The sequence below is a fragment of the Sphaeramia orbicularis genome, chromosome 16 (assembly GCF_902148855.1).
Source record: "Sphaeramia orbicularis chromosome 16, fSphaOr1.1, whole genome shotgun sequence".
In the NCBI taxonomy this organism is placed as follows: domain Eukaryota; kingdom Metazoa; phylum Chordata; class Actinopteri; order Kurtiformes; family Apogonidae; genus Sphaeramia; species Sphaeramia orbicularis.
The window spans coordinates 36,569,451-37,088,528 of NC_043972.1; the positions used below are offsets into that span (position 1 = coordinate 36,569,451).

Consider the following 519,078-nt stretch of genomic DNA (forward strand, 5'->3'; position numbering starts at 1 on the left):
TCTATCACAGATACTTGGTGTTACATTTATCTCATAAAACATGAAATCCCTTCAGCTTTTATTCTCTTCCCTGCAATTTATCTCATCTGTTTTTGCCTTTCTATTTCTGTTCCTGAATAGAGCCACTAGAATACAGTATAATGACTGTGTACTGTATGAGCAGAGATGGAAGGGATTCATCAATGTGTTTATTTGTGTCAGGCTTTCAATTACACAAGCTTGTTGTTGATGACTAATCCTTCAGTCTCTATTTCTGTTTCCCTTTTATTCTTTGTTTCATTTTTTTTGTATTTCTTCCTTTCTTTGTCTGTCTCTCCCCCTTGCTTTCCGTTTCCTAGGTAACATCAAAAATACAGAGCCATTGGATTCGAAGCGTCAGCGCATTCACACCTTCTGGGTAACCGCTTTCGACTGTGGCAAGAACCGCGCTCAAGCTGACGCCCAGGTTGTCGTCACGGTCAAGCCATCCTGCAAACCTGGCTGGATTGGTAATCAATGCTGCAAACTGCTCTGTTTCTGTCTGGCTTGTCAGAGAGTAGAGATGTGTTTTAGTCGTAATTAGTAGTATCGGTTGCATTGGAGCGCACGTTTTGGATGGAAACTATCACTTTGGATTGGATTGTGCGTGGGCTGCTGCTCAGATGAATCACCTTTGCATGTTTATATTAAAAGCAGTTTTAAAAAAGAAGTGTCAGTGAAGCTAAGTAATATCAAGGGACTAATGTTAAATAAACTGAGATAGTATATTTATAGAATCAGACATACAGTACTACTACAGCTACACTAATCTGGGAATGACACATCTTACATCAGCCTGCTTTGATTTTTCAGGATGGACTAAACGTGTAGAATACACACCTGGGTCAGGCAGCATCCCCCTGTTCCCCAGCCTGCATTTGGAGACCTGTGAAGAGACAGTGTGGAACATCCAGGCCACCGTAGAGCTCCAAACAGGCCACATCGGGAAGGGATGTGACAGGGACAGCTACTCTGACAGATCTGTGCGCCGACTGTGTGGTGTGTTCTGCGTTACCTCAAAAAATATGCATGTAAATCAGAGGCCTGACTCATGTTCTCACAATGCTGTCTCACCTGCTGTTTTCTTTCTTTCTTTCTTTCTTTCTTTCTTTCTTTCTTTCTTTCTTTCTCCAGGTGCTGTGAGGGGTGAAGTGGACCTCCTCCCACCTCCATCTCCTGCAGCCAACTGGACCTCAGCACTACCCACACTCCCCTCCTCTGATTCATCTCTGGTCTTCTCTTTCAACGGGTCCAACCACGTCGCTGTGGTGCCTGATGCAGTTGTGTCTGCGTTATCAGGGGACCATTTCACTCTACAGCTGTGGATGCGAAGAGGTGGAGCCAACATCCAACCTGCGACCACTCAGACTAGAGGAAATCGGAAGGAGGAAGAGACTATTGTTTGCAGCACTGTCAAAAATGGTGCGTTATATCTACCAGTCGTGGAATTAATTTGTAAATTAACTTTTTTTCACATCGTAAGTGAGAAGACTTTTTTTTAAACTTAGTTTTTATTAGATTTTCTTTTTTATCAGTACAATATAATGTATACATTTAAATACGATTCAGTACATTTCTTTTCCTTTTTCTCAGCTGTATGTGTATTTTTACAACCCTCCATTGGCGATATAGGATGGAAATTAAAGAAAATAATAATAATCAGAGCAAATAAATAGATAATGTCCACTCCAGAATATAAGGTTATAAGTATAATTCCTAGTCTGAGGCAGGATGACAGCATTTTGATATAAAACAGGAGGTTTTGTATCACTAATAAATATTATTGGAGCAATAAAGGTGGCATAGGTTCCCATCTTTTAGTGAAGGTGGCTTTCTGAAGCCCTAGTGAGAATGTGATCTGCTCCATCTGATAAATATCCCAGACTTTTTTAATCCATGTGTTGTATGAAGGAGGTTCTGGTTTAGAAGGCTCTTTTCTAAAAGGCTTTTTAGATGCATCCGTAGTCTCCTCTAATAGTTGTAGTTGTTGTTATGTAGTATGGTTCTGTATAGGATCACAGGGTTATATAGCACCTTTAATGGGTCTATATAGTATGATATGACAAAGCTGTTATAAAGCATTTTAATGGTTCTATAGACAACATTTGTCATATACTGCTATATGGCTATTCTACTTGTAATGCCTCTATTTAGAACCTAAAATCTGCATAATGGTGCTATATATAGCAGCTCTGTTGGTTCTATATAACCCCTTGATGCAAGGATAGTGTGCGCTAAGGTTCTTGTATTTTCAACTGTTTTTCCAATTGTCCGGAGAGTGCATATAGAGTGACCTCTTACTGAGACAATATCATTTCAAATGGCCAGATCTGCAGGGAAAAGCTGAAAAAGCGAATAAATAAAATTGTTTATAGATGCTCCTGCTCTCGAGACATGCACTTAACCTCCAGCTGCTCCACTTGAGCAGCCAAGTGGACCGCAGAAGAAAAGCAAAACACTCCAATTGTGCCAGGTGTAATATTGTGTGTATCATCATCATTTCAGCTCTGACTTTTGCAGGGACATTTCTAAAAAGGAGTGTATTCAACAAACTTGAAATCACAGATTGGTTCGCAGAGTGTTCAAAATCACCTCATTGCAGTGTTTCACTTGTTTTTGTGTTCTGTAACATAAAAAAGCTTTGACAGCATCACACTGACCTGCCAATTATATTGTTTTCTTCTGCTTTCTCTCCGTCTGTTATACAGATGACTCCTTCTCCCACTACTCCCTCTCCGTCCACGGCTGCCGCCTCTCTCTCTTCTACTGGCCTGACGTCTCAGCCGCACGGCCTGTCAAGTTCCTCTGGAAACTGGAGCAGGTACTGAGGGAACCGCAACAGCTAGGCTTTGATGTTCTCCCTTGCACTGTTCTTTAGTATTTGTACCTTAAAAAAAAGTCACAGGAATTAAGGGATGCATTGGAAGGTTACATAGGGTCCATCAATCAGAACACAGGGAAAAGAAAATAAGGATTGAGGATGATTATGTGGCAGTGTTGCATACCTCAGCTGTGGGTGGGTGGGGGATGTTTTGACTGAAGCCAGTGGTCCCAGACAGATTGAAGTAGCATGGATTAAAGGACACTGAGCCGATACAGACAAGATTTGTTAAATCCTTCTGTCTGAATCACGATATCTTATTACTCTGGTCTCTCCTTTTCGCTCCGCAGTCTTCATAATTCCTCTTTATTTCCTGTCAACAGAAAAAAAGCTTTTTTAAACTATAAGAGATAGGCTGACTAATCTGCACCAGTATTTTATAAACTATCAGTATCAGCAGAACTTGGCTTTGAGAGTGGCCAAAAATGAGGAATTTCAATTATTGACTTTGGCAGAAAAAACAGCTCAAAATATAATAGATTCTTGACACTTAATTCAATGCTAAGTTACACATTTATATATTTATATGCAATATTTAGGTATTTATGACTTTGACTTTGATTTTTTTCTTCAATAGTTATCCAGTTTAATAAAGTCATAGATTTATTGGAGCAGAAGGGTGACATTGGCCCGCCCTCAGCTTTTTCTAGCAGAACTATTGCTAATGTATCAACTATACTATATTTGAGAAAACTACATTTCCAGATCTTATCAACTAAGACGATGTAAACTCTCATCATGCAGCATATCCAGATTAAATTATGCAAAAAGACAATGTCTGTGTTATGTATTTTCATGACTTTGACTCATTTGTCACCTGTTAATAGCAGCACATCCCATGAATCAGGGATTCTCAAATCTTTTCAGCGTCAGCCCCAGTTGTGAAATTTTGTATCTCCCCAGGACACAGACTTTAAAAAAACTACCTTATATATTGCTATAACTGATTCTTTTCCACCAAAAAAATGTTCTATCATGTTTTCAGACTAGATTCAGGAAAAGAGCCTGTGCAACATCTGAGCTGAACAGACAGTCACAGCAAGAAACAATGTTCTTCTATTTGAATTAAGGAAATAAATTCACATATCTTGGCATTGTTGTGTATTTTATTCTATCAGTTGACAGCACTTTTAATTTACATAAATCTCTAAATTAAGATAAACATTAACTATTTCACTAGAGTGAAATATTTTATGTGAATATACTTTATAAATAAATCAAACTGAGCTCTGTACTTGAGTTACTTGGTGAAAGACTGCACTCAGTCAAACAGTATATGTATATCTTTATAGCTTTTATTGTGAAAAGTAACAGCAATAAGAAGTGGTGGATCTGCACTCGTACTGACCAGTAAGCATGATCTGCTTTTGTTCTGACTGACTTTGTTATCTCTGTTCCGCAGGTGTGTGACAGCGAATGGCATCACCTCTCTCTCAGTGTCCAGTTCCCTTCTGTGACCCTGTACGTCGATGGTGTGACCTTTGACCCAGCCCTCATCCATGACAACGGAGCCATTCCAAACCCTGCCCCCCGCCAGAGGATGTTCATTGGTGCCTGCTGGGGTAAGGCTCTAAGATTTACACTCTTTTTTTTTTTTCTTCTTCTTCTTCTTTTTTTTTTTTTTTTTTTTTGCAGAGGTGCAATGAATTCCCAGCTGACACATACTGTATTTCATTCCAGCATAATGACGGATTTTTGGCAGAAATGTATGCAAATAGAAAAAAGGGAATCAGATTTTTTTTTTTTTTTGCATGAATACTGTGTGCACCAAATGTGCACTTATCTTGGTCTTGCATTCCTCAGTCACAGAAAAGTCATTTAAATCACACTTCTCAGCCACACACCAAAGATAGCAATCTGCCATTTTTCAATAAGCAACAGCAACTTACCGACCCTCATAAAGCATCTGAAAACAATCTGCTGAGACATTTCTCCCCTCGCCTTTTCACTCCCTCATTTCACTCAGTTATAATTTGGTTGATGCATTTTGTCTTAGGGCTAATAATATAACTGACATATCAATTATTCAGGGCAGCACAACAACAAGAGGGCCAGACAGCTATCCGCCAGTTGCTCCCGTACTGCTGGTTAAAATGGGAAACTCAGGCTGCCAATTAGCAGCAAGATGCACACATACACAAATCTTACACCCTCATCCACAGTGGAAGTCGCTCCGCTTCCTGCTGGATAATGAGGAGATGGTGCATTTTTGAATAGCGTCTCCCATTTTCTCACTTGGATTTTCTCACTTGTGCTTTTCTGTGTTACTTGTTTCCTGTCAGTGTTTAGGTCTATCATTTCTTCATTCTTTGTCTTTTCCTATTGATATACACAGCAGTGTTTCTTCTTCCGAGCCTCATTGTTTTCTCTTTTTCTATGCCCTTTCGCCCCTTGCTGGTTTTCCCCGTAGAGCCAGAAGAGGAACAGAAGGAGATACTAAATAACACCATCCCAGAGGGTAAAGACTCAGGTGACCTCATTGTTTTCACGCTGTCGTCAGCATGCAGCGGCGCAGGCAGCTATTTTGTTGTGTATATTATCTATGTGCATATCAAACTGACTTTGGTACAATATTTGCTTACGCTGGATTATTTCTGATCTTTAGTAAAGTATATAGGTGGTTACCATGGCCTGTTGTCGGGGGTGACGGTGCGTCCTGGCAGCGTGGAGCCTCACAGTGTGGTGGAGTGTCTGTATGCCTGCAGGGAGGGTCTGGACTTTGGAGACCTGGAGACTCTGGGCTCTGGAATGAAGGTAATGCACAAGAGAAGGATGTGATCTCATACAGTACTGTGCAAAAGTCCTAGTCCAACATTACATTTGTTGGTTTAGTAAAGTTCTAATCACCACACGTATTCATTTCTCAGTTTCTGTATTATGCTACAATCTGGATATATATGGGAAGTATGTACAGCAGGAAAAAACTAAAGTTTCAGGGACAAGCTGCTTCTATAAACCAAAGACATAGTATGGAGTGTGACCTCCCTTTGCATTTAATATGTCTTTAACCCTTTACTTCAGATAATGTGTGATTTATTCTTAAATTTTCTAATGATTTATACCAGGTTTCATTCAACACGTCAGATATTTATAATTGATGTGTTGCTTCTTTTCATGGGGTCAGGGGTCACAATAAATAGTGACTTTAACCTTTATAACCCTTTTAGTTCAGTTTTTTATGTGTCTTTTAAGGCTCTGTGCATATTTCTGCATTTTCTTGTTGTGTGAAGAAAAGAGAATGAGAAATAAACATGCATTCTCATTTCAAACCTGCAAAAGTAGGTATGTTAGGCCACCTCTAGCTTTGTTATTTTTGTTATTTATTTTAATTTTAAAAATATTTTTGTAATTTTTTTGTTGTTTTATTTTTGTGTACACATTAAACACACATTCTAATTGTCTTTCTTTGGTGATCCAGAGAAATACACATGTTTAGTTGTCACTTTGTAATCTTACAATTTACATTCATGGTGGCATTAAGGTGTTTTTTTAAAGTTAAAGCTTCAATAATTAGCATTTTATTAGCATCATTGGGCAAACATTTTACAGTACCCCTGATAATATAATGTAAGTCAACTTCCACACCTCCTCTTGGCTCTGTTTTCAGGCTTCATGACTCTAGGCCATGAATGTAAGGGTTGTTATAAGAACAGGTGATTGACAGCTATAATGACCTGAAAAACCTGATGGCATGACAGTTAATGGTGCTGTCTTATCTTCCTATACAGTCTATGTTTAGGACGGACAGAATTTCTGCCTAGTGAAGCTTCAAGGGACTTTTAACTTTAATATTTAATTAATTGTAGACAATGTGACACTTATCAGAATGGATGTGAACATACACTTTGCCTGCTTTGTTTGCATGTTTCATTTGTCTGTGTGTCTGTACATTTATTGTATGTGTGCACATTTATGTCTGTTGTAATTTAAGATGCCTTGTACACAACAAAATGTGTTTACATTGTTGGATGTGATCTTATCCTCCTCTAGAGGTGGCTCATGTCATTAGATCTTTACGTATTTGGAGCTTTAATTTTTCCGTCTGTGTGTTGTACAATGGATTAACTCCATACAGAGCACTTATCCTTTATTTTTTTGTACTTATGTTTTTTTATTTTACAGGCTCTGCATCCTTTCTGTCCTGAGTCCTGCTGCCCTAGTTCTTTTTTATGTAAATTAATGAGATTTTTGGGCTTTGACCTCACAGGTTCATGTGAACCCCAGCCAGTCGGTCCTAGTGTTGGAGGGCGATGATATCGAGAGCTTCAACCGTGCTGTACAACAGGTCACCTACCGAAACTCTCTACGCTTCGCCACCCCTGGAGTCCGGCCTCTCAAACTAACCACCTCACTCAGGTACAAAACACCACCAACGCACTTACAGCTGGAAACAACCATAATGATCTGATCTGATGCAGTACATAAAACACAGTTGTACTACATTAACCTCAAACAGCAAGTGATTTTCACAAAATATGGTGAAACTGCAGGAGTATTCACTTGTAGATTAAATTCATATGGCCTCCCTCAAAACAAAACATTTATTTCCTGATTTTTCTAAAGTAAAGAGCTAACTGAAGTAATAAAAGACCCTGAAATGTTCACATCACACAATACTTCACAACTGATACAAAACAGTTTAACAGTTAAGCGCTTGTCTGAGATGTGATTTCCCCTTTAAAAGTGTGTGAAGTCTCCCTGTCCCTGTGCTGCTGCTGCCATCCACTCCTTCGACACTGAACTCATCAAACATGGACCTTGCCTTTGCACAGATAAGGGTTTGTGTAGCATGAAAGAATGATTATACAAAGAATAACTCAAAGAAGGAGATAACAGGGAATATCTTATCTCTCCATTCATTCTGACACAGAGTAACTTTTGCTTTGACAGAAAAACTGTCAGTGACGGATTTATTCTGCCTGATGTAAAAATAATCTGAAGGATTATTGGATTATTAGATAAAATAAATGGCCTTTCAAACTTGGCATTTCAAACACTCAAACGCAAAATCTTCCAGACGCAAATAGTTTTTCCAAATAGCCAAAATTATATGCATGTGCATTTTTATGACTGCAAAAAACACACTTTTAATTCTAGGCTCGCCCACTGAATTAGACTATTCTCCTCATTTGTATGATCCTGCTCTGAATCACCTCAAAGAAAATGCACTGAAAAACTCTGTTTGCGGGTCAGCGCTCAACCATGCTTAACAACTGCGAGCTGGCTCTCTGGCTTTAGCAGTCACTTTTAGTTGATGAAATATTAATTCACTTTGGGAAGTACAGTCCAGTACATACGGTATTGGTGCTATATTGTGTATTTACAGTGAAACTACCAGACTGATGAGAAAACAGATGTCTTCAAAATCTGTTACTTTCTGTTGTTTTAATTACATGTTTAAAAGATTAAATCAATTACCAGGCCACAAGTTTGGAGGTTTTTTACCCCTGACTGGTTTTAAGATCCCAATGCTTCAAGGTCATGTTTTTTTTCTTGGTTTCTGTTCAAGTGTGTGTGTTTTTTTCAGCATGTTTTATTCCATGTGTGAAGATTAGACTGATTTGAGGCCAGGAGTTACCCAGATGGCTGAACAGCAGGCCCTTCTGGAGAGGCCGATAGAAGCAGCTGCTCACTCAGATAGTGGAAATGTAACACACACACAGACCGTGCGAACGTGCACTTTTCTTAATCCCCTTTCAAATACGATGCTAAATTATAGTGCAGTTGAATAAATATATGTAAGCAGCCTGTCATCAATCTGATTTGCTCTCCCTTTTTATGGCAGGAAAATTAAATTTGTAACAGCAGAGTTAGTGTGGTCTGACATTTGCTATTTTCAGTGTCTCAGCAGACCAAAGTTAACCACAGTCATGGTGGAACTAGATTAAGGCAACATTGCACTGGATTTGGACATTTTTTGTTCCAAATATTTCAATCATGCCAACTTCACTGGGTTGTTTTGTTGTTGTGCAAACTGCATTTATCACATACAGTCCTTCAAATCTCACTTTGCTGACTTCTTTCCTCCTTCCAGATGTTTCAATGAGGAGAGCTGTCTGTCCCTGAAGCAGCTGGAAGGCTACCTGGTGGTCCTCCAGCCCGATGCCCCTCAGATCTCTCTGTCTGGAGTCGGTCCTCACCTGGCTCGTCCTGCTCCCGAGTTCGAAGGCCCCCGAGGCGTCCCGCTTTTCCCCGAGCTTCGGATTGTCTGTTCCCTCTCTCACGCTGTCAACACAGCTGCACAGGGGATGGAGGGAGGAGGTGAGTCACACAGTAAACAACTCAGATTTACTGGGAGTTAATTGACAGGTTGTTATTTGTTTGCCATTATTGTTATTGCCATCAGGGTTTCTTCAAGTCGAATAATTATGTTGTTATTAACCTTCTGTCTGTGCTCTCAGCTCTGATGTCAGATGCAGTGGCTCACACTCTGGACGGCTGTGAGGTGCAGCCGCTGGGGGAGGAGCTAAACCCAGAGCGAGAGGAGCTTCTGGTGGACATGGATGTTGTACGTGAGCGGGGACTGGAGATCATTAACACCACTGCTTATATTGCCATCACAGGTAGATATATGCATAGAGGCTGTTTACATTTTCATCTTTTGTCCTTTTGTTTTTTGCATTTTTATCTGCATTGCAATATGAGTCTGCATAGTTGAGCACATTGTAAAAGCCTTCCTGAGACACAATGAATAAAACAAGAAAAATGATTCTAGTCAAATACATGATGCATCACACTCAGTAAGTGGAGTCCCCAACCGTAGGAAGAATGATTAGAGCCATTTGTTTTTTAATGGTTATTTTATGTTTTTTATACAGTTTTATATTGTCTTGCAAAAATATGGAACTGGCAATATGAGCACTATTACATTTAATTTAGTTGCAAATGTAATTTCTGTGATACAGCGTTGCTTATATAATGTCTGTTCCTTCTAGTTTAGAAAGTTGGATGTTTGCTTTATAGTTTTATTCACTTTAAAAGGGTTTTAGTTTGGTGGAAACTGCAAATTTATTTTTTGCAAGTCACATCCTCATCTCTATATAGGACAGCGTTATCTTGTATTATTCTTCGTTGGTTGTTTTCCCCTTTTTAAAAATCTTCTCATTCTTGATAAAGTTCAATAAATGCAGACAGATTCCCATCAAACTAAGAGTCATCCATCCTATAAACCCACACCCAGCTGTCAAGTAGATATAAACTTCTTGTCACTCCTCTTTGCAGTCAGCGTCTGAGTATTGACTTCCTGTTTTCTTTGTGTTCTGCGTTCCCTTCAGGTGCAGAATCCATCTCTGTGTACGAGGACGTCCTTCGTTCAGTTCGCTACAGACTCGCCAAAGGCTCTGCCCGCTTCGAGAGGCGGTTCCGCCTGTCCTGCTCTGAGATGAATGGCAGATATACAAGCAATGAATTGACTCTGGAGGTGGGGAGAAACATCATTCACATATGATAAACATCCTTCAAAATGGTGTTGTAACATTGCGGAAATTATTTTATCATTGTTTGATCAACAGAAAATTCACAGCCAAGTATTTTATGCATTAAAAAGTTACAAAATTAATGAAGAACTTTTTTTGATAAGGTATTTTGTTACATCGCATTGGAATTTATGTCACAAATTAAATCATTTGAGCGACTCCAAATGCTGATCTATGAATTCATATCAAACATATTAATTAGTTACAGCTCTGTTACTGTAAAAGCCTCATTGCTGTTAAGGTGATGCTTTTTATTTCTCTTCTTTCACGTTTAACTCTCTGTCATCTTGCAGGTGAACTTCCTCCACTCTCTGGACAGTTTATACCACCCATCCCACCTTCTCGCCTCCCAGCAGCAGTTCCTCCATCCATCCCACCATGCCGGGGAGTTGAGTGGACACACTCTGCCTAATCCACACCGCAACTCAGGTGACATTTGACGCCTATTCTGCTCTCTTTCTGACTTTTACCCACACACAAGGCAGTAACTGAACAATGGTTTGATACACTAACTTTAGCTTCATACCAGGATCAAAGTGATTATAGATTATCAGGTTAACTTTGAGTGGTTAGTTCAAGGAATTGCAATATTATGACTACTTAGATTTAGATTATTTACAAAAAATTATCAGTACTTGGTGAACTTGTTGAGGACTATTTTCAGATGTGGATTAATAGTATAGTCTCCAAGTGAGTTACTGCAGCAGGATGGTGCATGTGGGAGTGAGCCGGAATAAAACTGTCCTCATGTTAACGAAGGAGCATTTCACCAAGAGCAACTGAGTGGGTCATGTGGTTTTGTAAAACAATGGAAGTCTATTCCTGCCCTCCAGTACCCACACTGCCATGCTGTTTAGCAAGACAGAAAAAGATTTAGTATGTCCCAAAACATAGGATGACAAATGGAACATGTCAAAAATACCAGGACATCCTACTACATCCACTCACATTTTACAGTATCCAACCATTCCTACCCACAATCCTCTGTGCAGAAGATGGGGTAGTATGGCCCAAATGTATGCATACTGTATTTAACATTACATACTTTGTAAGAGCATCAGCAGCATATATTAAAACAAAAAAAAGAAAAAGAAACAAAAGAAGTGATGTGATTTGGATGGCAGCCTGTTACTGGGAAATAACATTTTGCAACATTTCTCAGTATTAGAGCTATAAAGATTAATCGATTAGTTGTCAATAGAGTAACAAAGACCATGTTATAATATGTGTTAAAGGTTTTTTGAATAACGGGTATTAACCCTTAAAGACCTACAACTTCCAAATAAATTTTCTCTACAAGTAGTCTTCCCTAATTCATCATGGTGTTATCTTCAGCATTTTCCATTTTTTAGATAGTTTTTCAATATTTAATCGTACTAATCATGTAGCTCAGAGCAAATTCAAAGGTTATCAAAACACATGTCAAAATAGAGAAACCTGAAGAAGAAAAAGTCACTTTTTAGGCAAAATATGTCATTAACTGAAAATTAAACCAAGTGTCTACAACCAATTGCCATTTTATCAAACTACATGGGTTTTGTTGGTGAATCAGTGCTGCAGAACATGATGGTGGTTCCATGTTCACTATGGAGCCTCTGAAAGTCCAAATGGGCCATCTTTAATGCTGCTAAAAGCCAAGAAACTGTATTTTACCCGAATTATTTAATGTATTGACAGGATTAATTATAACACATTTTACATCATTAGATACTACCAGTTTCTGGCAGCTGTTTAGATCTTTTAGGCTTAAGGGCTAAAGAACAGAGGGATGAATGGTTGAGGGGGAAGAGGGACAAACAGAAGACAAAGGGGTTAGACATACCAACAGAGGGAGGCACAGTTTCATTGATGAATTCCATTGCCAGCTTTTCTCAGAATAAAATCAATCTTCTGTAATTCCAGTTTCTTAAGTTTGACTATCTCCTGGTTTTTCCTCCTTTATGGCGGTGAGCTGAATATCTCTGTGTTGTGGACCAATAAAGACATTTGCAGACGTCAACTTCTGACTTTAGGAAACACTGACTGACATTTTTCACTATTTTCTGACATTTTATAAACCAAACTGTAGGAATTTAATGAATTAAGTCTTGCCTGACAGCCCATCATCTCGCTCTCTCTGTGCTTCCATGCCGTGAATAATAAAAAAAAAAATCCACTTGAGCATCCACAGCATCATTTTCGGATGTTTACTGAACTCAGGGACCGTGAATAAAAAGCAATCAAAATTTTGACTTTAACCTAATAAACAAACAAAGGGAGATAAGGAAAGGTCAAAAACTTGTGTAGCTTCAGTCATGTCAGTTCTGCACCCAATTATATGACCATCTTATTTAGAATGTCCCAAAGACCATATATCATTACCAAGAAATAATAGCTCATTCCCATACACAGAAATAATACAATTTTTCATACATTCATGTTCATGGCTGACGCAGGGATAGAACCCAGGAGGTGACAGTGCTGACCACTACACCACCGTGACCATACATCTAAATACTATACCATTTTCAGAGGGTCAAAATTCACAAGACAACATAGATAAACTGTAAATAAATCTAATGGATGAAGTTTGTTTACACAAGCAAGTAATCAATTATTTAAGACAATAATCAATCATGAAAAAATAGTTATGACTTACTGCCCTGTTCAGTTGGATACATGTTCATGGGAACTGAACAATAAAGGAAATCTAAAGAGAGAAGATCATCACATTTACCCTTGAGTCAGTGTTATTTAAATCAAACTGTACTGTATCTTCATGTCATTTTTAAAGTGGTTCCAGGAGCAGCCACCGTCATCATAATGGTGTGTGTGGGCTTCCTGGTTGTTATGGTGATCCTTGGTGTTTTCCGAATCCGCTCTATCCACCGCCGAGGTGAAGGTTCCAGGGGCGGGGCTAAAGAGGGTAGTAACCAATGGGATGACTCGGCCCTCACCATAATAGTCAACCCCATGGAGGTAAAAACCACACCAGTTAATGAAGTGAATTATCACCTCTGTTTGTTTGGATTTTTTTTCATCTGTGAATGCTTCCTTTCTGCAGTCTTACGAGTCCCGCATGGGCATCTCTGCTGACACGGAGGGAGAGGGGGAGGAGGATGAGGAGGTAGCAGAGTCACCTGATGATGCGAGTGACGACCAGCGAATCATCATCAAGAAGGAGGGGAGAGACAGCAACGCCCGTCGCTACTGAGACACATGTATCTCTGCACCAGTTCTCATGGAAACCACAAACCGGCTCGCCAGTCACACACTCCAACACTTTTAATATCAACGACTGCTGACACCACTATTATAAGGAATGTATGCTTACAAACACGACGCACAGCACAGTCACTGTAATACTCTACGCCATATGTGACCTATAGCCAACAATGGGCTCTTGTTCTCCACCTTAATGTTCAATGGCACAATGTATACAGTTAATGTAACTTAACCACATGAGCAAAACCCACCAAAATTGTATGTGGTGCACCACTTCTGAATCACAAGATGGTAATGTGTCTGTATAGTGTAATGCTGGTTGAATGAGACTGATTTTTTTTTTTTTTTTTTAAAGATTGTATTCTATCTTTTGTTATTAGAATGAAATCCATACAATACTGGAACAACAAGTCGGCCTTGAATTGATCTGTAGGCACAAACCATCATCTCAACACTCCTCCAGACTCCTGTAGACTGACTCACGAAGTCTGTGCACAAGCTCTTTTCTCACTCTTTGCATCCTCTCTCGACACATTCCTCGACCACTGTAACCCGCAGAGTGAAGGCAGTGAGGTCAGACATTACAGCTGGTCACTCTCTGACTTATAAAAAACATATATATATCCAAGCTGGCAGATATTTTTCTTTTTACATTCTGGTACTGTAAAGCTTCAGTGCCTGAATGCTTTTTGTCTGACGCGGATGATAACAGCGACTATAGAAGATAAACCCACCCTTGACATAAATCAGTGCTTCAGTGAAATTACAGTGTAAGTCTCGACAAAATTGGAATCTTCGCAAAGGTTGTGCTTATGCCACTCAATGAAAACGTTTCATCATTTACAATAAACCTGACCTCTGACCCCCACCTCACAGTGACCGCCAGAATGTCTCTAAATGACTCTCACTGCACTGTTTCACTCACTGCACACTCCTCTTACAATTACTGCAAGATGACACATGCAAACACATATGAACACACACACATATTCCATACTGCTACCCCTGCTGTTTCCAGAATGTCAGCTCAGCTTGGGCAGTTTTGATTGTATTGATTGTAATGAATTTTATGTACATACAATGATGAATATTATGATATTATTGTTATTACTATTATTATTGCAGCCAATCTTTCTCTTTTTCTGCACATTTTGAGAGGGAGCAGGTTATGATTTTATAATTGTTTTCCATCTGAGTAATCACTGTTACAGCATCAGAAAACAGTATAATAATAATATTAATAATAATAGTAGTAGTGATAAGGATGATAATCCCTGGCTTGATGAGTGTCACTTAATTTATGTGTAATATTGTTGTAATTTAAGAAATTGTCAATATCTGAATCACAGAATAAGGAGGGCACATTGTTGTGATACCTAGATAAGTCTCACTCATTTCATCTTTCACCAGGTTGATATTTTCACATCTGAGAACTAAGCATTTTTTTTATGTTTCTGTTTTCTCTCCACGTCATAACTTCATTTTAAAGAATGTACAACTGTGTGCTTCTCCTCACCCTCCGTCCCCCCGGCCGCCTCCCTGCCTTCACCTCTCCCTCACTTTCCCTCTGTGTCTCTTGCTGTTTGTCTGTGTAGCCTATCAATGTGCAGTGCTAAACCTGTCAGTAAATAAAGCCTGTTGTTTTTGAGTGTGATGTTAAGAAGGAATAAACATTGCATTGATTAATAACTTATATTATTACTATGTTACTATTGGAACATTACCTGTAATTATTGATACGACAATGACATGGATTATGCTGACTAATTGTTATTGAGAACTGTCAGAAAACATTACAAAATTCATAATAAAAACACTATATGACGTCTCCATGAGAAGACTTTATTGCTAAGTTGAGCATTTGGGAAATATAGTTTTGTACAGATTTTATACAGCTAGTCTTAAAGTGTAGAGCAGGTCTGTCACTCTGGTTTGTGAATAAGTATGATAAATCAGTTTTTATTAACACAGGACTCCCTAATATGCAACTTAAGAGTTAGAACAACTAGTGGACTGATCACATAATTCACTGAAAATTATTCTACAACAATTTGCATTACGTTTTAAAGCAAATCAAAGAATATTATACTCAGGTCTGAAAAATAACCTTCATTTAATGTAATTTGCTAAATAATTCATTAAGAAAAACAGACAAACTGATTTTGTGTCTGAAGATAAACGTAATATGCGTAATGTTTAAATGTCCCTATCAAGAGTAATGTTACCATAAATGCTACATGCTATTTGTGAGGAACATTGGATGTTCTATATGTTTACTATGTTTCACTGCATTGTCCCTGATAAATAAATGTATAAATAAATAAAATGTGCACTTATATGAATTATTATTTCAACATCTGATTTTCAGTGAGTGTTCAGTAAATATGATATATAAATTCACTTTGGGCCCTTGTATATTGCAGCACATGCTTCAGGCTTTCTTTAATAAAGATTGCTGGTGGTATTTGTGCAGATTCAGGTTGTATTTGATGGACTTTGATCTCCTGCGCAATATCTTTTTGCGTAAAGCGTTTTAAACCAGCTGGATCCTGTCTCCGTTCTTCACTACGTTGTTTTTTTTTTTCCTGCCACTGATTCTCTTTGCGTAAGGCTGTTTGAGAATACCAACCCGCCGTAACGTTGCGGGAGACTCCAAACCGTTCGGTGAAGGGTTTTGTGGGTCATGGAGGAAGAAGGTAAATAGAAGAGAAGCGCTAATATCTCACGGCGGCTGCTTTAAGACGGTTACCGCGGGGTTTGACGACCTGGATGCGGCTGCTTTCGGTCTGTTCTCGGTCGTAAAAGCAGGCGGAGAAGTCCCAGCGGAGAGGAGGGACTGTCGGCTCGGCTGGAGCAGCAGCTGACGGCGGTGAGATGAACATCATGCTACCGTCTACTCCTGCCTCCTCCGTTGTTACATACTACACCGATGAGCACTGCACTGGCCCGACGATAGCTAGCTAGCACCGCAAGCTAATGTAACACATGCCTGTTGTTTTTACTACCAAATGTGTCGTTACTCTCCCAAAGATTTCCCGTTGTTGACTTGTTTTTTTGTTTATTTTTACAAAACAGCGCGTTGGCCACGTTAAAAGAAGAAATTACACAGTAGAAGTAGAAGACAGAGTTAGCATTAGCAGATATCACTGTTTTCCAGTCAGTAACGTTTGACATATGACAGCAGTTTGTCAGCTGTAACATGGCAATGTGCACCTGAATGCTCCTTTTTAGGTGTCCATATTTAATATTTTTTTTTGTAATTTCACTCGTGTAAAAGACAGTGCCTCTATGCAGATATATGTTTGTTGTCAGTAAATTCATTGGACTTGATATGTACAGTAAAAGAAGGGTGACAGGTGCTATGATGGCCTATCTGTGACAACGCGTGTATAAATATCGGTCTAATCCTCTTACTTTGATCCTAATCACACAACATACAACATCCTTAAATCTATTGTCTAAACTGTGAGGACTATGGACAGCCCACCTGTAGGATTGTTTGTCTTGTTTTGTTTTGTTTTGTTTTTTAGCAGGTGGAGACTACTGTAGTAAATGCTGTTAACTGAAGATGAAGTATCTATTCATGATATATCATTATGGAAATTGTAACCACTACACATCTCTCTAAGGGGTTAGAAAAGATGAGTGAGGCAGCAGTTTGTCAGCTGTTTATCCGTGTGCGTGGATATAGGTCAGTGAGTAGAACAGCAAGGTTGGCTCATGGACCAAATGTAGTTATTTTCAGGTTTTAGAGCCACTGTTGCTGTGGTGCTTTGAAATCATCAGGTGAATGATCATCACATGAAGCCTGATGCACTATGGGAAAATTGTAATGTTTATAGAAAACATCAGTTTGATACTGGGCTGGATATTGCTTTGTTACTTGTGTTGATGATGCAGCTACTCAGCTTTTGGGGATGAAGAAGCCTCAATTTTCAGTCCATATAGTTTGGGTCCAAAAGTATATTGTACTAATGAAAATAATTAAAACTGATAATATAATTTAAATCTGCATCTGTTTAATTAAAAAAAATAAACATACATTATAAGCAGGATGACTAGATACTCATAAATGGTCTTCAGTTTTTGAAGGCCATTGATTGACACATTCTCATCAATGCTTATAAGGTCATCATAAATTACTCTAGTTAAGGACTGTATTCTGTGGGTCAGATGAACATGTACTATTAGCATTAATGCTGGTTTTAAGCCTGCCAAAGACACTGACCCAGTAAACATTCAGTATGTGTTCACTGAAGTTGAGACACCAGCACCATCCTCCTCAACCAGAATCAGTCTACTGAAGTCAACAAGGGCTGATTTTAAGAATATGCTGCAGAAATTCAGATGTCTATAAGGTTAAAATCAAGAGACTGAACATGAACAATTAAAAAACTGTGAGCCAATCACATGCTGTATGATAAACATTTGAAATGATCAGTAATGCTGTAAGATAAACATTTGAAACATGAAGCATAGTTGGAAGCTTGATGCTTTGTTACTGTACATATTGTTCATTATTTTATCAAAATTATGACCAAAGTATGTTAGTTTTTGTTGTATGTACTTTTTATATATAATAAATAAAAGTGATCAAGGATTTGTGAATTTTTATTTAGTATTTAAGTCCTCCATTAAATGTTTGTTATTAGGCCTGTGGCTATGTGACCAAGGGGCCTTGCAACTATGTAACTGAGTGTTTTCACTCTAATTCATAAGGCAATCAATATTTTTTTCACAAAAATTGGCAGTCTTGTAGATAAACATGTTATCTAAAACACCAATGTCCAATTAGAACAGTAGTTGAGCAGGAGCAGCATGTTATCCACTTTTGCGTGAACCCTAAAAAGTAGATGTACTTTTTCAGCGGCTGCGTGACTGAGCATGTTTTTTTGTAATTTTCACAAAATAAAGCTAACTCAGCCAAATTATCATACGTACCATTTTAAAGTACTTCTTAATACTTACGCAGAAATATAAAATAAAATTATTTGTGTCATTTAGTTACAAAGTTACAGGTCATTGAACACCAACTTTACGCCTACATGACTGCGTGATCTGACCCTATGGTAGAGTTAGGTTTTAATGTTGGGGATGAAAATGTTTGCAAGCTAAAATTTACCAAACTTTGTAGATTAAATGAATGACCTGCCAGCTCAGCCACTGTATCCGCATTATTAATGGTTCAGCCTAAGATAAGAAATGACCGGAAAAAGCAGATGGAGGCCGGTTATGTGACTGTTACACTATTTTTGCAGTGTGGGCGTGCTCAGAATATCACCTGTGAGCCCTAGAAACACTGACACATGTTTGTACTGATGCAATAGGAACACAGACAATAATAATTATATCCAATACTGTGAAGTTTACCTTCTCCGCTTCACTTGAATTCAGTGTTATTGATCAGTGTGTCTGTGAACACCCCAATAAGACAACAGTGTCCCTTAAGTTTCAGAGCACAGATTGAATGTTCTCCAATTGTCCAAATGGATGAAGCTGAACAGTGCATCTCCTCTTTTTCCTCTCAGTTCTCAGGTGATTGGGGTTTGCCTCGTCCTTGTGTTGCCATGGCAATGCGAGAGTTGGTGGAGGCAGAATGTGGGGGAGCCAATCCCCTTATGAAGTTGACCAGTCACATGACCAAGGAAGGGGGGGCATGGCGGCACCGCTCAACTCCTACAGTGAGCAATTTTAAGATGTTCATCAGTAGTTAAATAAAGGAATATTACTAATCTATCTGTGAAATGGTATTTTCACCACATGCGTTTGCACTAATGACATATTTTTTGTCTTCTTTTTTCTCAGATTCCTCCCACTCCTATTGAAATTGCCACTGAGGAAGAGGTCAGTGCTCATATTCCGATCAATATGAAGCATATTCTGTTGACTTTATGCTACACAATGTTGACATCATGCCTTTCCTGTTTGCAGTTTGTGCATGTAATTTATAAAAAGTTGCAAGATAATAAGATTGTTTACTGTTTTTTTGCCAGCTGGTCAATGAGTTCCTTCAGGCTCCTCCACGACCCCCCCACACATTTGACATGGGCCAGCTGTTGGAGGAAATGCAGCAGATCGATCAGCAGAGCTACAGACAGGCTCCACAGAGAGGTACGCAGTTTTCACCAGACTAAGGCTTGAATTGGCACCCAGACCTGTTTCTTACATACTGTGTGATTAAACATCACAGCTCCAGATGTGGCAGCGTTGGCCCTCTCTGGTGACTGGGCGGCTGAGTTCGTGTCGGGGTCTGACTCTGCCGCTACACCGGGCCTCATCGGTCTTGGTGATACAGCAGATGCTGATTGGACGAGGGAGTTTATAGCTGAGGCTGCAGGTATCTTAAGTTTCTTATAGGAGCTATTTATGTTCTCCTATTCGCTTAATATGCATTTTGTGTTTGTGGACTCATCATTAGTCCGTCACATAAATGTCAGTATTAAATTAGAGCAGCCATGTAGGACAAGTACTTTTGCATTCATTAAATGTAATACTTCTGTTATAGTTTTCGCTCCGGCTGTGTTTTTTTGTTTATTTTATTTATTTTTTTCCTCTGCTCCAGATCCTGGACGCTGGGCTGAGGAGTATCTGGAGCAGTCAGAGGAGAAGTTGTGGCTGGGAGACCTGGGAGACAAGGAAAATGAGTGGTGAGACTTCTAGGAATGGAGGGTGCTGAGAATTTGCTGATGAAAAATGGCTTGTATACAGTATACAGCAACTTCAGGCATACTGCAGTAAATGTGGAGCACAGGCAGTAAATGTGTTGGGTTATGTAAAGGAGGCAGTGCAAGAGAAAAGGAGGACGTGCAGGAAAGGACAACATATACAAATAGGAATAAGTTGATTAAATAATAACCGAAATGTAACATTTTTATCAATAAATATTTCCTAATTCATCAATTTAGTCTGTCTATTCCTTCATATTGTGTAATCAGTGTGGCCTGGCCTGCATATATTTAATAATTAACTTCGTGCACTGACGTCAAAAGTATAAACTTGAGCCACAGTGTTAGTATAACATACAGCCTAAAGAGGCTTTAAGCAGCATACATATATACAACAAAAGTTGTTATCTCTCATGTTTGGGTGACTCTCTACTATTGGATGTTAATTTTCTTTTTTTGTTGTTAATCTGACAGGACTAAGGAGTATCAGGCTGGAGATGAGCTGAGGCAGACAGCCAATGAGCTTGTTGCAAAGGTTGATGACCCCAAGTTACAAAACACAGAGGTGTGTCTTAATGTCTGCCTGGTGCTCATTGGACCTCTTTTACACCATGTGCCATTTCTTTTACGTATCTATCATCATACACTTTCTCTGTTCCTTTAAGTAGTTGTAGAGTGGTGTTGTGGAAATGCAGCACCTTGATTATATGGATGACTTCGGTTGCTAAGGTTTTTGAACAATTTTAGTTAGATGTCAGGTTAATAGGACATGACTAGTATATTAGTATAAGCATAATGAGTTGGTAATAGTAAATGCTGTTTTGTTGTCATTTTTTTTTTCCGTTGTCATTGTGTAGTTCCTGCGATTCATTAGGCAGATTGGCGAGGGCAGTGTCACAGTGGAGAGCAGAACAGACAAACAGCTCACAGATAAAGCTCAGGCTGCGGAGGCTCAGAACTGGGCCTCCAACCTCAACCAGGTACGAGTCACTGCCCACTCAGGATGGGATGGCTGCAACTGGGAACACACTGGGGGAAACATGTTGGTTCACTTTTCCTCTATATGCCTTGTGACTCATCACCCCAGTATCTGATGCAGTGTAATATTTTCCACAAGTGTAACCAGAAGCAGCCACTACACTCTGTAATATGAATCTCAAGGCTGCACAGCTCTGCAGAGGGAGATTGCTCAGCTAAGAGAAGAATATATCCTCCCTTGTTTTAAGTTTTTTATTCTGCTAATTCTCTTTTACTTGGATTTATTCTTATTATTGTTTGACTTCAGTCAGTCAAAGCAGATGAAGGCATATGCCAGAATCTAAAATATGGCTCTCCTCCTTAAATCTCGACTTGCATGTGCAGCTCTGAGTCTTGTTTCTATTCATAACCTTGGCTCCATTAAACATAGCTGCCCTCTAACTCTGACATCTACTTTTCCCATTTTTTGACCTGCCCTTGAACTCTCGGCTTGCCATTCCCTCAATTAACAACCACCATTCATCTACTCTACCTACTACTGAATTTTATTCCCACACCGTCCCTTTAAAAAAAACAACTTCTCAACCAAATGCTCCCCCTGCTTCCTCAAAACATTGCCCCATTCCCCTACCACCACCCGTCCTCCTCCTCGCCCCCTGCCATAGTTCCTGATGGAGACAGGGGGAGGGAGTCTTCCCCTGGAAACCCCAGAGTCGAATGAGAAGATTGAGAAAACTAAAGCTAAACAGGCACAGAAGTGGGCCAAAGTCGTCAGGCAGGTACGACCTCTGCGGTCATAGCAGCGAAAGGTTTTATTGTTATTATTTTTAGATTAAGTTTCATTTATTTAAGTTTTCCTTATCATTGCCTAATGCATTTGTTTTCTAATAAGAATATAATCAAGAGTTCGTTGGGATAGAAAGAAGCATAGAAGAACAATAGGTCGATATTTTTTTTCCTTCTTTCATCTTTTCCTCCTTTCCATTCATGTCCCTCTGTATTTTTCCTGTTTTAATCCACATCCTCAGTTCCAAAAATAATATCTATAGCCATATAGACTCCAGCCAATCACTGTCATTCATCCCCCTGCTCTCAAGGTGTCGGAGGAGTCAGCCGAAGCCTGGGTGGACGAGTTCGCCACATCAGGACCAGAGTTCCAACAAGCCAAAGCTGCAGTTGAGGTGTGTTGAGAACATAGATAGCTCAACACAAACACTTAAAAATTAAAAACTAGTTTACTTTTTCTGCTGAAAAGTTTTACCAAAAGTAAAAATCACTGACGCTGGATGACATGAAATGTAAGGAGATGCTGTGAAATGATCAAATGTAGCTGTTTTTTTTTTTTTTTTTTTTTTTTTTTTAATCAGAGTGATGTGGATTTCTGGGAGAAGCTTCAGCAGGAGTGGGAGGAGATGGCTAAAAGGGACGCAGAGAGCCATCCCTGGCTGTCGGACTTCGATCAGCTACTCAGCTCTTCTTATGACAAGGTAGTTGTCAATCATCTCTGAACAGGTATCTGTTGAGAAGTACAGTGGCTCATTCCCAATCTCCACCCTAAGCCCTGATCACTAAACCTTCACAACATTTACTGACGTCAGCTGCTGAGTGGTTCAACACAAGAGACTGTAAGGCTTTGAAATAGTATTGAAAAGATTTGGACAAGACTTGGCTAGACATCACATGACCTCATCTTGAGGATGCAAACACGTGTCATTTGTTGTGGATTTGGGATTATATAGTGAACGCCAGATTTGAACATGTTACACAAAGGAGAGATTGCATTTTTTGCTTAAAGGTTAAGTCACTTCATTCGATTTCTGTATTTTACCCATTCTAATACACACACAGTATGTAGCATTAGCATTATGATTTAGCTTTAGCTCACATTAGGAGTGGTGAGCTGTCATTGAAGGTGCTCTGGGACCAACTCCATGATCAGGGGAACTGACTGGAGAATTAACTTCTTTTTAATGCTGGGGAAAACGGTAAACTCAACACAGAAAGGCCAGCTGAGAATCAAACCCAGTACCTTACAGTCATCAGTCAGATGTGCTAACCACTACACCACCCAAACAAACAATATCATGAAGTAAAATTAAAAAGACTTGTGATCCATCCAAAATCCCATACTATGGATTTCAAACACAAAATGTATGCTAATGCTCAGCATACTTTTGTGTAAATAATAGTAGAATATATCTTTCTGGATGTCCTGCTCAGGATGTGAATATGTGTTACTTACTGTAAGCTTCTTTATCAGTTGGGGAAAATGTAACCTTGGAAACCAGTCAGTCTATCCTCGATGTGCATGTATGTAATACTAGGGAATCTACCAGCATGTACTGGCATCTATGTGAGACTACAGACTGCTGAAATGTATGTAATACTATAGATTGTACCAGCATCTGTGTAACACTCCTGACTATCGACTACTGAGCTCTGTTCACTTTGTCTTTGTCTGTTGTCACTATAAATACATTGCATTATGATATTTATAATGGCAAAGTGTCCAGAGCATGCGCACTGTAATATTTACAGAGAAACTGTGTTCAATTCACATACTTTGGTTTCATACTATGCTAAATAATTCTCACATAATGTTTAAGACTACAAATTAGCATGTTAGTGTGGAATTTCCAACACCCCAGTGGTCGAATTGGCTCATGATCACATCCTCCCATCCCTCTGACTGAATATGATGTATTGAACGTAGTGAATGACCTTGAAATATACTGGTCAGTTTTTGTTTTTTACTGCTTGGGGGCTTCTGCTGGTAACACTGTGTTAAATGTTACAACAGCAGCAGCTGGGGGTAACAAGCTCAGTATTCAGAAGGTGCCAACTTATGGAAAGTGACCATTAAGGGTTCAAAATGTCTGTGACAGAGCCCTTTGTCACTTCAGAGGTTTTACAGTGGGACAGTCCTAAACCCTCTAGGATTTAACCAGGAGTGTTGCTTAAAGTCGATGATTCTGGGAGTATGGACATTGGAGTTGGGCCTGTCTGTTTGTATCTTCAAGGTTCCCAGCCTTATGGCATATACACCTCTACAGCTGATTATAAAGCTCATTATAGATGCTACTGTCCTGTACTATGTGCACTGGGACATTACACATATTACACATAATAGCATGTGAACCATCCTCTGATTCTCTTTGTTATCATCAGGGATACCAGTTTGAAGAAGACAACCCCTATTTATCCCACCCAGACCCTTTATCAGAGGGGTTGAAGAGGATGGAGGCAGGGGACATCCCTGGAGCTGTTCGGTTCTTTGAAAGTGCCGTACAGAGAGAACCAGACAACCAGCTGGTGAGAGCTTCTCCATTTTAATTTGTATTGAGTTAATTCAGTCATTCTTACTGCCTTTTATTCATCTGTCCATGTGATAGATGTCAGTCTGTAATGACACTTTGATTTATATTATTTGTTTTTCATGTAACCACAGGCTTGGCAATATCTGGGAACCTGTCAGGCTGAGAATGAGCAGGAATTTGCAGCCATCAGCGCCCTCCGCAGGTCAGAAAACAGACTTAAACAGAGAGCATCCATTGAACCTTTACAATACAACACAATGCAATGCAAACATACACAGTTTTTACCCCTCGGGCAACTTCGGGCCAAAGGGCTTTTGTAATCATTTTGTTGTTTGTCCGTCCGTCCATCCATCTGTCTGTCTGCCCATTCAACAATGTAATCGCATTATCTGTTGAATGCATGGACATTTCCGCACCAAATTTACACAAAGACAATCCAATGGAAATTATAGGGCAGTAACTTTCAACAGAATCTTACTCTATATTTGGCTGAGGGGGATTAAAAGTGCGCAGCACGTTATGTTAATAGTAATTTGAAACTTTCCTACATATCTGTGCTGTGCAATACTTGCAATGGCTCTGGAGTTTAGAGAGACATTTGATGGAAAAATATTTCAGATACAAACATTTGTTTTTTGTATGTTATTTATAATTCTATGAAGGGAATGACACTTGAGTTTTATTTTATTGATATTGGAACTCATCTTTTTTATTGCTAAAAATTAGTTCATACTTTAGACTAAGCTTTGGCTGCCTGAGTTTTCTGGCTCTAAATAGCAAAAAGCCCAATTATTTCTTGAAAAAATTTTACTTAAGATTTTCATCCCCAGAAATGATTTTGTTACATAAACAATTAATATCCAGTGAGGCCTAATTTCCACTTTTATCCCATTAGGTGCATAGAGCTGAAGAATGACAACCTGACTGCTCTGATGGCATTGGCTGTCAGTTTCACCAATGAGTCTCTGCACAGGCAGGCCTGTGAGACCCTTCGTGACTGGCTAAAACACAATCCAAAATACCGCTCTGTGTGGGAGCAGAGTGAACAGGATCGCCAAAAGAATGGTGCCAGAGAAAGGGAGAAGGAGAAGGAAAGGTTCGGCTCACTGCTTCCTGAGTGAGTATCACACAATGGGAAGCAGAGATCCATCATTCAGTTAAATTCTATGATATATTGGGCCTCTTATTCTGACTGTTGTCATGTTTCGTGTTGTACAGATCATTGTTTACAGACGTGCAGTCGCTGTTCCTGCATGCAGCCAACTCAGATCCCTCACAAGTGGATCCACAGCTGCAGTGTGGTTTGGGAGTTCTCTTCAACCTCAGCGGAGAATATGACAAGGCAGTGGACTGTTTCACCGCTGCCCTCTCCGTCACGCCACAGGTTAGAACCAAAAACATCCTTCAGATTATGCCAGGGTTGTGAGCAGGCTTTGTTTGGTTCTAATTTTCTTTTTTTTTTTTTTTTTTTTTTTTTTTAACCTCAACAGGACTACCTGCTGTGGAATAAGTTGGGTGCCACGCTTGCCAATGGGAGCCGCTCAGAGGAGGCTGTGGCAGCCTACAGAAGAGCACTGGAATTACAACCAGGGTTTGTCCGAAGCCGTTACAATTTGGGAATCAGCTGCGTCAACTTAGGAGCACATAGGTAAAAGAGCAAGGTGTCCAAATGACGATCTAGATGTTCTAGATGTTTTACAGTTAGGTTTAATATTAGATCAAAAGGATGCACTGTTTTCATTCAGTGTTAGTTAGGAAAATTACTGTTGTGTCTTGTGTTTCTTTTATATTAAATTTAAGCAAATACTCCTCATATTTGTGTTAGATTTATGTTTGTAATACATTTATTTCAAACATGATGAATAATAAGTAGGAAATTACAACCAGAATAACCAGTACATTTTAATGTCAGCCTGGATAAGCATCACACCCCCACAACAAAGGATTAAATGGTTTTGGAAAATGAATGAGTGAATGAATCTTGAACAACAAATTCTGAATATATTGAGAAATAAATATCCTCGACCATAACATGGACCAAGTGTGAACTTAAAGAGTGGTATCCCTTTAATATATTCTCATGATTATCTTAATATTTATTCTATTTACAATGCATTATCATTATAACTCAACTTCAAGTTTATACAGTGGTGGGAAAAAGTTTTTGGACACCCTTTGCATTTAATATATTGCATTAAGAATCACCCTTAAGTCATTGACCTCTGCCAAGTATTGTGCCACTATCTGTCTGATGCAGCCACACCTTTTGAAACACAAAAAATATTTTTCCATTAATATTTCATGATATTTGAGAATGTGTACAATTTTAAGGATGTCCAAAATCTTCTTTTCCACCACTGTATTAGACCACAGCAAATCTTATTGCAACTTACTTTCCTCATGTTCCACTATATGGCAACAGCAGTAGTGTAATAAGTAGAATATTTATTATATCATTATTCACACCAAGGTAAAACTAAAGCAGTTAGAGCTTAGATTTTGCTTGACTTTGATTCAACTAAGACATACTGTCAAATCTATCCTAAATAAGATCTGATTCAGCTTTGTATCTAGAGTAGGGCTGCTGATAGACATTGACAGTTTATAGTAGGTTAGTATAAATCTATCTGAAATGACTTGTTCATTCTGTTCTTCTTCTGGGTCTTTCATTCTCAGAGAGGCAGTGGAGCACTTCCTTGAAGCTCTGTCTCTACAGCGCCAAGCCGCTGGAGATGGAGCAAGAGCAGCGAAGGGACCTGGAAGTGCTGCAGCCACAGTGATGTCTGACAACATCTGGTCCACCCTGCGCATGGCTCTGAGCATGATGGGAGAGAGCTCTCTGTACGCTGCTGCTGACAGGCGGGACTTAGACACATTGCTGGCTCACTTTTGCCAGAGAGAAGTGGAAGGTGGGCCTGAATGAGGACCAGCTAGGGGAGGGCCTATTGAGTGTGAATGTGTTTTCCTTGGAGGTAAATGTTTGGGTGATTGAATGAGGTGGAAAGGAGAGTGAGCAAATAGAAGAACATGGTAACAGGAAGCAGTGAGAGAGAAATCATGGAGGGACACACTGTGAATCATCTGCCATCTTACAGACATCATCATGTCCTCCAATACGTGTATGAGACTTCTGTTGAGCGTTACAGTATTAGTCTCTCCCCTTGAGGTCATGTTGGTCATGATTAACATTTCATGTCCTTTAAATTTGAAATGTTTTCTCAATGAAGAAAGTAAATGAAATTCTACATTCAGTAAACGGCAATGCTGACAGATTAGTTTGATATGACACCCTTTGCTAACAGCAGGTTATAAGTTGAACTGTAAACTTTCTACGGTTATGTAGATTTAAGGTACAATATTGATGTAACATTAAAAAGAGTACAGTTTTTCTTAAAGGAGCTTTCAGCATATGACGATTAGCTCAGTCCAGAGTACAAACACTAGTCAGACGTGCTACAGCATCAGCCTGATGTTTATTTTATGTTATTTAATTTTTTGTAATCATTTTTCTGACCGGATGAAGTGACAACCAGCAGGACTGTTACTGTTATGATGAGGTGTGTGTGGGTGTGTGCACACGTGTGTACAGTATGTGTGTGTGTGTGTGTGTGTGTGTGTGGGGGGGGGGGGGTGGTCAGGGGGCATTGATTAATCATGCATTGGATGATGGAAGATCATATCATTGTAATATCATTAAAATTACTTCTCTGGGCTTCTCCCTCTCTTGCTCTTTTTCATATTGCTCTTGTAAAACCTTTTGTTTCATTGTAAAATAATGCTATATATGCCATAATGTGTATTGTAACATAATTGTTGCACTATAATTGTTGTCAGGCTAGTTATATCCTGACTGCAATGTTTAATAGAATAATCAGCAATAAAGCTTTGATCCCAAACATTTTGTTTTCCTTTTCACTGATCAAATTGATCCATGCATATATGGAGAACTGGTAAAACAATATACAGGTACAGACAACAAATGAAAAGACAAGTGAGTCTTTAGGAATATTTCAAAATATAAACAATGACTTAAATTGTGGACTGAAATATATTTGGGGTTTTTTGGTTGTTGTTTTTTTTTCCCCCAAAATATAAATCTAGCTTCATTCACTTTTTAATCTTCAGTGAAACACATTACTTGCACTACCAGAATTATATAATGATCATTTTGTGGTATTCCATTAAAAATGTCTTGTAAAGTGAAGACACGGAAGGCTGATCCAGTGTAATATCGGTATGTAACTAACGTGTCATTTTTCATCCCAGATGCCATAAACAAAGCTTGTATTTATTTCAACTTTCAAATGTTATCAGGCCGCCACGCCCAACTCTGGGACTCTGTGCTCTCGACCAATCAGAACTGAGGACGCAGTGAAGACGCAGTCGCTGATTGGCTTGTTCAAAAATAACAAGAACGTAACCGCGCCATTTAAATGTTTTAAAAGTCGTCTGTCCCGTGTTTGTAAGGAGTCAGTAAAAGGAAGAGAACCGTCCTCATAACGTTCAAGGTAAACCCCAACTGAAATAAACTGCTGTACACTCTGCTGTGGTAAGTTTAATTAAGTGTAAGTAGTTACATTTTATTGATTCTATTACAATGCTACAACTTCGCCGACTTGAATAGTGAGGTGTTGACCTCATGGAGGTTGACTGGGTTTTGTTGTCCGCTAGCTTAGCTAGTTCCTGCAGCACTGCGACGTTTACGTATAATTGTAGTAAAACCGCGCGTGTTCAAAAGCTCGTTGAGGTTATTTTTGCGTATTTAAAGTTAAACTCGGGTAGTCTTTATTCAAATTTAATGCAGTTCCATGCTTACAACCCACAGGGAGCACACATTTACTCGTGAACCAGTGAATTTAAAGTACACATAATGGGATCCAGTGAGAGTAAGATGTCTGGGACCGCAGAGGTAAAGCCTGAACCAGCCATCAAACATGGACGGGTGGGTCAGCTGATGGATCCACGCTCTCCTTCAACTGGCATTGATCGCACTCCCATCCAGGTAAACTAATAAAACTGTACATCTGTGAATCAGACTGTAATCTGTGATGAACACATTAATGCATCTTTAATGTTTACATAGGTTGGTGGACCTGTGTCTAAAGCATCTACTGAGGTAAAAAGTGAGTGTCCTCTGCAATTTTGTGATCCTCGATCACCTACTGTTGGGATTACTCGCACTCCTGTCAGAGAAGTTATGAGAGGTAATTGTAAGATGTTAAGTGTCCCTGTAAAATTCACTTAGGTATCAGGGTTTTTGAAACATTATTCATTCTTCTCCCTGCAGCAACAGTTGGCTCCTTTGCACGTCGGCTCGGCATGCTTTTCCACAACGAGTCAGAGGACAAAGTTCCTCAGAAAAGCTTCAGTGTTGATGCAGTGGAGGAGGAGACCCACAAGGCCGAGGAGCAGGTTTCATCTGATCCCCTTCTCCCTCCTCAGTGCTCCCTCACCTTCAGCTCCCTGGATGAGCATGTGAATCTGCTGGCCACCACTGTGCCGCCACCTCCCCAGAGCCTGAACAGCTCAAGCCCCTTTGTGCTTCTGGATGATGAGCCCCAAGTGGAGTTGGAAATAGAGACTGAGGCAGATATTAGCCTGGAAGAGGCTGAAGAGGCTAGGGAAACACCTCTGCACAAGAGACTCAGCATGAGCCTCATAACGTACCATGAGGGAGCAGCCTCATCATTTGTTTTTGCTGAAGTGCACAATGACAATCTTTCATCTCCAGTGTGTGGAGAAGAGTCACAGTCACTCCGGGATGGAGTGGATCACTCCTATGCTCTTCCTGCCGTTATCTCTAAACCAGAATCTCCTGTTGAGCCTTCCCTACCCATTGATTCAGATGATTCCCCAGTTACAAACCCTCCCACACAACCAGAAGAAGCAGAGAAGACCCCATCTTCAGAAGAATCAAAAGTGCCAGAAGTCTCTGAAGACTTGCCACTATCACCCACTCCATCTGAGGTGTCACCAGTTGTCCCAAGCCCAGAGGAGCCGCAGCTTTGCACCCGCATCCGCTGCCCCACCATTGACCCAAGGAGTCCCAGTCAAGTGGTGTTCAAGCCACAGTGGTTAGGAAAAGGCTTTGGTGGCGCCGGCCAAAGGGCCAGAGGAGTGCAAAACCATGTTGGAAAAGGAGGCTCTTCTCCTCTCGCTGTTCGTGTGGCTGTGAAGAACGCTACCAATGAAAACAAGGGACAGTCTGGAAAACTGAAGCAGAAAGGTATGTGTGTGTATAAAGTTTGTTCTTGTGCAATCTTGGCATCTGTTGTATAAATGTTGTGTCATAGCTTAATATTTTTATATTAATATAGATATTTATATTAATATTTCCTAGGCAACGAAGGTCGTTCCCCACTTCAGATCCTTAAAGAGACCAACTCACCCCGGGAGCAACGTTCTCAGGTATTTTACTCAAGCACGATCATGAACTTTGTAGATATGACTTAACTTTTTCATTAACTCATTTTATTTCAGTTGTACTTGAATTTGTTTTGACCCGTGCTAGGCTTTGAAAGAAAATAATTGTTAAAAAAAATCAATCCTGCCTATTTATTTATTTAATTGCTAGTTTGATGTTCAGTTCCAGATTTACTAAATACTTGGAACTTGATGTTCAGTACATCACCAATCTAAAGTAAAAGATGGTTGATTTCCGTCAGTCTTTATTTTCAGGGAGGCCTGAGTGATGTAGGGCCATGAATTGGCTCTTTGCTTTTTTGTGCTTTAAAATATCATTGTTATATCAGCTTTAAAAATCCACTTTGACTTCTAATACAAATAAACACTGACTGTTAATGTTTTGTATAATGTTCACTGTGCTTCATTTTTAAACTTGAGTATTAAACGGTTACAGAAAATGAACCAACTTTTAGCTAATTTAGCATCCAAAGACATTAACTAGTTTTTCTCCACTTTCCAGAAACTGAAGGTGTCCACTCCAGACAAGCAGAGGCTGGGACAGATGGACCGCAGAGTGATGGCAGTGTCTCTGGATAAAGAAAACCGATGAAACACTTTGCTTTTAACTGTGGCAAAACCTGCTTTTATGTGTACAGTTTCCTTTATCTGCTTTGTCTTGTGTAAATTACTTTGATTTTCGTACAGCAGTCTTCAATCTTTTGTCCTGTTGTAAATATAAATAAATTTATTTCCATACACATCAACTATGAATCTTTACATTGGTTTTAGAATGCTTGTTCTTGCAGTGTTATTTCTTCATTTCCTCCAAACACCAAAGTTGTAAAATTGAATTTTCTCAAAATGCAATAAAACCATTGTGCATTTTGTAAACTTGTGTATTCTTATTTTGTTTTTTTAAAATTAAGCTGTTAATTACTTGGTTGCAGGTGCATTTTTTTTTTTTTCTAAAACTGCCATATCAGAACCTTGTACTGTATTCATATGCATTTATCCAAATATTTAGTTCTTGTTCCTTGGTTGCACGGTTCATTTAAAACTATCGCCAAGCATTTCTGTACTTTCTCTCCATATACAGCAGATATGATCAAAATTTTGCTTAGAAATTACCACTAAAGCCATGTCTGATGCAGAATCCCAGATTTATTACAGTCTTTAAAAACGGTAGTATTGCTTTATGTTGCACAGTGTATATCCAGTGTAAGAGGCCATCATCCACATTCATGTTAAAGTAGTTTTTTTTCCTGTACATCAACTGTCCAAGTGTTACACCAGAGGAAAAGAAAAGCTGTTATATACAGATTCATATGCACACAATGGCTGTCATCATCTGTAACAATCATACAAAAAGTCCCATCCTGAGACAAATGGGTCATTGTTTTTGTGAGCGCTTAGTGAACCATGAAAACAATTTTATTATCCCATCTGTCACTTTAACTGTTTACCCAAAGCACTTTTTAGATCTAGCTACCAGAGGGGAGGGGGAGCGAAGAGACCCCAAGACCTGGTGAATAATGATCATCAACTACAAACAAAACAACCACTAATGTAGACATCTGCAAGCTAAAAACTCCTTTAATTAGAAAATGGAGAGTACATATAAGCTTCTAGGGAATCTACGAAAACTAACAAACGTTTTGAAACAACACACATATGCTCATTAAATCCATACAGTATGACATAATTTATGCTTGATATAAAACACAGCATATTAGTATTAGCTACTGTGAACCTACACAGGCTGTAACTTGACACTCATTCAATTCTATGTCATCCAGTGTGCTACCATATCAATTTGGCAACTGTTCTCATTGAGTGATCTGCTGCAATAGATGTGCATATATTATTGATTTGAGCCACAAAGTAACTATGGATAGAAATGATCATCTCTCAGACCTCCAGCCCATCAAAAATCCCCCTATAATGTGAGAAGAAAGGTGTAGAGAGAGGAAAGTGACAGAAGAGCAGATAAATTCTTCATCACATCCCCTCTCCATCATTAGATAGGACTTGGCACAATTAAATTCCCCTCTTCTCACCCTATACGGCTCCTCTCATCTCTCATCCCTCCCCTCAAACTCCAAATTATTTCCTCCAAATTCTTTTATTTGTCTTCACTTTGTCCCAGGCAGATGGTACAGCTCTCCTTCTGCTCGCTGGCTGGAGGTGCAGACTCAGTTCCATATCTTGAGGAAGCTGTCCCAGGATCCTGTGCAACACGCCATGCCGTCTGAGGATACTCCGATACAGCTCACTCTGTTGTCATGACCGGCAAGCACACCTGGATGACCACAGATGGAAAAACACCAGTGACAGAGTTACTCAAATGAGGAACAGATGGGGATTTTAGAAGCATCAAAAGCAGGTGTCAAATGAACTTCGGTGTTGTAGTTATTGAAAACTAAATTCAACTTAAACTAACTCAGATAATATTAGAACATTAGATGCAAGATAATTCATTCAGTCATTTGTTTACTTCAAGCATTTACAGAATACATGCAAATTCAAAATTCCAAAATCATTCATCTACACTCGAAAAGGTGTGGGAAGAAAAAAACTCATTTAATCCCACCCCCATTCTCATCATCAAATAACTTAACATAACATTTTAAATACTCACTCCTGTCCTTTCACTTCAAGCCAGAGCAATGAACAAAAAAGGTCTATACCAAATTAGAATGAACTCATTTGACAGTATTTACATTATATAACCAAAATGTGTGTGAAAAATAGAAACAAAGCACATTTCTAGTGGTGTTACCACAGGTATCAGTTAACAGTCAACTTACATTATAATAATTGCATACCAACAGTGGTTAAAAAAAAAAAAACTTAACTGAAATTAAAAATGCATAGTAACTACAAAGAAGAGTGTAACAAACTAAAATCAAGTAGAGGTAAAATCAGCTTCGTTTCCACCTCAACATATGCAAGAGTAAAATGGACGGTGATGGATGGAAAATGAGAGGTTTAATAATAGATTGGCTCAGGACTGGATCATTTGATTTCATTCAGTCTGAAGAAAGCCTTGATTTACAGAAACAATAATGTGGTTTGATGACAAAGTAACAAAAAACTAACATTAAAACTTGTAAATTTTCTTTTTATTAGGTCTCTACACACAGGCCATGGACAGATTTCTACCTGACCAAAGTACTTCACCTCAGTTCAATTCAAGCTAAAAGACTATATGAAAACAGAAACGAGAACTTAAAACCATACTAACTCTGCTCCTCATGTACTCACCCACTCTCTCAGCTTTAAGTGAATCCCAGATATTGACATTGAAGTCGTCGTATCCAGCCAGTATCAGACGTCCGGACAAAGACGGGGCAAGGGAGGTCACCCCACACATGATGCTGGAGTCCTGGTAGGTGATGAGGTCCTGATCAGCACGCAGGTCATACATCTTACAAGTAGCATCATCTGAGCCGGTTATCACTGCATTGCCATTAGGGAAGAACTAGAGGAAGAAGAAAGGATTAGAAATAAGGCCTTCTTGGAACAGAAACAGACACTAAGAACTGAAGTCAGAATCCTACTCATCCCCACCCCGATTGCGTTGATATCACTCTCGTGTCCTCCGAAGGTCTGTCTGCAGGTCCCTTCCCTGATGTCCCACAGTTTGGCTGTGAAGTCACATGCTCCTGAGATGAAAAACTTGAAGTCCGGGGACACAGCCAGGGACATGCAGTCTCCTTGGTGTCCTGCAAAGACGGTCTTTTGGGTCCCTGTCTCAATGTCCCATAGAACACTAAAAGAGTAATAACAAAGGAGGGGGTTGAGTGGCATGATGACCACAAAGAGTCTAGTATTGAAAAAGGTTAAACATCTCAAATTTCATTATGTATTTGGCTCTCGTATATGCAGTATACTGGACATGAGCCAAATAAACAAAGCCAGAGATTACTATTTTATCCTCCATGTAATACAGACAGTAATGGAAATAAACAAATAATATTTACTGTATTTATTTACCAAGTGCAATCTCCAGAGCTGGTAATGATCTCACTGTCGCTAAGGAAACGACAGCAGGACAGGTAACCTGAGCAACAACAGAGATAAGCATATAAACAACACATTATACACAAGTAAACGGGTCATAAAAATAACACAATTAAAGCAGGATGAATGAAGACTGGATTTGAGGTGTATATTCCCACCTGTATGTGCTGCCAGCTCTCGCATGACTTTCACATTCCCATCTTTGCCCTTGAGGTTGTAGATTGAACACATATTATCCAGGCCACCACAAGCGACGAGGTTCCCCGAAGGTGCATAGGCACAAGTCATCACCCACGATGACTTGAGAGGGATGGCATTCACCTGGAGAGATAGAAATACAGAAAATTACATTCAACACAAGCCACGCACAAAAATGGGGCTATATGTTAATTTGGTGAGTTTGGCTGGTTTAATGTACATTCAGCTGCGTACAACATTTATTTTGTGATATAATGCAGCTCTGCTTTGCTTTTCCCTACCTTGTTGGTTGTGATGCTGTCCCACACTATGAGTTTTCCATCTTGTGAGGCACTGACACACAGCCTGGTAGGGTGACATTAATAGTTTAATGACAAATTTAACTGGAAGATTAACAACACACTTATGCTTCCTCTTGTTAAAAAAAAACCTATCAATTAGATCTCCCTCATATTTTCTGGCTTTTCTCCTCTGATTCTGCATCTAATAGTAAATCTTTGCACCTTGGCTGGGTGAGACAACAACAGATGATGTTTAATTTATGTACAAACTTATGCTGCATTTACTTGGAGTCAGTGGACCAGTGCATTGCATAGATCTTGGCAAGGTGACCCCTTAGTGTTTTCCTGGTCTTCATCTGGACACGCCCCACCACAGCGATCGCATTTGCTGCCTCCTGCAGTGTGGTGTCCTGCACCGCCTTACGGGCTGCCTGGGGAGCAGACACAAAAACAGGTGGTGGGTGGTGTCCTAAAACATAGTTATTAATTACATACACATTATATTTATGGGGGTAATTGTAATAACAGATTGTTTTCAGGACACACTGTCAGGTCAAAGTCATATTCAACATTCACTCAACTAAAAATCCTGCGAATAGTAAAAGTGTTTTTGCCTTCTTAAAATTGAGACTTGTACTTACAGTGATCTGGTCTTTGAGGCTTTCTGCCTCTTTTCTCAATTGCTCCATTTCAGCCATGGTGATGCTTGTTAGGCACTGTCAACAGTGGAGACAGCTACAGTTGACAGACGATCTAATAATCCTGGAATGAAGTTGAGGAAACAACAGAGTTCAGTTGCTAAATATCAGGAAAATAAATCCATGGCTTGATAAGTCATATTTTCCAGTAAGAACACTCCCTGTACAAATCATTTTACCTGAACGTACCCTTTAATCCTCCCCAGCTCCAGTCTCAACTTCCAAGTAAGTGCTCTTTTGCAAGTCAAACTGGCTCTCATCTACTTTGCAAACTTTCATAAACATGTAGGAACACAGAAACCCACTGAACACACCTGTGCTTGCCTCCATGTACAAATTCCCACACAGACAAACACATGAAGACAGAAAAAATATCTATCAACATTAACAGTAAACATATTTGTTCTTCAGATGACACTTCTTGAGTGCACACATCCCTACCCTGAATGTACACACAAACCAGTATGTCCTGTAATAATGTCATCACTGTATCAGCCAGTCGCCTCTAAGTTATCTCCAAATTCAGAACAATGATAGGTGTTTTTGACATTTAACACGGCTGAGTTCTCACCTAATGTTGATGGCTATTGAATTTGGTAATGTCATGATTAAATGAGTGATGTTCAGCAGTAAACCAATCACCTAATGGGTGAACCCATGCGGTGTGAAAAATGTAATCAAGGCACAAATGAAAAGATAGTCACCATCTACAAACTGTCACTACAACCTGATTCTACAGAAAGAACAGTGAAAACAGCAAAACTCAGTATTGTATGGGAAATTAAAGTGACATTATGTAACTTGATTAAGAACTGTAAAGCAGCAGAACATAATGAGCAACCTCAAAACACCCTCCTAATATACAAACCATGTGCTAACACTACAAATCAATTTCTTTTGAAGCAATAAATTATTATGATGCCATTTCCTTTATCTTACCTTAAGAACTGAAATGAGGGAATACTTATGTGATCTTATCGTATGTGTCCCTGCAGCAATCTCTTGCTCTTTCACTATTTGAATGAGTGTCCCTGTCAAAACACATGACCGAGTGGATTTGCGTCTAATTTGTTTGAAGTGAAAAGGAGAGGAAGGGAGTGAAGGAGGGAGTGACTCTGTGAAAAGAAAAAGATTTGTTTTAATTGTTTGCTGGCGGGTGTTCCTCTTTACTGGTCTGTAATGCTTAAAGTGGACATAAGATGGCCTGGAACATGCTGTAATCAAATCACAGGGTTGATTTACTGCCTGTTACCGTGGTGCACCTCAGCAGCTACAGTATGTGTGTTCTGCATCAAACTACATGTCCCTGAAGTTGGTATCAGGGGATTTTAGGCCTTTGTTCCAGATGGGAAATTGCTTCAGTAATGAGTGCCGTAATGAACGCTTGAGTGTTTTAGTCATGCTATTACCCTTTTGCCATTCTGTTCCTAGGACCCTGCCATTGTTCCATGTGATTAAATGACTGCTAGGGGTTGCTGGATAGTGAAGTGCATTAACACAACCAGAGAGGAGAGGAGGCAGGAGGGGAGAGAGAGGGAGGATAGGGAGGGGGTTAGGTGGGGGTTGAGGGTAAGAGGCGAGGCAGGAGAGTGAGTTTTAAATCCTACTGGCTGAGATTTTAAGGGAAGCCTTTTGAATCAAATCTGCTCTCATCCGATTACTGACTGCTCTTTGCATCTGGATAAGAGATGGAGAAAGGGCTGGGGGTGGGGGGGCAGCAAATAGTGGGATGAGAATCAGGGAGGGGGCAGGTGGAGGAGGGACGGGACGGAGATAGTTGTGCAAGTGGTTTTGGTGCAACTGGGCCTTACTGAACTTGATCACCAGTGACTCCCCAGTCTGAGCACACACACCAAACATTTACACCATATCCAATTCATGTTTTCATTACAGAAATTGTATTTGTTTTATATTTTATTTAGATAAATCTAAATTAAATCATAAAACCTTCACCTTTTTCCTGGAATAGATTTTGTGTTCTTGTTAATTTAATTAAATGACTGCAGAGCACTGCATGTATTTGTAGTATATGTCACAACCAGCTACAATTAAACTAACACTGTTTATGAACACAGCTTATATCATGAAACTATATATATATATATATATATATATATATAAATAAATAAATTTATTGACTATATCATATGGTACAATGTTTCTTCAGACATTCAGTTCACTGGAAAAGGCTAAAAATGGATAATTCTGTCCGGTTACTTCACTTTTACTATACATTTACTAAATCACAACCCATTATTTTGACTGTATTAGCTCACTTTATTCACATTACTCACCCCTAGGCCATTTTTTCTGTTTTAAAAAATGTAAACGTCTGGAAAACAGTGATATGATCAGATTTTAATGCAGATTATGTCTGACAGAATTATGTATCAGACAAAATGTATTTTAAAGATCAGCTGACAATGTCCTATTGCTGATCTGATGTAACTCCCACTTTTATGCATCCCATAAATTGCAAAATAACACAAATAACTGTTATAGACCAATGTCACTATGATTATATTTGCCATTTAAAACTATGAGTTAAGGTTAAGGTGTGCTATTTTCAACATTATCCCAACGAAAGAATATTTTTGTTGTAGTTTTAAATAAACATTGAAGGATATAACATCATGGCTGTAATAGCATCCCACCAGGCTCCAGAAATGTTACCAAAAAAGGAAAAGTTGTAATATATTTGACCAATATCTCCAATAATTTTAACCTTGAACTCAGAACCACTGATGCTAATCCAACAGCTGAGTTCTATGACACACACACACACTCACAACTGGCAAGAAACAATTGACACCTACTAACAACCATCCACTCACCAGTTAGGAGACTCCTCAAGGTGTGTTGGTAGATCACTTTTCCTCCAGCGGATTCCCCTTGCTTGTTGTCATAAGTTCAACCTGCTTGTTGCAACTCTCTCCCGCTCATTCACTTTTCGTATCACACACAGTGGGATATTCCTCTGTCACTCACTCTCTCCACTGCTCCTGTGAGGAACAGATGAGGATTGGAGGGATGAAGGGAGATCAGTGATGAGGGGATAAACCCTAGGATGGACAGAAAAAAGTGAGGTGGGAGTGGGCCAGGGTGGGGGTAAGGGAGACAGCGAGTGAGGGGATGGTGGGGAAACCAAACAAGGTGCAGAGTGTGGTTATAGGGTCATAAGACATGAGCTGAGGTGAATCTGAATTAAAAAAAACACAAGATGGAAATAATGGAGGGGAGGGAAAGAAGATAAATAGAGGACCTGGGAACATGACTTTTTATGGACCTGAGAAAGTCTTTAAAAGATCTATGACTGGCAGCAGGGTTGGTGTTTTGTAAACCTGAGGTGAAGCTAAGATTAGAAAGTTTAAGGGGAGAGACAGAGATTGGCAGAGGAGAGATCAGAGAGTTAAGCGGCGAAACAGAAAAACTGCAGGATCCAGGGGAGTCTCTGCAAACACTGCGTGAATGTGCAGACAAGTGACAAATTAAAGGAAAAAACAACATAGTATATGCGTGAGGTGAACAACTTCAATGCAGTTTGGCATAGATTCCACATTTCTGAGCTTGACAAGCAGGGATGAACACTTCTGAAAGATATTCCCTCATTTGGCGTTTTGATCATGGTGGAGGAGAGCACAGATCTGTGAAGGCCAGAGCATGTGATTCACCTTATTTTCATAGTGAAGGCATTCAGTGAGCCCTTGTGCCCTGTGTATGTGGGTACCATCATCCGGAGACCACTCATTTAAGTACTGCAACTGTCTGTGCGCTGTAGCCCTTGTCCTCTTTATTGAAAACTGACTGATGTTGCATCTGAATGCACTTGAGCAGCCTAAATGACCCTTCATGTCTCCCCCTGACTGACGAAATACTCTGGTTAGCTTCACATTAAACTCAACCTAGATGTACCATTTTATTTTTCAACATCACACCTTTAAAGGTCTGTGCACACCTCTGTTGCTGCAGTAAATCAGTTTCTTTTAGTTATGACACAGCAGCACTAGAACAAGGCTTAATTTCAGATCTGTGGAATCTTTTGGAGTAGTCTTAGTTTAAAAAAAAAAAAGAAAAAATCTTTGTTTTTTTTTTACTTTGTGTTTTCTGCAAAGGATACAGTACAGAGGAGACAAAAACATGGGCAGAGATATGTGTAATGATAAGCAATGTTACTACTTTGTCTATTCACATCTCTTTCCCATTATCTAATTCCAACAATATTATTTTTAAGAAGCAAATAACTGATCATGTTCATTTGTATAATATGTTTTGTGTCTCATTTGTTCATAAATTGTGGTGAGAAAAGCAAAGAATGTGGCTTTAAACTTAAAACTTTATTTGGAAATGAAACAACAACAAATAGAACAAACAACATGAGTCAGCTGTTGTAGCTTATAACAATAGATATAAGACTTAAAGCCTAATATGTTAAAACAGCATGACTCACCAGACTCAAGTGGAATACGTATAAGGGTAAAGTAAAACCATGATTGTCAACTTCTTACTTCAAATCTCAGGACACTGATTTGGATCATCTCTATCATAATTTCCCTATCATAATTTAACTTTAATTGGGTATGACTGTACATTTGTGAACCCAAAAGATGACTATGGCAAAAAAAAAAGAAAAAAAAAAAAAAGAAAAAAAAAAGTTCACTGCTCACGATTCTGCCTGGATGAATTCAGGTCTGTAGCTTTAAAGTGTTGACCTTTGTCTGCTGGAGCTCAGTGATGACAGCCGTAGACTGGCTGTGTTTTTAGATGAACTGACCCTGGATTTAGAGAGATGGATCCGGGACAGTGTTGTAGGACAAAAGCAGAAAAAAAGGATTTGTTTGCAGTAATACAGGCAAAGATAGAGAGATATGGGTGTGTAATTTGGTTTTGTATTCATAGATGACTAATATGTTGTACTTGACCTCTATGTCTGTAAATTTTGCTATAATCTGCATTTTATGGCTAAGATGCATGAAATTGGGAAATTCTCAGTTTTAATAATTTTTTTTAATAACTCAAAAAAATGTTTGTAGATATTAAAACTATGTGCTGCTTGTATGTAATCTTAAAAAACAAATAACAGTGGAACCCTCTCATGGTATTTGACAAAGAGCGTTGCAACAGGCCTTATAATTTAACCTGCAGGAGATAAAATCAAGGTTAGATAAACACTAACCTTCCATCTGCAGCTCTCGCCAAATCAAAAGACAAAATAGATGACCTGACATTGTTTCACACTGCTGTGGAAAGTGAAGACACTTTAACCATCTGTGTTCAGGCACATACCTGAAAACATCTGTTGTTAGCTGAAGTCTGTCTCAGTTGCTAGATTTAACTGGAAGTTTCACAATTGAACACTGAGGAAAAACATCTGAGCTGACCAAATATGAAATGAAAATTTTTCAGGCATGTCAGGATTTTGGGTTATGTGAACATGTCAAAAACAGTAAATTTCTAGTCTTTTCAACACTGTTCATTGTGTTTTCAGTCTGAATATAATATATGCTACATTGCAAATGAGAAAACTTTACTTGTAGATATTAACACTAAACCTGATGAATAAAACTTAAGCAGCAGAGTCCATCTTGGAGCAACCTTGACAAAAAGTGTTTCACTCTTGTTGGTTGTGACAGTTTCCTCCTGTAGGAGCAAACAGTGATCAGCTCCTTGGTACTTAGTTTCCTTTTCAGGAATATCTTGATGAAACAGTTGGCCATGCTCATCACTTACATCATGCAGATTGGTTGGGGGAAAAAAAATAAAATAAAGGTGTGTATGGTGGAAATAAATTTTGACTGACATTCTGCAACCCATGAGAGCTGAGCTTAGAGGAGAATACTTGACCACCAATGAGTTTTCTAATTGGGTTGAATGAAAATTTCATCTCAGCTTTGACTCCCTTTACACTGCATCATGTTTTTCAAGCCATATGGATGTGACAAAGTGGGTGAGAACTACACCATTTATCTCTGCCACCATTTTACCTTTTAATTTAACCAGTCTTGTTAGGCATTTGTTTTAACCATTATTCCACCTTTATTCTGTCATGTGCAGACACAGGCTATCCCAGGTTTGAGTTTGCATTATGTTTGGTTACAGGTCATCTAAATCATTTCTGGTTAAAATCATACATGGCCAAGTATACTCAAGTTTAAATTGGTTTATCAGTTCAATTATGTATTCTTTAAGTTCAGTTTTGTTAAGTTCATACTTACCATACACACCATGTATTGCAGGGACAAAGTGAAGAAATGCTCTCTTACTTCCTGCTTTTATAACCTTGCTGACATCATCAGTGATGCAAACAGGTTGAAACCAAATAGAGGGATGTTGGTTATTTCAAATGAGAAAAGTATTGTTTGATATACAATGACAGATTAAGCATGAAAAGACATTATCAGTTAAATGACAGGGGGAGAAGCTCTCTGGGAAATGTAGAAGAAACTGATGTTCCTGTTGTATTCTTTTTTCTCCAGTTGAAGTGGTCAGTTTACCCCCTGCATGGTTTTACCCAAATGTACCTGTGCCTTCAGCAGTATATATATGGCAGTTGAAAGTTGCTAAGAGAGGACATCACTGGTGGAGCTGAGTGCATGTTATGTTAAGTCAGTTTAATTACCTCCGCCAAGGAGGTTATGTTTTTGCCAGGGTTTGTTTGTCTGTCTGTTAGTGTGCAACATAACTCAAAAAGTTATGGACAGATTTGGATGAAATTTTCAGGGTTTGTTGGAAATGGGATAAGGAAGAAATGATTAAATTTTGGTGGTGATCGGGGGTGGGGCCACTGATCAGCCTTGGCGGAGGTCTGCGCTCTCCGAGTGCTTCTAGTTTAGTATGAGTTTAGATTTCTTCAGTTAAGCTGTGTTAACTGTAAATTTTTTTTGGTTGTGAAGATTTTTGTAACATGAGAAGCTTGGTGACACCTTTTGTAAATAAATAACTTTTGTACTGGGACAATGTTTCTGAGTCGGCCTCCTACTAGTGATAGTGTGATGAGGCCCCGTAAATGTGTCAAATCTTTTTGGCCAAATGTTTCATCAAAAGCCCGATCAGACAAAGCCCCGTTTAACAGCTCATTTGAGAATATTGACACCTGCTGGTATGTTACATGTGGGCTAGTGGATCTCTTGGTATACTTATTCAAGTATTATGTCAAAATCTCAGTTTAAGGTATTGTAAAGCCAGATGAAATACATCTGTTCAGATCATGGTATATCAGTGAAGTAATATTGGTGGTATATCAAAGTGTCTATAGATCATTTGTGGTATGTATACAGTATGTAGCTGTATTTGTGGATAAACGGTTACAGAAAGTGCTTGTGTGACTGGGATATGTTTGAGATTGGGCAAGTTGGGTGGACATTTTGGGGTCCTTTACTGATATTTATTCAGGAATAAAAACACTTTGACAGGCGATTCCCTCTTATTGATATAACTTCCTCAACCTTAGAATATGAAAATGAAAAACGAGCCAGTCACATGATTTCAGCAAACGTGGCCTAATTTGTATTTTGTCCTGTGATACTCTGAAAAACGATACAGGCCTTAAGACAGGCTTCATTTGGCCACACCCCCTTGGCTCAATACATGCTTTGGGGCTTGAGTATCAGATGCAACATCACTACCTCCTACCCAAAATCCATCCGCTCAGGCCAGGCCTACCACATTTGGTGGCAGTTGTGGGTCTCAGTCCAGTAGGAGAGAAAATGTCAACTAGACATACAAAACATCAAGTAGCTGAGTGTACACCAGACACATCCCAAGATGTCCTTGACCGGCAGTAGGCAGCAGGTGGTCAACCCCAGGACCAAGAGAGCATGGCAGTGCTAACAAGTCTTCTGTGAGGTCTGATGCAACAGCAGGTGGACCATGATGCCAGGGCAAATCAGGAATGCAAGCGAGGACAGGTGGAAGGACATGTGGAAGCAAATTCAACACCCAGCTCCAACAGGAAGTGCAGTAGGACTGCCAGGATCATCAGCAGCTGAGGGAACTGAAAATTATTTAATCACCTTTAAAAGAATTGCTCTTGCCTGCCAGTAGCCTCAGGATGAGTGGGCGCTCTACCTAGCACCAATGCTAACTGGTAAAGCCTGTTCAGCATATGTTATGGACATTGATGATACCATAGACTATGGAAAGGTTAAGTGTGCTGTCTTGCAGAAATTTGATATCAGCGCAGAGACCTATCAAGTGAGGTTCCACTCCAGGAGAAGAGGAGTTCTATAAAGAGCTAAAGGTCCACCTCAGGGACTTGTATGAGAAGTGGATGACTCAGAAAACAGAGCAAATTGGACAAACCATCATAATGGAGCAATTCCTCAAAGTCATGAGCTTCACACCTGGATGAAAGAATGGAATCTGAAGACCTCCAAAGATGCGGCAGAACTGGCCGAAGCATCCCTGGTTGCTTGAAGTCTGTCAAAAGAATACCCCCCAGCTAAGCCCTGCCCACCCACACAACAAATTAAACCAGTTGGTGGTATTGACTTTAGAGCCAGAAATATAAAACATAGTTCCTCCCTTTCAAATTCAGCTAAATTTATGCTCAGAGATAAAGCTCTCTTGGCATGCCTTTTTTGTGATCAGAAGGGTCATTTTAAGACAGTGCCCTAAGATGTATGTTAGCCAAAATTACATGTGCTTTACCTCCCAGCTAACCAATAGCATGGTTAAAAGGGATAACATTTTAGAATGTCACGGTGAGGAGCTCACAATAGGCATGTTAACTGAGGACTGACCTTGTGTAGCTCTTCTTGACTCAGGAAGTGATCGCGCCCTAGTTAAACGGGACAGTCTCCCAAGGGATGTCATTTTTTGTGGAGGAACTGTTGATGTCTTTTGTATCTATGGTAATAGGGTAGAATATCCCATACATAGCTGAGGTAGCTATTCAGGTTGATGGCCAACAGCATTGGCTGTCAGTAGGAGTATTGGAACACCTTCCTTATCAGGTGGTGTTAGGCTGTGATATCCCTATTCTTGCTGAGTTGATAGCTATGCAGTCTTGTGAAGCCAGCTGCACCAGTGACAGTCTGCTAATGGTCACAAGGTCTAAAAGCAGGTAAGAACACACTAGCTCAACTGTAGAGTGGGAGGAATTGCTGTTTGCAAATGAGGAAGTGCCTGGTGGTGAGAACAACAGACAGCTTAAAGAAAGGAAAAGCAGGAGACAGAGGTGACAGGACAGAGTAAGGGGAACCAATGTAGCTGAGCACTTAGATGAACATTTAGACCCTGACATTGTTGCCATTCCTAGTGACAATGCTAAACTATAGAAAGAGGATTTTATACTTAAAACCTTGTTCTCTAAATGTGTGCCTGAGACAACTCAGGTTGTAGATAGAGGAAAGAACTACTTGTGGTTAAGAGACAGGCTGTATCACCATAGCCGAATTGGTGACCAGCTGGTCTCCACTTCTACTGGCCTCAGCGGTATGCAGATACAGTGAAATACTTGTCCTCAGTGTCAGCTAACAGCTCCAAATAGGAAGGAAGATAGGGCCCCTTTGATTAATATGCCCACTATTGATGCACCCTGTTCCTGCATTGCCACGGACATTGTAGGCCCACTAGAGAAAAGTGGTGCAGGTCACAAGTATATACTGGTAGTCTGTGGTTATACCACAAGATATTCCAAGGCCTTTCCCCTGAGGAAGATTAAAACCCACCAGATTGTCAGTTGCCTCATTCAGATGTTCTCTAGGGTTGGCATGCCGAAAGAGGTCATTACAGACCAAGGTACAAATTTTACATCAAGTTTGCTTAAAGAGGCTCACAGCTTGCTGGGTATTAGAGGTGTGAAGACAAGTCCTACCATCCACAAACAGATGGCTTTGTTGAGCACTTTAATAAAACACTCAAGTCCATGCTGAGAAAGGTTGTGAATGAGGTCTGGGTCAGACTGGGACTTGTGGCTTCCATTTTTGTTGTTTGCATATAGAGAAGTTCCTCACACATCAACTGGATTTTTACCATTCCATCCAGTGAGGGGTCCAATGGATGTCTTGAAGGAGGCCTGGGAGGCTCCCATGCCTCAACAGCAGAGCAGTGGGCTCTCATAGGTTCTGAAAATGAGAGATGAGCTGGACCTCTTTCAAGAGCTTGCCATTGATAATCTGGCTCAAGCACAGCAGAGACTGAAGCAGAGTTATGACAAGGCTTCTAGGAGGAGAGGTTTCCAGGGGGCAGAAAGTGCTCCTACTGCTGCCAACATCTACCAGTGGTCTCCTTGCCAAGTGGCAGGGGCCATACATAGTCAAAAAGAAGACAGGACTAGTTACATATGTGCTCTGCTTGCCAGATTACCACAAGAAACATCAAGTTTTCCATGTGAATATCCTGAAAGAGTGGTACGACCAACCAGAGCAGTCTGTAATCTTCAGGAGCAGTATTTTCCATCTTCATCTGAGACTGCAGTTTTTCCAGATGTCAGTCATCTCCCTCCAAATCAATGCCAGGAACTGCAAACTCACATGAGAAAAGAACTCTTCAGCCTTGAACAAGGTCATACACACCTCATTGAACATCATATCCGTCTGTGTTCACCTGACCAGCTGCCAATCCAAGACACAACTTGTCGCATCCCAGCCAGACTTGCTCCTGAACTGAAGCAGGAAGTGAAGGGGATGGTGGCTACAGGAGTCATTGAGCTGTCGTGCAGTGTGTCGTGTAGCCCTGTAGTATTGGTTCCAAAGAAGGTAGACCTGAAATTGAGATTTTGTGTTAACTTTTCAAAATTGAATGCTGTGTCTGCTTTGATCCTTATCCAATGCCAAGGGTTGATTAACTGATTGAGCACTTGGGACATGCATGTTTCCTGATGACCCTTGACCTCTGCTAAGGGTACTGGCAAGTGTCCTTAACAGAATCATCAAATGACTTGACAACATTTAGAGTTCCAGGTGGCCTGTTTAGGTTTAAAATGATGCTCTTTGGTTTGCATGGAGCACCAGCAATGTTTTAGAGGTTAGTAGATGAAGTTTTGAGAGGAGCAGAGGACTATACCACAGCCTACACTGATGACATTGTTATCTTAAGCTGGATCTGGGAGGAGCACATGCAACATCTTGCTGATGTCTTTCAACAAATCCAAAGTGCCGGACTGGTTATCAATGCCAAGAAGTGTCACATTGCTAAACCTGAGAACCAATACTTTGGCTATATGATTGGAGGTGGAGGTATCCATCCTCAGGTAGGAAAGGTTGTGGCTATTATTGCTTCTCCACTACTTAACACCAAAAGGAGACAACAGTCATTTTTGGGTTTCTAAGTTGGTATTGCTGACACATCCCCAACTTTTCAAGGTCTGCCATACTGACTGACATGATTCACAAATCTAGTCCAGTAAACTTTAAGTGGACTAAAGAAAGTGAAAATGCTTTCAATGACTTCAAAAAAATTGCCTGTGTCAAGGATCTGTTTTGCAATGTCGAGATTTCACTCTTCCCTTTACGGTGCAGACAGATGCCTCTGAAATGGGTCTTGGAGCTGTGTCACTGCAAGGAGAGGAGGGAAACCAGTTGCCTGTGCAGTACATCAGTCGTAAACACTTTCCAAGGGAAATTAGGTACTCAACAGTTGAAAAGGAAGCACTGGCTATTAAGTGGGCTTTAGACACCCTGAAATATTATCATATTGGCAAAGAGTTTGCTCTGGAGTCTGCTCATCAGCATACTGGACCTGATTTAGGGAAAACTTAGGTATTTTTCTTAGCATACAACCAAAACAGTCCACAGTAGTTTGCAGTTTTATTGTTTCTTTTCAGACCACTTTAATTACAATATGATGAACACAATTATTGTGTGTTTCTGCCCAGTGATCAAACAAACCTATGAAACCTTGCAGCTTTATCCTGCAGTAGTTTGTGCAATGTGTTTTTCAGCTAATTTGTGTGTGGTATGTCTGCTAAACAGATACTTTGGTGTTCCTATTAGATTATGTAAAACAGGGGAAGTCCATTTCTATATATGCACATTACAGACATTACAGCTTAGATAAACACAGTTCACCATGACATGTTGTTTTTTCTGTTTTAATGTTTACTGCTCAGTTTATCACATTATGTGTCATTTACCTGGTTTTTAAGCCGTTACACTTGGGGAGTCTTATACACACCTGTGAACTCAGCCTCAGCTCAACAAAGACAGGATGTGAATACAGTGATGCTCTACTCACTAAAGTTGTTTCAGACATGTCTCTCCCTGCAATATTTTCAGTTCATTCTGAGACATGACCACATTCCACTAAATATGATTAATGGGTAGTACTGTGCATTCGTTTCATTACACTTTGTGCAGTTATTCTTTGTTGTATTGAACAGGAAGTATGTGACAATAAAACACAACAATGAAGAATGTATGAGGTAGGAACTTAAAGAAAATTCCATCAATGTGACGTTTATAGTTCTTCATCAGTCATGTCTAACTTCTCTAAAGTTAATCTGATTTTTTTTATTTAACTTCATCTTAGTTTTATATTAGACCTAAATACACAAGATGTGATCTATGACAGAAGGCAACAACTCGGGTTTTATCAAGATCAAGGAAAGAGAATTCAATGAAGGTGGTTATGAGAATTTCTGAATTTTTGTGCCAACTATCTGAAACTCTTCACTCCCACAGTAAGAATCAAGATATTAATTGAATTGTCTTGTTGGAAATGTTTTTCTGTGTTGTTACATCTATTGCCTGGTTTTAATTAAACAAAAAGTAATTGCACAGAACTGCTGGTTATGGAGTTACTGATTTAGGGTTTTTCACATTGTTTAAAGACACAAGATTTTTTATTGTCCAGACCTACTTTATAACGGCTGAAACCCATATCATGTTCATTTCAGTTAATTTCCTGATGTAAAATGTCATCATGTGATTTATCATAGAACTTAAGTAAATAATTTAAAAAGAAACCTGGAAACGAATTGAAGAAATATAACAGATAACCTAAAAATAGGTTTAGGTCTGTTTATCATTGTGAATCCATGTGCCTCTAATCAGGATGTATGGCTTAAACAGTACAATAGAGTCCAGAATAACAAAGTAGATTTGTCCATAAGGCTCATTAAGTGTCACTGACCTCTTTACCTTGTTTTGAACAAATGGGGCCCTGGGTGGTGAAGGGTAGGACAGGGAGGGGTGAGCGGATTAAAACCACAAACACAAACTGTTATAATGTCAATTTCACATTAAGCTATGATTTATGATTATTACTACTCATGTGACTCTCAACTTCACATTGTGTAAAGCATCTTTTAGCAGAAACCGTGTTAGTACTCACTGAACTTCATTTGATGCATTTAATGCCAACAGGAAGCTGTAATATTTGACTTTGGTTTTGTAACTATGCTGTTAGGCATTACGTAACTTCTCTTAATCATACAAAATATGGAAAGTTGACGTCATTATGTTGATAGATTTTTATATGTAAGTGTATATTTAGAACAGAACGTGGTCAGTTTGTGCTGCTTAGTGTTAGGATATGGGAGATGCATAAATACATGACACTTAAGAGAGGATTAATGCAGACTTTTAGGGTACTGCATGATTCCAGTGTGTGAGGGAGGGAAAAGGTTAAAACCAAGGTTCCATTAAAACAGGCCCGCCGACCCAATTCTGCAGCGAAGGGGGATTATAACACAGGGGGGAGTGAGAGTGTTAATATGGGCCATAAACAGTACTTGACTCAGTACCTAATGCACGAGACGACGTGGAGGAGGGGGCTGAATGGAAGCAGTGGTCGTAATGGGAAGGATAAGACAGAAGTGGGGAGTTGAGTGACACTCGGCTGGACGTCAATGATTAAATGATCTCTTGCTGGATTACTATTCCATATTCTAAATGGGAGATTTTTTAAGCTTCATAAACAAATGCACTCATTTACGGGGGATTAACAGTAATCTCTCTATTTCTATCCTTTTCTCCCTGTGCACCTCTCACTCTCTGCTCTTCTCTCTTACTGCCTCAGTGCCTGTAAATGGCACTTTCTCGTACTATGTAACAACTCTACTTACCGCTATGAGTTACTGTCTAATTGCACATGCTTCTACATTTAGCAGAAAAAGACTGAAAAAAGCTTTAACTCTTGAGTTCTATAATCAGCAGGCAGTGACAGAGGGTGTGAGGTAATCGCTGAATAGATTACATGCACATGCTTTCACTTTTCAAACCCCTTTTTTCTTGGTTTAATGCTGTTTCTGTCTTTCAATTCTATGTGCTTTCAGAATGTAGCAACTACTGTAGGTGACATTACTCTGACGCAGTTCTTCTTTTATTTTCTTCATATTAAAAGTGTAATTATTCAATAAGGCTCAATTAGCTGTAAAAACAGTGCAGACTGACCAGGGGAGGGGAAATTACAGTGCTTTACACGCTTACCTTCATCTTATTCAGTATAAATATATACACAAGCATGCAAACACTTTACATGACAGATAAGGGGTGAAGTGTGTCAGAAACCACTAGAATTTATGTAAAGCAGACAATGTTCATGGCCAGCATAATGAGTACTTTTGTTCCTGTTACAGGATTGTCTGACTGTTCCACTTAAAACTGACGCAGATGAAAATAGATTCTCCTGGTTTGTCAGGTTTGTTCCAGCTCATCACAGCTCATCTTTGCCCCCCGTCACCCTGCCTCTCCCTCGGTTTCTGTCCTTCGGCGCTTGGCTGCGAGCATTTCGTCCGGCTGTTGCGCTGCCCTCTGCCACCTCCTCCTTTTTGACCACTTTCTGTCCATCTGCAGCCCACATGGCCTCTGCCTCCTCACGCTCCTACAGAACAGAAACATGCACAGAAGTGACATGACAATGCTGATCTCCAGTGAAAAATAAATGCACCTGCTTATTGTTACCACAGCTTTGGGTTTTTGCTGCTAATCTAAGTTTTTTTTCATGCTTTATATTTTTATGTTATCATTTCATGTGGTTCTGTTCTATATATTACTGTACTGAAGTAGATTTTTCAGTTCAGTATTCATTTTTCTTTAAATTTTATTCCCTACATTTTACAATATTTTTTCAGAACAGGCTTGTTATTTTAATTTGAAGGACATTATTCATTATTTGTATGTGCCATATAAAGTCAGATTTTAGAATAGAACAGAACAGAATAGTTCTTTATTGTCACTGTTACAGGAATAATGAAAATGTTTTTAGCAGCTCTGTTCTTTAACCTTAATAGATGACAAAATAAACATTAAAAGACGTTCCCATGGCGTGTTCATTAATGCATATCACACAGGAAGCACAAAACAAGGTGAAAGAGACAAAAAGAGAGTAGAAGGTGACACATAACTGTGACACAAAGTTGAATTAACTTCGCACACAAACAGCTCATAGAAATATCTTTCTACAGCTTGCTTTTTATATTTTTCCTGTGAGTAACCTTCAGAGGCTTGACTATTTATGTTTTGAATCAGCAAAGGTGCATAAATATCCATGTCTATAAATAAGAATGTGTGTACTTTTGCCCCTTAAGGAATCTCCCTGTTGCTTTAAGTTAATTAACATCAACTTCATAAGTTAAACAGTTCAATAAGCATTTTCAAATGAATTTTGATTAGTTAAAGGGTCTTGCCATATGCTATATTTGTAGGAGGATTGATTGATTATTACTTTCAAAAGTGATACGTTCTGCATTGTTTTCACGTAATTCTAATACTTAAAGCTGCAGAAGCTGACATCAGGGAGAAAAAACTCAGCACAATCTGAAAATGCCCACCATCCTTCTGTAGCTGTCTCCTCTTAGCCCAAATCATAATACCAAAGATAAAGATAACTGATCTGACACTGTTGCACACTGTGGTGAAAAAAAGAACCTTTTCCCAGCTTCGAAGTTGAGCGAAACACATTTTAACAGCGATCTTTAATTACAGCTATAGAAAAACATCCATTGACATTCAAGAGGTTTGAGTGTTTCTCATAAGACAAAGTAGCTCCAGGCATAGCTAAAAATCTCATTTCATTGATTAGAATTCAAGTTTGCAAATTCCTGACTCTAATTATCTCTTTTTGGAGTCATTAGTCTAGGGATTCATTTACTTTTTCCAGTAGTACTGAGTGTTGAATAGCTGTGCTCAATAAAGACATGAAATATTATAATTATTATTGTTATATAACTGTTTGTATGGTATTAGGTTAATCACATTCTGTTTGTCTATTCTGGTGATTTAGATGCAAATCAGATCACACTTTATGACCAATTCATGCAGAAAACTAGAAAATTTCAAAGGGTTCACATACTTTTTCTTGCCACTATTTAACTCCCCTACCTGTCTGTGATCACACAAAGTCTGTGGCACAAAGTAATTTTTCTACTGCCTGAAAACAGAGATCAGAAAAATTGATAGAATTCTTGTTTCCTGTCAGACCACTTGAATTGCAATATACCAAAAAGGTTATTATGGAATTTTGCTCGATAACGCCAATCATGCGGTAGAGCTTAACATCATTAGACAAATTATTCTGACCAATTTGTTGTTTTTTCAAATGGATATACGATCAGCCTCATCATCATCATCTCAGACAAAGCCTAGTCATTGACCAGACATGTAAACAACCACCACATTTGCATCATCCTCCAGCACTTTTGTCACGACACCACCAACCACATGACTGGTCAGTGCTCACCATGTCTCTGTACAGCTTCTCTTTGGTGAACCAGAGGGCCAGCGAGCACCGCCGGCCGCTGGTCACTGCAGTAACACCATGAGGATTTACTGGACCTGAGGAGAAGCCAACTAGTCGACCACAGCTTGGTTTGACTCTGGCCTGAAGATGAAGAGGAGGCAAAGGCTGAAATACCTGGAGATCTAGCAAATATTCCTTCACAGGTTAAGAAAAGACTAGGTTAAGGTGATCAGATGCATCCAGTGTGACTTACTGTGACTGTTTTGGCATCCCTGTTAGTGAAGAATAACTCTCCACCGTCAAAGTTGTCGTTCAGGTAGAGAATGGCACTGGGGACAGAAAGACTTGATTTATTCCACCTCCAATAAACAGCTGTTACAGTTTGTACCAGTCAAGAGCTGACTTCAGAACAGCTCCAGCACAATACCTAAATAAAGAAAATAACTTTTGCATTGATTGATTGATTGATTGATTGATTGATTGATTTGTCTTCTAAAGTCTGATACTTTAGCCACTAGGGTTGAATAAATCAAAATAAAAGACATATGGTGTGTTTAAATAGTGATTTTTGCTTAAGATGATTCTTAACTGATTGAAATGACCCAGGATTCAGCCATGTCAGTCATGATAAGAGCTGTTAAATGGAAAGGAAACATCTTCTTTAGCATCAGATCCACTGAACCAACCATATGCAAGTAGAGGAGAGAACCCCTCAAAAACAATCAACATGACAGATGGGACGCACAGTTTCATCTTATGCAACGACTGTCTAATATGCCGATATGTTTGTGCCCTAAACTTTAGCTGAATATGGACATGACTGTTTGTATAAAATGTGTAAAAAGTTAATGCAGTAGAACCATTGTTTAATTCACATTAGTTATGCCTCATTTGTTTTATTAAGCACATACGGATGCCTTAATGAAACTGTAAAAACTGGACTATAAACTGGAGAATGAAAGCAACCAAATTAGGTTGGGAACATGTATATTTATATGATAAAATCCTACCATAAATTTGACAGATCATGTATTCAATTCAATATGTAAATTTAAGAATGATTACATGTACAGTAGTAAATTTGTTGGTCTAATTCGTAGCCCATTTTCATACAATCATACTCATTTGGGGAAATATTGATGTTTATATCTGAAATCAGCATGAACAGGACATCTTACAGGTGTAGTCATGATGTGTCCCAATATTTTGTGCATATAGTTTATAAACATCAATATTTCCTTCAAGTTTAATGGGAGATTTGTCCTCCTAAGTGAGATGTGAAGAAAAGAAACACCTGAATTCAATGTGTCCGCATACCTTTTTTTTTTTTTTAAAACAACTCATTTCTGACACGTTTTTATTATTCTCTAACTGAACAGGATTCATCTGTGAGTACCTGAGGTCTCTGTGTATGAATGCTGGTGGTTCTTTCCAGCACTGTTTGGTCTCCGGCTCAAGAAGACAGTTGTCAACATGTACAGGGTGAGACAGATCCACCCTGCCCTCCTGATCCCCTGGGTACACGAGGATTACAAATTTCTTATCATAATCATAAAATCTGTAGATAATGCAGTTTCTATGAGACATATCAAGAATACATTAATCTCCTCTTAGTGTAGTGTGGGTTATGCCTTTATTACCTTCTACAGCAGTGCGACAGACCAGGTGTGTGAAAGAGATGAAAAGCCCTGAGGGACTCCTGAAGTATGAGTGAAGGAGTCCAATCACCCGCTCCCCAAGCTCATGTAAAAGTCTGGCATCTGACTGGTTCACCAGACCATCCTGACTCAACTGCCAGAGAAATACAGGTGAAGATCAAAAAATCATATTAAACAAACATGTATCTATGACAAAAAAACACTGCACAGGAGGTATTGTCTGATTCTTCAGTTGCTGATGTTCAAACACATATTGTTGGAATGTGTTGTACTCTGTTGACCCACCTTTACTGCTCTGAGGACAGTAAGGCCCTCAAATGTTTCATGAGGAGTATGTGGGGATCGTCGCCCCCGGTAACCATCCCCAGCAGATGCCGCAGCCTGCCAGAAACAAAACAAAGAAAGCAATTATGATAGACAGATACTTTCTTCACCATCTCGGGAGAATTCGTGACATATTGCTGTTATCTTTAAAAAAAACAGGGCCATCATAACATCTACACATACTGTTGCTAATTGTATAATTCTGTCACACTCCTTCTGTGTCATGACTCCGTCCAATACAACGCGGTTGGTCCCATTCAGAAGCTCATCATCCATGGTGATGGTTACACCCACCTGAGGGACACTCCCACCTGGAGAGAAGACGAGTTACAGAGGGAAAATGAAGAAATTGGAAAATTACAGTCAAATGAGATGAAATAAATGTGGATGGTCTTACCTGCAAAAAACCCGCTGTCATCCACTTCTTCCACCTGCTCTCCCTCCTTCATTTTCTCATTCATTTTCTCCTTTTCAGCTCTGAAAAGGAAAGAGTCAATAGGTTTGGAAAATTACATGAACTTCTATATCTCATGCAAGTGAATCATCATCTTCCTGTCTCACCTCCAGTTTTCCCTCAGTGATTCAGGCACAACATCTTCTGGAGTCCAAAGATCCTGGATAGCAGACAAGTTTAAGTTTAGTGATTGAATATTTTTATTTCTGTATTTTATGAAAGAAAAGACAACAACACAGCAAAGGATAATGCATTACAACAGTGATGTTGAAAGGCAAAGACACACACACAAAGAAAAAGAAATGTTAAATAAAACATATACATGCTGAAATCCAAAAACACATCACCACAATTTAAATAATAAAAGTAACTGTGAAATAACCATGATAGGTAAAGTAGCAAAAGTACAGGTAGTTTCATTTATAAATCTGTTACCCTGCTCCAATAAAAAAATAAAAAACCTAACTTAACTTCTTTAAGCCTCTCTCACAGCCTCTTCCACATCAAGGCATTATGTATAAAACAGAAACGTCTTCTGGCATTATTTACTCTCTCACCATCTTTACTCTCTTTATCTGTTGGTCTTTTCCTAATGTTACCCTTCTGAAATGATCACTACTGAAATGAGTTCCAGGCAATGCATTTTAAAAACATTGTTTATTATGAAACTACATCGCCTATAGTTTGTCCTTAGGTTTAACCATCAAACCTCTTTACCAACCAAACATGCATAATCAAAATGACATGACAAATTTCTTTATGGAAATGTCAAAAGCTTTGTTTAGCTAAACAGGAACTCAAGTTTGCTGGCTCACTTAGATTGCATTTTAGCAGCAACAGATTCACAGGAGTGTGAATGTTAGAGAATTATTGTAGGATCCCTGGTTGGGATATCTGTACATCTGGTGTTGGTACTTACTGGGTCTATAAAAGTGAAGTCGAGATTCTCCACACCAAAATAGAGTAGTTTCTTCTCCTGCAGTGACCGATTAACATATCTGACAATCTCCTGTATGAAGAATGCAAGCAAAGTGTGGTTAGGATGACTTTGTATTCTCAAGTGACTTATTAAGAGATGAAATGAATGAATGACAGGAACTTTTCAGCATAACAAACACCCTGGAGATGATGGTAATGCAGTAGCTGTTGAGTGGTACCTGAGTAGGCTGTGTGCCCTGTGACTCTGTGTCTCCGCCTAGTGTCTCAGAGTAGAGTTGCAGGTTGTCTAGAGAGTCCTTGTCAGAGGGGTAAAACAGAAGAAGAGAGCGAAGAGTCTGAACAGCTCCACGAATATCACCAGCTGTGGAGAAGCACAAATGCAAAACAAAAGATGTAGTGCTGAGGACTTTAAGATAAATGTAGTATGACAGTGAGGTAAAGAAAAATCATAAGATGGGGTACATCAGAAGAAACTATGAACTAATGCATTTACTGTGGTCTGATATTTCACGATCCTGACCTTTAAACTGTGCAATGTGCAGGTGTTCCAACTGTGTGGGCAGGAAGTCCTCCTGGGAAGAAATCCTTCCAGGTCGTGTTGCCACTTGAGTGACACAGGACTGTTGGCATGAGAGCAGGGAGAGGGAAAGAGCTAGAAATAAAACACAAACAGTCAAATCCAGACTGTCCCTCTGTCTTTACATGTGCATCATATAATAACTGTCATGGTCTTTTTGTCTTGCCTGCAGCCTTCTCAAAGACGCCATCTACAGATTCCACTCCCCTGTCCTCAGGGAGGCGCTGGGAGGTCACCTCACACTGCATCCGACACTCCTCTGTCTGCCGGAGTGTTTCATTCACACAAGCTTTCCATCTCTCTGTGGCATGTACCCAGTCTGAGGAGGCCTCATAGTGGACAGCAGAGTCATACAGACCCTGAGATAGAAGACAAAGAAACTTTAATAAGATTCAAAACAGAGATACTGCTAGACATTTAACAAAATACAAATACAAACAGAATGGTTTTCTGTTTCTTAACTAGAAGACAAATTAGTAGACCTTAAAGCACGTCATTACATGCCCAATTGAAAACCCTTTTAACAAGCGCTGGCAAGTTTTGACAAGAATACTGTTTCTGAGGAGACAAATTCATGTGCTTAAGTTTAGGAAACGAGTTACACCACATTTAAACTTTATAGTTGTTTGGATAGCTGAAAGTGAAGCGAGTAAGAAGGAATTTATCCCCAGGCAATGGTTCTTCACACCCACATCTGAGAATATAGAAATCAGTGCTGTCATAATAGATCTACCCCAGTAAAACTAAAGATTCACTGCAAGATGATACTTCCTTCACCACAATTTGGTAATTAAGCAGCAAAGAGGCGCAGGCTGATGGTGGAGTCACACAGAAGTGTTAGTGCAGTAAATCAAATAAAATTCCATCACTTCTCTTCTTCATTCCTCTTTTCTTACCCAGTGCTTTTCATTTTCAATCTCTCTGTCCTGGAAGGCCTCATCTGTCACTCCTTCCATTCGTCTGTACTTCTCAATGTTGTTCCTCATCTCCAAGTGACTGGGGTTAGCCACAAAGTAGGTATGAGCTGCTGATGCTGCTTTTTGCAACTTTTCCAGCTGACATTTCGGAAAAGGAGTTTGTTAGAGTGCCAGAGGGAGCAATGAGTGTTGCAGTGAAATCAACATACTGGTTGGAAACAATAGTTTTATAGGTCTTTGAACCTATTCGTGGTTAGGTGTCATGGTATTACAGTGTCATAGACTTACTTTGTAGTATGTGACCTGCAGGAAGTTGTAAGGGTTGCGGGTGCTAAATTCATAATCTATGTCAGTAGAAACAGGGAGCAGTCCTGTAGTGGAGACTGACTGTCCCATGCAAAACCTCAAACACTCAGCCTTCTGCTGCACCCAGTCCAACATCCACAGGTCCCACAGGCTCCCCACCCTCTCAGAGTCTGGGAAGAGACAATCATACAGGAGAAGTTTGAAGTAAATTTGAATTACACAGTTAAAAATGGTCTGCTAATTCTGCAGTTAATGATTTAACTGAATTCATCTTACTTGTTGTGCACATACACATTTGTCTGCCCACTGGCCACACACACAAAATATCCTCTCATATCTTACCCAGATTATTAAGTGCATCTTGTCCTGCAGATACACATTGATCATGACACTGTCTGCGGACTCTGAATAGTGATTCCTTGGTTGAAATGGATTTCTCCAAGAACTCCGCAGCCTTCCCCCACTCCCCGCTGAAATATGCACGTACCCCGCTGTAATACAAGAAATCATACGGCTGCAGGAGTGACAAACTATTCGAGCTGCTGCTCTGGGTAAGCTGAAATAATGACAGAAAAACAATATGAAACGCCACGTATACAGTGAGATGATCGGAGAGCAGCGCCATGGTCCCAGAAACAGCCCGATGAGTGAAGGAGACGAAGTTGGGAGAAGAGGAGGGACTATGGAAATGTTCAGGGAACTAGCTAACCCAAGGAGTTGGCTCTGCACACTTTCCTCCCTTTTGTGGGACCTAAGCTCTGTAATTTAAGGGAACATTAATTTCACTGCTCCTCCTTTCACTGAAATCTCCGCCTAGAGGTTTTAACTAATTAAACTAAGTTATATTTAACTTTTCTGGCTTGTTTACGTTCGTTTAGCTGCGCAAAAATAGGTTTAACGGAGAGGTGCTTAGCAAGTCAACGTGCAATTCTCGTATGTGACCGCGAGAGGACGCTGCTGAATGTTTTCAATAGACGTTACCGTAACGGGTCAAATACAGTCGGTTAAGATGAAATAAATGATTAATTATTGTCTGGTATGCATCATTTTTGTCAGTATAATCCTGCCTTTGTCGTTTTGGTCCAAATACAGGCTAAACTGATGAGTTACAGTGGGTAGACGAGAGACAAAAACAATTCATATGCAGACAGTAAACCTTACAGTGGGGGTTTGTATTTGGTACATTACGGTAACAAGCCCCGACCCCTTGGCGTGCGGTTAACTGGGTTCGTTCGGCCTTCCTTCAACACACGGCAAGCGTCTCATGATTCATTCAGCAAAACACAGGCAGCACCAGGCAGGCTACTCAACGGACACTCTTCCAAGCCGGGGAATCTAAAGGCTGGGGGTCCAAACTCCGAGGAGCAAGTGTCCCACTGAAAGGCGGAACGAGCTAGCTTGTCATGGCGGATGTTGGTGAGGTTTTGATGTCGGTTTTGTCCACAATTCGGGTTCCGAAGCCCGGGGATCGAGTCCACAAAGACGAATGCGCCTTGTCATTTTCCTCGCCGGTGAGCCATCTTCCCTTTGTAAATCTAAACGCCTATTAACAAACTATGTTGTTTCATCCCCCATAACTTCTCGTTTCCCTTTGTTTTTGTCTAACATAAGTCTTTGTCAATGCAGCCCTGCCTACACTCACTGTTTTCGTAGTTTCTCTCATGTTTCAAGTTACTAGCTAGCTAACGTTATGCTAAGCTAATAATGCACTGTAATGGAAACATAGCTGCTATAGCTTGTTAGCTAAACGGCTGTGCTGTCAAAGTAGCAGGGAAGCTAACTTGATGTTTAAATGAACAAAAATTAAACAAGACTGTTCATACTCTCTAAATTAGTCCGTAATTTTAAGCAATGAAATGAAAATGTCTCATTTGCAGATAAATAACTAACTGGTACACTTTAGTTCAGTAGCAAACTTAGCTAGCTGACGGGCTAAAATTTAGTAACTGATATGATCATAATTCTGTCACACTTATTGTGCCACTAGGGTGAGAAATAAGGACAGCGTGTATCAGTTAACATCATCGCCTGTGTCGTCTTTACAGGAAAGTGAAGGAGGTTTGTACGTGTGTATGAACAGTTTCCTGGGATTTGGTAGTCAATATGTGGACAGGCATCATGCGAGAACTGGCCAGAGGGCTTATCTGCACATCACCCGGACTCGTAAGGCAAAGGTAAATAAAAAATCTTTCTTAGAGCGATGGTCCACAACTGAATCTGTCTGTATGTCTGATATAGTATATTTCTACTTGAAGTGATTTGCTCTGTCCGTGTTTTTTCTCTCAGAAGGATGATGACAATAACTCCGGATCTGGGCATCCACCCAAGAAAAAGCCAACAAGACTGGCTATAGGTAAATACATGATTGACTGTCACGGACCTTAATGATGTAGCAATGTATGTATGCGTCCTCTTCAGGACTCTCCACACACCCATGTTATGTTTGCTTTATGTCTGCAGGGATTGAAGGAGGTTTTGATGTGGAGCAGGAGCAGTATGAGGAGGATGTGAAGGTTGTCATCTTACCCGACAGACAAGAAGTGACATCAGATGACCTTGCAACAATGTCTGATGTTGTGAAAGAGCGGGTGAGATGTCTTGCATATTCAGTGCTTGTGGTATGTTTTGTTGTTTATCTGTAAAGGTTTGTCAGATTTATCACACTTATAATGATGATAATAATAATAATAATAATAATGGTTACATTAATAACAGTGGTAATAATGATATAATATGCTCCCCTGCAATCACTCAGAGTCAGTGTTACAGTTATGTTTCATAATGCCATAATATAAGTAGCACTAAAGTCTTAATACTTTTGCACAGATCGTTTCTGCATTTATAGGCTGTTGTTACCACTCTTAAATATATTATTTATAAAATATATTGAGTTTTGATTTCAGGAAATTTGGGTAAGAGGAGGACTGAAATGTGTTCTTTTAAAAGCTTTATCACCTGTGATCAAGTTGTTGAGACATATTATCAGGAGCTGTTTGTCACCTGTAATTCGTCTTTTGATTCATCCCTTCAGGTGTCCCTGTCAATGGCTGGCATCATGGCAGCTGACTCAGTGTCTCATACATTACAAGTTCAACAGTGGGATGGAGAGGTCAGACAGGAGTCAAGACATGCCGCTGACCTTAAACAGCTTGACAATGGACTCAAGATCCCTCCCAGGTATTATAAAACATCAGCTAACTGTGTTGACTCAGTATCAGGGAAGATGAATTGCCCGTAATGCTTTGTACCCTGGATCCATCAGTCCCTTTTTTGCATTTGTCTATTGTCTATAATGGTCTTGTCTGCACAATAACAAATAAGTTTGAGATGGATACTGAATAGCTTTTCAATTATTGTATGTCTTTTCCATTGTAGTGGCTGGCGGTGTGAGGTATGTGACCTCCAGGAGAATCTTTGGATGAATCTTACGGATGGCAAAGTGCTTTGCGGTCGCAGGTATTTTGACGGTTCTGGGGGAAACAACCACGCCCTACTCCACTTCCAGGAGACAGCATACCCACTTGCTGTCAAGCTTGGTACCATCACTCCTGATGGAGCAGGTAAAAGCACGATTTAATCAGGATGACAACTCATAATTTAACAGTCATTACCAAATCTCTTTGTAAGAAGTGTTTGAAAGTAGTGTGTAAAATTCTCTGAAGCTTAGTGCTTATTTGCGCTGATTGTGTTCCCTGTTTTCTATGTCAGATGTATACTCCTATGATGAGGATGACATGGTACTCGATTCCAAGTTACCAGAGCACTTGGCTCACTTTGGCATTGACATGATGACCATGGAGAAGGCAAGTTCTGTGTTTTAGCTATTTTATTGAAATTAAATTAGCCAGAAGTTTTTTCAGCCCTCAAGAACAACCAACTTAGTGAGATATTGGATTTTTCTCTGCTGGCAGGCATCCACAAAGTTATGGCTAGCATTGCTTCATAACCAATTGGTTGTATGGTGTTTCAAATCTGATGGATGGCACAATTTCAGAGCTGCGTTATTTCACAATGAATCTAGCTCATAAAATCTTCCCACAGAAAATTCAGATTATTGAAAATAGGTCTTTTATCCACATATTTAATTTTTTGTGGCAATGTTTTAGATGGATATGGCAATGACTAACATTACAATTGTTAATACGGATTGACAATCTGTATTATAAAAGCAAAGTTGAAGGGATGTGTGTGTGTGTCTCGGGCATCACATAAAATCTGGAAAGAGCTGACTGCTGCAGTTTGGCATACTTATGGATTTTTGGTCAAGGAACAGACTAGCAAAAACGGCAAGTTGATAGGACCAGTATTTTGGGAGATATTAGTAATTTTGGAATGCAGTTGCCTTACAGTAGCCTTGCCCAGAATCATAGAATTGAAGTGGATTACCTAACAACAGATGAACAATAGGGCCACATTGCCATGGTGTCAAATTTCATGTGCAGAAACAGACATACAGGCTGAGAGGTTATTCAATGGAAAATGCCAGTGGAATTTACCAAAAAAGTAAAGGAATGAACTGTATCAGAGGTAAGTTTATTATCTACACATCTAGAATGTGTGGTTCCCCACGGGTCAACGCGCTAGTAAGTTCTAGATTTCTGTATGTGCCATTTCATTCACTACATTCCCATCATCATATCTGCCTACTCTTCCCTGTTTTGGATATTTCCTCCACACCTGTTTCTCATCACATTCCCTGCTGTCATTAGTTTATTTGCCACCTGCTTCTCATCTTATGTGGAGTGCAGATTGCACAGTTGTCGAAGCCTCAAATATCTGTACCTCTTGCTGTGTACTGTAATGTTGTTTCTTGTCTGCCTAATGTATTGCTGCACACACGCTTAATGGTGTTGCACAGACGGGGTGGTGGAATTGTACTGCAGTATAACAGAAGACAGAGTGTAGCACTTAGTGCTGTGATGATGTGTTTCTGTAGTTTGTTCCTCCTCTGCTTCCTGTCATTACAACTTTATGTTGGTATAATTTTGCTCATCATTCTTAAAACTTGCTTTGACAAATAATGGCTATTGAAGTAAAAGTAATTTGTTCATAATATGCATTTGTTACTCTGCTCTCAGACCGAGCGGACAATGACGGAACTGGAGATTGCTGTGAACCAGCGTGTGGGTGAGTGGGAAGTGATCCAGGAGTCAGGGACCACCCTAAGGCCTCTTTTTGGCCCTGGTCTCACTGGCATGAAGAACCTGGGAAACAGCTGCTACCTCAACTCTGTCATGCAAGTGCTCTTCACGGTTCCAGATTTCCAGAGCAAGTTAGTCTCTTGATTTTCCTCATATCCATCAACCTCACTGTCCCTCACAGTTATTACAATGATCACGTTCAGTTGTTAATGACAGTTTTAATCCTTTTCGTAACCTGTGATGAAAATATTGCTATGAAGCTGATCATTGCTGTAGCAGAGGTGAAGTGAAAGATATTATTTCAAACATTTAATCCATGTCTTTCAGGTATGTATCAAACATTGACAAGATTATTGATGAAGCTCCGAGTGACCCCAGCCAGGACTTCAAAACCCAAGTGTGAGTGTGCTCTCCTAATGTTAATATTGCATATGGGTATAATGAGTTGCTGTTATACTGCCTGTAAACATCCCCTCACTCACAGTATGTGAACTATGCCACGGCTTTTTCTTATTTCAGAAATAATAGTGATGCACTTTATTACTGTAATATGTAGTACTTTGAATTGCACACCGGTTTTCATGTATTTTATTCCCATAGACATCTTGTGCTTTCACACACAATTAGCATCCTTTTTTGTCTTAACATGTTGCACAGTAGACAAAAAAATAGATATACACATATAGACACTTGTGTGCCAGCTGCCAGCACACAAAGCTCATTAGACTTCCAACAGCTACATGCTCCAGTTTGATTTATTTATTTATTTGTTTACTTGTTTTTGTGTGTTCCCTTTCTGACTCACAATGCTTTATTGATATTGCCAGTTTACATTTTTAATGACATGTCACTTTTTTTTTAAGCTCTATGCTAATGGAACAGAAAAAAGCTTTACCTTCTGTTATAAATCTAACCTTATAGGGCATCTTATAGCACAAACAAATAGGAAACCTGCCATGTTTTCCTCGGTACTGTACCATACTGTGGGCAGACAGTACCATATGTCACTAGTTTTTAAAATTAAAAATCAAATATTCCATAACATTAAAATCAAGGTTGTAGCAAAAGTCATGCTATAATCTTGTGTTCACACTAAAAATGACAATCTGCCCGTGGTGATAGATATAGTATATGGCCTTATTCTAAACAGTCTTGTTGCGTAACACAAAATCCTGCCTGTATTCCCATCTGAAATGGGAAAGTCTCTTTGTTGATTACATATTCCACTGTGTTTTTTGACAGATAAAAAATAGTTTTAGTCCCACATCCAGTTCTCCTTCTGTGTGACTCTGGTTGGAAGTGTGTATTAATATCAGCTTTGTTTTTGTTTGTTTGTTTGTTTTTACAGAGCCAAGCTCGGTTATGGTCTCTTGTCAGGAGAATATTCCAAACCAGCACCAGACCCAGGAGACGAAAATGGTGCATCTGAACCCAGGGTAAGAGGAAACATTCAATCACAGTGGATCTACAAGTCTTAGTTTTAAGAGATGGAGTATGTGTGGTTTTCTTTCTATAATGACTAAGAATGTGGTCCACCTAGATTCGGCTCCCACTGCTGTCATATCTGGCTGTTTTTGTTCTGTTTTCAGGGAGACCAAATCGGTATAGCGCCACGAATGTTCAAAGCACTTGTTGGGCGGGGCCACCCAGAGTTTTCCACTAATCGACAACAGGATGCTCAGGAGTTTTTATTGCACTTCATAAACATGGTGGAGGTAAAGCTGCACCTTCGCTTCTTGCTTCTTTTTTGGTTCACAGATCTGTTGCTAAAGTTTTTTCTATGTTTATTTTGTTTTACCCATAGAGGAATTGTCGCTCTGGGCCCAACCCATCTGAAGCCTTCAGATTCCTGGTGGAGGAGAGGATTGTGTGTCAGCAGTCACAGAAAGCCAAGTACACACAACGTGTGGACTACATTGTACAGCTACCTGTACCCATGGATCAGGCCACCAACACAGGTGAGAGGGTGATGGAGTGCACTATCAACTATGCACATCAGGGACAGTCGCTCTTGTACATTCACTTCTGCACAGTGTAGAGGCAAAGTTCAGTGCTTGTTTGCATTATGGCTGCTCAGTTTGGTTGAAAATTCACTGTGCATTATAAATGCGTACGCATATGTCACGACAGAACAATTACTGGACAGTGACCACGAAAGTCAATTGTTATGTTGTGTAGTGTGTCATAGTAGAGGAACAAGCTTTGATGCTGCATTTGGGATGCCTTAATACTGCTATAGGAAGACTAGTATGTTTGTATTCCATTAGCCTTTCACGACATTGGCTAAGGTGCACACATAGCACTCTGCTATGTATTGCAGTGAACATAGTGATGAGATCTTTATTTTCACCTTAATTTCTCTTTGAAGGCTTGACATGCAGCCCAAGATCTATTCCACAGTTGATTTATGGACACAATTTTTTTTTTTTTTTTTAACATAAACATAGTCTGAACTCCAGGCATTGTAATTTGGTTAGAAATGGTTTGGATGGGTTAGACTCAATACTGCCTAGGGATGTAACGATCACATATCACAGTTATTGTGACCAAAATTATCACTGTTATCATTATTATCATGGTATTGTTGAAATGTGCTCAAAATGTTCCAAAAGTACTTATATGCACGCTGAAATAATTTAACCAAGTTTTATTTTGAAAAAAAACAAAACAAAACAAAATATCATGCACAATGTACTTTCTGTTGGCAGAAACATTAAAATATAAACATCAAACATACAAATGTGCATTAAAGATGGCACCTTATGGCCATAAGAGGTAACTGCACTTTGTGCAAGTTGTAGATAAGAACCAAGAATACTTTTCTTTACATTCAGCGCTCAAGACTAGATCTAGTCTAGTCTAGTTACAGATTTAGGAAATGTTTCAGAAAGAGCACTTTCACTGTTTTATGTACCTTATTTAGAAATCAAATGTGTATATAAAAGTAACACAACAATTTAAAACAAAAAATCTTAGGAGCACTGTTCATGTGGGTGCCCTCCGTCATGTTTTCAGAGGCCAAACAGTGCAAACTGCGCATGCGCACCTGGAGTGCTGCTGCTTCTCCAGGAAATGAGCAGTATCACCGTGAGTTTTTCAAAGTGTTGTAATTAAACACGGTTTTAATGATAATTCGAATTTGAAACGGTAATGCTAACCGTCGGGAATTTTACCACAGTTTATCATCATTATGCCAGTAATCGTTACATCCCTGACTAATCATAATATGCATGTCTTCCACATCCACAGACTTGTATGGTATGCATATAGTTTTGCTGAACATTAAGTGCAAAGTTTTCAATAATTTATTCCATCCATGTCTACATTTCTTCAACAGAGGAACTGCAGGAGGCTGAACGTCGGCGTGAGGAAGGTGACACAACAGCCCCTACGGTTCGAGCCCAAATCCCTTTTACAGCTTGCATGGCGGCCCTCAGTGAACCAGAGGTGCTCACAGACTTCTGGAGCTCAGCTGTGCAGGCCAAGACTACTGCTACCAAGTACGAAGAGTGACTCCCACACACGTACTGAGAGAGAATAGAACTGAATCTGCTCTGAATATGTTTGTACTGATGTCAGCCTTTGGTTTTTCAGAACAACTAGATTTGCCTCTTTCCCTGACCACCTGGTTATCCAGATTAAGAAGTTTACATTTGGCCTTGACTGGGTCCCCAAGAAACTGGGTGAGCAGAGAAATGTTTTAACAGAAACTCTTTATCAGAACAGTTGTTTATCTGTATTTTTATACATTTCAAATATCCCTGGACACTGTGGTATTCATTATTTATAGGCCAGTCATGTCTTATAATGTATATTTTACTGAACCCGGACTACAGTTGATGAACTTTTGAATAATGCGTCATTCTGTTCTGTGTAGACGTGAGCATCGACGTTCCTGATACTCTGGACCTGAGTGCTCTGTGTGCAACTGGCCAGCAGCCTGGGGAGGAGCTCCTACCAGAGGTGGCCCCGCCCCCACTCATGACCCCAGATGTGGAGGTTAAAGGTATCCTGGGTTCCCATGGCAACGACGAGGACGACTCGCTCTACTCCCCACTGCTGTGTCAGTCTGTCTGTCTTTTCTTCTCTTTCCCGTCCTCCATAGAGACACTGGGGAACACTCCTATTTGTCTGCCCTCGTTTCCTCCTTTTCTGCCTTTCTGACTTTTCTTTAAGTTGTCCTTAAGTTGCCTTTTTTGTTTCTTTTTTGCATCATATGAGGGGATTTAAGTACATCAAATGATGACCCTGTGTATAAGGTTTTGGGGGGGGGGTCTACAAGGGCAAACTGATTACAGTTAGCGTTGGGTGTTATTGTCAAAATTTTGTTACCAGTACAGATACTGTGATACATTGGCTTTGAAACAGGTTTCTGAATGATAATTGTTTCAATATCAATTTAACATTTTGACAAGAAGGAACACATTTATTTGATATTTTAGGCTCCTGAATGGAGTTTGTTGTAGTCCCTGCTAGATACCAGTTAAACCTATACACTTTTCCGTAAATGGCTTTGTTTTTAAATGATAAGTTTATAAGTTTTTATGTATTGATTTTTCTGTTATTGTTTTGTTGCCTTTTGTTATTTTTAACTAGTTTTATTAAATACAAGGCTGTGCTCAAGGCACAAGTGACATACACTTTCCACAAAGTACACTGAAGTAATTCAGCTCTTCTCATCACTCTTAGCTCCAGTCCTTGATGACTCCACTGTGTCCCAGTTATGCGAAATGGGATTCCCCCTGGAGGCTTGCAGGAAAGCAGTTTACTACACTGGGAATACTGGAATCGATGCTGCCATGAATTGGATCATGGGCCACATGGATGACCCAGGTGTGCAGAGAAATGGGAGTTTAGCAGTGAATAAATCATGAGTAAAAGTTTGACCACCCCTCTCAGTCTTCATGTTCTGCTCTTTCCTATTGGCTGCAGACTTCTCTGCTCCGCTGGTGTTGCCAGGCTGCAGTTCCGGTGCAGGAACCACGCCCACTGAGAGTCTGTCCGAGGAGCACCTGGCAACCATCGTTTCCATGGGCTTCAGCAGAGACCAAGCAACCAAAGCTCTTCGTGCCACGGTATTAATCAGGCTCTGTCCAGAATATGCATCCAAACAATAGCAAGGTCTTGCTATATGTAGCTCATCATGAAGTAAACTCTGATAGAACTTTGAATGATCAAAATCTTTTATCAAAGTTTTAACTTGGGCTGCACAATTTGATGAAAAGGTTATTTTGCAGTTATTGTAGGCAATATTACAATGTCATTGTCACTGAATCTACCATATAACTGGCTGGGCTGTTTGTTGGCATCTATTTTCCTGGGTCATGTGTCCATACACTGCCTGAGCTTCATTGTCCCAACAGGACCTTATCAGTTACTTCTTTGCTATAGTTGTAGATAATCAATAGTTTAGACACAAACAGAGCAGGCTGTCATAGTCACAGACGCAGTTTCTTCATCAAATTAAATGGCTTACTATTATATAAGTTGTATTTGTTATTCAGTTAGTTTTGCATCACTAGTAACAATTCAGTTAAGTAATAATAGAGTTATTATCAGATCAGATAGTACTATACGTTCAAAAGGAATTCCACCGTTTTTATCAAGGTTTTGTTTTCTGATGGTGATGTTCTATGGCACTACATCATTTTTCTTTCACTTCTCTATCGTATGCAGTGAAATGTAGAGCAGACTGCCCAAAAAGCTTATGTTTGATAGAAACCTTCTCTTTCATAATGCTGTCTGTAACTCTGTGTGTCAGAGTAATGTTCTGGACCGAGCTGTGGACTGGATTTTCTCCCACCTGGATGACCTAGAATCCATGGATGTGTCTGAAGGAGGCCGATCAGCTGCAGAGAGCGAGGGGGGGAGGGAACCACCGCCTGGGCCTCGTGTCCGGGATGGACCTGGCAGTGAGTTATAAAAAAGACTGGAGGCGCTCACAATACATCGATTAACAATAATTTGAGCAATCTGATGTCTGTAGCTCATCATCTTTAACATGTTTTGCGTTTATCTTTTTGGAAATTTTATACAAAGATATGATAGCCTAAGTAATGGTCCAAAATATTGGGACATTATGTGGAGCTGTACAATTTGGCCTTTTTCACCTCCCTTAAAACATATGTGAATGACAAGGCCACTCAGTTTTTCATTTTCCTCAGTTTCTGGAGGATTTATGCTGCATGTGGTTGCTTTTTAACTCTGGATTTTTCCCTCATTCAGGGACCAATATTATGGCAATATTTAGACAACAGCCAGTAGTAAACATTATGTCCAAATTTTAACTGTATATGCATCTGTTACAGCTCAGTGTTTTCCAATAATTACCCCGCCTGGCAGCCTGTCATAATCTAATAAACAAAAGATCTGTGTCTTTCGTGTTTTGAGCTGTTTCAGTAAATACTTCAGAAAAGCATCTGTGTAAAACCAGATTTGCTGCACGTTGGAATTCTGCTCCACTGTAGCTCATGGAGTTCCTGTAATTCTTAGCTGTCTGAAGTCATCATTTTGTCAGTTATGTCAGTAGCTGCAAACAACACAAATATATTACATGTTACACAAACTGCCTGTAAAAATTTGATAACCAAACCCTTTTAGTGCAGACAGGTGCTGAAGAATCACTATAAATGGAAATAAATACACTGACTAGACAATTTTAATGCTATAGAGAACTCATAATGCTGTGCTTTCTGTAAAAATCAGTAAACTGGTACTTGAAGCATTTAAAATGATCATCACATGGTCCAGCCCTAATTATATTTTGTACTGAAAAGTTTTTTTTGCAGTAGGATCACAACTTCCACTCATGCACTTTATGCTTGTAAAACTAAAGGAATTTTGTAAAAAAAGAAAAAAAAAAAATTAATGAGAACCCCAAATCCTACAACCACACATTCATCCCACCACAATAACAAGCCAAAGCAGACACAGAGAGAAAAACCCAACAAAATATCAGACAAAACATAATTAAAAGTTTTAAGCTAACTGATCTCACGGTTTCCTTTCTTTTCCAGAGTATGAGCTGTTTGCATTCATCAGTCACATGGGGACGAGCACGATGTGTGGCCACTATGTCTGTCACATCAAGAAGGACCAGCAGTAAGTGCAACAGTAGTCGTATCAGTTTTACAGTCTTCACATAACATGTTAAAAGTTTCTATAATCCTGTAGTCTGAAAGACAGATAGAGATGTATTAGTCAAAAGTCATATGTTTTCTATTTAGAGGTAGCTGATTTTTTAGTGGCTCAGCAGGGGGCACCACACTCCAGGTTACCTTTGAAAAGTAAACCATTTTCCACCGTCTCTGATGTCGACAGTTCAAAGAACTAACACTGGATGAACAGCGTCAGAAAGAATTATTGAGCCACTGTGATAAAATACAGGAAAATACAGAATGGATTGAAACATTACTTGTGAAGCCAGCAGCGTTTTCTTGTGTGCAAATATGAGGGAAAAAATGTGGCAAAGGACATATAAGATGTTCATTTTCCAAATATAATAGAGAACTAAACTGTATTTTAAATATACCAATATAAACCAGATTTTCTCAGTAAGAAGAAACATATAATTTGAAAATATGTGATGTTGAAATGTGATTTAGAAACTACACTAATAGTCTACTGAATAGACTTGGGAGGAAAACTGTAGATGTGTTTTTATAATTTGATCATAGAAAGGATGAAGTTTGTGCTAGTACATCTGTGATGGAACACGATGACATTACTCTCTACGGCGCATAATGATTTGGAAAGTGTAGATGTCACTGCTCATTTTATAATTTCTCGTGATCCATAAACCAAACCCTTTTTGAAGTATGTGGTGTTTTTTCACAGGTGGGTCATCTTCAACGATCAGAAAGTGTGCGCTTCGGAGAAACCTCCCAAAGACCTGGGATACCTCTACTTCTACCGGAGAGTGGCTGAATGAGACAAAGGAATGTGATGCGGGTGCATAACAACATGCAAACATTCATTGTCTCCACACTCCACACCAAGCTCTTATGAAAGCCCAGGCACGCTTCACAACTGACAAAACTGTAAATAAATCTCCCAGATTGCTTATATACACAGTTAAATTGGTGCAAATGTACATAATAAGGTGTTGGGATGGGGTAGATGTTCCTTTTGATCCACTGATAATAAACCGTGGGACTTTTCAGACTGTTTGGAAACTCTGAACACTGAAAACCGAAGCATTACTCAGCAAATGAATCCAGATCAAACATGCTCTATGGAACAGACCCCCAAGCGAGACCTTTCTCACTAAGTCTTTTCACTCTTTACTAAGTTTGCTGTACTGCCGTTGTTAACCCACGTCCAGGCTATTGATTTCCAGTGCCGTCTGTAGTCACTGCCCTCCCCCATCCAAAACACTTTGTTGTTTTCAGCCCCCTCTTATGATTGGACCGAGCACCAAGTTCTCCACCTGTTTCAGTGAAGAAATAAGTAATAACAGTTCAGAATGTCATGAAGTGGAATAAATTAACAGTTCAAAGATGTGTTTAAAAAGGAAAAAATAAAAAAACGTCAAACACCAAAATGGCTTGATTTTCTTAAAAGTCTGGTGAGGGTAATATCTAGCTGATTTTTTTTTTTTTTATTTTCCAAACAGATCCTTTGTTACTTCTGCTGTGGCAAATAAAGGTTTTCCTTTTGATCACTCTGTCTCTTCTTTGTAAATATGAAATCACAGATGATTTTTGCTCTCACTTCTGTTTGTGACAAGGAAACACGTTGTAGTTAATCAAACTATGGTTTAGACTTATTGTTCTGCTGAGTATTTAAAAGATCGTTTCCTCATTTATCTGTGTAAAAACTTCACTGTACAGAATCAAATTCCTGTTGGTAGACACGAAGTGCAAACCCACAGAGTTGGGTTTTGCATTGGCCTACAACTTTCTCAAGTGCAGGAAGCCTTCCGCCTTTCTACAGTGTGTGTGCATCCTTGTGCTTTTGTTTGACATGAAGTGAAGCACAGAGAGAGGAAAAATTTTTACTTGAAAACTTTCACAAAACTGGTTTTCCTTCAACACCTGGTAAGATTTTAAATACTAATCCACTCTTGTGTTGCTAAATTAAGTGTTATTTTCTGTTATGGCTCTTAATTTCTTTTGTAATTTTTTGCTGCGTATGTAAGTACGAACTTGACAAAGTGCAGATGAGCAATTTTTAATTAAATGATAAAAGGAATTTTTAGCTTTACTGTAGCTTTTTCTTTGACTAATCAGTATTTTAAATAATTATCTTGATAGATTTCCAATGTGAGAATACATGACTTTGGCTGTATGAATTCACCAAATTATACATATATAATTTGTTACTTTAAAATCCTACATTATATAACTAATTGGCTACATTATGCAAAATAATTATTGAGGTAACTACCAGACGAGACAAGTTTAAATGTTTTACCATAATTATGACCATGAGAAACTAAGCAGAACTATATTTCTTGTTAAATGGAGCTTTTAATCTGTATGATTTAATACATTTAGTGCAGACGTAGAGCTCAGTATCTTAGTGTGTATTATTAATCGCATTAATAAAAACACAAAAGAGCAAAATCACATGCTTGATTTTTTTGGTGACATTTGAGATTTTTTAAAGCAACTTTGTATTTTTAATATAAAAAAGAAACAGAGGAAGGAAGTTTAGAGAGCTCGGTGGTTGGAAATCACATGCTTTTTTTGGTGAACTGATATCAAACAGAGGCAGCATCTTTACTCTGGATGAGATACCACGTTGTATTAAACTGGTGATTGTTGAATAATTTGATGGTGATGATGTGTTACTTTTACCCTTAAGGTCAAACCTTAACAATGAAGACCATCGTTTTGTTTGGGTGTGGTGAGTGAATACAATAGATATTAATTTTTATATCTTTTTTTTAATTTACCAAACTCTTTTAATCTATTCAAAAATATGATGAATAATTTAAGTGTTTAAAATTCACCTGATCATCCTTCCCTTTATTTTTTGTATTCAACAAGTTTATAGAATATACAATATTTCATAACTCAGTCAGTTTGTCGTAGAGCTGGTGGTGTCGTCTGAATATTCACCTTTGAGGATGCGATTCTGTTTTTGATCTCTTTTCAGTGCTGGGTGTACTCTGTGCTGAGGGCAAGGTATTCCGCACTAAACTGGGTCACAGTGTCACAATGGAGTGTGGGGTCAATGCTTTCTCTAGTAGCTTGAAATGGGAGCGTGAAGGAACACTTGTGCAAAGTATTCTGCAGAGGTTTGGTATGCCTGTCAAAGGTACTGTAGTCTAAAAAACAGATACATTTATTTATTTAATTTTAAACCTACTGTTGTTATTAATGTTATAATATTCTCTGTCAGGATCTGGGTCAACTGATGTTGCTAAAAGGTCAAAACTGAAGCAGAACACCAATCTGGAGATCAACCCAGTGAAGCCAGAGGATGCTGGACCGTTCACATGCACAGCTGATAAGACTCCACATGAGCACAGACTCGTTGTGGTTTCAGGTAATAAGGAAACAAACTGTATAACAAATACAATTAAGCATTGAGTGGAAATGTCACAATTAAGATTTTGAATCAAAGAAAATAAAATTATTGAACAGTGATATACTAAAGCTCTGCAACTACTACTACATTTTAAAAACTGAAAAGGAAAGTGGAATAAACCTATCAGAATTATTTATGCTGCTTTGAGCAAACACTTCACTATCATCGCTGAGGTTTAAACAATATGTACATTGGTGAAAAACATCATTAAGATAAAATATGACTTTATCTATCTTATCTAATCTTAAACATTATTAGAATGTCTGAGATCAGAAAATACTGACATGGTTTATTTTCTTACTGTTCATGAAACATGCAGATAGTACCTCTGAGTGCAACAAATATCAGATGAACTGAGTCCTACAGTTTTTATCCACTTTTAACTTTAGTCTTCACTAATGAGCAGGACAGGCCTTGTACATTCAACAGATTCACACAGGTTGCATCTCCAGCAAATTAACCACAAACACATCTAGTGATCACATGAGTAATTCTTCCTTCTTCTGTGAAGGAACATGATCATGTGGCATTGACAGTAAAATTGCCCTAAATGTCCTTATGATGTCTCTATTCTATTGTTTATAGAATATAATGATGACCTTCTAAATATTGAATATGTTTCATGGGTATTTTAACGACCAATTAAAAAAAAAACAACAACAGATGAAACCTCTTAAATATACAAGTATTCTATTAATTTTGGCCACCATATGATTAAAACACTAAACACAAAGTAGTATTTAACTGATTTGGTTGTAGTAATGCTGGGAGAAGCACAACAGATTCACTGAAATCCAAACTGTTAAAAAGAAAGCAGAGGATGAGGCAGTTATTTTTAGTGTCTGAAGCAAATCAAGCCCCAGTCAACTCCCACGTTTAACACGTAAAATGAAACACATGTCTTGTTTAAAACATTCAGCCTCTGATGCCCTGCTGAAGCTTAGTTTAGTTACTTGTCTACAATACAGCTTTATCACATGCCAAGTTGTAAAAGTAGTAATAAAATGTGTAGCATGTGCAAAATCAGATGAAGACCCTTTTGAGTGTTTTATGTTATATGTTTTGTGCTACATGTCAGATCCAAATGTACAAGAAGTTGTGTAAGTATTCTTATATTTGTCAGCATTTTGGCATTTCCTGGAGAACATTGATTACTCATCTAGCACTCAGGGTGTGAACTAATCTATTGGTGAATTAAGTGCTTTCTTGAGTTTCTATGTTCCTCCACCTGTGAAAATTCTTCCAGTTATTGAGCAGTGTCGATGACCTGTGTAGCATTTATTGAGCATCACATGCGTAGAAGAAAACTCTAATATGCACAGGCTGTAAATCTGCTACCACTTGTCCATGACAACTGTCATCATTTATTAAAGTTTTTCATTTGTTAACCCATGAAGACCCAGTGCTACTTTTGTGTCAGTTCCCAAATGAATTTTTCTCTATATTTAACCTTTCTTAAGTGATTTATCACCATTTTTTGTAACATTATCATCAGTATTTTGCATTTTTTCAGTGCAAATCATGTATTTTCCTATATTTAATTCAGTGATCATGTAGATATTCATTAAAGCTCAGAGTAAATTCATGGGTTGTTATATAAGAAATATAGAAAAACGAAGAAAATGTGACTTTTTCAGCAATGATTTTTTACTGAACATAAAAACAAGTATGTCCATCCACGGTTATTGATTAAACTCCATGGGTTTTACTTATGAATCAATGTTGTAGAAGATGATGGTATTTCCACTTTAATTACAAAACCTCTGAATGTCCAAATGGATCATATCTGATAACCATGAAAAGATGACAAACTGTATTTTATTTACATGTACTGATAGAATTAATTAGTGGGTCAACAGGTGTTAAATAGTTTAGATCAGGAGATGCTTCAGTTGCCAACGGCTGTTTGGATCTTTATGGGCTAAGTTCACACTTTCTGTCCTTTGTTGATCTGTGTGTCAGTGTCCCCCTGGCCCTCTGCTGATCTCCTTCTGGGCAGCTCAACTCAGCTCCACTGTCAGGTTTATGGTCTGACCTCAGGCTCAGTGCAGTGGAAGAGGCCAAATGGACGTCAAGAACAATCACAGACAGTGAAGCTGGCGCCTGTGAGCAGAGCAGATGAAGGGACGTGGGAGTGCATTTACGCCATCGATGGAGAGCCTCAGACTGAATCCCTGGTTGTCAGAGTCACAGGTAAGATACCAACCTCATGCATGTATTTCACGTCAAAATACAAGTCCCATTTATGTGTTGTGTGTTTCACATTTTAGAGCCCACTCCTTCAACAACCACCCTACTCCACCCGAAAATCCCCAAAGGTGACATCAACACAACCTGCCCCACCTGCGGTATTTTCAGTATTACGAATAACACATTTTGATGAAGTTTTCTAAACATGAAATCACTATCCATGCTTTGTTGGCCTGATCTAACTTTCTTTACCAGGTCACCGTACACCCAATTCTACAAAGCCATGGCTGGACCTCCAGTGGTGGGTGTGGGTTGCAGTGGGAGTGGGCGGCCTGGTTGTGATTCTCCTAATAATCTCAATCATAGTCATGTACAAGAGGATCAAGAGAAGAAAGGTACCAAAAAGGAATTGAAAACAACATAAACAAAAAAAGGCTTGTTTCCTGGGAAATTACTTCATGTTTTTTAGCATTGGAGAAGTCAAATAGATCTGTTTTCATGTGACTAAGAGATTCTATCTATTACGGAGCCACATTTGACTAACAACATATTAACGTGTTCTTTTATTGGAAGCTCTAGGGATGAGTCTGGATCCGGTTTTGTCTCAAAGTTGACAAAATTTATTCAGATCACAAATAAGATGGATACTCAACGCTGAGGACTCAAAGAACCATGAGCCCCAAACATAAGAGGAATTGTACATTTATTTCCCTATGGGCGGGCTCACCCGTATAAATGGGTTGGTCTTTAACTTAGCATTATCGAACTAGATCAAGCAGAGGTGGGGCCTCAACTCTAAATAAACTTACACCAACAATAAGTTTACCTGATATCACCTGTGTTTGACAATACTCTGTGTGTGAATGTATGTGTGTTTAGACGTGTATCTAAAGGAAGAACAGAAGATAATTAACTCCTATGCATACAGATGTTTCCAATCTTAACAAGCTTAACATACTGACCAACTATTTAAACTAGAACAGGGTAAAACATAAATCTGGTCACAAAGAATTCATCACTAATGTTATTGAAATAAAACAAATTAAACAAATGAATCCTATGTTAAAACGTTAACTACTAACTAATAAAACAATTCATCCTAATACTTCAATATCTGAATTAAAATAATATTTCAAACACACTAAAATAACGATTTTCATAATAACACAGCAGATGAATCAGATTGTTTTCCTTATCTTAAAAGTGAGGCCACTTGCAGAATTTTTCAATTTAAGATGATTGTTTATCTTAACCCTTTCATGCATGAATTATGAGAACCTTAATCAAGATTTTTTCCTGAGTGTTTTTATTCCTCTTTAGGCATGAAAAAAAACAATGTAATTTAATTTTTATTTATCTATTTTTTTTTTTTTTATGAACCTATTTTTCATGGAGTTACAAAAATGTCCACTCAGCTGGACACCATGCGTTTAATTTTTGAAGCAAAGAAACATGCATTTACTGTCATACTGTGTGAAAACTGTGAAATAAATGTTTTTTTTAATGTTGCTAATCTGATGTTTTCTCACATTTTAACATATTATAATAGTAGTTATTACTCACTCAAATAATGTGCAAAAAACAACAAAACACAACAACTTAATAAAAAAACAGTTAATTACAGTCTAATAACAATTAGCAGTTGATTTACACTCAAATATTTTGCTGTAGATCAGGTTTATCAAGAACAGGAATGTTACAGTAACGGTATGAATTGCACTGTATTATGGGATGGTGCATAAGTATCCACTGTGTTGGTTGATATGCAAGTAAAACAACAAATCCATGAATGTACAAGAGAACAGCTGTAGAATAACTGTCCACTGTAGTGACCACTGTGCATGAAAAAGTTAAATAACTGTTTGAGCTGCTTGTAACATGCACAGCTTACTTACATTTTGGCATTTTTTTTCTAGATTGACTTTCACTTTTACTCTAGCTTTAAGGAAAGTTAAATTTCTGTATGCCATTAGCAAAATAATTTGGATGCATTTAAGGATATTTGGTCGGCACTGGGGCTGTTTCCACTGATTGCTGAAAATCCTCCAGTGTACCGCTTTGTATGCTAAAATTTAAAGGTGGGTTAAAGGATAATAGGTCACAGGAGAAAACACAGAGTGAAAACATTACATTTTCTCTCCAACAGAAAAGGCTCTTGCAGATGAAGAACGCCAACCAAATGAAACCAAAGCAGTACTGCCAGTGTCGGCATCAGCGGTAAATGTGCTTCTATCTAGTAAAGAAATTCCTTTAATCCGTTTCCAGTAATCTCTGTTCACTTTACAGATACTTTCTTCCAGCTTCTATTCACTTTATATTAATGACTGTTTGACCTTCATTTTCACTGTGCCTTTTACCAAGTACTTCATTATTGTGTTGTAATTAGTGTGAAAACTTCTCCTCTTTTCTCTCTTTATCACAGTCCAACAGCTGCAGCAAAAACGCAGCAAGGACGCCGGAGAGAGAAGCCGTCAGCCCTCCCTCTGCAACCCCTGCTAACACAGTGACATAAAAGACAGATCGAAGGAAGGGGAGATAGAGCCAAAGAAGGAGAGAAACAATGATCGAGCTGAAGAGACAAATAGATAGAGATAAAGAGAAAGAGAGAGAACAAGGACCTGGTGTAAATATGGCGTGAATGTAAATGGGCTTTTCAACGCTCTTGATGAAAATAAAAATCAAATGTAATGATGTGCGCACTTTGAGCTTTGTCACCCAAATAACTGAAGTGAAGTGAATGCAAATGGCCTACACTGTAAAAAAAAAAAAAAAAAAAAAAAAATCAGCAACAAGACTTTTTTTCCCCTTTTACTTTTTTATATACTGTAAGCTTTGTACCGATTTACTTCTTACATTTAACTGAATCAGATGTATTTCCTTTTGTTTCCTGTATATTTGACAGAGAGATGATGAGAGATTATGTTTATTCTTTTATTTTTGTCAATAAAGAGATTGCAGTTTGCTATATGAGATTTTATGTCTTTGTGCCAGTTAATAAATTATAAGGATACCCATTTAAGTTTGCAAAATTTTTTCATACCGATCAGTGGTTTATATCACTGAGCTACAACCACAAACACAATCTGACGTACAATTCCTGTGAATAACCTGTGTTTTTGACTGATTTTATTACAGAGAGATGATACACTGTTGCGCATAAATTTGGAATAAAATATTTTTTTACCTCTTCTCATCTAATGACTGTGACAATGTGATTTATTCTTGATAGATAACGGCTGGTCACAGGTGTTCACTGATGTGTGTAAATAAGAATGAAAAAAGGAATATGTCTGAAAACAAAATTGTTCCAACGTTATGGGCAACACTGTACATAGATATAAAAGAATTAATGTTGAAGTTATAAAAATAAAACTATGTGCAGCATGACATTTAGGTTGTCATATAATATAGATTTTTTTTTTTTTTTAAACAAACTTTAACATACATTTTCCTGGCCTGCATTGGTTCTGTATTCCCACAACTGGTGCAGTACGACACAGGTGTTGAGAGCAAAGCAGCACAACATGTAACGAAACACACCGTAAACACCTGTTTCACACAGTTCTACTGTTTAACACAACCCCACCAACAGTGAACATGCCTGTATAAATGCCTACATACCAGATCCTGTTAACATTAACCCACTGCGTCTTGTATATTCATAAATTACTGTGTGTTTGTGATTGTAAATTCTGTGTAATCCAGTCAACGTAACAGAGGACGGGCCCCTGCTGTCTAACTTCCTGTGTGTGTGTGTCTGTGTGTGTGACGAACACCTGCAGTACATACAGGCCACCAAATGTCAGAGCTGAACTCATCGCTGCACCGAAAACATCACATGTAAGTACTCTAAACATACATAATACATACTCTGCATTCTATGGGTAAAAAGCTGAGTTATGGGATGTCACTGTACAAATGAAAGATCATTCTTGGTAGCAACAAATACTGTTGTTGTGACAAATATAAAAAGGTTCCAGCTGCCGACTGAGGTCCACCGTTATAGACAGATGCAAAGGGTCACAGAGGGACAAGGCTGTACACTCTGACATGGATACGTTTATAAAACTCTTTATTCGTACGTACTGATTAAGTTGTCTTTGTCTGGTCTTGTCTGTTTTGGTTATATTCTGATTCAAAGGTGACCAAAAAAAAAACACAGTAAAACAACAGATCACTGTGATGTGATCGCAGTGAATTCTAAGTGTCTGCTGATTTCAGCTGATTAAAAGACTGCTGAAATGAAACAAACCAAGTAAGCTGAATGTTTTAGTCTCCATCGTAAGTATTAAATTGTTCTCAGAATCCTTTAACCCATAACGACCCAGTGCTACGTTTGTGGCAGTTCCCATATGAATTCCTCTCTCTTTTTAACCTTTTATAAGTAATTTATCACAATTTATTATAATATCTTCTGTATTTAGCATTTTTTTCAGTGAAACTCAGGTATTTTCCCATATCTAATTTACTGATCATGTAGATGTTCATAAAAGCTCAGATTAAAGTTGATGGTTACTATTTCAGAAACAGAGAAAACTGAAGAAATAGTGCATTTTTTCAGGAAATATATCAATAACTGAACATAAAAACATCTACATCCACTGTCATTTGCCAAACTCCATGGGTTTTACTGGTGAATCAATGGTATTGAAGACAACGGTGTTTCCACGGTAACTACAGAGCCTCTGAATGTCCAAATGGGTCATATCTGATGACATGAAAAAATGACAAACTGCTTTTTACACCAATTATTTACATGCATTAATAGGATTAGTGGATCAACAGGTATTAAACAGTCTAGATCAAAAGACGATATTGTTCGACGGTGGATGTTTGGGTCTTTATGGCTTAAGAGCTTCTATTTCTGATTTGACCTCGGTAGATCTTGTTGCTTTTCTTAGTTTTGCCGTTGCTTTTGATTACAGCCCTGAGAGAGATTTCTCAAGCCTTAAAAATCACATACCTAAAATAGAATTTGCCATTCCTCTGTCTCTTACAGTTTAAGATCAAACTCAACTTGTGCAATAATGGCAGTAACATTCACCTGATTTCGCAATTGTTAACATTTATGGGGTGCTGATCTTAGTAGTAAGTAATACACAGTAATACACAAACTAACTCTGTTGTTGTCTGAAATAAATATATATATGCATATATATGAAAATATAGATAAAAAGCCAATATGTTTACGTGTTACTCCTGATCTTGTTTGGTGTTAGCTGTTGCCAGGTTGTACATACCTATGGCCTACATGTCACCTGATATGTTAGATCATAAAAAAAATCATATTCTGCGATACTAAAAAAAAATATCTATTGCTTGAAATCACTTGCAAAATGTTGTTGATATAATACATACAAGCATAAATAAAATATATAAGAAAATTCAATGAATAGATATATTTACAACTTTCATACAACGTTTATGCGTGTACGTAGATGTAACATATATACTATGTACAGTAACATAAAGTGAATGAAAGTCTTCTTCATGTGTTATACACAAGTACCAACTTTAGGACAGCTGGAGAAAAGTACCATGGTTTAGTAACACTCCCAAAAAACAAAGCTGTAAAGACAAGAGTTTTCCGTTATTGTTCAACTAATCTACTGTAGTTGTATTTCATGTGCTGAATAGAGTACGTACCAAGCCTTTTTTCACAGGTGATATTTTGACTTGTCATAGCAGTCACCACACAGGTACCCTAAAACCATTTACAACAGATGCCTCTGTTGTATTCAAGAGTCCTATTAAGCAATGACAGTGATCCAGTACCAATAGAACCAGGACCGTTAAACTAAAACAACAAAATGGAATCCGACCCTCTACAGTTATTAATGTGCTCATGTGTGCTCTTGCTACTGTGGCACATTAATATGTCACATATAACCAGACGCTGTCATGTCCCTCTGTTTTGATAATTTTATTAAAGCTAAAAAAATAATAATGGCAAATATTAAAAACTGCATTTAAAAAAATATCCTGTAAACAAGGAAATAGGTTAAATAATTCAGCAATAACAGCCACATAATATATTATATTATAAACAAACAAGAGAGTGGAGAATGAATATAATAAATACAATCAAAGCAGAAGTTATGTTGGAAAGGCCATTCTGAACACAGGAGTTCTGAAGTGAGATTTGACAAAGAGAGTCTATGGTGCGGGTTAAAGAAGAATAATATGTCATGTGAGCTCATCAGTTATAACATATGGAGCAAGAGGAAAACGACGTAAAAGACAATGAGATCATAATAACATATAGAACGTAATAAGGCAAAAACAATACGAAAACATTGTAATCCATGATGGTCTGACAAACTTTGTCAACCGCTGGGTCATATAAACGTGAATGACTTTTAGTTTAGTTATTTTAGTATTCGGGTGATGCACCAATGACCAAATCACACAAATAGTTTGTATATTTTTAGTGCATGTCTCATAAGTTTTGTATTCAAGTTGGTGATCATTAGCAAGTACTAACTTATCTATTATTATATATGAAGTTTTTGGACCGCCATGGGAAAAACCATCATTCTTCTTTTGTGTTCCTCTTTTGCATTCGTTAGTAGCTCTAACCTTGTGTATTTTAGACTAAGACACTTACGAAGGCCTCCGGCACCACTGTGCCTACATTATGTTTGTGTGTTGTGTTTTGTTAAATTTGCCCCAGTTATGGTGTAAAAAGCTGTGTTTAGACAAAGTTCCTTTGTGCAATTTGACTGCCATCCTTTCAGGCTAGAAATGAACAAGTCTGTAAAATACACTGATCAACAGACAGCTGTATCTGTTGATAACCTCTTAACCTCTCAGACTTTATAGCAATGATTTTCATGCTCTTTTTCATTATGCGACATGAATTTAGGAACTTCAGTAAACCAACAAACCTAATGTTGGCCTAAGACATTTCCATAGTACTGTCTATCAATACTGATGTCTGCCTGATATTTCAATAGATCTATTGCATATTTTTTAGAATAATAAAAATAACCAGCATCACTATATTACAGCAAAGAAACAGACTTCACTTTTAATATCAGGGCATAAAAAACAGTGGTCTGTGTACAAAAAATGGTTAGTTGGTGAGTTCTCAAAAAAAAAAAAAAAAAAAAAAAGTATCATGTATCCAGTGTATGTAATCTTCCTTGGTGCCACATGTCAGCAAATTAATCCAGTGGTTTCATGTGCTTTTGTTTCTCTGTTGGTGATAACTTCAGGTCAGTTACTGTGTTATGATATTAAAACATCTACTCCATGGTGAACTGGGGGTGTGAAATGTGATACAAAAGGATTCCCTTTTCAAGCTTTTAAGACCTGCATTACTCAGTTGAGTTTTCTTTCTCGTTGTCTCTCTGACACACACAATCATTCAAAGTGAAAGTGCAATTTCTAAACTTGCGTACCTCCCTTCTTCCATTTAGGTTGTCATCCCATTTGTGAAAAAGACCAGGAGCCAAATTCATTATATATTGCCTAATTATACATTTGTGTTTACTTGAATGACATCTTAAAAACTGGAAGCATTCACACAAATTAGCTGAATTCCATTAACAGCCTGCTAATGAATGTAATAGGTTTTAATCATCCTGTTGATGTGGAACCATGATACATACTAACAAGCAACTAGCTGCATGTCAACTCACTGTACTAAGTACTGCTGTCTGTACGGTCACGTATCCCATGCTCTGATTTTGACAGGAATTAAATTAAACAAGAGACAGTGTAGTGTTTAATTTTTAGACAGTCTGTTTTGGAGTAATTTACAGGCCATCAGCATATGGCTCCAAGTTAGCTTAACGGCTGAATGCACACTGCAGCACATTAAGTGTGTATTTAATAACCTTAAACTCCAGCTAAATAAAGTCCTGAATGAATGTGGAGGCAATAGTGTTCACAGACTGCTTAAAAGGACATGTTTACTGCTTCTGAGTGACTGGGAGTCATTTTTTATCTGGAGGTCACACTCCCTGACATCTCCTGCTAAGATCGGCTGACTGGACCTGTCTATCACCTGAAGGGACACCACAATGATATTACTACATTAAAGCTATACTGTACGATGTGGCATTTTTGCACTTTTCTTTTGTAACCTTAAAATGCTCTTAATATGTGTGTGACAAACTAAAATGTAAAAGAAATCCACCAAGTTTTGAAACTCAAAAATGTTTAATTCTCATATATTTCTGATAGAAGTCTGACCAATCATTTTATTCGGCCCAAATAAAATAATTGGCTGAGCTTCCTGTCTGTCAGTCATCCATTGCCGCCGTCCTGCATCAGATAGCGGTGCCTCTGAATCTGACGTTTCACTCGCACTGCTCCTCCTGTCAAGGACAATGAATGGATAGAACTCAAATGCACAGTGCTGAAGGGAAAAAAGGATTTCTTAACAGAAACAACAACCAAGAGGAACAAACAGAAAACCCCACTGCAGCAGTCAGAGTCCAGTGAATAAAGGACGGTGATAAAGTCCAGGAGTCGGGTGTACTTGACTCTGAAGACATGTCCGTCCAAAACTCAATTTTTTTGACCGCACAGACTCTGCGTACATGTACTTGGTGTCAGTCAATGTAGGATGATGTAGGATGATAAATGTATTGACTATGAAAGCTCACATGTCCACGGACAGTGTGTGGAGTCTGCGTGCTCACAGTATGGCACAGTCCGCCCAGCCCTGTGGGGGAATTTATTGTAGGTGATGAGGTGCAGTGAACACAGTGATCCACAGACCAGACCCTTAAATACAGGGTCTCCTAATGAAAAATAGCAGCAGGTGGATGATGTTGTGTCTGATTGCTGAGGGAGGGGTCCACAGCCACGCCAGAGCGGACCAGACCTCCACCTCTACCTTCGTGTTCGTTAGATGAGGAGGGGAGTGTCAGAGCTCAGGCAGGGGGAAGTGGGCTTAGCTTTGGATAGAGGTGGGTTATCCATGTTCAGATTTTTACTAAGTGCTGTGCGATATGCCAGATCAGTAGGTATAGTTTTAAATGTAGGGTTAGATGAATAAAAAAGTCAAAATTACAGAGTTTAACTAATATTAGGGACTGCATAGTACTTTCACAATTATAAGCTATAGTTACAATGTCCTGTATCTTATTAGTGATTAAAAAATGTGTTAATTAGCTGCTTAATCCTAATGCTAATACCTGATAGCATTAAACCAGGAATTACATCATTTTTAAGTAATATTAGAGTAAAATGGATATAAGCTGTCAGACATGCTTATAAATTGGTACTAGAGGTAGTTTTTTTTTTTTTTTCTTCTTTTTTTTTTACTAGAGGTAGTTTTAATATGAAGTAATGCAAAATGATGATTTAATGTTTTAACTTTCTTGTAGTGTCTCGTCTCTAGTGCCATGTTATAATTGGTGTACTTATTCCATTTTTACCATAATAATTATTACCTCTGCCAGGAGGTATTGTGATTGCTTTGCTTTGCGTATTTGCATGTTTGCGTGCGTGTTTGTTTGTTAGCATGATAACTCAAAAGGTATGGACGGATTTTCTGGAAATTTTCAGGAAATGTTGATACTGGCACAAGGAAGAAAGGATTAAATTTTGGTGGTGATTGGGGGTGGGGGGGTGGGGGGGTAGATCTGTCTTGGCAGAGGTCTGCGCTCTCTGAGTGTTTTTCTTGTTGTATTTCTTATTAAGATTTTAGTTCATTATAGTCATGATGACTTGTCCTCTTATTTTGGTCTGAGATGACATATCATTAACCTTATAGCATAATTACCTAAGTCATATTTTTGGCCACATTGTGATATCTGTGTAACTTTGCCCTCCTAACACTGCTGATTCATTTTCCATTATTTTCCATGATCTGAAACAAATATGACAGGCAGTTATGCTATTTTATATATATATATATATATATATATATATATATATATATATATATATATATATATATATATATATATATATATATATATATGTAGTAGTAGTAGTACGCATTCAATACATGGTAGCCTTGAACATCCAGGTGTCGTGGAGCCACTGACCTACAGTTCAAGTAAAAATGACTTCTTCTGAGTTCATTTCCCATTCCATAAACTTCTCTCACTGAGACGTTGTCAGGTTGTAAATAGTACATATAAGACTGATCAGTGTCTCAGAGTGGTACAGTGTAGATACAAAAATCTTGACATTGTCCTCTGTTATTATTGTTGTTACAGTTTGCAAGTATTTGTGAACTTTGTGTCTGTAATTCATGCGATTTCTTAGTAGGCCAAGAGTGATGTGCAATAAACCAGGAAATGAAACAATGCACCTGTTAACTCACTGATCCTGTTCATATAGACATGGCCAATAGTTCCATAGTTATAGACATAGTTATTTTCTTTAAAGAAATCTCCTTCTCTCTTGGAAGAAATGCTCATATTCCTTGAGTAATGTACTACAAAAATACAGAAGCCTGATCATTATATTTTGTAAATCATTTTAATTTCTTAATATTGGTGAGTTTAAAATTAATTATCAATCAGACATAAGAAGAACTTACTTACACTTTGATGATAAAACTAAAAAAAACTTGCTTTCAGTAATTTTCTTGGCTTGGAGATAGTGTGTCCTAATACTCATAATGTATATGCTTTTTTCCAAATTAATGAACTGTATTTATTTATTTATTTTTTTTCTTTAGTTTATGCTGACTCTTTGAATCTCATGCTGAACATACAATGTAGGCTAGTGTACGTGAATGTGATACTTGTGTGTAAGCAGTGTTTGCAGAATTATTTTTAAACATACAAAACCTTTTTCATTTTCATCACAGAAACCACTGTCTGTCTATACTATCTGTATTTAAGAGTGATTTAGATGAATAAGCTTGATATGTTCATTATTTACAGGAACATATTAATTTATAGCTACACAAACAGTAAGTGCTGCATATACATATGTAGGCGCTGCAGCAGTTTTTCCATGGTAAACCAACGTCATTAAACTCATTCACTTCATATCAATTTCACACTGACAGTCAGTATACTTGCTAGTCTGTTGTGGAACCATGATGAATTTTCCTACACTAACATGAATTGTGCTTTGTCGACAATCCACAGATGACTCTCTAAACAATATGATTTCATATCGTTGCTCTTCCTTTGTTTATACATGCACTAACTGGTACAAAATAGAAAAAGAATACAGTATTTTTACATTCTCTGACAAACAACACAGCAGTAGACAAATAACCAGTGATGAATGTAAAATGGTGAGTGGGAGAGACAGAAAACAAAGCCAACTTTTCATCTATTGTTTCACAACTGTGAGGTTTCAAAGAAGCTTGAATGAAGTTCCCCTCATGGTGTAACAGTTACAATGTTTTCAACCATTGAGCAGAATGTCATTTGTTTCTGATTCTCCTCCTCGTTTCCACTGACATTTTGTTAATTTCTGAAACATGAGAGCAGCCACACACATTAATGCGTACAGTATCCGATCTATACCTTTCCATCCCCACACAACCTCAGACATCCTCCGGTGTTTTAGCTTTAATGTTGTTTCTGATGTTTAATGTTGTAACTTAATTTCACTGTCAAACTCAAAATTAAGAAAGAAAAAAGATCAGTGAAGCAGAATAATGATCGTATGCTGAGGGAAACCCTCTGTAGGAGAGAATGGAGGATGAGGAAGTAAGATACATATATGAAAAAAGTGAATCATACTTTATTCCTCCTTGTTGCCCACACTTGTAGTCTTTTTCTTTTTCAGTAATGACACGATGTGGTACAGACGCCTTCGTTAGTATGTGACTAATGAGGGAGTCCTCACTTTCAGGTGTTTTCCAACAGAATCACAGCCCAAAAACCGAAGCTCGAAAGTAGTGTCACATCGAACCGATTCTATGTGACAGATGTATGTACAGGTAGAAAACACACAAAAAAAGTCCACTTAACTTTACATTCAAGCAGCTCTAACTTAAGGCTTTTGTTCTGAGGAACCAACTGAAGGCTTGTTTCATTTCAGGCTGAACAGAAGCAGGTGTTGGCCCTTCATGATGGCAGTACAGAGACAGGCAGAGAAACCTCAGAGAGACACATGAGACGTATGCAAGATGTTTGTTTTGTCCTTGTTGTGGTTCATGTCTCTAAACCACCTCTGCGCTGTGCTTCTACATTTCTACATCTGATCTAACATTCAGTTCTTCTCCTGTTAACATGGGAAGAGTTGAATTGGACCAAGAAGGAGAATTTCTTTTTTGCCACAGAGCCTGAAAACACATGTTTCACCACTGTTGAAGAATAATTAAACTCAATGTATGTAGGGACTAAAGATGGAAATTAGCCTCGACTTTAATCTTGCATATTGACGCATATTGCATTTATTAATAGGCACTGTCCCTTTGAAAAAACAAACTTCAAAGTAATCTCACACTTTGAATCCTAAATATTGTATCTCTGCTGTTGATCATCTGAAGTCTGTGATCCAAAAGTAGCTCATATTTCCTCGGGGATCAATGAAAAGACTTGGAAATTGAGATACATTTTTCTGTAGTGAATCGGCACAGATGTACAGTACAGACCGACACTCCAGTAATTGTTGCTGTCATTTTATAAGGACAACAGTAAGACAGAAGTCAGATCAATAGAAACAGACTGAAATGTGCAGATGTTGTATTTGTGCTGAATTGAGTGCAGTGACTCTACAGCAGGTTAACAGAGCAGATAAGCAGCAGCAGATGTTTAGCTCCTGCACAGGTGTACTTTTACCCAGAAAGGTAGAAAAAAAAAGAATGACAACTGTGTGCCATGCAGCATTTGATCTGAGTTATGTACAGGATATAAAAACATAGACATGACATGCTTTAGCTTTACATAATGTTAACTGTATTTCTCTGTAAAAATTTAACTGTGTTGTAAAAAGCATAAAACATAAGTATTTATTCCTTGGTAGTAGCGTATGCACTGACAATGGCATGTGCGTGGATATGTAGATTAATTTGGACGTAAAATACAATGAATGACTCGTCTTTTAATTTACAGGTTGTTTTTAGTTGCAGGGTTTCCTAGTTGTATATTTTCAGCATTTGAAGCAGAAAACAAAACATCTTCAAGTGAAATTTCCCCAACTCACACATAACATTTACACAGTTTATCATTAACAAACTTGTGACACTGAAATTTGTTTAATATACCGTCAAATTCTCATTGTTTCCAATGGGTCAGATGTGATGTGCTATGCTCTATTCGTGGATAATATGTTTAAGAGTTGAATGTTGGGTTTGATACAAGTATAATATGGACTTAGCCGAGCGCTGGAATTAACAAAGACTATAAGTGTCATGTTATAAAACATCAAGAAAAAAGCAAATGTGATGAAAAAATATGTCCTTAAAGATGCTTTGTATGCTTCAGTCTTGTTTTTTTAAATTTTTCTTTGACTGATTTCTTGCGTTTTTTGTACAGTCAAAGGCAGTAAACTCATATTTTATTTCAAATCCACGCTTTTTTATCAGATGAGTTAAGATAAATTATAAACACCATTAACATCTGCATATCCTGTTATGAACTTTAACAAATACAAATACTAGATGTGTGTGACTCCAAGTGTTGGCACAGCAGCTTTTGGTTGTTTTTGGGATTTTTTTGTAAATGCAGTATATTTTTAGTATATGAAGTTTTCAGTTCAAGGCGTCATTAACAGTAGTAAACAAACACAAAAGTTAGGCAATACATAATAAATATGGCTTAAAATAACAGGAGGTCAGTGTTTAAAGAGGGAATAAACAGCGACTGGTTCTGAAGTTATGAGGGGATTTTATAGAGCTGCCTTTTCCAAATTTAGGGTCACTAAACTGTTTTTACTGGCTCAGTAATATATCTAACAATTATACGATATATGAGTTGTTCTTTTAATTATAATAGTATGAGAGAGTTTTCTGGAAGAGTTTATAGACCTATGTTAAATGCTGAGGAGAAGTAAGAGAACAAAATAACAAAATAAAAATGACAAAACAAGGAAAACGACATAACAAGACATAAAATATGAAACAATATGATAAAAGGTAAAAGATGCAACAAGAGTAAAATGACGTAAAAGACTGAACAAGGTGAAGATAGAGTCAAAATAAAAGATGCAGCGAGTAGAGAATGACGTGAAAGAGGGAACGACAATTACAGTAGACATTGGGCATAAAAACAGTAAAAAAAACCAACATTATTTTGATGTGAAAGACTCTGAAACAATGTAGATAATGTAAGCAATTCAATATGTATATTTGCATCTTTGGGTCCGGAAAAGAAATTATATTGATTTCTTTTGTCTGAAGCTAAAAACCTTGGAAACCACTCTTATAGAGAAATCAGTAATACACCCTCATCGCTTGTGTTTTTAACACGCGATGCCTACTCCATTATTTTTATTATTCCACTATATGTGCAAATAATCAACACACATTGCCCTGATATCGTCTGTTCCTCATAAAGTCAATGACTGTGCCTCTATTTCTCACATTTTTGGAAATGTTTAATTTACAGGAACTTGCATTACCAACCGTTCATGGCTTGAATTTTAATGCACTAATTATGCAGCTAAATGTGTACAATTATACGATGAGGGAAAAGTCAACTGAGCAATTATAAATTAGGCCGAAAGCCGCCCGTGTGCTATTTAGACCATCTGCTAAACATAGATAGAGTCCAGTGAGACCCTTAACAAATTTTGTGACTTATGTTATCAGAAAGAACTTTAAATAATTATTTAAACCAGTTAAGATTAATTAGTTTTTTTATATTAGAAGCAGATTTAGTTTTTATGCTTTACTGAAACTCTTGTATTTAGAATGTGCATCTACGCTGTCCAAAGTTTTATTTACTACATTGAAGGAATGTGTTCATTTTTACCATAAAGGACAAATTAATTTAGTAGCTCAAACAATTTTAAGACATAAAAGTTTGTGAGCAGATTTCACCCTCCTCTTCTGCAACAGCCAATCAACGGTCATTATTCTGATTTCAGATTTGATCAACAACTGCGTGCTCTTTTCCAGACCAATCACTGGTGAGGGAGGTGCAACAGCAGTTAAAAAGAGGGTTCGTTTGATAAATATTCAACACATCCGCCTGACTCGCTGCTGAATACAGAGGGACATCCAGCTGTCAAGAGTAGGTGTAAGTATACTGTAAGGCATTTTGGAACCTTTACTACACGTGGATATATTTTTGGTGCTATACTACTATACTATTTATACATATATAATACTGTGACACTTATTATGCATCTACGGGGTGGTGAAGCAAAATTTACAATATTTTGAGGCAGGGATTGAAAGACCGTGTATGACCAATTAGTTTATTGAAAGTCATGAGAATTTATTTGCCACAAGAAAATGGACATAATAGAAAATGTTTTTATTCTATGTGTCCTCCTTCTTTCTCAATAACTGCCTTCACACGCTTCCTGAAACTTGCGCAAGTGTTCCTCAAATATTCGGGTGACAACTTCTCCCATTCTTCTTTAATAGTATCTTCCAGACTTTCTCGAAATAGTTTTGCTCATAGTCATTCTCTTCTTTACATTATAAACAGTCTTTATGGACACTCCAACTATTTTTGAAATCTCCTTTGGTGTGACGAGTGCATTCAGCAAATCACACACTCTTTGACGTTTGCTTTCCTGATTACTCATATGGGCAAAAGTTTCTGAAAAGGTATGGATAATAGTGTTAGGTATGATTATGACATCAATATATGTTTGGTTTCAAAACAGTTGATGTAGTGCCTGCTGAGAAAAAACAACTAAATGTTCATTGTAAATTTTGCTTCCCTACCCTGTACATTATCTTATTTTATATCAGAGTCTTACATTTTCCCGTTTTTCTTTTCTTAAAATGCATCTAAGTGCTGGGCAGTCAACCGCTATATACAAAATCCACGTACACGGCTTTTAAAAATGTAAAATCAGTGTGTTTTTTTCTCAACAAAAGAGAAACTTTTGTAATTGCGTACATTAGTGTGTTCGCTGTACCCTGACTTTTAAATGTGATTAACAATCTAAGCAAGAAGCGTAATAGAATATGCTGACATGTCATGAATATTAATGTCCACAGCTAATTTTCCAGTGGATGATATAGTGTGATCAATGATATATATCTAGTTTTTTGACTCTGTGTTAAAGGGCATAAGCTGCTGTATGTCTGTGTCATTTACTGAAGACTCAAATTCAGGAAGTCAACGGATTATAATTCAAACAGTGGAAATCAGACGCACAAATCCTGACCTGTTTCCTTTTTGTCCCTGTTGTCCTTCTGTCATCATTTTTTATTTTCCTCTGTTCGTTCTGCTCCCCTCCCTTACCTCTACACTAAATTTGACCCTCCTCCTCCTCCATCTTTAACTTGTTGAACCTCATACTGACTGAAAATGTTACCATCTTGGTTTCCGAGTAAAAGCTCCACAGGTTCAGTGTCTTTGAACATCTGTTTATCATCACTTTCACTCCCTGTTATTTATTTATTTTTTTTATACCTTTACACAACAAACTCTAGTCTTAGTTAAAATAATGCATTATATTATTATTATTATTATTATTATTATTATTATTATTATTATTATTATTATTATTATTATTATTATATTTTATCTCGATTATATGTTTACTCTCATCGGTTTGTTGTTTGGTTTGTTTGACCGTCACCAGGTTTATGCTAAAAGTACTGCACCGAAACTTGATGGAAGCAGAAAAGAGGAGAATCTTGAATTTTTTTTTCACTTTTTCCATCATTTACCAAAAACACAGTATTTGACTGACCCGGACAACTACAGAGTTTTTGAGAATATATGCCATGAGTGCCGTTTTATTTTCTTGATTGTTTTAATCGTTACTCAATTTAGACAGGTACTTTTAAGTTTTTAGTTTTATGCTGCAACTGAATGATTATCATCTGTGACGACGAGGGAACAGCTCATACCAGGAAGGACTTTGTGACTAAAGCTGGGCGATAAACAAAAAATAATAATAGTTAGCCTATAATCGTACCACTGTTTATCCCAGTAAATATCATTATGGTGAATCGAAATTTTCTTTTCTCTTTATGGTTTATTTTATCTACTTTCTCAGCTTCAAAATGTTATTTTTGATCAATTTAGTCATCCATATTTTGATCTTGAATAAACAACGTTATCATTATAATGGTTTTGATTGTTCTACCTTTAGATTTCTCAAATGTTCCACACTTTGTCTGTGTTGGTCATATACTGACCATAAAGAACAGTTTTAAACCACAATAACTCGGGTTCACTGACATTTATCGTACTCAGATCTTTAACCCAGCTATATTGTGACTTTAATCATTATAAAATAGTCTTCCTCATGTGTGTATATAGCGTTAAAGTTTACAGTCTTTTCACAGGTTGTTGTGTATTGATTTGACTGTTTAAACCTTGATATTTTATTCCGCTTCTGAAACATGGACAGTGAATCACCATGAACCAGGGACGCAGCATTATACCAGTACCTTAACCACCAGGACACAAAAATATCCTACTTTCAATAATTTATACCATTAAATATTTGTTCTGGCACAAACCTGTAAGGATACGCATTGATCAGTACTGTGCAAAAGTGTTCTGTTCTTTAAGCAAAAGTTATAATGACCACACATAACGATTTCTCAGTCTCCACATCAGTGTATCAACTGGAAGAAATACAAAACCTAAACAACATTAAAAACAAAAGCAAATTTAGAAAAAACCATGTATATTATAGAAACCATGTGGAACCAGACAGAGAAAATTATTAAGACGGACAAGAAAAACTCTGGGATGTTCTGAACAAAGCCTGATTTAATATACGACCAAATCATTTAAGAAAACATCCAGACAGTCGACTTGACAGAGATTAAGATGTACTAAATCCAAAAATGGTCACATTAAATACTGACTTTTACCCGTAGATGCCATTTAGTTCTAATTCAATAAATACTGTGCAAATATTTCCTGAATTATCTTATGTCTTAATAAAGAGACTCAGAAATAAAACTTCGTGTTCATCACAATCACATAAAACCAACAATGTAAAGTGACCTAAGACTTTTGCATAGTATCGTACAAATTGTTCTCTTTTGTAATTTTAGTTTATACAGAATAGATCATCTTAAATCAGTCCACCACTTACTGTATGTGATCATCTTTACATAATTTAACTCACATAAACCTGATTGAGACCATTTTAATCATAATATTTGATATGCTGTCATACCTAAATATTGTTTTTTTAAATACTGATTGTAAACAACATTTCGATAGTGTGTCGCTTTTCAGCTTGATTGCAACACAAGATTAGCGCTACCTACTCTTAATTTATCCGCATCTCAAAAAATCATGTTGATAAATAAAATGAGGTCTTGGGGCAGTCTGACCTGAATGACCTCTTTAATATTTAATCAGTCAAATGTATTTTTTTTTTTTGCATTTTTGTTGATATTTGATCAAAAAACTAAATATTAATATTATTTCCACATCATAGTGAAGCGATACACTATTATCTTATATTGTTGAAATTTGATTTAAAAACTGAATATTAATATTATTTCCACATCATAGTGAGGCGGTACATGATTATATTATATTGTTGATATTTGATTAAAAAACTGAATATTAATATTATTTCCACATCATAGTGAAGCGGTACATGATTATATTATATTGTTGATATTTGATTACAAAACTGAATATTAATATTATTTCCACATCATAGTGAAGTGGTACACTATTATATTATATTGTTGATATTTGATTAAAAAACTGAATATTAATATTATTTCTACATCATAGTGAAGCGGTACAGTATGATCTTTTTAAGTGTTAAGACAGTTTAAACTGTACAACAGCAACAGTAAAAGTCTTTGTTCACTGTCATGACATAACAGGCACAACAGAAGAAAGGGAAGACAGAGATAAGGGAGTAAGACAAGGAGAGAAGAAGAGAAACATGTACCTTAAACCACACTCTAGGTGTGCTGCCGGCGCTGTGGTCTCTTTTTTTTCTCTTTTTGAGCGAGGAGAGATCCGTCTTTCGTGGAACAAGGGAGGAAGAGAGGGGGTGTAAGAGGCAGAGGGGGGGGCAGACAGAGGGGAGCATTGGGATAGAAATCTGCACCATGCTAAATCAAGGCCCACCACAACCCAGCGTACGCCCTGAGCCTCTTCCCTCCAACATTTGTCAGTCTCTTTTCATCCAAAGCCCACCACAGGCCGCCTACTCGCAAATCTCTTAACTCTTCATCTTTTATCTTCTTAAATCTCTCTCAATCTGAGACCACCACAAACCCCTCATCGTTTCCTGCAGGATGATTTCACTCAGCAGCAGAGATGGGTGTATATACAAGACATGAATCTATGACAGAATATTAGAAATATTTAAAAATATATGACCGTTGGCAATTATTGATTAAACATTAAATGAAAGATGGGGTTTTATAACTGATTAAACACCTCTCTGATGCAGTGTCATTATTGTAACTAGACATGGCAGGATTTATTTCTTGCTATAGAGTACTTGTTTTAATAGCTATAGTTGATATATTGTCATATTAATGCTTGTATTTTTCTAAAAAACCTGTATTTCATTTCAGATTTGTGGCCAAGATGAAGGACTTCATACAGTCTGTCTTCAGTCTCTCCTTCTTCATTTTAGCATCAGGTAAGTTGCACTGATTGCAGGTGTTGTTGTAGTTTTTTGGGTTTTTTTAATTTTCACTTGGGGTACACTTTATTTTTTTACACATTAACCTCTCTGTCTCTGTAGGGGCTCAGGAGGTAATATATGCTCAAGCAGGAGGGACAGTTATCCTCAAGACTCCACCAGTAAATCAGTTACAAAATTATTACATTTACTGGTTCTTTAATGATGGGCCTGACTCTATTGCCTGGCGCAATACCCATGACAGGACAGAAATTAGTGAAGGTGAGAGTGCACATATGTTTGTACCATCAACCGATAAAGCAGGCCCATACATTTTAAGGAATGTCTTTTGAACAATAAAACTACTGTCATTTGATTCTTGTTTTGCAGCTGAACTCTGGAACAGCCGCCTGAAGATAACTTATGATAAGCTGACCATCACAAACATCCAAGAAGGAAACTACGGCACTTTTACCTGTCGTGTGAGGGATGCTCTCAGCAAAGAAATAGAGACAAAACAGTATATACTACTCAAAGTCAATGGTAAGAGTTCAATAATGTGAGATATTTAGAGTATTTATTTGTGATATTTACCCTGACACAGTTTAATTTATATATATATATATATATATATATATATATATATATATATATATATATATATATATATATATATATATATTTACTTATTTATTTATTTATTTATTTATTTATTTTTTACCACAGAACTTAATGTAGATGTAGTTCTAAGTAAAATGAAAATCCATGTTGTTAATATGCAAACTTTAATGCTGTTTTTTTGTTTTTTTTTTTGTTTGTTTTTTACAAAGCAACAAAGCACTAGTGGGGGAAAGATAATAAGATAATACTAATAAAGAAATGTAAAAATACTCCATTAGAGATATGAGCGCTGCCTGAAAAACTCAACCAAAGTGAAAGCACATAAGTATTAGTAGCAAAATATAATTGAAGTATTGAAGTCCTGCTTTGGTCCTTTTGACTGAAATATGATCATATACATGACAAAGAATTATTAATGCCAACACATCAGCATTAGAGCAGCATAGTACTGTTGTAGATGCTGGAGATGGATTTAGTCTGACCAACTTAATGTATGAGTTTTATAAATCCGAGGGCTCATCAAATGATTAATGACAGAGGAAAGAGGAAAAGGAAAAGCCAAAACCCTAATACAGTGATATAGTTTAGGGCCTTTTTTTTTTGGCTCAGATTTTTCGTGGAAAAAAAAAATAAAAAATTCAACATTATGAAATTAAACCACATGAGGCTGTCAGAGGGTAAAAATCACTATTTGTTGGAGCTGTTAAAAACTCATAGACGTCAGAAATGTTAGATGACTACACACTGCGTAAATGTTGAGGCCTAAAAGACTGGAAACCACTAATTTAATCTTCAGGAATGTATTGTGTTTTAAAAGCTTGTTAAATCAACAGTGTCAAGTTGTCATCAGGAAAACTAAAGCTGTCAGATAGATATTGTGGAGTAAAAAGTACAGCGTTTGCCTCTGGGATGTATTTCAGTGCAAGTATGACATAGTATAAGCAGAAATAGAAGTACCTCTAGTTTATATTTAAATAGAGAACATGAGTAAATGTACTTAAAATGTAGTGTAATGAATGAACTTTATACTGCTATATTCTACCACTGCAGAGCAAGTGTCCTTTAAAATATGTTTTCATGATGTCCGTTCTGATGCTTTTTCCTAGTGATTCTGAATTCAGCCTTCCTGCTGCCCCAAGAATCTCTGTCTCTGACCTGTGAAGCAGAAACTCCTCCGAGACGCCGACCACCACAGATCCACTGGCTGAATCCTCAGGGAGAGAGACTGAGTAGAGCCACTGGGCGACAACTCACAAAGAAAGCTACAAGCCAAGACAACGGCCAGTGGACTTGTGTTGTGAAAAGTAATAATAATAATGAAGAAAGCAGAGCACACATTTCCGTTACTGTCATGGGTGAGTTGCTGTGTACGTGCATCTGAGAATTAGTTTTACAGTTGTGTAACTTTGATCTGAACGTAGGTCGGCCATTATGTTTCTTTTCCTTTTACTCAGACCTGCTTCCAGCTGATCCTGTTCCTACTCAGTACACCTCTAAATCCTCACCCCTCTCCATTCCCTGCTCCATTCCCTCTCACATCTCCTGGGATAAAGTCAAAGAAAAGGGCATCCAGGAAGTTCACTGGTACTTCTGCTCGAAACCAGAAACGGGCGTCGTTTGTAATAATTCAACGCTGTACTCACTCTCTCTGGAGGAAAAAATGACCTGGAACCCCTACGAAACCAGACAGCTGAGGACTGCCTCGGACACAAGTAAAGGAGATCTGTCTTTGTTCAGAAAAGTGGGGGGCAAAAGAAGACAGAGGAAACTACATATGCGCCAATGAATTTTAAAGATGGTGTGACTATAAGCAAAAAGATACATGTTGAAGTGCTGCAAGTGAGTCACAAAAACACAGATCTTTCTTTTTTTTTTTTTTTTTTTTTTAAATATCATCTAGTTATTGCACGTCCTTCATCCTAGTGTCCGGCCTTTTTCCTCCTTCCTAGTTGTCATTCGTAACAAGCTGGCGTTGTTTCCTGGCTACCTCTGTGTTTCTGCTGTTTTTCGTTTCATTGTTTTCATCTCTGTGCTGCAGAGTTATTTGGAAGAGTCCCTGGTGTGACGTGTCTAATCCAGTAGCTAATACACTAGTGAGCTCCACTTGTTTTAATAGGGTTATAACAAGATTTTTCCTCTGCCGAGGAGTGTGTTTACATAATGGATTTTAATTGGACTTTGTGTCCTGAGTTATTTGTGATGCTAACTAAGATTTCTCATTTTTATTTGAACTCTACATAACTGGGAACAATGAAAAGAAACAAATAATTCAAGGCAGGGTTATATCTAGGAAATCTGAAGTGCTTTAAGGTGCATTTATTTTGGGAGTCTCTCAATTCACTAAGTCCTACAGGGACCCATATTGCAATATTTTTACTCCATTCAAGATTTGGGCACATCTGCCAAATAAAATTCAATGTGATTATAACATTATATATACATTATATAAATATAAACTGTGCATTTTGAAAATGGGTTCTTGTTTAAAGGGTGTTTTCTTTAATGCTGCTCAAGTCAGAGTTTTAGACATAATAGTTGTAAAAAGGTTAAACACTAGTAAATGTTTTTGTACATATGTAAAGTAACAAAGTTGCTGTGTTAGGTTGTATTTACAGTAAAAAACAGCCTTTTTAGAAATGAACCAAAATCTATAAGTGATCTCCCCTTAAGAAAATCTGAAATCTGCCAGTAGTGTAAGCAGATTTTACTTGGTTAGATTTCTAATACCTTAAAACCTTAAAACAGCTTGTGCTCATAACAAGTAATAAAAGCACCGTTACTTAAAGCATACTTGTTATTCTTAAGTTCTACAGGGGGTCTCATTCGTAAAATAAGAGAACTTATTCCTCTGCTGTGATGTTAATGCAAACCACCGTTTTAACTTGTTACTGTCTAGCCAAATATTGGGTGGAATATTTTAACACAAAGATAGATACCCAAAATAATAATGCTTTGCAAATGAAAAACATACTTGAGAAGCTTGTTTTTCCTAATTTCAGTGTTTTCTTTTTATTTTCTTGAAATTCCCTTTTTGCAGTGCAGATATAAAAAATGCAAAGAATGCCAGCTGGCTGGAGGCATAGGTGTCCCTGGTGTTCACAAATGACTGCGAGGTTGTTGGATATGAAATGCAACAAATGATTAATGTAATAAATCTGTCTTTTTCTCCGTCCTTCCTCCTGTCTGTCCCCAGTCATCTCCTCCCCAGGAACTGAGTTGATTTATGGCCAGCAGGTCAATCTGACCTGCAGCTCCGGTGATCCACTGACCTCTGACTTGCAGGTGAAGTGGTTTCCACCTAAAGATGCGCACCTGCGAGCTCCTGCATCTGGCCCTCACCCCGCCCAGCTCACCATCCCGGAAGTGGGCAAAGAAGACAACGGGAAGTGGAGGTGTGAGCTGTGGCGGAACAGCACACAGTTGGCGTTAGCCTACATGACGCTGAAAGTCGGTGAGTGCAGGAAGAGAGAGAAACAGAGGCAGGAAATATGACATGAGTATGACCTTGTGGCCACAGGCTTTTAAAGATGAAACCTGTAGTTTTACATGATGCATACGTTCTTGGTACTGTTTGGTGACTGTGTTTCTGTTCTATATAGAACCTAAATTCAGTGTGTGGATGCTGGTGACCATCTCTGGAGCCACAGTCATTGCAGTACTCTTACTCATCCTCATTTTCATCCTGTGCCGCCGCAGACAGGTACAGTTAAATTATCCCTTTTCCCCTTCTGTAAATCACGTTGGATTACTGAAGTGACATTCACCTTTTTTTTGTCTCTACTTCTTTTTGTCTCTTTCTTTGTGGTGACATTAGCGGAAGATGAGACACCTCAGGCATCGACTCTGCCAGTGCAAAAAGTATGTACCAACCATTTCCTGGTCTGATGAAATGGCTCCAAAAACACTTTCACAGTCACACACTCAGGGCTGAAATCTCTATAACACTTGTACCCATAAGCTGTTTTACGAAGATACAATCATAAAATAAACATCTCCATTTCATCTTTATTCCATTTCACTCTTTGTGGCTGTGTTTTTCTTCCCATAACTCAAATGGAAAACTCTGATTTTCTGTTTCAGCCCCCAACCAAGAGGCTTCTACAAAACATAATATCCAAAAGGACAGATTTTCAAGAGGATGCTGCACTCAGATGAATATCTATTCAGACAAGATTATTTTCTCCTGTATCTTAACTCTGTATTTTGGTCTCCTGAGTTAAATGAAAAGCTGAAAGTCAGATACATCTGTGTTACAGCAGTTGAACTCACCAGCCTGTTTGGATTTATTTAGACACATTATTTTTGTTTGCAATGTGCCTTATGATCAAATCTAACTGAATTTTTTTTTATTGCTGTGAAACTACTGTTTCATTCCTATTTCAATTTATAATTATTCTGTTTATACCTGTTTATTCAAATTTTTTTTTTGACATTGTTTTAATTTGTCTGTTTATATGATGTATTTTTTTTTTGTGTGATACCATGATGGTCAAAATAGTATATCTGTAGGCAATGATTGCTTTCTTCTGTAAATATAAACACACTTTATTTTTTACATACAGCAGAAAAAAAACACCCTAAATAAATAATACAAATTTAATGACTTTTCCTGAAGTGACCCAAAAGTTGCTAAAAGGAAAATACATTTTAATAGTGTATGTTTTGTACAGGTTCTACAAATTTTGGTGCATAGAAGCTGTTCTAAGCTGGGTCAAATTTGACCAAATTAACTTTATTTTCAGTTTCAATAAAATATATCTCAATGATTAAGACTGTTACGTTTTTTTTTTTTTTTGTTTTTTATGTTTTAGGTAAAATAGGACATGATATTGTGTGATTATAGATGCTTTTTCCTCCATAAACAAATTGTGGAAGTCTTACATACAGACTCTCCCTGCTCTGTGATACATTAAATAAAGATTAATCATTAATCTGTTAGTGTCATGTAAGATATTTATACATCTTAAATACATCTGTTGGTTGAAATTTACCATATATACTTATTTTTAGGGCATTCTTACATTGGTTCTAATGTGAACTGGGCCATACATTGATTAAAGCACATTTTACACACTGTAATATAAAACAGGCTAAAAAAAAAATCTGCAGTGATCATAAATGTGTTACACTTTTTCAGTATAGTTATCAACATCTTTTGTAAATGACATGACTGTGACTCCCAGTGTTCTGAAATCCTCATTGCAGACATTATCAGTGGGTGTGTGAGCATCAGACTGAGATTTTTAATTTAGATTCATAGTGGTTTTACTACCTGTGTGTTTCCTACACTTGATAAGATAGTGTCTCAGTTTTAATAGTTACCTCTTTAGGGGGAGATTTGCATTAATCAGCAGCGGTAATCACTGCTGGAAAAGGTGCCGTGTGTCCTGTGTCTGATTGAATTGTTGCAGATGAATATTGCAAACTGTAGAGTGAATCCTGAACAACCTCAAATTTAATTAAAGTCAGTATTATAACCTAAATACCCATAGCATATGTTTAGTAAAAGACTTATAACCATGTTGATTTATTTCCATGCTTCATGCTTTTCTACATGACTCTTTTGTCAAGGAGAGGCGTTGTCAGTGGAGAAATATCAGAAGTCTGCAGGTGTACATACATGCTGACAGGTTTTACCTCCATGGACACACTTTGGCTCAGGAAGGTCACACCTGGGAACACTCTTTAAAGTTTGGGCAAACTTTTACTGTGTGGGTCAGTTTTGGTCCTACACGGGGTGGATCCTGGCTGGATGTCAGTTGATTTTATAATGATAAGCTTTATTGTAATGCTGTGCTCAACACATAAACGTGCCTGAAATAAACCATGACACTGGATGTCGCATTTACACCAGGCAACAGACCTGATGGCATTTTATCCATATTATATCGTGTGTGATTCATCATGGTAAATCTGTCCTTCCAACTCTTAATCTGAAAGATTGTGGGTAAGATGTGTGGGGTCTACTTTGGCCTGTGGATTTTAGATTTATGTGAATCTTATATGAGTCTGTTATATATAATAAGTCTGTTAAAACTGTATGATATGGTGCTTAACCCTTAAAGGCTGTTTTGTGTGGATTTCCACATGACTTTTTCTCTACATTTAACCTTTCCTTAGTGATGTATTACCATTTATACACTGTGTTTTGCATTTTCAGTGAAAATCAGGTATTTTTCTGTATTTAATTGACTGATTATGTAGATGTTCATAAAAGCCTGGTGTACATTTTTAAGTGTATTATATCAAAATAGACCAAACTGAAAAAAAGGTGATTTTTCAGCTAAATATATCTCTATATCAAAACTATTATCTACAACTACTGTCTCTTATCAAACTCCATGGGTTTTATTTGTGAATCAATGTTGCAGAAATAACAGTGTTTCCACATTCCACTACAGAGCCTCTGAACGTCCAAATGGATCATATCTGCTGATGATGAAAAGCTGAGAAACTACACTTTACCTGAATATTCACATGTATTGATAGAATCAGTGGTTCAAACGCTATTTATCATTTTAGATCAGTAGATGCTTTTGGTGACTTATAGGTGTTTATTATTATTATTATTATTATTATTATTATTATTATTATTATTAATTATTATTATTATTATTATTATTATTATCTCAAACTGTTTAATAACCTCTAAGCCACCAACCTATTAGTACGTTGAAATACTTGCAAAAACTGTGTAAAATGCAGTTTATCATCTTTTCATGGTCATCAGATATGACCCATTTGGATGTTCAGAGGCTCTGTAATTAAAGTGGAAACATTGTCATTTTCTACAACATTATTAGATTATACCCTTTATATACCATTATGCCATTATAGATTATACCCCCATGGTATCAATAGTGTTGAGTGATTATCACAAGAATTACTTCCTTTTTCAACTTTTTATTGGGGTTCATCTTTTTTAGGTAAGATAAGTGAGAAGTTAACTGACTCAAATTTTGAAACTTACTTTTATTACTTCAATCAGAAAAACCTTATTATATTCTGGACTGGGGGTATACTTTGGCCTGTAGTGGTATAATCTGGACTGGGGGTATACCTTGGCTTGTAGGGGTATATTCTGGACTGGGGGTATACTTTAGCCTGTAGGGGTATAATCTGGACTGGGGGTATACTTTGGCCTGTAGGGGTATATTCTGGGACTGGGGCTATACTTTGGCCTGTAGGGGTATATTCTGGACTGGGGGTATACATTGGCCTGTAGGGGTGTAATGTGGACAGGGGGTATGCTTTGGCCTGTAGGGGTATAATCTGGACTGGGGGTATTCTTTGGCCTGTAGGGGTATAATCTGGACGGGGGGTATACTTTGGCCTGTAGGGGTATAATGTGGACTGGGGGTATACTTTGGCCTGTAGGGGTATAATCTGGACTGGGGGTATACTTTGGCCTGTAGGGGTATAATCTGGACTTGGGGTATGCTTTGGCCCTGTAGGGGTATAATCTGGACTGGGGGTATACTTTAGCCTGTAGGGGTATATTCTATACAGGGGGTATGCTTTGGCCTGTAGGGTATAATCGGACTGGGGGTATACTTTGGCCTGTAGGGGTATAATCTGGGCTGGGGGTATACTTTGGCCTGTAGGGGTATAATGTGGACTGGGGGTATATTTTGGCCTGTAGAGGTATAATCTGGAACTGGGGGTATACGTTAGCCTGTAGGGGTATATTCTATACAGGGGGTATGCTTTGGCCTGTAGGGGTATAATCTGGACTGGGGGTATACTTTAGCCTGTAGGGGTATAATCTGGACTCGGGGTATACTTTGGCCTGTAGGGGTATAATCTGAATTGGGGGTATACCTTGATTTGTAGGGGTATAATCTGGACTGGGGGTATACTTTGGCCTGTAGGGGTATAATCTGAATTGGGGGTTATACTTTGGCCTGTAGGGGTATATTCAGGCCAGGGGGTATACTTTGGCCCCTTACAACCAGGTCTTTACAGGTTAACTCAACTTGCTCCTAAGGGATGGTCAAGACTCCTTGAATTTGTCAGATCATTCTAGTGATTTGTATTACACCCACTGGAACTGCACTACTAGTCCATGGGCCAGATGAGACGTCGGTACCACTCAAGGTGGCAAAGGTTGCTTATACTTTTTGAAAAGATACATGTCTGTAGTCAACATTTTGGTATGATAACCTTTCTGGAAGCAGTGACGTGCAGTCAGAGGAGGCAGGGGAGGCAGAGCCTCCCTTGACAATCTTGAAAAGAAAAAAAAGTTAACCTATAAAATATAATAAATGTTGATAGTTGTCAGCTGGTATGTCCTATAAACTCATTTTCCGTTTCGAATCCATACTGTTCTTATTATTTTTTTTTGTCAATTAGAATAGCAGAATTTCCGCATGCTCCGTTCAAATACAGGGAGGAGATGTGCCGTGAGGCAGCGCTGTGCTGTGCCTCCAGGAGAACTGTCTACTCCCCTCATGAACTCTGCTGGTACCTGATGAAATATTGCGTCGCTGGTCCCTCTGTATATCGCAGTGTAAAATGCTTTCAAACACTCTGATTATATGCGCTATCCTTCCATAATCTGCATAACGTATGGAATGTATTTCTGTAATGTGTTTAGGCTCGCAGATTAATCATAAAACCGCAGTGAAAAAGTCACTAGGGGAGGCAACAGTACCCCTGCCTCATGATAGATGGTGCCAGTGAGTCACAGATTCATGCGCTTATAATCTTCTTCGTTCTTTTTTATACATTTTAATTCACCTCATCAAAAATGGAGGATTACATTTCTGAGCTGAGAATGGATGGATTTCATGTACAAATAAAGGTAAGACCATAAACTTTTTTTATTTTTAGTTTGAAATGGCTCTTTTTGAAGGTTTCCTGTTGAGTTCCTGCCAGTCTACCTATGCTGACTTGATGCACAGCCCATATACCCAGGCTATTCCTTTTGCTCACTCTCTCTATTCCAGTTTCTCAGGCCACCATATATTTGTAGATCTGGCTCTGAAAGAGTCAGTGCCTCCCCAGCCATGAACCCCACTGCACGTCACTGTTCTGGAGTCACAGCTAAATTACTGTTTCAACTGTTAAAGTCTCCCAAGTTGTCTCTGTGGCCCACCCTTTTACAAAAACACATGTGGAAGTTTAAAGTAAATACAGCAGTAGGTTAATCCACATGATGACAGCCTGCAAAACTACACCATGGGCGGCTGAGGAGATTCAGTCTTTGGTGGCCGACGTAAAAATTCAGCATGAGTTTGATGGGACAACACACAAGAAGCAAGTTTATCAGCAACTCTCTGAGCAGACGACACGGAAGTAACATGCCGCATCACTATGATGTCCAGGTACTGTAAAGTGGGTAGTATTCTGTAAAGGAAACGGTCTCCAGGAATATTACCTGGTACCCGAGCCGAGCCTAGCCGAGTCGGGTCATGGTGGTTCCACGTAGTGGAAATGCAGCATTAGATTAAACTATGTTAAGTTTTTGATGCAGAGGTGAAAGTGGACACGACTACAGATATCCACACAAACTTTGGTGATGATTGATCACTGTTCTAGGGCATTAAGCGACTTCAATCTTTTTTTACATTAAGTGTTTTAGAATGTTCCTCTTCTTCTGCTGCTGTTGGAGCAAAATAGCGGCCACAACCACTTGATCTTCCTTTTCTTTGTTTTGCACCTGTAGAAGTTTCAGTGTTGTGAGCATTATTACCATCTTGAATGCAACAATCATGACACGGGACTTTTAGTACACGGCCACTGTTTATATACCGATCTAAATATTCTGAAACAGCATAAGATCTTCCTACCAGCCCCTGGAGAGCACCGTGAGTTTCACATAGGAGTGCCGTACATTCACCTTATGACAAAAAAAATTCATGAAGTGGCCGTAGGTCTGATGTAGGAAGGTCCCAAGGCACACTTACGAAGAACGTAACAAATGTACGACACAAAATCACACATTTTCTGATGGAGGCCTCAAGTTGATCTTGCGTTTTGAACGGCAGCTGTACCAGCTTCATAAGACGGCCGTAAGAAACTACTGATCCCTCCACAAATGTCTACAAATGCCAGATCTCATACCAACCGGGAGATTCGTACGAACTCATCGTTCGTAAGAGGCATTGTGACTGAGGTTTTAACAGACTTGTTGAAGATGGGAAGTTATTCCTTTCTTAAATCTAAGATCAAGGGTTGAATCCATTAAAATGAATATCCTGCCAAGGGTACTGTACCTCTTTCAGACATTACTTGTGAAGGTGACAAACTAACACTTTGTTGAGTGGGATAAGCTCATATCTAGGTATATATGGAACGGCAGGAAACTAAGGATTAAGTATAGAACTCTACAGCTCAAAAAGGAATATGGGGGCTTTTCATGTTTATTAGTACTACTATGCTGCCCAACTACAACCTCTTATATGCTGTTGTAATCCTGGGTACTTTGCCTGGTGGAAGGAACTTGAATTGGCTATATCTTGGATCCTACTCCAAGCTATAGTATCAGATGATGTACTAACCAAGCACCTCCTAGACAGAGTGAATCCATTTATTAAATTATCTTTGAAGATCTGAAAGCAGAAGTTGTGAAACATACAGACAACGGCAAAATTATTGAGGTGGTTTTCTTTTGACATCAATCTGAATGATAAAAGATTTAGGATGTGGGCAAAATGCTTATTGCACTCTGATACACAAGGGGTCATTGAAGACTTCCAGGCCATGTAGGAAGAATCCAGTCTGGAACACCAGGATTTGTACAGATTCCTCCAAATGTGCCCCCATTTTGAAGTACTTAAAAAAGATGTACACTTACAGGAGCACATGATAAAAACTATTTATATCCGCTTGTAAATCTGACTGCAACACCAAAACAATATCTATGATAAGAAATTGTTTCTCAAGTAGAAAATCAGGAAAGTCATTTTACATTAAGGAGAAATGGGAGAGGGAGGGTGGTGACATTCTTTCTAAGGATGAGTGTATACTGTTTGTCACGTACAGTGGAAAACTACAAGTTCTTTGACTTGGAGAGAATTTTGAAGGAAGTTGGTTCATTTCTTTATCACCACCCCCCCCCCCCCCCCCTCAAATAAAACATCACAGCAGCATTAACACAGACTGTTGGAGACAATATCAGGCCAATGATGTAAATCATCACCATATATTCTGGCTGCTTGTTGCGAGGGCTTATTTTCAAAGTTTGACCCTTGTTTGGCCTAGCCCAGCACAGAATAAACCCCTCCTGGGCTAAGTTCAAGCACCAGTTTTGGCCCACAGTATAAAATGGGCTATTGTAGCCTATGTTGAACTACCTGAACATTCAAAATGCTCAAAACATAACATATGTATTGAGTTGGTATATGAGTTACTTCAAAACTTAAGAAGACTTCTACATTCATCATATTTGGTCTTAGCTAAAATGTCTGCCTTATATATGGCTGAAACCCCCTCAGAATTAGATAATATGCATATATTATTATTAAACTGTATATTATGTTCTGAATCCTTACTTGTATAGCTGTAACCTCACTGAGATAAATGATTATCCCGTATTGCCATTGATTTGAACAAATGCATTAAATGAATGTGATCTTACTGACTTTGGTCTGCTTACTGTTTGTTCTGCTTTCTTAGAATAACTGTCTGCCTGATATTCGGCTGAAAATCACCCCCCCACAGTGAGAAAATATGGGTAAATTCCATGAAATTTCCATGATCCAGATTTCCATGAAATTTTCAGGAAATGTTGATACTGGCACAAGGAACAAATGATTACATTTTGGTGGTTATCGGGTGGGTGGGGGGGGCCCAATCTGTCGTGGGGGGGGCCCAATCTGTCTTGGCGGAGGTCTGCGCTCTCCGAGTGCTTTTCTTGTTCTAAAATGCATTCAAAAATTTTATTAAAAAATGGGGCATTTAATTACAAAATGTGGTGTTGTTACACAATGAGGTGAAAAAGTATTACATTATTACATATCGCATTGTTATTACACAATGCAACGCTACATGCGTCACTAACACGCAGTCGCCATGTCAGTTGACAGGATCGGAAGCCCCATCTTACTGTTTGTTCTGCTTTATTAGAATAACTGTCTGCCTGACATTCGGCTGAAAATCACACCCCCACAGTGGGAAAATATGGGTAAATTATACATTTCCTGAATCCTTAGAGTCATGCCAGTATTGCAGTGTTTGTATTTTGTATCTCTGATGCTTCCTGATGCCACAGGACTAAAAGAAAAGAGATGATTTAGGTGAAAATGGTAGGAAAAATTGTGTGACTAAAAATTTGAAGAGCTCCAGTGTCTACTGTACTTGTCAAAAATATTCACAAAAGAGCTCGAATGAACGCCCAGAGTGTCCCCTTTAAAATGATACCAAACAAATTACTATAAAACATTGAAACATGTCCTTAATCAGGGCCAATACCAAGATAGGCACCAATGTCAAAAATGCATTTTTTCAATGGGGGTGGGGGACTTTAACAGTTGAAAACAGTAATTTAGCTGTGACTCCAGAAAGGTTATCATACCAAAATGTTGACTACAGACATGTATCTTTTCAAAAAGTATAAGTAACCTTTGCCACCTTGAGTGGTACCGACATCTCATCTGGCCCATGGACTATACTGCTGCCCTCTTTTTCTAGTACATTCAAGAAATTAACTGCAGCTAAACTTCTAAGACTTTAGAACAAATACCTCAGAACATAAGAAAAACAAAAACAAAACAAACACATCTATTAAATCTGACAGCGTTGCAGAGGAGGTGCAGAGGCCTCTTCTATAAAGCCAGACTTATTTCAGTTAGTCCATCAAGTGATTCATTTCTGTAAAGCAAATTCATCTAGTTTCCCTGCACAAGCTTTTAGAGTAAATGAGCTTGAACTATGTTGAACAATCTTTAAAGTAGTGCTTCAAAAACTTTTTCAGCTTTAGACCAAAAAAGCAATTTTAAGTCCAGTCACAACCCAAGTTTAATTGTCTCATTAATTGCTATAATGTCTACGTTTTTACTGACTCTTCCCCCATCAAAATGATTTATCTGGTTTCTTTCGCAACGTTTCTGTGCTGTTACATTTATTCTGCTTAACTTTTTTACCTCCATGCATCTTTACATTGTTTTTGCAATTTTCATCCTGTTGCATCATTTTTGTCTTGTATCTGTTTCCTCGATTTTGTCTTGATATGTCATTCTTACCCTGTTGCATCTTTTACATTGTTTTCTTCTTGTTGCTTCTTGTTTTGTCTTAAATCAAAAGCCTCTTCTCTGACTTCATATGGCTTTGGTGAAATCAACTCGTAACGGCCCTTCTCCTCTTTTTCAGTCAGAGGAAGAAATTCATAAACAGCTCTAGAAAAATTTCAGAGACCACTGTAATTTCCTCTGAAATCAACATGTCTGCATGTATGACAACCATTCCATTCCTGTGTCTGTTGAATTCCAACACAAGTACACCTTATTCTACTTAAGAAACACCTGATCCATGTCTTATTTAAGAAGGAGAAGTAAAAACCACTTCTGTGCCATCACTATCTTCTTACAATAGGCAAAAACAGTGCTATTAGTACCACAAAAGTAACTGGAATCACAAAATAACTATTGAAAACTGCTGAACTTCTGCTCTGACAATGTTCCCAAACTCTGAGGACTGGTTTTTCTATCAGGACAATGCTCCTTGGCTCAGCTAGGTCAATAAAAGTGGGGATGATGGACCACCAGATGAAGACCCTGTCATGGCCAGTCCAATCTCCAGACCTGAACCCACTTTGAAAACTTCTGGAGGGTCACAAACCATGGAACATTGCTGAGCTTCTTGAATTTCTCTGCCAGGAGCTGCATAAAGTCATCCTGCAGTAATGGAGGAGAGCCAAGACACGTGAAAGCTGTCATTGAAAATTAGGGTTATTCCACCAAATACTGATGTCTGAATTTTTCCCAAGTTACAACATTAGTATTGTGTTGTTTAGAAATGAATATGAACTTGTATTCTTTTCATTATTTGACATCTGCATCTTTTTGTTATTTTGACCATGTGTCGTGTACAGATATACATATACAGATATCAATACAATGTTTTTATTTGGAATTTGGGAGAAATGCTATTGGTAGTTTAGAGAAAAAACCAAAAATGTTCATTTTACTCAAACACAGATTACAGATTTCTTTATTGTCTTTTGACAGCACAGTGTACATACAGCACAGAGTACATCAAATGAGATTTCAATCGATGATTAGAGACATTGGGCCACTGCAACTGGTGCGCCGCCACTGAACCCTTTTCTTCGAAATTTGCAGTGAAGAACACAAGATAATGCAAAGCACAAATATAAGACATCATACAGTTTACACACAGTACACGTGGACACATGCTGGTATTTTTTCATGGATTTGAAAGGAATTTGGGGGATAGGATGGGAAAAAAACATACCTATAAAAGGGAAAATCAGAGAAAGTGATAATTTTGCAGGGGTCTCTTATTTTTTTCAGAGCTGTATAATATTATTATGTTTTTTTGCTCTGACACTTGGAAACCTGATTAAAAAAAAAGCTCCTCAGCTCATTTTTTATCCTGGGAAATGCACCTTTAAAGAACCAAATTGTCTTGACCGAATAAACCTGGCCTCTGATCTCCTACAAAAGCCACTCATTGAGAGTGCAGTTGTTATAATGATGAACTCCTCTCTATCTGCAGGATCCTGTGAAGGAAGTACTTGAAGCTTTAGATATTACTTTCACTTTCACATTGTGACATTGCCATCACCGTCATGCTGGAGACTGGTGTCAGCGTTACAGCTTTTGTTATTGTCCGCAGCCTGAGAGGACGCTGCAGAGACTAAATGACCAATGAGAGCGAAGGACAAGAGCAGTGATACTACTGATAATAACGCCACTATCAGTCCTACTTATCTCCATGATTCCTTATTGATTCCCTTACTGGCACTTGAACCGTTTTCTGTTTGGAGAAAAAGTGCATCCGATCATTCTACTGACACTCAAACAGTCCTGTTGTTGTCTGTTGCTGTGAAATGAAGTCACACTTTGTACCATTTCTTCATCTCCACCATGACTCCTTCTTGTTGCACGTTTCCATGTCACTGCTTTCCAATGCCAACTGTCACAACAACATGGCGGCATCAATAAAAGGAACTGATAAGCTTGGAGGCATATGATTCCAGAAGATCAGACAATTTGGACCTGGTTGTTCCATCTCTAATGAGCACACAGAAGAGGATTGGCTCTGGGTCCCTGATGAGACAGATAGTGGAGGATAAACGTGTGTATACAACACTGGTGTACATGCTAACAGATAGACACACTTTGACGTACATTTGTGATTATTGTGTAATAGAGTTTGATTGCTTTTCAGTTTTCATCTCTTAGTGTTTTATGGAGCAGTTTGTGTACCAAAGAGAGGAGAATGGAAAGTACAGATTGCACAAATCTACCAGGCAGATTGGACTGTGGGGACGTTCATGATCACCAAAGTAAACTCAGATGGTGCAATATCTTGTTGCCAAACCATTGATGATCAGCCACACTGGATTAGAAAGGCAAACATTTGACAGTGGCTTCACTGGAGCATGCAGGTGGGCCTTTATTTAGCGTTACATGAACAAAGTTCCCTCGGTCACCTTTTTTTTCTGGCAGTAAAACTGGTTGGGGCTAAAAGCTATGACTCAGCACTGATCAGCACGGTGTGTTCGTGTGTGGATTTGTGTGTTTGTCAGGAGTTATTTGTATTCACTTCGTCAGTAAAGCAGCTGCAACAATATCACTTCCACACCACACACACACCAGATGCCCACTCTGTTGCTTCAACAGACTGTCATCTGTTTTTTTTTTTTTTTTTTTTTTTTGGTATATGTCCCATTTATTATTTTATTCTTGGCACCTTACTCCCACAGCAACTCTCAGCTCTCTTCACAAGGTTTTGTTATTCAAACCAAACTAATTAAACAGAGGAAGAGTACTTAGAGTTTATTTCCGTGTCCATTTTAATGACTTTTAGGCTAAATTTTGTGGTTGAGCATCACCATAAATTCACCTCATCTGAGTTTTCTGTTTTGCACATGATTCAAAGCTTGGTCTATCAACCAACACAAACGGTACACACACACACACACACATCCCAGCTGCTTTCCTGTCACAGCCTTGTTGTGGGTCAAATTGTAGGTTTTTTTAAATTAATGTCAGGACGTCGAAGGTATTCTTTTTTTCCCTTTGCTATTTTTGAAAAACTTTTTTCTCGCACCATGACTCACAATCCTGCATAATGTGCTGTGTGGTCCTAACTCTGTCACACATCTGTCACATCCAGTATCTGCTTCACTCCAAATGAGGAAGAGAAAAGTTGGGATTATACATTAAAGGGCAAGCTGCCAGTGAGACAGAGCCTTGTTTTCTCCACAAAACAAAAAGCTGAAATTATTTACTTGAAGGAGCAGCAGAGTTTAACTACATAGTTCCTCTTTGAACACATCTGCTAAACTCTGCAGCAGTGTTATAGGCAGAGGGACAGGCCTCGATAAATCAACCAGCAGGGACAAATTTAATTTCGAGGAGAAATATTGCTCCTTGGGAGGAGAGATACTAAAGCCTTTAGGGACCAGAGGAAGTTGAGAGACAAAGTGAGAAAGTGTGTTAACAAGGACACTGCAGCCATGGAGGACAGAGAAAACTGCACCAGCCTGCAGGAGTTCACAGAGGAGCTGACACCTGGAGAGAACAAGTCCATCCTTGAACACAGCAACAGGGGTTTCTGAGTAGCTGTGACAGACAGAGAGGAATTTAATGTGTCCAGAGGAAGATGGATGGGCTCAGAAACTGTACATATTTAAATACATGTGAGTTCTTTCACAATATGGTTGTTCTTGTACCACTGCCATCAGACAGTCCAACACCTTAGTCTCATGACTGATCGACAACAACTGATTATTTTAATTCATTTTTCTCTGTGCTTGTATCTGCAGACCTTTTAAAGAGCAATTAATCTTTATTCAGATTTTGAAAGTTCTTCTCTTCTGTAATTTCCCAGTTTGGGATAAATGAAGTACATCTGTCTATGTATGTATGTATGTATGTATGTATGTATGTATGTATGTATGTATCTATCTATCTATCTATCTATCTATCTGTCTGTCTGTCTGTCTGTCTGTCTGTCTGTCTGTCTATCTATCTATCTATTTAGCAGGGGAACTACAGTACGACTAAAGCCGCTAAATTAAATGTAGAGGTCTTCATCTGTATGTAAAAATAAATGTAAAAAAAAAAGACTAAATGTACATATTACAAACTGTCTGTCATCGAAAATACATTGATGCATGAATATCTATATATGCATGAGGTTTGCTTATTTTCATATGTATAAATGCTTACATCTGACATGCTGATCTCTGTTTTTAGGGCTTAATATATATTATAACTACTGTCAGATAAATTCAGTGGCTTATTATAAGACCGAACTGTAGAAGCATAACGTAACATGAATCTGAAAGAAAAGTACCTTTGAATTAAAATACACTACCTGAATACATTTATTTAATTTCTACCACTCCACTGACAATATATATGTTAATAGACAGATGATGAGAATAATTTAGGGGTGTAAATGTAACATGACACTCTAATGGGACCATTTGGCACAATGAGGAGCTGCATAATGAGAGCACTTAAAGTATATTTTGCTGGTAATACTTTTGTCCTTTTTCCTTCTGACATCCACAGCCTCAGATGATATTATATTAGAATTTTCTCAAGTTATGGTGAATAAACTCATCATTTTGTGTTAAATCAAGGCATTGCCCTTTTGCAGGACCTTAAATGAACTATGTTTACAGTTTGACATCAGTATTTTTCTATATTTGCATAAGTACAGACACAAACAGACTTGTTGTCTCTTGCAAATTGCAGAAGCTGTGAGGCTAAAGTCTGGTCAAATGCTTTTGCTCTACAATCTCCTTTTGCACTCTACACTACACCAGAGGATTAAAAATAGTGAATTGACGGCTTCCATGCTGTGGACTGTTTTGTGTCTAATCAGGCTCTCAGGGACTGAGGCAGGGTATTCAGTGTTTGAGGAGTCAGACTATTCTCCTGATGCTTATTGGCTTTTTGGCCTCCATCTGCGCCAACATCGTACTCACTGTGCTCTGTAAGTATAAACACTGACTTACAGCCTCCTGTGCTTCCTGCCCTGCAGTCTGTGAATGTGTGGTTAGTATATCTGCCTGTCTGTCTCTCTGTCTGTTAGCCTCACTCAATTTCTCATTCTTACTGATTATTCTCTCTTTATTTCAGCTCAGTGTGCTTTTGGACAACTATAATTGGCAATAAAAAAGATAAAGCGCTCTCTCCAGTCCAGTGAGGGTCATGTAATAGAAAAAGCACAAAAGTCCATAATTGTGAAATATTTCTCCTGCAGGGCCAACAGTCTCTGGCAGCTCAGGCTGATAATGTGCTTGTGAAGACACTTTCTCATTTAAAACAAACACCAGTGGGGCTGTACGTGCCTGATCTATTACCACTGCCGCCCTTCTTCCTCGCTCCCCTTTTCTGCTCATACACATTCACACACACCCAACAAAGCTTTTGGAACATAATTCTGTATCTGTGAATGATGGCTTGCATATGTTGCAACAAGAAATAAAAATATATATCCATGACACATAAAAAAAAGCTAATATAACTCTTCTGTTTGAACAAGCACAAGTACATATTCACATATTCAGAGCAGTTACATGTCAAATATCTCAATATTACAGTCGGTCAATTATTACCTTTGAGGGTCAGTTAGGCTGTAAAAAGATTTTCACTGAAGTAAAGAAGACGTGATGTTATTTCACTTTGTAATAGGATATTACACGCACTGTAAAACAAGGTAAACACGTTGCAGATTTTAACATTGAGTTCCACTTGTAAATATCATTTTAAAATCTGTGTCAAGGCAGTGATATAATGTTACTTTTGATAAAATACCATCAGCCTTATGGTGATTGGAATGTTTTGCTCTGTGGTAATACTTCTTAAAGTTGCAAACTCATTCTATGAGATGTTTATATCAGTTTGACGTATTGACAGTATGTCATAATGAAAGCCTCAAAAATGAGTTTGCCTCACAAAAACTTCTTAAAGTGGGAACATAGCAATGTAAACGGGAAATGTAGAAAAATATCAGGCAATGAAACTGCAGTAAGTTCGTATTATAAATTATAATTTCTTAGAGCCGCAAGGGAGCTCATATAAACTCAATTATCCCAGCAATAGCTACAATAAAATCTTACAGAGATTCACAGTCTGCACTATAGTACAACATTAGGCTACAGAAGAAGGAAGTTCAACAAAACACTATGGAAACTGTACATTTGTTTTGTTTTATTCCTATCTATATTTCAATCGGTCTATCTATGTATCTATCAATGTATCTATGTATCTATGTATCTATCTATGTATCTATCTATCTATCTATCTATCTATCTATCTATCTATCTATCTATCTATCTATCTATCTATCTATCTATCTATCTATCTATCTATCTATCTATCTATCTATCTATCTATCTATCTATCTATCTATCTATCTGTGGTTTTTGTAACATATTTCACCTTTTATATCTTTTCCTGTTTTGTCTTGTTCTTTCTCGCCAACAGTCATTAAGAGTGAATCAGTATTGGGAGTGTCCTAATGGGAGGTTTCATGTTGTGTTACTATTTCAGCAGTGACAAACTAGATTAGCTGATGAGCAATGTGTGCAAAGATGAGGAACAGACTGACATCTTTGCCAGGCAAGGTCACTCTATCTTCCCTTACCCTCTGCAGAAACATAGTTTCACATCAGACATCATGGCATAAGTCATATTTCAAATACCAAGAGGAAAAAAAAAATCACATGAGGAAAATCAAACAAGTAATTGGGGGATAAAAACAGAACCTGGCTTTGCTTTGGAACTAATTAAGAGCTTGTTTAATATGGAGAGTGAAAATTGTGATAAAATAACAAGTCCGTAAACACTGACAGGAACTTGTTAAACCTTTACACGTCCATGTTCCATCAACACAGACATTAAGTTAATTTTTGCTGATTGAAGTGTGTGCAAATCTAGTTTGGATGTTATTACAGTAAATATGCTGTTGTTTTTGTGTGCAGGGAGCCGGAGAACTTTCACCTTTAATACCGACTGCATGTGCTCCATTTGGTCATGCCTGTGTCCTGCTTGTTACCAAGCAACAAGGCCAGAGAAACTCATTTGCAGGCGAAATATAAGGCAGCAGGTATTCGGTTGAATCTCCTGGTGCCTGATAATGAAAATGAAAAAAAGAAAACATTTTCACAGTTTCAGGGCTTTTGGGTTTTTTGGGGGGTTTTTTAGAGATGGATGGACAACGCAACACTGCAATATAAAAGTATGATAACGTTTGAAGATATAATCATACTCTTCTTCACTCATTTTTCATGTTGTTGCTGCTGCTGCTGGTGATGATGTTGAATAAAATGTCCAGAACTTAGAACATCAAAGTCAGATCAGAATCAAAACTACAAGTATGAAAAAAATGACTAATATTTAATAACATAAAAATCTTGTACACACACTGCTTCATTTTGTGTCAAACCCCCAGATAAACGTGAGCTACAAATTTCATCAATATTAAGTTTGGTGAGGCCATTTTTTTTTTTTTTTTTTTTTTTTTTTTTTTTTTTTTTTTTTACATTTATCTAAAATGTTCAAAGTTGTTCTTTATATAGCTCACCATATCTATTCCACTAGCTGCTCTCTCTTGTGTCACAGATATCAAGATCAGTGGAGCTCAACTGTACATAGAACGCAGTCAGACAGCATGGAGAAGACTATGGACATGATTTGTTATTCCTTGTGATCAGTTTTACAAATGTATCCATAATGAGTTCCCTCTCCGTAGAAATACGGCAACAGGAGTATCTGCAAACAATACGCAAGCGCATAATTAGATTAGCCTCAGTGAGAAAGAACATAAAACATGTATGTTCTTTGTCCCTACCATACAGGCATTGTAAATCTGCACACTGTGTTGAAATACTGCTGCTAAGCAACAGAATAAGACAGGACTGTGGATATAGTGTTAAAAAAAACCTTCCATTTAATTGTGGCCATATAAATATATATTTTGTTATTATTAATATGTTTCATCCAGATGACAGTGACTCTGAAAATAATCATCACCACTACTCGGAAGTTCTTTGAGATTTACATGTCTTTTTATGAGTGCCCAAGAAGACACACCATTAGGCTACATAGGAACTAGTTTTTCACAGACATGCACACACATAAATTTACCATGTTTGTGTTTGCTCACAGATAATCTCTTAAAGTTCAGTCATGTGTTCTTGTGTACTCTTGGACATGTGGAAATTAATTGTGAGAGTAATGTGATGCTTGTAGATGCATTTATATATTTGTATACTTTGGCCATTGACTTTGGGTAATCTCTAATTTCAACAAACGTTCTTGAATTGTATTGAATTGAATTGAATTGAATTGAATTGAATTGAATTGAATTGAATTGAATTGAATTGAATTGAACTGAATTGAATGAATTGAATTGAATTGAACTGAATTGAATTGATTAAACGTGCCAATACTAAAGAAGAAAGAGTAAAAACAAAATAAAACTTATAATTTAATAACTTTATGCCTTTTCAGATTCCTTCTGAGACCCTTGTGTTAGAAAATTGTGACGAATTCCTGTCACAGAGCAAGTTCTCTGCAGCTCTTGGAGACATAAAATTTATTACCACTAGATAGCGCTGTTTTTTCTAATCCACTTACTCAATGACATCACTGCCAAAAAACTCCGCCTACTTCTGTGAACTATCCAATCAGAGTTTGTGTTGTTGTGTTGTCGTTCGAGTGGGGACAGCGGAACAGAACAACCCAGAGACAGGCTATCTGCTAGAAAACACACAACAAGGTAAAATTTGGATGCTCGTTGCCTTATTTAATTGTTCTTTTACAAATATTTGCGTAGATATCATATATCCTGGTTAATAATGCAACTCGGTTTCCTGATTTGAAACATTAGAAAGGCTTAAAATAATGGAGGCCTAATGTCAGCGCTCAAGTGAAGCCTAGCGGTAGGTTAGCCGTTAGCAACGAGCTAGCATGACATATTGAAATTGGACAATAAATATAACAAAATATTACGTACACCACTGATTTAAACATAGTTTTCTTCCTAATGAGATTTGCACTTTGCATTTTCAACGCTTCCTTTGAGACTTTCTCGAAAGTTCATTATAAGATGTTAAGTTTATTAGCTTTATGTTAGCTTGACAGGTTAGCGGGACAACATGATAATAAACGTGTCCTAATGTTTGCATATTTGAACCTCAATCTACAGCTTCTGTGCCTACGGAAACGTCTTTCGTCGCTTACAATTTAAGACCGTAAAGCAGTGGTACTATGTACTGTTGTCGTTTTCCACGCATGCAAGGGAAATGGTAGATTGGGTATGTTAGTCAGTGTATAACTATTTTACTTGCCTTTTCCTTACTGCCAGCTCTGAAATTTGAGTATAAGGGTACATTTTACGGCACAGACATTCATTATATTATGGAATTGACCCAAACTACCCCTCTGACGAAGGAAAAAGACAGGGGCGCAACTATGTTTTATGTACATTTTTATCTAGGCTAATATCTGCCAATCCTTTCTAAGTGTGTTTAAGCCGATACACCCTTTAAGATGTGGAAATGTGGGGTAGAATCAGAGTGCCTAATACCAATATATCAATCATTTAAATTATACCCCATCAGTGTTTTGAAGTAATCCAGAATGAACTAGTTGTGGACAATTTTGGTTCAAGAAAATGCACTTCTTGCACATCATTTTGACCTGTATTTTCCTGACCCAAACATACAAACTGAACAATGCACAGTACTTTTCCTTGTTTAGTGTCACTGAATCCAAAGTATCACCACATACAAAGTCCTTTTAAAATACAGCTTCTTGCAGTTTTGTAATTGCACAAACTTTTGATTGTGATTGGATTAATTGTGCAGCTCTATATATTAGGCTACCAAGTGATGCTCTTTCCTCGTGTTTAAGTTAGTGTGGCTTGTAAGGCTGCAACTATCAATCACAGACCTGATCAGTCTGATTATTTTCTTAAATGTTTATCTCTATCAAAGTCAAAAAGGAAAGGAAAAGGCCCCACAAAATGTCTTTAAAAAAGTGATATCTCTATATCTTTCGTTGATTCTTTTGCAAGGCAGCAGAGGGGTATTCATTATATAGAGGTAAATCATTATAAAGATTTGAAACACAATTGATTGTCACTGATGGCACAATTTATTGATGACCAGAATGGTTGCAGATTATAATTAGTAATTATTTGACAAGTTGTTTCAGCTTTAATGAATTATTGATGAATTATTAAGGAGCTATAATCTATTTAATCTTTTGTGCACAGCATCCCAACACAAATGTTGTTACGTGGTATGTGTGGAAACATTGGGATTTTTGGTATTTCTAGCTGCATACAGTAGAATTACTTTGATCATAGATTAATGATTATTTAGTGTGTAAGATTACAGTATTTCTCCCTTGCTTTTGGAGATTTTATTTTTGATCTCTAGAGAGCTCATATTTTATAGTCATGTAGCTTTAAAACAATAGAAATCTGTTGGTACGTCTGTTTAAACCAAACAAACCAGCTCTAAAGAAACCACCTGGCAGCTCTGAGGTTCATTAAATCTCCCACTTCAGAAGTGTCTTATGTTGATATTCAGAGCTATTTGATATCCATTTTGAGGAATCAGAATGAAAGGAAAGACAAATAAATCACTTAAGGTTGAGACTGCTGAAGTTAATGCTACTTAGTGAGTTGAAGGTATGACATACAGCAGCGGCCAAAATCATGTGGAATTGTTGTTTTTTAAGTCTCCCTGTGCCAAGGAGCTTATATGTCTCCGTGTTTTTGTCTATTAGTGTAGGGCATGAGTCAAAGACAATCCCATTATGTTTTTTCTAGGGCGTTAGAGACTATGGGGCCTTGGCTGAGGTATATGCTCTTGTAGTGTCCCTCGGATTCATTGAAGTCCTTGAAGTGCTTTAAACCAGAAGTACCCTATAACAGTACAAACACCAATATTGCATTAATAATAAAAAAAATAAAGCAGATGTACTTGGCATAAAATAGATGGAATAATGAGACACAGGCAAGTTTTTTCTGCTGCACATAATTTATTAAAGTTATACTGGAATGAACTGAGAATAAGGCAGAGCAACAGCAGTGTGGTCATTATCTAAGGCCATTACTGGGTTACAAAATCATTATCACAATGACTGTTGGTGTCCCTCTGTGCTTTGGGATTCTTTTGTTTCATTAGTAGAACTGTGTTCATTATATTTTATTTATATTTTTGTTATCATGTCAGGAGTCCCCAGTGTAGATTTATGCCGCATGTTTTATTCCAAACAGGTCAATATATTTCTACAGCTGTCTCTCACTGACATGCAGCCAGTTTTATCCTCCCTGTAAATTGACTAGAAATGCATTGATGGATCCAGTCCAACCCTACATGATGCATGAGTAGACTTTTAAATATGCCTGACGTTGAAACAAGTACTGTTTCTGAAATAATGTGGAGGTTAGAAGGTTACGTACAGTTTGATTAAATGTATTCAAACTCAGTGTTAGGCTGAGATTTGTGGATACATTATATTCCTTCTGTTGGTTTAGTTTGTCCAATTATTATTGCTTTGAAGTATTTTATCACATTCTCAGAGGGTCAACATTTTATACACATGCTTCATTGTGCTTTTTAACAGCCTGGAAGCAGAAATTGATGTCATGACTTTAGAAACTTTAGACCGGCTAAATGTCATTATTGGAGTTGTCTGAGCGTGTACCTGTGGCTGTATTTTAAGGTTAATTGGTACAAGCAATAGTACACAGATATAAACACCCTGGGACCACATAGCCATCAAATCATTCAGGAAGGAGACTTTTACGGACTCCCAGAGGTTTTTCTGCAACAGGTTGAAAAGCATCCTGCGACAACAGTGTGAGAAGGTAGCTAGTATAAAAGTATCTCCATACACAATAAATACAGTGTTGTAAAAGTCAGAGTGTTCTCCAAGGAAGAAGCTGAGACCTCTGGTAAAAAAAACCAAACAAACATAAGACTAACATTTGCAAATGTTCTCTGGTGTCGTACAGAGGAAGAAGGTTGAGGCTCATAACCCACAGAACACTGCCCCAACTGTGCATCATAACAGTGGCATCATCACATTGTGGGGTTATTTACTGCAAATGTATTTAGTTCAGTTCATAAAACAAAGGAGCATGAGGTTGATATTTTGAAACAGCATTTATAGATGTCAAGGTGGAAACTAAAGCTTGGACTTGAACTATTGAGCAGGACAATGATCCTAAGCAAAATGGAAACATGTAACAACGTGTAGACTTTGGAAAGGCCATCACGAAGTCCCAACCCTAATGCAAAAGAATATCTGTGATCTGAACTGAAAAACCAGGTTCATCCAGGCTCGAACACGTTACTTGGTTACATGAAGGTTCTGCAGGAGGAACAGTGTTGTGAAGCTTGTGGAAGGCTGCTGCAAGAGTTAGATGTACATTTACATTTACATTTATGCATTTGGCCGACACTTTTTTCCAAAGCGACTTACAGGGGAAAACCAGTCAGATCAATCAATCAATCAATCAATCAGTCAAATTTTATGATTCAAGTTACACAATTTAAAAGTAGTGCATTGCCACCAAATATTAACATAGTTGATAGGTTTTGGCATTTGAGAATGTAATAAAGAAAAGTCAGTTCCACTATTCTGAACTAACAGATGGAATACATGGACATGAAATGTGGTGAAAAATTGAGCTTGAATCCATTTAGCTGAGCTGTATGTGAAATTCTGACCTCAGAGCTGTAGTTCAGAAGTAGAACTTCTTTTAATGTTGAGCATTTTAAAAAGTCTAATTACATTCTGTATCCAGGCCTGGATTGTATCCATCTGTGTACTTCTTGTGAATTTAAAGGGATGATAAAACTGGCTCTGTTTCAGGGACAGAGGGATGTAGCAGTATCTGGTCTGTTCTGTATATCAGTTGCATAATTGGGAAAAACTGAGCTTGAATGCCGTTGGCCAAGGTGTATTCAAACTTCTCGACCTCAACTGTACAGTGCAGGTTAATTTGTTTGGCTGCACCAAATGCCAGCTCATCTGTTCATGTTGCCTGGTAATATGCACTTGAGACCTGCTTGGTGGTGATCCAGTGGGACAACATATGGGTGATGTGCATGTTTGCATCTAAATGCATCAGACTGGAAATAATAGGACACAGGGAATCTTTGTAGGGCTTCTTCACTAAATGCAATGAATAAAAACTAATCAGACTTATCTTGGCACAGCAGTGGCTATCCAGACTTCATTGCATTAATTTTAAGAAATGTCCTCAGGTAATAAAAAATTAGTCTAATGCAGCTGTGTAGCTGTTGTAAAACTAAACTTCCCTTGTGTCCCAAGATCCCAAGTTGACTAGGATTAAAATTTTAAGATATCCCATAAAAGTTAATTCAGCATCTCCTTACACTGGTGTTCTTTGTAAATTAATGCACTCTTGTAATGTATGACCACACTCTGATGTCCAGCTGTGTTATTTTCAGTGTTTTCCTAATATAGCCTGTGGGTTACAGATTGAGTCGCATGCCAAAATAAAAAAGTGAGAAGAGATTGTACATGAGGGAATGGTACTGGTGTGTTTTGTTTTGTTTTTTTGTGCTAGGACACATCTTCTTGAGTCCAGATATCTGCTTGAGGCTAAGGCCAGTCTCTGTCACTGCTTAGGTAATTATTCTAGTGTTGCCCTCAGCAACAGTGTTCCTATGCTGGTAATGAGTTTAGATGAATATACATGCCCTGCTCCACATTCATTACACTTGTTGCCCACATTGCTGCTACTCAGAGCAGCATCTCTTCTGGTATCTGAGGAGCTCTCCTGGTAATTTTTGGGTTAAGTGCCTAGGTCAAGAGCACTTACTTGATAGATGATAAATGAAGAGGGACTATCAGTGATGTACTTTCTGCAGCCTGCAAGTGACTGGCAAATGTATGAAGGACACGCCAAAAGACCTACATGCCGTCGAGTCCTAGTATTCATTAATAGATCGCTGTGATAATATTAATATTTACAAAAGATTGAGACACGGTGCCTTGAGCATTTTCCACGATGATAATGAAGTGCAAATGTGATAAAAGACTTATATTCTTGATATTTTTTAATCAGACTTGTAACTACCAGCACCAACAAGATGGTGTGATCTCTCCAGTTTGTGTGTCTATCCATCTGTCTGTCAGCAGGATTAACCATCGCACTGATTTTCATGTAACTAGTTGGAAGGGTAGGGGTGGGCCAAGGACAAAACCCTTAAATTATCTGTAATGGCTGAGTACAAACCGTAGACTCGCTTAATTATTTCAGTACTTGAGACGGTCGTAGCAGCATGCCTTTTACCAAACCTCTTGCAGGGTTTATTTTAATAGATGCTCTACTGATGTGTTGATTTATATATATATATATATATATATATATATATATATATATATATATATATATATATATATATATATATATATATATATATATGTAAAGATACACTGTTGCCCTGTTTAATTAAGTGAGATGAAACAAGGAGGTGAAAAAGCTCAATTCTGCTTAGAGTCTCATTAGTCACCCAGATATATTGATAAAGGTGCTGCATTAAATAAAATATAATCTTTATTTCACACTATGTAGTCAAAGATGCACAGGGTAGAATTGTTTTTCCTCTTTCTTTGGAGAACAGTGATGAGCCCCAGGCTAACTTAGATCTGAGAGTGGAAACAGTCAGTTAAAGGTCTAGTGTGTAAGATTTAGGGGTATTATAGAGGATCCAAAAGCAGGAATGATGGGAGGGACTCACCCTCTATGGAGTCCACAATACTTCTGCTGTGTTTCTACATCACCTCCAAACAAATGTTCTCACATTCTTTATTTATTTATTTTTGCAGTCACTGTAGGGGAGTCCAGTTGTTTGCAATCTTTCAACTTTACCATATTTAATTAAATGTTGCACATGCAGCCTGTTAATTTGAAACATAGTACCTGAACTGCACAAACTGGTACCAATGAGTAAAACATGGGTCAGGATTTGTGATAATAATAATATTGCATAACGAGAAGGGGAGCGGGACCGTTGTCTTTGCTCTCTGAATGCCCTTCTACTTTCTACATGAGTCAGCTGCTCTTAGTGCAGCATGTTGGTTTAACCTGCTCGCCGTGTCTTCGTCTGCTGTGTTCCCTGGTGTCAGATGGAGGTGGAGCAGCTCCTGTCTCTGTCAGGCTCTGCACTGGCCCAGGCTGTCAGCTCTCTGCTGGAGACCCCAGGCCTCTACGTCTTTTCTGACATCCTGGAGCTGCCTAATGTCAGAGAGGTGAGCGCTCACTCTTACACTTTGATAAATTATTTGACCTACTAAGACCATGTGTGCGTGGGAAAAAAAAACAAAAACTTTATGTGTATCACATTAACATAACTATTAATGCATCCAAGACACATAGCGAATCTCATCACTCACATTAGTCTGGTAACAATTAGTATATAATCAAGCTTATTGAAATTATTTGAGCTAGCTGCAGTTATTCAGCGTAAGTGTGAACATTTAACAGAAATGGTGTATTTTTAATCATTTCCACATCGTCATCTATCGTGTGAGATTAGACTAGTTAGACTAGCACTCTTTTCTTTCAGTCCACCTCTCATGGTGCTTAACTTCTATGGGTACCTGTCATTTTCTGTCATTTCTTTGTATATTTCTATAATAGGCTTTCACATTATTTATTGCAAATCTGCCCTCTGCTATCAGTGTTGGCAAGAAGGTAAACAGAAATACAGTTTTTATAGATGTGTTCTAGTGTTCACTGCCAATAAATGGCCCCTCTTCTTCATAACGTACTTTTTCTGCATAAAGAAATTATACTAGTGGCATAGAATGAACAGAAAATCGAATTTAACTGTTAACTACAATTATTGGGATGACATTTGATGGTCACTTAAAATTTACCTTGCCATGACAGCCCTAACCCAGACTTCACTCAGAGAAAGTTTACAGTATTACCAAAACATATTGCTTAACCTGGACCATTTTATCATATGCACAAGTGGAAGTGGCATTCTTTTCACAAGTGACGTCTTGAAAATCACAACCCACATTCTAATCAACACCTGTATTTATAGAATTCCTGGGTGCGATGTTACTGTCCTTCAAAAAAGCATTACCAACATATTACGTATATAGTGCATCGAAGACTAGGGCCCATGTTAGTGCAGAAAATGAGCACAGGCTGGTCAAAATTTCATCTGTAGCTGTCGGAAATCCACGTCATCATTATTTTTCAACTCTGTATCTGAAGCAACGTCACTCATAGGAGTAGTCATTCTCATTATTGAATCCAGGTGTAGAAAGCTTCATAAATGACTGCCAAGTCCTGAGATAGTATGAGTTATACTTTTTATTTTTTTAGTGCTAGTTGAACTCTTAGTGGAGACCTAGAACTGACTCTAAATTACTCAATAAATTGAGGCCTGGGTGTCAATTTAGGAAAAAGTCTCAGATACACAGTTCTACATTTTATTCAGTCTCCTGCTTCTTACTCACAGCAAGACGCCTCCTTCGAGGTGCTCACTGTGCATAGATAATATGCACTTGCACAGTTTTTAAGTAGAGAGTCTCATTACTTGTGTTTTCTGCTCTGTCCTTTCCTCTTCCCCTCTAAACCACAGCTGGAGAATGGCCCTCATGCACCAGTGTACCAGCTCCTCAACCTTTTTGCCTATGGAACCTACTGCGACTACAAAGGTATTGCAGTGGCAGCACAGTGTAAATAAGTAATAGGGCAGCCCTGAAACTCTTTTATTATGAGCTGCATTTCTTTGCTCTGAGGCGGGCATCTTGAAACAGAGGCTTTAAACATGCTCACCTGAGACACTACAGGGAGGTAATATACAGACACAAGCACCGGAGGTACTTTTATCTTTCTGGGGGAACTTTTCATCAAGTGTTCTCATTGGCCGATAACTGCCTGTGTCGAAATGAACTATTAACTAATGTTCTACAGCTGGATTTGGGCAGCATGTGGGAGCTTCAACAAAAAGAGGAATGTTAATTATGTCTAATTTTATGCTGAATATCAACCAATAGCCTGGAAAAAGAGTGTAGCCTACTTTATTGTTCCCTTCCTTTTTGAGTCACGCCGTCTGGGAGCACATTTACTTTCATAGAGCTGAGTAGCGAAGCCCGTAGAGGAGCTGTCAGAGCCGCTGTCTCGAGGGAGGGGGGTGTGAGTCCTGTCACCAGGGGAACATGGCAGCAGGAGACACAGTCACTGGAGACTGTCGTCTTCTGACTCTGTTCTATGACTGCTTAAACAGCAACACACTCACCTGCGTGTCTCTGTGTAACATTTCACTTGAAAGTGTTAAGCGCCGCCACAGTAAATGTGCAGCTGTTTGACGCACAGCAAAATGACACTTACACACTGGTCCCATATGTATTTCACAGTGTGCCTCTTTTCTTTTGTTTGTGCCTGTTGTAGAGAGAGCGGCCTCTCTACCTGAATTGACCCCTGCGCAGAGAAACAAACTCCGCCACCTGTCCATCATCAGCCTGGCATCTAACCTCAAGGTATTGTTTCACATGAGAAATATTCAGAGTTTTTGGTCATAAAAATGGCAAGAGGCTTCCTTTCTGCTGCTACTTTATAGGGGGCATTCATGTGATGTCCCAGTAGGTGGAAGTCACTCTGGATACACCCACTGAGCAGCACAAAGACTACTTACTGAGTGGCACCTTTCAACTTGAATGCAACAAAAAATACACTTTGAAAAGGGAAAGAGTTGATGTGTGTGTGTGTATGTGGAAACACACCTCCTTGGTCTGTCAAGTAGCTAAAATTACCCTCACATTTTCATTTCAGTTTAAGACTTTGTACAAACGCTGCTTTATGTACTAGTGAGCTAACAGCTAGCAGCCAAATACCTACACACTTAGTAGCAGCTGCACATAAAACACTGCTGTTTGCTAGGACTTAAAGATCCTGTGTGTAAGATTTAGGAGGATCTGACTGCAGAAACAAAATATAATGTAAATAAAGTAGTGTGCCATGTTGTTATGTTCAGAACAGACTTCCTCTAGTTTCCATTTTATGGCAGGTGGCATCCATTGTTTGAGTTATTATCCCCTTAATCAAAAAGAAAAACCCCAAATGGACAGCAGTCCTTCAATACCAAACCTTCAAACTAAACACAAGTGTAGTACTGTATGTGAAACATTTGTTATTCATGGTGTTTATTGAATGTATAAAAAAAGTATGACAAAGCGTCAAGGCTTTTGCATGCTTCAGGCTTTGCTTGTATATTTGCTTGGCATTGGAGTCAGACACATAGCCTATAAATGTCAGCAAACGTGACTCCTGGCCACATTAACAACACTCAGATCTCTGCACACAACATATCTAATTTATCTGATTCACTTATATTTCAGTGCAACTGTTGACATTTAATTTTTTATTGTGGTTTTTATGTATTTTATTTATTCTGTTATATTTTACTGCGTGCGGCTGCTATTATTTCTACTTTCCCACCAGGGATTAATTAAGTCAATTAACTATCATAATTTAAAGGGACCACTGGTTCTTTAAGTGATATGGATCATTGTTGAGTCCATCTGCCTGTGATTTTAGTAGATGATGTTGCAGCATGTCCACTCAGTCCCAACTGAGGGATGTATTCTCCAGTGGGAAAGTGACATCAGTGTTAATGTATGAGCAGTGATCATTTGAAGATCATGCATTGGGAATGTTTTAAAATGAAAGATGATGTTTACATTTTTTCCCCTAAACGTTCTGTAACCTTCCAAAAGTCAAGTGAAGGAACAGTAACTCCTTTTGACAAGACAAGGACATATTTGGCATAAGAAGCACCAAGCCTCATGTTTCTCAGGGAAACACCACCAGCACAGCTACTTCTGCTTGTGTCGTTTCTTACTCATTCCTGCTTCTTCGTCATAAAGTTTTCAGTGTTCTTTTTAAAGCATCTCTCATTTACACTCTCTAACCATAATGCACCTCTTCTAATGCCCTTTTCTTTCTCTGTTCCTGATAAATAATTGATTCATTACTCTCACTAGCTCTGGCTGCTCTTTTTTTTTTTTTTTAAGTTAATCTCACTTTCCACTACCATTACTCCCTTCACTTGTGCCCTCTTGATATGTCATCACATTCCCTGCGTGTTGGCTTGAACTCTCTAATTGCCAAGTGAAAGGATTGTTAAATTTCAAGTTCTGCTTCTTATCTTTCTCTTCAGTGACATTTAGGCAAATGAGCAATTTAACTGTTCACATTTTTGTCATTTTCTCTCGAGTCAGTAAAGTGGAATCAAATTTGACTCCGCCTGTTGTGCTGAGGTTAATAAATGTAGGATATGGAGAATAAACTGTGCATGTTCCTTATGCCCCTCAGTGCCTGCCGTACTCACTGCTCCTGCAGCAGCTGGAGCTGAAGAATGTGCGGGAGCTGGAGGACCTGCTGATCGAAGCCGTTTACTGTGACATCATCCAGGGCAAACTAGACCAGAGGAACCAGCAGGTGGAGGTGGACTGCAGCGTGGGTCGAGACCTAGGCCCCAACGAGCTCCCAAACATAATCAACACACTGCAGGAGTGGTCAGTATCCCCCCATGTCTCTGTGTACACACTTTAGATTTATTTCTCAATTACCTGTTTTCAAACTCTGCTTTCCTCCATGTCTTGTCTTCTTTTCCTCTTAGGTGTACGGGCTGTGAGGCAGTGCTGTGTGGTATTGAGGAGCAGGTCTCAAGGGCAAACCAATACAGAGAGAGCCAGCTGAAGGTCAAAGTTCAGGTGGAAACAGAGGTTAGTGTTTCAGCCTACAATCTCCCCCTGAGAAAATCCAGTAAATGTGACTCTCCTCCCACCTTCAGCGCCTTGTTTTTCAGCTTGGAGCTACTTGTGGTATTTGGTTCCTCCCTCGCCACATTATTTCCTTGTTTCTTCAATCTTTCATTTTAAATCTCTCCCTCAGGTTTCAAACCTACAGAAAACGTTAAAGGCCAGCGCCGCTTCCCCATCATCAGGCCCCTCCCCTGCTGGAGCCGCCTCCAATCAGGACGCAGACCAGCCTGCCGAGCCCCGAGACCCCGCATCCTCTCAGGAACCACGACAGCCAGGCAAAAAGAGCTCAAAGGTGAAAGGGTGAGTAACATCACCCTTTGTGCACTGTGAATAAGCTCTGAGCATTGTGGATGCTGTGGCTTCAGTATAAATGGAACCATCGTGAGTTTGCATCAAAATGACTTTCATTTCAGAAATCCAGCACATAAAATATGTTTGGCCGTGTAGAATAATTTACTGAAATGATGTTTTATTCAGAATTGTTGGCGCACTCACTAAATCAAGTCTGTGTGTTGTTTTTTTAAGCAAGAAAAACTATTTATTTCACAAAATTGAAACAAAAAGCTGCATTTGGAGGTTTTTTCCATTAAGTTTCTCTCAGGGCTGCTCCTTCTTTTGTTCTGTAAAGCACTTTGTAAGTTTAGTTTTTCAAAGATGCTTCATAAATTTGAATTTACCTAGTTACAGCAGAGAGCTATAGAGACACTTCTTCAAATACTGAATTAAAGCCATTAGTCCGGTGTTCTTTTAGAGAGCGAAGTTAATTCAACAGAGAGCTGCTGCGCTTCCATTTTTTCTATAAACATTAGGAAGCCAGCTGCTAGTGTAAGTGGTTGGTCTGTGTGTGAGCGTGTGTGTGCATTTGCATGAAGAAGCTTTATTATCAGATGTACATCAGTGTTCTGCAGCAGTACTTTAACCCTGCTATCAGGGACGCTTTTTTTTTCCCTGTTCTGCCTCCATCCGGCACAATTACCAATGGCTAATTTCACATCTGTCCCATATTGTAAAATGTCAGTGGATACACAAATGCCCCGCGTGCTCTCTTCCTCAAAGAACTGCTACCCCCTCCAGTGATCAGAAGAGATGCTTTGAGTGTCTGCTGTTTATGTTGCTCCTGCCACACAGAAAGCGGCGATTATTTTTCTGGCTGCCTGTCGCATTTTGAAGCATACAGCTCTATAATTTTCATCACTCAGTGCAGCACTTCATTCAAATGAAGATCCACTTAATGTTTTGAAATCCAAATTAATGATAGCTTAACCTCAATCCTCAAATTAAAATCAGTTTTGACACCATTCCTTTTATAAAGCTATTTAAAGAATGGGACTGATTGTGCAGCGGTTATTATTAGAAATAGGTTCTTGCAAACAGTTTTTAATTTGCAGAAATGGAAAACCCACTAAAATCGACTGCAAATGCAGAAATGCTGATGTTAGATATTTTAAAGCAAACACTTGCACTGAGGTTGCATCAGTAATGTGCTTGTTCAGTAGAGCAAGTGGAAAGTAAACGTGTGTAACATGCAAGATTAGTACAAATCATCCCATAAATCCTAATTAAATTCGTCTGTTGATGTCCCCTCAGGCTGCGCGGCAGTGGGAAAATCTGGTCCAAGTCTAACTGAAGACAAAGACAGCCGTGCTGATGGACTCTCACACTGGATGACAGACACGTGGAGTTGTTTAGAGACAAACAATGGATACACAAAACAAGATGACCAGTTTTCACTGCACAACAAAAAACCAGGAAACTCCATGGGAACTTTTCTTGTCAACAAATTTCACCTTGATGGATTCAGAGACACACACTGGCTGATGGAAATTACTTTTGACATCCACTCTTGCAGTTTGTAGCCTTACAGGCAGACTGTTATTGTATGCACACACACCAGTTGTAACCCATATACACAAGAGAGTCAGTTCTTTGACCTGAAACAAGATCAGTGTCATTGACTTGTGTGTAACTCCATTGGTTTAAAAAAAATGTTCTTTTGATTTAGATTAATTCTATGTTGCTTTGTAATATTTTTTTCTCTGCTGAGTTGAGACCTGTATGAAATATAAAGTGTCGGGAAATAAAAGGAAGCCCTGTACTTACCCCGACCGTCTCATTAATGTCACTGTCACTTCTTTTATTAAATGCACTTCAGAGTGCATCTCTGGAGGGTGCACTGCTAAATGTTAACTCGCAGAAGGGGGCTACCCGTTAGGAGGTCAAGCCATTAATTAGGGCATGTCCCCAAAGAGACTAATGTATTATAGAGCTGAGGCTTCCCCTGTGCACAGCCAGCGTGGCTACACCCACATCCCCAATCACACACTCACACCAAGCGCATTCATATTTCATTCAAGTATGTTTTGCCCAAAGCTTCTATTTCAATGTCAAAATTGCCTGTTGAAATTGCCTGCCACCCTCCCTCATATTTCCATCAAGCAGCCAAAATTGCCTTCATTTACCCACCCTGTCCACTTCTCACTTTTTTTATTCAGTTTCCTCTAAATTCTCACTCATTCCGCTTGACATTAATGGTTGCAATTAGCTGACCAGCAGTAAAAGTGGTAGACAAAGGAGTTATGATTCTGATCTATGTAACTTGGCATCTTTTTTTTATATTTTTTAAACCCCTTCCCTCCCTCCTTCTAACCAATATCTCCCTGTTTTCCTTCCACCTCTATAAATAGTGGTGTTAATTTCAGTCAGTGTGATTGAACTCGAGTGCTTCACAGTTTTTTACCAGACAGGAGCTGTGAAATCTAACAGCTGTTCACATCTAAAAAGTGTATGTGTGTGAGTAACAGAGAAAGATCGCTGGTGTTTGGAAAGTGGCAGGTGATTCATGTCTGTTTATTATAGGTGAGAGCATGTGAGCGATGACTCCACATCCACAATATTCGTGAGTTCACTCCTAAGTTGTGCATTAGTGTTGTTCGGCCACAGTGGCCACAGATTGCCGCAGCGTCTGCTGGTGTGTGCCTCATAACTATAGAGCCATTAAAACTTCCGATTGGAACCTGGCCAATCAATTACTTTGATTGATCAGTAAAATGCCCAGAGGAGATGGAAACACAAGCAATGCAGCAGACTGGTGGAGAATCTCAATACACTCGAGTGGCATTTCTCCTCACACACCCGCCTTGATTTTATTGACATTTGTTTGAAAAACTGTACACAGAGGAAATTCTTGCTTAGCATCCTGTTAATCTTTCTGAAGCGAGAGGAATCCATATGAGGTGAGGAGATAAGCAAAAGCTTCAGACACAGGCAGCCGCTTTATTCTTTACCCCCTTTTCAGACGCTTCTCGCTGGTAAAAACATGATTGGCACATGCAGGACTTTTTAATGCCAAACCCATGGTTCAGAATCAATGCAAGGCGATGGACTAAATGTTCACTTCAGGGAAAAAGATTAGGATACAGGGTAGCTATTAAAATGCACAGTGTAAGCTTTATCCTACCCATAAAGCATTGCAGATCACGCAGCTCCCATGGGAATTCATTCAACATGCACAGAAATAAACAGACACACATACACAAAGCTAAAACGCCAGTGTTGAGTCTTTATTGAACTTTCATGGTACAGTTAAGACCACATTTCTACAGGAAGGCTACTAAAAATCACAAGACTTGATATCTGGAAGATTTGCACGAGCCACACATGATGCCACCAGCACTATGTCTGTAGTGTTAATGTGTGTAGGTGGGGGGTCATGTCTCAAAGCTGCTTAGAAAAGTTGCTAAACACAAACCCTTTTTAACCCTTTGAGAGGTTCTAGAAGACATCACTCACTGATTGATAAAATAGACATTTATAAATAATAGATCTGAAGCAACTCTCACAGGTTTTCTTACTGTATACATGCAGATTCACTGAGCAGAAATGATGCTCCTTGATGTGCTACTTTTCCTTTGGTACGCACAAGACAGCCTTGATACAGTGACTGGATAATGATGGTGCTTTTGTTTACTGGATTGAGATGCTGTCAGGTGAATAAATTCCATGTTGTGTTAACATCAGTCCTTTGATCGGTTGTGCCGCTCACCAATGCTCATTTCCATGATGACATAAATCTGTCTTTGTTGTGCACCACCAACCAAAAACCTTAGGGATTCATTGATTTTCAACAGGAATGCCTCCTATACTCTCATTCTGGATGCTGAATATCTCATCTCCATCACTTGAAGTACTCTAATCTTAACACACCTCTGCACGGTCCAGCAGGAACAAAAGGTGCTCAAGAAGAGGTGTACATCAGCCAGATAATTAAAAGAACAAATCATGAGGAAAACTGAAACAAAACAGGCTCCTCTACATTCTGCAGAGAAACAAGCCACACTGTTTGCATTTTCAGGCGCCCAAAGCGGGGAATAAACAGCAGTTTTTGGAGCGTGACATGTTAAACACATTGCCTGTTGGCTACAACCATGCCAAACAGCTTTGTGAAATACCCCGTTCAGTGTTTGGAGATGCTCAAAATGACTTTTTAACTGTTTACAAACCAAGATGAACAGAATTTTAGTGTCATTTTCACAAAAGAACAGTCTTATAGATTCAAATAATACTGAGAAGCTTCAGATGTGAAGCTGAATCGCTGGAAACTTCTGTGGAAGCACAGGTAGGGCATTTCGGGGTAATGGGATGTAGCATGGCTGTTAAACTGCTTGTTTCTGAATTAGTCATGGCAGGTCGAAGCACATAGTGGTTGGGTAGCTTGGCAGAGCTCGGGGCCATACAGGGGGATGGAAAACAGGGAGCTGGTTACAGTGACGCAGAGCCACATAAAAGAAATTTACACTGAGCACAGAGGAAGGAAGGGGAGGGAGCGAACGAGCGGTGGGGAGATGAGTTTGGGTTTTTGAGACCTCAGGGAAGCCGAGGAGTTTTTGTGATGGCTGGATACCTGGGATCCCTGAATTCATTTCACAGTTTGAGAGAAAATAAAACGGCGCTGCAGGCACACCCTCTGGTCATGTTGATGTTTCTCCTCAGGCCCCGTAGAAATGTTTACCATATGGAAAAACAGTCACCTCAGAGGTTCACAACTGGGATCCTGACACAGCAAGAGATACAAACAGAGAGAAACCAGATGAGTGAGGGAGAGAAAGGCAGGGTTGTGGGGAGCTTGGGAGCCCTGGTGATTAGATCGAGGAGGATGGGAGTGTAGAGTAAAGGAAAGACAGAAGAGAAGAGAAGAAGAAGAGGAAGAAGAAGTGGAGCACAGAGGCCTAAAGGTGGTAAAGTGGCATACACACCAACGGAAAGCTGCATCACAGGGGACTAAGAAGGTGGTGGGAGGGAAGCCACGGAAGACAAGGAGGAAGAGGAGGAAGGTGGAGGAAAAGCTGATGGGGGGAGGAAGTGAGAGGGAGCTCTGGAGTACAGTACTATAATTATCCTGATTGAGATTAACTTTAAATACCCTCGAATAAAAGCATCATTTCATGGACGGCGGCTTGGCCGTCTTTTAACAGGCCCAGGATGACTCATCTGGAAAGGGAGTTTAATGCCACTGATACGTCTTACAGCAGCACCAATACTCCAAGCTTGAATACTCCACTGAGGATAGCACCACTATCCAATTATAACTCCATGTACATGCTTACAATGAATGCGGCAGAGGTAATAGGGCTGCTTCACACACACCACACAAAGTCCAGAGGTGCACTCAGACTCATTCATGTACGTGTATTTAAAGGGTGCTGGGTTGGTGAGGCGTCTCATTACCTCTCCCTGTCGGTGAAGGAGGAGGAGGTGCTGTGCAGCGTCTGCCGACTGTCCTCCGAAGCGAGGGAGCGAGGGAGTGCGAGCGACAGAGGGGGAGCCACGCCACGGGAAAGCGGGGGTGGATGCTGGGAACAGCTGCGATCGTAACTGGGAGAGAAGGAGAGTGAGGGGGATGAATGAAGGAGGAGGAGGAGGGAGAAGATGCAGAAAAGGATGGGGTAAGGGAGAGCAAAAAAGGAGGGTGAGACATATAAGAGGAAGAGAAAAGGGCATAGAGATCAAAAAGAAAGATAGGTAATAGAAAAAAGATATGAATTAAGGTTGAAAGGCTCAAAGGAGGAAAAAGAAAAATTAAGACAGTAGAAGAAGAAAAAATGGAAGACAGACAGGAAAACAGCAGCCAAAGACATGGTGATGATGAGATATACACAAAAAGAAAAAGAAAAGAGCAGAGGAAAAAAAAGAAAGATGTGAATTAATGTGGAAAAGAGACGTAAAAGACAGATTAATCCAGCAATAGAAGAATAAAGACAAATAACAAATGACAAAGAGGTGTTGAAAGAGGAAAAATGCAAAGAAAAGCAAACAGCAATCAATAAAAGAGTGAAGGAAAGACATGCAAAGCAAGATGATAGAATGATGTTAATAGGAAAAAATAGGAGTAAAGGTGGAAAACAGGCAGGAGTGGATGCAGAAAAGAGAACACAAAGAAGTTTAAGTTTAAATAAGACAAATTAATGCAGCAGAAGTAGAATAAAGACAAATGAAAGAGGAGAAAATGGAGAGAAACAAAGTCAGACAGAGAAAGAAAAGGCAAAAAATAGAGGATGAGGCAGAGAACGATAAGATGATGTTAATAGAAAATGATTTGAATTGCAGTGAGAAAGAGACACAAAAGAGAGAGAGAGTGGCAGGAATAGGCATAGATAAAAAGATGCACGGAAAGTTGGAGTTTGAGGAAAGACAGATCAATACAGTGGAGGAGGAATAAAGGGAGAGACAGATGACAGAGCAAGTTATTGAAAGAGAGAGAGAGAGAGAGAGAGAGAGAGAGAGAGAGAGAGAGAGAGAGAAACAAATTCAGGAGGCATCAAGAACAGCCGAGCCATTTAGCATCAGCGCACACATTACACTGCCACTGTGAGAAAGAATTAGTGCACTCATCGGACTCATTAAAACGCTGTCAGAGACCGAGCGAGAAGCGGGGAAGGAGAAAGGCACCGCGGGGTGATGGAGGGGGGAAGTCTGAAAGGGTGATGATGCAACAAGGTCAGGGGATGGACAAGAGAGGGTGACGGATAACTGCGAGGCGGTGTGCCATTGCCTGGGTAAAGTTATGAGTTATGAGTGGAGGAGTACCTGTTTTGACACTTAAGAATACTCAGATGCACAACAAAAGCTGTTCTTGCAGGCCTAAGAGTCATTGTGCACCCTCATCTTCCCTCAGTAACACCTGTCCCTGGCTGGCTTACTGCTCTGTACACACACACACACACACACACACACACACACACACACACACACACACACACACACTCAGTAACACACAAACACCGTCACGCTTGATAACATTAGCCACACTGACGATTTTAGGGCTGGGAAAATCACTGAGCACATATGCTGCTCTTCTATAATCATAATGAACTGGACGGTAGCCAATCTCCACTATATCATTTCAGTCCATCTGCACTCCCCTCCCGTTCATTCCGCGGCACTTTCTCCATCTAACACATGGCGTTATTTACACATTTATGACACTGAAACACGAGCCAGTCTATAGCAACACACACAAAGAGTAAATGGGGGGGGGGGGCTGCTGCCATGTCCCTAGTCTAAATCCCTGCTATTCTCACTTTGTAAGGCCACTTTGGATCCACAGGCACATCAGCAGCAACGTGGGCTTTTCTCTCCACAAAGGGGGCACCGTGAAGTAAGTTATCGAAACAACAGCGAAGGCCAGTCTCAGGAACAGAGAGGAAAGTGGGCTTATCGTGTATCAGCTCAAGGCAAGCTGGAGGATTATCTGCGGATCTGCAGCCGGACTGGCGGTGCTAGGAGAGACAGGAGACTGGTGAAGGAGATAACAGGCTGTGTGCAAAGACAGGCGAGGAAATGACGATATCTGTAAGTAAGAGAAAATCTAAAGCAAGATAGAGAACATAGGTATTCAGACAGAGAAGAGAAGAAGAAGAAGAAAAAGGAGAAAAAAAAACCCTGGGATGTGGGGGAAGAAGGGGAAGAAGGCCCAAGTAGGAGGAGGGTAACAGAGATAATGTAGCCTGGAAGTGTGGGTGCTGAAGCAAAATTGAGATTAGAGAGAGTGTCTGAAAAAGGAATATGAAGGAGAACAAATTGCAAAGGTTCAGGCGATGAAATAAAAAACAGAACACAATAGAATGTGGGTGAGATAAGCAGATAAGAGAATTACAGTAGAAATGAGGAGACTGACAAAAGGGAAAAGACAAAGCAGAGTGTGAGATGCTGGAAAGAGGAATCCCAGTGGTCAAATAACCTAGGTGTTATTGGTTTGATCAGCAAAGCGTGGAAGTGCCCCACTACATCACATAGATGAGTCCCCATTTCCAGCTAATGGCCATGTGTGCACTTCCTACCAGGCCAGAAAATGTAACATATACAGATCATCCCACCCCATGTTTTTACTCTCAGAGAGCTTTAATGGCTGTTTGGGCTGTTAGAGCACATTGACACCAGTGCAGCCATGTTATTGCTCCAGCAGCCTGCGAAGGAGCAGCTTTATGCCGTCCATGCCATATCAATGATCTATGTTGTGAATGGTTAATCATTGCAGCTCTAATGGCAGTAAATGACACATCTGTGTCAGCTGTGACTTTCAAGAAGACAAGTGTCATTAATAAAGTCATTAGTAAGCAATTACTCAGCTGGCGCTTTAGGGGGCAATACTTAGATCTGCGGTGTAATCAAGGACAACAGGTGTTCACATAGCAACCAACAGGCACACGCAAACAAATCTGTCACAGATCTCACACATGTAGCAATGTTCACACCTTGTCATCTGAGCCTATCCATCATTACATATTAGACCAAAAAACTCCTTTGGTGTAGCTGAAACCCTTCTTTCACATCATAACAACTTTCCCATGCCAATTACTCCTTCTATAGCAGCTTTATGCCTTCCATGCCATACCAGTGATGTATGTTGTGAATGGTTAATCATTGCAGCTCTAATGGCAGTAAATGACACATCTGTGTCAGCTGTGACACAAATGTATGTCAATACTTCCAATACATTTAGAACTATAAAATTTGTCTATCTTGTTAGTCATGTCAGCACACCTCCTCGTCTTCTCAGTCTGCATCTCAGCTCATCCCCTCTTTAACTGGAGTATGTTAGTCCTTCAGTTTAACCCTCTTGACCTTAAAGTGGCCAATGTAGAACCCCGACATCCATCATCTGTCAATAACATGCCCTGATGTCTGGTATAATTACTGACTCACTGCTGCTGTGGGACATTCATCCTAGTCATACAGGTAAGTTTTGCTGATTGCTCCATCTTTTTCAGCAGAATCCACTTTATATTCATGTGCCCACACACACAGAAACTCACACATGATAAGATAATGGAGGAGAGAGATTTGTTCCTACCAGAGTTTGGCTGTTATGATGACTGCCGTCAGGATGAGCAGTGAAGAGATGGTCACGGTGACGTAGAACTGAGGGTCCACTGTAACACACATAAACAAACAAATACATACTCATGCAGTTACTCGTTTCAGATTGTGACTGTGTATAATAGTGTCCACAACAGAGAAGAAATCAATAGAGTCAACTGAACATTAAATTGGATGTGCAAGACTCTGGCCTCCAACTATAACTCCGATCCGATGACGTCTTCTGTTTCTTGCAGTTTGACAGCAACCAATTTTTCGCTGTGAGTGATGAGAACTTTATTAGGCATTCCCAGCCGCAGACACAGCCGGCTGCACACAGCAGGGTGTCAGACTTCACCCTGCTGACAGCTAATTCCCTTGAGGACTCCTGGCATGTGTGTGTGTTCGCATGGACTATGCCTTGTGGCCACCTTTATTTAGTAATCCTTCATTCGCATCTCCTGATGCCCACCTTCCTCAGGCTCTGTCTCCTCCGCCTCCGTTCCTCCATCCTCCACTCCCTCCTGGTTCTTGGACTCCAGTAGAGTCTCCTCTGGTGGCTGCAAGCTGCCTGGCAAAGGGTGATGAAGCCAGTCCTCAGATGTGGCGGTGCCGGCCTCCAGCTGGTTTCCGTGCTGGTGCAGGGGGTCAGTTTCCTGGCTGGAGACGAAGTGGTAGGTCTCATCCTCCAGCGGTTGTGTGGGACCCCAGACCACTGCCCACAGAGGGGTGGGTGTGACCTGGGCCGTGACGGACAGCTGGACTGACAGGGCGTCCACCTGCTCCTCGCCCTCACTGTCGTCAAGGTTACAGGTGGAGGGCTGTGTCACCAGAGCAACCAGAAGGAGGGAGACAAGGCAGTGGAGGGCAGTCACTCGTGCGACAGGAGAGATGGAGCTGGAAGAGAAGTGACAGGAGAAGTTAGCTGTGAAAATGTATTGTCCACAGGAGCCCTGCACGACCTCAGAAGTTCAGACAGTGATTGTCATGCCAGCCATCAGTCAGAATGGCATTTTTACATCTGTGCCCAATACATCTCTCCTTCACCTCTGATACTATCCATCTTACCATCTCTCCATCGCTTCGCTGTGTTCACTGAGACTCCGCTCCTTCGATCATCTCTCTCTGTAAGATAAGACAGAGGGGCAAGAGAGGAAAAGTGAGAGGGAGAGAAAGGGGGAGGGTCCACTTTTTTTTTTTCATCTTTTATGTTGCCACATAAAAAGCGAGTAAACACAGACACCAGCAATAGTACTGGCATAAAGCCAACTCTGTCACCTTTTTCATGAAAAACACACACATATTCCTCAGGGCATTGAAATTTAACGCTCAATTATGCGCCACATGCTTTTGCAGAATGCACATCTGCATGCAAAAACCCCCAGAAGTAGACACACCATGTCTGTTCTGCACCCTCACGCACATTTACAGTGCAGACACCTGAGCACAACACATTAATCATCATTAGAGGCGTCATGCATGGAGCCAATACTCTATATGGCACTTTGAGCAGAGAGAGACAACTTCCCATCTACAACTACTGTCTAAATGCCACAGAAATGTCACTCAGAGACACACAATCAAGACCAAGAGACCGACAGAGACACGCACATTCTTCCGACACATATCAGTTATCATGCCTACCTCTGGCAGTGGAGAGAGAGAATGAGAGAGGGAGACAGAGAGAAAGGGGGGAGATACAGCGAACAAGTGAGGGAAAAAAAAGCATCGGTTGCCTTAGCGACTGAGACATGTAGAGTCTGCTAGAGTACGAGAGGGGAGAGAGAGCAATGTGGGGAGGGCAAGAGACTGTAGGAAAGAGATTTAAATGCTAATTATTTTTTTTTAAACGGGTTCAATTAAATGGACGCAGAGGAAAAGAAATGAATTTGACGAGGCAAACAGAAATGATACTGAGGACGCCATTAATAAGCTTATTTTAAAGGCGGGGAGGTTAAAAAAAAAACTCTTCAATTATGTTTACAAAAACAGCAAGGACACCCCAGAGAGAGACAAAAAAACACAGACACCAAAGAGGAGGAGGTGGAAGGGAAGAGGGGAATAAAGATGGAATAAAATTTAATTTACATTCATTTACACAGGTTGCCCCGGCAGAACGGGGAGATGAACTGGTGGATTGAAAAGCCACGGTCAATAAAAAGAAAGACAACGAGAGATGCAGAGTTTGGAGGGTGATAGCCACAGTGTGACAGCTTTATTGTTTGTCAAAATATTATTTACATAAAAAACAATCTGTCTTTCTGTCTCAGACACACACTTTGTCCGTACATACGCTGGCTCGCAGACATCGACACTCAGTCTGTCACACTTCACTCCCCTCCACCCTCCTTCACTGTCACTCCACTCCCTCCCTCTCATTTCCTCCTCATGTCTGTGGGCCATGGTGTCCTCAGTGCTGAGTGTGTGTTTGAGACCACTTCTTACTGAAGTACACAGCGGAACCACAAGCTGGACCTGCCGTCCTCCTCTGCCTCATCAGACCGACATTCTTCATTGTTGTCTTCATCATCCTCATAATCTAAGTTTGAAAAGGACGCCACAGAGATTCGTCACAACATGCATCATCTGAAATTAACATGATAGTGTAATCTGCAATTCCACAGTCACCCGTGAAGGGTGTGAGTCAGTAAATGAAGACCTGACGATGTGTGAAATTGTGTCTGTACCATCAGTCTCTTCGTCATCTTCTGAGTCCCCCTCTGACTCCAGCACGGTGTCCAATCGACTGTCTCTTCTCGCTGTGACGTCACCTCTGTAACAGTCACACTGAAATTAACTCAATAGCTAATATCAAAACAAGTGTGTGTGTGTGTTATAAGTCAAAGTTAAAATCTTTCTCACAACTCACATCCTGGATAAATAAACAGTGTGGACCTGATGACACCAATCACTCCCATATGTTCTGAGCATGCCCAAACATTCACGTATTTTGAGGAATAATAGGTTAATGTGCATTAAAAATATTCTTAGTGTATGAAATTCCCAGTGATGTTCAAGTCCTCTGTCTTGCTGTAATAAGAAAGCCCAAACTTATTAAAACAGACTTTGCATATTGACTAGTAAAAAAAAAAAGCAGTTACAAAGAATTCCTACAAACCTCAGCCTCCAAACTTCAACCTGCGAAATATCTGTAATGGAAAAGATGAATTTCTATCTGAGATCTAGAGGAGTGACGATTCCAAAAACCAACACATATTATTTGTGATGAAGGAGATCAATAACTGATGGAACAGGTGTACAATTGAAAAATCTTGGTGTCCAATTGGAGAATAACTCCACCAGAGACTAGTCAGGGATCTAAAAACGTTGAATATCAGATGCAGTATCTGACATATTCAGTCATGACTATTTAAGTTCCTTTTCCATAATAATTTTTAAGGTTTCCTTAAATACAGAGTTTAAAAAACAAATCAGTCACTGCTTTATGACTCTGTGTTCCTCTATGATTAACTCTGCAGATGACCTTGGCTAGAAGATGAATATGCAAATATGAGGTTTAATTGACCGTCCTTTTGACAGGTGTTGCACCCACCTCTGCTTCCCTGAGCTGGGGAGCTGCTCCCACACAACGAGGTCATGACCTCCGGTGACCCACCGGTGGTCTCCACTCCCCGTGGTCCAAGCTGCAAAGCAAAGGACTCTGGGAGCATCAGGCCAGGTCAGAGAGGCCAGGTAGCGACACTGAGGCAGAGAGAATACTGGAGGGAGAGGAGGAGCAGGAGATAAAGGGATAAAGGTCAGCAGTTATGATTTTGTCTTAAATCCAGATTATGGAGTGGACTTGAGCGAATAAGTTCTGGTTCCACTTCTGTAACTCACAATTTAGAGTGCTCTCTCCATTTGCCAGATCATAGCAGGAGCCAATTAGGAGGCCTCCTGTCTGGTGAACACAATCTGTTACTCCAGTGATACTGCTGTGATTGGTCAGCCTGGACATCGCTCCTGTGATAATTAGACAGATGTTAGGTAGACGGATTATGCAAATTTTTCTACATCTGCCCTCCTTTTTTTCCATCTTCCTCTCTATCTCTGACACAGTCTTCCCATCCAATTCCAGAGCTCACCAGTCCTCCAGTGCAGGATCTTGAGCCAGGCTCGACCATAAGCCAGGAAAACTCTGTCTCCGCGGGGGCTAAGGGTCAGACGCCCGCCCGACTCCCCTCCGCAGCCCGTTAACTGGCCGTTCCAGTGGTAGAGCAGCCTCAGGGGGTCTCGATCTGAACACCGGTTCTCCCACACAGACACCCCTCCCTCAGCCGAGCCGCTGAACACCAGCGGACCCTGAGACTGTAGAGGGCACAAGAGGCACGGTTGTCATGGAGATCTGAGTCTTTACCCAGTGTGTTTATGTGTAATTGTGTTTATGTGTGGAGCAAAAAGCAGAGAGAGTATGAATGTTTGTGTAAATGGAAAAGAAGTGTGCGACAGTTTTAGAATGTACATTTCTGTGATGCTCTTGGTTATAAATGGATTGTGTGTTTTGCATAACAAACAACAAAGAGGATGACAATGATGCGCTATGCTTTCATGCCTCAGGCATATTTTGATGATTGCAAATCGAGAAAAATGTGCATATGCAGCCCTGGATTTCAATATTCATAAAAGCCTTTTTACTGAAAATATGTACAGTATCCTTGCTAAAATTGGCTGAGCTCCACAGTTTACATCTCTACAAAATATCTTTTGATTTCCATGTGAAAGTAATAAACAAGAAAAGCTAAGAGGACAAGAGTGTAAAAATGTAGCAGCTTGATTTCTTGTGGAGATGCTTTTCAGAAAATAATTTATTAAGTGCTTTAGACAGCCTCTGTAGAGAATCTGCTGGGTTTTTTTCTACTAGATTCAAAACAAAAACAGCTGGAGAATCTTCAGCATGGATGGTAGTAAGGCAGTGACTCACCCACCTGGATGGAGGTAACTGCTTCCTGGTGAGCGTTGATTGACTGGCAGTTTTCAAAAGTGTGCCAGCTCCAGGCTTGAACTTTCCCCCCATCTGGAGGTGACAGAGTGTGAGGTTAATGTGTGCTGACAGGCGACTGGCAGTCATTATTGTCGGTCACAGTCGACCCACCTGAGCCTGACTGTGTCTCTGTGATTCAGTCTGATAGCCCTGTGCTACACTGACTAACTCACTGGCAGATGATGCTACTTTGTCAGACTTCGCCTACACGTTAGAGAAGATGTATGCACTGGCATGAAATAAAGCAAGAGGCCTACATACGTCTTAGACAAGCTGTCAGACAAAAAATATCAACATGATAAGAATCCTGTGGCTCTAATTATCATCTCACTGTGTCACTGGTTCTTGTTATATCTTTTCCACATGTAAGTAAACACACCTGACCCAGTGAGTGGATGTAGCCGTCTCCTTCTGGTACAAAGCAGAGGGAAGTCCACAGCGTTGAACGTGGTAAATAGACTTAACACACTGCCCTGGAGGTAGAGAAATGCTAATTTAATTGACAGGACACAGACCACCAATCACACAGCACATATTGATTACCATTCACAGACACACATACGTTTCCTGCAGAGAGCGCCGAGCCCTGAGGCAAAGTCTACCTTAATGCAATAGAATATGTGTTTGATGTGGTTACCGATGTTTAGTGCCAGATCTTCACATTGCAGTCTGCAGAACCACTCAAAATAAACCTCTCCTTTTCGGGACAGAGACAGGACCAGGCTGGAGGCAGGACGGAAAATAGACAAAAGAGCAGGAGGAGGAGGAAAGAAGAAAAAAGAGATGAGGACAAAAAACCCCAAAAAACACAGATTGAAAGGAAGAGGTAAAGGAATAATACGCATACTTGAAAACGACATTACTCAGTGTTTGAACAGTGCACTACAAGACAGACAAATATTCTCAAATATAACTATTGTTTTGTACTGAGCAAAAAACAAAATCTGGTTTGTCATGTTATCCATAACTAAATACAGGAGTTCTAGTAATACATTCAGAGTACTTCGTACCCCTTTTGGCTTTAAAACTACATCCCACATTATGGTCTTCCACTGACAATACACTGGACAGTCACTGCGTTTTTTATTGCTAATTAACCCAGCTCTATCCTCAATGAGCACCTGACTTATTACCTTATTCACATCATCTTAATACCTTAACCCACTGCAGCATTCACCATACCTATGCTTGGTGAGGTTTCCTACAATTATGAATTAATGTCAAACCACTGAAACAACATAATAGGCCTAATGGGAAAGAAATTGCTAAATTTAAGCTATGTTTGAGCCGTGAAAATAGATATTTAAGGCAGACTTAGAATTCTTAAACTGGGAAGTTGTGACTAAGTGGTCCCACGTCCTTCTTTCTGGATATTAATCTAACCATTGTCTTAACTTGATAGTGGTTAAATCTAGGTCAGTACTGGATGATTTACTTTATAAAGACAAAGTTATTGTTGACAGACAATGGTTGAAAGACAAAGTTGTTGTGGCTCTGTCTGTATGTGCAACAAAGCCAGATATGAGTAGTAGGTGCAGTACTGATGCGAAATGACAGGAGATGTAATCCACTTAAAAACTTTATGAGACAGTCTTAATTACATTGTGTCACACAGCAGGAAACTATATGCTGTGATGTCTAATGCAAGGCTCTATTTAACTCTGCTGCACATGTACTGTCACTTGTTCTAATAAAGGACCACTGACAATTACAGGTTCGCTGTGCGATAGTTTTTATGGCACACTGGGCTTCAATACCATATTACTTATCAGCATATTACATTCAAGTCATCAACAGGAAAGAGGAATTCTACTCCCTTTTGTTGACTCTAACATATAAAACCTACTCTGTGACAGGAAAGTTTGGCAAGTTATAGGTGTGCTCAGGCACACAGGCAGACAGTTAAATGCATGACTGTCAGCTGTAAATTTTAAAAAGTATGCATACTGTTCTACTCTGTGGCTCACAGAGGAGTTTGGAAAAGTGGAATCTGTTTTCCACAGTGACATGAAATAGACTCAGGTCATCTGTATTTATATTTAGGCTTTTGTTTGGACCAAGAGGAGAGAGGAGCGGAAGGAAGATGTGTATTTTTCTAGCATTTTTTATCCTGCAGCTTAACCATCAATTATGCATGAATTTCTTGTGTAGAAAATGTATGTTTTAATTACTTTGGACCAGAGCCTATTATTGTAACATATTGTCAGATTATAGCAATTAAAATTACTTTTCTGATGAAAAATAAGCTTGCCAACATTAGATTTCTTCAAAAAACGAAACAAAAAAAACCTACTTTGCCAAGAAAATGTCTTTTTTAAAATGCTAAAATTCCCTTTTTGCAGTGTTGTGACTCCAGTTCTGCTGGAGGTACATTATTAATTCACTGGTATTTTAAGGTGAAGAGGACCTGTAGGAGGAGAGCTGGAGAGGGCGCTGGGAGTTCAAGTGATGGAAGGCTGCCTGCTTCAGTCAGACAGTGAACTCTCTAAAGTGTCTACTGAGTTATCTCTCACTGGGTTCAGCTGATGAACTGCTCCTATAATTACCAGATCTGTAGGCCACACAGGCATTAGCTCAGCTCTACTCACTGCACAGATAGCAGGTGTGTGTATTTATGTGTCCTCACCCAGCCTCTTGCGTACTCAGGGGGAGGGACACACAGGCAGGTGACCCCGCCACTGTGACCCCCACCAGTTCTGGTGCTCTGGTCGCTGTTGGAACGTGCCACACCTTAACTGTTGTGTTCTCGGCTAGAACAGGAAACAAACAAATGGAATGAGGATGAGAGAATTCAAGAAGAAGACGGAAAGAGTGGAAGCACCGGCTGAAAACAAGCAAGGCGTTCAACACAAACCGCTAGGGATTGTACTAGAGTGATCAGGGCGGGGGAGGAAAACAGATCAGACAGCAAGGAAGAGAGCGGGAGCATATTAAGTGATAAATGAGGTGAAATGTTCACTTTGCACAGCCATTATGCAAATAAAGGCTTCTTCAGCTTTACCTCCAGAAATCACCAGGTGTCAACGGCAACCACACAGGTGACTATGTCATTGTGCCCCTCCAGCGGCCTCAAGCGAAACTTTGATTTCTCCCAATACACTTTGAGAGCTGTTAATTCAGCTTCTGTTAAAAAAAAGAAAAAGAAAAAGAATCATGCAATTAGCAGTGTTGACTCATCAGCGCTAAAGCTTGTTAATCTACAGAGTCTTCAATATGGATTAGACTTCTACTGTGAAGCGTAGGGTTAATTTAGCTGCAAGGATGCAAAACACGGGTCCTGTCAGCAGGAAGCAAATGCTGCCTGTTAGTTTTAATTCTAGCAGCCACACGAGCTTGTTAGGACTCCTCGGGGCATAATGTATAATCTGATTTTAGCTGTTAATCCCAGTTAGGGCATAGACTGCGTTGTATTTTTAACTGCTTACAATAAAGTGTAATAACACGGTCTTCAATCACTTTACTTAATTACTCTACCTTCCTGGTTTAGTTGCTGCTCCTTGTCAGTGTCTGGACAGCCCCCTGAATCGTCTCGGCTCTGATCTGACACCTTGGCGGCTGCTGTCCTTTCCTGCTGTCTGCCTACTCCTTCTCCCCCTCCTGTCTCCTTCTGCCTGCCAGCCGGCGCTGGCGTTCCTTGAGCTTTGGGACTCCGCTTCTCCCTTAAGGATCTTGGAGGCTGGAGGCATTTGTGATGGAAGGGCTCAGGGGCATCCTCACTGTGCCAGTGCAGAAAGCAGAGCTGAATGAATATCAGATGCAACTGCACAATAGCATCCTTATGGAGATGGCAAAAATATACCTGTAAAGTATGTTCAAGTCCCAAACAAACAATAACAGATCTTGTTAATGAGTCAGAAAAGAAACAGTTTCATTTGGTTTGATGATAATATCATACACATGCTGATTGAGTGATGTTCACAGCCCAGAGGGGTTTAATAAGGAGGATGGCATCCCTGAGTGATGTTTACATGACATATTACAAACAGTAGAAAGTTCCTGTTTTCTTAAAGTGTGATGCTGTTTGACCTCCAGTGTGTTTGGATAGACATACAAAAAAGATCAAACGCTTCAAAGTGAATGTTGTTGCTTTTGAAGAATTATGCTTCTCTCCATCTGCCCCCCTTGCTGGTACCTCTCCCTCACTTCCTTACACTTGTCTTTTCATCTTCTCCTTTTTTCCGTCTCCCACAGTCCCCAGAGTTTGCTGCGGGCCAGAAAGCTGCAGCTGAAGCTCAGCCAATCTGGAACGCAGCTCCGCCTTTCTGGAGATCTGAGAGAGAAGAAGGCACGAGATTGGTTGTAAAGCAAGCGATTTAATCCACAACTTGTTTATATGCACAACCGACGTGGCCCGCCTGTCTTCATTTATTAGACTGCAACTCACAACACCGCACCCATACTCCTGTCTAATTGTGAATATGAAATATGCTATGAATGAGAAAAATTAGGCATGTCAGTTTGATATCAGGAGACTCCTTTCTGTGTTGAAAGGGCATTCCACTAATTTTACACACTTGCTTTTGTTGTGTGAGAATGTTGAGGGAGTCCAGGAAAAAAATATATCAAATCAATTAAGATTTTTTTTATAACCCTGGTGATGCCATCAAAATTATCTCAGCTTTACTTGAAGACTTAAAAAAAAAAAACTTTCAAAGATGGAACCAGGGATACTCAATGTGAGACCTGCAGGCCAAATCAGTGCCATGGCAGGGTGCCGACTGGCCTGCCATCCACTTTCTAATTCACAATGAAAATAAATTGATTCACACGGGGACTTTTCCTTGAACTCTTTCAAAGTGTAGCCAAAGAATTAAACTAAAATGCACCTGCAGCTTTTAAACGCAGTAAAAATATCTGACTTTTTTGTCATATGGCCCTTGTGTCAAGTTAGTTCCGTTCTAAGTTAGTAAGTCGGTTCATTTGCAAGTAATTCTTTCAAAGAAAAATGACTGTTGTTGTTGATGATGTTTACTTTTAGGGCTTAATGGTTGACTGAAAGACTGTTCTGAAATGTAGGATCCAGTATTTGGCACAATGTGTCTGGATTAACTCAAGACTAAATGAGTTTAGATGATGAAAACTGAGTAAAACAGAGCATGACGAAGTCTAAATTATTATTATTACTATTATTATTATTGATATTTAAGAGTCTATATAAGACATTATTTTAATTTACATGTTCTAACTACTTTATAGGCACAGGTCCTAATCTGAAACATTGTGTAATATTGTACAAACCCCACACACTTTACATTATAATTCAGATAGGGTCCTTTCCACAAGCTACTTTGTTCCCTAAGTTTCTGATAATTATCTGGTGCTGTCTGCTGGAAATTCCTGAGGCAAAAGCTGTCAAATTATTCATTCTGCCGTGATTATTTATTCATGCTCATCACATATTTTTTTTATTTTTTGATATCAACACTGTTAAATCAACTTAAGGAAGCGTATCGTCACTCCTTTGCAAAGCATCCACACCCATTCAACCTCATCTTCATTTTCTCAAGTGCCAAATCTGATTACTGTTGTAGCCTGTCTCTGATACACGCGTGTATTTAAGATATCAAGCTGTCCTCCATCTTCAGTGTCACATTTTAGGTTTGTGTTTTTTACTCTGCTGTAGATTTTTCTTCAAACTGTGCTGAAGTGAAGTCATATGGAGGAGCAGTCATAACCTGCTTTCACACCCAGGGGAAATCTATTAAAGATTTGCTACAGTCACACAAGTTACACACAGATAAAGCCGTAAAAATGCAGATGAATTGTGTCTGTACCTTGAATCTCTCCTCTGGGGTAAGACTGATTTTTATTTCCAGATTCTCAATCTGTCTCAACTTCTTCTGCAGCTTTCTCACCTCCCCCATTTGAAGCTAGTCTAAAAAGCGCTGTAGGTTTTACTGCACTCAGGCTAACACTCCTCTTTACGGCCTGAGCGAGTGTCAAATTAGATAAAAATGTGTCAGAGATAAAACATCGCCTTTTAATGAAAAGTCTGGAGAGGTGTAAACAGATAAAGGCGTCTCAGACGTGTAGTGTAGGGCTGAGGGATTGAAGGGACGTGTCGCCGGATGTTGACGAGTCCAGTGTAAGTGTATTACTGTCCCTACAGCGACACCCAGTGGATTTAGTAGGAATTACATTAACAGTGCAATGAATTACTTATTAAACATGATCTGTCTCAGAGATTAAATGGGCTAAATCTTACATACTTTAACAAGATGATGCGGAAAACAAATGACAAAAGTGTTGGTTAGCTGTTGTTTTCAATGTAAAGACTTCTTTTATATATATATATATATATATATATATATATATATATATATATATATATATATATATATATATATATATATATATATGTATATATATATATATATATATATAGTATATACATATATATATATACATATCCACACACATATATGTATATATATATATATAATATATATATATATATATATATATATATATATATATATATATATATATATTACAGGGTGGGGAAGCAAAATTTACAATATTTTGAGGCAGGGATTGAAAGACAGTGTATGACCAATTAGTTTATTGAAAGTCATGAGAATTTATTTGCCACAAGAAAATTGACATATAGAAAATGTTTTTATTCTATGTGTCCTCCTTCTTTCTCAATAACTGCATTCACACAATTCCTGAAACTTGCGCAAGTGTTTCCTCAAATATTCGGGTGACAACTTCTCCCATTCTTCTTTAATAGTATCTTCCGACTTTCTCGAAATAGTTTTGCTCATAGTTCATTCTCTTCTTTACATTATAAACAGTCTTTATGGACACTCCAACTATTTTTGAAATCTCCTTTGGTGGGATGAGTGCATTCAGCAAATCACACACTCTTTGACGTTTGCTTTCCTGATTACTCATATGGGCAAAAGTTTCTGAAAAGGTATGGATAATAGTTTTAGGTATGATTATGACATCAATATATGTTTGGTTTCAAAACAACTGACGTAGTGCCTGCTGAGAAAAAACAACTAAATGTTCATTGTAAATTTTGCTTCCCCACCCTGTATATATATTTATGTACTTTATACAATAGATGTATAAATGTTCCGCTAGACAGAACCTGAAAATTGAATGTATTGTAATATGCAGACAGTTTTTTGAAGTAGATCTGGTAGCCCTGACACTAATATTCCTTTCGAGTAAAACCCATACTCTAATTAATTAACAGAAATTCACATTTTGGCCCAAGACTGTATCTTGGAAACTACAGCCAACCAGCATTTTTGGCTTAATTTTTCTTTATTAGTGACCCACAGTTGGTAAATTTTCACTAGTTATGCTCTGGAGGTTTTCTACTCGTAGACCTGTATAAACATAATGTTTCTGAATTGACTGTTTCTACCTCAGTCTTTCTAATTTATTTTTCTTCAGGTGTAAAATAACATGTTATATCCCACTCATTATCAAAATATATGTAAAAACGCTGCGACAACAACACAGAAATACTATGTTGCCTTCAAGAGCGTAACTTCAACTTACATATATTTTAGGCCATAAATGACACCCAAGGACTAATACATCAAAAAAATGTTTATTTTAAACATACTCTCCACAAAATAAATTCAATGAAAATGCAACAGCCTGACCTAAAGTATGGAATATGCAATACAAGTAAACTAAACAAAAGACTGTTTCACTCTAAACCTCAGTTAAAAACAGCAATGACTTAAGTGACAAATAAAAGTACATCAGATTATATAACTTAAATGCAAAGCTAAAGGCAAATAAATATGGGGGCGGCCATGGCTCAGGTGGTGGAGTTGGTCGTCCAATAACTGAAGGGTTGGTGGTTCGAATCCCGCTCTATCCTAGTCAGTCCGTTGTGTCCTTGGCCAAGACACTTCACTCTCCTTGCCTCCAGTGCCACTCACACTGTTTGGTGGTGGTCGGGGAGGTCGTAGGCACGAATTGGCAGCCACGCTTCTGTCGGTCTGCCCCAGGGCAACTGTGGCTACATCTGTAGTTTACCACCACCAGAGGGAGAATGTGAGAGCGAATGAATAATGTAAAGCTTTGGGTGTCCAGAAAATCCATTATTATTATATCAGGATAGTTGCATAGCTTGTTCAGAATAGATGAACATTTTGTGTAGAACAACAATAGTATAAATGGACAGGAATTTAATGAATGCCAGCTTCAACAAAGGCACAAAAATTATTGAAATCATATAAAATTTTGTAATTTTTCTCAAATATTTTCCCATAGTCATTGACATTTATTCACTGAAGGCCAACATATCTTAAATGAATTTAACTTTTAAATTAAAATAAATAAATTCATGTGCTTAACTAGTGTTGGACTGTAATGATCAATTCACCTATATTGATTTGACTGATTGATTGTCATGTGCTTTTATACAAGTTTTAATGGGGTTGGATGGATACAGTGTTTTTGTTTTTTTGTTTTTTTTTTTCTGAACTGAAAAATTAAATACACTGGTTCTGTGTGTAATATGTTGCATAGTGTATGTTCAAATTCCCCATAAAGACATTTTTATAAACCTATCAACCAGTCAATCAATTGGTCAGTCAATCAGTCAGTCAGTCAGTCAATCAATCTTCAACTAAGAAGGAAAAATAGGAAAAATGTATGTGCGTTACCGTTATTGGGATGTAATGATCTATAAATCTATTTTGATTTGATTGCTTGCTTGATTGCCATGTTTTAATGTAGGTGGGTGTACAGTTATTGTAATATATGACACTGTTTTTATTTTGAAAACTGAAAAATAGAATGTAGTGGTTCCATTATAGCATAATGTATGTCTACAGTCCCAATAAATATACTAAAACTTAAAAATAAAAATAAAGAACATCCTCATCAATGAATCAATCAACAAATCAGTCCTCAAACACAAACAAAAAATTGCAAAATGCATGAAATGTAACCATTATTTGAGTGCAATGATCATCCGTTTTGATTTGATTGATTGTAAACAATTCCAATTAATATAGCCCATATCTGTCTTAAAGTATTAAAACATCTTCATCAATCAATCAATTACTCAATTAATCTTTAAGCAAAAAAACCTTGAAAAAATGTGGCTCCTGACTTTAGACATAGTAAAAGCTTCCGTAAATGAATATATTTCTAAAGATTTCTAAAGAGAAGAGAGAAGTCTGTGTTGCTATTATCGTTGGTACGTGAACGCATCACTACTTCCTTTTCCTTTACCATTGACATGCTGTTGACAACAATAAATACACATCAGCAGAGCAGAGCTACGGTGTGTATCCGTACATATCCACTTTTCCCTGATGTAAACACACCGAATAACCTCAGCCACTTTTCATTTCTGACATTTTAAAATTGTTATTATTATTATTACTAGTAGTAGTAGTAGTAGTAGTAGTAGTAGTAGTAGTAGTAGTAGTAGTATTTTCATTCAACAATGTATTTATTATTCAACAATAGAACATGCAAAAAATAGAATATAACAGGAATATACAAACCATCAGACATTCCAAGTCATAACCATAAACTAATAAGACAAAAACACTACAAGAATGAATAATTTAAACATATATATATATATATATATATATATATATATATATATATATATATATATATATATATATATATATATATATATGTATTGAAGAGAATAAAAATGAAGATCCAATAAGTAAAAGTACAGTTAGACATTTTTAAATTAAGTGCCGCCTCTGTGACCGGAAGTGACATATGCAGACACGCTCCTTTTGTCTGACGACCTTATCCGGAGGAAGTGGAGCTCAGACGAGGCAGCTGCTTCACCGGAGGGGGAAAAAAAAAAAATCTAAAAAAAAAAAAAAAAAAAAAAAAAAGGAAGAGTGGGAAAAAAAACTTCAGCGCTTTGCGGGATTTGGACACAGATTTTGGAAGCGGTGCCCACAGTTTCCCTGTCCTTAGGAGTTCCGGGGAGGTATTACGGAGTCTCGGTCCGGTAAACGCCACTGTTCTCCATGCAGTCGGTAGTATTTTTGGTAGATATGCATGGACTCTGCTGCCGCCTCTTAGCCAGTCTCCACAGCCGGCAAGTCTGCGAGGACGGTCTATTCGTTTTTTTCTTCGCTTCAGTTTTTTTAATCTTTCGTGTGTTTTTTTTTTTTTTTTCGTATTGCTTTGGTTGTTATTTTTCCGTGCATTGCGCTGCCTGATAGCTGTGTGTTTACACGACCTCAGGCCTCACTAATTACAAGACGCAAGGAGCCGAAATGGGGTCGATCTTTGCGCTGTGCTTATTGTGAACATATACATACATACATATTCCTGATTTTTGACATTTCGTGAAAATAAGCGACATTTTGTGGTTAATGGTTAATTTATCTTGACGTGGCGTGTTAAAAATAGCCGCAACGTTAACCGAAGTTTTTTTAGATTTGCTGTTAACACAAATCACAAAATAAATCCTTATTATAATACATAAATATGCTATCATCCCTTAAGAGTGTCCTAGGTCAGATGTTGCATAACTGAATACATTTTGTTAATCCTAACATTAGACGCCCACAACTTATTTTGTTTTCGAAACTGAAAGCATGATCTTTATTTCCTTTTCCATCCTGTCTCTCTTATAGACTTTGTCACACGTTTATAATTTATTTATAAATCACTACACTTCTGTATTTCTATTTTATCTGAGCATTAAGACACTACATTAATCCAAGGTTGCTGGCCTCAAATAATATTTAAGATACAAACAACTGCATGAAATGGCATTGTACAATATTGGGTGTATATTATAATTATTTGTACGTTATTTTTTTTATTTTTATTTTTTTATCATGAATCACACGTAATACTGGTTTGTTTCAAACAGACATTCATTGCTGCTCTTTTTGTGTCATTGCAGAAATGATGGAAGATTCTCATTTTAATTCATCGTATTTTTGGTCCCCTGTTCCTACTGTGCCAGGACAGGTAAGACTCACCAGGACCTTGAATTTTTTATTTATTAATTTTTTTTCATGGGTCATGTGACATTAAAGCTCCTTTTGTAATTAATTGTAAGCACTCATTCGGCATACTTTTTCTCTAAAATACAAGAAATTATTTGACAAGATCTCAATTTTTGAGTAGTTGGGGGTCCTTATAATATGTATAATATAAAATTCGCTATTATCAACCCCTAATTATATAATTTTCAGCAAAAATTCTGAAACGGAATTAAATGACTGCTGTCCTCTGTACTTGTAGATTGAGAATGCCATGTCTTGAATAAAGTGAAAGAGCAACAGGAAAAGAATGCTTCTTTCCCGCCTTCCTCTGCATCACACTACCCAACAGCTGGACTCACCATCCCCACGCCTGGGGCCAAGACAGATGGAGGAGGCCAGGCTGGGAGTACGTCACACCTCCACCCGCCGCACAGCACCCAGAACATCACGGTGCTGGCCCGTCCCCTCCACAGGCATCATGACAGCAGGTACGTACACCTGCCTCTGCGTGGAAAAGCCTCCGTATTTTTCCCTCTTTAAAGTTGAATTTTCAGTGAAACATCAGAGTCACAAGGTAGATTTAGAATTGCTACCACAGACTCTTTTAGCTATAGTATAACATGTTGGCAATACTAATGATTTGGAATCTGATTGGAGCATCATGTTTACTCTCCAGCTGTCCACCAAACTGCACAGTCCACAACATTAGTGTGAATTTGTTTATTTTTCTCTTTCTATCTGCTTGTCATTCTGGTGCAGCTGGTCTGGTCATCACAACTCCTCAGGGCACGTTAGTCTCCCCCACCTCTTCTCAGTCGTTTGTTTCTGGTCACCCAGCAACAACCATGATTGTGTCACCCCTCCATGCTCCTAATACAGGTAAAACACACAGACATGCCACACTTTACTACTGTTATAGGGCTCTAAGAAGTTCACAATCTGAAACACTGTCAAAACAATGTTATTAAATGTAATCTATCCAGTGTCGTCAAGTCAATCACAGATTTAGCTCCAGGGGTTTTACAAACTATATCTATTGTCCTGCTTAAAATTATTATTAAAATGACTCAGTGATTGCAGCGCACCAATTATATTAAGATGTTCACAAAGATAATTGTTGGGTTTTATGAGTGTAAATATATTTTGCTCATGTAGATATCGTATTGGTGCCAGAAAAAAAAAATCAACAGAACTAAATAATTTTTTTTTATCCGGAGTCAAAAATAATAAACAGAAAACACACTGCAGAAACTAATATTGTTATAGCAATTTGGAACGCAATCAGACGTCTGGGTTTTTTTTTTCCCTCAGTATCTATTTCACTCCACCCAGGCTTGTAGAGATAATAAAAAAAAAACAATAGATTTTGTTCAGTTTTGTCTTAATGGCATCTATGTGTTATAAACTCACTGTGCAATTCTTCCCAAAGTGAAAATTGATCTCAGAAAGTGTAAAGCAACAGCATCTGAGAAAGAGCCGTGAATAACTTGTTTCCAGACAGTTTAATGACTTTTTCTTCTGCCCCATAAAACAGGATGCTGTCGTAGATCACTTAATTTAAATTTCTGCAGGAAATGTACAATCATCTCAAGAGTTTGATCAAAATTTAGCTTGATTTTCTTTGAAGAAGCACATTGGTTTAAAAAAGTGTTTTGTAGAAGTAGTTTAGTATTTAAGCCAAGAATAATAAACACATTTTAAAACCAGACATACAGGTTTATGTCATTACTACAGACCGATACAGGACAGATAATGCAACATTATGTTACACTAGCGCATTGACCTGTAGGGAACCATGGGTCATATTAATACCAATATCTAGGGACTGAAGTTTGTAAATTTCCTGTCATGCAGCATGGTACTGCAATTCCGGTCAACTGAGCAACGTGATTGCTAAGCCATTGTATTCTAAAACTACTAATATCTCCCAAAATATTGGTCCTGTCAATTTGCCAAGATATTTAATGTGGAGATAGGAGTATTCCTCAAATGTAGGTACTATATTGGCCACTTAAAAACATCTCAATTTCTCAGAACTGTACAGACACACACACACACACAGATGCTCTGAGACCTTTCAGTATTATGATATAAAAATAATCTGCCACTGTCTCTCCTGTTGTAGAAAAAAAAGATGACGGGACATCCCATGTGGTTGTGATGCCAGCCCCCTCCAAACGAGGCAGAAAGAAGAAGACAATGCTACCCAGGGTTGGTCCTGTGTGTGGACCAGGAAATGAAACACTTATCCTGGCTCATTTATCAGCTGGAGGCCAGGTAAGAAAAAACAAACACCAAAAAGCATGTGACAAAGTAAGTATGCAGTGAAATAACTATGAATTAATGATTCTTAGGTGACGTCTTTGCATCACACCGGAGACCCATATGACTTATCCAATGAAGAGGAAGACCATGGACCGAAAGACACTACTAAGACCTACAGGTATCCTGGCCAAAAATAAGCAACACTTACTGTGCATCTTCATTTCTTCTTGCTTGACCTGTGGATTGCAGCCACACCTGTGCCTCTGTGTCAGACTCAACATAGAGATGTTCAGCTTTTAGATGCTTTAGGCGTTGTTGAATATAGGCAACTGACACATACACTTAGACACCATCTGTAAACACGCTCCACTGCATGTTATGGCAGAACATGCCTGCTTTTTGGCTGACGGACGATTCCTTGTTTTCATGTATTTGACAAACAAATACATCGGAGCCGAGTGTGATGTGTGCTTCATAGACACCCTCTTTGCCTCTGCACACACTAGACAAACTCAGCTGCCTGTCCTCTGCTGTCCTCTTTGTCTTTATATAGCATGCTCTTTGAGTTTTAATCTATCAGGTACACTTGTGCCCTGCTCTATTACTTCTTACTCTACCTACCTTTCCACTTCACTGATTTCACCCTTGACATTTTTCCCTTTGTTTATCCATCTTAAACGTTTGATTTTTTTCCCACTCCCATCATCATTAATTTCTGTTTTCTATTAATTTTTTCTTTTTGAGTATATTTTTCTTTGTTTTCTGTCTCCTTCCTCTTTTGTACCCTCTTTCCATATCTTCTCCTTTTTGGTGCATCTCTGTGTATGTGTGTCCCTTCTCTTCCTTCTTGTTCTTTCCATCCCGCCCTCCCATCTCTGTGTCTCTCCGCCTGTAGGTGCCGGATGTGTGCGGCGACCTTCTTCAGTAAGTCTGACATGCAGATCCACTCCAAGTCGCACACAGAGGCCAAACCTCACAAGTGTCCTCACTGCGCCAAGTCATTCGCCAACTCCAGCTACCTGGCCCAGCACATCCGCATCCACAGCGGGGCCAAGCCTTACACCTGCTCCTACTGCCAGAAATCTTTCAGGCAGCTCAGTCATTTACAGCAGCACACACGGTACTGCAGACCCCCCTGTTACCAAACCCCATACCATATTCCCTGTCATCTTAACCTCCTGCCAGGTCCCTTTTAGAAGCCCGGCTCCTGTCTTCTTCCTCTTGGAAAAGAGATTGGAGTGGTGTGCAGATGCATATTACGCTGCCATTTAGATGTTGGCTCGCATGCTGCTGACCATTTTCATCAAGAAGTGACCTTTTTAGTGAATTAAAATTCAGAGTGCACTTTTTGAGTTGTGAAAAGATTTTCCATAATTCATAAAAATCCAAATGGCCATTTGAAATGCATGGTGCTCTCTTGTGTTGATGCAATGCAATATGAGTGTATTTTTATATTTGTCAGTGTGTGCATAATTCTTGCTTCTTGCCCACCCTGTGTTCTGCATCATACTTCTCCTTGCCTTACTAATCCATACATGTTTACCTCTGCCTACATGTTCTGTCTTTTCTTCTGCAAGCGCTTCTTCCACAAACACACACAAAACACATTTAACATTTAATGTTAAAATTGTTGTCAATATGCAGAATTAGTCTCATTATGTGTTTCCATTTAATCCATTGTTTTATTGTTTGGTATACATCATTATTAATGCTTCTCTTTGCTCTCTCCATTGAATGATTGTATACACTAGTAATCCTTTGCTGCCATTCTGTGCTTACATTCTGTCTGCGCTAGTTATATCCATCCTGTTGCTTTTTGCCTGCCTGTCCTCAAATCATTTTTGGAGTTTTGATGTTATTTTTTTTGCTTTTTAAAATATTAAATTAAATCAAATATATTGTAATAATAGTTTAATACAGCTACAAGATGCATCTAAGTAAATTAGTGTAAAAAAGTCTTACTCTTAGTTATGTTGGATATAATTTTTGTGCTTTGAGAAGTAATACTAAGTGTAAATGCTGAGGAATTATATTGAAATTTTTTTTCTGTCCAAAGTGTCCATTCACATGTCTTAAATGCCTCTGTGACGGATGAGAAATGAAGCCATTCGCTGTTTTTGTTAAGCACAGTATCATGCTGTTTTCTCCATCTGCCTTCTTTCTCCTCTCCCTTTCTCTTTCTCTCTCCTGTCTCCTCCTAAACAGCAACCACACAGAGTCCAAGCCCCACAAATGTCCTCATTGTACCAAGTCATTTGCCAACTCCAGCTACCTGGCCCAACATGTCCGTATCCACACTGGAGTGAAACCTTACTCCTGCTCCTACTGCCAAAAGTGCTTCAGACAGCTCAGTCACCTTCAGCAGCACAACAGGTAAGTGAACCGCTGGGCTTGGGTTTCTCAGCTGCCCGTGTGTCATTCTGTGGTCAGCTTAGATCACCATGAAAGTGATAGGAGTGCTTTACATACCTCTTTCTTGTGGTTTTTATTTAGGATTCACACTGGAGATCGGCCGTATAAGTGTACCCACCCAGGCTGTGAGAAGTCCTTCACACAACTCTCAAATTTACAGGTGTGAAAGAATGAAATTCTCTCTTCAAATACTGCATGTTGTGTTTTTGTTGCAATCTGTTTTGTTACAACACTTCACTGTAATGTGAAACTTTTTTTGGCATTTTTCTTTCCAATAACCATTTTTTTCAGTCCCACCGGCGTCAACACAACAAAGACAAACCCTACAAGTGCCCCAACTGTAATAAAGGATACATAGATGCAGCAAGCTTGGAGGTGCACATGTCCACACACACAGTCAAACACGCCAGGATCTACTCATGTGGTCTCTGCAACCGCAGTTACACCTCAGTAAGACAAATGTCCATTTCTGAAGAGCATTTCTACATGAAACAGTTTGAATCGCCTCACTGGCATCAGACACCTGGCAGCTACTTTACACCGTGTAGTCATATGTCCACTGTTTCCCCTCTACCTATCCTCCCCTCATCTCAGGAGACCTATCTGGTGAAACACATGGAGAAACACAACCCAGACCAGTTGACTGCACCGGCAGTTGTGACAGCACAGCCAGCCCAACAGAACCAGAACCAAAGCCAGGCCCAAGGCCAGGCTGGAACTCAGAACCGAGGAGAGAGCGCAGATGGCGGCTCAAGCCGACCTGGGGGAGCGGGAAGCGGAGGAGCCGGTGGAGGCCAGCAGGGACAGAACCAGGGCAGCTACTCCCAAACAGAAACCATGCCTTGTCCATTTGACCTGCACCAGTATAAAACTGTGTCTGCAAGTGACATCCAGTACAAACCTGTCAGTGTACCTGACATTACATCCCACAAAGACATGTGCCTCACTGTGTCAACATCCACAATCCAAGTGGAGCATCTCAACTCTTAGAGGTGGAGGAACAAGCAAGTATGGGAGGGGCGAAAGTTAGAATGAATTGAAGAAAACAAGAACTGGAGGATTGAGGTTTGAAGAATAGAAGCAATACTAAGATGATACAAGACCTTTTTAACATGTGACTGTGCCTGGATGATGATTTTAAGGCAGACAGGATGAACAATTCGATGACACAGTATGCTGAATAATTGTTTTATTTTCTTAGTTTGTCAGCTTGCTACATTATTTGACTTATTTTCCTTTTGCCTAGCTGTTCTGTCCGAGTAGCAAGTGCATGTAAAGGCTGCAATAAAGTGTGTTTCAGTCCATCACAGTGATGGTTTTATGATAGGAAGAGACGGTGCTTCTTTTTATTGTTTTTTTTTTTTTTTTTTTTTTTTTTTTCCTTTTATCACCTCTTGCTCTTCCCAACAAATCCAACTTTGGCCGTAACAATTTACGGTCTCTCTCTGTTGAATGAAACCGGCTGTTAACTGTGAAGGTAAATTTTAATACTTTCACATGGACTTTTGTTTGTCAGTTTTTACATCAGTGTTATTACCTCTGCTATGCTGTAGAAAACATGCCCACAGTTAATTTTTAAAACTTAAAAGGGACATAGAGGTTATTTCCTTTTTAGGAGAGGAAAAAATATCAATCAAGTATATTACAGATACATACTACCAATTTATTAAGTAAGAGTGAGTGTTTAAAGGATGTGATAATCCATAAAACATATTTAGACCCAACTGCAGGCCTTCACCTTGAGGGAAGTGATGAGCCACTTCACGTTTCATGTAATCCTAGTATACTGTTATGCGTGTATGTCCTAAAAGTAATGTTATTCAAATGTGTTCTTGCTATTATACTTCCACGATATCAATGTTTATAATACTTCTTTATAGACATACTGACACATTTTTGCTTATGATGAAATAAACCCTCTGAAATCCTGTTTTTGTCTCTGTAAATCCAAATGCAAATGGATTATTTCCTTCATGGTATGTATTGTGGCACAAACCCTTTTCCCCATTCTTGATCAATCTGGTTAATCTCAAATATTTTGCTGTTTAATATGAATACAAATTATATTTTCTGGAAGGTCATGCATTTTTTTAACTGCTCATCAAAACTGATCAGTTGGCCAATGTAAGGCCTCATATAAATTTATTGTGTTTAAATATTTGTAATGTTTTACTGAGAAATTGAGCCGTGTCTGAAGACTCCGAGATAAATAAGAGGAATGTAAAAGGACATACATCGTTAATTTTAAGCAACGTGATACTTAATGTCTATTTAATACTGACATTAAATGTGCATAGGTGTATTATTCGGTGGGCAAGTCTGCTCTGCTGGAATGTGCCATGCATTTATTTGAGGTGTTTACAAAAGTGGACTGTACCATTACACAAAAGGGGTCTACTATGAATTCAGCCAACCTTTTCTGTCCGTATGCCCATGATCGTGGTTGTATTGGGGAAATATTCTCAGTATAAAGATCATTTTAAGTAAGGGTGTCTGAACAGGGTGAAAAACATTACACTCAGTGAGCAAATTAACACTTAGAGTTGGTTTCGTCCACCATTCTCTGCAGTCTGCAGTGGATATGGCGTCACTGAAAAGTGTAGGAGTCGAGAAACTTCATCTATGTAAATAACGTCAATAAGAAAGCTGTGTGACAAGCTAGGTAGTAACACACAGTCCCTAGCTTCATTTAATACTTTTGATTTAAAGTATGCCTCGGAAAAAACCATTTAGCAACAAACAGAAGAAGAAACAGCTACAAGTCAAACGGGAGAGAAAGAGAGGTAACTACATTTACCGTTAGCCTTGCCATGCTAGCATTAGCAGTTAGCAAACCGTGTGTCTCCGCTAACTGAACGTGCTTTCGCTGCAAATCTATCGCTTGTCTGAGTCTGTGGAGGCCTGCTAAGTGTTAAACAGGATATTCAGAAACTGTCTTTAACCTCTTATTTAGTTTTTTAAGACATGACACAAGGTTACTCATTAGATACCATAATAAAAGCTGTATGGTATAACTTGGATTTGAACTTAAAGACTGCAAAATAGTACAGCAGCCAGCACCGTGTTTTGACAGATCAATGAAAATATGCATGTCTGTGTTGCTCCTGCTCCAAACAAAATTAATTTATTGTTTAAGAAAGAGATACTGACAGTGATAATGTACTGTCAACTTTAGATTTTAATACAACTCCTAAGACATGTTGGCTCTTAGGTTTCCATGTGCTTGATGGACAGTTCTAAAAACTTGTACATTGTTGTCATCATTTCATTCATTCATTGTATTTAATTCTTGTTTGTGTGAGAGATAATTAGTAGTGTAATTGCCAGCAAAGTTAGAACAACTGTTAAAGTCATTGTTTTACAGGCCTAAAAAAATCAGGATATGATATACCACTAGACTAGAAAAAATATTTTTATTTTGTTTAATGATAAGTCTGTTCAAAGTAATTGCATTTATTCTGCCCCAAATTCAACATTTTTAATCGCTTAAACTCTGGAGAGCATAGTATGCTAACAAATCTGTATTTATTATTATTGGACAGGCTGAGGTTGTACTTTATAGAAATGTTGAATTGCCATCAGGTTTCTGAAAGAAACTAATACATTTATAATTATATTTATATATTTAGTTCACATAAATGAGTGTAATTGTCATCTTTATTCTTGTACCATACCCTAGGCATAACGAGAGCATGTTTCTGAACACCTGTTACAGAACATACCTTGTGTCATTCAGTCAGAAAATTCAATCCATTCGTCTCCTCTTAGTGAACTGATATTGCTGTCTTGGGAAACAGTTTTTTGTGAACTAGATCTGCAAGCAGAAAAAGTTAAACAATACATGGTGAGGTACTTAAGATGATTATCAGATTTTAATCAATTCTGACATTTTTGCTTAAAAATAGAATTCTGTTGTTTAATCACTGTGCGCGTGAGGCACCTTACTTGACTCTGTGTTTAAGTTCATTAGCCTCACTGTCCCTGGTTTATGTCCGGCTGGGGATTTTGTTGCATGCTTTCCTGTCTCAGTATTACACAAGGTAATATATTATTGTGTGAGACTCTTACCCCTGACCTTTGCGTCTGCCTTCAGGTGACACTGGCTCTGGGCCAAGCAGCCGCAATGCTAGTGTGGAACGAGGAGGAGAACGCCAGTCAGATACATCAGACAGTGAGACCACTGATGTCAGAAGAATAAATCAGCAGCCCTTCAGCAGAGAAGGTAGATATGACCCCAACAGGTGAGTTATAGGGGTTCTTATTTAAACTTGATTTAAAATGTAATTGTCAGTGGTTCTGTAGAACATTTTTGATATCTGCCTATATAAGGACATATATTTTAATGTTATATCATATTAACCTAAAATGTCACAGGTTCCCATACTCATAAGAAATTCAAAAAGCCATGACCTTTTAAATACACGTTGTCCAGGCCTACAAAAGTGATGAAATCAATTTTAAATAGTTCAAAGGTCTGTAAAACTCTTTGGAGACCTCAAGATTTTTTTGTTTCTAATGAAATTCAATAAATCAAGCAAACCTGCCAATTTAGACAAAGACACCAAAGAGTAAATTAAACAAGGTGTAGCTGTAAGACGTAATTTTTAAATGCTTGCTCTTTGATTAAATGTCACAGCATATTTTCTTTCTTTTCTTATGGATGTCATGCGAATGGTATGTCTGCAATTCTAACATTGAGGAGGTCTAGTGTTTCTCCAGTTTTCTACATTTTTGTGTACCAAGGTTCCCCTGGGGTCTTAAAAAGTCTTAAAAGTCTTGAATTTACAAATCAGCATTTAATACCTTAAAAAGTCTTTAAAATGTATACAATTTGTTATGGTAGGTCTTAAGTTATGTTGCCATAAACTTGTTCACTGTATTGTATTTGAATGTGTCAGCAAAATGTCCATGCTGCAAAGAAAGTAACTTTAGTCTACTCAATTCCACCCATTCTAACCTGATTATTTATATTGAAATTAGGAACCAGTTATTGGAAACTTTGCATCCTCTGGTGAGAAATGACTCAGAATGGTGGGAATCAAGGCATTGGAGTAAATAAATACTTTTCCCTAAATTCTAGGAGTCATGAATTTTTGCCAGTATGAGTGTGAAATGGACATTTAATTCTATTCTTTAAATCATTAAATTCTGTTCTAAGCAGTCTTAAAAAGACTTAAAGCTGCGTATGACTTTCACCACTTTTTTTTTTTTTTTTTTTTTTTTTCAAATTTTTAAACCTGAGTGATAGCCCAATTATCACTAATCCGTTAGTCTTTCTGTGCTTATGCTTCTGAATCACTTCCCTCAGGGTGGAAAACTTCGAAGATGACTCCATCACTAAACACAGTCTGCTGTTTATATAAACAACACCAAAACCATCACTCAGGCCTTTTTGGCAAGAAAATGAGCCAGATGCGCTACAATGTAAAATACAGTCCACCAGGGTTGTTTTAAAGAATGAGTATAGTTGGTGGATGAAGGTAAAGGCAACATTTGAGTTCAGCACTCACGAAGAGAGAGCAAAATTGCTGCTGCGTGGAATTCCCATTCCCATTTTGCACTTTGCGACAAAATTTCAGAAAAGGCCCAAGTGACATTTCAGTTTGTTATGTAAACAAGTGGAGCGTGTTTATGATGGAGTCATCTTGGAAATTGTCACCGTCAGGGAAGTGGTTCAGGTGCGTAAGCACGGAAAGATTAGTGATATTAGGCTATCCACTGGGGTTTTACAAATTAAAAAAAAAAAAAAACAAAAATTGTGATGAAAGTAATATGTGCTTTAAATTTAACTGTAGAAAACATGCAGGAACACGGTGTGTACATTATGCAACAACATTAGTGTGCCAAACATAGTAACTTAAAAGGAAAGCCATATTGGTATAGTAAATAAAATCCCACTATAATGTATTTGCAGCAGCAGTACACATTTGTGGTGAGATGTGCTTTTTTGTTAAAGCCTTTTTTTGGCTCTTGAGAATAATTTTAATTGTGTATTAGCAAATCACTTTTATTTTTCATTGATGCTTGAAAGTTAGTGCTAGGCATTAGCTGTTTTTGTTGCCATTGTTGAGTATTTGGAGTGGTCCAGGTCAAGGAATATAAATACTAGAACAATATTACTGTTCAATTTTTATATAATGGATTAACAAAAGTATCCCTTCTGCTCATGTATGTAAAACCCTGGTATTAACTTAAACTATGTTGATCCTGTAAAATGAATGTTGTTTAAATCTAAGTCCTAAGATCTACGTCCTGCTTAACAAAACATGGTAAACAGTTAAACAAGTCTTTGCCTTCGTCCTCTTTTCAGGTTTCGACTACACTTTGAGAAGGAGAGTAAAGAGGAGGTGGAGAAGAGGAAGAAGATGGCACGGGAGAAGGTGCTGCAGCCTGTATCAGATAAAGAACTGGAAATTGACATCAATGACATCTATCCATCAGAAAAAGGTCTGGTGGTTTTTAATACTTTCCTCATGAAAGTCTCAAAATAAGCCAACCAGACAAGCAGAGTAGGTTAATGGAGTGGGTCAGTGCTTGATATGCCCAAACTTGATTATTCACTCACAGGTCTTGGTTTCCCACGACGGCCGTCCTGGAATTATGAGATGACACGGGAAAGCCTGCTGAGGAAGGAGGAAAAGTCATACAGAGAGTACCTGGATGACCTGCACTCCAGAAACCCTCCTGGATCTCTCAGCCACTTTGAGCACAATCTGGAGGTAAGTAACTTTTAACAGACACAGCCAAAAAAAAAGAAGATCATGGAGACATTGAACAGTAGCAATGCATATGTAGGGGATTTTTTATTACTTGCATTCATCCAATCCACAATGCCCAAACTGAAAGTATTTACATTAATCATCCACCCTGAATATATGTATTTTACCTTTATTCCATTCTACTATAAGCTACTAAATAAACATGTCGATTTTTCCAAAATCCAGACCATGAATTTTAACAAAATAGCAGGTGACGTGAAGATTTCTACTGTCTATTTGTAACCTAGTATTTGATTGCAAGGTGGAGAAAAAAAAGAATTGAGTCCACAGGTTCAGGATTGAACCTGTTTCAACATGTTTCAAATACATAACCAGCTGAGCTGGAAGTTTGCACACTGGATGGGTGCTGTTGCCGGAATGCACTGCGCTGTGTGAGCCAACATGGAGCAAAGACGATTCTCATAACAGTTATCCCTTCAAGGTTTAACATGTTGTCTGGGTGCAGAGAAACATATGACAGATGTAGGTTACTTCATAGCTAGGTAATGCCAATTGTTGACAACAAGATGATAAGAGCACCTCCACATTTGGGTGTGCATTTATCTTTGAGAGAACAGAGAGAGGGCATAAATTGGTGGATATATGATTATGTAATCATGTTTCACATTAATTATAACCAGCAATTTGACTTCATCACTTTTTCATCCAGTCCACCCAAGCCAGCCAAAGTTTATTCAAATTGGCCTGATCAGGGGGTTGTGGGTCAACCTGCACATCAGTACCAGGCCGATTTGATCATGTGACAATCTGGTTTTAAGCAAAAGAAATTAAAATGTTGCCACTCTGAAGCTACTGTCTAAAGGCCAATAAATCTTGACAACAGATAATGAGTTGCAGATAAACTGAGCGCTACGTAGCAGCGTTACTGTGACATTCTTCACCTCAGAAGACTTAAGTGTTGAACCTGTAAAGCAGCCATAAATCTCATGAAACAGTACCTTATGAATAATTTATTTAGGCAAAGTTGGCTCATGTTGGGATCTATAAGAATTGAATCATGTACTGGTGGAATTGTCTTTTATTTTCTACTCAGGACTAAGCAACTTCATATATTACCTGCTGTGTTATTGCACACTTTTAAGGGTGCAAAAATGGTAACAGTATTCTCAAAATCAAACACCCTGCAGATCATTTAATTTCAAAGCGTAGGATGAGCTCAGAACACACATTACTGCAGAAGCAGAGCTTGAGCAGCTGGTGGTGTAATAAGTGACTCTCTGTAATCTAGAGATGATAGCTTTTAGAGGGGAGCTGAGCAGAAAAAGTTTGCCAAAAAATAACACAAATAAGCAGGTTATTTTGTATGTTGGGATGGATATGAACTTCAGGTTGTTACAGTTGAACAATTTTCTAAGGTAATGATAAGTATAATCTAAATGTAGTCGTACAAAACCTTACCTGTCACCATTTAACACCATTTTGAGCAAGAACAGAGCTCCAGAATCTGTTTATGCTCCATGTGGTCTTTAATTTTCAGTATAAACTTTGTCTACTGTACTTCCCATTCATTTGCTCATTTTCCCCCTTTCTTTCAGACATGGAGGCAGTTATGGAGAGTGTTAGAGATGTCAGATGTCATCCTGCTCATTGTGGATATCAGGCATCCGGTGAGTGACGTTGTAGAGAAAGAAATTTGCAGCTTTGATCAAGCCACTAGATGGAGACACAGTCAAGATCCTCCCGAAACCCTGACATGGTTGAGATTATTCATTGGATTATTTAGCTATTATTTATTGGAATATAATATTTACTTGTTTGTTTGTTGTTTTCATTGCATAGATGGCAATCTAAATTATTATTTACAGCATAGCCAGCCTTATTTTTTACAGGCACTCATATTTTAGTTATCCTGGAAGTGTCAAGATGAGATAAAATGTTTGCAGGTTAAACAAATAATACATGTGGCCGATTGTAGAAAATCATCCAATCTTTTACTCTGTTTCGTGCTTTAATTTGTGTGTAAAATGGAAAATTTTTTGTAAAGAATTTGACCTCGGATTTGTGGTTGAGTTTAGCAGCCATTCATAAGTTGTACATTTGAGGAAGTATGTGTTCAAGAATCTTTAATCCAAAGTGGAGATATAGTAAGGGTACTGTTGTTGCTGAAGTGAAGTAGTGGAAAGTTAAGGGTTGTAATGATGACAATCTAATCTAATTGCTGCTCATGATCAGAATAAAGTTGAAATGAAGTTTTAATTAGGAGGAGTGAGCTTCTGCCATACTTAGTTTTGTTTTTAATACCATGCAAGATATCTTGTGTGAAGTGATTCAACTGCCTCTATTTAGAGTTTCCAGTGTTAATGTAAAGTTAAGATCAGCTAAACTTGTTCTTGTCCTATTAATAATGATATGATGTAGCGATTTATTTCTCAGAGGCTGTAATTAACTCTGTTTTGAATGAATAAGTGGCCCTCATGTAAACCCAGGTGGCTGCAGTTCCCTCCGGCCTTGTATCACTACATCACAGGAGATCTGCAGAAGCAGGTGGTCCTGGTATTGAACAAAGCCGACCTGTGTCCTGCCCCACTAGTGATTGCCTGGAAACACTACCTGACTTCCCAGTTCCCCCATCTGCAAATAGTCTGCTTCACCTCACACCCAGGACAGCCCTACAGCACAGGTGAGGACAAGGAAATTTAAAGGCAGGGTTACACAAGAAGAAGTCTGACAGATATACATAACAGATGACATCAGATAAATATACAAATCAAAATAAACCCGACACTCAGTGAACCTGATTGCAACATAATATCACCAGAATAACCTGCTGTGTGTGTGTCTGTCTGCAGCTCTTATTTCACTAAGAATAATCTGTCTGTTTTTCTGTCTGTCTGTCTGTTTTTCTGTCTGTCTGTCTGTCTGTCTGTCTGGTGTCCCTCAGTGCTCCAGAAGAAGAGGATGAGGAGAAAGGCAGACTGGAGCCATGCTGGAGGTCCGTTAGAAATCCTAAAGGCCTGTCAAGACATCACAGCTGGGAAAGGTAGACATCTGTTTACTCTTGAACTTCATTAAAAAGCCGCAGACATTTATCATTTCCAGCAGGGGCACATTACCATTTCCACATATGCATAGGTGTTGATCATGATGACTCTTCTTTTTTCCTTTATTTTGGTAGTTGACCTTTCTAGTTGGGAGCAGAAAATTCAGAGAGATGCTGTTGCCGAGCGACTGGGTGGTGAGCGGCCAGATGAAGGAGCTGAGTCTGTGCTGATGGAGCAACAAAGTGACAGTGCTATGGAGATGAGCAGCATGTCTCAGGAGCTCTACAAAGATGGGGTTCTTACACTGGGGTGCATAGGTAAACCTTTGTTGTAGCTGGATTAGTTGACTCTTGATTTGATGTGAAAAAATCACAATGTGTAAACCTTGCTTTTCTATGTGGCCGGTAGACATTACCAGAGGTTGTTTTTAGTGTCAATATCTACTGCATATAAGCCCGTACAATATGAGTTCTTGCTCCAGCAACCTGCCATTCAGTCTTTCACCCCTACCTATCTCTACCATCACTACCTAAATAAATCAATAATGTCTAAATAACTCCCAGCACCATATTTGTTTGGAATTAGTGTAAGATTGTGCTTTGTTAAAAAGAAACTTTCCAACATTATCGTAAAACAAAATCCGCAGGTAGCTCCCAGCAGCATTTACATTTATTAAAGGTGAAATGAAAATTGTAATAAGTAAATAAACAAGGACGCTCTCTGAAGTTTAGAATCAGTAGAAGTAAATAAGTCCATACAATTTCAATTTATACTACATTTGACATTTCAGGCATTTCTACGGTGGCCCAGAGGTGCAACAGGCCAAAAAATTATCCACTAGATGAAAAAAATTATCTACTACAAGAAAAAAAAAGAGAACAGCCTAAAAAATTATCCACTAGATGAAAAAAATTATCTACTACAAGAAAAAAAAGAGAACAGCCCAAAAAAATTATCCAGTATAAGAAAAAAAAAAAAGAGAACAGCCTAAAAAAATTATCCACTAGATGAAAAAAATTATCTACTACAAGAAAAAAAAGAGAACAGCCCAAAAAAATTATCCACTATAAGAAAAAAAAGAGAACAGCCTAAAAAAATTATCCACTAGATGAAAAAAATTATCTACTACAAGAAAAAAAAAGAGAACAGCCTAAAAAAATTATCCACTAGATGAAAAAAATTATCTACTTCAAGAAAAAAAAGAGAACAGCCTAAAAAATTACCCACTATAAGAAAAAAAAAGAGAACAGCCTAAAAAATTATCCACTAGATGAAAAAAATTATCTACTACAAGAAAAAAAAGAGAACAGCCCCAAAAAAATTATCCACTGTAAGAAAAAAAAGAGAACAGCCTAAAATAAATTATCCACTAGATGAAAAAAATCCCCTATAACAAAAAAAGAGACCAGCCAAAAAAAATTATCCACTATAAGAAAAAAAGAGAACAGCCTAAAAAATTATCCACTAGATGAAAAAAATTATCTACTACAAGAAAAAAAAAGAGAACAGCCCAAAAAAAATTATCCACTGTAAGAAAAAAAAAAGGAGAACAGCCTTAAAATAAATTATCCACTAGATGAAAAAAAAAATCCCCTATAAGAAAAAAAAGAGACCAGCCAAAAAATTATCCACTAAAGAAAAAAAAGAGAACAGGCAAAAAAATTATCTGCTAGCCCAAAAAATGATTCACTATAGAAAAAAAAAAGAACAAGTGAAAAAATTATCTACTATGAGAAAAAAAGAGAGCAGCCAAAAAAATATCCACTACTACGAAAAAAAAAACCTCATCCACCTTTTCAATTACGGGGGCGCTGTTTACCCGAAAGGTGCCTTGCTTTAAAATTAAGACCACCACAAAAAATAAAAGGTATAGGCTAAAAATTTTACGGCTTTCGGCTAATGTGGCTAATGCTAAGGAAGTACCCCACCGGAAGTGGAGGTCGTGTGCTAAAAATAACGTTATTTTAAAATATAGATATTTACATTAACATAGTTTGCAAAGCAGTTAAATGATTAAAATACGGTTCCAGTGTCTGCTAAGGTTAGGCATGGGCGTTAAATGGTTAAGGTTAGGGTATGGTTGGGGTTAGTTTTCAGTGGTAAATGGCCCTTGTGTGCACTGTGTGAAGGTTCGTTGCTAAGATAATGCTAACGCGAAAAGTTGACGGCAACTTCTGTGTTATTTTATTTTGAGGAGGAGGAGAAGAGGAGCTTCCTGTGGAGCTCCACTATCATGGCATTGCCCATTTGTTTGCAGGACGACCTCTCCTCCTCAACTCAACGGAGTGTCTTCACTAACACTAGATCAAGAAGGACATTTGTGGAGATAAAGATGTGTGCCTCGGCACCTGGCAACGAGCTGAACTGTGGTACCGAGCCATGGTACGCGGTGCCGTGCTGGGGTAACTGGCACGAGCCGTCTGGTTACAGCGGGTACCTCGCGGCACCAGCCGAGGTGCCACGGCACCAGTTGTCTAGTGCCGCCAATCTGTCACTCGCTGTCTCTCATCAAATGGGCGATGCATGATAGTGGAGCTCCACAGGAAGCTCCTATCTCGCTCCTCTCAAATAAAATAATTTTAGAATTTCTGTAGCGAATATTCATCAAAAATGATATTGAATTGTCACGGCAGTTTGAACAATTCAACACCGTAATCACACAATTGTTTATCGCACTGGTAGTTCACAAAGTTGCCGTCAACTTTTCGCGTTAGCATTAGCTTAGCAACGAACCTTCACACAGTGCACACAAGGGCCATTTACCACTGAAAACTAACCCCAAACCATACCCAACCTTAACCTTAACCCCCCATTTTAACGCCCATGCCTAACCTTGAGCAGACACTGGAACCGTATTTATCATTTAACTGCTTTGCAAACTATATTAATGTAAATATCTATATTTTAAAATAACTTTATTTTTTAGCGCCACGACCTCCACTTCCGAGTGGGGTACTTCCTTAGCATTAGCCACATTAGCCGAAAGCCTTAAAATTTTTCAGCCTATCCTTTTATTTTTTGTGGTGGCCTTAATTTAAAGCAAGGCACCTTTGGGGTAAACAGCGCCCCCGTAATTGAAAAGGTGGATGATGTTTTTTTTTTTCTTATAGTGGATATTTTTTTTGGGCTGCTCTCTTTTTTTTCTCATAGTAGATAATTTTTTCACCTGTTCTTTTTTTTTTTTTTCTTATAGTGAATAATTTTTTGGCTAGTAGATAATTTTTTTTTGCCTGTTCTCTTTTTTTTTCTTTTAGTGGATAATTTTTTTGGCTGGTCTCTTTTCTTTCTTATAGGGATTTTTTTTTCATCTAGTGGATAATTTTTTTTAGGTTGTTCTCTTTTTTTCTTATAGTGGATAATTTTTTTTAGGCTGTTCTCTTTTTCTTGCAGTAGATAATTTTTTTGTCTAGTGGATAATTTTTTTAGGCTGTTCTCTCTTTTTTTTTTCCTTATAGTGGATAATTTTTTTGGGCTGTTTTTCTCTTTTTTTTTTTTTCTTGTAGTAGATAATTTTTTTTCATCTCGTGGATAATTTTTTTAGGCTGTTCTCTTTTTTTTCTTGTAGTAGATAATTTTTTTCGTCTAGTGGATAATTTTTTGGCCTGTTGCACCTCTGGGCCACCGTACATTTCAGTTAGTGGCCCCAATTTATCAACACCAGATTGTGATGTAGAAATGTAGATGCTTTCACGTTGACAAGGTTGTAACTACAAACAGAGAAAGGCAGCTGCATCAGAGCCAGATAAATACAGCCATGAATAAGAAATAGTTGGGATATGATGAAAATGTAAATAAAATAAAATTTAAAAAAGAAAGCAGATTTACTTGTATTTAATTGTAGTCAATATGACCTCGACATGTGTCATGTTTTATCTGATCAAATTCACTTCATGTATAAACATCCATTCCTGCACAAAGTAAATGTGTAAGAAAATTATACAAAGGATTAAAAACAGAACTCTTCAAAGAACCACAGGTAAGGATTTGGATATTCCTTCCTCTAAAGTGACATGCAAGAGATGGATGCATATTATAAGATTATAAAATGACCAAACAAACCATGAAATACATTGTGTTCATTCTGGCTACAATGAAATTCAAGTCCAAATAAATTTTTATATTGCTGCTTTCTTTTTCAGTTTTCATTGTCCACACTGTCACAACTTTTTTTTTCCATTTGGGTTTGTTCAATTTTAGATTCATTTATTTTTCCTGACCCAAAGTCAGCCCTTAGAAATTACATTGCCTTTTAACGCCTTGTTTCTCAAACTCTTGTTTTTTTGGGTTTTTCAGGTTTTCCAAATGTTGGTAAATCATCTGTTATAAACAGTTTGGTTGGGAGGAAAGTGGTGAGCGTGTCTCGAACTCCAGGCCACACCAAATACTTCCAGACTTACTACCTCACCCAACAGTCAAACTGTGTGACTGCCCTGGGTCTGGTTTTCCCCTCACGTGTCACGAAACAGCTACAGGTACAAACTCATTTTGGCGCTCTTCAGGGCAGGTGTGCCTCTGAGTTCACTTTGTATTTTGTGCTCTAAAGAAATGTGATTGTGTTGAGCCACATACCCACACACTTCTGGGAAAATGAGTTATTGATTTAATATGTTCCCATTTGTGAGGCTCCTGATGGGTTCCAGAGTAGTTGAGTGTGGTGTGTGCTGAATTTTTTTGAGGTGTTTTTTTTTTTTTTTTTTTTTTTGATTCTTATTTTTAATTCAGGTTTTGTTGTTGTTGTTTTTTTCATTGTTAGATTCTGGCGGGCATATATCCAGTCTCCCAGCTGCAGGAGCCTTACAGCTCGGTTGGTTATCTCTGTGAGAGGACTCCATTCCTGTCAGTGCTGAAACTTAAACATCCCAATTTACAGGGAAAACGAACCTCAGCAGGGTAATCAGGGTTCTGAGGAGCTCAGCTGGACTGCTTGGATGTGTGTGAAGGTAAGTGTTTAGTACGCTTTTACCTTGTTGAACTTAAGAGAATTTTGTAACTGATAATGTACAGCAATTAGAAAGTTAGACAGACAGTTGTTAGAAACCTACATCACACTGTCTGGGATTATTTTATAGTAATGACATACTTGGTGTACATGATCCACTTATTGTACAGCTATTTACTGAAGAAATCATTAAGTTGATTCCATATAATTTGATTGTTTGCAAACAGTTTGTGCAGGCAGAAGTGTTAAGGTAATTACCAAGGTAAACTAGGATGTTCTGTGTCTGTTACTGTGTTTATGCAGTACAGTTCAAAGTAAAAATGAGAGACAAATGGTGTTTAAGATTTTACAGTTCACAGCGCTATGGTATTCATAGCACAATCGCTTACACAGAAGTAACAGACCCTTGAATGCAGACATGACCAAAGTGAATTGGAGAGTTCAACAGAAACGTATGAATATATATAGCTTAACACTTTCAGTGCCATGGGCCGATTAAATCGGCTTTACGAAAACAACTTGTAAAGTGCCACGGGCCGATCAGATCGGCTTTGGAGAACACGCCATATTTGTGTACAACAAACCATCCACCCCCATTTCTTTCTCACATTTCGATGACGTCTTTCTGTGCCCCCTTTTGAGACCAAGCAGACGGGAATTTGAGTCACGCGACTACCGAATAATATTTTTATATCTTTTTTAATGTTTCTTATTCTCCGGTGTTTCATCAGATGGGAGCCCTCCATGCCGGGGGGCGGCTTGTGGACTCCGGGGGCTGTGGCGCCTTCTCTCACTGGGGTCCGGCTCCTTTCTGGTGGGTGGGGGTTCCAGTTGGCCCTCTCCCACTAGTTGGGAGCAGGGCTGTGTGCTGGTGCCTGGTCGCCGGGGTTGGCGGCGGCATCCTGGTGCGGATGGCTCCCTGAGACAGCGCCCCTAAATTGATGTTTTACTTTTACTTGTACATTTTTGTTCTGGTCTACCCGTGCTCAGTCAGTCTTCTTAAGTATGTGTGAGCTTGTGGGTTTGCATGTATATGTGTGTGTGTGTGTGTGTGTGTGTGTGTGCGTGTGTGTGTGTGTGTGTGTGCTGTTGTGTGTGTGCGGGTGAGTGGGTGGGTGTGGGTGGGGGCGGGTACTGATTTTTAAACTGATATGTAAAGCACTTTGTGCTACAGTTTTTAATGTATGAAAAGTGCTATATAAATAAAGATTGTTATTATTATTATTATTATTATTATAATAAATTATGCAAATTACGATCAATAATGAATCGGCTACATCCGGTGCGTTTTGAATCTAATCAGCAATCGGTCGGATGTTACCGAGCGGTTTCCTGCAGGATTCTTCAAATATTATAAAAACGACGCGAAACTACTGAAAAATGGCCAAATTATGTGGCACTTTTTAAGGTCTATTAGCCCCTTAACTGTCTGGCACTTTAAAGAGTTAAGCTAAATAAGAAAAATAAAAAATTCCTTGAAAGTCCAAGATTTCTTTGTGTCTGGACATTAACATATACATAAACATGTTGTGTGTTTTAATGCTGTGCCTCTGGTCTCCATTCTTCACTGTTGCTTTCAGGAATGTGTTTGTTTTGGTTTTATATATTAACAGTTGTTAAAATGCTCACTGTTTTTTTTTCAATGTTGTTACACTTTTCAGCCTGGGCAGAGAGGAGAGGCTATAAGACGGCAAAAGCAGCCCGGAATGACGTTTACAGAGCAGCTAATAGCCTTCTTAGACTGGCCATTGATGGCAGACTGTGTCTCTGCCTCAGACCAACTGGATACAGCTGTCTGAGAGGTAAAAATATTTAGGTTCATACGTTTTTCACATGGCATCAAGGCCATCATATGTGTCATTAATTGTGTGGTAATTAATGACCTGCAGAGCACTGGGAAACCACCCGGATTTGCCTGAGATTATGGTTCTACAAGGACGGACGACGACGGAGGAGGAGGGACCGGCGAACGCGATGATGAGGAGGACGGGGAGTCTAGCACCGAGCCAGAGGAAGAAAGAGACCGGGATGCTGATGATGATGAGGACGGGGATGATGAAGATGAGGGGTTTGGACAACCAAGGAGGAACGATGATAAACCTTCTGGCTTCACTGTCAATATGTATAATGTCCTTCGGGAAAATGAGTGTGAGTGAGAACAGAGGAGGCTGAATTTTCCCTGTCTAACCCATCACACTTGTCATTCCTTTTTTTTCCCCCTAAACCTGCATTCCTTCTCATTTTTTTTGCATTAGCACTCCTTATGTCATTACCATCTATGTACATTAACATGACCTGTTCATTCTGTTTCCTTTTGCCCTATAATATACAGAGTATATTCATGCTGTGCCTCTGCTCTGCTTGTTCTTTAGTGTTGCTTCTAGGAATGGGTTTGGTTTGGATTGGTTTTCTTTTTTGTTTTTTTTTTGTTGGGGGGGGGGGGTTTGCATGTAGTTCTCAGAAACTGACATAGCAACTCCCCTCATTCTGCTGGAATAATTACTGACTGGTTTTCAATCTCTGCATTAATAAGTGACCTCACAGCTGAGATGCCAAAGTTCAGGAAAGGATGTTCAAACAACCAAATGCACTGTTGATATGATGTCATTCACTGGAGCAGCCATGTGGCTCTCAGATCAGCCGGAGATTTAAGAGCATCACTCTTAATCTTCTTCATAAAACACAATATGTTAGAGTTGGTTAAGGGGTGTGGAAAGGGATATGGGAGATATTAGACCATAAAAGTTTTCAGTTACGAGCGTTATGACTGTGTTAGAGGCGAATTGGACCGCTCTGTTTTCATTTCGATTATACTGCATCTCAGAGTGATGTTTCATTTGGTGTGGTTCTACAAAGTCAGCAGGACATTTTGGTCAGAGGGAGGGAGGGAGGAGGGTTGTGTTGAATCCTGTATCGCTGGACAAATTGTTTCAGGAATTAAACCTGTAGTGTTTTAACTACTACAAACATTATCCTTCAGTGCTGTTGTAGATAAACAGCATTTGGTGTGGGATTTGGCTACACTCATTCATCAACTTTGTACACTAAGGCAGTGTCAGTTGTTTAATCCAACTGAGACTGCAGTGACCACACAAAGAGAGAAACTGGCCATCTCTGCTTTCATCTGCATGACGTATATATAACATTACGACCTCATTATACTCTACTGTTGTCGTATGGACCTATAATGTTAACGTTTGCAGTGTCAGATGCTGTTAATAAACCTGATACAGATCCTCCTCAGTGTTATTTAAACTTTCTCTTAAACTCATGAAACTGTTATTTTGTTCGACCAGTCTCTCTCTTTTTGTCTGTGATGTATGATGGCCCCGCTGCAATCCTGAGTGCTGTATTATCATATGCTGTTCCCTTTTTCATGTATTTATAGAGGGAGCTTTACAGCACAGTGCTGTGTTACCATGTAATACATCACACTGCAGCCACATGCAGTTGTTCCTACCACTGGTACAATGTACACAACTCTAACATGCTCTTAGAAACACAACACACACAGTTGTGTTAACGTTTTACATTTTGTTTTTTGGGAAATACTGACTGGAGCGTGTAGTGAGTGTGAAGGCTTGATGTGGTGTCAGGCTTTTTGCTGCATTCCACATTCATTCCTTGTATGCCTAATGAGCGAACTGGACTGCTTTCTGCAATAAATAATCTTCTGAACAATCTTGGTGTTTTGTACTGTGTTAAACACATCTTCATGGTATCTGTCTTTAACCAAGATGAGGCAGTGCATGTGTATAATTAAATATCAGGGGACAGTAAATATGACACCCCTCAAGATTTAATTCCGATAATTAGACCATATATATAGGGGATGTGTGATGTTGTCTAAATGTTTTTGCAAACTTTCAAGGTTTGTGATCAAAGTGGACAGTTTGGAAATGTCTGCATGTGCCTTGTAAGACTAATTATTCTTTATCTACTGCCAGGATGCTACAGACTGAGAAAGAAATGTTTATAGTTTATGGTACAGCTGTCTTGTAATTAAGTAGCGGACTTCGGTTCATGGTACTAAAAACACATAATTACTATAAGATTTACTCATACTAAAAAATCAGATGTACTTCACTCAAATCTAATTAAAAACCTCCCAAACTACTTAACTGGTGAAGTTCCAGATGGGCAATATCTGAAGCTGATTGAACGAAGAGAATTAGGAGCACCCACCAACAAAATCGTTTAAAAACTGATTTAACTTATTTGAGCCTCAGCTCCCACTCAAGTATTTCTAAATGTGGCTGCTGTAACTGCATGATAAGCTAATGTTACGCTGAATGTTCTGCATATGGATAGACAGTATTTTAGCACTGGATCAGCAACTTGTCAGGAGCTTTTCTTTTTGCCTGGTGCATTATGGGATGGATTCCAGCATACATTAACCTGTGTGGGAGGTGTAATAACAGATGCATTATATGATATGATCCGTGGCTTTTCTAATGCCAATGCAAATCACAGTGAAGAAAATATTCAAACATTTTAATAGAATGAAGGCATATAGTGAATGCTTTATATGAGACTTATTTGGTCATTTAAGAGATGCACAGGAGTGAAAAAGAGAATACATTTTCTGCAGTGGGATATGCTTCAAGCCTTCTTTCATTTTGACTGTTTGTTTATCCAAGCACAGCCAAATTTCATGTTATACATGACTACATTTAATAAAGCTGGACCTGTGTGGGCAAAAGAGTGTGCCTCAGACTAAAAAACAGCTCAGAGCATTGTCCACTGGACAAATAAACGTATTAACTGAGAACCATGTGAAATAAATTAACACCTCCTCCAGTCTCTAATAAAATTATTTCCATAGTCATCTGTTAAGAATTTTAGGTATATTATGGTGATTTACAACCCATTTGAGCTCTGTTGTATCACATTGTCATTATGAGATGACTATATTGACATTGTTTGTTAAATTATTCACACTCTTGACGCCTATCCAGTCCTCCTGTCAGAGTAAATCTGGCTGCAGCTATTATCTCATTATGTTTATCGTGACCCACTGGGTACCATTCATGAGTGAGCAGAGACGCAATGATGATAATAACCACAGAGAGCTGTCATAATCATGATTTACGGGATGGAAGTGGGTGGAAATCCCCCTCCTATTTTGCATAATTTGGATTCAATGCAAACTTGTATGTTACTTAGACGCTATGTGCTGACTAGATAAACTTGATGGGGAAAAGAGGAATCATCTGGAATTGTTTCCGATTCACTAGAGTCAGACAGCATCATGAGCTGCTTAGATTCCTCCAGCTTTAGCCTGAACCATGTTGTGGCCCTCAAACCTGTATGGCAGTAATTACAGCCAGACAAAGACCCCAGATTTACTGGTGCATGACACCATAAATTTCCAAACTGTTAATTACATTCTGGTGTGTAAAACGTCTTAGCTGCCAACACTGGTCAGGCCAATAATACCCATGTGTTTTGAGTTTACTCTTTTTTCATTTTGGAAAGCTTTCTCATGATGTCGTCAGGTTGTTTTGGGGTCTCTTGCCCCCCACCCCTCCACCTCCTCTCCCCTGTCTCTTGTTTGCCCTTTTCTTTCTCCTATGTGACCCTGCTACATATGGGTGAGACCAACAAGTAATGAATTGGTTTCATATGAGAGCTGGAGCATGAGCAGAACAGAAAAATTCATTAGTCTGGTGGTTTATGTGCTCCCTTGGGCGTTGTACACACACAAAACCAACACACACATATACAGGTGACCTACAGAGTGAATTGGAAGTTGTAAAACGCTCATACTGTAAAAGAGGACAACAATAACCAGTTCCCATAAAAAAAATTGAAACTAAAATCAAATAAAAATCCCTGCTGATTTGGGCCAAAACGTAGTTAGCCTCATTATGGCATATTATAAATGTGTATCTCAGCTGACAGGTACACCTTCATGGTCACTAGAGGGCTATCAAAGTCAGCAGTAGTATCAATCTTAGGGGCAGTTAATGGTCAGGTGTACTAAACAGCTTATACACAGCCTTCTCATTTGTAGTACATGCTATGTTTAAACAGCTTTTAAAACCCAGTGGTCAGGGAGTTTCTGTCTCTTGCACTTGTTCACATGTTAATGAACAGCTTTGATTTACAGTATATATGTATGTATGGAAAAGAGACCACACAGATTGACACACACACACTGATTTACAGCTAGGGCAGTTGTCCCCCTACTCAGTGTCCTGATGCTTCAGCAGCGCTGTGGGGGGTGACGAGGCCTTGACTGTCTGTCCGTCACCCTCCATCTCTTCTCCTGTTTCCCACTTGCTTCCACAATCTCTGTCAGTCAAGCCCACAGAAAAGTGAATGAAAGGAAAAGGTGTTTGAGATAAACTTTAGGTGTAAAAATATTGGTGACATTTAGGGATAACATTATTTTTACCTTAAGAGCAGAAAATACATACCGGTTTTCTTTTCTTACTGCATCTGCAACAACTCAACAAACAAACAGGTCAAACATTACTTAAATAGCGCCTATGTCTCAGTGTTGGAGCCTATGGGTCTGTGATCAATTCCATCTGCAGGATTTAAAAAATTACTGAATCTTGGTGTAAGAGTAGGGCATGGACTGAGGATGAACCCCTTAAAATTCCAAGATCCATAAAAGGGGGCAGAGGCTGGGGTAGTTTTTCTTTTTTACATTATTTAACACTGGAGAGCCACAGGCAAACAATAGTAACAGTTAAGTGAGAAAAAATAGACTAATCTCATACTGGCACCAACTGAGTCAGAACAATGACTAAAAGCAGAAAAACACAAGTCATAATTTATGGTATGTTTGTGGTCTGCACTCACTGAATGGCCTTCTAATTGTTATATGTATTTCTTATTGTGTCTCAGATATACAAGTCTGCTGTCTGGTTGCTTCCATTTGTATTTATGCTGTTTGTGTTTATGTCAGTTCAGCCATATGTAAGTACTGTACTGCCCAAGCCAAATGTTCCCTGTGAGGACAATAGACCTTATTCACAGCGGACCTTTTCACTCGGCATGGCAGAAAATGCCCAGGTATAATTGTTTTAATTCACAACAGCAGTTTCATTGTGGTTACATCAGTTCCAGGGTTTTGTTTTGGGCATGCAGGCTCACTGGGACACTGAAATGGAGCAGATCCATCATTAGTATTGTTAGGATCACCTGTGTTTTTCCTGCAGTAACAAGCCAAAACGTCTGCTGTAACAAGGTCTACCTTAAAACTTTTTACCTCCCTGTCAGATTCTTCCTTATCTGTCCAGTCTATAGAGAAAAATGCATTGACAATGGATGTTAAATACATCAAAATCAATTGAATATCTCGTACCCCACCCAACCTTTGTAGTGGTGTCTCTGTAAACAGCACACTTTTCAAGCGATCAGCACTCAGCAAACTCTCCCAGCAGTATGTCAGCGTGGGACAAACTCAAAACAATATTTGCCACAGCAAGGATTCAACCCAATGTGTACAGAGCAACTTTCTCATATTCCTCCCGCAGAGGGTCACAACATGGCAGCTGGGTTTGTTTGTTCAAGGACTTGTGCTTGAGTGTGGAAAAGGCCTGAGCCCTGTTTGACACGGCGCTCTCGAAAACACAAAGCACTGCCAATGCAAACTCAGTGTTTTTATAGCTCAGTAATACAGTAAATAGTGATGGCTTCATGTATTTTAATCATGACATTGTTTGTAAAAGTGCAAACCTGACTGTGTTTCTCTGTGCTTGCGGTGCATGAATGAGACCTCTTTGGTCACTGGCTTGTGTGTTTGTCTGTGACCTGTTTGTGAGTTGGAAGTCCATGTGTCAATAGGTATTTTTAGCACCGCCTCTCACTGCATTGCAATGGCACTCATTCGCACCCCTTCAAAACCCCCCCACTCCATTCCCTCCCCTCCTCACCTACCCTGCACACGGTCCACCATAACATTCACTCTCACTAGAAGTAGCCAGCAACAGACTGCATGAAAGTTTAAAAAAGGGAGGGAGCAGTTTCAATCCAGGAGTGGAGACAGGAGGCAGATCAGACCATGGTTACCATGGTAATAAAGTCCTCAGGCAAGGCGCTCAGAATTACTCCAATAAATTAGCTGAGTTTAGTTTTTCCCTTGGCTTCGACCAATTTGAATATTAATTAAAATAATTAAAGGATGGCTATAATTATATGTCTTCACACACACCCACATAGACTGGAAATATGGGTGTGACTGTTTGAGGCAAGTTAAACTTGTGTCTGAGCTTAAAAGCAGTGGTGAAGAGAGGCCAAACATGTAATTGGTAAAGACAGAGGGTGGAGGGCCAGACACAAAAGATCAGAGCCATCCGACAGTGGTTATAGCAAATAACAATTCCCTTTGCGCTATTGTTAGTAAGGCAGAGCGTTAGGAGAAGAAAGGAAGTCCATTCATTCAGTGGCCAGCCTGGACAGGTGAGGAGAAGGAGAGGAGAGGGGGGAGGAAAAGGGGAAGCAGAATCTGGGAGGGGCTGCAGGAGTGACAGTTTGAACAGGGGGGCGACAGTTGTAAAGGAGCCCTCCCAAATGCCATAGCAGAGGCCGAAGTCCTCCACACTGTCAGATGTGTGCGCATGTTGTACAGATGATCAGCAGGGGATTTCTGAGGAGCTGGAGGAGGTGGGGAGGGAGAAACCTGACACCCAAAAAAAAAAGACTCTACGTCCCCCCTCTCTCCCTCCTCCTTCTCGGCCAGCCATGAGGAAGAGGAGGCACAAGTGCAGTGCTACAGCTGAGAGGGTCTCCGGGGACTCCTGACTGTGTGAGGGGTCATCTGGAATGCTCCCCGCAAACACCCGACAATCCCACCCTCCCCTAAAACCTCCCTCCCACCTCATTCGTCTCTTCCCACATTCCCCTGATCTCATTAGACAAACTACTTCACACTCATCAGCTGCACGATCACACAGACACTCCAGGGAGGAAGGGATTATCCTTAAATATCTTAACCAGAGAAATTAATCTGTCAAGCGCAAAAGCACTTTTTAGAATGTATAAATTATTTATACTTTGAAATTAGGGTTAGTAAACTTAAAGAAGTGTCACTTCTTTTACAAAACATATGTAAATATGACATTTAAACATAGGCTTAAAGGTAATACATTATGTGTTGTTCCCCACTTTAAGGACAGGTTAGTCTGAACACTTTATATTTAGATAAATATATCAATCATCAACTAGGGACATTAACTTATACTTTTCCTTCAATAACCTGCTAATTACTTTTGTAGTACTGAAGGAAGTTGTTATGCATGAATGAGCATCATATATGCATAAAATGCTTGTACTTCTACTTCTGCACTTATCATCATTAAGCAGTAATTGGGACATTATTAATGACCAAGTTATTGTAGAGTATGTAGTAAGTATTAATAAGTATGTAATAAGTTTATAATGAGTAATGACTTGTCATTTTTCTCATAAAAGCTCAGTGTTTTACTTTTTGCCCAATTAATTTGCATTATAGTTTTACAGGACACTCTGAAGGTCTTTAAAGCACTGTGTAAATAAAGTCATTGTTCTGATGATTGTTACTTTATGCTACTAATATGTACGCTTTGTAACATATAGTATTTAATGGTTCACATATGAACAATAATCTAAAGTGTGATCCAAAATGGCATTGAAAGCCCTGTGGGAAGTAACAGAAGCTGACACAACTATTTTCCTCGCCAAACACCTAAAAAGAAACCTTGAGGGGTTGTAACACCCATTGCAACCTCCCACCTAAAGGAACCTCCCCCTGGGAGCAGACGCTGACCCTGTGACCCTCTGACACCTCCACCACTCCCAGATCCTCTCCTGGGGCCAATCAAATAGAACCTACCCCAGGTCTGTGACACTGATACTGACAGAACACATAAGTCACTGTAAACAGACATTATAGAGGGGAATGTGGAGTTGTACATTTACACACACTCTCACTCGTGCAGACACATATGTTTAAACCAAACATCGACCTTAAGTCACACATGCATGCAAAGAAAGGAGGAATTTCATGGTGAAGAGAGCCAAGAGCGGGGATTTCATCAACCATTGCAAATCTGGGACTTTTATTGGTTTGAGATTCCCAGTGAAAAAGACACTGGGGGAGATGTTTCTGACGGTAGTATGATTGGTATGCAGTTTTCCCCCCGGTTCCCAACATACTGCAAGCTTCGCATTCTGGAAGTGATCTGTGTTGTCTGAATCCTGCAGCCCTGCACAGCTGTCAGACCACGACAGGGGGTGGACAGGCTGCCTGTATGTGTACATGAGTGTGTGTGCGTGTGTGTGTATTGTCTCATGAAAAGCCTCTGAGTTGAATACTTCTATTCCAATTCAGATGTTTGTGTGTGGTGTATTTTTTAGACTTGTGATGTTGAATAGAGGTGATAATTCAAGTTGTGTATTCAAAATGACAGGCAATAGATCATTTGTCATCCCTCTTGAATAGAAGCTTTTGAATGGAAATTTTCTGCTGAATGCATAACCTTTTTTTTTTTTTTTTTTTTAAATAAAAACTACAAACTTTAAATTTTTAACACACTTTCTTTCTTTTGAAAACTTGCTTTTTTCTTCTTGACAGCTCATTGATGTTACAAGCGGCCTGAATCATTTTCTTTTTAAAACTTTCTTTATCTACTGCGGTAGTGGTTTGTTATCCTTGCTGACTCATAAATACAACTTGAACTTCTCTCTCTAGAATCTCTCTCGCTCTCCAAGTGAATTCCTCACAGGATCAGACCTGCTTTTTATGCTCCACTGGTTTTCACTCAAAGCCAGAATGAGTATAGACAGGGGAGTGAGGAAAAAAGGAGGGGGTGGGGGGGGTGGTGGTAGTGGTGGGGGTTAGTGACAACAAACCAAAACTCTGTGGAGGAACGGAGCATATTTTGTCAAAAGAGAAAAAATATGATCGGGGCTGGGCAACGAGAAAGTGAGACACAAAAAGAAAGGGAGAGGGGAGGCACGAGGAAGAAGGAAATAATACTGAAAAGGTCATGATTTCTGCCAGGGGATTTGCAGTTGCCCAGACAACGAACAAAGCAGAGCCAGTTGGACGATGTGCTCAACAGAAAAGGCTGAAAAGAGAAAGGAGAGACTCTGGAGAGTACGACAACAAGAGCTTAGAGCTACTCTCCTCATCAGTACGATCATTTCTGGTATTCAGTCAAATATTTGGTGAACTGCACAGATAATAACAAGCGTCCACATCATACCTCGCACTAAATCATCCCCTATATTAGTGTTAGCATTTAAGACAAGTTTAGAAAGAAAACCAATGCTTTTATGAAACAAGGAAACCAGAAAGCAATAAATCACAATTGTTGTGTGGCTGAACACAGAGAAAATCCAGTTCACAAGATCACTTCTAATAAAGGACTGAGGGAATTAAGGTTAACCATTAAACAGATGAGATTTGTTTTGGTTGGTTAAGCTATGAGTTGAAAAGTGGTGAGAGAATGTTAATGATATGCAGAGAAAATGAGGCCAAGCCAGATGAAAGTCCAGCTAAAGTCTTTATAAACACAAAGAAACATGGAGAGTGAGAAAAAGGGTGAGGATGATGGGGGAGTGGAAGGGGAGGGAGGTGGCAAAGGTGGCCTCACTGGAGCAGAGAAAGTGGAAAAGCCAGAAATTTAATCTGGGAATGGATAGATGTATAGAATGTGTAGCATGTGTTTGCTGGTATGCACAAATACTGCACATATAGTTATACTTTTGGTGTTGCATATGATAATTTATTGTAATTCTGTGTTATTTTAGTTGTAAACAAAATTAGTATAAGATGAAAGGAGGTCTCATTTACAGAAGTGACTTTCATTTCATGTAATTCTTAAGTCTGCACAGGAAAGCACAAAAAAGTTACACTGCAGAGAGTGAATGTGTGCTCCCCTTGTCCTGTGTGCCCAAGGTGGAGCTCAGAGTTTGGTAATGACCTTTATTGTCTCATCTTGCTGATTGAGTGCCAGCTAAAGTTTCCCACCTCTCTGTCGGGAAGGCAAGTACCAACAGATACCATACCAACAACACAGTCCTTTACAGTCTGTGTGAATCTGACAGTTTACACTTTTGATGTAATGCAGCACTTTCATGCACTCACAAGACTCTTTTAAAACATAAATCTCTCCTCTGCTTTGCCTCTGGGTCCCCTATCAACAACTGTCATGGTTCCAGATCCATTGCCCTGTTTTACTGCAAACCCTTCAATCTGAGTCATTACAGCCCAGGGGCAGTAATGGTATACAGTTACACCAGCAATACTCTGTAATAAAGTTTTCTTCAGAGATAAATACCTAGGCAGAGCGTTGTGGGTCCACATTAAATGGTCCAGTCCAGAAGCTGAGTGGATGATAGGTGTCAAACTGATAATTCAAGAAATTTATAAGTTTATATTGTCAAGGAGTTTCTCTCAAAACAGCTGATATATTTTCTTTCATGTAAAGGGTTAACAAGGTGAAGGCCTTCAGTGGCTCATGTGTCTTATTCCCCAAATCTCAGCGTTCCTGTAACAAAACAACTCCCATCAGTCCCAAAGGTTTCACATTGAATTTCACTCTCCGGTGTTGTTAAGGTCACAGCTCCCGCCCACACTGAGCTCTGATTGGCCAATGGGCTTTCCTGAATATTCAATAGACACCTTGCTCGGAGCTGTGATTGGACACAGCCGGTGCAGTTATGTAAATGAGCACCTGGTGGCGCCTGCTGGCCCGGCGGCGGAGCCTGCGCGAGGTTGGAGCCGCGCGGCTGGTGTTTAGACTCAGAGAGGAGCCGAAGCGCAGGGACCCAGGACTGTCTGTTGTCTTTAAACAATCCTCCTGCAATTGTCGACAAGTTCTATAAGCTTTAACCCGAAGACTGTGAAGTGGAAGTCAGTCTGCGGGGACATCACCAGCCGCTTCATTTATCGTTTTTTCCGTTGTTTTGTGAGTTTTGAAGTCGGACACTGAGCGCAACAACTCCTCCGTTTGGATTACACACACACACACACACACACACACACACACACACACACACACACACACACACACACACACACACACACACACACACACTTCAGAGGACGCGTTTTCACTGTTGAAGTCCAAAACTCATCCTTCTTCTGTTTGATGTAGAGTTCATCTAAAGTTTCTAGCTGCTGTTGAAACAGACTTCTGCGTATCTTCTCGGTAAGTTATGCTAAACTGCATGTATTTCTCCGCAGCCATGCGCGTTTTCGTTCCGCGCACTTCGCTCCAGCTTTAATAACGTTACAGCGGATATGGCCAGCTGTCTGTGTGTCTGTCTGTCTGTGTACATGTCTGTGTGTCTGTCTGCCTCTCACTCTGTGGCTTGGCGTCTATAAGTCTCGGTGTGAGGCGGGCACGGCAGTCCTGGCCGGTGGCCACGGGCTGTTGGAAAGCGCAGACGGTTGGTGTAACGTTGCGCCTCCGGGTCTGTGCTCGGTTGTGTGGCAGATACACTGTGGTATTTACCGGCCGCGTAGCTGAAATATTCTGACACTGTACATCATGGTCTAGACTTGATGCAAACTGTACTGTTTAACATCTAGCTAAATCAGGATCTTTGGCAGCAGTGATGACATTATTCAAGGTCCGGATTTGTGCCAAGACTGCTGCTTTCACTTAGTTAATAATTCTTCAGATAGACTTCCATGAAATTCTCCATCATTGCCACCTTCAGCCAGAATCCCAAGGTAAAGGGATTTGTTTCGTTTTGTTCATTGTGTGCTGTTCTTTACACCTATTTTACAAAACAGCCCCTCTCCCCCATGTTAAACAAATGCAATTCTTCTTGGCACGTCAAGCTTTAAAACTGCACAAGTAGACGATGAAGGGCTCAGTGAAACGTCTTAATGTTTTGAATGACCTCCTCACATCCAGGTGTTGGCCATCACACTGACCATTAACCCTGTGACCTCACAGCACCACAGGTGACCTCCAATAAGAGCAGGAGCTCTGGTTTCATTCACCTCTGGCCATGAATGAGGTGGCTTTCCTTTGGGGAACTGATCCGTCCCCAGAACCAAACCTGGACTTGGCACAGCTGGCTGGACCTTCAGGGAGGAACCTACTTTAAATGTGTTTAGACTCTGGGAAATGGCTCCAAGGTTTGGACTTTGAGGAAGAGTGAATGTGCTGTTTTAATGATGGAGAAGGAGAGAGTGGTGTATGGTGGTTTGATTATAAATGTTTGCAGAACTCAAGGAAAAGCTGCATCGTAAATGTGAATATTTTAACCATGTGCCTTTTGGGTGCATGTGTGTAGAAACCACATGCCTCTGTGCTTGCAGGAAGGCCATGGCAGTCTGATGGAGTAGTTAACAATGGGCTTTAGTGGGTGTGCAGTGCTGCGGGCAGTCACCTCTCCCACCATGAGGACTGTAGATTGGGGTAGTTATTGGCTGGGGGACAGAACAGGCAGTCCAGAGGAGGTGTAGTATTGTTAGACTTTTGGGAGGAGGAGGTGGGGGTTTGGCGTGGCTGCCTGTGCTATTTGCCAGTAGATAGTGAGGCAATAAAAGGCCATTTTCTCTCCCTCTCCCTCCCACTCTTGCTCTGTAGCAAAGTCAGAAGCATAAAGTGAGGAGGAGTCCTGAATGATGGTACACAGCCCTTCACGGTAAGCACAGGTCTACTGGATTCTGGTCTAATGGGCATCTGGCTGCTAATTCTCCCAGAGCATCCCACGAGAGCCATCTGCCCTGCATAACTGCTCTTTATCAGCTGTGCAGTTGTGCCAAGGAGATACAGATTATATGATACACTTGGACAGACCAGTTATGTGAGTATAACTTTGCACGGAAACCATTTTTTATTGATTTGTCTTTGTCTTGGCTGGCAGAGGAGAAAATGACATTAATTACATAATATCATTTGTTTAAAAGTATGCACAGAGCTAAGGAAATTTGTGTGACGGGGTATTGTAGAGGGTTTTTTGGTTTAATTTCTGATTTAATTTGTCTGAAGATTCAGCTGTAAAAGCCTTGAACAGTCATTTGTATGTGCACTGAATTGAGGTTTTTTGTTGTTTTTTTTTTTTTTTTGCAGTTCAGTGTTGGTGCTGTTGTTCGGTGCTTCTAAGCACACAGATGCACGTCTGTTATGCAGCCTTACATACATATAACAGCAGTGTTTGATCTCTGCAGTGAGAAAATTCGTGTTGTCTCAGGTTGATTATTAATCTCGGTGTTTTCTGCTCTATTTGGGTCATTGTTTCAGTTGTAGCCACACTGTGACTCTTTGTTTCTTTTACAGTTGTTGACCAGTCTGAAAAGATTTTTGGCAGGTGGATAAGAATTTAAAACCGGAAAAACAAAACCAGCACAATGACTGAATTGCATGTTTTGCAGTTGGTTGACCTTTATAGATGTGGCTAATGTGGCTATTTAACAACACAAAAGACCATAGTGTTGAGGATTGGGTTTTTAGTTCGAAGAACTGTCTTTTACATGATTCAAAGATCAGCAGCGACTTCACTAAATTCTGCATTTGGTTGTAATTGGTTCCCAATTGGAAGTGTGAGGCATATGGAGGAATTCATTTAAGTCCATACACTCGACACAGTTACCTGCTTCTGCTCTCTACAGTCCTCTTTTAATGGGAACTGAAACCAGTAGAAAGCAGGGCTGTACTGTCCACCTCATTTTCCTAAACCAATTTTCTTCTCAAGTCTAGACAGCTGGACTTTTTCAATTGCATTTCCCTCATGTGTGGTCACATGATGAGCGACTTGGATGAGACTGTCAGGGAAACAAATTCATTGTGTAATGGCTTGTGACACTTCAAAGCAGGGTCCAGGGTGTTCTTTGGGTTTGGTTGTCTGTGAGTTTTCAAATTTGATTTCCTCCTTCTCCAAAGTCCAGCCTTCTCTCAGATCAGCCCTCCCCACTCCAACAGCACATCTTCATCTCCCTTTCCATCTATCCCACCCTACCATCCAGCCTACCTTTGATCCCCTAATTGATCATTCTGGCAAACTGTCTTGCTTTTTTTACATCTAAGATCGAACTGATTTTCCCTCTTCATCTTCTGTCTCCATTCCCTTTGAAGCAGCTGTAGATGTTTCATTTATCCCCCCTTTCTCCTTCCTCCGCTCATCTATCTCATCTTCAGCCCCCCCCCCCCATCCTCCCTGGGAGTCTCTTCATTTATCTGTTGCTCTTCCCTGTGAGGGGGCTCTAGTTAGATAGCAGAGTTTCAGCTTGGATGTAAGCAAACTGGGATTAGATTGTGGATCCTGAGGTCATTTCAAAGAGTTCCTTGTAGCACCTTTTCAATGTATCTCAGACTTTTGCTTTAATGGTCCTTATAGTGCTGTATCTTCAGGAATTCATCTGCATGGGTCCCAACAGCATCAGCCATACAGTCTGCCACATTGAGTCAGAATGTGTGTGTCCTAATGAATGTGTTTCACTTCATTAACCATCAGTGTGTGGCAAAGCACTTTTTACATTAAACACAACCCAAATGAAAAGTTGTACTTCTGTAGTGCATAATTTCTCAACTGAATTACCTGTTCTATGGCCGATATTAGGCTTTGATTAAATCCTATGGTGTTTGGCTGAATTATTGATCTAATAACAGACAGTGGCTGAGTGCTAATGCTGCACCTTCATGAGCTGAGTGCAGCTGTGAATCACTGAGCTTCTTCACACGCCTTGTCAACAGCTGGCAGCTCAAGTTATTGCTTCTGGAAAAAGAAGGTAAACCTTTATAAAAGATGTAAACTCAGAAACTTAAAAGCCAGCTTGTGCTCTCTTCTCTCCTGCTATGTTCTCTCTATTTTTTCAGTGTTTTTTTTTTTTTTTTCATCTCTCTTCAAATCCTCACACTGTGGTGGTGCTCCCGCCTGAGTTGCTCAAGCGCACTATGCCTCTTGTGGCTCTGTATACTGTTAATAATTACTATTGGCTTCTGGCAAAGTAAGAGTTGGAACATGGAAGAAAATTGTGTTCAACATCAAAGGTTACCTTCTTTTTTAATGCGTCCTCTCCTTCTATGATGCATTTTAGCTGTAACAACAGCCATATCAAGTGGGGGTGGGCCTGTCTGTCTCTCCCTTCCAGGAGTTTGGAGGGGCACATTAACACTAGGAAACTGTTGTGTGATGTGTAATTTAGCTCTTTTTAGGAGGCGTTTTTTCTTTCAAGAAGGAGGAGGAGGACTGCTACTGTAGTGGAGGTATCAGTCTGTGCCTGAGGCTTTTAACAGTGATATAGTGTGTGTGTGTGTGTGGTGTGTGTGTGTGTGTGTGTGTGTGTGTGTGTGAGTGTGTGTGTGTGTGTGTGTGTGTGTGTGTGTGTGTGTGTGTGTGTGTGTGTGTAAATGTTTTGTCAAAGCCCGGACTTAATGTTAATGGGGTCACCACAATTTTGAATTTGCTTTTCTGTAAATGTACTTTCTGTTTGCCAAGTGCAGGAGCTAAACATTAAACAGCTTGAAGTGTCTGAAAAGCTTTTCCTCTCTCTTCAGCTGCCCTTCGTTTTAAATGAGAAGAAGACATCTGTTAGAAGGCTAAGTTTGGCCACTCTGTTTTTCTCACTTTGACTCAAAATGCTGAGTCTGATTGAACTCATTCCTGTTTGACCTGATCTCCTTCTAGTTTTCTTTCTGCTGTGTTCTGCCTCTCCCTCTTTCCCGCGTTGCCCCTCTTTGTGTTTCAGTAGCCACTCGCTGGATGAATAATTCTCACTGTCCTGTGGGCAAAGCAAAGAGTTGCCTTTGTCACTCTCTCACTGTCATTTTGAGTCTCTCCGCTCAATTGCTGGAGGGAATTTTCTTCTATCAGGGCATTTTCCATGTCTGTCTCCCTGTCTGTCTTTCTGTCTGTGACCGTTTTCTCTCTGTCCATTGTGAGAGTAGCACCGTGCTGTCACATGCCTCTCCTTTCTCCTTTCACCCCATCCTCCCCTCTGCCTCTCACTTGCTCTCTGACAGGTGGCAGTGAGACTGTGTAAATTGAATTCAGGGAATTGGGTTGTGGCTTGCCATCACACTGCTGCCCTAGTGCCAAACTAGAACCAGATAGCCACATACATTCCTGCTGCTGCAGTCATATTCACATGCTAATGCCACCGCGTATCTACCACTTTCTCATTAAGATTTTTACACCCAAGCTTCAACTGAGGTCACGCTCAGAGCTAATCACTGCAGTGCTAGTGCCATTCAGCAGATAATTCAAGTTCACTCTCAGAAGAATTGGCTTTTATTAACTCCCTTTACTAGAAAGTAAAGTGGCACCTCTCTTTCCAGATGGATTATCCAGAGAAAGAATGACAGAAGCATGAGGCAGAGATAGTCTGTCTACATGTTCTTACATGTTTGGACCTTTAGCTGTGAGAACTGACACTTACTTGTCAGTCAAAAACCAGTTTCTCAAAATAAAGTATAACACACTCTCCTCTGGTGTTTGCCCTTTGCGTGCACAGAGAGAATAAAATCACTCTTTGATTCACACGCTACAGTAAAAAGCAGAGTCAGCTCACGTTGATTGCCAGAGGTGCAAACAATGCTATCACTTGATGGGATACTTTTTTTTTTTGTTTTTTTTTTGAAAGCTCAGTGTTCTGATATCATCTTTCACAGAAGCATACTTTATTCTTGTTAAGCATATGGTACAGCCTGTCTTATGTTCCTCTGAGCTTTGTGTGGTGTTATGTTAGCCTACACTTTATACTGTTTACCAGATCAAGTGATTTTTCTTTTTACTGCCTTTTTATAAATGCAAGGTCTAGTACATGCTGCTATTTGATTATCATAGTTTTCACAAACCTCCAAATTTCACCTTTTTCTAACGTTATCAAAATATCTTAAGTGGTTCTAATGACTGATGAATGAATTGTCAAAATCTGCATTATCAGGAAAAGTACAAAAATCATAATAGAATCTAAATTGTTATGCTAAAAACTTTATACAGGCTAGACCTTTCTTGTTATACATTTATTATTTGGTTTTCTTTTGAAATATTTGGCTTGTTGAGGAGCACTGGAGTATGGAGACCACAATATGTTAGTGTCAGTGTTCATTACCTCATAGGTGTTGTAGTTTCTTGTTTCCTGTCAGTTGATACAACTGCTGGTACTGTCTTTACAGACTAACAACCGTGCATCAGTGATATGTAATCTCTGTTGACTTTTGAAAGCAAAACTAAAAAATAGTTTAAGGATAATCCAGTTTTGGTCCTCAGTGCAGTTACAGACATTGTTTTAATATGAGTTTTAGTTGGATTTGCAAGGAACTTGTTATGCCACTTGTGTATTTGGTTCTCTTCCATACTTACACAATCAGGTTTTTTTTTTGTTATTATGATTGCTCTTTCCTGACCACTACCCCCATCAGGAGAAAGAATGAAAAAATAAATTGTGTTTCCGGCTGAAAGCTTACAGCACTACTTTGTTTCTTTACAAAAAACGTTTGGGTGGCTGCTGTTGATGAAGGCATCCTTCATTTGCCAAACCAACCTGTGGTAATCAGTCACCATTTGTCTGTGTCTGCCATGGACATTTGCTGAACAATGCTGAAAGGGGGTAAGCAGATCTGTCTGATCCAAGCCCAGGCAGCAACAAGGGAAAATATGGAAGTTTGACTTTATGGATTGGGTTCAGCTTTGTGGGGCTGCATTATAATGAACCCACCATTATTACTTTCATTTCTTATACTTTGCACTGCCTTTAAGGTCTGGTACACGGGTCTCCATGCTACACTTATCACCAGTCTTTGCCTTTGAATTTTTTGTCATGAATTGGTTTGCTGCTCAACATCTCTCTATATTGCTCAACTTGCTGGGTCTGTGTCATCAGGATGGTGAGTGTAAAATTATGTATTTTTCAGTGAAAGCTGAGCTGTCTTAATGAGTCATGAGAAGTTCAGCTGAGCTACACTATATCTTGAGGCACGATTAGTTCTTCCAGTGCCCTCTCTTTGCTTTCTCTTGTATTTCATCATGAATCACCACCTCGCTCACATCCAGCACTTTCTCTTCCTTTTGTTTTGCCTTGTTTTGGCTCTAAGGAAAGCTGCTGTTTAATTTGTTTTTCTGACTCGGCCACTGTCGCTGTCTTCTCCTTTAACTCATTACCCTCTTTAGTGATTCATCCATGTTTCCCTCCTGTTTCCACACACTATAGTAAAATCTGACTCCACTGCTGTGATCAGCACTTCCTTGTATTCTGCTAACATGGTGACACACAGCTGTACTATTTGATGACCAATGCATGACCAACACTATGACCAATAGCAGGCAAATCATCAAAGTCAGCCATAGTTTCCTGGCATATCATCGGTAGATGTTACTGTAAGTAATCATTGCATTTGCACTCCCTATACCCCCTTTCTTTTATTTGTCCTCTAGTTTTCCTCCATGCTGACTTAAAGGATGTGTAGAGGAAATACTATTCTGATTGATCTTTTAATATTTAACATAAGTACATTGAAGGAAATGTGTGCAAGATGAAAAAAGGAACCCCAAGCACAGATTTCTGCCACCAAGAAAACTTCAAACATCCGTTAGAGTGAGTCGTCTATAAAAACAAGGAAACAGTGGCCTCCACAGGGATCATTACTTCACACAACCCTCCCCGAGTCACACAGGAAACAAGCTTGTTTTCAGGAAAGTCATCAGATGACCTTGTTTCTGGGACTGGTACCATCACAGTCTTCACAGAAGACTGAAGATGAATTCACGCTTCCTTGTCTTCAGGACTCACAGGGCAGCGGTGCATGCAACCTCACCAGTGTCCTCATGTTGACGGAAATCCAAAACAAAGAGCTCACCACACTCTGAGTCCCCAGCGGTCATTAGTCACCTCTAACTGAGGAAGTATGTTACTCTATCTGGTCATGATGGGACATTTCACTCTGAAGTCTGTTTATGGAAGAAGAAAGATAAAGAACGGAAACAATGTTTTAAAGGCTTATACAATGGCATGAGAAAAAGGGTTTACAGACAAGACTTTAGAATATGGACATGTAAGTTTTCATCCTCTCAGTGTAGTGATAGATATAGACCTGTAATTAAATAAATAAAGTAAGATAAATGATAAACTTTACTTTTTTAATGAACATTCTGCAGTGAAGATTTATGACAACCACTTGAATGTAACATCAAGTCTCTTGGTGCCCACGCGTTTTTGCCACAGAACAATGGAGATTTTAGAGTTTATGAGGTGCATGGAATGCACCATTTCCATGTCTGTTTGTATCAAACTCTGACACAGACCACAGTGGGAACAAGTCTGTAAATGAGATCAAAATGCAGAACAGATTCTTAGGATTATTATTATTATTTTATTTATTTATTTATTTATTTTAACTTAGTGACTACTTTAGTACATACACTTACCTGCCAGTACATTGAATAGACTTGTGAGATTTACCCCTCAAACACAAAATCCACCCATGAGTGTCACTTCTATTTCTAACATGTGAAAGCTATTCAATCTATCTGTATCAAGTAAGAAAGATCCTCATTTGAGGGTGTTATTTTGTCACCAAGCCCCAACAGCATATTATAATGAATCCCTCCTGCTATGTTATTGATACGCTGGTTCCAAATAGTGACTTTTTTAATCAATGGCAGAAATGGATGAATATTTACAAAGGACATGAAGAGACCAGACAAAAATGAAATACTCAGGAACCAACATTGAACTCCAATGCACATTATTTTACAAATATAAAATTGTCCATATTGTCACCACATAGTCAAGTTAGACCATTAAAAACAATTACTACCACTACTTGGTTATAAAACATGCAGTGATGCTATGCTGAGGCACAGTAAGGCCAGGCAGCGCCTTGCATAGCAGTAGCCACCCACTGGTGTATGAGTGTGTGTGTGAATGGGTGAATGTGTGGAATTGTAAAGTGCTTTGGGCACCATGAAGGTGTAGAAAATGCGCTATATAAGTTCAGTCCATTTACCATTTTGTGTCGTTTCATCTCTCATCAAATTCTGTGAAAATGATACCTCGATCCAGTAAATGAATACATATTTTTTTCATTTTTTTTCTGCTGTTTTAGGGATGTTTGTTTTTTTTTCACATGATTGTCTTATTGTGTAGTGCTGTTATCATTATTGTGATGGGTGTGTCTGTGTCATGATGATGTCAATTTGTGAGTTAATATGATTTCCACTTCCACGCACAGTTCAGTAACATGAGTTGATCTATCTGCATATATTAACATAAGCCAATGTTTTTTCTTTGTTTCTCATGAACACCATCAGTTGATTATGTACATGGAAGCAGGGAGTACTTTGACAATCCCTTGCAGCACTTCTCATACTGTATCTGATGAGACTTGGCTGAGAATTAAGCCAAAATGGTTCAAATGGTTTGTTATCGCAAAATCACATCAAGGAAAAAGAATGAAGGGAAACATTTTCATGGTGAGAATCATATGTTCAGCATGTCTGGTAAGACTTGGATGATGACACACACTGAAAACCTGGACTGTGTGATTGAGTACCTCTCCTAGGTCTGTGGACACTGAGTTTTTAATGTCCTGACAAAGGCTGAAGCTAATGACTGTCTAGAATGTAGGAAATCACAAAAAAGCCTATGAGTTACAATGGCCTGTGGAAAATGGTCTGCAGTAATATAAACAATATATAATTAGCAGTTAATGGGCTAAAACCTGAAAAAATGTATGAATAATTCTTTAGGTCATTCCTGACATTTGGGGTAGCTTTATTACACAACTGGAAAGAATAACGAATGCTAACATTTGGTTCCAACATGAGAGGCACTCAAGAAAAGATGATAACCAGTGCCAAGGCAGTCCTGCCATTTTTTTCTGAGGCAATCTAATTATAGAGACCCTGGCAAACTGTCTTTAATGATGCAATGACTGCAAACTCAAAAAGTCTCCCTCTGTCTGCCTCCTCTCGACTCTGCCCCTCTTGTCAGTTGTGTTTGGTTGTATGGGACAGAAACAGCAGCTGCTCATAAGTATTCATTAGTCCTGCTCGTGGATTACCCCAGACAAAATGTAAGAGCACAGATTGGGCTGCACACAGTGCTGCCTCCTCCAGAACACAGCGGGCCCTTCTCACTCTCCCTAAGCACTAACCACAGCTGTTCAACACCACTTGACTTTTCCAACAACAATGTTCTTGGATGACTGCAGCCGCTTTTGTTCCTGCTTACTGAAACATTTATCTGACTTGCTTTTCAGCTCATAACATCTCCTCACTGTTCTGTTTTGGATAAAACTTACTTTGGTTCTTTCCTACTCATTCACAAACTGTTGAGGAGATGCTGTCAGGGGTGATGTTTGTTGACATCCTTTTGGTTGTTATAGTGATTGCCTTTGACTTCTGGCCTCTGTTGCTGCTGTGTTTCTGAGCCCATGTTTTTCCACATGGCGCTATACTGTAGTCCAGTAATCCTCATATTTCATCATTTTGTCATCTGGCAAAGTAGCACACATACTTACTCATTCAAAAAAAGTTTTTCCTCTTTTCTTTCAGTTTGTCTCCCCTTGAAACATATGCACCATGTATCGTTTGCCTTGTGTCTCCCAATCAGGACAGCTGCACTGGCTGGCTAACACTGAGAGCCCCTCTGTGCCCACATATGTGTACCACACACACACACATGCATGAACACACACTACAAGGTCATAAGTCACTTCATGCCACCTCCCTCCTCCCAAATACACACACATGTACCCATGTCATCGCCACTCTTGTTCCTGCGACTCCACCCGCTTGGTTCGCTGTGTCTGAGCTAACTCTCCTACTCTCTCTGTTTCCATGCATTCTCCCTCCCTGAATCCCTTGATACCCCCCCCCCTCCTATCTTCTGTCACTACAGCTGTGTGTCAGCTGTCGACTTGTCCCAGTCTACTCAGAGATGAAGCCGAAACACAGAGGGTCCACTGGGAAGACAGACTGGCCTCTCTGTCTCTCCCAGCTGTCACTCCCACTTCAGATTTCCACTTATCATGAGGCGTCTTTCCTCCCTCTTGCTCCACCACTGGAAGCCTTCGTCTATCACATTCAAAAGTAAAATACACACAGGGATAAAGCTATGAAAAGCCTATTTTTTTCCAACCATCTAAAATATTTGTATGGTAAATCATCTCCGTAAAGTTGGGCAAAAGAATATAGATTAAAAACGGAGCTCCATCTTCGTATAACAAATTATGAAGAAGCCCTGCATTGAACTGGAAACACGTGGTGTAATTGTACAACCTTTGCCCGTCGGTAGTTGGAATTGGCTCTGACACTCCTGTAATGCTTTCACTGTGGTTTGGAAAATGAGTGGATGAAAACAATCAAGTCGGGTTCAACCAATGAATCCTGGCTCATTATTGGATTTGATATTTTATACATATTAGAGTTACTACTTTTTAGAATACAATATCAGGTCAAATAAATTATTTTTAAAACAGGCTCTGATGCTTCGTTGTCACCACTTTTAGATCATTACCGACAGAATTAACCATTTCTTGACTTGATTGCAGATACGGGGGATCTTGGTTCCATATAATGAATCATTTATGTTTCCATTTCCGAGACCATTGTTATCAAGGATGTGTCAGCACAGAACTTTTCATAGTGCACCATCCAAAGACATGGACTAATAAGTTAATTGGTCAACTATGCATGTCAGCCCTGTGATGTACTGGTGACATGTCATGGGTACACCCTGCCTTCGCTCGAAATGTAGCTGGGATCAGCTCCAGCACCCACCAACCCCCTCGAGGATGAAGTGGTTCAGGAGATGAATGAATGATGTATCATAATTGGGAAACTAATTATTGTGTCCAGCTCCACTTTTGGAATCCAACTTTTTTGAGTCTTAGTAATGTTTTGTATTTTTCCATAGTCTATTTATCATTTGTTCTTGTATTCAAGTGAAATCAGCTTTGGCAAACTCTTCATGTAGTTTGGCATACAGCTTAATTACACTCATTTGTAGCTTTTCCCAAAATTCAGTAGATGACCGAATCGCCTCTAAGCAGCAGACATGCACTTTTCCATTGCTGTTGTCTTCTCTGTTTTCTCTCTCCAACCTGTAGAATAAGACATATGATCACAACAGATGTGATGTACATTAGGCTGAGGGAAACTATTTTTTAGTTCCAGCTGTTAACCATGTTTATGGGTCCAAACCTGTTTTGGTTGAAGTGCTGCAAATGGTTCAACATTAGGTGCACAAACAGGAATAGTGGCCTTGAGCAGTGACCTGCCTATAGCACTGTTTGATTTGTTACATGTCTGCACTGAAATGAGAAAATAACATTCCTTATTCACAGGTATTCATTTAAAGTCCTTCAGGTAAAATTTGAAAAACAGAATAAATGTTGTTGAAATAATTGTACTTTATTTATTTGAGCTGACAGTCACTTTGATGCTCCGTTGCACAATAGTTTCTTTGAGACATTGGACAAAAAATCTTTAATTAGCTTTCAGCATTATATAATTCAAGAGATCTGACAGGAAACAACACTTCTACAGCTCCTCTGGACTGGACTTAACAGGCTGTGTTGCAAAGGTTTTGTCAATCATGGGTGCTTTTATGGAGGTAGGGGTACAATCTGTGATTGACATCTTTAATTACCCATCTGCTAATCTGCTAAGATTCTGTCAAATGCGACCACTCTACTCAGCACTAAGGTTTTTACAAATGGTTTTAATGTGGTTATCAACCTCCATGGTTACTTAGAATTGGTATGAGTATCTGCCCTGAGCAAAACATGCCTTTCTACAGATTTCCAACTTAACACAAAATGTCTGTGGTGCAGTGTTTTGCTATGTTGATGTAACACAGATTACATTTCTGTTTCCATTATCTCCAAATGCTGTGACATCTGTCCTTCTGTTCTCTTGTACCAGTTGAGGTTGACTTTCATTTCGTCAATCTGTTTGCTATTTCCTCCAAATAGCATCTCCGTCTCCATGATCTGAATACACTCATTTCTATCAAGGAATAACTGGTCTGGAATCAGCAGCTTAGAGAAATGATTGACATATCACATAGAGAAGGAACAGAATTGTCTAGGAGTAAATACAGTTGGCTAATTATACCACCTTCAATTACCGAGATGTTTTGTAGCCTTTCTAAAGGCTGTAAAGTATTGTATCACCACATACTTCTTCCAGAGAGAAAAACAAATTGGTGTGTGAAAGTGGGCCTTTGTTTTCTTGGCCCTGTGCGGGTTTGGTCCATTGCTGAGCTCGGCATGCCAAAAATTGAAAACAAATGACTGTGAGGCATGTTGTGTGCTTTAGACTAAGTGGATTTGATTGATGGAGTGAAGTTATTGATAAGAAGGTGAGTGTGTGAGCTCAGCCCAAGGCCAGAGCTGTATGTGAGAATGTATAATGTGTGGGTGTGAAAATCAGATCAGCAGATTAAGCAAATACAAAAAAGTCCCAAAATATATTTCAGAAAATGACTTTCTATATGTGTCTCTGCTTCTCCTTGCAACAGGTATGCCTGTGGTCAACAGCGTGTCTCCGGACAGGTAACCAGGAGTGTTGCCTGCTGTCATGGCCTTGCCAACTCTGCAGCTGTTTCCTATCACTGTGGTCACAGTCCTGCTGGCGTTAGTGGCATCCTGCAGTGGACCATGAGTGGCACTTTAAACCCAGGTAACACATTTACAGGTTTGAAAACAGCTCTCGTGTTCTTTTTTACCCCTCGGACAAAGGTTATTGTAATCATTTTGTCGTCTTCCGTCCGTCTGTCTGTCCGTCTACCTGGTCCATTCAATCCATAATAGCATTATCTGAAGAAGGCATTGAGATATCTGCACCAAATTGATACTGTGGAAACATCTTGGCATGGAGCAGAAGCCCATTGAAAATGGGTGACCATGACCTACTTTTCAAGGTCAAATGGGCCTTGTGCAATTATAGTATCTGAGTACTTCAAATAGTAATATGGCATGTAATAAGTTTTTACACAAAGACATCTAATCTAATTTATAGGGCAGTAGCTTTCAACAGAATCTTCACTATATTTCGGGGTATTTAGGGTATTAAAAGTGCGCAGCAGTTATGTTTATTATTCTTGAATTAAACCTCAAATCCTTTGGACACAAGCTGCTTCTCCAGCCTTCTTAGTCTACAAGTGCACTCTTTACAGATGTGGCCCATTTTGTGTCCGTAAAACATATTGTGTCCATTATTCCCTCGTGTACTAGTAATTTATGAATCACTCCCAAGACCCAGAGTGCAACAAACTGCACCTCCTGCTTATTAGCTTAGCTCAGGGGTCAGCAACCCTGGTCCTAGAGAACCACTATCCTGCATGTTTTAGATGTATCCCTCTTCCAACACACCTGATTCAAATGATAAGCCTATCCTCAAGCTCTGCAGAAGCCTGATAATGACCATCAGGTGTGTTGGAAGAAGGAAGACATCTAAACATGCAGGATAGTGGCTCTCTAGGACCAGGCTGCTGACCCCTGGCTTAGCTTATTAGCCATCTAGCTACCTCTTAACGTATGGATGTATAATTTCAGATATTTAACTCAGTCCCCTCTGTCAGCTGCTGCTGAGTAAACTGGATAAATTAAAGAAATATGACAACAGCAATGTGTGTGTTACGGGTTGATTTTTTTTGAGGAACAGTGTTAGAATAGCGACAGATGGCCAATATGTGTCATATGTCATTAGGCATTAGCAGAAGAAGCTGTGAAGTTAGTCAGGCTAAAGTGATATCTGTTTACAAAGCACCCAAAATATGAGAGCTAAACAAAAGATTTCTTCTTGTGTTAGATAACTTCTGGTCTGATTTATTCAGGGCTTCCTGCCAATGATTTGAATAAAGAGCAGTAAGTTCATTGTTTTGAAGCTGAAGTATGCACTCAGTCAGATTTAGATGTTTGCTACTGTTAATTTTCTCAAAAGCTTTTAAGAGCAATCCACTCAAAGTATTAAAGCTATTGAGTCCAAATGTGAATAAAATGCCCCTCTGTTTAAAAGAATATAAGTGGTATGAACATGACTCAAATTGATTCAAATGTGTTTCTGTTTTCCACTGTGAAGCAGGTCTAAAGGATTCAGCTCTGAAAAGTCTTATCATTTAAATACTTCTAATGGCATCTAACAGTTAACATGGCATTTACTGTATGCTCGGGTGGTGGTACAATTATGAGGTATGTCCTTGGGAAATGTTTGATCTGTAATGGGCTCTGGTCCCAAAAGGTTAAGGACCCCTGCCTTAGATGATTGCCTTTCATCATCCTTTTGCCCTTTTTCTATCTTTGCTTCCTACTGTCCATGGGCCTGATGTTTGCCCATCCTGCTGCTATGACATTCTCCTCACATTCTCAGATCAGTAAGACTCATTCTCTGCCTGCTATCAACAGGCTATCCTGTGTCCTCTCCCTGTCTGCCAGCCAGTCGTGTGTAATAGGAGAGTGAGATAGCTGGGCGGTCCCCCCCAGGCTTGTCAGGACCGCTAATGCACAGGCAGCTCATGAAAATGTCAGTCAAAATGTCCGAGAGGGAGCGAATGAGGGGGTTAGTGAATGTGAGCCAACCAGGTGTAACCAGAGGAGACTGTTTGCAGTACGATCAACCTTGTGACTGCAGCAGCTAGACAGCAATGAGTCTAGAGCCACCACAAAGGATTGTTTTCACGATCCTTCATTTGTTTTAAGTAGGTTTTCAATTAATCTACAAACAGTGTTGGCTACTTTAAAATATATTTCACTAGATAATACAGAATATTTAACACATTCCATTATATGGCACATGTGAATAATACACTTTTAGTATTTATGTTGTATTATTTTATGATTATTGTGGTGTGAATGACGTGACATTTACACAATACTGCTTCCTAAAGTAGTTGCAACCTAGTCAAGCAGAATGTAGAGAGCTGTAACCTCTAGCAAAATGTAAACACCAAAGTAATGTGATGTTCTCTCTCCAAAAACCATGAAGAACCAATTTTGAACATTATTTCCACCACGTCAAGTTAGATGGAAAACAGTATGAAAGTTGAAATAAAGTAATGTAAATGTATACTTCCACAGTGGAACATTTTGTTTTCATTGTGTTTTCTAAGTGCATTTGATGGCTTTTAACTAATCCTCTTCAAATAAAAATAGAGCACTTTTAACTTCTTGTTTTCCTACAGCATGAAACAGGTGGAAAATATAGAAGAAAAATAACAATGATGCAATTTACTGTTCAATAGAATATTCACCTTGACTCAGCATCATTCTCTGAGTTATGTCTGGACATGTTGCCTACAATGTTTATATAAGAAATGGATTTGTTAATTCAGGGGCTAAATGGAAGTTAATGAAGCTTGTTCCTTTCAAAGAGAGAATAATGCAGATGTATACAGGTGTGCAACAGTTGCAAACTTTTGGGTAATACTAATACTTAAAATGCTGACACTTTGGTTGATATCTGATGTCAGTATTATTTTCCCTTTTTTAGCTTACCGGCCAACAGGCTGTAAGCTATTGTCGTCATGCGTCGTTGTCTGTCTTCTGTCGTTGTCGTTGTCTGTCGTTGTCTGTCGTTGTCTGTCATCATCTGTCGTCGTCTGTTGTCCGTTACAAAAAATTTCAATCGTCGTCTTCTCCGAAACTACAATTCTGATTGACTTCAAACTTCGTATACAGCTTCTTTATGATGATGTCAACACAAGGTATTGACATTATTTCGATCCGGATCTGATTCTGGATTTGGTGCGACTTTGAAAAATTTTCCCATTATAACAGATAGGAAGTGGATTGATACAATAAATCAGTAAGTATTAATGATATCAAGTTGGAATTTGAATTTTTTACATATCTGGTTGGAATATGACCAAAACATGGGCTATTTCTGTAATATAATAAATACACATAACTGGGTGATAATAAATGGCATCTGGATACATTTCCCAAAGCTTTTAATTTGGCCGGTAAGCTACAGGGCCATTGGTCCTATTTTTTTAAATTTTGTTTAGGTCAACAGTTCAAAAGTCTTCATCACATTATTTTTAAATGAACATAACAAATACAATAAATACAGTCCTACAGATTTACAAACCAACCTCAACTATAACGCAACAGATAAATAGCGACCACTGCCATTAGAGGAATTATGTCATTACAGGCACTGGCCAATATCAGCAAATATTATTCAGTGATGATGTCTGGGCATAATACTGGGATCAGCCATCACATTCTGACCACTGACAGGAGAAGCGGTAATAATAGTAATATATTATTTCATTACAGTGGGACTTTTCACCATGTTGGATATATTAGGCAGCAAGTGAACGTTTAGTCATTGAAGGTGATGTGTTGGAAGCAGAAAAATAAGCAACATAAGGAACTGAGTGACTTTGACCAGGTCCATATCGTAACGGTGATGACTGGGTCAGAGCATCTCCACAAATGCAGGTCTTGTTGGGTGTTCCTGGTCTTCAGTGGTTGGTACCGACCAAAAATGGACTAAGGAGGGACATCCCAATATCAGAACCACTAAGCATCTGTGGGAGGTGTCGGACAAATAAATCCGATCCATCAGGTCCACCTTTCTACTTCCAGGACTGCAGGGATCTGCTGCTAACATTTTGGTCCAGATACCACAGAACACCTTCAGAGATCTGATGGAGTCTAGGATCAGAGCTCTTTTTGTGGAAAAAGGGGGACCTAATTTTAGACAGGTGGTGATACTGTTCTGCTCCCATAGGTCTACCTGTTTACTTGTTGTCTAATATATCCCACCCCTGACAGGTTGTACTGAAATAATCAAAACTGACACCACTTTACCTGTCGGTGGTCAGAATGTTCTGGCTGATTGGTGTATATCAGTGCATCCCTTATTTTTATGTGATCCCTAACAATATCCTTCAAAAAGAGCCAAAGGTGATGCCCTCAGATATTGGAGTGGTTTGAGAAGCTGGGGAAGTGAATGTTCAGATTTATCACACAATAATTTCAGCATTAAATGAAACTAGGATTGACAGTTAAGCTGATCAGTCCATGTCAGATGATAAATAGATTGTGACACAGCAAATTTACAACAACAAACTCACTTTTTGTCCTGAGGAAAATTGGAATATAAACTGACGTCAAGGTTTAGTGAAAGAACTTCATGAAGAATGAGAAGATGTGATAGCAAAAGGCAATATGAGAGAAAGGACACAGAAAAAACTGCAGAAGACTGGTGCTGTGATGGTGATGATTGTCATGATCATCATCATCATCATGTAATGAAATGGGCACCTGTCTGCAGGGTGTGGATGAACATTTTGTGTATGTGTGTCTGCTGCACCCGTTGGGGTTTTTAGGGTTTGTCAAGCAGCCCAACATTCCTGTGCGCTGACTCAATGACAGAAACTGACACCCACCTCACCCCCGCCTCTTTCTATCACCCTCAGCTTCCTCCCCATATCGCTGTCAGTACCCCTTTCCACTTTATCACCAATCTAACCCTCCCTTCAGCCCTCACCCTCCCCACCTCCTTTCAAAATCATCTCCTCATGACTGACTTCAGATAGCTGGGTCGTGGGGTAATCCCTGCCTGGGACCATGCTATCTGGATCAGCTGATAATGCGTGCCTCTGGAGTGGAGTCAGGAGCGATATCTGAGACCTGTCTATGTTCTTCCATTCACCCTTCATTTCTTTCTCTCTTTTGTTCTCTGCTGCAAATCCCCGAGCAGTGGCAACAGAAACAAGGGGCGATACGGAATGACTGAGGCCCTGAGGACGTGGCTTTGTCTGGGATGTAGAGCAAGTCACAAAGACAAAAAAAGAACAAAGAAAAATATAGGTGTGGGCTTCAGAGGAGATGTCCACACTCAGCAGGATACTGATGACTTCTTTTAATGTAGTCAATTTTTACAGGACAGATGGGACTTAAAAAAATAAATGATGCAAAACAGTGCAATTGCATTTTACATGAACTCATTAGCACAGACTCTACCCAGAGAGTTTCTATAACAAATTACAAAGGATGGAAACTACTTGTGCTTTTTCTTCTGTTCTCACTCAGTGTCTGTGTGGGTTATGAAGCGTGAAGTCCAGAAGTTTTCCCACAGATGACATAACAACATTATGCTCCGTGACCAATGATGGCTGCCGACACTGTTGACATATTAAGTTTCCCCTGGATATGGGGTCCATACAAATGAGAATGTTACTCATGTCTCTATCTGGCGGCTGTCTCTGTTTCTCGCTCCCTCTTTATCTGTCTTCCTGATTCCTTTTGTCAAACCTTTCCTTACAGCTCAGTGTCGTTATGCCTTGGGGATGGAGGATGGCACCATCCCAGACTCTGACATCACCGCCTCCAGCGCCTGGTCAGACTCCACTGAAGCCAAACATGGAAGGTAGTTTGTGTGTGTGTGTGTGTGTGTGTGTGTGTGTGTGTGTGTGTGTACGTAGCGAAGTAGCTGAATGTTTTGTACCACTAACAACTACTAAATGCGGCTTTACAAAAAAATGTAGATCCCATAGACTTCCACTGAATCCACTACAAATATTAAGTAAATAAATATTTTAGTATTCATTCTGTTCTCATATATTGTATTTGGATCCTTTAATGAGTTTATTGCTGGTCGTTTTTTCAATTATTGCTCCTTTAAGTTTTTTTTGGCTAACACAAGGCTTGTCTAATGAGTTGAATTTTCCATAGTTTTGTTTGTTGAATGAGGGATTTTTTTTCCTGACAGCTTAACGGTAGTTGTGATTAACAAGTTAGACTAACAAGACGATTAAATGAATTTGTAATGTAAATTGCTGCTTTACTGTGTCACCTAGCCTTAGTGTGGTATGTTTCACCCAGTCTGCCAGTCTGGGGAAGTCATGATGGTTCTGTCCACAACTATTATAAGGCCTATGACTGTGCACTAACCTGTGGGGACCTGCTTCACTGTGGGGTACAGTGTTGAGACTTTAGTTTAGGATTAGGTTTAGATCAGGGTGTGGGTCAGTTTTAGACATTTCTTTGTAATATTCAGGGTAAGGGATGCAGGGAATGCATTATGTCCATGGAGAGTCCCCACAGTGGAACAAGGGATGAATACCAGTTTATTCATTTATTCCACTTGGTTTCTTTGACAGCACAGCGTTGGGCACAGTGGTGAGCACTGCACCTCATGTCAAGAAGGTTCTGAGTTTGATTTCTAGTTGGATCAAGGCCTTTCTATGTGGAGTTTGCATGTTTCCTCATGCTGTGGGGGTTTCCTCTGTGTCCTCTGGTTTCGCCGCTGTCAAAAATATGTGTGCTATGTTAATTCTCATATCCGTGCCCTTGACAAAGGGACTAGCAGAGATCTGGAGTTGGTCCCCAGGCGCCGTCAGTGGCAGCCCAGTGCTCCTTGTGAATGTGCTAAGATAGGTTAAATGTAGGGGTTGAGTTTCCCTATGGGAGTGAACTCTAAATTACTCACTTTACTTCAGTTAACTATTACTGCGACATCACACTAGTACTCGGTGTAAAAAGACAACTACAGTGTGTTTGCAAGATTTGGTTGAGAGGATATTTTGTATAGTCAGCAGTGTCACTGACAGCTCAAATGCATATTTTAAGATTCTGGGAAGTAATTTTGCTTAGTTTCTTGACAGTTATCGATTATTTCTGGGAGATAATGTAATGCAGACTTTTTAAATCAATCTGCAATTTAACCAGAGAATGGCAGTTTTACCATTACAATTTTAATGCAGAGTTGACAGTCATAGATATGGATTAAACTTATAGTTTTAAGCATGTGTTAATTGATTTTATAACGGTTAAAATAATGAAGGAGAACTCTAAGAGCATGTACCTCAGCCAAGGCCCCACAGTTCTGTCATTCAGTTAAAAGCCCTTTACCTCAGATGTTTCCACTATTCTTTAATCGTAACCTACTGATGCAGTTTTCTCAGTTATTAGCATTGGACAATTAGTTACAGACTTTGTAGTTTATCACCTCTTTGTCTTTTTTCTTATTAGCTTTGTCCTTTAGCCACTGAAATGTAATCAGTTCATTCTTGAGCACGAGTGAATGCCAGTGCCAATTTTAAGACATCTCGTCAAACCGTTCCTGAAGTACAATGTTTTAAATGTAATGGAGACTGACAGGGCACAACTTGTTATGGAGATGCTGCAGAATGTAAATGCAAATCAGTGCAGTAGCTTTGTGTAAACTGAGGATAACAAAAACATAGCTGCCTTTGCAGAGGCACTAATTAACAATGTTTATATTTCCATAAAAAGTGAAATGTAAATGAAATAAAACTGGTGTGGGTCTTTAAAACTTCCTCTTCTGAGCATTCTTTGGGTTAAGTATTGACTCATCACAAAGTCAAAATGTCACTTTTGCCCTTTTACAAGTGATTAGTTACAAAGTTAACTGCATGCTAACTAGAGTGATATGTCTGTGTAGTTTTCTACAAGGGGTAAATGCTCACGTGACTCTGAACTAATGTGTTTGTCTGCATGCCTTCTTATGTCTGGCTCCGTGCTAAAGTAATTTGTCGGAGGTCTATTAGATTATGATAGGAGATGATAGTGTGTGTCTTTGTAAAACCCACACGGTAATTATATTACCACCTTGTCTGTCTGGCAGAGGTCAGATTCATGAGGGTCGAGTTAAGCTTCCAACATGTTACAGCCATGTGTGTGCCTTCATTTGTCTCCATGAGTCTGCTGGGCTGGGGCTCTTGGCTGAATGTCTAACCATGTGAAAATGATTATTAGCCCCAGCTCTTTTTTAAGAGACTTCAGGGAGAAAGCAGAGAGAGTGCAGTGGACACAAAAAACAGAAAAAAAGTGATAGTTGGATCATTGCTGTGGTGGAAGAAGAGGAGAATGAAGTCCAAAACAGGGTTTCAGGAGAGAAAATGATTGAGGGATGCAGAGTGCTTTTTTTCATGGGTGCAACCGCTTTTATTACTCTTGGGCAATGAAATATTAGCATATTGGTCTGAGAGAAAGAGGGGAATGGAAGAAGGGAATAGGAGAAATGAGAATGAGGAAGGAAGTAGAGATGAATGAAGAATTGGCTGGATTTTAGGAAGGAAGCAAAAGACAGACCCAGAGAGAAATAGGAGAAAAATTAGGTACTTGGCAGTTGAGTGTGCTGTAATGTTAATCCTGCTGGCTGGTGCACGGTGGATTTAAGTGTGCCACAGTCACATTCCTCCTCTCCCCCCTTCGCCCTCCTCTTTATCTCAGGACCCTTTGTGAACAGCAATGTGTTGATATCATCTTGCAGTTTTCTGTTGCATGATCTCACCCATCAAAGGAGGAACGGGTCTGATTAAAATATGAGCGTTGCTGTCGGTGCGACCCAGTTGATATTGTGATTTGTTATGGCGGTCTGAGCAGCAGCTTTAATTTTGAGAGAAGCCCCCACAGTGGTCAGAGTGTGGTTGTGGCCTGGCGTCCACACTGAAGCTCTTGTACAGCTGATCCAGTGTTCACAGCCATGTAGCCAAGTTGTGGTTTTCATGTGGCCAATATGTAGCGGTAGTATGAACTGGCTTCTCAGGAAGGTCGCACAGAGGGAAAATGTTTTTAGTGGTGCATGTGTGTGGTCACGTCAAGTCGAGGAGCTCTGTAAATGATCCGCCCTAACAGTTTACAGCAGATCTTGTTGTGAGGTTTTGAAGAAAGTGTACTGTAATTTTCACTCTGCTCCTTTCATCTCCTCATGAGCCCTATGTGGTCTCAGTATTTTCCATCTGCAGCATCTTTCTGTCTTTACCCATAGCCATGACTCTGAATTTTGTTATTATCCCTTTCAGACAACATTGCCCTACTTATATATGAATGTTTGGCTGCTGCAGAATCCAATATTTATGTTAGCAGAGGAGTCGGACTATTTGTATTCAATTCTCAATGGTACCTGCTTATGCTGCCGGCACTGTGGGTTTTAATGTAGTCTGGCTTGTTGTGGGTGTTTTTGTAACTTTGTGGTTGCATTGTTAGATGTTAGAGTAGGATTTGGTGAACTTTTCAGTCATGATGCATAACAAAAAGTTTTTGTATTTTGTCTTATCTAAAATTAACTTTATCTCTCTGTTACTGTCAGGCTGAGTACCGGAGAAGGGGACGGGGCATGGTGTCCTGCAGGAGCTGTTTTTCCCAGTGGGTCAGAATATCTTCAGGTCAGATTTTGTAGTTGGTCTTCTCTGATTTTTAAGCTATATATATTACCAAATTTAGGGTGATTTAAAATAACACTGCACTATTATATTTTGTGATATTGAATCAAATCTCAATAACATTGTACCAATTTTAAATTAGTATTTGTATCAGACAGCTGATTTGATGTTATCTTTAAACCCCTTCATACTTGATACTATTTGATTCTTGCATAACAGTGTTGTTTTAGTGAGTTTTAATAAAATTAGGGAAATAAATCCCAACATATCATCTAGCTTACACAATGCAACTGCCCCCTGTGTCATGATACGTATCATATTGCCAGGTTCTTGACAGATGAGAGGTAAAGTTATGTCCCTTTCAGTTATATATGAGGGACCTTACTCAATTGCAGTACAGTGCATATATACAGTAGATTTTTGATCGTGTCTGAATAATGCCACAATTTATATGTGCGAAGTTTGTCATAAGAATTATTTGCAAGTCAAGGAAGTCAGTTTGTCATAAAACCCTTGAGGTATAAAACTGTGAAAATTCATAATTATAATTAAAGACTAAAAACCCAAAGTAGAAGTAGAAGTCATCCTATCTTTTCCTCTCCACAAGCTGCTCAGAGCCTTTGAGGATGTTTCTGCATCTTTCAACATGAACAGACTTTCACTACGTTTAATGCTTTTTATTCATTTATCAACAACAAGATGAAATGTTCTGAGATAATAACCTTTTGGAGATGGAGATCTGTAGGACATGAAAGGAAAGGTGCAGTCCGTGAGCAGTTTAACAGTAAACTAAACTGTACTTTACTGCATATATCAGAGTCTGAGTTTTTTTTTAATTTTTAATGTTATCCTTTAAATTAACAACCCTCATATGTGTAACTGACGGCACAGCTCAAACACGACTAAAAAATCCTTTGCCTCTTGCCAATGACCACTATATTGTACACCGAAAGGGGCAGGACCTTCCCCTCTATACACAGGTATATTATCTTGTTAGTGATGTGATGGTGTATTTCCTGTTTTCTGCAGGTGGATCTACGCAAACTTCACTTCCTGGCTCTGGTTGGTACCCAGGGTCGTCACGCTGATGGGCATGGCCAGGAGTTTGCCCGCAGTTATCGGCTTCAGTATTCTCGTGACGGAGTGAAATGGATCACCTGGAAAGACCGCTGGAGCCAGGAAGTAAGAAGGTTTCTTTGACCTTAGTAAGATCAGATGAGTGGCCCAGAAACAATGAGCGTCTGTAGTGAGAGCTTTGTCTGTTGGTCACAGATACTGCTGTCAAACAGTCAAAAATTTCTCTGAAAATAATAATCATGCCATAATGACTCCTATTATAGTATTGTAATTTAATCCAGTAACATTTGAAGGATTTGTGCTCCCGTCTGTCTCAACTGCAGAGAGACTCCTGTGTGCAAAAATCTAAATTTGAAAAAGAAGCCAAATGAGATTTCTTCAGACTGTACATAGTGACATGGGGTGAAAACTGTATATCTGGGCATTTAAAATATGCATTCACAGTCAGACGTCCCCTGTACACAGCAATAATCTCAGTATATTGCCATGATGCACGTCGGACTTTGAGCATATATCGCAAGTGTTTGGACAGATAATTTTCGACCAATGTGAATAACAGTTTCAGATTCATATTATGTTTGTGAACTGTAGGTAGAATTGATTCATGATTGAGACAATACACCCACATTCAGCACACATTTTACAGACAACACAGATGGTAGAAAAACATGAGTAATACACTCAAGGCGCACAGAAATGGGGAACATGACCATAAAAACCACCTAATAAAATAATTAAATAACCATTAGTTGTGCAAGCTTAGTAAGAATAGTTTGTTTTAGTAATGGCTGCTGGAACCTTTTACGGGAATAGTCCATCTACAGTATACACACTAATTAGTCGAAGCCACACTTGTGTTTTAAAAGAACTGAACGAAATGACACATGAAGGTCAAACAGATGACTTGGATTTTTTGTTACTAATGATAAACAACTCTGTTTGTTTTGGCAGCTTAATATGAATGTGTTGTTTTGAGCACAGAGGGCTGTATTATTCATCTCCAGTTGATTTATTTATTAAGAAGTGGAGCAATTTGGCAGTATTTCAGCAAAGATCTCTTAAATAACATTTCCTTTTCAGTGTCCATGTTTTCAACACTGTGCAATGAGTGGCCAACCTTGAGCCGATAAAAGAACCTCTTATTGTGTTTGGTCAGCCTCCATTAATTTTTTAATACTTTGCCAGCACAGTATTTGGTATGACTATATAGTAAAGCAAGGTAATCAACCTAATAACCGAGCAAAGAGTCATACTGTGTTTGTTCTCCCTTTTCAGTTTTTAATATAGAGCAGCGCCATGCAGCAAATATTCAGAGGCTGCAAACCAATGTTAAAGTTGCTCCCACACTTACTGTGCCTAAGGTGAACACTCTAAAACTCACTTGATCTGTAACCATTCACACCTCTGTGTATCAAAGAAAAAAAAAATCAGTCACTTCATTTGAGCTTTTCAGAGACTAATAGAATTTGAAGACACATGCTGCATGAAAATCAGAGTGTAGAGGCAAGTTCCATTCAAACCCTCCTGATAACGGAGGCGAGCGATGCACTGTTTTGATATTGAATATTTTGTATCCTGTAGGTGGTGTCGGGGAATGAGAACACCTATGATGTTGTATTGAAGGATCTGGGCCCACCTATTGTGGCCCGTATGGTGCGTTTTTACCCTTTGGCCGACCGAGTTATGAGTGTTTGCCTCCGGGTGGAACTCTACGGTTGTGTATGGAATGGTAAGTGTTTCTGTGGAGGTAATACACACATAAACAGACTTGAAATGTAAAATACACCATACCTCTGTGGTAACTTATGTATTCATTTGGTCTATTATCTGAAGTACGCCCTCCAGGTTTAGGTAAATCAAGGCACAACCTGACCGTGTTCAGTGTTGTCATAGATTTTTACGACTATATCAGATGGAAAATAGTGGGATTTGTTCGATGGTAATGATTACATATGCGTGTTTTCCCCATACATCCCATGCATTGATTTGTAGCATTGAATCAAATTTACAACCTCACTGGGGTTTGCCCAGATAAAAGACGCCTCCCAGTGATAAATGGTGTTAGTCTCTATGTTTCTTGAAGCACAACACTGACTAACTGAGTATTTATGACTGGCTCACCTCCTCTGCTACCCCATCCACCTCCCTTAGACAGCACTGGGCTGCCTGTAAATCAGAGCTGTCACTGAGGCTAAAAGCCCCAGTTCCTAGTTTCTGTCCTCAGGGAAACCATCTTTCTAAAATATGCTCAGATGTGGATTCTGACGCACTGCAACACAGTTTATCTGCAGGCCAGAGATTATACAGATTATACTGAATGTCAAATTTTATACACATTCACATTATCATTTCATCCTGTATCAGATTGTATGTTGTCCTTCTTGTCCTTCCTGTGTTTATTTAATATTCAGCAGTATGAACCCACTTGACCCTAATGTAATCCCGCAGAGGTACAAGAGTGAATTACATATACAGGCGCACACCAGAGCTGCAGTCTGCAGACAAACATGCTGTAAATCCAGTGTGAAGCATTGTTTATTATGGGTAGCAGAGCTGTGGGCTGTAGTCTGACGTCAGCGTTGTTCTTAGGGAGCTGGCTGATTAGCTGTATGCTGAACCGGAGAGGCTTGAGTTTCACTGGTTAATGGTGGCTGGGGTTTCACAGACCCAAGCCCTCGACCTAATCATTTGTTTTATTACTTAAAAACCAGCTGTTGCTGTTTCACTGCAGCACTGATTACCGTTAAACGTTGGCTCAAGAAATGCACTCAGCTTAACAGAAATAAAACAGTTTCACAGGCAGGTTCTGGATGAATGTCTTCTAAACATAATATAAAATGAAGTTTTGTCACATGACTGAATATTTGTTCATCTCTTGTTTTGTGTCATTCAGATGGGTTGAAGGCTTATACAGCTCCAGCTGGTCACATCATGCACCTCTCTGGCATGCCTGTCTACCTAAATGATTCCACCTACGATGGCAGCACTGAGCAAGGGTAAGATATTCAGCAGCTCTAGCTGATATATTTTTATACATGAGTAAGCGTCTCATTTCCATACTTTGCCTGGATTCACAGACATGTCCTTGGTAAATTGCAACAATGCTTTTGCCAATATGACTGTGATAAAACATCCCAAATGTTACAGTCAATAAAGTGGAGAGAAATGTGGTTTGATTAATGGAAGACCAAAAGCCTCTTCACAGCGTCCATCACATCTGTTAACACTAAAGTGGGATGTCAGCCAATTCTTTTTCTTACAAGTAATTCTGGTGTCCGCCTATCAAAGGGAATGACATAATTTTTTTCGTTGCTTAGGGATTTGAGGCATGTTTCCTGGCCATAGTGTTTTGGCAGGAAGAAAAGGGGGGATGAAGAAGAAATTGGGGAGGTCCTCACTTTCATAGGCTGTGTGGTTAATGGGGCTGAAATGTTTTGCTAGCAGGCGAGCTAGTAAGAACACTTTTGATGTAATCCAGACATATTTGCAACAGATGTGGGTGTATGTGTGACCTTTTTGTGTTCAGGCACTAGACGTGGACTGGCCTGTGTATCTAAGTATGCATACCTATTTATTCATCATGAATGCATTTGTAAATAGAAAGTGACAGCCAGTCTGCAGCATCAGCAGCATCATTTCTGTCAACAGCTACAGTTTAGCTCATGCTCTACTGTGTATGTGTTTGTGCAGGATGCAGTTTGGAGGCTTGGGTCAGCTGTGTGATGGCGTCCTGGGAGGAGACGACTTCATACAAACTAAAGAGCTGAGAGTGTGGCCCGGGTACGACTACCTGGGCTGGAGTCGGGAAGCTCTTGGGCAAGGCAGTGTTGACATTGAGTTCCACTTTGAGAAACCACGTATCTTTCATAACATGCAGGTAGGCACCAAGAGATGTGAGAATATATACAGTATATGTGGGTTTTTTTTGTATTTAAATTAATGTCAGAGGGTTATGCAGGCTGTGGATTCCTCAGTGTAATGTCTGTGTTAATTTGAGATAATTTTTTGGGGCACAATAACAACAACAGTACACAGACATACCTGTGGCTCAGTGGTTCAGTTACATTTATCTCATCTGCAATATTTCATTTCAAGTCCCACTAACCGCATCTTTCCTGTCTGTATCTAAAAAAAAAAAAAAAAAAAAAAAAAAAAAAGAACAATGAAGTCAGTAAAAATTGCAAACTGCTTTCATACATGGCATGCTTCCATTTTAAAGGAGATGATTTGATTTTGCAGAACACTGATGTGTAATACTGAATATTAAAGTCCATGATGTGATTTTATTTTGGAGCACACTCGTGTAATACTGATTATTAATGGAGTAAAATAGTTTTTCTGCGAGGCCTTATTGTTTTAAAATGAGTTCTTTTCCATAAATGATTCTCGTGTATTATGTGAAACCAAGTATGCTGACAAAGAACTATTAACTGTTAATTAATGCATTGATTCAAAAAATAAATTACCCCATTAGCACAAGTCAAGAATGCCATTGTGATAATGGTGGGACATTAGGCTGATTCTTATTTTTTTGCATCTGATGAAACTCTTTAGAAATTACTGTTGAGTATATCCAGCCAGTTTAGCTGATGCGTGACCTCTAAAACTAACTCCACAGCAGAGTTGCTTCTTTTTTCACTAGAGTAACACTGTTAATGTGCTACCTCTCCAGAAAACTGCATTTGACTGGAATAGCTCTGCATCCACTTAATTAGTTTTAATGCGTCGTTGTTTATCATGGGACAGTGTGTCTGCGATCGGTTTCTGGGTGCCACTGAGTTGCATCAGACTGTTTGTGCGTCTGTGTGGCTTTTGGGGTTAGTTTGTAGAGCAACAGGGGGAGATGATAATATGAAGCAACACAGTTTGAATTATAACTGGGTTGTCACGTTGGACGTGGGATGGAATGTTGGTTTGGGTGGGATTTACCCTATACATGTGCAAAGTGAACAGCAGGAATCGCAATCGGTGTTATGAGATGACAAGTAATCTTTTATGTATCAGATGAGCTGCATCATTTCTGGAACTCTTTATTAGCTTTTCCCTTCATCTGCATGCCCATTCTTTTCCTAGTGTTTCACAGTTACCCTTTAAAATCCTCCCCAGGGGTATTCCTAGTGTTTTCCAAAGCTTATCCTGTTTTTCCTGCCTTTTCCCTAGTGGTTTTCTGACGCTAACCTCAGCTGACATAACACTGTTTTGCTGGCCTGGCAGAGCGGATATGTCAGACCCACAGGTCAAATAAATAAAAAAGGGGAACCTGAACCTAACTCTGCCTTGACCTATCTCTGGAGCCCACAGTTTCTTAACCCGCACCTAATCACTCTCCCATCGGGAAGTCTGCTCTTTAACCTTTTGTTAGTCATGACCTGCATTTCCTCCAACTCTAATAGAACATGGTTATTCTTCCGCAGGGGACCCACACAGCACTAACTTTGCAAAGATACAGTTTCTGTCATGTGGGATTTTGTGCAGAACTTTTATTTGTAACCCCATGTAAAAGACGGGGTAAGAAAACAAAAAGATCACACAGAATTTATAATGGAAGTAAGATTTATGGTAAAACATAATGAATGCAAAGTTATGCTCTCAAATTATGCCGAGTGTAGGTTATTGGAGTTGGATTCCCTTAAGGGGTAGAGAATTACTTTGACTCTATTGACTTATTAGATAGACCCCCACTACCACCAAAATACAGGAGAAACCTCCCCCCAGACTCAGTTGCACGTGAACCCGACATCTGGTGCAGCTGTTCCTCATGTGTCTGTGTGTGCATTAACATATGGATTAAGTTAGAGTGGCTCGGCCTGTATTAAGTGTGAGGTTAATACCAAACCTGTCAAAGCACCTCTTCTTCCACCGAAAAATAAAAGAAACCTACGTAGTATTCTGTCAGGTCTATATTTGATCTCATATACAGACTCCATCTTCCTATTCCTCCTTATCCTTCTACTCAAACTCATCTTCCTACTTCTGTCCACAACAATACCTCATGTATTAGATCTACTGTTATAGATTACTCTCTTCTTGGCCTTTCTTTGATTCTATTAGCCAGAAAAATAGATCTTCATCCTCTTCATCCTTCATCCTCCATCCGCCTTCTGTTATAAACTTTCTTTTCCTTCAACCCCTCTCTTGGCTCTGGTATTCTACGTTAATTCACTTGTCTCACTTGTGCCAAAACAATTAAGGGTGAACAAGATGAATGTGTCATTAATTTTTATGTGTTAATTGAATCTCGTCCTGCTTGATTCTCAAATCATGGACGACCAAGGTCTTGATTTTTCTCAGACTTCTGTTATTTGCTCAAGGGCCAAGCTAATTTAGATGTGTAGCTAATTAAAAGACAATTTGCTCAACTGTGCTCTTTTTTTTTCCCAACACACTTTTTCCTCTAGGTACACAGTAACAACCGTCACACACAGGGGGTGCGAGTCTTCAGCAAAGTAGAGTGTCTTTTTAAGCCTGGCATCCTCCAGCAATGGTCATCTCCTGCCCTTACTTTGCTTGTGCCTCTGGAGGATCTGAAGGACCCTTCGTCACGACCCATCACCCTGCCTCTGGGTGGCCGGCCGGCACAGATTCTGCGCTGCAAATTCTTTTTTGCTGACCGCTGGCTGCTCATCAGTGAGATATCATTTCTCTCTGGTAAGCAGAAGAAAAATTTAACTGATTTAAAGAAATGTGTTTCTTTTGCTTTGACAGGCAGTTTTTCCCTCTAAAGAAACTTTGCATTTGCGTCACAGATATCCTAGCAACTATGCCTGGTACTGTCCATGAGGTCCAGGAGATATTCAGCTAATTATAGCCACAGGCAACAGAAAAAGAGTGACACCTGAAACAGATTGTTTTCCTGTAGTTTTAGTCCAAATAAGCTTTTCTTTAAATGCTCAAAGTCAAATAAAGGGTAACCAGAAACCTGATGAGCTAGTTTTTGTTCCAGACTTAATACGACCCTCCACAGACGGAGGCAATGATGTTTTTGTCCTTGCCTTGCGCTTTTAATTAATTTAGGGTATCAGCATTTTTCACAGTCAGTGGCCTTGTCTAGTCCCTGACCCTGGCATTATTTTCAATGAAAGGGCTATAGTAATGCTATTCTTTTCTCATAAACACAATTTGAAGACAAACAGGATAAATTAGTTTAGCCCAAATCACATAAAAGGTGTTTAAACTTCAGTTTACAGACACACAAGCCCTTTAACATAGTGGTCTTTTAAATTAATTTGGAAGGTATAATGATCCTAGTCTTTGCTATGTCCCTGTTTACGTGGTGAACCAGACCCATACAGCAAACAGAAAGAGAGAGGGGTTTCAGCAGCCTCCCTTTAGACAGGATTTATGTGTATCTGATTGGAAGTCAGATGGAGCACTCCACCGCTGCTCTCCAACTGAGACTGCTGTGACTAATTAAACTGTCCTCTCTGCTCAACAACACTGTCAGTCTCAGTGTGATAAGAATCAGCAAAGTTAACTTACCTCTGCTAGTTAAAATGATTCGGCTCAGCAGAGGTCTGACATGCTGGGGAGCTGGAGTGGTGCCAGGCTTTTGATGAATGATACACAAGAGTTGGCCTGAGTTCAGAAAACTGGCTTTACTTTCCATCACCAAAAATATTAAAACCATCTAGTCTTTTGTAACTTAATTTCTATCAGCAGCAGTACAATGTAAATACATTTTCGTGTTATTATTTTTTTTTCCCTTTTCAAGCTGTTTATCAAGCACTTGTAGACGTCATATTCACCCAATGACCAAATAAATGGAAACAAATCAATCAAACACGATTATATTAATTGTCCCCTTCAAGTAGAAATACAGGTAAGGAATTTATTTTTAAGAAAAAAGCAAGCATCATTTATGTGATGAATACATAGTGAGAGTAAAAAAGTAGGGTGAACATTATCAGGTGATAAAGGTCATTGTATTTGTAAAGCCAAGACTCCATTGTTGAGTGGAGTTTTGGTGCTGCAGTAAGTAATTTGCTCTATCTGATAAAGACCTTACATCCTCTGTTTCTGTATGTGGGAGGGTCTTGAGCTAGACACTAAATCTATCTGTAATCTTACATCCTGAGGTAGAAAAATAGCATAATTTTTTACCTACTAAAAATTATGTAAGTAAAAAAAATGAAATAATAGCCCCTAGAAGGACATTTCTACTTGCTGTTTCTGTGCAAAGCTGACTGAGCCTTAGATCATTTTAATGCAATACAAAGGCTCTAAAACCATTCTAATTTCAAATAACATAAAAACACTATTCCGAAAATAATTAGCAATTAACGTTGGTCCAATATGCAAACCAGTTTTAAATGTCAGCAACCGAACTTGAAACACTGTGACATTTCCTCTGCGGCCTATTCTCCCTTTCTTGTCTGTTTTGTCTAGTTCAGTGGTTCCCAACCTTTTTTGGCTCGTGACCCCATTTTACCATCACAAATTTCTGGCAACCCCAGTCATGTTTTTTTGCTAACATTAATTTGTTTTTGATCATGTAATAGTTTACTATACTGTGTTGCAAATACACTTTAATTTTAAAGGACATTTAGTCTATATAATGTATATTATTGTGGACGGAGGCAGAAAAGCCAGGTGTAGGTTACTGCACAAAGGGAGAATTTGATTTTCCTTGGTCAGGATATGTACAGTCAGTCCAGCTTGGATTTACAAGACTGACAATTAATACTGAACAAACAAGAACTCAAACTATGAATTATGAAAGAGCTGCAGCATCTGAAACTGACCACAATGAACATTTGACAGATAAACAGTACCACAGTGCTTCAGTTTCAGCTTCACAGTTAGTCATGTCTTTTATGTATTGGGATTGTCGCTGTCAACTCACAATATATTTTTTAGTAGTAAGTTGTCTTTTTTTAAATTATTATTATTATTATCAACTACTAGAAATTTCAGGCGACCCCATTTGAATTCCAGGTGACCCCACATGGGGTCCCGACCCCAAGGTTGAAAAACACTGGTCTAGTTGGATTTATCATTATATGCACTGTAACATAACATAATAACAAAATTCATTCTGCCACCGACACCAAGAAACTATTCTCAACCTTTAAAACACTACTCAACCCTCCACCTCCACCGCCCACTGCTAATCTGACAGCAGACAATTTTGCTTCATTTTTCACAAATAAAGTGTCTACTATCAGCAGTCAGTTCACTGATCCACCCATAGACTGCATGGCTCCTTCTTCAACATCATCATCATCACACACTGCTTCTTCTCCCCTGACTATGGCTACTACTAACTCAACTGATAAAAGCCCAACTGCGTCATTCCCCTCATTACTCCCCTCACAGAGAACGAGGTGTCTAAACTCCTTTCCTCTAGCCGTCCTACCACATGCCTGTTGGACCCTATTCCATCCAACCTCTTACAGTCTGTTGCCCCTACTATCACAGCACCAATCACACATGTGATTAATGCTTCACTGACTTCAGGAACATTTCCTACAGTATTTAAACAAGCGCAGGTAACACCACTACTCAAAAAACCTTCCCTCACCCCCACTCAAGTGGAGAATTATCGACCAGTCTCACTCCTCCCATACCTTTCTAAGCTCATCGAAAGGGCGGTTTTCAAACAGGTCACAGAATTCCTCTCCCAAAATAACCTCCTTGACATCAACCAATCTGGCTTCAAAATCGGCCACTCCACTGAAACGGCTCTGTTGTCTGTGACAGAAGCCTTGAAAGAGGCTAGAGCAGCAGCCAAGTCTTCAGTACTTATTCTACTGGACTTATCAGCAGCATTTGACACTGTCGATCATGATATCCTGTTATCCATACTCTGGAACATGGGCACCACAGGCCACGCACACTCCTGGTTTCAATCTTACCTTACTGGTCGGTCCTTCAGTGTGTCCTGGCTAGGGCACACATCAGCAGTTCACCGCCTCACCACGGGGGTCCCCCAAGGCTCTGTGTTGGGCCCCCTCCTTTTTGCCATATACACCACCTCACTCGGTCAGATCATCCACTCACACGGCTTCTCATATCATTGCTATGCTGATGATACCCAGCTCTATCTGTCATTCCCACCTGATGACTCCACAGTCTCAGTGCAGATCTCAGATTGTCTCTCTGACATATCTGCATGGATGAAAGCCCATCACCTTCAGCTGAACCTGTCCAAAACTGAACTGCTGGTCTTCCCAGCTAAGCCAACCATACAGCAGGACATCTCCATCACTATTGACTCCATACCTCTGGCTCCTACCAGTGTAGTACGTAACTTGGGAGTCATGATTGATAATCAGTTGACCTTCACGGATCACGTTGCCTCTGTCACCCGATCATGCCGTTTCACTCTGTTCAACCTAAGAAAGATCAGGCCATACCTAACCGAACAGGCCACCCAGCTCCTGGTGCAGACTATGGTTATCTCCCGTCTTGACTACTGCAGTGCTCTTCTAACGGGCCTCCCAGCTTGTGTTGTCAAACCACTACAGATGGTCCAGAATGCAGCAGCGCGTCTGGTCTTCAATCAGCCTAAAAGGGCACATGTCACCCCCTTACTCACTGAGTTACACTGGCTACCCATAGCTGCCCGCATCAAATTCAAATCTTTAATCCTAGCCTACAAAATTCTCAGTGGGTCTGCTCCTGTCTACTTAGGTGCACTAATAAAAGCTTATGTCGCCCCACGACCACTACGCTCGTCTGGGGAACGTAGTCTGGTGGTCCCCAGACCTTGTACAAGACAATCCAGGCTCTTTTCATGGGTCGTTCCACGTTGGTGGAATGCTCTACCAAGTGCTACAAGAACAGAGTCATCCCTGCCTATCTTCAAGAAGCTCCTGAAGACCCAGCTCTTCCGAGAGCACCTCCTATCCTAGCACTTTCAAACATTCCATTTTAAATATTCTAATAAGGTTTTTCCCAGGATAACCACAGATTCTTTCACGATTATCTCTGGACCTGCTGTGGTGGTCCGGCCTCTTCCCTGCCCTCATTATCACCACTCACTTATCCTCAACCGCCTCCATGTGTCTCCCCCTACTCCCCCCTTCTCCCCCTCTCCCCCAGTCTCTATCTCTATCGCTCTCTCTTTTTCCCCTTCTCTACTCTCTCTCTTTAACCCCAACTGGTCAAGGCAGACAGCCATCCTCCAGGAGTCTGGGTCTGCTCGAGGTTTCTGCCTGTTAAAGGGAAGTTTTTCCTCGCCACTGTCACCAGTCACAAGTGTTTGCTCCTGGAGGATTCTGTTGGGTTTCTGTAAACTGACTAAGAGTCTGGTTTTGACCAACTCTATATATAAAATGTCAAGAGATAACTTTTTTGTGATCTGGCGCTATATAAATAAAATTTGATTGATTGAGTGATTTAATTGGTTTTCCCCTGTAAGTCGCTTTGGAAAAAAGCGTCTGCCAAATGCGTAAACATAAACATGCACTGATGGACTGACTAAAGAGTTGTCCTTTCTACTTTCTACTGTCTGTGTTTTTGTCCCATCCATTTATCCTGAAATTGGTTTTGATGTTGGGACATGAATAATTCTCCTCAAATGAAACTGAAGGAACAAGTTTGTTTTTTGTTTTTTTTAATATACACATTTGTGTTAAAACATATATTAATAAACACTATTATTACTACTAGTAATAAATATGGTCCAGCAAAGAAGCATTTAGTTTTTGTTTCTTTTCTTCCCACCTCTACTCATATTTTTATGGGTAGAGCTGTCTCCATGATTTTTCTTGTACTCCAAAGTCTACAGAAAACTGAAATGACATATTGCTACCATAAAAATCTGAAATAACTTGCTTTGAAGCTTCTTTTAGATATGATGGCTAGTGCTCAAAGACAGCAGTAGTTACTTTGCAAGGTAACAAAGGGTAGTGAGTAATCAGCCAGATTTGTTAGAAGACAATAGCACTCTGTCGAAAGCCTGAAGGTAATTACCATAAATGACTAAGATGCTGTCTTGTCTGGGAAAAACAACAAGCAATGACCACAACAGCTGAGAATGAGGTGTGTTATACAACATGAAAACTCCCTGAATATTCAAAACCTCATTTATTTGCATTGAATTGTGCTTCTCTCTCTCTCTCTCTCTTTCTTTTTCAGAGCCGTTTGCTGACGATGTCACAGATGCTGATTCATTTCCCCATAATTTTCCCAATATTCCTCATTTCCCCAGCTCCTCTCCTCCAACTGTTAACCACACCTCTTCAGCTCCTACATCTCCCTACAGCCTCTCCAACACCACCCTAGGCCATTCCGGTAAGTCCTGCTTCTCTTCCCCCCTCTCTCTCCTCACCCCCCACCCCTTTTCCCCAGATTTTCCTCTCTCTTGCTATCCACTGTCCAATATTTGTGTCGTCCCCTGTCATCACCCACCATACTGCTTCATCCTGCCCTTCCGCCAGTCTGTTGCCTCTCTAATTCCCCTGATCTCTGCCTCATCACCTCTTGTGATGAGGCAGAGACGTGCCTGCCTTTCTCCAACAGTCGTGATGAGTGTGAGCATGTCGGCATTGTGCCTAAGCCATGTTTCTAAAGTATACCCAAAGGCAGGCAGTGCCAAAGGAGGCCCCTGTCTGACTTGGCCTCAATCCAAGACTTTCTGAACCAATCCCAACATAAGATTGTAATCTTACAGACTTGGTAAGACAAATCTGGCTAAGAAAGAAATGTTGGTATTGATTATTTCAAAGTCTACATCTCATTCTTACTTTTAGAAGTCTGTGGTATGTTTCATTTTTATTTTTGCTGAAAAGACAAATAAGGCAGCATCATGCTTTTCCTGATTTCCTCAATTCCTTACTCTCCTCTGAGTCTTCATCACTTCACTTCTCATTCGTTGCCTCTACTCCTTTGTCCATCCCTCGCTCCTCCAGAACCCCCCACCAACACCACCTTCATGATGGAAACTACTGGTAACTGGACGCTGACAGGTGAGAGAGCCAACAAAAAAAAAAGGGGATGAATGGAGGGAGGAGAGCTAGCTTCATCCGCTCTGGCATTCGTCCAGCATCTTAAAACTGTCCCACTGCTCAGTAGCGAGTATGAAGTATAATGGAAGAGGGCTTGTGGGGGCAGGCTTTGGCACTGTGCTCTGTCCTCTGAGTATGGAGATACACAGCTGTAGGAAAAACACTAACAGAGCTACAGTGCTTTATATTTATGTACAATAACAACTTGGCTTCCTGTGGTCATACACACTGCATGTTTTTCAGGGGAGCTGGCTCTGGTCTACGGAGCTAAACAATAACAGGCTTTTTTAAAAAGCTGGAAATGGTTTTCTGTGGCGTGTATCCTTTGTCCTTTTACTGGTTGTGGTTAAACGCCTCTGTTCAAGTTTGTTTATTACCCACATGGTGTCGAATTGACAGAGGGAAAGGGACGGGGGCTGTTTTCTGTTATGACGTTGTGGTGTATAAGTTTTTGCCTGGTAAATATATGTGCATGCAGGTGTATAATTATTTATACATGTTTTATTCATAGATGCATCATGTCAAGTATGCGTGCCAATATCTTTGGGCCTTCTTAACTCAGCTCTTTGTTCAGATTCGGGTTTTAAGAGTTTCTTTTATGAGTAAAATTTACATCAAACTGCACTGAGCAAAGTCTTTCATCCCTCATTTAAATGACATGCCAAGTTGAAAAACAATGCAGGATTCTGATTAATAGTTTACTTCAAAGCAAAACACTGTTCACACAAAACAGCAGACTCTGAGAAGCCCTGTGGCATGAACGAGAACACTGGATGCATACTCAGAGACAGTACTTGTCAGATGTTTAGTTATCCTGGTGAAACTCTGTGACCCCAGTGAGTGCATGACTGAACCCAAAAAACTAATGTTCACAAACTCACACACAAAACAGAGGCTGTGTTGTACTCTAAACATGTCACGTCAGACCAATAACCGCATGTTTCAGCCAGCAAACCACACAAAGACATAAACACCCCTCATGTTATCTTGTATTTGCCTTTTCAGGGCCAGAATTTGCCGCTGTGTCTCCAAAGGCAGGGCTTCCTGTAGCCAAAGATGATAGCAGCAACACGGCCATTCTAATAGGCTGCCTGGTGGGCATTATCCTGCTGCTGCTGGCTGTCATTGCTGTTATTCTTTGGAGGCAGTATTGGAAAAAGATCCTTGGCAAGGTGAGTAAAGAGAGAACCCATGTGAAAGCAGCCAGCAGTTTGCATCACGAATTTTAATTGTCAGTTATTCTTGGAGGTGTTTGGGTGATCAGATAGCTTGGGTGTAGCTGCTGAATTTTTGGAGCCTCAGTTAGAAATAAACATGTATCACTGGGTTAGAGGAGTCATGTTATCTGAGCTGGGAAGGTTACTTCTAAAACATAATAATAATAATAATAATAATAATGATGGATTAGATTTATATAGCGCTTTGCTATGAACGCATACTCAAAGCACATACAGAGGATCCATTATTCATTCACTCTCACATTCTCCCTCTGGTGGTGGTAAACTACATTTGTAGCCACAGCTGCCCTGAGGCAGACTGACAGAAGCGTGGCTGCCAATTCGCGCCTACGGCCCATCCGACCACTACCAAACATTCATACACATTCATACACCAGTGTGAGTAATAGCACTGGAGGCAAGGAGGGTGAAGTGTCTTGCCCAAGGACACAGCAGCACATGGACAGAGCAGGATTCGAACCGGCAACCCTTTGGTCATTGGACGACCCGCTCTACCATCTCATCTAAAACATAAGAGCTTATGTGCGACTAGTTCATGTTAACATATAACTATTTTAATTAGTCATTGTCAGGCGACATAAATGTATCCCTCACAGGAATAACAACACCTATCACTGTCAAACATGTAGTAAAGGTTCTTCAATCTAAAATGGAATGTAATTCTTTTACCCATCGCCTCCCACCTCTTGCCGTGATTAAAATGTATAATTTTGTTAAAATTGAACTATTTTTTTGGAATGTGAGTGTATTAATATTAGGTAAATGGGAATTAGTTTTTTGTACAGTTTGCTTATACTACTGTTTATACTCTTTTTATATTGCTGTTTATATTGTAAATGTATTTCTTTCCTTTAAAAGCCCAACCAGGGACAGGACTTGCAAAGTAGCTAAATTAGAACATTAGATGGTCTATATGTCCACTGTGTTTCACTGTATTATCCCTGTTAAATAAATGAATAAAATAAAAATAAATAAATTCAGCATATATTGTAAACATCTCAGCAAAATCAGTGTATTTGGATGTAACTTCTTGCAATCAACATTTATATACAGATTACATAGGTTACAGTTACATTTATTGTGTCATCTAATTACATTGCTCATTAATTTACAGCATTTCTTTAAAGCTGTTAGAAGTGTCAGCGTGGTGTTTGAAACCCCATCCCCTGTCCGGAGACTGAATCCCAAGTTGCCCACAGTGATGGTTCTACTGTTTGAATGGGTGAATGTCGAGACACTGTAAAGAACTTCAAGTACCATAGAGATAGAAGAGCGTCCATTTACCATTCAGGGATTCACATTAAACATTGATATCACAGGTATTTAAGTGCAGCCTCTGTTGTCTCAGGCCCAGGGGAGTCTGTCCAGTGATGAGCTGCGGGTCCATCTGTCAGTGCCCTCAGATAATGTCGTCATCAACAACACTCACAGCTATTCAAGTCGCTACCAGCGCATACACACTTTCCCTGATGACCGGGACCATGACAGAGATGGAGAAGGAGAGTACCAGGAGCCCAGTGCTTTGCTTCGGCCGAGGGATCACAGAGACAGCACAGGTAAAATATGTGACAAACAAGTACACATGTAGTAATACAGTACTAAAGACAATATAATTAAAAGAACCAAAATAATATAGTAGTGCAGTAAAAAATAATGAAATACATTGGTCAGCCACACTGAGTTGTTGGAGAATGTGAAACAATGCACTTTTCAGTATGTGAAGAATTAAATTTTCTTTATTACATTATTGTGGTTTGTACAGACTTAGTTTATGTGCTTTTGTTCTTTTGCAAACCTCAGTTCGTGAATTATATCAATAAATAAACTCATTTGGAAAAGGGGTGCAGGAGAAAGATGTGTGTATCAAGTAAACACTAGTCTTACCATGTGTTTCACCACACTAAACAAAGTAAATCAAACTACATGCCCTGAGAGGAACAGTGGTTCCAAGAAGATGCACAGCTTAGAGGGGGAACAAAGGAGTTATTGTTCTCAGAAAAGTGAAGAAAAAGAAAAGAAGGAGAAAAAAGAGTAGCAAGGAAAGAAAAGACATTCCTTTAGTTGGATTGCACCACAGGAGGTCGGCATGCCATCTTTACTAGGCGCCTGAGTGAGATTGAAATAACATGAGTAACAGAATCATTATTTCATTCCCTGGTTCTTGTTATGTTTGGTTGTGGCCTGAGTTGTGTTAATTTTGCCTGCTCTGTTCTGTTCTGTGCTCCATGTGTTGGTGCTTCCCCTCCTCTTTTCCTTGTATCATAATGGATATGCTAACAAAGTCCTGCTAATGGTTGTTATTTTGTTTTGTGTGTATTTTTTGTGTTTCATTTTGTACCATCCGTACTTGGTGCCTGCGTGTACCCCACCCTGTCCCGTGCTTGTGTATGTGTGTGTTTGTGTTTATGTTCGTGTACCCTCCCAGCCTTGCTGTTAAACAACCCAGCCTATCACCTGCTCCTGTCAGATCACAGAAAAGGCTCAAGACCCCTAGTCGTCCCCAGCAGCACTCGGGCTCAGGAAAAGAGCCTCAATGTGCCCCAGGGTAAGAGACCTCAGACTGGGCCAACTCAGGGTTGGGGCAGTAGGAGTGCTCTCACTCACAGTCCATCCTCAAAAACCTGCTTCCCAGATATGATTAATGTGTTCTGCATGTGCTTGACCTTCATCATCCTCCTGTACACACATACTTAGTCACACTTATCACTCACCGTTCCAAACAACTCATGCTTTGTCTGAAAGGTAGTTTGGCTTTTGGGGAATTTTTTATAAGTTTTCAAACTAAATCAGTCAGACAAACTGATACATTGCCATTTTTTCCTCTAGTAGGTTAAATTTGGAGCTTTGCTGAGCACATATCATTACTGTATATGATATCATGAGGCCACTTTTTAAAAATAAATGAAACATATATGTTTGATGGATTCAATCATTATTTTTTTGAAGATCCAATGTGCTGTATACTCTCCTGTCTTACTCCATTTCTAAGCTAATGACTCAGCTGCCTATAACTGTGATAATAGCCTGTGCACTGATTTCTATGTAGAGACTTTGGGCAGGATTTTCTGTAAAAATCACATACTGTAAATAAGCAGTGGGCGGAACCACTGTGACACCACTGACACACTGCCATTTTGAAGTCAAGAGTTTGTGTTTTGTCATTGTCATCTTGTTTTTTTTTTTGAGCCCAGAAGTGGTGGCATTTGGACAAAAGGCCATGACTAAGGTCTGAAGGTAAAACGACTAATTTACTAACACAATAACACAACAAATATCATCAGATGTCAAAATACAACAGAAACTCCAAAAGTCCAACTCTGCAGCTAGATGGGTAATAGAAAATCATATACGAGTCCATCTTAGTAATATTAGATGGATCAGAACACTTATTAAAGATAAAATGAATGAAACCAGAATGACTGCTAGAAATGAATGACTAGCATTAGAATAGAAGAATGTCAGTGTAGGTCTGTGGGACCCAGCATCTGTTGGCTTTACACTTGAAAAGATCTCTACATTGGCTTCACTTTCAAGCTGAAGTTGTTACCCACTGGTGAAAATTCTTCCTTTTGCCCCTGAGTACATGAATGCCTGTCTTCAGGCTCCTCTACAGTGGAAATGCTGTACAACACTGTCATTAGCATAGAAATGGAGTAAACAAACAACCAGCATAAAGCACAAAGCACAACACAGTTTCCAACAAGCTTCACATAAGCACATGCATCTTAAATACTGAACCTTTAAGTATCAAAAACAAAATAAAGATGAATAATCCTAGTTGTAACTATTGTTGGATCAGTTCTTTTTAAATACATGAATAATGTCCTGTTATTATGTTCTGTAGCAGACTGAATCAGCTCTGAAAGGTTTTTCTGTTCCCTATAGGCTATTATCATTTAACAGAGGTACATCACTTTTGCATTCAGACACCCTGGTCAAGGATTTCCACATTTCCTCATATTTAAACCTTAACCTCAAAATCTTTAGAGAAGTCTCTGGATGTGGATTTTCTTTCACTGAATTATCAGGTTTTGTTGTTGTTACTTTATTCTAATTTATTTATGACATCTTTACCCATCTCTTACCTTTTTTATTTACTGGCATTACTTTAATGTTCAGTCTTTTATTTCTGTATGTTTTGCACATAATCCTGTTGTTGAGATTGTTGCTTTACTGTCATGAAATTCCCCCAAACCAAGCTATGGCTTTGACACATTTTCTAAAAGAGTATGAATTACTTACATGAAAAGCTTTTCAAATCCTTATCGAGAGTTTTTTTCCTCCCTCTGTCATCCACCCTGTCCCACCTCCTCAGCCTGTGGTCTGGATACTGATATGGAGAAGGGTTTCCCTCCTGCTCAGGAGGAGCCTCCCCCCTACCCTGGCTCCCCCCCTTATCCCTCCCTGTCTCCCCCAGTGTCTCCCCCGCTGCCTCCCAGTGTCCCCCACTATGCGGAGGCAGACATTGTGAGCCTGCAGGGTGTCAGTGGTAACAACACCTACGCTGTGCCTGCGTTGGCCTCTTCGAGTCCTGGAGCTGATGCTGCCCCACTGCCAGAGCTGCCACGACAGTGTCTCATCTTCAAGGAGAAACTGGGAGAGGGACAGTTTGGGGAGGTGAGGAATTTGAAGATAGATTTGATGGTAGATGTAGGTGGGTGCTTGTCTTTTACCAGTGCTTGTGTTTGTATTTTTTGTTGAAAGGTACACCTGTGTGAAATCGAGAACCCTCAGGACCTTCCCAACTTGGAGTTTCCTTTCAATGTGAGAAAAGGTCGCCCTCTTCTGGTAGCAGTGAAGATACTGCGTCCAGATGCATCCAAAAATGCCAGGTTTGTAGACAGGACACAAATACAGTTGTTGATTTGGAAAAAAAAAGATTCTGGACACCCTTAAAATGTTACACAATCTCAAATATTACCATTAAATATCTGCAGGAAAAATCTTTTTTTGTCTCAAAAGGTTTGGCTGCATTAGACAGACACAAACTAATGCAAATGATTTTTCGTGTCAAGAAAAAAATAACAAAACTAAATTCTCGACAGTTTCAGCATGAGGTGTCCAAAAACTTTTTTCCACCATTGTACATCATCTTGTTACAACTTACGAAGATTTTCTCATGAAATTTATCAAAGTAAAACTTGATACTAATTTTTTTAAAATCAGAATACAAGTCGTGTATAGTTTGAGATAAAGATGCATTTTAAACTGAACTCTAGAGGAACACATGGTTAATAAAGCAATAAGCCCAAAGAGGCTGTGGTTTACATTTACTTTATTACACTGAGGGATGTGTTAGGTATGATGCCAAACACTGACCCGACAGACTTTTGTACAGTTATTTTACACCAGGTATGAAATAAGCAAACAGACCACACAGCTTGTTTAAGAGTCACTGCTTCATAACAGCTCTTCAGTTTCTCTCATTCATTTCATAGTGCTTAATTTCTTTTTTCCTTTCCATCTATTTCCACAACTCATTCCAACTTAGCTCGACCAGTTAATCAAAACTTAAAGCAGTTTGTATGGTACGGTAATATGAATGTAATGCAGTCACAGGTGTGTGTTTATGGAATATTTTATCAGAACTCATCACAATCAAGAACTGAAACTATAATTTATAATTCACAATCTGTACATTTCCAAAGAATACAGTCATGTCATATCAATCATCTTAGCACAAATAAATTAAGACCATCAGAGCAGTGAGTTTAAGATGATGTTGTTTCACAGTATAACACTATATAAACTATTGAAAAGGGAAGGATTTAATTACAAATGCACTGAAAGCTACAAATGACAAACTATTGTAAAGCCATTAGATATGTGTTTTATAATAAGTCTGTAATATCATACAAAGCTGAGCCTTAAATCTGGCTTCAGCTGTTTCAGACTTTTTCTTTACAGTTTTCCAGCCACTTCTGACTATGATTAAATATTTCAAAGCATTTACAGGATATAAGAGTCACAGAATTCAATATTTCTTACAAATAAATGTAAATCACAACCAATTTGGCACATTTACTGTTTTAAGCAAAACAGTGAAGATTTGAGAGCAAAGATGGGAAATCATCGACACAAGTGGAGCAGATATCTAGTTAAATATTTACTTGTTTTTTGTTTTGGTTTGATTCATCAGTTCCTCTGTGGTTCTTTTTTTTTTTTTTTTGATGTTTTGACTCTCTGCACCTTTACTTGTTTACTTTAGCTTAGTTCAGGTCTTTCCGGAGCCGATGTTAAATCAGTTAGTGTGAGTTTATATGTCCATGTGTTTATATAGAAGGTTGGTGAGAGCCGGGGTAACACAAACATATTGAACTGCGAGCAATCAATGAGCAGATACCTCTGGAAACCCTCAAGGACCTGAAGATGGAGGAGTTCATTTTTTTAAAGTCGAATTGAGCGTTCACTTTCCAAGGAAAAATTATAGTACTTTATTGGATTTGAAATTAAAGTGATTTATTTTACATCAAACACAGGAACCCAGAGTCTGCATTTTCACACTTAGTCATCCATTGTTATATGTCTCTTTAATTCTCCTGTTTTTTTCTCTTTAACGTCCTCTTTAAATCCCTTTTATCATCTTACTTGTCCTTCCAACCCTGTTAGGAATGATTTCCTGAAAGAAGTGAAGATCCTGTCTCGCTTGAAGGACCCAAACATCATCCGACTGCTGGGTGTTTGTGTGAGCAGTGACCCCCTGTGTATGGTCACAGAATACATGGAGTGTGGAGACCTGAACCAGTACCTGTCCCACCGGGTGCTTTTAGACAAGACCGGGCCTTCACACAACACTCCAACCATCAGGTAGTAAACACAAGCACACACACATAAAGCCACAGTTTATTTTATTTAGTATTCCAACCATGTGTCTTTTTTCCTCCTAGTTACCCGGCTCTCATCTCCATGGCCAGCCAGATCGCATCAGGAATGAAGTTTCTCTCTTCTCTCAATTTTGTCCATCGGGACCTGGCAACACGCAACTGTCTGGTTGGCGGCGAGAAAGGGGAGTGTGGAGAGGATCGGGGGGGAGAGCGTCACATCAAAATAGCTGACTTTGGCATGAGCAGGAACCTGTATGCTGGAGACTACTACAGGATCCAGGGCAGGGCTGTGCTGCCCATACGCTGGATGGCATGGGAGTGTATACTCATGGTGAGAGGACGACTAGTGTGTGTATGAGCAATGGGGTGTGTCACAAGTGCAGTTGGATACTTAATATTGTTCATAGAGCAGTATGAACATAATGTATTATGTGGGCATTAAAAGGAAAGGAAAATGGCAAAATTCAGTTTCAAGAAATCAATTATGGTAAAGGTCAACTGCTAATTCTTTTATTTTGACAAATATAGCACTGTTAGCAAAAATGGAAACTACTCTTTCCCATTATCTTATGGTAATTTTTTTTTATTAAGTTAAAAGGTGTTGCCTAAACAGTAGCTTAGCTGCATTTTCCACCCGTTTTTCTTGTCATTTAGTTTTTCCAAAACCAGTTGAAACAGAAACTTGTTGTCTGTAAACTTTGTGTTCTTGTAACAACAAATCCAACCTTTGGATTTGTGATGACAGAAACCCTTGTGAAAAGGGTTTCACTTAAGAAAATAAGAAATCCTGTAATCTGTTACTATAGTGAACTATTTAATGTTATATAAAACTGCCTCTAATAATGACAGAGTGATTAGGATGGCAGTGCTAATGTGGTTTTGTCCATGTTTTTAGGGAAAGTTCACCACAGCCAGTGATGTGTGGGCGTTCGGGGTCACTCTGTGGGAGATGTTGAGCGTTTGTCAGGAACAGCCGTATTCGAACCTCACCGATGAACAAGTCATCGACAACGCTGGGGAGTTCTTCAGAGACCAAGGCCGACAGGTACAGTACTCACTCACACTCACTGATGCAGTGGTATGCACCAGCTTATTTCCATTTGAAGTATGTATGTTTTCTCTGTCTAAATGAATATTCATTAAATAATTTGTGTGGGCTGAAATGCACTAAACCTCAAACTAATAAGCAAATTACTAAACTCAGTTAAGCAGAAGAACACGTAATAGCTCGCACTCAAATTGATTTCAGTCCGTTTAAAGATGAGTGTGTCAGATTTAGTGAGATCTATTAGCAGAAATTTAATATAGAATATGTAATGTAGTATTATCATTGTATAATAATGCATAATTACCTGTAACTATGACCAATGAATGAGCAGTGCAGTCATTTTTAGTAAGTATGGTAACATGAGGAAGGCTGCTCTAGTCCCAACTGATTTATCTGAGAGTGAGACAGTGAAATGTAATTTTGTTGTGTATAGTCCGAAGAACAGTAACACTAGTCATGAAGTGCTGTGTATCTTTTTCTTAGAGTAGGCCTACGTCAAACTAATGATGTCCACTTTCCACAGAACCAGCCATGATTTTAAAATATTAAAAGCAAACACTGACATTTTATTTTCTATGCTAATGTAACATCGGCTCTCAGAAGCATGTAAAGGAAGTAATAACAATCTGCGGCTTTTCCACATCATGCTGTTAAATTCTACCCACTAGTCAATGCGACCCCACCAACATTAAAAGTTCACTCAGTCATTCACACATGTATCCCTTTGCCTCCTCTTCAGGTCTACCTGAGTCGGCCGGCTGTGTGTCCGCAGGGTCTCTATGAACTCATGTTGAGCTGCTGGAATAGAGACTGCAAGCTCCGCCCATCCTTCGCCTACATCCACTCCTTCCTTACTGAGGACGCCATGAACATGGTGTAAAGGGAGTTGGACAAAACCCAAGATCAAAAGCGACTTCAAAGAGGAGAAAGTCTTGCACATTTATGCATTCAGTGAGGTGGTGTTTGAATCAATGTGGTGGAGGTGCTGCACAGCAGAGGAAAGTGGGTTGCTCGCCTTTTTATTTTTACACTTGGGGTGGACGGGGCTGAGACACCGCTGGTTCGGTTTGTTTTCCACATCAGACCCCAATACCAGAAGTAACCCCAGCTTTAAGTAGATGACAGTCTGAAGTGCATTTCACAGTGGGTGGTGGTGGGTGCGTTCTGCTTAGGGAGCTTTCTGTCTTCTCAGATTTTTAACAGGTAGGAGGGCTGATGGTGAGTGTTATAGAGCTAATATCTATGGAAGATAGTTGACCATAGCAAACTAGAAATAATAAAGCTTCATGAATTATATTGTGTAACATCTCAAGTGCTGCATGCATAGTCACAGGTGAAGGTGACAGAGGAGGCCTGTACTTGGTGATATGTGAAGACACACATACTTCTCTTAAGGAAACACACTTTTTCAGAGATGAAACTGCACACACAGGGATGGTTGTCTTAGTATATTTATAGTATCGATTGTTCCCGTAGAGGCAGTGTATCTAACAGTACACACTTTCGCAGCTCCATGGTAATTAGACTCAAATGAAAAGAGGTGTGAACTGTCCGGACCCTGCACAGAACTTAAGTTTGTTGATTTTGTTTACCTTTTATCAAATGCTCGATCTCAGCCCCTCATCCTGACAAAGACCCACCTCCACTGTAAGTTACTGTGGAAGAATGTGAAATGATGTGGACCAGACAACAGCACCCCCTCCTGCAAAGTGATTGTGTTGCAGCCGCCAACCCCCCTTTTTTTTTTTAAAAAAAAAACTCATCTTTGAGCCACAAACAGAAAAACTGTGTCCCTGGTACCAAAGTGACTTCTCTGACCTGAGAAAACAGGCAAAGAAGAGGAGAGTCTGCTGCTGCCGATGAGATGTGACCCACAAACTGGAATGGCTTTTCAAAGCAGAGACAATTCTGCCAGTGAGGGCAGTGGACGGGACATTTTCAGATGTACCCGCTCAGGTGTTTTGGCAAGTTTTTTGTATCTGGCTGCGACCCAGACACAAAGGATAGATGAAAAAATTCCACAACCAGCTGCACTTTAAGTCTCACGAGTGTGTCCCCGGCCATGATGAAATTGTTCTCTGCAAGGGGCCTGATATGATTCCTGTCAAAGTAGATTCTGATGTATTTGACTTGCAGTGATTTCAGATATTTGCCAAGTGAAGAGAGATACAAATACGTTTGCAGATGTATTTTTCATAAGGACATAGTTTGAATTCCTTTTTGAATCTTCTCTTGTACAAGGCCTTGCCAAACCATTAGATGTAAAATATTATTTGAAATGTGGAATGGCACCATCATTTCATCTCATTTTTAATGTATGACAACCTTTGTTCTAAGACGTTGAGCTTGATTACGCAGTTTAACATCAGTCTTTGTCAAACACATGACTGTGTACATTTCATTTAAGTCATGGCTCAAACTGGGAATGAATGAGTTTTAGTGTGCCTGTTGACATCAATTTATATGTTAACCCATGTTAATACGTTAAGCTGACTGCAGTAGAGCTACTGCATCTACATTACTGATTGTATAGCACTGTAAATCAGTCCTGAGGTGATCAAGTAGTACATGTTTACTGGTTGTGAATGGTTGTGCCATTTGAGTCATTTTTGATACACTGTAGTACAACTAAACCCATATTTTTATATATACTGTATGTCCTTAGACACCCCTTGATCTTTGATTTTGTCTTTTATGTCTTCAAAGCTGCGCCTAATAGTTTGTACATATTTTAAGGACAGAATTGTAATTTCCTCTACTAATATATGGAAAAGTCTTTGGTTACATTTGGGGTCTTCTGTATCTCTGTAGAACGCTTGCTACCTTAATGCCATTGTAATTCATTGTGTTGTCTATTTTTTGTAGATGTTTTAATAAAAGTTAACCTTTTCAAATAAATGTAAATTTAAATTTACCAATACAAAGCCAGACAGGCAAAAGGTTTCAGTCAATAAACCATATTTTTATTGTCTACTTCTTAAAACATTTCAGGACAGATAACGCTTGAACTGGCATACAACTTTCACACAACTCCCACTATTACAACATAATGGCTACGTATGTCAATAAAGGTAGACATGCAATAGGTTTTTCTGAAAAGTACAAATTAGTTACATCAACAGCCAGAAGAAGCAGAAACCCATTTGGCTTTGAACTGTAGCCACCAATAGCGACGGCCAATGGCTTTATCATCAGTTGGATATGTGGAAAAATTCCCTGGCAGAGAATTGTAATAGGCTTGAATGGAGAAGTAAACCTTACAGTTGAAGAGTTTCTTAACCAGGCACTTGGAAGTCACAAGATGCATAAGGCTTAGCAGCAGAAACTTTGGATTGTTAGTACTCTAAACAAACAAGCAACATCTGAGTTCTTACACATCTAGAAATAAAAGTGAGACAATTATATTAAAATCAGTACAAGGAAAATAAAATCCTACAACCACCTGTGTGACAGTACAAGCAGAAAGCACATTAAAGCAGCAGGCTGGTTAGTAATGTTTCTTCTTTACTGTTATACAAAGGCCAACTATGTTCTTTTCACCACACTATACTTTCAGAGCTTTTAACAGGAAACCCTTTGCTTGTTCCCATCAACCACTTCCTCTACCTTCATTTTCAATCATAAAGACAAACTCACAGCGTAACTGATATGAATTTGGGCCCAGTAACATGAACTTTTCTACAATAAGTGGAATAAACTAGCACCTCCCCCATTGTTGTCTATCTATAATGAACTAATGGACCACAACAAAAAATAGACTTATACGTTAAGTAGTGGTAGATCAATACAGACACTCACATACTAGACAGTATGGAGTGAAAATTAGGCTGATTGTAGAAAAAAAAAAGTAAAAAAAAAAACAAAAAAAAAAAACATACTGATGGTCAAGTGTAAAATGACTAAAACAATAGTTTCTACTTAGATTATCACTAGCTAAACTGGCATGCAGCTTTTGTTTCCTCAGTGTAAAAAAAGCAGATTAAACAAATAGTGCCTGGCACGTATTTAGCCCATTATAAGTAAATGGGAAGATTTTAAAAAATCATAAAAATGTGAACTTTGACCTACCTTTCCCAAAATGTAATGACATCTATTCTGGGTCACTGGCAATCTATAAACCCTATTTGGTATGAACTGAACCAGTTGTTTTGCTGCTAAAGTGTTAACAAACAAACCAACCGAACCAAAAACAATACCCCTTGCCTCCCCTTTGGGGGGTGGGGTACTAATGATCTGATCCCAGGCAGCTGTTTCTGTAGCCACATGGAGCAACAACCACAACAGTGCTCATGAGGCAGCTGAAAAGAAATCACAAAAGAGGGGAAGAAACATTGGATGGCTGAATGGAGGAGGGTCCAATAAGGGAGACACACTGTAAAAAACATGCATACACAGACGATCAGTCAGGTCTACAGTGTTAAAGAGTTGATATAGTAATTATAGGCACAAGGGGGAGGTATGGAGCTCCTGGCCTGAGTCTGATTACTCTTCTTAATGCACTTGGGTAGTCTTTCCTGCAGCCTGTGAAGTATACAATGTGAGATAATTAGCTTGTCCACCAGTTTTTAATTGACAACAGTTGAAATACACGCACTAACATACACTCTGCTACTTACAAGGGCAATGTCGACTCCAGTCAGTTTCTCCACAGTAGCAGGCAGCCTGGCCATGATATCAAGCACCTCTCCAGCAAGTTTGGCCGCTCCCACCTCTGAGCCTCCGCTGGACACCATGGTGACCTTGTTGGCCTCGGACAGTGGTTTGCTGATCTCCTCTGCCATCTGCAGAACCAAACAAAATCCATGGCATTGATTTAAGCAATATTTAAGACAGTTACTAAGTCTGAACAACATGAATGAAGTGCAAATTAATATGAGAACCATTTCTCATTTTATGAGATCAAGAGTCGGTGGTCATACAAGAGGAATTTGTGGGAGAAGAATAAATATATAGAACAACTTAATATCAAATTAAGGTAAAAGTAGGGCCTTTATTATAGTAAATATTCAATCATAATGAAAATGTCCTTAATTCAGGACACTTTGAGTCGAGGTCTGGTTTTGATTAATGAGCTGTCGGAAAATTATATTTATTCATGTGCATGATGCCAAGATGAATGTTAACTGCTTGAAATTGAATTGAGGATAAAATAAAATTAGTTCTTTTATACAGCCACACTGATGACAAACAGCAAGTCAGCTGATTTTAACAGTTTTTTTTAAAAAGCACAGTGGCATCTTTTGATAGGACGAAGCAGTGAGTCTCTGATCACTATCATATTGTAACTTCACTCCATCTATTATAGATCAGACTGACCAGTGGCAGTTTCTCCAGCAGCATGTCCACCATGGCACCATCTTTGTACTGCTTGAAGGCCTCAGCCTTCTTGGCCATCTGCTCCGCCTCAGCACGACCCTTTGCCTCTGTGGCGAATGCCTCTGCCTCACCTTTCATCTACACACACAAATGCAGTGTTTATATATTAGATGTATGCAGGGTTAAGAGATCCATTTAGCAAGAAGGAAAACAATGAAGGACATGTAAAATATAAAATTCTTTCAGGAAAAGAGGAAAAAGGAGAAATGGACTGGACTCACTCTGATGGACTCAGCCTCAGCCTCAGCCTCCATGATGAGCTGCAGGCTGCCAGGACAGAAGAAAAGAAATTATAAATTAACTGTCACAACTGTTTTAAGTAATCTAAAGACAGTCAGCTTAAGTCAGGCACTGCTGACGAAAAATAGCTGTGGTGCATTTACAGCACTGTCAATTAATGTACAATGTCCCTATTAAATAAACCAATAAATAAGTTGGGACAATTCTTTTTTTTTAATTTCACTTTTGTCTTCATTATTGTTAAATAGTGGTCAAAACTACATAAGACAACAGTGTTACGTTCCAGTCTTACCGCTGAGCTTCAGCCAAACGCTCCAGTTTGTACTTTTCTGCTTCTGCAGGCTTCTTAATTTTAGCTTCCAGCTCCTTCTCCTTGCGGATGATCTCCTGCTCCTGCAGTGTAATCTGCTGTGTCCGCTCCACCACCTGAACTTGCATCTTCTCCTCCTCAATCCGCTGCTTGGTCTTGGCCACCTAATAAGAAGTGTAGGCATGAAATTTTGAATTCAAGTAAAGGCCAAAAAAACAATCACACTGCAAACTTTACATCCTGCAAAAAACACAAACGGCACTCTGTCAAACAAATGACTGTACCTGCAGCTGATAAGCCATTTCAGACTCTGCCTTCTTGGTGTTGACCTCAACATCATAGGCTGCCTTTTTCAGCTCGTAGTCTCTCTGGGCTTTTGCCATTTCAATCTCATTTTTATACTGAGCAGATACCTTCTCCTGCATGGCATGGGCCTCCTGTATTAGAAAAGTAACAAGAAAAACAGACAGTATTTTCACTATGTTTTAAAAAAAGTTCGTTTATCATAATAAAAATACACTACATCTCAATACGTGAAATGAACATGACAATAATTTTACCCTAATGACAGCATCCCGTTTGTACTGGGCCTCTCCAATCCGGGCATCCTTCTGAACCTGGGCTGTCCTGGCTTTACCCAGGGAGTGAAGGTAGTCCTGAGAGAGTGAGACAGACAGAGCGGAACCGTGGCTGTTAATGACCTTTAGAAGAGTTCAGAAAAGGCTGCACTATTATTTGTCTCATTATTTCAACAGAACTGGGGTTTTAATTTGAAACGCTGAGAAATCGATGGAGGGACATAGTGTGAATCCCAGAACTCCAAGATAAGACACTGTAATGGGAAATATTAAAAATAGGAATGTTGAAAGATGTAAAATAAACTGAAGTAGATTTTTTTTTTTTAATTTTCATGCATTTAATTTCAGTATTAAAAATGGGCTATTTCAGACTCCAGTAATTACTTAAAGAGCCACTAGAATCTGTAATACCTTTATAATCACAATTTTGCTCTTTCAGTTACTTCCCACACTTTCTCAGACTTCAACTTGGCAATTCTACAAACAATTTATGATGAAATGTGTTCATATCAAGGGCTCTGTTACCTCTGGGAGTCAAGAAGAGGAGTGTGTGTTCATCTCAATTCCTCATACATCAGCTGTTCATCACACACTTTATTAAGGATAATTAAACTTCATGCAAATACTGTATGTAATATAATACACTTTTCATCTGTAACTGTGTATGATCTGACACCTGTTCCTGCCCTCAACCACATTTTTTTTTTTTAACAATTATTCAAATACATACAAATATCCACATTTTGGTTGAAACTGTTAAACAGTTAGTGCTTTAATGATGATAAAAGGGACAGACCTAATATGTATTGTTAAACTGAAATATGCAGGTATTTATTGTGCTTTAAGTCTTCATATTATTTTCCCTTTTCAATAATAATCTGTCACTAAACCCATGTGCATTCCTCACCTCACTCTTTAAATACTCAGGCAGCATCAGAACTTGAGAATCTGTAAATTTGGAAATGCCTCTGCATGTTACATTATACTGTTGATTGTGTGATTCCCTGAAGGAGCTGTAATATCTTTTTCCTGAGGGGGACATGGGGTGTGCTAACACGAATATACAAAAATACAATAAAATTAAGACATGTGAACCATCAGTTCAAGAGTTAAACCATAATTCATTGGGAGAAGCTGCAGTGATTGTAAACGATGAGACAATGTAGCTCCAAAAGGAAAAAGGATGCCATTACAGACAGACCAAATGCAAGAGCGGTTACCACTGCACCACTTAGAACTCATTTGATGATAATGTAATGTGGGTCTGGTGGAGGGTTGAGTCACAGACATCAGTATCAATCACTGAAATACATAATTGTAATAAATGAAATTATCCAGGCACACGCACTGCAGCTTCCTGTTTGTCCAGTAGTTATGATGTTTCTTCATCAATACTGCCAGAATATGAACATGAAGACAAAGTACCTGATCATCATGGACATCTTTGAGTGTGTAGCTGACAACACCAATCCCCATGTTGACCAGGTCAGAGGAGGCCACCTTGAAGACCTGCTCAGAGAACTTCTTACGGTCCTGATAAATCTCCTGCAAACAAAGACGTATTTCTATCTGTCATTACAAACTGTATGCCAGTTGTTTTGATTTTTAAACACAACATTGTGACATATCTTGAGTAAGCAAGGTGAAGTAGAGCACTCGGAGAATGTCAACACACTAACCTCAACAGTTAAATGTGCAATGATGGCTCTCTGGTGGCCTTCCAGTGTTTCAAGTGCAATCTGGGCGACCTCACCCTCAGACTTGCCCATGAACATCTGACAGGCAGTGGCCAGCATCTCCTTGTTTTGTCCCTGGATTTTCACCTGAAAAAAAAAAAACAACCCAAACAAACAAACAAACAAAAAATAGAAAAAGTGATTTTTTTTGTTTGTTTTTTATTGTTTTCCTAAGAACAATCAATCAAACCTAAGGCTTTTTCTTCAAAATGTATGGAGTCAGACATTTTTTAAAGCACAACATCCAATACCATTGTAATTTAGATATGTAATGAACTGGACATTACTTGTAATCTAAAGGATTAATTCCAGTCTTCTTGTCCTCACTGCATACCTGTGCAATGCCAGTGACAGATATAGGGACTCCATGGCGGGTGTAGACTTTGTCACTCTTCACATTGAGAGTCAGGGTGTTAAGAGTGATTCTGAAAAAGCATCAAGTACATATAAAAAAAATAAACAAAACAAAGAGTTAAGACCGAGGAGGGATATTACAAGTTAGATGAAAAGTTCTACAACAGAGAACATCAAATCACGTCAAATAGAAAAGAACCTCTGTATGAAATAGAGAAACAGGAGTTAGAAATAAATATTAATACTGGGGAGTACAGCTGTCACAATACTGACGATCGTCAGACAGATAACTCCATTTAATGACATTAACTCTATGCCACCACTCTACTATAACTGTAGTATAACATGTTAATTAAACCTGAGCATGGCAGACTGTGACAGATATTAGCCTAGGCCATGATCCAAAATCTAAACATAACCACAAAGGTGCTTGCTTTCCATTGAATTCATAGAATAAAGAGAAAGGGGTGAAAAATCATGTCATTAAGAAACCACCAGCCAAATAATGATAAACAGTGTCACCCATCTGTTTTTAGTATAAGGAAATAGACATTATTATACCATTTTAGTGAAATATTAAACAGTTATTTCAATTAACTCTAATAGGGTGATTATGTGACAGTTGCAACAGACTGCATGTATATCAGTTAGAGATGCCATAAAAGGTACTAATAGGTATTCACATATGTAAGGAATCTGACTGGAAGATAAAAATGAGTTTTCATGATCTTACTGACTCACTGTCTGATAGAGATTCAGAATCAGGATTATTTTGCAGAAATTATGGAATGACTCTAGATCATTTACAGACCTTCTGAGACTGTTCTGTATTGCAGGAATTTCAGTAAGATATAAAAGGGAAAACTGGACAAATAATGAAGGAACAACTTGGAAATGTTAAGAGCAAATACCGAAGCTACATGCTGCCATACTCCACATCAATGTCTGAAAAGTGGAGTAAAGTGGTCGAGCATTTTAGTACAAAGATGGACTTCAGATATGTTGTACTTAAATTACTAGATGCTGGAATATAGACACATAAAGCGGAAAAAGGAAGAAAGAGAAAGCAATGCACACTGACAAGGACTGTTTTACACTCTGTTACCAAAATGAAAGCTTGACATTTTAGAAATTATGTCACCTCTGGATCTGTTGAATACAGGGGAAGACAAACACTCTTCCTCCAGCAATCATTAAAGGGGGAGAACGCCCAAACCCTGAAGAGATACAAGGAGGAAACAGCATGTAAGGCAGTGTTTTTCAACCTTGGGGTCCGGACCCCACATGGGGTCACCTGGCATTCAAATGGGGTCGCCTGAAATTTCTAGTAATTGATAAAAATAAAAATAAAAACTTACTAATAAAAAATATATGATGAGTTGACAGAGACAATCTCAATACATATAAGACATGACAAACTGTGACTCTGAAACTGCAGCACTGTGGTTCTGTTTAACTGTCAAATGTTCATTGTGGTCGGTTTCAGATGCTGCAGCTCTTTCATAATTCATAGTTTGAGTTCTTGTTTGTTCAGTATAAATTGTCAGCCCTGTTAATCCAAGCTGAACTGATTACACATATCCTGACCAAGGAAAATCCAATTCTCTCTTTTTGCAGTTATCTACACCTGGCTTTTCTGCCTCCGTCCATAATAATATACATTATATAGACTAAATGTCTAAAATTAGTGTTAATTTGCAACATAATATAGCAAACTATTACATGATCAAAAACAAATTAATTTTAGCAAAACAAAAAAGTCTCCATTTTGAATGTCTGGGGTCACCAGAAATTTGTGATGTTAAAATGGGGTCATGAGCCAAAAAAGGTTAGGAAACACTGATGTAAGGCAATATAAAGTCTGGGACATTTAGTGATATACAGTAGGCTGATGAGGATTTGTCCTGAAATCTTTAACCTTGAGCAATATAGTTCATTCACTATTACTTTTGTGGGACATACTGCAACAATATTTCCACAATAGCAATTTGGAAAGTTCCTACTTTACTGCAAGTGTTGCTCAATTTCATTTTACCTTCAACAGCATGTGACTATTTCATTCACATGACTCAACTTGACTGTACCACTGTTGACAAAACCCATCTTCTTTTACAACAATTTTATGATAGATTACAGTGAACAGCCTGACCTCCTAACATTACAACATCATCATGGAGTTGAAATGGAGTTTGTCATTACCCAACAGGGAATATTCTTTGACTAAACATCCTGTGTTACTGTCAAAAGCGGTCGAGCAAGACAAACCAAACCAATAACTTACCAGACACCACCATGGCTTCATTGGGTCCACAAGTGTAAAACATCTTGTTTCCTGATGTGAGGCTGAAATTAGTGCAATACTTTGTCAGCGTAGGGAGATGATCACAAACAGGTAGAATATTATAGCATTATTAGTCATGTGTATGTCTCTATGCTGGACGTGGACGTATAGCTTCAAAATGTGAAGAGTTAGCAAAACGTTAGCAAACTAGATTGATGGATCGATGGACTCCTAATATTTGAAGGCAGTCAATATGTATCACAGTGGTGGCTACAACTGCCACATGTCTATGTCAGTCATTCAAGCTCAAGTCCCAGAAAAGCCTCCCTATTATCCCAGAGGGACCTGGCTGCTCCTCCCTACTTCACCAGCCAAAACACACTACGGCCCGCTCGGTCGGGCTATAACTCGTCTTTAGCCTGCTATATGTAACAACCACAGAGATATAGCACCTTTCACTATTCCAACAACAGACAAAATGTTGAAAAAAGTATTTAACAGATGCTCGTTGACTGTATGTAGCAAGGACACCGTTAGCTAGCATGTCAGTGTTAGCTAGCAGTTAAATGGCAATGGATCTGTTTTTCGGTTGATAACGTCAGTACGCCTTCAGAAAATGGTCCCGCGTTTATAATAGTGATTCACGTTTACTAAACAACGAGGCAAATCAAAGCAAATCTTCCGTTTAACTTACCAATATTCGGTCAAGTTTAAAAAAACAGTCCTTTTTGAAGTAAACCTGAATTGGTTTCCTGCTCCTACGGTCAATCAGTTGCTAAGCCGTTTCCCGTCAACTGGAATGACAAAAATGTCTGTGCAGAGAAGCTCTCACTGACCACGCCCATCCTCCTCCAGAATCACGTGGATTTGTCTCCATCTAGCGGTAGAAGTCTGCAATAACAACTACATCTCTTTGCATTTTATAGATTAAAATAATCTTAAAAAAATTTATATAAAAATAAATAGCACCCTTATATTCAAATTAATTCAGTAAAATGTTTAATTTAAATGAATGCAGAACATGTGATTGAACCCTTTCATGCATAGTGGTCACTACAGTGGACAGCTGTTCAAAGCTGTTCTCTTACATATTCATGGATTTTGTTGTTTTAGTTCCATATCAGCTAACACAGTGGACGCTTATGGATCATCCCTTACACTGCAATTCATACCATTACTGTAACTTTGCTGTTATTGATAAACCTGATCTGCACTAACATGTTTGAGTGTAAATCAATTGCTTATTATTGTTATTAGACTGTAATTAAGATGTTTTTTAACAAAAAGGTTTCTTGTTTTTTTTTTTGCATATTATCTCCATTAAGTGACTAGTGACTAGTATTAGAGTATGTTAAAATATGTAAAAACATCAGAATAGCAGCATTAAAAATGTTTTTATTTCATAGTTTTCACACAATATATCAGTAAATATATGTTTCTTTGCTTCAAAAATTTCGAGCTGAGTGGACATTTTTGGAACTCCATTTAAAATAGGTTCAGAAGAAAATTTTCAATCGTATTGTTTTTTTGTTTTTGTTTTTTTCATGCTTAAAGAGGAATAAAAACACTCAGGAAAACAAAAAATCTTGAATACAGTTCTCATAATTCATGTGTGAAAGAGTTAATTTATCATGGATTATGATGCTTGCGGATGATATTGTGATCTGCGTTGAGAACGGAGCAGGTGGAGGAAAACCTGAAGAGGTGGAGGTATGCACTGGCAAGATGAGGAATGAAAGTCTGGATACATGTATGAGAATGAAAAGGATGGAGGTGAAACAGTGAGGATGCAAGGTGTCATAGTGAAGAAAGTGAAGTATTTAAGGTCAGCTGTTCAGCAATGTGGAGGTTGGAGGTGAAGAGGAGAGTGCAGGCAGGACGGAATGGGTGTAGAAAAGTGTCAAGAGTGATGTGTGACAAAAGAACATCTCCAAAAATTAAAGGAAAGGTGTACAGGACAGTAGAGAGACAAGTGATGTTGTACAGTTTATAGACATCTGCACTGACCAAAAGACAGGCGGCAGAGCTGAAGATGTTGAGGACAGACATGATGAGGAATGAGCACGTCAGAGGGACAGCTCAGGCTGGACATTCTGGAGACAAAGTAAGGGAGGTCAGACTGAGATGGTTCAGATATGTGCAGACTAGGAGTGGTGGTGTTAGTTGATTGATGATGAAGATGGAGCTACCAGGCAGGAGGCAAAGAGGAAGACTGAAGAGGAGATTTATGGATGTGGTGAAGGAGGACATACAGGTGGTTGGTGTGAAAGATGAAGATGCAGGAGGCAGGGTCAGATGGAAGCAGATGATTTGATGTGGTGACAAAGAGGAGATGCCAAAAGTTGTTGTAGTAACAGCAAAATATCTGCTTTACATTGCTCAACATATTTACTAATTTATAAAACACGTTCAAGGGTTATTTATCTATTTGTTTGTTTGTCAGCACAATTAAGTAAAAGCAAGAAAAAGAAATGAAAGATACAGTAAACGATGCAAGAGAGGCAAAAAAACCAAACAAACAAAAAAAAAACCACAAGGTTTATAAAAACATCTCTCCCAAGGAAGCATAGAACAAGACAAGAAGCAAAGAAGATATAAATAAATGAATGACAAGAAATAAAATAACATAAAATAAAATAACAAAGGAATTTTTGAGATATAATCAATGTATGTGAAGTGCTCTTTGACTATATATAGATGTCAGAGTAAGATTTATTACCTACCCAAACAATAAACATTTACTCTGAAAACAACAAATCATGCTGAGAGTAAAGAAAACCAAAAATACCATACTTAGTTCTATACAGACTTGAAACAGAAAGACTGGGAGAAATGACACCCAGGTGTTGGAGAGAATTCCACAGTTCAGCACCACAGAGAAACTGACCCCTTGTAGTCACACCAATCTCATACATCTGCAGTAAGTGAACACGTTCTGATATATTGACAGATTTTTTTAATGTGGCCAATATGAAATGTAGAATTGCAGTGTAGAACCCCAAAAGCAGTGGTGCTGGACAAATTCAGGTCTTTTCCTCAGTGAAAGTACTAACAACACAGTACAGTGTTAATATTCAACCACAAGTAAAAGTATATAAACCTTACCCTTTAGTAAAAACATATACTATTAAGTAGTCATTGTACAGTGATCCCTGTCAGTGTATATAAAGTATTTTGATTAATTTCAACGTTAATTTTCAGTGCTTTTCAACAAAATTATAGTATTTTTGACTCCCTACAGTGGAGAGTTGTGATGAATCTTAATTTAAAGCTAAAGAAAAGTCACAACAGTTCTTATCTGACTGTTCAGACTGAAATCCCACTGCAAACGGACAGATCTGAGGCACAAATTAGGGAAAGATCCAATTTAGTCCCTTTTTACTTCCATTCTGAACACAGCCTCTGTTTTAAATAAACTTTGTTATTGTTACTGTTACGTATTCAGATTCTTTTACTTGACTGTCATCAGCGGGTATATAGTACTTATCTCTCATGGCACAGTTGGCTGGTGGTTAAAAAGTGCAGCCTAGTTTCCACTTCCTGTGTGCAGTAGTCGTACACTCTGTCTTCTCTACTGATCCAGTTCTGCCTGTAGTGGCCTCTCTTCACATCGAGGCTGTGTTCACCTAGTTTTCCCTTGGTTACAGCAGTTAATAATCAACCACTGACTATTCTGTATTTAGGACCAAACAAACATTATTCATCTGGTTTTCAAAGTGTGTCTTGTGCAACATGGTTCATGTGTTTTTGTTTTTTTGTTGTTTTTTTTTACAAAGTTTTCTGTCTGGAGGCTCTGTTTCTGAACATGCAGTCCCATGCACAGCCAATTGGCTGCGAGGGATTCTGTCTAGGATTTCTCTCTGTAGCCCTGGGTTTTGTATCCTCTTTCTTTGATGATAACAATTAAAGGCTCTCTTGTCAAATCTAGCCACAAAATGCTGACGTTTCGTTGTGACCCAGGGCACTAGTGGGTCAGCTGTCTCAGCAAAGTCTGCAGACAGCCCCTCCTGCGTCTACAGTGCAATTTTACATGTTATGTTCTACTGAGGAGGAGCGGTATTAACAGGTTATATTAGAATCTGTTGAAAGTAGATTTTTTTAAAAATTCTAAAATCAGTTACACACAATATCATCAATAGGCCAACCATCCTCTAATAGTATGGAATTGGTTTGTCAAGTGCCTGCAATAATGAAAGCCATTATTTATAGTGTTTTTTAAAATACTGGAAAAGTGCTAGTATTATATGAGGATATCTAATCACAAACATGAGGAAAATTAAACAAAACCAAATTAATTTAACAAATTAAGTCAACAAGAGCACCATAAGGGGGAGAAAGTGATGACAACGACACAACATAGTATAACAATAATATACAATATACAATACAAATAATTTTTTTATGGCGATATGTTAATATTGCCATTAAAAAATGCTTGCTTCGACCTCAGACACCCCCCACTCCCCCAACCCCCTTCTGCAGAGCTTGATGATAGGTTTATCATTTGAATCAGGTGTGTTGGAAGAGGGACATATCTAAAACATGCAGGATAGTGGCTCTCGAGGACCAGGGGTGCTGACCCCTGTACTAGCTGATGCTAGTAAATATACTTCCATCCAAAGAGTAAAACTGAGTAAAATTGTTTTATATGTATTTCTATATCAATAGAAAAATTGTCTAATACTGTTATTATTATTTAAAAAAAACCCAAAACATTAAAATGCAAAAGATGGCTTTTCTCATCAGTCTTTCATTAAATCCTTAAGTTTATTGTAGGGTCTATTTTTAGGATCAGTATGGCTTTCAGCATTGAAGTGGTGGGGCCCAAAGTGACTTTTTTTTCATGGGGCCCCAAATCCCTGGCAGCACACCTGCAAGTCATTGATTTTCTGGTCTTTGGTGGGTCAGTTGTCTCACCATGTGTCCAGAGACAGCCCCTCCTGTATCTAAGGGCATTTTTACAGAATAGTAACCTCTACTTTATTTGAGGTTGGGTTATGTTGCAGTTTTAGAAGGTATAAAAAGTTTTAGCATTATATGAGGAAATTTATTCACAATCTATTCACTGTTTTTATGTCTTCTTAATCTAGTCTTGTATTTCTAGTCTATAATTTTTGCTCTTCAATCTTCAGTACGACACTGTTTTTAATTGAACAGCTGCTTTATGTCTTTATCTATTCTTATATTTTACTTTATTATTTGTATATTTTTAAAATTTTGGTTTTTTGTTTATGCCCCAGTGAATTCATGTTACTGACTTGACTTCTTCCCTGGAGTCTCTGTGCTTTATCGCCTCACAGGTTTTCCCAGGATTATCATAGGTTTTCCCAGGATCATCTCTGGACCTGCTGCTGTGGTCCTGCCTCTCTCCTGCCTTCATCGTCATCACTCACTTATCCATATAGTTATGATAGTGCTTATTATACAGTTCCATAGATGTTCTAGTTCAGTTATCTGTGCATCAACTGCATCCATGTGTCTCCCCCTACTTCCCCCCTTCTCCCCCTCTCCCCCAGTCTCTCTTTGTCTCTATCGCTCTCTCTTTTTCTCTTCCTTTACTCTCTCTCTTTAACCCCAACTGGTCAAGGCAGACGGCCATCCTTCAGGGGTCTGGGTCTGCTCCAGGTTTCTGCCTGTTAAAGGGAAGTTTTTCCTCACCACTGTCACCAGTTACAAGTGTTTGCTCCTGGAGGATTCTGTTGGGTTTCTGTAAAATGGCTTAGAGTCTGGTTTTGACCAACTCTATATGTAAAGTGTCATGAGATAACTTTTGTTATGATTTGGCGGTATATAAATAAAATTTGATTGATTGATTGATTGATTGATTGATTGATTGATTTTCCCCTGTAAGTCGCTTTGGAAAAAAGCATCTGCCAAATGCATAAATGTAATGTAATATAAATATGCATATTGAGGAAAATAAAATAAAATAAAATAAAATAAAATAAAATAAAATAAAATATAAATAAATAAATAAAATAAGCCTGGATCTTTGACTTTGCTTGTTAATGCAGACCCAGACAAACAGCTTCTAGGTAACTTGGTGACTTTACCCTAGTTTTCTTTCTGCTCTCTTTAATAAAATGCGTAATAAATCAGAATGGTGGTTTTTGGGCTCCATCCATCTCCATCTCTCTTCTAATGTCAGATATATTTTGCAGCAGGGTTCCTCCTCCTCCTCTTCCTCCTCCTCCTCCCAGTTCTGGGTCAGTCGTCTCCTCCAATCCCCGGGCCCTGCAGCTGGGTCCGCAGCGTAGCCCCGCCCCAGCCCCGTCCCCAGCCTCATTCTGGATTCGCTCCAGCATTATAAATCCATTGTCCGGCTCGGTCCTCCAGCTCTGCGGTCCGCTCCTCGTGTTCACTTACTAACATTTCAGCTCATCGTTGTGAAAAACTTTCGCAGTAACAATGAGGGAAATCGTGCACATCCAGGCTGGTCAGTGCGGTAACCAGATCGGTGCCAAGGTAAGAAAAAAAAAATCCTCTCATTCATAAATATGTTTTCATCTGACGGGTGAAAACGCCCCAGATTCTTTTTTTTTTTTTTTTAAATTTGATAATTCATAATGATAATAATGAGACTTTTTTTTTTTTTTTTTAATTAATTCTTAGAAGCATGAGGACAAAGGACTCAATGTGCATAAATAAATCCACACTTTTTAAATAAAACCCAACAAATATCAGAAAAATATCAGTGGTGAATTGTATTCCCAGGGTATTTAATTCAGTTTAATACTTTTCTGTGGAGTATTCTTGAGCATTGCGGTAACTGGTGGGTGGGTGTGGATCAACGGGCCCTACTCGCATAGAAATAACGGTATAACGGAGCTGTTGTGTTTCGTTTTGTTCGCACTACACCGGGCGTGTCTGGGTCTCCACAGTGGAGATTCAACTGACCTCAAGACATTGTCTGAGAAAAGAGGAGGAGGAAAAAAAAAATCAGCCCTATTCTTCACTTGTCAGAGCCCTTCAGTGTATTCTCCTGCACTCCTCTGGTTTCTTTGTCTCCCACAGGCTGATATGACTGGTATTTCAGACAATGAGATGGAGCCAGAATGGGAGGCCTGGATAATTTTTTTTTCCTCTCAAATGACTGATAGATCAATAGACTGTATTGATCACAATTTAATCTCTGCGGGCTGTAGATGCAGACTGTGCTGTCTCAGCTGGAGATAAGTGGAGATGAGGCAAGGGTGTGGCATGGATAATTGTCAAAGAAAAGATCCTCCTTTAAAAAAAAAACCCTGATGCTTCGTTTTTCTTACTGTCATCATCATAGTCTTTTAAACATTAAATCAACATATCCACTCCTTTAGTTGAATTTTAACACACATTGCAGTATATTCTACATAATACGACCCTCAGACATAACATGACAATACACACACCCACAGTCTAACACTAACATTTGTAGTTTTCTAGATGTCTTGTCGGCCTGTTATTATCCGCCTCTGATCATCTCCTTTTGTTTTACAACTGATCATTTGCTACAGACAGTGTGTGTTTAAGTGAGACATCTCAGACACACACAGGGACCTTACACTGGCAATATAATGCTCCTCTAAAAGCCTATTATCGACAACCCATATCAGCCTGTTAAGAGATATATCATTATAGATTTGATGCTCTACTGACAAAAAATTTAATGTCCAGTAAAGCAGTAAAGGCCAGTCTTTGTAATCAATGGCTTTCCTCTCCTAACCAAATTAGGGGTAGGGTGGGGGAGGAATGGAGGAAACAGCTGATGCACAGTGGGTGAAGTCATTGGATTCTCGATTGACTTAATGTGCAATTGCTGCCAGTGTCTTAGTAGAGTAATAGGAAAAAGACATAAAGGCATATTAACTGTTATGTATACTTTTGACCATTTAACAGCTGCACCAAATATTATCAACTGTTTTCTACTCTACCTTTAAAATCTTTTTTCTTTTTCTAATCAACAATCTTGTGCTTAATACCAGTAGGCTTATATTGCCTTTTGAAGCGTGCAGAGCTATTTGCATCTTTGTTTGAGCTTAGAATGAGGTTAAAGTATCTACCAGTGGTCCAACAGTGAGGGCACTCATTTGTTTCCATTCCCGCAGGACTCATTGACTCAGATGTCCAGTGGATATGATTGACAGAATTGCTGAAGGACTGCATTGTTGTGAATTAGGTCAGGGTGTGGCATTGCTTTCCTGCTTATTGTCCTCATTCTTTCACTATGATTGTTTTCAGTCTTTACCAATACACAGCTATTGCTTGCTGTCAAATATCTGTAATTTTGGAGTCTCTAATAGGCTTTTTTTAAACAACAGTGTCCTTCCCCTTTGTTCTTATTTGGCTGTGGTCTACTTAACATTAAGGTCACTTAGTTCATTGTTGTTTTACATGGTTTAATTCAAACGTCATGATATTTGTTCATGGCTAACTCCCAATCTCTTAAGTACTGAGCTTCAATACAGCCAGCTTATCCAGATTACTCTAAATCCTACTTTTGCTGCTGTTAGCAGAAAATCAGACTGTATAAAAAGGGAAAAAATGTCTTAGCTGGGAGATATCAGAAAAATATGTGCATGCGAACAGCAGTCAGGCATGAGGATTTAATGCAAGCATAAACTGTTAAAGATCCATGCATGGTCTTTAAAGAGTGAACAAGACACGAATACAGAACTGAATATAATCAGCTTCTTCAGTGTGATGTGACTGCCAGAGTGTATTTTCAGTTTTGCCTCTGGAGGGACTCAGTAGCCCCTTTGTGCCTCCTCCTTTGCATTTCACATCTGAAAGAGTAGCATTCTGCTTTGTCATCAGCCAGTGACTATGGAAATATTAACATCTGCATTGTATCAAATGGGTTGAAATATATCTTGAGTGAAATAGTGGAAAATTTCTGTCATTGTCATCAGACTTCAGAAATGCAGACCCAGAACTGTTTTTCTCATTTCAAAGTCCCTGTTCCTTTCAACCGCATTGCTAATGGGTGCATGCAGACATTTATTGCAAGTAACTGTCATATGATACCTTCCATTTTGTGTCTGCAGTTCTGGGAAGTGATCAGCGACGAGCATGGCATTGATCCCACAGGGACCTATCACGGAGACAGTGACCTGCAGCTGGACAGGATCAGTGTTTACTACAATGAGGCTACAGGTTAGCTGGTTACCCACAATCTGGCTTGGACATAAACAGCCCATTAGATAATAATCTGTTCATACTGAAGTGTAACTTTGGTCATGTTATTTTTCATCATGCATGGATTTTCACACTTGATACTGAATAGGATCCAAGAATGTGGTTTCCTGCATTATTAAGCTGGTTTGCTCTCTCTCTCTTCCTCTCTCTCTCTTTTCTCTCTCTATCTACTCTGTTTTTTTTTTTTCTGGTGGAGGAGGTAAATATGTGCCTCGTGCCATTCTGGTGGACTTGGAGCCCGGCACCATGGACTCTGTGAGGTCTGGGCCCTTTGGCCAGATCTTTAGGCCTGACAATTTTGTATTTGGTAGGTGGATTAAGGTTTTTCAGATGTTAGTCCTTGAATTAAACCTTAAATGAATGGGGAGGAAATGATGGTTCATGTGTGCATCCTTCTTCCCTTCAGGTCAGAGTGGTGCTGGAAACAACTGGGCCAAGGGTCACTACACAGAGGGAGCTGAGTTGGTGGACTCAGTCCTAGATGTGGTCCGCAAAGAGTCAGAAAGCTGTGACTGCCTTCAGGGCTTCCAGCTCACTCACTCTCTTGGTGGTGGAACTGGATCTGGTATGGGAACCCTGCTCATCAGTAAAATCCGTGAGGAGTACCCTGACCGTATCATGAACACTTTCAGTGTGGTGCCTTCCCCCAAGGTAACAAACCCTTGTGACAGAGCATGATAATTTATCTATTTAATTATAGTTTCTCTTGCCTAAGGTTTGTGTCTTCTAAAATCATGGGACTGAAAAATTATCCTTTCTGTGTGTTTCCCTCCTCAGGTGTCAGACACAGTGGTTGAGCCATACAATGCCACCCTGTCTGTCCACCAGCTTGTAGAGAACACAGATGAAACCTACTGCATTGACAACGAAGCACTGTATGACATCTGTTTCCGCACTCTCAAACTTACCACACCCACCTATGGAGACCTTAACCACTTGGTGTCTGCTACTATGAGTGGGGTCACCACTTGCCTACGCTTCCCGGGTCAGCTCAATGCTGATCTCCGTAAACTAGCTGTCAACATGGTGCCTTTCCCCCGTTTGCACTTCTTCATGCCTGGTTTTGCCCCTCTGACCAGCAGAGGCAGCCAGCAGTACCGTGCACTCACAGTTCCCGAGCTCACCCAGCAAGTGTTTGACGCCAAGAACATGATGGCAGCATGTGACCCACGTCATGGTCGCTACCTGACCGTCGCCGCTGTGTTCCGTGGACGCATGTCCATGAAGGAGGTTGACGAGCAGATGCTCAATGTGCAGAACAAGAACAGCAGCTACTTTGTTGAATGGATCCCCAACAATGTCAAGACCGCAGTCTGTGACATTCCTCCCCGTGGCCTCAAGATGGCAGTCACTTTCATCGGCAACAGCACAGCCATCCAGGAGCTGTTCAAACGTATCTCCGAGCAGTTCACAGCTATGTTCCGCCGTAAGGCCTTCTTGCATTGGTACACTGGTGAAGGTATGGATGAGATGGAGTTCACTGAGGCTGAGAGCAACATGAATGATCTAGTGTCTGAGTACCAGCAGTACCAGGATGCCACCGCTGAGGAGGAGGGTGAATTTGAGGAGGAGGCTGAAGAGGATGCGTGAAGATAAAGATGTAAGGTCAAGACAACAATGCCAAAACGAAAAATAATCAAGGATCACCCACAACAAGAAACAAACATAGTGTCAGGAGCAATGCTAGAATTAAACTTTAGAATACATTAGATATCCATTGTCAGTAACTTCGAATAAAGTTGTCGAACGAAAACTTGCTTTCCGTCTTCATTTATTGCTTCTCATTAATTAAATAATCTCTTACTACCAATAAAGTAAAATGAGCTGTCAGCCCATGCATATGTTAATTCAATTAGACCTTTTGGGGCTTGGTAATGCAATCATAAATTGTTTCCTGCTGCTATTAAAAAATAAGTGCACTGCTGAATTTTGTTACACATACAATATTTGGAGTCTTTCTTCAACATCTAAAATGGCTCAGTGACATCAAGGTATCCTTAGAGTATACATGCAAGAATCAGATATGGGTACTGTAACATAAGTATAACTAGTGGGTTGATCCGTGTTGACAGTTCATTCCTATACTTTCTTAGTAAATTCCACTGACATTTTCAGTTGAATAACCTCAGCTGCCATGTCTGATTCTACACATGATTCTTCACATGAAATTGGACACCATGGCAATGTGGCCCTATTGTTTGTTTGTTTATTTCAAATAAAACATTAAAACCAAATCACAAAAAAGATTTATATAAAAAGAAAGGAAAACATTCAAAAAGGAATGGGATGAAGTTTACTTTATAATCTCTCGCCCCTTACCCCATCCTTACACCTATCCTAAATTCCCCTGCCAGATCCCATAAGTAACTCAAAAATCCAACACATATCAAACTAAATTCTGACTAAGCACAAAACACAAAAATGCTGTACATATCAAGGATAGACTCTGTCCATTTTGGAACAGCATTTCACATCAAAATAAACTCTGTCCCTTTTGTAGTAGTAATAATACCCATATCAAAAACAAAAATAAACTCTGTTCATGTCATAACAATAATACACATATTTAAAACAAGAATAAACTCTGTCTATTTCATAACAATAATACACATATTAAAAACAAAAATAAACTATTTGTTTCAGTAATACACAAATCAAAATAAACTATCCATTTCTTAGCAGTAATATACAGGGTGTCCCATAAGTCTCCATACATAGGAAAAATAAATGTTTCTTGACATAAACCATTTTTATTTATATAATATGCTCTATATGACTGCCATTTTGTCAGGAACACATTTCAATGCGTGTCCTCCACTGCTGAAGAACTATAAAGAAGAAATATAAAGAAATACAGGGTGGGGAAGCAAAATTTACAATATTTTAGGTAGGGATTAAAAGACAGTGTATGACCAATTAGTTTATTGAAAGTCATGAGAATTTAAATCTTCAAATCATATTTTACTGCATTTCTAACGGTCTTGTTGTCTACCTCAAGTTCAATTGCCATTTTTCTCATGGATTTGGTTGGATCCTTTAGGATTTTGGATTTGATAGCTTTAATAAAAGCTTTGGTACGTTTTTTGTTGCTTCCTCCACTTCCAGACTTTCTGGTAATAGTTTTGCTCATAGTCATTCTCTTCTTTCCATTATAAACAGTCTTTATGGACACTCCAACTATTTTTGAAATCTCCTTTGGTGTGACGAGTGCATTCAGCAAATCACACACTCTTTGACATTTGCTTTCCTGATTACTCATATGGGCAAAAGTTTCTGAAAAGGTATGGATAATAGTGTTAGGTATGATTATGACATCAGTATATGTTTGGTTTCAAAACAATTGACGTAGTGCCTGCTGAGAAAAAACAACTAAATGTTCATTGTAAATTTTGCTTCCCCACCCTGTACATGTTAGAACCATATATGTATGGAATGTATTATGTCTCTTATGTATGGAGACTTATGGGACACCCTGTATTTATCAAAAATAAACTCTGTCCCTTTCATGACAATAATACAAAAATCAAAATAAACTGGTCATTTCTTAGCAGTGATATACATATCAAAAATAAACTCTATCCATTTCATAACAATAATACACATATCAAAAACAAAAATAACTGTTCATTTCACAACAGTAATACACAAATCAGAATAAACTATCCATTTCTTAGCAGTGATATACATATCAAAAATAAACTCTATCCATTTCATAACAATAATATATGTATCAAAAACAAAAATAACTCTGTTCATTTCACAACAGTAATACACAGATCAGAATAAACTATCCATTTCTTAGCAGTGATATACATATCAAAAATAAACTTGACCCTTTTATAACAATAACACAAAAATCTAAATAAACTATCCATTTCTTAGCAGTAATATACATATCGAAAATGAGCTCTGTCCATTTTGTCATATTTACTCAACATTTTGGATTTGATTGTCTTTTTAAATGGGTTATTTGATTTAATTGCTTTTGTTTCATCATTTAAGTTGTTCCATAAGTTGATTCCCTTCACAGAGATACAACCTTCGATCATCCTGAATCCTGTTTTTTTGAAGATGTGTAATCCTTTTAGACTCTAGTGACTTTTCCTTTTTTGAAATTTGTTTATCTGTTGCTAGGTAACCCACTTCAATTCAATGATTCTATGATTCTGGGCAAGGCTATTGTATTCCAGAATTGCTAATATCTTCAAAAATACTGGTCCTAACAACTTGCCATTTTCGCTAGACTTGCCCTTGACCAAAAATACCTTAGTATACCAAACTGCAGCAGTTAGCTCTTTCCAGATTTTGTGTGATGCCTGAGACACACACACACAGAGTCCACTTCCCTTTTATAATATAGATATTTAGACTAGAATGCAGATCTGTTATAATTAGAGGCATGAAGTGACCTACACTACGTATGTCCACAACTGTGGTAATGGGCATGTGACACCCATGAACATACTTCTTCTTGTACAATCACTGCTTCAATACTCTTAACAGCTCAATATAGCAGAGCACACATAGAATCCATATATTCATATAATTTAATATCAAGTCAGTTAAAATATTTTCAGGAATATATGCTATGAAACAGCTTTCTGCATTAATACTGTGTGATTTTCTTTTAAAAATCTTGGGGAAAGTGCTTTCCTACATAGAAATGTGTGATGCTTCTCATGTATTCTCTGACATCACCACTGACTGCTAATATTTCACAGTAAAAGACATTTGGGAGTTACAGCAGCCTATGTGCTAAGGTGACTTGCAAGTCAGTGTTTGTAAATGCAGTTGATCTAAGCGTTACAACATCATTTATATAGCCATGCGTTGGGGTCGTACAGAGGTAAACATCAATATATAGTCTGCTGGTGGTCAGTATATTATGAGGGCTTAACTTCATGCTCCATGGTAATAAAAAAAAATCGGTTAAATTGTATCATATGGCCCATTATTATACTTTATGCAATGTACACGCCAGAAGTTAATGAAATAAGACACACAGATAGTTTGAAACAGAATTACTCCATCTAGTTTTTGTGAAAGACTACTACTCGGATATACGGCGCGAAAAAGTAACAACGTAATTATTTTTTCGCCCAATGAAATTCGTGCTAAAGTCTAAATGTTCAATGGAAGAAGACATTTCTATCAGCGACGGTTAAACTGACCAATCACGTTTAATTAAAACGCCTCCAGAAGGCGTGGCCAATCCTCACTAGGAAGTGCGTGAACGTTTTTATTTATCTCGACCGAACAAGGCCAGGCGTGAGGAGGTGGGTTTCACATCACAGTACACCTGTATAGAAAAGCTTACTTCAGCCTAAGCGAAGGACAGACACACTATTCACCCACTGTTCCGTTAAATGCTACGTATAGATCTTCAACTAACTTCATCTTGTGTTCGTATACACTTGCTCTATACTTTTCAACATACTTTCCCTCAGTTATTTTCTTCTGCAGTATAGCAAATATTTTTGAATGGCAATCATATGTCTCATTCATAAAGAAGTAGAAAATATATAATTTAATTCTGAGATTAACGGTTAATTTCTCGGTTTATTTTTACTGACGGAAGTTAGAATTGTATGTTGATGTGGTTTTTGACGGTTGTAAATGCAAACGATCAGTCAACGTCTTGTCAGTGTTTCCTGACATTAGTTCAGGAACTGATTCAGGAAAGGATACAACAACATTTTGGGTAATTCAATGACATGAAGAGCACAGCAGCTACATGAGCCATCACTTAGCATTTATGCTAACCTTATGTGTCTGGACTTGTCTACAAACTAACGACATCCAGTTTATGCTAACAGGTGAAATAAGATGGTAATGCTGTATCTTAAATGATCATTTCTCTGTTCGTGGACAGTCATCTTGGTTTGCATTGAGTGAGGAATGGATGCAACTCAGATGATTTGTGACTCCCACCTGGAGTCAGATGAGGAAGAGAGTGGAAATAACAGAGGACATCCACTGGCTAAACTGTGCATCTTAAAGAATGAACATGTCCCTGAGGCAGGTGAGTGCATAATCTCAGCGGTTATTGTGTGAAATATATCAGATGTTTTTTGTTTTGTACTACACATCATGGTCTTGCATGAATATGCTTCTTATGGTGGACTGTCTTTGCCATCCAGAATTTCCCCTCTTTTTGGGAGATAATGTGCTTGGTCGTGACCCCAGCACCTGCACCCTGCCCTTGCTTGCACCCTCAGTATCCAAGCAACATGTTACAATCTCCCTCTCTGTCTACCGGACAAGAGGTCATCAGAGTGAAGTTGAAGCACTGGTTTGGGACCATGGGAGCCTCAATGGGACCCGTAAAGGTCGCTTAAAGCTGACTTCTAATGTTCGCTATGCTCTTAGTGAAGGTGACAGTTTAGTACTAGCAGACATCCCATGTCAGTATGTCACCTGTGCTGCTGATACACTGTCTTCTCAAAGGGACCTGAGGACTCCTGTGAGCAGGAATTCAGGGGTAAAAAACAGGTTGCCTGATGCCTCAAGTGAAAACAGAAGTGACTCAGGTATAGGTAGTGAGAAAAGTGTCAATGGTAGCACAAAGGCAAGGGTGCTGTTACCTGATCTAGAGGACACAAGAAGGACTCCTGTCAAAACTAGTTGCTTGTCCTTTGAACAAACTCCAATCCAGCCTCAGGGGAGTCTAGTACCAGACTCTGACTCAGACTCAGATGGAGAGAGACGGACAGGAGGAGACAGAAAGCGCAAGATTGTAGGTATGTCAATTAAATTGGTACGTATAAAAATGGAGCCATGTTTGCTTTACCATGATCTCCTGAAGTGGATTTTATTATCTCTTGCAGTGTCTGATTCTGACTTCTACAAATCCAGTCCTACCTGTTCTACATTCTTGAGTCCAACAAATAAAATTGTCCCTGAAAGGTATTTTTGCAAAGTCTTACCTCTTGCTTTTTTACATATATGTTGGACAACATGTTGAAAAGGTCATGTGACAGTGTTTTTAATCACAATTATGATCTATGATTTTTATACAGATCTTTGATTACTGTTATAGAATGTACTTTAGCGTACAGACTGACAAGAAACAGATGATAGATTTCACATTTTAGACACTTAATACACAATATTAGTTAAAAAGGTAGAACTATCACCCTTTGTGATCCTCAGATATAATGAAAGCTTGTACTTCTATGCAGCTTATTTGTTTTTATATATTTGTTTGCACTGTTTTATAGTGAGGATGAAAGTTCCATCACACCCCCTTCCTCAACTAAAAATAGGCCATGCAGACATGTCAGCTTCAGTACGGAGGAGACAGACATGAATGTGGCACGACAGCAGCTACAGGAAAAAAAGTCACTTGTGATTATGGGTGACAGTGAAGAGGAGGAAGGAAGGAAGGAAGAAAGAGCAACACCAGGAACAAAGCCTGACAAAAGTGGACAACCAATGCCAGTGAACCAGGAAAGCAGTGCCAGTCTTGCAGTAGGAGATAAATTGCCTGTCTTTACACCAGGACTGTCTACAGATGTGATAGCTCCATTTAATATGGACAGTGACACTGATGTGGAGGAAGAGGAGGAAAGGGTGGCTGTAGCTTCTGTGACCTTGAACACAAATAAACAAGATGACCAACCTCCAAGTACTGTCCAGTTTACCATAGATAGTGATACAGATGTTGATGAAGACGGTGGCGCTTTAGTCAGCGGGCCCAAATCTGCACTTTTATCTGATGACGCCACCAAACCTCCTGTTCATGTTATTCAGCCACAGGGCATCAGCATGGACAGTGACACTGATGTGGATGATGATGGTGATGATAATGTGTCAAAGGCTGCTAAGACAGCAAAACCCACATCATCTCAGGCTGCACACACAGCCAACTCTGCCCTTGTAACACAGCCAGAAGATTTCCACCTAGACAGTGACACAGATGTTGATGAGGATGAAGAAAAGGAATGTGGAACAAATGTTATATGCTCTACAACAAATGAGACATCTGCTGGATTAGATTTAGCGCCAACTGGGCCTGAATCCATGCCTTTTGCTCCTCACAGTCTGCATCTTGACAGTGATACAGATGATGAAGGGATACCTGGCCCTGCTCTCATTGAACAACTGGTGGAGTCTGACGGTAGACATACCAGTACAGGTGCAGGAGCTGATCTAGAGGTTCTGTCTAGCTGTCACACAGATATGGAAAATGAGTCTCTTCTGGTCATACCTGTTGCTATCACAACGCTGTCTGCCACTTCGGCAGCTGCTACTCAGTCAGATTCTGATGCAGACACAGATGTGGATGAATCCAGCATGCCGCCTGATGGTAATGGGAACAATCCAGCAGACCACAGGCTGAACAGTGATATGGATGTGGAGGATAGGGAAGCAGGTGGTGATCAGATCCCTGACCTATGCAGAGAACAGACACCTTTGTTGCCAGTTCCTCTACTGCAGAAATGCTCTACTCCTGTACAACAGTCAGGTAATCAACCAATCAATCTTTAACTGAAATAAAGGATGATTCACATGTTTAGTTGTATTAATATGTAATAGCTTTATGATAGATAATTAGCTGAACTATTTCGAAATAAGGGTCTCTTAATCAAAAAATGAAAAAAGTGTAGGTAAAGTAGCTTGAGATCATGTTTCACCATCACTGCTGATTAAAATCTATGTGTAAATTATGAATGACAACCACATAATGTGTGTGTATTTATTTATTTATTTATTACGTGTAATGCCATCATATTATTTCATTTTAATGAACACTAAATGTTAATGTTAGTCAAAGGACATGACACCACTGACAGCTGACCAAATGAAACAGGCCCACAGGCCGTAAGATTGAAGAAAATGACAGATTTTTCTCAATGTGAACATTGGTGGAAAGGTTTCATGTAATGTGAAGTCACGTAAAGTAACAGAAATTATACGAGGTACTGTATATGGGTTTGTTTTAGATATTCACGTAAATGTCCATATGAAATGGCTTGTGGAGTGCTATATTTTCATGCATAGGTGCGCTATAAACAGAAATCTAGGTAGCTCTGCAGCTCAGTCCACTCCGATTGGTCAACTCTACCTGTGTTGCAATGACCCAATAACGACCCTTAACTGCTAGGTAGCTCATAGTTCCCCCTGCAAGTAACATAAAAGTTTAAGACAGCATTTCATTTAATGCACAGTTAGTATATGAACTGCAAGAAGACTCCTCATTATAATGTTCAATTTAATCATAATCTCTAAAATACTATTAAAAATGAATAGCTTATACATATCAATTCTTCTTATCAAATATTGTATTATGGGAAATTAAATCATTAAATGCTACATGTTGTGATAATAAAAGAGACAGGCATGTTTAATGTAAAATCTTAAATTTGACATTTTGACTTGCATTTTTTCCAGAAGTAGAGGAGCTGGAGACACAACCTTTTGCAAGCCCATCATCAGGGCCATTTAGATGTGAGTAAATGACTGAAATACTGTTTCCTATTAACAACCCAGTCAAATGTTAATTTTCTTCCCAACAAGGTGTCAAAATATGTTATGTAATATTTTAACTATTTTAACTTGTCTTGTTTGTCGTTTAGATCCCCCACCTGGGAGACCTGCTGCATTTTCTTTGTCCTCAGACAGCCAAGAGGAGGACTTTACAGTAGCAGAGACACAGTCCTTCATTCTTCAGCACAGAGATCGTCAAAAATGTTCTCCAGATGACCCCACCCAGACATCTGGCTTTGAGTCTTCTGTTAATAAAAAGGATGGCTCATCCAGCACAGGAAGGACTTTCCAACTGGGACTGTCGGATAGCAGCCACCTGCAGTGTCAGGTGCAGGCTCTGGCAATGGACAGCACTCAGCCCTTCAGTGTCACTGGGGATGAGGGTGTGCATTTTGAGGAAACACAACCATATGCAGATATCATGACTGCAGACCAAACCTCTGGAGAAAATAAGTCATACTTGGAGGCTACCCAGGCTTATGAAGGGGAAGTTGGATGTTCAATAGGAACAGAGAAGGAATTACATGTAGACTTAGCCTTACAAGCAACACAGGCATATATTCCTGAGCCATACAGTGATGCAGAGGAAGAAACAGCAGATGAAACTCAACCTTCAGAACCGTCCACCTCATCCACCCTTGCTATGGCAGAAACCCAATTAATGCCTGTTCTTGGGGTAGAACATAGTCCAACAGAGGATGATCGATTATCTTCTGTACCACAGTTTGCAACAGAAGAGGAGGAGGAGCAAGGGGAAGAGGCTCCACGTGAACAGAGGCAGATTGAAGTTCTGTCCATAACAGAAATGCAGCCTGTAAGCATCAGTAAAGAGGAAAGTGAGGATGAGGACTCACTTCCAGTTTTAAGAAAGCGAAAAGCAAAACAACTTGGACCTGAAGAAGAAGAGACACAGACAAGTGTTAATTCAGATCTTTCTGCTGCAGAGACACAGCCCATGTGCATCAGTAATATTGAGGAAAGTGATGATAAGGATTCACTTCCAACTTTACAAAAGAGAAAAGCAAAACAACTTGGACCTGAAGAAGAGGAGACGCAGACGACTGTTAATTCAGATCTTTCTGTTGCAGAGATACAACCCACGTGCATCAGTAGGTGTGAGGAAAGTGATGATGAGGACTCATTTCCAGGGCCCAGAAAAAGAAAAGCAAAGCCACTACAACATAAAGATGAGGACACTCAGTCACTCACAAATTCTGAGGTTTCTGCTATTCATCCTCTGCCAGTGGAAACAAAGCCATGTGTGCCACTTCAAGAAGAACAGGTGATTCAATATGAAGCTGGAGTCAGTGGTGTAAATAAAGAAGACACAAATAGAGTTTTAAATCCTGTACCTGAAACTCAGCCCATGTGCATGAGTAATTATGAAGAAAGTGATGATGAGGATTCAATTCCAATTTTAAGAAGGAGAAAAGCAAAGCAACTTGAACCTGCAGAAGAAGAGACGCAGGCACTTGTAACTCCTGAGCTCTCTGTTGCTGAAACCCAGCCCATGGATACAGGTGAGGATGGGGAAAGTGATGAAGACTCAATTCCAGGCCCTAGAAAAAGAAAAGCAAAGCCACTACAACATAAGGATGAGGACACACAACCGCTCACAAATTCAGAGGCTTCTGCGATTGATTCTCAACCAGTAGAAATGAAATCTTGTGAGCAGCTTCAGAAAGGAAAGGCAAGACAACCTGATGTTGGGCCCAGTGGAGGAAGTGAAGAAGAGACACACAGAGTTGTAAATCCTGTTGCTGAAACTCAGCCCATGTGCATCAGTAATTATAATGAAAGTAATGCTAAGGGCTCCGAGAGAAAAGCAAAGCAACTTCTAGCTGACGAAGAGGAGACACAGGCAGTTGTAACTCCTGAGCTTTCTGCAGCTGAAACCCAGCCCATTGGTTCAAATGAAGGTGTGGAAGGTGATGATGAAGACTCAACTTCAGGCCCCAGGAAAAGAAAAGCAAAAGTTGGTTCTGAGGCTTCTGCTTATAATACTCAAAACCCAGCAAAAGATTCTCTACAGCGTCAGAGTAATGAAGAGATGCAATCTGAAGCTGGAACCAGTGGAGTGAAGGGTAGAAATAGAAGAGGAGCAAGGACAAGATTAAGAGAAGATGAGGAGGAAGAGGCTGAGTGTTCAGAGCCTCCAAAGAAGCAAACAAGTGGGAAGAGAAAAACTTTACCAACTTCTAGAGGAAGAAGAGGGAAATCCAAGCCTGATGATGAGAGTGAGGAAGAGGAGGAAGCAGAGCAGGCTGCAGGGGCCAATTCCAAGACATACGAAAAAGGGAAAGAGAAAAGAAAACTGAAAGAACAGGAAAGAAAAGAGAGGGAAGAACAGGAGAGATTAAGACTTGAAGAAGAGAGAGCAGAAAAAGAGAGACCAGAGAAGGAAAAAAAAGAAACAAGAAGAAAAGGAAATGGCTGATGGGATACAAAAAGAAAAAGAGGAGCTGCTAGAAAGACAAAGAAAAGAAAAGGAGAGATTAGACAGAGAAGAGAAAGAAAGAAAGGAAAGGGAACAAAAAGTGCAAGAAGAAACAGACAGACTAGAAATGGCAAAGAGCGCAGAAGAAGAACAAAAGAGGCTTGAAGAGGAGAGAAAGGGGCAAGAACACCAGGTGAGACTGGAAATGCAGGAGAAGGAAAGGTTGGAAAAACAAAAACTCAATGAATCCCATGAAAACAAAGATGATGCCATTTCTGAAGCACCTGACAGAGGTCGAAGAACAACCAGAAGAACAGCTGCTGTTTTGTCTACAACAGAGTCTCAACAAGAATCCTCTAATGCAACCAGTGAAGATTGTCCAGCCAGGAGAACTAGATCTCGCTCCAACTCTTCCAACTCAGTTAGCTCAGAGAGGTCTGCTTCCAGCGCTAACACCCAAAAGAGCAGAGGAAGAGGCAGAGGTAAAGGCCAAGGAATAACGAGGACCAGTGAGCTTTTACAGAAAACTACAGCTAGAAGCAGCAACAGGAGGAGGACTGTGGCTACAGAGCCATCTGCTCAGACAGGAAAAACAGAACGAGTCAGTAATGATATTCCTTCACTAGGAGTCCTCTCCAAGTCCAACTCCTCCAACTCCCTCAACTCTGAAATTTCCAGCTGCAGCATGAACTCTCAGAGCAGAGGAAGAGGAGGCAGGCGACAAGGAAGAGGAAGGAAAACTGAGACTAAACCCGATTCTGTTCCTCCCATCAGCAGTCACAGTGATCAGCAATTGGTCCCGGAAGTTACAGCCAGAGGTAGAAAGAGCAGGGCATCTGAGTTACCACCTAATCAAGATGAAATAACGAGGACAAATGCCCAGCAGCCTGGTACCACCACAAGGGGGCGAGGAAGAGCTAGTGTAAATCACTCTGAACCTATAGCTGCAGATGAGGAAAACCTGTCAAATCCAGAGGAAGGATCTGTCAGTGATCCCTCATTTCTACGCCAAGGCAATGACAGGAGGAGAAAACAAAAAACTGAAACGTGTGAAACTGTAGAAACCCCCAAAGCACCTCCACTTTCTGATGGACACGATGCTGAGGAAAAAGGAAGAGGAAGAAAGAGAGATTTGGGGACTGATGCAGAGGAGGGTTCCAGCAGTAAAACTTCTAGAGGAAAGATAAAAGTCCAAAAAACAGATGAGAAAACTGAGAAAAAAGTTGATACAACCACAGGTCATGCCAAAAAGAATGCAAATGAATCTGGAGAGGAAGTGGAAAGGAAAGAAGACAGCAAGAAAGTGGATGAGGAAGTTGATGAGAAGGAAGCCAGGGGTCGGCCATCGAGGGTCCAAAGTAAGAGAAAAGAGAAGCAGGAAGAAAGTGGGATGGACACAGATGCAGAGGTGCAGCAGGTGAGTACTTCATGGAAAATATGAATACATAGGATGTTTTGATTGAAGTACATTACAGCTGAAACATTAATCAGATAAAATGGAAAGCTGTGCACTTTATCCAGGAGCTTGTTTGTATATTGTCAAAGACCCTAGTGCATTTCCGTCTGTGACTCTACTTTTTCATTACAATGTACAAAAACACATCTGAGACCGTCTGTTAGGCCCTTAGCAACAAGAGTACTCTGATGGTCTGTGCATTGCCATTAACAGATTAAATAAAGTGGTTTAGTGGTTGCACAGTCACTTTTGTTCTTGTTTTTCACTTGTCATTTCTTTTTCTCTTTTTTCATCTTTTTCCTTCTTATGTGTCTTCTCCGTCCATTAAACAGCCCCAGACACCACCCAGCAGTGTTTCCCGGAAGCGACAGTTAGCAACATTAGACTCCTCCCCGGTGGTGAAGACCCCTCGCTCTTCTTGTGCTTCTCCTGCGACCACTGGGCGATCAAGAGCTGCCAGTCAAGGCTTTAAGGTCTGTGTGTTTATGATATTTTTGCTCAGAAAGGATATTTGATTGGTGTATTTTAAACACTGACACTTTGATCCATTCAGCATAGTTAATGTCCACCAAGGAGACTTCAATGTCATTCCCTCTTTAAGTTCTATATCTTCTGTCAGCTCTGCTTTGTGTTCTATTTAATAAGTACTTGAGGGTACTTTTTAAATGATGCACACATGCAAAAGGATGAATAAAACAATTAAAACTCTGCATGATACAGCTCAATTTACTCATGTTAAAGGGAATAACATCAATCATGTTTTCCAAAATGTTTAACCCAGCTGGAGATGGATAATAAATTGTCAGCTAACATGGTTTTACAACCAACAAAGCAATAGTTTTGATCAGTCTGCCTAAAACCAGTGTGTGTGTGTGATTGTTACAGGTGCTGTTCACAGGGGTGGTGGACGATGCAGGGGAGAGGGTCTTATCCCGTTTAGGGGGTTGCATGGCGAAAACCGTGGCAGACATGAACTGTCTAGTGACAGATAAAGTACGCAGGACTGTCAAATTCCTGTGTGCTGTGGCTAAAGGAGTTCCCATTGTTACCACACAATGGCTGGAGAAGGTTTGTTGCATATCAGAGCAGCTCTAATTCCTGATAAATGAATGTGGTAGTACTACATGTGTACAGAGACAAACTTGAATCCAATCACTACTCAACTCCTCTCTTACTGTGTTTCAGAGTGGTAAAGCAGGGACCTTTCTGTCTCCCAGCGCTTATGTTGTGAAGGATCCGGAGCAGGAAAATAAGTTCAACTTCTGCCTGCAGGAGTCTCTGAGGATTGCCAGCAGTCAGCCTCTCTTCCTGGTACTCGAGCTCTCTCATCTCAGTGTTTCTTATTTGTTATATTCTGAGTGAGACATTGACACTGTCAGTGTGGCATTTCCCGTGATGGATAACACAAAGGTGTTGGATAATCCATGAGAACAGGAAGTCACAGATAGTGAGTTATGCATTATTGTCAGCTTTAAACAAAAACCCAGAAACATTTTTCAGCTGTAAACATGGCTTCTTACTAAGTGCAGTACAAGAGCATGGTGTTTATTGTGTGCCATTACACTGTGGCTTTTACTGTTAATGTACTGATTATCTTTTATGGGTGCTTAATAGAAGGAAGCTTACAGTAATGTTTCCATTTCTGCAATGGTCATCCTAGTCTGTGCTGATTCGTCAGAGCTGCAAAAGGATAGTTTGATATCATATATAACGCTGATCGTCCCAAAATAAGGCAACACTATACATTTGTAATACCAAAATCCATTACAAAGAGCCCTTATATTGATTTTCTAAATACGAGCAGAGAAAATATATTTGTTTGCATCTGTCTTACTGTGCCTTTTGTATTCCTTTCACTCCCTGTCTTTTAGGGATATGAGATCCATGTGACAAAGTCAGTGAAGCCAGAGCCAGTTCACATGAAAGATATTATTTCCTGCAGTGGAGCTACGTTTCTTCCCAAGATGCCCTCTTCTCATAAGGTATCAGCAAAACTTAAGACCCTCTCAGTGTTATCTCACATACAGTACATTGACATTGGATTGTTCTGAGTTACATGACAGCCCTCACTTCTTCTCTCCCAGCCCCAAACTGTAGTGGTTTCCTGCGAGGAGGACTGGCCTCTGTGTGGTCCGGCTGTCACGGTGTCTATCCCAGTTGTCACGGCTGAGTTCATTCTCACTGGGATCCTGCAGCAGAAAGTGGACTTTGAGACCCATAAGCTCTCTGGCCCTGCAGCTACTCTGCAACCTGCAGGAGGGAGAGGGAGGGGCCGAAAGAAGACCTAAACCTTCACACAGACACCTGCATCACTGGAGCTTGTCTTATCACCTGTAGATTCTCTTTAAAATCAGAGACCCGAGTTAACACTAGTGAGCCACCTGATCTTCTGTATGAAAGATCTGAAGAATGTATCAGTTTGAAGCGAACATATTTGCTGTGTTTACTTGTATGCTTGGGTTTTGGATGCACACTGATAGCGCCGGTGGAATGTTTTACTATGTTAATGTCAAATGTTTGAAGCTAATTTCCACATGTTTATGTGTAGCATCCTGTTTTGCAAAAGTGCTTAAAAGAAACGGAATATGAGCGGTACATTCAGGAGAGATACAGGGTAAAAATGTGTCTTGAATTTCCCAATGTGCTCTCACTATAGTCCTCTCTGAACTCTGTTTTTGCCTTTTAGTTGTTACAAAATGTGTATTTCAAAACTACAGAAACTACAAGTTATGTTGCTGCTAACTATTAACTGTCCTTAGCTGCCCATGCCACATCCATGTCCACACCACCTTCTCTTCCATCACAGGCTGTTTCTAATTGCAGATAATCTCTGTATTTTATATCTTCTCTTTCTGTAAATGCTTCGGACAACCAAGATTGAAGAGGGAGATGGTATAAATCATGTGTGGCAGGGATGTGTAACCAAAAGGATGTCTTTTAAAATCTATCAGCTTCCTTGGCCAGTGGATGAGAGAGCTTCCTGTTCTGATGAGAAGTGCATAGTAATCATGAACCTGTTGTTCCTGTATCTCCATTAACCACCACCTACTCCATTAATGCTTCAACCAATCCTATTATCTCCAGGGATGAGAGACATGATGTAGGCACCTGAATGCTGATGCTGCTTCTACATTAGTGGTAGAGTGTTTGTCCTTGACATCAGTTATCTTGTGTGCTCCTCCTTTTGCATACAACCTTCATGATATGTTCCCATGTCAAACAGTCTGCTGTCCAGGATTTACAGTCGGTCCTTTTCCTGACCCACTGTGAATCTGTATCAGTGCTCTTTTAAAAACTTGACACCATAGATTGTAACTTTGAATTTTAGAACTGTTAAATAGCTATAATCTTAACACCAAATTTGTGTTTGAACAAGATTGTAGAATGTGATGTGCCTGATTTATTGTTGAAAACATGTAATCTTTTCTATACTTGTAAACATGTATTTACATATGCAACCGCCAACTTTTGCATTTTGGTGATTCAGTGCTATGTATCACTTATGATGCTGACCTGATGTGGTTTTGTAATAAATGCCAACTTTAATTTGCATTTAAGTGTGGAAAAAAGTTCATTGGTAGTTCACTGGTGTCATATTCTACTTAACTTTCAGCCTCAAGTCAATCAGTGTTTTTACAGTCATCGTTCTTCACTTTGAAACCTCTTCAGAAGTAGTGATACGCTGGAGTCAGCTTACATACATCACAATTGAGTCATTTGTTTTTGCAGGGGATATATTCCCCATATGAGCCTCTCTGCTTCCCATAGTGTGTATTTTAAGTTTCAGCTCAAAATACCTCACAGATCATACTCTGTGTAATGTCTGTCTACATATGGTTTTCAGTCCTTCTCCATGCAGGCTGTGTCTGTTGTGTTAAATGTTAGGGATCTGCTGCTGATCATCCCCCTTTCCAGTCAGAGTTTTGAATACCGTTGTACAGACACCTTGCTAGGTCATGGCAGGGATCTACACACATATTTGAAGATTCTGCCACTGTCACACCTACTTAGAACATGTACAGAGAAGGAAAGGCAGCACGATGGTGCAGTTGTTAGTCTGGCACCTCCCAGCAAGAAGGTCCTGGGTTTGTCCAGCTGGGGTCTTTCTGTGTGGAGTTTAGATGTTTTTGTCATGTCTCTCTAGGTCAGGGGTGTCAAACTCATTTTGGTTTAGGAGCCATATTTAGCCCAATTTGATCTCAAGCGGGCCATACCAGTAAAATAATGACTTAATAACCTATAAATAATGACAAATCCAAGTTTTTCTTTTTGTTTTAGTACAAAAAACCCCAATTAAATTATGAAAATATTTACATTTTACAAAAAATATGTGAACAACCTGAAAAAACAGAAATTTCATATAAAAAATTAATGCAATTTTAACAATATTAGGTCTTGACTTATTATTTATACATGTACATTACACAGTAATACATAAACATTTGGTAACAGGCAGAATGTTGTTAAAATTTTGGAGTTTGGAACTAAAATTTGAACAATTTCTACAATATTACATCTCTTATTAACACAACTACAGATCACAGTGGATCCATAAATGCACAAAACATTTAGTAACAGGCAGAATATTGTTAAAATTGCACATTTTGGGTTGTTCATCTTTGTTTTTATTTATGTATTTATTTGCATTTTACTTTGAAAGAATAGTTTTGTAAATGTAAGTATTTTCATAGTGTAATGTTATTTTTTTCACTTAAATTTTTTCCACATAATTTTTCACAAAGAAAATTTGTTGTCATTATTTATGGGTTATTGTGTTGTTATTTTTACTGTAGCTCACATTGGTCTGTATGTGGAACCTGAAATAAAATGATTTTGACAAGCTTGACTGTTCAGGTTAATTTTTGCAGTTTCATCCTGCGGGCCGGAATGGAACCTTTGGCGGGCCAGATTTGGCCCCCGGGCCGCACGTTTGACACCTGTGCTCTAGGTACTTCAGCTTCTTCCCACCATCCAGAGACATGCACTGTGATAGGTTAAATAGTCAATCTAAATATAGCTGTAGGTGTGAATATGAGAGTGTTTGTGTATGTCTGGGCTGTTACGAACTGGTGACCCTGCCTTCATTCAGGGGTAGCTTGGATAAGTTCCAGCACCCCCATGACTCTCACAAGGGTTAAGCAGGTCAGAAAATGAATGAATGCATGAACGACGAAAACTTATTGCGCATCAAAAAAAAATCCAACAGCACTTATTTAGTGTAATAAGCTAGACTTAGATGTTTTAGTTTGCAGCCTTCATCAAAGTCAGCCCAGGGCATTTGGGTGGTCCTGATGGATTCTGGGGAACTGGCTGTATTTTTGGTATTTGACAACCAGATCTGCTTTTTGATAGAAAAATTAATGAAGAACAAACTTTGCTGTTAAAACAGTGTTCTTTAATTACAGCAAATTTGATGTATTCCTTTCCTTCCTTCAGTCTGACTCATTTAATGGACTGGTCTTTGTAAGTCCATGTAGTAGCCAGTGTCTGCCTTGTGTTGATAGATAATCATATTGCATTAAAGCCTCTTTGTGGTTTAGATACACCCCTTTCATCTGAACACATAATAAATCACCTTTGTGAGTCATTTCTGGGCTCTACTGGGTTCCATCCATCTCTCTGCTGTCTCAGCATCCTCAGTTGGATTGGATGCCTGTCTAACATCTCCTAATAAATGAACCTCAGACCCCTCCTCTCCCCACCTTGCTGTCAGATGACCGTAGGTGTGTGTGGTTTTTTTTTTTTTTTTTTTTGGTTTTTTTTTGGAGGGGGGGCTAAGAGTGGCCGGTGTTTCCCGATATGAGTCGAGTGGTTCCGAGAGTGAGCAGAGCCCGACATATTCTGAACATCTTCCAAATGTTGAGCCCGAGTCGTGAAGTGCTGCTCTTGAGGGGGGAGAGGTTGAAAGGGAGGGAGACGACGACGACAGAGGAGAAACACGCACTGTTCACACGCATTTCCACCTCGGAGAGCATCCCTGCATCTCCGCAGCTCCAAGCGGCCGGTTAAAGGTAGGTGAGCAGCTGAGCACCGGTATTTTTATCCCCTACCCTCACATCCATGTGCGGATGCATGTCCTAAATGTGACTGGTGCACGACGGGTTAAATTCTGCAGTTTTTTGGTTTGATGCGCTTATCGGCTATCCTGGCCCCGGAGGTGACAGAACAGAGAGGAGTTATGAGGTTTATTATTAACAACACATCCGACTGTTATTAGAAGGTGTGTAATATATTCTATCTCTCCTGGTTTACTGTCTGAGCTGTCAAGACATGGAATTACCTCACTGGATATTTTAGGCTTATTTTTTCTACAATTGAAGTGATTTTTTCACCTGCAACGACCACGCCACAGTGTGAGTTAACATGTTTAATGGAAACAGACATAGCCTATAGAATTATAGGGAGGAATAATGGAAGTGAAGATGGGGATGTAAAAAATGTAGAAATGCCACATGATTTGGCTCTTTCAAAGGTCTTATTAATACAACCTGAAAAAACTATGTTTTATGTAACTGGTATTATTTGCCTATAGGGAATTTAAATTTCTGCTTCATTTTCCGTCATCTGTATCCAAGTTTTGTGATCCCCTTCCTTCTGCACTGTTAATAGCTTAATAAGGTCCATTATCTTAGAGGGTGCTCTCTCCTCCTGCTCTCCGACTGTGTTGCCTCCACCTGCAGTATCCTGAGCTGCATCTGTTACCACCTCATCCAGCTCCAGTCTGCATGATTATCTCATCTTTACCATGACCAAATTATACATTTTTCTGTGTTCACCTCACCCTCTTGAGTTGGTGTTTCAATACATGGCACATATACTGGAACACCAAACCCCCCGCTCCCCAACTCCTCCCTCATGCTCATTGATTTTAATGAATCTGACAGGTGCAAGCAATATGGTGGAAACCTGTCTTGCCCTTTAGCTCATTGCAGCCAGCATTGGAGGGAAATTGGAATTGATTTTAAAAAAAAAAAAGGAAATAAAATGATTCTTGTTATCACTGGGAGAAACATTTACCATTTTGTGTTTGCTCCTGTCTAGACAAGATTTTCTGGTTGGTTGAGTTTTCCCTTGCATCCTTGTCTGCTGTGATGATGTGAAGCACATGATAATTTCTAGTGATGGAAATCAGGGTGAAAAGCCCAGTGGTGTTTTTTTCTTGTTTGTTTTAAGTCTGTACCCCTAAAGTAAACACTTTCACATGTGTGCCTCTTGGTGCAGCACTCAATTTTTTTTTTTTTTTAGATGCATCATGATTTATACATGTTTAGTGCTGTGAGAAAAGGGTACAATATGTGCAACCATGTGTGTGTGCATCTGTTATGTATGTCTCAGCACACATTTCCCTTCCAAAATGCCTTTTCATCTTCACCTCATGTAATTTCATTTCACCTCAGCACTAAAGAAAAAGGGAAAGTGAAAATGCAAGAGAAATGATGACGGTAAAGGCACAGACGAAGCTTTGTTGACTCCCCACATCTGCAGCCACTGAAGGCATTTCCGCCTCTTTAAAGCACTGGACAAAGACTTGTCTGTCCTTCCAGTAAACGGGGAGTTCAGAGTTAGAAAGAACACAGACACAGGCTTTGATTCCAGAGTGGGATGCACTAGCTTGAATTATATAAGATAAGGAGGAGGAGAGGATGAAAGAGACATGATAAAAAGAGAGCGAGATACAGAGAGGGACAAAAGGAAAGAAAAAAGGGAAATGAGAGAGATGCCCAGAGATAGAGTTGAGGACTGAGGATGAGAGGAATCATACAGAGAAGATGAAAAATGGTGGAGAGAAAGTGAGAGATAATCTGTAGCTGTCAGACACAGATATGGATAAAGTAAAAAAAAAAAAAAAAAAAAAAAAAAAAAAAAAAAAAAGGCAACAGTACAGAGAGGAAAAGTAGACATGAACAAGGGTGTAATAAAAGGAAGAAGAAACACTTCAAGATGTGAGAATGATTACAGAAAAATAACAGCAACAAGGGAAAAAAGACCACTGAATCCAGTGAGGTAGAAGGAGTGCAGTGAAGGGAGAGAGAGTTAAAGAAGGACAGCAGCAGATGGCAAATTTGTCTATGTCCGGCTGCTCATGTTTTATAGCCCAAAGGAAACTGTGTGACTAAGCTTATATGTGATTTAGCATTTTTTCATGGTCTTGCATGTTTCTGTTCTGTGAGGTGCATGTTATGGAGTTGTTCTATCATCTTAAAATGCATAAAAATGACACTGAAATGGGGAAGATTTTGGATTATTTGCGTCATAGATCCTTCTTAGAAACATCAGATTGGCTGTAGTTACTCCAAGAGGCCTACTGCTGTGACAAACAGATGGACGCAGTTTATTCACCTTCTTTCCTCACAGCCGAACGCTGCTGTATTTTAGTAATTAAATGCTGCCAGCTAGGAGTCTCAATAGTCATTTTTTGTGTATTTTTCATGTTGTAAAGTTGAAAAGTTAGCATACAATGCGGTGGCCTCAAAAGATAGTTCAGTCCTAAGTAGGAAAAAGTTCCTGAAAGAAGATCGCAATAATAAAATTACAGTGTAATTTTAGATGGATGTCTAGAGCAAAGGACATGAAGGGTTTGTCGGCAAAGAGACACTGCACTGTGTGATGCAGCTCCCATATTTTGTTTCAAATACAATAAAATCAGTGGGCTTTTAGGCTCTTTGCCTGGACTGTGGTGCGAGGATGTGGCAGGCAGTATAGGGCTGTCTGAAACACTTTGTCAAATTGACAATGTGAAATGTTAATTATCCTTGTTTAACTGTGAGGGACAATGGTATCACTGCTTTATTTATGTTACATACCCTGTATAATAAAAACAACACAGACTCATGGCAGACAAACAGACATGTCTCAGAGATTACCTCGAAGCATAGATGGCTTGGTGTTTTATTTCTTGTTCTAGGAATGGAAGGCGCTACTACGTCTGCCATGTTACAATAAGACACTTGAATCTTTACTGCATGTTTATTAGCTGCTGCAAAGTGTGACTGTGAGCACTGCAGGTGTTCCCTCCCAGTTCCCTCTTGAGCTTTGTAAATGAAAACTGCAGCAAAATCTCTTTTGCACAAATCTCTTGATGTGTTGCCTCAAATAAACCACAGTGTAACAGGCAGAAGTTTGCATCCTTAAAATATAATCCCCTCTCAGAAAATGTTAGGAGCTCCTCTTGTTGTTTGCCCTCTTGGCCTTCTCACTCATAAAATTTCTTGTTGGAAACTCACCCAAGTCATTGCTCAAATCACTGCTATTTAAATTATCTTTAGATTTAAGACGGTTTAAATTCAGGCAGATAATCATAGGTCAAGTAAAACCAGGAATTACACATATCCCAACATTTTATAGAGTAGTGTTTCTATAAGGCCCAGTTGCATTTTTGGAGCAAGTTCGCCTCATGAGTCAGCTCATAGATCAGAGTTTGGGATCATTAAGTCACAGTGACACTCAAGTAGGCTTTCTGAACAGAAGTTGCACCATAGGCTTTTTTTTTATCTGAAATGGCAGGTAAATTGAATTACAGAGACTGCCAGATCCACTGCAGATACTGTCTCTTCAAGAAGATTTTTTTTTTCTTTTTCAGATTTTTTTCATGTGATTAGATAGGCTAATTGAATCCTCAGCAAGTAAAGTACATATACAAAATAGAACACAACCAAAAGAGATAAAGTTGTAAGTGCCTCAGAGATATGTTCATTCACAAAGCAGTGTTAACATGTTCATACAAATATTATGTTGTTGTGGATGCATTCAGTTTAAGGATATTTTTTGTACATAGATAACCTTGATTCCATGCTATTTAGATACTGCAGTGTGTGAGAGTGAACACTGCAGGTGTTTCCTCCTGGTCCTCTCCTGGGCCTGTAGAATGAAAAACACAGGAGAGTGTCTTTTGCTCAGACCCCTTGATGTGCGGCCTCTGATGTCTCAGCACAGAAGAAAGCTGTTCACATCATCAGTGTAGTGTATAGGTGGATCTGTTTCTTTAAGTGGAATCACTCTGCTAGTCACTAGTTTTCCCTATAGGTGATCTGCCATACCATTAATATTTTGAGTAACTTTTTGTTAAGTAAAGTCAGTGAGAAATCATGAATGAACTTATTATTGTTGTTGCAAAAACACACAATCAGTATTCTCTTTCAGCCACAATTAATCTGGATTCTTCTCAGATATCTTCATGAAACCTTGTGAATTTTATGTGTTCCACTTTCTCCACTTGATTCTAGACTTTTCACATTTAAAACTCAGTTCAGCAAAACAAGATTACTATTAATTTTAATTTTGTGCTTTATTCCAAATCTGAAATAATAGAATTGTTTGTAGAAGTAAGTAGAAATTATCTGATTTTTCACCCATTTATTAACAAAAATCATACCTTCATCTACATTTCTTCTTTACTCATAGCTTCAGGCTGATGCCCTTCCAATTATGGGTTACTACTCTAGGAAAAGGCAAACACAAAATCAGCCAATGAAAAATCTGTACTGAAACATACACCAATATGTAGATAATATATAACATGTGTCACCATCTGTCACCATCTTCATTTTATTCTAGACAGAAAAGAATCAGCCAAGATGTGGGCAGTCAGTGTGATCACATTCACGTTTCTGCTTGCAGCAGGTATGTAATAAATAAATAAATAAAAATCTGTGAAAATGGTCCCTTTAAAATTAAGTCAAACTGTCTTTTAAAGGTTTAACAGTACAAAAATTTAATTTTCATTAGATATTGAATAAACACCCCATGATCAATATGTTTTTTATGATTCATGTTTTCTTTGATTTTTGTTTGCAGCTTTTTCTGCTCCTGTGAAGGGTAAGACTCAGCATATCAATACAGTATACACATATGATTCTGACTTTATTTATTTATTCATCAATAAAAAAATAGAATCTTCCTCTCATCTTGTACTGTACATGTATGTCAATACTTCCTTCCTTCCTTCCTTCTTGTAGCTCCAGTCAATAGGGAGAACGTCACTTTGTTCCATGGTGAAGATTTCCACATCATGCTTGTGTCGCTTAATGTGGACATCACATTTCACAACTGGTCTGCTCAGCGGTCACCTGACATATACCTGCTGCGTGGCGGGAAAGAGGTCAGCAGCAGGGCCAAACTCAACCACCAACTCACTTACCTCATCATAGACGCTGTGGGTGAGGGAGACGAGGGTGTGTACACGGTGAAAAATCCAGACAATCCAGAAGACATCAAAAGCATCAACCTCATAGTACGAGGTAGGACATGAGTATATAATAAGAAGGATAATGTTTCATTGCGTAGGCTGACATGTTACACCCAGATTCAGTTTCCCATCTGCTCTCTGCTTGGCTTGAGGAAGCACAATTTTTAATAGAGAAATTCAATCTTGTGTTAACAAGTTTAGGTGATTGTGCTACAAATTTCAATTGAAAAATCAAGTTACAGATAATGATTCATATGACATCTGACTGTAGTGTTTTTGATTCACTCACTCATGACATTGAAATAACAAGCTATTTCACATAAAAGATCTTTAAAGTTGTGCTTTTTCATCAAATATTGCAACTGTAATGTGGATAGAAATAAGCTTTTAAAATATGATTTTAGAATAAATAACACAATTTTAAAGATTAGAAGACATTTTTCTGACCTTTTTGGCTGTTAATGTTGAATATATCACCAAATATCAGTGAGTAGAGAAAAATAGTCTAGAAAAACTGGAAAGAGATTTGTGGATGTGTGTTTTTTTCTCCATTCATGTCTCATTTATCATGTGAAGAGCACTCAGATTAATCTGGTGTCCCTATATATATACAAACTGGATGTAAAATAGCCCAAACTAAGTCCACCTCTACAGAAACATGATGCAGCTCTGATACTGATGCGTCACTATTAATAATCTCATTATGTCTTTTGTAATACTATATCAACCCAAGGAACCACTGCTTTCTCTGAAAATGCCTTAAATGCTCTGTTCTGCTAGTACTGTACATTTAGTGAAGCATTTTTTTTTTTCATTTTCATGTGATATCACTGCTTTAATTTAAAATTAAAGGATCTGAATTCTCCATCACTGAAACTGTGCAAAGCAAAAAATAAGCTAGTGTTTTGTTGAGATTTGTTCTCTTGTTAAATATGAATGGATAAAGTTCAATCTAAAACTTTGTGAGTTCTGGTAACTCAATGTATATGATAAATGCATGAAATCAGAATGAGAAGATAATCCTCTTACGTCTGATCTGGAGTCAGAGCCACTGTAGGAGCTGTCAGCTCTGTTTCTTTAATCATGCAGTCAGCAGTCAAATAGGCCACGCAGTTGCACCTCCTGTTTGTCCTGAAAGTGTACAAGTTACAGCAGCATCGACTAAATCTGAATGCGGTTGGATTAAGCCCAGAAACAGGTATGCAGTGGATGGAGTGGGCTCAAAATCAGCATGGATAAAGGCAACTGTTGCATAGAAATATGCGTATGATATGCCATATGGGACCAGTAATGTGTGTGGAGCTGGTGATGAGGGGCATGTTTGTGTTTGTGTGTGTGATTGGGTGTTTTTTTTTCAAGTGTGAGAACATACTGGAGCTGCCAGGCAGTAATTATGCAGCTCTTTAACCACCAACCCACTCCCTTCTCCCTTCTCTTCCTGTCTTTATCTTGTCTTCACTGTCTTTCCCTCCATTTGGTTTGCTATCCCTACCCTCCCATTTGAGCTATAGTGATATTTTTGGAATCTTCTTTTCTGCAATCTGTCCCCTTTTCCCCACATCTGTTGAGCAAATTTCTCTTCCTCTGGTTTTGTGGTCTTTCACCCCTGTGCATCCTTTCTCTCATGTAAACTAGTTTTATTATTACTTTGCCTATAAACTGTCATGAAATGCTCCAGCCATTGCGATTAATATTTTTGTTTTTATTTACTCAAGAACAAACATCCTGCTTTGCCTTCTAGATTGCTCAAATGAGCAGACCATTAAATATGGAGACAACTACCAAATTCCACTGTCGGGGGTGTCTCCTCCTGTCATGCTGGAGTATAAACCCAGTGCTGTGGAAGCAAACCTGACATCCAGGTAATGTTGCAATAATATTACAAAAAAATCTGTACTGACATTTTCCTGCTATGACTTATATACAGTGAGACAGTGTGTCTCAACATACCTGAGAAGGTCAAGCAAAGTTTATCCTCTTTAACTTATCCCACAGACCTGCACTAGTGCTGCTGACCACCGTAGGCACAGCCAGGGAGGGCTACCAGGATCGTATCAGCGTCAGCGACCGCCACATCACCCTCAGCGCTGTCACAGGCAGCGATGAGGGCAGCTACACTGTCAGGGATGCCAAAGGCGATATCAAAGGCAAAGTGTGTCTCAATGTAATAGGTGAGAGCAGAAATAAGGACTGTTAATGTTTTTCCTCTCTCATGGCTGACCTGTTTTTAAATGACCAGCACCTTCCATTAAGAATGAGGTTTTTTTCCCCTCTCTAGTTATTACACTCCTGTTGTCTACCATAATGGCTTTTTAAAGACCCAAACATTAATGGGCTTGAGCAAGCTAATGCATTTTAGATGATCCATGGGCCTGTTAACAGAACTGTGATGTATGTATTGTGTATCCCTGTGTCTGTCTCAGAGCACCAGAAGTTTGTGAGCCTGCCTTATGGTAAAAGACTGAAGATCAACCTGATACTCAACAGCTCCCTGGTCCAACTCTACTACATCCCAGAGAATGACCCCACACCTCATCTGCTGTTGGATAAGGGAGAGTTTACAAATGTAACTGTGGCCTCTCATTCATTTTATATTGTTCCATAATAACTTTAGTCCTTGATAAATTAATAACTCGAGACCATTTATATAATTGTCTCTTCTGATTCATCAAATACAAAGCAGAAACATACTCAATATGAACATTTGTGTATAATTTTTGCAGTTTTCCTCTTTATGAGGTTGTTTTTTATGTTTGGCCACACACTATCTTCAAGACTGTTTCCTGTTCACTGTTAACTCATTTTACTACATCCTAAGTGCCAGTACTGAACGGCAGACCTGTTTTATAGCCGATAAATGTCACAAATAGGCATTTAACGCCATATGACTTACCTTTGTAGCTGTGTTTGTTACTTTGAACATTTTTTTTAACATGAGTTAGTGATTATGTTAATATAATTTTCTAATTGATTCTTTGATGGTATAAACTGATGGCATATTGTCAAGATCAGGACTGATGTGTGGTGTGTATGTCTGTCTTTTCATGCCAGGCCCAAAAGGAGTTTGGTTTTGAAGACCGCATCTCTTTAGATGGCTCTTTGGTTTTTCTGGATCAGGTCAGGCCTGCGGACAAAGGCGTGTTCAGAGTTGTTGACATACTGGGGTTCCCTGTGTCCAGCGACCACCTGGAAATACAACGTAAGGAAGGGATGGGGAAAAAATTATCATAAAACCAATGATAAAAATGTGTTTATTATTGTGGAGCTAAGGTAATTTGTGTGAATTGTCATGTGAATAAACAAATAATCTGTTTCTGTTGTAATCACTCTGGAATTCAATAAAAGGTCACTTGAATTATTTCCTCTCCCACTCCTGTCCTTCAATCTTCTTTCCCATCATGCCTCCATGCAGCCTACAAGCTAGAGACACTGTATGTGGCCATCATTGCCCTGTTGGGCCTGCTGGTTTTCCTTCTGCTGGTTTGCCTGTTGTCTTGCCTGATCAAAGTGAAGAAGAGGGCCAAGAGGTCCGCTGCCCTGGAGAAGATTGCCCAGAACGCTGGCAAAGAGGACGAGGGAGAGGCCTTCAGACAGGTTGGCAGGAAAAACACACACCTGACAATATGATAATGATGATGATGGGGTGTGTGCTGACAGTAATCCAGCATGGTTGTTTTGTGTGCCTGCCCAGGTGGTCAAAAACATCACCAAACTCAGTGAAGAATCCAAGCACTCCCAGGCTGACAATACTGAGAAATCTCAGAGCACCGAGGTGGACATTAAAGTAAGGAAACTGTCCTTTAATGTGTCTTGTAGCAGTTAGGTTTTGTTCTTTCATGTGGTCCTTATGGTACATATTTGTATGTATCAGCAAAATGCACTTTTCTAATGTTATGTACATTACAAAACCATAAAACAAACTATTTAGATTTCATTGAAATGTTTTATGCTATACATAAAGCCCAGACACATCCACTGACAGCCATTAGATTGGCTCACACAGATGTACATTACATCATTCTGGTCTCATTCAGTTTATTTGGACCCTCTAATAAATGATCTGGAGGTCCAGCTGTAAAATTGTCCTTTAATAATAAGATTTTGGGACTAATAGAAGACATTCGTATCTACTTTTTTAACGTTCGATTGACAGGTGTGACGCTCATTCTCCTGCCCAGAGCAACTTTCAGAGCTTATGTTTAATGAACAAAAATATAATATTCCTGACAGCTTGACTATAGCTATGGGAAATAGAAGACAGTAACAAAACAGTCAAAGGATTTTGATTAGCAAATGTTAAGCTAGCATTAGGTAGCTTTTGAAACAATATTACATGTAAGGTAGAATTTAGCATTTGTGGTCTCCAGACCCTCGTGCTCCTCTCCCTCTAGCCTAAGCCAAATATTTACTGATACTACTTACCAATACTGCTAAGTTCTTTGACTGATTTCTAGGGGGCACTAAGTGCAGGATGCTACGATGCATTTGGAAAGTACTGTTAGGGAAAAGTTGTTGTGGTGGAACATGAGGAAGCATATTGTTTTACAATTATGGCATCTAAATTGAATGTTTCTGTCAAGACTTGGCATTTTGACTGTCTAGTTCAGAGGTCAGCAACCCTGGTCCTAGAGAGCCACTATCCTGCATGTTTTAGATGTATCCCCCTTTCAAAACACCTGATTCAAATGATAAGCCTATCATCAAGCTCTGCAGAAGCCTGATAATGACCATCAGGTGTGCTGGAAGAGGGAAACATCTAAAACATGCAGAATAGTGGCTCTCTAGGACCAGGGTTGCTGACCCCTGGTCTAGTTGGAGCTTGTAGGATCTCGTTCCAAGTAATAAAGGTGATTTATGAAGCGTAACAGAGAAAGAGACAAGAAGGACAATGATGAAATCTGTCCCCTGTTGCCACATTGTGATAATAAAGAAATACTTTCCCTTATTACTACAGAGTATTTCAGGCAAGCCAGACTATAGTGTCTGTAACACTGAGTCTGGTAGAGGTTTTCTGCAATGTTTCACTTTGCTTTTTGTTTGATCTCAGGGTCTGGAGGTGTCCTCTAAAGAGGTTGGAGTTGGTAACCTAGAGACCAGTGACTCAGGTGTCGGCTTTAACACTGCCCTCCCACTGGACACTGACACTGATGCTGCAGATCAAATCCCTGATTCTGAGGCTGTAAGCGTCTCTGCTGCTGCTGAGACCAAGCCAAGTCCACCGTCTGCTGCCACATCCAAGCCAAGCGCTCCACCAGTGATGGAAATTAAGCCCTCTCCAGTAGCTGAGACTAAAGCCAGCCCAGTACCTGAGACTAAGAAAACACCAGATCCACCTGTGGAAGTAAAGTTAGATGTGCCCAAACCAGCAGATGTTAAGCTTAGCCCTAGTCCTGAGCCCAAAGCTGGCCTGAGCCCAGCTGATCCAAAGCCTGCACCAAGTCCAAGTCCGGAGGCCAAGCCAGCTGCCCCTAAAGCCCCCACCCCCACACCTGAGAGCAAGAGTGCCCTGGCTCCCACACCTGAGCCACCAAAACCAACCACACCAGAACCAATAACCAACGGTACACCCGAGCCAGGGCCAGATTTCAAACCAAGCCCGGATCACGCTGAGGTTATTGGAGGTTCAACTCCTAAAGTAGCCCCAGCTAAAACCCCAGAAGTGGAGCTGAAATCTAATGGGGCTGGACTAGATGTCGAAATCGATGCCAGCAAAGATGGCACCGTAGCTGTTGATTCCACCACTACGACCACTTGAAAACTCTCCCTGCAAAAATGCAGCCCCATAGATCCTCTCTAACACCACTGTAGACAATCGAACACCCCCTACCAAATAATGAAGAAATCACTGAGGTGGGGGCGAGAACTTTGATTAAACTTGTCTAATGCCTAAACACAATATTACCTACATAATGGTATCACACTTGTCTATAACTACCACTTAACATGTAAGACTTTTAGATTCAGAAACACTTTACATAACAAAATATCAATGCAGCTTCCTGATTGTGAAACATTTTAGTTGTAATACCTCTTGCAACTCCATTTTTATTAGGTAACTTTACAGTTAAACTGCCAGACTGCAAATGACATCCTTTGCAGAGTTTACAACTAAAATGTTAACTTCAGATAAAGGAATTTTCTTACATAATGAGATGCCCGAATGGTTTACAGATTTTATTAAAACTAAGCAAAGTCCTTATTTGACCTGAACTAACCATTGTTTCCTATGTAGCAGCTTTTTGTTTTTTAGCATGTTGATAAAGCAAGCAAAATGCATGAAGTTATCATTCCAGTACTATGAAGCATTATGTCATCTCTAATTTACTAATACCTGTGATGACATTCTTGTGATTGGGTATTATGAACATGGAAACAAAAGGCTCTTTACAGAAAATGATGAAATGTACAATATACTAAAATACATCACAGTTTTGATTTACTTTAAAAACACATGGAAACTTGTAATACATTAACAGTGTCGTGACATTGAGACTCAGACTGGTCCCTCAAGTCTGTATGGATTTCCCAGTGGATCTATAGAAAATCTGCTATTCTTAAAAAATCTGAAACCTGTGCCAATAGAAACTTAACAGATCCACTATGTTTCTACTGCTTGTTGGGCTTTCCAAAGTTAAAGTATTTGTAGAGTGTGTGGTAAATTTAAATAGGTAGAACTTTTGTTTGACTGATTTGTTGTTTGTTGGTTATATTCTCTTCTTTCTCAACTGCTTCATTTCCCCTGTTCAAGCTCAGACCTTCTTGACCTGCTCATTTCTCCTTGACTTTCCTCTTCGTTGCCTTCTTATTTCCTTGCTTTGTTTAGCTGGGCATCATTTAAACATACAATCTTATAGATAAACAATAATTAAACATGACTCTGGCCAGTTATGTCCTGTCTCTTCAGACATGTACTCTAAAATTTGTGGAAAAATTTCAGCATTTATGCTGACCATATTAGATCACACCACCATGATCCTCTGAGGCCTTAATTAACGATCCATCATTTGTCCACAATTTTAAGATATGCGGACATTCATTCAACAAAATGTAAGATTTGAGTTCTTTTATAACACAGATAATAGGTGTGGCATTCTGCATGTCTCTACCTCATGCTTTAACTGGCCACTGGTAAACCACTCACAGTCCATTTAATGCACTGAGGTCAACAAAAAGCATTTGAGATTTTTTTAGGGAAGCACAAAGTAACAGCCATGAAATGTATTCACATGATCAGTGAAATGTAGAAAAACAGTAGGAAGCAAAATTCAATCGACAACCACCAGGCCTTGACAGCTTTCTTAACTAATACTGTCTTACATGTAAATTAATATCAGATGATAGATCAGTGTCCTAAAAAGCCATATGACAAGATAGGTTTAGATGTCAGATTTAATACTAATAGCAATTAATATAACATACAGCAAAACTTACAAAAAAATAATAACATAAATCGATGTGCCTCAGTGTGTAGTGAACAGAATCAGATGGTCAAATCACACGTATTAAACATAAACAAAGGCATATGATTAGTGATCTTTGACTTGATAAACAACAATTTGTGTCTCATTTACAGCCTGGATTTGTGAAGGATCTACAAACCCTGTTTCGAAACACTAAAAAGAGTCTTTTTACACACAACACATACACACACACACACACACACACACACACACATATATATATATATAAAATTACAGATAGACACATATCCACTCCAGCCTTGTAAATATTGCATGTGTATGCCCGTTTAACCCCCTTAAGGCTGAATGTTTTAGTATATAGAATGGTTGTTGTACTATATCTAATAATAAAAATGAAGACTAATTAAAATTTCTCACAACCTTAAGTATGAAATATAAACACATAATATACAATATACTGTACACTAATATTAACTAACTTCTTGAACTAATTTGAGAACCACATATTGTAAAAATGATCAAGAAGTGTTTTTAGATCAATTATCTGCTATCCTTATTATTCCAACCTGATGATACTCACAGCATAACTCTTACAGTATTTACATGTTGTATTAAAATGTACTTCACTTAAAACGCCGCATGCCCCCACCAAGTCCTGAAAAACAAGCTCTTATTGTCCTCAAGTTGTGTCTGTGTCCGTCACCAGACGAGTGGTGTTTAGATGTTGCCATTATCATGTGTTGGGAATTTGTGTGATTAATGTGTACGCCTAAGATGCACATATGAGTGTGACTGTTGTTTGACCAACTGTGTGTTTGTGCTAAATCTATGCATTGGCAGTTTGTACAGAATGAGACTATTGTACCGTTAGTGTGCATCTCCATTTGTTGTGAGTAAGGTATCCATGTGCCTGCTTAAATCATCTTGCAGTGTGAAGAAAACAAGTGCTGTGTTCAAGTCATGAGTGTGAATGTGTTCAAACCACTGAAATTGTAAAGGATATTGTAACTCTGAGATATTTGAATTATTATTGTCTTTGTTTTAGTGCCTCAAACATATATTAGATAGTGAGCCTGTATTCTGTCAGTAGCTGACACCCCTTAATGGCACCTTTTTTCTTATTAAGTATGGTATTCACTGATCCTGGATGCAGTTTGCACACCTGAATGAACAAAGCGATGGCATTTACTGGCCTAAGATGAGTAATTTGATGGAGATACGTGACATGTATGAAAATGATGTGGTGGTGAAAGCTGGACTTTTCAGATGATGACTACAGTATGGTGAGTGTGCTGTGGTTGTGAGTGAGGGTGTTTTCCATTTTGCTAAACAAGTCAAAGGCACATTTTGAATTCCTCATAGCAGTAGACGATCGACAAAGCTTTGTCAAGGTAACCTCAAGGGTTGCCTTATGATAAGCAATTGATTAGGGACTGCTAAAACAGCATTTTCATTAACCTCCACTACGCAGTCAGTGATTGTAAAGTTAACCCACTCAGAGTAAGTAGTGATAAGAGAGAGGCAGATGATGTTTTAGTGAACAGGAAGAGCCTTTGGTTTACATATTACCAGCATCTCAAAGGACAAAGGAGAGTGACTGAAGTGGTGCTGGAGTTGTTACATCTTGGTGCCAGAGAGATTATGCTTTCACACCTCTGATAACCCACTAATTGAAACCACTACTGTTATTAAACGTGGCACTCCTTACACAGTGTGCATTGTCTCTGCCCTGATCCTCTCTGTTTACTTCTGGCCTGGGTGTGGTGTGATGTTCCACATCTTTTCTCTGTACTCTCTTTTTGCACAACACTTAATGCAGATGTTTTGTAAAGAAATTGTTTTTTCTCTTTATTTCATGTCTATAGGAATACTAAGAATAAACAAAAGATTATGACATTTGCTGTCCTGTTGTCACTGTCACTGGCCTCAGAGAAGGACATTTTCTTCCCAGAGCTGTCTATTCCATCTCAGTCAGTCCTCTCACTGGGTGTCAGCCATCATTTGTTCTGAGTCTCACGTGTCATTTTCTCATCCCTTTGGGCCCTGGGTCGTGCTAATCCTAGTGCTTTGTTTTGGGCTTTCACCACCTCACTAGGATGTGTCGTATACCACAGCATACACAAAAGTGATATTTATAACCAGGCTCAAGGTAGCAGCTGTAAATCACAACCTTCCCAATGTCATGTTTAAAATGCACTTTTACAAATATTAGTGTAGTCCAGGAATTATGTGAATCATTAAATTTATTTTGCACAGTCTCGAAAACATGTGTGTTCTGTGTTTGAAATTGGTAAAACATTAACTTTAAAACTGCATTATTATGGCTTTTGTTTTAAAGCTACAGTAGGCCGAAATGAGGAAAAAATACACATATAATGTAAAGATACAGACTGAAGGGATGATGTTGTTTCATGTTACTACAGAAAATTTGAGACAAAATATCACAGGTAGGGGAGCTGCCATGTTGCTTTTCTGACAAACCAGTCTAGTTGAGTCTACATAGTAAAGACATAAAAGTCTTGAAAGTGATTGGTCATTAAAGTGAACAAATATATCTCCTCTTCTGTGGAAAAGACCTGTGATTGGCTGAGTCTCCTGCCACAGTTTGGATTTTTTGATGTTATTTATTTGTTTATTTCAAATATTGCAATAAAATCAAACAACAAATTAATTACATAAAAAGAAAGTAAACCATTCGGAAAGGAGCAGGATGAAAGTTAACTTATAATCTCCCTTACTCCATCCTTCAACTACCCTACATTCCTATGTCAGATTCTCTAAGTAACTCAAAAATCCTCACATATCAGACTAAATTCTGACTATGCATAAAACGCAAAATTGCTGTACATATCAAGGACAGACTTATCTGACAAAAGGCAAGAAGGAAAGTAGATGACTAGCTTCATGTTGGAAAAAAACGGCCAATTGAAGCTTTAATGGTGTGAAAACTGTTCCTTGTCATAGTGAGGGGCTAAAGATCTGAATTGGTGCTAAGTTCTTCCCATCATCTGTGTCACATGGGTTAAAGAAGGGGAACAGAGGAACAAGGACCACTCCCATGCTGAAAGTATATATTGGTTCCATGGTGACAGCATTGTAGAAGGACACTTCCTCTTTGTCACAGTCTAAAAATACACCAATCCGCACAAGTTGGGCAGACACACAGATCTTTGTGGGCTTTGGGTCAGTGCAGGCAAAGATGGAGCCGCCCTTCAGAGACATTGTCCAGAGGCCGCTGGATGTACCCGTAGCAACCATCTCCCCTCTGGTGACATCTGCTCGTGCTACACCCAACCTCCACGCTGTCTTACGACTCACATCCACTTCCCAGTAGTGTCGCCCTGTAGTAAAGCCTTGGCCACCCAGCAAACAGTAATAATAGTGGAACCTTCGAGGATTAGCTTGGCAATCCTTTGTGTCCTTGCCCTCTTCAAACCATACTGAAGTGTTAGACTGTGACAGAGACAGAATAGGATGGGCTGTCTCAGGGTCAAAGGTCACTTCTGTAATATCTGTGAAAACAAGACCATGTGTAAAATGAGTTTTAATACTGTTTTTTCTATCTATTGTGTCAGACAAAGTACATGTACATACTTGGATACAGGCAGCTTTTCATGTGTTTCCATACTCTGTACTGGAGGGGCCCCACAAAATGGCCAGAGCGCACCTCTGTGTTCACCTCTGCTGGGAGAATAAAACTGACCTGGGACCTGCTTAAAAACATGGGGAGAGAACCAAATATGAAAATACCTGACACACTTTTGTTATTATTATGAAAGAGGACTCATTTGCAAAAACTACAAAAATATCAAGCATGTGTAACATACACAGGATTAGTGTAAATGAGTTTGGGAGAAATTGGGAAAGAAAACAAGAAAACAGTTAGTTTTAGAAAAACACACTGAGAAAACCTGCCGTTTTATTAGCTCTTGAATTTCCTGTAATGGGAAAAATGAAAAAAATAGGTATCATTTATTCTCATTATTAAAAACATTTACAGCATTTTAAAATGAATAGAACCAGAAGGAGCTTTTATTTAATTCATTATTGACTTGGGTTGGTTTTGAGTTGGTATCAAATCAACCAGGCAAAAGAACTTAAACTGATAAGAACTGAAAGCTGTTATATCTCATCTCAGTTCAACATCATCTGGCAGCAACACAGCTTCTTCTCTGTAGGTGAGTGAGGGGAGTTTCCTCTCTTTTATCTGATCACTTAGTCTTTACCCTGCAACTCTCAAACAACTTATACTGATCACAAAGTGAAGGCTAATTGTTTGTTCCATGGTAACATCAGTGCGTAACAGCAGAGCTAGTTCTCCTCCATGATGGACTGAAAGCTGCTGTCCACAGTGTCTCTGCTTCTGAACCCCTTGGCCAGGCTGCCTTGCACTGTCCAGTCCTATTTGCTGACTAATGTGTTGACTGCATTTTGTCCTTTCACTTTTAAATGAGAAATTGATTTTGACTTGCAAAACCAGGCAAGTCAACTGTTTAGCCAATCAATGACTTCAATTGATCAAATAAGTGCCAATAAAGTGACCCAAAACAGTGCACTGCAGTTTGTAGCTTGCATCCCTTTGATGTAAACCTACACAGTCACACTGTTTGCCAGCAGCCCTAAAGTCCAAGCAACTTGTACACAGATATTTTGACAGGTCAGAGGCAAGGTAAGTTGTTTTGACCCAAGCTCAAATGGTTTCTTTCCCTGGATAATCACATGGATTGAAACTCTACTCTTGTGCCAGAAATTTCCAAAATATTTTATAGAGCAGATCCAAACTATTAATGACCTCCCATCTTACATTATTTCACCTTCGGTCCATATTCATATCACTTTACATCTCTTCATACTTAGTATATTTAAGGCTTTATAATTTTAGTCTCTAGTGGCACACTCCTATTTTATGTAATTGTTATTTTTTAATTTTTTATCATGATGACACTCAAAGTTTCCTCACTTTTAGCAGGTTAGGACTGTCCTCCTCCGTCAGTTTGCTGTTGAGCAAGGCAATTGATCTCTCTATGTCCCTCCCTTGCTCTGATATTTTCTTCTCTTGCTCCTTTAGCTGCTTCAGTTGCTTCTGTTTCTCCCTCCTCAGCCGTTCCACATCCTTCCACTCCTCCTCCTCCAGAAAACGATGAAGATTATGAAACTCAGATCTGATTTCTCTTTCCAGGTCATCAAATCTGCTCTGAAAAGAGTAGGGAGAGGTCATTCATTAAATTCATAATTAATGACACCAAAAAGATGTAAGGAATTTGGAAGTATTTGCGCTTTTTCTGGACTGACTTCTTACACATTTTATATAACTCTGTATGTACTATGGATTAAACTAATAAGTAAATGTGTTTTTTTTTCTAAAAAAAGACAAGGATTAATAATGCAGTAGTACCTCTACTTCCACCGACTCTATGAATGTCTCTCTCTCTGCTTCTCTGCACTCATCTAACTCGTGCTTGATTCTTTTAATAGCCTGGATAAGCTTTTCCTGCAAGACACACACACACACGCACACACACACACACACACACACACACACACACACAATGAGGACAAAAAATTGAAACAGAATACATGCTGAAAAGATGCTGTTACATTAGTTTAAAAAAGGAGAGAGGTGACAGTCATAAAACTTGAAGCTTACCTTTTGATCAGAGAGGAGGCTTTGATTACAGTTGATTGCAGTGTCTGTAGTGCAGTTGTGGTACATCTCAGTTTGTGCAAACATGACAACAGACAAAGCGTGAGGACTCCCGAGAAAGTGTAATAAAAGTGATGATGGCAAGTGAAAGAGGGAGGAGTAAAATGAAGGACATGAAAACACAACTCTGTGCAGGAGAGAGAGAAAGAGAGTCAGAGGTGGAGGGGAGAACACATGCCTTCATAACAAAAACAGCAGTCAGACTAATGAAGCGTCAAGGACATACATCCAGGCAGAAAATTAACGAGAGACAAAGTATTGACAAGCACAGATCAGTATCTACAGCATGACTTGAGAATATATGGATCCATTAAAGGAATGGGGGAAAAATGGAAAGAGGGCGGGAAGCAGATGATTGTAGCTGCCAAGAGGGCTTGGTGGCTGGCAGCATGCAGCGATTTATGGCAGCAGAGAGGAGTCTATTTATGTCTGCCAGTGTCTTTGGAAACAAAGAAGAAACTGACTGACTGGCTACTTCTTCACAGTCAGATCCAGATATTGTGTTTCATACTGGAAAATGTTTTTGCCTAGAGGGTAGACAGTGCAGGTTTATTTTTGCCACATGGCTTTATCTAACGTCTAGAGAGAGATACAGTGTAGCAACCATGAGCTATTACAGTCCTTGCTTTTGTAGTTGCATTAAAAGGTTGCTATTTAGCTTTCTGTAGCCTGCTGACTTTCACATGTCTGAGGGTTAGGCTCTTTCTGTAAACGTGTGCTCAGCAGTTCTGCTTTCCTTTCTCCCTGGAGTGCATATCTGCATTCCACTGTCGAGACACATGCATGCCCCCTCTCTCCTCTCTTTTCTTTTTCAAATCAGCCTGCCTCTTATTTCGTATCTGTCCATTTATCTGAACTTTTTATATCTCTGCCTCCCCACCACTCCCGCACAGAAGCACACAGGGGGGTCTGGCTTTGGGTAGGTGCACTGAAGCAGCATTACTCATCTCTGCAAAGGTCCCTCATCTATTATTCATTGTTCTGGGTCCTGGCAAGTGTCTGTGCTGAGCTAAGGATGAACACAAACTCACTGCACTATAGTATGCGGAAGGTGGAAGGGACACTGCTTTCCTTCCAGTATGAATGTACAAAAAAATATAAAAGTTGACTGCATTGAGTAAATCCTGACTGAGACTCAAAATTACTGTAAATCAGGCATATTTTATGTTTGTTCATATAGCTTGTGCATGTTTTTTTTTTTTAAGTCCAACTATCACACCTGTTATATTACAATATAGAGCAGACTTTAGGTATATAACATATGAAAACACATCAGTTTAACAGTTTAAAATAAATGCCTCACATTTTAAAATCAAATAAAATATTTGGACATTTATCTGTTCAAAATGAAGAGAATTACAGAAACAAAAGATGACAGAAGACTTAAGTAATATGCTTAAATCTAATTTAATCTAATTTAATTTATGTTATACCTCTATATTCAAAACCTGATTATACAAAACAAAATATACCTGCGCTTGTATGTGTGAAGAAATAAATGAATGAGTAGGTGCCCCGCCCACCCTGACGCATTTAAACAACGTCACAACAGTAAACAAGAACATGTCGCACAGACAGACTCAAGCGAGAGGTATCACTTGTTTTTAGCGGTTCTAAACATATTCTCGTCTTATTAGAAGGATATAACACACCTGAAAGCCATCTGCATGTACGCTTTCAACAGTTTCTAGGATCAGCAACAGCTCCATAGCTTTGTTGAGCTAGCTATGCTAGCTATGTTGTTTTAAAAAGCAACGTTAGCTTAGCTAGCTTAGCTTGCTTCATAGTTAGCTTATTTGATCACACACTGTACCAATGTATTATTGAATAATACCCCGTCCTCGTTGTGAAACTTAAAGACGTACAAGGTCACAGTTAATTTACAGTTGACTGACGGTTTCGTGGCTTGTTTGTTTTGCAGAAATGAACGGGCAAGCAGATGTCGAGGTTGATTACAAGCGGAAATACAAAAATCTCAAACGAAAATTAAAATTTCTTGTCTATGTGAGTAAACCCACACTTTTTGTTACACACGATCCTGCTGATATTTTTTGTTCTCTGAAGTAATTTGTGCCTCGATCCCTGTTTTCAGGAACAGGAGTGCTTTCAGGAGGAGCTGAGGAGAGCTCAGAGAAAACTGCTTAAAGTTTCTAGAGACAAAAGGTACACAACAGCCACCGTCAAATGTAAAGTTTTATTATATTAACAGTGATAAATAATACATCCAATTCTTCAATTGTTTGTTCTGTAGCTTTCTTTTAGACAGACTGCTACAGTATGAGAGGGTAGATGAAGACTCCTCAGGTAAACATTAAGTTAAGGTGACCTAATAAATAATGTTTCAGTTATTGTTGCTTGTATTTATGTTAATGAATATCCTGCACATTTGCATGATTTATTTTCTGCTTCAGATTCTGAGGCAACAGTTTCCTCAGAAAACAGTGAAGGAGAGGGACCCAGAGAGAGGGAAAGAGAACGAGATGGTGCAAAGAAGTGAGCTGAACATTTTGATGATTTAATGAAGAGATTATTCAGGAATGTGTTGCAATAAATTTAACTAATTAATAATATCATCAGTAGTTGTTATTTATCTTTCTTTAACACCGGATGTTAAAGATAAAATACCTTTAAGGTAAAAATAAGTTTTGGTCCTTGAAGGCATCTCTGCTGGATCTAAAAGCAAAGACACTTCAAGTAATTCTACCATCATTATATATTGAAAACTTTTTATGGCTCAGGTCTACAGAATTATTGCTATTTGAGTACATGTTCTGTAAATCTTTTTTCCCTAATCTATGAATTACAAGGTTCACATCATTGTTTAGAGGAAGTTCTGTTTGGAAAATATAAAGGAGGGAGATGTCCAAATGTACTTACTGTAGAAATTGTTTTCTAATGTTTAGATGAGTGTTCCTTGTGGACAGAAGAAAATTAACACTCAGATTCATATTTTTCAGACGAAGAAGCAGTCCTGGTGCGTGTCTCCCACCATCATCCTCTCCTCATCTGTCACTGTTGTCCCGTTCGGGTGTGAATCCTCTCCAGTCATCTGGATCTGGACCCTATCTGAACACTGTGAGTTCCAACTTCACCTCTATATTTTTACAGCCAGCAACAGTAACAATGCTGCCAGTTTCATCTCCTCATCAGCAAACATAATCCCTGTTTTGTTTTGGCATCATTTATATAATTTGATTGTCTTATTATTTTAATCATAAGTCTGTTTTATCTCTTCCTTTGTTTTTTGTTTGACGCTTATAATGGCTTCATTGTCTCTGCATTGTACATTCTTCTTGTGTATGTTTTTTGTGTTTTTTTTGTATATGTCTGTCTTGTAAATTTGCCTATGCTTGTGTGCATGTGTGTGTTTGTGTGTTCATTTGCAAATTGGGGTTGTGTGTTGGGCAGATGCCCTTCCCACCAGAGTATTTGGCTCCCCCAGCTGAACGAATGAAGAAAGAGAGAAAAACAAAGACGCCAAAAAACAAGAAAGAGACCACAGGGAAGGTGAGAGAGGAACAGGGTTGATAGTAGGTTATATTTTACAACACTACACTTTACATGCAGAAATCCTTGCAAATAATGTATTACTTTTTTTTTTACACCTTTAAACAATGAACAGGTTTTAAACCCTCTCTGATCAGTGTTTTCTCAACTTTACTCAGTGTGTCCTCATACTGCTGTTATCGGCTCAGCGATTTGTTTCATATCATACAGCTGTCATGGCATCTTTTAGTTTTTGTACACACAGCATGTTTTATCCTGATTTACATTTACACTTTTTAATGCAACACCCATCCATATCCCTCATTCCATTATATCTCTCTTTATTTTTGTTAACCTTTATGTTGTTGCTCTTAGGTTGTTACTCCAATGACAACCAATTACCCATCAGCCCCTGCAGCCCCTCCAACAGGCAGCGGCCCCTTCAGCTGGGTTCCTCGACAGATGCTCAGCGGAGATGCTGCAGAGGAGGAGGGGGAGAGTGATGGCGACAGTGACAGGGGAGATGAAGACAGAGGGGAGGGAGATGAGGCTGAACTGGTCATTGACATCCCTAATGAATGAGCCTGCCTCTGTCTTTAGATGTATTTATAAGTGGGGGATGGACAATGTACACGTGTTAGGGTGAAGCACATGACTCAAGGACTATTCCATTCTGTGGAGGAGAGACAGGCACCCCCTTGTGGACATTTACGAGACTGCAGAAACAGTGTCGAACAATCCCCAACAGAAATGTTTTCAAATATTATGTTAAGAATTTAATATTAGATTACATTAACTAGCTACTGTAAAAACAGACTGCCGCTGTAATAGTTGGTTCTTTGTTTCTGACAGAGTTTAAAACTGCCTCCTGATCATAATATGCACAAACTGTGTCTTCAACTAGTGTGTCCTTCATAAAAATGTTGTTTTTTAATGTTGAATTAGCACCTCATACTTGTTATACTTGTTAAAGTAGAAAAACTGCTAAATCAAAACTTTTTCATATGATTTAAATCTTTGGAAATTTCCTTAAAGTCCTATTTGGTTATTTGGGAGTTTTTACCCCTGCTATTTGTACTTGTGCTTTTTTTTTTTTTTTTTTTTTTACAGTACCAGATTGCTGTTATATCTGTTTAAAAAAGTGCCAGATTGAAAGAGTAAATAATGTCTGCATCAATGTAGTTGTGAATATGTCAAATTAAACTGAATCATTTTTAAGTAAATGGTTTGTCATTGATTTATAAACTTTGATTACAATAAAACAGTGAAAGTTTTAAATGCATCTGAGAATGTGACTGTATCGGGACTGTATGCATTTTTTTTTTTGCTCCACCCAAAACATCACACCCTAATTCAATCATTCCACAGCTACACTCAGTTGTTGTAGAGGTATGATATAGTCTGTGTGGAAAGTTACTGTATGTATGATATATCTATTGAAATGTTACACTGAAACCACAGTATAAACATAAAAAGCTCACGTCAACATAGATAATGTTCAGTATTTTCTTCTTTGCTTGCTTGACCTCTTTGGGGAGGAATCCTATCCCATGCTTGACACAAGCCCAGGGGTGCATTTGGCTCACGTTGGCCAAAACTCTTTAGCAATGAGAACGCAGACTGGCTGGATTCCACCTCCCTTCTACATATCAAAAAGAGGGCAAGATATTTTTCCATTCTCTCTCATGCAGTAATACGCCTTGGTATTACATGATAATTGATGTTTTTCCATAACTGTTTTCCCTAGAACACTCAAGTGCCAACAACATGTCTCAACAAGCATATTTCTAATATTTAAAAGGGCAAACTATGAAACATGGGTTTCATCTGGAGAGTTAGGCTTTAAGATCCACTGCACTCTGGTAGAGACAATGACCCATAACTGTGACACTGTCAGGATTAAGCTTTAATGAGGAATTCTTTTACGCTATTTTTATATTTAGAGTTCAAGTGCACACATTTATGGAAGTTTTTTTCAAGTGAGAGCTCCTGCATTTCATTGTAACTGTTAAGACAGAGTCAGCACTGTCACTAGAGAGTTTTACAAAAGAAATCTGGACTGGAGAGTGTCAATCAAGTGACTAATTCATACTAAGCAACCACTGTTTGGGAATGCAGACTTACAGGTAATTGGCAGCTTATGAAAGGTGTGGGTTTGGCTTGTGTACCTAACAGCAATAGGAGTTAAAGGTGTAACCATAGAGAGCAAGAGGGAGGGGTGAAGTGGCGTTACAGCCGGAGGGAGAGTCAAAGAGGGTGGAACTGACAGAGGGGGTGAGATTGTCAGGGAAAGGGAAATGAAGGAGTAAGCAAGATTGTGCCTGCAACACAGATTCACTCTCTCAGCTGACAGTAAAGGAAGACAGACATGGTGGGAGACAAAGTGGAGGAGAGAACAAGGAGCGGGTGAGGAAAAACAACAAGCCATCAGCAGAGCTTGCCAACCTTGGCCACCTTATCTTTCTGCATCTATATACAGAAACCAGTGGATAATTTATAAGCCTCTCCCTCTTCGCTCTGTGTGAGTGTGTGGGGGAGAGAGGGGGGATTTGCTGAGCTCACCACCACCATGCTGTGTCCTGCTGCTGTCAGTGCAGCTGCTGCGGCTCTCTGGCTGCTGGCAGTGCTGGGCCCAGGCCTGTGTCTTCCAGCTGAGGGCAACTCAGAGCTGGGCTTCAACCTCTGCAGCCACTGCTTCTACAGACAGACGCCTCCTCAGGGAGCCTCTGCAGGGCCGCTGCTGCGGCCCCTCTGCCACAGACGGCCTGGGGGACAGTCATTCGCCACTCTCTATAAGCCAACCTGTGACACAGCTGTCTACTCGGCCTTCCATCTCAGCCATGGACAGGCAGACAGAGGAGAAGAGGGGGAAGAGCTTGTGGTAAGGACACATCTATCATGTTACTTAGCATGAATAATGAGATTTGAAGCAGGAAGTGCAGGAATGACGTCACAAAATGGATGACCACTATGTAAACAGCGAACATTTGTCAGATATCTCAGCATGCAAGAAATAAACAAAGTGAACGAACATGTAATTTACTGCATTTCAATTTGTCAATATAAAAGATCACACAAATTAAATCAATTGCATGTGGTCTTCATATAAATGCTGAAGACAAACTTACTCATAACCTTACTGTGGAGTACAGTAGAATAAAATTAACTCTGTAATTTTTACATGCCCTGTGGATTGTCTTTTAATGCAAAGAACTTCTTTGGTATTGTGTTTATTTATGATACAAGACGCATGAACACAGTGGAATTATAAATAATAAATATTATTAATAGTTGATCTGTGCTAAGAAATTAATACAGACATATACAGGTGGCTGCCTCAGAAAACTGTTCTGTAATTTCCCTTAAAATACAAATAGATAGATAAATTTAAAAATATGGCGTTCACCATAAAATGTGGATACTAAAGTTGATAATCAGTCAATGATGGAGACTGTTTACTGTTTATGATAGTACAATGACTACTTTATACATATGTTCAGTTTTGTAACACTTGATTTTGATTATTTGTTTCTGCCAGACAGAGGAAGAGGAGAATGTTAAAGTAGTAGTCCCAGCTCTCCTCAGGGGAGGCGAGGATCCACCTCAGGTTGCCACAGACTCCCAACTTCAGCAATGGGACTCAACATTCACGACACTGGTCCAGTCAAGTGTCATTCCCCAGTGTAACACTTTAGGTGGTGATCTGTACATCTTGACCGGAGCAGGCCGACTAGGAGCTGCAGAGGATGGAAATGAAGAGTGCCAGGCAAAGTTGCTGTGGTCTGCAGTCTGTTGTGTCGTCCCAGAGGGGAAAGAAAGCTTTAGTGTGGGGTTAATCAGAGAGACAGATGGAGAGGAGAGGCAGGTAAGTGTGGAGGAGCTGGAAGAGATACTGGGAGTGATTGAGCTGTTCTCTGAAGGATGCAGAGGAGCTAATGGACAGGCTGTTGAAGTCGTAATAGGCCATCACAGTGAAGCAGAACCTAGAAATGTAGAGACATTGGAGTCAGATGCTGCTGGTATGGACACAAGGGCTAAAGAACTGGATTCAGGTAATACTGATCAAAATACTGACAGGGAAGTGGTGGGTGCAGATGCAACTGATCAAGACTCAACTGAGGACACTCAGAGCACAGAAGCACAGGTCCCAAAAGAAGAGGCAGCTGTTGATACTGAGGTCCAATCAGAAGCCTCAGGAGATGCAATGGCCTCAGTGAGCAGTGCTGAACTGCAGGAGGATGTGCCAGATTCAGATGATGTCAGATCAGACACCTACCAGTCTTCCTATGGCTCAGAGACTGTGGATGACCTGGAGAAAGACACTAATTCCAGCAGTATCTTGGTCTACATCCTGTCCACCACCGTGTCCATTTTGACAGCTCCACTAAGGCCTGTAATCTCCACAATCACAGAGTTACCTGGACAGGTGATGCAAAATTATTATTATTTTTTCCATTTAAACAATATTTAAGAATAAAAGGAATAAAAATTCAATTGGTACAAATAAAAAGCAATAGATCCTTCAAATAAGTAGTCTAATCTGAGAATATGGGATAATTACAATATTCAACTTTTTCTTGGATGTTCAAATCAAAAGTACAATAACTACAACAAAGATTTTCATAGTAATCAGTAGTAAAATATAATTTATTTTAAGTTGGAAATGACCTGTACCTGTACTTTATTTTAGCATTTCCATTCTGTGCAGCTTTATAGGTTTATTCCACTATATCTCAGAGGTAGTTATCGTACTTCTTACTCTGCTACATTTGTTTGACAGGTTTGGTTATTCTTCATAATTACATTTTTCTTCCCCCTTCTGTCCTGTTCCTGTGTAGATCTTAAATGCCTGTGATGAAGGACACAGTGTCACTTTATACAGTAGAATGATGAAATTTTCTTTCTTAAACTAAACTCGTTAAACAGCCTCTTGGATTTGCTAGAACATGCATTGTCACAAAACTGAATATCAGGTTCATGAAAAGTTAACTTTTTAGACAAAAAGGACAGTGATGCTACAAACAGATGAAATTACCAACAGTAAGTAAAGTTATTGAAATGGGTTCAGCTATAAACATCAACAACAGTAGCTGCGCATACATTACTGGGGCTGTAAGATGATTCCATTTACATCAAACATAATAGTAAAACACTGACAGGGGCTTTTTTACTGCACAGTAACTACTTTTATGCTCCATACTTTCAAGTTCATTCACATACTTAATAATATGTACAAACCTTTACATAAGCCAGATTCTAAATGCAGAACTTTCACTTGTAGTGCACTATTTTCTCAGTGGAGTACTAGTACTTTTACTTAGTTAAAGACCTGAATACCTCTTCCACCACTGCTCAAGGGACCCTTCATCTTTCACAACATAATGTAAATCATAGAAAGACTTAGGATACACTTTTTCAAATGTACATTAATGCATCATTTTTGGAGTCTGAATAATCCTTCTCACTTCTGCCTGCTCCTCCCAGCAGCTTACACAGGAATGAGGTGTGGTTAGTTTACTAGTTCACTGCATCGCCTCAGGTTGTACACTGTCATTTTGTGATATATTGTATATACTCATCATATTTTTTTTCTTGAACCAGGTGACATATGTTCTTCAGGAAGACCTAGGAGTTCTCTCAGCTTTGCCTGGAGACACTTTGTCCTTTTTCCACCTCTTGACCTCTGACCTCTTGTCCTGGATGGGCTCAGCTGTTGACATGGTGCTGAGTATGGGGGATACCTGTCTCTCCAACACCTACTACTGTACTTCCTCCATGCTCGGGGCCCTCCTGAACAGCTGCCATACTGGGGTCACAGGTGTGGGGACCCTGGCTGGTGACACAGTGGGTATATTTAGTGATGTGCTAGATAATACATGGTGGGTGACCAAGTTCTTTGGAAGACGGCTATGGGAGCAGAGTGAGGGCTATGTAGGGACAGTGATGACAGAGATGGGTGGTCAGGCGAAAGCAGTAGGAGGAGGTGTAGGTAAGCTGGTGTGGAGGAGTGGATGTGGGGTGGGTAATGTGTTTAGGATGACAGGAGGGGTAATAATGGGGGTGGTGGATGTGATCATTGGTGCGGTGCAAGACGGTTTTGGACAGGAATCAGAATAAATGAAGAGAAGTTTAGGCTCTGCATTATGGCCAACAGCAACAACCTGTGTGTTTCCCTTGAGTATTTTTGATTTGTAAGTTTCTTCAATGCGCGGGAGTTTGAAAAAGGGAAATATGATATGCCTTAGTTCTTATCGAAGGATTTGCTTATTTTAAACCTAGTGAGCTCAATATTTTGTATAGGTCTTACACTTCACTGTGGAAAGCTGGCTATCCAAAAAGCTGTACCTGCTGTATTTGATAGGGGATTTACTGTTAACTTAACTGTGATTTTGAAAAAAACACTGTGCACAAAGCTTTTGGATGTAATTTTCTTCTCTTGTATGATCATTGTTGTGATGAACATTTGTCTCTACATTTGCATAAAGACAATGCTGGCTTACCATTATTGTATGTGTTTTTCTTTGTAATTGTGCTTGATTTTTTTTTTTCCTCATCAAAATAGTACTATTTGTTACATATCATTAATTTCTAACAATGCTGGATTGACTGAACTGGTGGAACAGTGTATAAATAGTGTAATAAAATTAAAATCCTCATAAAAATTATGTGGAGAAACGGCAAGAAGAAAGAGACAAATGGCACAGATTGGGACAAGAGAAACTACTTCAGCAGGAAAAGAAACACCCTCCAGGTTGCTCGGGATGACAGGGGCCTAGCACATTGCATAAAAACATATCTCCAAGTATTTCAGATTAAACCCTTAGTAAATATGCAACTGAAACTACTCTGCAATATGAAAGTTGATCCATTACCAGTACTCAACTGAAATCCCACCACAGGCCCCAACTGACTGAATTGAAACTCCAGCAAGGCTAAAAGCACTTTGCATATAGTAACCCAATGGTTATCTGCTTGTCCATTGTACTTTTCTTATTTGTTTGGTGACATAGGAGGCTTTGTAAGTGTTGATTTTATATCTTAAGTTAAAAAAAGAAGAAGAAAACCACGTGTAAACAGATGTGAATGAAAAGGTTAGGTAAGAATAATAACTACAACTAATAATAAGTGGGAAATTGTTGACTTAATAAGGATAAAATTATACAGTTAAAAAGGCCATTTTACATGTTGTTAGCCTCAGTCTAGGCATCTAAAATTCCCTAAGTCATTTTTTGGCCAAGTTGTGATATCTGCATAAATTTACCCTCCTAACAATGCTGATTCAGATTTCATTTTTCATTTATTATTATTATTATTATTATTATTATTATTATTATTATTATTATTATCATTCATATTATTATTCATATTATTATTCTTACTTTTTTTCTTCTGTTTTTCGCTGACGTAGTTGTTTGAGTTACTTCCGCTCTGTACCGGAAGCGGCAACTCAAACCCGGAACACGTTGCTGGTTGTCGTTGCATCAGACGGCAGAGAGGTGGAGAGCATGTGTCGGTGCTGTGAATGCTAAGTTTAAGCTGACGTCTCTTTCTGTTTCATTCAAAGGTATGAATAGCTTCTTGCAAAAATGTAACTAAAAAGCCACATGCTAAGTTTATCAAGTTTAAAATAACATATCTGCGACGTACTGCACACTTTGTCTCGCAGTTTTAAAAACTTGACCTGCAGTTTGTTTAGCTAACGCTAAGTAGTCTGATTGGTTTGAGTGTTCATCAGCCTTGACAGGTGTGAGATCGGCTTTACAGAAAGTAAGCGACATAGCTAACATGCTAACAGAGCTATCGATGCACACTTAAAGCAAATGGTGTTGACCAGTTTTAAAGTTGTTGAAGCCCTTTAAAAAAAAAAAAAAAGCACAACCCTTGATAGCATTACGGTAAATGTCATCATACGTATTTTAACGAATTGAACCAGCTTTTAAGACATGCATTCATGTTTTGTCAGACCACATACAAAACACAGTGCTAAAGAGTATGGATTGAGTAGTATATTTTTTCAAAAGCCAGACGAAGACAATGAGGGTATAATTTCTCTTTCTTCTCTTAGGGATGGCCTCTCTCTATGTGTCTCCTCACCCTGATGACTTCAGAAGCCTATTTGCTCTGATAGCTGCGGAGTTTTGTCCGTCATCTCGCCCAAAGACCATCACAGAGGACCCTCCCACCTCCTTAAATGCCCGCACCAGACCGATCCTGGTTCTGGGCTCTGGCGAAGGTGAAACCGTCCTCAGTGGGGCCAGTGCTGTTGCCTGGTACCTGGCTTTTCAAGGGAAGAGGGCTGGTGTCGATACGAAGCAGCAGAGCCAGGTGTGGCAGTGGCTTAGCTTTGCAGACAATGAACTGACCCCTGTGTCCTGCGCTGTGGTCTTCCCACTGATGGGGATGACGGGGGTGGACAAGAAGGTAAGGGGGAAATACGGACATTATGGTTACATTTGTGTGATTTGTTCTTCTGTGGTTCCATACTCAAATTACTTTCTGTGCTCCTTTAGCTCCAGCAGAGTTCCCGTGCAGAGCTGATGCGTGTTTTAAAGGTTCTCAATCAGGCACTGGAACCCAGAACCTTCCTTGTAGGAGAAGGCATCACTCTGGCTGATATGGCTGTAGCGGCAGCTCTTCTTCTACCTTTTAAATATGTATGTTGGTTAATATACAGGTTTCTCCATTTATGAGTTTAACATCTGTGAGCCTGTCACTCGTGATTTCAAAATTAGAAATCAAATCTCACCAAGCTCAATCTTCAGACTGTTGCTCTTATTTTTATGTTTATTGTATATTGTATTTATTGTACATCATGTTTTTCTTTTTAGGTGTTAGAGCCACCAGACAGGCAGGACCTGACCAATGTCACCAGGTGGTTCTCAACCTGCATAAATCAGCCACAGTTTCTGAAGGTTCTGGGGAAGATAACTCTCTGTGAGAAGATGGTGCCGGTTACACCGAAGATAAATGCAGAAAATGTCAAAGCTGCTAGTGATACTGCTGGCAACAGCACCAATGGTGATTAAGCCTTGCGAAAATTACAAAACAAAATATTTTTTGTTAAGAGTCTGCTAATTATTTTTATGTTGTCTTCTTTAGGTCCACCAAAGACAGAAGCCCAGCTGAAGAAGGAGGCTAAAAAGAGAGAGAAGATGGAAAAGTTCCAACAGAAGAAAGAAATGGAGGCAAAGAAAAAGACGCAAGCACCATCAGAGGTAGGAAATATGTGTTATGATTTTTTTGCAAGTATTAAAAACTATAGACCAGTCACAGTGGCCATCAACAGCTTGAATAAAGTCCATGTATGCTCTTCCACTTTTATCTTTCAGAAAAAAGCAAAGCCCGAGAAAAAGGAGCTGGGAGTGATTACATACAACATCCCTACTCCTCAAGGAGAAAAAAAAGGTGATTAAAAAGAAATACCTGAAAAGCAGATTACAAAACACCATGTAATGAATGCCGTTATGGTTACTCAGTTCTGATACACAACAAAAACATTCAGCATCTACTGCATATGAATGAGAGAAGCATCAACTATGGAATGAGAATTTCAGTTTGTGTTGTTGGCTAGAAGACAAAGCATGTGACACATTAAAATACTGTAACTTAACCTAACCAAGTACAAGGTTAAACAAGGAAAAAGGGACTGTAAAAATAATTTGAGGAAAAAAAACATTGTCAGGAATTTGAATATACTTTCTTGATGTTGATCAGGCTAACAAATTTAGCCTCAGGCAGTGTTACGTTACATGGCTGTTTGTTCAAACATTTGTCAGAAAATGCCTTCCCAGGTTTTTTAGTGCAGCTCTTTTAACCTTTCCTTTGTTTCTTCACTGATATCAGATGTTATCAGTCCACTTCCTGACTCCTACAGTCCCCAGTATGTGGAGGCTGCTTGGTATCCATGGTGGGAGAAGCAGGGATTCTTCAAGCCTGAGTATGGGGTATGGATTTCCTTTAACTTGGGCTACATTAATTAAAGTCTTGAATTTTCTGTCTAGTGCAGTCTATAATAAGATTACATTGACAACTTTGATGCAACTCTATGCAGAGGAAGAGTCTCAGCGAACCCAACCCTCGTGGCATCTTCATGATGTGTATTCCTCCTCCTAATGTGACTGGATCTCTTCATCTTGGTCATGCTCTCACGAATGCTATTCAGGACTCTCTGACTAGATGGTAACTCCAATTCAGTAGCATCAGTTTTAATAAACATGAAGTCTACAGACTTTCACTGTTCAGAAGCTTTTAATAAATGAATGCATGCCTTGTAATTTTTAGAAGTTATGTTCTTGAATTGCTGTGCTTTTGTTTTTGTTCAGGCACAGGATGCAGGGTGAGACCACCCTGTGGAACCCGGGCTGTGACCATGCTGGCATCGCCACCCAGGTGGTGGTGGAAAAGAAGCTGATGAGAGAGAGGGGTATGAGCCGTCATGACCTGGGCAGGGAAAACTTCATCCAGGAAGTCTGGAAGTGGAAGAACGAGTAAGAGGAGGAAATTACTGAAAGCAACATATATAGAAGAATGCAGTTAAGGCTCAATCCTACTTAAGCTTTTTGGTCTTTTTAGGAAAGGAGACAGAATCTACCACCAACTGAAGAAGCTGGGCTCCTCATTAGACTGGGAAAGAGCCTGCTTCACTATGGACCCTGTGAGGATCTAAAATCTCTGAACTTTTGTTTCATTTACGTAAAATCTACTAAGCAATATCTGTTGTTCTAATGGCTCTGTTATTTTCTCTGTTCAGAAACTTTCCTATGCGGTTCAAGAGGCATTCATCCGTATGCATGAAGAAGGGGTGATCTACAGGAGCAAGAGGTTGGTCAACTGGTCCTGCACGCTGAACTCCGCCATCTCCGACATAGAGGCAAGTTTCTGAAGTTATTTAATGCAAGAGCAAAACTTTTTTTCCAGATTTAAAATCTAGTATAGTACGTATATTCTGTTTCACTGATGCATTCAAAATGGTTTATTTTATCATTTTAAAAATTAGACTTCAATGAAGGGAGCATATACTGTATTGTGTACTGTTTGTTTTGTGTTGAAGTTTGACACACATACAGAAACGTGGACAGTGCATTCAGTGTATCTTGTAGACTCTGAAATCACCATCATTTTATTTGGCAAAACAACATGAGTGTAGACAGATATAGTGTTAGGCCCAATCCCAATTCACCCCTTACCCCTACCCCTTGGCTCTTGCACTTGGCACTACCCCTTGAAACAGAGTTGCAAGGGGTAGGGGTTGAAACATTCCCTTACAAAATGGGACAACCCCTCAAGACCTGTTACGTCATCAGTAGTCATTGATGCCGCTATAAACAGATATGACAACTTTATTTCCAAAAGAATTCACCATGCCGTCAGCAGCTGTAACTGTCTCTGTTGAATGGGCTTTGGGCATCTTTTTGTGGCTATCAACCACAAACCACAGAAATGCGGTCTGTAATACAGTGAAACGGCAGTCGATCAAATGATTAAGTTGTTTATGAAGAAAATACATAAATTTGTGTGCTTCTTTCATCACAGTTCTGCACTTCTTTGCTGTGTTTACCTCCATCTTGCAGATGATTTGAACAGAATTATGGGAGATTTCTCATACTCCTTTGTTTGTAGTGTGGTTCTGAAAAATCTCGGTTTCAAGGGCCAAACAGCCCTCCCCCTTAGCCCTACCCCTCTGACTCATTGAGAATCAGGACAACACTACCCCTTCACGTGAACGCACAAAGTGGAGGGGTAGGGGTAAGGCCAAGGGGTGAATTGGGATTAGGCCTTAGTCTCAAATACTCCTCAGAAATCTGTACTTACATGACCACAAACCGTTTTGAAAGATCAAAATGTATTCTTTATTATTGTACTTATTTTCCTTTGCTGAAATATGTAGTCATTTCAGAGTATAAAAACCTGGACCTGAAGTAATTTTCCAAAGTTTAGCTAATGAACTCTTTCTTCAGATTTCATGATATTCTTCAAACTGGCAGCATCATCACATTATACAATGTGTTAAATATCAAAATTGTCCAGTATTGGGAGAAAAAAGTGATCCTTTTTTTTTGTGACTTGTACAGTTCTGGCCATCTTTTGATCTCTTGGTTTTAACTACTGGGTGTTTTGCAGGTGGATAAGAAGGAGCTCACCGGCAGAACTCTGCTGCCTGTACCTGGTTACAAGGAGAAGGTGGAGTTTGGAGTACTAGTGTCTTTCGCCTACCAGGTAGATGGATCAGGTATGGAAACACACACACCACAGAATGTTTGGAGCAAAGAGCTACGGTTCAACCTTTTGTAATACTTTTGTCAATATGTTTCTCTGTCACTCAGATGAGGAGGTGGTTGTAGCTACAACTCGTATCGAGACAATGCTGGGAGACACGGCTGTGGCCGTCCACCCCGATGACTCCAGATATCAGCATCTGAAGGGAAAGATGGTGTTGCATCCTTTCTGTGACCGCAAGATGCCGATTGTGTTCAATGACTTTGTGGACATGAGCTTTGGAACAGGTACACATTGTTAAAAGGGAAAAAAAGCAGTGTGTGGGTCCCAGGTGTGATGAGAATATATAATAATAGCTGCTCATTAAGCCACTTTTCCTTGTTATCACTTCTTTTTTTCCTCATCTCTTTCTTTCCTATCTCTCTGCACCATTTTCTGTTCAGGCGCTGTCAAAATCACCCCAGCTCATGACCATAATGACTACGAGGTTGGAGTGAGACACAATCTGGCCTTCATCAACATCCTGGATGAAAATGGCCTGCTCATTAACGTACCTCCTCCCTTCCTGGTACAGTGCCTCATTATCATTTGTCCCCCTGCAGTGTGTGCATTTCCCCCATGACACAAAAGTCAGGCATCTCCTCCATAGTTTGCATGGTGAAGCACTTTCATTCCCTCATGTTTCATTTTAACTATGTCTTCTATCCCGCAGGGCATGAAGCGTTTTGAGGCCAGGAAAGTAGTGCTTCAGGCTCTCAAGGACAGAGGGCAATTTAAAGAAATCAAAGACAACCCCATGGTTGTCCCAGTTTGCAGGTATTGTTATCGTGGCAAGTTATTTATGATGGCATACACTAAGGCTGCAGAATTTGATGGAAAATGCTTAATTGTGAACAATGTGCATTTTATAAAGACACAGACTTAAACTACTATGAAAAACTTCACATTTCCACACCACCCCAAGAAATATGACATCAACTTAAAGTAGAAACGTGAGTCCAAGACCTGGGAGGATGTTTTTAGGACTAAGAAATCATCTATGCATTTCTGTGACTGTGTTCACTACATAGTGGTCTCTGCTTAGCGTCAGGCTGCCGTTGTGATTGTAAATAAGATTTGATTAAATGTTCAGCTCCAGTACACACTTAACTACGGTGAATGTGATTTGTACGTTATGAGTCATCAGGCCCAGTTGGCATTACTCAGTGTTTGCAGCCAAATATAACAACGTAGTGTGTGGTCTATAGAGATTCTAGTTAAAGATCTAGTCGTACTCACAAAGCTGTTTTTAAATATGGTAGATACAGATATGTCTTCAGTCTTCAATCGATGAAATCATCACTACTCCAGAGATGGTAAACAAATGCAACGCTACAAAATATGTCAAAAGGCTCAACTGGACTGAACTGGTAGAAAACTGACTAAATTGTGGTCAGAGAAGGAGATCTTAGACACTGCATACACGTTACATTGAATCAAAGACATCGACATCGGGTTTCATTTCACCATAAAAACTTATAACTAATGTAGCAGTTGGATTTTATAGTAAAAATCATTCATTTTCCACTTCCCTTGAACCCTGAACACCTCGCTTTATCCAGGATCTCACACATACTCTGTGCTGTTCTGTCTTTTCTCTTTTGTTTTTATTGTAGTTTCAGCATAAATTGCACATAAACTACCAGCAGTCATCTATATCTGTTTTGATACAAGATTTCATGACATTAGATAGATGGATATCATGACATCTGGTCATCCATTGTTGTTACCAATCAGACATTAAATGTGTTCTGTACTGGATTGACTTGTTAGATTTGTGTTCCACTTGATGGAAATGGTCTTAAAGTTTCTTAAGGTATCTTTGAGCATTTTAGTGAGTCGTTAAATCTGTACCCAGTGTCAGTGAGTTAATGGAACAGGGGTTTTTATGTTGGACATCTTCTCATCCTGTTAAGAACCACTGTTTGACTTCATTTGTATATGTGTACTTTAAGTCGATCCAAAGACATTGTGGAGCCCTTGCTGAAGCCACAGTGGTATGTGAACTGCACCGACATGGGAAAGCAGGCCGCAGATGCAGTCAGAGAAGGACGCCTTAAAATTATCCCTGATCACCACCTTAAGACCTGGTTCAACTGGATGGACAACATCAGGTAATTGGTTCTTCTTTGCAAATAAGTTCTGTTTTGTCTTCTATTATCAAATGTTATCAAATGGTACAGACTCAGTAATGTTGATGTTATTTCTTGTAAGTGATGTGCCCTTGGTACATGTTGGTTTACTATAATCAATTTAGGATTTTAATGTCAATGTTTAAACCACAGAAAATTAATCTATAATAAGCTTTGATGTTATTGGTTCTATTTTTATGTACAGGAGAAATTAAGAAAACAGATTTTCCATTTATGAAATATTATCTTGCAAATTAAATGATTCACTGTTTTAAGAGTAACTGTGAGCTAGATGATTTAATCTGAGAAGGTCAGAGCATCATCTGAACTATTATTCACACATTCAGTTTCAAACCGGGGCAGATTAATTAATTTGGGGACTGCAGACAAACTACTGCACACACAGATTTACTTAACATCTGTTTAAGGTAGAACTTTTAATCACTAAATAATTCTAATTTAATGAATAATAATATACTGTATTTCATCATACTGAATACAGTCTGTGTTCTGTGCTGTATTCACTGATCTGAGATCCACAGTACATATTGAATTTAGTAATGCATCCACTTACTGATTTAACAACCTTTTTGCTAAATGTGGCAGCTATGATGAACAAACCCACTCGATCTCCTACATCTGCTGGGCCAAGCCAAAAATGTAGAGTCACTGAGTCCTGTTTATGATTTATCTGTCTGTCTTCATCTCAGGGACTGGTGCATCTCTCGGCAGCTGTGGTGGGGTCACCGCATTCCTGCTTACTTCATCACTGTCAATGATCCCTCTGTGAAACCAGGAGAGGTACGATGATGCCCCTCACTGTTGTCAAGGTCCAGAGACCCAAAAGCTGTGCATTACACATTTAATTTTCTATTTAGATTATTTATATCCTCCTCCTTCTAGGACATGGACGGTCATTATTGGGTCAGTGGGAGATCAGAGGAGGAGGCCAGAGAGAAAGCAGCTAAACGCTTCAACGTATCCACTGACAAAATTACCCTCAGACAGGGTAAGATTCAACAGTTTTTCATCGAAGTCTCATAGATACAGAGGCTGGAAAGGTTATCTAATCAGATGGTGTTAGGCCACTGCACAGATTAATCTAATTTAATTAACTCCGCTCTATATTCATGGACGTTAGATAACTTCATGTTCCTGTGTTTCAGATGAGGATGTCCTAGACACTTGGTTCTCGTCTGGTATTTTTCCTTTCTCCATCTTTGGCTGGCCGAATGAGGTAAAAAGACCAAGCAACCAGCTTTCCTACTAACATAAGTGGTACCCTCCTGGAGTAGTTGTTTTGGACATACTGTTGTTAAGTTGTTTTCCTGCTGGTGTCAATATGATGTCCACTTTTTTCAAAACACCACACACATATTGGTTTAGTATGTGAGCTAAACTATATATTCTAACACTCAGTCAGCACTTTTCAAATTCAGTAATATCTCTGTCAGTGTTCAGCACAAACAACATTCTGAGCAACTACGACAACATTTTACAGTTTACCATACAGTTCAAACCCTGACAAAATAAACCATAGATAGAAATATACTGTGTTTTGACAAATGAAACTGTCCACTGGAAATATGATAGAATGTTGCGATAATTATACAACATTTATTCAGTTTTATGTTTGCGGCACTTTTACCACATAATACAGGTTACATGCATTGAATTGTGCCTGAATATCGGCAAAATATAGTTGAAGTTGTGGATATTTTTTCCACTCTTGCTGTTGTATATGTAAGTAATGAGCTATTAAGTGAAAGTTATTGTAATTGTCTTAATTTGGTAGTGTAATTTATCACATTCAATATACAGTATTCAAAAGATTTTTTTTTTAATTCTCAGTTCCCTAGATAAAGAGGACATGCAGAAAATTGAGATACTGTTTCTCCCTCACTTTGCTATTAAATGCCATGCAGTTAAAAAAAAGATGTAAAAATTGAATAAGAGTAAATAAATAGTATAAAAGATAAACTATAATAGAATAAAGAAGAGTATTGTTGTAGGCAAAAAGATTTTGTGTTGGTGTCATATGTCAAAAACTGGTCAATGGGGATTGTAGGAGTAGATTGTAGGAGTAGAAGTGCCTTTAAAAATTTGCTAAAAAGCAGAGGTGAATATGACTTTAAATATGAAATGGATAACGCATGAATGGATGGTTGTTGCACACTTTTTGCCAGAGTATAGCATACCACATAGCACACATGAAGTGGATAGCAGAATTCCAGATGTCCTGTATTTGTTTAGCTTTATAATATGTAGCCTCCTGTAAGGGGTGCTTTTTTTCTTCAGTTTTTCTAATAGGCTGTACAAATGTTGACAGTAACGCATAAAATATACATTTTGCAATGTTCCCAGTTATTTGTATTTGGTTCAAGGTAAACTTACTTGAAAGCATATGCTAAAGTCAAGGCAGCATGAGTCATTAATGAGTAAAATACACCCACAGTGTACTGTACAAGTACATGTTTGTCAGACACATTTTGTGAAGAGTTTTAGTTCTGCCTTTAATTGTACTTGTAGTTTCCTCACTGTGTTCATGTATTTTTATCATCTTGTCATACCAGACAGAGGACCTCAATGTGTTCTACCCTGGCACTCTGCTGGAGACGGGCCATGACATCTTGTTCTTCTGGGTTGCTCGGATGGTGATGATGGGCCTCAAACTGACCGGCAAGCTGCCATTCAAAGAGGTGAGAGCAGGCACACCTGCCAAGACATACCTCAACATTATAGTGTTAGCAGGACATGACTAATACTGTTTTGTTTGTGCAGGTTTATCTGCATGCGGTTGTGAGGGACGCCCACGGAAGGAAGATGAGCAAGTCACTTGGCAACGTCATTGACCCCCTGGATGTCATTACAGGGATCTCCCTAGAGGTGAAGCCTAATCATGCTTTGATGCATGTTCAAAGGCTTGCACACGCGTAGTCTTTCCTCTCTCTCATTTGGCTTGTCTTTTTTGTGGTCACCATAAGCTCATTGCTCCCCCGAGGCCCATATTCTTATGTAAGCTTGATTAAGCACCTTTTTTTTGCTTTCAACAAGCTTTTATTGAGGCCATCAATCTCCCTCTCTCTCCCCCACTCTGTTCTGTCAGATGAAGCAGCCTTGCCCTCTAGAGGGCACTGAAGGACTTAAAGTAAACTGCACTCTAGCCTTCATGTAATTTGAAAAATCATTGCCAACTTGTCAAATTAAGTCATCACAAAGCAGCTGATAGCAGTTTCTCATTTTCAGGGTGAGCACATTAAAAATAGTAGCAGACACTGTCCAATTTATTGCCGATCATTGTGTTCTCCACAGGGTCTTCATGCCCAGTTGTCAGACAGTAACTTGGATCCAGTGGAGGTGGAGAAGGCAAAGCAGGGCCAGAAGTCAGACTACCCAAATGGCATCCCAGAGTGTGGAACAGACGCTCTCCGCTTTGCCCTGTGTGCTTACACTAGCCAAGGTGAATGATCTGTTGTTGTTTTATTTTCTGTTGTTGCCGCTCAAGAAAAAAAAAGCCGATGCAAAGTCGGTTGTCTCAAAACAGAAAAACAACTTGTTAAACATTTGAAAACAAACTCACAAATGATCTCCCGTGTGTGGCTCCCAGGCAGGGATATCAACCTGGATGTCAACCGCATCCTTGGTTACCGACACTTCTGCAACAAACTGTGGAACGCTGTGAAGTTTGCCATGAAGACGCTGGGAGACAACTTCGTACCATCAGAGAAAGCCCAGGTGAGAGCAGGGTAGAACATGAAAGAGCAGAGAAAAGTGCATATACAGACGTTTTCATATCCAACATTCCTGTCAAACTATGACCGAGGAAAGGCTCGCCTCTTCTGTGCTTCGGGATTTACTTTGCCCCCACCGTGTCTTTCAAAATAAGCCTACATTGTTTTTACAGACTAGAGCACAAGTGCAGAGGAGTCCAGAATGCGAACATTTCCTTAATGTGTTCCTAATTGGTTTGTTGTTTCAGTTGTGTGGAGAGGAGAGTGTGTCCGACAGATGGATTCTGTCCAGGCTGAGTGCCGCTGTCGGCCTCTGTGACGCTGGCTTTAAGGCATACGACTTCCCAGCCATCACAACCGCCATCTACAACTTCTGGCTTTACGAGCTCTGTGATGTTTACCTGGTAAGACAATCTGCTGAATATTCCTATCATACAGTCATTCCATGCCAGTCATGAGTCTCACACATCCCGAAACTTCTAATACACATTGTGGATTTACTGGGGGGGGACTTCATAGAAATCTTAAAGCCCTTCTCCAAATACTTTGTAGTTTGACCCTCAGATCTAAACTTCCGCAGTCTCTTATTTTTTTGCTGGATTGGTTTGAAATGAGTTCTGAACTTCTAAGGATAATTTCCAACATGTAAGTAGTTTTTGCTGAGACCAAATTAATAATAATAAGGATAAATAATTTGTTACCAGAACAAAGAATGTTTCACTTTCAAAAATTTATATCTCCACTAGCTCTCACTTTCTTGCAATCATTTTTTGATTCTGTGTGATATTGATATAGTTTTTTGGTTTTGGCCTTGATTTAAAATGCTGCAGCTCTTGATAAATGTAGCTTAAACCCAACTGTTTTTTTTTACCCCCTTGAGGATTGTATTTTATTAAAACTTTTTTGTGTAGAAAAATGTTAATATTTATTGAAAATGTATCAAAGAATTTAAAGGCATAATGATCATTTAATAATGATGATTCTAGTGTTTTGTTTTTCCATTAGACTGTGTTTTTTCTCATCTTCCCATCTGATTCCACTGCTCTTTGACACCTTTTTGATTTGACTCCGTAGGAAAGCGTGAAACCAGTGTTCAGTAAAGCAGAAGATGACGCCTCAAGCCAAAAACAAGCGATGGTGTGCAGACAAACCCTTTACACCTGTCTTCAGGTCGGCCTGCGCCTTCTGTCTCCTTTAATGCCATTCGTCACAGAGGAACTCTACCAGAGGTTACCAAGGCGACGACCCCAGCATGATCCCCCCAGCATCTGTGTCACATCCTACCCTGACACTCAAGAGGTGAGATGAGAAAGAGGAACTGAATCTATTGGAAATCCTGACGAAGGTACAAATCAGAGTGGGTTGTTGTTTGTTTTTTTTTAATAAACGGGCACAATTTTACACGTAAGGGGACAAACAACACTTCAAATATTGTTCATTTTTTTATTGTGTCTCCTCTTCCTGTCAGTAATATGTTCTGTGATTTGTCGTAGTTCTGCTGGCACAGTGAGGAAGTGGACCGGGACATGGACTTTATAATGACTGTGGTCAAGACAATCCGGTCACTGAGAGCTGACTACAACCTGACCAAGACCAGGGCGGACTGTAAGAAGACACACATTAAACCACGCACATTATCCCAACAATAAGTAGATATAAGGCCAGTAACATCCCCCTTCAATGGGACTATCTGTGAACTACAGTTCCTCCCATACAGGTGTACATGAGCGTCATAATTGGTAAATTTATACTGATTCCCAGCATCTGTAAAAATTTGGATGGCTTTGTCCTGATGAATATAACAAATACAAGTGGATTTACATGTGGAGCTGAAGAAATCATAGTCTTTATTCTTATTTTTACATATATATGGTATCTATATGTGGTAGGGGTAGATAAAAAGTTTTTGGACCCATGCATTTGTGATTTACTATATTAAGAATCACTCTGTAGTCGTTGAACTGTCAGTATTTTGCCATTCTTGAAATCCACAAGCTTGCTTCTACTTATGCACTGTTTCATCAAAGTGAATGTTTCAATAAGATAAAGCCCCTTGAAACATCCAGGGCACGATGTTGAAACTCTCAAGAATTTAGTCATATTTTTTTCTTCTTAACAATAAACAAAAAATATAATTTTCATATGTCTTTGTCTGTCTGGTGCAGCCACACCTTTTGAAACACTACAATTTTCAGCAAATATTACACAGTATTTGACATGGTGCAAAATTTTAAGGGTTTCAGAAAACTTTATTCCACCACTGAATGTCAAATGTTTCCAACAATGCACAAATTGAGAGAAATTCATTTTATTCAGTGTAACATCATCTGACTTTGACTGTCATGTCAAATAGAAATAAGCAGTAGTGAAAACAGCGACTCCTGTGATCTGACATCTTCTGCTTTGTGTTTTATTAGTGTTTTGATTGATAGACCCAGAGGTGTTTAAGTTGTACTTGAAGGACTAATACTTCTTCTGTATATTTATTGAAGTAAAACTTGAATGCATCTGTTACTTCAGAGGTCTCTTCTCCTGTTCTGAGTAAACCCCAGATGCACCATTATCTTCCTCTTGTGTTGTTCCCAGTTGTGCTGAATCCTGAATGCACGTTGTCAATGAGGTAGATTTATGATGGCTAATATTGTATTCTCCATCTGTCCCCCAGGCTACCTCCAGTGCATAGACTCAACCACTGTGTCGCTGGTTCATAAGTACAGTCTGCAGATTCAGACCTTATCTTACTCTCAGGCCGTCATTCCTCTGACAGCCAACCAGCCCGTCCCAGAAGGCTGTGCCGTGGCTATCGCGTCTGACAGATGTACCGTCAACCTTATGCTCAAGGTGAGTGACGCTTTCAGCTCTATTGTATTTGGTTCTATCTGTCTGATTTCATTATGCTTAAGGACTTTACAATAAAAAACTACTCGTTACAACTAAGTAGTCAGTTGAGGTGGTTAAAGCTACATGAATGCTTTTCTAATGCACATAAAACTCTGCTTCAACTAAATTCAGTTTTACTCGACTTACTTTCCCATGTTTCTCCTTTACTGACCTGAAATGACAAAGCTGCTCATTTTTTAAGTCATCCTTCTCTGCCTGTATTTTTTTTTAACTTCACCTTTATTTCCCCTCCAGGGTCTCATTGATGTTGAGAAAGAAGTGGCTAAGCTGATGACAAAGAAAGGTGACTTGGAGAAACAGATGGAGAAACTGAAAGAGAAAATAGCAAAGACCGACTACAAGGAGAAGGTGCCAGTGAAGGTGCAGGAGCAGGATGCTGAGAAGGTGAGAAAAAGAAATTGGCTTACAGAACTTTTTTTTTTTTTATGTGTGAAGTGTGACAATTCCCAGTAAATAATTGCTTCCTTTTCTCTACAGCTACGACAGAGCCAGATTGAACTGGAGAAAGTAAAAGAAGCCATCGACAACTTCAGGAAGATGATGTAACTGTCCCTTAGCATTATGTAAATCAGGATTTATTCCCATTTTTCATGTCAGTGTGCTAATTTCATATTCATTTTCCAAGTGATTGTAGTATCGAAGGAACTGAATAAAGCTCTTATGACAGACAATTGTGTTCTGCTGTGTATTGTTCTCAGCCAAGTCATTAATTTAGGTCTCTTGTGCATCTGCAATTTGTTGAACATTTCTGACAGGTTTTGAACAAATGATTTCAGTCACTTATGTCAAACATTTTATTCAGTTTATTTAATAGAACATTTAAAAGCATTCATAAAGACAGTCTGCGAAAATAAAGGAACCTTGAACATCTTTAGCTGCATTTATAAAGATGCATTTCCTCTCATTACCTTACCGCTGTGAGGGTACTGCAGTCAGGTCGGTCTGTCTTTTGGTTTTTCACTCATTGTTCATTTATTTAACATGACCTGTTCATACTCTGTAATCTCTGCTCCCACACATTTTTACAAACTCTCATAGCTTTTCTGAGACTAACTGTTGGCAAGTACATGAACAGAGGTGTACCAGTATGAAAACTGAATGTCAACCCTTTTCTGTCATAAGTATTTAACCATAGATTATTATACATATCCAAAATTGCGCAAAAATGCTTGACGTCAAATGACAAAATGTCTCTTTAGTGTTCTTACTGAAATCTGAAGGCTTTGCACCCATTTTGTGAATTTAATTGCATACCAATATCCAGGGTGTGAACTCTTCAGGGCTGAAAAAGGTGACAAATGTGTGAAGTTTCTAAGTGTTGAGAATGCTCCACCTGTCAAGGTTATTTTTGTAAATATCAGGTGTCAATTGTGGGTTCATAGTCAATGTTTGTATCAGGACAAATAAAAAGCCTGACACATATTGGTGTTAAAATAACAGATTTCAAACACATATGTGTTCCTAACGATTCAGTGCATGACCTTTCTAAACCCTCTGATAATTTTACTGAATTTCATGACTTTTTTTTAGACCTAGAAAATTCTAGTATTCCTTGACTTTTCCTGATTTTTTTTTTGTGACTGCAGGATCCCTAGAGAATAGTCCTGACACTTTAATAACACCTACCCTGTTATGAGAAACAACTGAAGATTGAAACATGAAACTACGGAATTAGAATCTGACTTAAGGTTCAAAGAATTTAATTATGTACATTTGTGGTTTTTGAGATATGGGACTAAGGATCTGCAGTTTCTGATTGTCTGGTTTTATATTAAATAATAGGATCTTTTTTTTTTTTTTTTACATCTTTGCAATTGCAGCTAAAGAGGGAGCGATGGAGGGAGTGAGATGGCTTGTGCATTTCCTCAAAATGCCGTTTTTTTTTTTTTTTTAAAGAGACAACACTAAAAGTTTGACTACACCATAACGTCAAAAGAAAATATGTACCTTATTTTAAGTAGGTTTTTTGGGTGGGGAGGGAGACAGAGGAGGGGCATTTATAGACCACGGCCCTGTTTCATGAAGCAGTAAAGCGCTTAATGTAAATGTCTGTTAACTCTGGGTTTTCGGTTCCACAAAGTGAGTCAGCTTAACTCTGAGTGGGATGTTGTGACAATTTCATCTCTGAAGCTAACAAGCTCACAGGCAGGTTTGCAGTAAAACCCAGTTTCTGCACGTCTCCTCCCTCCTGCTGTTTGAAGGAGTGCTCTGATTGGCCACTTCATTTCCTCATCCCTACAGATGATAAAACCACACAAAACCAAACCATGGATACAGCCATAAAGTTAAATGAGATCCCACTTGCTTTTATGGTTTATTATTTGTTTTATAAGTTATTACCAGGTCTTCTTCTGATGCTGCAGTGATTAACAGACTGTGATCTCTGTCCTCATTTACAAATTACACAACACAGATTTGCTCTTGGTTCAGAATTTAAAAAATTATGCAGCTTCATTTTCAAGCGGATTTTTACAAACTAACAAGTTGACTTTATGCACATACAGACAGCCGATATCTTTTCAGTGCCTGCAGCTTACTGCCTCCATGAAAACTATCAGTGAACATACTGTGAATCCTTGTTGAAAACCAATAGTAAATGATGACTTTACAGGTACTCGACATGATGAATGAATCACCATCTGTCATAACATGCAGAGTTGCAATGACAGAAAGTTCAGGTATGTTATTAAGGATGACACGAGTTTATATGCAAGTGGCACATTAAAACAGAAACCTATGTTTGCATTTACGTTGCATGTTGAGTCACTTTATGTTTTCTATTACTAAGATGCCTCTTGAAAGGTCTCTTCCATTTCAAGAGTCAATAAAAGTATAGACTACTTATCCGTCTGTGTTTTGTTCCTGTCAGGTTCACTAAAGAGCTGAATAGATGTAATCTATTCAGGAAAGGACTGGAGAACAATACATGACTTGCCAGATCAAAGTTATTAATATTAGGAGGTCTATAATGATATTATCACTATTGCAAATAGCTTATTTGAGGCAAATCTGTGTACAATCCACAAATGCATGCAAATCCATGTTTTTTTACATTTGTTTTGAATTTACACAGTGGGTCCGCAGTTTGATTATTTGTTGCCATGGTGTATAGTTACCTCTTAGCTCCATTGATAATGTTTATTGTCATTCGCTAAGGACGTGCTTAACTCAGAGTGCACATGTTCTGATCATCTGTTCTGAAACCGAAAACTCTGAGTTTTTCCATCCCAGGTTTATCAAATGTGTTCCCTGAAACAGGGCTCAGACCTTTCCAGACGCCATCACAGCAACACTTGACATACAGAAAAAAAAAAAATTCTGATCAAAATCACAATAATACATTCACACCATGTCATGAACACTCTGTGGCCACAGGCTATTCACTTCCTCTCATCTCTGAGTCCTCATCCTCTTCTCTTCACAGTCTCCACGGTGAGTGGAACTCGGAGGCAGGGAGAGGAGTGCAGTGTGTCGATTCAAAGTTTCGCATGTACTTGCGTGCCTTGGAGAGAAAGGAAAGACAGTGGGGATGGAGGAGGAATGGAGAATGAGAAGTGTGGGAGGGCAATGAACAAAAAGTGCCCAACTTGATTATATTACGCTCAGTCTGTCTGGCTCAATGCCTTACAAATCTCTCCCATCTCTTAAGGGTTTACACAGGAGGTGAATAAAGCCTAATTCAGAAGGAATTACCAAGGGAGAAAAAGCATAGCATTAGCAGTAATTGATGGCACTCCTCTTGTTTGATGTTAAATGACTTCAATAAGCAGAGCTCGGTGAAATATATTACTCCAGTCAACCTGAGAGCAGGTGAGGTGGTTACTATGGCAACCAGAAAAGTGTTCCTCAGTGGTAATGATGTCTAAGAATAGCATAGATTTGTTTTTTTCCTCCCATTTGAAGGGGGCGAAGGGGTAGGAAAGCCAACTTTAAACAAAAACATTAGAGAGATGGAATTTAGAGGGAAATGGAATACTTATAAACCAAATTTAAAGATAAAGACATCAGGTGGCTGCCCTTTAAATGATACAGGGTAAATTACTTAACACACTCGTGTGGAACAAGAGATTACTTCCTTACCAGGAAAAGAGCAAGTTGCCGTCTTCCCTCCAGAGTCATGTCCTCACCTGGTAACATGAACAGTGTGTTAGTGCAGGTACATGCCCTGTGAGGGTATACAAACAGTGTAGGTATATGTATGAGATTGACATTTGCATTTTATTTTCCTAATGGCAAAGGGACTTGGCGCTTACCGACACTCCATGGAAACAAAACATCTCTGTCTGCCTGATAGGACTGCAGCACAGACGAACACCAGTCATCATCCACTTCATAGCCGCTGTACACAGACACTGCGGGACAGGAGGCCAGCTTTAAAAACTACACCCTCTAAATATACAAACATTCCCTTTTTGTCCTCCAATTGTGTTCGAATTCTTGAACACACTTACTTTCCTCTATGTGATTAGAAGCTGCAAGCCACTGTCTGACAACTCTGATGCCTTCGTCTGTCATTATTTTTGGGTACCTGAACAGGAAAAGGACATTAGTGCTAAACAAATACAAATCCTCTGAAAAAGTACTGACAATTATTGCCATAGTTCAGAACGCAGAGACCTACCTGAACTGCAACAGCTTGAGCAGCAGATCATTGCCTCTGTTGGACATGATGTCCTCTGTATCTCTGAAAAGTGAATTAGTAACTTTAAAACTTGCCCGTATATCTCTGAGAATTCTACTTTCACGCCAGCAGTGAGTAATATCATTTGCACATGAAAAAGATTTCTGACCAATTCAACTGCAAATTATCATTGTTAAAACAGACTGACCTCTCAACTTTGAAAGTACATTTTAGCAAATAAATGGCTGCCATGAAAATCATTAATTATTGTGTTTTGTGAATCATCTGAACTTACAGGGACCCTAATTTTGTAAAGAGATGTTGTAGATGAAAAATTTTAATGAGTTTTTTTGACAGTGACACAGCAATTACAGAAAAGACTACAATCGCGTCCATTGTATTGGTGAGGCAGGAATCTAAGAGATGGTTATCGGAAAACCTCAACAAATGAAACCAGAGCTGTGTGCATCACTAGATGTAACTGGAATTAAATCAGATGGTTTGGTTATATTTGAAACCGACAGGGACTTTTCTGACACTAAGAGATGCGGTGTTAAGAGCTACAGATGAAATAGAAGTTCTGAACTGTTCCCAGAAGTAAAAGTGTTAATTATGTGAATAAGATGTAATTATGATGTGTGGTACACTGCCATAAAAATGCAGTCACGCTCAGCAAACCTCCCTTGAATAAAACAGCATAGATTTACAAGTACACCGATGTACATCTAGAAAGATAGCGTACTCTGGAAATAAATGACTTTTGTAGCTGATGAAAAAAATGCAATTATTTTAAGATTAACATGCTGTTCGTCCATTTAACAATTTTTCATTTGACTAAAACAAAAATACTACTTTACAGCATGCCAGTTTGTTTGATAATTTTACAGTCAGTGATTCAGTTTCAGTTAAACACCAGACATGAGGATGTTAACACATTGTATTTCAAATTAACACATTCAACCCTTTATCCTAGTCTCTAACACAGAATACAACAATTTCATTGTCCATTTGAGGCAGGAAAATAGTCTTTAGAGTCACCCGTAGAACACAATACATTACAATATGGGAAATATATATTAAAATGTCATAACATTGAATACAAAGATTTCTACAAGAAAATCACTTAATTCCCAGTCAATCCATTTCTACATACCCTATTCATGCACTAGCATTACAGGGTGAGGAAGCAAAATTTACAATATTTTGAGGCAGGGATTGAAAGACAGTGTATGACCAATTAGTTTATTGAAAGTCATGAGAATTTATTTGCCACAAGAAAATTGACATAATAGAAAATGTTTTTATTCTATGTGTCCTCCTTCTCTCTCAATAACTGCCTTCACACGCTTCCTGAAACTTGCGCAAGTGTTCCTCAAATATTCGGGTGACAACTTCTCTCATTCTTCTTTAATAGTATCTTCCAGACTTTCTTGTAATAGTTTTGCTCATAGTCATTCTCTTCTTTACATTATAAACAGTCTTTATGGACACTCCAACTATTTTTGAAATCTCCTTTGGTGTGATGAGTGCATTCAGCAAATCGCACACTCTTTGACGTTTGCTTTCCTGATTACTCATATGGGCAAAAGTTTCTGAAAAGGTATGGATAATAGTGTTAGGTATAATTATGACATCAATATATGTTTGGTTTCAAAACAATTGACCTAGTGCCTGCTGAGAAAAAACAACTAAATGTTCATTGTAAATTTTGCTTCCCCACCCTGTATAAGTACAAGAAGTCCTGAAGTTTATTCTTTGACAGTGGAGTTCTGTAGTGTCACCCTAAGGGAAACAGCTCAAACTCAGTGTGGAGGAAATGTGTGCTGTCATTTAAAATTGACAGGGATTTCCTATGAAAATCTATGTTGTAAAGCCAGCTCTCAAATGGAAGGTCATGACCCTGAAGTGAGTCACAGACTAGCTCTGAAGGATTTGCAAAGTGTGTGTTACAAAAAAGCTGCTCAATTCTTTTATTTTGACAGTGGATGGAAGACGGGCATGAGATGGCCTGAAAGGTAACAGGTTAAGGTTATGTTTTTGTTCATATTTGAGGATAAAAAAATATTGAGAAGTTTAATATGGCTTCATGTAAAGTGACACAGAGGGACTGACAGCCAAAGCCATCATTGCTGAGGTCAAATAGAATCAAAACAGTACAAATAACCATTCTGTTTCAAAGGCTTTACTTTATAATCTTTGTAATTATAATATTACTTTAATGCATTTTCAGAAGAAACAACAGCATTCAATTGTGATGTTCACTCACTTTATTGTTGAATGCATGGATGAAAATGTGTATCTCTTGCTTTAAAAAAAAAAAAAAAAGAGCCAGTCTATTGTTAAAAAAACAAAATCCTCCTTGGTTTGAATTCTGCAAAAATGGGTTCCAACCAAATGACCAGGGGTAAAATGACAGCCTCAAGTGTAACAAGTTGGGAGGCAATGCTCTAAACATCATCTATTGGCTTTTGTGTTGGCAGCCCACGCACTATCGTTCCCGCTGACTTCACATCCCTGGTGAGCTTGTTCCTATTAGCTACGGTCAACTGTCCAAACCACACAGTAACGTTAAAACCAAGAATACAACTCAACACTGACACCAAAACCCTCTAACATCCTTATTGAAGTTTCTTCTGCTTCAATCGTGGACAAGTGAAGTCAGTGAAAATCACACCCACTTCACTGTATGCAAAGAAAGACTGTATATAGACTTACGCTGTTGTGATGATCTCATCTCTGGTTCTCCTGATCAGCAGGACTGGTCCCTGGTATCTGTGGGAGGAGGACAGTATATGCCATCATCAGCCACATAACTATGAGCTATGCCAAAGAACAATTACATGACCGATATATATAGCTTAATGTTCAGTATTTCACATTTTAGTGTGACTTTTATGACTAGTGTCATTGTAAATAGACTCCCCCACTCACTTGAGAAGCTGCTCTGCGTTGTTGAGGTTTATGTAATGTCTTACTGTGTACTGCACAAGTGGCCCTACGAGGAAAACAAATATTGTTTTAGAAGTTGTGACACATATCTGCTGTAAAAACATTAATGGAGAATTTAACTGTTCAAACTCACTCCAGTTACTAGGCATGACCTTTAGGGCCAGGGGCAGGAGGTCATCGAAAGAGGCGTCCAACACTAATGACTGGATCTCCGGGTACGACATGACTGCCCAAGAGGCTGAGTTAGAAAATAAAAACACAGGGTTATTCAACACCAATTAAATTAAAACCATAAAAGTTGCCATTGTCATATTCTAGTTTTTCCTCTACCTGTGAATCCTCCGATGGACCATGCATATATGACGATGTCACTGAGTTGGAAGCCCAGTTTGTGTACTGCAAACTGGATCACTACATCCATAGCATTGGCCTCATTCTGTGGAAATGGGATCCCCTAACAGACAGAAATAAAGACAAAGTATTTATGAAACATTACACACAAACACACAGACAATAGGACCACTCAGTAGACCACTCAGTAAACCAAAGTTTATTCAACCCAACTAGTATTAACCAGAGTATTTTTGTGCCCTTGAGCATTACTAATCAAATGAAACCAGACTTCCAATATAATATTACTTTCCACTGCAATGTTTGTGGAGGCTATGTGAAGGACAGACGGACATTTTTAACAAACTGCAGTTTGAATCTGAAAAGAGAAAAGGGGATAAAATCTGAAAACACAGCTTACCGTGCTGCCTACAAAGCCAGGGTGGTTCCAGCCCAGCACAGAGTAACCACCTAGAGTGCACATGTTTAACAGATTGGGATAAAAACATAATTTTATGAAAATTAAGTGAATAATAGCATGTTTGAGAACAAACAAAGCAAATCCTTACCCTCTAGTGGAGTGTTCATACAGCCTATTTCATAGAAGCCTGCATTCCCCTCACAGCAGATGACCTTTTTAAAGGGGCAATTTGTAAGATAAAGAAGAAGGAACATTTTATCAGAAAGTTGTAGTTAATTTTTGTATAAACTGTTACAAAGTGCCCCTTCACATTTGTAATGTGATGGATGTGACAAGGAGTTCTGAAAAAAAGAAAAAAAGAAAAGCCTGCAGTACAAAAGCAACAAATCATTGCAGACATTTACCAGAGTCTGGCCATTCTCTCCCCGGTCTCTCCTTCGATCTACAAACATGGTGTCAATCTCATTACCGTCACAGGCAACAAGCTTGTTCCTCTGACCGTCAAACTGTGAAAAATGAGGAGAAAATTGACGGAGAATAATGATGGGCAGTTATTGAAGTGAGTCTGCACAGCTAAGCTTGCACCATGAATGCACCTCTGCTCAAAGAATGCTGCAATGCAAGTTTGTGTAGCTGCCCTATCAGATATTTTGGGCGTATTGCAGTTAACAAGCATCCAAGTAAGAATGTTTATTACATTTTCTCCTTTGTAAACATGATAATCAAGGTGCTCAGTACAACACTAGTCAGCATAATTCATGTTACAATTATGTACTGAAAAACCAATCCCAAAATGTAATAGTAGAAATCTTTTATTATACAGGGATATTGAATTAGACAGGTGAAGTATTCCAGAGGGAAGCGCTCCATAATTATATCATACCAGCTTGCTTTAGTGGGTGGTTTTTCATTTATTCATGATATGAAAATATTATTTTTTATCATAACTGTCACCAACAATAGTTTTATTATCTTCACTATGGGAAGTGTTATACTGTTTTACGAACTTTGCTTGACTGTGGTCACCTACCATAAACCATAACTTTAAAAAAAAAAAAAGCCTACAGGTTATAAAGTCAATAAGGCCAAATGTAGTTAGATCACTATACTGTACAGCTGAAAAGAGGGCTTTGTAGGAAATGTGGCTGTTAAATTTCAGATGTACGCTTTTAAAGCTCTAAGCACAAGTAGTAGTGCGAGTATACTGTAGGGGTGTTGTACATTTTAAAAGACATTAAATGCCATCTGTTCTTTGGAAACAGCCAAATTCAAACAACTGTCAGATTTTTTTTTGCTCAGTTTAGGTGTAGTTTACCTTTTTTGAGAAAGAGGGAATGAAAACACATTTTTCAAATGAAGTCCAACAAAGTGAACATTTATCTCATGCAATTAATCGTTATGTTTGAACATCCCAGATATTTTGGTAAGATGTGAAAAGAGGTCTGGTAGTAGAATTGGTAGTGTGAATGCATATAATTAACATTTTTGTTTTTGCAACTTGCCAATAGCTTGCTTCAAATACACTAATGACACTTTAGAGAGTGCTTGTGTTTACCTCTTCCACTAGCTTATTCCGGCCTTGGTCCAGCAAAGACTTCATGGCTTTCTGCAGTAAACGCACAGAGCCAGGGTAGAGCATCCTCCTCCCAAATGAGTGGACAATGAGGAAACTGAAGAGAAAGAAAATATATATGATGGTACTGGAGGGCTATTCCCTTCTGGAAAAAGAACACTGAAATAAGAAGCTAAATTACTACAGAATAAAAGCCAATACTATAAGAATTAATCTATCACATTTCTGTCATAGTGATAGAGATAATGAAGATACAGTGTTGCACCACAGCCATACAGAGACTGCAGTTTTGTATTTAACTAAATAAACTGTGCCTACCTGATGATGTGACATGGCAAAGTGCGCACAGAGTTGAGGATATTGTCTGCTGCTCCTCGTAGTCTGGGCTCTGGCTTCAGCAGAGAAACACCAGCCTTAGATAGTTTCCTGTCACAAACAGAGGCAAAGGCTTAGACCAAAACAAAAAAAACTGTGAAGTTAAGGGGATTACTTTAGATTACTTTATCTAAAGTAACATCACTGTGCTTTCAACAACTGTTTTACAATGGGAATTAAACGGTAACGAATTAGGCATGACTTGAAAAAAATACTCACGGATTGCTGACTTCTGTCCAGCTGAAATCTGAAGGCCAGCACGAGAAGTCAAAGTCATAGCACTTTAATTTTTTCTACAAAGACAGCAAAAACACAAAAGAAATCTCAGTTAGACTTTCTTTAAAAAAGGACATGATATTTTCTTTCTAGACCATTATCACAATAGAATTTGGAAACACTACCCTTTCACTATCACCAAAATATTAACTATTAGTGCTTTTTTCAAACATTAATAGAGATCGACTGATGTTTTTTTCAGGGCCAATACCGATACCAATTATTAGTAATCAAGGAGGCCAATAACCAATATTTAGCGCTGATATTCATTTTCAGTAAATGTGAAAATATTGGCGCCAAAATTTTTGAATTATATGAACTCCAACACTTAATTTTGTTTAAATTTTAAATTCCGTAAGCATATGTTTATTAAACAGCTTTTCAGATTTGCAACAAGTTAAAGGTTTTTTTTTTATCTTAGACAATAGACATCATTGTTTAAAAATTCTAACAAAAAGTGGAGGGTGCTCCAAGGCTCAGCAGCATGTCTTATAAAGTTAAATGAAAAATGTAGCAAATACATAGCTTCCTGAAGTTTGATAAAGTAAATAAAACAAAGTTACATAAAATACACAGAAATGTGAGTTTCAAATCAATTAGTAGTTCCAGTTGAGCTGCACCAGATTGTGGTGCAAAAAGCAGAGTTGTTCAACATGCTCTCCAGTGACACAGCTTCTCTTGCTCTCATAAATTGCATTGCATTGTGTTTTCTTTATAGCAGCTTGAAAGAACACATGCTGAAGGAGTGAACTAGCCCAAAATTTCAAAATTGACCACTGCATGAAAAATCGATGTTTTTGCTTGCTGTGTCTTGCTTTAAACAGCCATTACTGGCGTACAGTTTTCTCTCAGACAGACAGTGCTTTGCTGTCAGTTTCTGCAGCTTCTCATATGGCCTACACACACACACACACAATTCTCTAGCCATCCCCTTAACGTGCTATCCTGCAATAAAACTAACTCAGCATTTCCGGTGGTAAGGTTTTGCTGTGGCGCAATGCCACAATTTTGCTTTCTGGTGCAGTGCCATGGCAAAATCCTTGCCACCACACTATGCATTTCATACAAAAAAATCATCACCGTTGCATTAGACTTATTACACAAATGTATAATATATAAAAAGGCCAAGACAACTGTCATGCCCTCTCAAATGAAAGTTTGCAAAAATTCAGGAAGTAGGGAAAAGGTAAATGAGCGTTAAGCTTCACTTTCACTTCCATGGACTGAGAGGCATCAGAGCCAAAATAACCCAGTTTGAAACTGATCTATCGGCCATTGGATTAAAAAAAAAATAAAAGGCCATTGCCGATATGTGTCAAAAGGCCAAATATCGGTGCCGGTCAATCCCTAAAAATGAATAATAAATCCAAACTCAGCTGCCTTTAATTTGACGTTAGATACTTTTGATTAGGGATGGGCATTTTAATTTTGTAAGATCATCAAGGCAATTTAACTTGATTAGTTGTGGCATCATTGTCAACAGATGCCCTCCACCTAAACCAAAGCAAAACTGAACAAGAGGTGGATGAAGTATAAAATGTAATCTTTTAAACATGTTAAACACTTTTTCAGACTTAACATATGCAGCACTCAGGCAGGAACCGTACCATGAACATTGGTTCTGTGTCTCTATGTAATAATACATACGTCTTGTCCCACCCAAAATAAAATGTATTCAACTCTTTAAAAAAAGGTTCTAACCTTGCTTACCGTTTTGACTACTTGATTATGTGTGCACTTCCCTACCTATGCTGTCACAACCTTACCTTGTTTCCTGGTGTGTGATTTTGCTTGGTTTCTTCAAGAATGGAGACAAATTGAACATATTCAGAATTCTTCCATCTTCCCCACCCTTAGGGAAGAAAGGAAACGAGGAGGCAGGCAGACAGGAAGAAGACAGAGATACAAGTCAGCACACAAGACACAAAAAACATTTTGTTGTACAGCACTCAAGGGTGTGTTTAGTATGCTTACTCCGTATGGCCCGTGTGCAACTGTTTCAATGTTAATGAAATTTGATTGACATGCTGTATATATAGAAATGCAGTAATATCTAAAGATGAATGAATGGAGTTCTTCATTGTAAGCCAGCCACTCGAAATATGCAGCCTCACCTCTAAGACAGGCCACTCCTAGAAGACACACCAGTACTGTTCCTACATACTGACTCACTGGAACCAATTTACTGCTGCAGATGAAGCCTGAAAGCACATAAAAAAACAAACAAAACAGTGACACCATGGAACCAAATCCAGCCCCCACCACCTTCTGTAAGACTTCAGCCTCATTAACCAGCACCAATACTCAGATTCACAGTCTGACAACTACCTACCACCATGTGCATAAATCAATATCAGAAGCCCATTATACACTAAGGAGTAGCATATAACCTCAAGTAATTATTTTCTATTGATGCGGTCTTATTGGATGATTCACTTGATTAACTTTTAATTTAATCCCACATGTAGGAGAACAGCAGTCCCCCACCACTTCTGAGACCTGCCAGGCTCATTCTTTGCGAATATAAGGGCTATAAATGCCATGACACCCGCCCCCAAAAAAAACAAAAAAAAAAAAAAAAATCAAAAAGGACAGAAATGGGAAATGGAGGTGGAATATTTTCAACGTTAGTCTGGATTTTTCCATTATAACACAAGTATGCACACATATAGGCTATTGACACTCAAACGTTACTAAACCAAATTAATATTCTAATCAATGCCCTGTTTTCTGATAGCATGGACTATAATAGCAAACTCAAGTACAACTATAACTTTATGGTATGTCAATTAGATTTTTGTTCAGGAATCAACATGAACTCAATGAATATAAGAGAAACAGTAAAGAGTACAGGCATTTTACAACTATTACAAGCCTCTGTGCAGCATCATGACCAAATTCATGTAAAAGCATTAAATGTGTTAAATGCATACATGTATTTAATGTGCACATCGACACATCGGAAGTTGTTTACGAAACTAGCAAAAGTAAAAATAAAAATCCTGAATTTCATTCACTAGAGGATGGCTTTTGTCTTTTTTCAGAAAAATTAAAGAACATAGAGGAAATGGATATAACTTTTTCGTATAAATTCTGATGTAGTGAACATTTAACTCCCATGATAAATCAGCTGACTACTCAGCTGTTTGCTGCATCTTCCTAGATATTCAGATAATGGTAAGAGTGAAACCATGTTTGGCAGTACAACAGGTACTGCAGACTGATGAGAAGACCAGATTAGTCCTCTGTGTTCTCCTTGAAAAAATAGGACCAATGGACCAGTATCTTACCAGCATGTTTTATCAAGAATCAATAACAATTTGAATTTGAGGTTGTCAGGTTCTGACGCTATGTTAAGAGTCATGTGGTCTTGATGCAGGAGATCAATCCCCCAGTAGAAGTGGATGGTATTTTTACCTGAGGATAACTCAACAAATTAAATGAAATTCCATATATGATTTCCTATCAGTGCTCAATAGTAACTATATTGATATTTCTAACCATTTCCATGTTTAAGCCATCAAAATAGGGCTGTGTGATTAATTGATTTTAATCTATTCAGATTTGACGATTTTTTAAAAAAGGGAAATCAAATCAATTTCATCTCTCTCTTATCTTCAGGCAGCACACCTCTGGACTACCATAGGCTCCTCCTCCAATCTGTGAGAGCGGTCCTTTCACAGATGTTTGTGTGATGACTATGGACCTTAAATGTATGTATGTGTGCAGTAATGACACCAAAGTAAGCCGTGGTCCATGCACGGATCCCCCAGTTCAAATATAACTGCATGGGGATCACTCATCTTACATTGTCCACGCACGGATCTGTACCTTCTTCCTCTCTGGGTCCGGTTCGCTGGGCAGCAGCCTCAGCAGAGTAGCCCAGGCAGCCCTCTCCCCAGCCACATCCACCAGCTCCGGGGGAATCCCGAGGCGTTCCAAGGCCAGCCCAGAGATACAACCCCCTCCTGGGTCGGTCCTCTTCCACGCACGGATCCCCCAATTTAATATAACCACATGGGGATCACTCATCTATGTGGTCCACACACGCACGCGCGGACTGATGCCTGTCACTGACTTACATTGGTATAACTTCTGTGGGCCCATCACGAAATTTTGGGAATTCCGTGATACCATCACAGATTTGAGGTAGGGAGCACTGCCTTGTATTGCAAGCTGCTCACAAAAACAACATGCTGACCTCTGTTGTCTTGCAGTTTTACCCAAAAATCTAAATCGAAAATAGAATTTTTTGAGGAAAAAAATTGGGATTTTATTTTTGGCAAAAATGGTGCAGCCCTATATCAAAATACGGCCCATTACAAGTAAAGACAAACTTTTAATGTGTAAAAATTTGTAAAAAATTTAAAAGAATCTAAGTATCTCCAAACTGTGAGCAAACTTTGTAGACAATATCCCAAGGAAGCTACTTATAAAATTTGAAATGAATCTGATCGATTGTTTGGTCACAGAAGATGTTTGAAAAAATTGTTAACAAACACGAAGACAATGACCAAGATGCTGGATACACCTTCACAGTGGTTCATGGCCTATCAGCCGATGAGATAAAAAACTTATCTATTTTTGATGGAAAATAGTACAGAATGCTCCATTTCTTCTACTCTGTGTACTACAACCATGTCTAACATGACCTACACTTCCACCTGCTGATGACAAGGGTTAGGGTTAGCCAAGTTTACTTGTTCTAAAACAGTTTAGAGAAACATGCATAACTTGCATTTTTTGTGAATTTTCAGAAGTTTTGTGTCAAATTTACTTGACATTTTATCAAATCACAGCTCTTGTGGACGCATCAAATTAACTAAAATCACTTTTCCTGGTGACAATGATTGAAGTTTGCTTTTTGTGGACTTCAGACTTTTTGGGTATACGTATTATTTATTATCATATGCTTGTCTTTAAGTTTGGGCTGTTCTTACTATATACCAAAACATTCAATCAGTGCAAACATACAGTACAGGCCAAAATTTGGACACAACCTTCTCATTCTTTCGCATTTCTTTATTTTCATGACTATTTACATTGTAGATTCTCACTGCAGGCATCAAAACTATGAATGAACACATGTGGAATTATGTTCTTAACAAAAAAGTGTGAATAACTGAAAACATCTCTTATATTCTAGTTTCTTCAAAGTAGCCACCCTTAGCTCTGATGACTGCCTTGCACACCCTTGGCATTCTCTTGATGAGCATCAAGAGGTAGGTCACCTGAAATGGTTTTCACTTCATAGGTGTGCCTTGTCAGGGTTACTTAGTGGAATTTCTTGCCTTATTGATGGGGTTGGGACCATCAGTTGTGTTGTGCAGAAGTCAGGTTGATGCACAGCTGACAGCCCTATTGGACAACTGTTAGAATACATATTATGGCGAGAACAATCAGCTAAGTAAAGACAAACGAGGGCCATCATTACTTTAAGAAATGAAGGTCAGTCAGTCTAGAAAATTTCAAAACTTTGAATGTGTCCCCAAGTGCAGTCGCAAAAACCATCAAGCGCTCCAACGAACTGGCTCACATGAGGACCGCCCCAGGAAAGGAAGACCAAGAGTCACCTCTGATGCTGAAGATAAGTTCATCTGAGTCACCAGCCTCAGAAATCGCAAATTAACAGCAGCTCAGATTAGAGACCAGATGAATACCACACAGAGCTCTAGCAGCAGACATATCTCTACAACAACTGTTATGAGAGACTGCGTGAATCAGGCCTTCATGGTCAAATAGCTTGCTAGGAAACCACTGCTCAGGAGAGGCAAGACAAACAGAAGAGATTTATTTGGGCCAAGAAACCCAAGGAATGGACATTAGACCAGTGGAAATGTGTGCTTTGGTCTGATGAGTCCAAATTTGAGATCTTGGATCCAACCGCCGTGTCTTTGTGCGACGCAGAAAAGGTGAACGGATGGATGCTACATGCCTGGTTCCCACCGTGAAGCTGGAGGGGAGGTGTGATGGTTGTGGGGGTGCTTTGCTGGTGACGCTGTGGGGATTATTCAAGATTGAGGCAACCTGAATCAGCATGGCTACCACAGCATCCTGAAGTGACATGCCATTCCATCCGGTCTGCGTTAGTTGGACCATCATTTATGTTTCAACAGGACAATGACCCCAAACACACCTCCAGGCTGTGTGAGGGATATTTGACCAAGAAGGAGAGTTATGGAGTGCTGCGCCAGATGACTGGCCTCCACAGTCACCGGACCTGAACCCAATCGAGATGGTTTGGGGAGAGCTGGAACCGCAGAGTGAAGGCAAAAGGACCAACAAGTGCTAAGCACTCTCTGGGAACTTCTTCAAGACTGTTAGGAAACCATTTCAGGTGACTACCTCTTGATGCTCATCAAGAGAATGCCAAGAGTGTGCAAAACAGTCATGAGAGCTAAGGGTGGCTACTTTGAAGAAAACTAGAATATAAGAGATGTTTTCAGTTATTTCCACTTTTTTGTTAGGTACATAATTCCACATGTGTTCATTCATAGTTTTGATGCCTTCACTGAGAATCTACAATGTAAATAGTCATGAAAATAAAGAAAATGCAAAGAATGAGAAGGTGTTCCAAACTTTTGGCCTGTACTGTAGATAGTTCATTATTTATGGCGTCATCAACACTATAACGTTAACATTGGGACGGTCAGCTTCAGCAGTAAATTAAAATGAATATAACCAGGATAGGCAAAAGAAAATATTTTTTCTTCTGCCAGCAAGCCCCTCAACACTTGAAAAAATCTGACTTAATATCCCAATTGCAGTGACTTATTGAGGAGTACTAAATCCCCCATGGTTCCCCACCCGATATAATGAACACCCCACCCACCTTTTCGGTAAAGGTAGCAGAGCAGAAGAGGAGAGCTGTAGTAGGACAATGACCACAGGGCTGAGGCCTAAAGGAACAAAATGAGTTACTAGACAAAGCTTGTGATTTACTTTTCATTGCAGTATTGTTGAGGTATTATACATATACGAACCCAGGAAAGGATGGAGTGAGTGGTTTTTCCAAACTTCTAGGTTGGTAATTCCCTCCCTGGCAGACGGAAAGGATGGTTATTGCACAAATGACAAACTGCACATGAATGTATCGATCTAGCTAACGTGAGATTTTTAGTTAGCTTCAGCTGTTACATTAGCTTCAGATTGGCTAGCATATTAAAGATAGCTATTTCAGCTATACAACCTCTTTGCTTTGAATTATTTTCGTTTTATTATTATCTCTATTTATCTTTACCGCTGATCTTTCTCTTGTTTTGCTAGGAAAAGTTTCTTCTCACCTGCTTACCTGCTAATGTTAGCATACTGTAAGTAGGTTTACTGTCACTGAGAGAAACTGTGGTTATATAAAACTAGGGTAAAAACTGCCTGTCACTGTAAGGGTGAAACATGAGGTAAAAAAGCAAATTAAGACAGATCATACTACCTAACGTACCCCTTCTATTTCATTCATTCACTGTCACCCGGGTTGTACAGTGAAGAGTTTCTACAAACACTAGACACTTCCGGGCCGCAGGTGGACAAACACAGCAGCTGAGACATTAAATACTCATGAACTTTTCGCAGTCGGCCATTCTCAGACAAACGCAAATCATTTTAAATTTCCGTACCTTCCTCCCCGCACTGCTCTCAAGTCGAGATGGGTTCGGTGAACGATGAATTCGTTGCAAATGAGGCCCTAAAATACAACGGAGCCACATCCAGCCGGCCATTTCTTCCGATGCTTCCAATACAGTAACTACGGTAGCCGGAACTGACCACAAGACTCATCCGCGCATGCGTTTGGAATCGTGTTCGTTACACGCATTTTGGCACAGTAGATGCAAGTACAAGAATGATATTATTGATAATACATGAGCCTGTACGCTAAGGTTTACTTATAATGTCTTTAATTAAATACAGTTAGTGCAATATTAAATACAAATAATGAATGATAACACCATGGCAACCAGCTGAAAAGGCATCCTTGTATATTACAGAGATGGAGCCCTGATGATTATTTGTGTAAGAAACTCAACTCCCTTGTGGGTGTGAAGAAATTAATACATGATAAATAAAGCATATTAATAAAACAAAAACAGTGAAACAACTGAGTAGTAATTCCCTGAGGCACTGAAGGTTTTTCTTCAATCCCAACATGACATACAGTTTCATTTATAAAGGCCTTCTGCTGCATCTGGGAGCAGAGAGTATTTGACAGCTGGATGAAGATGAGATGTGGGTAGGTGATCAGCTCTGACACTGCTTGGATCTGAAAACGGAGCAAAAAAGACAAACTCGAACAAAAATCTCCCGTCCCCCAGTCTCTTTTATTCCTGCTTAAACACAAACACAGACAGCCTACGCGAAAACAACAACACACAAGCAAAGGAGCACTGTCTGTCAGTGCATGGGATGGTATTATGCCACTGTGTCAAAGTGATGTTCAGGCCAGCGTGATTGGTGAGTGTGAGAAGAATGTAAGGGGCAGATGAGTGACAGTGCGCACACATATACCCAGATAAACGCACACATCCAGTTCACAGGTGATGCAATGCTTTTTGCTTACCCGCTTCCAGTTCCTTATAGACATCATCCTCTACCTCTTGGCTTCAAATCCTGGCATTAATAAGAAAGGGGGAAGGGATGCAAGGTAAGAGTGGTGAGGAGGAGGATAAATAGAAAGATCCGTGGAACAGAGGCTAGATTTATGTCCCTCTGGTGTGTAATGAGATTGATTGTTAATACCACTAATGTAAGGGTGACAGTTGATAGGCAATGGGTTTATCTGAGAGAGGGCTGACAGATTGGAGGAGAGGACAGAGTGTGAGAGGGAAGGACACATCTGCTGACAGCTTAGGGAACGCAATAGACAGAATGAACGTCTGTATGCATTGGTAGATGGGTAACAGAACTCCTCGCACAAATACACACATAAATGTTTGACATTTCCTGTGTGTGGAGGGAAATACACAGTAAACTTACCATGTAGACTGAACCTGGGGAGGAGCCTGTTGGGAGGGGAGGAGAGTGAAGAAAACAGGTTTAATGAACAACAAGTGAGCGAAAGGGAGCAACAGAGGAAAAGAGGAAAATAAAAAAGAAAGGAGGGGGAAAAAAGTGCACAACAGACACAGGACAGAAAAAAAGAAGTTGAACAAGGGAAATTGTTCAATACGAGTGGGAGATGAGAGCAAAACAGGAGGAAAATTCATCAGAGTATATTTATTTATTGAAACTATCTGATTCATCACCTGTCTGATATCCTGTGGATTCTCATAGATGTTCTCTGTCTCACCCGACTGGACAGACAGCGACTGCTCAATACCTGAGAGAGATTGTAACCAATATAGTTCAAACACACACACCACACCCACACCCCACACCACACACCCACACACACACACACAACACACACACACACACACCACACACACTCACAGTGCACAGGGATGCAGGGAGGTGGGGGCAGATTCATTACAACACCCCCAGAGGATGTCAATTGGACGACATCACTCCTCGGTCGCCGTCAGGGGTTGAAGATGGACTGAACACGGAAAGCTGTCAAAAAGGAAAAAACGCCGGAAGACTCACCGCGATCAGAAATGTGTTTCTGTCTCCATAGCAACACACTGACAGCCACAGCAACCAGGGGCACCAGGAGTAATAAAGCAGAGAGACAAGGGAGCAGGGAGGGGGTGGTGACACTGACACTCTCTACAAGGGAGAAAAAAGTGAGAGAGCAATAGGAAAATACATGAATGCTTTGAAGAACAGTATTAATATAAAACTTGTAGAGCGGTGAATTTAAACTTATGGAAAGCCATTCAGAGATTACTGTTTGTCTGACAGTTTTGCTCTTTTCTTCGGGTTAAGGTGGAGGCAACCTTTTCTGTACGTCAAGATATATATTTATACATGTTGCAAGTTAAGATTTCTTCAACATGTTACGTGCATTTGCATCATGCTGCTGTCAGTCACAGACAATGGTTGCAGAGAAAGAAGGCGAAGAATTTCAGTGCTCTGTCAAACAGAGTGAATAGTCTGCCAAGACAGCTCAGTAGACTCAGATCTGACAGCCCTCAGTCTGGACAGTGAATGTTGTCAATCTGAAATGTGGATCAGAGGAAGAAAAGCACCAGTATCAAAGAGACCAGATGTTGTGGATCATCACAGGTAAAAAAAAAAAAAAAAAAGTCTGTAATGCCCCTTCCATACAGAGCAGTTTGATAGAAGGTTTGCATATTGCACTATTATTCCTTATCTAATTAGCTAAACATGTGCGTGTGTTTGTAAAAGGTGTTGACAGACGATGTTTTCTGTGCAATCCCTGGATATCTGAACTAATAACAAACTGCACTAGGCAAACTAAAAAGCACAACGTAAACAACCATCTTTCAGACAAACTGTCAGAGAGCAGCAGGTGGATAGAACACAAAGGAACATTAATTCAGACATTACATAAGCAAGCTATTAGCTCACCATGGCACCAGTCAAATTTTGTGGAAGAGCACGTGTGTGATCAAACTTGTCAGGTTGTTTGCATAATGAGGATGACATCAGTCTTGCAATACACAGCCACAGGGTATCATGGGAAGCAGGAGGGAGGTGCTTGTTTCCACAGAGACTGCTGTAATTTAGTGTGGTGTTTAGTGTCACTGCTTGCTCACTTTTCATGGATCACATAGCAATCAGGTCTGAGAGACATTGTTTTAAAAGAAAGACAAGTGTGCACCACACAGCTGAAAAGTACAGCAGAATAGAAATGCTAGTGCTTACGTGCATGTTGTCACTTCTAATCAGATTATACAGTGACATTCTCTGGCATTTGAGGTTTAATTGTAAACAGAAAGTTGGCAAAGTCCAACCAGACATCTTCTCAACTTTCTATACATTTTGTTTGTAAAGAAGCTGGCCTTCAGCTTCACCTTAGCCCCAATGTCACCGCTTCAAGGCGGCTCTAAAATAATCTATCATTATGTACTTTGTGAGGTGTAATTGATTAGTGAGTATGTGTAGAGGGTGCTAATGGAAATTGTTGGTGAGTGCTGACCCCAAGACTGACCTGCACTGTTCTCCATGCCAGCTTTAACGCATGAATTATGGTAATTGAGTGCAGTGAAGCAAAGCAAAAATGCTCTTATTTTCTTCACAGTACATCTTTCTTTCTCTCCTCTGTCTCTCAACCTTTCTCTCATTTCCCTCTGTCTCACCTCTATCTTTCCTCCATTGGTACTTCCTTCATACCTCGTCTATTTCACCTCAAATGAGGTAGTGGGTGATTTATATCAGTACAATTGTAAAGGACGGTGGCTGATAGGATGCAGACCTGAGAACTGCTTGAATGCTTTGCAAATGATGGGCCAACCTCGGATATCAAATGATTGCAGAACATCCCTGACATTTCAGGTGTTTTTGCCCTGCAGAACGTAATGATTTCTTCAGTTTGGGTTTCTCTGAACTATGCCACCAGTGAAAGATATTTTTATCACGCAGCAGCATGTGTTTAAATGCTACACCTGGTATAATATTTTGTCCTGCAGAGCTTACCCCACACACACTGTTCAGACTATCTCTGGGTGCCTCCTTCCACCCAGTATGACTGTTTCTACTTTACCTTAAACTGTCACTGCTTATTGTCATTATTCATTTTTAACCAGTAACTCACCAAGAATTTATGCAGTCTTGCACAAATGCAGTGTTTGTGCAACCTGGCACTTTTCAACATTGTAAATGTAGGTCATCCTATCCCCACAGAATCTGCATTTCTTATTCTAAACAGTATACATTTCTTGACATACTAGACACATTTATCCAACTGCATTTATTTTCTAAGATACAGTCACTTAGATTAGGATCTTTATTCTACCATCATCTATGTTTTATTTTTTCCACTCATTTTATGTTGGTGGAAAACAGAGAAAGTATAAAACTGGCTTTTCTGTTGCCATTTGCCACTTTTATATAAATTAAGTGGATTAGCTTCAAGGCAACAAAATGCACATTAGAAACTAAGCAAAAACAAAATTTTGTAATAACTGTAAAATTTACATAATTTTATTGTCATCTTTATTTGTTTAACCTCTAACTTGATGCTGTTGAAAACAAAAGGTTAAGGATCAATTAAATGTTTGTCTTTTCTTTTTTTCCAGACAAAACCTCATTGTATTTCCATATACTTACAGCATACATCCACAGCAAGTGTTAATATATGTTCAGAGTGACTCCTGTAGGTTGCACCATAAGGGGAATGCCACATTCATGCAAAAATAATGTAAGACATTGCTGAAGTAAACCAGAGCATCAGTAGAATAAGCTATTAACAGAATCCTGTTCTGATTTGGAAATATATTTAAAAGTACCCTCCCAGCGCTGCCCCTTTTCCTCATGTCCCTGTCTTTGTCCCTCTCTGTCACACTGTCTCTTGCTTTCCTCTCTTATAGCCTTACCATCAGTGTGCATCGTGATGAGCTTTGGGCCCCTCAGCTAACATGATGTATTGGGGTACAGAGTGTGCTCATCTCTGCTAAGGGATCCATTCAACTGTCACATCCTCCTGTGCTCCCCCACAGCCACCAATACAATAAGCTTGAATAATTTAGTTTTTCTGGGAAGAGATATCCTAAGGTCTTGTCTTTTTTATATTCGCATATCAACTGGGCGAGTCAGATGAGAGAAATGATACATATGAAGTTTGTATTTTCCCGAGGAAAAAGCTGAGCAGATGACTAAAATTGTGATTGTGGTTGTTTTTTTTTGTGAAAAGTGGACATGTAAACGATCTTATCTCACCAGATGTTATCAGTTAAATCAAATCCTGTTTGTCCACAGCAGTCATAACCTGTGACCCCTTTAACTAAAATAAGGAGGTAAAACATATGGTATCTGTCGGGAGTGTTTTCCTCTGTTGAATGAATTGACCAGAGTTTTTCTTGAACGCTTCACGGAGCACATATCCGTGAATCATCCACGCTGTTGATTATCTTCACTGAGTTGACAGGAAGTCTGCCAAGAACCCTGCGTTAATCATACACTGCTGATAAATAAAAACAGAAAACAAACCAGTATTTGCACTGCAAAAACTGCCACAGTAAAAGAGAGGAATATTCTTAAACATATCCAAACTGTGTTGTACTGTATTGTGGGCAAAAAACAAGCCAGTGGAGTAAGCAAAGATTTTTTAAAACTGGAGGAAAGGTCTATGGCTATGAGATCATAATGGTTCTTGAAACAAACAAACAAAAAACACAAAAACAAACAAAAAAAAAAAAAAAAAACAGCAAAGACAGCCAAAAAGCAAAACAAAACAGTAAAAGTAGACTGAGTTTTTTCTAAGTTCCAAAGTTGTGCAAATGTTCTCACGCTTAACCCATAAAGACCCAGCTCTATTTTTGTGGCGGTTCCCAAAGGAATTTTCTTCTTTATTTAACCCTTCTTAAGTGATCTATCACCATTTATATAATATTATCCTCTGTATTTTGTTTTGTTTTGTTTTTTTCAGTGTAAATAATGTATTTTCCTGTATTTATTTTACTGATTGTGTAGATATTCATAAAAACTCAGATTAAAGTTGAGGGTTAGTATATCAGAAACAGAGAATACTCAAGAAAAAGTGACTTTTTCAGTCAAATATATCATAACTGAGCATAATCCAAGTGTCTTCATCCACTGTCATTTACCAAACTCCATGGGTTTTACTGGGGAATCAATGTTGTAGAAGATGACAGTGTTTCCACATTCACTACAAAGCCTCTGAACCTCCCAATGGGTCATATCTGATGACCGTGAAACGATGAAAAACTGTATTTTACACCAATTATTTACATGGATAAGATTAGTGATTAGTGATATTAAACAGTTTAGATCAGCAGAGGCTTTTGGTTGGTGATTGATGTTTGAATCTTTATGGGTTAAATTAAAAAACTGAAGATGTATGTTGATTTTTCTACCTTTAAGGATAGCTAAGAGGATGATCTTTTCCTTTACTGTTCTTCCTGCTTGCTTTGTCATGCACAAGTAGAATCCGCTGTCCTCCATTGTAGGAAGACAGAACAGAGAAAAATCCCCACTTTCTCCAAACTCAGGGTCAGACAATCGCATGGAGTCCTTCAAGGAACCACCGGAGAATTCCTTCCTGTCATTAGCAGAGAGAAGCAGTTTCCACTGACGGACACCAAGTGGTTTCACCATCCAGTTAATGGCTACGGATCCCCGGTTTATACCATTACAGACCAAAATGGTGGGGTTGCCCTCTCTTGTTATCACTATATCATCTACCTTAATGCTTAAACCCATAGAGTCTCAGCACTACTTTTTAGTCATTTCCCAAAAGAAATTTTCTCTATGTCTAACCTGTCTTAGTGATTTATCACTGTTTATTATAATATTATCCTCTGTATTTTGTATTTTATCAGTATAAATCATGTATTTTGCTGTATTTAATTAACTGATCATGAAGATATTCATAAAAGCTCAGATTAAAGTTGAGGGTTATTATATCAAAAACAGTGAAAACTGCAGAAAAAGTGACTTTTTCAGTAAAATATATCTTTAACTTTACATAAACCAAGCATTTCAATTCACTGTCATTGATCAAACTCCATGGGTTTTACTTGTGAATCAATATTTTAGATGATAATGTTTCCACGTTCACTACGGAGCCTCTGAACGTCCAAATGGGTCATATCTGATGACCATGAAAAGATGACAAACTGCATTTTACAACAATTATTTCAACACATCCATAGGTTTGGTGTTTCAGAAGTTATTGAACATTTTACATCAGTATGGTTTTTGTTGGTGGTGGATGTTTGGGTCTTTATGGGTCAAAATATAAAAATAAAAATTGTACTGGTCATATCTAGTTCATTCCTTCATTCATTGTCTGAACCCGCTTTAACCTCACTAGGTCACAGGGGTCGCTAGAGCCTATCCCAGTTACTTATGGGCAAAGGTGAGATACACCCTGGACATGTCTCCAGTTCATCGCAGGGCTGACATATAGAGACAAACAATCTCTCTCACATTCATACCTATGGGCAATTTTAGACTAACCGATTAACCTATTAGTGCATGTCTTTGGATGGTGGGAGGAAGCCAAAGTGCCCAGAGAGAACCCACACAGACATGGGGAGAACATGCAAACTCCACACAGAAAGGTCCCACCCCCATCAACTGGTGTTGGAATCAAACCAAGGACCTTCTTGCTGTGAGGTAAGAGTGCTATCCACTGCACCACCATGTAGCCCTCTATATCATTATCTTGTTCAATGTTGGTTAAAATATTGAAGTAACAAGACTTGACAGCAACTAAAGTTGCTCATTTTTAATAACAAGATGAGAATTCTAATGAAAAAGAGACTCATTCCCAAGAAACAATTCTAATTTGCTTTCTTGAAATGGCTGTTCTGTAGTGTGTGATACCATACCATGCCTCCCACCTTCAGGGGGCAGTGTGACAGTGTGTGTTGCCAGCACGGTCTGCCCATTTTTCAGCTGCAGTGTGCAGGTGTAGTTCCCAGCTGTGTCAGAAGTGATGGGTAAAGGCACAACAGTGGTGATGCTGCCAGGGCCACTGCTTATCATTCTCAGCCGCCGACTCTGATTCTCATGCTTCCAAGTGGCACTTTGGACCTGGGACAACTCTGAGTACACGCATCCCAGCTCCAGCTTTGAGGATAAACGCTTTGTCTTAACTGTAGAGTTGATATAGAGCAGCAAGTCAGAAAGGAGAGGAGTGTAGAAGAACAAAAGGGTGGAAAATTGTAAAAGAGATGAAAAGAAAGAGAGAAAAGAAAGGAAAAGAATGAGTAAGTGAAAAAGACAGGTTGGAGGAGGGTGAGAAAGGAGAGAGGCAGGATGAAAAAGTGAGTTAAAGGGTACCGTGTGAATATAGAAAAGGCCAAGGACAGATAAAGAGTAATGGGGTAAAGGGGAAGTGATATGAAAAACAAAGAACAATTCAGAGAAGGGTCAAAATAATATATATTCATTAAAGTGATTTGGTGCTAATGCATCGGCTGACTGTGACTGATGCTTAGTGTCTCATCAAACTGAAATGAGAATCCATCTGGGTGTAATCAAGCCCCACAGACTCACACACTTCCACATAAAAACACACACATTTCAGTCTTGATTAGTGTGATCAGTGTGGGCCACCTTCAGCCTTGGTGGGAGGGCAGCAGGTATAATCATACATAATGATACTTATAATGAGGTGGGGTAAAAATATATGCATCACATGATTGGTGGGTGGGCGGACGTGTTTGCATGTATGCGTGTGTGAGCAATAGTGTTTGTGTCAGGGATGCAGATGTGAGAAGCAGTGTGACAGTGACAGTGACAGATCGGCTGGTCATGTCTGGGCAGCTGTGATGGATGCCAGAGAGGCTGTGATTAGTAAAGCTTTCCAAGGCCTCCATGACAGGCCACTGCATGTGTGTTGGGTTTAGTGTGTCTTTGTGCAAATGTATACTTCATCTTTCTGCAAAAAGGGTGAAACCTCCCCAAGGCTCACTCATAAAACTCAACAGGTGCACTGCTGTTTTTTTCTTAAATCCATTAATTGAGAAAAGGTTCCCTTTTATGAGCAGAATCGTAAATGTATTCACTTAATGATATTAAATTCTATCTGTGGCTTCAGGAAATTCTCTTGCCTCTCATCCCACTCTGTATGATAAGTAACAGAGCAGCTCCCTGGAAATTAGAAGAAATTCAGTACTGTGAAAATTCCACTATGGGAAATGCTTGCCAAAATGCCTCTAGAAACATGGGTGCTCTTGCTAAAGTGAACCTTTCTTAGTTTAGACACTTGTTGTGATGGTCATATTTAGCAACACAATTTACCATATGTCAAAATAAAAATGCATATCAAGAATGTCGACAAAATCACAGTTTCAGTTTCTCTCTTTAAGTCGGATGTCTCAACATCTTGGTAACATGTGAGCAGTTAGCAAAAGACTTAGTTAATAAGTCAGATATTTTTTCAGATATTTACAAGCGAGACATTATGCACTCTTGCATCTGTCCAGCTTTCCTACACCATCAGACACAACAGCTGTTGATGCGTCTTCTTTTAAGTCCATCCCATAAAAGGCTCATCTCAGCCCTCTGTGGCATAGTGCTGGACTTAAGATGTGCCCCTGTGGACAAGCTTAGAGCATCATGAGAGGAGGACTTAAGACTATCGCTATGAGAAGGCACTTTTTCTCGCTACTTAACTAACATAGCTTTCACTGAGTTCAAAATAGTATGTAGGCCACATGTTTCCAAAGCAAAACTATTTTCATGTATGTGAGATTAGTCCCACTGTGACAAATGCAAAACAGCTGGCTCTTTCCTCGTTCATATGTACTGGTCGCATCAACAGCCTTAACAAGAAGTGATAGAGAGGCTTCATACTCTATCTCAGATATTAAATATCTACTGGAACCAAATCCTCTTTTGGCTCTGTTTGTTGTCGCCTGGGAGAAGGTGCGATTAACTGTGGCGAAACAATACACTTATCTTTTGTTTTCCTTCTGACTAGGTGAGCCAGCTTAGCTCAGCTGTGGTTGAGGAACACTTGCCCGCCCACATCATATTCAGCAGTCAGTGGACACTGTGTCCTGCTAAAAACTTGAGAAAATTGACACTCCCTTCAACACTCTAATGGGATGTTTCAGGAAAGGGGAGCCATTAAATACATTCCTGAACTTGGAAATGCGTGGTTTTGTTGTGCAGATTACCACATTAGGTATTTCGTTTTTTAGTTGAATACATCTCTAGGATAAGACATTCTGGTCATATTGTAGGTTTCAACTGGGAAGGGATATGGGTTGCAAGTAGTTTTGAGTAGTGATGAATCTGTTGACTGTATTATCAATTAATTGGGGTATGTAAATATCAGAAAAAGTAAATGTTTTAAAAACCATTAAAGAGTCTGAACCTGTGATTTTTCCTCCCCTTATTTTCTAACTCAAACTGATTTTTGACCTTCAAATAGTTGTTGATGAATGAAGTAATTGATAAGTTATAGATTAATTGATAAATTGTAATTAGTTACATATATGTGTATTTGCAAGTAGCATATCGTTAGCCTCATAGCGTAATTGCTTAAGTCATATTTTTGTCCAAATTCTGAAATCAGCGTAACTCTACTCTCCTAACACAATTGCTTCATTTTATGCAGATATCACAGTTTGGCTAAAAATATGACTTAGGAAATTAATGTTATGAAGCTACGTATGTGTGTTCTGTGGTTGTCGGTATAAAAATAATTATTTAAAAAATCTGCAAAAAAGAATGTTTTCAATGGTATGTATTTCCAACAGTGTATTTAGACAATTATGTATCGTGTACACGTTAATTAAACTGTCGTCGTTCTACAGGGGCTCATGATGAAAATGTCACTTCAGACTGTTTCCCAACATTAAACTTATCTCAAGCCTGGCCAGTCTTGTAAACCCATTCCCTCTTCTTGTTTTTGCTCCTTTTCTAATCTCCCCCACATGTACCTTTTAGCACACTGAGCAGAGTTCGCTGGCTGAAAGTGTTGTCATTGAGGAAAACTTCACAGATGTAAGGGCCGCCATCATGCCTTCTCAGGGGTGAGAACAAGGAGGAAGCTTCCAGTTTCAGCATTATACGGAGGTCCAGCCAGCTGGAGTCTTTTGCTTTGCTCAGTCAACAAGGTGGAGCCCCTCCAGCGGTCATATGTAAACACCACTTTCATATTGTTCTGCTTCTTGGAGTCAGGAGGCAGCCAGTACAGCAGAACATAGTCACCCTGAACAGCAGGACAGGTCAGAGGGAAGGATGTATGGGCCAGAGTGCCGGTAGAAATCAAAGGGCCTGTTTACAAGAAGAGAGTATGGACAATGAGAAAAAGCTCAATGATAGAACAATACAGTTTGTACAAGTGAAGATGGAGCGGGGGCAGACATGAAAACGTAAATATATCAGTGGAGGACAACATATCGACAGGGAACTCAGCAGAAAAGGGAATAAATTGAGTGTGAATGAAGAGTAAAGGAAAAGGCTGAGAGTAAACTGAGTAGTAGGGAAGCCGGGAAATGGAGATACGGGAAAATTCCTGACAACAATAGGGATTAGTTTCTTATGCTGAATGTTTTTTCCTCTGTTGGTCTCGCATTCTGCTCTGCCTGATTAGCAAGGTGCTGATTCAGGACTTTCAGACCGCTTGTGTTACAAAGTCACTCACCATGTGTTATATTGGTGAATGAAGCCACTTTGTCAGCTATGGAGAGAAGAGAGGGAAGAAAGCAAATAATGAATAATACATTAATATAGCAACTGTAATATTAATGGGAAAACTGGTTTCATTTTAGCGCAGATCTACAGCAGACAGTAGAATCTTAAAAACTGGTCTATAAATGTAAATACTTTGAAGAACAGTAGCTACAGGCAGTTTAAATAAATAATGCACTGAGTGTCTTTGCCACTGATGCCCACTCACACCATCAACAAAAGCAAAAACAAATGTGTTCTGTTTCTCTCTTATTTTACATTAATCATACTCCAGTCAGTCTTACCTTCCACACTCACATCCACATTGAAAGCAAAAAGAGCTTTGCTGCTGTTACCCCACGGATGAACCATGCACACATAGGCCCCGCTGTCGCTGTTCTGGACCTGTGGTAGTTTAGCCACAGTTCCAAATTTTGGATGTTTCTCACTTCTCATTGAAACACCACCTGGTGCTGCCCAGGTGATTTTGGTAACTGCAAAATCAGGACTGACTGTGGCAATGAGCCGCAGGGTGGCATACTGAAGAATGGGTGGAGCTGGGATGACTGTGACTGTGGATGAGTATGAAATAGAGGAATTATAAAACACATACTCAGTAGTTGTGTGAGATTTTATTAAATTAGGTCTCACATGGAAATGTACAGGGTGGGGAAGCAAAATTTACAATATTTTGAGGCAGGGATTGAAAGACAGTGTATGACCAATCAGTTTATTGAAAGTCATGAGAATTTATTTGCCACAAGAAAATTACATAATAGAAAATGTTTTTATTCTATGTGTCCTCCTTCTTTCTCAATAACTGCCTTCACATGCTTCCTGAAACTTGCGCAAGTGTTCCTCAAATATTCGGGTGACAACTTCTCCCATTCTTCTTTAATAGTATCTTCCAGACTTTCTTGTAATAGTTTTGCTCATAGTCATTCTCTTCTTTCCATTATAAACAGTCTTTATGGACACTCCAACTGTTTTTGAAATCTCCTTTGGTGTGACGAGTGCATTCAGCAAATCACACACTCTTTGACGTTTGCTTTCCTGATTACTCATATGGGCAAAAGTTTCTGAAAAGGTATGGATAATAGTGTTAGGTATGATTATGACATCAACATATGTTTGGTTTCAAAACAATTGATGTAGTGCCTGCTGAGAAAAAACAACTAAATGTTCATTGTACATTTTGCTTCCCCACCCTGTAAATCCTAATGAAAATATAGTTGGCATCCATCCACTTTAATGCTTGAAGCAGTAAAGTCCCAGTGCTACTTTTTTTTCATTTCCCAAAAGAAATTTTCTCAATGTCTAACCTTTCTTAGTGATTTATCACTGTTAATTTCAATATTATCCTCTGTATTTTGCATTTTATCAGTATAAATCAGGTATTTCCCAGTATTTAATTAACTGATCGTGAAGACGTTCATATAAGCTCAGATTAAAGTTGAGGGTTATCATATCAAAAACAGCGAAAACTGCAGAAAAAATTACTTTTTCAGTAAAATATATCATTAACTGAACATAAACCAAGCATTTCCATCCACTGTCATTTATCAAACTCCATGGGTTTTACTGGTGAATCAATGTTGTAGAAGATGACAGTGTTTCCACATTTACTATAAAGCCTCTGAACATCCAAATGGGTCATATCTGATGACCATGAAATGATGACAAACTGTATTTTACATCAATTAATTACATGGATAAGATTAGTGATATTAAACAGTTTAGATCAGCAGAGGCTTTTGGTTGGTGATTGATGTTTGAATCTTTATGGGTTAAATTAAAAAACTGAAGATGTATGTTGATTTTTCTACCTTTAAGGATAGCTAAGAGGATGATCTTTTCCTTTACTGTTCTTCCTGCTTGCTTTATCATGCACAAGTAGAATCCGCTGTCCTCCATTGTAGGAAGAAAGAACAGAGAAAAATCCCCACTTTCTCCAAACTCAGGGTCAGACAATCGCATGGAGTCCTTCAAGGAACCACCGGAGAATTCCTTCCTGTCATTAGCAGAGAGAAGCAGTTTCCACTGACGGACACCAAGTGGTTTCACCATCCAGTTAATGGCTACAGATCCCCGGTTTGTATCAGTACAGACCAAGATGGTGGGGCTGCCCTCTCTTGCTACCACTACATCATTCCATTCTGAGGGAGAGACAAAGAACAGTTCAGCATAATCAGAAGTGAATAATTCAGCTAATTCAAGAATATCAAGACATTCTACAGCTTTGGTGCTGCTCGGACATCCATTAAAGGTAGTGTTGGTCAAGATAGAATGCTTAAATTTCGACAATATGTGGGTATGTCTAAAATCTTTGAGCTTGTGCTTAAATTAATGTCATAAAATGACCTTTGTGAAAAACTTATTTGTGTTAAACATAATCAAATGATGACTTGTCTTTTTTCAGCACAAGTAGTTTCCATTGCAGTGCACATTTTTTTGAACAAGTCATAAAAAAATACTTCATACCTGAGTCAGACATGCCAACGTGAGAAGAATACACTGCAAGGGAAGAAATGAGAATAAAGGTGAGAAAACCAGACTCCATGTCACATTTAGGAAAAAAAAGTCCCACTGCACCAGATGTCTCTCAAAACACTGTGACCTTTCTAAGTATGTCCTAGAACACTGAGTATTTTTCACTTTCCTGCAATATTACCAGTGTTCGTGACTGACATGTTAACAACTTTGCAGTGCATCAGTCTGCCCAACAGGATGTGACATGAACAACATGTAATAATCAGCAGGAAAAGGCTGGCATTATTGCACTGTATATGGTATGTGTGTGAATGTGTGTGAGACTGATAAATACAGAACCTTACAAAAGTCTCACACTATGGCACAGGCTGAAAATGTTTTACAACATTTCTGAGATTAACTTCTTGTAATTAGTTGCAGAACTTCTAACCCTATAACATGTGGAGACAAAAGAAAGGAGCACCTATTAAGGTGTATATCACAATGTGAATGTGTGTATGAGAAACAGAGAAAATGATAGGAATAGCAGAAAGTGAGCAATTGAGGGAGATGAAAAAGCGAGAAATAAAGAGTTTGGGTTAGTGTGGGTGCACGGCAACCCCTAGGCTACATGTCTTTACATCCCATAAATGTCTTTAATTAAGCTAAAGGTATTATCAGCTCCTCTGAGCACTATTACAGATTTTCCATAATTACCACTGGGTGAATGGGGGCGGTGAAGAAAGATAGAAAGAGAGAGAGAGAAGCAGAGAAAGCAGATATGTATTGTGGGTGTCTAATGACAGGGAAAGAGAAAAAAGGGGAGAGCAGCACGAGGGAAGAGAAATGTGAAAGGAGAGGTGTTCAGACTGAATGAGAAAGCCTAGGAAGGGGGAAAGTGTGAGAGAGTGCTGCAAGGAAACAGAGACAGTGTGACTTCAAAAAAAAAAAAAAGCCTGTGGCTGCTGACACAGAGCGTGGTACTGATCCTGTGGCCCCTCCTCTATGGGTAAATAATCACCATAAGCCTTGGCTCTGTCTAATGAATCCACTGCCAATGAGCTAATATCTGTTAACTGTGTGCTTCATTATCACTGCCACAGACCCCCAGAGAGCACAAGGATGGAGCACAGACTGAATAGCAGCAGAAAGAAGGACAAGTGGACAAAGGAAATCGAATGACATGGCACGAGGGAGTGTGTGTGTGTGTGTGTGTGTGTGGGGGGGGGGGGGGGGGGGGGGGGGGATGGAGAAATGAGGAAAGAGAGGAAAGTGAAGTGTAAATGATGAACAGAAGTGCGAGGGGTGTGAGGTGGTGAGAAAAAAGTGGTGAGGTATAAGTAAAGTGGGAGGTAGCTGGGAGCAGAAGGTGTGAAGGTCGATTTGGTACGCGTATGAAAAATGGATGAGTATGGAATCGAAAAAGAATAAAATCCTCTATTGGGTGAAGACTTTTATTTAAAGCTACCATGAATACGATTTTGGAGTAGCATTAGTATGGGTGGTCCTTGCACTGTATGAACTATAAAGCAATTTCCCTGATGGTGCCAATCTTAAACATCTATCTACAGGGCCTTGAGAGAGCATACTTAAATATGAGCATTCGTAATAAAGTTGGCACTGAAGCCTGCAGTTGCTTTATTTACATGCCATATTCACATTGCCCGAGACTTGGACAGAGCAAGGAGTGGAAGGGTAAAGAAAGAAAGCATCCTCTTTATTTGAAGGTCCCCATCAGGGCAATGTATTTGAAATGGAACACATTTCAGTAGAACATCGTCTGACCTCTGATGATTTTGATCATAACAATTTGCATAGAAGAAATGCAGTCTGAGGGCCAAAGGCTGGCACTGAAGAAATGAAACAGAACGGAAGGAAGTGGCACAGTTTAAACTGTGGGACTTATGGAGATGTAATTACATTGGCTGTAAAACACTTGGGTATAGGGATTAGACCTAAACCAGATAATGCCTTTGCTATGCTACTATGCACCCTGCTTCAGAGGAAAATAGGGCAAAATGAATTGGAACTTATTCTGTAGTGAAAAAAAATCTCATCAACAGACAGTCTGCTCGAGTCTGCAAATAGATACATGAGAGGCTGTTTCCCCATGATGTGATTTTGCTGACTTCCTCAGGGTTTGTATTTGCCGTTCATTAATGAATGTTTATTGATTTTGGCATCTGCCGTGGAGCACTTTATATGGACGATGCTCCTCTGCTCGAGCTGGCGTTTATACATAAACAGCAGAGGGCGCAAGAATCATCGTTTTCCACGTATCTCACCGCTACCACCACAGCAAAACTTCATGATGAGTAAATTGTGAACAAATTATGTTGTTGTTTTCGACTGAGTGTCGCTTTTGTCTATAGAAATGGGCTGTAATTAGTTGTATTTAGAGCTCCAGTGTCAGATGATTATGATAACCTTATGTTATGCGGTGTAGATGGAGTGACATTCCGCAGCCCATAAATCTTTCAAATATTGCTCCACAGGGTCATAAATAACCTGAGAATCACGCGTTTGGGTCGTGTATGTTTTTAGTCCATGACAGAAAATACGTTCGATGTGAAAAATCCCGTGCGTAAATCTCAGGCTTCGGGGCGCAAGTTGCATTTCCAAAACAAAATTGCTTTTGGAGATTTCAACAAGTTGCCGGCCGACCCCCCCTCCTGCTATCGCTGCCCTAATAGGCTTTTGGGAAGCAGGTCTGTGACGCTTCAGCCTGATGACATCACCCAGTCAGTCACACAGTCGGACCGCCGAGCGCAAACACTCACAGTCGCTCAGGAACTATTTGTTGGAGCAGGGAGGGCGCGCAGCACTTCTTCATTCCATCCAGAGCCAGTGGAAGGAATATTCACCTGTACGTCTGAAGGGAAGCGATCACAAGGATTTTCATTAATTTTGATCAGAGTCCGTCTTAAAGGCGCAGCTAAGGGACACTTGAGACCACAATCACCTTTCGGACAGCTGGTTTGTCCTGTAGCCAAACAAGTTTTTTTTTGCGTTGAATGAGTGTGGTTTTACGCACAAACTGACTCGTAACTGAAGGTGTTGTTCCAGCTGTTTTTAATTTATTTCGGGAAGACGGCGTGACTGGTTTCACTGAACCATGGCGAAACATGACGCCCGAAATGGGTTTGACTACACAGAAATGATCGGACTGCTCTGCTTGGTGGCGTCGGTACTTCTACACGGTAAGTCACTGTCATACATGGAAACTTAACATTTCCGAGCTCATTATTAGGAAAGCTGTCTTTTTTTTTTTTTTTTTTTAATTTATTCGCCAGGAGGAGAGTCATTTAGATCAGAACACCACCTGTCAGGGCGGTGACAGGAATTGGAAACCCACTCAGGTGATTTCCTCGCTGGCTGTAGTGGTCAGGGTTTAAGCTTCAACACTCATGTTTTCTTCAGAGTTTGGTTTACAGCCCTGACCCGTGATATAATACCTATAAAATTATCATTGTTTTATTTTCGATTTTGAACCCGTATCTCTCTTTGACACGAGTTTCGGTCGGTGACTCACGCCATGTTTAGTTTTTAAGGTGTGGCTCTCGGTTGTAAGGTGTTTTTTTTTTTCCCCTCAGGTACGTGTCGCACTTGAAACCCATTTCATTGTAAAGCATTGTCATTTTACCACTGAGTCTCTGCTCCTGTGTGTCCTTGATCTTCTTTCCCGAAAGCCACCAGTCTCCCCTTGTTCTTTTCTTCCCTCTGTCCTCATATCATCCTTTATTATTTACAGTTCAGTTGAGAAAAAAAGGCACTGGAAACAGTTCTTCATGTGTACATGATTAAGTAACACCATTCCAACAACTTCTCACCAGGCACAGATGGTACATTTAAACACAAGATGTATTTTTAATATTATTTATTAGAAAGAACTTCTGCTCAGGTTTTACTCCATGAACCACTCCCCTGTAGGCTTCAACTGTGAATTAGTTATTATTACTTTGAACAAGGCTCCTGTCTCCTTGGCAACCATCACAGGCCTACAGGTGAATTATTCAGGTGTTTTCCAGACTACTTGAGCTCAGGTAGCCTACAGGTAAACAGGCTACTATGTAGGACCATAAAATGAAAGAAACCATCCCTGGCACGCAGTTAACCTATTAACATATGAATGTGTATGGCAAGAAACCAGTTCAACATTTTCTCTCCTTCTTTGCTGGGCCAGCTATTTGTTTTGTGCTGTAATTAGGGCAACTATGTAGGACTAGTTCTAACATGCTGGCACAGATACAGTATACATTTTCAGTGGTATACAGTGAAGTAGTTGATCGTATTGCTTTAATCACAACTCATAAGCACAGTCAGCCTTTTGACTTATTCATGCGGTGAACTTTTTTTTTGTCCAATCTTGTTTTACAGAACTTGAAGTGCTCTTAGGGGAGGGAGGAACGTGGGGAAAACAAAACAAAAGGTTTTACATATTTATGAGTCAATGAGGGGAATATTCAGCCCTAACCAGTACAAGCAAAGCACTGTTTTTTTTTTTTTTTTTAAGTTTTGTTTCATTTAAGTATTTCTTCAAACTGAACCTCTGACCTCCTTTTGGGTTATAGTTAAACTAGCTAATTTAATCTCAGTGAGTGCACGCCTGAAACTTTTCACTTGTCTACTTTGCGTTTTTAGTTTTCCATTTACTTTTCAAGCTTTGACAGCCCATACTTACTTCCACCTTCCAACTTGCAGCTGTGGGAGTGAAAGAACTGATTTAATTCCTGCAAAGTTTGTAGCTGAGCAGCTTTAATGTATGAATTCAAATATATGATGGATTAAGGTAGACTTCTTTAGTTACACACATACACACTCTAAAGGAGACTGTCCGGTAGGGGTCTAGTTTCAGCCCTGCAAAAATACCAGCCCTCCCAATCCACAAGTGGAGGTGGCAAGGGATCACGGATGTGGGTCAGAAAGGCTTGTCCCATTACCATGGAGATGTTTTTATTAGAAGAAGGGGGGCTTATGGGAGGGGAGGTTTGGAGTGGGGGGTATGCAGCTATGGCAGTATTGTCTTTATGGCTGAGTAAGCTGCGTGCATGCAGGGGGTGGCACGCAGGGTCAGGGCCGGGGGAGGAAACTGCTTCATTTTCTGTTCACAAGTAAACCAAGGCCAGTCGCTATGAAAGCGTCCAGTAAAGCTGCTCTTGAAGGCACTCATTAGTTCTGAGCAAACAGGTGACTTTAGAGCAGTCTGCTGCAGTGTGAAGGGTTATGTCTGAGTTTCAGGACTGTCTGGAAACCTTAACTGGCAGCGTCTGATTAAGACAGGCAACGCCCCACCTCCCCTCTTTCCCACCCGCCACTTGAAACCTCCCCGCTCTCCCGCCATCTCTGTACTCCCTCCCCCACTCCTCCCGTCGAGTACATACAGGGTCCTTGTTCTCGTCTCTTTTTATTTTCAGCTATCTTTCATTCTCTCCTGTCCAGTGCTTTTGTCTGAGCGATGTGGTTTATTCAAATGTCCTCCCTCCCCCCGTCTACAAGCTTCTTTCTGGATTCAAGGCCATGCTGTTTATGACAGGAACAACATGGAGACAGACAGGAAAATAAACCGCATTTGACCTCACTATAGTTTGTCAAGATGGGACATTTTAGTGACAAACTCTTCATGAGATCAGTTGAAATGGTGCATTTTCCAAGCAGCCAAGGTAGAAATGGCTTGTGAATTCATTGGAATATTATGGCATTGGAGCAACACCCAACATTTTTGCAACACCCTGCCCTCCCACAAGCACACACATTTGTAGTCCTCTGTTGACTCTGATATAGTGATATTTCTTTTGGCATTCAACTTGCGCAATAGCTCAGACTATTAGCTCTAACCATTTCCCGCTACATGAAGAAACACTGTGTGAACACTGTAGTCCTGCCAAGCTCGGGACTATTCATCATTACAGCAGAGAAAGAGCATTAAACTCTGTCTATTAAGAGGAATATAATTGATGGATCATGAGAGGAGTTCTTTTTTTTTTACTTCCCTAATAAGAGAAGGAAAAAGTAAGTCCTAGTATCTCATTAGTCCCAGCGGAGTGAGGGGCTTCGGTCTTGGTTTGGTTTTTGTGTTAATGGCTGTTGCGGTCAGGTCCTATCATTATGTAAATGAGCTGTCCTCGCCCCTCGCACCAGCCCTGTAAATGTCAGAAGGGTTTTGAAAAGGTCAGGTGTGTGTATCTATATGTGGGTAACGAAGTGTCGTTCAAGCCGAGACATGCGCCGGTACATACACACACAATTATTTAAGGCCTTCCTGTTTAAATGAAACATCAATAACCCCCCTCCCCCCTAGAATCACCATTAAAGGTTCGTTGATTCAGACATAAAAGTATGCTTGAATTTACTGCTTAATGGAAAAGTGATATCGAGTGAGTGTGTGTCTAAATGGACACTGTGTGGCAAATGTAGCCCCATTAATTCTGAATAACTAAACTGTGTAGTGACTGAAGCAAATATTTGGCATTTGGCCAAATGAGCCTAATGATTTAGATATCTTTCTCTATTACTTGTTATTTTACCTGGTATGCCATTAACAAAAAGTAATTCAATCTTAGTGGGAGTATTAAATGGCTGCCTACAAATTACTACCTCCTATCCCTCAGTATACTACTATAGAAGTGGAAGGAAAGCTCTTAGATTGAAAACATTTTATCAGTAGGCACTTTTCATTTAAAAAGCATTTGTATGAATAATCTATTGATGAAAATGATGATCCTCAATATTCGGTATCTTACAGGGTTTTAGATTAACTGATGAATGGATTTCAGTTAAATGACTTCGCTCTGTAGACTTTTCATGACAAAAGCCCAGAAACATAAAGGATCCATCAGCTTTATTGTTGACTTGGCAAATATTATTAGACAGGATGGATGAATCTGAAGAGAGGGAGGTCGATGAGCACGAGTCACTGCTTCTTACTGCATTTTAGGCCGTGGAAGTGGACCACAAACACAATGGAGTACATCACACACACACACACACCCCACACTCCACCCACACACATGTACACATACAGCTGGTGATGAATAAGGGCAGTAACCCGAGGCTGCGCTGTAAGTCAGATGACATTCCAATAATAGGGAGGAGCTGTCACATTGCAGGATGACAGTGCATGTGTGTGTTACTATTTCCTTCAGGAAGTGGTGTGCATCATGCTCATCAGCAACCCTGTTATCTTCCACAGACATCAGATCTAAGGACATCCTTTTTTATCTCTCCCTGCTCATTTAACTGACTCTCTTTAATGATGCGTCCCTTGCAACTTGTAAGTAATGATAGTGGCTTTCCTGTAACAAGAGAATCCAAACTGAAGGCACTGTGATGGCTTCATTTCCATGTCGGAAGTGCCCCTCCGCTGCCCCCTTCCCGCCTACGTGGACATGCTGGGTGGATGGCGGCACATGTTGAGGTCGCACTAAGAGCACCCCACAGGGATGTTTGTGTTTGGCTCCAAGGGTTGCCAGACTGCTGGAGTCAATCCCATCTGATCCAGAGTAAAATGAGCAGAAATCCTCCTCTTAGAAAGAATGCCAAATGTCATTAATATGAATAGGGCAACTGAGGGGTTTCCAAAAACACAACTGTGCTGGGGTCCATGGCTCTCTTGGCAGTGGCTTTGGGTTAAATTGCTATCCATATCAAATCTGTGTGCATTAACTCGCACACTGAGACCACTCCATAATGCAATCTAACCATCCATATGCTTCTACATAATGGAGAGTTTTAAGATTGCACTGTTTGCTGTTGTAGCATGCCAGCAGCTTATCTCACACAAAAATGCTAAAGGCATGTGGCTTATTTTACTTTTTAGTCACACACACATTTCCACACTATTAGTCAAGATACCTTCTGCCAAATCTGCATTTCCTTTTGTCAAACAAACCCCAGATGGAATTTAGGATGATGCAGGTCAAACCCATTCCAGCTCAGTCAATGTGGAGAATGAGCGGTAATTCCAATTGAAGATCCATTGAAATGCAGCCAAACTCTTTAAAATAAAATCCCCTTAATTAACTAGACTTGGGAGATGGGTTGTTCCGTGACCCTGCCATAGTAAAAGCACCAGGGAGGAGCGGCAAAGGAGGAGCGGAGCTGAGCGGTGAGTGGGGGTTGAAGATGTCGACATTTTCAAATTCCACACCGTAGCATCTTGGCAGAGAGGATGAAGGAGGATTTTGAGAAACTGTGTGAGGGAGTGAACCAGGGAGGCCAAGAATTATCAGCTCATTTGTAATTTAGTCGCAGCCCGTCCCCGTTCTTCTCTTCCCTTATAAAGCATGAAGCTCATATTTAACATTGAAAGAGCCTTCCAGTGTGGACAGTAAAGGACTGCTTACACTAACCTTTCTCTTTTTATTATTGTTACCTGACCTGTGCCCTCTCTCTGTCGTCTTTTTTCTCTTCAGTCTTTGTCACATTCTTTTATTTCTGAAATCCTCCCCTTCGTATACTCAGCAAATATCTGTGGAACTAAGCACTGAGGCCCTTCATGGTGTCCTCAACGTGTCCCTACATATACACATGCACACGGCTGCTCATTAGCAGTCACCTTAATGTGTCTAAATGTAGTCTGCGAGGTGGAAGGTGGTTTGCGTTATTGATCCGGTATTGAATGGTGGATGATGCAGTGCCCTTATGTGATATTGAAAACATTTAGGGCCCACTCTCTCACCATGACAGTACCATGAAACATCTCTGTTTCCCCTCCTCCTCCTCTGTTAATCCCAGTGTCCTCTCTGCCCCCACTCTATGTAATGTAACTACCTTTTCTCTGCTCCTTCTCACGCTTTTCGCTCCTTTATCAGCAGCAATGACTCTGCCCATTTTGTCCATTTTGTTGCCTTTCTGGACACCTTTGCTCCTCCGTTAATACACATGGACACAGGCACGCTGCATCTTCATCACATCTGACTTTGACAAGGTCATGTCAAATTCACACTTATCAGAGGCAGCGGACAGGTTGGCTACAGGAGGAAATTGAATTTGGAGTGACAGGGTCTTGTCAGGGATCTTGGGGCTGGATATGGAGTCATGCTCCCCAAAACCTTCTGCACACCAACTGCTTTCAATTTAGTCTGCTTCCCTGCAGACTTATCTGGGAAACAGGGTCAAATTACACATGGCAATACAAAGAAAATATACCCATTTCACATAGATATGCTCTTGGAAATGTAAGATAAGAGACTAAACCCGCCCTCATGGAGATAATGCACAAAAGGTTTATTTTTCACAAAGGTGTGTGATGAGTGTTTTGTGTTTCACTAAACAAGCGGTCCTGCTATGACTCTGTTTTGCCTTGAATGTCTCTAGCTATCTATCGTTCCACTTGTTGTTTTATAAATATGGCACCATGCCACACTGATAAACAAGCAGTATTGTCGTCATTAGTCCCCAGAGCCTTGAAATGGCAGGAGCATTAAAGTCCTCCCCTGAGGCAAACGCCACATTAAGGTCAAATGGAGGCAGCAGGTTTATTCAGTTATCAGCCTGGTATTTTGTCAACAGGGTGTGCCGGGGCTTGTTTGGTGTGGCTACTTAGGGAGAGCAGGTCCTCCATCGCTGAAGCTATTTGTCGCGTTGGTCCATTGGACTGATTGCCTGCACTCTAATCGGCCACTCGCTTCCCTCTGCCACTTTCTCCTTGTCGTATTTGTGCCTAGACCACTTCTCCATCATGATTCACTCTCCTCCTGCCTTTTCTCTCTCTCTCTGTTTTCTCTCTCTGTTTTTTTCCAACCTACCATCCTAATGCTTGAACTTCCTCCTCTTGGTAATTTAGGCTGCATAATTGATCCATCTGCTCAGTAAACTGCTGTCTCCTACTGTATCTCTTTTGCTCCACTCATCTTGTTCTTTGTTCTCCTTCTCTCTGTTCTTAGTCATCAATCCCTCGTTTCTGCTTCTGTAATTGGACTGTCTGTTATTTTCCTCTATCCTCTTACTCGCTCTTTCCTCTTAATCTCTCCCCTCTTCTTCTTTTCTTCATCTTCCTCTCTTCCTTGTGTACCACTGTTCAATTCTCCAGTTGTCTCTTCCACCTATGTCAACCCCTGACTTTCTCCTTAAGCCTATCCAAGCTGCCTATGCTACTTTCACTCCCCTACTCTCATTTGCTCCTCCTGTCTTTCACTCTACTTTCCTCATACCTCCTTAACAGCCTCCGCCTTCCCTACAGACATTTGTATTGCAGGCATCTGTACCTTCCTACCTCCCCTAACGAGGTCTTCTGTTTCTTTTTTCCTCCACACATCAATCATTCTCTCTCTCTTGTACACTTTTCCCTCCTCTCCCTCTTTTTTCTTCTAATGGCCAAGAACAACACCTCCCACTCTACCCTGGTGGGCATTTTTTGAAGGTTAAGTTGCTGTGACACTTTTGCCGTGTGTCACCCCACACACACCCCCTCCGCCTGAATGTCTCGCCCTCCCCTCCGACTCCCTCACCAAGGCTGCGGAATGACACTCATCATCACCACCACCGCCACTTCTTTCATGCAACCACAAACACATACAGTGTAAACAGTGCATACTTTTGTGGACACATGCACACAATCTCAGGCACGTTGGGCTGATTTGATGGTTGAATCACTTGATTACTGTACAGAAGGCAAGAAAGGAAGTGACAGGACAAAGTTGTGTGTGTGTGTGTATATGTGTGAGAAAGCCAGCCTGGTATCGAGTTAAGACAGCGAAAAGGAAACAGATGCAGGATTTTATTTCATTGCAGCAGAGCTAACCTGTCGTGCAGTGCTTGGATCAGGCTGACAATGTCCACTCCCCTGCTGCTAGATGCTGTCACACTCATCCCCTCCTGCAGGCACTGACTAGGCCGTAATATAGGCTTGACTCATCTAACAAGAATCTCACACTGAAGTTGAAATGGGGATTATATTTGAAGAGTTAATTCCAAGTGTACAGTGTAATACAGTCCAATACTGCAGCAGAAAACTAGCTTTGTGAAGCTTGTAATTCACTTTTTTTAGGAGCAGACCATGTCTAAACCAGAGTATAGATGGTAACAATAAATTTAATCACAGAATAATCTTCTGCTTTTCTGAGATAAGGTTAGTTTTTTGAATGATGCTCTACATTTCTGAAATGTAACAGCACTTTCCTTCCTTGGTAAGATTAATGCATCAGCATCTAGCTGAAGGAACAAACTGAGCTGAGATTTATCTACCACACCCTGTAGAGAAAAGATACCATATTAGCTCAGGTAGAGAGTGTATCCTGAAAGCTTGAAAAAGTGAAAGTAATCTTCAATTACAAAATTGAATTTGTTTAATTCATTATTGAGCAGATTTGGTACATGTTACAGGGATTTTATCTTTTTTGTCCACCTCAGTAGTATCAGTCCAATGTGTCCTGTCAAAGGCCAAATGTATTACTCTGACATATGACAAAACCATGCACGAATACTCACATTTACTAAGAATAGAGTGACTGTTTTTTCATTTTTAAATGGAAAAGGACCTTGGTGCTTAAGCAGTTGTTGAAATGCAGATTAAAGTAGTGTAGAATAAATGAGGGTAAACACTGCTAACTTCCTATAAAATACAGTATTTATTGTAGCCTTTGAAACATTTGTTCCAACAGTAAATCAGAAGTACAGCTTCCCTATTTTCAGAAAACAGGCATTCATGTGAAAGGGCGTAAAAGGTTTCCCATAACACTTTAAATGCTGCATTTCTACATGAACATTTTCCATTTAAAAACAGCAACCTTGTGATGTTGTTTTCAGCAGACCGTCAGCTTGCTGCTGCACAACAGAAATGATGCACTTGGTGTTACTGAAAACAGAGACACTATTGTTCTCAGCTCAAGCTTAGAGACCCTCCTCCTCCTTCATCCTCCATCCTCCCTGTACATCAACCCCTCCTCCATCCCCCCTAATCCAGGTGAGCTGAGGGAGACCACTGAAAAGGCTACGTATTGTCCTCCTTCCTCTTCTCTTCTTAATCCCTCTGCACCACACCTGTATCAGTAGACAGACCTGCCTTTGAGTAGATGCCCCCTAGAGGGAAAGTGGCTTTGTAACCAGAGATGATTGGGTAGTTTCTTCTGAAATGGAAGTTGATGGAGTGGCTTTCTTTGTTGTGTACAGGGCCCATACTGTGGCAACTTTTAACAGGTTTTTGGAGTGCATAAGGCCTCGATGTCCGAATCCCTGCAGGTGTCATATAGAATTCTGACCCAATGGAAATCGTACCCCCGGGTCACTTTTCTACGTAGAATTGGGACCGCACGGGTCAATTTTCTGGTATGGAAAACTGACCAAATCCCATATAATTTTGACCCCCTATATGAATTTGTACTGTATGTTAATAAAAGGTTCTAATGCATTTCTACACATAATAATCTTAAATATATATGTATAAATTGAAATAAAATTTTTGGGCTTTTCATAACAGGTTACATGTTTTGTGTTATATTTACCTTAACATATATGTTTTTGTTTTTTGTTTTTTTTTTACAAATTTGGGTGATTTATTGGGGGTGGATCACTTTTCCTAAGTGGGGTCAGAATTCTATAATGGAAAACTGACCCGCAAGTCATTTTTCCATGGGGGTCACTTTTTGACACCAGCTCCTTTTTTTCATATGCATGTTTATATGCCATGCATGTACGATACACACACTCAGTACTTGGCTGCTTTCTGTTTTGACTCTATCTTGTGTCTTTAGGTAGAGCTGGGTGGGAGGGGATGAGAGGGAAAAGGAAAAGGAGCTTCTTTGCTCATGAATACTTGTCACTGAGGCCCGTGGGTGTACGTTCTCTCCAGTTAGGTTGCTGGGAGCCATTTTCCAGTTTCTCCTTCCCTTTTTAAAAGCTTTTAAAAGAACACTTAAACGGCTTATTTCTGTCCTTTCCTCTCTTGCTACTTTTCCTCAACGCGCAACAAGCTCACGGCAGATTCGTGCACCAGTGATTCATGAATCTCTAGCACGGCACAATCATGCAGGGTGCACGCATGAGTGTTTGAGTCGAGAGTGTGCGGTCTGAGCGACAGAAGAAGAAGGAGAAGCCTGCATGCTGTGGGGGAAAGGTAGAGAGAGTGGAAGAGAGAGAGAGTGGGAGATAGGGCTGTGATGCCAGCCATGATTAGATAGACATTGCCTGGGGAAGAGGAAGAGGTAAGGAAAAGGATGTGGCTCCTCTGCTGTGTAAACTAACACAAGTGTTCACAATTGTTCTGGTTTTAAATAGAAGTCCCTCAGGCTCCACCTACCAACTTTTTAGAGTTCATTTGCTTGTCTGTCTCTTCTCTATTTTCTTTCTTTTTCATCCTCTCCTTTCCTCCCTGTTTGTTCTTTACTTTGACACAGAATTGCTTTATCTGCCATTGATTATTGATGCCTTTCGTGGATGTTTTCTTTCATGCTACCCCCCTATCCTTCTTCACTGCATTCTTTTACATGACTCCCTCTTGTGTGTCCGCTCATTTGGCTGTCATCCCGTGCCAGTCAGTTCCCTTCTGTCTTCCCAATTTATCTCTTCTCCTCATTCCTTCCAGATGACTCCAGTTTCTACTACCTCACCTCAGCCCTTTGTGAATTTGCTTCATGCTTCTCTTGACAGTTTCCTCTTTATTTTTTCAACTGCTCACCCCCCCGATCCTCTCCCCATGTCACTTTTTCTTTTCCTCTCTGGACCTGACTTTTCCTGCTTGTCTCTGGTTTGACTGTTCCTACTTTGATTTCCTCTCTCTGCTGCTCTTTGCGCCTCCCCTCCTTTTTTTTCCTGTTTATTTACATAGGGAAGGTGGAGGTGGGGCTGTCGGGATGGATTGATTTATGGCGAGAGGCCGTGGGTGAGGGGATCTGGGTGTTTGATGGACGTTGCGGCAGCCAGTATACTTCTGGTTTAGTATGGCTGGTTCATTATGGTTTTCATGACAAAGGACACTACCACCTTTTAAAAAAGCTTGTCCCTTGTAGATGACATAATATGCAGTTTCAGTGTGTGACAGGCTAAGCTTAGCTGCCATTGGAAGAATTAATTGCAAAGTGTAGGTGTGAGCCTGTCCATGATCTTCAAATGCTTATAGCTGCTGAATCCCCTCTGCTCATCTTATAAAACCATCACACTCCAGAGGCAGGTTATCTCTGAATCCATCAAGGCTAATGTTAGATGGTATTATTTCCTGCCCATTGGTTTTTAGGGACCAGTGTAATCTGCATTCTATTGCATTCATTTGTCAAGCACAGTGAATGCTCTTGAGTTTTACTTGGCCTTTTAATGATGACACCAGGGTTAACTGGCCTCAAAATATCCGCTACTGGCTATGATATCATAGTTAGGCCAGCCCTGATTACATATTTAATGCATAATTCAATATATCAGCTGATATCTTCAAGGTTTTATCATAATTTGATCTTACTGTGATTGTAGACACGTGCATGTATAGCTTTTAATCAGTTAGTCATTGATGTGAATGCGTTTGCACAGCAATAGGGGCTACAGCTAATGATCTAATTCGATATTATCAATAATACTACTCATTTCTTCATCTGTTGTCTCTCAGCTCATGAATTTCTGAATGGTCACTGATACATCATGAAATCATACAACACCTGAAAATTAATACAGTTAAAGCCAATGATGTAAATTTCACACCCACATAAAATGAAGAGCAGGCCACTGGAACTTTAAAAAATTGTCCTTTCTTGCTGGAAATGAATAATCGACAGTGACATTAAGACAAAACAAAGTTTTCTTTTGAGCTTATTCCTTGAATGTATATGTGTTCTGCACATGAAATGAAAATGACAATGGAAAGCGAAGTTGGAATCCACAGAGCAGCTGCCTACTGTGCAGTCAATCTACAACAAATATAGATCAGCCCAGTAAGACTGTAGTCTAAGATGTAACAGACTATACAGCTTGAAATATCACAGCGGTGCTCTTGCTACAAACCGCTCAAAGCATTGAGCGTTATTTGACTTTGTTCCAGCATCTACACATGGCCATCTCAGTTTGAGTCAAAAAATACTTGATGGCTTTGATGGTGCTAAGCAAGCAGTGGGTTTTCTCACTTCATTTAAAACAAAAAAAAAAACTGCAACCATATTGGGTAAGCAGTGAGACAAGTCATGCTGTACATGACTCATATTGGTTTCAAAAAGTGAGGGAATTTATTAGGTAGGGCTGGGCAATAAAAACAATAATGATATATATCACGATATATGTTTTCCTCAATAGAAATATGAGATATGCTCAATAAATTTCGATAGAATTCATTCATTTATGTTTTTGACAGACCTAAGAACAGCCAATTATAGTTAAGTAGTGCCGCACTGAACCAGTCACGCTAGAGCTACGTCAGGTTAGGTTAACGCACACAGCACAAACGTAAGAGCCAGCCGAAGCACACACACTAACGTTTGGGCTGCAGCCAGAGATAATGAGTGTTCCCTCAGGAGAAAATGTGACCGAGAACTCGGGCGACCTGGGTACGAACAGTGGGGGTGTGAACCGTTTGGGTTCGGGGCTTTCAATACAATAGAGATACATGTAGCCTATGTGAAGAATGCAAGCACTCACTGCGTAAGCTGACAAGAGATTCACAGATTCGCACTTCGCGGCTCAGAAGATCATCGGTTGATAATCATGAGACACAAATGACGGCTCTATGCAGCTTTGGTAACACAGAGAGGGAAACTACAACCCTGTTTTCATCCACACCAAATGTCCTTAACGATCGGTGAGATGGCAATTCCCTCAAATGTGGAGCCAATTAATGAGCAGGAATTTAGGGACCATCTGCAAAGTGCTTATCGGAAAATTTCGGCATATTTAAATTCAATAACTTTGCTTCTACTCAGTGAAATGGCACCAGATTTATCTCACACACCCATGAACCCCTTCTGCCCACACTACACCACTCAGATTGGGCAAATATACACAGATTAGCGAAAATGTAATATGAGGTACATCTCTGTTTTTAAATGGGTCTATATAGTGTCACCAAATAATGTATTGTTTGCTTATTTGTTTAAACAGTTGTATAATGTTGTTCAGCACGTCTGTTATGTTCAACCTCTGACATAAAAGAAGTCATTTTTAAATCAAAAATAACCTTCTGATGTCTTCACAACTAACTTATGAGTAACAGAAAATTTAAGCTGGACAAAAGTAGTGATTTGATTTATATTGTGATACATATCGATACAGTTTGACATGAATGAAAATATTGCGTTATGATTTTTTTCCATATCGCCCAGCCCTATTATTAGGTTATACGTAACCGCAGATATGCCCAATATTGAGAGAGATGTGAATGATAAACGGATGAAATTTGCAGTTCAGTTGTTTGGAACGCTGACTGCTTGGAAGACTTCATTTGAGTCATTGATCAGTTTAGCGCAGCATCATTAGATCTCTTATCAGTTGACCAAACCCATTTGTGCAGTGTTTGCGACAATGGAAGTGAAAGCAAGAACTGGGCTAGATTCATGTGAATATCATGCAGAAGTGAGAGGAGGTGGCAAATACAGGCCGTGATGTTGAGAGGTAAATGTATGTCGGCAATAGCTAAAGGGAGAACAAAGCGAGAGCACAATGGAGAGAGGAGAGAACCATCAGTAGCTATAATGACACAGGTGCAGCTCATGAGGGACATACCCTACCAGAGAGGAGGATGGAACGGTTAGAGTCAGAGTCTGATGAAACGAGAGAGAAGACGCGAGGCAACATTTCACTTTGATAGAACATTATGACTTATTAGCATGCACACCCCCATAGGAGTTCTTGAACAATCACACGAAAACAGTAGGCACCCTAGGGATGTGTCATTACTCCGGGTGCCCGAGCTTTTTTCTAACTCTCCATTCATTTGCATCTATTTTAGGAGCCTAAATAAAAGATCACTAGGCAACACATTAAAAACAAGCATGACATGCAGCCTCATCATAGAAATAATTCTGGGTCTTTGTTTGTAGTTCATCATCATCTCTGATCGTTTCATTTAGACTTGGTTTTCAAACATATGCAAATGAATGAGGAGCTCAGAAAAACCAGAGCTTTCCAACTAGCTCTAGCAGCTGATTTCAGTACTTGCTTGCTAATGAACTTATATTTGGGCTTACTTTCTAAAAACAGAAATGTTTTGGATTAGTTAGAGAAGCTGCTATGAAAATTGGTACAGAGGAAAGATGCAATAAGAAAAAGATTACGAAGGACCAAGGGGAGAATGTAAGGTGACAGACTGAGATAGGAAGGGAGGAAAAGAGAGGCAAAAGAGGGAAGAAGGGTTCAAACTGCACAGTAAAAGGTGTTTAAAAACTGTCAGGGGTATTGAATCAGAGGGGTGTGTGCAAGGATGCGAGCGGCAGATACACACTCCCTGCCACAGGCGAGGCGGGGTGACTACTGTTGCTTCAGTAGTTGTTTTTCTTTGCCAAGTTCGAAATCAGTCAAAGGCATGAACCAGATGGAAGGTTTAGGAAGGCAGGAATTCCCACAGTAAACAAGTGTGTGCAGGCGTGCATGGTATAGAGAGAAAGAAAAAGAGAGAGAGGGAGAGAGAGGAAAGGGTGATCCAGAGCAGGTGCAGTCGGCAAGTGCATGAGGGTGCATGGTTTGTTGGAATGTTAGACATCACATAGAGTAAGAGAATGGCCTTTGTGTTCTGCCAATACAGAGTGAGTAAATATTTTCGAATGGCATGCTGCGTCAGTAGATTGTTCTTTTATGCAGCAGGGGTGACAATGTAGGAGGCAGAGAGAAGAGGAAAGGAGACGGCAAGCTGAACGGGACTGGCTATGTTTATTCCACCACGCAGAGATGTGAACACAATCTGAGCTTTGTCCTGCGCCCGGGCTAACTTAATGTTAGCGCTAGCTGTGAGACCTCAGAGAGACGCTAGCATAAACTGCTTTGCTCTTTCCCCTTCATTTGCTGCCAAATGACATTGCTTATTCTGCTACGGGTTGGCTGCTATCATGAATGAACAATGCACGCTTCTCAAGGTCCCTACCTCTCCTCAGGGTGCCTCTCCACAGACCAAAGGTATGACTAAAGGACGTGAACCCAGGTATAAGATGATAGTCATGCTGAGGCAGCCTTGTTAGCACAATGTTTGATGTGTGTCTGTTTTTACCGTGGGAAAACCTGTTGTGAGTATGGAATAAACACATGAGCTGCACGAAATGCGCCACATGCGACAGCGGCCTGACCCCTGTGTGCTCCTGTGGTTTTTGTATGTATTTTTTAGCTATTGTTTAAGGCAGGATGGCTCCAGGGGGCATGAGGGATAAGAGGGGTCATTCATTCATCTCACACACTCTCTCAACACACACACCTCCCTCCCAGGCCTTTCATCTTTACTCTCACAGGCTTCTCTTGGTTCTGTCAGTCTTGCTGAAGAGAAGAAGGAGAGATGGAGGAAGGATGTCAAAGAAGGAAGTGAGAGGGTTAATGGTGTGTGTGTGTGTGTGCATGTGTTGTGTTTGGGGGAGGCTAGACAAGGACAGATGATTTTTCAGTTTTCCCGTACCCTGCAAAGCCTTCCACCAACTTGCCCCACCCTGTGCCATCGCCTCCGACTGTAACAGGTTGCTCTCGCTGCTTCTCTACACTACCATCTCCTTTTCATCTTGTACCTCCCTCCATCTCTTTAATTGTATCCTCCTCATCTCATCCTCTCTACCCCTCCACCCCTCTTTGGCTCCAGTTCCACACCCACCACTCCCTCTCTTCCTCTGTCCATTCCTCGCTCTCCCTGGGCCTGCCTCAGTGGGTCGGTTCCAGTCTGTCTGTTTGCTGATGACTCCACTTGGAGCAGATGTGATGCTCAGCAGCTGTTGCTCCGCAGCAACAACCCCCCCCACCTCCATATCTCTCACTGCTCCCTCTCCAGTGTCTCTTATGTTTTTATTTATCTACATTTCTTTCTTTTTTGTGTGTGTGTTCCCTGCTACGCTATTGTGAAGCTGTAAATTGGCGAGTTTAATTTTATTCTAAGATCTACTTTGTTTTATCAGGCCGGCCTCACCGATTTGTTTCACTTTCCAGCCATCTGATGCAGCTGTTAACATTCAAAGCATATTAGGATTTTTGTCATCATAATAAGTCTGCATTCTCAGTGTGTTTGTCTGCCACATGAATGCCAACTGTCACACTGTAATCATGTTAAACAAATGCTGGCCGTTGATAGCAGTTTTGCAGAGGGCAGAGGGAGGGTATTGTTCCACCATAAATCCAGTGAAATAAAAGAACTGTGAATGACTGTGTGTTTGTGTTTATCCACCCAATGAAAGCATGTTGTTCAAAGCCCAGCCCAGAGCTAGAATTAGAATATCTATGTTTAGCTGAATGTTAAGATATATGAAGACGAAATGGGACTTGGGCACTTGAAGAATGATGAAGTGGATTTTATTTAGGCTAACTCCCATCAGTGGCCTGTGTGCTCCTTAGGATAGGCATATTACAGTCTTTATTGGCTCCTTCTGCCTCTGCCGCTGTAAGAATTGGCTGGCTGATGAACTAAGCATCCTCTGACAGGTGCCCTCTTGTCTGAAATTAAAAGAGAAGGGGAGTACTTGGGAGGACTTTGATGATTTCAGCCAGAGGAAATTTGTTTCTGGACAGGCGTCTGTGTGGAAGGGTGAAAGTGTGAGTGTGTGCACAGACCTGCATGCGCCCGTGTGTCACATCTGTAATTGGTTGCCACAGCCACGTCACGCTCACAGCTCGGGCCTCTGATCTAGTGTGGAAATCTGGGATCAGTGTGGCAGATCTGTCTGCTAATCAGGACTCAGACTCTGCACACAGGAGCGTCACCGTGCGCTTCGCTCTGGAGGTTGGAATATCACCACAGTTGGGATTTAATCGTTCCAGAAATCCCTTAACGGGAAACGTTCCATGCAGTCTAATTTAAGGATGTTGAGATAAACCATCGTTGTGTGTCTGTAGGTTGTCACAGCGGGGATGTTTGTGGCTGTTCTGTGCACATGACTGAAACAAAGATAAGAGTTATTGATTCCCACTTTGCCCCTGTGCTCTGAGATGATAAGATTACAACAAGGCCAGATCACCAGAGGCTCTGTTTGCACTTTACCCTCTCTGGTCTCCACACTCTCTGACTAGTGACTATTCATGGTGGCATACGGCACAGTGTTATTGGGAAATTCATAAGGGGGAATCATCACTCATTCCTGGTTCCCCTTTGAGGACCTGCGCTAATTAGCCGGCGTCTGTGATTAGTTGGCTTGTGTTTGATCTGCTTCACTCCCCTCTCTCACTCTGTGTCGAAAAAGCTGCCTGCCTGCGCCGCGATTTGGCTGTGAGGTGTACCGAACACACAGAAACAGACACACATAAAACTCAAAAACAGACACGCAAGGATGTACACAGCGGCAGATTTTTTCCTGCCTTTCGGAGACACTGCAGGTGGCCTCAGAGACACAGTATCATACACCAGCAGACAGTTTCACACACACAAACACATGTGAGCTGCAGTGCTCCAAGCATGCAGCACTTCAGTAGAAAGAGTGCAGCTGTTATATTTCACCACTGCATACCAAGAACTATGTTTACTTTCACTTAGAGAGTTTCAGTCTGTCACTGAATTTCTCCCGAAAACGCAACGTTACAGTACACTTATTAGCGCAACACGAGGCGTGGGTGGCTAGCTGAGAAGTGGATTTACTTAACTTAACCCCGAGTGATTACACCGAAAGATGGGAGAATTATGAATGTAATTAAATTTGTACAAATCCCCCTTTGCTCCCCATTTGCATTAGGTCTCAATGGCAAGGCACAGTAGGGGATATACATGCTGCGTTTAATATGACACAAATAGGAGCAAGTCTTTGGCGCGTGACAGAGCACTGTCTAATTACACAGAGGCTGTGATATTGAAGGGCCCGTCTGTCCTTGAAGCTGGTCACTGGAGCATGGCAAGGCCATCTCTGCCTCTTCATACCCCCATCTATCTATCCCCCACTTCCCAATCCTCTATCTGTCACTCTGCCTTAAGGGGTTTAGATGGTAAACACTGCCAATTCTTACCTATTGTACTGACAAAGGATGACTCCAGCAGCTTTTGTTTACAGCTGTGTGTGTATGTGTGCGGTTTTACTCCTCCGTATGATGTCTGTAAAGTGGCTTCATTTTCTAAAAGGCAGATCAGTTGAGGCATCATTGTGACTGCTGAACCATTATAGGCGAAAATCGTCAGCTCCTACTGCTATTGAAGGGAAACTCGATCCACTGCTGTTCACCTTGTAGGCCTATAAGGTGTTAAGGACAAAAAGGCTGCTTATCCCCCATAGGAACACTTGAAGAAGCCAAAGTCTTATGCTGGGTTACCAGTCATAGGTGTCTTATTTATTTATTTTATTTATTTATTAGACCAACCTCATTGGTTAACCGTGTAATTAAGTGTTCCTTCATATGCACCAATGACAGTTGATATAATGTAAACACAAAGTATAAAGAAAATGTCTGGAACAAACTTCAGCTATTCTTCATTAGACAACTTTTTTTGACCTTCTTTATATCTGCTAGTTTCATGGCGTCTCTCTAAAGACCTGTACTGAACCGCACCTTAAGAAAAAATTTAATGGACTGAAACATGGGGAATCCGATTCTTTTCTGACCAGCAAAGTGTAGAAGAATTATGGGAGTACTGAGTTGCTTAAAGAACAATTTGGCAAGTGAATTTGTTTTGCAGTCATCGGGGGTCTCTTAAAACCTGTGTGCATTCCCTACTGCTGCATTGTTTTTGAGTAATTCACAAAGCATTTAACAATGTCTTACCTGCATTTTAAGGATTGTTAAGTTGGTGTTTGTAATTGTGAATGTGCAGTTGCTTTGACTTAAGGGAAATTAAAGTTGTTTTTTGTTTTATTCTAACTGTTCAGCTGTCCTAAGGGTAGATATGCTTTATTATTTTACCTCAACTTTTTTTAATTTTTAATTTTTAATTTTTTTTACACAGAAGCCAGCTGCATATTTTCTGTTTATTTCTATGCATTGCACTTTATTTAACAAATTGACATAAAAGGAAATCTAACTTTAAAACACCCCTCCCCCCCTTCAGCTGTATGTCTGTCTGGTAGTTGCTCATTCATTCATCCATCAGCATCAAAACAATACACAGTGTTCCCAAGGAAGGTTGTCATAGTGACTGTCCTTCAGAGAATATTCAAAGTTGAACTAAACATTCAGTACAAAGGGAAGGGTGGAGGGAGGGCACAGGAGGCTGACTACCCTGAGCACAGGCCCCTCATAATTTCTGATTGTTATTACTTTCATGGTGCATTGTACTTATTTTAAACCACAGTCAAAACCCTCTTTTCTTCTTTCTCTTTTACCCCTCCATCCTCAGTATCACCTTCCCCCTGCTCTTTTATGGCAGAGCAGATAAGAGGAGGCCGCATGTGTCGAAATGCACAGTTTCGTCTTACCTGCCTCCTATTGAGGCTCGAGACAATGGCCTGTTCACCTCCGCCCTCACAGCTCACTGCAAACCTGCGGGGAGGAAACTCGCACGCATACAACGCAGCTCTAATAGACAACGCACAGTTTCTTTCTGGGTTTTAATTACCTCAGGTATCTATTGTCTTCCACTATTATCTTTTTGTTCTTTTTTCCCCCTAACCTACCTGCCTGATGTTTACTAATTACTGCCATATCTCCCCCTCATTGTTTCTTCATTTTGACTTAATGCAGAAAAAGAAACAATTCCAACTACCACCTGTTCACTTTTCTGACATTTGTGCAATATTATGGCTCTATTCTGCTAATATGAGTCAGGATTGTCACAAATTATAAGTTGCTCTTTTATGTTTTGCTGTACTTATGCAAGAATTGATGTACTCCATGCTGGTTTTTTTTTTTCCTAAATAGTGGGTGTCACATTTTGGAACATAATTCGCCTGTCCTTTCAGATCTGTCTCTACAGAGTTATTTTTGATGCTCCCACACAGACTTGCAAATCAGAAATCAATCCAGCTGGTTGTTGCAAGGTGTTGTGACGGACAGACATCAGTTTATCATAATATTGGTACACTCCTCCTTGTTTGTTTGCATGTGGTGCCTGACCTTCTGTCTTCCATATGGCAGTCACTGATTTGGTAACATGCTGTGTGATCCTCTTGACAGATTGACTGTGCTAATAGCTGTCTCCCTCATATCACTGTACTGCATTTTAATCCTTTAATGTAGAGTATAAATTGGATTGGTCTCTCACCCATCCAAGTATGAATGAGCTGCGTGTTGACAACATTGTTGACCAATGGGCTCAACAGTAGCAAGCTGAGCGGTAGCTCTGACACTGTGGGAAGAGCAGCTGGGAAATCAAGTGCTCCCCTCCTCAAGGTGAAGTAAAGGTGAATGTTGCCGATGCAAAGCCTGGAAACACAGCTGTGTTTGGGTCCGTGGGCAGGATTGTCATGGAATTCCTCTCACTTTATCAGGCGGCAGTTTTAATTTGGGGAAAGGATCACACTCGGCCTAAAATATCCTATTTGACACATTTGTAGACTCTCACATTGAAGTGTTGTTAGGGAGGCGAAAATAGGACGCATAATCACATTATGTTAGCAGCTGACATGCAGAGGGACGGATATATATTTATATATACACGCACATACACAAAGACAAAGTAATGACTAAAGAGATAGAAGCACAGACATTGAAATGAACCCTTACACATCATGAATTAGACATTTGTTGAGCATTTAGCCCCAGCTGTGCACTTGTGATTGAGCCTGATCTTTTTTCAGATGTGAGATGTGGTTAGATTCAGTGTATACACTCACTTACATATACTTCCAAAGTCATTCAGAATGCGACATCTGAAGGATTTTTGGTCAGCTTACTGCTAGGCCTGATAAAGAGGTACAAGGCCTCGGCATGCATAATGGACGATAGATCAAGACATTTCCTAGACACTGACCTAAGATCTGTCTGAAAATGTTTTCCCAAAGCCTCAGATTTACATTTTATGCTTGTACACTGACTGCAGATCAGTCACTATGGTCACCCAGCAGTGAAACCCAATATTACATGCGGAGCTAAAATAACATGCCCAGTACAATTACGGTGAGGAGCGATGGCACATAGAGCTAGAATGAAGAAGTCAGACAGAAAAAGAACTAGCAGCATAAAAAAACGCAGTCAAGGAAGAGCAGAATGAGCCAGAGGGATAAAAAGGATTTATTCCAAAATGAAAAGACAGGACAGGGCTATGGCACAGAGGGGAAAAAAAGAAAGTAAGTGAGCGATGCCGAGAGAAGGCAAGAGTGGTGGAGGTAGAGTGATGTGCAAAGCCCGAGCAGACAAAGCAGAGCCAGGAGCCGCAGGGGAGCTGGGTGTCTGTCAGCCATCCAGCCAGTAAGTTATTCAGTCACTTATCAGTGGGTAGGAGCGATAGCAGTAGCAAAGGCAGTAAAGAAGCAGCAGTTATTTGTTTGGCTCTGGAGAGCTGTGTCCTTTCTGTCCACAGTAAACTGCCAGTTACAAAGCAAGACTTTACTGACCTTAAATGGGGCCTGTGCCAAATGAAAACATGCGCTACCATAAAACCACGCTTATGCTTCATGGCCTTGCTCATTTTCTTCTTTTGTGTTTTATGCTTTATACAACCCCGGCTTTACACAGTTTCTGTATTTCTTTCAGTTCCAGAGTCAGTCTTTACTGCAGTCTTCTCTTTGACCCTTGCTTTTCTTCCCTCATTCGCTCTCTTTTCCTCTCTCCTGGGTCAGGTACAGTGTAGATGCTCGTGTTTATCAATAATGAAAAGATGAGAGGAGGAGGAGAGCACACTACTGTCGTTCTTACCCAGGGATAAATTATTCACCCAGTGGAGAGGAGTACCTCTCTTCCCTGATACTGAGTGTGTGTGTTTGTGTGGTTATGCTAGCAGTTGAAATGTGTGGGAATGTGTTTGTCTCACCGTTACTGCACACACAGTATTTTGACTACCTAGCAAGTCATTTTTATCTCTTATGCATGGTTTTCCCTTAGCTTGGCAAGTGGTAAATGATTAAGCAGTTTGTGTATGTTGTTGGTTGTAAGGCTCCTCCTGTTGCAATGCGTGATATGCTGCAGTAAAAACAAGACACAAGAACACCATTTTTGTTTGATCCTTTTTCTTTCAATTTGTTTGACCAGTAGAGCTTGCTCAATGTGAAATATTCTGTTTGTGGTATGTACCTCACTGAAACTGGAAGCGTGAGAGAGGTCTACAGAGATACATTCACGGGCTATTGTGCATGTAATTTCATACGAAGGCCCCTGCAGTTAAATGGCTGGGAGAGCCCATTGTCTGTTCTTCTGCTTTGCCAATTTTTACTTACTTCCACTCTAACACATACATACTCTGTAGACCTGGACAAAGTGTCACGGCAGAGCTAAGGTCATGGTTCAGCTTCACATATGGCAGCTTTTCAGATGATGTGTACATGAGTTTAAGCCTGAAATATAATTTTAAAGGGGTTTGTAACTTCCCTAGTGGGTTTGTTTTCATTAAGAAGATACACTTAATTGAATTGGCAAATGCTTATTTTTGCAAATGATTTTCACTCAAGTCCTAGGGCGTGTTTGTTAAAATCAGGCAAATAATAAGAGTATGCATCAGCATACAGAGCACGCATACACGCACACTCGTATACACGCACACACACACCTCCCCGTACAGATTTCTCCTCCAGCTGTTCATTTCTCCTTGGCACTTTGAAGCCTGTTCATGTCTCCGGGTGTCCTCCCTCCAAAACCCCTTTTTCTCCTTCGCTCTCCTTCTGGTATATTTCTTTGCGTTTGTGCCGCCCTTCCTCAATTCTGCCTGTGTTTGATTCTCCTTCTCGATCCACAGTCTGTGTTCAGAGTCAGTTATCAAATATTTCATCATGTCACTGTGAACAAAGTGAAATGTATCTCTCACTACTTCTTGCACCTTTTTTTTCTTTGGCTCCTGTTGCATCACAAGGTTGGGTTTTTTTACCTCCTGTCTCCTGTATGCAACCTCCCTGTAACACCCAACCTTTTTTTAAACACTGCTTTTCTTTGTTACATTTCTAGGCAATTGAACCACAATTGTGATTTTTGGAGATGCTGTGTGATCTTTCAAGCCTCTTTCTTTATCAAACCAACATGTTCTCAGTACTTTTCTTCTCCATAGACAGTGAGGGTATGAGTAGGTTATAATAGGTTGTCACTGGAGAAGTCCATAAGCGTGCAGTGGCTATCTCTAAATGTAGCTTTGCCATGAGGTATCGATTGGTCCTTATAGAGAGCGCAGAGGAAAGGTCAATGAGAAGACGAGACACATCTCAAGTCTTCATTTCCTAGTTTTATTCTTAGCTTGTCAAACTGGCTCGCCTGTCAAATCTAAGCTGCATTCCCACTCTGCTCCCTGCATACCAAAGTAGCCACAACTGTGTGTGCATATATGTGTGTGTGCATGTGTGCTTATATGGCTATATTGTGTTTGCATCTGTGTATGAATGTACTGTGTGTGTGTGTGTGTGTGTGTGTGTGTGTGTGTGTGTGTGTGTGTGTGTGTGTGAGAGAGAGAGAGAGAGAGAGAGTGAAGGTCAGAGGAAGTAGTGCAGGAACAATGTTGGGTAGCAGCAGCCAACAGCAGGTTCAGGCTGGGTTTGTTCCAGACTCAAGCTGGTAACGGCTATTACTACAATTCAACAGCAGTCAGGATAAGACAGGCAGCTACAACAGCCTTTCTGTTTTGAATTGGACAGAATAATAGCAACATCACACACAAATCAGTTATAAAAGGCAGATCGTTTTAAGTAGGATGACATGTTGCATGTCCAAGCTTTAATACACATTTGACTGGGACCATTAGCAGGTTTAGAAGCTGGACAAAGCATCTGACAAAGCCAGCAACAGAGCCCTAGATAAAATAAACAGTTGGCACCCAAATGACAGGCACTTCACTGAAAACTGCAATTTTACTGAGGTGGTGAATGTAACAAAAGAAAAGGTGGTCACAACCTGTTTTCCACTAAAGACTAAATGTATAAAACAGTACAGTGAAGTTCATAACTGTTTGGATATTCATATATCTTGTCCTTGTAGCACTGATTTGAGATACTTCTTGGTTTAGTGTAGCCACTAGTGTTGTAGTCAAGACCACACCATCCGAGACCAAGAGAAGGCCAAGACTTTTAAGGGTTGAGACCAAGTCAAGACCAAGACTGTTCATACAATGAAAAATTATAAGTGAACAAAGTATGAATTCTCAATTTTAAGATTGATTTACAGTAACAGTGACAAACAGGCTCTACACTTTTTTCAAAGCACGACAATACAGGAAATCTCAATTATTAGTTTGTTTTTCTGTGTCAAAAATCTAGCATCCATCAACCGAACAGCAGCTGCTTCATTCACAAGAATTACAGCACTAAAATGATGGGAACATGCCAAGCCTAAATAAAATGCAATGACAAAACACTTAAACATCTTCACCATCCAAACAAACCAATGAATATATATATATATATATGTGTGTATATATATATATATATATATATATATATATATTATATATATATATATATATATATATATATATATATATATATACGCTATTTTTTGTCACAGTTTTTGGTTCAGTTTGGTTTTGCATGTTGTTTTACAGATGTATTCTTTGTGGTTTTGGAAACCAAACTTTATTACTAGCGAGTTTGCAGACATCACTGCAACTGATGTCCCGATCTAGATTTTTTTGCTTCCAATCAGATTTTTTTTTGTGATTACTTTTGCCGATATCGATACTTTTTACGATGAAATTTAGATTTTTTTTTTAAAATGTGAGTCAATATTTATAGGTATTGTACTATTATTTTACTTGAGATCACAATTGGGCTGAATGTGGAACCTGAACTAAAACAAGTATGACACCTTTGACTCTTAATAACTTTAGTATAATTTTTTCACTTTCCAAATTCATACTGTGGGCCAAATTAGAACCTTTGGCACCCCAGTATTTTGCCCGCGGGCTCTATGTTGGCCACCCCTGCTATACCACGTCTATGGACAGGACTGTCCAGGGATTATATGTGGGGTCTTGAGACCAAGATCGATTTTGCGTACTACAACACTAGTAGCCACATTGTCCAGCTACAATGGGCATGATGAGGGATATAAAGACTAAGGACTATACTCCCACAACAGTAAATAAGTACACTCAGACATTCTCAAAACTGAAAGTCAGCACTTTAATCCCAGTCATTGTTCAATTTCAGATCTATTTGCTGAAGCACAGTACCATAACAACACAAAATGTGTCATTGTCCCAATACTTAGAAACTGCGCTGTTCAAAACTACAGCCCCAATAATAATCACTGAAGTGAATGAATAGTCTTCTCTGTGCCAGCATTTCAAAAGGGGAAAAAAAAACACCAAAAATACAAAACAAAATTGTGTTTTGGGAGCCTACAAAGCTGGTATTTTGGCAGAGCTTTCAGTTGTAAACCACTTGTATCCAAGGCCACAATCACAGAAGACCACTGTTATACTGAGAATGAAATTGATCTGATAATTCACCCTTTATCATTTTTTTAAACGATTTGGAGGATGGTTACGTTTTGTGTTATCTGTAGTGTGTGTGTGTAGGGTATTGTTAAACTCACAGTAAATATGTAATAACATGAACAATCAATGTTCATTTATTATTAGAGAGAAATTTAAAATTGTAGAAGGTAGAAATCTGGAGGAAAAATATAGATAAGCAAATATACAAAGAAATTCTCACTTTGCTCTGAGTAGAGACAGAGAGATGGACGGTGTGACTCAAGTTCATACCACTATTGAAAAACAAAGTCAAAACATTACAGTTTGCGGGGGAGCAGGAGTCTAGTTCCCCCGAGACCTCTTGAATTACAGTGTGCTGAAAGGTTATTATGGAATTTTTGCCCAATGACACCAAAATGCCCATTGACGCTTTAATGGCATGTCCAGTCAGTGAGTTTATGGTGAATCTGCTGTGCACCTTGGCAATTCCAAGTGAATGAAATTGAATTGAAGTTACATGAAACATGCACTTTTACACACTAATTCAGCATCACTGTATATAGCTGCTTATGTATTCATGGAGCGTAGATCACAAAGATGAGAAGATTATCTGGTGCACATTAAAAGCTCAGGTTCAGAGTTGTTCTAAATGTAATTGTTGGACTGATTAAGTGGCTTAGGTGGCTTATTGTTTTTGTTGTGTTCACACTGTTTTGCTGTTTAGTAAGCACTTTGTAAGTCATATATACTACAAAATGGTGACACTATGCACACATAAACTGAAGCCAGACTTGTAAAAATTATATTTGAACAAGGAGAGTCAGAGAGAGTGTGTGGAAATAGATTCCATCAGGGCGGAATAGTGGTGCTCCGTGGTGCACTCTATACCGCTGGTATCAAAACTATTTTTTCTTCAGGAGTGGAAAGGGTGGGCACAACAATAACAACAAGGAGAGAATAATGGAAATGGGGAATTCACACAGACCTGGAAGAATAATGAAAGGCCAGAATGCTTATTGAGAGAGCACAGAAAGACCCAAGGAAAACATATCCACTTTTTCTGTCTCCTTTTTCAAATAGACACACATACATATATAATATACACACACACACACACAACCACACACACACACACACACACACACACACACACACACACACATAGAATGGTTTGCTAGAACAATCGTCAAGAACATGGAGAATGGGTAGTTCCATTCTAGCCCACCTGACAGTGTATAGCCACTAGCTTGATGAAGTGGCGAAGAATCAGTGAGCTCTGAAGGCCATTAGATATTTTAGGTGATGCCTGCTCTCCGTGTCCCCGGATGTTGTGCTTATTTCTCTGCTATATGGGGGATCAGGCAGAGGACATGCATGCCATTAGGTTCCAGAGTCAGTGAGGCAGACAGACGCCGACCGATAAGTGTAAGCTTCAAATGGAGCACGGCAGAGAAAATTAGGATTTTGAGTACTTCTTCTGATTCGCTCTCCCTGCCTCCTTTCGCTCATTCACACTGTTACACTGCGTTTTCTATTTCTATCACAGCCACAGTGTTTCTCACAAGGTCAGGTGTGGAGTCTACCCTGCTCTGCTCTCCACTTCCGCTCTTCTCTCATCTGCCTCTCTTCGCTCTGTTCTCTCTCACCTTGTACCACCTTCCCCTGCCTCTCCATTTTTAGTTTCTCCCACCTCATCTCTCTTGTCTCCTTTTTCACCTACTCCTCCCTCCCTCCTAGTTCTCTTTTCTGGATGTCTCTCTCTTTTGTCCCTCAGCTGTATCCTATTAACCTTGTTATAGCTCACACCGTCTCCCTTCGAGATCCTCCTCCTCCTCTCCTCTCAAACACATATGCTCTCTCTTTCTTCTCTATTCCTGGCACTGTGGTTCTCTTCACACCCTTCATCCCCAGTTTTCCTTACCCCCCCCCCCCCCCTTCTCATCCTCCTCCATCACTTGGCATTCCAGCCAGTCTCTCAGCTCCTCCTTTCACCTTCCATCTTCCTAGCACACATCCTTCCTTCCTGATTCATTTTACTCTTCACAGACGAATGGTGGGAAATATGGAAATGTCAGCATGACCAGGGCAGGGGATCAGAGCGGACTGTGTTAATATGGCAGGGCTGTCGCAGCGCCATCAGCATAATGTGTGTGTGCGCGTGTGTGTGTGTACATCATGCTCATCATGTGGGTGTTAAAGACATATGATAGGTGACAGTACTTAGGACGGTGACATCTGACTACTTGAGGATGGTGGAAGAGGACAGTTTTGCATGCATGCATTTGTTCATCTGGGCTTTTGAGGGCATTTCTTGTATGTCACCTGCAGGCAGCAAAGCTACTGTAAAGTAGAGCAGCGGTGACACAAGGCTTCTGTTCTCACTCTCCTCCCCTCCAACCCTTGCCTTTTCTCCCTGTGTCGCTCCTCTGTTGTCTTTTCAGTCTTACCCCTTGAACTGTCTTTTATTCTCTAATTCCCTTACTCCGGTGTCTCACTCTGCCTCCCCTCTCTCTCTCTCTCTTATGTTTAATATGACCAATGCTCTCAAAATATTTATACTGGCAATTACTATTTCAAATGCAGCCTTGCCTCAGCTTTGTCAAGACTCTTTTGTGTTCATGTACATGCACACTCATGCACACGCAGACGTCTCCGCTCTGTGCTGGCTGTTCAAATGACACAGAGTCTCTGAGTCTTCAGGGCCTGGGGTTTGGGGACTATCAAGAAAGATGGGGGCGTGCAAGTCTTGTTCTGTGTCTTGTGTGTAATATTCATTTCCCTGTGGCTGTGTGGAGTCTCATAAGGCCAGCCTGTCTCTCATCTAAGCTCTGGCAGGAGTTGACCTGTGTTGGCTCTCCTCTTATTGCCTGTGAATGACAGACACAGGCGCAGTTCTGCTCTGCTCCCCCATTATGTGTACACACAACTACACATGCTTGTGTGTACATGTACATTTCCATATGCATAAATATTATATGCGCACAACCAAATGTAGGGCGGTGGAACATATGATCAATGCCACATTGTGTAAAGTGAACTTCTTATTCAGTAAATTAAACTTACCGTATGGTACTTCATCACATTTGATTATTTTCATCTTTTATATGTATGGAACTTCATGCAAAGAAGAAACACAACCAGCTCACATGAGACCTAATTTGAGGTAAAAAAAAAAAAAAGACTGAACGTTAAAATTAACAGTTCTTCAGAGCAAAACATTTAAGGCTTCAAATGACAAAAGTAGTGCTATCAAATAAGCTGCAATGTAATGTAAGACCACTATTTTCAAGGTTTTTTTTTTTTGCAGAAATGGACAAAAAAAAAAAATCCACAATTGCGATTCAGCATATTGTAATTCAAGTGGTTTGAGACGATATGTGAGTTCTACATCTACATGTCTAATCACAGGCGTTGTCACAGGGTTCCTAGCATAATTGATAATGAGACTGCCGAAAATGGTTCCCAATTCCAGCAACAGATGTAGGGGTTGAATATGTGATTGAGACCTGTAATTATTAATCTGGTTTGTAACTTTACTATTCTACGCCATGTTTTTAACAAGTTTTGGTGGATTGATTTTGACTCCTGCAGCTTTAACTAGTTATAATAAGTTGCCCTACTGTCATTATCATGTTAAGTTGCAGTGCAGTCAGATTTGCCAAAACAACACACATCACAGTGTAGAAATGGTATTGCAAATTTCGATATATATCTTGCCTCAGAAGAGCAACCTAGGGTTTCCATATGCATGTATTTATGATACAAGTAGAGTAAAGCAGCACAAGTTGCTCAGTATGCCAAGATGAGTAATCAAGGGTTTCAACAACCTTTGATCTGTTTTCAGTTTCCTTTACTACATCATTTACTAACCAGAGAATAGCTCCCTGTCCCAAAGCTCATCTGTACTTAATCAGCCAAGTTCATGTAGATTGATAAGGGTTGCAGCTGGGTCTTTATGAAATGCTCAGGACAATTGAAAGCTTACAGGTCAGACGCTTGACAATAAAGCTGTCATAAGATATATGTAGTAAATGTGTATAAATGTTAGTGCATGTAGCGGTGTGTGTCTACTTGGGCAGACATAGTTTTGTATGTGTGTCAGAGAGAAAGAACAGAGTGAGCTTTTCCTCTTTCCAGCCCAATAAGGCTCTCTGCTGCTCCCACGGGCTGGTTAGCGGTTGTCCAGAGGTTCCTCCGTGGCTACAAGGGGGTTGTTTTGTGGTTGTAAATTGGGTTGGTCCTGGGAGAGCAAGTGTTATTCTAGGAAAGGCTTTTTTTTCCTCCACTTTCCCACTCAGTCTTTTGCTCTTCCTCCCTCTTCTGCATTGATACTGTAGCTCAGATTCCCCCAGAGAAGAGAAGGTGTGGTGTTTATTGCTCGTCAAAAGAGAAAGACAGCACTGCCCTTTACTCTTATCTCCAAGCCTATGGGTTTCATGTGGGTGTGTGTGTGTATGTGTGTTCCATCAGCCCTCCAGATCATATTAGTTTCAACACAGCAGCTTTAGCTCAGCACAAACTGGTGGAACTAGTTCTGCAGGTAATTGTTTGTCTTTGGAGAAATTGTGTTTCATTGGTGCTGTTGTATGTGTGTAGCTTGCTGGTAAACACCTTGTGAGCACACACATTTGCACACTTAGCCGTGGCTGCAGACATTTGAAGTTGTGTATCCGCAGGTAATCCACTCTTACTTAAAACAGGTGCAATCTTGCTGACATACACTAATGCGCGCTTACTCATACAAGTAATTACATTTTCACAGAGACCTGGATTACACCACACATATATGCGAGAACAGATTTGTCGTCCTTAAGCCCCTCACTCTTCTGTTTTTCACACACCCACTGACACGACATACCAAGAAAAGCATATTTATTTTGACTCTTTGCTGCTACACAGGAATGTGTCGGCACAGCAAATGGCAGGCTATAGAAAAGTATAACCCATCCAGATTGATTTATGACCTAAGTGCAAAAAGAACTGGCTTTCCTCTTTTCCACCACACATCCTTTTTTTTTTTTTTTTTTTTTTGCCCACTCTGTCCACAAGCACAGTCATGGAGAGATACCAGACTCCTGGCCTACTTGCCTCAGTTCACTAATGCTGTCCTCTGTTGTACCAGACACTTCCACACTGTCCTCATTTATCATCAGTGGGCTTAGTCCCAACACAATTCCTCTGCCCCCTTTCCTCGCTTCCTCTCCACATTTGGAAAGGAAGGAAAGAGCACAGGTTAATATTTCTTTCTCTTTGTGTCCTAGGAGCATCAGGTCAGCGGGTCAAGGTGGAGCCAGAGGTGTCGTCGTATCCTGGCCAGACAGTCAGCCTGCGTTGTGCCTTCACCGATGCCACTGGGATCCAGCTCACAATGGTCATTATGCATTTTTTATTCGTCTTTTTTGTGTTAGTATTTGATTACGTCGTCATACCAGCACAGTCATATCAAGTCTAAACCATATTGGTGGTATGAAAATCTAATAACAACGTCTGGTTCATCCTGAAATTGCAGTTCATTGTGCTGACTTGACACAATACAATTTGTTGAAATTGCTTCGGATGACAATTGCTCTCACATTTGAAGCTATTAAATGAATTCACAATTCTGTATTTGTAGAAACATACAGCTCAGAAAAATTGCATTTGCCATTTATGCAACAACCCTGATTCTGCAGGTGTTTGCAATTTCGTCACCCAGGTGTAAAAGTGCAAATCATTACAGTTAAATACATGTGAAATTAGTATTTTGGTCCATGTTCCTTGTTTACCTATCACATAACCTTAATCTAACAATCATAGCCCGCAGACATAATCCTAAGGTTAGTAATAGCTTTTTTAAAATCACATTTAGGCTTAATGTTTTATTACTCCAAACAAACAATACTAAGCTTCATTTTGCTTTAGGGGATTGAATATGGTAATGGACGCACTTCTTAGTCGCATCTCAATGAAGTGGGAAGTGCACAACTCTGCTTGGTTCCACTAAGAGCAGCTGAAAGAGAGCGAGTGCAGAGCCTAAAAAAACCCACATCCATATTCATACCTGCTCCAGTTATTTGATTGTGATGCTGCATACACTGCCCTGTGGAGTTTACAGCAAAATATGGATGCGTTAAAACGCTCTCCAGTGACACTTATCAGAGCCATGATAAATGATGCTTTTTCTCAGTCCACTGGTCTGGTCTGTCACTCTTTGCATCTAACGACTGACCCTGTGTCTGCTCCACCACAGGTCACGTGGATCTACGAGCCTAAGGAGGGAGAAAGAAACCAATATAGCCGTGTTTCACCCAAACTTTGATCCAACTACCCAGACTCACCTCAGAGGGGCCGTGTCAGCTTCTCACCCAGTCCCCCAACATTGCCAGTCCTTCAATCCAGATAACGGATGTTAGAATGACCGTACGATGGGACTATACAATCTGCGAGGTATGCTACCTACCCAGGTGGCAATGAACAGGCATCACTAATTTGGTTATGCTGGGTAGGTCACAACCTTCATCTCATGCTGTGTATATGATGTTGTGAACAGTCCACAAGATTTAGGGATCTAAGTGTCTTCACAGGGTTTCTGTAGGTGGATAAAGTGTCTCAAAAACGTAATGCTGCTTAATCTGAATTTTAGCTTTTAAATATCTTAAAGTTTTTGACATTGAGTGGGATTTAAGTTAACATTGCTTTAATAAGCTGTCTAATGGTAGCCTCACTTTAGACGTGCTAGGGAAAATATTGTATTGGTTATATCTGTAATAAAACAACGAAGCTACTCATCATGGAACCACTAATGCAAACTGCACACACTGAGCACATGTGGACTAATGATCCATCTCCCAAATCAGTAAGATACCATTTTAAAAAAAATTTTTAAATCGCTGTTTTATTTATAGAAGTGGTATATTTGAAGTGTTTCTGTTAATGTCACTTTAAGGAATAAGAGATAAGGCTTGTTGAATAACGCATTTAGTGTTAAGTTGAGACCTGCAGAAAATAACAAGTTTGAAGACTTTCACACCTATTGTAGGAACACATTCAAATTTGGAACTTTGTGTTGAAAGGCATTACATGGGAAGTCATAAAATCATAAAGCCTCTGTGAAACACCACTTTCAAATGCCTAACACCACCCAACAGCGTTCTGTATTCACTTATAAGGAGCATCACCAAAGTCAGTTTCTGCTTCTCCTTCATGCTCTTTGTATTTCACAATTGCGAGGGTAGATGTGAAGTAGTTCTTATACTGTATTCATAATGGTCTTTGTTTAACTGACTGAAACCTGCAGAAACCCTGCTGAAGAGTATGAAGACGATGTGAAAAAAGGCTTTTTAGTCACTACGTCTTAGCACAACGGCGCACCTATGACAGATTCTACATCAATCATCAACCATATATATGCAGAGTGCTCTCCACCTACTTCCCTTCCTAGGCTCTCTTCCACCCCCAAAGGTAGCATGCAGGTTAAAAGCATGTCCAGCTACTCTTAATTGCTATTATAAGTGGCATTGTCAGATCAATTGTGTTCTTGTTAATGCAATGGAACCATTGGTCTAACCTTGGCCCAGCACCAGTGCCTCTTCGCCTCCCTCTTCTCTTCCAAACGCATCATGCTTCCTTGCCTCCCCTCAGGCAATGTATTGATCTGGCTGCTTGTCATGCCTGCTGTCAGCTGCTGTCCTGCCTGCTATCCTCTGATCCCACACGAGTATCACAGAGGGCAGTTGTAGAGGGAGAGAGGTAGAGTAGGTCTGTTGAGGGCTGACAGAGATAATGTAGTGGTTTAGAAATAGTGCATGGGAATGCATTGCTCCAGTCAGGGAAATTGTTTATCAATGGTGAGTGAGGGGATAGATTAAAGAAATGAAGGGGGAGAAAAAGAAGATTTAGGGTTTGGGTGGGTTTGCTCTGTAATTGTTTATCAGTGTTTGTTCTAGAGAGAAAAGGCTGAGGTTGAGAGAGAGAGAGAGAGAGAGAGAGACTTTTTTGAGATTGAGTTTTTGGATTTGCTTTGCTAGACTGGTGACTTAATTGTTTACTCGATAATAGTGCACATTATCTCTTCCCTCGCTGCCTTATTTCCATTTTTATCTATCTCTCCATCCTCTAATCTTCTCTCTGCCTCTCTGCATGTCTTATCCTCTCTCCCCCCCCTCCATCATCCATCTATCCTCAGCATAAGCCTCAGAACGCAGCTCCACCGTACAGTGGATTGACCACTAAGAGGTCGTTGTTGCACGCTGTGAGTCTTTGACGGTCGCCCTGCTGCCAAGATCTCCTGGTCACTACAGCCAATGGCATGCAACAACGGTTTCTAAGCCGGGTAATGACAACACCGTGTCAATCACCAGTGAGTACCGCATGGTTCCCACAGCAGCTGACAACGCGAAGGACATTAGCTGCGTGGTGGAGCACAGGACCCAGGTCAAACCGGAGAGTTTCCCCATGACGCTGGCAGTTCAATGTAGACACCACACAAGAGCACCCAGAAGCATTATTGCCATCAACCCCTTTCCTGGTCACACTAACATATGAGGTTTTGCCCATTTCAGACCTTGGAATGATTAATTGAAGTCAATCTACTTTGCTGTTTTTTTTTTCTCCTCTCTGTCATTCACATGTTTCCTCCATCAGACCCCCCTCAGGTGAAGATTAGCGGGTTATGACAATATTGGTACGTGGGTCGCACAAATGTTATCCTCACCTGCCAGGCTACTGGGAATCCAGTTTCCAACCACTGGTCCTGTGGAGAACGTGAGTACAACACCTGCTGTGACCTCTGGGCACGTTTCTTTCTTTCTCTTTTCCAAACGGTTTTTCTTTCTTCCTTTTTCTCTTTCTCTGCTCCCCCGCCTGAGCTGTTTTCCCTCTTTTTTCTTTCATTTCCCTTCTTTTACCCTTAAATTCCCAGGTCCCAATCCTTACAGAGCTGCAATCAGCGCTTTTATTATTGCCACTACAGCCCGCACTCTGATTATGAGATAGCCGTATAAGTTATCATAATGGACTCTGTGACTCGAGAATTTAACCCTCGCATAATGAGAAACACAATATGACTCCCTCTCCCCATTTTTCCGCATTATCAGCTATTAACATAACTGTGACAAAATTTGAAAAAAAAATACTGTGAGTCTGGAACTTGAAATTGGGAGAGATGAGATTTTGAGTTGGGGATCCGTAGTTCTGATTTTTCTCCAGCCCATATCGTATTTTTCCTCAGTATGTGATAATAGATTGCCTTTTGAGGAAAGGGAAAACTGATTGGTTTTGCACTGCCGATCAAGATTAGTGGAATTTGATGACTTTGCACAATGCAGCATGTTTCTGTAAAAGCCCAATCCTTCTCTATTTCTTTTTTTGACTTATTTACTTTTGGCATTTTTTCCTCCGTCTTCTGTCATATGTCAATACACTCATGTTTCTGCAGGATGTCAGGAGAGATGCCGGATACAGTGGAGATCAAAGACAATCAGCTGAAGGTTCTCAAGGTGGATGACGCAGTCAACACCACGTTTGTCTGTGAGGTTAAGAACCGCATCGGGACCGGCAAGGACCAGGTCACAGTTTTAGTCAGAGGTAAGTTACAGAACTCAAACAAGCACAAACGCAACTAAAACACGTACAAGAATAAGTTAAACTACACAGTATAAACATCAAAAGGCTTGAATATAAAGTCAAGTAAATATTCTTTAACATGCTTTGAGTAAAAAACTAGCAACACTACAGTCAAGCAGATGTGTCTCTATTTTGCAGTTTTCACATTATCATAAGTTAGTATTGTGAATGCTATCATATATTAAGCCACCTGCTACTTATAAGTAACTTGAGTGCAATATGACTGATAAACTGTGCACAGTAAATGTGTCAGTCAAGGTCTGAACATTGCTGTAGTAAACTGAGACACGCACACTGGGTGTCGTTTATTTAAACTTTCCCCTGATGTGTATATAAAAACATTTATATCCTCTGAATTGATGAACTGGAACCAAGTGCACTTTCATCACACATGCTGTACATTCCTGGTGCTCCATGCTCTCCTGTCTTCCCCAGGGATGCACCTGTTTTCGCGCTTCACAATCACATGACCTACGCACACATACATGCACATAACCACACACATACATAAACTCTCTGTGCTGAGGACTATCTTGGGTGTGTAGTTAGGGCTAGTGGGTCCAGCTGCTCTGTCCAGGGTGTATCTGTACATGTCTTACGTGTATGTGCACTACATTTGCATGCAATCCTTATGGGCTCTCATCTTCAACATTTAGTCTCTCTGTCTATTATTTGTCCTCTGTCAGTTCTCTATGGTTCTTTGTCATGCGCTCAATAACACTGTATTATAGAAGTTTCTATCCCTCGGTCTTACCCAAGGACTTTCCATCTAGCTTTGTCATCAGATGGTATTTACAAAGGGGTGTCTCACAAGGTTTTCAGTACGATGTCCCAGTGTGAGTGTTGCATACAGACAAGACCTTCTCACTGCTTTTCTTACTTTGCTTTTCTGTATTTTTCTGAAGTAATAGGAGCACAATTTCACCCCTTGAGCCCTGATCAAAAAATGTAATGAGTATCTTCTCAGCTCTTCCGTGGCCATCAGTACTCACAAGAGAGACTAAAGCAAAGCAAATGAGAAGTGTTCATTAAAGAAGATCAGACCACTGCCATTTATAAAGAAACATTTCTAGAAAGCAACCCTGTTGACTTTGAAATCAAGTGGATTTCACTATCACCTTGTGTGTAGCGGGACATGACTGAATCAGCTGTGTTGTGTTTGTTTATGATTTCGTATGTTTAATATATACAGTCTGATTTATACTTCATACCACCACAAGTCTCACAGTTATGATGCGTTCCATTGACTTCGGATGTTGCACGTCGGAGCTGGGAATGACGTCAATCCAGAGTTCATTCCATTCCAGTATAAGTCAGAAAATCAATAGCAATACCAGTTCTAGCCAGGTTAACCACTGGAAGCAATATCACAAATACTGAAGCAACATGTCCACAGATAGAGGTTGGACATATCTGTGGGTGTTAGACAGAAATGCTCATTTACAGTTTATTACTAAAGCTTTCACCACGTGTGATGTATGGAGCTGCCATCATGAATTCAGAATTTGGTCATCAGAGGCGTTGGTCTGACTGTCTGAAGTCAAACATCTGACTTCAGGGGTATTCTAGCAAAAATTTCCAAAAGGTAACTCAAACTCTGACCTCTAAGTTGAAATGGAATGTACAGTTAAAGCCTCCAGAATAGCTAAAACAGAGAACAGCCCATACTTCCTCTCCTTTTTGTGCCTCAATAGTTTTAGCTGCACCCCATCAGGGTTTATTCCTGTATTTCACCTCATGCAATATACATCCCTTTACTCTCCGCTGCTTGCCTGCACTTAACCGGAAGTTATTTTCTGCTGACTTGGGGGAAGTCTTGCCCATAATGGGTAAAAAGTGCATTTCTTTGATGGCTCCATTTTTAAGTGACACCCGGCTCCCTCATGCCCTAATTTCCTTTTTTTTTTTTATCCCTCTTGCTCAGTCTCAGTTTCTCTTTTCTTCCTTTGGTTCTGCTTCACCCCCCCCCCATCTTTCTTCAAGTCCCTTGGCTCCTTATGGTGCCACAGCATGCGTCACTACTCCTCTGGGGCCATTCTGTACAGCTACATAGTAGTATATCTGGCTTCTGTAGCACAAAGCATGTCACCATCTCCTGCTGTGTATTACAAGCACCAGCAAGGAAGGTACCAAGACTGGGGAGCAGATAGAAGAAACATGGTGGTTGCTGCTTTAGACTAAAAAGCCACAGAACGTGTACCAGGATAAATCAGTGCCAGCATGTCACTCAGAGGGGAAGAGAGGAAAGGCGTAAGGGATGGAGGGAGAGAGCTGATGCTGACGGCATTTAAAAGTCCCATGGGAATCTTGTGCCACAGCATCCTATCTCCACCGCTGCTGGACTCCACTATCTCTCAGCATAGCGTGTGTGTCTGTCTGTCTTCAAGCCTCTCAGAGCGGATCAGTCACCCTTTGCTGCTTCAGCTCCTGGCTGCTTCCCTCGTCATTCCACCATCCGCTCCCCTCTCGCTCTGTCTTTTATCCTACATTTCCACTTCGCTCCCATTCTTCACCTCACTTTTCCTTTCTCTCTTTTCCTTCTTTTTTCTTCCCTTTTGGTCTTTTCCTGTGTTGTACTTCCCACAGTTTCCTCGTCATCTCCCTCCTCCATCTCTTCTTGTTCACTTTTCACGTTCGACCACCTCCTCCCTCCTTCCCACTCTTCTCTTACTCACTTGCAGAGGAGAGGAGGAGGAGGAGGATAAAATGTGAACTAAATTTGCCAACAGTTAAGAGGTGAATGAGGCAACCGGCAAGTGTCAAAGTGAAGGAGTTTTGTAAAAGGCAAGGAGATGGAGTTCAGTCTTTTATGCTCAGAAAGGAATTAGACATTAAGGAGAGGGTGATAGCTGAACAGAGGAAGTGAAAAATGTGGAATGATTCCAGATGGGGGTGTGATGCAGACCTGTGGAGACTAATGTGAATGCGTGTAGACAAACGGGGCTAAGAGGGGCCGACAGGCGTGAAATGGCCAGCACCTGCTACATAGCATGTCCCCCCCCCACCCCACCCCCATACACACACTACACTCTACCCCACAGCTGCATGACACACACAAACACACACACACGCACAGATCTACATACTAGTATGTGTCTGTGTGGGTGTTTTTTTTTTTCTCTGTGTCCTCTGCCCTCTGTCTTGTCCTGTGCACCTGGAGGCAGAGAGAGGGGTGGATGTCCTCTTCTCTCTCCTTGCCTCTCCTCCTCTCATCTTCGATCCTGCTGCTTAGTCACATGCACAAACATATCCTATCCCGCTCTCCCCTCTCGCTTTCTTTCGATTTATCTCTCCTTCACTATCTCTTTCGCAGCAGTTTGCTCTTTTTATTGCATCTCTCATCCTCTCAGTTAGCATATGCTCTCTCCTCATCTCCTTATCTCTCTCAGGTTGTCTTTCAGCCTCCGCAAGTCTGGCGCTGATCTCCCCTGCTCAGATGAGACTTCTGCCCCTAGCATTCTCTCTTTTCTCTCTCCTTCTCATTCCCATGCTATCTCTCTCTCCCTCTCTAAGCTTAACTCTTAAATACCAGTAGCTCTTCCTTAATCACAGCTTAGTAGTCTCCATCCTTCCAACTATCCCTCCATCCCAGGCTCTTCTCAGGGGGGTTCTTGTGAGGCTAACCCAGATTCTCTCGATCTTCAATCTTGTTTTCCTCCAATCGTACCTTACACTGGAGGCTCCTCTGAAGCTCAAAAAGTTTAAGGTTCAATATTTAACATTCTCCTGCACTTACATGAAGTTTGAACTGGAATCTGTTTTGTGCTTGGAGCTGGTCGCTTGTTGACTCCACATCTAACTCACATTTTTGAGCTAAACACCATCTAAGCTAACAGCATCCATGATAACAACCTGTGTGATTATTTGTATGCAGAGGACTCGGATGGGTTTTTCAGTTAAAATCCTTTTGCTCACAAGTGCCTCAGTGCCTTCTCCTCTGCTTCCCTGCAACAGCAATACTGTACAACACTAACCACCATTTGCTTAGAAATGGAGTCGGATAAAGACAACAAACGACCAGCTCCCGGCACAATGTGGAATGCAGCACAAGCACCAGATAAACACATATGCACACACAGATCTTTCATATAGAACCTGTAAATGCCTCTGGTTGTATCCATGAACAGTCTGAGGCACGCCTCAGTTCGACAGAAGAAATATTTCCTCCCAATTCTGTGCATTCGCTCCTATTTTCAGACTCATCGAGAGAGACAGTTCAAGGGCAAGGGGCTCCAGCCATTTTTCTCCACTGAGTTTGTGTGTTTGAGGAGAGTGGTGTGTGTGTCTGTCTGTCTGCATCTGTCTGTGCCTGTCAGTGTGTGTCCCGGCCATGCGAAAACAGCCAGAGAACAGGTCTGATGGAGCCAAGTCTCCCTCCAGCCTCCTGCTGGCCCCCTGCCCACCCTCATTAGCACACACTTACACACAACAGATACACACACACACACACAATGGACACACAGTGCCCTGTTTCAATACTTACATGCTGACAGAGAATACTACTCAGCTATGCTTTAGGTGCAGCCCAACCCAGCGTCGGACTACTGATGGCCATAATGGTGTGTGTGTGTGTGTGTGTGTGTGTGTGTGTGTGTGTGTGTGTGTGAGAGAGAGAGAGAGAGAGAATGAGTGTGTGTATGTGACTATGCATGTTTTTGGGAGGCTGCAGTACATGTTACTTCTGCTCCATCTCTCTCATTACTTGCGGTCACTTGGAGCTTACGGTCGTGCTGGACGTGACTTCATAAGAAGCATGCTGTTTCTTGGCTTCAGCAGTATGGTCTGTGTGTGTGTGTTTGGAGACCTGATAGTTACTGCAGTTTTGCATGTTTGTTCTGTATTTTTTTCTGTTGCTGTTATTCACACAACATGCATTTTGCATTTTTGTGCTGGCTCATCTAGCAGCATGGCCTCTTCTCACCCACTTAAATAAATTCCAGTGGAGCTCTGTTAGGATGTGTCTGGGTCTGTAGTGGGACTGTTGTGGGACTGTAGTGGGAGCCTGGGGTGGCTCCCTTACATCTTTCTCTTGAATGTTTTAAGTGTTATCTCCAGAAGGGTAGAATAAAACATGAATTATCATCCACAAAAGGATTTAACAGCACAGACTTTAACAAAGACACTTGGAACTGACTTAAGCAAAGCATTAAAAATAATTGGATGAGAGGAATTGGGGAGAATTTGCATTTAAATTTTAGTGTAATTCCTTTTGATGTGACTAAAATGTGTGGCAGCATCCAGTCCTCAGTTTGCACAGAGATTGTTGCTACATTGCATGGGACTGAGCTCCATGGATCCTGAGGTGATAATGCATTTCTTGTGTTCCTGTTACAAGTGGACACCAAGGGCTGGCTCTCACTCATGTGTGTGAACAGGGATGTTTAGCAGCACTTGGGGGGAAATCGAAAAGAGACTGTGTGGTTGAGGAGGCTGCTGGGAGATACTGAAAGATAGGAGGGAAAAAAAACACATCACATAAATTTTGTCCCAAGGCTTGTGCTTCAAGACAAGAGGGAGCATGAGAGCTGCGAGAAGTTAAGGTATGATAGAAATAAAAAAAGCAAATTGGAGAGATTGCAAGGAAATAGGTTTAGAGAAGATGGGAAGTGTGTCTGCAGGAGATGGCTCACAAAGTGGAGAGAGAGATGGAGATCCATCCTAAAGAGTGAGAGATGGATGGATAAGGGTAGTTTAGGAGGAAGCAAAAAAAGAGAACAGAGCACAGGTGTAGACTGCAGTAGACTATTTCCTATTTCCTCTCTTGACAAGAATCAGTGTTACAAGAGTAATTCTGTCAGCTCTCTGTACACTTAACAAGAGGGGACGGCTTCTGTTGGATTTTAAATGGGAATGACAATAAGAATAGGGCTGATTCGCCACTTTCAAATTTAGGCAGGGATTTCAGCTGCAGCGTCTGCTGGTTAATCCTCTGCAGCGGCTGGTGAAAGTGCAGAGAGTGGAAAGGAAAGCTTGAGCAACAGAATGGATGTTCAGCTCAGCCAAGGCTTCTTGATCATTTTCAACCAGGGATGGAAATTAAAAATTCATTTGTTCACCTAGATCTATTGGATTTTAGTGTGCAGCTCTAACCTAAAGTAAGGAGCACTTTAAAATAATAGGCAGCTACATAGAGTCTAATATAGAGGTAGGAGAAAATATTGATACAGGAATGCGCAGGGTCAAAGGACAGAGGTTGTTGTACACCACCTGTTGAGACAGATTTATGAGATGTGATATTGAGCTATAGAATTTAAACATGTGTAGGATGGTTATGTTGTGATACAATCATTATTGTGGGCAATATACTGTGATGGTATTATATCTTGAGTAACTCCTGCCCTTTATCATCACTTCAAGGCGGGTGAAATGGAATAAAAATATGGCATTAAATTAAAAGAAACATGGTTGTTAAAGCATTAAGCTGTATCTTTTCCATTGTACTTCAGACCCCTGCAGTGGGCAGGTTAAATAAATAAATGCATATTCATGCTGCATATGCATCTCATAAAATTGCTTTTCTATATTAAATTTTAATATACATAATGGAGTCTACATATTTTCTTACCATATCCAGTGTCATTTACGGAACAGTTTTATTCAAGTGCTTTACAGCACAGACAATGTAGACAACAGGGGTGGAGCTGACCTTTAACTCTACCATTGTTACTGTCATACTCCCTGCCCGCTAAGTTATAGAGGATAACCAGATGGGGAAAATGGTCACAGCAGGATCTGTCTTTGGGGAGTTATCATGGAGTCTGAAAGCACTTAGAGCCCTGAACTCATGGCCCATAAAGCCTGTGCAATAGCAATAACACTGTTATGGTGTTTCTGTTGGCTTTACTCACTTTTAGTGTCGTAACCAGGCCTGGGATTTATCAATACCTCTGGAGAACCAAAATGTTTTCATTGCATTGAAACCTGGCACTGATTGCTTGGTCAGAGTCCCAGTCTAGTTTGCTTATTTTCTAATATTTTGTATTTATTCAGGGAAAACACTGTATGTCTGCACCCCTGACTTAACTCTTGAAATATAAAAAACCCTCATTTTAATAAATAGGAAGAATTGACTTTGCTGAAAAACATGTTTATATTCTTCAAAGTAGGGAATCAAGAAAAGCATTATTTTGCTTCTGGTGCTGAAACTTGGGTACATTTCTGCCACAGCTATCAAAAACTTTCAAATAATACCCAGCCTTAGTCTGTGCTTGTTTGCAAAAGCAGCTCTGTCTGTGGCTGTTCAAATACCTGCCGCTAAAAAAAACACACTTGTATCATTGCAGAGGGATGCCACAGGAGAGGAAATGAGGGTTCAGAGAAGGAACAATATATTGCTGACAAGTCATACTTCAGAGCCGTCATTTAGTCGTCACTACTGCTCAGTCCTGTTTTTATGCACAGTAACACTCAGACATCCTTTGGTGAAGCACTAGTTTTGCTTATACCCGCTGTACTCTTAGAAAGCCTTTGTTCACTTCAACAAAGCATAAATCAGCTTTGTTTCATATGTATGCATATATAATAGGGAAGGATTGATTATTGGCTCTGATATTCATATTTGTCTGATTATACCGGCACCTGTACTTCTTCCTGAAACTGTAAATGTGCTACTTTCGCTCTGATGCAGTCATCTCTCATGCTATTTGATTGACTGCTCATCAAGAGTAAAGGCCTATCAACACTGAAGTGAAAAAAATAGAAGGAATTTGTTCATTACTTGAATAGTTATCTATAATTCAACCAGATTACTATGAAAACTGACTCTAAATATCATTGAAATACACTGAGTTGTGCTTCATTTCATTTGACAGTCAGCTTGAAGGCTTTTCAGTAAAGTTTTCAGCTCAAGTTATTCTAAATGTTCACACCCAGAATGGCTGTTTCTGAAAATGTTGTTTCCAAATGTCGGTTACTGCCCTCCCTCATTACTAATAATTGGTATTTGTATGAGCTCTAACAAAAACCATCTCAGTCGACCTCTAACGTGCGCTATGGCAGTTATGATTTAACCAACCATGACTGAGTGAAAATGGACACGCATATAGGACCGACATGCACTCAAGCAGCGCTCGTGGTTAAGAGAAGCAGAAAGGGGTGCCAATCTGTCCCCCACTCTACGTTCGTGGCTTCCAGGAGGAGTTGTCAGTCTGCTGTGTCACTTTGTCACTCACTCACTCTGCCGCCACCACCTCCTTTTCCTCCTCCTCTTTTTCATCTAATTTCCACCCACTCCTCCAGCCATCATTTATTTTGCTCTGCATGCCTCTACCTGTTCTGCCCCGCCCGCACATGCCATTCTCCACTACTTCGGAAAGTGCATGTGGCTTGCACTTTTATTTTTTTCCCCCTCATCCTTGTGATTTGTGGTGACCAGAGAGAGAGAAAGAGAAAGAGCCTTGGACAGACCCTGGCTTTTGTAAGGGCAGCACAGGGGGGAAATGTAGCTGAGACGTTTGTGTGACGTGGCTGCTGGGAATGGGGACAAGAGCAGCTCTGAGGGAGAGGAGGAAATGTCACTGTAGCACGGCGTTCAACACACACACAGACACACACTTTGGACTGCACTGACACCTCAGCATTCTTATTACACCACTCTGAATACAGTTCAGACCCCACGCCACTGACACAATCCAACCCCTGCCTCTCTCTGTGTTTCCTCCTTTTTCCTTGACACTGTCCTTTCCTGACTCTCATCTGTTCTTTCCCTTGCCCTCCCTCCTGGTTTCACACTGTTCTCTTTTTTTTTCCCTCTCTCAACAATATTCCTTTTTCTTTTTCTCTCCCCCCTGCCTCCTTCCCTCCTACAGAGCCCTCAGTGAACCCATCCATGCCGGCGTGGTGGCAGGAGCTGTGATTGGCTCCCTGCTGGCCCTCCTTTTGGTCGCCGCTCTCATCGGCGTGCTTGTCACCCGCAGCCGGAGGCAGCAGCAGGGTTACCGAGCAAATGGCGGGAGTGACATGAAGACACGCATATTCGGTGGCGGAAAGAAGGCCAGCAAGAACGGCACAGGTGGAGGCACAGGTAGTGGAGGAGTAGGAGGGGGTAATAACAACGGCCCCATCTATGTTTACAACGAGAGTTCATCCCATCAAGGCCTCGGGGAGAAGAACAATCACCACCAGCCTCTTACCATGGGGGGCCGGCCCGAAGTTGTTGCCTCTACTCCCACTGCCCAAGACATCCTACTAAGCAACGAATTAGATGATGCAGAGGGAGGAAGTTTGACGAGCTGGAGGAGGAGGAGAGGTATGACCACTTCACCGGAGGAGGCCCGATCCTTCAGCTTCGCCCCCCTCACGACCGGGACGAAATGATTGGAGATTACATGGATGATGACATGGAGTCTCAACGGGATGGCTCTGTCATATCACGGACTGCTGTCTATGTATAGAGGAGGAGTGGAGAAAAAAGAGGCATGGAGGGATTCCTCCTGAGGATATGTGGCTCCGGGGTCTCATCCCTGTCAGATTGAAAGGAGAAAATTTTACCATTTTAATTTTTTTTTTTTTAATTGATTTTAATTAGCCTAATTTTAATCACAGTGTGGCCCCAGAATGGACTGAATGAACAGAAGAGTGTGGGGGGTATTCTGAAAGCATTGAGGCTAGTAGCCCTTAAAAAAAAAAAAAAAAAAAAAAAAAAAAAAAAAAAAAAAAACAGAAAAGAAAAAAAGAACTGAAAATCAGACACAATAGAAACAACCTGTCTTACATGGCTTTTGCTCATCCTATTGCTATCACTGGGACCTTGACAAGGACTCTTGACAGACAGACTAAAAGAGAGAAACTATGTAGTGTGGGAGGAGGAGGATAATGCATCATGATATGAGCTTGGCTGTAGAGGAAGCACCTCACTCGCATCTTCACTCTTATCTTCACCAAAACAGTAAGACATGTAAGGTGTTGTCAAACGGTTGCGTATTGGCTGCTATTCTCAGTCCTCCTGTGGGAAAAGCTTTGTTTTCTTAATGCATTGTCGCTGTGACAACTGATGGGTAGTTAGCAACTTGTCATGGTTTGAGATGCAGGTAAAGACAATAACCATCAGGTATTTTCAAGAAGAGAACAGTGTATTTACTCTTGTCTGCTGTGCCAGGTACTTGGCAAATTCAGTTTTCTGCTCACCATACTTTACTTTCAAACAAAAAAAAACTTCAGTGACACTCTTAAATATATGAAATGTCAAAAAAGCAAAAAATAAAAAATTATGTCCTTATGTGATGTATAAATACAAGAGTGGCGCGAGTTGAACAAAGTAAGTTTGCAAAGCTTGAGTTTCCAGTAAGTTCTTAACAAGGTATTCACATGCAAACTTTAGTACTGTGCCTAGAGGTAGAAGACGGTAAACAAGAGACGAGGGAATGAGGTGTAGCTGATCTGACAGGGTCAAAGGATGGAAAGAGGGATGCAGGAGGCTGGAGAGCTAAAAAGGAGCACGTCTCTTCTTTTCTCTTCCTCCTCATCCCCATCTCTTCAGAGCGCTCCTGACAGGAGGAGCTTGATTGGTAATGAGCCGTGAAGTCGCTCGCTTAGCCAGGACCAACAGATTGCCACCACTTATCGTTTATGACGTGGCGATTCCTCCCCCGCCCATCTCTATCTCTCTATCATCCGACCCTGTCTCTCGCTCTCTCTCTTCATCCCTCTCTCCAAGTGTTTATGGGGAGTTTATGATTTATCCAGGCCAGTGTCGAGGTCAGGGCTACAGAGAGCATGGGAGTATTTTACGACTCTTGATGTGTCAAACGCCCCGCTTACTCTATTCCATCCAGGCCTGCCCTGACATGGCAGGACTGACTAATCCACCTGGAGTGGCCATGCTCACTCCACTGCATGGACAGTTTTGTCACTTGAGAAGTACCACGTCCTTCTGTACTTTAGCAAATGGTCGGAAATAACAGCACCTCACCTTCAAAATCTGACCGGGAAAGGGTTGATAGATTTTCAATGAGAACATGTAATATTTCTTTTCCATTAGCGGATGTTGTTAAGGGTAGTAAATTGATCGGGAGACGTATAAAGTTGCATACGCGGTGAAGCTATGGGAGTCATATTGACTAACAGGCTACAAGCAGTGAAACAGCCCTTTATGGTGCAGCTTTTAGAGTTGATTGTCTCCTGACTGTTAATTTATCTTTCTAACGAGCCACCGGAGGCCTGCTCTGTGGCTACTGTACTCCGCTGTATTTCAAACATACTGTGTACATTTGCATACATCAGTGTTTCTAAGCAGCCACGGGATGACTGTGATTGACAATCTCAGAGAGAACTGTAGCTCCTTTAATCATGCTTTTCTTGGCCTTCAAATCAACTGCCCTTTCACCCACTTGGATTTGGTTCAGAGTCCTGTTCCACTGACCCCTTGCGAGGTCCAGCTGAGACCTGGGCTGCAGTCAGCTGCAGGTCAAACATCGAGCTATAGCCAAAGGCAAGGATGGTACCCACACTTCATAACGCAACTGTTGTTAACCTTGAGATATAGTTGTGAGAAACCTTCTCATGTCCTTATAAGGGTGAGATGGTCTTTGTTTCATCGTGATGGCTGTTAACCTTCAGAGAGGTGGAGAGAGAGAGCAGGACAGACACAGGAGGCAGATGACAAAAATAGAGACAGCGTTCAGTGTTTGAGCACCGTCTGGCATATTGTAAGCCAAGTGTGTTCAATAGGATTATCGTCTAATGGCCTTAGCTTATACATAAATGTAACTCCTGTCAACCTGAGGTACAGTAAATTTACTGAACACAGCTGATTTGTCACAGCCACTTAAAATAAAAATGTACTACTTATTTTTGCACTTGTGTATCACAGCTACAGAGTAATAGGTGTGTAAGATTCGGTTTTGGGGTTAAAATACTGAAAAGGGACAAATTGTTGTATGTACATTTTGGTGTGAGGTATATGTGTACTATATATGTAAGCATCTTTATTTTTTTGTGAAAATGTGGATATTTATGAATATGTAAATATCAGATTGATGGAGCCAGTGTTGCCAGTGTTTCAGGACAAAAAGGAAGGCGACCTGACGAAGCCTGAAGTTCATATGTCTGAGGGCATTCAGAATGTAATTTTTAATCTAATAATATCTCAGTGGTTTGGGTGTCAAAACATCCTGAACTGACTGAGTTTAGTTTATGTAAAGCAAAGAGTTCATTTGTTTTTTGGGGAAATTATATATACTTGTATAACTTTTTTTCCTTTTGTTAAAGTTAGCATTTCCTGCATTTCCACACAATAAGCACACACTATTTTTTTTGCACAATTGGCTTCGCCTTCCCCTTGACAGACATTCTGCACAATGCAAAAATACACACACACAAATACACACATAATTTATCAGGTAGACCGTAACCACACATGCGACTGTGTTGCATCTGATTCAGTGTAAAGTTGCATGTGTAGCTGTGTATAAAATTGTGTGCCAGTGTGTATAATTGTGACGCTTTGGGACATCTTTCACTGCCATCTTGGGGGGTTGTAACCTCAGTAGCCACCCAGTCATCAATATAGAACTGGCAATCTGAAGATTTATTGTGCATTTCTCAAGGACACACACACACACGCACACACACACATACTGTACATAGTATATATACAGAATGCAGAGAAATATTCACCCACGCACAAACAGTCACTCTCATTATGCTCACTCCCACAGCCAACTGCGCAGAAGACACCTCATACCTGACAACTCTGCCATCTCCTGACATAAGCCCACACAAATGCGCTCATATGCACACAAAAACACACACACGCACACACAGTCACTTGGAAACACTTCTTACTTCTCTGCTTCTTGCTCAGTGGCTCTGTCAGGACAATACTGTGTCCTGTTACTGTGGAAAGAACCGCAGCATGATGTGTCCCATGCTCCACCAGTTTCTAATCCCAAATAGTCCAACTCCTTCCCGAAACAATGACCATGTTGAATAGAGACAACTACACACTGTTGGACACAGACCTTTCACCCAATGTCAGAGAAGCAGGCTTTTTAGGAAGTTGTTTGCCTATGCCGTTTTTCTTCTACTCGGGGAAATATAGCTTTCATGAAATGCCACAGCGCTGACCTCCTCCCCCTCTCAGGTCCCTTTAAAAGCTTTTAGTGAGTCGCAACTTCCTACTCATATCCAAAATGTTGTTTTCAACTTCTCTCACTTCACCCACCTCCGCCACTGCGACCGCCTCCACAGACACAGACACCGTTGCCACCCACTTTCGGCACCCAAGTAAGGCTTGTCAGGCAAAATGCTTTTAAAGAAATTCACGGTCCAGGTCTAGCACAAGGTTAAATACACAAAATGGCCAATATTTTATTTTCCTCAAGAAAACCACCTCTTTCTTCAGCTCAAAATATCTGATGACTAATCAAAGCCTTAACATCTCACTTGCATTAAAAAAGAAAACCTCCAGTGTAAATAGTATAAATATATAAATATGTAGCAGAGAAAGAATTACTAATTTATGGTGTCACGTTTGTGTATTTCTCAGTGACAGCAAGCATGAAGGATTTATTTTCTCCTTTTACAGATTCTCCTCTTTTCTGTTATTTTGCAGTGCTTTATAATTTATGTTTTCTGAGTGCTTTATTCTTGACTGCTGCGCTGTGATTGCTGCCAAACTTGGCAAATGTGCTTCTTCTATACAAATGAACTGTACACACAACAAAAGTCTTACCCCAAATGTGCTTTTTATTGACTTCTCTGTGTAAAAGTTGTTTCTTTTTTTGTATTTTTTAATTTTGTTCTTATTTTGGTCTTTAAAAAGATAAAAAAAAAAACTTGGAGTTGTTGTCACCATTTGTCATGTCTTTCTATTTTTTTCGTATTTGGTTGCTATTAAAGATTTCTTGATTTTTGAAATGTTCCAGTGTTGCTGCGTTTTAGTATCTGTTTCCCTTTTGTCTCCCCTCTGTCTCTTAAACACTTGAGGTTCGCTGGATGATAGAGGAGCTAGATTGAAGAGAAGCGGCAGTCATTGATTCTCACTGATTAGATTTATAGATTAATTGATCGGGATATGAAGTGGCCTCTCTGTCTCTTGTCACCCATCCCTCACACTCCAGACACACCACCCTGCTATTTCTCACTCTCATTTCCTGGTCAGGGTGTTTGTCTCATTCCACTTCTGATAAATCTGTGTGTGTGTGTGTCAACAGGGCCGTGATAACAGGCTTATGGGAAACTGAGCCCAGGAATAGGGGAAGCCATTTTGTGGATTACAATTGTCCTGTACAGACTCCTCCTCCTCAGTCTTTGATATCTATAAGTGTTCTGGTTGGCTGAAATAAACTGGCTGCCTTGGTAACAGGTATGTAGGAGTCTCCTGTAGTTCCCTTTAACAGGCATTTTTTTTTCTATTAGTATTTTAAGCAGGGAATACAATGAAGGGTGACAATTTTATGTTAAGGTGCCTATAAGTAGTCATTCTATTCACCAGGCTTGATACACCTTTCAAGCAAATGTTACACACATAGAAAAAGCCAAAGTTGAGGAATGTGGTGTTGGAGCTTCAGTGGTTTTCCTGGAGAGAGGCAGTTTGTGTTTTCAGTTGGGGAATGTGCAGGCCAAGCTGAAGCCCTGTGAATGGAGCGCCTCTCAAAGGCTGCATTGTCTGAACTCTGACTAAACTAGACTGGTTTGGTAAAATTTTAACACAAGGGCAAGAAGAGGGGATGTCAGTGTGGGTCTGTGTGTGTGTGTGTGTTTGTAGGTTCATGTGTGAATGTGCTAGCACAAAACTGCATGTGTGTTCACGCATGCATGCACACCTGCCCAATTTGGAAACATACAAGAAACCCCCTCTGTGCCCCCACAAAATGACACATTGAAGTTCTGCTGTTAACATCTCCACGATGGTGACAGTTGGTTTATGGCAGTTATGGCAGTGTGTCCTCGCTGTTCGCCTGGTGCTTTGATGCCGTCATGTATCTGTGTGTCATCCTGGCTCCTTGTCACAGTTCATTTTTGTTGCAGGCTTCTTCTGTCAATGCACAGCTATTTACTGTGAGTCCATCCCACCATCTGGCTTCTCTAATTGCTTTGGATTTGAGACCGGCGAGATACCAAGCACTTACACACAGAAATACTCTTCCACACACGGACGCTTTCCAATTCTTTTGGTTTTCTAGCTGAATGTAAAAGATTCGAACACAGTATAAAAGGCTTTTAAGCCTTAGCTATGGTCGGAATAAAAGCTCATGCAACATTTGCCATTGCCACACAAAAAGGTAGCAAACTCATGTGAAAGCAGTGACCCTGTAATACAGAACCTGGCCTATTTGAGCTCCAAGCAAATAACCTGGATCTGAAGCCAAAGTGACAGCAGCTACGCCGAGCACTACTGCTGTGTTCAACATTAGCTTACAGTGATGAGACATGGTGCAGTGCCCCTGGGCAAATCAGCTAGCTGGGAGTGGCCCTGTTTATACCAGGTTCTGTGTATGTGTGCACGTATAGACAAATATCGAAGAACACGTTGTATAGTTTGCAAAAGAAGCATGGTCATGTGTTGAGCTACCCTGCTGTGCTGTGTTGCAGACATCACATTTACACTGGTTGTTTGCATGCAAATGTTCCTATAGACTTGAGTGGTATCAGATTGTTTAGTATAAATGTGTGGGAACAATGATGTGGTGATTGTCTGTTTGTGAATGAAAGTATATTTGTCTTGGAGCGGTGGCAGCCTCAGCCACAGTGTTGATTAAACATCTAGTGGTCTGTGTTTGTGTGTATGGATTAGCACACAGACCCACTTTGGGCTCTTGGCTGATAACTGCAAACACAATGCTCCTCTCTTAACCTCTTGCCCTCCGGCCCCAGACCTGACTAATAAATCCAAGAATCCAAGAGTGAGTAATGAATGGCCAGGCCTGTTGCATGGATTGTTTGAGTGATGGATGTGGCAACCTGGGTCGTCTTAGGGATTAAAGCAAGTGTCTGCCTCTGACCTCAATTATGGAAGGAGGCTCTTGAATATTTTTATTTGCCTCATAGAGAGTGACTTACTATTTTCTTGCCTGTTGTGAATCATCATATCTCAGTGTGAGTCCGCCTTTTAGAGTTTTGTATCAAACATTGCCTTCTTATTGTATCATCTTTGAACTGACAGTGATATGCCGCTTATTATTTTAGCTCCTCTAACACACTGAGTGCTTCCTGGATGTTTAAGAGTGATCACATCCATACTGGAAGGAAAAAAAGAAAACGATATAAAAGGCTTTATAGTCACATGTAGTTACTTACAGCTAGAACAAACGAACAGGTTTATAGGGAAATAAAGCAGGTTTGCAACTGTTAAGTTATTCGGTCCATTGCTTTATTTCCCGAGGACCAGACTAAATATGACAAGAGTCTGTAACAAGGTGGTAAGAGTTTAGTATTTTTCATTTTATTATTTGACTTAGATTTTTTTTTTTTTTGTCTTTTAGTTTTTGGTTATTGTAACTGCTTAGTTTTGGTTGACTTTTTATGAGTTTCATTGTTAGCTATATTGCTTCTGTGCCATGGGCTATTTCTGAGGAGAGATCCAGAAAGGTCAGAAAATTATTGGAAAATGTATTTTATTGCCATGAAACTTTCACAGCTAAAGAAAATGTGAAGATGAATTTTAGATCCACCTAAAATACAAGACTTACATAAAATGAATAGAAATAAACCAAACAAAGAAGACTATAGTTTTAGTACGGTATCCTTGGCTCTGTATATATTGAATGTTTTGCTCTAGTGATTGTTAGTTTTTCACTAATGATAAGATAAAATAAAACGTGAAGATGGGAAGAGAAGCACTGTTTACTGTAGTTCACTGGCTATAGACTCACAGAAGGATTTACACTGAACCCCCCCCCATATACCTCTGGGTATAAATTAGGCTTAAAAAAAAGATTTGAGTCAGAAATTTAACCTCAAAGTCATTGTGCAAAGTCAAACCTGGAAAAAACGAGTTACTTTCTGATTCATATATAGTCTATACTCCTGTCTCTTTGCACCATATTTCACACATTACCATTTCTGTGTTTATTGAAATGAAATTCAAATCAATCTCTTGTGTGGTGCCTTAATTTCACACTGTCTGGGCCAGTTTGTTACAAATTAGAGCTTGTTGACAACTTGAGAGTTAGTATGTTGGAGTCCAATTTGGTTTGTGACCATGATGGTTTGTGAATGCTAAATTGGATTTAAGTGTTCATCAGGGCCACAGATTGCAAATCATAGGTAAGAGTTTTAGATATATCATGCTTGTGTCTGTATAATGCACTTTCATGTCCTATGCATAGGTTTTTAGTTTGGGTGAATGCTGAGAAAGGAAGGTTTTACTCCTGGAAATGGGTATTATCTCAGAGCCTAAAATGTTGATGACACGAATGATAATGCGAGTCAAAAAGTAGTGAGGTAGTTCAGCTTTGTAAAACATCAGAATGAAACTTTTCCATTAAATAAATTCAAATAGGTGATGGTTTCTGTTTCTGTTCAAAATGTATTCTAAGACGCTATTGTTAACATACCAAGCAAAGTGAAAGCAGCATGCAGAGGAAGTTGCATTTGTAAATAATCCCAGGAAATTGGAAATCATATCATTCCTCTTCCTCAAGCGGTAAACGATAACATCCGACCTTCCAGCTTCTGGTCTTTGAGTTTTATGTCTGTGTTTACTGCACGCCGACACACACTGGTGTACTGTAAATCCACACCAGGCAGACAGACAGACAGAGGGAAGTGGATGCTCCTGTTTCCCCTGGAGGCCTCTGGGCGTTTACTCTTCCTGTCCCGTGCTGACAAGGCTGGAGGTAACAGGCCAGTTGGAGTGCATTGTGGGGCGGATGAGGCCGGTCTCCCTTGGGACTGCACATGTTCGGCCAACTGCTGGGACGACAGAGAAGGGCAGAGGGAAGATAGAGGGGGGAAAGAGTGAGAGAGGTACTGTAAGGGAGGGAGGGCAAAGAGGGCACGGTGCTGCAATGAGTCGAGAGATCTGAGGCCTTGATTATTGGCAAAAGCTACAGAGAGAGGGCCAGTATAAATTTAACAGTGAGTAATGCAAGATTGAGTAACCGGGGCAAGATGAAGAAATAGAAGAAATAGAAGAAGAAAGGAAGGGAGGAGGAGTCAGAGGATTCAGAGAGCAAAAGGGCAAAAAGGCGAGCAGAGAATAGGAGGAGAAGCCTGATTAAAGATTGAGTGGAGAGGGCAGAGTGAAGGGAGGAGGACGATGAGGGTTGAGTTGTTGCAGCTGTGTTGATTTAGCTTCTCGCAGACCAGATTGTGTGTGTAACGAAGGGAGAGAGGGGAATGAAGCTTTGACGTCCTGAGAATTTCACTGACCTGGACACACCTGCACAAACGCCCACTATCACCAGATGAAAGATACAGCGTGTGTGTGAGTTAAATAAACCCAAAAAGGTCTTCATGCTGCGACTTACCTGGAACAAATCCTGTTCTAGAAAATAAAGAACAAAGAGCATTATGTGAATGCAGTATGACCACCAGGGAGTGTAGCTTTGAGCAAAGTGTGCAAGCGTCTGTTTGTGTGTTTGTGTGTGTGATTGTGGGTATGAATAAAAGAGATTTATATCAGAGAAAGAATGGTTTGTTGCTGCTCCTAAGAATAGATTCTGTGACGGAAATGATTTTGATGCTGTATGCAAGCCTGTGTGTGTGTTTGTGTGTGTGTGTGTGTGTGTGTGTCTTATTTTGTGTGTGTTTGCCCTGGAGTGCTTTGCAGATCAAATGCACTTGCTGTTTAATTCACCGTCTCAACAGGCAGCTCTTATAAAGTACATGCACGCACTGGCACATGCACGTCTGCATACACTGAGATATAAACATACAGAATGAGAGATGAATACAGAGATAAAAATGAAATACATGAATGTCTTCAAATATTTGGTCAAAGGGACTCTCGATATATTCTTCTGGGGACTGCAAAGTCCATAGTAGATTGTGGATGATTGTGTTCATCTCCATTTGTGCATGTAACTGCTGTGCAGATGTTTGCCAGCTTGACAGTACAGCCTGTGCATGCAAATATATGCGTTTTTGTTCTGTGTGGGAGTGTTTCACAAATGTTTTCTGAGTGCTACTGAGTATATTTTTTGTTCCCAGAAGATGTTATAAAATCGCCTCAAAACATAATCATATTATGACCAGTTCAATCAGAATCCAGACTTTGTTGTTGTTGCTGCTATTGTGCATTTATTAATGTCACCAGACTATGGTGTTCTAATTCAGTCTCATCATATGACAAATGTACAAAATTGATCAACTTCAGATCAATTTTCATTGCAGTGAACTCTGTTGTGCCATTTTTCATAACATCAGATGAAAATAAAAACAAAAGCAACAGTGGCTAATGTTGATTTTTGATTAGATTTTAATAAGATCACACAAGATTTGTATCACAAAAGGTACCTGGATGCATAAGAATAATTTATTACAAACATACATAAGATAAATATATATATTCTAATTTCAAAAAGGAAATTACAGTATAAATGAGTTTTTATTTTTTAAATATCCTTTTAAATTACATAAATCCATTCCAGTATGTGTCTATGCTTGACATTGTGCTAATTATCATCTTGACTGTAATGATTTGCTTGTTATTGTCAAGTTGAAGGAGAGATATTGAAAAACTATTTGACTTCACTGAATGTTGATAAATGATCATATTGATTCATCATTCAGTTCTAAATGCACTTATAGATTTTCTGTGTCCGTTTGCTGAAAGTTACGGTGAAGTGAAAGAGCCGACTGGACTGTGCCTTCATCAGCAGTGCAGAGTGATGTTATCTGCACTGGTCAGTTCCCCGTAGGGTTCAAGTCTTCTCTGCTTCCTTTGTTTGACATTAAATAAGGGCCATAGTGAGGAGAGGACTGTCAGAACGTAGGTGTGTATGTGTGTGTTCATGTGCATGTGTCAGCTGCTCCTTTATAACCACGGACTGCCTTCCCATTCATCTGTCTGTCATCTTATCTTGACATCGTTTTTTCCTGTAATCACTTCTTCTGTCCTGTCCTCGTCTCTGCTACTCTTATCTTCTTATCACTTGCAGAGGCCTTAATGTTACAGCGTTGTGAATCTGAACAATATGTGAGTGTCTTCAACTTTGTGTGTGCGTGTCTGCGTTACTACATCTGACCTTAATCCAACCCGAACGCGTGTGTGAAACCTTCTCTAAATATTCAACTTCTCCCATTTCCAACCCTTCTCCGATCACTTGCTGCTAAACCCACAGGCAGTTTTTTTTAAGGAGGAAGGACATTAATTATTGATTTAACCCATTAATTATTGCTCCATGAAACAAAAATCTGCATGCGCTTCGTCAACCCATCTGAGATGTCAAGGCTGTGTGTTTGTGTGTTTGTGTTTAGAGCCTAATGTCGAGTCAATGAAGAGATAAGGCAGTGCAGTGTAGCACCTGCTGGGTGTCTCCTGTATGTCTTTGGCCCATTGTTAACCTCTCCTGTCCTCCAGGGTCTTCAGTGATTTCAGCTATGTCGCCCGTCACTCAGGCCCACTTCCGAGGCATCATGGGTAATGGCCCCGATTCACAGTTGAAGTGCACTTAAGTGTAAAATGTGAGAAGGAGACAGAGAAATGTGAGTTTAGAAAATAGATGAGCATTGCCATGCGAAGCACAGCTACGCTGCACCATCCTCTGTCCGTTTAACTGTCAGCTTAGGGCAGTGATAGAATAAAATAGTCTCCAACGGACAAAAGGTCTTATCTTAGAGGAGGAAATTAAATGTTATTCAGATGTGGCTTTCGGCATCACAGGAACTCTACGTGAAATGTTTATAAACACAAGTCGATTATCACCCTTACAAAAACTGATGTGATCTCTCTCACCTTGACGGTAAAAGCTGGCTCACGTCAGCCTCAGAGCTCTGATCTAACCTGGTTTCGTTCAATGGATGCAGCAAATGTGAACATCAACAGACTTTGCTGTTTTCCTTTTGTGTATGAGCTGGAACTTCTTTGTATACAAACAGCAGGGTATAAACTGCAAAAAGAAATGGCAGCGTGAATGCAGGGCTCACATTTTGATTAATTTATGTTCCAGTACATTTCAGTTTTCCTATGTCATTACCTCCCCAAACGACCAAAATTCCAGGGGGATTCAGACAAAAACGCTTAGAAACGAGTACATACTCTGCTCCAATTTTCATGTATCTAGTCTCCTGATCATTTTGTATTTTGTCACGGTTTACATGCTCTCCAACAGTCAGACTCTCAGCTCCCTGCCAAGTTATTTATCTGTGTATTACACGTACTGTCCAGGTTGTGCTTGCAGGTCGTTTATTCTCCATAGGCCTCTACTATCGTGATATATGGAGCTGTTAGATTTCTATATCACAGCGCTCCTGCCTGTAGACCAAACATACTTGCATACTATGTTGTGCAACACTTGGTTTGTCACTCTGTTATTCTGCCTGTGTTAAAGGGCAAGTGTGTGTATTTGAGTTTGTGTTTTTTCCCAGGTCATTTATCCTATTTTGAGGCTCTTTGCTCTGCAGTCCTCCTCTTAATACCACTTTTACTCGAGTGCTGCAGGGTTTTCTTTTGCCCAATTGCCATTCATTAGTGTGGATAGGTGGGAGAGGGTGAGCTCAGGCTGAGGCAGGGTGTTGTGACCGGGTTTTACAAGTGTTGTTATTGTCTGGATATTTGAATATTTTTGTGTCATTTGTTTTGAGTCAGAATGTCCTTTTTGTAGGACATGTTCATGTGCATATTTAATTTTCCATTCAGATTTACAAGATCCTAACTGACTTTGACAATTGCGCCAGTTGGGGAAAAAAAGACCTAGAATCATAATATAAAATAAAATGGTTCTAACTAGATTACCTCTGATATTTACATGAATAAGCTGGTTAACATGTGTATATTTGCATATTTTTAGGCATTTTATGTGCTTGTAATTCATTTTGTGATGGTGGTAGCCCTTGTGAGCCCCCCTTCTCAGTGAGTAGGCAGTGTATTACTTGTCTTGGTGCAATGAGCCAGGCCTTGTATTAGGCAGGTTGAGCTGCAGGGGGAATTTTGTAACACTTGACCTGTTTCACTGAGTCATTTGTGTGGATGGAAAAAGAGAGGGAAAGAAGAGAAAGGAGGGAGGGGAGGCAAGGAGGGGAGGGGAGGGCGCACAAGTGGTTAGGGGTGATCGGAGGAATGAGTGACAATGAAAATTGATTGAGAAAAGGAGAGAGAACAACAGCTGGAAGAGCCGGAGGGAGGAGAAATGAGATGACAGTGCCTTCATATTTCTTCTTTCTTTCTTACTCAGTTCTACTCATTCTCTGCAGTTCTCCACCTCTCTTTCTCTGCCATCCCTCCATCCCTGTCTTTCATTCAGCAGCCTCTGAGGCAGGCCTGGCTGAGTCGCCCCTCTCCTCATTACTCACCCCTTCAGCCTTAAAGGTCACGAGCTGAAAGCCAACACTTTAAAATGCAAGAATATCAAACTTCTTTATGTAGCTGTTGCTGGCTGTTATTAAGGGACTGTTTATGTGTGTGTGTGTGTGTGTGTGTGTGTCTGTGTGTGTATTATCTCCATTTGAGTGTCTAGTTGCATGTGTTGTTGAAAATACTTATGCCAGCTCCCCACATACATATTAATAGTGTAGTTTTTCATTTGGGGTTCTCAGCTGGTGGTCTCCTGCCTCGAAGGAAGAGTTTAAGCTGTATATCTGCATCATTGCCTACTTATTCTCGCTCTACCCTTTCTTCCTACTGCCCTCACATTTCCTGTGTGTGTGCATCTGTTTTTCTATGTGTGTTTTCTTTTCCCCCGGGGTCCAATGATTTTAAACGAGCACTAAGGACGGTAAAAGACATATTAGAAAACATTAGAGAGTCCATTTGCCCAAAAAACAACAGAACATTTTCAGAAGTAGTTGTGGTATCTTCATGGAGACCAGTATGGTATGACCAGTGGAAAAGTATTCAACACATCATCACTAGAGGATTTTGTTTAGTGTCGTCCCTGTCAAATAAACAGTAATGTTAATGAACGCATAAAGTTAAACTCAATTACCTTATTTATCTGTATTTTGTAATTCTTTTATAGTTACAATATCTAATATTTGTACATGTTTCATATGCTGTTTCATATGCTCATGTGGAATTTGTGTAGAGTGCCAGCTGCTTGTTGATATTTGTGGACTCAGTGTTTAAGCTACACGTTGCTAGTATTTGTGTGACTTTTCCTCACGTCCTTTGGGTTTGTGTCAAAAATGATGCATAAGTCACCTACACAGACATCAGTTGAGAGGCTTTAATCATGGATATAAGCTGCCAAGAAAAGGTGCTAAAAGAATGTCTTCACTTACACTACATCGTGTAGCATGAAATATAACAAACTCCTTTAGAAAATTAATTAAACTCTTTATTTGACAAATATCTTATAATCTATGATAAGCATACATCTTTTTTTTTTTTTTTACTGCATAATAAAGTTAATGCAATCCTATAAGAGGCTTATTACCTTTTAACTAACACTCAAAGCTGGATGAGCCAAAACAGGAGAAAAACACTAATTTTTAGAAATATCTTCCCTCTGCAGCATACTCCTATTGGTCTAAATTAAAACACCAAATAGAAATCCACAACCTTGCATTGTTTCACTTTCAAAAAGTGAAGCCAATTTTCTAAGCCACTGAGTCATCCAGCAGAATCTGATCAGTGATTGGTAATTACAGCTGTCAATCATTCATTTAACACCCCTACCGGTCAGTAAACCTCTGTGGTTAGACAAAATCGGAGGAATTGCATAGAGGACTTTCTACAGTCAGAAAGAACAGACAAGGAGTCGATGCAGAAGTGTCTTGTTCTCTCAAACCACTTGAGTTACAATACACTGACAGGTAATTATGGAGTTTTTGTTCAGTGATACTGAAAACTATCAAGCACTGCAGCTTTAATACAGGGACCTCAATATAAAGCGTTATCTAACAAAATAATAAAGACAATAAAATTACAAAAAAAAGAAAACTTATACTACATCAGGCCAACATTGATGCTTTTATAGAATTTATAGAATGATGCCTTGAGAACATTTTCTTAGTTTGATTTATAAAAGCTAAAAATGTATGTTTTTGTAGTTTAATCATATGCTTCAGATTTTATTTTAATATGGGAAAGAAAAAAAAACCAAAAAAAAAAAAAAACAGGGTGGTGGTAGGGGGCAACTGCTCCCTCGTCTCAGTTCCTTCTCCTTCAGCTCTGCTTTCATTATGCTCCTTGTCCCCTGGTCTCCGTTGTCGCCTACTTCACCACTCCTGCCACAACTGCGTACAGTACAGCTGTAGCCTTCAGTTGTGGTGTGACGGCTGCCGTGGCAACTTCAGGCTGCCGTGGCGACTTCAGGCTGCCAGCACGTCCTCTGGTGATCCGAGTCTTGCTGTCAGTTGAAACAGAGCCTGGTGTTTGATGACATTTAGCATTTTACCACAAAAATTATGCATCAGTGTTGACATTCAGCCTTATGCATAAAATTCATGATGTATGTGGCACTTCCTGTAGGCGCTGCGGCGAGAGAGGCAAGGAGTATGTCACAGCTGAGGCACGGACACACACAGCATTCACACACACACACACACACACACTACCATCCATTAATACACAAAGCATATACGAGCCTGTGTGTATAGCTATTCTGTATATATCCACTATAAAAATAAATGTCTTCACACATTCTCGTGAAACTCGATCATCAAGCTTTATGATTACATTTGAAAGTTGTGTAATTCCACGTTTTTCTCCACTGTTGTGTCTTCATTATGGATTCAAGAGGAACCTCCTAACCATGTACTCACAAACACACACTTACACACACCTCTCCCAGTGGTACTTCACTTTATTCATTCTTTGCAGATTAATTCCAGGACGACACTTTTTATGATCCCCAATTTATGTCAGCAGTCAGGCAGGCCTCCCCTCTCCGCTGCTTCTCCTCTTATCTCCTCCGCCTCATGTCTCTGTCTCCTTCTACATGTGCGCTCAATGAAACAATGGTACTTTCCAGTAACGAGCAATGAGTTTGTCAGGTTTTAAAAGGAGAGGAAGACAAATGGAGGGAGGGAACGAGAGGATGTGAAGATAATGGGTTTCTGTGGTGATTAACATTCCAGAGTGGCGCGTCAAAGAAAGTGTGACTGTCCCATTGTTTCTTTACTGACAGGCAAATGAACGGAGGTCTCAGACTGGTTTCGTCTATGGCTCAGAGGGTAATAAACATACCATGTCTAATCTACATCTAAGGTGCCTGGTTGTCTTCCTGTGTGTGGATCTGCACATGTGTCTTTGTGTAAACTGAGTGTGACACACTCACCCATTTCTTTTTGTGGAGAACAGAGCGGTATTTATGTAGTGCAGTCAGCATGACGGTGAGTGAGCGCTTATCCTTTTGGTCAGTGAGTCACCCAGTGAGCTGACTAACTGGTCATTCAGCCTGTCGGGTGGGATCACCGGGTACCTGCTGCATTGCTGTGACACACCTGTCACCTGAAGCAAGACGATCTGAATCTCTGTAGGTGTGTGTGTTTTGTCTTGAGCAGGAAGTGGTGTTAGGCAAGCCACTGTTCCATTATTCTGAGAGTGACATCTTGCCCGCTGAGTGAACGCTGTTGATGTATCGGAGCTACTGAAGTGGTATTAAGTGGTTTGCACACAGGTACACTTTGCACCTGTCACTAATACAATTTAACATAAAACACATAGTTCATGAATTTTTATGGAACATATTTAGGTATGTATGGAAAATTGCTCTAAAATGCAAGCTATAGTTTGAACACATTTCAATAAAACTGTGCAGTCTATGTAATGCATTTCAGTAAAGAAGAAGAAATAATATCTTCAAAATTAACCATCAGCCACATTTATAATGTGTTAATCTTTAAGTAATTTCTCAAGCAAGAATATCAAATGGTATCTACTTCAAGTCTTATTTGTAAGGATTTGTAGCTTTTATTTATCTCTAAATGTGATTACACTTAAAATCCTTTTCCGACATTTTATAGACCAAAGATTATTAGATTAAGACAGATTATTTATAATGAAAATTTCAGCATCATTTATCCTTCATTTCAACTTTATGTTGTAAAAATTGCAAGCCTAAATAGGACACTAGGGTACTCCAACGGCTCCATAGCTGCTATGTATTGTAAATTATTAATATCCAAATTTACTGTCCTTATTTGTCTTAAATATTGTCCAATTAAAATTGGCTGCAGTTGCTTTTGTTGTACAGACATGGATAAGAGTAGAGTTTCATTAGCAGATTAAATAATATCAATTATGTGAGTGGATTAATGGATTGTTGAACCTGTTAATGTTTCACCCAGCAGTAGGTGACCCTAGTAGAAAGCTAACCTGCCATTTTTGTGTAATAAGAGGACACACATTCTATTGGCCTCAGGCTTTTATCATCAATATTCCCTTCACTTTTTATGCTGGATATAGGCCATAAATGCCTAACTAATCAGGTAGTCTGTCTGGAGATTGCTTATGGATCTAGAGCTAAGATCAGTTGATTCGCCACAGTCCAAGACTTTGATCCTAATGTCTCATCCGCCCTCTGATCAAAATATACGTCCGACTTTTCCCTGCTGTTCCACTGGGCTGTGCATGCACTCGCACACAGGCGGTGTGCTTTGAAAGCTGAGCAGAGCAGACAGGTTTTTGAGCTAAGTTAGGGTAGGGATTAAGGAGAAATTTACTGCCCATCTAGGTGTGTGTAATAGTAGCTATTTTTGACTCTGCCTGTAGAGAGAATTGCCTGGTTTTCCCCAGAAAGGCATCAAAACCCCTTGCATCATCCCCGGTTTTCACTTGCTCCTTTCAAACAGGTGCTTTTGTAATGCACAGACGCTGTTAGGGCGACTGGTGTCTTCTCTGTAATGTTGAATATTTTGGCATGTGTGTGAATATGTTGTCTGCACATATGCTACTATGTGTGTCCATGCATGTGACTGTAGTGCGTGTGTGTGTGTTCCCTCTCTTCTTGCGTGCCTAACTGGCTCTGACACATCTGTGGCTTTTCCAGGCGAATCAGGACCGGTGCCAACTGCCAAGAAATCAATGCAACAGACTCTGCTCTCCTTTTTTTCCCTCATATTCTTCCCTCTCTCTGTTTCTCAGTCTGCCCCCCTCTTTTTTCTCTCCCTCAGCCTGACTTTGTCTCTTCCTTCTCCTTTTTTTTCTTCCTCTGTCTTGCTTAGAGCCCTTATTAAAAATGGAGTGAGTGTGTGCTGCATATTTAAAATGGTCATGGATGGATTTAAACGGCTGATGGTATTTAGTGTCTCCTCAGGGAGCAGCTATGAGCCCTTAAGCTGACTCCTCTGACTGGAGCCTGACTGACTGGTGAGCACACACTAAACCTCTAATAATGACTTGTGTACAGACAGTCAGCCCAGTGCATACACAAATGTGCGCAGGCACATGCATACACACACATAGACAAGCATGCACTTGCTTTCTCAGCACACTACTTGGCTGTGACAAGGACGCTGGTCACGTCCATTAGGTGTGGAATGTATGAATTGCAATGTGCAATAGATGGTGTGTGTTGTTTGTGTGTGTGCATGCTTGTGTGCGTGTGTGTATAAGATCATCGGTCAATAACTCATTAGCTTTCCTACTTTGATGCAGCGATGGGTAAACGTTTTCAGCTGTATTTGAAGACACTCCTAAGGGTTCACAGGCATATCTAAGTGTGTGTGTGTGCGTTAGGGACTGTGTGCTCCCGCCTGATTGTGTGAGTGTGTGCACGCTGCTTCAACAAGCGACAGGGTACATGTCACACTGAGACCCTTCAGGTTGAGCAGCAAGTGTTTCTGTCATGTCGTCTTTCATGCTGGCTTGGATTTGGGCTCCAATCTGCTCCTAAGTGTCCTTCACTGAAACACTATTGATTACCCCACACACTCTCAAATACAGAACATAAATTCAGCTGCTGTGAAACACAAACACATGCACTGATAAACAGACGCCTCCACACAGGGGAGAGAGGGCAGGAGCATCTAAACAGACAAAAAAATGAGAGGTGGAGAAGATTGAGGTGTTAGGTCACATCAGAATATTCAGATGAAAAGCACATGAAAGACTGTGTCCAATTGCTAACCTGCGCCTGCAACCATTTTTGAGGAGGAACAATGAGATCAGCGGCATTGCCTTCAGTGCTTTCAGTGAACAGTTGAGGATGAGAATGTAGATTTCTAAATTATTGATGCTGCAGGGATTTTTTTAACTGGAGATACTTGATGTAATGCTGTTTGATGTATGTATGGTAGTTTGATATCTTTCATCCATAACATGAGAGGGTTAAAGCGTGTCCATAAATGTGAATATTTGCATCTGTGCACGTACCGTACATCGGCAACCACATCACTTTAGAGGATGTGGTCTGTGTGGGCTTTTCTTTTAGTACAAGGCCCTGATATGTTTTTGTCTGGCAGTATGCATTCTTTAATTTGTGCATAGAAAACACTGGCTAGTTGCGGTGAGTGATATAACCAAAAATTTGTGTCTCAGGATATATTGTACATATTTTAATTTGTATTTAAATGCAGGTTTTGATTAACCCATAAAGACCCAAACAGCCACCGGCAACCAATACTATCTACTGATCTAAACTGTTTAATAACTGTCAATCTACTAATATTATCAGTACATGTAAATAATGCTGTAAAACACACTTGGTCATCTTTTCATGGTCATCAGATATGACCCATTTGGATGTTCAGAGGCTCCGTAGTGAATGTGGAAACACCATCATCTTCTACAACAGTGATTCACCAGTAAAACTCATGGAGTTGGATCAATGACAGTGGATGAAGACAATTGGTTTATGCTCAGTTAATGATCTGTTTTGTTGGAAAAGTCAAGTTTTCTTCATTTTTCTTTTCTTACCATTTCTGATATTGTGACAATCAACTTTAATCTGAGCTTGTATGAACCTCTACATGATCAGTGAATCAATATGGGAAAATACCTGCTTTCATTGAAAGAAAGCAAATACACAGGATGATATTACAATAAATGGGGATAAATTACTTAAGAAAGGTTAAATTCATTTGTGAACTGCCACAAAAGTAGCACTGGGTCTTTATAGGTTAATGTAGGGTTTGCCTGCCCCCCGCCCCCCCCCACCAAACAAAAAGAAATGCAGTGTATGAACGTAGACAGAAACAGCTGCTAAATGTCTGCAATGTATGTCGTAAAAACAGAATTTCCAGATGAGTAGATCCACCAACTTCTTGAACATGTGTCCTTTCAAAGCAATAATCAATTGATATTATTTGTTGTGTTGTAAAGTCATAAACATTAGTAAACAATTACATGCAGTTAATAGAGTTTACCTTAGGTATGCTACAGTAGGACAGTATATGAAAAATCCATACCTTCCAGAAAATGACAACCAGTATACCGGATCATTTGGTAAATTGCACCCATCACTACTGCAGTGAGCCGTTGCAGCACTGTCACATGATGTATTATTGACAGCGTCGTACAACCATCATGATGATGGCCTCTGGGAATTCTGATGCACAGTACTGTAGAAATCAAAGCTGGTATATATTTCTGATTTTCAAAGGCAGTTTGTATTAACCCGCTCTTTATTTTCATAGATTTTTGCACAGAAGCACAGATTTGTAGTGAATGTGTGAGATGAGTGTTTGTGTATATTGTTGCATCCTTTCACCACTGCATAAATCACCAGCACCACTTCATGCCAAGCAGCCAATCAGCCACATTTAAAAACTAATGAAACCATTCTTTATTCTCATACAGATAAATTGAACCTTGAATGCTTTCTTCCCATCTCCTCTGTACTCTTTTGTTTCTATGTCCACCTGCTCCCAGTGGCAATGCATAACTGAATAGCAATGGAGGAAAACGTCTTTCTTAATGAGTGCTTGAATTCGAATTCGACAATAACGTAGGTTTGGGCATCGCGACAGCTCGCATTGTTTTGGTTTCTCTCCAGGGGTACAGGATGAAGAGGAAAGTGAATGAATGTGGAGAGCGTGCAGGACCATAATGGCTCTGTGTGTCATTAATCAGGAACTGATGAGAGGCAGTTTGAAGGAGAGATGCGGCCTATTACTGCTATGGTGCTCTCAGGACCCCGTGTGAGGCTCCTTTAGGTTGCCTACTTTGCGGTCAGCAATTCACCAGGTACAAACACGGTAAACAACACTTGAAAGGAAATCATTATCCCTTCCCTCAAAAAAAACCAAAATAAAACAAAAACAACAAATTCTGCCCAGGGATCATTCATTTTATATTTTATCAAGCTGAAACTGGGATACTTTAAACTTTTCCGGTGTCACCTATACTTTCTCTCCTCTTGGATGCGGTTCCTTTCCCTCCTACTCATCTTCTGCATTTATTTCTCCACCCTCCAGCTTGAATCTTCTATTCTCTCAGTTGCCTATGTTCTTTCCTATATGTTGACACTCCTCCCTCCTTCTCCATCTCTGCCTCTTCGTCTGTACGTTGTTTCCTCTCTGGCAGCCTGTGTGAAGAACTTGGGAGGAGGGCAACAAGAAAGCCCTCTTATGAGTCGGCAAGAGTTGAGAGAAATGAGTGCATTGACTCTCCACACTTCAGAGAAAATAGAGGCAAAAGAGTGGTGGCCAAGTCCTAGAAGATATTTTTCTTTTTGTATTTATTTATTATTTTTCTACATTCTCATTATATGTAGTATTTCTGCACAGCAGCTTTCTGAATAGATTGCACTACGGAGAGGCCATTACAGTGTAGCATCCTGGCTGTAGGGAAGAAATCTGAGAGGATACAGCAGAACTGAGGTTGTATGTGTGGCTGAGTGGTGGGTAATGAGGTGAGAGTCCCTTCTTGCCAGAGGTTAGCAGTGGTTAGGAGGGCAGGTAAACATACCAGCTGCCTCTGACTGCCTGGCCTCAAGGCCGCAGTGACACTGGTAGAGGAGGAAGAGTTGTGCGGGGGATGGGGTGAAGAGAGAGCGGAAAAGCAGGACGAGAAGATGGATGGGCAGCCTGAAGGCACTGTAAGGTAAACTAGGTTGTGAGATATTCTCAGATTGCAACATTTATTGTAGATTACAGCATTTATCAGGCTGTGAACATTTAAGGTTTCAGCTTTTTTTTCTCCCCCTATTTTCTTTTTCTTATTTTGAAACAACAGAAACAGCATTTGTAAGTAGAACAGTATCCACATGGTCTACTGCTGTCCCAATATGAGCCTACATATGCCTGTCATAATTATTTCATCACCTTAATATACGTATTTCAGCTAACAGCAATTACTTTGCCTAACCGTGATAATCATCTTCACTCACCTGTATAAAAACAGCTGGATGAAACTAACAGAAATGCCACATTTCCATCACCATTTCCACATCATTTTCCGCTGTTTGAGATTTGACTGGCACTGTTTTAATGATATTTCAATCTGCTCCGTTCATCTGCTGTGGTTTAATGGCACCGGAGTGGATAAGAGGCAAGCACAAAAGCAATATTTCATTTATGTGTTTCAGTATTCAGTTCCGATCAACGGCTGTCCTTCATCAAGTGTAATGTATGTGTGTAAATACACTAGAAGAATAAATACCTCCTAGGCACTTTTTTCTCTAAACATTATTAAAACGCCTTTATTGTTTTGGCACGGTCATGTTAAACCTTTAAAATTATATGCATCACACATCCCTTATGATGTCAAAAAGACTAGAGGCTAACCATAACATTGACATTAAATGAACAGAAAAAAATGTTAATTGCAATTATTTGTGCGACAATTATTCGTCAACTATTGTGACATACACAAAAAAGAAAAGAAGAGGTAAAAATGTCAAACAATGGCTACAAACAAATACACACAAGGGAGAGAAATTAACAAGAATAAGAAGGCACATCTATACACTAATTCACCTCAATCCACTACGGTGCAGGCTATTATTGGCCACTAGCACCTGAAGTAGGTCCTGAGGGAAGACACACTTGTAAACTCATTTATGTTCCTTGCAGTACATTAGATAAGGTTTTCTATGGAAGGAGTGAGAGCAATTTACTTGACAACAGCTAAAACTTGATGTGCATCCGGTCAAATATGCAAGAGTGAAAGGCATGCAAGGTACAACGTGATGGTTTTTGCCTTTCAGCTTTAATGCTGTGGCTGAAATGATTCAAAACCATATTATAACAATGTCAAAGCTCTGCACACATGAAGAAAAAGAAAAAGCCAAGCAATTGGATACTAAAAAGTAACATTACAGTATAGTAATTAGCTTTTTCTGTTTTGAGCAGAATTTCTATATTTTTCTACATTTCCATTTGTTTCACAACTTCATATTATAATTAGGTGCTGGTGCATGTGAGACAATGTGACAGGATTTTTTTTTTTTTTGTCATTTTACGGCATCATTGATTAAAACAGAACCAAAGCGTTAGTCCTAGAAAGCTTTTTCTGTCTTTACCAACAGGCCATGATTGTATTATCAGCCTATTTTTCTCATGCGTTTTGAATATACTGCTGATATAATCAACACCTTTAACATCATGTACTTTGATTTAGTTGTTATCTAGTCCTAGTCTTCTCAGTGAAAGAATATGAAAGCGATAAGGACATAAGTCAGAAAAACAAAGTTGTGAATAGCTTTGAATATTGTGTGAAAATAGATAAGAGATAATGACCAAAAAATGTATTACCCAGTTCATAGTGTGTTAACAACAGCATTTTACCACTGTAATTGTGTACAGTAGTATAATCTTTCATAATTAGTTTAATGTGTTTGATATTTTAATGTGCTAAAATAGATTTGGAAAGTTGAATATGTTTGCATGACTATGAGGCCAACCTGACCTGTACTTTGTAGGCACTTGTTACTTTTCTGTTGTCTGCACTCTACCTGATCCCTCCTACTCTTTTGCTTTGCGTATGTGTGTAAGAGAGAGAGAGAGAAAGGAAAAAAGAGTGCTTGTACTACAACAGATCATTCATGTCCTGAGTGGACAGCTACATTTGGCTAATGCAGCCCCCGCCTTTTCCTCTGCTGGCTGCAGCCGACCACCTCAGTGCCAGTGTAAAGTGACTGTAAATATTGACGGGGAGACAGCAAGAGGCGAACAGCGACCTTGTCAGAGAGAGGAAGAAGAAAGAGAGGGAGATGGAGGGAGAGGGGGATGATTGAGGCTTGGAAAGAGGGGAAGAGGAGACGGAGAGAGAGAGTTCCTGCCTTCTCCCAAGGCAACGAGGGTGCTTTGATGCACTGTGGCAGGGAACACACTGTCTCCCCCAGAGAGGGGAAGAGAGAGAGGGAACAGTTGTTGCACAAACACACACACACACACACACCATGCAGAGTTTTTGCATTACCACCACACACAAAAAAAAAAAAAACCGCTTTCCTAAAATGTCAAAACGCACGTAGACACAATTGCCGCACGCACACTTACAGTACGTGCGGCCAGTCAAAGTGCAGTGATGTGAATGTAATCCTCAGAAGCTCTGAAATCATCTGTAGATTAGAAATGACCAGCATCACCGACCTGCCCAAACCACAAACCATGACAACAACAACACACTCAATTCAGTCAGGGCTTCCTTTAGTACTACGGCCTGTCTGAGCTGGATTTGTTGTCCAAGCAAGTGCAATCAATTTGATCTGATTTGTTTGAACCAAAATGAGATTAATGGAATCATGAGTGCAGTTGCAACTAAATGACAGTGATGTTGATTGTGGTAGTGGGTGTATCAGGTCTTCAACTACCGTAAAATTAATGTCAGAGGTAGCTGCAGCACTCAACACTGTAGCACTTGCATTGATTGTGAATAATTAAGCGTGTAGGTGTAGATATGTCTGTGTGTCCAAGCCTGCAGTCCATGTGCATATCCTACGAGTACAGCCACAACCTTTACTTGTGCTAGCTGCATTCTACTTCACGTCTCTACCGCTCTTGTTTTTCTACTTCTTAGCACTCAATTTCCCTCTTTCCACCTTCCCACCACCTTCTGTACCCTCCCTCACTCAATTCAGGCAGTTGTTTTTGTGGTTGATGATGGTCTATTACCAGCGGTGGGTGACTTCTATGCATGTTTCAGCCTGAATGAATGCATCAGTAGATGGATAGGTGTATGTTATTACCCAAGTTACCTCAGCATCTAAAGGCTAGGTTTCCTCTTTTCTCTTAGTGAGCAATGAGATTACATGTAACTGTTCTTTATCTTAATCTCTTTCAGAGGCCATCAATTCATTCTGCCCTAATCTCATCTCCAGCACTCTGCTGTGACCGTGGTAGCCTTGTGTTTTTCTACAGTGCTGTAGCCCATGTGTTAGCCTGAGTTCACTGCGAAGGCTCACGTTTCAACATAACCGGTTTGTCTCAATTGAAACTTCGCCTTAAGGTGAACCTTTGGTGGAACTTAACTTTCCACTGACACATTAAATACAGAAAAAAAAACTTGCCAATATTAAAAGGGAATATTAGATCAAAAAAAATGTTTGCCCCTCAAAGACTTTAATAGGACTGGCTTGATCAACACCTATAGATTTATATAATTCACAAGACTGCTCTTTACTGAAAAGCGCGCTGGAGATCCAAAAGATGTTAAGAGGGGGAAAAAAGAGGGCAAGGTGACACAGTCATGACAATCCTGTTGCGTGTTATGTTGAACCTCCATCATGAGGCCTTAAGTTTGAGCTATTTTGGTCCCTTTTAGAAGTCGACTTAACCCATTAGGGATGAATTTGATCATCAGCTATAGAGGCTTTTTTTTTTTTTACTTGATCATTGACCTGATAATCTTTTAAGCTAAGACCAGCCACCATATCTAAACCCTTCCCCAGTGGATCTACAGGGAAATGGGAAAATGTCCGCTTTTTGGATCCTTAAGAGAGCATCTAGTCAGTGTTATAAAAGTTGATGTAGGTGTGTGTGCACATTCCACATGTGTTCTGTGTGAACACAGATTTGCTGAAGAGGTCAGAGAGGGTAATAAAAACAGGCTTATCTCTACTCGTTAGGCACAGGAGATAAGAGATGCAGATGGGAGACGCTGCAGATTTGTGCTGTCGTATTACTGGGCCAAACAAGCGAATCCCAAATTACACCGGCGATGGAGCGAGATGACAGGAAAGAGGGATGATGAGTGAAGAAGAGGTAGATAGGAGAAGGGGAGGTAGGGTGGGCAGAGATAAATGCAGCAAAGCCTAGCCTGTACAGGGGAAGCTGAGGATAGGCTAGCATGTTAACCTTAATCCCTTCAGGGATAGCCACAAACACCACAGGAAGAGAGAACAAGAGGTTGAGTGGAAAAGAGAGGGATGTGAGATCTTTGTCTTCCCACTCTCTCCTTCATCCCCTCAGTGTGTGATCAGCCAGTTGCAGGCAGCAGTCGGGAAATCCTCTGTACTTATCTGAAGCCAGCCTCTTAATCACAGCCTTCATCTCACTTGGCTCTTCCTGCTCCTTTACCTATTCTCTTTGATACGTCCTTTTCTCACCTACTCTCATCAATGTCAGTCTCCCAAACTTGACTCGTTTGGACCCCAGTTGTCTCTCCTTGACTCATCTCCCGAGTCCTCTTTGCCTGAATACTCTCTCCTCATTTCAGCTTTCTCCTGTCAGTGACTCATACGCGCTGAGTTTTTAAAGAGTGCTCATGTGTCTCCTGCAGTTTTTCCCCCTTTTTTTGCTCTTATTTCTAGCAGTATATTAATACAGAAATCATGAGGTAAAAAAAATAAGTGGAAAAGTCCAGCCACTGGACAGATTCAACCATGCATCTTAAAGCTCAGGAGAACCTGGTGGTATTTTTCCAACTTGCCTGAAGAAGGTCTGTGGTAATTTCAGACAGGTTTCATCCAACCATCCAGCCCCGTCTTCTCTTCCTTCACTCTGACTGCCCTCTTCCACCTCTTCTTTGTGGACTCCTCTTCCTCATCCGTGCCCCGTGGGAGGGTGGTGGTCTATGGGTTGACTGGGCTGAGCCATGCAGTGCTCACATATAGGAGGAGATAGATGTGTATCTGACTGGGATGTTGCCTGCATTGATCTGCTCAGAGGGATGGAGCTGACCTTTAAGTGAGTTTGAACTGTGCAGAGTCTCCTCATTCACAGTAAAGGAAAACATGACTTTGTTTAGTTTGGAGAGAGAACTGCATTAGGCCTTAGGGCCTTGTCTCAACCCATATAAAATTGGTAATTTTTTGCTGTCTCTGCTGTTGTTTGTATGTTTAAATATGTATGCAGATATGTTTTTGTGAATGCATGTGATGTTTCTTGAGAGGGATCCTCAGCAGGGCAAAGTGCAGATTTGTAGTATTTGTGTAAATATGTCAGACTGAGTGATGTGAATACGATACAAGATGCTGCTCTCAGCTGCCTCTTAATACAATAGTGTGTGGGAGAGTGTGCATACATGGGTGTGTATTCTGTGTATGGGCCTAGGTGTATGGTGTTAATGTACTGTTTGTGTGGACAGGCATGTGTCTGGTTGTATGTCCTTGGTAGGGAGCTGTGGAGATGTAAGCTGGCCCAGTGGACTAACAGTACATGTATACACACACACTCATATACACGGTACTGTCTGGGATATTTCATTAGAGCAAGACATGGCATGTGTCCAGGGCCAACACAGAGGGCAAGCTCCCAAGTCAAGTCATTCATGGAGTCGTACCACACATCAATCCTTGAAATTGGCCTCTTTTCCTGCAGCTCTCTGTACTCCAGAGGTTATCTGAGAGGAAAGAGCAGCTTTCTACCTGAAGCCTGCCGGCTGAAAATGACATTGGTTAGATAATGATGCCCATAAGATGGGGTGAGCAAAAAGAGGGTCCTCTACGGAGTTAATGTATTAAAAAAAAAAAAAAAAAAAAAAAAGAGCCTTGCAGCGGAAAAGAAGGAGGGTGGTGTGATGATAAGCAGACACGGCACTGGAATGAGGAAGCAGTAACATTCGAAAAACAAGACAGGTATCAGGTTCACAATGGAAGCGCCCCATGGCTGTTTCAGTGCACCTAACTCTGAAGAGACACAGCCCCACCATGTGGCAGATGTCTTCTACTACACAGAAGTGTGAGTAATGATGATTTGATGTGTGGCATCTAATGTCAGGTATCAGCTAAAATGTGACAAAACCCAAATGCTGCCAGTATTTACTTCCTGTTTGTATTCTGAGGTTCATACGAAGACACACTTTGTCCTTTAGTAGTCCTCTGTGCACAACATCTCTTAACAATATCCTCTGCAGACCCTCTGTGACTTAAAAATGCGACCTTAAAATGTTCTCCATTCGCCTTCTGGACAGTCCTCATAAAAAGTCAGAGTAATTATTTAGCATTGTTAATTTTAGAGTTCAGATTTGTTGTTCTTTTATTGCCCAAAGTCAGTGTTTTATGGGTGAGTTGGATTAAAAATATGTTTTACAAGCTCCTAGTAAGGCACATTTAAGATTCAGGATGTTGCATGAATAATTCTGGCAGCACAGTATTCTCTCCTGCCCAAAAGCTGCTTGTTCTCTTTATTAATGATGATGTGTCAAAAGCAAAACCTGTTGGCAAAATGATATATGTTTTAATCAAATTATTCATTACGATCATTTCTTATTTGGGAAATAGCTGCTGGTAAAATGTGATCATTTGTATTCATGATGATCCATGTTCATTTTATTGTGGGTGTTTACACAAACCTCAGTTCAACTTCTAAGATGAGATGAATTAAGGATATTTTAATATTGTATGTAAAGTTGCCACATGTTATATCATATGCTGTTGGTAAAATATGATACTGTAGAAAAGACAAATCTAAATCCTACAGTTACTGGAAGTGTCACATAAGAAGTAGTAACTTTAAGGTTTATTGAGACAATAGATCCACTGCAAACACGTCATCAGATTCATTCATATTTTGAGCTCATACAGAACTATACAGAACTACAGGGAAGAAAATGTGCAGGACTTATTGATTTTGGGTTCATGGTGGCCATTTCATTGCCTGGTTGTTAATAAAACATATATATTCCACACTATGTATGAGTGTTGTAGTTTATGTCCCTTCACAAACAGAAAAAAACTACTTTAGATGCAATGAGGGCACCACATTTTGATTTTGGTCCCAAGATGGGTAAAACCCAGGTTTTGCATGAGGGAAACAGTAACATGGAAAACTTATTTGCAGTCTACAGAGTCCAAACTAAATAATTACCTCAATTCACTCCAAAACAACTCTCTGTTTATCATAGCCGTAAAAAATACAGAAGAATCAGCAGACCTTTTTGTTTTATCTTTAAAGGGTCGGAAAGCATAGTCATTATTCCTGTGACTCATCGGATTAGGATGCATACTGTGCTTTGAAGGTTCAGCTCCACCTTTTAAAAGTTTAATTTAATGTCTTTAATTTACCATTTCATTGTCTTCATGCGTTTTACTCTCTATTGTATCTAATTGAGAGCACAAAAACAGTTACAACAAAAGGTTGACAACATGTATGCTCCTAAAAGACACAGAGAGAGTCACATTTAAGATGCACGTCTCGTAACTTTATGAAATAATAAAGAACATTAAAGAGAGGACAAGCAGATGTAGTGAACATAAGAATGTGTGTAGGGTCAGCGAGAAGAAATAAAGTCGTGATGTAATAATCACAGGGAAAAAAGTGATCATTAGTGCACTGTTGTTTGTATGAAAGAATGAAAATTATTTTAGGACATGTTCAAAGTGGTCTATTGTTAGAGAGTTGTACCTAACAACATTCAATCATGACCTATCCAATTACTAGGACCAGGGGTTGTTCTCATCAAATGAGCTTCAGATCCTCTCTGCCCTTTTCCACCCCTTCATTAGGCATAATCCTCTGGGAATACAGGGGATAATGAGCTGGGCTGCACCTTCAGTAAACACACACAGTGTGTGTGCGTGCATGCATACGTCTCTGTGTGAGTGTTTTGGTTCATGTTCAGTGTGGTCATGGTTCATTAGTGAAACCTCTGCATGATTACCTCTGGTTCATCTTAATCACCCATGTGACTTGACAGTCTAATCAAGACCCTTTCAGTTCTTCGCCACCACAGTGCTACACGCAGCCACACACTCCTCCTTGTTGCTGAGTTCTTTTTTTTTTTTTTTCAATTATAACACTATCCTCAATCATAGGTCCAAGGGTGGATTAACTTCAATTATCTGATGTGGCTGTCTTGTACTCTAGACCTCCTTTCATGTTTGTGTAATTGGTTATTGCCCACCTTAGGTGCAGGAACCCCTTAAAAGAGCCACAAGATAAATCTACGAGGCTATCACAGGATTAAAAAAAAGAATAATAGTCCTTTTTCTTGTCTTCTGGAACAGCTCCTTTTCTTGGTGAAATTTGGCTAAGTTTAACTGGTACGGCTTTCAGAGTTAATTTAATGGGAACAGAAGCACAAATGAACCATTCACTTGTTGCATACAGCAGTATTTTAGCTCTTTATAAATACTTTTAAAGGCACTTATAAACCTGATTCTGCAACTCCACGGCCATTAGTTACACCATTTTCCTTCAATAACCTTAATTACTACATATTAATAATAAGTAAGGTGGTTGAATTATGTCTTAATGTGTTCCACTCAGTATGGGCCTTATAAGGCACAGTGCTGCAAGGCTGTTTATTATCTCTTATTAGTGCTTAATTAATAGGCTACAGTGGATTATTATGTAGCACAGTGCAGAACTACAAGTGTTAACAGTGTCTAAATAATCATATGAAGGCTTTCTTAGTCAGAATTTGTCCCTCTGATATCCATTCTGAAGGGAAGTCGTAACTAATAAGTAACTTACTGTTGGTATAATACTAACGAATTAGTTATGAGAAGACCTCAATTACAGACCTCCTAGTTTAAGTTCTGTTACCCCTCGAATACATCAACAGCCAAACAACATCTTCTACTGATCTAAAGTGTTCAACTTCTGAACCACTAATCCTATCATACATTTAATAAATAACTCAGGTAAAATGTAGTTCCTCAGCTTTCAGAAGCATCAGATAGGTCCTGTAGTGAATATGGAAACACAAGTCATTTTCTGCAATGGTTAATTCACAAGTGAAACCCATGTAGTTTGACAAATGACAGTGGTTATAGCAGTGTTTTTCAACCTTGGGGTCTAGGACCCCACGTGGGGTCACCTGAATTCAAATAGGGCTGCCTGAAATTTCTAGTAATTGATAAAAATAAAAACTTACAATAAAATATGTATCGTGAGTTGAGAGAGACAATCACAATATGTTCATTGTGTTTAAGATGCTGCAGCTCTTTCATAATTCGAAGTTTGAGTTCTTGTTTGTTCAGTATTAATTGTCAGTCTTGTAAATCCAAGCTGGACTGACTGTACATATCCTGACCAAGGAAAATAAAATCCTGACTTTGTGCAGTAATCCACACCTGGCTTTTCTGGCTCCGTCCATATAAAAATACATTATATAGCCTGAATGTGGTCTAAAATTAACGTTTATTTGCAATATAGTATAGCAAACTATTGCATGATCAAAAACAATTAGTTTTAGCAAACAAAAAAAAGTCTCTGTTTTAGAATGTCTGGGATCGCCAGAAATTTGTGATGTTAAAATGGGTCATGAGCCAAAAAAGGCTGGGAACCACTGGGTTATAGACACTTGTTTTTAAGTTCAGTTAATGATATATTTAACTGAAAAAGTCACCTTTCTGTTGATGTAGTAACTTTAAAATTCATTCCTAGCTTATATGAACGTCAGCATGGTCAGTAAATTAAATATAAGAAAATACCAGATTTTCACTGAAAAATGAAAAATCAGTGGATAATATGATAATAAATGGTGATAAATCACTTAGGAAAAAATCATTTGGAACCCTGCAATATTAAAAAAATAGTTGTATGGTCTTAAAGGTTAAGGGAGAATGACTTCTGTTGTGGTACTAACACCCCACACTGAGTGATGTATTTTAAGATCAATATTCATGTACAAATACTTCACCACTATCAGCTAGCAGTAAATATGGGACTATTTAAGGGGAAACAGTCCTGTACTAGAAGCACTCGGAGAGCGCAGACCTCCGCCAAGGCTGATCAGTGGCCCCCCCCCTGGGCCCCCCCCCCCCCGATCACCACCAAAATTTAATCATTTCTTCCTTATCCCATTTCCAACAAACCCCGAAAATTTCATCCAAATCTGGTCCATAACTTTTTGAGTTATGTTGCACACTAACGGACAGACAAACAAACAAACAAACAAACAAACAGACAAACAAAACAAACCCTGGCAAAAACATAACCTCCTTGGCGGAGGTAAATATAATCTTGTCAAAAATCTTTAATAAAATCTTAATCTTTTTAATCTCATAAAAATAGCTGTATAATTGGATATCATCTTCTTATCCTTCTTCCTTGCTTCAGGTACTCGTCTGCCAGAGAAGGGGCCCACTACAGGCAGCATCATCGGCGCCATCATCGGAGTCATTCTTCTCCTGGCCATCATTGGAACTGCCATCGCCATGTACCGCAACACCGTAACAACAACTCAACGGAGAGTGAGTATTTGTGCAGCTCAGTCCAGTCCAGTTCACCACTGTTTTTCATTCGCTGTGGTTAATCGTTTAATTTACAAATTAATCATTGTCACATTATTTATCAATTGAAATGCAATACAGTGTGTCTAATTTTTTGCGAGTCATTAAAACATGACAACTGTGTGTGTTTATCTTTCAGTGGTCCACCCAAGTACAACCCCCCTCCCCCTAAGAAGACCAATAGCTCTGCAAACAGGGTGAGTCACAATGGACACACAAGGTCTACAAGGTCGACAGTGTGATAAACCAGACGGTCATTTCACGTTATAGGAAAGTCACAATGTTTAGTACAGGTAGGAAGTTTGACTATACAGGCAGGTCCATAAGTATTTGGACAGCGACATGATATTTTAATTTGGTTGTAGTTTTGTAGTTCAGTCTTCACTAACCATACTCCTACTGCTGAAGAATATCCCATTTCTTTACATTTCTTAAGCTGTTGGGTTTCTTCTGCAGCATGTTCTGGGTCATTATATCATCTACAAAGCTGTCCTATAATTTTCCAACATTCATCTAAATCTTACCAGAAAGGGACAAGCCCTGTACACTTCTGAAGTCATACTGTTGTACTGTTCTATCACTGGTCACAGCACCAATGACCACCAGTGACCCTGATCAAACATACGTGTCCATGTCATAACACTAACTCCACCATGTCGGACACATGAGTCATGACCTGTTCCTTTACTTCTTATACTTTTCTCTTTCTACCCTGGTACAAGTTCATCTGTCCAGCTTTTTAAGGTGTTTTCTGTCAAATTCTACTCCTCCCTATTGTGGGGGGTTTGCAGTTGTTTGCACCTTGTTGTGAGCCCTCTGTATTTACATTCATGAAGGTGTCCAGGCCCAGACTGGGTAATCGGGAGGACCGGGACAATTCCTGGTGGGGCCGGTATAATATTGGGCCGTGAGGACCGGAGTTCACTTTAAATATATATATATTTTTTTTTTTGGGCGGGGGGGGTTCAGTCATAGCACTGGGTTGATCACAGTAAACTGCAACCGCTGTTCCTGGGCCCCACCCCCTCTACTAGCAAGCAGACGCAGACACAACCGTGACCTGACGTAATCTGTCCTTGTATACGGTTAGTAGCTCTATACAGTAGCTGTGGAGCATGTATGATCTGTGCTCTGTAGGCTGTGGATGGTCAGCTGTGTTTGCTGTTTTGAAACATGGATAATAGAAAGAGCAAAGGTGGTGGGGAGAAGCAAGAATGAAAAAGAGGAAAGCTCTTGAAGCAAACGCAGCCAAATGAGCCAAAATCTGCAACTTTTTCACAAAAACGACCTCCCGGTTGGAAACAACTAATGAGGACGACGAACCGGGGTAAACCACCTTTAAAGCTAGTTAATTATCGAGTCAATGAATTGTGTGGCATTGTGGCGTGGAACATAATGTTATGCAATTTAAATAATAGTATGATGCGACGCCACAGAACTGGGAAACTTTGTCTTGTAGCTCCTCAGAGTCAGAAAGCAGATCCAGCAGCAGACACCAGCCATGAGCCCACAAGTGCAGAGTGGGCAGGTAGGACTGCTCAGAGAGGGAAGATTATTAGAATAAATAGACTACAATGAAGAGTATGGTGTAGGCCTGTTCAGTATGAAAGGTGCTCTGAGATGCTAGATGATTCAGCACTACATGAATGAAACTGACACCAAGGCTTTGAAAATAGAAGATTTGTGTTGAGAATTATGAGCATTTTAAAAATGTGCTTTAGTGTCAGAAGCAGAGCCAGGAGCCAGTAGTGATGAGGGGATTGTTCCTGTCAGGATGGAAGGAAAAGAGTGAGCTGTTGGAACAGACTGTGTGAACAAGCATTAGTTCCAGTAAAACCACTTATCTAGACCCAAACCATAGTCCTGACCTATTTTATTTTTTATTATTAAAAGTGAGACAGTAAATACACAAAGCCCACAACTGAAAGGCAATGGTATAAAGTAATATTAAATAAGCCTGCGTATTTGCCAATGTAAATGTCTTAATTGGTTCAGTAAGTCTAAATGTCTGTAGATATTATTTTTTATTGTGATACAGGTGCAGGTGAGTCTAGGGAAACTGGAGGAAGTGTGAAAGGGAGAGCAGAGTCTACTGATGACAGAGGAGCAGCTCAGCAGCACAACCCTGAACCACTAGGCAGAAATGACACAGATGAAGAGGAGTCGTTGTTAGCTTTGGTTCCTCCTGCTCGCCCTCAGTCACAGGATATACAGTACAGTTTTTTATTATCATCCTCATCAAACCCTAATATAACTATAACCAAAAGTTTTCAATAGCAAAGATGGAACAAACCGCAAGTAAGTTGTGATGGAAATCTTTGGTTGCAGAGGATACAAAAATGATAGTTATTAGAAATTGCAGCCAGCTTGTTTTTTTCTTAATTATTTTTTTAATTAATATTTTTATATATTCGTTTATTTCATTTCAAACATTTTAAAGGTTTGAAAAATGTAACACTTATAAGAACAAAAAATATGAGATTCTGTTATTGTTGTGTTGTGAGGAATATGTTGGAGATGTCGATGTGCACTCACTGTTGAAATAAATCCACATTGTGAATTAACCTTTACTTGCGCTGATTGGAATAGTTTAGAAAAATACCCTTAATTACAAGGCTTTGCAAGAACAGTGTGTAGACCTAACTGTAAGGTTATAATTCCATGATTTTAATAATCATGATCTAAGTGGGCCGGTCTGAGGTATGAAACTCCAGGGCTGAAAATGAGTCTCAGTCCGGCCCTGAAGGTGTCTATGGTGGTCTTCAATAATCACACGCCTACCTCCTCAAGTGTGTTCTGGACTCTGCATGTTGTAATAAAGTCTTTCTCCACCAACAAAAAAAACTCTTCTTTAGTTGTCTTCCATGTTCTTTCTGGCCTTTTGGTGTTTCTAATGTCACCAGCGGATTTTTTTTTTTTCTTTTGAGACTGTTTATTTTTCTACTTCTAATGTTTTCTGTATCTGTCTGATAGATTTATTTAGTTTATTCATATTGAGAATTCCGATGAGAAACTATGAAATGTAAATTAATTTGGAATCAACTTCAGATCTTTTATCTGATTCATTATTAAATCAGTTTGTTGTCCATGTTGTTTTGAACCTCTGAAAACAGCGATTCTGATTAAAATGGTTGTAATTCCTCAATGATTAATGCAGTTTTTTTGTTAAACCTCTTGAATTGAAGCTGAAAGTCAACACTTGAATCACATTGTGATTACCTCATTTCTAATCCATGGTTTCAGGGTGCAGAGACTTTAACTGAACAGGATGACCTAGCTGCTGAGTTTGACACATTTGATGCTGCCGAAGGGAAAAAGTTTATCTGTTTTCACCAAAACCCTGCATTTTAGGGTGCATACCTAATGGCAGGATTTGACACACCACTATTTGACACACCATTATAGTGTTCTTTGCATCTGTGAGATTTTAAGATAGAAAATCACTACTCTGATACAAGGTACTCCAAGAAGAAGTGCTCACACACAGGACTACATTTAACATACAGGATGACATTTTAAGACGAGAATGTCATTGTCTTGACACAAAGAACAATCTCACTACAAGTCAAACATACAAATACCATAACTTACATAATACCATAAAATTAATCAGTAATAAGGACACAAAAGTCAACTTTCTATCAGCATCTTATACAAGTGTGATGTGGAAATCTGAAGACATCAGTGGATGAATATTTAAAAACCTGGCATTCTGCAAATAAACTTGAAATGAACAACATTTGCATGCTTAGAGACATTTACAGGCAGACTTTCCAGTGGACGAGAAACTGTCACTGTAAATTATTTAAAGAGGTCACTGAGAATTTTTATTGAAAAACCAAAATTAAATCAATTTAATGCACCATGTTTTCATGTGTTATAACATGCCTGAAGGGTTTTCCTAACATAATGATTCATTTGTGTCCTCAGCAGCTGAATACGGCCACAAATCCACCCCCAGCACCAGAGGAAACCCCCCTGCAGAATCAATACTCCAATACCCAGAATGCCGAGCCAGTCACAGTAAGTGCACATGCTGTGTTATCACTCACTGTTGCTCAGATGTTCATTATTACATCTGTCTGTGGTTATGTGGTCAGTCACATCTGTCTGTCAGTCTGCAGGAATATGCACAGACTATTGCACTGAATTTCATTAAACTTAGTGTATGGGTTAGGGCAGGGTCTGAGGACCAAATACTAGATTCATTTTACAAGGATTTTTTTCCACTTTTCTGTAACATTGGAAACTGTTTTTACTGTTAGGTCAGCTACACAAACACTGGTCCACATTTTTTTTTGTAAATTACCTGCTTCAGAATTAAAATGATGCAGAAGAAATAACAAAAGTGCTGCTTGAGTAATGTTTTCAAGATATATGAATAAATGTTATTACTTTTATAGGTTTATGTATATTTTTGTAATAGATTTATAAATCTTACAATAGAATGAATCTGAAAAGTGAATGTATTGTAATGTGCAGACAGTGTTTTGAAGCAGACCTGGTAGCTCTGAGACAAATGTTCTTTTTAAGAAATCCAGTTCTCTCATTAATTCATAGAAGTTCACATTTTTTACTGTATCTATAACTAGAACTGGCTAGCACTTTTGACTTAATTTTTCTTTTAACTAACCATTTAACCGTATTTAAATTTTTCCCTTTTTTTATCCTGGAGACATTTTCCCTACCAGTATAATAAGAGGCAGCAACTGGTAAAAAAGTGGTGGTTAAGTTTGTAGTTTAATAATGCTGTGTATCGAGGATAAGAGTGGACCATTGGACCATGGTGGAGGTCTGCTCTTTAAAAGTTACCCTCCAGCTTCAGATTATTATTATTATTATTATTATTATATACAGTAATTATAATAATAAGCAGAAAATACACTAGACTGTGATTGTCTGCTTAAAATGAATTCACACTAATATCTGGTTAATTTCCTCATTATTAGTTCTGACACATACACTGTTTTGGATTGCTTGTTGCAGGACCTGGATGCCTACAATGACGAGGACCTTGTTGATGAGCGAGAGCACTACTACTCTGCTGCCCCTTCTGGTTGGGATGACCCCAGGGACAGCGAGGTCCCACCGCCCTACATGCACACGGACAGGGAACCCAACAACTACCACCATGGCTCTAATGTCAACCGTGGAGACAGCTTTGTGTCGCCTGCCATGTTTGTCTGAGGATAGGGGCAGATGATTTTTTTCTCTAATGTGTGAATACGTATGCATGTGTGATTGCGTGAATGAGAGAGGTGACATTTCTGTATGGAAATTACTTCTGTGATTAGAGTGAAAACTTGTGAATGTTATTGAATTTCAAGGCTTTTCTGCAGACACAGACGGTTTGCCTTTGTTATTTTATTTATGTGAGATCAGCTTAAAACTACTACCTATTATGAAATATTGGGGTCCAGTTTTTTTATGCTTTTTGGAAGAACCTGACCATTTTATACATTGATCCACTTGAGCCAGTAAAATGTTTCTAATGTATGCATATGTGTCCATGACAGCTTTGAGGGATATAGTATAATCATCTTTTTTTAAAGACTGTAAATAAAATGCAGACAAGGTTTAAATACTACATACTATTGGTGTTAGATCTTAGTGTATTAAATGTGCACTGGTGAACATCTGGTAGGTGTATCTACACTGAATGGCCTTGCATTATTGAATGTGGAGCTGTCACACACATTATGGTGGGTGATTTTAGTTTGGTTAACTGAAGCACAACATGTGGGTATAATGTGTTACCTCTGTTTAGTACTATCTGTCTGTACTGTTGGTTTCCAAACCCAGCTGGCGTGAAGTCGGTGTAAAACAGGCGCCCTGTGGAGAAGCTATTAGCTGCAGTTAATCAGCCGGCGCCGAGACGAACCTCACAGACCGTGACGACATTAGAGTGTAAATGGCAGTGAGGCGGGTGACTGCTCAAGCAATATTATGTTTGTTAATGTTTGTGGTTAATTTGAAATGTTTTTTTTATACATTCTGCATATGGGCCCCTGAAATCCAAGTGAATGTTCAATTACAGAGCTCATCTTAATTGAAAGAAGGCAGTGCTGCAGAGGTTGTGAATAATACTTGGATATACTGGCTTGTTCTTTTTATTCTTTTATCTGTAACTTTTTTTTTTTTTTTTTTTAATCTTTTTACTTGACTCCATCCTTTTACAAAGCCATAGTAACAAGGCACTCTGCTGCTTGTACAAAGAGTAAACATGTCATTTTTAGGGATATCTGTTACTTTACAAAACTAGAAACTTTTATGTCTATTTTTTTAATTTCAGTTTGTCTATCAGCGTGCTCAGATGGATTAGGTTAAATCTGGATTATGTCCATGAAATCTGTTGCAATTCATGTCTCTAGAGGATTAAATATTTTTTATGTTCAAGTTCAAACAGGGGTTGACAAAGTGCCTGCTAGTATACTGTTTGGCTCATCCATTAATAGAGTCAAAGGCTGAACAGGCCAGTGATTTTAAAGTACATTTTTTGTTTCCACTCCATCCTGAGTGTAGAGGTGTCTGTATGTGTGTTTAGTGCCAACCAGAGGTGAATTCTATCAAACTGCCTGCGTAAAATCATCTATTTTCTCTAATTATGAAATGATGCAGATGTTGATCTATTTTGCTGTTATTGAAATGTGATTTTTAAGGAAATATGTACAAATTACAAATCAATAAACATTTAAATTGTAATGTTTGAGTTTGCTTTTATCATCGGAGCTGTTGTAATTCCACTATTTCACCACACGATGGCAGCAGGGACTGGAAACTTAGGTTTAGAGAGAGTAACATTTCCACTTTGTACTTTGTGATGTCACATTTAGAAAACACAGATTATTGGAAGAATTTTGACTTGCTTGAGTTATCAGATAACTATTGTTTTATGTTTAACAGTAGATGACAAGATGGAGTGTAGGCACAATGTTCCACATTGCAGCTGCAGTACCTAAACGTGTCCATTTGAGGGCTCTGGTTTATAGCTGAACATGCAAAAGGCTTCTGTACACCTGATACAGTGGCAGGCAGTTGTTCTCTGCTTCCTTTCTACTTGTCTGACTCATCTCTTTCTATCTTAAGCTGCATATCCTCCAGTCCTATGCTTATAGTCCATGAAAAGTCTCATAATCAGACCATTTTTAGATCAGCATGATTCATTTCCAGCATTGAAATTACATCAACAAGCAAAAAAAAAAAAAAATCTTCAGTTTTGGAGATGCATTTGTATTACCTCCCTGCACCAATGACTCATATATATATAAACCACTTGTGCCTTTCAGCTTATCCATATTAACCGGTATGGAGTGCAGCACTGTCCTGAATGAGTCGTGCCGGTGCAGATTAGCCTCTGGTACGGTACTGCAGATAAAGGTGAGGCCTGAGTAGCAGCCCACCATGACTCTGCAGTCTGTCCTCTGCCTGTATTCTGATCACACAGGTACACAGAGAAGGACTGAATCGAAGGGATTTATTGCTGACATAACATATTTTGCAGTTAAAGGCTTTTCAAGACTTAACACCAAGGTCAGCTTACATTGCATATAAGTATCTCTGTTGTTTCTAACAGAGCTTTAATTTAATTTCTTTAAATGTGAAAGCAATATACATGAATTATAATTAAACTAAATGTGCTCAGGTTCAGCTAACATAATTGAAAGCCAGTAAAAGTGACTGAATTAAAAAATGAACTGAGTCTTTCTATAGTCCATTCTTTCTAATTATAGCAGAGAAGCAATATCCTATGCTGATGGTGCAGTATACATCAAGGTGGTTACTATATAAACATCTGGATCAATACGTATGATCTGGGAACTGAGCAGTAGTTGTTATTCTCTCTAATGGCTCTGTGTGTATTGATTTGAATGTAGGCATAGACAAAGAAGAGAATGATTTAGTTGGTCGATACTTTTTTTTCTTTTTTTTAATTTCTTTTTTTTTTGACAAATCAAGTGGACTGGAATGTAAGTAGAAAAGCTGTTCTTATGCTGTGCCGGGTTACATTTCAGTGAACTAACAGTGATCTGTGTAGTTGCAGCTTCATAGGATTAACAGACTTTGTGAATCGGCAGCCAGGTAATGAGTGAGGGAGAAGACACAGAATAAACCTCTCATGCCTTCAATGCTGCTAAGCTGGTTAAAAATAGAGGCAGAAGAGAGGGATTGAGAGAATCGGAGTGGACAGAAAAGATGGGGGATGGAGGAAATAACTGACTAGTAAAGTAGGTGAACAGGGATTTACTGGTGACCTTGACTTGGCAGTAGGACAAACGTGTGGTATTGCAGGGTAAATTAGTACAAGGTTGGATACATCAGGCATCCTCAGTGACTGTGGGCACTCTTAGCAACTTGACCTGATGGACAAACCCTGCCCAGGCCTGTCATGTGTATGACAATGATGAGCATGTTTGGATGTGTGCTGTTGGCTTGGATGGTGAGTACACACAGACACACAATCAGAAATCACAGGCCTGGTTCAACTCGACAAGGATGTGAACTCCTTGAAAGACCTTCAAGATCTATTTTAAAAGTTGTAATAATAAAGGCAAACCTGTGACATTAAAGCTATTTCACAAAATTGGGTCAAGTTTTCTTAAGAGAATAAAGACCCAGCTACTGTTAGAGCTGCAGTGAATAATTGTTTATTTGATCAGCTGTCAGCTATTAAAATAATCAACAGCTAATTTAATTGTTTTATGTTTTGTTTTGTTTTTTACAAAAAAAAAAAGATCATTGCAGCATCTTGAATGTCACAGTTTTTCTGGTATATTTTCTCCTCTGACAAGTAAATAATTATCGTGAAAATTTAAGATACAACGACTGATTATTTTCTTTGATTTCTTTTTTATTGATTAGTTGTGTGTAAAATTTCACAAAATGGTAAAAACATTTTCCAATAAACTAAAGAATCCAGGAAATGTTCAGATTTAAAATGCTGGATTAAAGATATTTTGATTGAAATTACTCAAACATTAATCAAATAACACGCTTGTTTTTATCCCTTTAATAGTTGATCACTTGATTAGTCATTGTAGATCTAGTTGTTGTCCTTCAACCTTCAGCAGCTACTATAACACATGACTGAACTTTCATAGAGACAGCATGAGTGATCAAAGTATACAGCACTCTGCAAAAGTCCTCTAGGTTTGTTGTTTTTGCAGGGTTGAAATGAGCATACGTATGTATTTCTCATTCTCCTTTCTTCCAGTGCAACCAGAAAATACAGATGATGTGTCTACAGCCTTGAAAGACACACAAAACGCTTAGTTAAATGAGACCCCTGATGCCGTGACAAGAAACATATGACTTGTGTTGAATGAAACCTGATATAAAACATCAGAAAATTAATGAAAAAAAAAGCCATATTGTCTGAATAAACGAGTTAAAGACATATTCAAATAGATCAAATCACATTGAATACTACCACTTTGGTTTATAGAAGCTGTTTTTGTCCCTGAAACTTTATTTTTTTCTGCTGTACATACTTCACATACATCTAGATTGTATTTTAACACAGGGACTGAGAAATGCATATGTGTGGTCATTAGAACTTTCCTAAACCAACAAACCTAATGTTGGACTAGAACTTCTGCACTGTACTCTGCCTGTGATAGTTGCCTTGTATTTCTACCAGTAAACTAACTGGTTATCTAATCCTGTCAAACAAAGCTGATTTTTTCAGAACTTCATTTCTCTCTACACTTCACTTTTTTTTATTCCTTTTGCCATCGTCCCTCATCGGGGCTGATTCTGTAAACACCAGGCCAGAAGGACAAACTGTGTGAGAGGAGAACATGAGGACGAAGGAGGCACGAACAGCGACACCATGGTGAGTGACACTGTCGAGACGCCCTCGCACAGGGGAGGCAAGAGTCTGGAGGAAGGAGAGGAACAGGAAGAGGTAGAGACCGGTGGAGCAGGTAGAGTCCAGTAGGGGCACAGGCTACGAAAGAGCAGGAAGAGGAGGGAGAGAAGCTTTGGGGATTAAAGGGAGGCTGAAGGTGGAGGACAGACGAGGCCAGAGGACAGCTGGGACAGGCCTGGTACAGATTCACCAGTGCTGCCTGATGTTATAAAGAGCTGTTACAGCAAGAAGTGTAATGCATAAAGAGAAGTCTGAGGAAAAGCAAATGATCTGCAACATTTATTTAGAGTTGCAAACTTTTATTCAGACACATTCACAACACATTTGAAAGTACTTGCATATAATAACGCTATAAATATCTACCACTAGACTGAAGGTGTCACAATGTTGAGAGACCAAACTATCTTTCTGGCACACACTGTATCAGCAATTATAACAGGCCTCTTACTGTGGCACCGTGTTTTTACTGAACCATCTTGGCAGCACAACACAGCGCTACAACTTCACAATTAACATACTTTGACGAAAACAAGCACCCAGAATAAACAGAGTCATCCAGGGACCAGACTAGTCAGATAATGGTTTTACAGGTTCATTCAACAGCACAGCACTTTACAGTCCACATGTTCTAAAGCTAGATCAGTGCTGGGAAATGTTTTCTCTTAATGGTGGTCATAAAGTTTTGCATTTTATGCGCAGGATTAAAAGATTTGTCCTTTTCCATTTGGAACTGTGTTTGCACTATGATTATTTCTGAGATTGCAGTAGCAGGGGTAGTAGTCTAATTCTTTTAGTACTGTTGATGAATTAGGAATAATATTAGATGTATAAAAAGCATGATATAAATGTCTGTATAATATTAAACTCTGTAAACTCATGTATGCAGGCTGAAAATTGGGAATTAATAAACAGAAAATAAGGGTTAAGTAAATGTAAATTTTGTTAACCAGTACCACAGTGGTTGCAAGTGGCAATTACTATAATTCCTATGTACTAGTCTGTAAAAACTTTTGAAAAAGAATATCTATCCACTTTTGCTATCAATACCTAAAGTACTTGGATTAACTTTGAATGAACTAAGGTTATTGTAATTACAATAGAGATGAATGCTGATATATCTGTGAAACCGTAAATAAAAAACAGTCAGTGATATCACAGGGAGAATATGAGGATCAGTGTGGCCTATTGCACTCTTCTTATTGTTGAATGTGTTGGCATGTACACAGGCACATGTGGTGGTGTGACATTTGCAGTTTGTTTCCCTGGGGCAGTCGTGATGCCAGCTGGTTTAAAATGAGCATTAATATTTAATGTGTTCAGCTCAGGTTACATCATTCTTCGTTACCTGCAGAGTGATTCTCTTTAACTGTCTCCGCATTTTCTCATTTAAAGGGATGGGGTGTCAAACATGCCCTTTAAAATGAGTCTGTGTCCTGTAGTTGGAATCTCTCTATGTTCACATCTTACCCACAAATTATGTTTCATCCAGAAGTGTAAATACATTGATACTGTGGGTTTTATCTTCAGCGGGCCGTTGACTTGTGTGGGATAATATCCTTCCTGTGATGAAATGTGTGTAAGAGGATAGCGTGACACGGAGACAAGGAGAGGTGGCTGTTACATTACACATTCTTCAAGTCCCTCCTCTGCTGATCTGCAATGTCCTGTACCTACTTTCATGTAACACCAGACAGATATTTTTACGTCATGCCTTTTCTAATTCCTTTTTCTCTTCATTTCCCTTTTTATTTGTATTTTTTATTGCTTGTTCCAACAGAAAGAGCAGTAATTTTTACCAAACTCAGCCACATGGTTCTCCTCTTACTCCTGTCACGTTATGCTGAGTCCCAGCTCTTGACCAATCAAACAGGGGTGTGTCTTTCTCTCTCCTCCAATCAGAGCCATTAGTCCTGCACTGCAGATGCAGATGCAGGCAGTGGGACACGGTGCACAGATGTGGCTGTTCTCATTACAGTGTAAAGCAGGCTCTCCACCTGGTAGAGATGAAATATAGAGAGAAGAAAAAAAGGGAATGGCCTTTAGTCACAGCAAAGCAAAGTCAGACATCACGTATAATATGTGTAGCAGCAGCAGCAGCAGTAGAGGAGAAGTATGCTTCAATCAGCAGAATGTGATCAGAAATGCGTCATATCAAAGAGCTAGCTTTGGTGGTTCTATGATATTGTATAATAATAGTTGGTCTTATATAACAAGAATAATCACACACTGGTGGGCATGATATCAAAAACACTATTTAAAGTTCAATATGTATGAATTATGCATACACGTGAGCTATAATGTTTATGGAGTCAATTGTTTGTTTACGTAAACTAGCTAATTTCTTTATTATTATTATTATTATTATTATTATTATTATTATTATTATTATTATTATTATTATTGTATTTTTCCATATTTGATTACAAAGTATATGCATATAGAAACTAGCTGATTTCTAAGGTGGTGTTGCACATTGTTGCCACTGTAGAGGAGCACAAGAGCAGTACTGAAGAACCCAGGAGTGAGCACATGGATTATCATGGATTTTCATCAACATAGAAATTTGTAAACAAGCTGTTATGGATGACGACAACAAGACAGTTGCTGGCTTAAAAATGGAGTCAAGCATAAAACATGCACAAATCTTATGAATACTTTAAGTAACTAGAAGCACTCGGAGAGCGCAGACCTCCGCCAAGGCTGATCAGTTGCCCCCCCGTGGGCCCCACCCCCACCCCCAATCACCACCAAAATTTAATCATTTCTTCCTTACCCCATTTCCAACAAACCCTGAAAATTTCATCAAAATCTGTCCATAACTTTTTGAGTTATGTTGCACACTAACGGACAGACAAACAGACAGACAAACAAACCCTGGCAAAAACATAACCTCCTTGGCGGAGGTAATGATACAGCATGAATGATAATGGTTGTATATTAAAAAACAAAAAAAAAACCAAAAACATTAAAAACATGTCACGGTATTGCTTTAAAAGTCTAACACGAAAATAATGGCATTTTAATTGTTTGTTTTCTGAAAACACTTATAAACACTTGAACATTTATTCACAGATGGCCCAAGGCATGTGTGCCCCATGGACACCAGAATGTCTCCAGAGCAATTTTCTTAAATCTCCCACAAGAGAGGCTACATTTTTTCTGATACATCACGTAGGCACACACAAACACACTCTTATGTAAATGGGCTGGCTACTTAATACCAGTAGTTTAATCATTTCCTGCTAATTAAACCACACTGCTAAGCTGGTGTCACATTCATGCATGTTAATGTTGACTGTATTTGATAGAAGCAGTCACAGAGAGAAAGTACAATGTTGCAACAAAAGGAGAATTCCTTCAAGGACAACAGTCACATAGTGGTACAGAGGTGGTGCAGGTCCCCAAAATCATATTCGGCCTCAAAAAAGTTTGGGCTGGTTGTGCGTTTAACAAATAAATGCATCTCAGTCAGCCTGTTGAAATACTTAATGCTTGATTGTATGTGTATGAGTGAGTAAATGAATAAAACCAGTCAGTCAAAGCCAGTCCACCTCCTTACTTCCAGATGTTTCATTTCCCATTCATGACACAACATTTGAACAACTGAGTGCCACTTGGGGATTTATCCAAACCCCCTCCCCTTTTGTCATCACTCAGTTCATTCAATCTGAAATCACATTTCTGGGCACATGGAAAACCTTGTCATCTCATACAAACACACAATGACACAGTCCAACACATACAAACGGCTGCCAGGGAAACACTTGGATAATGATACGTCTCTACAGAGTGATGAATGGCCCGACTGATCACTCACTCAGAGTAAACAAGCCTTGATTTAGTAGCACAACATGTTAGAATGTGTTAGCGAACATGGCATCATCTAATGAATCATGACTTATTTGTGAGTTAGAGCTACTCAAGTTAATGAGGTGTGTGTTTGTGTGTGTGTGTGTTCCAGCCTGTTAGCTTGTCAGGGTGTGTCCAGATGTTTGATCAGGGCTTCAGGCACACCCACGTTTCTCTATAATCCTGGATGAAATAATACGCCAACATTTGGATTTATCAATTAGCTCTGCATGTCACAGTCACAGATGTCACAAGGACACAAAAACATCCACCCTGATTATATTCACATCCGACCCGCAGTTCCATTGTCAAACAGATTTAGTTTCACCTTTTAACATCAACAGTTCAATGTAGGTTTATTTAATATGGTGGACTTTAATTCTAATTGACCTCTGCCACTGTCACTGTCCTTTGGCTGAGTTATGCAGCTAACAAATTATCAGTAAGCTAAACAGCTGGGTATGATGCATTGTGGGAAATCTGGCCAGTCAACATGGGCTGTATGAAAAACTTCACTGTTCATTTGTCTTTTTTTTTTTTTTTTTTTTTAAAGAAATGAGGCATTTTGTTTAAAATCACTAAACTTAAGCCTCTGAATGGGGTCATGTGATGACAAAATCCAAGAAATCCAATAAGTGGGGTTTCAGTATATTTAAGTCAAAACATGAAATATCATGTCTTGTGGGGGTTTTTTGGCCAGAACTTTTAGGGCCCTAATGGAAATCACAATATTTTGGATTAAAACTCAACAATGTCAGAAATCAAGTCTGCAATTTCTGCTTAACGTAAATAAACCAAACCCTTCAGGTTTACTCCAACATCTTTTCCCATGAGCATCCTCTTTATAGTTCTGCCTCACCGTCCTCTGTATGTCTTTCACCTTGCTCATCTGCGGGTGTGTATGACCTGTGATTTACTGCTATAAAATGGTTGTAGCAGTGAATGGAAAAGTGACAATCCCTCAGGCTTTGCCAAGGATAGCGTTCTGCTTGGCTTGTCAGTGCATGGGAACGTGTGCATGTGTGCAGCTATCTTTCATGGTGCATGTTCACCCATGTGTTAGCATGCATAACCTTGGGAACTATCCTTCCTCTGAGCATCATGGGATGGCTCAGAGGACAGGGAATTAGCCAATCAGCCATTAGGGTCACCCCAATCAAATGACCCTGGAGACTTCCTCCCTGCCTCCCATCCCCCTTTCATCTCACTTCTCATTACTAATGACACGGAACACACACAACCACTCAAGATGTTCAGTGTAAAAAAAATGCATATTATGTGGGATGGAAATATATAAAATCAGACTCATGAATCTCCTTGGAAGAGAAGAGTAGGAGAGGAGAGACAGTAGAGAACAAACAGAAGTCTGTAGAGGACACAAGAGGGGTTGACATACAAGTGAGAGAAGTGTAACGCTATTTTCTGCCATTGGCACTTACAGACATTTTTTGTACAGTCAACACTTATAGTTCATTAGACATTATTTGATGGGAAGAATCAGTCAGACCTCAAACAGGACTCAGTCTCAGTCAATAACTTACAAACTATGTCATACATAACTTGTTATTAATTAGTTACATTTGTTTGGCAAGAAATCTAAAGTGTTTTTTGAGAAGGTGAAATACATTCTCAAAATAGTGAAAAACAGAGTTGTGGCAGCAGGATCTGGGAGAAGAAATCACAGAAGATAAATGGAAAGGAGCTGAAGAATGTATCCATTTATCTTCATGCACCAGACATGGACCAATACAGTAAAAGATATCACACAAACTACACTCATCAAAAATTACACTGCAAGATTTTTCCAACAGTGAATGTATCTTGACACCAGCTTCAATGGCTCACATGTTCTGGAACTGTCTAATCCTTTCCAACTGTTGGTCAAAAATACTACAAATCCTGTCAGAGGTTTTAAAAAAATAACATAATCTAGATCCAGTTCTAGCTTTATCTAGTGCAAAAATGGCAGAGTCTAATGACCAAACAAACAGCACACTTTGATTGTTTTGTGGACTTGTTAGGATGAGGCTTATTTTATTACAATGGAAACAGAAATATCCTCCATCCCACTGAAATGTACGGAATGATGTGATGACACATGTATAACTGGAAAGGTTCTCACAGAGGGGAAATGTGAGCATTTTCAACCTTTCATAAATTTCTGTAACAAGTCTGACTTATGAATAGTAACCGGGACTCAGTATTTAATTATTGTACCTGGAAAAAGGTGGTTACTGATGTGTATAAATAGGAATAAAAAGAAGAATGTGTCTGAAAATGCAATTATCTAAAAACCACAATAAAAAACATCAATATCACTTTTGTTAATGCTATAAAAAAGCAGCCCCATTTTGTGAGATTTATACTTTGAGGGCTTATTATCATTATAGTTTGGTTTCTCTAAGATATAACAGAGTTCTAACAATGCTGCTAATAACATTGTTTCTCAGCCTTTGAACTCAAACCACTTTCCTCCCTACAAGTACACTTTTAAATAATCATATCAGTATCATAAATGTTGGACACCTCATCAACTAATTGCCAGAACTAAGAATTATCAGTTTACTAGGAAAGATTTTGGAGCACAGGTCTACGTAATAATAATAAGATCGAAATTTCTATTACCCCCCCCCCCCCAAAAAAAAAAGAAAAAAAGATTGCCTTGAAAACACTAGCTTTATTCAAAGTACATCTTGAAAACAGTCTTATAATGCAGAGCAGTGTGCTGCAAAAGGTCAAAGGTTACACAATCTGTGATTGTAAAGTCAGACATAACTGGTCTGTTAGGTCCTATCTTCACATAGGTACAGTACAGTGATTTGTTCAGAGAGGCATCGTAAAGTGTGTTCCTCCTGGAAACAGTGGAGTTTGCAGAGGAGCTTGGTGGAGTAACACCACCCTCCTCCAAGCAGCAGGCTGGAGGATCCTGGCTGCATTCCAAATCAGTAGTACACTGCAGTAGTTCAGCCTTGAGCACATGAATGGACCATCTCTGCATCAGGCAGGGGTAAAGTACAGTGTAGTGCATGAAGATGTTCTTAAGATGATAGAATGAGGTTTTATAGAAATGTTTGATCTCATTTTCAGGATTCAGCACTTTATTTTTTCCCTCTATCCTTCTTGCTATTTTACAAGACACAGGGACTATCATTGAAATCTGTACATTATATATGATGCTATACAGTCAAAATCTTGGGTGGATGTGTGTGTGCAACACGTGACACATGAGTAATGTGATGAGTAGTGAGATGAAAGGGGGATGGGAGGAGAGAGGCTGGTAGTTGCCAGGGCGACCTCCTTCAATCTTCAGGGTCATCTAACTGTAATGACCCTGACGCCCTTTGCTTTACTATTCAACACCTTTCGTGTGTATTGAATGACAGGTGTTTCAGCCCTGAACACGGCATCTGTCATGACATGGTGCTCACTGGCCGTCAGCTTACATTTGGACTGCTGCCGACGACTGTACATGTGAGTGCACACAATGGGGACAAAGCAGTGGGCAGTGGAGAGCCAATTACCCAGTCACTTACACACACACACACACACACACACACACACACACACACTCCCACCAGGGGAACAATGTCTGTGAGAGTCTTACAGTAACGAGCACACAGCAGCCTCTTTCTGTCAGAACAGAGCTCAGCATAAGGGCACAAGTACACATCCAGCGGACAAGCCTGGGGATAGAAGTCACAGAAACACACACAAAGTTGCTAATGCACACAAAGCAAGAAGACAAATCTATTGTGGTCCAGTATAGAACTGGACAGTGTGGGAATGGGTGGGGTCTCACATAAGGTAACTGGGTACTGCAATTGTGAAGATTTTGCTGAGATTGCAAAGCTAGCATAGCATGTGGCTAGCACTCCATCACACTGACTCATTGGGCACAGCAGCGCGCACGCACACACACACACACACACACACACACACACACACTACACACACACACACACATACACACACTATAGTCCCATGGCTAAACAGCACATACTAATGCAAATGGCGCATATGGAAATATGCTGACACACACAGGCAGCAACATATTAACTCACTGTTTTTTTTTTTTTTTTTTTTTTTGTGGTACTCTCTGAAGTGAAACCAGACATACGCACACACGCAAACACACACAGACTCTCACTCTATCATCTGGAACAGAATGGGGCCACACACAAGGCAGTGCATCTGGAGGGGCCACAGCAGTACAGTACCTAATGCTGACACCACATACGGAGGGAGGGAAGAAATCCTTACCTGGCACTCTGCAAATGAACGCATCACTAGAATATTGTCAGGATTAACTAGGTTGTAATCAATTGGATTTAGAGTAAATGGAATAAAAGTATGTTAAGAGGCTAAATCACACATGTATCTGACTTAAATTTGCAAGTCTATTTTGTTGTCCCCCTAATTTCATCTATATTATTCCAACTTTAAAATCTGAGCCTTATTCTTATCCCTGTCTTTCATCCCTTTCAGAGAAATCCTTATGCAATTTAAGACTATGGCATGCTGTCAATTTAATCTGGACAGAATGACGTCTGTCTGTCACGAAGGGAGAGGGAAAGAGACAGAGGTAGAGTGGGGCAGGACTACACAGCTGAACTTTTAATCCTCTTAGTGTCCTTAACTATCTGCCTCTCATTCTGTCTGCTATCTGTCAGCATCAAACTATCTATTTACTTCATCCATCTGTCTGGCTGTTTTATACATGATTATGTTTGCGGTGCAATGGTATATGTTTTTACTTTTATTGTTTAATGTCTGCTTGCTCCAGGCTTCATCCATTCCTCAGATTTCATCCATCCTCCCTGCGTGCACCCCTCTTCTCCTCTCCTTTATCTGCCCCTTCTATGTGTTCTTCCCTCTCCATCCCTCGGCCTCCCTGCAAGGTCATTTCCAAGGACGGCCTGCTCCCAGCATGCCCTGCCTGATTGGCTGATAGGTATTAAAGGGCCGGTTCCCCCCGCTGAGCACATGGCCCATCTCTAGCTGTTACGACACTGTCATCATTCCCATCACTCCTGAGGCTGCTGCTTACTGTACCTTCCACACTCACATGCACATGCAGCAGTTGATTTGAAGGTACACTCAGCGGCACAAGTTGCTGACAAAATACCTGACTTACTCACATACGTATGGTGGACTGTCTCTTAAATCAGGTCGGAGGCTGGTTGCTGTACTGTGCATGACAGATCACTTATCATAGTGACAAAAATGCTTGTCTGCAGATATACCAAGGCACACAGGTTAGAAAAAAACTCTTCACCCATGCTTGCAGACACTCAGTATCGTCTGAACCAAGCAAACCCCTTCTGTTATGATAAGGGAGTGTGACACACTACAAACTCAGCAGACCTGAAAAACACAAAGCAAACAGCTTCAAAGCAGCTAAAGCAGATAAACAGTGAAGCAAAATGGCAACCAGAGTGAACAAATTTGGCTAAATGTGCTGTCTGGAGTTAAAAGAGGATTCAGGGTGATTGACAAAGACATAATAAAATCACATTACAAAAGAACAACTGAAATGTTCCGGACATTTTAGTTCATCAGTTAATCAGAGCCCATCAGCCTGCATTTTAGGGGTAATGCTTGTCTGCTAATCTGCTGAGTAATCATAATACTAAAAAGCCATTTTCCCTCATCTGACCCTCATTTACAAAGCAGTTCGACATTAAGACGTAACAGCACAAATGTACTGACTGGGTTTAGTTTAATATGTCAAGAATAGGATCCTGTTTTGATAGGGTATCTTAGGCCTGTTCAGACCATTTCTTCATTGCTGTATTCCTGCTGTGGCATTTACAAAAATACTGTGATATGTGGCACTCAGGAATTCCTCTTTACTAAAAAACTGAGTGACTGAAAACCCAGAAAGTGATAAAATTGGAAAAAAAAAAAAGAAAAAAAAAACTCACACAGTGATGTCTTATAAATATCTGTTAAGTGTTCCAACTACTTAGAAAATAATGAGAGGTAAAACCTTGTGATAAATAACCTTGTTCTCAAATACTCATTTTCATGCTGAGTGGTGTCAGCTTGACAGAAGAAAAAAATACACCTCATTGTTTCTTCATTTCTCAGTTAACCTGTGAAAAAATGTCATAATAAGGCAGTTTAACTATCTAAAAAGTAACCTGCAGCATCAAAGAGCTTTCAAGGTAGAAGGGCTTTTAGTATTCATGAGGACCTAATGAATGCTAAAGGGTGTTTTAAGCGCACAATGAGAATAAATACCTAATAAAAGGCTGTAAAATGGAAAAGGCATGTAGATATTTCTCTTCTAATGGCCTTGCAGATTGAAAGGCATCATTAAATGCTCTTTAGTTTCCCTCACAAATCTTTCAATCATTACTCAGTGTTTATTACAAAATGTTACATAGAAACTGGAGACTGAGGAGCAAAATATGAGCACATGTAGTTCTTTTCAAAAACTGCATGAACTACAAACAGCTGGAAACTGATGATTTTGTCAATCAAATCAGCCAATCTTATAAAAAGAGCACAAACCAAATGCAATGAATCCAACAGAGTGTAGCGACTGAAAATACAACAGTGATGTTATATGTATGGTGGAGCAGGCGTTTTGCTGCAGTGGTGCTGAAAGGACAGCTACAAGAGGAGGGGGAGGAGGGGAAAGAGGAGGAGGGGAAAGAGGAGGAGGGGTCAGTGAGGACAGAGAGAGGAGAGGAAACTCTTTAAAAACCACAAAGACATTTAAACAAGGATGGAGAACATGACATCAAAAACTATTTATGTTTGTACAACATACCCTCTCCCGTCAGTTACATCTGTTATAATATTAAATGTTTATTTCTTTCCCATATTGAAATTCTACTAAATTTCATTCATGGAAAACATATAGTATACAGAGCAGGGAAGGCACATACTGTAACAAGTAACTTAGATGTTTTCAGATAGATAGATAGATAGATAGATAGATAGATAGATAGATAGATAGATAGATAGATAGATAGATAGATAGATAGATAGATAGATAGATAGATAGATAGATAGATAGATAGATGTACTTTATTGATCTGAAATTGGGAAATTACAGTGCAGCAGTAGCAGCAGTGTGACACATGGTAGAAAAATAGAACACAAGAGAAAACACTATACAAAATAAATTGAAAGTATAAAAACAGATCTGGATAAAAAAAAAAAAAAAAAAACTGGCTGAGTCCAAAGTAAACTTTTCTCCATAAGTCCAAAAATAAACTTTAAGGTGCAATAAACTGTAATGTTCAGAATGATGAAGCGCAAAATAACATTTAAGGGCATAGTGAAAACAGGTTTGGTTTATGACCAGGGTTTAAACATCACACAGAGGTGAGTTATTATAAAGTGAAATGGCATGTGTCATTCCATGTTTTGTAGCCCAGTAAACCATGAGTGTACCAGTACACAAAACGCATATAGTATAGACATTAATCCTGTTATTATTCATACCTGTGCCTATTCAACAGTGACAATGATTGCCATTACTTATTACAGTATTGTATTGTATTAGTTCTGTGGTTTATAATAATACAGACGGACTCTCCCTTCTTCTCTTCCCTCTCACCCTAAGTTTCATTCTGCCATTCCAAGATATCTGACTACAAATTGATGGGTGTGCACCACTCTTTCCACACTAATATCCCAGAAGAATTTTCCACCAACCACCTGGTCTTATTCTTCTTTACTTATGTCTTACTTTTCACACGTCCTTGCCATCTCCTTCTTTCCCTCTCTCCTCTGTCACTGCCTCATTCCTGGCATTGTCCTTAACCCCATATGCCTTTCCATCATCTCTATCTCATGATTTCAGACCTTTTTGTTTTTTTCTTGTCACTTTTTCTCCCACATCCCCTTTTCTCATTCTTCCCTGCTTCCTGTTCTGGACACTGTGAGTGGAACACAGATTATGTCAGACATTTATAAAACCGGATTAGCCAGGATCACCTTCACATACGCACACACACACACACACACACACACACACACACGCACACACACACACACACACACACATATATAAAGATGACTCCTCATACCCTCATACAAACTATAATTATGTCTGTTCACATATGTGGACACCATTACAATTTAATATTAATATTTGCATTCATGCACTTTGGACCAAGACTCATTAACTTGACTTGTTTCTTATCTTTCGACAAAAGTGCATGTTGTGGAATGGGCCTACATACACAAAAAAAAAAAAACATAATAAAAACTCCTGTCAGTAACTGAATGGGTGAACTTGATTGACATACACAAAGCTCTGACCTCAATCCCAACCAACACTGCAACAGATTGTGAATGACCCTTAAGTCATTATGAAGTCAATCAAAAACCTTAATGGGAGATAAGGGAAAGTATTTGGAATTGCTTAAAAAGTTAAAATATTTCATGAAGAACCTTATGAGAAGAAAAGAGACTTCTCTTTTAGCTGCATTTTGATGTCCATCATTTTCAAATGATGCTCAAACTCACATATTTGGGTGCCCACAGAGTTTTGACAAAGCCTGAACGATGTTGGAAAAATCTGTGATGTGACAATGTGACACCTCTAGCTTCATTTTTGCTCTATTGAAGGAAATTGTGCCATTGCCTCCAATGTACTGTCTATGGGATGGAGCTATGGCTAAACAAGCATTAGGCAAAGGCAAGGCAAGAGTATTTGTATAGCACCATTCATACTCAAGGCAATTCAAAGTGCTTTACAAAGACATAGAAACACATACAGTTACACAGGACAATAGTAGAATAAAACATTAAACGAAAGGAAAGTGCAGAAAAGGTGCTCCACTCCGGCAGAAACTACCACCCCTGAGGTTATCTGCCTCGTCGTGAGCACAATTCACTACTTGTGACCCTGGGGACTCAGATAATCCCAGAAGCTAGCGGCTTCTCTGTGAACAGCAGGTTAACCCTGCTGCCCTGGGTCTGAAAAACCTTGGCGCCCAATCTGGTTGTTCCCCCTCCACTAATTGTGAAACCCTGGCAATAGCCAGAACTACCTGCTAGCACCTTTAAACCTGGTATACCACACACTTTTTAAACCTGAGTGGTGGAAAGAAAGAAATTAAAACAAGAATAAGAGACAGTTAAAGCAAAAGCTAAAAACAGTCTTGATTAAAATTAAGAATTAATGTTAAACCAATAAAAAACAGTTAAAATTGTGGGTTGCAGTGCAAGTATTTAGAACTGCAAAAAAAAAACAAACAAACAAAAACCTCTAATCAAAGGCAGCTGTAAACAAATGAGTCTTTAACCTTGATTTAAAAGAACTGAGAGTTTCAGCAGACCTGCAGTTTTCTGGTAGTTTGTTCCAGATGTGTGGAACATAAAAACTAGTGCTGTCAAATGATAAAACTTTTTAATCAGATTAATCACAGGGTTGCTGTGAATTAATTTCAATTAATCATGATTAAATATTGTACATTTTTAATCTGTATTAATCGTGTTTCATTTTGTATGAGCAAACAGACTCAAGAAAGTTGAATAAAAATAAAGTTGAATTGAAAATTGAATTGAAGAAAGAAGGAAATATATATGCAATTAATGGGTTTATTTAACACCTTCAATAGTTTCAGCAAAACAACTTGAAACAACTGTTTCATCTTGGGGGTTTTTTGTACTCATATTTCCATCCAGAGGGCCAACATACTGTTTAGCGTCTTTCATCTTTATCAGTTGTTTCTGCTGCCTGTCACCGGATCAACTGCCCATTTGTGCATGTGCTATGCTAACTCTACTTAAACAAATGGCCCAAAATGCAATGCCAGAGACATTCAGAGTCATTCTGCACTGCAGATGGGTTAATTGCATTAAAATTTTTAATCAGATGAATCCTGATGATGGATTAATCCACGTTAATGCTTTAATTTTGACAGTCATAATAAAAACTAAAAGTTACTTCTCCCTGTTTGGTTCTGACTCTGGACAGAGAGCAAATCTGCACACTTATTAAATAATGAGGTTGAATCTTGGGATGAGTGTGGTGTGTTCTCACCCTGTTTGTCAGAATAGGCTACTTCTACAAAGTGAAAACATAAGAATAATGCTTTTTATCACTGCATTACAGTGTTGGTTTCACATGATCCCTAAAATTACAATCAGGTCACACTGTTCTCTGAATTCCAAGCAATTACAACCAAAAATATGTTTTCTGAGTTCTTGACCTAATTTTAATTTAATCTGTTCATCCTTGGATTGAAGTCAATGTTTGTGCCAAATTCTATCAAAGTGATACTGAGATGTTGCATTTTAAACATAATGGGGATAGACTGATGGGCAGACCCACCTTCCAATAAGCATATGACAAACACTCTTAAAAAAAAGTGCACAGTAAACAGGCTTAATGCCTCTTTGACACATACACAACTTCCATGCCCACATCATTCCAAGAAGCACTGACTCTCTTAAATGACGTGAGAGTACCGGTGTTTTAATACATATCAGTCTCTTCTAGTCAATTCAATATCTCTGAGTTTAGTATGATAAAATATATTTGTATATATTGTACACTATATTATAGTCCCATCCTGATGTTTTGTCCCATCCCTACTGTATAAACACACAACTACACACTACACACCACTGTTCTAGTCTCACCCACACATATTTTCCTGAATCTTGTACATTGGACCAATGACTCTAAAATCTCATGACTTACAGCAGCAGCACTGACTCACCCATTTTGGCTTAATGTCACACTTTGACAAATCACTAACTTTGCATACCACATAGCCTTGGGTCACTGTGGGCAGTACATTGTGTGGATGATAAATAAGTATGACAGCGCTGCATGTGCAGAGTCCACAGATCACGAATCAGTTATTAACACAGGTACCCGACTGCTTTAGCTCCGTGACATCTTTCTCTCTCTTTTTTTCATCTCCCTCTTACTCTGTGCTCCCTGCATCCCCCTCACCCATCCCTCAATTTCTGACTCAGCAGAACAGTCAGAGACAAGGTCATCTGACTGCTGTTGCTGTGGAGACCAAGAACTGGGGGATTTTTCCTCCCTCTTTTCAGTGGAGAGCAAGAGAGGAGGTGTAAGATAGGGGGGTAAGGGGGGAGGGGGGAAAAGAGCAAGAAACATAATGCTATGACGGAGGTTAATAAAGCATGCTAGTGGCAGCCATTTTGATTTAAATGACACAGAAGATAACTTTATTAGTTGCACCACAGTGACAAAGTCACCCTCACTGGCAGTGAACTATGAATCAGGATCAAATTCTATCTTTTAATCATCACTGTACTTTTGTGGATATTGGGTAGCAGCCCAGGGATTTTTAAAACCAAACACAAACAACAAAACCATATCATATAAATACAGTAGGTTATGGGAGAAAATTGTCTGTGACAGAAACACAAGCCAGATGGAGGCCCATAAAACTAGATAGAATAATAAAGGCTACATCTTATTTTTCAGGTTTCAGTCACATTCATCATTATGGTCATTTTTATTACAAGGCATTTACAAGTCTGGTCAAATTGTTTTAAAATTGAAATAGTCTTAGTTCTTGCAAAACAAAGTCTACACAGCATTTGAATAAGGGTGATCAATAAATGTGCAGTAGGTTAAATATTCCATGGGATTTACTTGTAATATTCTGACATTGTGTAAGATATTCTGTGTGCAAATGCCAACATTTGCTTTAACATCCTGTAAGTTTAGTGTATGGTTTGCGAGAACATACAAGCTTTCTTGATTCTTTAATTATAGAAATATAACATGTAACTACAAATAGTTACTCACAATTAAATAAAAACTTGCATCAGTAGTATCTATATAGAGAAATAATAGGCTATAATGCCATGCACTGTATCATTGTGTTTGGAGAGCATTGTGGCCGACTGTGATCTAACCCTGGGTTTAACTTCGCTTTACTGCTGTGGGGTCGCATGGTCATCGTCTGGGCCCAAAGCAAGGAAGGCAGTGAGGCATGGCAACAATCAGCTCTGGGGTTGGCAGGCATGACTCTCAGTTTTCCCTTGCAAATCAGGCATTAGCTATACTTGTGTGTGTTCACGCAGCTCAGTGGGTTTGCATGTGTGCTCGCACTGCTGCATTGTCCCTTCAGTGAAAAGCACACAGGAATGGCAACTCTGGCTGCTGCATATGGCTCAACTCCCTGTGCTCTTGCATGTCCTCTGTGTGCTTCTCTTTCACGCTCTGCCTCTTTCTCTTTTTGGCACTGTTACAGAAAATACACAATCTGTCCATCTTTGCCTTTTCTTCCCTTTTCTCATACTTTGCTCATTCTCTTCTCAATGTCATTGCCCTCCCAGCCTGTCATTCCATACCCATTTCTTTCTGCCTTTTCAGTGTTTAAAGAAGCTGTGCAATGCAGTTGAATGAATTAGACTAGTTCATTCCTCTCTATTCAGTAATCCCATGTAGGGATTTTACAACTGCTTTATTTAAACTCCCAGATGTCAGAATTACAAAATACCAGCGAGGTTTCATTCCACACTGTCCCATCACTAAGGTACATATACGTCATATTTTGCCTCCATTCAGCTAAAAAAGCTGAGTCTTCATTGTCAACACTGTGCACCTGATGCGTTGGGCAGTCAGGTAGTCTCCAGACGGCAGCCATGACTCTGACGTGAGTCACTCAAATTACTGAAATGTGTAGAAACAGATCATATCTGACTGACTCATCATGTGGCTCTCTATCTGCAGAGTTCTGCCAGATATATACACATTCAATGAAGTGTAAGCTGTTTGCTCTGTCTGAGGCTCCCAGGCCCACCACTGAAGTGACATATGGAGGTGCTCAACATGCTCATGGAAGAACCAACACGACCGATGAGACATCCAGGGGTGCTTATAACATGCAATAATGCACACAAATTGATTATGTGACGCTACATCAATACATTACACGATGAACAAACACAATCACGACAACTAGAATCTAACCTTGTGCGTCCATTTATACAAAATTTCAGCCTAGAGACTCGCGATGCTGCTGGCTGCAAGCCTCGGAATTCTGCAGTAAAGCAGGAGGGGCAGACATGGCCTTCTATTGGCCCGCCTGAAGCCTCGGATCAAACCCGTTGGTCAGTGATCCCATCACTGATGAGACGCTCGGGATGCGGATAGGCCGGTTTCATGAGCGATGGGCGGGTGTAACGGGACCCTTCAGTTCCCCCATTTGCTTGAGGCGGCGCTTCTTCCACCGGCGGAGTGGTGCAGCAAGAGGAGCGGAGTACTGCGGCAGCACCGGCACAGCGGCGGAGGGACACCAAGTCCTGAAAAGGTAGCAGTGCGGCTCCGCGGTTCTGCCGGTCTTTCAACGCGAGTGTCAGAGAGCAGAGGAAGGACGCGCATCCCCGCGTGATGCTCCGCTTGAGACCGAAACATTTCATTTGAGAGACGTCTCACTGGGACAGACTGTAGCCTTACCTTTTCAAGGTTTGACAGACTGTTTATTCAAACCCAAGAAAACTAGAGTATTAAACCCATACGTAACTTCCCTGACGTCTTTTTACTCTACTCATTTTTCATCTAAGCTACCCCAAATACTGAGCTTCCCTACTTTTATTTTTCAAGGCTTGATATTGTGTTATCGTTCATCTCGAGAGGCTGAAACCTCTCAAGCCGTGCATCACCTGAGAGGAGAAGAGTGACTGCGCCAACATGGGGGTAAGACTGACCATTCCAACTTTTTAACTGCGTTGTAGCCCACCTGAAGTGGCCTTAAAAGTGAGAGATAGCCTGTCATCTTACTCCGCACGAAAAAAGGCGTCAAACTCATCCATGATGTAATTTTTCCTATAAGGAAACTCCGTTTGTTGGAGTGACATTGACTCTAATGCGGAACTGTGTTTTACCCTGGTCTCCTGGACTGCGACAAATTGATGTATAGCCAGGAGCTGCTTTCTAGTGCAGCTGATAGAGGGAAGAGGCGTTCAAGTGCTCACTTTAACTGACTTCAGCCTGTTTTATTATATAGCTGGCGGCTTTTATCATTTGCTCTGAATGACTTGGCCAACTTAACCAGCAGACATTTTGACTTGACTCAGCTGGAAAAACACAGGTTGTACCTTAGCATGTAAGAGGGATCTGTTCTATTTAAGTACCTCAGAAAGTCATGCAGGTGAAGCAACGTGCGCAAACCGAAACCCTGGAACGGATTCAGCTTCATGGAATGCACCGATTGTCAATTTAAGTAATAAAACAGAGGCAAAATGTCAGCTGTGAAGAGGGAAAGTTTAAGGTGAAATGTGTAAAGTGATGCTGAAGTCTTAAAAGTAGATTAGGTCTGTGTGCCTTCGGGGTTATCGGTATGACATGTGTGTTTTACTCAGTAGGCCTTACTTTGACTGTAACCTTGCCAGCCCTGGTAGGTAGGCCTAATCGGTTTATTCGGGCTCTGGTGTTGGACAGAGGGACACAGATGGACTTGTGCGTGTTGGAAACAATTTCACTGTTAAAGTTTACCTTAGTGCTTATGATTTCCTGGAATAAGATACAAAACTCCAGATTTCTCATTCAGGGGTGAATGGATGCTCACAGTTCATCGTGACCTCCATGCTCCCCTCCACTGTCCTCTCCTGCGTTGAACCCTGCTGGCACTATTTTGCTGCCTCTGGTGCCGTACAGGAGAAGCATCTGTCGGTCAAGTGTGGATGCTGAGCCCAACGCGTCCTTCCACGGAACGCTCTCAGCCGAGGAGTCTCATCCTCGGCACCCTCACTGACCCATGCGTCATAATGCGGTTACCAGGAATAAGCGCCTCACCAGCTTATTTCCTCTTTAATTTGTGACATAACGGGGACTCGATAATCGCCAGGAATGAATGCATTTACACAGTATACAGATAAAAGAAACAGTACATCCAACAGCTAAACCAGCTGCTCTTTAAGTTTGTCCGTTTATTTAAAGAGTTAACTCTCATCTTTTGCCACATTCATTAAAGCTGTCTGTTCTTTTCCCCAGTGGTTTTAGTTAACTTTTTAGTCACGCAAATGAGTCAATATAAGCTGGTCGACAGAAAAAAAAAAAAAAACACGTCTGGGAATTGCCGAGGTTCGGATGCCGGTGTGGGCTATTGCGCAATTTCTGTTCTGTCATCCCCGTCTTGCTAAAGGAGTTGCAATTTTTAATCTGACCGCGGTGTGAATTAGTGCGGTGTCATGACGCTGCAGACAGACAAACATACTGTGGCGTTAGACTGACATCCCTGTAGAAGCAGAGAGAGCCGGTGGCATCATGGTGACACCCACCGATTAGGTCCCTGCAGCATCCAGCAGACCGCCGGGAGGGACCCTCAAGATGCAAATCGCTGAAAAGATGTCGCTGTCACGCTTTTGGGTTGGATGTGAAAACCAAGCCGGCTCCTTTTGCGGGCACTGCGTCAAAAGGGAAGGGAGCGCAAAAAGTGCTTACGCATGTAGCTACTGCTGCTGTGGGAAGTTTGGGGAAGCAGTGTGAGGACAGATGCTGAGTGGAAGCAGTGTGTCATTTCCAAGGATGCCCACAACAGCTCTTATTAAAAGAGTGTTAAAGCGTCCCTGGCGTCCTGTGAAGGGTGTTCCCGCATGCGGGGGTCACCCTGAATGGAAGACAAGTATATCGAGTATCTTGATGTCACGCGTCGCCGGTCGACTTCCGACCCTGTTCCTTTTTTTCTGTGAATTTCGCACTGGCGCACTGTGCAATGGCATTGCTAGCTGTCCTCTGCCAAGGCCGCAGGGGGCATCGCTTGCGACTGCTTTCTGCGTCAAACCAGAGGAGGGGGGCCTTCCAGTGTGGAAATTCCCTATGAAGAGCTGTGATAGGTTGGCACAGGGAACCACGCAAAAGAATCCGGGTTAAAGAGATAACAGTGATGCCATAGAGCAAGCTTCGACATGTGTCAGCAATACAAGAGAAAGACAGTCAGTCCTGTCATAAACAGAGGATACTTGAAAACATCTCTAAAAAAAACATTCTCTTCTCCCACACACCCCTGGTATTTCCTTTCCTTTCCTTTCCTTTCCTTCAGAGATGCAGCTGTATGTTGCAGAGGCAGATGATGAGAGTATAGGATGGGTGCAAAGCGAGATGTTGATCAAGGGCTGCACACACAATGGAGTGTGGGTTTCACCTTCGACTTGTTGGCACGGGTGGGGGAAGGGTTTCATTGCTGAGAGAGCAAGAGAAATGACTATGGAGTGTGTGGAAGGACAGATAAGTGGTGACTGGTCTGCAGGTGCAGAGAAGGAGAGTGAGGGATTTGAAGTGAGGGAGGAGGCGTGTGGAGGGGAGGGCTGCCTGGCTGTATATCCTGTTACAGGATAATGACCCGAGGCTCACATTACTGTGGCTCCTGTTTCCTTTTGCTGGCTTTATGGGATTGGTTATCAGGAGGACAGAAGGCAGATGGGATAGGCAGGGGAGAGTGAGTTGGGTAGTTGATCTGCATAAGACATGAATGAAGGATGTATGTAATGGTGGGAGGGGGGATGGAGGAGTGTGTTGCAGGTAGCCCAATGCGAGGGAAGATGTAGGATTAAGTGACATGAAGACGTACAAGTATCACCGAGGGTTTGTCCAGAAGGTCATACTATCTAGGGGTGGGGTGGAAGTGCTTTGAGTGCAGTGTGGCTGAGGAGAAGCTTCTAAGAGTGTTCAGACTGATTAGACTTATGTAATAGTATACATGTTTGCTAGAACAGCAGCAGCATGTCCTTTTTTTAATGCATTCAGGAGGCTGTGAGGAGGAGTTCCAAGGTGCTACTGGCAGGTTGTTCAGAGTTGGATGTGTGGCCTCTGCAGAGGCCCAGCCCTGTGTTTGGTGCAGAGTGCTGCTCACTCCCTCCCCACTGCACCTGCTGCCTGATGCTAATAGGCTGCACTGTATCACGAGCGATCGTCCCACACGATGCTGGAACCGATAGAAAATAATGTTCAATACATTATCTGATGAACCTTGTGGCCCCCTGATCACAAAGTCCGCTGGGTTTTTTGGTCCTATGGCCTATGGGGGTCAGCTAAGGTCAATTTGATCACCTATTGAAACATCCTCTACTGTCTCCTTTAGCCTCTTTGAGGATCTGATCAATTGATATAAACAGTAATGAGGACATTGCCCTTAGTGAGAGTACAGTTGAAGGACAGAGAGCTGATTTTTGCTAATGCCTCAGTCAGCTTCTCTGCTACTTTAAGTATAACAGGAAAAAGATCAGGAGCAGCTTGTGTAATGCTAATAAAAAGTAAAGGTCACCGTTGTCTCCTTCAAATTACAGCATTACTGGTAGGCCCAGTGATTGATGTGGCTGATGGTTTAACATGTTGATGGTCTCATAAAGAGAACAGTTCAGAAAGCTTAGGTTGCTCATCTAGAATTACATGACTACTTTGTTGTCCAGGAGATGTGTTTGTGAACTGTGTGTGACTGTAAAAGTGTGTATCCTTCTACAAGTCCACCAATGCACACAAAGCACAATACATGTAGCAGAGATCAGGCACAGTGGACTAAAGGACTAATTAACTGTAAAAAAAAAGTTAAAGTTAAGTATTAATTCTATTCCAATCTCAAGTTGCTTCAGATGTAATTCTGTCTTGTTAATAAGATGTCACATTCAGTCATATACAATAAATATACTAAATGCATACACATAGGAGGTTGAATGAAATCCCACGGTCTAAGATAATGAATATTTATCAGCGGGTGGCTGTGCAGTTGTTTGAGGGTACATGTTTCTGACCTGCTGCCTTCTGAGGAGTCTTAAGGTTCCATGGCACGATGCCAGGTTTGGCACAAGCACTAGTGCACTAGGATTTACAGCCTTAATCTAGATCTTGCCACAGTCACACACATGCCAAGACACACAAACTACACTACATCATTCCCATCTCCCAGAGTGGACAGTGGACAGGACAACAATAGACTGGTGTATGTATGGGATGAACAGATGAAGTTGTTGAAAGGACAGACAGATGGACAGGAAGGAGTGGAAGGATGGGGGGTGGTGTGGCTTCATCTTAAATTAAGGTTTTATCAGCAGGGTTTGGTTGTGTTGGTTTGTTATTTTTAGCTTTTGGTGCAAAAAAATACAACACAACTGACACGTGAGCTAAACACAGTTAATCTGTCTTTGTCTCTGCAAATTTAGAGATTAAGATTGTGCCTTAGTGCTCATTAAATACCTCAGTCTGTTTAGTGTACATTTATTTGTTTATTTACATATCATTATCATCTAATCAAGCTGTTAATTGTGCATGTAATGTTAATTTAAACTGCCCCCAGAAGAATAAGATTGTCTAAAGAAACTGTTGTAGTGAATCTCTTCCACTTTGTGTTTTTCTTCAAGGAAAGTACACAAGATCTGTCTTTATTCTTCATAGCTGATATCTGGGCTCTTCTACATTTGATGTCTTTTCACTTTCTCAAAGATAAGAACCCTAACATTGTTAGCAACACTGACAGTGATAAAGGAAACAACTTCCTTTGTATCTTTTTCGCACAGGATTCAAAGCCTAATCATTCTGCAACAAGTGACTATCCAACACATTCATTTAACTCATCCAGTATCTGGACATTATGACAAATGGCAATGCATTTCATTTGACTGAGAGAATGGCTGAGGATGAAGGGTGATATAGACACAAAGACAAGGAGAGGCCCAGTGAGCTAATCCAGTGTAGTAATCAGACTAGCTAATCCCAACAGCCCTGTCCCTTGGTGCACAGCCTGAGCCCCCTGCTGTGGCCCAGAGTCCTGCCATCCTGCTGCAAGAAACAGCAGATGGTCCAGTGACCTATGAAGGTCACGTATGCAAGTGCACATTTAAACACACTCTGCACACAGGCAAGTGTGTATAGACGCAAATCCCAAATGTTAAAGAACTCCCATTTTGACACACACTTCTCTTATGTATCACATTTAAGTTTTACTCAATTGTATGTTTACAAATGACAGTTTACTCTGTATTGTTTATACTCTTGTTTATACCTTAGTTAATTAAAAATAAATAGCAGACGATCTGAGACAGTGATAGATAATCAATGATATAGATCTTCACAGTGAAAACTTTACATATATTCATGGCATATACGTGTACATAGATCTAAAATAAGAAATCAACTTGCAGCTCTGTAAAGAAAAATATAAGATGAAGTTTGCTACAAGATCTAAGTTACACAGCAATCCCTTTGTTTTAGAGAAATGATGATTTGTAAAAGAAGAACCATATGTTCATAGTATGGAAAAACATGGTGGAGAACTATAAAAAGACCATGGTATAATTCTCACATGGTCAAAGGAAGTGTACAGTCATACACGTTCATGAGATGGCATGGATGCTGCAGAATGATGGCATAAGACGAAACAAAACTTGATAATAATACTTGGAAAAAAAAACTATGAGCATGATGGTGGACCTTCTACCCCAAACCACTTCCTTATTTGCTGTTCCTCCTGAAGTGAAACAGACTGTCCCAGTAACAGTATTTCTGCTTCTTGTATTTGTGTACTAAATATCGTTTGTCTCTTGTTATTGTCAGTCTCTTAGCAAAAGGGCATAAAGGGGAAGCAAAAGTACCACATTCCAGCTCCACTTACACATACAGTCAGTAGAAATAATGAACCAACCGGTTATCCAGAGAGATTTGATGATGTATACTCCTACTTTGACAGCTCTGTTTAGTAGAGCACATAGCAGTATCCATAATAATCACCATGTTTGCACTATAGGTAGTAGCTTTGACTGGTGAATTGTATCTTCATCATTAATGCAATATGAAACACAACTGCGAGCAAAAATTATTTCAATTACATACAATAGCAAATAACTTAGAGTTTTGCAAGTGTGACTCCTTGTATTGAAATAACAAAATGCTACAGTGAAATTAAAAGCCATAACTCATTTTTTTGATTATGGTGATGAGAAATAATGATTATTCAATTATTTAAGTTTTCTTAGAAATTTTAAGGGAGTTTCTATTGAGTGTTGAAATACAGTAGTTCTTGTTTTTTTCAGTGTTTACCTATTCAAGATCAGTCTCATCATCATCATAATATTGAACATTATTATTGCCTCAGATTTTGCTCATATGTGAAGGCCTATATGCATGATTTACTAATTCCCCTTTAAAACGCCCTGTGCACATTTAAGTTGGAGAGTACAGTGAACCACTTTGCCAGTTGCCAATTCACATTTCAGGAAGGTTTTTTACAACCTCACAGTTCAATGCTCTCTTACCCTGAAGTTTGAAGTTGTCTCTTATCACATAATTTCACAATAGGTCTCCCTCTTTCATTCCCTCTACATCTCTCTCTCTCTCTCTCTCTCTCTCTCTCTCCCTGCCGCAATGCGTGTAGACGCTGCACATACGGACTGTAGCCAACACAGTGACTCACCTCTGCTCATACAGGCACACACACAGGCACAAGCACATACGAACACACATATTCCTTGAATCAATTTGCTACCTGTGTTACACAGCAGTGAATACAGTGTCCAGTTACAGGTGCATCAATTATTGCTCTACCCGGATCACATCAGGGGATCCTAAGACTACATGGGCCACTACTGAGCTTCATCTCCATGCCAATGACCATGCCGGTCACCATGGTTACTTGCCCTCCAAACACACTCAAGAGTTGTTTACATGAGAACAAAATACAAGGTTAGCCGGAGCAGCCCTGCAGAATAATTTATGATCAAATAAAAGACCCAACCAGAAATGTGAAACATTGGCTTTATTCATTTATTGATTTTTAACTCCATCTAATGAGCCCATATGGAACTGGATGTGGGTGATTACACTATGTAATCCATAGAGGAGCATGTAATGTTTCCTGATGAAGTCAGATGCGTCTGTTCATTAGTCTGTTCATCTGTGTGTCTGTGGGAGAGGGAGCGTCTGTAATTCCAGCCACAAGTCTCTGTTTCCTTCCTAGGTACAGAGGGACTCATTACATTACCCAGAGAAGTGTGAGACAGCTGGACACCCACACAGACCATGGACACTTTGATGCTTTCTGTGTCTACAAAGACACTTAGACACATGATTTTTCACAACTGTACAATAAGTGCTTAGAGACCAGGCTGAGTAACATCTGAAAAGGACTCTAATTAGTGAAAATTTATGCAGTCTCATATATTTTTCATGTATTTTAACTTAAGTGATAGATTCTATCTGCGTAAACTGCATTGCGTGTTTTTCCTTCTAAGCTATATGGATTGATCTGGATTAGTTTGTTTGATTTTTATGTTTTTTCAAGGGGAGGTATTTGCATAGGCCTTTTTGACTTCTAACCTTACTGCTCAATGTGCTCTTTTTTTGCATTTTTACCATCTTGTTTTATGTAAAGTACCACTAAACTAAACTAGGTCAACTAAATTAAACTAAACTAAACTAAACTAATCTAAACTAAATTAAACTGAAAAAAAAAGACATTTACTTGAAAGGCTGCGTCTATTGTAACTATATGCATAGTAACTGAGTAACACATCTTAACAGGTAGCTGGGTGTGTATGGAGGGGGAAACCAGAGGCTTAGTATGTTGTCACTTGTGTCGTTAATGATCATGTTTCAGACACATGCACACAAAGCCAAAACGGCCACGTGCTTACTCAACATACAGTAACCACAATAAGGACCCAGAGAGTCACGTTGAGAAATTCCCATTCATATTTAACGTACAGTATATTCACTTACAGAACATGTGCAAAGATACTTGAAATGACCATCTAACCCATTAGCCTATGAGAACACATTCTCAGAGTGATAAACACCTACACCATAAGTGAAGTTGTGCAATCTATTAGAGTGGGGTCACAGCAGGTCAAACACTGACATAGAGCCAACAGACAAAGACTGCTGGTCAATATCTAATTAGAAGCAGAGAGAAGGGTGACAACAGCTCCCCCGTCTCTCCATTCACCCCTTTCTCCACCTGCTTCTCACTCTTTATCTGTCCCTTCGTCTCGCCACCCACTGGCGTCTCCTTTTCCATGCGTACACTCCTGTCTGTCATCCACGCCCTTCACATTCATCTCTTCCTGTCTCTACTTTTCATCACTTCATTAGGAACACTTCTACTCTGCTAACCCTTTCTTTGTTCTCATATGTGTGAAGAGAAAAGAGTGAGATGACTTTGTGCCTGTTTTTGTGTATATATGGTCAGAAGTGTATGTGTGCTACTGAGAAGGCAACTACTAAATATATTTACAGCACTTGAAAACAATGTTAGACCTCCAAATGCACACTAAAGTAGTCACTCTGTCATGTTTAAGAGGGTGACAGCACCTGACTAGAAGTTAAATCTGTAACTTTCCATGTTATTTCAACATATTTCATTTCTAAATGGGGTTACAGAGCCACTATTTAAATCCCTTAATCTCCAGTAGAAAGCCTAATGCATACATATATGTGCCAATATGTGCCCACACACCTTCGCTGACAATGGCAGGCACACACAGAGGATCTGTCTCAGAGGGGATGAGCAGCAGTACTTTTCCACTGCATCAGTCTCTCCTCTATGCAGCCTCTGCTCCACCAGGCCTGCCTGGTCTTGCTGCAACAAGAGATTTGCTCACCTGCTCTTTTGTTGCAGAACTGCATATGTGTCTATTGGCACAAACATTTCCCTCCCACTGACATGCTACTCTCTAACTGTCATGCTTGACATAACGCGTTTATTGTTTGAACTTGTGCTCAGAAGTGGTCGTTGAGCAGTCCACAATTATGTGAGTGAGAGTTGCACATGTTTCACAAAGTTTTTTTTTTTTTTTTTTTTTTTTTTTTTATGAAGGTGAACCAGACAGACAGGTTTTTATTACCACATGTTTGATATGTAGCAGCATGATTTCGCAAGGATTGTACACAGCAGCAATGGGAGATGTAGTAGCAAGTCGATGTTTGTCGCCCCTTTTGTTTCCCACTGCAGGTGTGTGTGTTTTGGTGCGGTCTGGGTGTGGGAGTTTATCAGGCGAAAAATGTGGAAGAGTTGATTTACACTTGTTCACAGTACATATAGTAGTTTGCTCAATGAATTTGAAGTAAAGTTCCTTATGTTTAAAAAATTAGATGTAATTTTAAGTATTATGAAAATGTCTAATCTTTCTTCTCAAACACTTTAATCACAGTTATTTATATGTGATATTTAAGTCAAGCAGTAATTGCCTCCAAGTTTTGATCCTCTTGAAATGGTAGTTCTTGTTTGTACCACCAGAGGGAGCTCAGTTTCTGTCTGAATTTCAGCACACAGATGGTTTTTGATTTGTTATGTGTGGGGCACTAACACTTAATCATAATAGTAAAAAAAAAACAAAAAACATAACCCCTGACTTCCTCTTCTGATCTTTTGACACATTTAAAGTCATTATTAATTAAGACCCTCTGCTTTTATTGATTTTCACTGATTATAGGATATATTGACCCGTGTGTGTTACGCACAGTAAAATGAGACTTCCATATCATTTGTTACTCTAGCTTGAATGCTCTGAGTCCTGAATGTGTATCTGACCGTATTGATCCACAACCAAGGGCAGTCTGCCTGATGACTAGGTTGGGTCAATGAAGGGCCTGTCCACAGGGACACCTTCTGAGAAGGATCCTTGTCTCTCTATGTCACCTCTGACCTTAGATGAGGGACATTTGTATTGATGTGGTCCACCAGGCTGCTATCCTTCCGGATAACCAGCTACAGTTACAGTTATAGGCACAGAACGGTTTGAATGTGCAGTGCTGGAAGAAATCAGGGTTATTAAGAGGTCACTCTTGTCAGGTTTAACAACATAAACCAATTTGTTAAGGGGTGGGTATAGTAAAGAGGGTAAATGGGACAAACAGTGCAGTAATACTGTCAGAAGCAGGAGGTTTGCATGGGCGTACTTGCTCATACATCTTGTTTACAAGCTGACTTAATTTTTAGTGATCCTTACATCAAAGTTTCACTTGTTCGTGTGTTGGGTCCATTAGAGTACAACATACTGGAATCTAATTAGAAAGTCTTTGATGAAACAAATTTCATTTGTGTTCTCCTCTCATGTTCTTTTATACAGGCAGCGACATGACAAAGACCAGGAAGTAATTAGTTGAAACCTACAGGTTAAACCATTTGCTCTTTATCATGTTTTGATGTGTCTGTGAGGCTCTGAACATCAGAGTGGAGAATTATTAGATCAATGAAGATCAAATGGATATAGCAGAACGGTCTGCACTCAGTCTAATTGTGTGGTGACAGTGAAGTCTTTCTATAGATTTTCTCTAGCAAAAAGCTACCAGGGTAATGCATGTTTCCTTTTACAACCTGACTGAATCTTATAAAGATATTCTCTTTTTTAGATTTTTTTTTTTTTTTTTTTATCAGTTAGTTAATTGTCTTTATGTATTAGTAACCATTTTCTAAACACAGAATAACTGTCTGAAAAAATACAGGCTATCCCACTAGGCCACTTCATAGGTGTATAATACGGTTCAACAGTGAAACACAGAAATGTCAGGGACACCTCATGTTGCACACTGTGACTGAAATTTATTCCCTTTAAATGTAATGCTACTAATGTACATGTACAATCCCTGAGAAGAGTTAAGGTTATGCACCGAGGCCCACAGGCTGCTATCTCATTAATCTAGTCCAAAGGCATGTATAAAACATGTGTATGTGTCTATAGTATGGGCGGTCAGACAGTTACCGCGTTGCCACCACACAGGACAAAGATGACCGATCCCCCAAGAAGAAGAAGGGGGCAGGCGCCAAGGATATGGATGACCTGAAGAAGGAAGTGCCCATTGTGAGTAATGCTTTTCCTTTATTTTTGAACATACGTAAAAATACTTTTGATCCCCGGAAATGTACAGTTAGTTGATATGTATAGATAAGTCCAAGTTTTATACCATCCATGCACTTTTTGGATGACAGTAAACGATTTCGACTTTTTGAGAAAATCCTGTAGTAGGATAAGAAATGAAAATGATTGACACCAGCTCTCATGGAAGAAGATATTCAAACTCAGGCCAAAAGATTTTTTTTAACTGGTAAGAGGGGTGACTTGTTATCAGGAGGTCATCACCTTGATTCTTCATCTCTGCACCAAGAAACCACCAGGGGCGCCATGCCTGGCTGCCCTGACATGTCACTCAGGTGAACTGCATGCGTAGAGTACATTTCTAACCATATCATATGCCTTTTACTCCTTGGATTCTTAAAAAAACAATCTGAAAGCAGTTGCTGAAGTTTCTCTCTATTCCATATAATTCTGCCTAATTACCCCGCCCCTGAAGGGGCCCTGAAGGGCCAAGGGGTATTGTTTTTGGTTTAGCTTGTTTCTTTGCTTGTTAACACTTTAGAAGAAACTATTGGTTAAATTCATACCAAATTTGGTTTATAGATTGCCAGTGACCCGGAATAGATGTCATTACATTTTTGGAAAAGTAGGTCAAAGTTACAAATTTTTATGAATTTTTAAAATCTTTCTTTTTTTTTTTTCTCCACTTACTTGTAATGGCCGAAATGTGTCTCTGCTGTCTATGTCTATGCTGACATCAGCACACACATAGACATGATGACATCAGGTGGATCGGTGCCAAAATAAGCTATAATACATACAGGGGCGGGATTTATTGTGCCTTTCACCATTGTTTGGACTGATTTCCTTGCATGCAATTGTGCAAACTATTAAACACACTAAACATTCCAGAATATAATTTATATTTGTGTCTTTTTATTTTTCAGACGGAACACAAGATGTCTGTAGAGGAAGTTTGCAGGAAATACCAGACTGACATTGTCCAGGTAAACTGATGATAATTACCTCAATACACAGGTGTCAAACATACGGCCTGAAGGCCAAAGCCTGCCTGATAAAAGGTCCAATCTGGCCCATGGGATGAATTAGTGAAATGCAAAAGTTACACTGAAGATATCAATAATTAATTAATAATCAATTATTTTAGTTCAGGTTCCACATTCAGACCAATTTAATCTTAAGTGGGTTAGACCAGTAAAATACTATCATAATAACCTATAAATAATGACAACTAAACATTTTCCTACATGAAAATGTTTACAGTTACAAACTATAATTTCACAAAAAAATGAATAACCTGAAATGTCTTAAGAGAGGTACATGCAATTTGAATAATATTCTGTCTGTTACTAAATGTTTTGTGTCTTTGTAGATCCACTGTGATCTGTATGTTCTAATGTACACATGTAAATGAGAAGCTGAGGCATAATATTGTTAAAATTGCAAGTTTTTCTAAATAAATTTTAGTTTTTTCATAGTTTATTCACATTTTTGTAAAGGATACTTTGTAGATGTAAATGTTTTCATAATGTATTTTTATTTTTTCACTCTAAAACATAAAGCAAAGTTTTGAGTTGACATTATTTATCGGTTATTATGTTATTATTTTATTGATGTGTCCCATTCAGATCATATTGGGAGGATATGGCCCCTGAACTATGTTTGACACCTCTGCTGTAATATGTCAGTTTTTCCACTAGGTGGCATTAGAGTGTCTTTAGTACTATTATCACCAGCCCACAAGATGCCAAATAAAACTAATGTGAAACGTTAACACTCTTAGAGGTGTTTATGTTGGTATGTTTCGATGCACACTTACCCTTCTCTGTTAACATCTTTTTTCCCTCCAGGGACTGACCAATGCCAAGGCAGCAGAATATCTGATCAGAGATGGTCCCAATGCTCTCACTCCTCCACCCACCACCCCGGAGTGGGTCAAGTTTTGTCGACAGCTGTTCGGTGGATTCTCCATCTTGCTGTGGATCGGCGCCATCCTCTGTTTCCTGGCCTACGCAATCCAGGCGGCCACTGAGGACGATCCTGCAGGAGACAATGTGAGCATCACATACACATTCTGTACAAATATAAAAACACCTCAGCATAGAGAATGTACTTTTCTAACTTTCCCTCTCTCTCCAGTTGTACCTAGGTATTGTGCTTACAGCTGTTGTCATCATTACTGGTTGCTTCTCATACTTCCAAGAGGCCAAAAGCTCCAAAATCATGGAGTCTTTCAAGAACATGGTGCCTCAGGTAAACACACGTCATAGCTCAAAATAAGCCGGCTCATCTTTTGTGAAAGCTTTGAATTCGGATAGAACAAAATGTTTAACCTTTAAAGGGATTAATTTGGGGAATTTTTAGAAATAGCTGGCAGACACTCCAAATTTATAGCTTAATGTGACACATTTTGGAGCTAAAACCATGTTGATTTTGTTAAGTTATAAGGAAAGCATACCATGACAGTCTTAAGGTAAAGCAAATGACTGCATCAGACTGATCTTCTGAGCTTCTTTGCTAAGTGCTGAGAAAGAAAATAAATCCACTGAACATTGTGTTTTTCTGTTGTTTAATATGCCTGAAGGGGACAGAGAAGTTCTTTCATACCTCGTCATTTTAGGGGTGACAATGTTTCTCTACGGTATCATTTATGTATTTTCTGACTTTTCCTTATTCGTATGTTCCTGCAGCAAGCATTGGTGATCCGTGAGGGTGAGAAGGTACAGATCAACGCTGAAGAAGTGGTGGCTGGAGATCTGATTGAAGTGAAGGGAGGAGACAGGATCCCAGCTGACATCAGGGTTGTTTCAGCTCACGGCTGCAAGGTACCACACATGAACATGAACACACAAAAGACACTACCTCCTACTTATATTATTGGTATCTTCATGTTTACCTATTCTGCCTCCCATTAGGTCGACAACTCCTCCTTAACAGGAGAATCAGAGCCCCAGAATAGGTCACCTGACTGTACCCATGACAACCCTTTGGAGACCCGAAACATTGCTTTCTTCTCCACCAACTGTGTAGAAGGTATGGTCACCATGGCATTTGCTTGAATTATAGCCAGAACGTAAAGGTTAATGCTGTTGTTATTTCAGAAATGTGGTTATGTATTACATTTAACAACATTATTGCCCTGTATTTCTCCCAATTAAGGCACAGCACGTGGTATTGTAATCTGCACTGGAGACCGCACAGTCATGGGTCGCATTGCTACTCTGACATCTGGACTGGAGACCGGAAAAACTCCCATTGCTAAGGAGATTGAGCACTTCATCCACATCATCACAGGTGTGGCTGTCTTCCTTGGAGTGACGTTCTTCATCCTGGCCATTATCTTGGGTTACACCTGGCTGGAGGCTGTCATCTTCCTTATCGGCATCATTGTGGCTAATGTGCCTGAGGGACTGCTGGCCACAGTCACTGTAAGTAGATCTGCACTGAAACAGGAGTATGGACCTTTACCACTACACCTCAATTACATATGAAATGCATTTATTCCACTGCCTAGTCTTTTCGCTAATTTTTTATTGATACAGACATTTTACTTACTTATCTTTACTACCTCTGTATAGTTCATTAGTTTGGTTTAAGTCTTTAGACATTGAGGTGTTTTTCTGATTTCTCAGTATAAAACCCTTGTGTCCAGGTGTGTCTGACTCTGACTGCTAAGCGTATGGCCAAGAAGAACTGCCTGGTGAAGAATCTGGAGGCTGTGGAAACCCTGGGCTCCACCTCTACTATCTGCTCTGATAAGACAGGCACCCTGACCCAGAACAGGATGACTGTGGCCCACATGTGGTTCGACAACCAGATCCATGAGGCTGACACCACTGAGGACCAGTCTGGTAAGTAAAGGGGCAGAGTTGGAGAGGAACTAGTTTAATGTAAATTTGTCACATAATAATCATTACAAAATAGATGTTACTGTAATCTGTTAAATTTACTGAAAAATATGTAACTGCTGTTACTGCATGTAACAGTGGTAATTACACATTTCTAGTGCCTGAATGTATTACATTTAGTAAGGAGCTAATATTTAGAATATTATTTTTCTCTACCCAGTTTGTTTTTTTATCTACGTCCTTGTGGTGATTGTGCTATAATATAGAAATATTCCTATCATTTAGCTTTATTGACAGGTTTAATATGGCTCAAAAAGAAAAAAAAATCAATAAATGTAATTAATTATTACTTTTTTTTACTTCTTACTTTTGTTACTTCTTTAAGTGACTGAAATAGTTACTGTAATCAACTATTTATTACTATTTTTTATAATTATTTATTATATTTGTTATAAGGTAACCTTTCCTGTACTAGTAAGAAGATGGTTAAAGGCATAATTATTGTTTGAAATACGCATAATTTGTGAAAGGAATAACTACAAATACAAAAATGGCATTTTAGTATGACTCCTAAACCATTTTCGGAGCATTTTAAGTACCTTTTACTGTGTCAAGTTTACTTTAAATGTTTTGTTGTTCATTTGTTTTACTGTATTTTATTTTAGAAGTGCAGGGCAATGCACAAATGCATTATATTTCATATATGATTAGATTAATGAGAAATAAATTGATTAATTATTGATAGTTATATTTGAGGTGAATTTAAAGGACTGTACCACTAGACTATTACCATCCAATTAAACGTAATAAAATGGAAGTGGATCCCATATCCTGGCATAACACCTACTGACATAAAAATTCCAAAATGACTTTCAATGATCACAACAGAAATTTGCTGTGAAAACCCATTGCATGTACAGTACCACATTAAAACTAATGTGTGTGTGTGTGAGAGAGTTTTACACAAGCTCAATGTGTAATTATGCAATACTCAATACTCTCTGTCATTTGTTGTGTGCTGTTATGTGTTGATGTCTAAAGTAAAAGCTGTTTAAGTGTGTGCAGAGGAGATGTGGCATGCTGGTTTTTTTACCTCCACCAGGAGGTATTGTGATCACTTTGCTTTGTGTGTGTGTGTGTTTGTTTGTTTGTTAGCAAGATAACTCAAAAAGTTATGGACGGATTTTCATGAAATTTTCAGGAAATGTTGATACTGGCACAAAGAAGAAATGATTAAATTTTGGTGGTGATCGGGGGGTACAGATCTGTCTTGGTGTAAGTCTGCGCTCTCCGAGTGCTTTTCTTGTTATAATTGCGGTTAATGATTGTTACTCTTCTTTTTTTCTCCAGGTGCTTCATTTGACAAGAGCTCAGTGACGTGGCTGTCTCTGTCCCGTATCGCAGCTCTGTGTAACCGTGCTCAGTTCAAAGCAGGACAGGACTCAATAGCCATACTGAAGCGTGACGTAGCCGGTGATGCCTCAGAGTCGGCCCTGTTGAAGTGTATCGAGCTGTCCTGTGGCTCAGTCAGGTTGATGAGGGATAAGAACAAGAAAGTGGCAGAGATTCCATTTAACTCCACCAACAAATACCAGGTAATGAACACAATTGGATTAAAACTGCATTCAAAACGTACAAATACAAATGACTTGGTGTGGGTACACTTAAATATGGCACTGAAAACGTCTGGCTCACTTCTTCCCTCTACCTCTTTCTAGCTTTCAGTTCATGAAACAGAGGATCCTAATGACAACCGCTACCTGTTGGTGATGAAGGGAGCCCCGGAGAGGATCCTCGACCGATGCACCACCATTTTGCTTCAGGGCAAAGAGCAGCCTATGGATGAGGAGATGAAGGAGGCTTTCCAGAATGCCTACATGGAACTGGGAGGACTGGGAGAGAGAGTACTGGGTACGAGATGTCACTGGAGAGGTGTTAAAGACACTGTAGATGGTAGAGGATACAGAGGGCCAGTGTAAGAAGGATTTGTAGTAGTCGTTAGATCTCTTACTAGCAAAGAATGAATTTGACTACTTAATACTTTATCTTCTCCATTATTGAACTGGTCGTTTAGGTTTATTTATACTCATTGGTAGATTTGTTTCACAGTCAGATGATGACATCCTTTTAACACTTCTCAAAGCATTATGATATGTAACACAAACCCAAGGCATGAGTTGACTAGAGATATGATACAATAAAAGTGCTCCAAGTTCCAGCAATCAGGACATAAAAGATAAGAGAAAGATGGGTCGATAAAAGCATGATTGCGATAAATGACAAAAATAAACTTTTGCACTAAGACCAAAGCTAAAAGAAGTTTGAAGAAGTTAAAACCCAATAGTCAGTACTTATTTCCTTAATATGGGATACTGGAAATTATATCAGAGGTGAAGTTAGGATAGAGCCAGACGACGTAACTAAATTTGACTCATTCTTATGCATCCCGTATCACTTAATGACTCACACATTTGCTCTCTCCCCAGGTTTCTGTCACTTGCTGTTGCCAGAGGACCAGTATCCCAAGGGCTTTGCCTTCGACACCGATGATGTCAACTTCCAGACAGACAACCTTTGCTTTGTTGGCCTCATGTCCATGATCGACCCTCCCCGTGCTGCTGTGCCAGACGCTGTTGGCAAATGCCGGTCTGCTGGTATCAAGGTGAGCTAATTTGCTCTACCTGTATTTAATCCTAACACTCTTCCAAGCTAGTCCTCAAAGCATATTGTGATCACATGGTAAAACACCATCATTTTTGTTCTTGACGTCATAGGTCATTATGGTCACTGGAGATCATCCAATCACAGCCAAGGCCATTGCCAAAGGAGTGGGTATCATCTCCGAGGGCAACGAGACAGTCGAGGACATTGCAGCTCGTCTCAACATACCTGTCAGCCAGGTCAACCCCAGGTAAGGAATGCAGACAAAAACACACAGTAAAGCTGCACAAGGTCAAGGAAAATGTCATACTTTAAGACCCACATACCTCATCTTCTTAATGTCTTTGTTCAGAGATGCCAAGGCCTGTGTGATCCATGGCACAGACCTAAAGGATCTATCACAGGATCAGATGGATGACATTCTGAGGAATCACACAGAGATTGTTTTTGCTAGAACATCTCCACAGCAGAAGCTCATCATTGTAGAGGGCTGCCAGAGACAGGTTGGAACATTGACTTTTAAATGATATATAGGAATTTAATGTTTTGTATTCTTTGACAAATACAAAATTCTTAATTTCTCATTGATGAAATAGTCTGATAGAGTTCATAGAGTTCATAGAGGTATGAATTATATTATACAGCATTATATTTTTCCAACAGCAGATGGCGCCATTTAGCTTGCAATCGAAAGCCCCCTAACCTGCACACAACCTCTCAACAGAGCGAGAGATGCTGAAATATCCAGTAGCCTTATTCTTTTTTGTTATGTCTAAGTTTTATTCAATGGTTAATATTGCTAAGTAAAAACTGAATCAGTCTAAAAAAACTGTTTTTCCAAAGCACATGCTGAAAAAGTTGCTTGTTTGTTGTTGTAAAAAGGTTCATTTGCATCCAATGTATTAAGTAATGACTCCACTGGGGACTGCTTATTACATCTCTTTTTCCTCTTCACTCAGGGAGCCATTGTAGCTGTGACAGGTGATGGTGTGAATGACTCTCCTGCACTTAAAAAGGCCGACATTGGTGTTGCCATGGGAATCTCGGGCTCTGATGTGTCCAAACAGGCTGCAGACATGATCTTACTGGATGACAACTTTGCCTCTATTGTCACTGGGGTGGAAGAAGGTGAGAAGAAAACAAAACTGGACAGGAAATGGAGAAGCTGAGAAGCACAAGATGAAATGAGGCATTAATGCGTGGTGTTCGTTTATTGTGAATATCAACTAAAGGAAAGGACTCATCATTTTGGAACTGATTTGACCTGTCTCTGTCTTGCCCTTCAGGTCGTCTGATCTTTGATAATCTGAAGAAGTCTATCGCCTACACCCTGACCAGCAACATCCCAGAGATCACCCCCTTCTTATTGTTCATTATTGTCAACATTCCTCTGCCACTGGGAACTATCACTATCCTTTGTATCGACCTGGGAACTGACATGGTACAACCTGTTTAAACACTTATTCCTTGTCATGACAATACAGCTTTATGCTCACACCGGTATTAAAGTATACATCTCCTGTTGATGTGTTGTCATGTAGTAGAACAATGTTAAAAGTTGATATTTCTTGCTCTTCCCTCAGGTTCCTGCCATCTCTTTGGCTTATGAAGCAGCTGAGAGCGACATCATGAAGCGTCAGCCCAGGAACCCATTCAGGGACAAGCTGGTGAATGAGAGGCTTATCAGCATTGCCTATGGACAAATTGGTAGGTTAACTGAAGTCTGCTACAGCTGATCCAGGGTGTGAATTGTCTTTGATCCTTATTGAAGTTTGATCTCAGTTGCCTGAAAGTAATTTTGTGTTAAAATCATTTTTATCCCATGTTGTTGCCCACAAACAACACAAGCAGGATTATCTTTGGTCTTACTGTTTGTACAAAGTGTTGGAGAAATTAGATTTAGGAATTTAGAAAATCTTAAAAAAACTCCATCATAATCTCTGTGTCTGTATGATTTTGCTCAGGTATGATCCAGGCTCTGGGTGGTTTCTTCGCCTATTTTGTCATCATGGCTGAAAATGGCTTCCTACCCTCCCGATTAGTAGGCATCAGACTCAACTGGGACGACCGAGGCGTAAATGACTTGGAAGACAGTTATGGTCAGCAGTGGGTAAGTATTTAAATTATGTATGCAAAACCTGATGTGTAGATTCAAGATTCTGAGTATTTTCAAGATTCCTGTACTTCATCTCAAAACATCTCTGTCCTCAGACGTACGAACAGAGGAAGATTGTGGAGTTCACATGCCACACAGCCTTCTTTGTCAGTATTGTAGTAGTGCAGTGGGCGGATGTCATCATCTGCAAGACCAGACGTAACTCTGTATTCCAGCAAGGCATGAAGTGAGTACAATAGGTGGCACTGAATTTATATTTAGCTAATTAATTTTACATTATAGACGTGTGTTGTTGTCTATAAAGGCATAACGCAGCGGGCTTTAACATTTGTATGTTTCTCATCCCAGGAATAAGATTTTGATCTTCGGCCTATTTGAAGAAACCGCCCTGGCTGCCTTCCTGTCCTACTGCCCAGGCATGGACGTGGCACTCAGGATGTACCCTTTAAAGTAAGTGTTGTTACCACATGTGGTCTGTCATTCTAAGTGAAATATGTGTGTGTGTTTTGTGTTGCATGTTTTTGTCAATTCTTATGCTTTCTTGGTCTTTCCCACAGGCCTACCTGGTGGTTTTGTGCATTCCCCTATAGTTTTCTCATCTTTGTTTATGATGAAGTCCGAAAACTTCTCCTCCGCCGAAACCCTGGAGGTTTGTATTCATTTCCCAAGGCTACGTCTGCACTAATACATTTATATCTAGCATGCATACCACTCCAGTGTTTTAGATTCCCTAAAATGGACACCCTTGTAAGTAAGTAAGTAAACTTCATTTGTATAGCACTTTTCACAGATAAAATCACAAAGTGCTTTACAGTTGAAAATAAAATGTCAAACATACACCAAGATAAAAACAAAACAGTGGCACAGAGAAACAGACAATAACAGAAGCCCAAAAAGAAAAAAACATCAGCCTGGGCTGAACACCTGCCTGAAAAGATACGTTTTAAGTTCCTTCTTAAAGAAGTCAATGGACTCTATGCGTACATAGAGTTAGAGATAGTGCATTCCAAAGGCATGTAGCACGGGCTCTCCTTGGGTTCTAAATTGAGTGTGAGGAACCATCAAAAGTCTCTGGTTTGGTGACCTTAATGAGTGCGAGGGAGAATAAGGTCTCAGGAGCCCAACTATGTACAAAGGGGCTTGATCTTGAAGGGTTCTAAAGGTAAGAACTAAAATCTCAAAGTGAATTCTAAAACTGACTGGCAACCAATGAATATAAAAAAAGGGGTAATGTGATCCCTATTCTTGGTTTCCGTCAAAAGCCTTGCTGCTGCATGTTGCACAGACTGTAGGCGATCGACAGCTTTTTTGTTAAAACACATGAAAAGAGCATTGCAATAATGTATGCGGGAGTTAACAAAAGCATGTATGATCCATTTCAGTTTTTGAAACCATAGATCTCAGTTTTGAAATATTCCGCTAGTGATAAAAGCAGTTTTTTACTAGCCGCTTACAGTGACAGTCCAAGGACATAGCTTTCTCAAAGAAAACTCCCAGGTTACGTAGGTTAGACTGGACATAATTTGTAGCAGCGCAGTGCAGTCATAGCACACACTGAAAGTGCAGGTTGATAGGGCTTGAGAAAGTGACAGAACAAACATTTATGACAAAAGATGAGAAGCAGAGGCAGCAGCTATACCAGTCACAGGCACTATCTTAACTCTCACCTTTGGAAAACACATCAGACCCTGTTTTAGTTTTGTTGCTTTGTAGTCTGAATATGCAGAAAGTGAGACAGTGAGAAAACAAGAAGTCATCTTAAACTACAAGCTGTTCTTTTAACATAGATACAAAATTAAAGGCCTTTCTGTTGTTGTTGACTCCGCAAGCAGCTGCACTGTATCATGATGCTGCTGATTACATTCACAGCAGGCGAGCTGTTACTTGAACAATTTGTGACAATTCCTGGAGTGTCATCAGCCCCCCGTGGCCCTGTATTATGTTTTTCTGCCATTTTAAATCACACTATGAATTAATACTGTATTAGTGTGCATGTAACTTGAGTCTACCAAACTTTTATAACCTAATTCTATGTTAATTGACAACTATATTGTATTCAACACATTGTTTAATTAACCCTTTTCTTCTATTTGTGTTCCAGGTTGGGTGGAAAAGGAGACATATTATTGATCGAAAGAGCATCTTCGCTCAAACCCCCTACATCTTCCACTTATTTCTCCCTTCTGTCACTCCATCCCTGGCAAGACACATTTTCAGACGCCCCGCCCCTTTAAAGACAAAAACCGCTTCAAAGCAATTTTCATCACAACTGCCCCAAAGATTAAAAACAGCAAAAGCACCTTTACAACTTTCTACATTGCCTCCCGCCCCTCCCCGTCCCCCAGTTTCTCCTATGATACTCTTTGCATGTGTTCTCTCACTGCTGTGTACATAAACCAATATATCTACCAAACGGCAGCTGCATATTGTGTATGTAGATTTGAACGAGCTAAGGATACAAAGGGAGTGTCTATGCTCTGCAAAAAAGGGCCATCCCGCTCCTTCTCCCTCCCTGTTTTTCCCGTGCCTCCCCCCGACCCTGTCCCCTCGTCTTTCTCCATACCTTCCTTCCTCCCTCTTGCCCCACCTCGCCAACCCTTTGCTTGTCCTCCAATCTCGCACACACATAAAATCATACAGTGAGACCTCACCGCTGACACCACTTCAACTGCCACCTCTCGCCTCCGTCTCCTGTCTGTGGAGGACCAGTGGAGTGGTCACCTCCCTGTCCTTCTCACGGTGTCCATTTTCCTAATTTCTGTTCTCAACGGCCACAGTGTTGTTGTTTCTTTTTTAATATGTGGGCTGGTGGGGGGGTTCAATGATTTTACTTGTCTTTTTTATTTCTAAGATCGGAGGGGGGGTGTGTGAGAGCTGCTTCTCCTTATTTAGGCCTAACAAAGCACACCCCATTGCGTCCTGTCCCACCCCCCACCCCTCCTTCCCCTCCTGTCTCTCACACCCCTCTCCTCCCTTCCCTCCTGCCCTGTTTGTCTCTGTTTGTGTGCAATGTGTGAACCATTATCCTCCTTGTTAATAAACAATACACCCCCCCAAGTTGATAAACTCAATCTTTCTGTGTGCTCTAGGAAATCTATATAATTCTATACTGAATTTAAATGAAACAATGGAAATACACATGTTGTAAAAACAGCTCGAGAGACATTCATGATGAAGCTAGGGAAAAAAAAAAGCAAGAGTACCTGTCTCCTTGTTTGTTTGGTTTCAGTTATTTTTGCTGGTATTTCAGGAGGCTATTATATAAAAAAAAAAAAAACCTAACAGCAGAGCAGGGTTTAGGTTGTGTTTTTATCAAAAAACATGAGACACCAACCAAGGCTTTCAGGTTCCTGTCACTGCAGGTGTGCTGGTATGATGTGGTGCAGTATGCTGTGATGTGCTGAGTGGTGATGATGAGTCCATGTGCCTGGGGTTTCATTTCTGGACTGGGTCGAGGTCTGGTTAAATCCAGGTCATGGTGTTGACCCGGTCCAACCCAGGGTTGTGTGCATGTATGCATTGGAGACCAGTGAAGGGCCAGCGGTCTCGGGCTGGATCTACTGTAACTCAGATGGCTACAACGGTTGAAATTCAAGAGAAAAATACACAACTAGTAGAACATGTGTGTCAAATAAATGAAACCAACACCAATAAAACATCTAGAACATTTAATACAACCTATCTCGGTCTGGGTGTCTTCATTTCTGTTCTTAACTTTTGATGGAAAGGATCTTTTCCAATCTTAAAATATATTGTAGCTCAGGACATTACAGTTTACATTAGACTGCGTTATTGGTATTATACAGAGTTTGCACCCCATATAGGTTGTGACGTTTTGGACATAGACCTGACATTAATTGTGGACTGCAATTGTGGACTGTGTAGTAATGCACATTCAAACAGATAACACTCTCAATTTAATTTATTACACTTTAAATAAATGGTCTGAATTAACACATAGAAAAACTTGTCAGTTGAACAGTAGGTCATGTCATGACACAAATGAATGAATGAGCCCGAGGATAGGATGCCAACTAGTGTTGTGAGTTTAATTGCAATGCAACTGTGTAATGTTAAACTGCCATTGGAAAAAGTTGGCTGCATGCCAGGTTAATGCACCACACCACTCTAATGTGTCACCTTTGTCTGACATCAACACAATTGAGCTTCAGGAGGGAAAACAGTCAGTCAGCAGGACAGACTCTCACGTACAGAAAAACTTCCCCAACTCACATGATTATAATAATAAGAAATGATACATGATGGATGTGAAAATGAACACATTACAAGTTCTGAAATTAATAAATGACAAATAAAAACACAACAAATGAATTCCTGCAAAATAAAGCAAGGACATATATCTTTAATCTTTAGGGGACATGCTGTAATTGTGTTGCCCCTCTGTGCCACACCAGTCATCTATTTTAAATGAACATCATATACCCACCTACTGGTACACAAATCAAATAAATCTATACATTACATACTGCCTCATAATGTGAATGGCTTGGACTAGGGGTTCCAAGAGGAAATTCTGCTCTCAGCATCTAAATTTGTAGAGCATGTCTGTCTGGGTGAGGCAAACAGAAACTTTCTAGCATCGCTCTTCCACTGTCCAATGACAAATGCCAACATCCACTGCTCATACATACACACACATGCACACACCACTTGCTGTCACTCTCAACTGACAAAACACACTCACACTCTCACCCTCTCTCTAATTTCCCCTGTGTCTCTGCAGTGAGCTCACTGCAGCTGCGACTCCTCTCTCCCCTCTCTCCCCCTTCGCCACCCACCGTATAATGAATATCGATCGCTTTGCCTTTGCCGCAGTTGTGTAAGCGATGTGTGTCTGTGACGAGTGTATGTCTGACTGGGGCCCTCCAAGGTCATTGCCATGGCAACTGAGGCATGGGGTCCTCCGCTGTGCTGTCACAGAGCACAGGTCACAGGGCTCAGTGAAAAGGGGGGACAAGAAGGGGACCATAGGGGGGACAAGAGGGGGTTGGTGAGCGCTGTATGTCAGTGTGCTAGATAGAGAAGAGGAGCCACAAGGGCGGAACTGTACTACTCCTTCTGCTGTTTAGACTGCGACCAGAATAATGAGAAAATGTACAGGACTAAGTGGTAAGGGCTCGCTGAGCTCACTGCAACTTCTGCCATACTGCACAAACACAAAGTCAGCTGCAACTGTTTTGACCAAACGCAAACTAACCGAAGTAAAAAAGGTGCATAGAGAGAAGTGACCTTAGTATTCAGTTTATTGCACTTCAGAATGTAATTTAAATACAAAAAACCTAACTTATGCTGAAATATAAACAAATGGATGATTTAAAAAAAAATATTGAGGTTTACAGAATTATCTTCATATCTGAAGACTGAAAGCAGAGCTGATATATATACATATGTATATAGTACCATATTGTTCCCAACACAACATAACAAAGTAGTGACCTTTTTAGACATTTCATAAACTCATATCCAGTAACCCATCTCAATTACATTTGTTTTTGCATTCTTTTGTTTTACATAGTAGTATTTGTGCATGATGATTAAAAACATATTTTAAAGCTTGGCACTTGAAATGTTAACATTAGTCAATCAATGTTCTGCGTTGTGCGTTTCATAATCACATGAAAACAACATTAATGTAAAACAGCACTGATTCAGACATTGTTTCCAGAGATATCTACAGTTGTGAGTATAGCACAGATCAGCCCAGGAGATTAGAAGGTTGAAGGACATGTTATTGTATCAAGAAGCTAAAAGAGGCCAGAGACACAAAGCAGAGGCATCCAAGATACAAACATTTAGAGAAAGGCAGATAGTCTATAGGCTAATGTGCTTAAATATGTATTGAGAAAGGATTTTTATCCACATAAAGATTATTTATTTGAATTAAGTCTGTAGCAGGAAATATTTAAGAGGAAAGAAATGGGGATTTCTTTGTACACCAGTATAAGTTAAGAGAGGGTATAGAGGATGCACACATAGTGACGGAACACATGAAGGAGCATTTTCCCCTAAACCCCTATTGTGATTATGGGTTCTATTTGAAGACTGATCGACAACTGGCGCCTGCTGAGGGTTCAGCCTACTCCTCATACGGGCTCCATGAGGAGCTCTTCCATGTCAGATCCCTCCAGCTCACGGAAAGCAGCGTGAGAGCCAATCACAAACAGTGTCGCTCCTGAGAGAAGAAATAAGAAATGGAAACAGGGAACGTGAAGGGAAAGCACATTACAGAAGACAGGTAATGTCAGTATGCAATCACTGTCATATTAAATTCATTGCACTGGCACAAAGTACAAAGACTCTGACTTTAGAAAACATCACATATCAAATACACTCATAATGAGAGAGGTACATGCAAGCACAACCAATATTTCAGCATGGTTAGAGTCTCAATCTTAACTAATGCTGTTAGTTTACTTACTTACCCAGAACCCAAAAAACAGCAGCTCCAGCTCCTGCCAGCCAGAACACAGGTAAAGAGACAGCACCAGCAAGACTCATCTGATGAGGGACTGTCAGCTCTTTGCCTTTTTAATAAAAACATTACATAAAAGTAGAGTTTTAAGATACAAAAAACACTCAACTGACATGTAATTTGTGGTCCTGATAAGTTCACTGGCACAAAATTTAATTCAATGGGATTCTCAAAGAAAAAAATATTATTATTACACCAGACATACATTTGATTTAGTTTGATTACAACAAGAAAGATTTAAGTTAGTAAGCAAGTGAAATATAATAAAGAATCTACACTATTTCACCAAGTTAAATGCCCATTACTAAACCAAATACTACATACTAAATACTATTTAACAGAGATACTGTTAAAAGAATGTAAGGCAGAGCATAATTTCTTACCAAGGATAACCAGTTTGGACTCCAGGGACTTGAGGTGGATTATATAAAAGGCACCAGCAAACACAGCCAAGGCAATCAGTAGCATTGGAGAACTTATACTGAGGAGGGTAAACAGTGGGATAATTACAGTACTAATTTTAGAATTTATTTAAAACTTACAACTAATCTCTTATTAAATCTCCTAAAAACTTGTCAAGGTAAACATATGGTAAAGACTGTAGGAGAAGCCTGCCGCAGGAGGTAGAAAAAACAAGAACCCCTTGTTGGCCTTACATGCAGTAGAGAATAAGACCAAGGAAAATGAAGGTATAGTTGCTGTTGTAGATTTCCACATTCTTCACCACTCTTTGACACAGCTCTCCAAAGTTACGGGGTTTTGAAAACTTGCGTTGGTCCACAAAGCTAGCCCATGGTCGAATGGAAACCCTGCGCCTGTCGATCCATTCTTTAGCCATAGTGGCTGAGAAACCTTTGGGTAGCCAGAGCCTGTCAAATAAAATAGAAACACATTAACAAAAAACATAACACACAAGACAATAACGTGATCTGTACTGTCATTATAAATGTTGTAGAATTCAGATGTCCGGTCAAGGGATGTGAGATTTATTTATATGGCCAAAATCAGTAATCTTGCAATTGTGATACACACACACGTATAAGCACTTACCTGGCCAAAACCCCACCTCCACCTGTGCCGGTTGGATGTGCATCCTCAGCACTGAACAGATCTCCAGCCTTGCTGTCCATGTCTACAAGACTGTTCTCTCCCTTTGGGGCTCCAGATGGCATCTACAAACTGTCTACCAAGAAGTACATTTAGGTAAGCACAACAAAGAACAAATAATCAAAGTAATACATCAACACAATAGGAGATGTGTGTAGAAGATATATTATACTGTATGTCTACACTTGTCTTCTTTATTATTAAACTGACAATGGATGATCATGAATGGTATTTTCATTACTGTTTTACATTAATGAATGTAATTTATGGCTGCTAAAAAATTTAATTTGATTTAATTAAAAAATAACACATTGCTTGCACAAATCAAATGAACAAATTAGGGTATTATTTTGTGATTATAACAAAACTCAGGTGTCAGACTGTCATTAGTTAATGGGGGAAGATGTCATGAGATCCTTTACTTAAATACTTAACATAAAAGTACTAACACCACACTGTGAATATCCTTCTTTAAGTGTAAAAGTTGTGTACTTGTACCTGCAGTATCCACAATCTGTTGAAATGGTCTCGGCCAGTGTTTTTACTATTACTATTCTGCTGTAGATGTTTATAGCTGAGTTCATCTTAATTACTTAATTTACTGTTTAGTGTATACAGTAATGAATCAGTAACATCCGTTTCCTGTCCTCAATTAGTCAACTTCACATAAGATCAGTTTCCATGTTGCTACACTACATTTTGTACCTATTTCAAGATGCTTAAAAAACTAATTTAGCTTAGAAAGAGGAGACTTTTCACAGCCAATAAAGGAACTGATGACAGTTCAATGTATCAGTCAAAAGTAACACACTTGGAAATGCATGTTTTTTGGGACAGGAAATGTATTAATAATTGTAAACTGAAAAGTGATGATCAACTAAATGTGTCAGGCACATGTAGGGGAATAGACGGATTCATAAAATGTAGATCCTGGGAACTTACTGTACTGACATTTCACTACTGGCTTTACTAATACAAAACCCTCTGAATGATCTACTCATACAAAAGGTAGATACAAAACAATCAGCATCATCTGTGGAGCAAAATACTAAAAGTGAGTGAGAACAGCAACCAAAATGTACAACTTCACTGTCCAAATTTCACAGACTTGTCAGAGGGTTACAGAGACTAAGCCTTAGTGGAAAATTTTAGTCAACAAAGGGCTTGGTCACTGCCACACCAACACACACAGATTATTAAAAGAAACTGCCGACAGAAAATTACGATAGAATATGTATAATCCCAGAAGATTTAGATGATGTTGCTGATTTCTGTACATTACTGTTTTAAAAATGTAACTTTGAGGGGTTGTCTTAGCTAGCATCACGGCTAACGTTGATGTAACTAAGATAATACTCAGATCCAAAGTGATAGAAAACGCAATTATAATTACATCATAATATAACACAAGTGGTGGAACGTTTTACATAAATAATAGATCATCAAATACTCACATTAGAAAGTACTCGGTGTACTTCCAATTTTCTGTTGCTATTGTTGTAGACGGATGTGATGTGGAAGCAGGGTGGAAGATTATTTGACTTCCTGTTGTCCATGTGAAAACAACGCCCCCTATTGAGGACTTGGGGAATTACATATTTTTTTAAAAAACTGTTTTGGTTTTACAGTTTGATTTACGCGGACAGGCATCGTATAAACTCATTTGTCTTGCAAGTTGTCCTTATTTTTCATCGATTTAATGTTAATGATGCTGCTGTTATGAGAATGAAAGTAAATTATACGATGGAAATCGAATTATGTGAGAAAACAATGACATGTTTTTGTAGAGAATTAAAACCGGGGTAAAAAAAAAAAAAAAAAAAAAAAAAAAAATCTGACTTGGGATCTGCTTTATTTTCATTTGCGCAGGCTGGATGATAAGGTTCTTGAGGAAACCTGACCCCAGATCAGTGAACGGCGTCATGGCACGGGCGGAGAGCTGTGATTGGTCCGAGTGTGTGTTATTGTGCTGCTGTCAGTTCGGGACGGACATCAAGAAGAGTTGCCAGATCAGCAACCCAAGTAAGGAAGCAGAAGGTGAGTGGTCATGTAGCTTTGAAGGTTTGCATATTGTTTTGAAAATACATTGAACATTCCTGGCTCAGTTTCACATTGTCGTTTAACGTCGCGCAATGAGGGCGCATTGCAGTTGTCAGCTAAAAACGGTACTTGCTAGCTTGTAAATAACACCCGTATTATCACAAATGTAAAGGAATTTCAAGTCTTCTGTGAACTGAATGTATATTATTAATGTCTGTGCACATAAGGTTCGGCACTATGTATGAATATGAGAGTAATTATTTCACCAACCAGGTTCCGTATATTAATTTCTATGCTTGTTGTGTTTTTCCTCAGAGAAACGTGACTGGTTACGTAATGCGTCAAGGGGGTAATTTGCTCCACCGGTTGCTGCTGCTGCTGAGCATCTGAAAAACGATCCATTTTTTGGCTTCCAGTTGCTTTAGGGGACATTCTTTGAAGCTACGACGACGTTATACATTCACCACGGACACTTTACAGTTACGTTGTAAGACATTGTCGAGCTGACAGCGAAAATAGGTAGGACTGGTTAGCATTTTAACAGGCCGCGAAACACTGTTGATAAGAAAACAAACGTATCGCTATCACACACGTACACAGAACATTAAGCTAGCTACATGATGTAGCACACAAGACTATCTGATGTGTTCTGCTAACACCTAGCTTAGTTTTAGATGAAGTAAGCCCCCTACAGAAGAATATTTTTATATACGAGGCTACATGGCAAAACGACATATTATTTTAATGCCAAGGAGTTTACCGAGTTATACGAGTCGCCACTTTATTCCTATTTTCAGGCTCACAAACATTAACCAGCATGCAAAACTAGCTACATTTCACTCCGTAATAAATAACATTTAATTAACATTGATAAGTGAGGATAGATGAAAACACGTCAAGGAACATTGTAATTTATTTCCATTTTAGTGGAGTAGGCGTGCTTACTAGTCATAATACTGAGGAGCCGGACATTGCACATGTGCAGTTACAGATTATCTTTATTGATCACCAGGGGGAGATTAAATGTTTAATCATCTCAATAAAACAAAAAGAAACACAGAAGGAATCATTACACAGAGGTGTTAAAATAAGAGTGTTCAAATTATATTGAAAAAAAAAAGGAAATTTGAATCATTTGACTGAGGTCTGTAGACTGATGGCAGTGGGCATGATGGATATGTTGTCGCTTATTAAACTTAGAAAATGACAGTAGCCTATAAGGTGTACATTTAATATAATTTTTGTGTCCTCTTTCTGAACAGTTTTGGCACAGGTTGGAAGTTGGAGAGGGCCTGCAGGTAATCCTTGACTATGGCTGTAGCGCATCACCCAGGCTACCCATTCAAGGAGCTGCACTTCTGGGATGAAACGGAGTGTGTCAACTACTATGGGATGTTGTCGCTCCATGAAGTCTTTGAAATAGTTGGTTCTCAGCTGACAGAGACTGACATTGAGGTGCTGTCATTCCTCCTAAATGAAACTTGCACTGCACCACATCCTCTCGACCCAATAGGCTGGACTGTTGAGCCTCATGAGGGTGATCCAGACATCTCTGGAGTAGCTCCAAGTCCAGAGCTGTTAAAGGTGTGGAGACGACAGCATGCCCATAGATCCTCACATCCATTGATCTCTGCTTACAAGCCTAAAAGTGGTGTGGAGCTGCTGCTAGAATTGGAAAAGAGAGGATACCTCAGTGATGGCAACCTGGAACCACTCCTGCAACTACTCCGAGTCCTCACCCGACATGACCTAGTGCACTTAGTGTCTCACAAGAAAAGGAGGACCGGTAAGGTTACATTTGAGCACCCATTACTTGATTATAAGACTATGTAGAGTAGTTTGCTTGTTGTCTTTTTCCTGTCTTGTATTGAATGAATATTTGTGCTATGTTTGTGTACTTTCAGTATCTCCAGAGAGAATCCAGCATAGGTATGGAATAGAGAAAAGAGAAGTGGCATGCCCCTTTGGAATGCAACAAAGCTGCAGACAGACTGAAATACCTTTTTCATCTTTCACCCAGCAATGGAGAACTGGTAAGTGTGCTATAGTAATATACAACATAGCTCTTTAGAACTATGGTTTACTGAGATTCCACATGCCTTTTGGTTACTCAAGTAACAGAACTGCCTAGAGATGTAACACTTTATTGTGTACTGTAGGGAAAAGGAAACTGTCTTTTGATGGAAATGTAATTAATTTGTTGCCCTGACTTATAGAATGAATATGCACATACTGTATGCTGCCGAGGTAGTTTCCCTACAGAATAGTTATAGAATTAAGTCATGATTAAAATTTTAATTAATAGAAAGGACTTTTGATAATTTCAACCTTTTGGTCAAGGTGATTCACTTACAGTTGTCATTCTTAAGGATTTCTAATTATAGGCTTTCTCTTTCAGGTATTTACCCTCCTATGCCTGGGCCAACCCCCAGGAAGAGAAGGAAGAAAAGGGGAAATGGCTGGAGCCGTAGGTCCAAGAAAACAAGCAGGCAGGGCCAGACACTGCCACCACTGCCACCATCACCACCACAAAAAGTGTCCTGTGGTAAGAGTAACCCCTAACTTCATAACCTGTCTGTCTTTAAGTTTTCATCTCTAGCTTGTTATCTTAATTGCAGCGTTTCATTTCTATTTTTCCTTGCTTTTCATTTAGTCTGTGAGCTCCATTTTTTTTTTCGACCTGTAAACATGGTCTCCAGTATACCCACTTTTCCTTTTGTCTCCTTCATTCTGATGTTCATGCACAGTTCCACAGCACCTCAGTTCAGGTTAAGGAGTTTGCTTACCAAGCTTGAATTTTGGTGTGTGATTAAAATTTATTACTTTTTAATCCATCACTTCCAAAAATCATTAGATGTTGTAACACTGTTTTTTCCATGTTAAAATTTACATTACAAAGTGATGATTCAGTAGCAATGATTTGTGCTTTTCTTTGGAAAGCAGTCACGAGCAGTGGGAAAGTTAATTGCATCACTAAGTGAAAGTTTCAAACTGCAGATATCTGTTCAGCCTATTTTGGACTTATTTATATGTCACTGTTGTACACTAGATAAATCTGCATGATTGCTCTTCATAACATGGGTCTAGCCCAGGTCTGCTATAGCATTTGTGCATACATCACTGTTCATCAAAGGTTTGCATCACACGTCCTCAAAAGTTGGTGTTTGTCTTGCTCTACACTCCACCCACTGATGCTGTGTTACTGCTTAGTGACACTCTACCTAGTTTGCCACTTACAGAAATCCTGTCTTGTATATAGCTTCTCACTGACTTATACCAATCAGCTGCTAACTATGCTGCATCTGTAGCCTTTTGCTCTAGCCTGTATGCTACATGAAATTATTTTACGTAACACTCAACAGCTTGTTGTTGGCCATGTGGCAATATAATGTTTCTTCCAGTTGGCAGTTGCTATAAGACTACTCATAATCCTGTGAGAAGCAATGTGTGAAGTGGAAAAGAGTGGTGCATTATCACTGGAATACATCTATCTGTATAAGCTGGTGAAAAGTGCTATATGAAAGTGAATCTTTAGTGTTAATGTGTGCCACAAACCAGTAAAACAGCAGCTTATCAGAAGTCAACTATACTGCAGAAGTTGACTAATAAGGCCTAAAACCTCAGCACATAAAAAAAATTCAAGCAAAAAAGCAACCGCTGATTAAAATATGGGAGCTGAAATTGCTTGCACTGACATCTTCTTTATTGCCTAGCTCCATGGTACTTTTGTTCTTAAATTCTATGTTTGATCTTCCAATATTTCCTTAACTGTCTTGATTACTAGGGGTGTGACGAGATCAACTCATGACGATATTTCTCATTTGAGTGATTAGCTGTCTCGCGGGCACAGGGCAGAAGCCTATCAGACTGTGAGCTACCCAAACTTCTAGGTAGAAGGTAGGTGAGGTATGTTGCGGTACTTATGGAGAACTCTTCCCCTCACAATTTCACTCTGCAGGTGTGCCTGGAAATGGTAAACAGCAATCGGGTGACAGACAAGACACGGACAATATGTCAAAGCACTTTGTAAACTTTGTATTTAACGGTGCTATACAAATAAAGTTGTTATTATTATTATTATTATTATTATTATTATTATATGTTAGCACTGTAAGAAAATAGTACTGTACACCATGGCTAACACAAGCACTATGCAAAGACACATACAGAACCACCATAGGTTGCTTCTAAAATCCACTGCACCTGTGATTGAAACGGCTAAAGGCCAGACAACACTGACAGATGCCTTTGCACCTAAACTTCTAGAGTAAAGCCCCAGAGCCAGAGCAATAACGAGAGACATCGGCGTTTTCATTGTAGCTGATATGAGGCCATTTTACAATTTTGCACATATTGTTTGCACTTTAAAAAAGAAATATTTAATTTTATTTGTGGAAAGAAGTTCAACAGTTAAAAGCTCATGCTGAGGTCATGCATGAATGCAAGTTATAGAACATTTCAAAATGCAGCTACATTGTTTAGTAACTGTTAAATAAAAAAGTCTGTTTGTCCAGTCACGGATTTTGTCATTTTAGTTTTCTTCAAAGTAATGTGAAATATCTCATCTAGCTCTCATGAACCCAATATTGTGTATTGTCTTTTCTCGTGAGCTGTATCGTCACACCCCTATTGATTACAAATGCAACGTTGGAGAGATTCTTTTGCCCGATCTGTTTTGCCATCTGACCCTACATTACATTCTTTTACCCCTCATTTCACCTTTTTCTCCAAACCACTGGACCTTGTTTAGCTGCTTTTTGTTAAAGGTGTAGGCTGCAAGGTTGTGTCCTATCCTTTGCCTGTGCTATGATATGACTACTAGATGCAACACATCTTTTTACACTTGATTATATGTTGTCACTAAAGTCAACTCGGAGATCCCACAAAATAATTTAAGTAGCTGGTTTTAACAATTTAACCCTACTGGAAAGCTGCTTCAGTCCTTGTCTGCCTGTTACACAAGACCAAAGCCAGTCAGTCTCAGCACAGTAAGTTAAGATAAAAGTCCCTGTTGTTTAAAGTTTGCTTAGTTAGTCATTCGGCCCTTATCAGTAATTTACTGTCATCCATCATTGCCAGTTGGTCAGACATCTTTATTACAAACATGGCCTGTTGATTCTGACTTAAAGGTCACCTAACAATGAAAACGTCCCTTCTTAGCTGTGCAAGATGAGTGATATGCCTGTGACTGTCACCATGTTGCTGTCTTGACTCCACATTTGATCCCACCAGGTTGACTCAGGATTGTGACTCAGATCGAGTAACCTAAGACTCAAAGGATCATGGAGACAGAGGGGGAGACAGAGGAACAAAACAAAAAAGTCTGTCACTCTGTCCATACAAACTTCGTTGTGCGTGATCACCTCATTCACGTGTGCTCTCACAAGTCTGGGCCGATGCCTAAGGTAAAAGAGGCTCTCCTCCTTGTTACAGCAGGGAGGTTGTGCTGCCACTGTGCTCTGTATACGATGCTTGTATATCATCATTTCGCTGCCTCCACCCTATCCCTCACTGGAAACATAATTTGCTCTCGAAGAAACCTGCAATGTTGATTATAGATGGGAAAACAATAGTTTAATTTAATTAAGATAATTTAATTGATGAGAGCTGTTGGTGTTAGCATTTTACAGAACTGACAGAGCCAGCAACAGCCTGAAATATTTCCAAGAAGTGTCACTGATAAAGTATACACTGAAAAAATATTTAAAGATTTGTATGTAATTACCCTAATATTTTATAACTTGTTGTGAACTCGGCTCATATCCACAAAAAAGACCAACTTACTACTTTGTCTTGGCAGGACTTTTTATGGTTAATGCTATTCTGCTATCAATGTACAGACTGTGTTGGCACCTCACTAGCTGCTGTCATAAAAGACAAAAGCTAAGGCTTAGGCTTCTTTGCCCCATTCATCTTCATCATATATGCAACCTGCCTTCACTTAATCCTGGACATGTATGCCAGAATGGTCTTGACAACCATGTTAAATTTGGGGGTTACACAAAAGACTTGAATGTTAATATTCTTATCTTTCCGGCTCCAGTTAGATAATTCTGCAATGTATGGTTTACAATGGGGCCACAATAATATTCACACTGTCATTTTTGGACATGACTGTGAACCAAATGAAAACAGACTGGATCTCACTAATTTTCAGACTTTAGCATTAAAATCTATAATATGACTTTGTCTCTTTTTGAGATCCTACAGAGTGAACTAAGTCTCTGTGTGAATATATGTGTAAAATGAGCAGCTAAATGCAATTTTCCACTCCAAAGGCTAATTGTAAAGTATTTGCTGGATACTAATGCCAGTTTACTCTGCTCAGCAGTGTTTCATTAGATGCCAGAAGGCAAGACATATGCAAACTTTTCCGATGGAAGTGACAACAGATTGATTTGGATAGTGAAATTGTAAAGAAATGCAGCACAACTTTGGCTCAGTATTGTCAGTAGTTATACAAGGAGTGGTACTTAATTTAATCTGGTTCTGGTACCATTTCAAGTTGGTGCTATAGATTTTAGTCATCCCTGCAAAGACAAAGCAGAAAAACGTTGGACATGTGCACATGCTTATAAAAGTGCTATTATGTTAATGTGGAAACCATTTGGAGCCACTCCCATCCTCTCACAGCATCTTCACTATGTGTGGTTTGAGAATTTGCCAACTCAAAGTAGGCATAATATGAATGCTAATTGGGCAGAGCTACCTGTTATTTGTAAAGACTGGCCCTGGAGTCAGAAAATCTGAAATGGCTGCCAACAGACAGCTGTTAAGAAATGCCTGTGTAACCTTTACTCAAGCAATTCTAAAAAGAAATGAAAACCATCGGTGCTTTGCTGAAGGAAGCTCCAGCTATATCTTATCTCTGTATCCTGTGTGTGTTTGTCAAGAGGGAGCAGAGATAGGGCAGTTCAGTCCAGTGCTGGCCCCTGGGATTTAAGCAGACCTCAAGTAGTGTTTCTTTTCATGATTCATCCCTCATATTATTTTCAGTGAATGCTTCAATTACATTCTGACAATCACAGCTGTTGTTATAAATGCCAATAAGGTGTTTGTGCCTTTACCTCAGCAATGGTTTTGTTTTGATCTAAATGGGGTGCTTGTGAAGGTCCTTGCTTGTAATGCTTGTTTGTGATTAATGTTATCGGGGCTTAAATAATGGGTTGGTGAAGGTAAGGATAAAGAGGGATTGGTCAAGGTAAAGAGTAGTCCCAAGCATCCCACTTAGACATGACCATGTTGCATTATAAAGCTGGAGTAAAGGTATTTCAGAGCTGATTAAGTTTTCAATACCAGCAACTGCCCTGACTCAAACTTCATTACAACTAAGAGAAGTGAGTGCTGTGCCATGCCTGCTTGTTGAAAAACAACCCAGTGGACAGATATCCAACCCACTTGTGCTTCTCTCTTTCTCTCTTTCTCTCCTTTCTCTATGTTCGCAGTTCTAAACAGACCAACCTGTGTGTCAGGAAAACAGTATCCTTACACACAATGAGAGGGAGAGAACGAACACTAAATGCTCAAACTACGCAAAATGGTACAGAGAGTGGTTTTTGTCTGTGGGGAAAGAGAGAGTTCTGTCTGCCTGTCTCTCAAAACTCCCCTAACTCCTCACTCTCTTGGTCAGTCGTTCAGCAGAAAAACGGATCGATAAAGAGTTGAAGCTCTCCGTGCCAAGTGACTCCTCGTAAATGGGTACTTAAACTTTTTTTTTTTTTCTCTTTTTTTTTTTCTTTTTTTGTGGGGTGAGATGGAGGAAGCCAAACGGGCCTGGTGTTTAAAGTGAGAAAATGAAAGCTGTGCTTCCTAATGTCCTGTCTAAGTGGATGTCTCTGTGTCTGATGAAGCGTGAAGTGCTCTGTAACCCTAACAAAATGACTATCACTGTGTTCCTGTGGTTTTAAATGGCCTTCTCCTCAGTGCCACTATCTCTACTTCCATCCTGCTCAGTATGAAATGGGGAGACAGAAATGGAGACCATCCATAAATACAGTAATTGCATGAAGGGCAGCTGTTTACTGTAGCCAAAGCCCTCACACAAAGTAATGAGCCAAAAGGTCAAACTGTTAGCAATACTTTAACGTAATGTTAAATGGTTTAACTGAATATTTCAGTTCCTCTGCATATTGTGTCTGTAAAAATATTGATGATCTGCATTATTCTGCTACACTTTTAAAGGTTCAGTGTGTAAGATATAGGGACTTTAGGAGCATTTATTTCAACAATTGGAGTAGAATATTCAGAATTATGCTCATTAGTTTATAATCTGTGGAAATCTGAATCAGTTTGGTTTTGTTTTCCTTAAAATGAGCTGTCTGTAGAGGGGACGGGTCCCTATCAGAATGTCCACAGAATGTAAAATTCCTCTTCTTATTTCAGTTTCAGTCTTTAGGTATATAACCGTCACCTACTTTGTCTGAATGTGGACCAATGTTATTTGCCACTAAAAATAAATAAATAAATAAATAAATAAAAAAAAACAGGACGGTCAAAACAAACACTGGATGTTAAAAGGGACTTTGTAGTTTTTGCAGCCTCTGTAGGGAAACATGGGGGAAATTCATTCAGTTCTCTAATTTCCATCTGTAATCTCACCAATGGATGTCCTAAATACTACACACTGAACATTTAAGGCAGTTGTCCTGTTTGATTCCCTGTAATAACTTTCACTCAGCACGTTTCTGTGATGGTTTATTTGCCAATAGGCCACAAAACGATGTAAAATGTTTTCAAACCTCCCATCTTGCAAATTAAATTTTTTTATGGTTTTAAAAAAATTGAACCATAGTGGAGGGGTTGGCAGTAGTGAGAAAATTACACTGACAAGCCAAAAAAAAATTAAACAATTATCTTTTAAGTCACTGTAATGGAAGAAAAAATGTGCAGTATCTCAGGTCTGTCCCTGAGGTCTCTGTGCTGTGTTGCATTCAGTTTACCTCACAAGCAGCACAGGACCTGGTGAGGATAAGCATCTCCATTCTGTATTTAGAATGATGTGTAGTGACTGGCTCATGACAAACGTAATGTTCAGTACGATGGGAAAGTACAAAAGCTGCCTTAGGCCTTTAGTGGCTGTTCTCACAAGGATTTGCATGAAGAGAGTTATGTTACCTTTCTAAAGATAGTCAACTTATTAAACAATAAAATCTGAAAGGTCTAGGTACTTTAAATTGGGAACTCTTTTATGAAAAGGTTTTGTTTATAATTTATCAACCTCTTTCTGTATGTAGTTTATGGATTGACGGGGAATTATCACAAATTACTATCAAATGTTTTAATTCCTGTGAAATGTCAAGTGCTTTACATTCATGTAAAAATGCCTTTATGAGAGAAAAAAAATCACTTCTACCCCTGTATTCTGTATTTCTTTTTGCACCTACTGGGCTTTATTGGGCTTATTACCAACCCCGCATATTTTAGACATTTCTTCTTTTCACTCATTAAGTTTCTGATTCAGCCCTGTTTTTTTTTGTTGTTTTTTGTTTTTTTTTTGTTTTTTGTAGTAATTTAATCACAGTCCTATGAAGCATTAAAGCAACAGCCAGTGTTTGGTTATCACACTCCTACAAATGTTAACAGATGCAAAATCAATACCCTAATTCAACATTTGCATTTCTAATGTTGGCATTTTCCAAACTTTATCCCTCCTGAGTCTTGCAGTTTTCCCCATAGGCCCAAATAAATATGAATTCAATGAGGGTGAACATGACCATTATGTTGAAATTTGTCCTGTTTAACAGTTGAACGTTTTTATAAGTGGGAGTTTTAAGTTATTTTTGGACCCACTATGCTTTCATTAGCTAATTAAAGGTAATAGATGGAGAAAAAAAATCACAACAGTGGTCACTAGAAGCAAACTAGATCTGTTGCTTGTGGTTTGCTTCTCATTCCCTAGGCTTCTAATGGTTGTCATATTTTTGTCTCCTTATTAAGAGTCCACTTACTTATTGTCAATCTTACAGAGTGGAGCAAATAGGTTTTGCTCTGGCAGTGTTTTGCAAAATTAGAGATGCAGTTATGCTTTTTAAAAAATGTTTGCATTTAGAAATATTGATTCTGTTTTTGGTGAAAAGATTGTCACTGGTTGCAAAACAAATGACCTCCACTGAAGGGCTTTAAGTGGGACAGATGGATTTTTGTTGCAGCGAGTCGGCAGCAGCTGGTTTCCACTCCAAGCTCTGGAATAATGACATGGGGGACGATCTCAGCGGTGCTTTTGCTCAGTACAGTATGTATCCTCTGATCTTTCTCGCTGTGCTGTTGCATGACCGCCAATCCTGTTACTGCGGAACTCGAGGAGCTATCTGTTCTCAGCATTAAACATGTTGATCAGAATGAATCTGGCATTTTTAAAACTAGGCTCCTATGAAGAGTCACACCAGTTATCTTCATTACCCCATAGTTCTTGCTTAACTTCCCAGGGGTGTCAAGCTAAGTTGAATCTATTCAATACACAAACTAACCATGATGTAGTATCATGCCATGCCTTAAGAAAATTCTCATTCATCATTTTTTTTCTGATTATCACCTCTCGTGGACAGATGACACTTAAAATTATTCAATTATATGAGAAGAAACAACCATTACTAGGCCTTAATGTGCAGTACTTCTGTTCTTGCTTAAAATGTCTAATCTCCATCACAAAGAAAAAGTAAAATTCCAAAGGGTTTGCAGCAAGATTTATTGAAAAGTGCACACAGATGGTAAAGCTCCACTGCTCCAACACCAAATAAGACTATTGTCTCTGTTCTGCTGCAGCACTCTTACCTTTTGTTAAAAGAAATGTCCATTTTCACTCCACAACGGTAGTGGGTGGTATCCTATTGGAAAGTATGTGCCCTTGAACACACCATATGATAACTGCTTTAAAAATGCACAAATGGAAAAATAATTTAAGTGATCTTTAATCATTTTGTCTTGTCCTTGTTTCCTTTCCCTTTGTTTTGACTTGACCCTTCCCTTTTGGTCTGGAATGTGGGTCTAATCTCCACTGTTCACTTCTTTGCTTCTCTTTCCTTACCCTTCACATCATCTTTTTGTCTGCTTTCATTTCTTTCCTCACTGTATCTCTTCCTTGCCCTCATCATTCATCTGATCCCCTCCTTCTTTCCCTGCCATTATTCACTCCCGATCCTTTAATAACCCTCTATCCAAACCATCATCATCATCACAACCCTTACCCCTTTTTCCACCACTGCTTCCTCCCCCCTCTTCCTTTATCAGATATCCGCCTGCGTGTACGGGCTGAATACCTGGAGCATGAGTCGCACTCCGTGACAGTGTCTCCTCAGACAAGCGGCAGCCCCTGGAGCGCCAGTTTGAGTTGTTCAGCCAAGCGAACTCAGTGCTGCGGGCCAGAGACCTGGGTTCTATCGTCTGCGACATCAAGTTCACAGAGCTGGACAACCTCGAGGCCTTCTGGGGCGACTACCTGAGCGGAGCCCTGCTGAGGCCCTAAAGGGGGTTTTCATTACTGACTCCCTGAGGATGGCAGCAGGAACAGAGGGTGTCCGCCTGCTGATCAGTGTGGACCAGGATGACTATGAGGAAGGCCAAAGGCTCCTGAGAGCTAGGAAAACGCTGTAATCCAGTAATGGTGCGCACATGCAAGCTCACTGATCTGTATAGAACTCCTTACCTCTGATGGGTGAATAGTAGGTTATACAGGCTGGTTTACAGGGCCTATTTGGAATCATCTTTCAGGCCTCCTCTCAATCTGTATAATAACCACTAGGTGGCAGCACTTACCATTAGTTTGTGTCATACATGCCTTACAATTTGAGGATTGTTTCTAGTGAAAACATTACCATTGTTTGTTAATGATTAATAATGGATAACTGATTTCTTTTTATGTTGATGCACAGGTGTTACTTTGTAGGGGAGTCCGGAAAAACAGGATTCATCAGGAGTTTTCATCTTAGTCTCAGAACGGGAGCAAGCAAACAACATACTCAAGGGGTAAGCCCCTTAACCCATTACCAGTCTTTATTAAGATAAGACTACTGTTGTGCCACGGTCACACCAAACTGCAATGAACAACCAAGCATTGCTGAGATATTTAAATGCTAAGTTCACAGTTCATGGGCCATATTGAGATCATTATCTTTAATGGCCATTTGTCTGAATTTCTACGTAGGCAGTAGGCATTCAGGTGATAATGTAGCTACTGAAATTTTCAAATCCAATGGAACTACCATATGAAAGATGTTTGCTTGGCTTTCATTGCAGTGCTGGACTTGAAGATTAATATTAAGTGCCACCTATGTGTCCATGTTAAAACTACATAAATGAGTGAGAGGCATCCAAAGAAAAGTTTCTATCTTTTCAAAATTTCATTTGAGCAGACGACAAAGTGGACCACTCTCAGTACAGATTGACCTTTGTGTCTAACTTTGCAGTTCCCACATACACACCTTGATAACAAACAGTGGGATTCTCAGCCCTGTGTACCATGATAACCCAACTTGTGATTGCTGTGGTCAGTGGATACAGCAGTGGCCAGTAGATGACAGTAGTGATTAGGGCTAGGCCTCAGCAGACCATGGAAGATTCATCATCACAAGCTTGTCAACAGCTCCCCGGATAATGCAATGGTGGCTTGTGTCCGGGCTTCCAGCTAGGCCTCAGCAAGTGCTTCTCTCAGCAAGTAAAGCACAGGACAGTGCGTCGGTCAATAGAAGTGATGTTGGGGAGATCAAAATCAAAAGTGCACATCCCAGCTCCACTCAGCCCTGCTATGTAGGCCCAGTAGAGTGGCTCACAGACAGCTGTCTACTCACCCTGCTGGAACTAATGCCTGGACTTCACTCATAGAAGACGATCAATAAGGCCCCTCACTCTAAGTCCCTTCATACAGGCACGACTTAAGCAAGCAGACTTGCTACTGTCTGAAGTGCGGAGCTCTGCTGGGCCGGACTGAAGCAACTATACATGGAGGCACAATGAACATATTTCGTTTCATTTGGTGTTTTGGTATCTGAAGTTATTCATGTATTTTGTATTGTTCTAAAATGTAAAAGAAAACTAATTCAGGGCACATTTTTGTTAAGGAAAATGTTTTTTCTTTTCTTGCAGTTCTTTGTCATAATCTTTATAAATGAAAAAAAAAAAAAATATTGCTGATGAAAATAAAGGGTTGGTAACTTACAGATTATTGTGTATTTTCTGCAACATAAACTTATAACAACTACAGTTTTGTTGTCTTAGTAAAATTCTAGTTAAATCTTTACTGCTCAGACAGTGTAAGACAAGGATGCTTAATCTCTTCACAATATTGATTGTTTTTTTTTCCTCGTGCAAATTAAAAAAAAAAAAAAAACTTCAGGCCAAAAACAGCATTTTACAGATGAAACAAATGAAACCTCATCACCTCAGCATAACTTGTCATATTGTGTCTTTTCTTCTCTTTGTGTTTCAAATTCTGACATGGTGTTCGTCTGTATTTCTTACTATTTTCTGTATTGTCATTAATGGTCTTCCTCTACCTTCCATAACTGTATTACTGGGATTGTGGCCTTCTTTCTTGCCCCCCAATGGTCTGAAGAGATCCATTGAATGCAGGTCACTGTGGATCAGGGTCCTTAATCATTTCTCCTTTCTCTATAAGCTGTCAGCACAATGACACCAAAGAACTGCCTGTCCTGTATATTTTACGCTCTCCAGTTCTTCAGCCTGTCTCCTCTCCATCCATATTCAATGCAAAAACTGTGGATTTGTAACACACTGCATATTTACAAATGTGGACTTTTTTGAAAGTACACAAATTAGTGAGTAGATCGTTTTCTGTTTAACTGCAAGAAAAGTCTCTGATATTTTGAGAGCTCTTTGACTCATAATGGGCCTCTTTGGACATAAGTAAGTCCTCTGATGTAGATCATCACAGTCAAACACATGAATAAATAATGTCAACAACAGATGAAGAGTACTTTGAAGATTTACCTCAGTTCACTTCAAGTCTAACCAAAATGCTTTCCTGACAATGTGGTGGGTTTTTGAAAACAAAAACAAATAAGTAATGGTCATGAATAACTAAATGGTGATTAAGAGCACACAATAAACAGTAAAACTGGCTTTTGAGATATTAGGGGTTTTATTTGTAATTCAGTCCTGCTGACATTTGTGTCTAATGCAACTTGTTCCAGGTATTTTTCACTGTTACCTTCTTGTCATTTGTGAACCTAAGGACTCTTCAGGTCAACTGCACTCTGACCATACAAGCCCTTTAAAACACCACAGTGAACAAATTAAGTTTTATTACTGACCTGCCATCATGGAGAACAGTAAGGGGTATCGACCCTCAGGGAAAACCTGATAGGGTCGTTTCTACCCTGTTCAGAGAATGCCTTGTTTGATGGCCAGCTAAACTGCCCCAGGCCTGCCTTAGGGAAAACTGAGGTGTTTTGAAAGCCCGGTTCTCACCACACCCAGCCTTAGAGCAAGGCGAGCCATGTGATCCCCACAGGGGGACAGAGGCACTCTGTAGAGGTCCAAGTCAAAGGATGCTGCTGTGTTCCTCCTCTGAACAATGACTCCCCCTTGGATGACCCTGCCACTGTGAGAGATTTGTTTGTCAAAGAAATTGGGACGCATATCTGGAGCACTCAGGAACATTATGCTCACAAATATCCAAGGACAAGATGAAGAGAGAACTCCAGCAACAAGTCTGGCCTTTATGACAGACACTCAGAGAGTAATCAGATCCCAATAGAATTTAGTGATTCAGATGCCTCTGACAGGCAATGAACCAGTTCAGTAAGGAAGGCTGTTATGTACTGGAACCAGTTCTCCAATGGTCTGCCCAAAAGAAAGTCACAGCTAGTCACAAGCAGTTAGGAGGTGTCTGAAATTGCACCAATCAGTGTAGAACAAGCACAGGCAGACAGGCTTTGAGTCTCCAAAAACCACCCGATCACCACCATCACCCTTCCTCTGCAGCCTCAGCACAGCCGCAGTCTCCAGCCAATAGGCTCCCTCAATGCCGCACTGATCTACATCCAGGTCAAGGATTCCACAGACGGGGTCAAAGATCCTGTCGCTATGGAGATGGAGCTGGGGCGGGACAGTGGAAATCTTGTGATGCCAGACAGACACATATGAGGCAATTGGGTGGTGACCATCAACCTGGGGAAACCACGGCAAGAGAAAAACAATGATAGACCCAATATTTCAAATAATAAAGCTGTATTGTGTTTTTTTTCCTTTCTTTCCAGAATCGATAGGTTTCAACTTGTTTTTTTTACTTTCCATTAGCTGCAGTAGAGCATATCTTGGAGTAAAACATATAAAGCATTTTTTTTTTCTTGCTACCAGACAAAGTGAACATTTGTTGAAGTGAATGTTCAGTTTATTTCCTAAAACACTTCATCAAGACATCACGGGTGCTTCTGTGTTCCATAGTGCAAATTGTATTGCAGTGCAAAAGCTAATGTAATGTTGGGATGTGTGGCTGTACACCGGTCATCATCTTCCCGCAGACTTTATTCCACTGTCCGCAGGTGTTCTTCACACCTCCTTGATTGGATGGAGACTCAAGTCATCTTGTGGTATCTCAGGCCCAAATCAGTCTCCTATCAAAACGTGTCATCTAAAGCTGATAGACACTATAGCCGTCTGCCGGCCCACTGGGGCTACCATTATTGTATGTATACCCTACGGCATATGGTACATCCCTCTGATGGGGAAATTCTATGACTTTTATTGAGAAGAGAAAATTAGATTAGGTGATGTTCACAGAAGCACTCTTCCCCGGTGTACCTTAGTGTTTTGGGTTGTAAAGCTATAACCAGTTCCAGTGGTTTTCAAGCACATAAACATGTGAACATACTTTGTCTAATCCCCCTGTTTCTTCAGATTACCTTCTCACTAGTTATCTGTCAACAGGATTATACAAAAACTGCAACACCAATTTTCACAAACCCAAGAAACCCTTTAAGTTGCAAAGTGGATACATAAAAAGTCACAGATTCTGAATGCTTTTTTTTTTCACTTATAACATTGGAAGATAAGGTGTTTGTCTCTCTGTCTGCAAGACCATGCAAAAAACACTCACCAATTTTTTGATACATGGCAGAAGAGTAGATAGACCAAGAAGGAACCCATTTAATGTTGGAGCAGATCCATAAGAAAGAAGAGATTGTTTTTTTTTTTTTTTTTTTTCACATTTAGTATGTTTGACTGAATTACAGGAAAATTGCTTTGGGGTCTTTATATTTGCAAATCATTAAATGCATAGAGCAAAATAGTGGTGTTCATCAAATCACTGTGTATACCTCTATAGAAAAACCCTAGTAAACACGAAGGAGTGTGTTTTCTGTGGCCTGCAGGTGGCAGCATATCGGCGAGAAACCAATATGAGGAGGCCTCTTATTCAAAACAGTATGAATATCCACTCTCGCTTAGGCCTGCTGAGTCATGTCTGAAAAACCTGACATTTCACAAAGTTACAAAAGTGACAGTAAAACCTAGTAGAGAACACACTGGAGGTAAATATCAGCTTGAAACACATAAAGCTTGGTTCATGCAAACATAATGGTGTTATGTAGGGATCAGATCTGGGCCCTTTAAAATCTGGACCCTGTAAAAACCTCCTCACTCAGTGTTGAGAGGGGTTTGTACTCATATTCAGGACTTAATGCTTAGGATCTGTAATGAGCTCACGTCTGTCATGATCACCTCCTCTTGCTCTTAGAAATGACCGTCTCGCTTCCTTCCTTGTCTCACGCACGCGCCTCTTTTTCTTCAGCAGCAGCACCACAGCCACCGGGTCGCCATGGAAACCAATGAGAGACACACGTCGAGGGTGAGGGATGGAGAGAGAAAGATGGACAACGAGGGACACGGAGAGAGAGAGAGAGAGAGAGCAGAGGGACATGAAAGGTTAGGGTGTAACCATATGCCCCCCAAAACACCCCGACCCCTCCTCACCTCTAACCCCCCCCTCACCCACCCACCCCTTCTCCATCAGTTTAATGCTGAGCCCCCAACCCAGATCAACCGCCCCACACACACGCGCACACACCCACACACATACCGGCCCCCCCTTACACGCACCTCTGGCTCCCCCGTACCCTCTCCCCCATCTTTTTTTTTTTTTTTTTTTTTTTTTTTTTTGCTCTCCATCCCTCTCTTGTCCAGACAGACTGCTCGCATGGCGGGGATGGAGACGTTCACCGATGGAAGGACTGGTAAATTTTCACATCCACAAATAAAAACACACACACAGAAAAAAAGATTCTTGAGGGCGTTTGCTCTGATATGCATCCTGTAGACATAACTTCTTTTTGCACAATGCTTCCTCCCTGTGTCTTTGAACCTTTTCCTTTCCTCCAGCTGCACTTTACACTCCCCTTTCCCCCCCTGCTCAAATCACATTCTCTGTGTTCTGTGGCGATGCAAAAGGCGAAAAGATTTTTAGTCCAGTTGCAGGGGAGCCCGACTTTCCTCAGAGCGGCATCCTGGGGAAAAGGCAGTGGAGAGAAGAGAGGGGGTAGAGAAATATCGGTCCTAATGATTTTTGTGTGTGGGGCTGGGCTTTTTCTTTTTATTGATTAGAAAGAAATTAATTCGCGGGGGCAACCCTCGTGTTCTTACTCTCCCTCTCTCGCCCTCTCTCTCTCTCCACTTTCTCCTTACCTCTCTCTCTCCTATCCTCCTTTGCTCCGTGGACGAATAGCGTTGTGTCTTCTTGCCTGCTCTGCATGTTGTATTATCGCGGGAATATTCGATTCGATATACGCTCCGTGTTCTGCATATACGGAAGTCACGCAGCATCCGAGCACCTGTAATCCATACTGTCATCGTCAGTGAATATTATAGCCTAGATATTACAGCTTGTGCACGTGGTCGTTGTCATTGTTATTATTAAATGCTGTGGATTTGGTTTTGCCGCTTACATTTGAATCCATGCGCATCTGGATGCATGCAGGGTATGGGTTAATAGATGTAATAAGGTTGTATTTAACACAGTCTGTGTGATGTACACTATTTGCACGTTTCCTTCCATTCCCTCCTCTTCAGTCATTATCCTCTTTGTTGTTGTTGTTGTGTGCGTGTATTTCTTTTTTTTTTTTCCTAATTATGAGAGGCCCCAGCTGATTTGTGCGCTCTTTACGCACAGGTGGGCGTGCGGGCCACTGTGTTAATAGGCAACCTGTGTCTTAATTTGTGCATAATGTGGCCTGTAACACGGTAGTTTACGACCAAATCCACTCGCCCTGGGAGGTTTTTAATCAATGTGGTCGATACGTGCTCCTCGGTATTCCCGATGCCCGCAGATAGCACAATATCACCTCAGCGCGGCGAGGGCTGATACGCCGCCGAAGGGAAATCGATGGACAGACTGAGTTAATTATGAGAAAATCAATTAAAAGGAGGGGATCCATGGGCTTTATAAGGCCGAGCATGGGAGATCGCACCGGGAGAGGAGAGGAGAGGAGAGGAGAGGGAAGGGAAGGAGCGGCCAGTGGACACTTCCCATCCGGTCCTTCGCCTCTCCTCTCCGCTGCGTCCCCTCTGTCCGCCGCCTGCCTCCGCGGTCCCGGATGATAATCTACTTCAGTCATTTCACCACTACAGTTCACATCGATTTAACCTCATTTCATAGCCTCTTCACTGCAAAATTTGCAACCAGAATATTCCCGGAACATCTATATCTGAGCTGTAATTTCTAACCTACTGCGCAGCTTTTGCACATGCAGGACTCTGGCCCCTAATTCTCTGCTGTTTGAGATTTTGACACACACCCCATCAATTCCTGATAGACTTTTGTTCTTTAATAATGTCACACACTGCAAGGTCATTTTTAGGTTCACTTGATACTAACAGCAGGCACACACATCCTGTAAATAAACCGCATTAAAACGATACGTTCATGTTAAAACACTGCAAAGAGGCCTTGCGTTTTTGCATATTTGATGCTGGGGATGTAAAACCCTACATCTGCATTATAAAGATGTTACAGTGTGTGTAGGTGGGGGGGGGGGGTTTGCAGCTTGTCAGAGTTTGCAGTCAAAAAAACATGTGGTCTACCTGGTGTGTGTGTGTGTTTCCCTCGTGGGTATGTAAATCAGCCATTAGAAGTGGATTTCCTTGAATGTTGGACACCAGGTCCTAAGTGTGGACAGTTGAGAGTCGGTGCATCAGTAAAGCTGACAAAATGTGGGGAGGAAAACGCAATACGTGACCTTAAACCCCACGAGACCCGGACACACATTTTGGTCAGCAGTTCTCATTAAAACTGCAAGTCCAAAGGCAGACACAGAGACACCACCTGAAAGTTTTGTTCATGCTTGTAAAAATTGACGCCACCTTTTATTTATTGAATGAGTGGATTTAGTGGAATCCTGAAAAAGTCTCTGTAGTTACATATTCTCACCAGTGATTCATTTATGAAGAGGGAGCCAAACTTTTTTTTATAACACACCTCACTGAAACAGTTCAGGCCTAGGCCTATACGTACTCGCGTATATTTTAATCTTGGCTTGATGGGTTCCTTACATTTACACTGCAGGTCTGTGAACGCAACATGTGTCGTTCAATAATATTCATTCTGCAGTAATTGTTTTTCAAGCATAACGTCATCTCACAATTTCATTTTCGATGCAGAAGTCGTGTGTGTTCGTGTCTGTGCGTGTGCGTCTGTCACGCTTTTATATTTTATTTCTTTAATTTGATATTTGCAAATGCATTAAACAGTGGCTGGAAATTAAATTACAGTTACAGACGCAAAACTGACGCAAACTTCATGTGAATTGTTTTGCAGCTTCAGTGAGATTTATTCTCTTGATCTACGAACATTTAATCTCGAAACTGAGCTCAAAGTTTTTATTTATTTTACTTCTTAAACTGATATGTTTCGAGATCAATGTTAAAATATGCAACAAATATGTAAATTTTGATGCAGATATTTTTGCATATTAATGTTTAAATACTCTGAATTCACAATTGCAAATATGATTGAAATAAACGTTTCTTGGGCCCGGATGTCGATTTTAATATGCATATAAGATGTTATTTAAATTAAACTTCCGATTTAATGTTTCTGTTTACGCAGCTTTACTCTCTGCATTTAGATAAATTAAGAGTACAGTTTGTCTGCAGTTTAGGACTCTTTAAATGATTCATGTACAACTTACTGAACTTATTGAAACCCCTTTGCAGATCAGAAGGGTTAGAAATTAATTCTAATGTTCTCTATTTCATTTGCATTTCAGTTTTTAATAGTTTTTTATTTGAACGATAAACTGACTTTTACACGTATTTAAGATGCTTTTTGATACATTTAGATTTCGCTTGCATGCAAAAGAAGTTGAAACATATTTTTATTCTGCCTTGTCAATTAAAATGACAGAGAAACTCATACATACGGGGACAAAAAAATGTGATGACTAAAATGATTGTATCTTAAAAAAAAAAAAAAAGACGAAGAAATTTCATAATATGATGTTTAATAAAATGCTGGTGTAAAATAAATTCTGGCTCGTTTCGACACGAGATTAAAATAGACGGTAAAAAATGCAAATCGCTCAACATAAAAATAGCCTTATGTAGTTTTAGATAAACTGTAATAATTGTAGTTTTATCCACGATTGTAATTAATGAAATAGGTACAAGTGACAAGATCTGCAAAATTTAAAAAAAAAAAAAAAAAAAAAATCATACGTAAGTGGCTTCGATGCTCTTTCCAAAATTCCGCGTGGGGTTTTGACAGCAGTTTGTGTGTGGAAAATAATTATCGATATTTGATAGATAATCCGGAGTGAGATGGATATCAGGGTGAAAAGGCTGCAGATGAGCTGGGCTGTTTGTGCAGAGCTGGCATCATGACACCCTGTCCTGCACCTTATCAACCTCAAACACACCGTACAGCTGATACACTCAATTTATGGTTTATGTAAAAGTCCACGCAGCTTGTCCGATAGCCCACTCCATAAACGGTTTAATGGCACAGTTTGGACTTATATCATCCCTGTATGCTTTGATGTGGCTTTTCTATACATTTTTGATACTGACTGGCCACACGTCCAGTCTGTATCAAACACCGCAGGCCGTAGAAAATTAATCAATTTTCCGCGCACGACTCCTCTCCAAAATAGTCTGCGGCCCCGCGCACAATGCGGTAATGACCCACAGGTCAAAGGTCGTCTGGCCAGTTCCTCAATTAAGGCGGAAAGATTGCAGTTGCACGATGCATCCTTTTTTTGACAAGAAGGGGCCAGAAGTGATCGGTATATGAGATATTAATACAGAATTCTTCAAACAAAAAAGTGCTTCATGAAGGAAACTTTCAACCTGAATTACTACCAGAGTAGAGTAAAGCATTCAGTTCAATTATTTTAGCAAAAATGTTAACTTAAATATATTTTTTATATATAGTCTAGTTGTTTAAATACATTTAAAATGTATATTTATATGCCTCTGATTAATTGTAAGATCTGTTGATTTAAATCAGATTTTATTTTAATTAAGAATAGCCTTTATATGTTCATATAATATAACTAGAAAAACATCACAAATGAAAAATAAGATATTTGTCACTATGTAGTGGATATTTTCACAAATGTGCTTGTGCAGGAGTAAACAAATGAAGGTATAATGTCAAGAAAACACCATCTTTTATCAGTTTTTTTATTTGTGTTGCTTGTGTGAATGCAGGTCGTCGTGTCTGTCCTTTAAAACACTGCCTCTTCCTCCACATCATCATGTATCAATTGCGGTTATTGAATAGAATCAATGAGCAATTGACAATCATCGTAGCATCGATTAGCTGTTAAATGGCAGTTGGATTAATCATTTGAAAACATCCTATGGTCGATGGCGTCGCCTTTCTGAACCTGAGCGTTCAGTACAGAGGTCCGCACAGACACGGCTTTACCAGCACAGACAGGACTTCAATAAGTGACAAGAGAGAAGTGATAAATCGATCAAAAATGACCACAATGAAACGGGCCTCTTGTGAGGCCACACATGTCCATTATGTGATTGTGTCTGTGGGTTTGTGGTTGGAATACATCAAGGGCCCCTGGGTCAGAGTTCAGCTTCATCCCAGACTGATGACCCTCCAGACTGACTGACCTTTGGGGGTCTAACAGCTGGGGGAGGAGGCTGCATCGAGGACCAGCCAGCAAGAGCAGAAAGGGTTGGGAAAGATGGAATTAGAGAAAGTGAAATTTAGGGCGAAAAAGGAAGGCAGTAAGAGTGAAGGGAAATCTAAATCAGCAGGGGAAGAGGGAGAGGTGTTTACCACAGCGGACCTTGAATATATCCTTGTGGTTTTTGTTGATGCATTCTGCTGTGGTCTCCTCTGGTTTTGGTGCTTGGCTCTGGTTTGAAGCAGTGAATTAACACCTGACCTCGGCTTCTGACCCTACCCCCTTCCTCTAGCTACCCCCTCCAGATTAGCAAATATGTGCTATCTGGCCTGGACATACACTCATATACACACACACACACACACACACGCACACACACACAGACATATACATATATATATATACGGCAACAGAGAATCACAATCACGTATGTGCACATATAGTTACTTAATGTTTAGTGAGTAAAAAAAGAATAGTGCAGCATATGTTCAGTGTACACACAACCTTTGCACATCCCTTCGTCTGTCCACCATATAATTCCCATGAGTGAAGCCTCGGCTGTGTCACTGTTTGTCACCCTAACGGTCAGTCTGTAATGACTACCTCCCCCAACACAATGACCAGGGAGGCAGACTCTCCCCCCACACACTGACCCTCATCCATTTTACCTGCAGGACGTAGCCCAGTGTTGGTCCCTCAGCTATGGACCCGGGACATGCTCCCAGTTGGACACCCCATCACACCCACACTCTTATTTTACATACAGTTCACGGCTTTGGTTTTGCACCTTTGAAATATTAAAATTAGGATAACGAGAAAGCAGTAAGAATATTCCACTGTTATTTTCTGTTTAATTTTCACGTAAGCAGGCCAAGAGTTTTTCCAACTTCAAAATAATGTTGCCTCAAACACCCACTGTAAAACACCAGAACCAATGAAGACGTATGGACAGATGTTAAAGTTCTGCTTTTTTATGCAAGTGAGCTCTGGTAATGTCAAGATTCATCACTGCAAAATTTAAAACAACAGGGATTGATTGTTAAAATCTTCATAAACATTATATAATAAAAAAAAATCTTGTGCTGATTCATGTTGAAAGTGAAAACTACATAAGTAACTGAAATCAAATCTAAATAGACCATAGGACATTAGGTTAATTTTCCTGCTTGGATTTGTCAATTATGCAAATTTGGGGCAGATTTTATTTTATTTTTTTATCATTTATAAATGTTTCTGTATTCTATTTTTCCCTAGGCTTATCTTTGCTGTAAATTTAATCTGTTGTATGTAACGTCACAAATAACATGGACGATTACAGCTGAGACCAAACTGTGAACCTGTAAGCAGTAAATGTTTGATATTTTCTCCTTTATCACATTTAGAATTGGGAAATTATTTTGCTCAACATATCAATTTATTATCCATATGTTTTGGCATTTTTATTATTTAATATTGAAGGAGCACTTACAACTTATTTTGCATTTTTATGATATGACTTATTTTGTGATATGAGTCATTTGTTTTTAATTTTACCAAACGTAGTGGATTCTCCTCATTGTTGTTCACTGAGCCCTCGTTTCATCTCATGTCCAGCAGGAATTAAATGACTAATTGTGACAGCTTTAGTGGCGAACGCATTGACCGTCGCAGCACCACATCCCCTTACCTCTTATCCCATCTTCCCCTCAGGCTATTGTGGCGAACGGACGGCCGCTGTGTCCGATAGGTGAGGGTCTTTCTGTGCTCGGGCTGGTCAGCAGAACTTGTAGTGGTCACCCTCTGCCTGTGAGTGTCAGCAGAGAGCAGCCGGTGTGTCTGGCTCGATTAGGTTTCCTACCTATCTTCCCACTGTGTCAGACAGAGGAGGAAGGCAGCAGAGAGGGGGAGAGCAGCGGGAAGTTGCCCAGAGGAGAGGGAGGACAACAGAGGAAGCAGGAAAAATACATCTTTTTATCCCTGCTCTCTCCGTCAAAAGCCCTGTACAGTTGCTTTTTCAGTGTCTCATGCTCTGCTGTTTTCTCCACCTCCATCCCGCCCGCCTCTCACTTTGTCCTTCTCTAAACCAAACCCTAATCCTCCTCCTTTTACCCCACACTCATTCCTTAATCCTAAATCTCTTCTTCCCTCTCTGCCAGGCCTTTTTTTCAATTGTTCTCCCTGTACCTCTCTGTTACCCACCTCCTCCGTCTTCTTCTTACTGTCTATCGCATCTGAACATGCCACTTCTCAGCATAACCCTTTTACACACTGCAAATGACTGCACCACACCTTATTTTCTCTTCATCTTTCAACCTATTTTCATTTTTTTTCTTTGTTTTCATATACACATCCTCTTTATGAGCACCACATTTTTATACAACATCTACTTTTCTGTTACTTGTTAATCACTGACCTCATTCAAATCATACTGAAATGTGACTAATAACACAGCAGTGTCAGAATAAATTCATTAAATCCCCAGGAAAAATCTATTTCATATAGGAGCAAGTACTGTGCAGTTGTCACAATGCTCCTGCAAGTGATTTTTTTTCTCCGTGTTCGTATCCTGAGCAAGCTCAAGCTCACACCAATTTTAGTCACTGCGGCCATTTTGTTAGATGTGATCAATTTTCTGTGATTTGGTCGCAGTGATTTCCAGCCAGTCAGATTCTCTGTTGTGTGAGGTCTGAGCTGTATTGCCACGTACAGTAGAATATTTTCAACCTTTCCTATAACCTAAATGAGAATATAAATGTGGGTTGTTGCATAATCATGCGCTGATTTGGGTAAAAATGGTCAACTTTTTATTTTTATTTTTTTTGCCAGATGAAAAGTGAAAAGGGAAAAAAATGATGTTACAATCTCATTGAAAAACTACTTTCACTTACACGCGTCGACTTTTTTGTCAACAGAGCAGGCTGTAATTTCACCCCTGAGTTTAACCACACTATGTTTCACAAATAGTGTTTCCGTGCCACCTCAGCACTGCTCATATTATTCAGATAACAAGAGAGCTTCTGTCATGTCCTACAAAATAGGATATGTTTTCTTAATCTGTCAATAGCTCTGGCCCTGAAAGACTTCATTTTGGCTGAGCAATGAAAGGCTCAAAAACATCAATATGGCTGAGCAGGATAAGAAGAAAGAGCCATATTCCAAGTCTCTATCACATTCCGTCCATATCCTCCTATTTGTATGGTGCAGATATTGGGTCTCAACCGAGAAATCAGGATTCCGTTCTCTCAGAATGGCAGCATCCGTCTGTTGAAGTGGAATAGGAATGTTATACGGAACCAATGCATCTGGATACCGCCTGGACATCTCAACAATGCCATCCCACACTTCCTCTCTCTCCCTTTCTGCTTCACATGTCTCTCACTCTCAGTAACTTTCTCGCTCTCCATCTCCATCATAACCACATCAGAGTGGAGCGAAGAAGTGTGGATTAGGCCTAGATGTAGAATCATGTCGGACTCACGCTGTGTCCACCCTAAAAATAAAGTCTGTGACGGAAAAATAAATAAAAAAACAAACAAAATGCGGTCCACTTCATACGCCTCTCACTTCCATTCTCTTTGTGCGTTAAATGTGTGAAAAAGGATTGCTGAAAGGGTGTCAAGAAGCAAGACGAAAGAGATAGGAAGAGGCAGACAGTTATCCTTGCTTTGCCTCGCCTGTCACACTACAATGTGCATGGCTGATAACTAATTCAACAAAACATGCACGGACTAAGTTAAGCTTCTCAAATGACTTGTACCTCTGAATACGATTTAAGGGGCTGTTTTTTATGCAGCTTCCTGTGTCTCAGGGCTGTTCGCCTGTCATGCTGTGGGACAATCGCATTGGTATACAGTAATTCAGCACTTTTGCATCGTCAATGGAGGAGGTTTAGTTTGCAGAGTGTGATGTATATGGATGGGGTTTGCAGCCGTATTGTAGTCCGGAACTGTCAGTGCAGAGAACAGTCTCAACACTGCAGACAGTGATTTCACCAATGTACAGTCGCTGCCTTTGCCTCCTGCCTTTTTTCCCCCCTCACTCATCCTATTTTCAGCCTTTCATTTTTTACACAAGGGGAAAATGAGGAAGAACAAAACCAACATATGAAAACTAAAACATGACAGAGATGCGAGGGGAGGGAGGAGAGGAGGAACAGAGGAAGGAGAGGCAATCTCAGAAAACAAGAGGGCTTTCAAAAGTAAGGGATGAAAGCTAGTCAGGCTGTTATTTTTGAAAAATGATCCTTGTGTAGTGCTCCTCTTAAGAGCCAGGTACATATTATTTTATCTTCCTGAAGAGACTCAGTGAGGTGTTTTGGCACAAAAAAACTCAGAAATGGTTTCTTTTAAGTTACGCCATTTATTGCACTTAATGTGTTTTTTGACAGATGTATTTTAAATCACTTATCAGTTTTGCTGTAAATGGGTTGTCCCTCATCAGCAGCTCAGATTTTATTTAAAAGTAAACCACAAAATCCTTTAAAATTCTGCACGTGCACTGGCTGCTTATTAATTATCCTGACAACCACTTGTTCAAAACCTTCATTTAATGTTAAATCTCTGTATATGTCAGTCTGAAGTAGCAAAGTGCCACCATGTTACAAGCAAACACACACTCTCCCTCTGTAACACATACTCCCACTTTCCTTAATGGAGGGTACTGCCGGCTGGTCAGTGACTGAAGCCTGAATTAGAGTGAATTTGGTGTCCACACAGAGTCATTTTGAGTCCCCCCTTTGCCCCCTGAAGCCAGGAATCCCAAAAAAAAAAAAAAAAAAGATGAGGCAGATGATGCGATGTGATGTTGAACTGAAGGAGAGAGAGGCTGAAAAAATCTAAATGGCTCCTTATGGCGACTGAATCTGAAGATGTTGAAGTCAGAGGCTGGTCTAATTGATCTTGATCACACCACCAAGCCGATAAAAAGCACTAACTTCATGTCATGTAAATGTTTTTATATTTATGATATAATTAGTAGTATTAGAAACAAGTGTTTTATTCTAGTCAGACATCTGTGTTTAGGTCATTCTGTCAACGGTTCACTACAGATGTTTGTATTGGAATGTGCTTCGAGTGTGTGTGTGTATGTCTGTGTTCAACATGTGTCTCCCGTATCAATAGGTTAATAGCTGAGATGTCAGTTTCAGTGACTGGCTGATTAGTTGCGTGTTCACTAATCCACACTGGGGCGGGGAACTATTGGCTTTCCCATTGATTTTAGCGTGGTGAGCAGGCAGAAGATAGAGAGAGGGGAGATCTATTGATTGACCCCAAATTAGCTTCCCCCAACCACCACACAGTCACAGCAACCCGTCCTGTTGTTCCCACGTTCAATTGCAGCTCCCTCGGATCCACACATTTGCCATGACTAGATGTCTTCCTTTTTGATGTGGGTGATTTGAGAGTGTTGCTTGTTTGCGATTCGGCTGTTAGTTGAGCGGCTGTCGGGCAGGGATGAGCGCTATACTGTACTGTGGGAGCAGCTGGTTTGGATGCTTTTTGATGAACCAAATTGTGCCACTTACAAAAAGAAGAGTATTACTGCTCTCTTTGTGATCACAAGCCGTAACCTGATTCCTAACCCTTAACTCTGTTACTTGTTTCGTTTTCTCTCAGAATATTCTCAAAAACATCCTTCAACTTTGCTCTTCTCCTCTGATGTCCTTTGTGATTGTCACCCGGCCGCATCATATTCTTCCTTTTTGCTGTTCTTTATCTTCATTTCTGTCCCTCGCTTCCTGCACCTCCCTCCAATTCCTCTTTCCCTCAGTCTAAGCTTTGAGCCGTCTCTCCTGAGCCTTTCCTTCCCATATATCACTCCATCTCATCCTTCTCTGTCTGCCTCTGATATTCCTCTTTAGGTCTCCTTCCTTCCGTCGCTCGACCCTTCTCTCCCCTGTGTCTATGTAAGCAAGAGAGAGGAGGTTGTTAAACATTTTTCTTCCCTCTTAATTGTTTTGACTGGGCCGATTGGCATCCCGATTAGGCCCATTGATTTCCTGGCGCTAAGTGCATTGATTTTTAAATTTCTTATTGATCCCCGCTCTAAATCTCCCGCACACTCCCCTCGCACAGTCTTACCGTTCACTGGGGCAGAGATGGAGAAAAGGATTGAGAGGAGAAGAAGATAGGGAGACGGAAAAGGAGAGAGTTAGGTGTTAGGTAAATACACTGACCGGTGGCAGTGTAGTGAATTAACAGAGTAGGAGAAAGAGGAGAGTGGGAGGTGAGGAGAAAAAGCCAAGTGATGAACTGTGAGCAGAGGTCGACTGAAAAATCATCCCAGGTAGATCCACTCAGAAAAAGAAAAAGAAGAAACAAATGAGCAAACACTGGCTATTTAAACTAATTATGACCAATTTCACTCTATATTCCCATGATTTCAACCTTTTATTTTTAACATTTGTGGATTCACCCCTGGCCAACAAGGTGTGTAATGCAAACCGGATCAATAATTTTGTAATTATTATAAACAGCAGGAGGGACAAGCAGCGGGTTTCCTGGGTCTGGAACTGTCTGGATGGAACATGTTCATCTGTGAAGAATGAGTCACTTTATGGGTGAACAGAGGTTTATGAGGGATAGACAGATATTGGAAATGTCAGAGATGGAATGGAGTGTTTTGTCTTTGCCTTGCTATTTCACATGGTCTGCAGAGCCTACTGGAGACGTGTGTGTGTTATTTCTGGCTTACGACTGTGTTAGGCTTTAGAGGCCCGCTGGACTCCGAATCTTACATGCCCACTGGTGTTTCTCTGAAGGTGCTGGACCTAATTGGCTGTATCCAAGTCTCTCTTTCTCTCCCTCACTCTCTCTCCCTCTCTCTCTCTCTCTCTCTCTCTCTCTCTCTCTCTCTCTCTCTCTCTGTGTGCTCCATTAAAATTTCTAGATATTTTGATATATTTCTAGAAACTACACAAACTAAGTGGTCTTCTTTGGGAGTTTGTCAAAAAAATGTGTTGCTGCATCTGCTTGATTGTATATTTGTGTGTGTGTGTGTGTGTGTGTGTGTGTGTGTGCGTGTGTGTGTGTGGGTGTGTGTGTGTGTGTGCGTGTGTGTGTGTGTGTGTGCGTGCGTGTGCGTGTATGCGCGTATGTGACCTTTTCTTGGCTTAAGTGTTAAGGCTCAAAATTCAGACATTCACTTGATAGCATTTTCCTTTTATAGCCTTCATACTTGACCAAATTGCGCTAACCTTTTCTATAGTCCTCTCTGTCTCAGCACGCAGCTGAGTGTCTTGCACAACATACAATATATGAACCATATGTAGCATTACAGTGTTGCAATTACAATTTACTCTGTGTAGATCCACTTAAGATAAGTGCTTTCAAATGGCAAGCAAGAAAAAGCAACTATTGTCAGCAGCACGCAAGGAAAAAACTTCAGTGTGCCTACCGTAGTCGGAGGTGATGTAATCCTGCGCTACACTGGCATTAAATGTATGAAGAGTGCTCTTTAATGGCTGTGTTATTATGCTGTAGCTGGCAATGACAGTAATTATGAAGATGACACTAAGAGGAGGCTGTTTGGCTTTTAATATAAGTGCATTACTTTTGTTTATATTTTCTGCCTGCACTTTTTATCAGCAGGAAAATTTTAAATAACATATTATCTCATAGCAGGATGTGTGTTGGCTGGACAATGATAGATAAAGTGTTTAAAATGCATACACTGGGCTGAGCTGCTGTTTGCTTTGTAGTGATGGGGTCCATGTTTGCTCTGGTGATAGGGATTGCCTTACAGCACACACTTTTGTGCATGTACGCACAGCCACACATACACACACGCGCACACACACACACACACACACTATATATATATATATATATATATATATATATATATATATATATATATGTATATATACATATATATATATATATATATATATATATATATATATATATATATATATATATATATATATATATGCTTGTTTGACAATGAATGGATAAATGATAAATGCATCTCTTTACAGATGTGAGATTACAAATGTCCAAACACACACGACTCAAAGCAGCTGATGGTCACTCTTTCTCAACACTTTTTTTTTTTTTTAGATCAGAAGTAGGAACCTGCAGACTCAGCACACACACATACAAAATCATCTGACAAACGGACGTGTCCCTCTTAGCTCATGCACGTATACACATATGATCGAGACGGCAACCAGCGCACTCACACCTACGAAATGTCCTTGCTGCCTTGAACACACTCTATGGACAGACACACAGACATTTTGTCCATTACACACTCAAAACCTAACCTTGACCTGTCGTGTCCCAGCCTGTAGTCTCATACATACTTCATTTGATCACACAGGGTTGTCATACACACTCAGATACACTTTTGAGTTGATCACTTGCACATCGACAAACATGGAGCACACATTGACATAAATATTTAGTCTTGTCAGTAAGTGAGATATTCATTTCAAAAGACTGTAAAAGAATGTATGGCTTACATTATGAGAAAATATGTGGTGAGCCTTTTGTGCAAAGTGTCCTTCACATGTTAAGAATACTTAACAATGAAAAATAAAGGACAGATTTTTTTTCTTGAAAAATAAATTGCAGCTCTTTGAAGTCATCCAAATGTGTCTATAAAATTAGCACAGGTCCTGTCCTACGCGGTGATAAATTTCACTGTCAAAGACAAATTTGAAATAAATCTTTCGCCATGGACTTCCAGTGTGTGTCGCACTCTGATAATTTCCACAATATCCTCTGCAACCCCCAGGGGCAGATTTTTTTTGCCTCTTATTTCTCTCTCCATCCTCTCCTGTTTGTTTCTATCCCTGTAAAATGCTGGTTGCTTTGCTGAAATACTGCAGTGCTTTATCTGCCCTTTTTTTCCTCCCTTAAGTCCCCCCTCTCACTCTTTTTCCTCCCCTTGCTGTCTCTCCTGGATGGGTTGGGTGTACAACCTTCGCCCCTCCTCCTTTAGTTGTTGTTGTTGTTGTTGTTGTTGTTGAGGATGGTGTGTTGTGGGGTTTGAAAGGTGGGGGGGGAGGGGGTGAGAATGAGGGTGGGTGGATGGGTGAGGTGGAGAGGGGATGAGGGGTGGGGTGGGGGGGTGATGGTGGTAGCAGAAGCAGCCGGGACCCAATGACGTGGGTGCGACATGTAACCGTGGCGCAGGAGAGGAAATCAATACATGAAAGGATGAGGAGCACTGGGGTGGATTACCGTCTGGGGCCCTGGCTACTGGAGGGATGGAGGGAGATGGAGGGGGTGTAGATGAGGCCTGGGGGGGTTGGAGAGTGTGTGTATGTGTGTGTGTAGAGAAGGAGGATGGGGGAGGAGGGGTGTGGTGGAGGGCGAGAGGCCAGATTGTCCAGTCCCCTCTCTCCTATATCCCCTCCCCTGACCAAACGCTGCTTGAATCTTGACCCCTCCCATCAACCCTCCCCTGGCTTCTAAACACTGCTCAGCGCCGGTAGGTGAACCTTCAGCTCTACACATTCACACACAGGTGCAATGGACTCTATAATGTGGAGTGAATACACAGAATGTTATGGCCAGTGTGGGCTAACAGTGCTGATAACCCGACACTATCTGGGTTGGGAATAATCGCCTGATATTACTGTGTAAATTAAAGAGCCCCAGAGAGTCTGTGTGTGTGTGTGCTCTGGTGTGTGTATGCGTTTACAGGGCCAGCATGTAAGTCTTCAGCAGTGTGCGTCCGCAGCACTGCCACAAACCCAGATAATAAATATCTATAATAAATATCATTATTATTGGGCCAATCTCCCCCAATAAGAGAGCCTCAGTGAAAGATGGCACGAGGGACTGAGCTGGATATTGGCAATATATCAGCATTGATTATTGAGAGTGCTGACAGAGAGAGGGAGGCAAAGTTAATAAAAACTAATAAAAAAGACAAGGAATACAGAAAGAACAAGGGCTTTAGCTGGATCAGCTGCTTGTTCGCTGAAGGAGAGGGAGAAGTGAAGGTAGAGGGCTGCACGGATGCAAGATAGTGGTGTACAGTATGTGAGTTGTGTATCCGAATTTCGGTTTTATCGCCCTCGGTGTGTGCATCAGGGACTTTTTGTGACTGTGAATTGGCACTGACATCTACATACACATATAGAAACACACATAGAGAGACACACACACACACACACACACACACACGCACAAGAGTTGCTTTTTCTTTCTCTCCGTGTGTGTCTTGTTGGATTGATTGAATCTTGGTTGGATTTGAACTCTGCGGTGGGATCCAAAGCCTGCACAACCTCGCGCCTTCCCACACATTGGCACCATCCAAGACACACAAACTTATTTACCCACTCACCCACACACACGTTCATACACACACACACACACACACACACACACACATACACATACCAACAAAGACACCAACAAACAAACCTCATAAAAGCCCATGCATCATATCCATATTATCTTGACAAATCTATACATCATGTCAGAGCATGGCTTTATGTGAATATTGCATTTTGCTGTGTGGTATTGGTGTGTGTGCAGAGAGAGGATATGAGAAGTGTGCGTCGGCGCTTCGTGCTGGTGGGCTGAGATGGGATGGGGCGACAGTGAGAGAGCGTTGTCCATTCTAATAGGGCCTTGTTAGGTCGCTGACAGAGCCAGTAACGCCACTGTTGGCTGCTATTGATTCCCGACTGACGCCATTATTGATGAGCGAGAATTTAATTCAACCAGCTCATTTGTCAACATGACATCACCATTTAACTATGACCATGACATGGCTGTGAACACCTGCGGAAGAGCTGGGTCACACACACACACACACACACACACACACACACACACACACAGAAAGAAAGAAAGAAAGAAAGAAAGAAAGAACTGTTTGAACACCCAGTCTGACAGATATGCACTGTTTCATAGTCACAAAGAGTCATTTCTTGCCTTCTGTTCCATCCATGTATCATTTACAAGAAAAATAATATTGTTTAATATTCAAACACTAAGTTTTCAACCAGTCAAATCAATCATTGCATGAATAACAGGCAATTACCAAGAGTGCAATAAACTGTATGACTAATGCATGGCCTATGTTATGACTAATGTATAGCCTAAGGATACCTCTGGCTTTTTCTGATTGGATAAATATTTCATGCTACATTGTGACCTACAGCACATGACACGGAAAACATGGTGTGGTGAGGAATTGAACAAATTGGTGTCTATGAATATATATGTATGTAAGTATTATTCAGGAAAACCACGTAACCAAGCATGCATCTATAAAGAAAGTACCTTTGAACAGCAGCACCAAATATTTCCTTCAGATTTACTGCATAAAAAATGTAGAGCAGACTTAAACTTTACATTACTTAAACCAGTTATATTTTGTCAGATGGAAAGTGTGGTCAGATGATGTCTGATAATTATTATTAAATCAGAATTATCAGCATTAAATATATCCAGATGTAAAATTTGTTGCAATATAGCAATATAAAAGGAAGGAAAGAGGGGTGTTTCAGCGTTTTATTATCATGGCTTTGAATTTCGTACAGTAATAATCAATTGTGAGAGTTGTAACAAATGACCTGCAGTTACACAAGATTTTACTACACAACATTGAAAGTAAATTAGTAAGTACACAAATTGTCCATGAAGAATGAATTCATAAATAGTACATTCCTGCCCCTATTTGTAGTTTCACATTTTATTAAGGATACAGATTAATACTTGCAAACTTATAATAAAATACAGCAGCATTTGTTTAAATAAGTAAGTGCATTTTACAGCGATGGGAAGAGTTAGAAATGCAATACAGCATAGCTTTGGTTCAGCAGGATTTATTAATTTTAATAAAACAAGCCCTCCCTTTGCAGAAGGGAAGTGCAGATTTACAAAAGACATTACCATAATATAACATTCAGAAATATGTTTTTATATTTCATGATAAAACTATACATTGTCCACCTAACACACAGTAATCATCACTAATCCTTGAACTTTACTGCTAGTGTCCAGTATCCAATATTACATCCATTACAGTATTTCTCTATCTGGAAAAACAGAGGCAAAGAGAAAGAGAGAGACAATTTTGGAAGAGCATTTTTCAATACAGCAGGGGGAAGATACAGCCTAGAAAACAATGGAAGCGGCTATATATCTCTGTATGGATTTGGAGGTTTGATAGGGAGGGAGGTGGACAATCAGGACTGGCGTGGGCCCCCAATGAGAGTGGTCCAGCAGGGGTTATTCATTGGAGCAGCCCCCCAGGGGAGCGCTCTCCCTCTCTCCCACTTTTTCTCTCTCTTGAGGCTCGTAGGTCTCACCGTGTCCCCGGGGAGTGAAACTGTAGGGACCGACTCGCTGCAGGGGCCCTATAGGCACCAGCCAAGAAACATACTGAGGGGGGCATTCTGCAGAAGTAGGTGGTCAGTTTTGGTCAGACATAGACTGAGAGACAGGGAGAAAAGAGGATTAACACGACCTGATAACATTTGTTTTTGTGCGTTTTGGGAATGCTGTGTTACTTATGAAACAGCGCAAACCTTTGATGGACAGGAGGAAAGAAAATCTGTCTTAATTGGGTGAAAATCTAAATTCAGAACATGGCTATTTTTCTTCATGAGACACAAAGGAAAGCTGAGAAACAAGAAGAATGGAGTTTATTTCTAACTTAAAAACTTTTTGATCTAACATCAGTTGTGGGATAATCACATCTGAGTGTCTTCTACATCCCTCCCTGTGGATTCATCTAAAAATCACAGGCGAAGGCATTGTGATGACAGCGTGTTTTACAAGTACGAACACCTAGAATGTTGTCTTTGTGGCTTTGTCAGATGGAGGCAAAAAAAAAAGACAAGAGTTTGGTCAAAAGAGTGCGTGGAGGACGAAGGGGTGGATGCTGTAGGTGTTAGCATCCCTCCTCCTTCTCACCTCCCCATCCTCCTCTACCCCTCCAACACCATCTTATTTTCCTCTCCTTCAATCTCACACACCCTCCCTCCATCCCTCTCTCTTCCACAGACGTGCACAACCACACTACATTCTACAAGAAATAATTGCTTTTGTCTGGAAGGAGTGTAGGGAGGAGGGAAAGGGGGCGCATGGCTCCCTCTGTGGAGAGAAGGGGGTCTTTGAAGGACAACTAGTCACTTCTCCCTTCCCTCCTTCTTTCTCCTCTCTGTCTCCTCTTCTGGCCTCACCTCCCTTCCCCTCTGTCTCACCCGTTCCTTCCCCATCTTCCTCCTTCTCCTCAGTTTCTCTTCTGGTATCCTCTTCCCTCTTTTTCTCCTCTTGCTCCCTT

The 519,078-nt window shown here is 39.8% G+C and overlaps 27 protein-coding genes, 4 long non-coding RNA genes and 1 pseudogene across 61 annotated transcripts in view; 22 read left to right on the forward strand and 10 right to left on the reverse strand.

Annotated features, from left to right (window-relative positions):
• The window catches only part of clstn3 (calsyntenin 3), a 23,361-nt gene extending 7,953 nt beyond the window's left edge, over positions 1-15,408 (forward strand). For 2 of the 3 annotated variants that reach the window (XM_030157230.1, XM_030157232.1), the window contains 14 exons: positions 339-488; positions 832-1,017; positions 1,153-1,440; positions 2,727-2,839; positions 4,302-4,461; positions 5,310-5,369; positions 5,505-5,653; positions 7,107-7,255; positions 8,934-9,160; positions 9,301-9,462; positions 10,174-10,319; positions 10,668-10,803; positions 13,148-13,332; positions 13,418-15,408. In XM_030157230.1, the coding sequence (XP_030013090.1) occupies positions 339-488; positions 832-1,017; positions 1,153-1,440; positions 2,727-2,839; positions 4,302-4,461; positions 5,310-5,369; positions 5,505-5,653; positions 7,107-7,255; positions 8,934-9,160; positions 9,301-9,462; positions 10,174-10,319; positions 10,668-10,803; positions 13,148-13,332; positions 13,418-13,567 (2,261 nt within the window). In that variant the 3' untranslated portion in view covers positions 13,568-15,408. The remainder of the gene's footprint in view (positions 1-338; positions 489-831; positions 1,018-1,152; positions 1,441-2,726; positions 2,840-4,301; positions 4,462-5,309; positions 5,370-5,504; positions 5,654-7,106; positions 7,256-8,933; positions 9,161-9,300; positions 9,463-10,173; positions 10,320-10,667; positions 10,804-13,147; positions 13,333-13,417) is intronic. The other variant, XM_030157231.1, reaches the window with a different exon arrangement.
• An 807-nt stretch (positions 15,409-16,215) lies between these two features.
• pex5 (peroxisomal biogenesis factor 5) lies at positions 16,216-28,436 on the forward strand. Of its 3 annotated transcripts, XM_030158988.1 has the most exons (17): positions 16,217-16,447; positions 19,107-19,259; positions 19,384-19,422; positions 19,572-19,689; positions 19,769-19,915; positions 20,141-20,225; positions 20,718-20,808; positions 21,101-21,223; positions 21,887-22,000; positions 22,319-22,402; positions 22,589-22,708; positions 24,390-24,533; positions 24,670-24,740; positions 25,434-25,655; positions 25,757-25,922; positions 26,029-26,186; positions 27,215-28,436. In XM_030158988.1, the coding sequence occupies exons 2-17, from the start codon at positions 19,146-19,148 to the stop codon at positions 27,459-27,461; spliced, it is 2,043 nt and encodes a 680-aa protein (XP_030014848.1). In that variant the 5' UTR covers positions 16,217-16,447; positions 19,107-19,145; the 3' UTR covers positions 27,462-28,436. The 3 variants fall into 3 exon arrangements, with proteins under 3 accessions (XP_030014850.1, XP_030014848.1, XP_030014849.1); XM_030158989.1 differs by lacking the exon at positions 21,887-22,000; XM_030158990.1 differs by lacking the exons at positions 21,101-21,223; positions 21,887-22,000 and having other exon boundaries at positions 16,216-16,447.
• A 264-nt stretch (positions 28,437-28,700) lies between these two features.
• On the forward strand, positions 28,701-31,707 carry cdca3 (cell division cycle associated 3). Of its 3 annotated transcripts, none has more exons than XM_030158992.1 (6): positions 28,701-29,087; positions 29,364-29,540; positions 29,622-29,742; positions 29,826-30,764; positions 30,879-30,946; positions 31,464-31,707. In XM_030158992.1, exons 2-6 carry the CDS (start codon positions 29,409-29,411, stop codon positions 31,551-31,553), a joined length of 1,350 nt encoding a protein of 449 aa, XP_030014852.1. In that variant the 5' UTR covers positions 28,701-29,087; positions 29,364-29,408; the 3' UTR covers positions 31,554-31,707. The 3 variants fall into 3 exon arrangements, with proteins under 3 accessions (XP_030014852.1, XP_030014854.1, XP_030014853.1); XM_030158994.1 differs by having other exon boundaries at positions 28,701-29,046; XM_030158993.1 differs by lacking the exon at positions 28,701-29,087 and having other exon boundaries at positions 29,120-29,540.
• A 381-nt stretch (positions 31,708-32,088) lies between these two features.
• gnb3a (guanine nucleotide binding protein (G protein), beta polypeptide 3a) lies at positions 32,089-39,182 on the reverse strand. 4 transcript variants are annotated; one of them, XM_030158996.1, is made up of 9 exons: positions 38,978-39,182; positions 36,087-36,207; positions 35,731-35,876; positions 35,446-35,509; positions 35,125-35,287; positions 34,940-35,006; positions 34,514-34,715; positions 34,208-34,424; positions 32,089-33,242 (listed from the first exon to the last, which is right to left on the reverse strand). In XM_030158996.1, the coding sequence occupies exons 2-9, from the start codon at positions 36,141-36,143 to the stop codon at positions 33,136-33,138; spliced, it is 1,023 nt and encodes a 340-aa protein (XP_030014856.1). In that variant the 5' UTR covers positions 36,144-36,207; positions 38,978-39,182; the 3' UTR covers positions 32,089-33,135. The 4 variants fall into 4 exon arrangements, with proteins under 4 accessions (XP_030014856.1, XP_030014857.1, XP_030014855.1 ...); XM_030158997.1 differs by having other exon boundaries at positions 36,087-36,223; XM_030158995.1 differs by having other exon boundaries at positions 36,087-36,203; positions 38,977-39,181.
• An 11,207-nt stretch (positions 39,183-50,389) lies between these two features.
• Positions 50,390-59,141, reverse strand: p3h3 (prolyl 3-hydroxylase 3). Its single transcript, XM_030157724.1, has 16 exons — positions 58,281-59,141; positions 57,921-58,108; positions 57,612-57,770; positions 56,882-57,074; positions 56,659-56,790; positions 56,357-56,499; positions 56,119-56,208; positions 55,307-55,359; positions 55,143-55,222; positions 54,929-55,056; positions 54,707-54,802; positions 54,404-54,554; positions 54,160-54,277; positions 53,017-53,092; positions 52,764-52,904; positions 50,390-50,906 (listed from the first exon to the last, which is right to left on the reverse strand). Exons 1-16 carry the CDS (start codon positions 58,561-58,563, stop codon positions 50,739-50,741), a joined length of 2,199 nt encoding a protein of 732 aa, XP_030013584.1. The 5' UTR covers positions 58,564-59,141; the 3' UTR covers positions 50,390-50,738.
• Positions 59,142-59,197: 56 nt separating this feature from the next.
• On the forward strand, positions 59,198-71,741 carry usp5 (ubiquitin specific peptidase 5 (isopeptidase T)). Of its 2 annotated transcripts, none has more exons than XM_030157722.1 (20): positions 59,198-59,449; positions 59,984-60,112; positions 60,225-60,291; positions 60,399-60,526; positions 60,970-61,115; positions 61,314-61,498; positions 61,647-61,741; positions 63,017-63,210; positions 63,407-63,478; positions 64,428-64,515; positions 64,669-64,794; positions 64,884-65,037; positions 66,417-66,579; positions 66,674-66,762; positions 66,957-67,142; positions 67,769-67,912; positions 68,012-68,154; positions 68,841-68,991; positions 70,096-70,180; positions 70,916-71,741. In XM_030157722.1, the coding sequence occupies exons 1-20, from the start codon at positions 59,342-59,344 to the stop codon at positions 71,007-71,009; spliced, it is 2,547 nt and encodes an 848-aa protein (XP_030013582.1). In that variant the 5' UTR covers positions 59,198-59,341; the 3' UTR covers positions 71,010-71,741. The 2 variants fall into 2 exon arrangements, with proteins under 2 accessions (XP_030013582.1, XP_030013583.1); XM_030157723.1 differs by having other exon boundaries at positions 66,957-67,085; positions 70,916-71,054.
• A 164-nt stretch (positions 71,742-71,905) lies between these two features.
• Positions 71,906-78,587, forward strand: LOC115435368 (uncharacterized). Of its 2 annotated transcripts, none has more exons than XM_030157726.1 (9): positions 71,906-72,117; positions 72,887-72,928; positions 73,181-73,342; positions 73,427-73,573; positions 75,578-75,808; positions 75,886-75,933; positions 76,061-76,200; positions 77,952-78,022; positions 78,228-78,587. In XM_030157726.1, the coding sequence occupies exons 2-9, from the start codon at positions 72,901-72,903 to the stop codon at positions 78,310-78,312; spliced, it is 912 nt and encodes a 303-aa protein (XP_030013586.1). In that variant the 5' UTR covers positions 71,906-72,117; positions 72,887-72,900; the 3' UTR covers positions 78,313-78,587. The 2 variants fall into 2 exon arrangements, with proteins under 2 accessions (XP_030013586.1, XP_030013585.1); XM_030157725.1 differs by having other exon boundaries at positions 71,909-72,117; positions 75,886-75,963.
• Positions 78,588-79,601: 1,014 nt separating this feature from the next.
• On the forward strand, positions 79,602-100,819 carry LOC115435367 (uncharacterized; annotated as a pseudogene).
• A 17,079-nt stretch (positions 100,820-117,898) lies between these two features.
• On the forward strand, positions 117,899-131,150 carry cops7a (COP9 constitutive photomorphogenic homolog subunit 7A). The gene is made up of 8 exons (XM_030157694.1): positions 117,899-117,985; positions 124,387-124,509; positions 125,859-125,934; positions 126,671-126,759; positions 128,594-128,796; positions 128,901-129,006; positions 129,176-129,345; positions 130,633-131,150. The coding sequence occupies exons 2-8, from the start codon at positions 124,387-124,389 to the stop codon at positions 130,670-130,672; spliced, it is 807 nt and encodes a 268-aa protein (XP_030013554.1). The 5' UTR covers positions 117,899-117,985; the 3' UTR covers positions 130,673-131,150.
• A 1,428-nt stretch (positions 131,151-132,578) lies between these two features.
• Positions 132,579-140,165, reverse strand: pianp (PILR alpha associated neural protein). 3 transcript variants are annotated; one of them, XR_003937684.1, is made up of 6 exons: positions 140,044-140,165; positions 139,468-139,524; positions 138,872-139,296; positions 138,395-138,473; positions 136,623-136,820; positions 132,579-134,095 (listed from the first exon to the last, which is right to left on the reverse strand). XR_003937684.1 is itself a non-coding variant. In XM_030157695.1 (6 exons), the coding sequence occupies exons 2-6, from the start codon at positions 139,476-139,478 to the stop codon at positions 134,074-134,076; spliced, it is 684 nt and encodes a 227-aa protein (XP_030013555.1). In that variant the 5' UTR covers positions 139,479-139,524; positions 140,044-140,154; the 3' UTR covers positions 132,579-134,073. The 3 variants fall into 3 exon arrangements, 2 of the variants coding, with proteins under 2 accessions (XP_030013555.1, XP_030013556.1); XM_030157695.1 differs by lacking the exon at positions 136,623-136,820 and adding an exon at positions 134,770-134,916 and having other exon boundaries at positions 140,044-140,154; XM_030157696.1 differs by lacking the exon at positions 136,623-136,820 and having other exon boundaries at positions 140,044-140,155.
• Positions 136,782-143,291, forward strand: LOC115435350 (uncharacterized). Its single transcript, XR_003937685.1, has 3 exons — positions 136,782-136,893; positions 141,940-142,156; positions 142,459-143,291. It is a non-coding gene; the product is annotated as an uncharacterized LOC115435350 (long non-coding RNA).
• LOC115435349 (vegetative incompatibility protein HET-E-1) lies at positions 140,584-149,448 on the reverse strand. Its single transcript, XM_030157697.1, is given in 17 exon segments — positions 140,584-140,938; positions 141,087-141,172; positions 141,953-142,118; positions 142,240-142,362; positions 142,485-142,707; positions 143,325-143,413; positions 143,760-143,772; positions 143,775-143,813; positions 143,815-143,853; positions 144,018-144,090; positions 145,993-146,069; positions 146,072-146,130; positions 146,382-146,399; positions 146,402-146,503; positions 146,855-147,096; positions 147,532-147,650; positions 149,155-149,448. Coding segments are annotated over 17 exon segments (1,656 nt in total). The 5' UTR covers positions 149,245-149,448; the 3' UTR covers positions 140,584-140,840.
• A 3,721-nt stretch (positions 149,449-153,169) lies between these two features.
• On the forward strand, positions 153,170-160,947 carry znf384b (zinc finger protein 384 b). The gene is given in 13 exon segments (XM_030158572.1): positions 153,170-153,347; positions 154,257-154,324; positions 154,601-154,613; positions 154,616-154,797; positions 154,799-154,829; positions 155,101-155,220; positions 156,467-156,618; positions 156,696-156,784; positions 157,502-157,726; positions 158,812-158,979; positions 159,100-159,178; positions 159,310-159,468; positions 159,613-160,947. Coding segments are annotated over 12 exon segments (1,680 nt in total). The 5' UTR covers positions 153,170-153,347; positions 154,257-154,258; the 3' UTR covers positions 160,009-160,947.
• A 567-nt stretch (positions 160,948-161,514) lies between these two features.
• gnl1 (guanine nucleotide binding protein-like 1) lies at positions 161,515-177,399 on the forward strand. The gene is given in 18 exon segments (XM_030158371.1): positions 161,515-161,801; positions 163,112-163,259; positions 165,329-165,465; positions 165,586-165,737; positions 167,333-167,406; positions 168,227-168,417; positions 168,679-168,777; positions 168,913-169,095; positions 173,072-173,179; positions 173,182-173,210; positions 173,212-173,250; positions 173,532-173,654; positions 173,656-173,704; positions 173,707-173,718; positions 175,379-175,519; positions 175,607-175,612; positions 175,615-175,673; positions 175,676-177,399. Coding segments are annotated over 18 exon segments (1,821 nt in total). The 5' UTR covers positions 161,515-161,728; the 3' UTR covers positions 175,874-177,399.
• Positions 177,400-186,440: 9,041 nt separating this feature from the next.
• Positions 186,441-235,826, forward strand: ddr1 (discoidin domain receptor tyrosine kinase 1). Of its 8 annotated transcripts, XM_030157368.1 has the most exons (21): positions 186,441-186,625; positions 186,815-186,868; positions 200,143-200,303; positions 205,901-206,003; positions 209,691-209,766; positions 210,793-210,945; positions 212,422-212,569; positions 213,734-213,836; positions 214,531-214,717; positions 217,239-217,488; positions 222,922-223,077; positions 223,695-223,751; positions 224,796-224,962; positions 226,377-226,584; positions 227,454-227,573; positions 229,344-229,645; positions 229,733-229,860; positions 231,638-231,835; positions 231,916-232,183; positions 232,748-232,897; positions 233,640-233,780. In XM_030157368.1, exons 3-21 carry the CDS (start codon positions 200,282-200,284, stop codon positions 233,778-233,780), a joined length of 2,937 nt encoding a protein of 978 aa, XP_030013228.1. In that variant the 5' UTR covers positions 186,441-186,625; positions 186,815-186,868; positions 200,143-200,281. The 8 variants fall into 8 exon arrangements, with proteins under 8 accessions (XP_030013228.1, XP_030013229.1, XP_030013233.1 ...); XM_030157369.1 differs by having other exon boundaries at positions 186,441-186,868; positions 233,640-235,826; XM_030157373.1 differs by having other exon boundaries at positions 186,441-186,868; positions 229,446-229,645; positions 233,640-235,826.
• A 171-nt stretch (positions 235,827-235,997) lies between these two features.
• On the reverse strand, positions 235,998-244,605 carry flot1b (flotillin 1b). 2 transcript variants are annotated; one of them, XM_030157377.1, is made up of 13 exons: positions 244,470-244,605; positions 243,776-243,837; positions 242,636-242,711; positions 241,475-241,565; positions 241,084-241,227; positions 240,830-240,949; positions 239,387-239,482; positions 239,111-239,263; positions 238,809-238,990; positions 238,498-238,543; positions 238,217-238,354; positions 237,517-237,681; positions 235,998-237,421 (listed from the first exon to the last, which is right to left on the reverse strand). In XM_030157377.1, the coding sequence occupies exons 2-13, from the start codon at positions 243,816-243,818 to the stop codon at positions 237,392-237,394; spliced, it is 1,284 nt and encodes a 427-aa protein (XP_030013237.1). In that variant the 5' UTR covers positions 243,819-243,837; positions 244,470-244,605; the 3' UTR covers positions 235,998-237,391. The 2 variants fall into 2 exon arrangements, with proteins under 2 accessions (XP_030013237.1, XP_030013238.1); XM_030157378.1 differs by having other exon boundaries at positions 243,776-243,856; positions 244,470-244,584.
• A 5,470-nt stretch (positions 244,606-250,075) lies between these two features.
• tubb5 (tubulin, beta 5) lies at positions 250,076-254,702 on the forward strand. Of its 2 annotated transcripts, none has more exons than XM_030157441.1 (5): positions 250,076-250,240; positions 252,799-252,907; positions 253,146-253,256; positions 253,356-253,600; positions 253,727-254,702. In XM_030157441.1, exons 1-5 carry the CDS (start codon positions 250,184-250,186, stop codon positions 254,537-254,539), a joined length of 1,335 nt encoding a protein of 444 aa, XP_030013301.1. In that variant the 5' UTR covers positions 250,076-250,183; the 3' UTR covers positions 254,540-254,702. The 2 variants fall into 2 exon arrangements, with proteins under 2 accessions (XP_030013301.1, XP_030013302.1); XM_030157442.1 differs by having other exon boundaries at positions 253,149-253,256.
• A 3,933-nt stretch (positions 254,703-258,635) lies between these two features.
• Positions 258,636-269,883, forward strand: mdc1 (mediator of DNA damage checkpoint 1). Its single transcript, XM_030157440.1, is given in 12 exon segments — positions 258,636-258,971; positions 259,090-259,689; positions 259,777-259,855; positions 260,170-261,416; positions 262,343-262,399; positions 262,528-264,841; positions 264,843-266,292; positions 266,664-266,804; positions 267,217-267,399; positions 267,517-267,642; positions 268,203-268,313; positions 268,416-269,883. Coding segments are annotated over 12 exon segments (6,636 nt in total). The 5' UTR covers positions 258,636-258,847; the 3' UTR covers positions 268,620-269,883.
• Positions 269,884-272,136: 2,253 nt separating this feature from the next.
• LOC115435078 (uncharacterized) lies at positions 272,137-286,833 on the forward strand. Of its 3 annotated transcripts, none has more exons than XM_030157266.1 (11): positions 272,137-272,342; positions 276,886-276,951; positions 277,126-277,146; positions 277,287-277,568; positions 279,258-279,378; positions 279,512-279,687; positions 279,940-280,082; positions 280,568-280,715; positions 280,929-281,110; positions 281,208-281,300; positions 282,564-286,833. In XM_030157266.1, exons 2-11 carry the CDS (start codon positions 276,906-276,908, stop codon positions 283,269-283,271), a joined length of 1,920 nt encoding a protein of 639 aa, XP_030013126.1. In that variant the 5' UTR covers positions 272,137-272,342; positions 276,886-276,905; the 3' UTR covers positions 283,272-286,833. The 3 variants fall into 3 exon arrangements, with proteins under 3 accessions (XP_030013126.1, XP_030013127.1, XP_030013128.1); XM_030157267.1 differs by having other exon boundaries at positions 276,890-276,951; XM_030157268.1 differs by lacking the exon at positions 272,137-272,342 and adding an exon at positions 272,524-272,684.
• A 1,707-nt stretch (positions 286,834-288,540) lies between these two features.
• Positions 288,541-290,926, reverse strand: LOC115435080 (E3 ubiquitin-protein ligase TRIM38). The gene is made up of 4 exons (XM_030157269.1): positions 290,585-290,926; positions 290,333-290,428; positions 289,898-290,131; positions 288,541-288,875 (listed from the first exon to the last, which is right to left on the reverse strand). Exons 1-4 carry the CDS (start codon positions 290,666-290,668, stop codon positions 288,771-288,773), a joined length of 519 nt encoding a protein of 172 aa, XP_030013129.1. The 5' UTR covers positions 290,669-290,926; the 3' UTR covers positions 288,541-288,770.
• Positions 290,927-292,183: 1,257 nt separating this feature from the next.
• On the forward strand, positions 292,184-295,343 carry ino80e (INO80 complex subunit E). 4 transcript variants are annotated; one of them, XM_030159225.1, is made up of 8 exons: positions 292,184-292,232; positions 292,563-292,645; positions 292,734-292,804; positions 292,893-292,945; positions 293,053-293,134; positions 293,599-293,716; positions 294,050-294,148; positions 294,503-295,343. In XM_030159225.1, exons 1-8 carry the CDS (start codon positions 292,205-292,207, stop codon positions 294,707-294,709), a joined length of 741 nt encoding a protein of 246 aa, XP_030015085.1. In that variant the 5' UTR covers positions 292,184-292,204; the 3' UTR covers positions 294,710-295,343. The 4 variants fall into 4 exon arrangements, with proteins under 4 accessions (XP_030015085.1, XP_030015084.1, XP_030015081.1 ...); XM_030159221.1 differs by lacking the exon at positions 292,184-292,232 and adding an exon at positions 292,284-292,357; XM_030159222.1 differs by lacking the exon at positions 292,184-292,232 and adding an exon at positions 292,291-292,310.
• A 1,034-nt stretch (positions 295,344-296,377) lies between these two features.
• Positions 296,378-300,632, forward strand: LOC115436392 (uncharacterized). Its single transcript, XM_030159251.1, has 3 exons — positions 296,378-297,008; positions 297,666-298,553; positions 299,729-300,632. The coding sequence occupies exons 1-3, from the start codon at positions 296,697-296,699 to the stop codon at positions 300,242-300,244; spliced, it is 1,716 nt and encodes a 571-aa protein (XP_030015111.1). The 5' UTR covers positions 296,378-296,696; the 3' UTR covers positions 300,245-300,632.
• Positions 300,633-301,586: 954 nt separating this feature from the next.
• Positions 301,587-315,817, forward strand: vars1 (valyl-tRNA synthetase 1). Its single transcript, XM_030157139.1, has 29 exons — positions 301,587-301,691; positions 302,193-302,548; positions 302,638-302,781; positions 302,956-303,145; positions 303,227-303,342; positions 303,457-303,532; positions 303,971-304,071; positions 304,179-304,306; positions 304,450-304,614; positions 304,700-304,781; positions 304,878-304,997; positions 306,248-306,356; positions 306,451-306,630; positions 306,787-306,911; positions 307,056-307,159; positions 308,338-308,496; positions 309,225-309,315; positions 309,418-309,523; positions 309,681-309,751; positions 311,088-311,213; positions 311,296-311,400; positions 311,827-311,974; positions 312,122-312,249; positions 312,494-312,649; positions 313,320-313,544; positions 313,739-313,850; positions 314,911-315,086; positions 315,381-315,530; positions 315,624-315,817. The coding sequence occupies exons 2-29, from the start codon at positions 302,195-302,197 to the stop codon at positions 315,690-315,692; spliced, it is 3,816 nt and encodes a 1,271-aa protein (XP_030012999.1). The 5' UTR covers positions 301,587-301,691; positions 302,193-302,194; the 3' UTR covers positions 315,693-315,817.
• A 117-nt stretch (positions 315,818-315,934) lies between these two features.
• On the reverse strand, positions 315,935-333,421 carry abhd16a (abhydrolase domain containing 16A, phospholipase). The gene is made up of 20 exons (XM_030157140.1): positions 333,305-333,421; positions 332,671-332,730; positions 332,524-332,590; positions 327,806-327,892; positions 327,458-327,543; positions 325,635-325,708; positions 325,359-325,466; positions 325,023-325,137; positions 323,872-323,973; positions 323,616-323,679; positions 323,468-323,517; positions 323,047-323,170; positions 322,850-322,954; positions 322,699-322,762; positions 322,483-322,539; positions 319,768-319,830; positions 319,598-319,674; positions 319,400-319,498; positions 319,227-319,273; positions 315,935-318,648 (listed from the first exon to the last, which is right to left on the reverse strand). The coding sequence occupies exons 1-20, from the start codon at positions 333,404-333,406 to the stop codon at positions 318,565-318,567; spliced, it is 1,635 nt and encodes a 544-aa protein (XP_030013000.1). The 5' UTR covers positions 333,407-333,421; the 3' UTR covers positions 315,935-318,564.
• Positions 333,422-333,850: 429 nt separating this feature from the next.
• LOC115434984 (uncharacterized) lies at positions 333,851-347,567 on the reverse strand. The gene is given in 12 exon segments (XM_075353513.1): positions 333,851-333,945; positions 334,244-334,292; positions 334,659-334,684; positions 334,928-335,001; positions 335,268-335,390; positions 341,114-341,368; positions 344,168-344,252; positions 344,254-344,504; positions 344,875-344,910; positions 345,206-345,472; positions 346,727-347,056; positions 347,382-347,567. Coding segments are annotated over 11 exon segments (1,533 nt in total). The 5' UTR covers positions 347,461-347,567; the 3' UTR covers positions 333,851-333,945; positions 334,244-334,285.
• Positions 347,568-350,124: 2,557 nt separating this feature from the next.
• LOC115435802 (nectin-2) lies at positions 350,125-395,695 on the forward strand. The gene is given in 12 exon segments (XM_075353518.1): positions 350,125-350,569; positions 381,120-381,229; positions 382,088-382,217; positions 382,220-382,284; positions 384,073-384,094; positions 384,097-384,133; positions 384,135-384,310; positions 384,481-384,604; positions 385,274-385,422; positions 394,269-394,286; positions 394,289-394,672; positions 394,675-395,695. Coding segments are annotated over 12 exon segments (1,479 nt in total). The 5' UTR covers positions 350,125-350,484; the 3' UTR covers positions 394,854-395,695.
• A 41,459-nt stretch (positions 395,696-437,154) lies between these two features.
• Positions 437,155-453,927, reverse strand: LOC115435113 (uncharacterized). Its single transcript, XR_003937654.1, has 2 exons — positions 453,662-453,927; positions 437,155-438,875 (listed from the first exon to the last, which is right to left on the reverse strand). It is a non-coding gene; the product is annotated as an uncharacterized LOC115435113 (long non-coding RNA).
• Positions 439,292-439,820, forward strand: LOC115435115 (uncharacterized). Its single transcript, XR_003937655.1, has 2 exons — positions 439,292-439,541; positions 439,785-439,820. It is a non-coding gene; the product is annotated as an uncharacterized LOC115435115 (long non-coding RNA).
• An 88-nt stretch (positions 453,928-454,015) lies between the features above and the next one.
• atp1a3b (ATPase Na+/K+ transporting subunit alpha 3b) lies at positions 454,016-476,376 on the forward strand. Of its 2 annotated transcripts, none has more exons than XM_030157306.1 (23): positions 454,016-454,156; positions 454,295-454,387; positions 465,355-465,474; positions 466,416-466,475; positions 467,340-467,543; positions 467,629-467,742; positions 468,180-468,314; positions 468,405-468,522; positions 468,649-468,917; positions 469,142-469,340; positions 470,688-470,932; positions 471,056-471,248; positions 471,824-471,999; positions 472,112-472,248; positions 472,351-472,501; positions 472,958-473,126; positions 473,285-473,439; positions 473,582-473,705; positions 473,963-474,108; positions 474,210-474,340; positions 474,463-474,564; positions 474,672-474,763; positions 476,216-476,376. In XM_030157306.1, the coding sequence occupies exons 2-23, from the start codon at positions 454,382-454,384 to the stop codon at positions 476,242-476,244; spliced, it is 3,075 nt and encodes a 1,024-aa protein (XP_030013166.1). In that variant the 5' UTR covers positions 454,016-454,156; positions 454,295-454,381; the 3' UTR covers positions 476,245-476,376. The 2 variants fall into 2 exon arrangements, with proteins under 2 accessions (XP_030013166.1, XP_030013167.1); XM_030157307.1 differs by having other exon boundaries at positions 465,394-465,474.
• A 2,984-nt stretch (positions 476,377-479,360) lies between these two features.
• On the reverse strand, positions 479,361-483,279 carry rabac1 (Rab acceptor 1 (prenylated)). 2 transcript variants are annotated; one of them, XM_030157309.1, is made up of 6 exons: positions 483,169-483,279; positions 481,658-481,790; positions 481,264-481,476; positions 480,991-481,088; positions 480,558-480,659; positions 479,361-480,307 (listed from the first exon to the last, which is right to left on the reverse strand). In XM_030157309.1, the coding sequence occupies exons 2-6, from the start codon at positions 481,777-481,779 to the stop codon at positions 480,219-480,221; spliced, it is 624 nt and encodes a 207-aa protein (XP_030013169.1). In that variant the 5' UTR covers positions 481,780-481,790; positions 483,169-483,279; the 3' UTR covers positions 479,361-480,218. The 2 variants fall into 2 exon arrangements, with proteins under 2 accessions (XP_030013169.1, XP_030013170.1); XM_030157310.1 differs by having other exon boundaries at positions 481,658-481,786; positions 483,169-483,275.
• A 359-nt stretch (positions 483,280-483,638) lies between these two features.
• Positions 483,639-496,905, forward strand: dedd1 (death effector domain-containing 1). Its single transcript, XM_030157308.1, is given in 8 exon segments — positions 483,639-483,751; positions 484,070-484,273; positions 485,028-485,540; positions 485,659-485,787; positions 486,153-486,299; positions 494,981-495,019; positions 495,022-495,201; positions 495,204-496,905. Coding segments are annotated over 6 exon segments (1,110 nt in total). The 5' UTR covers positions 483,639-483,751; positions 484,070-484,273; positions 485,028-485,065; the 3' UTR covers positions 495,344-496,905.
• Positions 486,306-494,560, forward strand: LOC115435112 (uncharacterized). 2 transcript variants are annotated; one of them, XR_003937653.1, is made up of 4 exons: positions 486,306-487,651; positions 488,987-489,159; positions 491,200-491,452; positions 493,903-494,560. It is a non-coding gene; the product is annotated as an uncharacterized LOC115435112 (long non-coding RNA). The 2 variants fall into 2 exon arrangements; XR_003937652.1 differs by lacking the exon at positions 486,306-487,651 and having other exon boundaries at positions 487,683-489,159.
• Positions 496,906-519,078: the final 22,173 nt, after the last annotated feature.

Bases quoted from the DNA above. Each gene is read 5' to 3' on its own strand.
- ddr1 (XM_030157369.1), top strand. From the start codon at position 200,282: ATGAGTGGCACTTTAAACCCAG. The intron at 210,946-212,421 runs GTAAGAAGGTTT...TGTATCCTGTAG, and splicing joins AAGACCGCTGGAGCCAGGAA to GTGGTGTCGGGGAATGAGAA. The intron at 229,646-229,732 runs GTGAGGAATTTG...TTTTGTTGAAAG, and splicing joins GAGAGGGACAGTTTGGGGAG to GTACACCTGTGTGAAATCGA.
- cdca3 (XM_030158992.1), top strand. From the start codon at position 29,409: ATGGGATCCAGTGAGAGTAAGATGTCTGGGACCGCAGAGGTAAAGCCT. The intron at 29,743-29,825 runs GTAATTGTAAGA...TTCTCCCTGCAG, and splicing joins TGTCAGAGAAGTTATGAGAG to CAACAGTTGGCTCCTTTGCA. The intron at 30,765-30,878 runs GTATGTGTGTGT...AATATTTCCTAG, and splicing joins TGGAAAACTGAAGCAGAAAG to GCAACGAAGGTCGTTCCCCA.
- LOC115435368 (XM_030157725.1), top strand. From the start codon at position 72,901: ATGAAGACCATCGTTTTGTTTGGGTGTG. The intron at 73,343-73,426 runs GTACTGTAGTCT...ATTCTCTGTCAG, and splicing joins GTTTGGTATGCCTGTCAAAG to GATCTGGGTCAACTGATGTT. The intron at 78,023-78,227 runs GTAAATGTGCTT...TCTTTATCACAG, and splicing joins TGCCAGTGTCGGCATCAGCG to TCCAACAGCTGCAGCAAAAA.
- ino80e (XM_030159225.1), top strand. From the start codon at position 292,205: ATGTCGCACAGACAGACTCAAGCGAGAG. The intron at 292,646-292,733 runs GTGAGTAAACCC...CCCTGTTTTCAG, and splicing joins AATTAAAATTTCTTGTCTAT to GAACAGGAGTGCTTTCAGGA. The intron at 293,717-294,049 runs GTGAGTTCCAAC...TGTGTTGGGCAG, and splicing joins CTGGACCCTATCTGAACACT to ATGCCCTTCCCACCAGAGTA.
- cops7a (XM_030157694.1), top strand. From the start codon at position 124,387: ATGGAGGTGGAGCAGCTCCTGTCTCTGTCAGGCTCTGCACTGGCCCAG. The intron at 125,935-126,670 runs GTATTGCAGTGG...TGCCTGTTGTAG, and splicing joins AACCTACTGCGACTACAAAG to AGAGAGCGGCCTCTCTACCT. The intron at 129,346-130,632 runs GTGAGTAACATC...ATGTCCCCTCAG, and splicing joins AAGAGCTCAAAGGTGAAAGG to GCTGCGCGGCAGTGGGAAAA.
- LOC115436392 (XM_030159251.1), top strand. From the start codon at position 296,697: ATGCTGTGTCCTGCTGCTGTCAGTGCAGCTGCTGCGGCTCTCTGGCTG. The intron at 297,009-297,665 runs GTAAGGACACAT...TGTTTCTGCCAG, and splicing joins AAGAGGGGGAAGAGCTTGTG to ACAGAGGAAGAGGAGAATGT. The intron at 298,554-299,728 runs GTGATGCAAAAT...TTCTTGAACCAG, and splicing joins TCACAGAGTTACCTGGACAG to GTGACATATGTTCTTCAGGA.
- tubb5 (XM_030157441.1), top strand. From the start codon at position 250,184: ATGAGGGAAATCGTGCACATCCAGGCTGGTCAGTGCGGTAACCAGATC. The intron at 252,908-253,145 runs GTTAGCTGGTTA...TTTCTGGTGGAG, and splicing joins TTACTACAATGAGGCTACAG to GAGGTAAATATGTGCCTCGT. The intron at 253,601-253,726 runs GTAACAAACCCT...TTCCCTCCTCAG, and splicing joins GTGTGGTGCCTTCCCCCAAG to GTGTCAGACACAGTGGTTGA.
- LOC115435078 (XM_030157266.1), top strand. From the start codon at position 276,906: ATGTGGGCAGTCAGTGTGATCACATTCACGTTTCTGCTTGCAGCAG. The intron at 279,379-279,511 runs GTAATGTTGCAA...CTTATCCCACAG, and splicing joins GAAGCAAACCTGACATCCAG to ACCTGCACTAGTGCTGCTGA. The intron at 280,716-280,928 runs GTAAGGAAGGGA...GCCTCCATGCAG, and splicing joins CGACCACCTGGAAATACAAC to CCTACAAGCTAGAGACACTG.
- vars1 (XM_030157139.1), top strand. From the start codon at position 302,195: ATGGCCTCTCTCTATGTGTCTCCTCACCCTGATGACTTCAGAAGCCTA. The intron at 306,912-307,055 runs GTACAGTGCCTC...TCTATCCCGCAG, and splicing joins ACGTACCTCCTCCCTTCCTG to GGCATGAAGCGTTTTGAGGC. The intron at 312,650-313,319 runs GTAAGACAATCT...TTGACTCCGTAG, and splicing joins AGCTCTGTGATGTTTACCTG to GAAAGCGTGAAACCAGTGTT.
- flot1b (XM_030157377.1), bottom strand. From the start codon at position 243,818: ATGTTTTACACTTGTGGACCCAATGAAGCCATGGTGGTGTCTG. The intron at 242,712-243,775 runs GTAAGTTATTGG...GTATCTCTTCAG, and splicing joins TGAAGCCATGGTGGTGTCTG to GGTTTGGGCGTTCTCCCCCT. The intron at 241,566-242,635 runs GTGACATAATTT...ATGCTTTTTCAG, and splicing joins TGTATTCAACAGATCCAGAG to AATCACTCTTAACACCCTGA.
- usp5 (XM_030157722.1), top strand. From the start codon at position 59,342: ATGGCGGATGTTGGTGAGGTTTTGATGTCGGTTTTGTCCACAATTCGG. The intron at 61,499-61,646 runs GTAAAAGCACGA...TTTCTATGTCAG, and splicing joins CATCACTCCTGATGGAGCAG to ATGTATACTCCTATGATGAG. The intron at 64,516-64,668 runs GTAAGAGGAAAC...TTCTGTTTTCAG, and splicing joins ATGGTGCATCTGAACCCAGG to GGAGACCAAATCGGTATAGC.
- p3h3 (XM_030157724.1), bottom strand. From the start codon at position 58,563: ATGGCGCTGCTCTCCGATCATCTCACTGTATACGTGGCGTTTCATATT. The intron at 56,500-56,658 runs GTCAGGATCGTG...GCTTCTCCACAG, and splicing joins GCACATTGCACAGTTTAAAG to CTGGTGATATTCGTGGAGCT. The intron at 54,555-54,706 runs GTGGGTCAACAG...TTTCTCTGGCAG, and splicing joins CTGTCCTCAGAGCAGTAAAG to TTGAGTCAGGATGGTCTGGT.
- gnb3a (XM_030158996.1), bottom strand. From the start codon at position 36,143: ATGGCTGAAATGGAGCAATTGAGAAAAGAGGCAGAAAGCCTCAAAGAC. The intron at 35,877-36,086 runs GTAAGTACAAGT...TCTGCTCCCCAG, and splicing joins GCCTCAAAGACCAGATCACT to GCAGCCCGTAAGGCGGTGCA. The intron at 33,243-34,207 runs GTGAGTACATGA...GTGGTCATCCAG, and splicing joins ACTTAAAGCTGAGAGAGTGG to GTGTGCTTGCCGGTCATGAC.
- pex5 (XM_030158988.1), top strand. From the start codon at position 19,146: ATGGCAATGCGAGAGTTGGTGGAGGCAGAATGTGGGGGAGCCAATCCC. The intron at 19,260-19,383 runs GTGAGCAATTTT...CTTTTTTCTCAG, and splicing joins GGCACCGCTCAACTCCTACA to ATTCCTCCCACTCCTATTGA. The intron at 22,403-22,588 runs GTGTGTTGAGAA...TTTTTTAATCAG, and splicing joins AAGCCAAAGCTGCAGTTGAG to AGTGATGTGGATTTCTGGGA.
- LOC115435080 (XM_030157269.1), bottom strand. From the start codon at position 290,668: ATGTTTGCACAAACTGAGATGTACCACAACTGCACTACAGACACTGCA. The intron at 290,429-290,584 runs GTAAGCTTCAAG...TGTGTCTTGCAG, and splicing joins GCCTCCTCTCTGATCAAAAG to GAAAAGCTTATCCAGGCTAT. The intron at 288,876-289,897 runs GTGAGGAAACTT...TTCCCATTACAG, and splicing joins ACAGTCCTAACCTGCTAAAA to GAAATTCAAGAGCTAATAAA.
- abhd16a (XM_030157140.1), bottom strand. From the start codon at position 333,406: ATGGCCGGCTGGATGTGGCTCCGTTGTATTTTAGGGCCTCATTTGCAA. The intron at 327,893-332,523 runs GTGGGTGGGGTG...ATGTGCTTTCAG, and splicing joins CTGCTACCTTTACCGAAAAG to GCTTCATCTGCAGCAGTAAA. The intron at 323,974-325,022 runs GTAAACACAAGC...CATTTTTCACAG, and splicing joins GGAATAAGCTAGTGGAAGAG to TTTGACGGTCAGAGGAACAA.
- rabac1 (XM_030157309.1), bottom strand. From the start codon at position 481,779: ATGCCATCTGGAGCCCCAAAGGGAGAGAACAGTCTTGTAGACATGGAC. The intron at 481,477-481,657 runs GTAAGTGCTTAT...TTTATTTGACAG, and splicing joins GGAGGTGGGGTTTTGGCCAG to GCTCTGGCTACCCAAAGGTT. The intron at 480,660-480,990 runs GTAAGAAATTAT...TTTATTAAAAAG, and splicing joins GTCCAAACTGGTTATCCTTG to GCAAAGAGCTGACAGTCCCT.
- pianp (XM_030157695.1), bottom strand. The intron at 138,474-138,871 runs GTGGGCATCAGG...TGTGTGTTACAG, and splicing joins GGAGACAGAGCCTGAGGAAG to TGGACCCTCAGTTCTACGTC. The intron at 134,917-138,394 runs GTAGGAACAAAT...CTTCTCTCCCAG, and splicing joins ATCATAACAGCCAAACTCTG to TTACGATCGCAGCTGTTCCC.
- atp1a3b (XM_030157306.1), top strand. The intron at 466,476-467,339 runs GTAAACTGATGA...TTTTCCCTCCAG, and splicing joins ACCAGACTGACATTGTCCAG to GGACTGACCAATGCCAAGGC. The intron at 474,764-476,215 runs GTTTGTATTCAT...TTTGTGTTCCAG, and splicing joins CCTCCGCCGAAACCCTGGAG to GTTGGGTGGAAAAGGAGACA.